Raw genomic sequence first — 576,716 nt, forward strand, 5'->3', positions numbered from 1 at the left:
TGCTCATTTCATTTAATCATCTGAAGTGTCACATAATTCAAGCCAAACAAAGATCAATGTATGCAAAGATACACTTCACCTGTGTGGAGAAGACATGGGCCTTTAAGTAAGTTAATTGTACTTAATTGAATTTTATATACTCGTTGTTTTGAGACCTTTGTGACTGTGACTGCATTGCTTTTCCTCTCACATAGTGCTTCTAACTTTGAAGTCAAGTAATGGGTAATTCAATATTATGTTATGCTTTGTTCATTATCTTTCTGTCAGATGTATTGTAACAAAATTCCTAAATTGAATTATTGTGGTTGATGTTCCTCATTTGACCAACTACATCAGTGGTTGATACTGAAAATCTTCACAGTCCTGCCTCTGGTTCTGGTGAAGATACTGTGCCGTCCTTATTCAGCTTTGAAACAGTCTATATGTAACAATGTGTTTGTCTCCTCTTCAGAGAGACTTCATTGTGCAGACTGGAGATCCCACTGGTACCGGCCGTGGTGGTGAATCTGTCTATAGGTCAGTCATCAGCATCACTACTGTTCACTTTTTTGATACCACAAGTTTAACATATTTTTTCCTCTGTTTATGATTAGTAAACTCTATGGGGACCAGGCCTGCTTTTTTGATACAGAGAAAGCGCCACGCATCAAACACAAAAAGAGGGGGACTGTATCGATGGTGAACAATGGAAATGATCAGCATGGTTCCCAGGTGAATAACACAAACACTCACATTGACATTTAATTTAGGTCCAGATCAGACACAACAGAAAAACATTGCCATATCGTTTTTAGTTATTCTAGTTGGATGGTGTTCCCAATAAACCAAGTTCAAAATAATTTGTGTATCATGTATACCATAAATCTGCTGGTCACCTGAAGAGAACCTGGGCCATCCTCATTATTTCAAACTGAAATACTGGCTATGTCCATGATGACAATGTAATACTGTACATTTGATAATGTTTCATCATGTTTTATAAATCTTTGGTGTGATAGATGTTATGGCAAGTGTTGTACAGTGTTTCTCCTTTTTTTAAGCATTAACCATATCTAATTTAGAGATAAAAATTTCCCAGCAAGATGTCTTATATGATGTATTTAATCTGTCCTTAGTTCCTTATTACCACTGGTGAGAACCTGGACTATTTGGATGGAGTCCATACTGTGTTTGGGGAAGTTACAGAAGGCATGGATGTGTTGGCCAAAATCAATGAGACCTTTGTTGACAAGGACTTCGTCCCATTTCAGGATATCAGGTGAGGTGAATGAAATTGTGTTTGTAGTTTATGACACTTGTGTTGCCAGTGTCAAAGGTTTGACTCCCACTTGACCAACAATAAAAAAAATAAACATTATGCACTTTGGATCTGTTTTCATTGAATGTTGCCATTGTTGTCATTTCTCAGAAAGAAACTTGGAGCATTCAGTTTTACAAAAATGAGAAAAGAATGCAATTTTTTTTTCAGGATAAACCACACAGTGATCCTGGAAGACCCATTTGATGACCCTCCTGAACTGCCAGTCCCCGATCAGTCGCCTGAGCCCACCAAAGAGCAGCTAGATGTGAGTACACTGCCACTGTTTGACACATTAAAGAGAACACTGCCTATGTGATACAAAGTTTGTATACAGGTGTTACAGGCCCTTGATACATACGGGTTCAAAAAGTTGGGACAGCGACAGCTTACGTTACATTAGCCTCAGTCTCCAACCCTGCAGTCATTAATCAAGTTGCATTGTGGGTAATGTAAACTGCTGCAAGAATCATTTAATCTTCTTGTTGAACTAAAGTGAATCTAAATTTTTGACTCAGTCAGCAGTGGAACACATTCAGTTCTTGATGACATAAACTTCAGTGAGTCAAACAGTGCTATAGGACTGTAATGTTAAATTGGTGGAGAACTCATTTAAAAAAAAGTTCTAAAGGTTCCTGCAAGTCAATATAAAACTGTTCCTTCGGGTTACCCAAAAACAGATACTCTGTCCAAACCAAGGTGATGCATGCTCCTAAAACCTTTATTGGATGAATACAGATGAAAAAATGTAAACGATACATGTATTTACAGTTTATACTCTGTGCAGAGTGGCAGAATCGGAGCAGATGAAGCCATCGATGATACGGATGGGAAAGGGGCCGATGAGCTTGAGGAGAGACTGAAGGAGAAAGAGGCCAAGACTCGGGCCATCCTGCTAGAGATGGTGAGAAGAAGGAATGTGCTCTCAACTTTCTGCTTAAGTTTCCAAAGATGCAGTATGAGACACATCAGACTTTTCTACACCACTCTGTCCCACATTCCTCCAGGTAGGTGACCTGCCAGATGCAAATGTGAAGCCTCCAGAGAACGTTCTGTTTGTGTGCAAACTGAACCCGGTGACCACAGACGAGGACCTGGAAATCATCTTCTCCCGTTTTGGATCCATAAAGAGGTGACACTAAACTGCAATTCCTCTATAATGCCAGTTTGTTTATAAAAAAATTGTTTCTGTGGAATGTGATATGAGCTAACATTTGGCTGTAGAGCCGTGTTATATTTTGACCATACCTGCTAATAAATTCCTTATGCTACTCTGTTTTGTCTAGTTGTGAGATCATCAGAGACTGGAAAACTGGAGATTCCCTGTGTTACGCCTTTATTGAGTTTGAAAAGGTGAGCATCTCATGTGTCTGTATTAGGGAGGCCTGATTGATCGGCAGCTGAACATTATCAGCCGATTCTTATTAAAAACATGTGCTCGGGAGATTGTTATAGTTACTTCTAGTTACCGGTCACATTCAAACTGATCACCTGTAGTTAATATTCTGGTGAGGCACTGTGTGCTGTGTAGTGTGGTCCTGCCTCCCACCTTGTTCACTGCAAAGGAGCGTGATAAGCCACCAAAACAAAACAATATGTCAGCCGTGTGGAACTTTTGTGAAACACCATCTGCAACACATTCCATGATAAAATACCTCGTAGGGTAAGATGAAATACACGCAGGGCTGCAGGCCATATTTATTTTCTTTGTTACAGTTTGAATGCAGCCTGTATCTGACTTGAAATCCTTTTCTTCTTTAGTTTGCATAATGTAACTGAGTTCGTGTTCTGAGACATATTGCCTTTCATTTATTAGACTATTTGCACTGCTTAGCCCATTAAATAGGCGTAATAATTTTTTTTCAGTCTGTTAATTGTGTTAATTCCCATAAATTAACACATGTAATTAATTAATTATTACATTGTGTAATTCAGGTACTTACTGTGGGATACTTGATGACATTTTGTGAAGGAGGACTCACTACACTACAGAGCTAAGCAGACTGACCAACCGCTAAGCCAGCTGCTATAACAAAACACAAAAAATGATCGGTATCAGCCATGGCTTGGCCGATCTCACTCATAGATGATCTGTTTCAGAGGCAAAAAATATAAATATATATACACTCACTGGACACTTTATTAGGTACACTTGCTCAACTGCTCGTTAACGCAAATATATCAGCCAACTCAGTGCATTTACACATGTAGACATTCGGATGGTAGGGTCAGAATTTGGTGTCAACAACATGAAAGCATGGATCCATCCTGCCTTGTATCAACGGTTCAGGCTGGTGGTGTTGGTGTAATGGTGTGTGGGGGATATTTTCTTGGCACACTTTGGGCCCCTTAGTACCAACTGTGCATTGTTTAAACACCACTGCCTATCTGAGTATTGTTGCTGACCATGTCCATCCCTTAATGAACACAATGAACCATCTTCTGATGCTGCTTCCACCAGGATAACGCAAAGCTCACATCATCTCAAACTGGTTTCTTGAACATGACAATGAGTTCACTGAACTCAAATGGCTCCACAGTCACCAGATCTCAGTCCAACAGAGAACCTTCGGGATCTGGTGGAACAGGAGATTCACATCATGGATGTGCAGCCGACAAATCTGCAGCAACTGTGTGATGCTGTCATGTCAATGTGGACCAAAATCTCTGAGGAATGTTTCCAGCACCTTGTTGAATCTGTTCCACAAAGAATTAAGTCAGTTCTGAAGGCGAAAGGGGTCCGACCTGGTACTAACCTGGTACTTACAACCTAATAAAGTGGCCAGTGAATGTATATGACATACAACATCTGAATATGTGTACAGGTGCTACACTTGTGAGTGCAAAGTATGTGGGGATGTGTTTACTGTTCAAAGGAATAGTTCAACTTTTTGGGAAATATGTTAACTCTGTCAATCTCAAAGCTGTAGTCAGAACATGGTCACCTTTCGCATGTAGATTGTTGGTGGGAGCTGAGACTGAAATCAAGCCTGTGTTAAAACAACCCAGGGGGCTGTGTTGATGAGGGCATGTTTCAGTTCCACCTCAGTCTAAATGGCAGCTGTTAACTCTGAGCCATGTGAGCTTTTTTGTGCATAAACTAACAGTGAAACAACACATTTGGAGCTATGGCTAAAAGGGCTAATTCCCACACAGTTCTTTCTATAAACCTACTCAAATTAAAGCTGATACTTGGGACTTAAATCCATCATTCCATTAACCATGATTTTATTTCAAATTGAATGTGCTGAAGTGCAAAGCCTGAAGAACAGAAAATGTATAAGTGTCCAAATATGTCCAGTCTTTACAGTATGACATTAGGAAAACCACCTGCATGATATGAGTAATGAAAATCAGTTTTTAATTTATGAACGCCACTGTTCATCACAAGGGTTATCACATGGAGTCAGTATGATAAGTAGAAATTATATTCATAGTTTACGAGAGGTATTTACCACTTTCCTGGCTGTTCAAGAGCAACTTACTTGTGGTAAGTCTATGAACTTTCACCTTTACAAAGTAATGAGTAAGTCCATATGCAGCATTAGTTTTGTCACTGTTAGAACTATAGTAAGTCTGTGGTCTATGTGATCTGGAGAAGGGATGCAGGTTTTGCCCTCTGCTGTCTGGTCTTCTGAAGACCTTCATGAACTGCATTTATAGAAGGAGGCAGCTCCTGAAAGAGGAGAGGCCAGTATCAAAACTGATAGTGCTCGACAATTTGAGATGCAGTGAATAATTAAACCATTAGAGGGCACTGGGCCAATTGTTACAGATAACACAGGTTTTCACTCAGACTTAAAGCAGTGACATCAGAAATATAATAAAGTGAATTGATGAAGTATAATAAATTGTCCTTGTAAATGAGCCAAAAAGCTGTAATTGTGACTGTAAAAGATAAACGGCAGCCAAAGGTTTTTCCACATGAGGAGCAGGAGCATACTTTCTCCAGATACAGGGGTTTTACTGCTGCAGACAATTGCCTCTTACATACATTTTCAACAATTAATATGTACTTTTTAAACTCTGGTTTTTCATACCAGGCCGACCATGTCAGACGGGACAAAGAGACTGCCCCTCCCATCAGTGTGAGGCAGTTCTTAGCATCTGGTTGAAGCAGTGGTTTGACACTTTAGATGAAGCATCTCTTCCAGTGAAGGCCTTGCTTGTTCTCAGACATCTGTTTCTTTGGAAATAGTTCATTCTATTGTTCTGTATCCCCCATTAATGATTTGCAGGAAGCCTTTGAAAGGAGCTTGATTTCATTTAGAATTTTTCTTAATTCCCAGTCTTTGAATGTTGAGCTTGGGATAAGATAACATGAAAGTTAGTCAGTAAAACAGCACAAGTTCTGATCTTGATTTTGTTTTTCAGCCAGTCAGTCAAAATTGAAGGTATATACTTCGTACTTAAACATAATGGATGTAAAAATTTAGAGTTGCAGCAATTAGCCACTTCATTGATAGGTGATTGACAGGAATTGCCAGTTTAAAAATTGATATTTAAGTAATTTTCTTTAAGCAAATAGTCTCAACTCTATGAGGATATCATCTTAGACTTGTGTAAATTGTGATAGCCATTTTTTTAACAACTATTGACATTTTATTAATTTATCTGCAGATGAATGAATAATGAAAATAAGTTGCAGCTCTAACTACCTTTTTTTACCCCCTTGTTTCATTTGTGTCTCCACAGCAAGAAGATTGTGAAAAGGCTTACTTCAAAATGGACAATGTTCTGATTGATGATCGACGCATTCATGTGGACTTCAGCCAGTCAGTGGCAAAGATCAAATGGAAGGGGAAAGGTACTCATACTGAAGCACTGTGTAAACTTGGTGTCTGTATGTAGTGTTACTGTGCTGCTTAGTTACATAAGCAGAGATCTCGACAGTCATGAGCTCTTTTTCCTAGGTGGGAAGTACACTAAAGATGACTTCAAAGCGTATGAGAAGGACTTGGAGAACCGATCCAAACTGACTCTCAAGGACCAGGCAAAGCCTAAACAAGAGTATCCTTATGTGTTCAGTTTCTGGTTTTTCCACTTCATGTTAAAACATATCACTGAAGCTTCTGTTGTGGGCGTGATCCACCTTTTTCTACCCGCTGTTTTGGCAAACCTCTTACCATTGCCTGTCTCAACTTCCTGGAGATTTCCATAATTTTTCCCAAAAGTTCCAAGTATGACCTGCTAATCGAGGAGGAACAGGAGGCAACGAGCCACTGGCAGCCGGAGAAGAAGCACAAGGAAAAGAGGCACCATCATCATTCGGACGATGAGGACAGCAGGAAGTCCAAAAAGCCCAAGGTACAGTGCCTTGAAAAAGTATTCATACCCCTTGAACTTTTTCACATTTGCCACCTTACAACCACAAACTTAAATATTTTTTTATTGAGATTTTATTTGATAAACCAACACAAAGTAGCACATAATTGTAAATTGGAACGGAAATGCTACATGGTTTTCAAAATTTTAAGCAAATAAAAATCTGAAAAATGTGGTGTGCATATGTATTCAGCCCCCCTGCGTCAATACTTTGTAGAGCCACCTTTTGCTGCAATTACAGCTGCGAGCCTTTTGGGGTATGTCTCTACCAGCTTTGCACATCTAGACACTGAAATCTTTGCCCATTCTTCTTTGCAAAATCGCTCAAGCTCAACCAGATTGGCTGGAGAGCGTCTGTGAACAGCCATTTTCAAGTCTCAATGGGATTTAGGTCTGGACTTTGACTGGGCCATTCTAACACATGAATATTCTTTGATTTTAACCATTCCATTGTAGCTCTGGCTTTATGTTTAGGGTCATTGTCTTGCTGGAAGATGAATCTCCTTCCCAGTCTCAAGTCTTTTGCAGCCTCCAACAGGTTTTCTTCCAGGATTGCCCTGTATTTAGCTCCATCCATCTTCCCATCAACTCTGACCAGCTTCCCTGTCCCTGCTGAAGAAAAGCACCCCCACAGCATGATGTTGCCACCACCACGTTTCACAGTGGGGATGGTGTGTTCAGGGTGATGAGCAGTGTTAGTTTTCCGCCAAACATAGCGCTTTGCATTTAGGCCAAAAAGTTCAACTTTGGTCTCATCTGACCAAAGCACCTTCTTCCACATGTTTGTGGCGTCCCCTACATAGCTTGTGGCAAACTGCAAACGGGACATCTTATGCCTTTCTTTCAATAATGGCTTTCTTCTTGCCACTCTTCCATGAAGGCCAGATTTGTGAAGTGCACGACTTATAGTTGTCCTGTGGACAGATTCTCCCACCTGAGCTGTGGATTTCTGCAGCTCCTCCAAAGTGACCATGGGCCTCTTGGCTGCTTCTCTGACCACTGCTCTCCTCGCTCGCTCTATCAGTTTAGGTGGACGACCATGTCTTGGTAGGTTTGCAGTTGTGCCATACTTTTTCCATTTTTGGATGATGGATTGAACGGTGCTCCTTGAGATGTTCAAAGCTTGGGATATTTTTTTATAACCTAACCCCCGCTTTAAACTTCTCCACAACTTTATCCCTGACCTGTCTGGTGAGTTCCTTGGTCTTCATGATGCTGTTGTTCACTAGTGTTCTCTAACAAACCACTGAGGCCTTCACAGAACAGGTGGATTTACACTGAGAGTAAATTACACACAGGTGGACTCTATTTACTAATTAGGTGACTTCTGAAGGCAACTGATTGCACTGGATTGTATTTACATTGTATTTGTATTCATCAGAGTGCAGGGGGCTGAATACATATGCACACCACACTTTTCAGATTTATATTTGCTTAAAATTTTGAAAACTATATATCATTTTCATTCCACTTCACAATTATGTGCTACTTTGTGTTGGTTTATCACATAAAATCTCAACAAAATACATTAAAGTTTGTGACTGTAAGGTCACAAAATGTGAAAAAATTCAAGGGGTATGAATACTTTTTCAAGGCACTGTACCTTCACTGTGTAGTCTCTTTACCTTTACCCTCCGAAGGGAACACTAGAGCCAACACTACGTTATTGCAATGATAATATGATGAGGATTTATCTGATTCACTGACAGCACTGGAGCTGAGAGCGTCTGAGCAGCCAACAGGTTACACTGCTCTCCATCTACATCACCAGTCTCTGTGCTTCTATCAGTTAGTTTAGTGATAAGACTCTTTATAGTTTGCAGCACCTTGTGATGGAATCACAGCAGCTGTGACACCCATCAGCATGTTGACCTTCCAACCCAGGAGTGCTCAGTAGGCACTGCTACTTTACTTAATATTATTATTATTATTATTGTTATTATTTATTAATTATTACTGCTTTATTACAGGAATAGTCAGTGATTCAACAAGATGAGGTTCAACCCAGGGGGCTTTTCAGCTGATATTTTGAATCATCACGGTTTAGGGGACAGCCCTGTTTCACACAGCCTCTCGTCTCTTCAGCCTTTAGCAGTCTGTAAGAAGTTGTGTCTGTTGTGAAACTGGTTCTCTCACAGTTGCAGATGCTGTTGTTTGCTGCTCATGGTTTAGTAATGGTGTCAGTCATGTAGACTGGAATCACAAAGGTCTTCACTCTAATTAGCTGAATAATGAACCTGCCAGTCACACATCAAAGGCAACGCCTAGGGAGGAGCTGTTACCATATTTAGCTCTGTCCCTGTCTGTAATGAAACCATGTACTCCAAAGCTGGGTTTAATTTGACACTGACAATAGTTTCAACTTGTTTAGTAAACAGTTGCAGTTAATCGTTAGTTGTTAATACATCTAGAGACACAGACAAATACAGAAGCAGGTTTACTGATTTATCTGGATTATTGTTGAACACCTCCCTCAGACATGGAACAATGACGCATGTTGAAGAACTGTTCCACATAACTCAGTAAACCTGATTCTCTCAACAGGTCCCTGCATGCACAGATGTTCACACACAAGTACGCAAACAGTCTCCATCTCGCTTTCTCTAGAGGTCAGCCAGAGAAGTAGAGGGACTGGCTGTGAAATAAGTGAATATTTAAAAGTCTAAAAATGTGTTTATTGATTTGTTTTGTTTTGTACTTTCATACTTTATGAATTGGCAGGAAATTGTGAGGTAGAGAGACAAATAATGAGGAGCCCCACCTGCAGTCAAACCAGTGACATGGTGATCACAGGATGTAGTCGACCCCGACATTCTTGGAAAGGATTTTGAAAATGAAATTTATATGGTGTTTATTATGCGTTATGTCTCTCTTTTTTTTTTTTTTTTTTTTTTTGGTGTAAAATCCAGTGCAGAGCAGCTAAAACTGGACTAATGTGCTCTCTCCTCTTCGTTCTGGTTAACAGCTGAGCTGCAGAGTCTCAGACTCAGGCTTAATCCAGGGAATTCATTCCACCAGGTTATTAAGCAGCATTTCTCTAAGTATATATCAGGTTCCACAGCTGTTTGTCGGGCTCCTGTGGGTCAGGATAAAGCAGCGCTGGTTGAAGGCAGGAGGTGGTGAATTTTGTCTCTACGGGAGGGGCCACAACTTGAATGCGAAAAAAAGTGTTTCCTTTTTTCAATTTTGCGAAACACCTCGTGAAGTTATACTTCTTTTTATACTTACTTTTTTACGAAATTCACGTCTTTCCATTACTCGTTTTTAAGTTTGTCGTTTCAAATTGTGCATTAAGCAGATTAATGGAAACATGCACAATGTGTCAGCATGCACAACACCAGAACCCTGAAACTGAAGCAGCATTTAGCTAGCATTGATTTTATTATTTACACCTGTGTTCTTCCTGCTATGTAATGCCAAAATGTTTTCTGTTGGATAAAGGAAGATGATTGGTCTGATCAAAAGTTTCTCTTTTTAGTTATACATATACATAGTAGCTTGTGCTATGAAGTCACCAGTGATGATGCACTGTTTCCAGAAAGTAACAGCTTTTCCAGTAAGTTGAGATCAACCCCCATTTCATGGACACTGAGAAGGTGCTGTGGTAAACCTGGGCATCCACAGTGACAGCAGAGGCTTGTCCACTACAGAGCACCACTGACAGTTTGCACAGAAGTGTCTGAGAAGTCTGACAGTGTGTCATCATTACATTATCACATAGTTACAAGATACTTTCTTAGAAATTTAACATAGTAAGTTGTTATTATTATAATTATTATTATTATTACTACATTTAAACTTAAAAAACATATGGTAAAAATGAGCCTCAGTACAAAGTAGATTTGAAAACTCATTCAGCCCATGTGATTGTTATATTTTTAATAAGACAGTGTTAACCTCCCCTTTATAGTATTCCCTGCCTCGGTCCATACCAAGGGAATCCTGGGTATAGTCTTGAACACAACCTTACTTGCTTATCTTGACAAACTGTGTATTTCTTTTCAACGTCAGCACTCACATCTTCTCTCACATGTCCAGGACAGTGAGGAGAGCCGGCGAGATAGAAAAGTGGACCGCCAGCGCTCCCGCTCCAGAGATAGGGATCACAAACACAGCAAGTCCCGGGTGAAACATGGGAAAGAGGGACGCAACAAAGGCCACAGCTACAAGGACAGGAGTCGCAGCCACTCCCCAAAGAAGTCCAAGGATAAAGAGAGGAGCAGATACAGATGAGGGGTGTGGGGAAGAAAGGAGGTTCATCTTGATCTTATTGAAGGTCTGTGTGACACAGAAGAGATCACTGTATTCTGCATAAATAATATGGCATCTAAATGCTCCCAAGCCTAAGCTACTGGTTTGTCCACCTGACCTTCATTTTTAGAAAAAATCACATGATTTTCACATCCTTGTCACATTGTCTTCATGACAAAATGTTTTGAGAAATGTTTTCTATGTGTATATTAAAATTATTGCACAAAATGAGACAGCTGTTTTCTCATTTTTATCAGTTCTTTTTTTCATTTGAATACTACAACAGACTTCCCTGTCTAAATGTTACTCACTTCCTCTGCACCTTGCTCTTCCCCTTACATGCCCAATTTAGAACAAAGGTGGAAGATATAAATGTCTCACCTTTGGCCTTAGTTTCTAACAGGTGGGGTTTTTCGCATTAATTCTGTGGGTATGGAAAATCGCCAGGTGGAGTGTATCTGCACAGTGCTAAGGGAATTCACTGGTGTCTCCCACCACCCACATAGAGCTGGGGTGATGCACCATCTCACCGACTCAGTGCTCAAACTCAACCTTACATGTCTCTGGCTGCAAGTTCAAGGCAAACAGGAATGTTTTAGGTGTGAGGTGAGAAGATAGAATACAACACAAAGTAAACTTATAACTTGATCTGAACTTCAAACAGTCTGTCAGGCACAGTAACACGGGAATGTGTAACACAAACAAGCTAGAACTTCCCTGTCATCACTGCTCTGGAACAAGCACAAACAAAACTGGAAAAGGCTGAATCTCCATGTACCTGCTGAAAGACACTGAAGTGGCAGACACACTATAAATAGTGAAATAGAAGTTAACATGGAAGCAGTTGAACTATGAGTTGAAGTAAAAGTGGTAGAAACCTTATCTGAAGCCAGTTCACCAGCACTGACAGCAATTCAGAGTAAAAACCCCTGAGCTCACATGGAGCAGGTGAAAGCAGTTGAAGTGTAAGCAGTGTATGCACTTCAAATTGCAGGTGTGACTTGAATAGCTCTGAACCCACAGTGTGTGATGTCTACAAAAAGTATGAAGCTATGATGAAGTTCATGGGTGGATGCTGAAAGCCTAAATGGTTGAAAAGGTTCGCATTAGCATTCAAGCATTTAATATTTCATCCAAGTTTATGAGGCAGCTGAAGCTTACAGTTTGTGTGACATCACTACTCAACAACAATTCCAAGCAACACACTAACAATCTGACAACAGGATAAAACTTCAGCTTTTTTACACAAGAATGATGGGAGTGTTTGTGTGTGGGGGGGTTGTTTGACATGAGATAATGGACATTTGTATCACGGTTTTCTCTGTTTCAAAATCATGACACATTTTAACATTAATAGTCTAATGTCACATGTTAATGATCTAATTTGACATTTCTGTCAATGAGACCTAACAGAGCCATTCATGATTAAGGCATCACCATCAGATAATACTAGCTATCTGAGTGATTAGTAGCAGGTCAGATGTTTGTCCAGAGTGAGTAAACATTCAATTAGTTTTGTTGAACTATGACTGTAGATGCAAGAATCAACAAGAACTAACACATCCATAGTCCCTTGATTGAATATGTCATTCTTAAGAAAGAGTCCCCACACAATGTTTAGAATTTTCCGTAAATACAGAGTTGTTTGGTGGGTGGAGGAGTTGAGAGTGGAATGGAAAGATGAAGCTGAATAAACTCTGGAGGGGTGACTGTCATTGTTGAAATGTGAAAACACTGAGCAGAGTGGAAAAAAGGGTTGCACGGCTTTACTCCCACAGGTGGAAGCACTGCTAGAGACTTCCCCAGACACCTACGATGCCTGCACTCCTCTTTGTCACCCTTGGCCTTCTATGAAATCAATTAGCATAAACCAACACACCAAGATGAGCACTGGCTGTTTCTAAATGAAACTCTGAGAAAGGTTAACACGCAGTGGTGTTTGCCAGTGATTTTCTGTGACAGCACTGAGAGTTCATCAAACAAAAGCTCCAAGTAACTCTGTGATTCATGTGAACATGTTACAGTTAGAGGAGACAAATTCATCTTACAGTCATATACTGAACCGAGTCGGAGGTGTTTCTCCCTCTCTTCCTCCCCTCATCGTTAGATTTGCTCTTGTCTGAGCAGGAGTTTTCCTCAGTTGCTTTGCTTTCTTACCCATTGCATCAATTTGTTTAGGTAAAGAAAGCAAGGCTGTGAAATGAATGGTGAGCTGTCCTGCAAGGCTGTCACACATTCCTGTTAGTCTAAATTCCTGACATAGATTAGGGTCATGCATACATACCTTCAGTTATACATTCACTGATGCAAACTGACACTGTAGGTGGACTTTATAGAAGCCAGAAATCACTTGTTTTCTCTCCCTTTATCTCATCGGAAGGTCCCAGGTATGTATATATATATATATATACACACACACACACACACACATATATATATATATATATATATATATATATCCACATACATACTATAGTTAAGTCACTATAGTCAACTCACGGTGCACTACATGATGACTACTAATTTAAAAAATCACCACTTCTTGTCCTGTTCCTCCTATAAGATCAAACTGCCTCTCTCTCTCCCTCTCTCCCTCTCTCTCACACACACACACACACACGCACCCATTGGAGCGTTTTTTTGCATGTCGAACATCCTGGTTAGATAAAGGACAAACACCAAACATGCCTTTTCATTGTGAATAATATCTTAACCTTTCCTGTTCCCAGTCTTATTCATGCTCTTCCCTATATTCATGTTGTCATCATGTCATCATCACGCTGTTTCTGTCTTGATATCTGTCTTCAGATATCAAGATATCGAAGAAGATCTGCTGGCTGGAGGAACAAGTGAGCTGGTGTATATGGAGATCCACAGAGGCACAAACTCTCCCACCACAGTCTGTGCACTTTGATCAGAGCATTTCTCAGAATGAGAACCACTTCACTGTCAGCCTGCGGTGTCAAATTACTCTTACCAATAATGACAATACATAAAAAATCTATATAACAAGTATGTTTAACTCTGATTTTTACAATCAGAGTTAAACATACTTAACTCTGACAAGGAATCTTAACTCATGAGCCCTTCCTGGAAATTCTGAGGTTTCCTGAAAACCAAACACCCTGCTGAGCTATTTTAATCCTCTGTGTGTCATCTGCATGTTATTTGATGGTGGGTGAAAAAGAGTGAATGTAAGTCACCTTCATTCATTTGAAGGACATGGGATTTTGAGTGTAAACAAGATCATGTTTCCAACTTTGTTGTGGTTTGATGCTGTGAAGATTAAAATCATTGGATTAGTCTTCTGAACAACGTCAGTATCAAAAGACATTTCATATTATGGTTTGATGCTGTGGTTTGTTATGTTTGTTCCGTCTCCAGCATTTTATATAAATATTTCATATCTGAAAATAATGACTTGCTTTATACCAAAAATGTACATTTGAGGTATTTTTGTTGTGGTCTGTGTTGTGTGGCCTGACACTTTAACTCTCCCCTGAAACGCATATAAATTAGATAAAATGTGAGATATACTATGTTTCATGTTTTATGTTGGTTATCTGAAGCTGGAGATTGACGTTACTGATGTTATACCTCAACGTCTGAATCAGGCACTAGAAACCATGGGACCACAGCAGCCATGACACCGGTCCACCTGTTGACGTTCCTAAGGTGGCCCTGAGAGCTCAACACACTGCAACTGAAGGAAACACATGCAAACAATTCCAGAACAACACAACGGGTGTGTTTCCAGGGGACACTAAAAAATGATGCATCCGGCTGGGACGTGCATGTTGTTTAATGATTTAATAATAATACATGATAATACATGATAATACATTATATTACATGTATTATAACACATCCATGCAGGTGCATCCCAGCAGAATGAAAGTGGGCAGTGGGTTATGTGCAGGCCTCTTTGGTTTGTGTTTGTTACCTGTTTCCAGCTGCTGTAGCTTCATATTTCACAGATATGAGACTGGTGTCAATCTTCTGGTCTAATTCTCTGATGGAAAGTTAATAACCTCCCAGAATATTGAACTTTTGCTTATGAAATTTCACACAAATTAAATGACATGACAGAGAGCAGCTCTTCACAAAGACTCAACACACCATGTTGAAGACTGTGCAGCAGCACATAAAAGATATCATTAAAATGAACTGTCTGAATGACTAATAACGCCTCAACAGTCTGGTGCCTGTGTGAGCTTGGCAGGCTTCCTGCTTTGTCAGACATTCAGTCAGCATTTATTTCACCACACCAGGGAGTGCTCAAAAAGGGGGAAATAAATCCCACGGGCTCCCAGATCAGCCATGACTACTGACAAGGAAGTAGTGATCACAAATATACAGAGTGTTCTCTTCCTTGCTGTCAGAGAGACTTTTGTTTTCTGAGCAGCGAGCACTCACTTCCTCCTATGAGTAATAAGAGCAGCTTCACACAGCCCGGTCTGCTTGTCAGAGCGATTCACTGACTGAGAGCAGCTCACACACACACTGAGAGGGACCCATGCTCCAGTCCACCGCTTGCTGAATGTGTAAGTATAAAGTAAGAGATTGTTTCAGTCATGTGACAATGTAGCTCTGTTTGTGTTAAGTGTGAATCCTCGGCCAGAGCCTGTAGTCTCGTCTTGTTAAGACTTGTCATGTTTCAGATTGTGAGAGACAAGTAAGTGTCAGCGTCAGACTGTGTGCTGACTTGTGTGTTCAGGACTGCAAAGAGCAAAGGTTGTTGGAGTTTGGACATGTGAGACAAACAAGCAGAGATAATTACAGTCTTCGTTTTTGGAAAAAAGATGCGTTTGAGGGCCTCATAGATGAACTGAATGTCAACTCAGCAGCAAAGGATGTGGTTTGGTGCAGGTTGTAGCAAGCCTGTGCAAAGTCAAGCCCCTTTGCAGAGGGAGGATGTTTCAGGCAAAAAAAGTGTAGTCAAGTCAAGTCCATCTGATGGTGTGTGTTTAATTCTTATGGCTCTTGTAGGAGAAAGAAATCCTGACAAAGTTAACGTCACATCCTTGCTTCTTTTCCTCATTCTTCAAATGTCAAAATGACACATCAAATGCAGTAAAGGCTAATCGAGCCATCTTGCATGTCAAAGATCAAAAAGAGTGTAAAAAGAAAAATTCTTCAGTATGGAAACAATGAGGGAGTTCAGGCTCAGTGTTTGTCAGAGTTTGTTAGAGTGGTTTGTGTTTTCATTGTTTCAGGTGTGACACCATGTGAGACTTTACTTAAAGCTTTGCACTCAGAATAGCTCTGCTTGTGGGAGGAGAAGTGGAAAAAGTTGGTTGAGTCATTCAAGAGTTTTCACCCTCAAGTACATCAGTGTGATCTCTCTTTGGCCATGAAGTTCCGGGGGTTTCCAAAAAGTGCAATAAAACATGTGTGGAATGGGGTGTGACTTGTAACATTGATACCCACACTCATATTCACATCAGTTCCATTCGTTCATGTTTGTTTTGGTAACTGACCTGAATGACACCGGTGGTAAAATTAGACCAGAGATCAGTGCAGACCCCCAGCTTCCTCCTCTGGTGAGTGTGACAGGGGCTTTCTTAACCAGCATGACGTCAGCCAGTGTTTGCGCTTGCGTTTGCAGTCATGAGGTTGTGGTGAGCAGAGCGGATTCTATCAGTGAGCGCCAAACCGCAACGATTTGTCCGAAAACCCCTGTGAGACCACAGCTGTGCTTCCTGTGTTTACAGTGACAGAGGTTGACTCTGCCTCCATCCCTGTCACCTGTTCCAAAACACACAGCCTGTGTGTCACTGTGGAGACACCCATGAGCCAGAATAAGGAGGCGAAGAGGATTCCCCAGACACACAGTCCTGAGAAGACAGAGGAGAGCAAACACGCACACTCTGAACCAGCATCCACAATGGACCACCAGCAGCAGCATGCCAAAGTGGAGCGATTTCTCAAGTTAGGATACTCTCACAGTGACATCCTGAGGGTACTGGACAGCCTCCGCCATGATGCCCAGACCAATGACATCCTGGAGGAGCTGATAAAGACCTGCCATACCCGTACTCACAACAACAAAAGTGTCCCAAACAGTCCCAAGCTGGTGCCCAGAGGCTGCAGCCCCAGTCCCAGTCAGCCCAGGCATGGACCAGACAGAGAGCCAGTTGCTGGCTTCAGACCAGTGGTTATTGATGGAAGCAATGTGGCTATGAGGTGAGTCCAGTCTGCATCTGTCATTAAGAGTACAGTTTTTGTGTGTTTCTGTGCAGCTGCAGTGGCGGAAGAAGTACTCATAGCTTTTACTTCAGTAATCGTACAAATGTGTAATCTCACGACCTAAAGCATCAAAAGTAAAAGTATTTCTTGGTGCATTTTGTATCATTATTGGAAGATTATTACCATTATTACTGACACCTTAATACTACTTAATAGCCAAAGTGGAGCTAATTGTAACTAGTTTAAATTATCCAGCAACATTTAATCTGTATTGCTGCATTATAATTTAAAAGTTTATCATGTTTTGTTTGTAAAATCTTAAGCTGCAAAGTAACAACAGCTCTCAGACATAATGTTGTGGAGTATAAAATATGCCTCTGAAATGTAGAAGTATAAAGTGACATAAAATGGAGCTACTCAGGTAAAGCACATTACCCTAACCCTTACCAACTGGCTTTTCTTTCTTGGACATTTTATAGCATGGCAATAAAAAAAGTGGATACAAAGAGCAGAGCTCATATGTTCATTGATATTGAAATAACACTGCAAGCATGATATTTTACTTTTAAAATCTTTTTTTCTGTGTGTATTTCAGTGTCTGTTTGTGTCAAATCCTGTTTCAGTTCACAGATGTGATCACTTCCTCTTTAAAGATGTGGGAAGTGAGAACGTGATGTGCGGTTTTATTCTTGTTTTTTGGCCACTGTACGTGGCCTGAAGGACAAAGTGACATGTTCATTCATTGTGGCATCAAATTCAAGCTGCTGACGCTTATGTAGCGTGACTTAGCGTAACACTACTGAGGTGACATTCCTGCACCTTATGGTTGCCAGCTTTACCTGCCCTAATCAAGTAACAAGGAAGTTCCTTGTCAAAATTTGGTCCGACAAATACCTCTGTGAGTAGGTGGAGGGCATGATATTAGTTCAAAGGACAAAACAAAAGACATGATTTTAATGATACACATTCCTGTAAGAACATAATTTACTTGAAAGAGGAAGAGGGCTGAAATATTTACTGTCACACCTTTGCTCCCAGGTGAGGCAGTGTAACTGTAATTCATCTTCAGGTGTGAAGTCAGAGGCGATGAAGGAGACTCTGTCTGTGATCCTGATCTGCTGTGAGCCTGACATAAAGCAACCTGAGTCTTCCCATCTGGATTATCCTCATGTCCAACCTCATTCAAGGCCACTGCTGACCTTCTAACTTTTCATATTCATTACCTTATTCCGCCACTCAAGCAGCACATAGATTTTTTTTATTGTGCTTCCATACGACCAGCGGGCTTGTGAGGGACAGATTTTACAATAGGCCATAAATAAAGTCAAATTGAAGGAGCAGAGGCCAAGATTTCCTCACTTTTAGTTCCTAGAATGGCTCAAGCTTCAGAAACACTGGAGCCTACATTCCCCATCATGCAACTCCACATCAAGCCCATGTCTTTAAACCTTTCTGTCCACATTATGTTTCTTATATTAATTTGTAGTTTCCAAGCCCAAACCAAGATTACACAGACAATCTCACTTCTGTAATTTTCTCAGCACTACACTTTTTTCACATGCTGGGCAGCAGCCGACTCCACATGACCGGAAAATTCCCTTTCACATCTAAATTTGGCGAAGAGCCCCTTTTATATCCCACACATAGTTACATTCTAGTTACTGTACAGAATGAGGCTTTGCATGCAAAACATTTAAGATAATAAAATATGAAACAGTGTGATAGCATTAAGCTGCACTAATCAATATTCTTTATAATAATAATAGGTAAAGTGGCTGTGTGTAATGTGAAGGATGACACTCCCTTTGCAGTTTCACACTGTATTTTAGCCTCTTTCAGCTGATTGTTTTGGTTTCCACTTGTTTCCAGCTGCATCAGACAGCTGCGCAGCACTGAACAGCAGACACACACAGATGGTGACTGGCTGGTGAATATAGTGAAGCAATTAGCAGCTAAAGACACAAACTCAGGATCCAAGACACAGCTAAAAAGAGGATTTTGGACTTAGATTCATCAGGTGGCCAGAAACGTGAATAACACATAGATAAGTGCTAATGCTGCTCTGTTTCTGCTCAGTGTGTACATAGCCAGTTGTTTACTGATGTGTTCACCATAGCAACTTAATAGGCTTATTCTGCTGTAAATCAATAAATGCAGCCTGGTAATGGAAGTAATAATGATGATGCGTTGGGTGAAGCAGCAAAATCTTGTGTTAATCAATCAGCTTTATAAGGTGATATCACGTCAGTGTTGTGATTCCAGCTGCACTGTCCCCACATTTGGGAGGAAAAACAAATCCCGTCAAAATGATATGAAGCAGCTGGTATAGAGCAGTCAGTCCGTCCTCAGGAGGAGTACTTTTATTCAGTATGTTCAGTGAGTATTGTGCTGCTAATATTTGGAAAATGTTTATATCTTTATGACTGCAGGACAGTAGATGGCTTGTTTACTTTATGTGTCTCTGGGGTTTTATCAGCCAGTTTGGGTTTTGTTTAACACAGGAACACATTCAACCAGTGAAATAGAAAACAAGCCTCAAATGAACCAGCTGCGAATGTGCTGAACGTGAACTCTCTAACTGCACAGACTCAAGTTTGGAAAAGAGCTGCAGGTGTAAATTATCCTGGAATTCAAAGTGAACTTTATCACAGATGTGCATTTACTCAGAATCCATGAACTATCTTGAGCCTGATGTTTGATACCTGTTGTATGCAAAGTGCCTCACCACTTCCTGCTGACAGAAGGAAGGGGAACCCCCACACACCTGCACACACACACACACACACACAGATACACACACATGCACGCACACACACGCACACACATGCACACACACATGTTCTTTCTCCTGCAGGCAACACAATCCAGTTTAGTTCTTCAGTACTACTCGAGTGTGGTAATGTGAGCGTAACAGCAGTTTGGATTTCGGCTGAACTTGTACTAACAATTGAAAGCAGACCAGACAGTACTTTACTAAAGGTTCAGGCTTCCAACACTCACTTATTCTCACTTATCACTTTTTTAAGGTCTAGTTTAGAGGAATGTTTCACTTCAGGAATTAAAATGAGGGCTTACTTTTCACTCATGATCTTGTCACATGGGGGAAAACTTGTGGAACTGCTACTGCATTAAATACCAATCATAAGCTTTCCCTCTGATGGGACATTAAAAAAAAACAAAACAAACTGTCATCTGCTTTTTTCCCCCAAAAATAACACCAAATTCTATTTTTCTTTCTTTCAAGGACTTTTCAGTTTTTTGATATTCACTGATCAGAAGTGTTGATATGATCAACTGATCATATCAATCGTATGGTCTGGTCAATGGTCAGGGTTCAAAATGCTGTTATTGTAGCAGTCAGCCAGTTAAAGCACCATCAGAGATCAATAAACAGCATAAACACCAACATATGTTTCATGATCTGAATCATGCAGATTTAAAGACCAGCAGAAAGGAGAAAATTGTTTACATCCACGTTGTTGCTGCTAATGTAAGAGTGCTCGGTCTTCCCCTTACATCTGCGCAGTGTCTGTGTGTCTGTTCTGTGAGGAATGACATTTTATTTCCCTCTGTGGAAATGACAATAACCCTGAACCATAACAAATGCTGACAAAATAAATCATTTTCATTTTGTGGGGGCACAGTTTGGAGGCTTTAATCCTTTTCTTAATCACACATCACTGTTTCTTAAAGCAGAATAATTTCAGTAAAATGTTTTGTTTTTGTTTCCAGTCACCTCTCGAGACAAAGTGCACATGAACAGTTTCATTTCTGTGCCAAGTCTCTCATCTCTGTGCTTTTGCAATTGTGCTTTACACAACTCTGAGCACACGCCTTGCAACACCATCCACTTCCCGAAAAACGGAGAAGAGATGTGTGTGTGTGTGTGTGTGTGTGTGTGTGTGTGCATACTGTGCACAGAAACACAAAAGAAGAAGTTGTTTTTTGTTGACTCTGGCTTCTGTGTCTTTGTAGCCATGGAGACAAGAAGGTGTTTTCATGCCAGGGCCTCCAGCTGGCTGTGACCTGGTTCTGGGACAAAGGCCTACGCGACATCACTGTGTTCGTTCCCCTGTGGAGGAAGGAGCAGCCGCGGCCAGATGCGCCCATCACAGGTGAGGTCCCCTGGCTGAGCCGAGTGTGTGTCACTTAAAGGGAAATGAAGTTATTTCTTTTAGGACACTTGGGTCCAGATTCGTGTGCATTTATCCTCTTTTCAGGCTCATCTCAAGTCTGACCTCCTCCAGCTGTAACGTCACATTATTAAATGTGCTGGAGGGCTCCCCTGCGAACGCTGACCTAACAACATTAGCCAGTGCCAACATCACTAATGTGACTTTTTTAACTATTCTGAAGTTGCGTCAATAGAGAGCACAATTAGCGTTCCTGTGGAGATGTGTGTCATATTCTAGGCCAGTATTTACCCTCCTGTTAGCTCCGTTTCAGCCTGAAAACATGCGGCTCCTTTAGCTGCTAATGTTGCTAACTCTGCCTGGTGCCTGGTGCTGGGCAGACTGTGGGCAGACTGTGGGCAGCGTCAGATGAGCAGCGACCAAAACAATGAGCAAACAGAGGCTCAAACCCTCTGAGAGGGGTTCATCACATTATTCAACAATATTCATAATATGAACAATATAATAAATGTCTTAAGTTGAGTTCACTTGAATCTGCAAACACGCTGGACACAGAATCTCATCTCCAGCTCTCTTAGTGTTGGGTCTGTCACTTGCTGATGATCTCGACAATAATCTCTCCATCAAACCAAATGAAACACAGTGTGATTGGAAGCCGTGTTGGACAGCCGAGGTTGGTTTCACCTATACGAAGGTGTTTTTTTTAAGAAAAACCAAAGACAGTATTAATTACAACTGAGAATTTAGCAGCCACTTATGGCTTGATGTTTTTAGTGTAAGAACATTTCGGTTTCTCTGCATAAGCAGGTGCACCTTCTGGGTTAAAAGTCAGGCAGGAAATGAAACATTTGACAAAATAAGCAGGTTCATTTGAATAAACTGAAGAACAAGTGAAAGCCACAACGCTGACAGTCTTTCATACAGCATGTTCCAGCATTTGCTGGGAATTATCTAAACCAGGATTTCTTATCACCAAAATGAGAATCAAGGAAATAATAAAAGAGCATAGTCTTCTTAACTGTCCTGGCATGTTTAGGCCACTGATGGCTGCTGGTAAATTCCCATCCCTCTGCCCTGCTGTTATCTTCATCCTGTTTGGCACCTATTGCCAGCTTGGATTGACAGCAGCCGATTGGCTTCACCTAGTTTCACTGTGTAAAACAAGTACCAGCCCGTGGAAACATCTCAAACAGTGACGACGTGTTACCAACAAAACTGAAATCCTGTATGTTTTTTATGTTGGATCATGTCAGCTAAAAATAGTTCCTTTCCTAAAAGCAGCATCATCCTTTATAGGAGCCATCACCAGAGCCAAGAGCAGTTCCTCATCTTTTATGACCAGGCTGTAAAACTCTATGAAAACACGGACACTGAATTAAAGACAAAAGCTCACATGGACTGTAACGTGCAGGTCACGTGCCTTCGTAAGTGTCTGTTTTACATCAAGGATATTTTTTTTCATCATTTAAAATTTAGCACTGACCTTGATGGGTAAAGACCAAAACAACAACACACCTATAATGTTATCTTATGGTTATCTAACATGATCACATATTAACCTTTCAAATGAGCAATAACAACAAAAAACTAAATTTTTATTGTTTCAGCCGATGACACATTTTTTCTCCCCTATTATTCAAATGTCCATTTACAGCAAAAGGATGTCCAGTAAAATGAAATTATGCATTAAATGAATGTATTTTTATTACAATTTTGTTTTTATGGACAGAGCAATTCCTAAAACCCAATATTTTATTGCATATAACAACATGAGGAAAGTTTTTAAAAAGCTCTATAAATAAAATTTAAAAATGAAACAGAATGTAGAGCTGATGGCAGGTAAACCAGCTCAAAGCACCCTGATAGTTGAATATGTGGCACAGCTTTTACAGTAATAGACCAGACCTGTGTTGGTGCAACAGCAACAACAGTTTTTTTTGGATGATGGAACCAATAGTTTGTATTTAAACACAATAAATACAGAGTGAAGTGTTGTACCTAAATGTGACTGTGCTGAATCATTATTACCAGTATTAGCAGAGTCACTGTGACATTTTCCTGATTAATCACTGTCCTATAATAATGATAATAATAAAGAGAAGAAGAAGAAGAATTTAAACAAATATAATAATAATTAGATTCGACACTGATCAAAGTATATATTATTATATTCAATGACAATGTTCGTTTGACATCTCATCCTATGTAAATATCTAATAATAATAATAACACTTAGAATAACAGAGTCGTAACATGCTGGTTGAATGAATGAAAAGCTACATCTGTGAATGGTTGCGAAGGTCGTTGGGTTGATGGTGGGTGAAACAAAGCATATGATGATTACACCAAAGACCGGGCTTCCATCCACTGTCCCGTCCACGGTTTAGGTGACAAAAGCACTTTGGTTAAGTTTAGGAAAAGATGGGGGTGTTAAATACCACCAGTTAAATATAATTAAACATGAGTCTGAAGCCAATGTGATTTTTTTTTACATACTAAACCAGATCATTAACTTTCCCTCACCTGAACCAAGTGGAGTCTAAACAGAACCATGATACACTTGAATAGGACTATGGTCACCACAAGTTATTATATATATATATATGTTCAGTATCAATGTGTTTGTGATTTGTCTAATACATAAATTAACAACATCTCCTCATCAACGTAATAGAAACACACTCCAGTCACAATAAGATGTGAAAAAAACATATTTGCAGTTGCACTTTAATTGTAAAGAAACATATATTTTTGATGACAGGGTTGATAAACAGTGATAAACAACTGTATTCTCATGTGTCGTGTAGATCAACATATTCTCCATGAGCTGGAGAGGAGAAAGATCCTGGTGTACACGCCGTCTCGCTGCGTCAACGGTAAGAGAGTGGTGTGCTATGACGACCGTTACATTGTCAAGCTGGCCTTCGACTCAGACGGGATCATCGTGTCCAACGACAACTACCGCGACCTTCAGACAGAGAACCCCCAGTGGAAGAAGTTCATCGAAGAGAGGCTGCTGATGTACACTTTCGCCAATGACAAGTAAGACTGATGTGGTCTTAGCTCATATTCAAGCTCAAATTTTGCTCTTTTGCAGAGGTTGTTTGGATCAAGGTTCATTTCATGTCATTGATTTTATCACTGTGTCTCTGATGCAGGTTCATGCCTCCAGATGACCCTCTGGGCAGAAATGGCCCCACCATTGATGATTTTCTCAGGAGGAAGCCCTGGACTCCAGACAACAAGCTGCAGCACTGTCCATACGGTTGGTTCACTTTTCAGTTTCACCAAACAACACAGGACTCTGCTCACGTTACTTCCTTGTTCTCTTTTGGGGGGTAACAACAGAACCCCGCACAATGAGAACCTGAAGGAACATAGAGGGTGTTAGAAAAACCAGTGAAAACAAATGTAACAAAGAACATAAGATTAAAAAAGTGAAGCATGTGAAACATAAAAAGATGTCACTGAATGAACTGCAGCTGTGGCTCTCATTGCCTGCAAGTGGTGCAACAGTTAAACTGTAGGAGGCTGCTGTTACCTCCCTTCTGTCTACATGAAGGTGGTGCAGGCTGGCAGGTGTAGAACTGGTTCACCTCCACTTAGTGATGACTCAGCAGAATGCTAAATGACTGTGTGAGGTGTTTACTATCTGTGCAGACAACTGGTTCAAGGTGCACTCCTTTAGAAACATGACATATTTGTTTCTTTATCATGAACATACACAGAGTTTATTCCCTGATCAACACTGGTGTGTTCACATTTACATGAAATCCAACAGGGCTTCTCTCTGCTCCAAAGTCAACATGGCCAACCAGTCTGAGAAGAGCAGGAAACAATTTGACCACAGTGTTTTTCTGAGATTATCCAACTGGTTTAGAAAAACATTTCACAAGACTGAAACATTCTCAACGCACAGAGGAAGTAGAAAATCCCGAAACATCAGCCAGGGTGGACAGTAGAAGCTGTGAGAAAATCTCTGTCCTGGTGTAACTCCTTGGTGTATCCTTTTACAGTGAAATCTGCTTTAACTGATTTCAGCACAGCGTAATCTGTTTAAGTTTGGAGATTGTAACATTTTTTATGAATGAATAACATTCAGACAAAGTAATACAAGGTAGTTTGTCAAACCCACACTGGGAGACAAACAGAGACTCACTCAAGACGGAGAGGGGCCAGTGGGCAGCACTGTTTTTCCCTCCCTTGTTACCTTGTAGTGTCTCCTCACTGGAGCATATGTGGAGGACCATCCTCTTTGAAGGAGACATCAGACAAGGAGTGACTCACTGGCCTGTCTGTCTGGCAATAATGGGGGCTGAGACACACATAGACACTGTGGGAGCCAGCCCTGGTGGAGTTCATTTGTTCATTTACGGGGGTTCGTTTGTTCATTTACTGGGGTTCATTCTTGTACCTAAGACACAAACAAAACTATAGGTCACAGTTAATTTGTTTGTAAAGCAAAGTGTGTTTAGAGTGGTGCAGGCGGGAGGAGTGGGGAGAAAGCTCACTCTGACACACACATCCTGTGTTGATACTTTCTGGAGGAGGTACAGGTTAAACAAATGTGGTGCTAGTGTTACAAAACCCTGTAAATAACCACTTATTTCTTTATTTCAGGAAAGAAGTGCACTTATGGAGTGAAGTGCAAATTCTACCACCCAGAGCGAGCCAACCAATCACAGCTGTCTGTGGCCGATGAGCTGAGGGCGCTGAGGGACAGAGCCAAGAACTTCTCACCCATACCAAGCCTGCAGGACACACACTTCTGCTCCACTCTGTTCCCGCCAGAGCACAGATACACCTCATCCACCCCTCCGCCCCTGAGCATAGAGGACCAGTCACAGAGGGCATCACCCAGTGAGCAGTTTCTCTATCAGAGAGACTCCAGCAGCCCTAGGAGCCAACCCAACACCAGCCTGCACCACTGTCCAAGCCCAGACATGGACGAGGCCTTCGGCTCCATGGAGAGTTCCATGTCCAGGCTCTACGTCCAAGACATGTCGTATGGCATTGAGCACCCTCCCCACAGCTACAGCAGTGGGGTGGCCAGCTACAGCCTGAGCCACGATGACTGCTCCCTCTCAGGGTCATACAGCGGGGGCGCCCACGGGCCCTGCCTGAGCAGAGAAAGTTTCTACCCTCATCAAAACTGCCAGTGCAGGTGTGGTCACCAGCAGACCAGGGTGTCACCCCACCACCACCAGTCTGCATGGGCCTCCTGCCCAGTTCTGCCTCCACTTAATGGAGAGTATCCCAGCCATAGTTCAAAGACGCAGTACTTCAGGCAGGCCTCCAACAGACAGTCCCACAGCTTGCCCAGGGATCCATGGGCGCAGGGCAGCCTCCCTGATGCCAGGCTGAGCGTCCGGTCCCAGAGTCCATCCAGTGAACAGAGGAAGGCCCTGAGGAGCCAGCTGAGCACCCTCTTTCCCCAGAGCACAGTGGAGCAAGTCATGAATGTATACCCAGACGTGTCAGACATGTCCCAATTGATTTCTCTCATCCAGAGCTACAGGACCAGCCACATCTCCTTCTAAAGTAGAAAGACTGAAACTGATGTCACATTCAAGTTCTCAGTGAAAACTGAAAGACGGTTTAAAAAATTTCTACTCTTCGTCAAGTGACTGTGAATTTATATTATTATGAATCATATTAATACTGTCCCTTGTCCCATAACTCCATTCCAAACGTATCCTTTATTCAAAGCATTAAAAGGTGACTCAATCTGATGAAGTCGTGAAAACGTAGCAGACTGAATGCTATTTCTTTATCCCAGTGTAAAAGTGCAATGCACTACCTCCATACATGCTACTTATTGTAGCACTGCAAATGTTTTAAAGCAGCATGTGTTGTTTTTCTCATGTTGCCTCAAAGTGAGGAATGATATTCTCTGTACTTTTGTAAAGAAGGTCACTGACCTGTATTTGATGCAGTGTTTGTTTCTGTGCCAGTGAAATAAAAGCACTCCAGTCCCTGAATATTTGTCCGTGATGAACACCCAGGCAGACTTCATGGAGGGAAAGGTGATTCTAATGAGTGACCACAGAGACTAATCAACAAGATATACTATGTATACACCCCTGTATTATACATTGGTCTTCTGTGGACCAGAGACTTAGTTCCAGTATAAGAGAAGTTTGCCTGCTTTACATCCAATAAGGTGGTAAAACTCATGCTAATTGGATGACCCTGATGAAGGCCACAGGTCCAAATATGTTGGCCTAATAAAGTTCTTCTGTTTACTGCAAGTGTTGCTGGAGTTTTGACCTCTTTAGATCTTTTTCTTTCTTGTGCCAGAAACCTTACTTTGCTTCTATAAAACAAATACACACATTTTGTTGTGATTTTTCTCACATTTTTCTGATGAGAAAAGGCACCTGTGTCTGTGTCTGTGTCTGGTCCCCTGAAGGGGGAGGAGCATGTGGTCAGCTAGCTTATTGAAAACGCTGGTGGCTAAACCCAGTTGCAGTTAACTCTCATCATAAACCCACCACCAGTCAGTAATCATCATCATCATCATCATCATCATCAGAGGTTTAGAAATGCAATGTGCAGCTCAATAGATACTTCATTTTACCCTGGGGAAATCATCTTCATGTGTAAAATATAAACTATGCCCCCTTAATTTCTAATGGTCCATCTGTTGAACCAGTTGTAGTCAGAACATTTGGAAGCATGAAGCTGGCGGCACATGAGAAGACAAGCTGCTGCCATCTAGTGGAGATTCTGAGGGACGCATAACAAAGACACCAAGAACATTCAGAATAGATTCTTTTTTTTATTATTTTTACAAATAACTTATCTGTTACAAAGACAGTTTACCCAGCTAAAATCAAAAAAAAAAAAAACAAACAAAAAAACAACAACAAAGAAACAAACAAACAAACAAACAAAAAAACTTTATATATCCAAATTCTTTTTTTTCATTTATTAAAACATGAATAAACTGCCTCTTCACACCAAGGTGCAGATAAAGTTGAAAACTGGTATCTTTGGGTCGGAAAAGGAAGAAGTATGGTGTAAGTGCTTAAGAGACAATAATTCATCTTCTACTTTTAAATGGGTTTATACAATAATAAGGTTTGGTTTTAAAAATGGCACTTGGACGTGACAAAATAGATTATCAATACAAATTCAATAGTTCTAAAGGCACTAATGCAAGGCAACATTTCACAAATGTGGAAAAAACAAAAAGTAACTACTCCACCGTTAAGGTAAGTTAATGACACTAAGTAAACTTTAGAAACACCCTCGTCAATAAGAGCTTAGGAGGATGTACTGGGCCAAATAAAAGGAAGAGTTTACAGTTGTGGACACGTTTGTCATGTTGTGTGAGGCTTTTTTTTTTTTTTACTTGACTGCTTTCCAAGATATTGTAACAATTCTGACCTGTTGCATTTAAGGCATGGCAGGAACCCATATGTGTATTTCTGCATTATAGGCACACTTTAAACAGAAACATATTCACTCTGATCTTTGGACCTCACAGAAACACAGTAACTCTTAATCCAGTCAGCTGTTCCAGGAGCAGTAAGATCCTGATTGTACTGGAAAACAAGTGTCTCTTTGCATTGAGGTGTAGTTGTCCCCGAACATTAAACCTACATTCCAGTTGTCAGATAAGATGGCAGTTTGTAATTTTGCTTTTTGACCCCTTCCCTCCCCCGACAGTCCTGAACATATTTGGTGTCCTAAGGAAAAAAAAGAAGAAAAAAAAAAAAGAAAACCAAAACAAACAAACAAAAAAAAAAAACAAAAACAAAAAAAGACTCCTCCATCGCCTTCCACTTTGCTGCATCTGCAGATCGTACACAGGAAACTCAGCAATTACACAAGCGATGAACGGACCTGGCAGACGTAGCTTCATGATGACTGCTCTGCTCCTCTCCTTCTGCAAGGCTTCAACTCTCACAGATATCAAGTAAAAAGCTTAAAAAGGGAGCATGGTGCTTATTTGTTTGAAAGAGGGAAACAAAACAAGACAAAAAGTTAATAAAGTCTATAAAGCTATACTTACAGGAAATACAAGTGATTCATAGTGTGAGGAAGAAGGCTTTTAAGGCACATTCTAAAATTATGTACAGTAAAAAGCTCAAGGGGAGTTTCTGCCTCCGTGTACTGTACACAAAGCATGCAACTTAGTTTCTTTTTTCATTAACTCATGATTGAAGAGAAAGAAAAGGGATACTGGCAAGGGAGGACAAGAGGCCTGTTTGAGTGGTAGCTACACTGCTGCTTCCCCCTTTAACATCCTCTAAAAACAGCAAACAAACTTTAAAGTCCATGAGTAGTCTGTTAGTTTTCCCTTCAGATGGAGAGCAGTGGCTGAGCTCAGTTCCCAATCCTGCACGACCACAGGAAGAAAAACTAATTTATTAATTCAGCAAAATCCCCATTGGCACCAGCGTTGTGTGTGTAGGTGTGTGTGTATGTGTGCCATCACACTGCGGGGCCACACTCGTAATACTGTAAGTGGGAGCAGCGAGGTATCCCCAGGGGTAAAGTGTCACCCGTCGAGCAGAAAAAGGGGGAAGTGACCCCACACAATCTGAGTCTCTAAGGTGAGGTATCATCTGACTCTGTCAGCCTTTAGGAAGAAAAACAAGTTGTAAACACTATCCAGTCAAGCCTTCAGTGGACAGCATTCTACAAACCTTAGAGAGGAAAAAGAAAAGAATAGAATCGCACCCCCCACCCTCTAAAGGAAAAAAGACAACAAAAAAAAAAACAAAACAAAAACAAAACAAACAAAAAAAACAAAACAAGGAAAACCGGCCGCATGATGCACAATGACTATGCCCCATCCCAGTTTTCATACATGTAGGGGAAAAGAAACAGAGGGCCATTTTCTATTCTACTCTGGTAGAAGACAGGCGGGCAGAGGAGGGAGCGGCGCATCACAGCCTAGTTGGCTCAGAAGTGCCGCGGGAACTCGCACTGTTCACAGCGGTTGAGGGCGGGATGGTTGAGGAAGGTGCAAGCTGTGCAGCTCCACTGCGTCCCCTCGTCCTCTTCCTGGTCTGCAATGGGCTTCACAATCTTACTGCCCGGGTCTGTGACAGGGAGAAGAAGAACAACAGCAGGGTCAGAGAGGAGCTGCACATTTATCTATGAAGTGATGAAAACATGGACATCAAAATAGTTTATATATGTGGCTGTGGTGAAGTGAACAGTGCCTTTAGTCAGCGTGCTTCCATCTGCTGCAGTAATCTGATTGTCCACTTGGCAGTGATCTAATGTAAACACACAACCTTTTCAGGTCAAAGGAACTTGGATAACACACGTCTGCTCAAAAGTGTCTCTCAAAAATCCAAAGTGCACAAACATGGAGTGCAGGAACAGAAAGTGTCATCGTACAGAAGCAGTGGTTACCTAACACACTGCATCCTGGCATTAACTGCAGGTCACAGGATAAATATGAGGCGTTAACAAGATATGAAATATGTAAAAATAGACTTGTGCAACAAAAAAGTTCATTTTTTTTATAACTGTTCTCTAAATGTTGCTCCAGTCCGACTGCGTGCCTAAATGTCACAAAGAAAGCATGTGGCTTACTGACGTTTTGGCTAGATAGCTATGGTTGCTAAGTCATGTTAGCTTGTGATAGCTGGAAATGTCAAGTGTTGAACACCTGACACCTGATCTCAGACCTGTTGTTTCCTATCGTGTGTTCAAGTTTTAACCAATACATGTCGTTGGTTTGCTTTCCAACCATCACATATATGTTTCCAATCGAGCTGCCAAAAATTTCCCAGTGCTTACGCCCTGCGAGGGAAGGGGGTCAACTTTAGGCCTGGTGGCCCACCAGGTAGCAATGCATTGTTGGAAACCCTAGAACATGCAGCACCACTGACACAGTCCTCTACGTCAGGGAGGAGTTAGAAAACAAAACAGATGAAGACAATAAAACTAAAGTAGATGTGCTATCAGGAAAGAAAATAGAAGAAACTCTTAGAAAAGGCAACAGAGAGACACCCCTCCCTTCTTACAGAGCCAGGGTTGTAAACATGGCTTTAATAACAAGAAGACAAAGGTCTGACAGTCATTACATTATCTAGTTAATTATAAACTATCAATAGGACAATTCATAAATCAAATCAAATAAATAAAGGAATGTTTAGAATAAAACAAGGAATGTTGAGTGATGATAACCTTTTCTAAACTTACCAATAGATAAAGTACCTTTGGGTTTGGGTGGGACAGGACCGAGGAATCCAATGTTGTCATAAAAATTATGGATTGCACTGGGATTAAAGTGTGGTCCTGTAAACAGAAGGAAGGTTTACTTCACATTAAACAGTGAATTTACACGAGTGTGCTATAAAATCAACACATGGAGAGAGGACATATGTGTATATAAGCTTTACACAAGTATTAAAGTGATCCATGGGGTATGGCAAGAGTGATGGTGATCAGAAACATAATCATTCCCAAGAGCTTTTCACAGATGTAGTGTCATGTGTTTATAGACTATAAACCGCCATAAATATGTACATTTATGAATAAATACTGTATTCAGCATGAGTGTCATATTCTACTTACTGGACAGAACAGCTTCTAACCATCTATCTAGTGATCTTGTGTTCAAAAATAATATCAGGGATGATTATCAGGTAAATCATTTTCTTCTAAAAGTGAAATGTGGCTTAGTGTGCCTCTCCTGGACAGTGCAGCTTTCTCTCCATAGCTATCATGGATTATAATAACAAAAAAATATGTTAGAGAAAAATAATCTAAAGGTGAGTGTGACTCGGCATCATTTATGTCTGACATTCATCTACGTCTGGGTTTAAATCCCAGGTATCACTGGGTCTGTGACCTCAATGAATGAGAGGCACAGTTCATTTGTATGAGCCTCAGTCCTTCCTTCACCTGTGTGCAGCGGTCGGCTGGCGGCTTGTTCTCTGTGAGCAGTGGAGTGTTGCCAGGGGGGCAATAAATCACTTGTTACCAACCAGCAACAGGATGTAATTCAGGAAGGAGTGGTGGTTAACAGTACAATGGCAGCACCATAACTGCGTGTGCCGAGAGGATGTGAGCAGGCCTGACCCTGGATCAGATCTGACCTCCCACATTTAATGACTTTATTATTATACAACACAGTAATGTACAATAGCTGAATGCCAGTTTAAAATTCCCAAAACCCTAAGGATACTGAATGGTATATAGCAGAGAGAGAAAGGAGGACTCCTACCTCTTGTTTGGAGGAGATCAATTTCTTTGGTGAGGCAGTCAATGTCAATCTGCAGTAACCTGTTTTTGCATCTCAACTGCTTCATTTCCTCGATCTGACAAAGACAGAAAACACAGGCGTGAATGCACCCACAATGCATCAAACATCTCAGGTGATTTGGTTTGCCTGGAACAAGGAATAGACTCCAGCAGACATGAAAGAGCACTGCTGCCTTCCAACAGTTAAAAACATCTCTGCAAACAGAAATGATGTGTGTTAGTTTGCATATAGAGAGGGGAAGTAAGATCCAATCATGAGTGGTTACTCAATTTGGTTACTGCCAGGTGTGAACTGACCATTGCCCAAGATGAATGTTAATAGATTGTTAATGCTGCAGCTAATCACGAAGTTAGCATCACCTCAACAGAAAGCCTTTTTTAAGACTTGTTAAAGTTTAAAATATCATGACTGAAGTATTTACTGATATATTTTATGTCATAGAATAAAATGTGGAAATGTCTTGAGCTTGTGTTAACCACAGACCTTACTTCAGTCATCTAACCAAAACCCCATTTAAGAACACCCACAGACTTTGTGACAAGGGAACCAAAGGTGCTACAATGCTAACTTATTTCTGGGTTTGAGGACTCATTCAGGCAGCACTCTATGCTAGGTGTGAACAGGGCCTGAGATTTCCTGCTTTTAAGTCAGCAGAGCAGTGACCATGTCAGGGCGAGAGCTGGTCCACTATCCAGAGCTGGCTTGCCTCAGTAAACAACACTAAACCAAGGAGCCACTGAGCTCAGCAACACCAGCCAATTACCTTCCATAGTCACTTTTCCCTTCTGCTGACTCAAACTGTAACAGCTGACTCAACAAAAAGCTAGGAGCACACTTCATCTGAACCAGAGAGGTATCAACAAACATACAGCTGCAAATCTAAAATTAATGTGAAATGGTGCAGAAAATAAAAACAAAAGGCTTTTGAACCCTCCCTATCGCTGCTGTTACATTTCTTGTGAAGTAGCTACATAGGCTGCTGCAGCATGAACTGTGAAGTGAAGCTGATACAGATTATGTGCTGTCAGTCTGAAAATATGGAGAGATATCAGCCAAATAATAAACAGACCCTGTAATCAACATAGTTTCAGGGTGCAGGAGCAGAAACCAAGATTGTGACACAGATTCCATTTATCTCTCCATAATAACCATAAAAACATTTATTTACAATTGTGAAGAACATGTCTGATGATTCTGAAACACAGACATTACCAAGTTTACTGCTAAAATAATCATAATGAATGTGGTTTTTTTAAATTGATTGATCTGCCAATGAGAGATGTTGGTCAGAATCCCCTGACATCTTGCCATTTGAAAAATCCCAATGTCTCTACATTCTGGCTTGTGTTAGCTGGAAATATTAGAACTGAACTGCAGTGGCTTCCATATAACTGCCGCTTCCACACTACAATTTAGTCTATGGACCTTTGTAGCAATACATGTTCCTCTGTCTCTCCCCACATGTCCTGTCACGTGATGGCAAAATAGCAAAAATCCAAAATCACAGAGCAGCATAAATTCTCAACAGACAGATTTCTGTCTGTAAAAATCACTGAATTAAGCGTACAGAAGGAATTTGGGAGGCCGAGTTGGATCTCTCCAGCCGTCTTCTGGTCAGGTCATTCTCCATCTCGTTGACCTCCTCTTTTAGCTTCTCCAGCTTCTTCTTCTTCAGCTCCAACTCATGCCACAGCCTCTCCATGCGGGCCTTCTGATGGACCAACAATGCTGGAAGAAGCGAAGCAGAAGCATACCGTATTGTCAGCAACTGTGTCCTCTGTGCTACATAAACTTTACAGAAAATGCAAAATATGAAAAGCATGAAACATCATACTGAAGGAAAAAAAATTAATACATATAAAAATAAGAAACTATTGTTTATTGTTACTGATATTACTTTTATATCGAGAAATTCCCTGTAACCACAGAATGTAGATCAAAGCAGGGGACAAAAGAAAAACTGCTGATGAAAATCTCCTCAAGGGAAGACTGCTGTGAATAAATACAACTGACACATTTTCAGATACACCACACAGATCTCTGCATAAACCAGTCAAACCAGTTTTGAGCATAATTCCCTGTGCAAAACAACTTTGTGTAAGAAGAGACGGGGAAATCAGTTTCTTCACTGTTCTCTATTAGTGTGTTTCATCACCTATTGTGGTAAGATGAAGAGATCAGACTTATCCTAGTTAGCAAAATGCTCAAGGCAAATTCTGCTGCAGAACTTATTTCAGGGGTCAGCAAGTAAGTTTGGCTTTGGGCCAATTTTTTCCTAAACCATTATATGGTGGCCAGAACATAATCAAAGGCTAATTTTAAGAAGCTGATTGATAAAAATGCAACTTAAATTTACTTTATTGTGTGGCCACAGTCACATATTTGACTGACTCATTGAACTGGTGTTATTTTTTCATATCACATCATATGTCTGCTTTTTCAGAGGTCTAACAAGCATGTGACAGAACCTTTGGAACTTCCTGTCTGAACATTTCATAATAAAAGCTAAAAGCTTGTTTGAACTATAGAATTGCAGAAATAAACATTCTTGCACTTTTTTGTAGACAAATCGCTAAAGAGGAAGTGAGTCTTTTTACAAACGAATGAAGATGACCATTTTGTACATGTTGATACAGATGTAATAACTGATTATATATAGAGCATTGTGCTGTTGTCTGTTGTGGAACATCTTTTGCACTTGCACTAGAATTCAATAATGTATTTCCAAGCTTCACAATGATTTCACACAGCTATGATGATTGGCTTTGTGATCGGCTCTTGACCCATCCTTTATCTTCTAACACCCTTACTTCATGAACATAATAATTATCATCATGATTATCATTATTATATATTACTACATTATATTAGAATTATTATGATGCTGTCTTCGTATATTTGTACATGTTAATATGTGAATATATAATGTTCTGCTATTTCATTACTATATGATACGCTGTTACCGTATTATTATTATTATTATTATTATTATTATTGTTATCATTATTGTCCATAATGATAATAATAATTATACCCACATCACACTACATATACCCAACATAATTAAATCTACACCCAAAAATCTCATTTTATAATTACCTCATATTTTGTCACATCAACTGTCCGTCTATTATGCTTTATGGTCACAATGTCTTCTGTCACTTTCTCTTTATACAATAGCCATCACTCAGCCATCAACTTCTCAACGGCTCAAACCTGAGGACAAACATGCTTCTTGCAGGCTGTCATGTCTTTTCTCAGAAATGTTGAAGTGGGAAAACCTGGCAGCTCCTTTGAAATGATTGCCTCATTTATCCTGCACCAAACTAAGGTAAAAATAGGTAATGCAGTTACAGAAATGGTAAATGAATGGACTGCACTTTTCTACTCTTACCAATCACTCAAAGCACTTCATTCTACAAGCCACTTTCACCCTTTCACTCACACATTCATACAGTAGATTTACTACGCATACTTTTCTATCACACACACAGACACACTCACACACCAATGATACATCAGAAGCAACTTGTGCCGACCCACTCTACCTCTTGAGCCACAGCCTCCCCAAACCCATAAAATTTTGGTGTGGATCAGGTTAAAGGTGCAGATGCAGGAATGTTTTTCAATCACTTTCCTCAACATTGTGAGATTTTCTGACATTTTTCTCAATATTTCCCTTTGGCTGAGGTATGTGCTCCACTGAGTGCCATTCTAGTTTTAATTGTTCTTTAGACTCAAAAACCTGGGAGACAGTCAAATTGCTATCCAAAGGTTCTCTGAATGATGTGGCTAAGGCTACATTCTCACTAATACATTTTATGTTTTAAAAGGCATCACTTTTGCTACATTTACACCTTCCGTCCACACCACTCTAAAACTGCTGACCCTGTTTGAGTTTGAAAACTCTGGGGCTGTGTTTTCATCTGGACGGGCAAACGATGATGCAGACACCCACAATCATGCCCTTATTGGGTCTTATTAGCCACAATGTATCATTTCCTGATTCGTCACACTCCAATCATTCAACTACCAGTGGTGAATGCAATATGGGTAACAAATTACAGGGGTTTCTGGCCTTGTTGTCTTTGCTAGCGGCTGTTGTGGAGTTCAATTCTGCATTTTGTAATGCTAAAAAATCTAAGCTACCAGCTGCAGAGTAGACAATCAGCTTCCTGTTTACACCGGCACATGCACGGCCAGTAGACATGAATGGTTGTGCAATATGCGTTTTTGGGTGTGTTAGCGTGGGCGGACATTATTTCTGATAGAGTTAAACGCAGATCTGCACGCAGGAATGCTGAATCAGAGGGGTTATGTCTTTTGGCACCAGGTGTAAGGTTCCGTACACAACCCAAAATACATTTAGTGATTTAAAAGTGCAAATGCATTTCAAACACTTGTCAATCAGAAGTGAGTCTTTAACAAATGTATTGATGATAATAATAATAACAACAACAACAACAACAACAACAACAACAACAACAACAATAATGTTATTCTGCTGCCAAACAGAAAAAGGTGATTGGTAGATGTTTAACTGTAACAGTCGTCTGATGACAGGTGCGTCAGGTACAGCTCTGAAGGTGACTCGGTGAAGTACATTTTTTCCCAGCCAAAGCAGATAAAATAGGGAGAAAATGGGGGGCCTTCATGAGGGTCAGCAGCAGAGGCAGCATGCCCAGTATGAAGCCCCTCTTCCTTGTAGTCACTGCAGAGCAGGAGCCACAGCCGGTGACTCACACGTAATACAATCAAAAGCCCAAAAAAGGAAACAGCAGTGCGCTCTGACACATTTGACTCATGCTACAGAAACCACCAGTCTAAGGGGCTAATGGAGCAAACACAGCATTTAGTTGTGGAGGACTCACACTACCATCATCATACAGCTGCTCACCTTTGCTTTTATCTACCCCATGGAGATGGACATGCAAAGCAGTATTTCTACCCTGACTGAACATTAGTGACAGCAAGTATACACAGTTTGGGTCAAGAATTACATTACAGGTGATGTTATGGCAAAGTGTCTTTCAAAACCACACAGTACACTTTTATAGTAAAATTACTTTCTTGGCAGGATGAAGTGGAAAAAGCATTTAGGCCAACAGCTGGTAGCTAAAATCCTGTAGAGTTCTATTTATTGCCAAAATAGGTCTAAAAACTGGCCTCATCACCTCACCACTGTACACAATATGGCCATAGAGGAAGTGCACTCTTTTATCCACTCAACATTCACCAAACAACCAATAAAGGGCGAAGCAAACACTTTCAACAAGACATTGGAGTCCTACTTGATGGAGGATTCACAGTACAGACAATTTTTGGACATTTTTGTCTGGTTACCCTAAGCTGTGGGCGCTGACTCGTTATCTAAAGTATGTATTCACAAGCCTGTGGGCATAACAGCTTATCTGTGAAAAAAGCCACAAGACACCAGCCAACAACACTACAAGATGTCAAGAATTGGAAATGAACATTATACAAAAAAGGGAGGTCATTTTTTTTTTTAATTTAGAATATTCGATTGCATACAAACCTAAGCTTTTCCAGGGGATTTATTTATGTTTAGTCTTTTGTCTCAGTCCTTGTGCATTTCTTTTCACTGGGGAACAAAGCTTGACATTACTATCTCAGTGATGACACTCAACATTGCTCACCTTGTGTGTACGCTGCATCATCAGAGCTCATGCTGAGTCTGCGAGGCTCACTCGGCCTCTCCCTGTGAGGCGACAGTGGGTCTGAGAGATGGAGGGGGTCTGGCTCCACAAAGTGGTGGTCTGAGGGAAGGCTTAGGAGGTTGTTGGGCTCAAAAGTAGGTGAGACTACTCCGGGAGACACAGCTGGGGGCTTATTGGGGGACACGGTGATTTTAAAAGTGTATTTGGTGTTGGGCTGAGTCACCACCACACGAGGGGAAGAAGCTGTGCCTCCCCCTCCCACAGAGGTACGAGACTTAGGTGGATGGTGGTGGATATAGGCAGGGCCCATGCTCACTTGGCCTCCCATGTTCCTGGGCCCTGGAGGCCCCTGCAAAGGAGGGTTGGCTGAGATGTAGACTGTGGGAGGGTTTCTACTCCCACCATCGTCACTGGAGGCATTGGCAGAAATGTAAAACTTGGGTTGGGCGCGAGAGCCGGCTGAGGCCACAACAGCCTCCTCAGAAGGAGTGGTAGCAGCAGTAGGTGGGCTGGCAGAGATGTAAACAGTGGGCTGGCTGCGGCTCAGACCAGGACATCCAATGGACAGAGGGGTGGTGGGGACAGTAGCCACCCCAGTTGAGGAGGATGAAGAGGAAGGACAGGAGGAGGATGTGGAGGATGTACGAGGGCCACTACTTGTCCGCAGCACAGCTGTTGTGGTTGTGGAGTTGCTCCTCTGAGGAGATTCAAGTTTGATCTCTATCTGATTCTTCCGTGGGCCAGTGGAGATGTTCTGGATGTTGTACTGGCTGATGGTAGAGGAGGTGGGCATGACAGAAGAGGAGGAAGAAGAAGAAGAGCATGAGGAGACACCGGAGGAAGAGGCCTGGCTCCCAGTGGGAAGAATGGAGGGCGCCTGGGGATTTGTGGGGGAGCTGATTGGCATGTAGACATGAGAGGTCTGGTGGCCCTGGGTCTGGTGCTGTGAGGTATGTGAAGAAGAGGCGTGCTGAGGGCCGGACCAGGAGCCGGACAGGGAGGAGGGGTGTGAGATCTGGTAGATCTGCTGCTGGGGCTGGGAAGTGGGGCTGTACTGGGCCCTGCTTCCCTGCTGCTGGTTCTGCCGGGTCGTACCGGGCTGGCTAACATAGGGCCTGATGTAGATAGAGTTACCCTGTGGACTGCTTAGGCCTGACTGTGGCCCGCCGTGTATGTGCAAAGAAGTGGGGGTGTTGCGGCCTGTCTGGATATTGGGGCCTAGCGTCACTGTAATGGGGTTGAAGCGTGGTGTCTGCTGGGGACCCATACTCGCTCCTTTGACACCCAGAGGGTAAAGTCCAAGGTGTTGTGGGGGCTGCGGTTTGCGCGTAGGGTCCATCACACCAAATACATTGAGGCTGGACGGGACCTGCACTGGGGCTGACTGAGGCTCCTGTTGAAAGAAGTCACTATTGGGGGCCTGGCTTGTCTGGAGGGGCCCGTCACTCAGGCTGTGGGCCAGAGTCCGGCTGCCGTTCATTCTCAGGCCGTCCCGAACCGGGGCCACATGCACATTTTGAGACTGCAGGCCCAGGTTCAATTGGGTCATGTGATTTCGGAGTCTGGTGAAGCTGGGGTCGTCAGAAAAGCTTCCTTCTTCACTGTACAGGTAGCCTGGACTGACTTGGGACAAGTATTCACAGCAGGCGTCTAAGTTGTTGTTGTTCTGAAGGAAAGAGTGTGAGAGAGAGAGGAAATAAACGTATTATCCAATATTAATGTTTCAGATAAGAATCCTTAAATATGAAAAGAAAATATTCATTCCTGTTTTTAAACATGTCATTTTACACCATGTCGTCAAGTCATAACATTCTTAACTAGCTTTTACAACTCCTAACAATGATATACATACTGTTTTGTCCAAGTGACAATGATGGTTTAGGAAACACATGCCACCTAAATCTATGGCATTACCCATTTATTGCACTAGCCAGTAAGACAGTAAGACATGGGAGGTACTCACATGAATCAAAACTGCTGAATTCATGTTGAGTAACCTTTAAAGTATTCTACATTTGTCGTAAGTCTGTGTAGATCAATTTCAGTCATACTTGGAATTAATATTTTTGGATTCATGCATTATGCTGCAGTAGAGCCCAGCCAATTCTGGATTTAAGAATGAAACAGCATACTGGTCGATACTTATTTAACATAAACAGATAACATGAACAAACATTGACGAATTGATGATGATTCCTTGAATTTGGTTATTTAAGAATTGTGAGCAAGGCATTTAGCGTGTGTGAGAAACAGCCTATAAACTATGTAAGACAAACTCTGTTTCTACATTACTGTAAACATACCTCTACTTTGCAGAAACTTGGGGCCATATTCACAAAACATCCTAATGCTCCTAACTGGCTGAGTTAGGAGAAATTTTTAAAAATAGGCTGTTAAGACTCCTTAGTTCTTGGTCTAAGAGGAATTCACAAAGACTTTCAGCACAACTAATAGGTCCTACACTCAGTGAGCACTTTATTAGGAAAACCTGTACACCTGTTTATTCATGCAGTTATCAGCCAATCATGTGGCCACAGTTCAATTCATAAAATTCTGCAGATACAGGTCATGAGCTTCAGGTGATGTTCACAGACTTTGACTCTGACTATGGTGTGACTGTTGGTTGAGAGTTTCTGAAACTGTGGGTTTTCACATGATGACATTGCTCCCTGCGGATGTGTGTAGGGCTGCTGCGATTGGTCGCCATGATCGACAAAGTCGGCGCTGAAAATGCATTGATGTCAATATTTCAAGTCCACCTATTGTTTTCCAAATATTGATTTCTTTGCGATTGAGTGATTTCTTAATTTAAACAACCATATATTTGTTTTCTATTTATCATTTATGGTTGCACTGCTTCTCTGTCCTCTGCTCTTTGAGCGAGGCTGTGCCGGACACAGAAGCAGGTGAAGTAAAGTTAACTCAAAGATTACTCAAGTTGACGACAACAATTACTAAACGTTACCGCAAGTGCAGTAAAAAAATAAAAGGCTTATAAGAACTTATCAAACCACATATTAAACAAGTATCTATAAAAGAGATATATTCATCTAGTTTGTCCACAGTCTCCCAGAAACCTTTACACTATAACAGTACGCTGGTTAAGCTACCAGCGAATTGTTAAGAAAAGCTGTCTGTCTGTAAGTCTAACTGATTATCTTGGTTTACCACAAACTGAGCAACTGGCTGAGACAAGGAAGCCCAATTCATTCCAATCCTGTTCCGAATTTATTCTTTTTGAAAAGTGATCAAAAATCCAATTAGTAATGATAAAGAGCCTGTAATAGTATGAGCTGGATCAATAAGGGTATGGATAAGAAAAAATCCTAATGACAGGTATTCCTACAGCTGGGTAGTGTCTGGCTTTGGGAAGATGAGAAAATCACAGCTCAAATCCCTTCAATACCTTGTTTAACCAGTGTTATTGATTAGTGATTATTTTGTTTTTTTATGGTGCACAGCAAGCTCAGTCACAAACATGAAGGATAGTTGTGTGTGTCCCAGAAAGGCAAACTTAAGTAGCAGTGTAAAGGGAGTCTATATCTATAGCCATCTATCTATCTATCTATCCACACACACACACACACACACACACACACACACACACACACACACACACACACAGAGCTCTTAAGAGGAAGCTGAGATTGGAGGTTTTGAACATGCTTACCTGCAGGACACACTGGGAGACAACACCCTCTGGGACTTCAGGGAACTTCTGGCGCAGGTCATGCAAAACCTGAGTGTCAATCTGGTGGCTTCCCTGGGCCATTCGTATGTTGCCAGTTTAGGACTGCTTGTTCTGTTCAGTGCACTGGGGCATCAGTTGTGGCAGCAAGTCGCCTTCATATCGAACATCTTCTGAATTGAAAAAAAAAAAAAGGGGGGGGGGGGGGGGGGGAAGAAAACATCTGATAAGAAAAGCAAAGTTCTCTCCATATCTTTTATGCAATAAAGATTTACACAGAATCCAGACTTTCTCCAAGTGACAAAATTTGAGAGATTAATTGATTTCAGAAGCCCCACCCCATGATAAAAGAGTAGCAGAAGGAGCAAACCCCCTCTGACTGACTACTGAGAAAACCAGCCTTTCTACTCGATCCCAACATCAACATTCACTCATTAAGAACAGAAGGGGGCTACACAGTAGTCTGGTCTGGATAAAGATCTGTTAAGCTCCAACATTACACAGCTCTGCAGAACAGTGGATTCCTAAGACTCCTCTCTGATACTGGAGCACAAAGACATAGAGCTGCAGGGCTATATACTATTTTTGTCCGATTGTCTCACACACATAAATTCAAGGAACATTAATCTTTATTTATCCCTTAACCCTATTTGACCCACAGAAAAGCCTTTCCCAAGGGGCATAACATCATCCTTTGTGCCTAATGGGACAGTTATATGCATAGTTTTATTTTACCATAACGTCACACAAAAGGGTTGAATGACCTTAATCCTTCTGCCATATCTGTGCTTACCAGTGGTGTGAATTATTTAATGAATTATGTAACACTGATCCAACCTGGGTTTAATGTAGGACTGGCTATTATTACACTGCTCCCATGTCCTCAGAAAAGTGAAGTGGAATAATCATTCAGTCAGGTTAGTCATCAGAAAATCACTTGATCCAGCTAAATGTTGTAATACAGTAACTGAAGTGTTGCTGAAATCAGGCCATGTATAAACTGGCTGATAAGCTACCATTTATTCCAGTTTTAAAACCAGTGTGTTTAACTGTAAATCACCTAAACCTTATATATAGCACATCTTGTATAATGACACACACTCCAGCTGATGCTGTGTTGATTAAGGAGGAATTTACATTTTAAACTGGTATTACCACCTTGCAGCTGTGTGCCTCCAGCCAAGTTCCAGGAAATCACAATTTCTCCTTCCTGAGTTACGGCACTGTATAACGGCCAGAGGTGTTTTTGCAAAATATTACTTTGTCACAGTGAAGTTGACATTTGACCATTTGGATATAAAATGTCATCACTTCATTTCATCTTTACAGACATTTGAGTTCAACTGTCTCATAATTAGTGTATGAATTCATGAGTTATTGCCAAAGATGTGTTTTGTGACATTTGACCACTAAATTCTAATCTGGTCATCCTTTGGTCCAAGTGAATATTTGTGCCAAATTTCACAAAGTTCCCTCAAGGCATTCATGACAATTGGATGAATGGACAACTCGAAAACATAATGCCTCTGTCCCTTGCTGTCATGGGCGCGAAGGCATAAAAACAATATTGTGGCTTCTTTGATGCTACTTGAATTGTGTCAGCTGAATTATTCAGTGTTTTTGCATTTTTCCTCAAGTTTAGGCCTAATTACCCAGAAAGCTTCTGTTATGATAACATTTGTTGCTAATGGCTTTTTCCTGCTCGAAACAACCATTATTAGTCTGTAAAAAATCCACTACCAGTCGACCTCAATTTGGGACACATGAAGCATGCAGCTCCATACTGATCAATAGAGTGTGATGCAGAGTTGAGGAACAAGAGAGAAGTCTCTTGACAGGAATCTTAATACTGGAGCCTGAAACAATCCAGAGCCAAATTAACAGAAACCTGAATACAGTTATTTAAGATGAGGAAAAGTTAAGTTTGCTAAAAATCACACTGGGCTCGAAGACAGTTTGTATCTGGGCAGCTGTGCCTCTGTCTTATCTAGGCTATGAGGAGGTTTAATGTCATAACTGAATAGTTATAAATCAGCTTTGTAAAACATCTGTTTGTAGCTGATAACAGGAGTAGGAGCTGTTTGGCTACTGTCAATAGTAGAGCACCAGCTGCAAAGAGGAGCCTTAACGCAGAGACAGAGACCTGAGCTCAGAGTCTGATGAGATGCAGTCCACATTCTGTGCCACTGAGGCAGATGCAATCACACTTTAATAAAAAGAGAAAATTATTAGTTATAAAAGCTTAAAAGTTTGTCCAACAATTTATTTCTAAGAGAGTTTCCTATGTGTCAAAGAGAGAACTCCTCAATATCTGGATAACAAAACTTTAAAACTGTCTGTTAGATGATTCTCTAAAAACCAACCAGTTAGTGCTTTCCTTAGTCTTTTGCAATACAAGGAAACATTTTGCAACTATGCCACTGGACAGAGGAATTAATTTTGTGCATGTCAAAAAAGAAGCGCAGAACACAGCATAGAGAGCCTCTAAATGCAAACCAGAGGAAGACATTGTCACATCTCAGATTACATGTTTAAAGCAAATCTTTCTGCCTCCGGTGAAGCATTTTTCATCTCCTCTAACAGATTAACCAAATAAAGTCTACACAAAATCAAGCCTTTAAAGTGCTGACATTGACACAGTACCTTTACAGCTAAAAACATTATTAGTCGGCCTGTTTCATTTAAATCCAAGAGGAGATATCAGTGCACAGGACCAAAGAGCAGCAGTCACTCAGGCTCAACTGCTGTGGAAAAGGAAATTCACTACTTGGAGGTAGAGCTGTGACAATAACAGCATGACTCCAATGCCGCTCTCATGTGATGCCTACTGTTGGGTTGAGCTCATCACCGCATCTTTTTGTATTTCATTCTTTTTCCCGGTGAGAGTTACAAGGGTGCATGTAGCATGATATGAAATGTAAACACAACAATCACCAATTAGTTGTCATCAACTGCTTCCCAGTACCGGCCCACACTCACACCACACAGGCACACAGAGAGGACCACTAACGTGACAGACAGCGCCTGTAAAGACTCTATGAACTTTTTGATGGTCCATCAGCAGGATTTCTTCCAATCACCAGTCAGACTGTGACAGATGGGTTGATGGTCAGTGAGTGAATGAGTGCGTTGACACTGCTTTAGAGGTCTTTTGTTACTATGAGAAGTGTCATTGGTGATAAACTGCCAAACCACGGGGATACGCTGCTTTCTCTCCACCCTACTTGGCAGCTGACCCAGTTACAGGTCAACAGAGTGGTTAGATTGTTTCCTAACTTCTAAACAAAAAGGTCCACACCTCTTCCCTGTACAGACTTATAGGCCTGCAGCTGGCCCATGTGCTAGGAGGCTTTAAGGGGAGGCAGATTAGTCCTTGCTGTTGCTGGGGGCGCTGGTGGAACAGCTACGCTGCCAGCAGAGATAGACACAAAGCTTCTATTGCTGAGGCTGTTATTCACCATGCCAAAGCACTGACCCACAGCCCCACACTCATTTCTGGAGGTAGCAGGCCTGCCATGCTCGATCAATGGGCTCATTCAGTACACCAGAGTGAATACACCTAAAAACGTCCAATTCAATTAAAGCCTAAATAAAATGTGGCTAAATAATCAACAAGAGCCTTTGGCAGAAATATCAGCACAGCACCTGATGTGTGGCTGGTGTTATGGCCCACAAAAAACTAGTTAACACAAACAAAGAGGCTACACATTACAAGTAACAAAAAAAACACCCAACAAAATGTCATGCCATTCTATCTTCAGCATGCGTATCTTCAGCCTGGAATGTCTGATCATGTTTGTTTGGGATCTTCCAACAATGTGTCTGCAGAGATGGTATACAGTGGAATACAGTGGAAACAGCTCGGATCCCTTCTGAACTTCAATCAGAAACATCCTCTGCAGCTTTAAGGAGCAGCCAAGTGGAATATCTAGCTGCTGTGTCTTGGTCCAGCAAAATTTAAACAAATAAAGGGACTTATTGGCAGTGGATGCTGTTGAGGCCTGCTGGCAGGCACCTCAGCCTTCCAAAGAAGCAACTAACATGTTTGTGTATGTGTAGTGCATTCACTGGCATGTGCACATTGACAAGAAGGCTGTACTAGAGACAAGCTAACACAGCCAGCTGCTGCTCAATCTGCTAATATCCACAGGCATGAGTCACAATCTTGATCAATTATTTTCACAACAGGAAACAAAGCTAATATCTCTACTTAATAATGTTGCACCTGAGTAACACATTTGTAAAATGTAGCTATTTGTACATCAACTGAAAATATCCAACAGCAGTTAATGCCTAAGAATGCAAAGAAGGTAAAGAAAACAAGAAACTCATGTAGATTGGATCTGTTGGACTACATAATGTTGAATATTAATGATTTTATTAAACTGTAGTGAGACTGGTTTAAGAGATGCAACTTGCAGCATGTTGCACCTCAGATTGCAGCCCCACAGAGGGTCTGTTGCACTTTGCCTGATGCCGTTCTTTCCTCATTTTTCTCTGAACTACTCATAAACGCTCATTGTTCCTAAAGAATGCAACTTGATTCATTAATTTAAATTTTTTTTTTTTTTTTTTTTTTTTTTTACATTTCATTCTGATTGAATGACTGAAGAATCACAGGCCACACCCTCGCCTCCCACAGACTGAAGGAATATTCAGCCATGGAAACTTTACTGAGACTTGTCTTAACAAAAGAGCTTTTTAAGTCATCACAAAAGCTGTGTGATGAATCAAAGTGATTTCCCACCATGTTAATGTCAAAAGTCTGACTAAAATAAACTGTAAGATAAACTGTAATTGTATCATCACTGGAAACTTGAAACAGTTGTACATCTTCAACAACATTATCTTAAAACATCCTGCAATATCATTGTGAAAGCCAGGCCAAGATGAGAGTGTAAATCTTCCATCTTATTAACAGTTTACTGCCAGTTCTACATCACTCAGAGTTTCAGGCAATAATATTTTTTTAATCAATTTAAATTCATCATGCTACTGACATTAGTACACTTCACTTTACTGCAAGTATTTTAAGCCTGCACATGAGCTCCATACAGTATGAGGCACTTCTTTTGTTCTAGGCAATGTCTGCAGAACAGAAACAAACCACATTTTATGTACAGAGCCCAAATTGCACTCAAGTGTGCCATGAAGCCTGGGCCTCACAGCACACACACAGCTAGGATCAACTCTTCAAGACAGCCTGCTCTGCTTTTGGTTGCCCTCTTTTGAAAACAGGGGTATGACAGTGTTTGTACGTGAGCATGTATGTGCACAGTGGTGGGAAAGTGTGTGTGCAGGAAATCAAAAATTCTTTCATACCGCAGCCTGCAGCTGGTGGGTGATTGGAAGCAGGCAAGGGCACCAGCTCCCCAGGTTGACCAACCGCTCCCAAGGCACTGTGGGAATGGGAGGTCTTAAAAATATGTAGGAGCTCTGTGAAGTCAATAGACTCCCAGCACAACCTTTGACAGCTTTTTGTTTTCCTTTGTAAACACATAAAAAATGGCTGCCTGGCTGGTCGTGTCTGTCTTGGCTATAAAAAAGGGAGGGGGGGGGGGGGGGGGGGGGGGGCATTGAGAAGACGTGAGTAGGTGAAGCTGTGCTTGCTGCAGCTTGCTTCTCTCTCTGCGTGTGTGTGTGTACTTGGACTCAGACACCATCCTCCCTCCTACTTTTTTGTCCTCCCCTCCTCCTTCCACCCCTTCACAGACATTCTGTGAGCTCCTCCAGCAGCTTCTTAAAGTGCGAATGAGCGTTTTCCATTATAAAGTCTGACAGCTGCTTTCACCTGCAGTCATTTTGGCCTCAGAAAAAAAATCTCTTCTGCCTTTTACCCATTAACAGGCCCGATCAAAGGTACAAACACAGCCCTGCTGTTGGCTCAAATCAGTGATTCCCAATCTGGGTTTGAAACTGCACAACAAAGCCTCAAGATAATTAACAATGTAGGAATTAATAATAAACTATCTGCTGCCAAAAATAATGGTTTGTTTGTATTCCAGGCTTCTCTTGTGTAACTTATCTACATCATTGTGTGACACACTCCCATTATGCCCACCTCAATCAAAGCTGGTTAGAGCAGAGGCTGGGAAGAGATTGGTTAGTTTTAGCCTGCTGCCATGTCGAGAAGATGTCAATGCAAATTCCCTTTGTATACAAATAACCTGTGATTATGATTGAAAGACTAAATGCACCATTATGTCACAATATAGAGCTAATGGGTGTAACATTTACCAAGCAGAGATGTCCTGCTGTAATCTTTGTTGCTGCAGATGATCAGCTTCAGGCTCGAACATGTACGGCTGGATTTGAGAAGTTGCTTTTTCATATCAATTACATTCTGTTACTTCATTTAGTTAGTTCATGCACATTACTTGGTTTACAGTTTGCTTTCAGTGGTGAAGATGAGACCTTGACAGGTCTGCAGAAGTTTAAAGCAAAGTGGGCTTTTCAGAAGGCCTGGACTAATATTGCTTGTTGTTTAAAATGTTTTTTTTTTTTTTAACTGAACCATGCAAAGCTGCTCAAGTGGAATCTCAGAATAAAAATGAAACAGATTCATGATTACAGGAGGTGCTGTGTAAACTACAGGTAATTTGCATATTTTAAAAGTTTGACAGCTTTACTCAACATTTCTTTGGTTAAATATCACAGCCTTTGGAGATGTTGACTGAGCAAACGGAGAAAATGCTTCCTGACAGGATTTTTCTCTTCCTTCTTATTATGGATTCATGACATACTACCAGGAACCATCCTCAAACTCCACGTCCACATGTGGAAACAGCTGACCAGAAGGTCAAACATCTATAATTACATAAACAAGCTCATCTTCACAGAGCTGTGTCTTCTCTATGGTATGAACGAGATGTGAAGTCAGAGATACATAGTCACCAACAGGAAATGTCTGGTCCACAACGGTGCAGTTACCGGCAGAAAGCTTGTGCATTATGCACTGTGAAAATGATTCCCAAGCATCTCTCCCAAGTTGATTGGAAATTAAATTTTGCTCAGTAATATGATATAGTTAGATATGATAATGTGAAACAGGTTTTCCACCAGTGTATTCCAAGTTGGCGGCCTGTGGGGCTCAAGCATAAACAAATCTGGGGCAAAACAGATATAATGATTGGAAAGCTCACAGCTACAGCAGGCAACTACCCGGTCCTTATTAATGCCATTAGAACAGTAGTCACGCTGGCCATTAGGGATGAACAATATGCAAACAAATCATGGTTTGCGATTATATTGGCAGATATTGCGATTGCGATACGAGTCACAATTTCAGTTGAAGTGATCATTTTTGCATTTCATGTTCACTGAAGAAAATATAAAAATTATGATGTGATTTTTCTTGGGTCCTCTACCAAACAACCTTGTTCCTTTACTTTTGAAGAATAAGATTTGTAGGCCAGGGGGTCTCTGTAGCATCACTATCCTTCACTTATGGTTTGTTGTGACATATTCCACCGATATCAAAAAACTGCAGCTCTTTTTTTCTTTTTGGATATTTCACTTGGCCATATTGAGATGTTGAAAATATTTCAATCAATTGTTAAACCCTTCTGGCCTTCGAAAGAAATCCCACCGCATCATTGAATAAGAGCACTTGAGAGCGTGCTGTGTATGTCCAGCTGACAGGCCTCACAACTTTTCTGGCAGAAACCTGGATATTATTTTACTGAGAAATTTTCAGTAGTGTAGTAAGTAATTTTTTATATGCAGTCTATGGTGTCTACATGCCCTTCTGTGAGTTTTGAATACTTTTGGTTACAGTCTAATCAATGTTGAGAAAATGAGTATCCCAAATCCTAATGACCCTGTTCAGACCTGGTACTAACATCCGTCTCATGTGATCCAATCACAAGTAGACAGCTCTAAGTTCAGGTGTGAGCTCACCCAAGATGCATTGAGGACACATATGAGATCTGATCACTCAGACCACATTCAGAGGTGGTCTTGGCCACATGTGGCCCCATTCTTTAGCAGTGTAAACACAAATGTGTCCGGCCCACAGTGAAGGACCGCCAACACTACTGACATCCTCTGCCACAGTCTTATTAGTCCCAACAGTTTCATAATGAACTAAAAATATTTTACTTTTTTTAATGGCTAACCCCTTATTTCACTGCAGAGCTGTGCACAGTGCGTTGATTTTCTTCAACCCCTCTGTACTGTAATCCCACCCTATCAGTGGGCTGGTGTTTTTACCTTCCCTGTTTGTCTCTTCAATAGCTCACTCTGTGTGCAATTCAGGGTGCACATGGGAGCATGCTGCGTGCATTTGCCAAGACTGGGCTCACTGGCCAATCACAATGTGTAGTCAACCCCCATCGACCAGACCCCAATTGTCACAAGGTACTTGGCAATTTTTGTTATTTACAATATTGTTAGCCGGGTCATCCAGACATAATCAGGATTTATGTCACAATATTTTAAAGGATATGAATGTAGCCAAAGGTGCAGCTGTTTAGTGAGAGGCTGTGAAACGGTCCTCCACCTCTGCATAGCAGCAGTTGTTTCTGAGGACCCTCCTACCTATTCAACTTTCCTTAGGTGTTATGTCATGACCACAGCCTGGGCTTAAAATAGAAACCTCAGCAAAATGAAAAGCCTTACCCTAAGCCACTTATCTTTTTGTTTGGTTTCTCCTATGAATATTTGAATTAAAAAGTGTTATTAAGTGAAAAGTAACAAGCGGGTAGCAATGACAGTCTCAGCAGTGTTTTTCCTTACATTGTGGAAACATTAATTGCCAGTTGACAAGCCCCAACACAGACCCTCATTGAGCAGGTAGAGTATAATCTAAACTTTCCAAACCAACTTTCAGGGGAGAAAGGTTACATGATAGAGGTTGGGTTCCCTGCCATAAAATAAACATTTAGCAAAACAACAGTGTCCAAGTCATGTGACCATTTACATTACTTTCACACCTTATTGGGATAGTGTGCTTGGAAGGAGCCAAAAGCTTTACAAAGTGTTGGCATTCATTGCAAGCAGTGTAGTATTCTTCCAAAAACTGCCACAGGCCAAGAGGAGGGTGGAGATTTTACTCAACCAATCCAAGTCGAGACAATGGGAGGAAAAAAACTGCAATGAAAACCTTTAAAATTGGTATATAAAGCAGTGGGATGCATGTCTGAGCACTTTATATCACAAGATATCACAAAGTTGGCAAAGTACAACAGGAAGGCTCTGGCATGACCAAACACTGACTACCTTTCCGCTCCATGTATTGACATTTATTATTCCCATCACCGCACGTCTTCCTCACAATGTTCAGTTCTGTCCAAGAAAACTCTACAGATCTTCTTCCAAAACAACATTCTGTGATGACAAGGTATGTGGTAGCAAATGCTGAAGACTCTGAAATTTAGGATGCATATGACACAGATTTTGTTGGTTCAGTATCAGAAGGGGGTGAAAAGATGGACCAAAAGCATTTTCCTGTGTCTTCTGAGCAGCTCCCAGCCACAAAAGCCCCTGATCTCCCCATTCCTTTCACCCAAACAGAGACACCTCTTTTCACGACAACTGCACGAGAGAGAGCACATGGGCCAGCTATTATAGTCTGGAAGGCCCAGGTAGACTACATCAGCTGATGACCCTCCCATTTCAACCACTTGCCTGTTGAGGTAGGCCAGAACAACCTCCAAGACAGTGAGTAGGGTGTCACACCCCTCCTCTTAAGGTTCCACATTAAGATCTGAAACACAAATACACAGAACCACAAGGACATAAAAAATGAGGATGTCTGACATTCTCTCAGTTTTTAACAGTCTTCCTCAGAGATCCCTGGAACACTACAATGACCATCACCAAAACATTCAATATTAACGATGACCTGTACACAACCACTGCTTAACAGAGGCCTATACTACTAAGCAAGTTCTTCATACCCACGATATCTTTTCACAATTGATCTGATCCCTCACTCAGCCACCTTGGATCCAGATGAGCAATTTAAGGACAAGAAACAGCTGGCAGCATAGGGGCAAGTGAATGGCAACTAACTAGTCACATGAAAAAGTGCATGGTGATGACATTTTCTGTATAAACCCATAGAGTATAATGTAAAACTGCACCTCAGAACTGAATATATTAATGACAGACATTGATAGTTTCCATATTAACTTCAAACATCACATAACCCTTGACATACACACTTACTTCACTACACTCAATGATTGCACAAAGGAGCTGTGTTTTTTCTGATCTCAGCATTGCACTGTGAGGAAAAGAACTTCAGTCCATCTACACCAACGAGTCATTTAGTGACTCATGGACATGTGAACCTGCTGTCTCCTACAAAAATGGCTGAGCTGGGTTGTTCAGTGGAAGACAAGGTTATACAAGCAATCCATGAATTACATTCATCACGTACAAAACACTATGTCTGTATAAGTTTACTGAATTAAGAGTCTGGCCATTGCCCTGCTCAAAACAACATAACTGTTCCATTATCTCATATCACACAGACAGCAATGAATTGAAGGAAACCAAAGTTATGTGAAAATTGTTCTGTTACCAGTGAGGGTTGGGTTGGGTGATGGGGTAAAAAGAAAAAGTCAGAAACAGTTGGTTGTGAGAGCTTTTCTCTGCTCAGTTTTACTGGCCAGCTGCGTGGCAGCAGATTCCACCACTACAAGATTCACAATTACAGACAGATACAACCTCTTATACTAGATGTTAGTTCTGCTGCTGGCTGCCTCATTAAGGGATGCTCAAGCCTGGGAATTCATTGAGTTACCTTTGTCTAGCATCAAACCCAGACATGTCAGGATATGACAGGACTGACATTTTATCAGATGAAGCATTCGTGCTGGATTAAGTATTATGATATTCAAATCAGCCATTATGTACTGATCAAACATGAGAAATTTCGCAGATATCTTGACAAGTCAACTTTCTTTCTAAATTTGTCACATCAGTTCATCAGATATAAGGCTGTGTATCTGACAGATTCTGGGGCAAACGGTGCGGTGAATTCACTGTTGAGACACTTTTGAAAGATTTTATGTCAATTCAAATTCATGGGTCACATCTTCATAATAGTCTGGAGTTTGGCCATTACCTGGTTTGTAGTCAGGTACCTTCATAACCCTCTATGCCCAGTCCCTGAGATAACAAAGCTGCAAACAAAACGCCATAAATACCAGAAATAAGGTCAGGAGGAAGACACACACACACACACACACACACACACACACACACACACACACACACACACTTCACAGTTTTGCAACAATGCAAACACACAGGCTCTGCATGCCATCTCCCTCAAAGAAAACACCTAATATTTCCTACAAAACAAAACAGGACAGCAATGATCTTCTTTAACACTTATATATTTAAGACTGGTTACCAAAGTAGATTACTGCAAACAAGAGTCACAACAAATAATCATTCTAAAACTGATTATTGTGTCAATTAATTCTTTCATTGACTGAAAAATAATAATAAGTCTATACAAGACAGATAACCAGAGTTATGTGTTTTAGGGGTGCTTGTCAAAAACCTTAAGTATCCAATTTGGAATAATTTGAGATTTTTTATTGTAGTTTCACTTGAAAAATATCAGTAATTTTCATTAGAGCTGCAACAGTTAGTCAGTGAATTGAAAGTCAATCGAAAGAAAAATAGTCCACACCTATTTTGATAATCAATTAATCAAAAATTAAAAATTTTATAGTTCCAGGTTCTCAAATGTTCTTGGTCTTAAATTATGATGTTTAATAGACGAAATGGCAAATCAATTAATCAAGCAGCAAATCAGCAGAGAAACTGATAAAATATTTACCCTTTTTTTTGGTAACGTCACATATAATAAATGTTAAATCATTTCAATAATAAATTACTACTGCTGCAGTAATTTGTATGTAGTACAAATAGTAATATGTAGTTTAGATGGAACAATGTGCATTTACATTACATGCCCTGCATCCAATTTCCCTCCCAGACTCAGCCAGCTTAGGATTCAAACTGGTGACCTCCAGGCCAACTGTAGCTAGAGCCTGGGTGGCAACACTGTCTCTCAACACTCATTGCGAGGCAATTGAACACAATGGGACTGCTTGCACTCAGGCGCTTAGCGATGAAATGCCAAGTATGCACCAGCCAAATCTTCACCTTTTATTGCCTTACGAGATGCACTTACTGTATGTCATCATGTTCTTTGAAGCACACAGGCAGCAGGACATTAGCAGCACTTCTGTCTTTGGTCAGCTCATTCCATCAGTTCACTCCACTGCATGTGGCGTAATTGGCTCCTTACACAGAAGAAAAAAACCACACCTTCTACAGGTCCCTGATGTTGCAACTTTTGGTTGAGGCTACAACAGGGCAATGGATATTTAAATCTGCTCCAAAAAGAATAAATGTAACACATCAGTGATGAGACTTTTCTGATCCACTTGAAGGGATTTCTGCCTTTCCCGAAAACATGATTTCAGGTTTCTCCAGAGGATATAAAAATTGTAATGATTTCTCTGAGTGGCCCATGACATGATTCTCCTCAGTCAGAGAAAGGGCTTGTACATTTTTGTTCATATTATATGTATTGGTGGTGCAGAAATGGTTATCAATACATCCCTGCTTTAGTATTGCTGGACCTCTGTGTGCTTGGCAGAGGAGAAAACCCTCCACCGGAAATGCTTCCCGCAGCTGTTAGGAGTATCATTCCCCACCTTGAGGCCAACCAAAAGACAAATAGCAGCCAAGTCATGTGACTCTTCTGCTGCTGAGATACCATTCAGTCTTATTCCAGCCCTCTCAAAACATTCAAGTCATACTTGCCGCCCTCAGTGAGCAGGGCCTTTTCACCTACTGTACATCAGGGTAACTGACTTTTCACATAACCCTAAATTGAGGTGTCTCAGCGTTCTGCTATTTGTGATCAATTTATAGGACCTATACCCTACAGTGTTTCCCATACATAGACCATTCTGTGGCGCACCGCCACAGAATGGAGACCAACCGCCACAGAATGAAAAACAAGAACAAAATTCTGTTGTTTTTTTTTTCCCGTTGTTGTTGCTTTCCCTCTCATCTATGCTCTCAACGTAATATTGTTCCGTTCATTCATCTCCGCATAGCGCTCTTTCTCTGTCATTCTCGGACACACACGGACACACACAGACACAGGCACACGCGCACGCACACACACACACACACACAGACAAGCGCGCATATGCCAGCGGTGCGCGGGAAAATCAACCAGTGCATCACTGGTGCATTTCCCCCAACGGTGTCAGTGGAGCGCCACAAATTGCTATCTGGTCTGTGGGAAACACTGCCCTATACTGATTCCAAAACCTGAACTTATGTGTTGGTCAATACTGAGGACTGGTCTGATATCAATGTGTTAAAAAAACATTCAACTGCTGTATACTAACTTTGCATGGATGTGATATGATTGCTGTCGTCATGTGGTATGGCTCAGGTTAAACCCTTTGTAAAACATGAACAGATACATCACTGTGATAGAATTTCTAACTTTAAGCACATATACACATACATACTGTACATGTTTTACTACTGGAACTTTCAAGTGCAACATGTTGCCAAACATTTGCTGACAGCTAATGTTACACTATTTAGCCTACCCAGAAATCAGTTCTTTGCTGTTCTACAAGTAGTAGCTGACGCTGTATCCGGGTGTGAAACTAAGTAACTAACTATTTAACTATTAACTATTTTCTATATACTATAATATTTAACTATTAATAAATTACATGGTATCAGATCAGTACACAGACTTGGGCCATTTTGGAGGCGTTTCCCATACTAGTATTCAAAAATGGATCAGAAATGGACAACAGAGCAAATCATTCACTGTGGAGAATGTTTATCGAGACATAAAGCTTTTACTTAACAATAATTAAAAAGGACAGTTCTACATTTTGGGAAATATTCTAGTTTTCTGTCTCCTCCATTGTCCAACAGAATATCTCAATCATTCCCCTACACTGTATGACATCAGGTAAATATCTACATAATCAGAGAGTACAGTGCGGTACAGTACATTGTAGGAATACAATCATCATCATCATTATCATCATCATCATCATCATCATCATCATCATCACCACCACCACCACCATCTGTCATCCATCTTTGCCTGATGCAAGCAGCATCTTTAATAGTGAGGCCGTGCACAGGATGGGAACAATAATTCAAACATACCCTTACAGGTACTGTGTGTTTAGAAAGTAGCTAACAGCACAATCATCTGATGCCAGTCACAGACGACGGAGGTCACACTGGTCGTGTTAACTGCCGTCTGTGTTGTTTGGATAAAACTTAACACTATGATACATCAGGACTTATTTTGTCTCCACTTGGGAGATTTGTGCAAGAAACAACTGCCTGATACAAACCCCAAGTACTTGACGTTAGACTGTCAGCTACAGTAAAGTACGTTAGCTAGCGTTAGTGTTAGCTCACTGAGAACTGAGCAGCAGAAAAGTCTGTGCTGGACACAAACATATTGGAACCTGTAGGAAGTCATTTATAAGTAGCGTGTTTATTGTGATAACCAAACATTAGTAGATGTGTTTTCTTGCTGAAAACAAATATAATAAAAAAAAAAACAACTGAGCGTCACACAGCGACATCAGCAATGAGGAGAAAGGACGAGTGTATGATCATGTCAGTATGGTCATTTCAGATTCTTATCAAAATGAAAAATATAGATATTAATATGATTACCACACACTTAATTTTAAACGGGCTCAGAAGTAACCATAGCTCTTTGACTAGCAAGCCACACCTACTTTAGCAAAGTGTCTCATGGTCGGGCTACAGGCATAGCCAGTCACGTTTTTTAAATTTACAGTAGCTCTGAACTGTAATTTAAATTTTCACATCAGTGATATATTGGTATTCCACGTCCACCCCAGTTAATTTAATGACAAGTTACTGGTCATTAAACTTTGACTGGCCCCATCAGTTATACTGGACCCTGACCTTGCACATACTGGTGTCAGTGTCATCTCTGGAATAAAGGCCCCATCAAGGTATTACTGAGATACTGAGTGGGACGGTACATACATACTGACGGAGAACTGGCAGTTGCCAGTGTGAAGGCATGAAAATCCTGCAACTCTAAAGCTCTCTTATTTTCATGCTGTTCCTTCTTTAATGTTCTGAAAGACAAAAAAAAATAAAGAGATGTGATTTTATTCTGGGTGAATAACTGCTGGTAGTAGTGAATGCAGCACTTCGAAAGTCCTGTTCTCAATTCATATGCCATGTTTAAAAAAACAAACAAAACAAAAATACTACACTACTACTACAACTACTACAAACAGACAGGTGACACTTGGAGGTGCCCTGATAGTTTGCTAACTAACAACATAAAACATGTAAAGCGATTGTTTGGAATTGTTAAGTATAAAGTGTATTCTTGAACTTCTTAATTAAAGCTAGGCTAACCATGTCCTGGGCCTGTCTCTGTACTGACCACAGTGAAAGGACTCTGGGAAAGTTGGCAAACATGTATATTCCCAAAACTGTTGAACTGTTGCTTTAAAGAACCCAAAGTTGGGGAATGTGAATTTGTTACCAGCCCCAAAATAGCTTCTCAGAATCTTGTATAAGCAAATTTACGTTGTCAGTAAAGTATTTTCAGAGAAGCACAGAGGCTAAGCTAATACAGATCATTTCATCACCATTGAAAGTTGATTTCAAAAGGTAATTAATCACCTTTATTGTCCTTTGTCAGTAATTAATGAAGCCAGGTTTTTCTGTCTGATAATTTATCAAAATGCCAAAAACTGAATAACACTACTTTGTTTTCCTTTGTTTCCTTTGTTTTAATCAAGGATTTAATCATTTTCCAACTGGCAGGACACCCCGGAGTAACCTGCTGCCAGATGAGATGAGATGAGTGAAATGATGAGTCACTGACGCTGATCAACAACAAATTCTCCACATTATTTAGGTGAGTTTGCACTAAAGAGGAGTAGAAGTTATGTACAGGACACTTGGAGATGTTCAATCAATCACCAGTGCTCTACACTGCAGGATGGGCGATTTTAATGTACGCATGGCTCTCTTTTCCCATTCACCCACAGTTGGCTCATGTGTTCAGGAACTGATTGGCTGTGCTTGTGCATGCAGAGGATGAGAGAAACAACGCAGCGTTGGTTCTGCCTAGACCGGCACCAGCAGGTGTGCCATGGAGGGTGCCAGTACAGTGCTGGCCTCATACGCTGCACGCGAGGCTCTGGAGTCGACATCCATGCACCTACCAATTTATTTATTTAGTTATGCAACTATGCTACAAGGGAACCACCTGCACATGTGCTCCCCTGGGTATCATAGAGCGTATGCATGAACACTTAGAAGAGAATCTACAGGGCAGGTAGATTGTCCACGCTGACTCCAAGTGGAGTATAAATGAAAATAATTAAGCGTGCATGGGGTCCACAGCTGTCTGTTTACAGTCTGCAAGCGAGTATATCTTAGGCCTCACACTGAGGAGGACTTTCCATTGATCCATGACGGACAACAGGGAAAGTATCAGAAACTAAGAAGAAAAAGAAGACTTTGGGCAGCTTTTAGCCAGCATGTCCTTTTTGTACTCTATCTCTGATTAGTTATAGTGGTATATTAGTTATCTTTGCGTTCAAAAAATCAGATGCCTTTGCATATTGCAGATGTGAGCATGAGGAATCCAAGAAAAAAGACACAAGTAAGGTTTGTTTTCTTACGAGAGCTCAGGTAGTTGTATCTGAGATGAAAAAAGTTGGGTCAAATGTAAGGTCTAATTTAATAGACCACAACTGGAGCAGGAATTTCATAGAGATCCACACAGGCAGTTGCCCCTGGCAAAGCTACACTGAACCACAACAAACAAAGGCTTTTCAGCTGGGTGGACTCCGCTGTCCACCACACCCTGACAATATGTTTTCAGAGAGACACTGCAAGGAAGCAAGGGAGTATGAGAGCCTGAGACCCACACTGTTACTGATAGGACGCTAGATCAAAGCCTTTTCCCATAGTTAGTGAGTACAGAAAACCTGAGAGAGATGAAAGACCATCAACAGACTGGGAGAAATGATGAAGGACAGAGCAGTCCCTGTATGGCATTTACAAAAAGCACAGATTAAGACCAGCTTTCTATGCTGCATCTGCAGGGAATAGTTGGGAGTAAGAGGGGGTGTGGGGCCAGAACCTGCCCAGAGGATAAGCAGGGAGTGATAAGATGGCAGCCTCCAACATCTATCCTACAGAAAACAAGCAGCCGGGAGATCAATACACTATCTGCTCCTTACTCACACTACATTTATGTAACTATGGAAATAATTGTAAATCCTCATCTGTAGCCATCTGCTGAAGACACTAAAACATTTTTTTTCCCTCTACTAAACAATAATGTTAATGTAGCCATAAATAGCACATGCCTTGGTGACACAAAACTCCACAAGTTGCATGCAACTCTTAATCTAATCAGCTCCCTGTGGCTGCTGCTACTTTTAACATAACTTTATGTAAACCTATTTTTCCACAGTTTTTTTCCTGCAGAAAGTTGCAACTGCTATTCAAAAAATATAAACAGCTGGAATGTGAAAAGCTTTTCTGAAAGACATTATTTATTGCATTTTCAATATGAAAAGAGTAGCTTGGGCAAACATCGCTAAGTATGCTCAAGGAAACATCAGTTTTTAAACTACGTTGCTAGTTTGACAAGATGAAAGGAATAAACTCATGTAAGTTTTGTTTCTGGTGTGATGCCCTCTTTGCCGACACATAAATCAATAATTTCATAATTTGTTTCTTCATTGAAACCAAGGATAGGAATTACATTTTTTTTTTAACTCAGTGTGGGGGCTTCTCGGCTCACCCTGTAGAGCGAGTACCATTAAGGCTTAGTCCTAACCGCAGTGGCCCAGGGTTCAAATCCAACCTGTGGCCCTTTGCTGCATGTCATCCCCTCTCTCTCTCCCCAACTTTCCTGTCTCTCCATCACTGCAACTATAACAAAGGCATAAAAAACTTAGCAGTGGATATCTGGCCAAATCAATTCAAAACTATGTGCATGGCTCGACACACTGAGGCAAGTGAGAAGATATGTTTTTTTGTTTTGTGGGTGAGTCTAGTTTTTACCACCAAGTCTTGGTATAAATGCAGACAATTTTAATCTGCTAGTTTTCTCTCTGGTTCTTGTCATAATGTGGTGAAACATTTCAGTGTGGGGCTTTGATATGTTAGCATTTTCAGAATTTTTCACTCAGACTTGACCTAAAACAATGCAGGATTTATTCCAGCCACATCTAATGTTTACCAGCCATGACAGCACGGCCAGTATTGTTTTCACCTTGTGAGTCTGTCTATGTGTTCATCATGGCAAAATGTGCTCCTGGACACACCTACTGTAGCAGGAACTACCACAGAGGAGGTTTTGAGTACTTTGGCAGGTGTTTATATGTCTGTGGACAGATTTTGTCACTGTGATAGTATTGCAACCTGCAAGACACAAAACTTTACAGGTGTGTAGTTGAGACCAAAATGAAGACCAAGTTCAAACGAGTACCGAGTAGTCAGTGGTAACAATTACTGAGTACTCATGTATGACTGAGTATACATGGGTCAGAACATCAACATGTTGACAGATGTCTAATGGCTAACGAGACACTAAATTAGGAAAATAGTGGGGATTGATCGGCCGCTGATCACCTGTGGTTTATACTCTGGTGTCTGCAGCTGTGAGAAGCACTGTGTGTTGTGAACTGCAGTCCCGCCTCCAGCGCGACGGGCCACCAAAACAAAACAACATGTGGGCCATGTGGAACATTTGTGTGACACTGATGCATCATACACCGTCTCAATGGTGGATTTAGATGTGGGTGACATGGGCAGCCGCCCAGAGCAACATCTTGTCAGGAGGCGGCAAGGGCACTCACAGAGAAAAAGAATTTGCCAGATCTGTTTTCTATCGCTCATTTGCACATCACGCCAATGACATCATGTCACCGTGTGGGTTGGAGCAGGCACTCTCTGAGAAGGTCTCCTCTCTCACTCTGAGGTGATGGGAGATGAGGAGGGGGGGAGTAGTTTGACCCCACTGGAGTGGGGGAATATATCAAATAGTGCACATCTATCTCTGCACAGTATCAGTATTATCTATGCAAGTGCTGGGCAGATTTCATATGATGCAATTGATGAGTTTGCATAAAGGAAAGCAAGAAAGGTCAGGCTTTAGACGGCAGTTGTGCAATTTAAAATGTGTGCGTCTTGTTTGAAGAATGCAAAACACAAAAAATGATCTGTATCAGCCATGGAGGATCGGTATCAGTGGCAAAACAACGTGATTGGGGCATCCCTAAAAAATAGTTATAATTTTGAGAAGAGTTGTTCTCAGATAATGTAACCAGCTGCTACTGAAAACTGAGCCAATGTATGTGCCACTGTAGAAAGCTTTAAGTGCAGTGCAGTGTGCAGTCTTTCATTTCAGAGCAGAGAAAAGACAGAAAGAGGAAGTAATGGGTAACTGCAGACCACATCAAACCAGGCCAACATTCTTGCAGTTACCTGTACCGGGAGTTTGTAGATGCTTTTTAATGGACAGAAACCCAAAAACAACATAAAAAAATGAAAAGCAAATAATCAGCACCAATCCCAAGAAACCAAAAAATTAAATATAGAAAATATTTTGTGTGTGTAACTTATGCGCACTCGTTTCATTTCAGCTCAGAGTGAGACTTTCAACTGTGTTTTGCTGTCATTTACAGTGGGATTTCTCTTCTGTGCTTTCTGCTTCGCCATGTGTCTTAGCCCCTCCCCACACACGAGCAGAGGAGAGACAGGCTGACAACTGGTCACGTTCATTGAAAGAAAAGCCTCCAGCAACCTTAACCCTCTTAAACCAAAGGTGAACAGAAAGTCAAGACAAAATATCAACTTTTTTTTTTAACGCTCAGTTAAATAATTATAAATATTGTTATCATCATAATTTTATCATCATCAGTTACAATGAATCTTAAAGGAACAAAAACAGAAGGATTCTTGCACCTTTCGGTCTGCAAGCGAGTAATTATTCCATTTGAAATTTGTCACACATGAAAAAATATTTCATGTGTAAAAAGTTTGCCATTTAAAAAAACATAAAATAAATAACAAAGCTGTACATCTCCTGAATGAACAAGAAATAGAGAATTAAGAGAATTATAAAAATAAACAATTACAAAAACACAGCAGGTAACTACAACATGTTACATAACCAAAACCATTAGTCTTCATGTTAGTAACAGTGGTGGAGGAAGTAAAAGTACTGACACCACACTGCTGAGTAAAGGTACTAATACTATATTGTTGAAATAAAGGGATTAACACTACACTGTTAAAGTACTCAATGCATTGAAAATGTAAAGCAAAAGTATGTAAGTATTATGGTGAACATATACTTGGTATTGTCCCTCATCTCATGACTCAGAGAAATGTTCAGGTATCATAGAGAAGAAATGGGATGACCAGGTACATGACTGTGCTTTTCTCTGTCTCACCACGAGACTTGCAGCCACTAACATGTAAAAGTAAGCAGTGGAGGCCAAATGTGAAAATGCAGACTGAGGTGTTTCTCAGAGCAATGCACGATGAGAGGAAGTGTTTGTGTCACACACACACACACATACCACTGCAGAGGCTGTGGTCTGCACAACTCTGAGGAGTACAGAGGCCAAAGATAACCACTGAACCATCTTCCTGTATGCTGTCCCTCAGTGGTTGCTTTCAAAAAGCAGCTCATGTTGGAACAGCAGTGCTTTTACATGTAACACTAGAAAGGTCAGTGGATTTGTGGATATAAGAAAAAGTCAATGACCAAGTGAAAGGATACTTGTAATTATAGTTAATATTTGAACGCCTGTTTGTCAAAGCACTGGTTTACACTGCAAGTGGGTCCAGGAAAAGTCACACAGAGCCAGTTTGAAATCTGAGAAATGTTTTCTGCTTGAAAATTCAAAACAGCTATTAACTGGTGTGGAGGAATGTGATGCAGCTGGCAGCCTGACCTTTTACTGATAAACCATGAGAGCACATTAACTCTAAATAATCATTTGTAAATGAGATATGCACTATTTGGAAAAGTGATACATTTGTACACAGGGACTGCCAACACACACAAGAAAATTTTACTTTCCAAACGTTTTCAAGGTGACTTAAAAAAAAGGAAAAATTCTGATTGTAAGACAAAACACAACAGTTACATTCAGTTTCTGAATAACTGTTGATTCTTGCACCTGATTCATGAGAAAGTGAATCACACTGAAGCCTTACGTCTGACAACAGGAAGTAAACAAGTTTTCTATGGGCTCAACAAGTTAACACGATGCTGTTGTGACAGGACATTTTGTCATTCAGAACAAAGAGCAACCTAATTCTTCTGGTCTGCTGCTTCTATTGTCCAATAAATCATAAAGAGAAACAAGGGTGGTAATGAACACTTGAAGCAAAACACTGATCCCGCTAACAATGTTGAAGCGTCTCAAGAGCTCCACTGCTGTCTTTTCAAACATGCCTGTTTAACACACCAGCAGCTCTGGTTCCAATTAGTTTAAATGGTACATCCAAAGGGAGTCAGCGGAGGAGCTCTACTATGCTCCTTTAATTGATGGTTGCACTACTATCCTATTTCATAGCTGAGTTTCTGTAAAGGAAACTTGAAAAACACTTCATTAGCATGAAAACCTTCTCTTTAATTATTCCACCATGTTTGAGTCTGATTTACAAGAGCCATTACACGGGACTTCTATTTTGAGTTAATTTATTCAGCTGAACAATTCACCAACCTGTAAACATTGGTAAAAATGGGGTTAACCTTTTTTCCACATTAGCACTTTCAGTCTGTGATTCTTCCTTGCTACACACTTCCTTGTTGATCTCTTTTTCTAACATCCATCACTGAAACTACTGAGTTACTGCAAACAACAAGCACATTTCAAGTTATGATTTACAGTACATTCACAAACATCCAAGTATAATCAACAAATGTAGAGAGAAGTATTCCAATGGCTTTCAGTCAGAAATTAAAAATATCCACCACAATTCATGAGTGAATCATCTCTGTATTATTCCATTGTAGATTTAAGGACAGGTGCATGTCAAAATTTTTATTCTAATTCACTAATGACAGCCCATTTTTGTAAGAACCTTTTGTCCTGAATATTTCTAATAAATATGGAGCATTAATGCCGTGGTGTTCAGGAGACAGGATCAGAAGGCTGCCAGGTAAGTTCCCCAACCCTCAGGTAAACTGGGCATTTCAACCTCTACTGCTCCACTCATACTGCTCCCTGGAAAGATGGTGGTTTTACAGGACCACTCCCAAGTGTACATGTGTGTGCCTGTGCAAATGTGAATCAAGACAGTGATAACAGTGTACTAAGTTTTAAAAACAGTCTTGAGGAATTACACCCACCAAAGTAGCTCATGGTCTATTCAGCTTGTGACAGAGGAGGTGTGAGTTGGTGATGCCCCGATTGATGGGCCGATTTTCATTAAAAATACAATGATATAGAAAATAATGATTCTAGTCACCAATGTCTAGTGAAGTCCTGCCTCCCATGCAACAGGCCGCCAAAACAACATGTCGGGCTGTGTGGAACTTTTAACAGAAAAATCAGCTGTTTTCTATCGCATGACCACAGGTCACAGGGTTCTATTGGAGTAGGGGAGCGGGGAATCTATCAAATAGCGCAAATAACAACACAAAAAAAAAAGTACGTTATCAGCCACGGATCGACTGATCACACTCATTGAGGTTCGGTATCGATGGCAAAAAATGTAATGGGGACATCCCTTGTGCCAGTTTAGGGAAACTGGGGCACTGACTTTAGAGGAAAAGAAAAGCAGAGATGAAACCCAGAGCACAGGTCAAGGGTACAGGGATGGGGGAGGGCTCAGCACACAGTCTCAGTCTCTCTATAGGATGTGGTTCACTCTTCTGCTGTTTACTGATGCATGTAATGAGAGAGACAATGACAAGGTAAGCTATAGTGATACCTTTGACTGCAAAGTGCATGGTGCATGAAAAGCATGACTACAAAGGGTCAAAGAAGTGAAAATGCATCTCATGTGCACAGCGTTGCAATAACCAGCTGATGACAATAAAGCTGCCTAAAGCAACTTCCACGTGAACTGCACAGTGCGGTAAAGATAACTGAAGTTTTGCAATAATTTTAACGTCTAAATGAAAATATGTTTTTTGTTTTTACAAATTGAGAGTTCCAAAACCCTAAGAGATCAGGCAACAGCAGCAAAAGAACACACAAATTATCATCCAATGCCACAATGAGCCCAGGCTGCGCCACAGCCCATCAAAATTACTGGGACGTTTTGTTATGTTTAAAATGTCTTTTTAAAATTAATTTTATGACTAAATGATTCATTAGTGTCATGAGAATAGACCCTCCAATTCTTCATCTAAGTGAGCAATGTCTCAAACAGCCATATCATGAGAACCGAGACTACATTCAAATGTAAATGTAACTAAGAAATTCCATAAATGACAACAAACTGAAGCAGTTAGAGCTCAGGAGAAACATTCATGTGCCCCAGCAACTATAACAGTAACTGTTACTGTCACTTCTCTTTATTTTCCAGAGCAAGTAAATGGAAGACTGTAAACATGTTTTGAAATAGGTCCATTTTAGCTAAATAGCAATAGCTTAATGGAATGAGAACAACAACAACAATCCATATGTTTATGATCTAACACTTGATATTTCTATCAGACATTAGCTAAACTTCATGTGTCTTCATTAAGGATGTCATGATATCAGAAATTTGGTAGTCAGTATCAATTCTCGATACCAAATTTGATACCACAGCAAAAAACAAAAAAACAACAGAGGCTGCTGCACACACAGTGTGCTAACACACACGCCCATGTGCATGCACGTACACACAAACCAAAACACACACATATGAAAAAACCTCCATATTGTCAGTGTGCAAGCAGTAGTTTACTTTTAACAGGTGACAGAACAGTGGTATGAAAATATTCATTTAAACTGAGTGTTTTATTCTGACAGACTGGACAGCAATGACTGTAGCACCCAGTTCACCTTACGAACTGTCACTTTGTTAGCCTGAACAAGCTAACGTTAGTCTTTGTGAATGTTGTGTGTGTACAACAAATTGTTCAAATAAAGTTAAGAGCCAAGATTCACTCTGCCTGTTGACCATTCATGTACACTGAGCATGCCTGAGCCAGTGTAAACAGGAAGCAGATAGTCTACTCTGCAGTTGACTAGTCGCACAAATTACTATGAACGAGGAACGGCAAAGACAGTTGTAGCGTTAAAATGCAGAATTCAACTACACAACAGCTGCTAGCAAAAACAACAAGGTCAGACACTTGTAATTCAACATTCATGTTGCTTTCATCGCTGGTAATTGAGGCTGATAGTCGGAAGAGAGATGTGCTTTAAAATGAAAATGTAGTAGTGTGGACATAGCCTCAGTCAGTCCCTGTCACATCGCTCATACTAGCCAACAGCTGTCAGACTGATGTCTAGTTTCTGCCCTGTCTGTGTTCACAGTGATCATAAAACTTGATGTTTTTACGTCGCTGAGACATCTGCTACTGAATGGGATAGCATTCATTTACTAAAACCTGCATAATGATGACACCCTTGTAAGTGGTTCAGGTTTTTTCTTACTCTTGCTCAACTGTACTGCACATGTAGGCTTAAGAAATATATAGATGTATCACGTCTTAGTAATTTTGCAATGAATGCATGACCCAGAGTTTCATAACTGGGAAATGTGTTTACAGTTTAGCCTGAAGCACTTCAAACAACACTGGTATTTATCTGATATAACTGAATCCTCAGAATTTGAATCGAAACAAACAAGAATGTGAGATCAGTGCTGATATCCATCCTAACTAGTAAGGTATTGAATAAGTATGACCTGTATTAATTTAGCACAATATCCAAAAGGGGTTGATCATAGTGTCAAATTCATGTCAAAATTGTCATCCAACTCTTCAGCTTTGTGGAGATTTTTAGCCTGATTTAGCCCAGTGGCTCAGTTTCCTCCCTCCTCAACCCTGTTTTGAGGAGCAGGAACATATTTTCAGCAAACAATTTATAATCAACCAAACACTCGCCCACCGGCAGTTAGCACGGACAGAATAAATTACTGACTCAACAGGTCAAGAGAGACAAGCAATATTCTCAGGGGTTGACTTGCATGTATCAAGCGGCCAGAAACACAACTCCAAATGAATGCCCGTGCAGTGCATAATCGATGTGTAACCAGGTAATGACAAAGTCATTGTTTGTCCAAGCTGCAGGCTTGTCACCTTACGAAGGACTTTTTCTGCCTCCAAGAGGCCAAAAAAAAAAAAAAAAAAAAGATACAATTTCATCGTGTCAGACTAAGACCCAATCCTGCACGAAAACAAAGTGTTACAGGTACACAAACCTCAAATGATCTTGTGCAAATACTATTATAACTGTGCATGAATAGCACTTGTACTTGTGATAATGCACACTGCAAAATGAGTACGCAGTGAGCAGGCAACAGCTAGAGGTGTATTGGAGTGTTAAGCGTAAGCCTCAATGCATACAATTTAACCCTTGAACTGGAGAGGACCATGAGCAGCATGTGTAATGGAGGACTCCATTTACAGCGGAGAAGTCAGGAGAGCTCAATAGGGGGAGGGGGCTCCAATAAGAGCCTCTCTTCCTGACAACCACACACTGTAGTGGGGGAGGGTTAAAAACACCAAGCCCTCTTCCTGAGTCTGCTGCTATGGGCATAATGTGATGGATCCTTCCCTTCCCTACTCAATTCCCATTTGGCATTATAGGTCTTAAACTGACACTTTTACTTGGAGTTAAAGGACACACACTGAATAATAAACCTATGTGGACAGGTCATTGAGCACAGAGCTGCCTGAAAGAACATATATCAAATTATAGCTACACAAGTTCAGAGTTTGCAGCCTCTTAAGGAAAATCTGTTCTGATGCACAGAAAAAGCAAGAGGTAAACCCATATCATTTCCTGGGTTAAACTGGCTGAACTGTCGATCCAAACAACATGCATTTGCGCTCCATCCAGTCATATGCAGTAATTATCCTTCCCCTTGTGAATAGGGAACAAACTACACACCCCCACCCTTTGCACTCTAGTGATAAGTTGTGCAAACTGCAAATGATAAATCAGGAAACAGGTTTTTCAGGAAAGAAGATTTAAGTATTGACACAGACCTCGCGATAACATGCCACAAACTCAGCTTGTTGTAAAAGTTCTCAAGCACAAGTGTTAGTCCTGCTTGTTTATTGTAAAAAAGCAAACACAAGTGAGCCTAATTCTTCACCTCCATCAACAAACATTGAAGCAACTTAGGTAAAACACTCCAAGTTTAGATCTGTAATCTGTGCATTAGTCACATAACATTGTGCATTATGTTGATTTAGCTTGCTAGCATGTGCCTAATGACATCTAAACAAAGCAATTAGCAGCCTGTCATTCTGTACAAGCACGTGCTCCTCACCAAAATCTTGATTTAGCATTTATCATACAAGCTCTGAGCATTTGTTGCTGAGTCCCCAAAGAGTGGCAAATCAGCAAGGCCTCCTAGCAACATATTTGCCCAGCTACAGGCACACATGGTTTCAGTTAGGGGTCTGCACCTATAAACAGTTGGCCATGGCAGCTTATTGGTCAGGAAGTGCAATGTTGACTGCAAGTCAAGAAAGGCACAAGCTGCTAATGAATGATATACACTCTTACAATCTAGCTATGACAACACAGTTTAGATTGGAGGTGTTTAGAGGCCAACAGAGGAGTGATTCTGAGGGTACACAGTAAAACAAGAAGCCTGGATTATAAAAACTACAGCTGGGAAGGTTGTGTGACGAATGTGTGATTTCTGTCCACACCATAGTAAAACAAAGTAGATGGAATTTGGGAATCCATAGGGCAAGTCCATTTCTTTGCTGCCTGTGTTAGAATAAAAACACTAACTGGACGCAGGCCAATTACCTGCCAAACTGGCTTGTATAGCTGGCAGACTTTCCAGCCACAACCAACATTTCGCATCATTTCACTGGTGGCTGGTGTTAATATGAAGACTAGCCTAAGTGATACAACATGGAGAAACACACACTCTCTAACACACCCAGAGGCCAAGTAGACCACCACAAATGGCCAAACACAAATTGAAAGAGGCTTTATAACCACACACTGCATTTAAAAAAAAACTGACCCATCATCACACAGTACTGTTCATGTCACATTTGGTTACAATCACCATGATTAAATACAATTTGGACTGCATGAAAATAACCAACATGTAAAGGGAAAGCACAGAGAATATCTTGAGATCTTCTGTGAACATATAAACAGATCTTTTTTTTAAAAAAAAATACTGAATCATATATTCCAGCAAACTTTGAAACCCCTTGTATGTCTCCAGCAACTTTCAAATTTAGACAAATGTTGTGACCTGTGGCTCCCAGCTCATCCTACAACATATTGTGGCTTCACACAAATAAAAAACAGGACAGAAAAGACAGTATCATGACAGGTCAGGTTATCTCAGGATAAACATCTCTCATCTTCACTCTATCAAGAATACAAACAACAACTGAGGTGTCACTTTGGCTGACAAAGGCTCAGATGCATTAGCTTTATCAGTTTCACTCACAACTCAGGAACACAAATCAGGAACATCTGATCCATGAGGGTCAACGTTAGAGATATGAAGTTACCAAAGAGGTGAAGTGACCCCCTTATCAGCTCAGTTATTGAATAATAATCATTCATAGTCTTGAATATTGTGTGTCCCATTTAGTTTAACTTGACTGCAGTTGTGCAACACTAAAATCCAAGTCAATGTTTATGTCCTGGAAGCTCTATTTGCATTTTCTCACTAAGAAAAGTACAGGACTGTACCAAACTTGCTAGCTAGCTGGGATACAACTTATAAAAACGTTTCCATGTTACACAAAGTAGTCTCAGTGTTATAGCAATTTGAGTCGTGTTAGAAATAACATGCTCCGTGTATGGCATTAAGTGAAGCTACAATTTTATGATTTAACGTTTCCATCCACGACTAGCCCTGCGACGTTTCAACTAAGAGCTCAATGGAAAAAGTAGCCCAACATGGGCTACACACCATGTAGCGTCAGTCAGTGTTATGCTAAAATAAAAAGACCCAAAATTTCTATTTACGGATATAAATCTTAGGGAGACATGGGAGAGTTGATGAATGTGTTTTAAACTTAAGAAAGTGCTTTGTAACTCGGCCGAGACAAGAGCAGCCTCCCAACACTTCAAGTTAGCTAACTGAGCTAGCTGCCTGCTGTAGACAAAAACTTTTTCCATATCTAAGAAGTTTTTCTTTCAAACAGCATGTGGCCGTTTACAACAGCGCTTATCGCACACGACTGAAATGCTTTTACATTTCACAGTAACGCTATTAAAACGGGTTTGTCTCGGCTGTTGCTTACTGACAAAAGCCTACCTTAATGTTCCTTACTTTCCCGTCTCGGCTGCCGCCGCCGCTCCCCGGGCCGCCTTCAACACCCGAGACCGCCACCGGACCTCCAGAGGGCCGCGGAGCTGGGAGAAGAGAAGCCGAGAGGGATCCAGCTACTGCCAGGGAGACGAAGAGCCAACTGCACCGAGGCCCCGGGCCTTGTGTGTCCTCGAAATAGCGTTAGAGGAGGGATACCGAGCCTCAGCCCTCCGCCGTTGGACAGAGACTCGGGAATACCTTTTTGACAGCTCCGCTTCTTCAGCCCCCCCCCTCCCCTCGACAGCACTTCACTTTTCTCTTTTTCCCCAGTTCCAGCAGATACGAATCAAAATACTGTCACAGAATATGGCGGCTGCATAAGCACGCTACTATCGCGAGAGTTGTTTTTCGTTTTTTTTCTCAGTTTGCCGAAGTAGTTCTGAGGGAGGGAGGAGAAAGTTGTGATTTCTGATGGGCTGAGCTCCAGGAGACGCAAGCGAGGACAGAAGAAACAAGACTCGGTTCATTTTTAATGTCGCTGGGATGATGGGATATGGGTGTCGATGTAAGTTTTGGTCTGAGTCATTTAAAATTAGGCAGTGAAACCGATGTCAAAAATATATTAGTTCTCCTCTTATCTTACCTTGATTTATAGGGAGGTTGGGGGTCGGAGGTCAGCTACAGAACAACAGGCCCATAGCTGGGCATTCATTGCATTGCACAAGGACACATTGGCAGGGGATTGAAGATTCAGTAGTTTGTTTCAATCGCTAACAAGCAACACATTAATGAACATTCTGTTCATTAAATACCAACATTACCAACATTTTAAAATGATTCAGTTTCCCTTTACTGTAAAACTGCATTTTTTGGTTGAGTGTCAATTCACACCAGATTCTGGTGCAGTTGACTGTGGTCAATTCTCTCTCTGCAGGAAAATGACAAGACAGATTGTTTCCCTATAGTATCTTGTCCATTGAAGGCCTGACACATCTGTTTTAGTTCTCTTTCCCCTTTGCATTGTGTTTGGTTCACACCTTCACAGACCAGCCAGTGTGGCACATGTCTTATCCAGGTAAGTCACAAAGTAGGGCTGCAGAGAGAACAGCTTCTTTCTATCACTTATTGGCACCTTGTGTTGGATATGAGCATGTCTCTACCCAAAAAAAAAAACCGACGCACGTCATACAACTGCAAATAGTGCTGTGTCCAACAAACCACTTCAGAGCTTTTCCCTCTGTTTTCCTCCTCCTATATCAAATCCTTACTGTCCACGTAGGTCCGTAAAACATGAGCGTGTTGCATGTTGCTGTCGTTTTTAAAGTTCAGTCACTTGTGTTCTCTGACTCAAAGTGCATGTTCCATGTGACCATAGCTCAGCGGCAACTGTGGGTCTAAGTGGTGCTGACTGCCACTGCGAGAGCACCACTGAGCTCCTACTGAGGAATGAAATGATGGCGTTTAAAATGTCTCATTCATCTCAAGTTTCTGTGGCTTGTTAACAGTCTCTGCCAAGAGGATGTTAGAGATGATACAAGACATTAGGACAACTTCAGAAGCCTGAAAACAAAGCGTGGGTCAAACAAGACTGGAGGACAAATATTAAAAAGATGCGCATCTTTGCATGTGATCAAAATTTTGAATAAACTTCTATGATGTTTAAAATCTGTCCGAAGTCTGTTTTGACTAATCAAATATTGTAGACAGTCAACCAGATTAGACTTGGACATCTAATACTTCCTGCAGTGCACAAGGCCTGTGGGCCAAGTGCTGGAAGGCAATCTTAAAAAGCTGAGTGAGAGAATCTGGCAAGTGAAGACGATGTGTTTCCTCGCTGGAGGATTGTTAACACATCCTGCCAGGCAGCAAGGTGCAAGTGCACCAATGTGTTTTTACAACAAAAACTTCTTCTTAATGCTTAGTTCTTTTCTTTTTATATTTTCAGTTTTATATTTATTTCTGGAATGTGCATGACAACTGAACAAACTGCTGAGATGCAGCTGAAAGCTTTAGAAGAAAGCCAGTAAGTGGACCTTGAGTTAAGAATTTTCTCATCATACAATTTTTTCTTCATTTTGTTTTATTTTACTTTTACATTGAAAATGCATATCGTTTATATCATAGGATTATTATTATTAAGTAAATTTAAAGTTAATTAGGTCACTAGGTGAAAGGTCCATCATAAAACAGTTAAAGATGTTGTACAAAATAGGCAATAAACATTGTTATATCATAAAAAATATTGTGCTTTGATAATAAAGAGGTTGGTTGGTAGGTTGCTGAGTCCTCAGGGCTGGATTTCATTGGTATTGATGTCACTTGATCAAAATCTGCTTTCCCCGCCCACCAATAAACATCACGTCCAGGAAGAACACTCCAGTTCCCACTTTCAGTGTTGCACCCACTCTTTAAATTAGACACTTTTTTCGTTCTGCATGGACACCATAAACAGGTGTCCCTTTTAATTTTTCTTTTATGACATAATTGATGTGGACCACTTCTGCAGCTTCTTGCTGCATGAACCCACACATGAGGGATGAGAGAAAAACAGATGCTTGTGGGAACTCTCATGAAAAAGGACACCGCATTTGTTCTACAGTGAACTGGGTGGAAACATATGGCGTCTCGTGTGTCGGCATAATGCAGTGACTCACACACACACAGTCACTCACACACAAACTGCTATCTCACACAGACTCTGACCCCCTGACTCTGGGTTTGATGCCCGGGGAGCTGAAATCCCCTCTAGTGTGAGCAGCAAACTGTCTGCACAGTGCAGCCTCTTATCCTCCCTGACCAGTCTCTCATTGAGTATTCATCCCTTCAAACAATGCCTTATACACTCTGTGATGTGCCAGTGGCAGGGGGTGGGTGGAGGCTGTGCAGTAGGGGGGTGGGGGGAGTGTTATGCGTCAAGCCAGTGAATCAGCAAAACTAAAATCAAAACAAGCAAAAAAAAACAAAAAAACAAAAGCAAGCAGCAGAATCAAAATTCTCAAGAATTTCCAAAGATTTAACCTTGTGACTGAGGCTGCTTTGTGGTTCTTCTCCAGTTTTGGTCTCATTTTACAAACAGCACAACAAATGGAACTGAGCTGTGTGCGCCTTGGAATTACAGCACCCTCTCCACAACCCAACCACCCACACACACTCCATTTCCCTGTGTGCATGCTGCACTGACATAGATCACACAACTTGCAGCATGGCCCATTTAAAACATGAAAAATAAAAAGAGTAGCATGTACACAGCAGCAGCAGCAGCAGCAGCAGCAGCAGCAGCAGCTGAAGAAATCAGACATAAGGACCTAGTGTTGCACTGTGCTGCTGTAATCAGCCTCACTCCTCAGATAGGACTTTTAGAGGAAAAAGGTCGGCCACCCACATTCTTGGCATGGAAGGAGGCCCATTTCTCACGGTCTGAGGACAGCTTGTCATGGGTCAGCAGTTTAGATTTAGCTCTGCAGTGGGTCTCCAGTCATTATTCCCCCCTACTTGAGCAAAGTGCGTCTGTGCTTGTCCACTGATGGAGCAGGTTATGCAGCCACTTCAGTGCCAACAATCTGTTGTCAGGACAAGCGAACTCAGAGGGCAGGAAGTTGCTCTGTTCTCAAACTTTCATAAGGTGGCACATGAAAGAACAACACACCAGTTAACACTTATTTTATTATTGGGGCCAAACCCAGTACCTGATGTACTAAATGTAAATATTTAGATGTTTCAGTCCCAGTTGGATCTTGTCAACTCAAAATGTTTAAAAGTATAGAGTGAAAAATCCCAAATATATCAGGTGTTATAGATTCAGATTTTATCCATTGGCCATTTGGAGCAGGTAGGTTTATAATTGTGGGCACGTTTATTGTATGGGTTCTTAGCTGAGAACATACGTCTATATCAGTGTGTGCTAATAGAAATATATGATATATAAGTTGGGATTTTCAGGTGGAAAATGATTGTAATGTTTTCTGTCATGTACAATGTTTCAGTCCAACCTTTCATATTTTTTCATAGATTTAAGATTGAAGAGGTGTGTGATGATATTCATGTGGGTGCTGTCCACACAGATGGATACAACACTCCCAGCACTCACTGTCTAGCCAGGGAAGATATAACCTGTGATGCTGATTAGATGCTGGACCCAGTAATGCAGCCTAATTTTTTTTTTTCTGTTTTGTTGTTCTGGTAATAGTTTTCTGTATATTTTCCCCTCAAATTTTCTTTTCTGTTTGCTGTATTTGATGGAGATAGATATTTTTGTTCTTACAACTGTAGCTGTAGGATCTGCTGTGCATTTGAGTGATTGACTGATGTGATTTGTTGTGGAGAAAAATAAAAGGTTTTATTTCCACGGTATTTATGTTTCTGCACATATTTCTGTCGACCTAAACAGTTTTTCTCAGCAGAATTCTCTGCATACAGAACTACAATGAGAACAATGGAAGTGCTTTTGATTGAGCACAGTTGGTTGGACAATTATGCGGTGATATGAATGAAGTGTGTGCCATTTAGTGCAAAAGCTTGATTTTGGTAAGTGTTTGTGTAATTGGAATGCAGTTCTTCATTCTGAAGGATGTATCAGGTGTATTGCACTTTGTGTGTCTGGTTTTGTGAATTGTGTTAAGTGTTTTGAGAAATCAAGCCTGTTTCCAAACTTGTGTTTAAGCAATTGTGGAAAAAAAACTGCATCAGTGTCCCTAGACAATGTGGGAGAAATCACACAGAACAGTGTCCTCCACCACCACACCACATTTGGTCCTTACACTGCCCATACGCTCACTTTTTTGGAAGCAATTCACAATATGCTTGTTCTAGATCAAAATCCAGATCCAGAGCAAAGCAGTCCAGGTTTGTGGAAATATGGGATGATGTAAATTTCCACCAAGCTGTTCTGCTCCAAAACTGGTTCTGCCACCCATCCACAGCTCTCAGTTGTACCTCCCCCATACTCATCTTTTCTAGATCCTACTGAAGGATTTTTGTCTACGTGATGCTGGAGAGTGGACAAAGTATTGTGGCCAGACCAAGCTCAGAGGAGGGATGCACTTGGCACTGGTGATTTGAGATGAGCTGATGTATTTTGAATGCAGTGTTTTGTTTTGTAATAGACATGAGTAATTCTGCATTTTGTGTGAGCAATTTTTGGATTTAGAAAAAATTGCACCTAGTGTCAGAAGACATGTGAAAGCAATTGTTGGAGCATGTCCACAGCAGCCAGATGAGGTAGGATTTATATGGTGGCCCTGAGGCTCAAAACGCAACGACATTTCAGATTATGGAGGGCAGGCACTCCTTGTTTGTGATTGTACAGGACCCAAGTCAATTCACAGCTAATTTGATGGATGTGTTAATGTGGGTTGGTGCTGGAGTGGACCAGCTGCTCTAAACTCTATGATGCTGATTGGTTGTTTCACTGTGGCTCAGGGCAGGTTAAAGGTTTCTTTCCTTCAACACCAAATTCTCCAATAAAAACCACAGGATCTTATATCTAAACCAAACTTTGCCATCAGACATCAACTGCGATCAAACACACATACACTACACAATACACACTACACAATACATACTACACGATAAACACTACACAATACATACTACACAATAAACACTACACAATACATACTACACATTACCCATTCTACACTTAGTTGAAAACACTGACAACAATGAAATCCTGTTACTGCAGTGAATAATGGTGCTGATGGTTTTCTCCAGAACAATCTCTTTACATTATGAACATGATGTTAAGACATAACACATGCACAGTTTGAATGGGGATGGGGGGGCTGACCCCTCTGATTGAGGCTTGAACCCCTGCAAAAGAAGTCTTATAAATATTACAGTATATTTCCCATATTCATGCCTGGAAGACTTTTATAATTCGATTTCAGACACTAAAATGGACTGTACCATTTCTTACCATTGACGTTATTATGCTGTTCGCCCTTCTGTCTATTCCAACCCGTCACACACATGGTACTGTCCAACTTCTATCTATGACATGTTACTACGGTGTTTGTGTGCACAAAATACAGCATAATGTGTGGTGGTCCGCTGGCATTGCAGGTATAATAAGAACAAGCAAGCAACGCTGATAACAAGCTTCTGACTTGAAACAGTCACCTCTGGTGTGATGTAATTATATGTGAGGCTAATGCTGAACAGAAACATCATCAGGGGCAGCAGCAATCTACTGTACAGCGCAATTGTGGAAGGTTTGCCATTGCAAAATGTACCAATATGAGAGGCCATCAGGGGGCCCACACACTCTTTATATTTATATATATCTATGTTTATGTATGTATGCTTATATTGTAGACATATGTTACATAAACATATTTCCTATATGTTGATAATATAGACTGTATATTAGAGTCCAAAAGTCTGAGACCACTTTCACAGCATGGGAAGAAAGATGGCAAGATATTTAAAGTTGATGAGAAATTAATGAGAAAGAACATCTATGAGCATATAGAAATGTTTTATGTATGTTGTTTTAATAAATTTGAACATACATTCAATATATATTGCTATCATATATGATCGCAACATCCTATACCATATCAGAAATTTTTAATATATGCTCACATACAAATTTTACTATGGGTATTTCATATACGTTATAAACTTATATCTTCATATATGTATATATGTGATAATAATGTTTCCCAGTATAGTTGAGATATATGGCAACATCACTGTTGATACAGGCACATATATGTCATATATTACATTTCTGTACAGAGGGTCCCAACACCTCTGTGCATAGTCTCATGAAAACTTTGAAGATAAAAGAAAGCACTGTGTGAAAAGATATTAGGATATTAATTCAACTTCACAGATAGTCTCATTCAAAAAACTTATATAAAACTGAAAAATCTGCAGATTTACTGCAGACTCAAACTGCATTGGACTCAGTAGGATGTAACAGACAAACACAGTCTGGATCTGTTTTGAGCAGAGTGGAGAGTTCATTATTGAGAGGCAATTGAAATGTCAAGGTCTGTGGAGTGTAAGCATCAAGCTGTGGTTGAAGGCTGCTCTGAGAGCAGACTGGAAGTGAGTGGTGTGATGGCAGAGCTCCAGGCGCCGATCTCCCACCCTTAAGGTCACACTGACTCTCTGTGGATCTGCCCAGCACTTTCCAGCTAGAACTGAAATGCATAGAAAAGACACACAGAGCTGCTGCCTTTACTGACTTTGATGATCTTTTACTCCTGCATTCACATTCACATTTACAGTATGTGTTTTAGTCAAGTATCTTGACAAATATGGGATGAAGTGCCTGAATGCACATTCATGTTCCCTTCAGGATGAATGATAATAATTTAGTGACTTCACTTCTCATCTGCTGCCATAATCAGGTCAAAGTTTTAGTGTCCAACACTTTGGTTAATGACCAAATCCCTGCAGAACTAATGGCATTCACTTCAACATTTAGTTAGCATGCTAACATGCTAAATCAGCTGGCCAATCACAGCATTAGGTGAGTATGAATATGTTACAGGAAATGGTTGGCACCATGATCAGACAGACTCGGACCATACAGTCAGGACAGACATGAAGACCCAGCCCTTTGTTCACCCACAGTTACATCACTTTTAACTCTGAAACCTGCAGCCAGATGTTTGTAGCCTTTCCTTTCAGCCTTCTGTTGAAGGTAACTGACAAAATAAGAATAAAATGCAGAAAATGTCCTTTAGATTGTGTCGCATTAACACAAGTATTTCATGTGACGTGCACCACAAGTTTTGTCAGCGGTTGAAATCTAGAAATATTGAACTTTGGTGTAGTTGTTTGAACCTGAGACAGTTGAATTATGACACAAAAGCAATTTGTGGAAAATGAGTGGATATTTTTATTCTGCTTTTAGGGTTAAAAAAGTCAAAAGTCAACCCCTTCCAACAGTTTAAAAGAGGGCTAACAGTAATCTGCTGGTGACTGTCAATAACTTAAGGGTGTTGGATGGCAGATGGTGAGTAGACAGATTAATTTGAATTTTGAGGTGATTCTTTAAAATCACTGCTTGAACAGAAGAGGGCCGTTCTATTTGTTCTGATTCTGTGGATTCCCACCACGCAGCAGTGTGAGGTGGAGGAGTACAGTTTAACATCCCACACCAGGCAGCGAGTTGGTCAAGAGTTAGAGTCAGAGGTGGTGACTGGTACTGTATCACCATACCCAGGCTAACCCCTGAGCAAGCAAATGTTCGAGTCTTTACAAAGGCAAAAATCATCAGAGCTTCACCCAGTTCAATATAACATGGTTTATGTCTGGAGACCATTAAATTCCCAATGAAATAATGTAGCGTTTGAATCCAAAACACATCTGGACCTTTGGAAAACTGCTGTGTAGGAGTCATCAATAAACTCAGCTCTAATTTTCCATTAATGTCAACAGCTGAGATGATAGAGAGGGCAAGAGGATTAGTATTAAATGGTTTTGGGGCAGAAAATAAGAACTGCATTAATACAACTACCCACATTTATGTCTCACCACCACAATGCATGATATACAGTTCATTTTGTTGTCATGGTGACATCTGTCTGTTTGATACCATTCATACTTACACTACAACTTCCTCCTGTGTGGGATCATTCATACTGATGCCACCAAGTTGTTATGGAAAGAAGAATGTTTTTTACTTTACTGTAGATGGAAGATTTTTCTTGTGTGTGAAATGAGAAACACAAATAAAAATGACCATGAAAACAAGTTCTCTTAATAATGAATTAATTTTCAGAAGTGGCAGAATGGAAGGTTCTGTCTGCTCTTAGTTGAAGCTTTTTGTGGCTGTGCTACAGGGCAGAGTGTTTAAAGAAGCATTTCACTCCAATTATGACAAACCTTTTCTCACATGCACATCTTTAGTGGTGTCATTCAAGGTCCAGATACCTGTTTCTGTCCACTATAATCCAGCAAAGGTGAATGGAAATGTGTTTATGCTCTCACAACAATGAAAAATTACATTTTAAATATTCAACATGTTTTTCCAGAAATATTTTTGTGGTTTCTTGACAAGAGGCTGAGAAACAGTTTTCAGAGGGAAGTTCTGAGGAGAACAGTTCACAGTGACCTCACTGCGATGCATTCACTGTATTGGAGACACTGGTGCTCTCTCTTTTAAAGCTGTGAGCACCAGAAACAACTTTCAGCCTGGATAAAAACTCCTGTGTGTAGGCTGAGTGAACAGGATGCAGACATCAATTAGTTCAGGCTTAATTGGTACAAAATTGTAAGTTTAGTTGACACTGCTGTACTTTGTTCTTTAAAGGACAATGTTTAATTTTCCAGTGAAGCTACACGACCAACAAGTATCCAAAGCCTGAACAATTGTTTCCTCTATACGTCTGTGCCATAGAGCCCCTGGAGTTCATTTTGACTCACTCCCACACACACTTTCATGCTGCCATAAATACTTATTAGAGAACCAAATGTGTATTAATCAGCAGCTGAAAATCCATGTCCTGTTCTGTTAGTGGGATTTAGTCAGAACATTTCTGCACTAAGAGATCTGAGGACTTCAGGGCAGCCTCTCTTCAACAACAGGTGCACAGACCTCAGACCTGCCTGTTCCTCAGTCGCTGATCTGAGCAGCAGAACCTGGACAGAGAGTAGGAGACAGGCTCGTCAGCATGAATATTCTCTCTGTGCAGAGGCTGCGGGCAGGGCCGTCGACCGGCTGCTCCTGCCGCAGCTCAAGAGGCTGATGCCAAGTCTCAGCTTGTCTGCACCGGTTTCACTTGTCTCACCAGCCTATAAAGACAACTGACAGTTGTGCTTACTTGACGCATGCAGTGGAATGTCTTGATGGTGAATGTAAGTGCTCCAATCAGCCACAGATAGTCACTAACAAGTGTGTGTGCGGGTGTGTGTGCAGCCTTATAACAAGAAAAGGGCTCAGGAGCAGGAGACATGAGACATTAACTCTACAAACCTGACTAAGAATGTCGAGTATCTGCAGACACCAGCAGCTGTCAGGGGGATACATCTCCATGAGAGGGTGCAGAAGCTTTTTACCTTTCACATGATTCAGTCCGGGTTGTTTTTTCATTTGGTTTCACCCAAATAACAGAAAACATACAGTTTCTCACCTGCTCCCAGTGGGATCTAGGCTGCAGACAACTTTAGCTTTGCCCAGGTTTTGAAGGATCTGTTCCTGAGACTGAAAGATGATATGAAAAACAGTCAGATGCTCTCTGTGAACAGGTTGTTCTTGACAATGTAAAGAACGTGTGCTGTTTCTGTAGAGAGGAAGATGTTTCAGTTCACTAATAACATGCATCTCTTACAGGTAACATGTTTCATAATTATTATTTTTAATGCTGCCATTTTTCAATCTAAAGCAGCGAGTTGACTAAAAGGCTTTTTCTTTCTTTTTTTTTTCCATTTCATTCCAATTAGGGATTTCCACTCCCTCCTGCACCACATTCGCTGTGTCTGTTGACTTGTACTGAACTCAGAAACGACAGATGAGGGAACCTTTATCTCTGTAACATGCAGTTTCAACATTTTTCCTCCTACGTAGCTTTCAGGAAGGAAAAATCCTCTGATTCCACACTCCCTCACAGTATCATACACAGCATATTGTGTACATACTGTATGCTGTTTGTGTGTATAATTTTACACACTTTTCAACAAAATGTATACTGACATTTGTTTGAAACTTTAGGATCTCTAATAGAATTAGAAAATAATAGAATAGAAAAATCAATTTCTGTAGGGTTGAACAATGTTTGGCTGAGCAGCATCAGTTGTTTGTTGCTGAGCTGCAGGTGAAAAACCTCACAGATCGATTTTAAAATGAACCGTGTTCTTTGGAGAACAGCTGCAGAATGTGAATTATAGTTTCTGGATTAAAACATGTAAAAGTCCTTTAAAAATATAAGACCATATTTTTAGACACTGCAGTTTTCTTATCAATCTTCAGAGGACAGTGTGGAAGGACCCAGAGTTCAGTATCTCACTGCCACCTACTTGGTAAACTGTCACCCTTGGGTGACACCAAGTGGTGGACAGAAACTGCTGCAGTGTTCTCCAGCAGCATCACTGGATAAATGAATGTGACTGAGACAAAAGAGATTTTTATTATAATAGAGAATATAAAATAAATATACATGACTTTTTTCTCATTAACAGTCATTTGTACAGTGAAAAGTTTGCTAAAGCAGCTAAATAAATGTTTTCTTTTTTTCCTGCATTGAGCTATTGCTGCCATAAATCCTATGAGAAGACAATACATTTAGGCCATATTAAAATCTGAAACTTGCACACACACACACACACACACACACACACACACACACCAGGAAATGAATGAAGAATGTAGAGGAGTGGACTGACACCCAGACTGCAGAGTATTCTGCTGATGCAGCTCACTGAGCGTTGGGAGAAGTGCATGAATAATAATTAGATTTTTTTTCTTTCTGAGAAGATTTTCTTACACAACTGCTCATGAAAAGCAGCTGTGATGGGACAGAGGGTGAGTGTAGCTATGTTTTGTGACACAAGTCAAACAAAGTTTGTTATTTGAGCAACATGATGGCCACTGAGGGCAGTGCAGAACCTGAGCTCTGCAGGTAGAGTGTCAGTCTCTCTGTACAAACTGTGGATTGGGCGACAATAAGTGCTTTTGTTCTCTACTGGAAAAAGACAGGCACATGCAATACTATCAAAAAGGAGGCTATGTGAGGGGGGAAGCAGCCTGGAGCTGCACTAGCTTTCAGAAAGGTGTGTAGTAATGTGTGTCTGTCCATATCTACACACATGCAGACGGAGTATCATCTGCCTCATCATTTTCATCAGCACTGCCAGAACTTTAGTGTCTAAAGCAAGACATTAAAAAACATCAAATACTTCTTTTATTTGACCACTAAATATTTGAGCAACAACAGTGCATTAAAAGACAATTCTCAATTCTCAATATTTCAATGAAAAATTCTTAGAATGTGTTTTTATGTACAGCATTTCAAAACATACTTATAACTGCGCTTAAGAAATGTGTGAGCATGAGATCTATCAGAAGAGCAAACAGGAGACCATCCTCCATCAGGATGGTTTGCAGTCTTCAGAGGTGTGACACAATGACGTGAAAGAAAATATATATATTTAGCTGCAGGCTTCCACATTGCATGAATAACAATATGCTACATAGTGATGAGGAAAAAAAGAGGACAAACAAACACACACACACCCACACATTAAAAAAAAAAAAAATTTCCAATGACATCTTTAGAGGATGAACAACTAAAAGGCACCATCCAATCCACACACAGAAAAACTGACCACAGTCATTCGTGTAAAAACAGAGACACTGTGGAAAATCTGCAGGACAAACAGACTAACCATGACAAGCCGGTGAGTGATCCCAAACAACAGCATCACCTTCATTCAACTGTACATTGAGGCGGCTTTAACATTCAGTAACTAAACATGCTTCCATGTGAGCATATAGAGATGAGATAATAGTGATGCCTGGTTTGTCTGACAGAGGTCCCTTTCTATAGCTACTATAGTTAAGGCAGAGAACATGGGTATTGTACATAGATGTATGGAAATAATAAATATGATTGTATACTATCCATATATATGTATTTCTTTACAATAGTTCCTTTAGAGTACATTTTAAAATGCTGTGAAAAGAGGACATAAGTGATTGCTGTCTTAGACTACTTACTCAATATTACACAAGGAATGGATACACATAACCCATCAAAATATAATAAAACCTGTCAACTGCAAAACCTAAGCACAGGTGAAAGCTTTAGACTGGCATTTTTTTTTTTTTGCATAGGAGTTGTTTGACAGTAATTTGTCCAATGGAGCCTCGTGCTCAATAATACTTGTGACACCTCGCTTGTGTGGAGAGAGAAATTTACAACAAAGTGTCTCCTCACTGCTGCTCAGTTTGACTTCAGATATACACACTGGGAGAAAACCTTTGAGTAGCTGCTGGTTTTGATCCCCATCAAACAGAAGTGAACAGGCTGTGTCCCCCTGGATCTGTCTGCCAGACTGTCAGAGCCCGAGAGAGGAGAAGATGAAGCTGAAGCGACAGACTCGTGTCCAGAACGCTTTACACGCCCATTTCATTTGTCTTTAAAGCTGCACTAATCAATACTTAAAGACTGACAATGGATCAAATGACTGTGTGTCATGTGAAAGGTTACAGAGAGTTATCACCCACCTAAAAACTTCCCTCCGCTCTACTGGGCATTTTAGCCTCTTTTAGCTCACTATTTGGTTTTCCAGCCTGCAGCAGTTTTCAGTGAAAAACTGTGAGCTAAGCTAGCTGCCGAGCACTGAACAAAAGACAGACAAAGTGAGCAGTTAGCTAGTAAACATAATCTAGCAGCTAAAGAAACGGACAGTGGAGACCAAAGCAGAGCTAAAAGGAGACTGATGTTCAGATAAGGAATTGTTAGCGACATCAACTTTACAGAGAGCCAAGGTGAACCTTATGTAAATGTTTACATGTCCTGTAGAAATTCAAATTTGGTAAAATGACATTAGGACAGTGTTTTTGGATACTATGGACATGAAATAAACCAAGCTAAGACGTTGTAAGTACCCACCAAGTGGCCAAAAACTGTCAATTAATGCAGCTTTAAATATGTGTAAAATACACAAAAGCTGGTCTGCAGATGTTTTTGTCCACCAGACACTGAAGTTTGCCTTCTGCCTTCTTTGAAAATTGATAAATCATTTTCAATGTGTGCATTTACACATTTTCTTTTAAATTATGCTTAAAATGATCTTCAAATAAACTATTTTGGACTGATACTCTTCAGATTGTGTCAGGAATTGACATGAATCCTGTAAAGTTCATCTGTACTGGTTAGAAATCCTCCAACTGCATGTTTGTCTTTGCTTTAAATAAGTGAAATTGAAAAACAAGATATCTATTGTTTTGCAGAACATTTACAGAATGTGGAGGAGTAACTGAAGAGATTTTACAGAGTCTCATTCTTGGAGCCAACAGACTCATATTATTATCAATGCATGAAACAAGAAGCCTCCATGACATCATCTTAGTGTTGAGAATTTACTGAGAGCAGGTGGCTACTTCAGCATCAGTGACACATGACTGGGATTCTGCATGTTCTGATGAAAGCTGCTTTCACTCTTGCAACAACATATGTACTTGTATAATAACAAAGAACCGAGATCAAGTTCTCTTTTCAGCCATAAGGTGTCAGTGTTTCAGTGTTTCCCTGCAGGCCACATAACCCCCCCCCCCCCCCCCCCCCCCCCCCCCCCCCACACACACACACACACACATCCATCCAGCTGTGGGCAAAACACAATTACATTTAGAGTCACTGGGTGCATTCTTTAATACATCCTGCACTATGTTACTGCACAGGACCATTAGTACCGGTGTATTCATTCTAAGCAGCATTTAACTGTTGCAGGGGCTGTTGTTGTGAAGTAGAAATGTAAAGTAGCATGAAATAGTAACACTTAAGTAGTTTAAGTACAACTACCTGAAATTTATACTTAAAGGACATTTTACAGATTCTGTGCTGATCTAGTTCTTGGCTAGGACCAGTTACTTCCTGGAGTCACTGCTGGTTGCCTGGGGAACTGGTCCTAGTTAAGAAGTATTTGGAGGAAATACAGAAATAATGTGTAAACTAGTGAGCTGTGGAGGTGCTGTGAGGCAGATGTTGTCATCTTCAGACAGAGCTGCTGCTGAAAGCTTCATGCTGAGATACCACAAAGAGAAGAAGAGTCTTTCCCAAAGTGTCAAACTCTTCCTTTAAGTGCAGAATGTGAGTCAATGTACTTACTGTTACATTTCACCCCTTGCTGTTTTTACAGGTCTTCTCATCGATTGCCTCATTAATCCAATGAACATTCAGGGAGGTGTGTATGCTTCATTATAGAAATAATTAAAAACAATACTTGCTGAACAGTGCACATTTATCACGTGTTGTTTGTATTAAAAAATGCACCAATTGTCTTTGAATCTGCCCCAGTCTCTATCAAATGTCTGTCAGAGGGTCAGAGAGGAGGGGGGGGGTCAGAGGAGGAGGGTGTTTGGGAGACAAAACTCACCCCACATTTGTTCCAGCTCTTTGCAGATTGGTTCAGCAGTCAGTGCAGTTCTAGTAAGTAAAAGGATAAACAACATGCATAAAAAACATACTGTGCACACACTCACACACACATACTCACACACATATACTCACAGGGCATCAATGACAACAGCAAAACCTTAAAAAAAACAATCTGACATCAGGCGGTAACAGTCTCGAGGAGCTTCTTTTTTTTGGTGGGTGGGGGGCGGTACTGTTAGCTGCCCTGTATGTTTATGTGCATGTTCGTGTTCAGGAACCTTGAAAGTCTTGAGGGTCCACAATAAGATGGGTGTCAGAGCAAAGTGTCCATCAACAGCTGCTGAAGAAGAGAAGACTGGAGCTGCTGGCCACAGAGAGGCCTCAGCCTCCTGAGGACACTGTGGGGGCCGAGGGAAGTGAAGCTTGGCTGTCCAACGATTCTTACCTCTGAAGGTAGTGGAGTGAATCACAATATACACAATTTCCAACTGTAAAAACACAACTACTTTTCTTACTTTGCGAATCCAAATCTAGATAGAGAGAGGTCTAAGTACAGAAACCCTACAAGAAGTTGATGAAGTTCAGTTGCGCATTTAGTATTTCCCTGCAATTGCATCAGCGACAGAGCTGATTTATTCTGTGAAGGAACACTTACTCTGGATCTGTTTTCCTTCTTGAAAAGACAGGGTCAGCTCAAACCTTTCTTTTGATTATCCAAGGAAGGTAATAGTACACTAGAGATGACAGTAAAGGCCTTTCCCTCCGCTGTTTCATCTGATAGTTTCCATATGTAACAATATGTACAATGACATCAACTATCAAGGTAAACTTGAAAACTCTAGCAAACAAGCATGAAAAAAAAACAAATAAAAAAGGTGCTATATAATGTACATATATGAACACAGCTGCGATTCTTCCTTGTGAGGAACATTGTGTTTGTAAGTGCCATAGTTCTGAGTCTGTGTGTGATGCCTTCACATCTATCTTACATTATTTTCAGTTCTTTAAAAACGGTTCACCCGCCTGATAAGCCACAACTTCCTGTTAGATGTTTTTGGTTCCTATGTTTGTTTGCCTTCATGTTGCAGAGCCAGTGAAGGCTGTCAGGGAGGAGGACAAAGATGAGGGAGGGTTAAAAGGAGGATGGGTGACTGGAATGATGTAATGCACAGAGGGAGGTCCCAGGATGTGGGAGCCAACGGCGTCTGGTGACTTCTGCTGAGTTTGAAGGAGGAGGAGCTGACTCCTCTGCTGGTTCAGGAGCGACTGGGAGCCTCAGTAACGGTGTGTCTGGTGGGTGTACTGGGAGCTTTGCTGGGATGACGATGAGTATCCCATGGTGCTCTGGGGCTGAGTTGAACCTTGGACGTTGCTTTGGTAACCAAGGCGGGAGCCAGAGTGCTGACGGAAAGATAGAGGGGAGGGTGGAGAGAACACAGCAGTGAGGTCACATATGTGAACATGTAAACTCTGCCTATCTGTGAGCAGGTGTGTACTGTGGGTCTGAGCACGCTCACACAGAGCCGAGCGGCGTGTTAAACTAGTGCTGCCATTAGACATTTGATTCCCCTGTCAATGAATCTATTCATTGTTCATTCATTAACTAAATTCAAGAAGTTGTGCCTCTGATTTTCCTGTTTGTGTGTGAATGAAATGAGATTCAGCAGTTTCCTGCTTTATGTGGACAGAACCAGGCTAGATGTTTCCCCTGCTCCCAGTCTTTATGCTAAGCTAGGCAAATTGTGTCCTTGCTCTCACTCTGTATTTAGTGTACAGATGTAATGGTGGTGTCAATCTTTACAAAATGTCAGACTACTTTAGTGGTGTAGACGAGATGAGAAACCCACACGACAGAAAACCAAAAACTTTCGCTCAGCTTAAAGCTACATATGGTGTTGAAAATAAAGATTTTTTAAAATATATGCAAAGAAGATCACAGCTGACCAAACATCTGGGGGAAACTGTAGTTTTACTGATTACTGATTTTTAAAAATAAGAAAAGTACAAAAAACAACTTTGTTACTGTAAGAAGCGTAAATGTAACTCATTATTTATTACTTCCACTCCTGTGCATTATACAGAGGAGTCTTTATTATTTAGTTGACCCTCACTGAAATAAATATAGAAATGTCCTCACTGTGGGACTAAAGGATTATCTTATAAATGGGGTGGACTGTAAGGTTGATTCAGCATCAACACAAACTAGACAGGACATGTGGCCTTGCTGATAGAGCATACACCACACCATTCACCTCTATCACACATGCTCCATGTCCCTGGCCTCATGTCATCGCACTCTGCACCATTCAGAAGCTCTGTGATAAGACCCGAGACGCAGAAAAAACCGACGCCACAGTAGGAAACAAAGGCTCACAGGCACCTCTGTGATTGACTATCAGGACTATGTGGAATGTACAATCCTTATCAGTTAGCCAACAGGCTGTTGTTGTGTGGTGTGTGAGTGTATGTGTGTATATGTCCTCCTCAACAGACACACACGCAAACACACATAAATTTTTTCAGCTGCATATTCATGCAGCCAATTTTCCTTTTCTGTCACATTCTAAAGATGAGAAGCTTTTCTGCTCTTCATCATTGTAAAGAGTGGTTATCTGAGTGACTGTGGCCTGTCTGTCAGCTCAAACCAGTCGGTCCATGCTCCTCTGACCTCTGACCTCTTTCATCAACACAGAGCTGCTGCTCACTGGATGGTTTGTTTTTGGCTCCATTCCTAGTAAAAACTGTTGTGTGTGAAAATCCAGGAATCATTTATATGATTTGAATAGTTTAATGAAACCAATGGAGATCTAGGGCTCAGAGGAATAAGCTACATCAGTTGTCGATTGGATACATTCTTTGTTGCTTTTGCTCTCCACATGGGATTCAACCACTTCCTTCCCCTTCAAGCTACTGACCTGGTACTCTGACTGTAGCACCCCTGTGCCTGAGGAGGCCCCAGAGGGCCCGATTCGAGGTTTCTTGTTGGGCGGCCCCTGGTCCTGACTGTGTTGTAGACCGCTGCCGGTGGTGGCTCCTGTGGCTCCAGCGGTGCCGTTTGTTTGGGCAGAACTCTGCTGAGAGGGCGCCTGCTGGGCTGTGGTCTGCTGCTGGTTCTGGGCCTGGGTCTGGCCTGTTGTCTGCTGGTGCTGCTGAGTCTGGTTCTGCAGACAAACACACAGGGCAACCAACAGAGGCTCAACAGAAGTGAGGAAGACAGGTAGTCTGATTAAAAACCATAACAGGAGTGAGGGTGAAAAGATGAAGTGAGTGACAGCTGCCTTCTAGAGGGTTCTTCATGTAAATATCAGACAGATCATTTGATTTGATTTGTTGTTGGTTAATTGACTGACAGAGAACCTAAGGAAGTCTGTGCTCCTGTTTTTTTGTGAAATTCTACCATTATTTTATTTTTGCATTAGCAGTAATTAGCAGGTGTCTGGGCTCACCATGACTGGTTTCTTAGCTTAGCTCGTTAACTGGCCAATTAGCCAGAGAATGAATCCACTGATCGATCGATCCAGACGATGCTGATGGACAGGTATGTTTGCCACAGTTATTGCACTGGCATGCACCTATTCTTCATCTATTCTTCCCCATATGCTTTATTTGATAAAAGTTTGGTGGATGTAGTTTTAGCTTTAAACAAGAGAATCCACCTCTGCTGTAACAAAAAAATAAATGATGAGCTGTGCAGTCATTAAAAATAAGATGTGAGTGAATAAGTTGGGATGTAGTATTCTGCCTTTTTTAAGGTTACTTATTATTAATTAAAACATCTGCTATGCTTACTCAGATTATAGCAAATATGCTCTTTTCATTTTAACTTTGTGTTGACTATATAGAATAAAGTTGGAGAAGCTACAGCCTTGTTGAAACACATGCTCTTCCAGCTGTGACATTTGATGTGATGATGCCATCCAGTTGTTTGAAAACAATACAGACTCTCTGGCCAATCAGAACTCAATTCACAAAAAAATAAAGGTCTGACTTACAAACTCCATTGTGTGCAGCTGAATATAAAATCTCTCATTCTGAGCTACTGTGGAAGGTATGAAATGTGAAGGCTTAGTGGAACTGTGAATTCACTTTCTGTGGCCATTCAACAAATGCTGTGACTTCTGTGTGCACACAATGCTGTGTGTGTCCTGTCAGACAGTGAATTTGGATTATTACCTTCTCTGTTTTTTCCTCTGGCTCATCTTCATTGAGAAACTCTCGTTTTGGGTAGGGGATCTGACACCCAGCAAACACACTGGAGACAAAAACACAGGAATCAGTGATTAAAACATCTCTCCATTCACATACTGTAAAACTGGTCCAATATACCAAACAAAACAAAGGAAAAACACGGAGGCAGCTTAAAACGTGAAATACAATTTCCTCAAATCACTTTCTCATTCTGAATCAAGACAAAGGAAAGCCTGTTACAACAGTTCACTAAGGCTCACTCAGTGGTCGGTAAAGGGTCCTCCAGGAAGTACGGGTCCTGCAGTGCCTGCTCTGATGTGATTCTCTTGGTGGGGTCCATGGTTAGGAGTTTCTGGAGCTGAGGACAGAGATCACACTGTGTTACAGGACAGACCAAGACAGTGTTTGGACAGCAACCTCTAAAGGTTACAGAGCTGACTTTCAGTTTTAAGGCCATTTAAGGGTGTTCACATCTGTAGATTGAGTCGACAGTGTAAGACTCAGGACTTCTTACACTTCTACACGAAATCTTAGAATAATGATGATGATAAAAAACATTCAGAAAGAGCAACCAAGGAGTTTTCATGGTCAAACTGTCAAACTGCCCAGGTCAGATACCTGACCTCAGTCACCTTCTAAAACCAGAGAAGATACCAAGTGTCTGCAGACCTCTTCTGTTGGTCAGAGAGTTCAGACAGTGATTGACTACAAAGGATTTGACACTACACTGAATATTAAATATAATGACTACAATGAAACTAAATTTATTTTTATTATTATTTTACCTGTTTTTTTCCTGGTTGAGGTAATATGGAGAATCTGTTTGTGACAGTTCCTTACCTGCACATCCAGCAAGCATGTAGCTCGCTGGATGTGTAAGTAAGGAACTTTTGGGTTAAAGCTGCACCTGGCAACTCTGCATGACTTGTGGCTCTAAATGACAATGAAGAGCAACTGTTCACAGCTGTAACTGTGGCTTTCAGTGCAAAGAAATTATTAATAAACCAATCCAACCAATCTGTCATTTGGAGAAAATAGATCAGTGAACGGTATCTCAGTGGGCGTTTTTACGTAACACAAATTTCGTTCATCACATTTGTCATATACATGTTATATAGACACAACTGTCAGACACTGCTGTGCTCTGTTTAAGGTTTGTTTAAGGTTTTCTACATGTTTACCCACTAAACAATGACACATCACCCTCACATACTTCAGGGTTGTTAGTTATAGTGTAGTATAACAATATACAAATAGTCAAAGTGTGTGTGTGTGTGTGTGTGTGTGTGTGTGTGTGTGTGTGTGTGCACTTACCAACAGGAAAACTTTGCTGTCTGGTTTGACTTTGTGCTTCTCCATGTATTTGATTAAGCTGCTGTTTGCGTACCTGTCAGGTAAGAGAACACAACGATACAGTTAAAAAGCAGTGTGATGGTTTGTCATTATCTGATTGTTGCTCTAGTTTCTGATGATGTTAGATCATCCCAGCTTCGCCTCACGTTGTCCTCCTGAAATCCTTCTGCAGAGTGGGGTACTCTGGCATCTTCCTAATGTCTTCCCAGTCCTTATCTGTGCAACACAAAAGCACACAGCCAAGCTTATGGTTTAACAAAGACAACAACTTTATAGAGTATATTTAAAGTGGCTTCAGAAAGTTTTCAGACCCTCTAATGACAGAGTGAAAATGTGTTTTTAGAAACTTTTGCACATTTATTAAATATCAAGACTTAAAATCTCTCATTTAGAAAAGTACTCTCTGCTATGGTCTGATGTGTCCTGTTTACTTTAATTATCTTTGAGATATGTCTAGACCCTGACTGAAGTCAGGTAAAGGCAAAGTGAATGAATGGGACATAGTTTAGAAACACACCTGTGAACATAAGCTCTCACATGTTTTCTAAAAATGTGTTTTCACTTTGTCATTATGGGTTATGGGTTAAATGTGCAAAAAGTGAAGGGGTCTGAATATTCTCTGCATCTGGTTTTAACAAAGAAATACCCTAATCATGTAAAAATAACAGACCTTTCTCTGATTTTCCTGCTACATGGAGACATATGTAACTTTATTTTGGAGGAAACAATGTTTTCTTGAACTGTTTAGAAAAGTTTAGAAAATGCAGCAACAGTAATAGTGAAAGTGAGATCACTGCACTTTTTCATTTACATCGTGTGGAAGTGACCACACAGCACAATTTGTGCCTGGTTTAGCAGCACTGAGGGACAGCTGATTATCAGATGAGGAACATGATCACTCACACTGACTCAGACACAGAGTCTTGAACAAAACTTCTTTTTACTCTTGACTCTTCATTGGATAATAACAACAGGTGAGCAAAGGTGAGCAGCAGTAAAGATATGCCACCTGACTTTGTTGATCATGCTATTGTGTTAGACTTTAAAGGTGCTCACTGAACCTTTTGACCGTTAATGGACCACTAATGTTTTTATGAGTGAGGCACCAGGAAACACAGCAATGCACCATCGAAGGCAGCAAAGTAGACCAGTGTACATGTATGTAAATAATGTAGGTTTAAAATGTTTAAAAAATCACCTTAGCAAATATTTACCGGGGATGAAATGTGCTCAACATGTCTGTTAACAGATACAACAGATAACAAATGTGCACACACCGACTCTAAACATAACTTTGTTTGACTCTAAGAAACTTCACAGGGCAGCTTTAAGTCAACACTAAGAATAGTGAAACTTTGACTATAATTCATTTACATGACACTTGACACAAGATAAAATCATATCGGTTTAAAAACTATGTGTGATGACAACAAAATACATCAGTCACATTAATTTTATTTGATTTATTTAAAAAAAACTATTATTATTCTTTTTTCATATTATTATTAAATCATTTTGTTCTTTACATTTACATTTGTATATCTGCACAGGCATATCATTTTATGAAATTATATATAATTTGTCATTTTTGCTTTGTATTTCCATTAGCAAAAAGAAGCAGTTTTTTATCCTATTGAATTATACAACCATCTTCTGTAAATGAGTGGGTCTCCCTGCTCACTCATCTTTACATGAAATATTTGATCCAGCAACTGAACAGTTTGAAATGTGAAACCACAATTAAAGATCAGAATTAGAATAGCAGGCTACTGCAGGCTGTGGCTGTGTCTGTGTGTAGATGTAGTTGTGTTCATTTTGTCCAGACCTGCAGGGAAACCCATGACACTGAATATCCTGTCCAGCTGGTCATGATGGAAGGGGTTACTGGTCTTGATGTCTTCTTGGCGACAGTGAAAGATGGGCTCCGACGTTAGCAGCTCCGCAAAGATGCAGCCAATTGCCCAAATATCTGATACATGTACACGCACAAAGACACACACACAAACAGAGTCTGAGGATTCTTGAGGTACATTAGCTACAGCACATTAGTCTTCTTGGAGTTAATGAAAGTTGTATTTTCTGTCTGGTGGAAGATGATTTTATGTTGTACCTTTTTCACCATTTTACATAAAAGTTAGACTCAGTTTTGGAACGACTTTAATTTTTCAGCTTACTCCTGAGATAATTAAGATATCCATCTATCCATCTATTTTCTTCTGCTTATCTGGGGTCAGGTTGCGGTGACAGCAGGCTAAGCAGGGAATTCCAGGCATCCCTCTCTCCAGCAACACTTTCCAGCTCCTCCTCGGGGATTCCAAGGTGTTCCCAGGCCAAATGGGATATATAATCCCTCCAGTGAGTTCTGGGTCTACCCTGGGGCCTCCTCCCAGTTGGACATGCCCAAATCCAAAAGAAGGGAGGCGCCCAGGAGGCATTCTAACCACATGTCCGAACCACCTCCGCTGGCTCCTTTCTACATGAAGGAGCAGCTCTCCTCCGGATATCTGAGCTCCTCATCCTGTCTCTAAGACTCAGCCCAGCCACCCTACGGAGGAAACCCATTTCAGCCGCTTGTATCCGCGGTCGCATTCTTTCGGTCACTACCCACAGGTCATGACAATAGGTGACGGTTGGAACGAAGATCAACTGGTGAATCAAGAGCTCTGCCGTCCGGCTCAGCTCCCTCTTCACCACAATGGTTCAGTGAAAGGTCCACATTACTGCTGATGTTGCACCTATCTGCCTGTTGAGCTCCTGCTCCATCCCGCCCTCATCCATGAAGAAGACTGCAAGGTACTTGGGATTCTTTCACTTGGGACAGTAACTCCCCCCCAACCCTGAGGGAGCAGTCCTATGTTTTCCGTGTGAGAACCGGGGCCTCAGACTCAGAGGTGCTGATTTTCGTCACAGCTGCTTCACACTTGTCTGCAAACTGTCCCAGTGAGCACTGGAGGTCATGCTCTGAAGAAGCCAACAGAACCACATCATCTGCAAAAAGTAAAGATGCAATTCTGAGGTTCCCAAAGCGGACACACTCCTCGCCTCGGCTGTGCCTTGAGATCCTGTCCATGAATATCACATACAGGACCGGAGACAAGGTGCAACCTTGGCGGAGCCCAAAACTCACTGAAAATGTGTTTGACTTTGTGCCAAGGATGCAGACACAGCTCTCACTTTAGTTGTACAGGGACCAAATGGCTCATAACAACGGGCCCACTACTCCATACTCCCGCAGTACCCCCGACAGAGCCCCTCAGGGGACACGGTAATAAGCCTTCTCCAAGTCCACAAAGCACATGTGGACTGGCTAGTCAAACTCCCATGACCCCCTCAGGACTCTCACATGGGTAAAGAGATGGTCCACTGTTCCACAGCCAGGATGGAATCCGCATTGCTCCTCCTCGATGTGAGGTTTGACAATTGGTTGGAACCTCCTTTCCAGCACCCTGGAGTAGATTTTCCCAGGGAGGCTGAGTAGTGTCATACCCCAATAACACTGTGGAACACAATTTTTGTTGAGTTAGGTCTGACAGCTGTTTTTAACTAATTTTTGGGTCCGGAATCCAAAACTGATCTCACTTTTTCTCTATCACGTCAAGTTTTTGAACTATAGGATCCCCGTTTTCTTAAAACATATGAAAAATACTGTACTAAGATGGAATAGTTACAGTTAAGCTTTGAAAACTAAAAAAACAGCATAAAACGAAATAGAACTTAGAACGGTATGCCCATGGTTACAAGGTTAAGAGAAAAGCCAGCACGAATCCTCTTAATTCCTACTATGCTAGCTTTCTGTTTGCAGATATTGATAGTACTGACCAATGTTCCCTCTAAGCTGCGCGCTTGTGTAATCGCGCACTGCTCACACATTCTCAGCACACAAGAAAATCTATACAGCGCATAAAATAAAATTCAACATAAACTGTAAATTAATTAGAGCAATAACATTTTTTTCTGTAACTTTTTGCAGTGTAACACAGTGAGTGACAGATGTCCAGCCAATGATACGATATGGTTCACTTACGCTACGCAGCCAATCATAGCATTGACATTGCTTGCTTAGCTAGCTAACAACAGTGCATTTCATTTTAAGTTGGCCAATTCACTAATATTAAAAGTAAACGAATGGAAATGCTGTAATTTGATTCTTTTAATAAGCCATGTAACTTGCTATGATCCCAGGTGTTGATCAGGTGTGATACTGGTGTGTGGCCACAGCGTGCACATCTGGTGTTGCTCACCATGGTCCTCAGTGTGCTCAGGGAGCTTGTGTATGCCCAGACACATGAAAAATTAGAGGGAACATTGGTACTGACCTATTGGGAGCTGCACACTCCTCTCACCGCACTGTCTCATTGTGACTGCACAAACAAGTTGACACGTAGCTGTTGATGAGTCCAATCGTAATCAGCTGGCAAGTCTTACTACATGTAATCAGTGGAATTTTGCTTATCTGGAGGGTAAGCTGTGGAGAAAAAACTTGACGTGCTAGAAAAAAACTGACTGCAATTTTGGAATCAGCATGCCAATTTTAGTTTTAATCAGCATAAAAATCTAACTCAACAGAAATTTTTTTTCAAATTGTTCCCCAGTGTAATTGAAACACACCCTCTGATCCCCCTTTTTGAAAACGGGAACCACCACCCAAGGCTGCCACTCCATAGGCACTGTACACGACCTCCACACGACAATGACCGCCCGGTACTCATCTGCTGCTTCTGGAGACCCCTGGGCTATCCAGGTTCTAAAGGCCTCCTTCTTCAGCTTGACGGCCTCCCTCACTGCCGGTGTCCACCAGCGGGTTCTTGGGTTGCCACCTTGATAGGGAACCGACAACCTTGAGGCCACAAGGTCCAATGTCATGATTATAACTGATGTCATGATTTCATCCATTGCCATTTCTGAAGCCAAACCTACACCTTTGACTTCTATCTACTGTGCATTCATCCCACCCAGAGATATATTATACAATCACATTTCTCAGAGGATTTGTGCTCACCTCTTAAGTGCAAAAACAAATTTGAGAAATAGCTAGGAAAACGTGATGAGATTTTACTTTTATCTTTCATTCCATGTCCCCACAACCAGACTATGATACCGAGGGTCAGCATCCCCACCTTGGTCTGCTCCCCAGTTTGCATTGCTTCAGACCCCGAATTCCGTCCCTACGGGTGGTGGGTCCACGGGGTAGTGGCCCCATGTAGTTTTTTCAGGCTGAGCCCAACCAGGCCCCATTTGCCAGGGCCTGGCCACAAGAGGCCCGCTGGCGAGTTCCCCTCCCAGGTCTGACTCCAGGAGGAGGCCCCAGTTTCCCTCTCCTGGGTGAGGTGCTACTGCTGTGGTATGGACTCTTCAGTCAGAGTAATGTGAATCGCTCTTAGTCTGGCCCCTCACCTGGGGCACATTTCCCTTGGGAGACCCTACCAGAGGCTATTGCCCCCAACAACACAGCCCCCAGGGTCACCAGAGCACACAAACCCCTCCACCACGTTAAGGTGGCAACTCAAAGATAATTAAGTATTAAGTGTTTCCTCCCCTGGATTCTGCTGCGAAGTGAAATTAGGTCGGTGGAGATTGGCAACTTGAAATAAAATGACACCGCTCTGTCCATTAAATATGAAGCTACAATGAATTTCATTACTCTCAGACAGAGGCAGGCAAACTGTTAGCGAGCTGTTCTCCCCATTTCCAGTCTTTGTACTCAGTTAAACTATAGTCTAATATTTAATGGAAAGATAAAAGACAGAGATCAATCTCTTCACTTCAATTTGAGAAAGCTAATAAGGACATTTCCCCAAATGTCAAACAGTTCATTTAAACACCAGTTTTTCTATTTTTTATATCTGACTCTTTCACACCTCTCACACATTAATAGACTCACAAACACAAAGGAGGTCTGAGACACAATCAGTGCTCAGTGTCTGAACCAGTGTGGCGACAAGCTGACAGTGCTGTCTCATGTTCCAGGAATTATAAATATAGACATGTAGACAGACCTGCTTCATACCAATGACGATTATAGGTCATGTGGGCACTCAGAGCTTGTAAACCAGCAATGTGGATTCCTATTCACATTGAGGCCTTGGAGGGACACACTAAATGACTGATGCTGCTGCTAAAATGACAGCTACTCATCTACTACTGGTTTGGCAATCTCACACACACACACACACACACACACACAGGAGGCCTTTCTTTGTACATACTTTGTACTCACCGATAGCTTTGGTGTAGTGCCGGGCCCCCAGCAGAAGCTCAGGGGCCCTATACCAGAACGTCACCACCACAGGGTCGAGGTCCGCCAGCGGCTTGAGGGGAGAGTTGAAGAGTCTGGCAAAGCCCATATCAGCTAGACCGAATAGGAAGAGAGGATGGATGTGGTTAACACAGACACCATCAGGCTGGTTGGCCTCAGACCTGGAGTGTAGATGGTTGTAGTTTGGTTTCACAGCGTCTCAAGCTGAGTTAATTGTACAATAGTAAAGATGCAAATACAACTTTATCAATCTCTATCAAGGAAACTGCTTTACAACAGTCCAGAGGTTTACAGAGATTTTTTATTTCTACACATATTCATTTTTGCTTATACCAATAATATAACCAATGGCATAATTTCATCCACTGCCATTTCTGAAGCCAAACCTACATCTTTGACTTCTAGCTACTGTGCATTCATCCCACCCAGAGATATATCATCAGAGAAATCAGAGAAGAACATGTCTCAGAGGATTTGTGCTCACCTCTAAAGTGCAAAAACAAATTTGAGAAATAGCTTTTAGGAGAAGACAAGATTTTACTTTTATCTTTCATTCATCTATCAGTCAAGAAATTACAGCTCAAAACTTCATTATGAAATCCGTCATGGGGGTAAGAGTGAGTCCTCCAAATGAAGCTAAATTCAACCTTCATTTAAATCTTACACCAGAGACACACTGGATGCATGGCGTGTGCATCGTGGCTGCTGTTGCTGATCTGCTGTGGAAAAACAGGTGTGTGTATTCATACCAGCTGCGTGTCAGCTGTGTTGCTGCTACTGCCAGCTCTATGTGTTTACATAGACTTTGCAGGATACTTTAATGTTGGGATTTCTCTTCATTTTTAATTAATTTCTTTTTTATTTTTGACAGAAAATGTCTCTAAAATGCCTCTGTCTCCACATGCAGCTGCTAAAATGGATAAAAAAGGTGGAAGGTGTTTTGTGTGACGTTGCTGGTATGATGTCAAAATGACATCAACAGGTCTTTTCTCTGTCTATATTTGCTTAAAGATGCACACCACATATGAAAAATAGGCGAGACGCCAAACTTCCACATCACTCCACACCGAAAACCAAGATGTTCTGCAGCCGCCACGCACATTGGACGCATCCAGTGTGTCTCTGGCCTTAAATTTCTTTTTGAAGTTTCCTTTGTGAAAAGAGATCAAACCAGTCAGACAGATGAACATGAGCATATTGAAATCTCAATAATATATACATCAATACAAGACCCTTGGCTGTTGTTACTTAATGGTGCCCAGTTTAATGAGTTAAATGTCTCTTGAACGATGGACTTCCTCTTGCTGGACCAGCCCTGTGCAGTAACAGTCTCTCAGTGAGACTAGAGAGAGACACTCATCAGCACCAGTTGTAGAGGGTCTGGTTGCAGCTCGTACTATTAGTAGGTGCACAGAGTTTAAAAATAGACTCCTGCAATATTACCCTTCGACAGTCCTCTGGCCAGCTGGCTTATGCAACAGTACTGATGTGAGCTCCCTGTCGACCTCTCAGAGAGAGGGTTAAACGTTGCAGCTATCGGACACTCAAACAAGTCAAAAGCCTCATTGATCCACTGTCATGATGATGGCAGTATCTACAGTATAACTTGTCTCATTTACATATCTGAATCAGCACTTTACAGAAACATTTTTTCAATCTGCCTTACCAATTTTGACCCTTCCTCGTTCAGGACCTTCCCCCATCACCAGGATGTTCGCTGGTTTCTGGAGGAGACAGAGAAATATTAGATTATAACACAGCTCACTTTAATGTAGAGGTCCCATGAATGTATCCATTTCCAGTCACATCGGACAATCATTTTAGTAACACACTTTTATAAGTGATTCTCTTTTGTATGTGCTACACATGTTCAGTGACCTGTTCTTACTCTCCTCTTGGTTATTGAACCACACAACCACATGACCAGGTCAGTCAGCTGTTTTGAGAGAGTGCACTTAAAACTCTCCCGCAGCAGCCCACACAGGAAACGGGGTCAAACACTCACACACCTGCTTGTGTTTGTCTGGTTTTGGGTGAGAAACTTGTACTAAACAAAAATAAGCTTGTGTGAGTAAAAGTTGGTTAACCCACTGACCTAGATCAAAGGGAGACAGCATCATTAACAAAGGCTCTGATAAAATACAGTCCGATCTGTTCTATGGAAAATGTCTATCAGGAAGTATAAAGCTGCAGCATTGTTTTTGGCAGGAGAGTGGAACAAGATGGAGTCTCTAGGGGATGAGAGGCTGATGAGAGCAGTGATCCCAAAACAATCAACTTCATGACAATAAAGCCCCGCTACTCGAGGTGGAAATCATTTCCTGTGAGTGAGTCACTAACAGTGACCGCTCTCACATTACATAGTAGTCATATGAACCTGGATCACAATAACAGACTCTTCTGCTGCTAAAACTCTTCATTGTGTTCACCAGCTGCTTGCTAACGCTGTCCGGGCAGAAAACACACAGGGGGTTTATTTACTGAGAACAGCTGAGGTTAGAATCAGTTTGATACAAGACCTGAACCAAAAATGTAAAGCTGCAGGTTGATGAGCTGAAAGATACCAAACTGCTCTGTGGAGCTGAAGAGTTGGTGATAATTTCTCCATTCTCCATTACGTGTAGAATAATAACACTAATCAGTGCAGCTCTAGGCCACTTTGAAACAGTGCAACAAGGGGAAAACACATATTGTCACCTCATGAAGTTGTTTGGGAAAACAAACATTTTGCTATACACACATCCAGCAGACATACATTAACATTAGCATTCAATTAGGGTCATGCTTCTAGCGATGTGACTAATGTCAGTCCAATATTTACTATTGTATTTCACTTACATTTGCTTTACATCCTTCCCTGAGGGAAACATCTTACTGTTTAACCATTAAAATGCCTCAATGCTTCAATATGTTCAAAAGCTGGTCACTAACTAGCAGATATTGGGTGTAACAGAGGATTTTGGCTGAAAAGCTCAACTGAAAACAGCTTAAACTATGTCCATGGCAGCGGTGTTACCAGGCTCTAAAACAGTATAATGTGAGGTTGCAGAGGTGGGTGATAATTTTAGATTTTCACATCACACATAGCACTCTGACAGTTTAGTAATTTCCTGACCTTGAAATTCACTTTGCACATCCCTGTGATAGTTGTGGATAATTTGGTGTAAATTGGTGAAAATTCTGGTCTCAGAACTTCCTCTGTTTCGACGCAGCATCAATCTACTGCCACTTGGTGATTTTATCAACAAATCTGCAGCAACGACACAATAATTAATGCTTAAAATATAAATAAACCATTTTAACCAATCACTCCGCAACCAGATGCCTTTAAATGAGCATAAAAACATGAATGTTGTGTTTAACGAAATCGATAATGAATCAGTCTGCATTTATATTTACATTAGGATTAGTGATACCTACCGTATCTGTTGTCCACAGCTGCTTTACACTGTATGTGAAAGCTTTTCCTTTAGTACATTAAATACCTTCAGCCATCTGAAGGCAGCAGACACAGATGTTGATCTGCAGCCTCTGACTGGTGAAGTGCAGCACCACTGCACTGGTGTGCAGCTCTGTCTGCTTTTATAAAATTATGCACAAATGACATGAGGCTGCCACAAAGTAACCAGACACATCAGCCTGATCCGTAATGACCCTGTATCCTGTTTCAGTTTGATGTGACCATTTGTGACTTGAGATAGAGTAGAAACAAAACTGAAACGATTGGCCATGTACACAGCTTCATCAACATTTTGCTATCATCACTGTTCAGATGTGAGGAGCAGTGTGTTCAGATCATGCTGCTCTGCAACATATAGACAACATTTCCTAGAGAGGCCTCTTTGGATTTGCTGAGCTGTTGTTATCATGTGTCACTGTGAAATGAGAACCAGGGATGTGAGTAAGCATGAATTTATTAATCACCACAACCTTCAGTTTATACTCCACTTCTGCTTGACCTTTTACACTTTGTAACTACGGAGGGGTCCAAAGGTCAAAGACCACTTTTCCAAGAAAAAGTGTTTTTTGCACTTGTTGCTGTGATCATGGTTAAAATAGGATCCACACTCATTTGATCCATTGTTGTGATAAAGAATATAGATCAGTCAGTGTGGGGAGGGGCATAGTTGCAGTAGAGAGAGAGTGATGTGAGTTGATTGATCAGGTGTTATCTAATCAACTACCACACACACACACACACACACACACATACACACACACACACACACACACACACACACACACACACAAACACAGAGGAGAGGACTCATCAGAGACTGTAGAGAGCATGAGAGAGACGGGACTGTGTGCACCAGAAGAGGTGGGCAGCCAAGGACACATGGGGGAGAAGTGAAATTTGTGTTGGGAGTGTGTGTGTGTGCAGTCGGCCCAATAAAAGACATTGTTAAAGCAAATTGTCTGGTTGGTGTTTGTGCTGGAGGATCTCACGGTGACAGTGAGACCCGCTACAATGAGCTTTAAGAATCAGCTTTAAGAAAGCTTTAAGACTTTCACCACAGACACACACACACACACACACATCAGCACTGAAGTGTAACTACACTCCAATCCATAATTACACTTCCTCAATATAATGTTGGGTTATGTGCACTTATGTGCCCTGTGATATCAGACAAAGACACTGGCCATGTTTTTATAGTTAAACGTAGCCCTCTCTTACCACAGGATGCAGTATCTGCTTGTCATCACACAGCCTGTCGATTCTCCCTGGGTGTCTGTGTGAATGTGAACCCTCTGGCTCAGCAGACTCAGATTTCAGTGGCAAACACATCTTGTTGCTATAGAAACAGCACCACTAATGAGGTCTATTATTCACGGCCACAACAAGACACGCAGCAATCGGCAAACACAAAGGCAGGCGTGTCCTTTAAAAGGCCTAACCGGTTCAGGCTCCCAGTTCTTCCTTTAAATTATAAGCAGGACTCTGTGAATTAATATGGCCAGCCTGAACATATTCATCTTGGCTGTTTGAAAAACAGTTATTACCTCTGGAGTGTTCTGTAAAAGACCCGAGTGAATGTCAGGGCCTCTAAAAATGCTAAATGAGCAAGCAACATGTTTCTGATGAAATAAAAGACACGTATAACACAAATAGAAGTGGAGCTGGTGGGAGTCATGGGAAAATATGGCTGAATATTTTCTGTTGCTGCAGCAAAATATAGTGTGTTTAAGATATGCTCCAGTGTAATTCAAAAGTATGTACTAAACTGTGCTTCACCATCTGAAACTCAGTGAAACAATCACTTATAGTTGGTCGGTTCCAGAAATGGTGTGTTTGTCTGTTCAGCTCATGTGGGCCAGTGGGAAAGCTGTCATCTGAACTCTGGTCTGGGCTTGAAAACTGGATTGCAGCCACTCGGCACAATTGTAATCCAACTCTGGTGCTGTTTGTTTGTGGTGTGAAAGCAAATCAGAACAATCACAGCATTGTGTAGCTGTAGACATACTGCTGCTATATTTATACAATTCACCTGCTGATTGTGAATTGTCAAGGAAGAATCTATATATTGAAGTATGTACAGTATTTATGGGAGACAGTATGTTAGTGAGCTGGCTGGGGTCTTCATGCAGTGCTCTGATGACACACATGCAGCTGTATCTGTATCTTCTGTTTGTTTCAGGTCGTCTAATATCGCTAACCCTAACCCTACTGACAGCTGAACCTTTACGTTTCTTCCTGCTGATTTCAGGACTCAAAGCTCCACACTTTGTCTTATTTTTATTCTTGGGTAATATTTTTGTGAATGAAACTTGCCCACACACAGAGTGGAGTAAGTTTTACAAGAGCTTTACTGCAGGTTTGTGCAGTCAACAGAGTTCGGTGAATCCTACTTGGAAACAAACTTTCAGGTTAAGAAGACAGAAATGTTGTTGCGGGAAGCCTGATGAGTTTCCTGTCTGTCCATTTCACTTAATAATTATTCCTCTTGTTTCATTTGTGACAAGTGTGAACAGAAAAAAGACGAGAACTGAATTGTTTTCCAGAACCATGTGAGAGAGAAAGTACACCCACAACTTCAGTCTCTAAAGCGAAATATTTCTAGTTACTATCAGATAAAGTAAACCACACAGTTCATAGAATGAAAATAAATATAATATTGTTCAATGTTTTGTAATTGAATAATAAAAAATTGAAGTGAATGTTTGATTCTTAATCTTCTGAAAGTCACAGTTTACTCCACTGGCCCCTCTGTCCCATCAGCAGCAACATCTGTGCTGTGCTGCTGCAGCCTCTGACAGCCAGGCAGTTACTAATGTGAGTTTACACTACGGTACATATACAATAGGTTAGTCTGGATTTACTGCAACAACAGATCACCTTCAGTAACCCCTCCCCCCAACAGTGATTGTACAATCCACTGAGGTGCATGCTCTCTGCTTTGGCCTGCAGAGCTGCTAAGTCAGCATCTTGACACAGTGACACATGCAGGGTGGTGGGCTCAGCACTAGTTAGAGGCTGTTACATAATCCTTGCAGGGGTGTAGGGGTGGGAGGAGAGTGGGGGAGGCCCACCTCTGGTGTGTGGGTGGTGGGAGGGGAAGGGAAGAAGGAGTGGAGCAGTGGCAGGACAAGTGGGGGATGAGCGCTTTGCAGTGGCACAATGCAAAGCACAAGCCTGAGATGCAGAACATGCTACACACCAGCACAAACATGCAGTTATGTAACAGCAGGGTCGCTGGGGCACCTTCCCCTACAGCTAAACAGATCACAGCGGATTACATGTCTGTCTTCTTGCTCCTCCTCCTGTATGTTGACTTATACATTTCCAAAGCAATAAGAGGCCTTTGGCACATTTTTTCATCGAGCAGTGACATGTTTAAAAGAAACAGCACTCTGCTTTTCACTTGTTATTACTTATATCCACAAAGAGAGCTGAAAAAAGGCCATGACACCTGCACAAAGATGGTAATCTAACCGACAACAAGAACCAAAAAGAGGAGAATTTGGATGGGTCTGTGGTGTGGTCACAATGGCAGGAAGCCCTGGCAACAAGGCAGCCAAGTCACAGCACTAACTGCAATACATCAGTGTAGAGTCAGAGTCTGACAATGGAGAATTTCGTCCAGCTGCCATGAAAATAGTTACAAAGGGCCGGAAGAGTTGGTGCACAGATAAGAATGGTGTGACCTTCAGGGAACAAAACAACCTCCAAGCTCCTGTGGGAGAGTTGGTGTTGTTGTAAATGGGGGGCAGGACTGTTCCCTTTTACTGCTGCATTAAATATTCCACACATGACTTAATTCACAAAAAGGCTACAACATGTTGTCCACGTGGTCTCACTGTGACACTGCCATGACTTACTCGGACACTTGAACTAAGTGATTGTTAATGTTACCAGTAACATCTGTGCTTTTGATTGCAGCAATATCTATTTTTGGCTGCACTGCAATGGTGGAGCCAGCCCCAAAAACGGGTCTGTTGCTGACTGACTGCGTGATCAAATTACACCATTGGTCAGCCAAACGCCACTGACTGAGTGATAAGCTTACACCATTGGTCAGCTGGCTGCGTGCTGCAGTTTCCCCGTTGGTGGTTTTCACAGTTTTTAAATGATTTGATGCAAACAGACAGTGCTGCTGGTGTAGCACCTCTGTTGCTGTTTACTTTTCAGATGCCTTTACTAACTTTTTTTTTTTTCAGAAAAGAGCAAGCAACAAATCTACTGACTTTTTGGACAAACCCACTTTCCAGAGAGGAGAGTATTACCCTGCAAGTTTGGGCTCTACCTCTACAGACACACCCCTTTATGCTGGCCACACGCCAGCTGATGTAAAGGTGCTTCTAACTTCCCGTGTGTGTGATCATTGACCGCTGGTTAATATGTTGTTTGACACGAGTTTCAGTCACTATTTCACACTATATTACTGAAAAACATGTAAATGAGAAGAGCTTTATTGTGAATTGTGACAGCAGGCTGAGTGTAAACAGCCTCTGACCTGGTCTTACTTGATACAGATGCTTATATTGAGAGGATTTATGAGCAAACCTGACCAGGCTGGTAGCTGGTGCTTTCCACTGCACAGCACAGCAAGTTAACAGAAGCTATTTCCCTAAATGACGTGTTCACAGTAGAGCCTGTCATCTAACAGCCCACTGTGGTTCACTCTGCTTGTACTGGTCCTATGGAGCATGTTTGGCAACAAATAGTGGTTAAAACCTTTTTCATTGAGGATGGAAAACAAGTCTACAGTAATGAATTAAGCAAGCTGGCTGTCTGACACTGGCACATTTACACAAACAACCCACCAACACACTGTCTCAGTTGTAGTGTATAGATATGTAACACATCCCGACAGCCTGCACATACAAAACAATGTATAACTGATGTCACCATCTACAGCAGCAAAGAGAGCAGACCTCTGTAAATGATGTTTTAATAACTTCTCAGGCCTTTTATTACGGGAACTTAATACAATGATTTTTTTAATGACTTTTCCAGATCTCTAGATGGTCTTTTCACTGAGAAGTAGCAACAGCTCACACAGATTCAGTCTGAATCAAGATCTAAGCACAGATAGACTTTTAAAAACAGAATTGTCTGTCTGGTCAACAGCCAAGACACACGTCAAGCCGTGAGACCAGGGCTTGATGTGGCCCAAGGAAAAACAATAAATGGTCTCAAACTGGACTCAAACCAGGGCTGTGGTTGTAATGGGTCCCACACCAGCCAGTCACCTGGATGCCCCCAACCTTTCACAGTAATGGTGGAGGGATGTCCCGGTGAATGGCAGCGATGCCTGGATTTGTCTACAGTAAAAACAGAGGCAGGAACCATAACATGACTGTTTGTTTAAAAACACTTTCAATCAGTTTGTATTTGAGCTTCTCCTCAGTGATGCTCAGACTTTTCCATATCAACCCAGCATGAAGCCGTTTTCTTCTTTGGTAAACCTCAGCTTTCCTTTTCAAATTCCTGTTGTTTCAGTGGGTGATTCCACTTTGGTTCGGACAAAAATATCTCAACGGCTACTTGGACGGATTGGCACTAAATCTGGTACAGACATTTATGATTCCCTGACGATGAGCTCTGACAGTGATTTTCTCCTCAGCCTCAGGTGTACTGTCATTTTAGCACAACAATAGGTCTAAATCACAAATGCAATGGAATCAAAACAGTTCAGAGTTCAGTCCTTGACAACTGACACTGGCAAAGAGAAAAAGATTGAATGCTCTGTGGATTGTTCCAAATCACCAGAGAGAGACAGAGTGTGAAAGACAGAGCATGCTCCCTGATCCTTGCAGCTTTACATAATGTGATACTGGCCACCACATGACCACTGAGGATTGCCAGGGATTACGCAAGAGTGGACAACCCTGTAAATAGATAGACGCCTGAACTGTTACTGCTCTACCCTCTGACTTCTGAACCCAATTTATCCACTAAGACGTGCACTCAGAGAACTCAACCCACAGCTTCGCTAACTTTCACACAGGCTGGAAAATGATTATTATCTGAAAACAGCCTCTCTTTGGATCATCTGATGTCAAAGCAGCGATGGTAGTAATCAAATTAATCCACTGTGTTGTGTTTTGTTAATTATACTCTTCCCTCCACAAATGTTCCTCGGTAGGGAGTGACAGATGAAGTGAGAAAACAAATACAAGCAGAGCAGCAACACATACAGATGGGCTGTGGGAGTTTACAGTTCACACAGTTCTTAATCTGACATGAGAAAGATCTATTTTCTAAGAAGGCGCATGGAGTCACATTAACTCACTTCTAATCTGGACCACAAGGATCTTAAAGGTCTGACACAACAGCCACAAAGCACAGTTTGTCAGGGCAATAATGAAAATATTCATTTAAAACTGTTCACTTAATAATTGCAAGTATTTGCAAGTATTTGGATACAAATAGCAGTTTGACCTGAGCCAGCATTACCAAAGTGTAAATCCTAAACTACCCAGTTCAACCATGGAGCGCTTTAGGGTTCGGTCCTTGATGCATTACCTATATCCAAGATATGCTCCCTCTAGGGCTGCAGCTATCAATTATTTGAGTATTTGAGTATTCTACCGATCATTCCATAGATTAATCGAGTAACCGAAAAAAAAATGTGTATGTATACACACACACACACACACACACACACACACATATATATATATATATATATATATAATATAGAAAATATAGAAAAGAGAAAAGAACACAGGTCTCTTAATATGAACAACTAATTGGTTTCCTTCAAGAAAAATCAACATTTTCATAGCTTGAACTGCTACAATATTATCCATCAAAATGAAAGTGTGTGTGCTCTGTGGTCATGTGACATCAGAAAGGTAAACTCGTCTGGCAATGTAGAAGGACACAATCATGTTTTTAGTGGGTTCACTCATGTTTAAAATAAACAATTATCGACAATGGTTAATAATTAAAATTCAAACAGTAATACTAACTATCTGGCATTTTTACTGTGCTTTTTTTTTTTTTTACTCTAGCATGAAACCAGTAACTGTTTCATCTCTAATGGTGACCACTGAGCTGTCATATGGATTAAATGAAGCTTCGATGCAAAGAATTTGCCTCATTTTATGAATCAAGTTAATCAAGTTTCTCGAGGAATCGTTTCAGCCCTAGCTCCCTCTAGAGCAAACAAAAGCACCGTATCAGCCTCAGTTTCTATGCAGATGACTTAACTCCAACACAGTGCAATTAAGAAAACTAGAATCCTGACTCATAAACGTTAAAAACTAAGAAAAATCTGAAGCTATTATAGGTCCATTCTCATCCACTGACCACATTCACAACTTAACTTAAATCTTAAATCTGGATCAGTACAACCTGTTCAAGTGTCAACTGGTCCAGAATTACATAGCAATACCTCCAACAAAAGGACAAACAAGACCCCAGTCTTAGTATCTCCACACTGAAGACCTGTATGTTTTAACTTTTAATTGGTCGCTGTCTGTATCTCTGGCCTGGACAGGACAGGAGCTCTGGTAGGGGTCTTTTAGTAGTTCCAAAGTCAGGACTAAAACCAAGATTAGACTGGACCTTTGGTAAGGGCCCCTTGGCTCTGGACTGAGCTGCTGGAGATCAGGCAGATCAGCTCTGTTTCTACATTGAAATAGTTCTTTAAAACACATTACAACTGCATTCACTGCATTTTATTTCATGTCACTTTTATCTGGTATATCTTGTTTTATGTCTTTGTAAAGCAGCATGTAACTGTTCTATATAAGTAAAGTTATTATCTTACCAGGACAGATTGCACACTAAAACGTAAATCAAACAATTAAACATGGTAGTGGGTTATGTGGGGTCATGAATTTAGGAATGAATCTACTGAAATATAATGGAAGTATCAGACATTTATACCAAGTGTGACTCAGACACTAAAGTTTCCTAGTGTCCAGGATTTGTAGCCATTTAGAAATGATGCAATGTTTAGCAAGATATTCTTTCCACTGAGTTTATGTTGCTGCAACCAAACACTAAATGGCTACACTGCACTCCATCCTGCAATCTGCTGCTCCACCACTGACTCTACACCTTTCCATCTTTGTGTAAAACAAGACTAATTAGTTTTTTAATATGGTAAATTAAACCAGAATCTAATGACTGCATTGCTTCTCATGAGCTACTTTCTGAGCTGTTTGTAGTGCAGCTTCCTACCTTCAACAACAGTGGAGTGTTGCTGTAGTTTAACTACTGGATTGTGGTTACACTTTAAAATAACTTCCTCAACACTGCTTTTATGAACTCGTCTGATGCCTTTGCCACAGCAGTCAAAATTGGAACAGCTTTAAAACTGCTCACTTTGGCTAACATAAAACTCATTCTTTTAAAAAACTGATAAAATGTCAGTTTTTTGTGAATTTACTCACACTATCATCAATTCTGGAAAAAAAACTAGACATTAGCAGAGGAAATCAAAGGAACAAGTAAGACAGAAAAACATGGTGTGTGATATTTTTTTTCCAGACAGGAGCTGATAAACTGTGAGCTCACCCTTGTCATCTAGCTTCGTCAACCAAGACTGTAGAGATCAGTCAGTGAATGCAAGACTTCATTTAGTTTCAAGTATTTTTGTGTGCACACACAACAATTTTTATGTAGTTCCTGCCATTCTGGCATTTGAGCTGCAACTTTAAGGCACACAATAAGAAGCCCTGTGTGTTGTGGCTCCAGTGTGACTCAGCTACAGAGAATGAAATCTCCCACTAACCAAAGCACTGTGGGAAAACAGAGGTGGGGAAAATCTCACAGGAACCACCAGTGTGTTGTAGCCAGGTTAAAGGTTAGACAAGAATCAGACAACATTCAGAGTTCAGGACATTCTGCTCCTCAGGCATCACAATCACGCTTCTCCAGACAATCAAACATCATAATAACATACCACACCGAGTCATAACAACACCCACCCAGAGATAAACTAGCTGTGCTGGTTGGAATGGTTTGGTGTGGCAGAGAGAGACAAGATGCACCTGAACAGAATAATATCTCTGCTATAAACTGAGGTTAATAGCTATTAGCAAGCTAGCTGCAACCACAATGAAGTTCAATTCTTGATAAATTTTGAAAGAGAAAAAATGTTATGTATGGGCCTGATTTACAAACAACGTGAAGCTAACTTTGGCATTTGTAGCAGCTCGGAAAACAGCTGTTTTATTTACCATATTAATTATTAATATGGTTGTAATATTGTATATTATATTGAACAACAAATGAATTGACAATATAAGACATAAGTCAAAGTACAAGAATACAAACATTCAAAAATCACATTAAGGAGAAAATTCATTAATATCTTTGTTATTTATTATTCTCAAAATTAGCTGACTAGCAAACTAGTGAGTGAAGTCATGAGAGCAGTGCTAAATCCAAAAGTCACAGTCACACACATATAGTTTTTTTTCTCATATTAAGGCCTTTCACTGTAAAAAGCCAATGATAATTGAAGTAACTTACAGTATATGTTGCTGCTGGCCGGATCACATCCTATACTTGTTTGTTATCACACTCTTACAATGACATGGCAAAAACTGGAGAATCAAAAGGAAGAATTAAAGGACAGACAGTCAAGAGACAGGTGGTGAATCAACAAGTGATCTATCCCAGAGTGGCCAGCTTCCTCTGCTTTCAGTTCAGTCCTGAATTTTCAATCATTATCATTAGACTATAAAGTGCTCTCAGAACACATTACTTGATGTGGGCCGCCAACATTTTCCAGATTTTCAAGTGGACAATGAGTTGGAAAAGGTTGGGAACTGCTGCCATAGGTTGACCATACACAGTACAAAAACATGGCTATAAAGTCTGTAATGTCAGAAATAGGTTTTTTGAGGCAGGTTTTTAATTTGTGTAAATTAAAGTAAAGGATACAGGTGAATATTATTACCCTTCTGATTTTTCTAAATCACCCTGTTTTAAATTTAAATTTTCACCCTAATCTCCACCTTACTAAAACTACAGAATTTACCTAAACAGGTTTTCTTTGATTGTATATTTAGCCATTTTTATCTTCAAGTCTCTCCTAGAGCTATATGAAGGCAGCTGGACCTCTCATCTGAAATGTCTTAATGCCTTCATACAGCTCTTAGAGATAACATAGCCTGGATGACTGAGATATTTATCTCCAGGTCACCATGTGTGATGCCACTACACAGGTCTGCTACGAGGAAACTTCTGCCTCTGCTGGGAGACAGAGTTTCTGTGATGTCACCAGTGTCACTTCTGCAAACAGCTCTTAGATGAGGTGTGTGCCTGTGCCGGTGTGTGTCTGTAAAGGGAAACTGGAGCAGTGAAGCTAATATAGCCAGCTCACCAGATCCCTGTGGAGCACCCAGTTGGCATGGAGGTAATGGATCCCATCCAGAATCTGATACAGGAGAGACTTCACCATCCCTCGGGGCAGCTGCATGGGCTTCTTGTTGGCCTTGGATGCGCGATGGAACTTGATGATGTGCTACGAGGCAGAAAAAGGTTTCACCTCAGTTGAGCTTGTGCAGCATAGCATGTCTTGTCAGTTCAGACATTTGCAAAAACAGCTTCCACCTATCGTGGTGGTGGCTGGTAAATTAGGTCAACTGTAATGCTCTGAGTTATTCTTTTTGTGATTTTATTGTCTAACCTTACTGGCAGCTGGTGGTACACAAAAGGTTTCCTGAGTTTACAGTTTACCAGACTGGGAAATCAACACCAGGAGGCACATGAATATGTTTGATTTACCAGACACTGGGAGCTGGCTACTAGACAATGTGTTTGGAAAATTAGACAAATTTAGTATTAACAGATTATTGGAACATAATTGGATGCTGTCCAGTCCAGTCAAGTGATAGGCAAATAGCAGCCTGTGGGCCTACTCTGGCCCTCAAACAAAATGATGAAAGCTGAAGTCTTCCTTTTATGGCTTCATCCTTCAAGGATTTATTGTAGATAAAAATGTACAACAAGGCTCATGAAAATCCCAATAAACATGATGTCACAACATCTAATTCTGAAGAGACACATGGAGAGAGTTTTGCCTTTTAAACAGCACATGGTGCTAAAATGAACTCTAATAATGAATAACAAAAGTAAATAATTTTCCCTTTTTGTCTAATGGGTTTGTATCAACAAATGTAATTTCATTCAGACATAAATGAAGCAGCCCACAATTTATTGTGTTTGTTTTTTAAGCCTCAGTTATATTTCTAGTATAAAGAGCATTAAGACTGGAAATAGGGGTGGGCGATCTGGCCAATAGATCATATGACAATCTTTTTGATCACAATCCACGATCTCAATCACGATCTGCATCCTATTTCCGGTCTGGTTTTATTGTGAAAGTTCTGACTGGAAGTTGTGATTTGCATCTTTCCATCACAAATGTTCAATTACTCACCGCAAATCTTCACCCACAATGATGTTTACAAATCACAAGTCACAATCAATCACAGTTTTTGGCTAGTTCATGTGGAGTACATGTTGGCACTGCTGTAATTTATCAACGAGAATGTAAGTGTTTGGATTTGAAAGTTCAGCTGCTGCTCCAGCTTCATGTTTCCCCGCCTGCAGGCAAGTCTCTGGCCCCACAGGTGGACTTTAAATCCACTGTTTTGGACTGCAGCCAGTAACTGTGGGTCTTGCTCTGCTCAGATGGAGAACTGATACATGGGCCACTACGACAAACTCACCGAGGCTGCAGAGTAGAACAATGACTGTCATCACCAGCTGCAGTTAGCATGTTACCTGTTAGCACCTAACAATGGGCTGGTTAGGAGCGACTGAACTTTGAAATTAAATATCTAATATAGCATCTTTTAATGATGTGATCTGTGCGATTTGCCTGAAAAGTAGAACATATGCCAAAGGCCACCCCTACTAGAAACGTGGAAAAACAGTTAGCCTGGCTCTGTCTGTAAGTAACAAAATACCAGTATCTCCAAAGCCCACTAATTAATACAATATATCTTGTCGTTTAATCCGACAGATGCTGTAATTCTGTTAGCCCTCATCTGCAATTGCAGTTCATTATAGCATTTTTACTGTCTGTTGAAAGAGGAGGGCCTGGCTTGTGGAGTGAGGAGTGTTTAATGTGAGTTCCTGCTAAACTTGTATATTAATTCAGATTTGTATAGCGCATCCCATCCTATACAACGGTAAACAGTGTAGGAGCTTAAACTGGTTTGATTTCATGCGAACAGGCTCAACCAACATTTGTAATAATGACAGGTTATGGCAAATAAAAAAGTAGCCTACATCGGACACCTATGGCGCTACAGTAATTTCTATTGCATCAGTAATAAGCAATACGACAATGTGATTAACTTTGTTTATAAATGGACCAACTGAGCCACTTGTGTCTGACGAGCTGTTACTGCAAAGCTGAGGCCGGCAACATGAAGGAGATCAAATGTAAATGAAGCAAAATGTAAACATTGCAAAAAAAAAGTCATGGCAAAAGGCGGTGATGCGTCTAATGTGCGTGCCCGCCTACGAAAACACCGTGCCTCCATTGCTGCAGAGATGGGGCCCACAGGGGGACAGTCTCCTGGGCCTTCTATATCACCACAACTATTGATACAAAGAGATGAGTATGAAATGTAAAAAAAAATGACGCCGTCACTTCATAGATTACAAGAGACAGTGGAAAAGCCATCTGTCAAATTACTGCTGGGCTCGAAAAGTATCTTTGTATGTACAATAAACTGAGAAAAGAGGTTCAAGTTTTGATCCAGAGGGCTGCACTTTTTGCTGACGAGTGGGTGAAGTATTGATATGACGCGGTATATGTCACTAATGGTTCATTTCATCAACAAAGATGGAAGATTGTATCACATTGTTCTTCCTGGAGAACCACACAGCAAGAACTTAGCTGATGTGCTTGACGAGGGAACTGGATCAGATAAAAGTGTCAGCAATAACAACTAACATGGCAGCCAATATTGCAGGTGCAGTTAGCAAAAGAGCTGTGGGGCTCTGTTTTCCCACAGCTGGCAGAGCAAAGAACAGAAAAGAACAGCAAGAGCTTGTTCCACCAAAGCACTCTCTAATTATACCATCAGTTAACCATCAGTAAACACACACATCATGGGATGCCTTTGATTCTTGTACATATTGTGCATTCTACTACAATATATATATAGAAAAATAAGAAATGTGTAAAAATATGTGCATCAAACTACACTACACTGTATAACAACAGTGTGAATAATAAGGCTGAAAAATGGGATCTTTAAATGTGTTAAAAAGCAAGAATGGTAGGCTTTAACTAAGAAGCATTAGTTGAGATATACAATATATATGCAGTATAAATACACAGTATACAGTACTGTATTACACAATTGAATTATTGCACAACAGAATTGTACTTTAGTTCTTGATACACATTAACGCAAAATAAAGTTGACTGAACCCACAATTACAATCAACATTTAGTCCATTCCAGTTAGACCTAAACTAAAGGCCTATTACGAATTCATTATCAATATTATTATGATTATTATGATTATGATTATGTTTATTATTAGTAGTAGTAGTAGTAGTTTAGTAGTAGTAGTAATAATAGTAGTAGTAGAAGTAGAAGTAGAGCACAGTGATCCATTGCTTTCATCATTGTTGGCCCACATGCCTCTCTCACTTGGCAACATGTTGATGACTTGGACTCCATCAACAAAGCCCTGAAGTCGGTCAGTGACTTCACTGACTTCTCAGGGGAGGACTACGTCACCACATCATCTCATAAAAAGTGAGACTTCACCAAAACTGATACTGGAAAACTGGCATTGTGATGCCACCAGAAGTGAAATATGACATCAACTCAATCACTGTGTTGATGCATGTGGCCACATTCATTGATCCACTGTATCATAGGAATCATTTTCCCATAGCAGATTTGAGCATTGAGTGCAAAGTGAAGCAGCAGGTGGTAACTCTGGCAACACAAATGCACTTAGTACCTTCGAAACACTGTAGCTCTTCGGTTTAAAAATGTACACTGTTTTCATTGGTCTAGTAGATTATGAAGGACTTTGACCCTACATGCGACTGGTACAAACAGGCTTCTGCTACATTCCTACATATGTCCCAAACTATAATCCATTTTTGAGACCTTCTCCAGAATTAGTGGTAAAATAGTCAACCCAGCTCCATTAATGTCACTGTTTGTATGGCCCCAGTGAATTATCCTCTCAGTGGGTGTGATTTAAATATGATGAGCACTACTGGCCAGAAGCTTATTCTATTCTAATGGAATGATTCTCTCTATGTGGTTAGTGGATCATGTGTCATGTTCACCTAGAAACATTCAGATATACCACCAGGAAATTCACTGCCACCTAGCAACCACTTATATCCTTTGTTGAAGGTACGGTAGCTACCAGCACACCTATGTGACTCATGGGTATGTATTTTTTTCCTCCATTCTTAATTTACCTTTAATTCAATTTATTCATTAATTAATACTGTAATATTAAACATAACTTTATCTATAAGTATGTGAATCTGTGAAGGTATCTATATGAACCTGTTTATATAGGTTTATTTTTTGTTTGGATGTTTGACTGGATACAAATTTACTAATGGAACAGTTCTTGGGAAACAGGGTCTTTGGGTGGACAAGGACTTTACTGTCCTGTGTTCATGTTGAGTTTGTTTTTTGTTTTATATTTGCAAAATAAGAAAGACCTTGATTAAAAAAGTTAATTATGGAAATTGAAACAAAATGGACTGAAAACAAAAAGTCTTCAATTTCATTGATGTACTGGCAGAGAGGCAGCAAGTCCTTGTAGCTCGTATGTTTTTGCAAAGTATTAGTGTGTTTTTGTCATTTTGACATCTTTATTCTGCATTGTTGTTCCATCTGACAATGGAGAAAATAGTGTATGTAAGGCAGAACCTTCTTGCTTTACGGTGTACCAGCCATGGAATTAAACATCCCATACCATCTAAGCTGAAGGTGCGGTATCAAGAATGCAGAGGTGGGGCTAAGCTAAAGGCTAAGCTAAAGGCTAAGAGATGGAGATACAAGTCTTTTCTACCATCTATCCAGATGGGGAATGTCAACTCCCTGGCTAACAAGTGTGATGAGCTGGAGGCACTTGTGATGAACCAACAAGCATATGAGTGTTGTCTCATGTGTCTCACAAAGACCTGGTTAAACAATAACACTCCCGATCATTGTGTGGAAGTTCCTGTCTTCAAAGCAGTGACAGTGGACAGCGATGCCAGAGCAAGTGAAAGAATAAAGGTGAAGGGCTGGTTCTGCTTGTGAACAATAGCAAGGACACTGATCTTGACAGAATGGTTGACTGCACCACAGATTATAAGTTCTGTATGGACACTGTAATACCAACAAGAACTGTCCAATGCTTCCCTAACAACAGACTCTGGATCACCAGTAACATCAAGACCCTCCTCAACCAGAAACAGGAGGCCTTCAGGGTTGAACAGGGAGAAGCGTAGGTGTGTGAAAAGGAGATTAAAGCAGGTGAAGGAGGATGAAAAGGGGAAAGTAGAGAGAAAGCTGCAGCACAACACCAGAAAGGTGTGGAAGAGGATGAGGACCATCACAGGCTTATAAAGAGAGGAACAGCCAGGTAACATCAGGTGATGTGGGGGCCAATGAGTTCAACCTGTTCTACAACAGGTGTGACACAGCCTCACCTGTTCTCTCTCCCACTGCTTCACCTGCAGCTTCTCCTACAACATCTCCTTCACGCTGCTGCAACCCTGACACTGCAGCTGCAAATTCCTCCACACTGGGATCAAGTCTTCTGTCCCTTACAGTGGATGAGGTGAGGGCGGAGCTCAAGAGGCTATGTCCTGGAAAGGCAGCCGGCCTGGATGGTGTGTGTCCGATGGTCTGTGCAGCTCAGCGGGCTGAGCCTCTCCAGAGTATCTTCAACTCACGTCTGCAAACAGGGAGGGTCCTGGTCCTGTGGAAAACATCATGTCTTGTTCTGGTACCTTAAGTAGGATGTCTGGCTGAGATAAATGACTATAGACGTGGCCCTCTCATCACACATCATGAAGACCCTGGAGCGGCCGCTTCTACACCTACCGAGGCCACAGGTTGGACAGCACTAGATCCCCTACAGTTTGTTACAGGAACATATTGGAGTGGATGATGCTGTCCTCTACACACTCCATTGGGCCCATTCTTACTTGGATGAATCAGGTGGTTACATGTTCTTTGATTTTTCAAGTGCATTTAACACCATCTACCCCCCATTCTCAAAGACAAGCTGGAAGGGATGGGGGTGGATCCCTCCTTCACGTCCTGGATTGTGGATTACCTCACAAGACGACCACAGTACGTCAGGCTGGTAACTGTGTCTCAGGGACAGTGGTGAGAGACACTGGGGCTCCACAGGGGACTGTTCTGGCTCCAGTCCTGTTCACCCGGTATACGACAGACTTTAAATACAACTCCAGATCCAGAAATACTCAGATGACACAGTTGTGGTGTGTATCAGGAATAGGCAAGAAGCAGAGTACAGGGATCTGACGATGGCCTTCAGTGACTGGAGCCACAAGAACTGCCTCCTTCTGAACCTCCAAGACCAAGAAGGGAAGGACACTGAGGTTGTTGAACACCTATAAATACGTAGGTGTGTCCCTGGACAGTAAACTGAACACAAGAAGACTGGAGACGATGGTTCCAAAGGCTGGGTCTGTGAGTGGAGGATTCTGGACTCACTCAGGACTGTTGTGGAGAGACACATGCTCTGTAAGATGCAGCCATCTTGGACAACACCAACCATCCTCTCCACAACATCCTTCAGGCCAGAGAAGCAGCTACAGCAGCAATGTCTCATCTCTCTGCTGCAGGACTGAGAGGTTCAGGAACTCCTCTGTTCACTGTCATCAGACTGTTCAACACCTCAGACAAAGGCAGTGGATCATGACACAGACTCAAATATTAACTAAATACATGAATAAGCTACCGGACAATCTCAATTCCCCTAGTTACTGTAAAATGGATATTCATTAATAAGGAAAAATTAATGGTCTTGATCGAGCATTACCTCAGTGATATATTAACCTTTCTTGTGAACATATGCAAATCATGTCTCTGAAGCATGTTGTAACAGTTTCTCTGGTCATCCTACAATCAGGTGTATCACTTTGTCTTTCAGGTTTGAATAAGATGCACACAGTCCTGAGGATATACAGGTTAATAAAGTAATGTGTGCTAGCCATATGTATCAGAATGTCATATCCACCAGTAATTCAAGTTGTATACTGTGTCTTTGTTTTCTTTATTTAAACTTCAGGAAACCTTTTCTGCCAGTTATAGTGAAGGAACAACAGGTTTTCTGTGACACATTCATTTGCATTTTGAAAATATCAGATCACATAATGGGATACATGTTGCTGCATGAAAGAATGGTAGAGAGAGACTCACCCAAAGGTCGTGTTCGGCATAGTCAAAGAGGAGCCAGACCTTTCTGTCGCTGTGGGACAAGAACACTTTCTGCAGGGCGATCACATTCGGGTGTTTCAGTTCTCGTAAGAGCTGGAAGACACAACAGGACAACAGTGTGTATGATTTTAAAACAAGCTGAGAAAACATTTTCTTGTTATGCCAGTTTTGTGTGTAAGGATATGAAATATGTGCTCATGTGATATACAACCTCATTTCCAAAAAAGTTGGGACACTTTGTAAAATGTAGATAAAAACAGAATGTGATGATGTGTAAATCATGTCATCACAGACAGTGGTTTTCAGAAGTGTTCCTGAGCCCATGCAGTGATTTCCACTATGGAATTTTAATGCAGAGCTGCCTGAGGACGTGAAGATCACGACCATCAAGTATTGGTTTTTCAGAATCAGAATCAGAATCAGAATCAGAATCCGTTTTATTGCCAAGTATGTTTCCACATACAGACCTTGTCTCTTGCTCATATAGATTTCTCCGTTATTCTCTGAATCTTTTAATGATATTATGAACCATAGAGGCTGAGATTCACAAATTCTTTGCAGTTTTACGTTGAGAAATATTATTCTTAAACTGTTGCACTATTTACCCACACAGTCTTTCACAGATTGGTGAAACTCTCCCCATCTTCACTGCACAGAGACTCTGCCGCTCTGGAGCCTCTTTTTATATCCAGTCATCTACTGACCTGCTGACAATGAATCTCATTAGTTGTGTGATATTCAACCAGGTGTTTTTTAGCATTACACAACTTTTTCCAGTCTTTTGTTGCTCCTGTCTCAACTTTTTGGAATGTTGCTGCACCAAATTCAAATTGAGCTAATATTTTTCATAAAACAATAAAATGTCTCATTTTCAACATTTGATATGTTGTGTTTGTTCTATTTTCAATTAAATATGAGTTTGCATGATGCACATCATCACATTCTGTTTTGATTTACATTTTACACAGAGTCCCAACTTTTTGTAAAAATACTTTTCTATATAATGTGGAAAAATGTGACAAAGAATAAAATTATACTCAAACACAAACCCTGCCCTCTGTTCACGACAACACAACAACACAGAGACATTAATCAAACACACTCCTTTAAAATGATCCCATGTTGCATCCAAAAATGACAAGGAATAGTGACACATGTCTATTGGAACCTATTATGCAAACCATCTTTGAGTATTGACCAGGACTTGTCCTTTACTTCACATATAAAGCAAGTCTCTAGGACAGCCTTCTTCCACCTGCGCAATATTGCAAAAATCAGACCCATTCTGTGTCTAAAGGATGCTGAAAAGCTAGTTCATGCATTTGTTACCTCAAGACTGGACTACTGTAACTCTTTATTGTCAGGATGTCCCAAAAATGCAGTAAAAGCCTCCAATTGATCCAAAATGCGGCAGCACGAGTACTGACAGGAACTAGGAAACGAGATCACATCTCTCCTGTGTTAGCTTCTCTGCATGGGCTCCCTGTAAAATCCAGGATTGAATTTAAAATCCTCCTCCTCATCTACAAAGCCATTAATGGTCAGGCACCATCGTACCTTAAAGAGCTTATACTTCCCTATTTTCCCAATAGGACACTTCGCTCTCTAAATGCAGGTCAACTTGTGGTTCCCAGAGTTTGTAAGAGCAGAATGGGGGCAGAGCCTTCAGCTATCAGGCTCCTCTCCTGTGGAACCAGCTCCCAGTGTGGGTTCGGGAGGCAGACCCCCTCTCTACCTTTAAGATCAGGCTTAAAACTGTCTTGTTTAGTAAAGCTTATAGTTAGGGCTGGCTCGGGTATGTCCTGACGCATCCCTTAGTTATGCTGCTATAGAGCTAGACTGCTGGGGGATTCCCATGATGCACTGGGTCTCTCTCTCTCTCTCTCTCTCTCTCTCTCGACTACTTTATGCCATTAACTTTGTATTTTTTTTCTCTCCCATAGTTTGTGCTTCTCCTCTCTCTCTCTCTCTCTGTCCTCATTCTGCAGGTCTCTCTGCCCCTGGAGCAGCAGGATCCAGATCCACCACTACTCATCATTACTATTAACCACTGTTATCTGTCGTTATTATTGATAACACCATTACCTACACAGCTGTTCCTGGTCTCTCTCTCTCTCTTTTCTCCTCTCTCCTCCCCCCTCTGCCCCTTTTTTATCTCCTCCTAAACCCAACCGATCGAGGCAGACGGCCGCCCACCCTGAGCCCGGTTCTGTTGGAGGTTTCTTCCTGTTAAAAGGGAGTTTTTCCTCCCCCCTGTCGCCAAGCGCTTGCTCTTTGTGGGAACTGTTGGGTTTTTCTCTGTAACAAAGTAAGGTCTTGACCTTACCCTGTAAAGTGCCTCGAGATAATGTATATTATGATTTGGCACGATACAAATAAAATAAAATTGAATTGAATTATTGTGAATGGATTCAGTTACGGCATAGATTCATGTTACACATATCTGAACTGAGACATCCAACAACTGATAAATGTCTCATTTAATATACCAGTATTTCTGCATTCTTGGTTAACAACCTTCCGTGTGCAAACTCACAGTCTAGATATGAGTCAGCAGCTGAATGGATAAATGAACCTGATAAATGAAACTGAAATAAAACGAACAGAGCATAAAATCTTAAAGGACAGATGCCACTGCAACAGTCCACACGTTCATCCAGAGTGAAATATCAATCATCTATCAATACTACTACTGTGGTGATCGCCTTCATCTTCATCTGGTCGATGAACAATGTTTTTGGGGTATTCTTATGTTGCCGTGGATTCAATGAGTTAACACTTTGGACTGCAACTTGAACCTCACAGACACTTTTGACACTGAAGAAAACTTGATGTGATGATTCTCAGGCAAGGAGTAGGTTCATATGAGTTATACTTTTTCAAGGAATTTCTTAGCAGATTTCTGGACATTTTCAGGCAATGGACATGAGCAATAATGATATCCCATGCAAGTGTCGGTCACAGTGAATCTAAAGAAATGTTAATCATGTTTAAAGGTAAAGGTAAGCTACAGGTCAACAAATAGTAGAGTAAATAGCAGTAAATAGCCTCCAAGAGCTGTGTCACGGTCACTGCTGCTGCTACTGCTGACCACACTGATAAGAGGGCCACGTCCATGAGCCAAAGCTACAATAAGTATCTTCCCATCATGCACCTGTCCTTTTCACCTCACACCGTATGTTTGCTTTACATTGCTCCCTTTGTGGCCTCTAAGAATTAACATTTTTCTTCAAATGAAAAACCTTAAAAACAAATGACAGGTATCAGATATGAGATATATGCTAGCAAATCATGCTAATTTGCAATATGTACATGCTGCTGTAAACTTGAATGGGAAGACACCCACCAGCAACATCCACCTACAGCAATTCAGAGTTTTAAGTACATTATAAGTGTTGTATTTATTGATAAATGGACTGCAAAGCGGACTTAAAGCACTTTACATTACAAGCCACATTCACACTGCACTTCTACCATACACAGTGTCACACACTGATGGAACAGCCATCAGAGGCAATTCAGTTCAGTTTCTTCCCCAAGGAAACTTCGACACGTGGACTGAAGGAGCCAGGATTGAACCACCGACCCTCTGCTGAGTGGACAGCTCGCTCTACCTCCTAAGCCACAGCGGTGATCATTATATAAGAGCATAAACACCATGTGTTAGAGCTGAACCCAGGGAAACGTAATACAGTGTGACTCCAATAGAAACAACAAACTGTCAGAGAAATGCTGCAGTTACATGTCCAAATTTAAAATGAACTTCATCAGCTGTGCCATCTTCAGGAGAATGGTATGGAGACTGTTTTCTTTCCATTTGTCAGAGAGCGTGTGGCTTCACAGCAACTGAAGGCCTGACGGGGGTTAGCAGTGAGGAGGATGCATAATGGAGGATGAATGCTACACACCATTCAAGCAGTCCCTCTTTTTCTGTCTTTGTGTCAAATCCACTTCCACTGCCTAAGGTTGTGTTTTTGCTTCTTGTTCATCTTTACATCTGCTTCCTGTTTTATTTTGTATTAACTCATCTTGTCTCTCTTTGCAGATTAGATCACTTCCTGTCCTCCTGTGTTTCCCGCCTGTTTGATCACCTGCTCTGTCCTAATGTGCTACACCTGTGTCTGGTTGTCTACCCCTGTGTGTGTATTTAGTTCCCCCTGTTTCCACATGTCCTTTGCCAGTTTGTCTTTGAACCTCAGTGTCAAGAGTTCCAGTGTTCTAGTGTTCTTGCCCTCCTGTGTTTTTGACCTTGCCAGTCTTCTTCTTTTCTGCCTCTTGCTACCTGTTTTTGGATACCCTAGCATGATTTTTGGACTGTTTCCTGTGAATCTAATTCTGGACTGTATTACAGGTTTTATTCTTTGGATCACTGTTTCTGAGTCGTGCATCTGAGTCCAATCCTTGAGCCTAGTCTGACACTTTGTAATAGGTAATTTGCTGACCCATAAACGATTCATAATCAGTCAGGCCCTTTAGACAGGCCTCCCTGTTTACAGTGAATCCCACTCACCAGATGAATTATTCATTTGTACAGGCTGCCATGATGCTTACTGTACTTCACCTACAGCACGATACAGAGAAAAACAACATAGATGCTCAACCCTGGGCTTGCACTTTGCTTTTATCTCCACGAGATGCTCTTGCACACATTTGGTGGCTGATTGTGTCCAAACTATCCTGTTTGGTGTTCATTGCTCAGCATTTAAGTAACACAGATGAAGAACTGACTGACAAAAATGATGAGAAACACTCATAATAACACAAGCACAACATACAGTAAGTGATTTGAATATAAAAATACCAATGGAAAATTGCAGTTCTAAGTCACACTCCTAGAAAAATGTGGAAGAACCTTATGGCCTTGAAACCAGCAAAAGGCTCTAATCAGGAATTACAAACTGAAACTACAAAAATCTGAAACTACAAAAAAAGCTCATCTGTTGTCATATTGTAGTTATTGTAGTGAGACTGTACTAATGACACAAGAATTCACTTAGTGTTACTGGATTTGACACAGACCTTTTACCTGTCAGTACGTTTAACAGATTCAACTCAGGACCAAACAGGTTACTTCATGTGACTCTGTCCATGACAGTTGAAAGCATTTGCTAAAAGATGAAATGACTGTTTTATAGAAGTGCTGCTCTATCCAAAGCCCGTGTTGGTTTTACTGATTTCAGACAAAGGAACCTGCCTCTTAATGTGGACAGAACCTTTCAGAAATGGCTCAGAAGACTGAAGAGTGAAGACAAAGGTAGGAACAAAGCATGCAGGAATCGTGTACAGGCTGTTTCATTTGGCCTCCGGATGGTGAAATGAGGTTTGTGTTTCATCACAGCCGTAATCCACAGGCTGTAATGGGGCATTGTGGTAATGAGCCCTGGGCTTAGGGTTTGTAAACCTCCAGCTCTGTGGCACCACTTTGAATCCTGAGGACCATTCGCTGGCTGAGACAGACCCACTGAGACCTCATATGATCACTGTGGCACTTTCACACACAAACCCAATGTTTGACGCAGGATAATGAGTTTGTGTTTAACACATTTACTGTATACAACACTGCTGTCACAGGTTAATTCCTAATTGTTGCTATAACACTAAATTATGCCAAAGCTTGAGCATTTACCTGAAAGATGAGTTTTAAAAAGGTGGTCTCCTTTTGAGAAAATGATTTAACAACTTATGTTCTCGAATTAAGTTCCATTATCTCACACAGTGAGAAGTGTAACACACTGTGTGTGAAAGAGAGTTGTCCCAGTAGACGATGATGTAGATGATCACACAACTTCACTGCCTGGTTTCACATGAAAATAGTAAAAAGGCACGGAGAAGGATTACACATTTTCCTGTATGTCAAACATAAACTTATTTCTGCTGTGAATAAATACAGTTTAACAAAGAGTTGCATCGCTCAAGTTCGTAAGCTGCAGGTATAATAACATGAAAAAATAAAATGTCCTGGGAAAGCAGAACAACAAGCCATAATAACATGTCTGTAATCCAGCCTCAGCCACAGACAGCTGGGTGTCTTGTGGGAAAAATTTCCATGTACAGAAAATCTTGTGACTCACTTTTATGCGCTATTAGCAAAGACTGTTGAGGCCGTGCTTCGTGTTCAGCGACGGAGGGTGGGCTGTGAGCAGACTGGTGACTGCCATCATCACATCGAACTGTTTCCTGCTGCTGAGATGCCGATCATCAACTCGGCTAAAGAGACTGAATAATATTTACAGATCAAAGTCAAACTTTGTCGTGAATTGTCGCCCACTTTTCAAAAATATTCCACTATTCTGAAACAAAGCACCACACAGCAATGTAAAGCTGATCACTGTGTGTAACCTGAGTGAGGCAGGAATAAAAGAACACGCTGTTTCTCCCTCTTCTGGTTAAAGGCCTCAGAGAAAAAGCTCTCACTGGACAGGCTCCAAGTCCTCACAGCTACTCAAAGTCTGGCCTGCGCTGCCAGTCCACCTCTCAACAGGCTGCTCAAGACCCAAATGTGCTTTCAGGGTCACTGACCATCACTTGGTCAAGACAGATGACATCTAGCAAACATAGCACACATGGTTTTCAGTTGATGGTTAGACTAAAACCATCTGATGCTACCTTTGGGTTTAAAGCTGAAACCAATAAAATCAATGTGACTGAGCCCAAAATTCAAGCATGGCACATTTTTGTCTATGAACTATATCCATTGTCCCCACAACCCCCTCCTCCTCTTTCTTTAACTGAATAATTTTGTCTAATTTTTTCTAGAAATTTCAGAGAAAAATAATATTTTACCTGATTATTACATTAAAAAAAATGTGGGATACTGTGCCTCTGACATTTTCAGTGATTAATGAGGATTAATTGCTACAGGGTTCAGTCATGCAGCGTTGGGCAGTAACACATTACTCAGTAACGAATGACTGTAATATTATTACTTTCCTCAGTAACGCATAGTGTAAGGGATTACAATTTCTGTAAGGCAGAAGTAATATAGTAATATAACTAATTACTTTTGATATGAAGCAATAAGTAAAGATTAAATTATTATTACTACGAACACTAATATTATTATACTAATGCTGTCAACAAACTAGAATCACTACCTCACAGTTGTTTACCTCCTCCAGCCAAGTTACAGGAAATATGGTCACAATCGCCCCTTCCTGAATTACGGCACTGAATAATGCCCAGAGGTGTTTTTGCAGAACATTATGATGTCACAGTGATGTTGACCTTGACCCTAAATGTCATCACTTCATTTTAACTTTATTGACATTTGAGTTAAACTGCGTCATTATTCATTAGTTTATGAATTTATGAGGTCTGGCCAAAAATGTGTTTTCAGAGGTCTCAGTGACCTTGACCTTTCACCACAAAATTCTAATTTGTTGATCTTTTCCAACACAACAAAAACAAAAATCAAATAGTATCTTTTGGAAAAAAAAAATGCAATAACAACCATGTAATACAGTTTTTGACGACAAATAGTGAGTGGTGATGTAAAAGACAGATGAGTTGAAATCAACTTGTTTAAATGTTGTTTCATTCAACCTCCCAAAACTGTGTCTCTCTTATAATTGGTTGAGCTGCTGCACCTCTTGCACTGAAGAGCTTCTTGTGTTTTAGTAAGACTGTGTCCCAGTAATGTCAGCTGATGTTATCACTTCAGCTTCATGGACTAAGTTCTCTGACATTGCTACTGAAAATGAGACAAAACAGCAGGGACACCCCATAAAAACATGCAGGCCAGCACCCTGCCACTGATAAAGAGCTAAGCTAACCTTCACCTGACAAGGACTGTGGATGTTACATTCAGCTTGTTGGATGGTTGGATGACTTTGGAAACCTGCTCCGCCCACACCCCTCGCCCCTCTCTCTGATGGCTGCCCTTTCACCCCATTTTCAGTGTGGTTATGAACACTATAGATTTTGTCCCACTAACCAATAAACCAGCAGCTAAAGCACAGAAAACAGTCTGTACAGGACATTCCTCCCACCAACCTGCAGCAGATGCAATGCCTTGTTAAGAGTGTCTAAAAGCTGGTTAGACACTGACAATTCCAGGATCACCTCATCACCAATATATTGTCTTATACCAAAAAACACTCTAACAATATCCCCTTTTACATTATTGATAATGATCAGTAAGGTACAGTTTATAATCCATTTAAATGAACACATTTGGAACATAGCAAGTAGTTTTGATAAAGCAATACTTCAGCTCATCTGACACAGCTGTGGGGATTAGACAAAATATGTCCAGAATCATTGGTTTAGAAAAAAAAACAGTTCTAAATATGCAAGAAAAATTACACAAAATCATATGACAAACACTAATACTAAAATAAACCAAAATCAGGTAAAAATCCATAATGTTTTACAGGGATTTCAGAGCAACAACCAGTCTAGGTCATATCTTATAGCTCACTGCACATCAGACTGGCAGGAGAATGAGGTTTCATGTGCAAGAAAAGCCCTCAAGAAAAACAGCGCTGCCCCAGATCCTCCTGCTCCTGAGGACTGATTAATGACTTTTCTCATGTGGCTGGCGAGCAGCGGGTCGATAAATCCACTACAGGCTGCTCTGAGCAGGGCTCTGCCTGCCACTGGTGACAAACACACACTGCAGCTCTGTCTGCAGTGGGATGTGCACACCAAGCTTTTTCCCTCCAGAACGAACAAAGTGATGGGCACTGGCTCAGTGAGACATTTACCCTGGCAGCTGCAGCCATTTGGTGTTATTTACAGACATACACTGCTGACTCAACTGTGTCTTTGACAGACTGCACGCTGCAGCACCAAGGACAAGTTCAGTGCAGGATCCAGCAGAGCCGATACAAAGATGATGCATCAGATCAGACGCAGATCACACAAACATTGTGTGTAGTTGTAGTTGTCTGTTTATTTTACTGAAACAACAGGTGTAGCAGATTTGCTAGTGCATATATATACCACACTGTATGGTTTACTAGATTATAATTAGTTGCATGGATTTTTAAAAAAACAACTCTTCTTTTGAACTGACAACAGTATATTAGCTCTGTTTCAGTCCTAGCAACCATCTGGTGGAGCTTTTGGACCTCCACCCTCGACAAATACAACTCAAATATGTTCCTGTTTGCACAGCGATCAGGATGCTGGGGAAGAATGACGGAAACATGGAGACCAATGCAGAAAAGACGAAGCCTTGTCTCAAAGCTGGAGCATAATTTTATGTTTCTACTTGTGAGGTGAAAGGACTGTTTGCCAGTTCATTACTGTAACATCATTGTTACTGAGGGAGTGACTTATCTTCACATGGCTTACAAAAACAAATAACATCCTGCAGTTATCTGAGCCGGTCATGCACTGTATCTGCCCACATGTGCTGCAATGGCAGAGAGAAAAAAAGAGAATATTTATGAGGTCAGGACATTACACCAAACAAAAGCCATTGTGACCGACAGGGAGAACAAGACTCATTTCATGGGAGTAATAAAATTCATGAACAATGTTTCAATTCACAAAGGTCAAACTTAATGGAGTGAACAGATGTGAAACCGGTGCAGGTGTGTGACAGTACTTACACAATAATAATTAAACCACTGGAGGATTTCTGGGCCCCTTGATGATAATTGGAGACCCATGAAATGAAGCAGCTACTTTATATTTGTTCCCTTTAACATAATCAGATTGTGGTGAAATTATATCAAGTTATTCAAGGATAATTCTTTTCGTTTCAAATATGGTTTTATTGTCATAGTTTGAGCATCATTTCTACAGGTGGTGGAGAGTCGACGGGAAACCAGAACTTCCAGGTTCTGTTCTAGATGTAACAAGACCTCATTTCAAATCCCACTGACATTTGTAACTTGAACTAACTAAAAATCCAGCCGAGGAACAGAGCCTTTCTCAGCAACATACAGTATGTGCTTCATGTGTTTAGATCAGTACAGAAGTATTTATTCGATATTCATCTTTTTAGCTATGTTTAACAAATCATTTGGTTTTTTTTAATAATGATTTTTTCTGGCTTTTTATTTATAGGTCCAGTGAGAGAGACAGGAAAGTTGGGGAGAGAGAGAAGGGATGACATGCAGCAAAGGACCACGGGTCAGATAGCCACTGTGGCTGGGACCTAGCCTTAATGGTATGCTCTCTACCAGGTGAGCCACCAAGGCGCCTCAACAAATCATTTCTAATTGGCCCTCGACATTTACAGGCCAAAGAGTCATGGCCAGTTCAGACACGTCTGTAATAACAGCAGACTGGAGCAAACTGGACCTGGTAGAAGTGGTTGGACTTCAGACATTATAACAACAATGTTCAAAAAATTACTTTAGAGCCTTGGACAGTTTCCTGGATATGAACAAAACAAACTTATAATGATTCATTTTGTGCTCACAGAGTTATCATTGTTAAACTATATTCAAATCAAGCTAGCCTTGAGATGACATCATGATTCTAAGCCTGAGTTCTAAGAACACACTGACTTTGCTAAAAAGAAGTGTGAGTGGTCAGTCAGGTTATAAACAAACTTCCTCAGGGTTAACCAAACATGTCTGGAAGAGAAACAAGAACACACAACAACATTATCATCCAAACTACTGCTCACATCCGTCACAGTTTAAGGCGGACCCTCGAGAGACTGCTGAAGTCCTTCAAGGCAAAAACTGATGTGGATCATCAAACTAACACTGCACGCTTATCTGTTAACCTGGCTCATCCTACCTACCTCTGTTGTCTCATATACCACACTGAGTTTCTCTCTTTGAAATGGTACAGTGGGTACATTTCTACAGGAAGTGATTACTGACAAGGATGTTTAATATCCTATTACTAACTGAGCTGTGTCCTCTTCATTATTTGATATTTCCAGACACACAAAGAATTTTACGGTGATCATGTGACAGTACTACTGTAATACAGATATTAAAGTAGCCATAAAGGTGATCCATAAATGTAGGTTATTTCATCGATTAATCGAGTAATTGGATATAAACTACTTTTGAATTATTAAAGAATGAGATGTATGAAAACAATAGAATATATAAAAATATATTGTATTTAGAAAATATAAAAGACAGAAAAGAAGGCAGGTCTCTTAAATTAGTAATTAGTTTCCTTTTAAGAAAAATCAACATTTTTATATATGCTACAATATGATCAGTCAAAACCAAACTGAGCTTCCTCTGTCTCTCCTGTGCCTGTGTGTGCTGTGCACGTGATGATATGGCTCCAGACAGACATGTAAACTCGTCAGACAGTGTAAAATGAGACAATCTTTCGGCAGGTTTATGCATGTTTAAAAAACCCACTTACACCTGCTAACTCCGGGTTTAAAAAGGTATTAGAAGGCTGAAAATCTCCAGAGCGGCGCTGTCACTGCCTTCTGCCATGTTTCGATTGACACAAAACAAACCTACGCTGCTTGCTGCACGTGCGTCTAGAAGACCTAACATGACCTAACATTAACCACGCAAATCAGCCACGGTTAGAGTGATAATTAAAACTTCTGGCGTGATTTAGCATGAAACCATTTAATCTAACTGGATTAAAGTGGATTAAACGTGAATTCGCCTCAATGACTTTTATTAATTGAGTTAATCAAGTTTCTCAAGGAATTGTTTCAGCCCTAGTTCACGATGAATGTCATTTTTGGACCAAGCTTGGCTCACTTCACTAGAGGGGCTAGCACAACAGCAAGGAACAGTAGCCTACTGACATCTTTAACTTTCCCTTTCTGTCAGATTAGCTATGCCCTGCAGGTCATATTGGTCCCTCGAGGGTTTCCCCACAATATAACCTGCCTGTAAGCATCACATAACCAATAGGAGTAGTAGCACCGCTAGCAAGCTAATCTGCTGGCATGTTTATCGCCCACTGACCACTGTGTACTGTGTGCTCTGTGAAGGCACGTTTTTAATATTTAATCTTGTCATTTTATTTCAAATGTAAAGAGTTGTGACCTTTTCATTATATGATATTTCTCCAGTCAGACATTCTGAGTTGCATCTACAGCTGAGACCCACACATTAAAGACAAAAATCTGTCGTACAGAAATGTAAAAGTGATTCTGCTGAGGGGATCCTTAAATATGGATATTATGTGCACATGAACAGGAACATGGATACAGGCCTGACATCATGTTTTGGAGGGAGATCATCCGCTAGTCTTGAGTTTGTTTCTCTCATAATCGTTTTTACATTTGGAGTTTTTGCAGTGTTGAAATCTCAGTCTCTGTGAAATAGCATGGGATCACGGGAGTTGTTGTCTTCACAACCACCGCCGTAAGCTTCCCTTTGGATTCCTTCAGTGTCAGTGGTTCAGGAGGTTTTTACCTAGAGCTGAAGTCCCATCATCAGTCAGGGTAATGTCTCTAAGTTGCCAGATCAGCAGCTCAACTCAATTCACAATAACATAGAAAGAGAAAAATTGAGTAGCTTTAACCTTGGAAAACATGTCATTGGATAATATACTTAATGAGGTCACACAACAAATCTATAAATCATCTATAAATGTGACCTATATTAATCAAAAATGCATTGTTGCTCATTTCTCCAATCATAAAGGAGCATACCAACGTTAACATGGAAATACTGCAAAACCAAAAACACAAAACGGCCAAACCAGCCTCTCTCCACCCTTCCCGCCTCAGCTCGACTGCATGGCATGCCATTTGCTGAACTGCACAGTTTGCTGAATGAAGTAAGGTGGTGGTTTGCAAGACACAAAGCCTCCTTTGTTCTGCCATGCAAGTCGAGAGGCTTTTATAAGTAAGACCAGTTTCTGGTGGATGTAATGTTCAGAAGACAAGCAAGGTGAGGCTTGCTCTGCTGGAAAATAACAGTGGGAGGGACTTGCTTCAACCTACATTCTTTAGATTCATGAAGGTGAAGAATGTAGTTGTATGTCCAGCCCAGTTTTGGAAGCATTTACTGTAACATTCATGACACACACATTCCTGATGTGCTTTTAAGCCTCACATGGCAAAGCCTGATGAGAAGCTCATTAAATTTCTGCTACCACTTCTCTGCTATGACAAAGTCTGCCTTCTGCCATCTGAGCAATAGAAGGAAAAGAGATAAAACATACTTTCATAAGGCTGCTCTACTCATCTTTTTCTCAGTTTACTAACTAAGGCCATATTCCAAAAAAATTCATTTTATAACCTGCACAGTGTTTTGGCATCTTCAAACTAATGGTTTTATTAACAGAGATGTACTGAAGCAATCCTTTGGATCAGCACTGGTGTAGAGATAGACCTTATTAAGCTGACTGAGTATCGGCTACACATCAACAACCACATTAAGTACAGTCCTGCTCTGACATCCATCAACCCTGTCCTGACTCACAACAGTGTCCGCTCTTCTCTGGGAAGCTGTGCTGCAGCTGCAGGAGCAAAAACAATACACTGGAAATAACATTACTTCTTCTTCACCATTCAGCAAATATCAGCTGGATAAACTGCAGATTTAGATTTTCTGCATTCACACTGCTCGTAATGTTCTGCTACTGGTCAGAGAACCTGAGGGACAGAAATGATGCAACACTGGTGGTGAGCTGAGGCCGAGCACTCGCCCTTCTCAAATCATCAAAAATCCCTTTACTAAGTTCTTACTTTAACTCAGTAGATGGTTAAGAAATATAGAAGCAGGGGACTTGTTCCGTCCTTTGTTGTAGGTACCCTCCTACAAATACTGCGCTTGGCAGTTAGTTGACTGTGGTGAATGTGTAAATTAAGGTCCTTCATGTTCAATAAGCCACACTGTGTCTCAAATCCCATACTTCCACACTCACGCTTGCTATTTTGAGTTTGTAGGTGCATTCACATTGACAGGTATGTAGTGCACTGTAAGTGGTTCACTCAAAATGTTCAAAAAACCGAGTGTAGAACAATGACTACTTCTCACGCTCAACAGTTGCCATCTCAGCTGTGTAAAAGAAGGGGAGATTCATGTTCAAGTCAAGTGAGTGAAGCAGCTGGTGGGCGGGCGACAACTGCAGTCCCGATCACCTGCGATGGTCATTTCTGGTGAGTGGACAGTGGCAGTGTTTGATTCGACACAACACTACCCTGTTGAAATACACGCCACACCGCTGAGTGTACTGTGTACACAGTGTACTACATGTAAGTGTACTGTGTACACAGTGTACTATATGTGAGTGTGCTGACTAAAGTATCTGATTTGAGACACAGCATCAGTCTTTTAGCAACTGTGTCACTGAGTTAGGGTCAGTATTGGTGTGTTTAAAACCGAGTGTAATGGTTCAGTACGGTACAGTTCGCCCTAACCTGGCTTGGTTCCGGCGGCAAACAGCACCCTTACTTGGTAGGTGGGGTGTATGCCAGATGGCAACAGCCGCGTCATCGCAACAAGTAGCGTGACATCATAAAGGTGCGACGACAATGAACGCAACACAGCAAACAACAATGGACGACATCCAGCAGCTCGATTTTTTCTGCTCGGCATGTGGCTGTTCATTCCAACAAGGCATTAAGCTTTGTTTGAGAAGAGACTGCAGTATTTAAAAATGGCACGTTGTTGCACGGAAGTGACGATTCTCTGTTGCCCACTCAACAGACTGCAGTGGGTCTAGCCTAGTCTATCTATACCCTTTAGGTACCATCCCATTATGCTTGGTACCCCAACGGAAGGGTGCCAAAAAATGGTACGGGACGGGTCAGTTGTTTTGGTACCATTCACAAATGGAAATGCAAATAATTGCGTACCCTACTGTACCGAACTGAACTGAGCCGCTCGGTGGAAACACACCATATGTGTCACTAGTTTTCACAGGTCAGTATTAGCTGATACCCTAAGCCTGACTCAGTTTCCCCCTTAAAAAAAAAAAAAGGCAAACGTTGCAGGAACTTTAGAAAGGAACAATTGCTCTTTCAAACTTGAAAAGACGACATGACACTTAGCTAGAGCCCAGTAAAGGTACCAGCCTATTCTTTAGCTGAATGAGTGTCACAGTCGAATCCCTGACAATACCTGCAGCAACTCAGTGTATACAAACATATATCTGAGATCTGTCAGGTAATGATGAAGTGTCAAATAACACAAAGCTGCAACCACAGCTTGAGTCTCCATGGCCCTCTGTACTGTTCTTGAGAAGCTGTTCTCAGGACCAGAGGGAGAAGACCGTGACCAGGCAATCTGACACCCACATGGACACCGACATGGACATAGTATCAGAGAGGAACACAGAGAGGGGGAGAAAACCTTTTCCACCAAACACTAAAAAAGAGCAGGAAGTAAACACAGGAAGTAAACGACTGCATCTAATCTGCAAGAACCACACAATTCAAAACAATATTGGCTTAAAAACATGATAAGATTATATTTGAACACAAAAACATAGAAGAATGTTTTTGTGTTCAAATTTTAATGTGGTTTTAACTTGGTTTGTTCAAACCCAGTCCAGATTCACCAAACCTTCTGTACAAACTGCTGTAAACTGCTCCTTTCAACTTGATGAATACTACCTGTTAATGTGTATGTACCCTTCATGAGACCCAAATGATGAGGCTACTTTTTTCTATCTATGCATGGACAGGTTGAATTCACTAAAATAGACCCTCCATCAACCAGCCAAGTTGCAGGAAATATGGCCAAAATCTCTCCTCTCTCCTGAGTTACTGTGTTGAAGAATGGCTAGAACATTATGATGTCACAGTGAAGTTGACCTTTGACAACCTGCATATAAAATTTCATGACTTCATCAATTTATCCTGTTAGACATTCATGTTAAATTGTGTCTTAATTAAGGACTGTAAATAAAGATGGACATGGCCTCCGTGACGTCACCCACAGGTTTCTGAAGAGCAGTTTTAAAGCTCAGAGTGAGCTGCTCCACTGTTGCCATCTTGGCAGTGCCTGACTCTGCCCCTAACTCCCAGCTAATACAAAAATGGGAAAAGAAGTGGGGCATGTGTGGAGCAGAGACTTCAAGTGAGTTATATAAGATTCATCTCGTACAGTTGTCATGAAGGAGGAAATTAGCTCTAGAGACCAGAACAGTTTTTGTACCAGGCTGTAAACATGTTTCTTTCTGCTGTAAAGCTGGACATTTTAACATGGGAGTCTATGGGGACTGACTCACTGCTGGAGCCAGACTCTAGTGGTCATTAGAGGAACTGCAGCAGTCAGCTCTTCACTGTTGGCTTCATTTTCAGCCCTTGAGGTTGATGCATGGTCATAATTAGAGTATGAAGTCTTGAGTTATTGCCCAAATGTGTTTTTGAGGTCACAGTGACCTTGACCTGTGACCTTTGACCGTAAAATTCTAATCAATTCATCCTTGAGTCAAAGGTATTCCTGATGTATCACATTCACGAGAGGGGGACGGATAGACATGACGCCTCAGGTCACAGCCGCAGCACCATATTGAGCAGTGTTAGTGTTCATTGACCCAAAACCCTGAGCCACACCGTGACAGACATACAGACGGACTGGTTTGACATGAAGTTAGATGCTAAACAACATCTTGCTAAAGCAAGCTACTGAAACATGGATGTGGACTTGCATGTGGACAGCAGGCTCACACACACACAGTAAAATTGAAGGATTGTGTACGCAAACGTGTTCCACTCGTGCAATAGAAAACAAGATGGAGACCTCACAACAAGAAGTCCCAAGAGTTAATGACCACCTCTCTTCAGAGCAAGCAGCCATGTTGCTTTTCTAGACCACGTGGTTTCTAACGAGTTCAGTCCATACAGTCACATTGTTGCATGGACGTCCTCATAGGGGTCAATGTGAACTTTCAAGTGCATATACAGTATACATACAGTATCTGTACATATACAGAGTTATCAACTGACTTCATTCAATTAATTAAAATATGGTACAAACTGTGCACACAGTGCTAAAATTCTTCAGCACATCATATGAAGTCACTGGACTTGGAGGTGTCAGGCTGGGAGGCAGAGAAGAAGAGGGAACGACATGTACAAGCTACTTATATCCATTAATGCACCTCATAGAAATTATACTAAATAAAAACTACACAAGTACAAAATAAGTAGTAAAATAATTTTGACATAAACCTGGCAAAATCTAACTAACCACAAGTTTTCGTTGTTGCCTTCAACAGGGACTAATGTGTGTTCTAATTGTTTTGGGAACATTAACATTCTCAGTTGCAGCCAACAGTGTAACATCAAATATAATTGAATGTACTTATTGTCCGTCCCCGTGAATTACATATACCCTTCACTGCCTCCCAGCTCAAGCCTAATTCTGAATGCTTGTGGTATTCACATTGCTGCGATAGTTTACATGACGAGGAAAATACAGTCATCAAAATAACACTGAAGTATTTTTTTTTCATAATTCTGGAAAATTTTACCTTTTAAACAAAATTGAGGCCAGTATTGAGCAGTGATACCCTGGACCGACACACTTGAAATGTCTGTTGAGTGTGTGCATACAGTTACAGGAAGAAGAGACCTGCAGCATATCTTCCAGGTCTAACCTATGTTTATGTTTAAAGGCAAACATTACAGTGGACTTAAAAACTGGCCGGACTGTTTGTCTGGTTGCATTACAGATTATCTTGTTAAGTCAACAATGTTTAAATTTATTTTAAACAAATTTAAAAGAACATTAAATCAAGAACTGTGTCAAAACCAAAAGCAGTCCTTAAAGTTAATTATTCAGCTGCCCTGAATTTAGACTTTTTATTAAAGAAGCAGAGAAAAACATTTTTGACAGTGTTAAAAATGAACACAGAACTAGGAGTTTCATTCCCATCTAACCCTTGAAATGAAACTTTTATAACTGACACCTGGACATCCAAAAAAAAATTCCTCCAACTTCGCCAGTGTGTTGGAGGCATTGGATTTGCCCAAAGAGCAATACGAGCCTACAGCTCATCACCTCATGTACATACTGTGCAAAATGTACCCACTGACAAATTATTATGGCTCAGTGTGAGGCAGCTGCAGGAAATGTCACAGAGGCATTAAAACCACACCAACAACAACATGAGGCAGCTCAGTCTCCAGCTTTGTTCTGTGAGACAAACTACCACAGCCTATTACAGAGACAGGCTATAACTCAATAACTGAAATAATAATACATATATACTTGTTTAGCTGCAATGTATTTTGTGTTATGATGTTATGATTCACCCTCGTCTGTAACCCCAATGCTCAAACTGAGTCGTCCTTTTTGGTTTTTTGTAACTCAGCTTAGAGGAGGGACGAGACCAGGTCCAGGACCAATGTATGGCTGAACCATGTATGGTCAAGGTCAGAAATTGAGTGGAACCACTGTAAACAACTTTGCTTCTCTGCTCCTCTCTATGCTAACATATGTTCCAGTATGTTAATGTTGCCAAATTCCCAGTAGAACATTAGCTGTGTCACAGGGCAGGGGCTGCATCCTTTGGAGGACCTGGTCCACGAAGGTATGGTCCTTCATGCCGTTGTAGACTGCGAAGCCGAACCGAAATGAGACGGCCTGGCCTACGGAGGATGTTCGCTTTGTGTCACCAGCTGTGCCCCCTCTTACCCTTCTGTTGCAAAGCATGGGTTTTTCACAAAAACTTGAGGTTTTAAGGCCAATGGTTTTAACAGTTGTAACTGAGCTGAATCCAATTCTTACTTTTACAGGTGTAATTCTAGGGCTCGCTGTTGGTGTTGTTTGCTTTCATTATTGGCACATAATGAATCTTGGGATAGGTTGGGCCACAAAGGATCCAATGGGTGGATCCTTCGTGGCCCAATGCATTTCTCAGCTGCATCTGAAGGAGCTTTCTAAATGGGACAATCTAGTCGCGCTGCTATGACGCAATCAGTCTTCAAATGCAGCCCCTGAAGGATGAACTGGGACACAGCTATTGACATGTTTTTTCTGTCTCTGTTTGAAACAGTGACTGAAACGTGGCCCATTAAGACTTCATGTTAACCAGCAGTCATTTCCAAACTGCTGCTAAAACCCTGATTTTATAACCATGACATTGTCTGACAACATCATCAAACACAATAGTTAATGACTGAGCTGTGATGATCACTCACAGAGAAAGGTTGAAGAGACTCACTGAGCAGAGTCCACACACACAGAGGGCAGGACTGACGGCTGTGTTTTAAGTAGCCAAGCTTCGTCTAGATGGCAGCTACCTTTGCCTCTTTTTTTGGGAAAAAAGTCTCAAATGCTCTACTTGTCAAAACTGCAGCTGTAAAGGTCTCCTCATAGAAACTGTTTGCACCTTTTCATTTTGAAAGAGCAACGACCAATGAGGAAACTTCAGCTCAGTTATGTGGCACTGTACTGACCAATGTTGGAACTATGATCACCAACTCTATCAGTCAGTCAGCCATGGACATTGGTGATTATAAGGCTGGCTCCACTGTTGTGGTCCAGACTTTAGAGGCCGTGTGTCAGGAATACAATGGATGTGTGGCGCGTGCATGGCAGCTGCTGTTGCGGAATAACACACATGTTCACACCGGCTGTGTGTCTGCTGCGACGCTGCTACTGCAGCTCTATCTGTGTACACAGAGTTTGCAGGATACTTGAATGGCGGATTTCTCTTCATTATCTTCATTCTTCAGTAATTTCTGATTTACTTTTGACAGAAAACATTTCTAAAATGCCACTGTCTCCACATGCAGCTGCTAAAATGGTTAAAACATATTTATTAACCATCTTTACATGTGCACTACGTGTGAAAAATAGCCAAGAGGAGTGAGATGGGCATCTCACGTGCCTGTCACACAGGCACACACACACAGAGTGTGTGTATCAGTTAGTGCCCACTCTAATCCGTTAACATAGGCGCCAAAACGAAAAACAAGACGTTCCGCAGCCGCACATGTGGCACATCCAGTATGCCAGAGCCCTCAGGGATCTTGACCTTGCTTTATTTATTGAACTATGTTTCCATTAAAAAGGTTCACAATCACACTGCAGATCTACTGCATGTGTTGATCCGACCACACAGAGCTGAATCTGCTTCCCTTTACTGAGAAATGGTGACAGCTGTACCCAACACATGTTGGCCGATGTGAGATCTACTTCCTGTCAGTGCTCTTCAGCTGTGCTGTGTCTCAGGCCTTTGCCCTCTTGTTATTTTTATTTTTTTATTTCTACTAGTTGGCTGTAATGCTGAACATTCAGGAATTTTTTCTTATATACATTAACCCTTTTACTATAGATAAACATTTACTTAACAGTGTTGCCAATCGCTTCCATAGCTTTTATTTTCAGAGACACTGGTTTCTATTCTTTTCTGTACAGTGAGGAAATCATTTGCAGACCTTGAACATGCAAAGTCACTGGTTTCCTCCTCTAAGATCATTCCAGTGTCAAACTCTGTGGGGCAGAAGGTGCCAGTGTGTTACCAGCACTCTGTGACACATTTCTTTTTTATATTTCTTAGAAATAACACTTTTCTCTGTGGAAAATTTCAAGAAAACACCACCACCCTCCACTGCTTTCTCACAAACAGACTGAGGACGCTGGGATAAAGAGGAACTGTGAAGAGGCAACATCTTGTCAACTGTTGAATGTACAACTAAAGGTGGATGCAAATGTTAATGTGCAGCAAAAGGTAATGAAAATAGACTATGAGAGGTTTGCTCATTACTGCGAGTGTTTGTACAGTGTCACTGACAGTATTTGCACCATATGGCACATCCAGAGGTGAACATGTTATAGTGGAAACCAGAGCCTCTTACATAACAGCCCACCAGTCTGTCAAAGGGGCCACATTCTTTCTCTATCTGCAGCCTCTGAGAGGACTGAGGCTGAGTGGCACGCTGACTGGCCCTCAGGCGGCACCACCCCCACCACAAATACTACACACTCAAAGTTGAGTTCTAGCTGGAAACCATGTGAAAGGCTGCGTCCATCCAACAAACTCTTGCAGATGGTTGATAACAAAAACCAAAGTTGACCTTGGATTGTTGTGTGGTTTGATGCTGCACTTTTATGATTCCTTACAACAAAACAATATGAAGTCTGACATTACAAAATGTTACAACAATCTAAAGCAGCAACAACATAAGTTGTTGGTGTTGAATCACTCACATCAAGAACCAAATGCTTCTTTATAGAATCACAATTTTGGAACTTTTAATGCAGCCCTTTTCAAGCATGGAATACACAACTGTATTGTCTTCAACTATCTGTGAGTGATGGTTTCTTGTCATCAGGAACCTTCTACATAAATGTTGCTTGTGGTTTTTTTCAGACATGATAGGAAAGTTACAGAAAGAGCCGCAATGCAAGATTTGGTTCCTGGTTCACTGGAGGAAGCTGTGTCCAGCATTAAACCGTTATGATGTACAGTACAGTGGGGCTGAATGATGTGCAAAAACTGCAACTGCAATATGAGTCACGACTTCGTTTGAAATGATCATTTTTGCCATTTCATTTTCACTGAAACAAATAAAAAGATGATGATGATGTGGGGGAACAAGCATGTTCCCTTATGTGTAGAGGATATGATGCGTAGGCTGGAGTATCTCTGTAGCACCACAACGCTTCATTTATGGTAGGGCTGGGCAATAAATCAAATTAATTTGATTAATTCGAGTTTTTGTTTATAAATGATTAGAAAAATGCTTAAATCGCAAAATCAAGATGAATGCTTCCTCTGTCACTTAAGAGCCAGCGCGAATAATTCTCTGGAGTCACCGCAGCACGACGGTTGGCACAATTTCCCAGCCAAACCTTTACGTCTGAGCTCTTCTGGGTAAAGGAACAACAAAGATGAGCCATGGCAGCTGCAAAAGACGACAAAATAATACGGAAAAAGGTAGTCCTGTTACTTCAGTAATATGGGCATGGTTTGGTTTTGCAAGGTCGGACCTGGAACAGACCACTGTGCTGCGCAGAGTTTGTAAAAGCACTGTTAAAACAAAAAGTGGCAGCACAACAAACCTATTCTAACACCTGAGACAAAAGCATCTGGTGGAATGGGAGCAATGTTTTCTCTTGAGTTCATGTAGGCAGAACAAAATCGATTTAAAATTGTGAATCGTCCAGAACACGTAAAAAAAAAAAAATCGAGATTTAATTTTTTAATATCGCCCAGCCCTAATTCATGGTATGTTGTGATACATTTTACCTGTATCAAAAAACTGTAGCTCCTGTGAGTTGGATGTTCCACTTGGCCATACTGTGATTTTGATAATACTTCAACTAACTGTTCAGAACTCAGACGCAGGTTGTGCAGTTGCAGTCTGAGCTAGAGGTACTGCGGGAGGTGAAAGGAACAGCTCTCATAGTTATTGCTGCTGATCTGTCAACAGCAGCAGTGGCTGTGACACACAGCTCCTGTAAGCTACTCTAAAACCCTTCATACCCAATTGTTCCAATTTGCATCAAAGTTCATGCTGTTGTGTCACAGCTCTATCACCTCTGAACACCCACATGAGAAACACACAGATTTTGATTTTGAGTAACTTTCACTTTCCAAGTCCATAAATGCGCTAACAAATACTAGAAAAAAGACACACACAGAACTCACCTGAGAGTCATCACATTCTAAAGTTTTTTTTTACACTGCAAACAGGAACTGCTAGAAGCTAATTTGACTGCCCTTTTGAGCATGGTGTTGTGTTGCTGTGTGTTACTGTGCTGCAGGGCGTAATGCCTGTAGGCTGTGACACCTGCCCATGTGTTTCGCTCTGTGCTGGTGCTTCCACACCACTCGCCCAGCCTCATCTTTGTTTGTGTCGTCTTTTGGTTTTGTTTTGCACAGCATGCCTGACTCACGCCACTACCCGACACTACACCACCCCACTCACACTGATCCTCATACTCCACGTTTGTTTCCCTTTTTCTATTATAATAAACATGATGCTTAAGTTGGAAGTGTGTCTTCTTTCTTTGTCATGGCATCATCACTGTGTCAATTTGCCAACATGTAAACAAATATAGGCAACAAAAACAGTTGTAGTTGTAGCCCACAGCTAACTCACTGACTCACTTCCTGTTCAAATCCACCAAAACCTCCAGATTAGATGGGGGCCGAGAGTAGATGGGGGAGTGCTGCTGAAAGATTGTGTCTAAATCCAGATAAAATAGATTTCAATTCTTATCAGAATGCAGAAATAAGACTGATTTAATTTTTTAACTCAAAGGAACTCATTCAGGAACAAAAATTAAATCAGAACTTCAAATGTGAGCTAATTTGTCTCAGTGCTTTCAAGTTAGTGACTCACTGAGGGCTTCAGTTTTCATGAAAGAAAAAAACGTTAATTATCACAGCACAGAACTGGTCACATCCACCGTTAGTAGACAGTAGAGAGTGGAGCCTTTAACACAGGACTAAGCAAATCAACACAAAGAAATACAAATGTCTGGAGGTCACATTAGAGGATAAAAGGACGCAGAAGCCCAATTATCACAAGTTAATGCTCAGTTCACAAATCAAACTAACGTGCATCTCCTTCTCACTGCAAATATTATCATCAGCGACAGTGATTTAAAGGCAACTGAGTGAATTTCAGCAGGTGGACACAATGCAAACCACACCTCCAATTACCAATCTCATATTTGTGCATTGAGTTTGGTTAGCCTAGCTTTGCATAAAGATAAAACATGCTAATTAGCTTTACACATATTTCTTTCAATTTGGACAGAGGCAGGACAACTGTTCTCATTCCTAGTCTTGATGCAAAGCTAGGCTAACCACTCAGCTCCGGCCTCATGAGTGGACGAGGACAAAACGTTAAGAAGTGAAGTGAAAGTAACCAAACTTGAAAAGTGTTTATTCCCATTCATTAAACAGATATTTATTTGCTCATCATTCTGAAGTAGCATATTTCACAAACTGAAATGAACCAGTGATCTGAGCCTCAGAAACAAACACACAAAAATATGTAACTTACAGCAATTTCCCTGCAGGCAGACATCGATATTCCAGTGCCTTCTATTTGTTTCAGTGCATACTCCTTCTCATCTTTCCTGTGGAAATAAACAGAGAAAATGGGAGCAACTTTACAAAACAACAGAGTTCATTTTTTTTGCCAGTTAAACAATGACGCCTTTCCAACATCATCCTTATGAACTACAGCTCTGGCATTTTGGTTTTTTGATCATTAAAGCAGGAGCTGTTGTGGGAGGAAGAGAAGAACAGCAGAGGGAATCCTGCCATTAAAGAGAGCAAAGAGCAATGGGTTCCCTGCAGGAGTCTGTTGCTCCCCCCTGGCATCTGCAGGTTAGTCATTTGCCCTTGTGAATCACAATTGTGCATGAAAATCAGCTAATAAGTGAAATGTGACACTGTAGGGCTGAGCACGTTCAGCAGATAAATATTGATTATTTGAGATGAGCAGTGTTCCCGTGTATGAAATCCTGCCTGAGCACAGAGCAGTGAGAAAATAAGATTTAAGAGGAAACATATTCTATTTAAAACACTGCAAAAAGGCGTAATTAAAAAGTAAACACAGATCAAACACGTCCTGGTGGTTCTAGGATCAAACCCATTTCAGTGTAATTGGCATTGGAGATGGTCATGGATTAACTGGAGCTCTCCAGGACACATCTCTAATACTGACTGAGCTATGCAGATGCTCAAGAGCACACAACATTTCATCTTTTAATCTGTAAACAAAATTTCCTCATTTGATTTGAGTATAAAATTCACATAATAAAAGTTTACCCGCTCCTCAAGCAGAGGAAACCATGATGAGAAGCACACAAATCACATGTAGAGATGGATATGAGCTTGTTGTTTTTAGCCTTTTTCTACAGTGAGACAGACAGTAACATCAAATGTCACAAGTGTTATCCAGTTAATGGACAGCTCCTCAATCCTCTAGGTATTTGTATTTGCCATTATTCAGTCTGAGGGGAGAAGCAGTGTAATAGAAAGGATCTTGGCAACAGGTCTGGGCCTGTAGCTACACAACACGCCAACATCAGAGACTACCAACTAACGACTTATCATATCATAAATACTGCATTTACAAACTGCACAGAGCAAAGACCACAGCAATGGCATACATGTATGTTATGTTATGACAGAAAATTACTAGTATAACCCTGTTTCCAAAAAAGTTGGGACGCTGTGTAAAATGTAAATAAAAACAGAATGTGATGATGTGAAAATCATGTAAACCCATATGTAAGTGAAAATAGAACAAAGAGAACATATCAAATGTTGAAACTGAGAAATTTTATTGTTTTATGAAAAATATTTGCTCAATTTGAATTTGATGCCAGCAACATGTTTCAAAAAAGTTGGGACAGGGTCATGTTTACCACTGTGTTCATCACCTCTTCTTTTAACAACACTCTGTAAATGTTTGGGAGCTGAGGAGATCAGCTGCTGGACTTTTGAAAGTGAAATGTTCCATTCTTTCCTGACAAAGGATTTCAACTGCTCAACAGTTCGGGGGCCCCTTTGTTGTATTTTTCGTTTCATGATGCTCAAGATGTTTTCAGTGGGTTCAGGTCTGGACTGCAGACGGGTCAGTTTAGTGTCCGGACTCTTCTACTACAGAGCCATGCTGTTGTAATACGCTCAGAATGTGGTTTGGTGTTGTCTTGCAGCATATGTTGCTCCAAAACCTGTATATACCGTTCAGCATTAATGGAGCCTTCCCAGATGTGCAAGCTACCCAAGCCATGGGCACTAATGCCCCCCCACACCATCACAGATGCTGGCTTTTGAACTGTGTGCTGATAATAAGCTGGATGATCTCTTCCCTGTAGCCCGGAGGACTCAGTGTCCATGATTTCCAAGAAGAATTTGAAGTTTTGATTCGTCAGACCACAGGACAGTTTTCCATGTCACCTCAGACCATCTTAAATGAGCTCTGGCCCAGAGAAGTCGGAGACGTTGCTGGATCATGTTTAGATCTGGTTTCTTCTTTGCATGGTAGAGTTTCAACCTGCATTTGTGGACAGACAATGGTTTTCAGAAGTGTTCCTGAGTCCATGCAGTGATTTCCACTATGGAATCATGTCTGTTTTTAATGCAGAGCTGCTGAGGACCTGAAGATCACGACCATCCAATGTTAGTTTTCCAACCTCTGTGTCTCTTGCTCACAGAGGTTTCTCTGGATTCTCTGAATCTTTTAATGATATTATGAACCGTAGAGGCTGAAATTCACAAATTCTTTGCAGTTTTACGTTGAGGAACATTATTCTTAAAGTGTTGCACTATCTGCCCAATGCTTACAGGTGGTAAAATTGAACAAGCTGAACTTCTGATGGATGTTTGAGCTGAAACACCAACTCTGTTGGTAATGCTACAGTGCTTGGCTTACTTGAATCCGCCTTCTTCACAGCAGACATTTTCACTTGTCATGGCAGGAAAAAAATAACATTTTGATGGCTGCACTCCTACTTACGTAGTCAGAACTGAGAAAAACATATCGTATTGTCATCAATACACCAGGTTATCACAAATTACTTGGCAACAGTATCCTAGGGGCAAAGCACAACAAAGTAAATCATCACCGCTACATTTATTAGTTACTATAGCTGAAAAAAGGGGCAAAGAGGTATTACAACACCTGAATGAAACAATAACAAGCTGAAGTAAAAAATAACAAGACTGACAAGTACTTGTGACAGCATTTTTAAGAAAACCCTTAGGTAAGCTACATTACACTACACAAAATCTAAAGCAGCCTTCAGGATGTTATTACTGCACAGCATTTAACAAACTCTCAGGTACAGCTGCTGCAGATTTAACTGCCCGTGACCTGCCTGTGTTCACCCTTTGACCTCACATCACATCTCTATTATCCAGTGTTGTAGAGGTGAGTGCCTGCAGCCTTGACTCAGCTGTACAACTCAGTGAATCAATGGTGAATGGAGGAAAGGCTACTGATCCACTACCAGTCTCTTTCACCTTTAATGTTACCTTACACAATATTGTATGTAACATGAGGCTGTAACTGCTTCAGTCACTCACATCTGTCCCATCTGGCTGATACCTGATCCCTGAAATAGTATTCTAGGCTTGTGAAAATTTGAATCAGGCTTTAAAATGGCATTATTACATTTTTTGTACATTAACATTAACTAATAATACTTTTTTTAACAATAGTAATGAATAAACAATATTTTAATTTTAATTAGTCACCTCTGGTCATGTGTCACATCTTGCCCATACTTGAACTTTGTTATAAGGTCATTATACAGTGGGCACCAGAATCCTGGGTATAGAATCAGTGACTAGTCCACTACACTCATTTATTACTTTGTTTGAGCAGCAGGTGAAAAATAAAGATTTAAAACTTAAAGCATAAAAGACAGAAAAGAAATGTTTCATGCTCTATCCTCCTGTGAAGGGTATTTCATGCAGTAAATGTTCTTCCCAAGCTGTCAGGACAGAGTGAGGAACCTTTTGGCAATCTTACAACTTTACATAGTCACATTACCAAAATAAAATTGCACTGCCGAGTATTATTGTGAACAGGAAATTTGCCAATTTGTGCAACCAATATTGACACTGCTGGCATAGTAAAACAGGAATGTGAGAACATTCTGTGCATCTTCCTGTTGCTGTTATACAGGCTTCATCGTATTCACACTTGCTTTTGACTGTACAGCGACAGTATAAAGGGCAAATTAGAGAAAGGCAACTACCGAGTGTGAGTATAAAAAAGTTTGGCAGTGTACAGTGTTAAAAATGGGGGAGCAGTGTGTCCACGAAAAGGCGCTGAAATGTCCCTGCAGTTTGAAATGACGATAGCAGAGCCCTCCAGTGCGTTGAGATGCATTAAGAGTAAGCTACCTCTCCTGCCACCGTAAAGAAGACTTGGCAAAACATAAATAGCACCGCTGCTTTAGTGTGTTGTTTTGGGGGGGTGGGGAAGAGGAGGAGGGAGAGGAGGAAGAGGAGGAAGGGGGGCCGTTGGTGAGTGAGTGAGTGCGTTACATGAAAACAAAAACACAGAAACACGGGTTAACGCTTCGGGGAGGTTCAAATCTAACGCCCCGTCCAACACACAACTCGGTTGTGTGTAATGAAAATGCATCCTGTGGTCAGTTTTATGGCAGTATAAACAATAACGTTCTCGGTTATCTTACCCGTCTTTGCGCTTAGCCTTATAAACGTGCCCGTAGGTGCCTCGACCCACTTTGCAACCTTCATATTCGAACAGATCTTCTACTCTCTCTCTCTCTGCCGCCAGCTTTGTTTTGAAGTCGTAATCCATTTTAACCCATAAATACGTCTTAATTTACAATAAAATAAAATATTAATTATTACATGCATTAATTAAATAATCTGGTCGTTTTATTCCCCCACCATTTCCTTGTTTGGGATTTTGGTCTGCTCCGCTTAATGTTCACTGGCTCGTTGACGTTTCTAATTGGCGCGCAGGGCTCACTGGGTAGGGTAGTTCTTCCGAGTAGGCGCCGCGGTTCGTCAGCTCGAAAGCCGAGATGTAAGAAACTACAACCCGCGTTTCTCACTGCGGTTTGTTGCACTTTGCGTACTCATGAACGCTCTTCAAAAAGGCAGGCACCGGTGGTTTGGATTCCATGGTGCACAGAGCTGCTTGTTAGTATGTACCCTCTAGTCTGCATATATATTTAGATATATTTTAATGATCTCCAAACTGTTATTGGCGGTTATTTCATATTTGATGGTGGTAATTTTATAATTTAAGTGCATACACCCCAATCATTATCAATGAGGTACAATAAATACATTATGTCTTCACAAAAAACTATAATTTGAGGTTTCTCTAAAAATACTGTTGTCTCTTACTGTCAGGTAAGGTAAATAGACACACCCAAATTGCCACTGCCCTCTTGGCCCCTTCATTTGATGATGATGATGATGATGATGATGATTATTATTATTGTTATTGTTATTATCATTATTATACGAATTATGATTATTGTTGTTGCTCAATAATAGCAATTTACAAGACCAGTATCGGCTATTATTTACATGTGGTTGCTAAGTGGAGTTACCTGACTTGTGCACTTACAGTGGTACTATATAATGTCAATAAAATGCTGTCTCATTATTTTTCCTCTACTGCAACCGCCTCAATGGGCTCATTTTATCATAGAACTTATAAATTAATAAATACAATAAATACAATACAATACAATACAAATAAATTAATACAATAGTACGTGGTAAGAATAAAATACAAACATACAAACATAATCCATCTGTACAGAAGCAAAACATATGTTAGTAATGACAGAAATTTGACTTAACCATACTGGGCCTCTAAAATAAAATATTTGTGTGACAAATAGGTCCTATATTTTAAAAGAAGATTTAAATGAAAAACAGTTACAGTTCGATTATTATATCATCCTCCAGAAATTTAACTGTATTTTCATCTTGTACAGAGCCATAAAACGCTACGTGTAGGCTGTAAAAAAGGCATGTGAGGAAGCCCGTGTTTTGCAATGATTGACAAGTAACTGGACCAAGCGAACAACACAAGACAGAGTCTGGCGAATGGATTGGTTGAAGGCAGACTGACGTAACTGGCCAGCGCACATAAAAGCACCGCGCCATCTCCATTCAGTGCTCTACACAGTATGGCCGGCGATATTAGCTAGCACTCGCTAACGGTATTCTCTGTAAAAGGGAAGACGGTAACTCAAGAAAATCAACACCTGAATCACATAAAGGACTGTACCTCAATAAATTATAACTGATCGAGGAAGGATTAATTAAGCTGTAAACGTTACAACCGACGTTTAATATTTTTGTTGGGTGTCTTGTCTCATGATGGAAGATAACGCTGCACATTTCTTCGAGGGGACCGAGAAGCTGTTGGAGGTGTGGTTCTCTCGGCAGGATGAGACCAAAGGAACCGGGGACCTCCGTACCATCCCAAGGTTCGTGTCATTTGAATGTCTCAGCTGTCATGCCAGTCCTCGGCCGCATATTGAAACGTCGGCCACATGCATGGTTTCCGTCTCTTAAGTTTATTCGTGGCATTTAACCAGTTAAATGTGTTAAAATCTTGTTATCCAGGGACACTTTCTTCTCTTTAATCGCTAGTCCATCCTTAGTCAGCCAGCTAGCTAGAAGGGATATCATATTCTGACACCAAAGCACATTACTGGTAAGCTAGCTAACGCAGTCAGTCGAAAATGGCCACCTCCCCCCTTTAACAGTGGCACTTCCAAGCTGAGTCATTCATTCTTCACCCTGGAATTTGATGGCAGTTTAACATTTTGGTATATTATTGTGAACTCTCACTTGTCATGGGGGGCGATAGCTCTACGGGTATAACGCTTAAATGCGGTCTTGATAGCAAGTTGGCAAAACAAATTACAGCTAGCTAACTCTAGCTAGTTGGGAGAAAATATTCAAATATTCAGCCGTCTCATGCTGTTTTCGTTCTCGTTCTGCGACTCAGAGGGTCTGCTGTGACTTTTGAATGAATCTTACCTTTTACCCAGAGTAACGTGTCAGTATCTGATGCCCACATTAGGCGGGCTTGGTCCTTTTTTTCTCACTCCTATCGGTGCGCACACGTTTTATTTCCCCCGCAATGATTTTGGGACGTCGCTTGATTAAGTTACCTCAGTGTACTGCGCTATACTACACTGCATATCTTACACAGTGGGACGGGGCTTGAGAAAACGGTGTTGTGTGTTTTTGTTTGGTTGTAAATGGGGACGTTATTTTTTCTGCGTCACTCAACAACGAGGGGGCCTCGGTGAAGAGATGAAGCATGTGGTCGCCCGTCGGCACCGCGTGTTGCTCCGCTGCCTCTCGGACACGCCGAGCCCAGCCACAGAGCACTGGGAGCTCGGCGTTTTTACGGTTGTTTTGCAATAAGGAGAGGAGTGGTTGGGGCTTTGGTTGCTGAGAAGACTCGATCTCAAATGTTCGTGTCAGAATTGACATGACTAATGTGAGAGGCGCTAAGTATCGGGGAGTGTTCTGGGATGAGCCGCTGTGACTCATGGAGAGGTGATCCGTTTTATGTTTAGGCTGCGCACACTCCTCAGGCAGTCACTCGCTGCATGGCAGTCCCTTAGTCTGCTTCTGCGACGAAATTTGCCTGTAGTCCTTGTTCCGGTCACGTTTCCATCCATGCAGACGCTCCCCTCCCTGTTCCTCTGATTGGTTAGAGGGCCTCCCTGTTCTGATTTGCTAAGAGGCACTAAGAGATGGGCATTCAAAGAAAAAGGTATGATAGGGTACTAGGCCATTTTGAGAAATGGATGTCGATGGTCAACAAAGCTGATGACCTTTGCCCCTGTTCAGCACCACTAAATCTATTTGTTACTCTGATTTAAGTGAGCTTGTACCATGTAGAACAAAGTTGGTTATGGATTAGAATGATTTAGTTGAGCCATGTCACTGTTTGGTGCTGAATAAAATATCCACTGAGGTCGTTTGGTAAGGACTGGTCTTGATTCTAGAGTGAGTTGAGAAATGGGAGGTGTGGTTATAGTGCAGAACAATGATTTATGATGACAACTGCTGGTTCAAAATGCAACACATTCCCTCTTTCGTTGGTGTAAAAACCAATAATCTGCATTTTCTCCACAGTCCAGGTTGTCTAACGTTTGGCTTGCCAGTTTGTTCTTTCACCTGTTGTTGCAGCAGTGTATTACTAAGTGATAACCTGTGGCAAGGTTCAAGGCCAAATTGACCAGCGCTATGAGTGACTTTCCTGGTCATTAACCAGATCACTGAGGTCAGTTTAAGTAAGCTGGGGCCAGTTGGGTGAAATAGGTTTGGCATCAATGCATAGCCACAGGGCAGATTAACAGCTCAGAGGGACACTGTTGGTGAATCAGGCTTGCTGGATGTCAGCCAATGTCCAAATAAGTCCACAAGGGCATCTGATTCACAAATGTGGAGCTCACTTACGTTACCTCTGCTGTGCCTGCCTCAAGTCTCAGCAGCAGCTTAGTCTTCTTGTGACTACGAGTCCTGAAGGCCAATCTATTATCACATCTACACACTTGTTTTTTGTCACTAGTCCTTTTTTAGTTGTCAAATGTAACCAGTATTCCAAGATCTGCGTCATCTCGGTTAACCACGCACCTCTGTAGTATTTAGCAGCCTGATCTGGGCCTTTCCTGGAAATCGTGCTTTATTTTAGCAGAATCTGATCTTGCAGAGTGACCAGAAATAGCCTCTAGTGTGCATTTCACACTGAAACAGGAGCTGACCCAGGTCTCAAGTAACACTGTCCCTCTGGTATGAACCTGGGGAGCTGGCATGTTGCAACAGCTCAGGTCACTGTGTGTTTGTTTTTTCTTTTCTTTTTTTTTTAAGGTAATCATAACATTTCTAATTGGATAAGTCACACTTGTGGTGCTTAACCTTGTTTAGGGGCAGCCTCTTTGTGTTATTTCAGTTCAGACGAAATGCATGATGGGGGCAGGAATTTCATTCTACCAGGGTTTAAGCTTTGTCATCATCCAAACACATTCTGACACTTGAGCACTATATGACTCTAATCAGTCTGGCACAGCCTTTTGCTTCATTGTACTTGGCCAGTTGTAAGATGGAAAAGAAAAGAGGAAGTATAAGATAAAAATATACAAATTCACTTTCAATAACTTGCAGTTGTTAATGGCAGCGTGTTAAGACAAGGGCTCAATAACATGATGAATGATAGCATGTTAATAACACATGTTAATGGCAGCACAGAATATAGGCCATGATGACTGTGGCCCACATGTTGAGCCTTAAGCTCTTCAGGTTTTACAGCATTTCAGAAATTCCAAAGAAGCTAATGAACTTTTCTGAGTTCTCAGTCTGGTGGCCATGGTTGAGAAGCAAGATGGTTTACGACTATACAGTCAGCTTGTTGGCTGTAGCAGGACATGATCGTATTATGCCGTTCTTTGTGGGAAGCAAATTCAATTTGGAGACCCACACCATATAGGCAGTGCAGTTTGTGGTGTTGTACATTGACAGTGTGAGGATCTATTTAAGAAATCTTGTAGCACAGAAACACTCAGTGTGTGTGTGTGTGTGTGTGTGTGTGTGTGTGTGTGTGTGTGTGTGTGTGTGTGTGTGTGTGTGTGTGTGTGTGTGTGTGTGTGTCAGTCATCATAATGTGCTTTACCAGACTAGGGCCAAAATGAACTAACCAGAAGCAAGTCAGTATTCATGGCAGATGTCATCAGACATTTAGCTCAGCACCTCAGGAGAATGATAATCTATTGTAAAGTCAGTGTTTGCTATTCTTTAAAAAAAAACAGCTTTGTCTCCACATGAATTGCTGTGTCTTTGGGCCCCTGGAAATCATTCACAACATTCAGCCAATGTGGTGCCATCTAAATGTCTGACAAGTTGTAGACAGTGAGACAAGCAGATGTGTAAATGTTGCAGAGCTGATGCAAATCTCAGTTTTACTGTCAATGATTGTGAGGAAAACATCTCCAAAATAATGTGGCAAGACATTAACAGTTAATCGAGACCCTGATTCAGGTCCTTCTGATAAAACATAGCCTTTCACTGGTGCTTCCCATCTTTAAAATGGCATTTGTGTTACTGTTAATGAATTTTGTTTCCCAAGCCACATGTATGCCCCCTGCAGAGTTTTTGTTAGGTTGCTATGGGGATGGAGCAGGGCTGGCACGCAACATGGGTCCCTTGCTAGACTTGAACTGAGGAGTGTTGGTTACTTGCAGTATGTATCCTAGGTCACCTTGTTTTCCAGAGTCACCAGAATTTTGTGTCTATAGTTTGGTGTTTGTTATGTGGACGTAAGAGTGAATCACAGTGAGACTTGGCAGATATGTTTGCTCGAGCAATATTCTAAAGTTTCAAACTAAGTGTAAAACATTTTTGTGATATTCAGCGTGTTTCTATGTGCACAGTAAAAATGTGCATTAAAATGTTGAATGGAACCCTATGTATTTAGCTAGACAGCAAGTAAATGACTTGCTGTTCACAACTTCTTTGTGACCAGAGCTGTTACTGCTGGTTAGAGGATCACTGCTGACAGTCTAGTTAGTCACTGAGACATTTCTTGTTCTTCCCAGAAAAGGCTGTTGATCCATGTAGCCCCATCCATCTCCCAAGGTAAACTATGCAATACTGGTTGCTGGTAAATTTCCCACTGAATGTTGAGCTCCTCGTGCTCTTTCTCTCCTGGTACTTTGGACAGGCTCAGGCTGCACTTCCAAGGTTGTAATGAGAGCGTGACGCAGCTGCATTTGCACTGCAGCTGTCTTTGAGTGGTGGTGGGAGGGCAGAGATGGCAGCAGCAGGAGCCCTCTTGTTGTTGGGGAGAGTGCTGGCTGTGTTGTCTGTCCCAGCCTATGATTTTCAGTCTGCCCAGGAACTAGGGCCAATATTCAGACAACACTAATCCACATTGCCCTGCAGCTTTCCTGCACATGGCAAGTAAAGTGCAAGTAAACTCCCCTACTTGAAAAACAGAAGGGTCTGTTCCATATCCATTTGAGATTATTGATTTAGTTTTTTTGTCGTTTTTGTTTTGTTACCTCTTAGCACCATAATTTCCAGGGCCTAAATTCCTCCCTCCCTGTTATGAGTTTCTCTGCAGGGCATGACTGCAGAAGAGTGTTTGCTTAACTTATTCAAAGATCTGTTCAAACAAAAACAGGTCTGCTTACTTTCTACTGTGTTTTGCAGTCAACCAGCAAATTCAGTTTTTTCTGTCCAGTAGTGCGTTTCACTTCCACTTGGCAGCCAGGTCATTGAAAAATAAATGACTGCCAAAATATTGAATGTTGATTTCATTTTTCTTTCAGGTTTGAGTGGGACAAACTTTTGGAGAATGTGCATTGTTTGATCATAAGTGTGACAAAGACTGACAAGCAGGAAGCTTATATACTCAGGTGAGTGCCAGGTCTTTACTTCCATGATGTCTCCTCTATTTTCCTACTGATTAGAAGGCAGACAGGATTAGACAGCGGTCACCTGTAAGCTGCTTGTCATTTGCAGTGCAGTCACTGTCTCAGGTGATGACACAAGAGACCTATGGGCACATCCTGTATAGTCTTATTGTATAATTTATATCCAAAGGGGATGTAACAAGAAAACTTCAATGATATGATATGGACTCAGAATAAAACTGACCACACATGCGATGGGGTTTCTTTAATTTTTATACTATTTATTGTTAATTTTCCCCCCTCTACTAGAGTCTTGTATGAACATATACTTTATTATTTTTATGATTTCTTAAAACCAGCTTTGTTATCAGTAGTGTGGGATTTACCACATACAGGCATATTTTAATTGTTGCTGAAGAGTACCTCCCCTGTAACCACTGCTCTGCCATGTAGTTAAAGCATCTGTCTACCAAGTCAAAACAAATTTACCAAGAATTTCAGTTCAGCTCCTCTTCCTAATATTTCATACTTCCAAGTGGTGAATGCATTTCCTGATAATGTGTTTGACCCCTAAGACATTCAATGAGGGCATAAATGTTTAGTGTGTGTTGACACCATGCTTCACAAATTCAGCTACACAAGAAGGGAAAAAGGTCAAACAGTTAATCTCCAAACACTTTCCCCTGTCCTGGTTTTAGATTAGACCTGTTGTTAGCTCAGTGAACCTACAGTGACAAAGGCTGTCTGATCTCTACATGTATATTTCAAAGGTTAGAACAACACAGGATCACCTGTTAATTCTCCTGTGTAAAATAAATTGTAGTGGCACATAATACAATTCCAGTACAGAGGCTTCACACACTTGTTTTGTTTTTTTATTTTTCTTCCCTCCACAGTGAGAGTAGCATGTTTGTCTCCAAGAGACGTTTCATTTTGAAGACGTGCGGAACCACCCTCTTGCTGCAAGCACTGGTGCCTCTGCTGGAACTCGCCAGGGAGTACTGCGGCTTCGATGCCATCGAGGTTGGACACATACAGTATTTACATATGTGGAACATATAACTATGAACATTAAACACTGACATTCATGCCCGTAGCTGAAGCACTGATCTGACCATGTTTTTCAGAATTTCTTCTACTCCCGCAAGAATTTTATGAAGCCGACCCATCAAGAGTTCCCTCATCGAAACTTCCAGGAGGAAGTGGACTTTCTCAGCCAGATTTTCCCAAGTAAGTGACGCACCTGTTTTATCATTTTCCCCTCTTAAGAAAATGCTCTGAAAATGTATTTTTAAGAGAGACAAAGCCAAAAAAGCATTGGTTGATTTCCTCAAAAAGGTATCAGAAGGTTAAGAAATTACTAATTAATTCTTTTGTAAGACAGTGATGTTGGTAAAATGTTTTTTTCTGTCATTTATTTACTGGAAACTCCCCAGTACCGTACCCAACCTTGAGTAAAATTTGTATGTTGACCTTTAAATTAATTGTTTCATCAGTTTAATCCATCCATTCATCCATCTATTCTGTACTCCTTATTGGGCCCAGGTCAATTTAATGATTAATAACTTTTATTATTAGGATTTATTGTTACATACTGCTGTGAAGTTCTGACAACATTGTCATTAAATTCCTGCTCACTCTAGATAATAGTGGGGTTTGTTATGCTTATTGGTTTTGATACTTTAGTCAATATGATCATGAAAGTGGAGACAATAGAAACTAAAAACTTGTTCAACTTGGAGAAATGATGCGCTGTTTTTTTATTTTTGTTTGTTTTTTTTATTTGCTCTCAAGGGTAACTTGTCTGTGAAGGACAGTAGTCAGTAGAAAGACATTGGAAAGTGCAATTTCATATTTGATGTTGTAACTATAATTTCAACACCTTATTTCTTTTTTTGCTTCTTGCAGATGGTGCAGCCTACTGTATGGGGCGTTTGAACTCTGACTGCTGGTAAGCATAATGCAGTTTCCTGTACTGGTTGAAAATTAAATGTGTCACTAATGTCAGTGGGTGTTCATGTTGCAGACATGAATACTGAATTATGTTCTGCAATAATTACATCCTTAAAATGTTGGATTGAATTTTTTTGTTTCTTTTAGAATAAACACATGAAAATGCAGCCAGCAGATTCCTCTGTGTTGTTGTAGCGTTTCAGCCACAGCAGGATGTTGCTACATGACATTTAGATTTTTAGCACAGATAATTTGCTGCATTATGAGGTGGCGGTAAAAAGGTCATGAGTGTCCTCTTGGTATTTATTTGAATAAAAGCTTGTTCAGAGCCTTTTCTATAGTCTTGATGTTATTACCTCAGTGTATCCTCCCAGTTTGGTAATAGACTTAACTAACCAGTCACCTGTGTATCACCCACAGGTACCTGTTTACCCTGGACCTACCAGAGTACTGGGAAAACAAGCATGCAGATCAGACACTGGAAGTTCTGATGAGCGACCTTGATCCAGCCATTATGGACCAGTTCTATATGAAAGATGGTGTTTCTGCAAGTGATGTCACTCGTGTAAGTAGATCTTACCATCGTGTGTTTATTTGGCAGTGGGCATCAGTGCACACAGCCCCCCCCCCCCCCCCCCCCCCCCCCCCCCCCCCCTCCAGTGTTGCTCAGAGAATCTGGCTGCTGACACTTGATTCATCTCTTGTTGCAGATGAGTGGAATTCGTGACCTGATACCAGGTTCTGTGATCGATGCCACAATGTTCAACCCTTGTGGATACTCAATGAATGGAATGAAGACTGACGTGAGTGTCTCTTTGTTGTCTGCTCGTTTCTACGTTGTGCCACCTCCTTGAACATGTCAGTAATGTGGCTCTGCTCGTCCTCTGTAGGGAACTTACTGGACCATCCACATCACCCCCGAGCCAGAGTTCTCCTACGTCAGCTTTGAAACCAACCTCTCCCAGACGTCATACGATGATTTGGTTAGGAAGGTGGTGGAGGTGTTCAAGCCAGGAAAATTTGTGACTACCCTTTTTGTCAATCAGGTATGAATAAAACACAACCTTCTTTCTACTTCCTGTAATTTTAATTAAAAGTGCTGCTGAGTAAATTCTTCTTTTTCCTCCCATTTGCCCGTGTAGAGCTCCAAATGTCGCAGTGTCTTTTCTTCTGCCCAGAAACTTGAGGGCTACAAGCGTCTCGACCGCCAGTTGGCTCAGTTCAACGACTACAATTTTGTCTTCACAAGTTACGCCAAGAATCGCCAGCAGAACCAGCAGAGCTGAGGGTTTAGGATGAAGAAGAGGCGTAAAAAGAAAGGCGGACGCCCAGGGCTAACCCCTTGTATCCGGCTTTACCCCCCAGTAGAGAGCTTCTCGTCCTCCCCTTCCTCCCTCCTTCTCCCCTTCTGCTGCTGTCGTCGTTCAGAATCTCCTGGTGCTGACGCAGTTGCGGGCCCTAGTTTAACCTCCAGTTTGAGTTGTTTGCATTGTACCTGTGACTTAGATCTCTTGCATGAAAGCTCTTTTCTCTGTTTCGATATTCTAGCTCACTCTTGCTGTGATCTTGAAGTGCATGTAGAGGAATTAAACACGCTCTGTTTGAGGCTGTCCACCTGTGCCCAGTACAATGGTCCCTTCCTGCAGGTCTCCCCCCTCATCCCCCACAGACAAGGCTTCCGCCCACACTAGGCCAGGGCCCTGACATGCTCAGATCAGTCTGTCTCTTGATGAGCTCAACTCAGTTTGTCTGAGATTTCAAATTCAGTGCAGCTGGTTTGCTTTCCAGTGTGACAATTGGTATCAATGAATCATTACCAATCATCGCGTGCACTTTAAAAACCTGTTTACTCGCGGTACAAAGATGAGGCCAACCCACTGTCTCAACTCATATTGAATGTATAAATCATAGTAAGCTGTGGGCCGTTCTCATTGTTGTTAATCTTTTTTCTTTGAAAATGATTGCCATACTTTCTGTTTACTGTCATACTATTGGATAAAGGCTTTTCAGGTAATTAGTCAGTGTGTAACCTGCACTTGAGATTGTACTAAGATTTCTGCTTTGCTGGGCTTTGCTCTAATTGCTTCTAGACACATTCATTCATTCATTCATTCATTCATTCATTCATTCATTCATTCATTCGTGTTCCTCCACCTGGACAATCATCTAGTCCTTGTGTTTACTCAAACACAAGCTGTGTGTGTGTGTGTGTGTGTGTGTGTGTGTGTGTGTGTGTGTGTGTGTGTGTGTACATTGAATATGTGCACTTTGTTGCACCCAGGCTTCTATGTTTTACAGTGTGCTGTATCTATAAGAAGCTTCTGGGTCCTAGTCATGTTCATCACTGATTTTCACATGAATTGGTTAAATGGAAATTGTTCAAACTGAATGTAGCACAGTTGGTGTGAAGTGGCCTGTCCACTCGTCTTTCGAATGTACATGTCTCTAGAGAAAAGCCTGGACCAGGTTTGAGCTGAATGTACGACTCCAGGAGAGCACAGCCGCCCCCCCCCCCCCCCCCCCTCCACGCACGCACGCATGCTCACACACACAGAGCACTCACAATGCCCTCTGTTGACCAGCCATTGTCCAGATCCCAGCAGGTCTCCCCCTGCCAGAGTTGCACTGTGAGCTGGCCCCAGAACCGTGACATAACGAGAGTCGGCCCTCCTGGCTGTGCCTGCCCCCAGTCTGAATGGGAAATAATGAATCAGACCCTTTTTGCTTAGTTGCCCAGCAAAGCATTTTTCTTTTTCCCGCATAATATCCATCCTCTCTCTGTCTCTTTCCGCCCCATACAGAAATCTGTAAACGCACAATAGAGGCCCACCAGTCTGAGCATGCCAGGGTGATCCCGGATCATTCCACATGTAACTGCTGCATAAACTGCCATTTTATTAAATTTATTGTGTCCAGACATTTTTTGCAGTGAATTGGTCAAAAATGTGACTCCCTAGCAGTTTTTTTTCTTTTTCTTTGGATCAGTGTCCTTTGGTCATTGAGGGGGAAAATCCTGTGACACTATGGTGCATGTGACTACTAGTGCCGTGTAGCTTAACAGTGTAGCGTAGCGCCGTCTCTTCCTCCTTTTTTGTCGGTAGGTCTGCGTGCTTCACCTTCCTCCTTGTTTTACCAGCTGAAAGCAGAGCTGGAACTGCCGCATCCTGATGTGTTTTGGGTAGGTGGGGACTTTTTTTTTTTTTTTTTTTTTTCTTCTCCTTAAGGGGTTGGGTTAACTTGTAATTAATCGTTTCAGTGCTGAAAGCAGGTTAAGTTTCTTATTACTTCATGTGTCTGCCTGCTGTTCAGCTGAGTGGGGTTCACGGTGCTTCTCGTGCCAGAGAAAGCAGTTTGAGTTTTGAACTGAGAAGACATGTCGGGAGTCTTAACCTGTTTTCAGCCCTGCAGTGCTGTTCGTATAAATACCTGGGTCGATTGCATCAACGCCTCCAACAGTACACTGATCACCTAAAGCACTTGGCGTGCTGGTTGCATCAGTTCATGTAAGAACTGGCACTTGGAATAGTCTCCCTCTAGTTTGTCTCATGGCTTTTTGGAGTGGTTTCATTCTTTTCCTGAGGACCAATCTCTGCTCTTACATGAACAACTCGACTCCCTGTCAAATGACTGTGGGTGATCTGCCACAGATGTGGGTCTTTTTTGAAGCATTTGAAAGCACCGTTTTAAAACACTGAAGAAGTTTAATGCTAACTGTTCTTGGATTAAGTACATTTTAGCCTTGTTGATGTGGATCATTGCAACTTTGTTTTATTTTTATACTATGAACTCAAAGATTTTTTGCAGCTAACAGTAATAGAATTTTATACAAAAAAATATTTTGTATTTCTGCTGCGGACCAATCCTTTTTTTTTTTTTTTTTTCCTGCCCTTTTTTTTGGTCTTTTGTTTTGTTGTGAAACCAGTGTTCAAAACTAGCTTGTTATGGAGTTAAGGGATGACCTTTTCAAAGTTGACTAAATCATGTTTGTTTTTGTTTTTTTTTTTCCACTTTCCTTTCCTTTGTGAATTTGTGAGAGGAAGGGAAAGTGAAAGCCTCCCCTGGGTGAGAGGGTGCAGTTGCAGGATGTATCAGGATGTACTGAAGGAGAAACCTTGCTGTTCTAATTCTTTCTTTTGCTGTTCTTTGGATGGTCAAGATGTGCTAAATATATCTGTGCCCTGAGCTTGATGCTTAAATAAAGATACTTATCTGTGCAAATGTTGTGTTTCTTTATTTGAAGCCTTTTTTCTATTAGATTTTTGACATTAAGTATTAGTGTTTATTGGCTCTGTCTTTGTAAGAAAAGACAAAAAGAGAAAAGAACCAAAGATGACAACCAATAAGTTAAAGAGGAGGAAAAATGGTGAATCTGCTATAAAAGCAAGAGGAGTAAATATAAAGTTTAAATAACTGATGATAATGACAAGACAGATGAGTATATTCCATTCATTGACATATGATGAGCCACTTGGCTCGAAGCTGAACCAGCATCTGCACCAGGATGTGATCAGACTGACCACAGCTCTGACCAAATATATATATATATATATATATATATATATATATATGTATGTATATATATGTGTGTGTATATATATATATATATATATATATATTACAACTAACTGTAATTAACTTTACCTGCTTTGAATACAGACAGCTACTTAGATCCAGTGATTTGGCCAACCTCAGCTTTGAATCGCAGTTGCCTCCATGTTTTAGGTTCAGCCATGATAATGACTCATACAGGTGTATTTATCCTAAATGATTAGTCAGTTAATCAATTGTTCAGTCAACAAGAAATTGAACCTAAATGAGTAATTGTTCGCGATTTTGTTTTGCTGCTGTTCCCACTTCATGTTTCCATCTTCTCAGACTGGAGGATTCCTGCTCGTCGTCTTTCATCAGAGCAAACTGACTAAACTGACTCTTGCTGCTTTCTCACAGTTTTCAAACCAAACAATCAGTCTATGAATTCAGAAAATAATTTGCTGATCAATTCACAATGAAATAATCATCAGCTCCACCCAGTCTAACTCCAACAGCAAAGTGCCGCTTACACATTCATGCATCAGTAACAATAACCTAACGATATAACAACCAGAGGTTTGGAAATGTTTCTGCACTCAGTACTTTACCTGTAATACTTTCAGTACATTTCTACATTGTACTGTCTGCTCCATTCTCACAGCAGACATTCTGACTTTTCATGGGTGGAGAACAGGTGATAATAACATAAACGACAGCTCTGTTCTATTCAAGTGACAGTGTGACAGTGAACCAGCATGCACAACACCAGGACCCTGAAACTGAAGCAGCTAAATGGATTCAGTCATCATCATCATCCTACCGTGACATGTCAAAATGCCAACTGTGAAAAGGCCACACTAACAACTGTATTCAAGCCTGAAATTTAACATCTGTGAACACAATCCAAACTCACAACTTCCCCATTTCCCCTCATACAAATACACAAGCTGAGCACCTAAAATACAAAGAGGCTTAATAATACAGTACTAAGAATATTATTCTGCCTTTTTACACATCCTATGACTTTTTTCCAGATCTGTCACCCAGTCTGCAGTAGGACTAAAATGCTATCCAGAGGTTATTACCTTCTGGACCCACAACACACCATTGACTGACTGAAACTGCAATGATAACTTACATTCTCCTAGAATATAAAGGTTTGGACAGAATTTATAGTCAATAGTAAATCTCAGTTTGTAAAAGTTAGTAACAATCTCAGTTCAATTCAGGTCAAAATACTTGAAACCACCAAGTCTATATAACGGCCTGGGTGTCCAGAAGTAACAGGTCAGATACTTATAATATCTACCTCTCTTTCCCAAAACAATTCAAGTCATTAAACAGTTTTGTTCTCCCTATATTCCAGCAGTATTCTGCAAGACCTAGCTGCTTCCTGCTCTTCACCAAAAACCTCAAGAATTGCACTGTTGAGCTTGAAGAAATGACTCAGCATCTTTTATGATTTCTCCTCGAGTTCTCCAAAACTCATGTCTAGACAAATAAAGTATCAGAGCCTGTTGTTTTAAATAATCAGATGAGGATATCTACACAGAGTAAATATACAGTGGAAAGCTGTACCCCAGGAAGCTCCAAATGCAAACACATTCAGTCATTTCTGTCATTCTTTCTTTTTTTTTTTTTTTAATTTGTTCTTTGTAAATATTCATACAAAAATCCACAGTTTTTCTAGAATAAGTGAGCCAGATAAGACTGTGATTCAATGGACTTCTGTGCAGTTACTGGTACATTAATACATTATATGCAAACACAAACACACATTTATGGAATGTGTTTATGGAAAAACCAGGCAGGTGTGTGTTTCAGAGCAGGAAGGACGTGCTGGTGTAGTCGTGGTGTCACGATGCCATCCAGGACGTTGACCACCACTTGGTAAACAGATGTCGTGTTACTGTAATTCTTCATTAAATCCCTGAACAGGAGCGAGGACGTGCTGGGACACAGATGACCTCCGCGCCAGCGCTCCAGTCCCCGGAGCTGCTCCCTCAGAGGACGCTCTGTCTCAGCACGACTCGGCAACAGGAGCGGAGCAGGCGAGCTGGAGGGACGGGACATGGCCCAGGGAAGGACCCAGGACAGGGGCGGAGCCAGGCTTTGTTTTCATCGCTTTCCTCAACGTAGTCACGACATCTTCCTCAACATGTCGCCTGGTGGAGGTGTGCTCTCCGAGGGCCGGCCTGGCCTCGGTCTGTGGCGCCCCCAGTGGACGGTCCGTGCTGTGCCGTGGTCCCTGTGCCGCTAGATGGCGCTAATGGGCGAGTAGCAGGAGACCAACCACCGAAAAAGAGCCGAGAAGAAGAAAAAACCCACTGCTGTCTTCCGCTGCTCCGGTTCACGTGGAAGAGCGACACGCGTGTTTGTGTTTCGGTGAGGAAGAAGAATAAAGAGAGAAGAGAAGAGAGAAGAATAAAGAGAGAAGATGACGCAGTTAGACGGTGTGGTGTAAGTTTACACGCCTGCCCCGCTCCTCTCCAGAGCCAGCTTGCTCAGTGCCGCCGAGCATGCAGCTGGCGTTGAGACTGTGGCGGACAGACAGACAGGCAGGCGGACAGACAGACAGGCAGGCAGGAAGACAGGCAGACAGACAGGCAGACAGACAGGCAGGCAGGCGGACAGACAGGCAGGAAGACAGGCAGACAGACAGGCAGACAGACAGGCAGGAAGGCAGGCAGGCAGGCAGACAGGAAGGCAGACAGACAGGCAGGCAGACAGGCGGACAGACAGGCAGGAAGGCAGGCAGACAGACAGGCAGGCAGGCAGACAGACAGGCAGGCAGGCAGACAGACAGGCAGGCAGACAGACAGGCAGGCAGGCAGACAGGCGGACAGACAGGCAGACAGTCAGACGGACAGGCAGACAGGCGGACAGACAGGCAGGCGGACAGACAGACAGACGGACAGGCAGACAGACAGACGGACAGGCAGACAGACAGACAGGCGGACAGACAGACAGACAGGACAGACAGGCGGACAGACAGACAGACAGGCAGGTAGGCGGACAGACAGACAGGCAGGCAGACAGGTGGACAGACGGACAGACAGGCAGGGAGACAGGCAGACAGACGGACAGACAGGCAGGCAGACAGGCGGACAGACAGGCAGGCAGGCAGGCGGACAGACAGACAGACAGGCGGACAGATAGACAGACAGGCAGACAGGCAGGCGGACAGATAGACAGGCAGACAGGCGGACAGATAGACAGGCAGGCAGACAGGCAGGCAGGCAGACAGGCAGGCAGACAGACAGACAGGCGGACAGACAGTCAGGCGGACAGACAGACAGACAGACAGACAGGCGGACAGACAGTCAGGCGGACAGACAGACAGGCAGGCAGGCAGACAGATAGACAGACAGACAGGCGGACAGGCAGGCAGGCAGACAGACAGGCAGGCGGACAGGCGGACAGACAGTCAGGCGGACAGACGGACAGACAGACAGGACAGACAGACAGGCAGGCAGGCAGACAGACAGACAGACAGGCAGGCGGACAGGCGGACAGACAGTCAGGCGGACAGGCGGACAGACAGTCAGGCGGACAGGCAGACAGGCGGACAGACAGGCAGGCGGACAGACAGGCAGGCGGACAGACAGGACAGACAGACAGACAGGCGGACAGATAGGCAGGCAGACAGGCGGACAGACAGACAGACGGACAGACAGCCAGGCAGACAGACAGGAAGGCAGACAGGCGGACAGACGGACAGGCAGACAGGCGGACAGGCAGACAGGCGGACAGACAGCTTTTTAGTCACACTGACACCGTGTCGTCTTCTGCTTGCATCCTCAGAAAACCCAAGACGAAGCGCTCCAAGCGGTTCCTGGAGAGCCGAGCGCCGAAGCTGACCGAGGATGTGAAGAATGCCATGATCATGAAGGGAGGGAACACCAGTCAGACCACCACCCAGGCCCTCAAGGACTTAGTAAGTGACCTGTGGACGCACCCACTGAGGAAGACACTGTTGTAGGGGTCCAATAGCTCAGATGCAGAGCAAATTGTACACATGACAATATCACCCCGTGTTTTTACTCCTGCAGCTCGTCACCACCTCTTGTATATTCCTGTTGGGCAGGAGTCGGGGTTAAACAGCTCAATCAGCGTGTAAATCTGATGTGAAATCTAGTGTAAATTGGAGGCAGATTATAAAGAGACACTCAGTCTTGTAACTCAGTGAAATCTAACTCAGGTTTCACACATGTGGTGTGATATATAAGACTTCCATAGATCAGGAGGCTTCAGAAATACTCTGATTGTATTAGCAGGTGTTTATCCAGGTATCAGCAGTTTCTCACCTGTGGGCTCTTTTAAAGCAGCACCAGCTGCTGCCTGTCACTTCCTGTCCCCTCTCCCACATCACTCAAATTTAAAAGATTTGTTATATTATTTTAACTTATTGATAAATGAACCAAAATAATTTTTTACTAATGTTTCCATGTCTACCCTTAAAAAGGACGTCTGGTCAGTATTTTTCAATATTAAAGGAGATTTTCCTCATAAATCATCAGAGTGAATCGACTTATTTCAACCTGTATGTAAACCTGTTTATTAATCTTCTGCTGATGCTGTGATTTGTGATTGAGCCTAAATGAACAACGATGACTCTTTGATGCAATTGTGAATTCACATAATACAAATAATGTGTTCCTGCAGTATTCCCTGAAGAAACCCAATGCTGTGCTGTACAAGAAGTAAGTGATTTTATATCCGAGGAATTACAAATATGTTGAGTGTGACTTTGTCATGTAGCGTTGTACTTTCCCCTTTTCAAAAAAGCTCACAATTAAAACTAAAAGTGCAAATAAAGTCATTTAAAATTCTCCTTCATGCTATTAGATTGTTTTAAAATGATCTTTAAGTGTTTATTTTATATTTACATGACTAACATTGACATTTATCATTTAATTCCATGCAACATCACAGATGGTTTGATATAACCTAAGTAAATGTTTTGTTATTTTGACAATCCTAATGCAAGTGGATGTTAATGTATTTGTTCAGAAACGGTATTTCTACTGAGACTCTGAGTGGATGTTGACATCAGAGGTAGATATCAACAGAGAAACAACAGCGTTTGTTTTCTAAAACATGTCTCTAAACATTTCCTAATATGACATATACATTGAATAAGTTTGTACACAGAATAATTGATAAGGTGCAGGACAATGGGAATATTAACAAAATGAGAAACATATATGTTATAACCCACAGTAACAAATAATTCAACAGAATCAATATTGATCTTAGCAAATAATTATCACTTCAAAGGCAAATACATTTAAGTTCATGTAGAAATGTTGGGTGAAAACTATCAAAGTGGATAAAATCTGCATTTCTGTTTCAGAAAGAACATAACTCGGCCATTTGAGGACTCAACATCGCTGGTGCGTGGATAGGAAACATAATAAAATGAATGTTTGTGTGTGTTTTCAAGGTGTATCACTAATCATTCTACCTCTTTATTAGGAATTTTTCTCCAAGAAGACAGACTGCTCTCTGTTTCTGTTTGGCTCTCACAACAAGAAACGGCCCAACAACCTCATATTTGGTAAATTCTCTCTCACTCAGTTGTAAAGTGAAAATACATACATCAGCTCATATCTTGTCCCCGTGTCTGTCTCCAAGCAGGTGTAGGACATTTTTACCAAGATAAAAAAATATATATTCCTTGATTATCCTGTGGTTTCAACAATGATATGTGAACTTTACACGTTCAGTAAAAATGTGGCAGTCTTTCCAAAGCTCCATGCTTCAGAGGTTATCAAGTCACTTTAGAGGCCAAAGGATATTATATGTGTGTCATTGTCTCCTTTGGTTTATTCGCAGGTCGTCTGTTTGACTTCCATGTGCTTGATATGATTGAACTTGGGATTGAGAAGTTTGTCTCACTGAGTGAGATCAAGGTAACGGTTGCAGTTGTTCTGTTAATGTGCAGTCATGTTGATAAACTGGGTGAAGGGTCAGTTGATTCTAATCTATTATGATCTAAAGTTAACTAATGTTTAGCAGCTGCTGCTGTGCTGTGCCACGGTCAGTCTGCCCCCAGCTGGAGGAGATGACTTCTCCCTCCCAGATTCACACACTGACTTCACTCACTCACTCAAATCTGTTTTATAATGACTATATTATAACATTTCACTCACACATTCATTCCCACAGCACTTTCTCTATAAAAGCATAAAAACATAAAAGCATAATAATAAATTGATAGGACAGAATATTTGATCACAGCTGGCTGCTGTGATTCAACCCCTGTTGTTTGGGTGCTGTGAATGTCTTGTGTTGTTGCGATGCTGCTCAGGTAGTGTATAAACTAGGCGAGGTTTTATGGGCTAATCTGAAGTTATGTCATGTAGGATGACAAACTGGGCGGGATCCTGGTCAGATTTGAATCATCCTACCAGACCCAGTTTCAGACTCACTGAAACATCAGTGTCAAACATCAACAACTTACACAATGTTAAACTGAAAATACAGTCATTTATATAATATGTGGATGTATATAAATATTTTAATAATAACTGAGTTGAGTTATGTTGCTGTTAAATCATAATGAACAAAAAATAAGATATATTTCTGAGTTTCTTTTAAGAAGATATCTATAGCTGATTGCTGATGTAAACACAATATGTAATGTAATACAGTTTGATCACAGCAGTATGGTTTTATGCCAGGAGAGAGGGCTCGAGATGCTGTGTGTGTTCTGTTTAGATCCCTAAAAACCAAAGCTAAAACAGCAGTAATAATAATTATAAGTCTGACTGAAAACAATAGAGTTCCTTCCAGCGTTGTTGATGAATGCACTGCTAATAGTTGTGTCAGCTGACTCAGTCACTCACTGTGTGTGAGATTCAACAGCAAAGCCACAAAAGCTGTGTGTTGTTATACCTTTAAATGGTTTGGTACAGTCGTCACTAGGGCTGCTCGATTATGGCAAAAACACTAATCACCTTTATTTAACACGATTACTCACTGACTTTGGACACACTACACATTTATTGAACTTTTTTAACAGTGGACTTTGTTGAACTTTAAATACAATTGAATGGAAAATCAAATATAAAAAAACAGATTAAAAAATGATCTTTTAATCAGTTTATAACTAGGTCTCCTAAAGTCCAGTTTGTCTTCTCTGTTGCAGGCCAGTAAATGTCCTGAGGGGACGAAACCCATGCTGGTGTTTGCAGGAGAAGCTTTTGACATTGACAGCGAGCACAAGCGTCTAAAGAGTCTGCTCATAGGTACACACTCATGATTAAAGGTGGTACTAGATTATCTTCAGGTGAAAATGATGTCATTGGTCTGCTAATACCCCTGTCCATTCCTTTGGCCCCCTGTCCATTTCTTTGCTCAGACTTCTTCAGAGGCCCCACCGTGCCTGCAGTGCGTCTCGCAGGTTTAGAACATGTTCTGCACTTCACTGCGCTGGACGGGAAAATATTCATGCGCAGCTACAGGTACTGACAGTAAAATGACTTGGTGAAAAATAAACACATCACAAATCCTGGTGAATGCATCAGTCGCCTGCTTTATACAAATGGGCTTGAAGAATAAATAGAGGTTTGAGTAGTAATGTGGTACACACTCTGCTAACAGCCAGCGTAACAGCGACATGGATTTCATGTGTAACTGCAGGTGCCTGTTGAAGAAGTCTGGGTGCCGGACACCACGGATAGAGCTGGAGGAGATTGGGCCATCATTTGACTTTGTCTTAAGAAGAACACATCTGGCGTCAGATGACTTGTACAAGTTGGCCCACAAACAGCCCAAGGCCCTGAAGGTAAAAATCACCTGGATATAGTTTGTGCACATTTCAGCCAACTCTCTCAGCCCTCCCTAGGTGGCACATGAGAAACACCTGGATCAGAATAATTCTGCAGAGTGGAAATACACAGGTTTTATGCCTTCAATTTTCATGAACTGATCTTTGTCACATTTCAGGTTAATGGTCTTGTGAGGCTCTACTGCTCATTACACACCAACAAACAAACTGTTGGATGGTTGAAAAATGCAAAGGCTGCTTCTCTGTTTTTAGATTCAGACTGTCAGTGGATTGAAAATATCAGGTTTCTCCTCAAGAGGGCGCCAGAGGACAGGCCATTGTTGCCTCAATGTCTAGCCTCTGTACAGTTACCATGGTATAACACCTTTCAGTGCTGAACTCTGGGTCAAGCTCCACTGACCTGCCATTGAGCCAGTCAGTACAAGCTCATGCTGTGAGAGGAGATATATGACTGAAGTTTTAGCAAATGGATCTAAAACTCTGCTCAGCACATCCAGAATATTTGTATTTGATGGAACGGTGCAGCCACAGAATATAACAGCTGGAGTTACTCAGAGGCTGAGGAGGAGGATGGGGGTTTGGGGGAGAGCTGTCAGCAGTGGACATGTTGGTGTGTTTAACATGTGTATTGTGGTGTAAAATGGGACAAAACATTGGGCAAAAAAAAAAAATTTCTGCATAAAAGTGGACTCATCAAACTGACATGATATTAATGCCAATGTTTTACAATGTTTCAGCCCAAAAAGAAGAAGAACATTTCCCATGATGTCTTTGGTACCAAGTTTGGCCGGGTGCACATGCAGAAGCAGGATCTGTCCAAGCTGCACACACGCAAGATGAAGGGCCTGAGGAAGAGGAAGGGAGAGGTGGTCGCCGAAGAGCAGGATGGACAGACATCGAAAGTGGCCAAAGTAGAGAGCTGATGTCTGAGACGGGAGTCACTGCCTGTGTGTGTGTGTGTGTGACCATGTGTGACCGCGTGCTGATCATTGCCAGTTTTTACTGTTAGAAAGACTTGGCATGTGAGTTGCCAGCAGGCGGCCAGGATACATGTGTATCATGTCTTTTCTCTTCCTCCCTGTTGTATTTTCCCATGTGACGAAGATGTCATGAGTGTCATAAACATGTCAGCTCAATTGTCTGGTGAAAGTCAGTGTTACCTGAATTATCAACAGATTTCTGCATTAATTTGAAGTTTGTAAAAATTCAGTTTCACTGGCAGCAATCGTTTAAAAGGAAATAAAACCATCTCCAAGCTTCCTGGGCTGTTTTAGAGCTTTAATTAACCAGTCATTAAAAAAAAAAATAAAACTAATATTAGATTCATTGTTTTCCATTAATAATAATGTACCACGTTTCTGAGATTAACACCAACTACAAGTTACTTTGACTGCACAGGGAACATCAGATCAGTGCTATTTTTAAAATATATTTCTGTGGACTTTTGGGGATTTGGGATCAGTGGAGAGAGGCTTTGTTCATAATTTCAGAGGCTTAACAATTAAAGCTGGATATCACTTCCTGACATCCAGCTTTGCTTCTCTAAATATATGGACCAAATGGTCTTAGTGTAGGTATCAAATCTTTAAGAGGAAAATAGACTGTGACAAATTAAAGATTGGAGAAACAGGAAGACAATGTTTCCATCCATAGGGCATATGAGGGTGTCACTGAATTATTTGATGAGTATGAAGATGATGTGAATCATAAGCTATGACACAGTCACCAGATCTTTGCTTTTAGAAAATCATTTAGTGTGTTCTAAAATGCAGAAATCTCATAACAATGAGAGTTTGAGAGCTTAAAAAGCATACATTTATCTTCATAGGTCGTTCACTAACTGCAACATTTAGCCACTGTTTTGTCATCAAATTATTGATATATTTGTAATTTGATTTATTCATAATTTTTATGTCAAGGTATATGTCATGTCTACTAATCTATGAAAGTGATGGGGGGGGGGGGGGTCTAAAAAGCGGGATAACATTGGGCTTTTCTGACAAAACACTTGGGATTATTTTTCTGGAGTCTGTGTCCTATGGTTTCCAGCCGCAGTTCACTTGAGTCTCCAGCTCCCCCCGCAGATCCTCCTGCACGTCTGTGTGCTTGCCCAGCACTTTCCTGTTTATTTTTAGCAGCTGGGAAGGGGAAGTGAGACCTCTCATAACAGCGATGAGGGCGCTGTCGAAGGGGGGGGGGGGCGGCTAGCCTCTGTATACATTAGTATTTTATTACCAATCGTGCAAAACATATTGTGTACTGAAACAATATTTTGTCTATTTCAGTAAGTGGTCATCACGGATAAATGACAGTATCCAATCAGCTGCAGGATGCCCCAGAGCCCCGCCCCTCCGCGCTGTCTATTTATAATATTGCAACAGCAGCTCTTGAGCAGTTACTGTAGGAACAGATGCTGCCTGAGCAGCACAGCCCGAGCTGCAGCGCCACTTCAAGCGATGCAACTTTCCTCGAAGCTGAAAGCCACCACCGCTCCGACAGAAACTGTATCTGAACCGTTACTTCTCTCACCCCGTCATTAGAGGAAACACACATCCAGATTTTTTTTAAAAACAGCACAAAAACTGCTGCTGTCTTTTCGCTTTAATATAACCCTGACTTCAAAACAATGACAGAAGGAAACAACATCCAAGACGGTGATGCCGCCGTACCTGCGGAGGAGAAGAAGGACACCTGGGACTCTAAAGTGACAGTCCCGGAGCCAGCGGCGACTCCGGCGACGGAGGAGGTCGAATTTGTGCACCCCGAAGGCGGCTGGGGGTGGCTGGTCATGCTGGCTGCCATGTGGTGTAACGGCTCCGTGTTCGGGATCCAGAACGCCTTCGGTATACTCTTCCTCTCACTCCTCCGGGAGTTCGGCTCCGAGGACGATGACGACCTCCGCTTCAGAACAGGTGAGTGCGGCGGGCGGGGGTACGGAGCTCCACGTCAGGTCACGCATAGCTAATGGACTCCAGCATGTAGTCATTTATTGTTTTGGAGGACAGGTCTGTTAGTGTGATTAAAATGCGCGGTTACAACTGTTAGCTCCCCCTGATATACCCCCTCCCTGTTGGTGGCGGGCAGTTGAACTTGTGACCTTTGGACCTCTACAGCACGCTTTCCAGCTCTATGTGTGACAAGTAATCCTTCGCTTTATTTCACGCCTTTTAAACGCCAGGACAGGTCAGACAAGCCTGCCAATCAGCGAAGCGTACACACTGCAAGCCAGCTAACTTCAGCTAGCATGTAATCTGATATGTTTCCTGTGAGAGAGGGAAAATGACAGAAATGCTACTCTTTAAAGCAGCTGCGGCGGAATGACACGGGGGATGCCGGGGTATGGCGCCTTTCTTGGCGGCAAATACCGCCACGGTACCACATGTGGTGGCTGTCATTTCCAGTGGGTGTACTGGTTTGTGTCTGAAACCGAGTGGAGGTCAGGTGTGAAAGTTGTTAGCAGTTCGCAGTTGCCGCATTCTTCAGCGACAGGAAACATGAGGAAACACCAGAGATTTGCTGTAAACCAGCGCTGCACTCATTCGCCACCACGGTCTTCACACCCTTTGAAAGTCCATTTCTAAAGTGGAAGTTGGATTTTCATCAGTGTCCTCTGCGTCTTGTGTTGTGCAGTTAAGTAAATCATAAAATTGGTTGACAGTCTTTTGAAGTCAGACAACACATGAATGATGGAAGAGTCTCCAAGTTTCTCTGTGTTCTCTTCCATGTTTAAAGTCACAAAGTGGTTACTGTACAGAGGCCTGTGTGATCGGTGCTTTGCACTTTGCTCATCCTGCTCTATTGATAGCCTGGGTTTCTTATTTTTAAGGGGAAATGAGGCAGATGTTCACACCAGAGCTCCCACTGTACAGCACCAACCTTCAGAGGTTCATTAGGAATCTGAATCCTACTGGCAACTGCAGGAGTTGCAGTGACAGAAGTTACCCATTCAGCCCATTCAGCTACACTGACCTGTGCCTAACACAAGAAATAAAGTTACATTGTCAGAGAAATTTGATTATTTATCACAAGAGCAAAATGCATTGCTATAAGACACATCTTGAAATTAATGTGGTGAGAAGGTTCATTCAGTGTAAAAACACACACATCACCTATTGCAAAGTCAGAAGTGATATCAAGCTTCAGGGAACAGCTTTGGGTGCTAAAGATTACTACAGTCTAAAAACAGAAATCTTAATTCATAATTTAATATTGAGGCCATTAATTTGGCTACTTTGATGCAGTTTAAATATGCAAGATATGTAGTAATGAAGCAGGTAATGAGTCTCTATACTCCTATATTTCCAGTATTGCAGAGTGGAGTTTTTTTTTTAATGAAATGAAATGGAACACATTGTGCCTTTGGAACTGGTTCAAATTCAGCATGTTACATAATCATTCAGGTCTCCTCAGACCTTTGAACATGGTTTTGGAATTGGTTTGGTTTTGATAGAGGTGGTCATAACTGCAGCTCTGTTTGAAGCAGTAGTTCTTAGGTATTTGTCAGATATTGATATTGTCCGAAGTGAGAATTTTCAAAACGTTGGCACTGCAATCAGTAAATTGTTGTCTTTTCCAGGGTTCAGCAGAATTGAACAATACTGATGTTCTTGTCTAGAGATAGGGTTGCCATGTAGACTTACACTGTTTTTAACATAACTGATTTCACTACAGAAAGCCCAAAAATGTTTGACACAGTTCCTGTACTCATCATTTTGTAAAGCACCTTAGAATTTGAGATGACTCATATATTGACACATAAGTGACAGTTGGTTTGGTTTTCATCCCTTATTTGAAGATTAAAGGTTTCCTTCTACACTTGGCAGTAATGTGCCAAGATAGTAATACTGAATGCAAACATAACTAATTTAAAAACTCCACAGGGCACCTTTAAAAGTAGTACATTCTCCTGCAAAGCTAACATTAGCTTAGTCCAGTATACAGTATTATACACACACACACACACACACACACCCACACACACCCACACCATGACGGAACTCCTTCAAATTTGGCACAAACATTCACTTAGACTCAAAGATTAACTGATTAGATTTTCGTGGACAAAAGTCAAAGGTTAAGGTCAGTGTGACCTCACAAAACACTTTTTAGCCATTACTGAAGACTTCTCACAGCAATTATGACAGAATCTCACACAAATGGTTCATATTTGATATGACTCTGGATAAGCTGGTTTGAGTTTATTTTTTTTAAAGGTCAAAAAATCCACATAGTCTGTACCATCCCTGTCAGTCTCTTCACTTTCATCTCTTTTATGCACTCACCATTATGTAGCCTGGCCGATGCACAGGATGCTCGCTCATGCCTGTCTATGGATTCTGAGCTGCAGGATGCTGACTGCAGTTCACTTAAATGCCAAACATTTACTTGGACTCAAAGATGAACAGATTTGATTTGTTGGTCAAAGGTTAAAGTTCAAGGTCATGGTGACCTTGTGTTCTTGTAAATGTGATGACACAATTTAACACAAATGCCTAACTGGATAAAATGATGAAGGACTGACATTTTATATCTGAAAGGTCAAAGGTTAAGTTCTGTTGATTTCTGTTGCTGTCATTCCCCAAATGTCTCACAGTCGCAGTCAATGCAAAGGAGTTCTAGTCAGTGGGGGTGTAGCCTACCTCCTTGTTCACTCTGTTTGCTGAGCCGTGTCTGTGTTTCACTTACTGCACACCTGCTTTGGAACGTCTGCATGTATACATGCCAGCAGAAGCTTTTCTACAGTTTGACATCACCTACTTGGTATGAGCCTTTGCACTTGTGGGACACCAGGGTTTTCTCAGTTGTCTGTGTGGGTAAAGTCTAGATCAGTGATGATACTGTAACCTCCACAAAACCCAGTAATCCAGAAGTTCAACAGTATCCTTCTTTTAGATGAAAACATTCCAGCTGAAATGGGAAATATGCCTGACACAAAGGTTGTAAAGTTTAGATCTAGAGGTTTATTTTACACTTAGTCCGTCAGTTGCTGTTGTGATGACAGCAGGATTTGGGGATAGCTCGTTTTCACCTGCACTTGTCCACCTCCTGACGCGAGCGCACAATCATCTGTGTGTTGTTCCAGATCCTGTTTGTATGTTTCCAGAGTAAACATGAAGCGCTGCTTCATCCAAGATGACCTCTCTGTACAGCAGGTCTTCCTGTCTCCAGCAGCGGGGTGATGGGTGTTAATCGGCCAGTTGAGTGGTTTTGAAGTTGGACACTAGCACAGAAAAAGTGCCAAGGATGGTAAGAGGAAGTGAGAGAGGCCAGTCACTCTGAGAGTCACAATGAGGTAAACATCATGATTCATTAGAATAGGATCCTTTTTGTTGCCTGTTCCATTCTGACCAAGACATTTTAGAAATGACAAAGTAAATAGCTGGAATACCCCTTTAAAGTTTTATACCTTATAATATCACATACCAAGTCCCTAAGTTCAACTTTATTATTTGAATGGATTTTAATTTGATCAGTTGATATGACAGAAAATGAATGAAAAATGTTGATAGTGGATTAATAATGAAGTCACTAATTGTCACCTTCATCTCTGAGAGCAAGTGATGGAGATTATTTGCTTTTTCATTTGAAAGAAAGTAATAGTTCACTGCAGCCTTAACAATTTTCATATATGAATGTTAAGAAATATAATCATATGTCAATAGCAAACAAACTTGCGGTCGATCTAAGTAGGACTAATAAGATTTACTCCCACTTACATCCACTTGTAGTTTCCCTGTCTGGTTTTCCCCTTTGCATTAGTTTCCCTTCCAAAGAGGGACAGAGTCACACTAACGGTCTTGTACAGGAGCTGCACACCAGACCCTTGCTGAGGACATGACCTGCTCGTTTTATCTGAAGTCAGCAGCTTCACTTCCGTCTGCATTATCACTGCAGCCTTCTGCTCGTCCTCTCCATTTGTTGGCTGCACATATGACTCTGTAGGGAAGATATACTATGCATTGCTGTGGAAAAATGTTCTTGTGAAGCTGGTGACTTTTACTTTTAGCAGTAATGGGGTTTAAGCATTGGTTGTCATAGCAAAAACAACCAGAGTTTTGGTTGTTTTTGGCACCAATGGGACTATCTCAGACGGGCCCCTTTTACCCTGCTTTACCTGTAATAAGTGACGTGTTAAAAAGCCAAATGGAGATGTGAGATGTTTCCATTCTTCAGATGTTAGCAGAAATTATAACTGGGAAATATGGGGTTGAGTAGAAGTGTATAAGAGTTGTGATTCGATGTTATTGTAGTAGAGTATACTTTCAGTGAGAGATGTAATATCCCAGTGTACAATGAGCCTGTGTTGTAGGCCCAGGCTCCTGTCCTCATGTCCTGATGACTGAGTTTGTTTGGGGAACAATTCTGTCTGGTTTGATTCTACTTTGTTTATTTCAACGGGTCCAATCATGATGGCACAGAGTAAACATCCCACATAACATGGTGAGATCAACAAATAACTAGCTGTTCATTTACTCTTTAATGTTGGCTCTTTAAAGTCAAATGATAAGTCATTTTATAAGTTTGTTCTTTATGGATCCTCACTGTGGAAACTGGTGCAAACAGCACAGGATATTGTCTGACTCCATGTGTGACGGTTTCACACTGAAAACCCATCTGAGCTCCCTGTGCTGTGAGACCCAACAGAGACATACCAACGCACATGTTGCAGCACGCTTCATCTCATACTGTTGAAGCAGCATGTGCTTAGAAACTACCTCAGCTACTTGTATATGAAATAATGACATACTAATGATACCACACATCTCTTTTTTTGTTTACTTCAACTTTTATTGTTTTTTAACGAATAGAGAAAATGAGACGGTACATTTTTCTACATACTGATGAAGATACTTATACAAGTTGAAAGAAAAAGAAACGGGAAAAGGGAGGGGGGGTGGAAGAGGGTCTAGAGAATGGGTTAAACATAATGTGTAGTTCTTGCCATCTATACAATACAGCAATACATGAAGTACATGAAGGAAGTGGGCGGTTTATGTATTCTGGGGAAGCTGGATATTTTGCGAACAATGTCCCTTATGACCTTCCACCATTGTTGTTATGATATTACACACCTCAAAATGAATAAGTTATTAAAGGAAAGTTTGTTTTTGGGCCTTTATATGTTAAGTTTAAAGGTATGTGAGCAGTTACCTCTTAGCTCAGCTTCAGGAAGTTTACAGATAAATGAATAGCTGCTCATAATGTTGAAATGTCTTATTTATAAATTTGTAAATTTCACAGAACTGGATTCAAATATATTGCTTACTTCCTTCTGATTGGTGTGTTCAAGGCCAGAATTGAGCATGAGCATGAAATTTCTTCAGAAATGAAAATCTCCCTTCAGTCATGTTCTAATTAAAGCAGCATGTTTGTCGTTTCCGTGCGGGAACTGTGACTGAAGCTGGAAACACAATCGAACACAACTGATACCTGCTCAACTGTCCTTCAGCAGAGAATGAACATGAATATGACCCTGGATTACTTTCTGATCAAAATACAGCTGCATGTGACAGCTCATGGAAAGAAGGTGTAGTCGATCTTTAGCACAAGTGCAGTGTGGGTAATTTCAGGTCCTGCACACATATAGTTTTAATACTTTATCACAAAGCCCAGTGTTTCATTTAATTAACTCAGACTAATCTGATTGGTGGCTGTAGAGTTAGTCTTTATTATTAATCACAAGGAGATTTAAACATAACAAATCATATTTCTGCCTCAGCAGGATCTCCACAGTGTATAAGCTGCATACTACACCTAAGTGGCCTTCTTGATCTGTGATCTCACATCTTCAACTAAAGAAACACCCTGTTTTCTTCACAGCATCTCACCTGGGCCCATCACATTATCAACACTAAAGAAAAACGTTTCCGTCAGACTAAATGTCAAATGTGTCACATTTGTTAAAACTCTGTGGGACCTTGATGAATTTCCCACATTCTGGATTAGACAAATTATTTGTTGACGTCCTCAGCTCTCATATGGCAGCTGTTTGCTATCTTTTCTAGCACCACAGAAAACGTGCACAAAACTGGGAAATTGGTCATTTTAATCAACCAATCAGAGTGTGTAATGCTAGGGCGGGGAGGTCCAGCTTACTGTCTGGCCTGAGCTGCCAGGTCAGTGGCCTTCACATCTGTGTTGCAGGCTCTGGTTCCCTCCCTGTGGGAATGCCAAATGGGGTTATTCCTGGGCATCATGCCATTAAAACCACTTGTCATCTAATGTTAAAGCAGCCCAGACCTTTGGACCAAACACACAGTTTAGAGTCCTTGATTTTACTGTTTTGATGAATCTGAAGTAACCTGACCTCATGTGGTTGTCCTTTATGTCAATAACATGGAGTCACGTGTCCATATTTTCGCTGAATATTATTTTTCACTCAATCTCAAAGGAAAACATAAAGAGAAGCTGATATATTGTCGCTGGATGTGAAACTGACACAGCGATTGTACAGTGAAGTTGAAAATATTGTGTTAGTATCAGTGTCAGTGAGAGCCTGCGTTTCACCCACGAGCTCACAGCACCAGACTGCGCTGCAGCTCGGCTGCTGATGGGCCAGTGGTTGGTTGGAGTTTGACCTGCTTCTGCCAACATTAGATGAAATGTAGTTGAAGTGCGGCAGCCATAAATTCACAAAAAAGAAATATGGCCCTGAGCAAGGTGTGTTTGTGGATGTTAACTCTTCCACATCAACAAGAGGTAGTAGCTCGTACGCTCTTTTCTTGTCATGTTGATATTTTTTGACACAGTCTTTGTCCCCTGTCTGACTTGCAGCTGTAAGGCCGCCTGTACCCACTGAAGCTTGATCCGATCAGAGAGGAAGGACTCTCTGTGTGAGGCTTCCCCCTCTCTTCAGGTTTCTTCTGCCTTGTCCTGATTCTTTTCAGCTCATTGCAAACTGCTGCAGTCAGTTTAGTCAATTTCATTTTCGCATCACTTGTGCGAGTGTCTGCAGTGTGCGTCTGACTCCTCCTCCATTCAAGGGAGGATTGTGTTTAGAACTTTAGACATATTAACAGAGGGTGATTATGAAGGATTCCCACTGTCTGTTTTGCCTCTGAACAGCAGATGTAAATGGGATTTAAATGGTCGTAGTGGTAGAACATTTGCATTTAGTAAGGCTTGTATATGACTAGAACCTGATTATTAGAAAAATAAAGCCAATAGGCAGTTATTAATTAACACAATATGTGATTACTGTAACACAAAGTCACAGTGAAAGAGGAATTTTGGTTTGTCTCTATCAAACTTGAACTTCATCAATGGTGTAAAATCACAAGAACTTTTGTTGTTTAGTTAAAAGATTTTAGTGAAAGTTTGGCTGCAGGCTCCACTCACCACGATTATTGCCTCCAAATGTAATATGGATGAGATTCATGTTAAATTCATAGTGTAGTCATTTGTTGTAACAAATTTCTTAATAAATTAAATGTAATCAAATCATGATGATAGGATTTAGGGTTGGGCTAACCAAAAGTCCAACAAGCTGATATATTCGCACAGGTGTGTGTGCTGTGCACCCATGCGCAGGGGGTTGGGTTGAGGGCGTCCCCACTCCCCACACACCAGTTTCAGCAAATGCTCTTATGGAAGAGATCCTTGGGATTATTTTGGTTTTAAACCAGATGCAACTGGCCAGCAGAAAGCTATTTTCTGTATAGTGCCCACAAAATATTCACCAAGACCAGTGGCCCCCTCAACTACCACTAGACAAGCCCTGCCTCATCTGCCCTAAAAAAACAAAAAAAACACAGCCAGTGGAATGAGTAAATCGCTGATAGTTGATTATTGATTTATTGATTATTATTATTATTATTTATTATGACTTCCTTTCTGAGCTCAGTGAACATATGGATATCTCACCTCTGAAGAGTGTCAGGTGCAGTCCAGGAGCTGACTACATTTAAGAGCTGCTGTCCTGGTAAATCAGAAAGCTGAATACACACAGGTTTGGTCCCAAAGTCCCAAAGTGTAATACATCTGACCCTGAGTGTGTTGACCAGATCTGTAAAAACAAAAGCCTGTTGAAATTGTGTTTAAGAATTAAAGTCACTGCTGAAAGCCATGTAGTACCAAATTTCTAAAGGTATAGTTTAACATGTCATTTGTTTCTGACAGAGTCTCATATCTGGCCATTAGATACAAAGGTAGAGTCAGCAGCTTTTATCTTATCTTAGTTTACCACAGAGAGAGGGGGAACTGCCCTACCTGCACCTCTAAAGTTAACTAATCAACAGTCATTTCTTTTCTTTAATCCATACAAAAGTGAAGACATGACATTGAGCAGTAACTTGTCTCACTGATCAAAAAGAGGAGTATATCCATGACTCCATATGTGATTTGTGTCCACCAACAGTCTGCAATTAAAAATGTGAATAATAAAGTCCTGCATTAAAACGATTCTGTGTAACTGCTGCTGAACAATGGCTGTTTAGCAACTACAGGATAATGACAAATGCAAATGTAGTGTAACAGGCAGAAGCAGAAGGGGAGCATAAAGTCAGTTAGTCAAAGCAAAAAACATGTTAAAGTTTACTAACTTCAGCCACCCTCAGCTACTGGTCATACCAGACCAAGTATGGCTGTGGCAGCAGAGCCTGTCAGTGTGCTGGACTGATGAGGGTGTACTGTAAAAAATACTGTATTATAGTGTTATTTCTTATTTAAGTTTTATTAAGTTTTTATTTCTTATTAAGTTTCACAGTCTTGGTTTAAGTGTAGCACTGAGGAATCATGCCAGCCTGTTTTTTCAAGTAGATCTCACAGTATACCACAGCTGTTAACAGCTGGCCTGCGTGGGCAACTTGTAACTTCAGTTATAAAAAAAAAATGTTGCATGGATCAAATCAGTCCAGAAAACCTTGACAAGTTTTAAACGTACACAGGTTAATATTTGACTGGCTGTTTGATCTCAGGTGCATGTAAGCTTGAGATTAGGTGAAGGTTGTGAAGAGATAAAGCCTGGAGCAGGGTAAACACGTTGGAGGCAGAGCACCACTTTAGTGGCAGCAGAAGGACCAACTGTTTGACCTCCTGCACATGACACACATCCTCAAGCCACAGCCCGAGGGGCTGGGAGGCACGTAGCATGCTGCCAGTCAGGCTGACAGGGAGCGTTAACAATGGGTGGTGGTTCACTCTTCATCCCCACACAGACCCATTGAGTCAAGGCCCCATGATATTAGCTTGATATTAGTTATTGGTTAGTAATTATGATCTGATTCAGCCAATGCAATTTGATCTACTGTATTTGACAGCACTTCCTTTACAGTTCTGCCATTTTTGCAATTAAGCATGTGTAATTAACAAATATAGACATTAAAGTGCATCAAACAGTCCAGTCGTCCTGGAGGTAATTCACTCTGTGTGAGACAGCTCACAACTCATCACAGACAACATACATCACATGCAGCACCGCTCCAACCCACCCTGACAGGATAACCACATTCAGAGGTATATCATCTGTGTGGTCTGTGAGTTTGGAGAGGTTAGCAAAGACATGCAGGAGACACCATGTAAACAACAGAGGGAGCCACAGAAAACAATATTCCTATTATCACTCTGTGCTGAGGTTTTTGTATTTATGCAGTGTAGTTTTTGTTTTATTATTGGGAGCTGTCAGATTTATGGAAGACATAAAAAATAAGCTCTACATGTGTGGCTCCTAATGCAGATATCAGACAAGCAACTCTGGAGACATTAAGTAAAGACTCAATGAGGAGCCATTTCTATACTGTGCACTTCAAGATTGGGTGGAGGAAAATCTCCCCCAATCACCAATCAGCTCTGACACACCACCCCCTTTCTTCCCTCTCACACAGAACACGACTCCCATTGAACATTTTTCATATGGACCTCATGTGTCCACAGCCGAGAGTCGTTCCAAGCACACGATTTGTTTTCTCTCGATTTTATTCTCAGCCATAAATCACTCTGCTCCGTGACTTTTCTGCTGTGTCATCCAGCAGAAGTTTTCACTTCCTGTGGTGCGAGGCCAGACGGCACATGACGGACATGAGTTGGGATGCGAGTGCACAATAATTGGCCTTTCTAACTGCCTCTCCCCCTTCAGAGCCTCCAATGGAGCAGCTCTGTATAAATGGCTTCCAGCTGCTTGAAGCTGAAGACAGAGTAATGACTGATGCTGTGTTGTCCACTCAGGGCCAGATGTGTATCTGCAGCACAGCAAGGCCCCGATTTTTTTCTTTGTGATTGAACAGCAACATCTATAAAGTCATCCTCATAAACCGGAGCGGTTGTTCTACAGTAACACCACCGTAGTTTTGTCATGGAGCTTAAGAAGGTGCTTTCATGCAGGAATCACAGCATCTGTACAGGCTGCAGCTGATTTTCCTTCATCTACTTATTTCAGTGGAATTATTGTTGTGAAAGATGAAACAGTTACACCACAGTGATGATGTCTCATAGGAAGTCTTAACGGGAACTCCACTGATGTTATATATGTCCGTTGATTTAATATTTGTGAGGAGTTCTGCTCAGCCTGTGGACAGTGTTGTATAATGTCCATTTAATTCTTCAAACGAGACAGACTGTTCCACTAATATTAACAAAGTAATATACTGTGTGATGCAGTGCTTCTGTTACTGTGGTTCCCCCCAGGAGGGAGGGACATTAGTAATGAGTCTCAGCTATGTGCCAAACATGTTTAGCTTAACATAGGCCACATCTTGTAAACCCATTAACCCTGCCGCTCGCTCTGCTTTGTCTTTTTTTTTTTTAGAAGGAGAGTGGGCTGCCAATTTTTTTCTAATGAGACAAGCAGTAGGAAACAAAGCTCTGGTAGGATGTAATCCAAGGCCAGCTGGGAAACACAAGGGTCTCTACACACAATTCTACACCTCTCCTTGGCTTTTCATAACTCTTTCTCTTTTCTTTCTTTGTCCTCTTCACTCACCGTCATCACCAGAGAAAAATTTGCTCTGCCTTGTGGGAGCCAGCAGAGAGTTCAGTACAGTGTGGTTCACTTCCTGACCCCATGGGTCTAAAACTGTGATTGTAATACGAGCTGGCTGCTCAGGCTGCTGGGTGGAGGTTCCACTGTGGCAGTAGTTCAGTCCATCATTCCTTCTGTCTGTGCAGAGCCAGTGAGTCTGGGTCCTGTGTACTGTGTGTGTCTCCATCCAGTGTTACCCTGCAGGTAACACCTGAAGTTACGCTACATCTTTCTTCCCACTGGAAGAAGCTGAGTTAAAGCAACACACAGGAGAAACAACAGAACTGTCTTTTCCACCACTGGAAGTTATGGTTGTATGTTTCTAACAGTAGCATCAGAGGTTTGAAATAAACAAAAGACTTTAATATTTAACATCAGTACTGACCTAACCTCAGTGCTTCAGCAGACAAAGGGAACATACAGGTTTAAAGTTCATGTTATCTGAAACACATAACACTACTATTACTATACTGCTAACATGTAGTTAAAAAGAAGGCCATCGCAGTAGTTAACAATTCCTCCAACTATCAAAACATTAATAATCCTCCTGCAGGGCTGCATGTTGAGGTGGTGATACAGCAGGACATCTGGTCGCGTGCGTGTGTGTGTGTCTTGTTTTTTAACACCTTTTCTTCTCACTTTCTGCTTATTCCAGTGGAACACGTTGACACGTTAGGTTCTCTGGTGTTAAATGAAGCCTGACTTCATTCTTCATGTTGGAACCAGATTTGACTCTGAGCATCTTCTGTCAACAGATTCCTAGAAAGTGCTACAGCCACAAGCTGTTTATTTGACCAGGACGGGGAAAAGGCCTGTCAGACCACTGCGTTACGAGCCAAGTGTCCTTGTCCATTAGTTGTTTCCATTAACTCTGGTAAATAGATAACTCCCCAGCCAATGGCTTTAATGCACACCCTCTGAATTTATTCACCATTAGGATGAATAGATGGAAACAGGATCCATTAGAGCCTGTTTGTGCTTTACACAGGTTTTATTTGATGTTGTCAGTGATTGCTCACCTCCTGGCAGTTAGATATGTGGAAACAAAATAGGAATTATGATGTTATTCAAAATATGTACTTACAGTTTTTGTGTAGGAAATGGTTTGATGGTAATCTGTAATGTTTTTATAATATCCAGCAAGATGGCGACGGCTGACTGCACAGTACATGAATTGCCAAGCTAAGTCAGTTGCAACACAGTAATATACAGTGATAATAATAAGAGCGTGTGAAATCTAGTTAAACAAGCAGAGACATACAGCAGTTACAGAGTTAGATTAAGATTATGTTTGGTTAGCTCATAGTTGGAAGCTAAATGTAATGTTAGCTAAAAGTTGGTTCCAAAACCAAAAACATTGGCAATTCAGTTGTGTAAATATACTGTAACAGTGTCAGTTTTTATATAATTGTTAAATAACATCCTGATGATCTATTCAGAAAAATGTATTTGGAATATGATGCATGTACATGAGACAAAAGAAGGTCGTTCTTGGCAGCACACGCAGGTCAAGCAGCAGGATCACTGCTGATCCTGGACCTGTGCCTGCAGGGGGACTGGACACCAAGGATCTGAGGTCAAACTGTCGGTAGTGTCACCTCAGTGGCTGCTGAACACATCCTTTCTGCTTTACCAGAGGCAGAGCGTTATGCAGCGCTCACTGCTGTAGGATCAGTCACTGTAGGGTGATTGGGTTCAGGGCAGAGGGGTTTCCAGCAAAGAGTCTTTAACAAAGCAGACAGACGACTTAGAGAAACTCTGCCTCAGTGTCCAAGCAGGGGCCTGCGGCTAGATGTCACTGGGACAGAGAGAATCCTGAAATTACATTTTTCAATCTGGAATTCCTCTTTGTCTGAAGCGTAAATGCTTTTTAAATCAGGGGAACCGGCAGATGAAACCATAACAACAATTTCCTGTTGTCTTTGAGGGATTCTTTGCCTTTCTAGTTCACTGCCATTTATTACATTATGTTGCTTAAAGGGAGCTGATATCCCCACAAATATGAGACCAGGCAGAGCAGATCCCATTGAGTTTGGGCCGTTCTCCTGACTGCAGTGTCTTAAAGAGGTCCTCAGAAGCTTTGGCAGTGGCTCACACTGACAAACTAGCTTAGTGCATCGAGCAAGAGGAGGGAAACTACACGTAGGTTACACAGAAGTATTTTTAGACATCTGCTGATCAGGTCAGGTTTGGTTTAACTCACTCCAGCACTGCTGTAAGTTTGGCACTGTTTTTGACTTTGAAAAACGAGTATCTATCCACCTTCAGCATCTGTGCTGTGTATACAACTCATACCTATGAACTGGAGCACAGCAGTGTGGGGAAACCCAGGGGAAACAGGGAGGGAAGGTCACAAATCATCTGTACAAAGATCCTGTAATCCTGAAACATCCATAAATATTTTAAACTTTTACTTTCTCTGTTGTGGAGGACACTGAAAAAAAACTACACAAAACATCTGGAATGAACTGAAATACCCTGGAAAATCCCTTTTAGCCACTGAAGACATAGCTCGCTCCACCACTTCGGCCCAAACTTAAACATCTCCACAGATATTTGATCCACTGCCATGAAATTTTCTACTTGACATTCAAGGTTCCCAGAAGAGGAATCCTACTGACTCTGGTGATCTTTTGACTTTTCATTAATATGAAAAGAGTGGGAAATTTGTCTGGGGCTCTTCACCCACACTAAAAAAAGTAAATAAAATATAAGTAAATAAAATAAGTAAATAAAAGTAAAAACAACAGCATTTCATACAAAAAATATACAAAAACAGGGTTAAACAGGGTTCATAAATGATTTATTTATGTAATTGTCTAGCACCACTATGATGTAAACACTATGATGTAAACAGTTTTGATTCAAGTGTAATGTCTCAACAACTACTGGATGGGTTTCCATGAAATCTAGTACAGACTCGAGCCCAACTGATACAGGATTTTTAATATCTGATACCAACTTCAAAATTTCAATGTTTAAAAAATGTGATGATGATATTTCAGCCGATATTCAAATTTGTACCAGAAGACTTGTGGTAACAATTGCTTACATTTTGTTAAGGGACATGCAGAGTAGCTGAATCAGCTCAATGTGCATGTTTGTTTTCAGCTAATCAAACAGTCCCTCAGATGTCACCAGTTGTAGCCAGCTCTTTTGATATGTGACGTCAGACATTAGCTCAGTTGGTAAGGACTGATCCGGAAAAGGTGCAGTATCTGAGACAAACCAGATATAAAATCGGATGTGTTTGACTACACCAACTGTAACTGTGCTGACATGTGAGTTAATTAGAGCATTCGGCAGAATGCTAAACGCTAACGGCTCATTAGTTGTCTTCAACTGTCGAGCTGTTGCATTAGCTAGCATTGTGGCTAACTAATTTAGCAATAGGTGAACTGCAAGTATAAAAAGTGTTTTATTGCTTCTGCTAAATTGACGAGGGAAAACATGATGGGACTGTCTGGAAATGAGCACCTTACCATGGAGACGCAGATCCACAAATGCTAACTCTGTTCCTGCTGGTCAGCTGAGCTGTGATGCGTTTGGTCAGTCACAGGGATTAGAGCGGAGACACAGCACCCTCTGGTGGACAAATTATACAGTAGCAACACCGGTAACAAAACAGCTCACGCACCTGTCTTTATTTAATTTATCGTTTCTGATTGGTTGTTAAAAATGTGTCACCGATTCATCTGCACTCAGCTTGAACTAAAATCAGCCTACAGATGGATCAAGTCCCCTCATGATGAGTTGCAAAAAATTAGTGACCCCCCCACTTTTTATGCAGCTCCATCTGCAGGTCACTTTGAATTTGACAACCGCCGTTGTTCTTTGTGTTCACTGCAATTTTGCATGTTGGCAAATGTTAGCAATAGCACAATAACACAAAAATTTAAGTAAGCATGGTCAACATTTCTTGCTAAACGTTGCCATGTCAACACTGTGAGCACTTTAGCATGACAGCAGCTACACTCACTACATCAGGACTGCTACGGAATAAAAACAAATTGTGAAACCTCAGTTCTGGTGAAGTGTGTCAGGATAGCAGGGTGTTTTTCTTCTAACCTGCTTCATACCCTCCGTCTCTTGGGGAAACCTGAAAAGGTGTAATACTCTGACAGCATGGTATCAGATGAGGATTCTCAGAGCAAACAGGGCAGCAAAACCAGTAATAACCCTGACACCCAACACAGTGGTTTCCCCTTACTCCATCGTAAAAAACAGACAGCAAAAACATTGAAACTCCAGCTGTTCTACTTTTTCTCACCAGTTTCCCCAGAAACTGCTTCAGAAATGAGAAAAACAACTCCAGTACCTCATTCTGTATCTCTTTCATCACACGTGCAGGTTTGTTGTTCACATGAGCAGTCGTCTTTATCCTACCTATGCTGTTATCTAGTGAAGGACTGTGATACTGTTGGAGACCTAGAGGTTTCCCAGTTAGTCGTTCCTACCAAAACATGTCCCTCATTCCAAGCTTCCCTACCTCTTTATGGCCAAAGGATACTCTGAGGGCTTGCACAATTTGTGAACTGGTGTGTTTAGTCAGCGTTGTTTCGTGGTGCGCACGTCAGCATTTCTAGAGCAGCAAGTGTTGTTTCCTAGATATGTCACATGATGTCTGCCCATTTGTGTTGAGTAATATAAAAACAACTTGAGATAAGGCTAAAAGCTTTAGGAGTTATCAGAGCCTGCCTCCATTATCAACATATTGATTTTTCTTTTCTTTGGGTAATCCCAAAATGATCAAGTCCCTCTCTGCTGTTACTGTTTCAGAACTGCTTACCTACAAGGCTGTAAATATGTATATTTAAACACATATTAGGGGCCTGCTGCAGTTTTTAACCTTAGACCAACAGAAGACTGCCGACCAAGCACTGAGCAAACACTGCAGATGTTTCCTGCTGTTGTCCTGATGGTCATAGTTTTAGTTCTACTGACATTTCTTGCCCTTTTTCTGCCTAAGAAAATGAAATCTAGTCTTACTGAGGTCAGTGAGCCCAGTTAAAGCAGTACACAAGAGATTTTATACAAACCTGAACCTAAGATTTGTCAATATGACAATATTACTCCAGCACTGTAGTAGTTATGCATCCATTGTGGGGAAGGATTTGAAAGTAAAGATTTTTTAAAAGACTGGTCAGACCTGCATAAACATCCATCTCAGGTGATCTGATCACAGGGGACAGCTCTAAGTTCAGGTTTGAACCACAAACTGTAAATAAACATGGACGTAGACTCTGGGTCTGAAAAGTGAAGCCAATGCTGAAGAGCCTTAAACCTTCATTCTATCACAAATCACAAACTCGAGGCAGCTCTCAAACCAGTGGGTGACGCCACTGTGGGTTGCCATTTGGTGCGAACTGATGTACTTAGAGCTGACTAGTTGTGTAAAATGACTGAAGATGCATGTTAATGCAGGTCTGAACAGGTCTGTTTGACCCCACACCCACTTTGTAAAACAGGCTTTCTGTTTCCAAAGGCTGAGGAGTACTGACCTCCTTTACCTGTAATTTTACCTATAAACTGGTGGAGTGTCCCTTTAACCATGAGCCAACAGACAAAGCTCAACCTGTAGAGATCATACATACTGTACATACTGTACAGTTTATAACCATTTGAAATCTCTAGTTACGATATGAGCGGGACTCCTGAAAGGTAATATACAGGATGTACAGTAATGATTTTCCTGGATTATTTCTTGGTAAACCCTGAGTCTACTGAGGAAGGGAAGTGAGAGGTTACATGATGTACCCAGGAGGTAAATGATGTTCCCATGGTATGTGTGTGTTTAGTGTTGATATTAGGCCCAAGTGATTTCCTGATCACTCTTTCCTGTCCACTGTGTGTTTTCCTGCTGTTGCACCTCTTAGTCATTGTGCACTTGGTCTTGAAAAGGCAAGTGGCATCCCCTGAGCTGTTTCCTTCAAGGTTACAAAGAAACATGGCTACAGATGCAAACAACGTGGAGTGTGATTAATGCCCACGATCCTCAACCAAAGGAAGCTCAGGACATGTAACACATCTGGTGACTGATTTCCTGAGTAAATGGACTGTACAGTGTATGTTTGTGTTTGATTTTTTCATCATTGGGCTTTGTTTTGTGGTTTGTCGTGTACCACCGTCTTATTGTGGACCGTCTTATTGTTTGGCGTCTCCAGCAGTTTTCTGAATGTGAAATGATCATCATGTCACATTTCCTCGTTCATTCAGCCTCTCTTGCTTTCTCTCTCTCTGTCTCCTGCAGCGTGGGTGGGCTCCCTCTCCATGGGGATGATCTTCTTCTGCTCTCCCATTGTCAGCGTCTTCACTGACATCCTCGGCTGTAGGATTACTGCAGTGGGCGGCGCCGCTGTTGGCCTGGTTGGCCTCTTGGCCAGCTCCTTTGTCACGTAAGGAAGCAAACCCTTCATAGTTTACATGAAATGATCAGGAGCTTGATTTGTTTGGGTATGTTTTTCCTAAATATTGATGGCTGGTCTGGTTTGTCGCTGACTGATTGATGAAGTCACATTGGTCAAATGGCTGAGTGTTGGAGTCTCCCCACTGGTTTTTTTAATATGAGTTTCTGTTATGTCATCAGGGGGTGTTAACAGGCAGTGTTGCCAATTTAGCTAGCCTAGTAACAAACCTAGTGACTCTTGGGACTAAATGAACTAAACATGACAAAAAACTCAGTGCAACAAAATAGAATGAAGAGATTTCAATTTTTTTATCTTTGACATCTCACCACAAGATCCATTTAGTAGCTATTCTGGAGCTCTCAGTTGTATCAGATGACTGCTCATAGCAGATGAAGTTTTGCAGTTGTCATGGAATTACAAATGCACACATTTACTTTCCTGAGCAGTGGAAGGAGCCCATGTGAACATTTAAGCTTGTCTGGGGTTTTTGATGGTATCGCATGATACTCTCCAAGAAGTCCTTCTAGCTCAGAAGAGAGGAAATGCAAACAGCTGCAATTGCATGACGACAGGGCAAACTCTGCTGAAGAAGATCATGTGATGTAACTGAAAGCTCCAGAAAAGATACTTAATGAACTTTGTGCTGAGATTAATTTATCAAACAATGGTCTATTTGCGAACAATTAAAACTCTTACAAAGCCTCTGTAACTTATTAGTTTACATGATTACAAACATAAACAGGTAGTGTGTAGTAGTGTGTTATAAAACATTTATTAACTGTTTAAACACGTGTACAAATCATTCATGAAGTAAATGTATCTACAACAATGCAATATTATATAGCAGTCATGAATTGTTTATACCAGTTATAGATGTTTCAACTTTTAAAGGTGGAGTTATGGGTGTGGTTAATATATCTATAAAAACTATAAAATGTCCATATATCTGCTTACAGTTACATTACAGTTTCAATTCAATTCTATATTTGGGAAGCACTTGAGTACTTTATTGTTAAAGCGGCAATCAGCATGGAAGTCAACATGTGTTTCGCCAGTTAAATGCTTTTAATGTGAAGGTGCAGCAGAAGGAAGTGTTTGGTTTGCATTAGTAGCAACTGCATTAAGCATATGTTCAGGTTGTGTCACCACAGACACCAAGTTCTTAATACTGCAAATACATAAACATTTCAATACTTTGATCAGTGAGCCATTGGGTCAGTCACCATTGTGTCACCTCACTCTGCAGCAGGGGTGAGCCTTGACTTAACAGACATTTATTTAAATGAAAATCTTCCAAAACAAATCCTGCTCCTTTAAGCTTCTGTCGGCTCTCTGTGGTTAAGAGGCTCTGTATGTAGCACACTGTTGTTAATAATTTCCTGGAATCCTGTACACGTGAGGAAACGCACACACCAACACACAGAAATATCTGATCCAAACAATGTGGCACTTTAACTGTGTCATCACTTTGAAGTGCAATAAGTGATAAACAGTTGAATCACTGCTTATCAAGCAGCATTTCACAAACAACGAGGCAGGCTGATAGCTGAGTTCTGCAGTGGACAGTGCAAGGTGCAAAATGTCTTAGTCATGTGATTTTTCTGTCAGAAAGTTATTTTATAAAGCAGATCCTCAGATTGATTTACCTCACACTGGAGCACAGTCCTGGTCCTGCATCACTGGACAAAAATCATGGCAAAAGTCAACCACTTGTCCAGACCATGTACTAAATAATATACAGTAAATGTATAGTGTCCAGACATCACTGTAGTGCCTAGATAGGAGTATGGATTGAAGTACATCTGTGCTGTGAAAAGACTAACCTGCAGAAGTGGTTTGCAGTGGAGCTAATTACATAAACAATGGTGTTGTCAGCATAAAAATGGACATCGCATTGCGATGCCATACCATGAGAATCTGTGGAGGAGCCTGGAAGAACATTAATCTCAACAGTGAGTCAAGAGGCTGTACATTGATGTATCTTGTTGTTTTGTCTCCTCACAGGTCCCTGGGTCCCATGTATTTCACCTATGGCATCGTGTTCGCCTGCGGCTGTTCTTTCGCCTACCAGCCCAGCCTGGTCATCCTGGGCCACTACTTCAAGAAGCGCCTGGGCCTGGTGAACGGCATCGTGACGGCCGGCAGCAGCATCTTCACCATTACCTTACCCTTTGTGCTGTCAGGCCTGCTGGAAAAAGTGGGCCTCCAGAACACCATGCGCATCCTCTGCATCCTTATGTTTGTGCTGATGCTGGCTGGCTTCACCTACAAGCCCATCCTGCCTGTGAAATCCACTAACACTCAGACAGGCGGACGACGGTGCCCACCCATGAGCAAGATCTTCAACGTCAACATCTGGAAGTCTCTGGGATATCGCATTTGGGCCTTTGGTATCCCTGCAGCACTCTATGGCTACTTCGTGCCTTACGTTCATCTGGTAAGTTTGTTTTCTACTTCCTTCCCTCATCTTCTCTCAAATTCAGTTTCACTGGCACATAGTGCGTACATAGTGCATGTATGTTGTTATTGGATATCATCACCCCACTCTCTGGGCCAAAGGTCAGTCTGATGACAAATAACAGCACATACATGCCAACAGAGGGATTCCATGGTGGGATTCCCAGTATCCTAATCCCTTGTTTTGGATGTTCATTGGCACAAGGGTGGGGAGTGTTCACAAGATGGTTTATGACTGTTAATGTCTACATTAGTAGAAGATTGTCTCTGCCCATTAGGAAGGTCTAAGAAAGGTGAAGGTTCTTAAAGAACTGTCGAGTCTCTTATGAAAAGAAACACAGGATGAGACATTTGTTCTTATTTTGACTTACAGAAACAGTTTCAATATTAAGCTAAGGAACGCCTCACAAATACTGTTTTTTCATCCTTTATTTAGATAATTATTGCCAACTTTTTGCAGAAACTGACTCTAATTAGTGCTATTTTTCAGAGCCACTGTGCTTTTCACACTGATGTTAATCTTGCTTCTTTAAATTATTTTAAAATGATCTTGTTGTGTCGGTTCCATTTTAAGAAAAGTAATTTACAGACAAAGGATCCTGAACCCAGAGACACAAGTCACATAATTCACACTGAAGCCGGAATAAGATGTGGATTCTCTGCACACAGCGTCATTGTTACGCTTTGTGTTTCGGACTGTAACTGGTATCAATAAACAAACCTCATCTAAACAGTTTAGAATATTTACAGCAGTTTTATTCTATTTACATTCAGTGCTTCTCACTGTGTGGATCCTTTCAGCCTAACAAGGATGTTTAAGGTATTTTCTGAGATGAAACAGAGATGAACTGATTTAAAGAAAACATTTTAATCCTACATTGTTTACATAGGTTTGCCAACTGTCAGTCTGTTTTATGAGGTTCTCCAGCTGCATGCAGATCAGTTCAACAGCTCAACGCTATCAGCAGGAATGTAACATGCATTCACTGTCCATGTTGGTGCGTTGCTGTTTTTCTTGGCACGTTATCATCACTAACCATCAGCATGATTGTGTAAAACCCTGTTTCTGGAGACAGATGTTGAATTTTCATTTTATGCCTCCACACTGACGACAGCTGGAGGTCGTTCGTCCGTTATCTGTCCCAGTCTGAATGCGATATCTCAATAACACCTCGTGGGAATTTCTTCAAACTTGGTGCAAACATTCATATGGACTCAAGGGTGTGTTAGAAATCACTCACTCATTCACTCCTCCCTACGCACAACCCAGGGAGTTTTAGTTAGAGGTATATACACTGAGCTCATCAGTAAAACTGAAAAACACTTTCGGACACTACTTGGATAATTTAATCCACAGCTTTTTTCAGTCTTTCACTGCAAGCGCAATGCATGATGGTATATATTGCTTGGTTAGTGACCATTGGTTGTACACTACTTTTCATGATGCACTGTGGGATACTATCATCTCTTCGCAGGGTATAATAATTGTCACTATACATTTGGACAGCACTACAGAATGGCAAACTCACTATATAGTGGACTATATAGGGAATAGTCAGTGATTTCGAACACAGTCAAGGATGAACTGATTAGAATTTGGTGGTCAAAGGTCAAGGTCATTGTCACCTCACAAAACAGGTTTTTGGCCATAGCTCACAAATTCATACACCAATTGTGAAACAGTTTAACTGAAATGTCTAACAGGAAAAAACATGAAGTGATGACATTTTCTATTCAAAAGGTCAAAGGTCAACTTCGACCACAAGGAGGTAGTTCTAGTTCTAACATGTAACTTTTCATTGTTGTGAGCTCCAAACTAAATTCCAGCAGAAATCTTCGAGATAGATAAATCAAACCTGTCAGCTGCCTGCAGCAAGTGACTTCAAATCATTTGTGTGAACTGTCACGTTGAATGTTTACAATCAGGTGCATAGAAATACATACAAATACATGCACGGCCCTGGAGCCACAAGACGTTTATGTTCAGTGTAAATGTGACTGCATCCCACCAGCTGTACAGCAGCTCCCTAATTCTCTCACACGTGAGATACGAGCTGTGTGGTCCCGCAGAATGTAGCCAAATATGACTGGAGGACTCAGTCTGCAGCTCTCGTTTCAGTCAGGCACAGTTCTGTAAACAGATGTTGCGCTTCAGAATGAGTCTGTATTTAAAAAAAGGGAAACTGGGACTTTGGAGGAAACATTGTCTTTGGAGGGTTGCAGAGGAGAGGCTGGATGTGTTGGCTTGGCTCAGGAGGTGACTGTTTGTTTGGACATGGTGACTGTTATTGTAGGGAGATCAGCCTGTTTTCTCAACACTTCTTTCCCTCAGACTGGGACACCACAGGGTCAGACTACAGCCTCAGCACCACCTCTGGCCTTTACACCCCCAGCAGCTGTCCTTCCCTAGACCCCCCCTCCCCACCCCCCACCCTCACCCCCCGTGCGCTCTTAAGGCAGAGCCTTGTTCCACATAAAGACAATAGTAAAGTCTAATTTGACTGGTAGAGGAATGTGAATAAACTCTCTCTTCTGCTTACTTTGCAAAATTAACAGACAAACTGAAGAGGAGCACACAGACAGACTCAGCGTAGCATCATGCAGAGAGTCTCTTTGTTTTTAGATGAGCGCCTGCAGGCCTGTGGTGTGAGGGCTGGAGGGGTGTTAGATGTTTAATGAGCATTAAACAGCCTGAAGGAGAGAGCTCAGAGAATGCGGGTTAAGGGTCTGAAAGAGAAAATTCACCCTAAAACACACAGATAAAGCAGGTTGCTGGTGATGTGCCATTTAGTAATTTAGTTTTTATTATTTCTGTGGTTAACTGACGCAACACGTCAATTCCAGCAACTTCGATTTTTTTTTCACCACAGACGTTTTCACTCATCAGAGCAGGAGAACTCAGGTGTTATTAATAACATTAACAATGTGCTCTGGTGCATTTACGTGTTGCAGTAAACAAGGACAGTGACCACAAAGCCACACCTGTGTGACTGCTGTGAGGAGGCTCAGGGTGTAGTTTAAAGGATGAGTCTGGTGATATTCTGTGTTTGTCTTGTTGTCGACATTTAAAGATCAAAACCAACAATGACTTGTCCTTACAACAAGTACTGTGTGTGTGTGTGTTGTCCAAAAACTATAAAAAACACATCATTGGGCCACACTGTTGTGTGTGCTCCATTGTCCCACACACACCGTCCTGCTGCCAGTCTAAATGAACAGCTGGTGTCAGTGTCCATCCCTGACCGTCAGACTAAATCTCTATATTCCTTCTAGCCTCAGTGTTGCAGTGAGCATATTGCTGTTTGAGGAAGAATTTGGAGTTTTTTTTTTTTTTTACTTAAACACCTCTCCTACTGTTTATTATTTATGCTGCTCACCTCTCCATTTTAACATTAAATCAATACATTATCCTTCATTCATTAGGAATCAGGCGGAGCTAAAAAGTACTTAGAGGTTTAACTGCTCCGTCTGCATTGACGCATGTGTGTATTTGAGCCTGTGAGTGTGTGTGTTTATTTTGCAGGACTATAATGCTCTGTGCCAAAAGGCCACCTGTCAGGCTCCAAGGTGCATCACATGACTATGAACTTGTGATCAAAAGACACCCACGCCCTCAAAAAGCAAACAAACTACATCCTGCTGTGAGCGTTGGCTCTCTTATACGCAGCTCTGATAAGCAACAGTTCTTCATCTATCAATTTAAATAGAATTACCTTTTCCAAATGTTTGCAAAGACTTTTTGAATTTTTTTTTTTTTTTGCTCAGGGGATTGGTGGAAAAATGTGTCTTGTGTATTATCAGATTAGTCGGTGTGTTGTAATGTGGGGGACTGGTGTCAGTCCCCCACAGGGTCCAGTAGTGTTTGGAGACAGACTGATAGTTGGTAAGGATTCATCAGCTTGTGTTTAAATGTCAAAGCTCCATGATAAACAGGGTGGTGCAAGCACTGCTGAGTCTATATGAGGATCTAATCTCATTAGAGACAGAGGAGGAGCAAACTTGTACTTTGCTTTTCTTTCTTTTTATTCCTGACGACTGAACGCGGGACACAGCACCACCATGCAACCTCGCAGGAAGCCTCGAATACATAACAGACATAACTGATGCAGCGTGTCAATGAGTCCAAGTCCAGCAGGGAATGTCTTCATGTGTCTGCCTGGAGTAAGCGCATTTACCCAGCCGCTCACTGTGACACAGGTTCTATAGATCTCCTCCTCATGCCTGTCCAGTAATCAACAATGAGACAACACAGCTGACCAGATGGATCTTATCGGGGGGGGGCTTTTGCTCTGTGTGTGTGTTTTCCTTTGCTTGACCACTACTCAGACGTAGTGAGTAATAACTCAGTGATGCAGTGGTTCACACTGTCACATGACAGCTAGAAGGCTCTGCGTTGAGCCTGCATGTTCTCCTCCATGTTCTCTGTGTGCTCCTCATGTCTGCCTGTGTGTCCAGTGGGTACTCTGTCTTCCCACAGTCCACAGACATGCAGGTGAGATGGTGACTCTGAACTGCCTGTAGGTGTGAATGTGAGCCTGAATGTTTGTCTCAAGAATAAGCAGTATAGTTAATGGATGGATGGATCTCAGAGTGCTTAACCATAAAATGTTAATTATTATGGAGAATACACCTGGCAAATTATTAAAAGAATATAATTATGGGACGCGATCAGAGCCTAAAATATAGAAAATGTCAAATTTTGTGATTTTCTGGTGAAGAAAACATAAAGAAAAACTTCAACATTCTTACATGAACTATCTCCAGTGACTGGAGATGTGTCTGAACACCACTGTTTATCAACCAGTCACAGATTTAGGCCTGACAGTGGGAATGATAAGCCAAGAGGCAGTAGTAAATCAAACAGAACTCCAGCCGGGAGAATTCCACTCACATCAGGGACCTCTCTGAAAATCACCGCCCCAGGGGTCATCAGTAAGTCTGCTGATGCTTGTGTGCCATTTGCTTCCTTGATGGGAGAATCCCCTCTGAGCAGGACCCTAATAAACACAGAGCATGGTGTTGTGGCGTGAAGTCATCCAGAGGTCTTTGCAGATGGATGTGTTACTTGGTTGAGGCTGATGAGGCGGGTGCAGAGAAGACAGACAGGCCCTTTGAGCAGGACTGCTGCAGCCTGCCTGGAGGTAGAAGTTTCTGGCAGGACTCCACACAGTAGGCCCCCTCTTTTTCTCCGGCTCTGGAACTCTGGGCCTCACAGATTGGTGCTTTGGGATAGGAAGGACACAGATACAGCAAGCAGTCTGGAAAATGAACATCTGGGCTTCACAGTCTGAGGTGGAAACTAGCATCCACAGAAGACAAGTAAGTAATGTTGAAATATGGACATGTTTGATAAGGGTGCTCATGAGTGGTAGGCTGTGACATGGTAGCTACAACAAACACGAGGGAGACACCACTCTGTTTGGAAAACTGGGAATTTCTTGGCCTCAGCACTGCCAAATATTTCAAAACTTTACTCATGGTTCCAACCCAGATTTCCGCAAGAAGTCTGCAGAATGCTGACCATCCCATGCAAGACGAGTGTGGTGTTATCAACACATAGTTTTTATCCAGTCTCTTTCCTTACTTTCGACTAAATAATCAAACATCTGCTCAGATCTAAACTCTTGTGTGTGTGTAAGAAATCACTAAAATCACTGGTCAACATTCAGTTATGCACATTTCTGGGGGACAATTATGTCCTTCAGCCACAGCTACAAGCACCGTGGATGATGTTAGTGACTTGTTTGACAAAAAGCAATGTTGTGTTGCACTCGCTGTAGATCTTTCCAGACTTTTGACACAGTTTATCATAACATTTTGTTAAGCTGCTTCGCATTTGTTTTGATGGTTATTTTTCCTGCTGCGTCAAAGTATGTTGGTGTGATTTGAGTTTTCACGGTTTGCTGCAGAAAGTTTCCATACAGATGGTCGACAGAAGTGTCCCAAAGGGTCAGCATTAGGCCCTCTGCCATTTACTCCACACATAATGTCCATTTTTATGCAGACGAGACCATCTTTTCTGCCGTTGGCTCTGTCTCAAACCTTCTCACACCTACTCAACAGGAATCTAATGGAAAAAGTCCAGTATTGTAAATACTTGGTTAGACAGCAGAGTCCAGAGTCTGTTCTGTTCTGTAAGAGTTCAAGTTGCAGCCCGCATTAAGTTCAAATCTCTAATGCTTGCCTACAAAGTTGTCTCTGGTACTGCACCTACCTACTTGAACGCCCTGGTACAGGCATATGCTACCTCACGACCGTTGCGCTCCTCTAACGAACGATGCCTGGCTCTGCCACCCATTCATTCAAGGCAATCCAAACTCTTCTCTCACATTGTCCCCCGTTGGTGGAACGCACTACCACTTCCTACCAGAGCAGGGGCGTCCCTCTCTACCTTTAAAAGACTCCTGAAGACCCAGCTCTTCAGAGAGCACCTTCTCTCTTAGCACTACATGACAAATCTACACTTAAAGAATCGTCACTAGCACTTATTGCTGCGCTAACACTTCTTATCGTACTTAACCTTGATTGTTCCCCTTTCTGTAAGTCGCTTTGGATAAAAGCGTCTGCTAAATGGCTAAATGAAATAAATGAAATGAATTCTCACAGAAGACATGATACAATCCACCATACTGTCTCCACTGGATTATGGAGAGCCACTACCCCTAAACCACGAGACCACATTCACTGCAGTGCTTCTTCATTACTCAGGACATCCATCACACTCACCACTGTGAAGTCTATGAAGGAGTCAGATTGTTGTCACTGACATCTTGGCAGTATCAGCAGACCAGGTCACAGCATAGGCTTGTTTTAAAAGTTCCTCATACCAACAGAAAACTGGAAAGTCCTGGTTTCCAGTACTGTGGACCCTCTGAAGGATTTTAAAGTTCTACCTCTCCTCTGCTCTGTTGTGAATGTTTTAATTAGTGTGTGTGTCATGATTCGAGCCATGTGTTCTTCTGCTTCCACAGATGAAGCACGTTGAGGAGCGGTTTGGAAAGGACGCCAGTAAAGAGGTTCTGCTCATGTGCATCGGCATCACGTCGGGCGTGGGCCGTCTCATCTTCGGCAGGGTGGCAGACTACGTTAATGGAGTCAACAAAGTCTACCTGCAGGTGAGGGCCTGGTGTCATCACAACAAACCAATACAGCTGTGTCCTCCATAGTACACAGTTTATATGCTGCAGCCAGTCTGGATTTTTTAATTTGCCAATAGTCTCCAATTAATGTAGTCAACATCTTTAATTCCACTGACACAGCATTTAGAGGATCATGTGATGCTCTAGTTACACTAAAACAAAAAAAACTTAAATTCAGACTAACTTGAACTTGAGAGGAAACCATACCCTGATGTGGCCCTGCTCATCACCTGCAACGCTTTACACTATCTCACCTGACTTCCTGAAGCCTCTCGGCCAATTAAAATTATTATTAGCAAAAAGAATGACATGACCTAATGTTACATCACTGTTTAAACACACTGCATGTATTCCTAGTGTCTTTAGTATTGTTAGACTGTTGTGGTGATGAAATGCTAGTATTACAAAAGAATTACTAAAAACTTTATTTACTAGCCTTTAGGGGCTTCTGTAATTAAACCATCAAATGATGGTTTGATGGTTTGACCCCACCCTTTTACCTCCTCCCAGGTGTCTTCCTTCTTTGTCATTGGCATCATGTCCATGATGATCCCTCTGTGCAACATCTTTGGGGGGCTGATTGCAGTGTGCCTGCTGATGGGCTTGTTTGACGGCTGCTTCATCTGCATCATGGCGCCTGTTGCCTTTGAGCTGGTCGGACCCAATGACGTGTCCCAAGCCATCGGCTTCTTGCTGGGCCTGATGTCCGTGCCCATGACTGTGGGCCCCCCCATCGCTGGTAATACAGACTGTGTCAATTCTCACAATAACTTATCGAATATATGTTAATATGACGGCTGAAGTCAGACTGAATATTGACCATGTTCAGGTTAAATCCACGGTGGTTTAGTGAACCTGGAACATTTTGGAACCAGCTGCAGAACCTGCAGATGTTTATGTTGCTGTGAATAGCAGCCATGGACACCAAGTATAAAGGGAAGCAGTAAGCTGGAGAAGGGAAACCAACTTTTATTGTTCTTCAAATAAATATATCAGTTCATCCATCTATTGATGAATAAATCACAAATCTGTCTTTGTAGTAAAGTTAGTCTTTCCATTATTATCTCAAACCTATTGAATAATTTAAGGCTAAGTTACTGTTTGTCTATAATTCCCTGCTGTTTCTTTTGGGAGGTCTCACAGATAAAATGATTTAGATTTTGGTATTTTTGAAATGGGAACTGATGTAACACCTTCAGTGGTCTTGTGACCTCTGCCCTTTGGGCCCTCAGACTAAGACATTCCTGCAGCCTTGGAGGGAGGCTCTCAGTCACTGTCTACAGAGGAACAGTCATCTTTTTCACCCAGATATTTGCAGGTCTTTAGCACCACCTAGTGTTAATTTTGGTGCCTTGTAGTTTCTGATGTTGCAGCGTATAAATTAGAAACACTCGCAATTGTGTTGAGCCACAATTCTGTTTTAGTGTCTTTTGTGTTATTGCATTGAAAATGCATGAACATTGGACAACACTGTATGAAATGACTAAAGCTGGAATGAGTATGTTCATAGGTATGATAGAGGTCAGTATGATGTTCATCAGCTCATGTGAGCTTCATGTGCAGAGAGAGTGTGTGAGCCTGTGAGCTCCCATCCAGCCCACATGTTCAGTCTCAGCAGAAGGATCTGTGGTTTGCAGTCCAATACTCTAGGTGATGAACTGTGTCTACGTTAATGTCTCATACAGCCACTGTTTCTGCTCCACTAAAAAGAGGGTTTAAGTACTTTGACCTTTATTGGGCTTTGTGTGACCCCTGTTGGAGTCATGATAACATGAGAACTGCCTGTCTCTGGTTGCAGGCTTCCTGAGGGACAGGCTGGGGAACTACGATGTGGCCTTCTACCTGGCGGGCATCCCCCCGATCATTGGAGGAGCCGTGCTGTGTCTGATACCCTGGGTGGAGGCCAGGCGCAAGAGGATGGAGAAGGAGGTCAACAAGGAGCAAGACGTCACTCAGAAGATGATTGAGCACGAAAAGGCTCAGGAAGACCCACAGCAAAAAACTGGAGAGTCCGTCCTCTAAGTCCCCCCCCACCCCCCACCCCCCCCACACCCCCCCACACCCCCCACACCCCCCCGAACAGACTGCAGGAGAGACACACGGGGTCAGACTGAGACCAGCAGCACTAAGAAACAGTGTGTCTGTGTGTGACTGTGTGTGTGTGTAGCCCTGATTATAATGACTGCCTTCAGTAGTAGAATGTCAGAAAATGCCAAAGCGATGAAACATATCAGACAGTTTCACGAGTGTGATCCTGAAGAACTATGCATTTGATTGTTTAAATTAGACTAAAGTAATTTCAGAGCAGGAAACTTGAAGCTTTAAAGACACTGGCAGATTTCATATTTGTCACAAGGGAAAGAAGGCAGGCTGTGCTTATGTTGAATGCAGTGTGGAAGCTATAGATTCACAGTCTTAAGGGAAAGGTGGACTTCCAGTACTCTTAACTCTCAGTTTTCAACACTACCACACACTGTTAGATGTAGAAATATGACATAACTCATAGGAACGTCACCTGATTTAGCCTCAATCAGCATCTGTGTTTTGCGTCAGTTCAAACTGGTCTGCTAATGATCTCTGTGGAAACCTACCTTCTTTATTATTGTCTCCAGTGTGCAGACAGGATTCCTTACAGCGTGCTGCCAAACTGTACATACCAGGGCACTGAGTCCATAGTATTTCAAGGAGACAGTGACTGTCACTGCAGAGAAGTGCTCTAAAGGAGTCTGAAGCTAGGAGGTCATTGTCAGTGTTAGTTGTTAGGTGTGAAGTGAAGGATTGTCTGAGCTGTAAAGGTGCTTGGACTCTTCAAAGGGAAGCAGCTTTAATCACAGTGATTTGACGTCTGACACATCGTCTGAAGACGAGCAGAACTGTCAGGGAACATCTGACCTGTTGAACACCTTCAGACTGGAGACAGGAGAAAACTGCTGGCCTCGCAAGCAAAATTGGACTAACACGTTCCATCTCTTTTATTACAAAAAAAGAAAAAAAAAAAAGAGGACGTGTAAACAACAGTATTTGTCCAGGTCCAGGGGCTGTGAACCTGTAGAGTCTTCATCCTGTCACGTAGCCAGATCAAATACACCCACTATCAGTGATGAGCCTGAATATTTGATTGATAAGGAACATATTAACATTGTATTTGTGTTCAAGTCTAGATGAATTGATTGCAGTAGTGACTTTACGCAGTATTTGTTTGAAAGCACACAGTGGTCAGACTTGTTTTTAAATGTGTTCACTGTTTCTCTGTTATTCGGTCCAATACTTTTATCCTGTGCAACATAAATTTAAAATGTGACGACTCTGCTCCTGTGGTCGAGGTCACTGTGTTCACATCAGACCGTCTGATGGAGGATGACCTCTTAAAAGGACCAAAAGAAAAAAACATGAAATTCTGGTGTGTGTTCAGTTGCTCACCACTTTATAAAAGGGCTTTTACACATTTAGCTACAGTATCTTTTCACTTCAGAGAGTCTTCACTCTGGACCCGAGGACTTGAGTTTGACTAATCATTGACTACATGACCATGAGTCAAGTGAAGTCAAGTTAAACGTTAATCTGTGCCCAGTTCATCAACCTCCTACAGAAATGACTGTTTGATGTTTCCATATTGTATTTATTTTGTAGTTTTTGTGGAGAATGTGATGCTTTTATTGACGGGCATTTGCCTAAAGCCTTAATTTCATTAACTGAAGACCAAAATGTATTGGAATGAAAATGGCTGAGAGTGTTTTACTCCTCTCTCCTCGTTGTCATACATCTCCCCAAAGCTTCCAGGTAGTGTCAGTGAACCATCTGAATCTGTCCCTCATCAGTCTGTTGGAAAACAGAACACCACAGGACAGCTGTGGCCTGGTGACTGTGACACTCTCTACCTCAGAAAGTAGAAACCCGAAGCTGCCTGAAGCTTTGCTCTTTAATAAAATACTTTACTGTATGCAACAAGTGTAAGAAACTTCAGCAGCGTTTACATCTTTCTCCTCTAAATATATATTTTTATGATGAAATCACATCATTGCTTTTTGATCTTTTTTAATGACATGCTTTAATGACAGTTTATCTGTAGACTGATTGCCATTGTAGTGTGATTCACCAGTGAGAGCCTTGAGTCATTTCCTGTCAGAAATCGCTCAGATTGTACCTCTGAATTTTGATTGTTTTTCTTTTTGTTTATCTTTATTTTTATTTGCTTCATCGCTTTTACTTGCTAATTTAATGTAGCTGTTATTTCAGATCTGCTTCTTGAAATGATCTGTGCTATCCAAAGAAACATTTTGAAAAAAAAAAGCCAAACAGTGCATGAGTTATTTTATTTTGTTATGATTTTGAATCACAAACAGCCTTAAAACAACAGCCAACACACACAAACGGTTTCTGTCTGAATGAGGAGGTTTGATGTGACAGACAGGACTCGTGTGTGCAGGATTTCTGGATGAGCTCATGTGCCCCAGTGTTTATAGCATTTCATTGTTTGTTTGCTGCTCTGTCACATTCAGTCCATCTTGTAGAGTTCTTCAGAATATCTGAATTTTGTTTTTGCTGCAAGTACGGATAAAGTTTTCCTTCCTTAAAACTTCACAGCAAAGATTCCAACTTTGCTCTTTCCATCCTATTTTGCATCATTTTAGTCTGTTGTGTTTCCTTCATGCTCAGTTTTGATATGTATTGTTTGCTTTATGTTGCATGTGGTCGATTTTTCATATCTCTCATGAGTTAACTAGAATGTTTTCTACTTAAATATTAGTTTTCCAACAGTATATTTGCTCACTGCTTCAGGATGTGTGGTGAACTTTTAGAATTTTCAATGTATGTAAATGTAATCAAATTTCAACATTGTCAAGACAGTAAAAAAAAAAAAGCTGCTTAAATTTTAGGCGAGTTTCTCCTAATGAATCTGTCCGTGTGTGTGGCTGCTACAGTCAACCATTACTGAGCTTCAGCCAGACGAGCACATATGATCATTGCTCCTGTGTCAGGAACAGTGTGTGGAGAGTGGGAAGCTTTCAGATTTATTCCCACTGACAAACTGACAAACACACAGAGCTCTGTTTACTTTGTTGATAACAAGCAGCTCAGAATGTCACTATCATCCAAAGCCAGGTTCAAAGAGGTCACCATAAATTACAAACAGATAACTGTTGCTGCACAGTGACAATGCACAGAGGAGTTTATAGAGACCATTTCACCTAATGCTCATGTTAGTAGTGATCAGATTATTTGTAAAAAAATCCACTCCAGCAGCATAAATCAAACCTGATGCGACACAAAGTACAAGCACTTGCAGTCTGAGAGTCTTTGAGAAAAAAAAAGTCGTAGTTAATTTACATTGTGTAAACTGCACACATTCACACATGTACTGTAGATAAATATGATTTTGAGGTATTTCCATTTAATGCTACTGTATCACTATGAAGAATCATTTTAGAGGAAAGTGGGTAGAAGACTGGTGATCGTATAAATGAAGTATTCTGTATTTCAGTACATAACTCATATAATTACTTCAGTGTGCATACGCACTAATACTGTGTTATCGCACATAGGGTCATTCTCCATAATGAGCACTGAAGTGAAATTATAAATGCAGGACTTATAATTTTAATGGAGTATTTTTACTTCTCTGGTCAAAAAATAATCAGTCATTAGCAACTAAAGGCGATCAATCAATCACTTGTTCAGCATCATGGCCTCATATCTGGATGGTGACACAAAATTTGTTTTTTTTAACCAAAAAGTAAAAAATAAAAGAACTCAAATAATACATTTGTAAAACTATTTGTAGAGTTTATGAAGCTTACTCTTCATGTATGCCACGCACACACACACACACACACACACACACACACACACACACACACACACACACACACTCTCACCTGGGGACCTGGCCCCTGCTGGGGCCATGGATGGACCTGTAAGAAAACTGACACACTAGAGGCCGCCATTTTCTGTAAATGCTGAACCTTGTGGAAACTACTTCCTGTAGGCCTGGACATATCAACTGGATCAGAGAGGAATTAGAAGCAAGACGTCTTACTCTGCTTCAAGTTCAGGATGCTAAGCATGAGCTTGTGTTGCAGAGACCGTTCTGTTATCAGGGTGATTATTTGTTACTGGTTCTATGTTCTGGTTCTGGGCCACAACCAGAGCCAGAATACATAGTCAGTCATATGTAGTGACTGAGTGGTCATTGCCTTAGGTCGGGAGACAGGTTCACCTGAGCATGAATATTCTGAGTAGGAATAATTTTAGACTTACTACGGCTACTGGCCGAAATGCTCGAAAAAGCGGGACACTGCAGATGTACCCTCCAGTATCTGCGCTGGAAGGTGGAAAAAACAAACAAACAGCGCAACAAACAAAGTGCAGCAGTTTATTTGGAACAGATTCATTTGAAAACATGAATTGGCCTCTTCCGCATCATTCGTGTTTAACGCGCAGAGTGAGACCTTATTCTCAATAGACGATCTTTGCGAATCTCCAGCAGCCATACGTTCGCTGTTGACATATGGGGGGTTCCGCGGCTGCAGTGCCGGTGGCTGTCGCCCTCTGAACCATCCAGCTGTTTTTCAGATGACTGGCCTCAGTTTAACGTCTTAGCCCGCGAAACCTCTAAACAGGAAGCGCTAAACGGGGAGAGGTCAGTTCAACCCAAAGTACTCGGCGGTCGTTGTTGACTCGTCCTTTAACGGCGTCTCACAGCACCAGCAGCCGAACTCAGTGACAGGTATGTCGTCGTCCGCCCAGCGAGACGCAGCGGTGAAAAAGAAGCATGTTCGATTTGCCAGCATGGAGGACGACGACGACAACGACGACCAGGAGGAGGACACCCTGTTTGACAAGAGGAAGGACACCGGGCGCGGGCTGAAGAGTGCGCTGAAGGCGGTCAAGAGGACGGCGAGCACCGACGACCGTGTGGAGGTGGTCGGCGGAGGAAGGAGCGGACACGGAGCCTGCGGCCGCTGGGTCGTCACCCTCGCTCTCTGTGCATCCTTCCTGGGCTTGGTAAATGAGGGACGGTGGTCGGTTTTACAGAAAATAGATCCCATTCATGTCGGCTGTGTTTCCTCAGGCCTTCTCCTCAGCAAATATAATGTGTTCACCTACCGTGTGCAATTTGGCAATGTGCGGATATTTAGGTAAGGTTAGCCGAGATCATTCTGGTTATAGGTTAGCATAACAAACACCCTCTTCTACCCAAGAAATGAAGGAATTGTGTTAGAATCTGATACATGAGGAAAACAAAGCATAAAATAAAGAGTTATCGTGAGATATTCTCTTCTTATGTGCACAGAAAAAGATTAAAAAACCTCTTCCTCGATAGATAACAACTGTGGCGTTATTCTGTCAGGCCCCACACTGTATTATGAGCAGCAGGACTACCTTTGTCCACTCCTGTGTGTGTGTGTGTGTGTGTCTATATATATATATATATATATATATATATATATATATATATGTATATGTATAGAGAGAGAGAGATGGATATATGAGCTGCTCAGTGAATCCTTTATGAATGAGATGGACAACAGACCGGTTGTAATGTGCAGGCAGCTCAGGTAAATGCTCCAGGGTCCTGGACAGACAGGATTTACATATTTAAAACTACTTTAACCACATCAGATTTATCAAGTCCAGCAGCATCCACCTGCGTGTCTGCTTCCTTCCTGTCCTTTACACACAGACTGCTTCAGCAGATGGACATAAGACAGGTGTCCCTCATTATCAGTGTTTTCACAAGGCTCACTGCAGCACAATGGTTAAAGAAAAAATCCCCCTTGAAACACCTACAGCACCTTTTTAAAATATTTTTCTGTGCATTCGAAGGCAAAAATAGACATATTTACAACATGATGTCTCTTGACTTGCTATACATTTCCAATAATGTATAATTAACTAACTCATTTTTAGCAGTTTAAAAGTCAGGTGGTGTAAGTGTCTCAGAGCCTCCTTGTAGATTTATGCACCGACCTTCAGTGATTATACAGCTTCCTGACAGAAGCACAGAGATCCCAGTTTCTCTGTGAATAGTAGCCTCAGTTTACTTTTTAATGGGCAGTGACATGTTGTTTCAGCTTGTTACTCTAGTCACTGCTCTCACTCATGGCCTTACACCTGTCACTTGAAACAGGGTGGTATATAAATTCTGTAAGAGGAAGGAGGGAAAAATCAGTGCTGCACAGACAAATAACTTCTTGAATGCACCAGACCTCACAGTTAAATGATGTTTCAAAGGGTGGATATTTTTTTAAGTGGATAAGAGCCAGTCAGCGTTTCTGACTTAGACTTTACCCTCTTGTTGTAACTCATAACCATTATAACCATATTCTTGTTGGTCTAGGGGATGAGCATCTCAGTTCTTGGCCCCACGTTTGAGGACCTGGCTGTGAACGTGAAGAAGAACATCAGCAACATCTCCTACATCTTCGTCGGCCGCTCTGCAGGATACATCGGAGGGTCCCTCTTAGGAGGCATCCTCTTTGACTGCATGAACCCACACCTCCTGCTGGGTAACCCTTCATTCAACTGTATTTATTGTCTGTATTTTTTATAGGTGTTGTACTGGTGTGAGGGCTGCTGACTGTCCCAGCTGCACACCCAAACCCAGTCCAGAAGGCAACCTGCAGTTCACAGCCGCCTGTGGAGCGACCACCTCTTCTGCACAGCAGCCTCAGTTTAAATCTTTACCTGCTCTGTTTGAAAGTTGAATCTGATTTTCAGGCTGTGGAAGGATGAGGAATTTATCCTTTGTTGTCGTCCAACATGGCAGTGTGTGTGTTAATACTGTGGGTAACCACACTGTGTCTGCAGCATCCACGTCCACTCGACTTACATCTCAGTTCTTCTGACCTGCAGGACCTGAAATAAACACTTTCTGTCTGATCGTCTCTCTCTGTGCAGGTTTTTCTATGCTGGTCACAGCATTTGGGATGTGTGCGATCCCCTTCTGTAAGCAGGCTCTGTTCCTCACTGGGCTCATGTCAAGCATTGGGATGTCTATGGGTGTTCTGGATACAGGTAAGGCAACACTTAACACATGAGCAAATAGCACTAGATTTCTTTCCCCGGTTAGAAAATGTATAGCTGGTGGTTGAGTATTAGCCTGTTTACATCCTCATCAGTTCACATCACCCAGCGGTGCTGCCCCTCTGATTTGAAAATGCAGCAAAACAATGACAAACAATGACAATGACTTCAGCCAAAGTGCTGACACTTTGACTTATCTAAAAGTGGTGTCGCAGTGGGAACCACCTGTGGTTAGCAGCAGGTTAGCCCCTGATACTGTTACTGACCTCGTTTCCTCACATTATTAGTATGATCACAGTCCCAACATGTCACGCCTGCAAAAGCACAGATGTAAATACCATTAATGACTCATTAATGACCTCAGTGGTCTTCAGCCTCAGACCTGAAGGGGTCTGAATGTCTTATTAGGGATGCCTCGACTGATCAGCTGATATCGGCTGATTTTCATAAAAAATATGTGATTGATAGATCAGCATTAATGCTTCTTGCTACCGATCACCTGTGGTTAACACTCTGGTGTCTGCGGCTGAGAGAGGCACTGCATGCTGTGTAGCGTAGCCCTGCCTCCCACCTTGTTCAACATGTGAGTATCGATAATTAATTAATGTAGGCACATAATTAAAAATGTGACCTCTGACCTCTGTCTGTTTATACTTTTGTGAATAAAATGTCTCTGTAGCACCTTGGTCCATGATTTGCAGAGGGTGTCCACCTTTAGAAATAGGATGAGGAGCGTGACGCCAGCACAGAGCAGCTCACACTGAGGAACTGAAGTGATAATCGTGTCTCCTCTCTCTGTCAGGTGGGAACGTGCTCATATTGAACACATGGGGGGAGCAGGCGGGCCCTCACATGCAGGCTCTGCATTTCAGCTTTGCAGCTGGGGCCTTTGTATCTCCAATCATAGCCAAGCTGCTGTTTGGGCCTGATGGGAACAGCAGCACAGGAACCACGCCGAGCAGCTCCTCGACTCCTGCCCCCACAGAGCAAATCACCAAAGCCCCTGAGGCTCACATGATCGGCCGCTACATCCACAGCAGGAGCAGCACCCTCAAATCCATGTGGGCCTACGTCGTGATTGGCTCTTTTGTCTGTCTCATCTCCTTCCTCTTCTTCCTCCTCTACACTCGCAGCAGCATGTCACGTGACAAAGCTCGCACATCGTCAGGAAAGCCCCTGGTGGCCAAACATCACATGGCTCTGGTCATCCTGCTCTTCTTCTTCTTCTTCGCCTACGTAGGTGCTGAGGTGGCGTACGGCTCCTTCATCTTCACCTTCGCCAAGGACTACGCCCACATGCCTCAGTCCCAGGCGGCCGGGCTGAACTCTTTGTTCTGGGCCACGTTTGCTGCCTGTCGGGGGTTGGCCATCTTCTTTGCAGCCTGTGCGTACCCGGGCACCCTGATCCTGCTCAGCCTGGTGGGCTCCACTGTCTCCTCCCTTCTCCTCTGCCTCTTCAGCAGGGAGAAGATGGCCTTATGGGTTTGCACTGGTCTCTATGGAGCATCCATGGCCACCACCTTCCCCAGCGGCATCTCCTGGGTGGAGCAGTACACCACGGTGACAAGCCACACAGCAGCAATCTTCGTGGTGGGTGCAGCACTGGGTGAGATGGTGCTGCCCGCTCTTGTCGGCTTTCTGCTGGGGAAGTTCCCGGATCACCCCCTACTGATGTACCTGTCGCTCCTCACCGCCACCTGCACCTCCATCCTCTTCCCAGTCATGTACAAGCTGGCCTCCACCCCCAGCAGCCAGAGCAGGAAACCCCACACCAGGGGCCGACCTGAAGCTGATGACAGCGAGTTCCGTCAGGCGCTGCTAGACTCAGGAGCCAATGACGAAGAGGAGGAGGAGGAGGAGGACAACGAGGCTGATCAGTGGAACGATGCAGACTTTGAGGTTATTGAGATGGATGACACCGTGAGTCTCGTTAATTCACCCAGTAAGGCCCCCTCCCTCCCTGATAACAGTGCTTTCACAGGGGGCGCTGCTGCCTCTCACCTCCAGCTGACGGAGCCTGTAGGTGGAGCCGCTTTCTCAGTCGCCATCTCTCTGGTTGGAGACTCTCCTCGACGCAAACTGCCGCTGATGCTCGACAGAGAGAAGAGGGACTGAAGCTCCTCCTCCTCCTGTGACTCCTAAGTGCTGTTGATGTCTCACTGAACACTGGAAGAGCCATGCTACAACGTGTCTGCTCACAACCTGAAAATATTTCTGTGCACTTCTGATCATTTACAGTGCACTAAAAACAACACTGGCTACTGTCTGAATTGTGCAGCTCGTAAAAACATGTCCACTTCAAAGTTTGCACAAGATTCATCAGCATCTTCTAAAACTGTCAGACCCCTGCTGGGCAACCAAGATTTTAATTTACTATAGATCGTTTTAATGTGAAGGATTCTGTGCTGGCCTGCCCCCCTCGACAGTGAGGTCAAAGGTCAGGGTAGGCTGTAGGACAGAAGCTCTAGTGCTGGTAGGGATTCAGTGCCTTGCTGAAGGACGCATCAGCAGAGTGAATGGGTAAAAGCAACTCTCGTCATCATCATCATGTCATCCTGCTGCCAAAAACAGATGTTTTAAAAATGTGATTTCATTTTGTACTGTTGCAGTGAATGTGATGATGATGATGATAGTTGTGTAAGATTTGAATGAAGTACTTTTTGTTGCATTTTTCATAAAGATCAGAGTTTGACTGTTCTGGTTCTGTGATGTAATGTGTCGTGTGGCTCACATGTTGTTACTGTGATTTTTGAAGTTTTTTAAAAACTAAAGCACTCGAAAAAGGCATTTAACTTTTTATTATATCAATCTCAAACCTCCACCCACAGCAATGTCCATTAAAAACAAACAAAAAAACACTTCCTTCATTATCATAATTTTTTACATTTATACAAATACACAGATCCTGTGTACGGCTGTACGGGGACTTGAAGATCAGATCTTGACATAGCTTCATGACAGAATTTGTTTTTTTTGCACAGAAAATTGGAAAGATACATAAAACCATATGCACAATGAAATAATAGACTCTTCATGACATAAATTATCAAAATACAGTATTGCAACAGTCCCAGATTAAAAAAAAACTGAAATGGTTTCCAGTTCCCACTCTGCAGAGTATGAAGTGTCAAATCTGCCAAAATGTACATCAATACAATCAAGGTTAATCAAATGAAAAGTGGCATCCTTTAACAGAATGCATAGAAACAGATTTGATTGCATTCATGGCCGGAGCTTTAGTTTTCTGATGCTAATGCACAGTGATGTTATAGAGGAGCTATACAGGAAGTATTTACAAGACAGCAATCGTCATATAAAAATGAAGAGAAGCTGATTCTTGGTTTGAGTGTATGTTGTCTTGAGGAGCTCATTAAAAACCAATGACTTCAAACTGCTACAGCGCGGATCGGATACAACACGTCCTCCTGATTGGACTGCACGTAGTTCCATGACAGGGAGTCTGCAGCTGTGTCACCACAGACACCCGCTTCACTCAGCCCATAGCAGCTAATGGAGACGGCAGCTAACAAGCATGGAGACGAATACAAGCCCCGGGGAGGGGGGAGGGAGGTGGGGGGCCTCCCCACAGGAGGCTCAAACCAGACGGTCTGCACACACAAACACTTGTATAACAAATAACAGTTACAAGACAGAATGAAAACCCAACAGGGTTCAATCAAAGCACCATTTCAAACATTACAACTGAACAGACAATCAAACACTGAGATGGGGTGAAGGGGGTGGGGGGCAACAATTAGCACCAAATCAGCATGGAGAGCCAGTGTGCAGGAGCCAATCAGAACTGCTCCAGCAGCTGTCGGAGGTAGGGGGCCCTGGAGAGCTGTCTGTTGACCCGGGCCAGCTTGTAAAGGACAGGACAGTCCAGGGACACACAGGGCACCTGGCGCTCTGCACAGCCGCTGCAGTTCCTGCAGATCTGCAGAGACACATGAGCAGCCCACAGAGACCAGGTCAAAGGTCAGCATCATCAAACACTCAAAAACATTTATTGTCACAAGAACTGAGGAAGCGTTTGACAAGAAGGAACAGACAGTGACACAGCCCCCACCAACCAGCTTATAGCTGCAAAAACTACGTCTGGCAAATTATAATAAAGCAATAATAAACCAGGTCTTCAGAGGGTCTTCAGCTACAAACCAAACACTCTGCCCAGTCCCTCCCTCGCCGGCCCCTCACCTTCAGCAGCTGGTCTTGCTGACTCTCCCACTGCCTCATGTCCTGGTAGAGTGTAACAGCTACACGCTGCGGTTCAGCGCGGCACCGCGAGCACACGCCCAGCTGGGTCAGCTCGTCACACACGGGGCAGTGAAGCGTGGTGAAGTACTGAGAGATGGTTCCCTTCCTCCCCACCTCTTCTCCCACCGCCACCGAGGAACAAGACGCTTTCTGGATCTGGAGCGAGACGGGAGACGGGTGGATGAACTTTAACCACCACAGACAAAAACCTCATCATCACACAACTGATGCTTTGCTCATACTGAATGTTTTCTTCTTCTGAGCTTGAGGAGAGAGTGATGCAAGTCTCACTGTTGAAATGTCTTCTGAAAGGCCAAATACATAACATGAATAAACACTGATAGCATCACGTTCTGCCTCAGCTCTACCAGCAGGGGGCATGTGTGCCCTGTCAGAGCAGCAGCTGACTTCACTGACACAAAGACAGAGCGCTGCAGTTTGATGAGTCTCATTCGATCCTCAGCAGGAAGGAGGAGATTTTCTCCTCATCCTTTGTTCTCTCGGCACTAAAGCCTGCACTGAAGAATCCAGGGGCAACATTTTGTCTCTCACTTCAACAGCAAGATGATCCGTCATTTATCAGTCAGACATAACAATGAATTCAACTCAAACGGGTTCAGATTTATCTGTGTCCTTTGCTTCTTTTATTCTGAAGGGGATCATAATTAAAGCACTGGTCTGCATCCATCATAACGGCTGCTCATTTCCTGAACCACCTGCATGTTTGTGAGGCTGCGTCCTCTCACCCTGGGGAGCTCCTGGTACCAGCTGAACACGTCCACTCCGATCAGCTGGAACATGCGGGCCAGCGGCGGCAGGATCTGCTTGGTGACGTAGTAGGTGGCGTTGAGTCGAAGGCCAGGGTCCTGCAGAACCTCCATGGGCCGCCGCACCAGCTGGATGAGGGGGACGCCGGGCATCCCGTATACGACCACGTAGGGCACACGCTCGCCCACGCGTGGCTCCAGGCGGCGGTCGTATGCCATCATACGCCTGAGATGGATGGAAACACAAAACTGATCCAAACTCATAAAACACTTGACAAACCTGTTTCTACCAATTTCTACCTGTTTCTATCTGTCTGCCTGTTTCCACCTGTCGACCTGTTTCTACCTGTTACTACCTGTCTACACCTGTTTCTACCTGTCGACCTGTTTACCTGTTTCTACCTGTTTCTACCTGTCGACCTGTTTCTACCTGTCGACCTGTTTCTACCTGTTTCTACCTGTCGACCTGTTTCTACCTGTTTCTACCTGTCGACCTGTTTACCTGTTTCGACCTGTTTCTACCTGTCGACCTGTTTCTACCTGTCGACCTGTTTCTACCTGTTTCTACCTGTCGACCTGTTTACCTGTTTCTACCTGTTTCTACCTGTCGACCTGTTTCTACCTGTTTCTACCTGTCTACACCTGTTTCTACCTGTCGACCTGTTTCTACCTGTTTCTACCTGTCGACCTGTTTCTACCTGTTTCTACCTGTCTACACCTGTTTCTACCTGTCGACCTGTTTACCTGTTTCTACCTGTTTCTACCTGTCGACCTGTTTCTACCTGTTTCTACCTGTCGACCTGTTTCTACCTGTTTCTACCTGTCGACCTGTTTACCTGTTTCTACCTGTCGACCTGTTTCTACCTGTCGACCTGTTTCTACCTGTTTCTACCTGTCGACCTGTTTACCTGTTTCGACCTGTTTCTACCTGTCGTCCTGTTTCTACCTGTTTCTACCTGTCGACCTGTTTCTACCTGTTTCTACCTGTCTACACCTGTTTCTACCTGTCGACCTGTTTCTACCTGTTTCTACCTGTCTACACCTGTTTCTACCTGTCGACCTGTTTCTACCTGTTTCTACCTGTCGACCTGTTTCTACCTGTTTCTACCTGTCTACACCTGTTTCCACCTGTCGACCTGTTTCTACCTGTTTCTACCTGTCTACACCTGTTTCTACCTGTCGACCTGTTTACCTGTTTCTACCTGTTTCTACCTGTCGACCTGTTTCTACCTGTTTCTACCTGTCGACCTGTTTCTACCTGTCGACCTGTTTCTACCTGTTTCTACCTGTCGACCTGTTTCTACCTGTTTCTACCTGTCGACCTGTTTCTACCTGTCGACCTGTTTCTACCTGTTTCTACCTGTCGACCTGTTTCTACCTGTTTCTACCTGTCTACACCTGTTTCTACCTGTCGACCTGTTTACCTGTTTCTACCTGTTTCTACCTGTCGACCTGTTTCTACCTGTTTCTACCTGTCGACCTGTTTCTACCTGTCGACCTGTTTCTACCTGTCGACCTGTTTCTACCTGTTTCTACCTGTCGACCTGTTTACCTGTTTCGACCTGTTTCTACCTGTCGACCTGTTTCTACCTGTTTCTACCTGTCGACCTGTTTACCTGTTTCGACCTGTTTCTACCTGTCGACCTGTTTCTACCTGTTTCTACCTGTCGACCTGTTTCTACCTGTTTCTACCTGTCTACACCTGTTTCCACCTGTCGACCTGTTTCTACCTGTTTCTACCTGTCTACACCTGTTTCTACCTGTCGACCTGTTTACCTGTTTCTACCTGTTTCTACCTGTCGACCTGTTTCTACCTGTTTCTACCTGTCGACCTGTTTCTACCTGTCGACCTGTTTCTACCTGTTTCTACCTGTCGACCTGTTTCTACCTGTTTCTACCTGTCGACCTGTTTCTACCTGTCGACCTGTTTCTACCTGTTTCTACCTGTCGACCTGTTTCTACCTGTCTACCAGATCATTCATATTTCAGAATAAATGCACCGACATCAGGAATCAACATGCTCTTTTCTTTGTGTTGCTGTGCTGATAAACACAGAAGATAAACTACTACAGCTGAATATTTCCTTCGTGCCCCGGCCTCTGAAATCTGATTTTTTCCTCCCCCATTTGGTGCTGGGTTGCCTAGCAACAGACTCAGGTACTGTACATGCAAGCTAGTGCAGCCAGACAATGAGCACTGTGGGGAAGGAGTAATTGGATTCACACTGAGTACAGTAACTGTAGTTGACAGCATGCTCTGTCTCACTCTCCTGCTCTCTACATATTGAAACTAAGGACTCTCTCTAATGTTTTGTGTTTTTTGTGCAGTTTCTTTGCATGTGGCAACACACACACACACACACACACACACAGGCCACCTGGTGAGCTCCAGTGCGGGGACGCAGGCTCCGGGCCGGTACGAGCCGCTGCCTCTGTACTCCTTGGCAAAGGTCAGGTCTTGCATGCTGGCCCGACCATCCAGAACCTTCACACACTGACGCTGCACAAACTGCTTCACCTGGCTGATGTCCCGCGTCTCAAACAGCAGCTTAATGGAACGTTCCAGAATCTGGGAGGATGTGAATGAAGGAGCCAGGGAATAACGATTGAGGACAGGGAGATGAAGTTCGAGCAGGATTCATGTGAAATATAAGAAAAGCACAAACACAGGCCTGACTCACTGTTCAGTCCCTTGATATTAAAACAGTATTATGAGTCCGCCTGAACACAGGATCCACACTGGGAATCTTCTGACTACACACACAACCAGCACCTCCCTGAGCAGCCAGGGACCTTTCCCCTGACTGACACGTCTGAGTGTATGAGAGCAGGAAGCTGGTGTGGCTGTGATTGATGTAGAGCACGGAGATACAGGCGAGGGAGAAGAGAAAGCTGGTTTGCTCGTTACCTTGGAAACAGCAGGGCAGCCATCGCGGCGCACTGTCTCGATCCCTTTGGCGTCAAACACGGGTTCTTTTTGGTCAAGGCTTTCATACATGTATCCCACGTAACGCTTCTTTGTCTGCAGCACGCAGGGCAGGTACACCTGACACACACACACACACACAGAATACAGTCTGTGCACTTTGATTGGGAATTGTGTCAGTCTTTGCCAGTTTTCTTTATATGCACACGTGAACACATTTAGAGGAAATTTATCTGTGTGTGTGTGTGGGGTCCTGTGGTGAAGCGTTACCTTCTCAAACTTGAGCTTGACAGGCTTGGGGTTGGTTGCAGTCACTGCCTCAGCGATCTCACTGCCGATCTTGAAGGCCTGCTCTTTGGTAGCTCCCTTCAGCAAAACAAACATGCTGCAGAACAACACAGGAAGCAGCTGATCATCCATTGACCATCGACACATCACATGACTTCAGCCAGTTACTGCAGAGACGAGTGAGGACAGACACATGGCTGAAACATGGCTGTCTCTCTGTTTCTGCAGCAGCAGGATCCAGATCTGCCACGACAACACTCATTATTATTATTATTATTATTATTACTGATATTTATTATCATTATTTGCACACCATCACCTACAGTACAAACAACTATTTCTGGTCTCTCTCTCTTGTCCTCCTCTCTTCCCCCCTTTTTTCTCCTCTCAAACCCAACCAGTTCATGATGTGTTTGACAAACATCTCTTCTCCCACAGTGTCTGACCTCTGGACACATCTGGAGCTCTCCACAACATCAGTCATTCACAAAGTTATCAGTTACTCTGCACCTTCAGAACAGCGGGAGGTTTCAGCTGTGTTTTCCTGTTCTCTCTCTCTCTCTCTCTCTCTCTCTCACTCTCTCTCTCACACACACACACACACACACACACACACACACACACACACACACACACACACACACACACACGTGACAGGACAGATAGGCTTCTGTTGTATCTGTAAAACTGTCGACACAGGCTGGAGACTGCACGAGCAGACCCTTGTGCCTTTCTGGGGTTCGAGTTGTTTCCATAAATTTTATGTGTAACTAAAATGCAGGTGGCCTACTCTGAACGTTGTGCCTGAACGCATCCTGTGTAGACATTAATGGAGAAATGAGGAAGAGTGAAATCTGACAGTAGAACCACATGTGTCACTCTCACTCCCTCTGGGACACCGTGTAAATTTGGCTCCAGATTTCCCTGCTTAATTAATTTAGTTTAATTAACAAAGTGCAAAAGAAACAAACAGTTTCCTGCCATTAAAAACATCACGGTTTTTAGAATTGAAACACTACAGGAATAAAAACTCTCTGAATACAGTAGTTGAAGCCTTTTTGATGCTCAGTATTAATTAGCGCCTTCGAGTGAGTCGTCAAAACTATTAAAAAAGCTAATGACAGGAAAACCCAAGATGGTGGAGCTCCATGAGAACGCAGCTCAGATGCAGCCAGTGGAAATAGTGACACATCGACAGAGCTGTGTGAGCACAGCTGGATGATTAGTGTGTCAGTCACTGTGAGTGTGTGCTGCAGTGACTGAGGACAGACAGGTCTAATGCTGCTCACCTGTCCGTGTCGCCGTACACAACCCGCGCTCCCCATTTCTTTGTGTCGTTGACCAGCTTGATGGCTCGCTCCAGGGTCTCTCTGGCTTTGTGAACGATGCTGTCTCCGACCTGGGGACAATGACGAGATCAACAAATACTGCAGCGCAAGACAACAAATATCAGTGCAAGTTAGCATTTTGTTCAGGGTCCAGATCATTTGCAGGAACTTTAGAAATGGGACTTCAGACTATTTCTCATGAATAAATGTGGTGGCTACAAGAGGCAGAGAGAGGCAGAGATGATCTTTCCCCACCCTCCTCCCTCTCAGGCGCAGACAGCTGGCAGTAGCCTTCGATGAGCTTACCTCCACGCTGGGCATGCGTCCAGAGTAGTTGGCTGCAGTGTAGCCGAAGGTGACGTTGGCGATGAGCTTGAGTCCGAGCTGTCGGGCGTCCAGCAGCTTCATGAGGGCTTTGTCATGCTTGTAGGTTTTCATGGACTGCTTCACCATGATCCTGGTGTTGAGGATTTCCTCCAGCATGCTGGGCAGGACTCCTTTACGCACCGAGGCCTGGACAGAAAGAACTAACAGATGAGAACAGGAGCAGTGGGGTATTTAAGCTGAAAGCAGTGAATGAGTGTATAAGGTATGTCCTCAGTCTCTTGACAGCCTGTTTTAAGAAGCTGAGGTTTGTCCAGAGAGTTGTCTATAGATTTGTCACTAAGTGTTTTTTTTTTAAGTCTCTAAATCTAAATGCTCTACGTTGTCAACATTGTAGCTGTCAATGTCTCCTGACAGAAAGTGTTTGTGCCAATTCATTTTGAAAGAGCAGCAGCCAATGAGGAAACTGCAACTCCCCCAACTTCATTAACGAGCTTTTTGGCAGCAGAGATGTTCCTCAGACAGATGATGTGCTGCCTCTCAGTTTGAAGTAATAGAAAACAAACCTAATTTCTCCTTTAATTTCTATATGATTCATTTTTAGTTTTTTATCTTAACCGTGGATGTTTATGTGGTAGGTGCCAAAACCACTGAGATACTGGGGCACCCCGTATTTATCATTTAAACCACGACTGTCTCGTTAACGCTGGCCTACAACCTGCTATGCAAATGACACATCAGTAAGTAGTTATCATATTAGTCCCCCTCCACATACACTCTTGAAGTCTACTCATTAAACATGTCCTTTTCTTCCATTTCTCCTCTCTATAAAAAAAACTACAATATATCATCATCATCATTTCTACTTTGCCACTGAGTGTCATCAAACAGTGACATCACACAGTATCAGAGCAGGAAGCTTCTGAAACACCTGAAGAGGTTTTAAATAATTGTTTAGGTTTCAGCACAGTTTGATCAGTGTGAATAAAACTTCCTGGGATCTCAGACTTCCAGATGAAATAAAGATGGATGCTTCCATACTATTTGATTTATTTCCTTTTGCTTTGGTCTTAACTTTAGGAACTTTTTTCTTCACTGGCTCCATTATCTCTGTCAAGCTTAACATGGAGGAAGACGACATCGAAAACAAAGACAAAACCCCCCCCCCAAAAAACAAAACTACTCCTCAAACGGCCGAGTTGACAGATGATACATGTGGGATGAGGATTTTTGTTGTAAATGTTACTCTCCACATGCTCGTGATATAGTTATCATTTGACTTTGGGTGACATCCCATAATAGACAGGAAGTACATCTCCAAAGCATCCAGCATTTTGATTGGCAGCTAACTACACAGTTGTTTCACATTTGCATTCTGCAGGTTAACACTATGCAAGTCAAGATTCTGGCTCAGTGTGTGCAGACACAGGCAGAGAGACAGCACAGTCAGGTCAGCATCAAACCAGATCCAGACCAAACCTGGTCTCTGTCTTTAACAAGCTCATTTCTCACCAGTGTTCACTGTGCTGTGGCCATGAGCGAGTGTGTGTTATGTAATGAGACTGTGGGACAGCAGCCAGGGAGTGCGCAGCCCTGAGTGAGTGATTGAAAAGAATGAATGGAGGGATGAAGTGGGCTGTCTGTGGACGTGCTCAGCATTCGCAGCAGCTAATGAGCCTTAATAAATCTGCACCACTGGACGTGGTTTATAACGGGCCAAGTGGTTTTCCAGGACAACATTAAGTCCTTGGTGAGGGTGGTCAGTGGGTGCTGTACCTTGACGAAGGCGATGCCGTTGGATGACACGGTGATGTCATTGCGGAGCTGGTAGAGGAGCTCAGGAGGAACCCGCAGGGAGGTGCAGCCAAACTTAAACTCATCGGGCCTGAGACAGAGACAAGTGTTTATGAATATCATTCAAGAAAATGAATTCACCTCCTTTCCCAGAGCCTGGTTACTCCTGGGCTGCTGGCAGCATCTTTTATCACTGAATCATCCGAGCATGACTTAATCTGATGTTAGGTGTAAGGCAGTGGTGATGAGTTCTGCCTCACTGAGCTGCACCGTCAGTCACAGCAGGTTTGACCACATTTTAAAAAGCAGAAGCCACACACAGCTCATTTACACCACCTGTGGATCAGGTCAAGATGAAACTACAATCAGGCTCAAAGGGCAGCGATAAGATATTTTCACTATCAACTGATTCATCTAATTATTATTTCTTCAACTAATCAATTGTTTCACCCTTTGATTCCCCCCTCAGGGCTGAGACTTCTTCAACAGGTAAAAACATCAACCTGAGGGGGTCACCAGATGATTACTGCGACAGAAAAGAAGAAAATCTTTGTTCTGCTACACAAATTTAAAGCCGTCCTTCCTGACATTTCTCTGATCTTTACTTTTTTGTAAATTATTAGAAGGTAGTTACTCCTTAAGGCTCTAATAGTTATGCAAAGTAAATGATGTGATATATTTATAAGAGTGGTGGACACAGTTGGTGCAGCCTGTGATGACATCCAGAGCTAAAACCTCAGCATTCAGAAGTATGGGCTTTTGTGAAAATATCACTCACAGGCTCTACTTGTACAGATGGTGGTAGAATTTATAACAAAAAACACCTGTGCTCCGTCAACTACCAACAGCTCCTTACAAAACTGCCACAGCGCTCAGATAGGATCTGAAATGTGAGGCTGTATTGTTCAGTGCTTTGGACATTTGAGTTGATAAAATTATACATAGATGTCAGGTTTAACTGAAAAAATAACTGATGTATTAAGATACTCTGTGTTTTATAAAAACAGCCAATGGAAAAGAAAACTAGTTTAAAACTGAAGAGCTAAAATTTCCAAGTATCCCCTGAGCACATTTGTCCCTTGGAGCATGGAGGCAGTGCAGGTCTGCGAGGCACTCCTCCTGTAATGTTGGAGTGGTAATATATGTGTTCATGGCTACTGCTGTTGCTATGCAACGACAAGAATGAAAGGTGAAAAAGTTGAAATTTGTCCTGACTTGCAGAGCTCTGAGGTGTGGACGGTGTGCAGAGCTCTCAGCACGTCTGCTTTATTAAAAATAATGAGGGGAGGAAGACAGCACTGAAAGCAGGCTTTCCCAGGCCAGTTCAGGAGACACTGTGGGTCTGTGGACCTTACGTTCCAAGGCTGTCCATGTGGCCCAGGCAGGTGGAGTAGCAGTAGTTGTACGCGATGACAATGGAGGGATAGAGCGACTGGAAGTCCAGCACGACCAGCGAGTTACTGTAGAAGCGCGACTCAGGCTCCATGACCAGCGGGATGCACTGTGGCGCCCTCTGCTGAGCCCGCTGCTGGATGCTGGGTGTCACAGGGATGTAGTTCAGAGGCTTGGCCACACGCAGCATCATGGACTCAACACGGTACTGCAGGGACAGGAAGAGGAGGCGTGGGATGAAAGGACCTTTGTGCTAAACCATTTTCTTGTTCTTGCTTTCATATATTTTTCTCTGTGTCTCTGTCCATCAGTTTGATCTATTCATGTCTCAGTCTTTTTATTTATGTAGAGCCTCATTCTCATATGATGTCACAGAGATGTTACTGAAATGCAAATATCATGTGTCAGCTGTAACTCTACGATCCTCAGCTTAATATTTACACCAAACCCAAAGACAGACTTGAAGCTGCATTAAATCATTTTAGCCACTTGGGGAGAGAAACAAGCTGATAATTTATAAAGATGTAACTACAGCAGCAGACACAGGGCATTATCATTCTTCTAGCTCTGTTAGGTGTGTGTGTGTGTGTGTGTGTGTGTGTGTTGGTACCTGTGATCCTCGGGTAAGAACGTGGAAGAACTGAATCCCGAACAGTCTGGCCAGCTCGCTGGTTCGGCCGATGATGTCATGCTGCTGCAGAAGCTGCATGGTGCCATGCACTCGGCTCACGTAGTGGTCGACCATCTTCCACCTGCAGAGACACACACGTCAGCATGTCCACCATGATGCCATGTTCTTACAGAGCAAAAGAGTGTGCAAAAGAACACAGACTTAGACCTCAAGGCCTGTAAAGACAGGACATTATATGAGGACTGGACCGGGTGTCAGAGGATATTTATACATGGGTGAAGTATTTGTTTTCATGTACCTCCACTTTTATTCATGGGGAGAACGTTTCAGAAGTACTGACCACGCCTCAGGTCGCTCTGCTTCACGTACAAACAGAATGAATGAGCTGTGTGATTTTACTCTCATCAGAACATCAAAAAAAGATTTTACACCTCCACCAACCAGTCAAGTTGTAGTTCACATCCATGTCTGTCCAGACTCATCTAATATATGTAGCGAAGCTGAGACTATATTGACATCTCTTCATTCTTCCTGTAAATAATTCCAGTGAGAAACCCTAACCCTAACAACCAAATTTTCATTAGATCGTCCTTCAGTCCAAGTGAATGTTTTTAGCAAATCTGAAGAAAGGACAGATGGACCAATGGACAGACAAACCGACAACATCATGTCTCCAGCGCAGAGGCACAAAAAAACCCTTAAATAAACACTGTTCACATTTCACATTATGATGAAGCGTGGCACAAACCTGTATAAGTGGGTGTTGTGGTCGAACCAGTCGGACAGCGAGCGGGGACTGTACAGGGGGAACCTTTGGTGGAGTACGTGGAACGCCACATTCTCAAAACTGTAGTTGTTCAAAGTCACCTGGAGGAGAAAACACAGACTTAGACCTCAAGGCCAAGCTTCCATCACTTTTACACAACTTCAGACTTTGACTCGTTTGTTAATGTTGTTGATAAAAGTCAAAAGTTCTGAACAGACTGAAAACAGCCATTTCTATGATAATAGGTGAAAAGCAATTCAAGTTCAAATGTATTTGGACCATACCGTCTCAACTCACAGTTCAGAGTGCTCACAAACAGAAACATTACACAGTGGGGTCCAAAAATCTGAGACTACATTCCTATTCAAGAGCATGAGGACGTCTCAGACCTTTGGACCCCACGGTACCTACATACAAACAAACTGAACAAAGACCATGCGTTCATTCAGAAAAATCTCAACTGAAAATCTAAGTCTTTCATTTGGATTTAAAAGAATCTTAGATCAGCAGGCAAACTGAAAGCTTTCTCTGCAGACTTTTATAGTGGCCTGAGACTGCTGGGACGTTCACTGACAGCACGTCTGATATGTACTGAGGAGGCCGACCATGAGGTGCTCTGTAACCTGTATTCTGCAAACAGCTCTGGAGAACTGGAGTTAAAACCTGTGCGGCTGAGTTTTGGATTAGTTGTAATGTATGGACTGTTTTACTTGGAGAACATCAATAATCCAGCCTGACTGACTTTCTCTGAGTCACACTTGGATGGAAAGCCTCTGACTCCAGAAATAATCCTGAGCTGGAGAAAGGCATTGTGATGTGGTCAACCATCCAAGGTTACCCATGGTAACGTAGGTGGAAAATAATACGCAGCATGGTCCATAATGTACAGTTTATAGCATGCCCTGAATCTCTGAAATCATATGTCTGAATCTTTTATGACAGTGGCTCCAAACATATTTGTCTTGTGAGCCCTTAAAATAAAACATGTATTTGTAGCCACTACAGACAGACAGAGCTGACGCCGGTGCAGAGGCATGGAGACAAACTGAGCCCACAGACTAAAGCAGCAGAAACTGTTGCACTGTGCAGACAGCAGGAGAGCATCCACTAAAATAAAACAAAGACTGAAAAAAAACTGGAGGAATAAAATGCAATTCAAAGATTCTACTTCATAGTTAACAGTTTATTAAATAGACTAAAACAATATTTAATATAAAAATGGTGATGAGACTCCTGTTGTAAAGAGGAGGGAAACCAGAGAAATTAGGTCACAGCTAAGACTCTGAGTGGTGATGACTGCCAACAGAGTGTGTGTGTGTGTGTGTGTGTGTGTGTGTGTGTGTGTGTGTGTGTGTGTGTGTGTGTGTGGAGAGGGGGAGGTCATGCCGGGACCTGCCTCAGTCTTCATCACCCTCCACAGATTGATGGTGATGCGCCCAACGATGTTGATCTCAGTCATGGTGTCGGCTCCGTACTCATCCTTGTCTGCAGCAAAGCGGTTCTCTTTGGAGTCACCTGAGGACACGCACAGAGCCAGACAGACAGCCAATTACAGAGGAGGAGGAGGGGAGCTGCCAGAGGCTACACACTCATCTGCTCTACACACACACACACAGATCCTGTACCAACACATATGTGCACTGATGTAAACACACAAACAGGGCCACACACACACTTGTACTTTCAGTACCTAAAATGTGTACACGCACAGACACACACATTCTGAGATATACACAGGTTAGTCAGTACTGCAGTTACCTGGTCAGCAGAAACCTGCAGGATTACATTTAAACTGAAGTCTCTACTTCTGACTCTCCTCTAACACACATCTCAGCTGCCTGAGTGCAGTTGGGTGCAGTGTCAGAGGACAGAACTGCTTCATTCACATCACTGTCATTTACAGGGGCAGAGACGAACTTCTGGTTCCGAGGACCCAAAACTGTCCATAACATCAACTCAGTTCCTACATTTTTTATCATGTTTATTGTTGCTTGTTGCATCAGTTGTGCCTGTATAAAGCAGTCTGGTCATTTGCTGGAACATTTTCTTTTTTTCCTGCTCTCAGACCACATATGAGAGAGAGAGAGAGAGAGAGATCTTGAAAAGAGAACAGGCTCTCAAGTTCTGTAATCTGGTGTTAAATAAAATCTGAAGACTTGAATAGGAAGTGAAATGAAAGTATGATCTGTCCAGTTTGAGAAACACCATGTGAGTTTGAAGGCTGAGCAGACATCAGAAAACTGCATGGTGTTCTGTAAAAGTCTGAGATGTCAAGATATCACATTCATCCCATCATCGTTCCCACTTCATGATGATTGTGAGGTCAGCAGTCCAACGATGCCGTTCCTGTTACTTAGATCAGCCAACACAGTGTGTCGCAGAACGATGTGAAGTTTCTGTGTGATAACCTTTTTAAGGAACACTGTGTCCAAGTGCAATAAACTGTGTTCTAACAGCTCAGTATACATATTTTTTTTTTTATACCTCGACACAATTTACAGGTGAGTTTCTAAACACCATCACAGGCTGCCAGGAAATCTGGCATTTGAAAAAATAAAACCACAGACTGTACCTTTAAAAAAGCATAAATAATATTTTAAGAAACTTTGTGTCATATATCACAACATATGATGACATAGATCTGCTTACTTAAAGGTGCTATATATCAGTTTTCTCTGCTGCTGAATGTGGTTTCTGCTGGGAGCGGATGGTGATAACGGTTTTCATTGGGTGAGACAAGAAGTTAGAATACCTGCTCTGATCAGTGCTACTTCTTCATCCTCTCATGCTGAACTGAGGGCAGACTGGACAGTGCACTGACTCACTATCACAAAGTAGCATTACAGGATGGGACAGGGCTAGCTGTTTAGCATGCTAACTTCAGTGGAAGAAAAGATCCCGAACTCACAACGCTTCTTCTAAACTGGTGAGTAGACAGCTGTTAATGCTAACAATGGCTATGTTACCTATTACCTAATTACCTATAGCACCTTTAATCTCTTAATTAACTATTTGCACCAGCTTTGGTGACGAACAGCCCTACCTGGCACTCGTGACAGCTGCTGACACAGGTCCACTCCGAGCACTGTGGCGCGCTGCAGGAGGTAGCCCCAGGAACGCATCTGCACCTCGTATCCTACCAGGATGTCTGGATCAAACCTGACAGGACGCCATCATGTTAGCACACAGAGTTCATTCTAAGATCAACATATGTAGCAGTAGCTAATTATGTGAAATGTAAAGCATTGTTAGCATTTTCATAATGAATGTTTTAAAGAATCCCAAGATGACCAAGTTGTAGTCATTGATGGAAACAACTGAAAACACCACAGAGGATCAAAACTTCAAAAAGTCAGGATTGGATACTTCCTGTAGCAGCTCACTCAATCCCGATCAATACACAGACTACATCCTACATATACTACATACACACACCTCCTCATGATAGTGATCAGCTCCTGAAACAGCATCTTCTCATCAGTGGCACATTTCACTTGCAGCCCAGAGATGCCCGACCTGACCAGCAGGGGCGCTGTTCTTCTGTCACCTGTTGAGGGCATTTAAACCGTTAGCAGGCACTGATCACGTGACTTTGAGCCATTTATGGCAAAATAAATAACGCCTGAACAACCCATGGTAACATTTACATTTAGCTGAATTTAGCTGAGGAAAATACTGAAAAATGACGTACAAAGACTTCAAGGCTCAAATAAAAAGCTTTTGCACAACGTGGAACCAATAAGAGAGGAAGACTTCACCTTCGTCATGACTTTGATAGTCTTTGTCCACAATGATGGCACCGGTCAGCTGGGTGCTGTCTACATCTGGCAAGAGGGCATCAGAGCTGAGGCAGTAGAATAAGGCACATATAGGGTCGAACTCAGGGTCAGGTTCGAGGTCACGACGAGTCCTTGCATGGAGCTCCATGCCCATCAGTGTTAGGTACTGGACCTGAAGGAGGGGAACACAAAAACCGATGCTGGGTCAAAAGGAAAATTTTCTTTCTCCAGCACCTCAACTGATAATTGCTTTACTTACAGGCTACTGCAGCTCTGAATAGTTTTCCCCTTGCTAATGACAGCGTATCATTTTGGTGACTGAGCAATTGGGGCCTCTGTACTGATGTCACAGTCTCCCTGGACGGGTGCAGCCATGACAGGAAGTGTAAATCCTAACAGACTGCATGATCTCCACAGAGGAAGGGATTCAGGGCTAAAAGTCATATCAATGTTATGTCCTACATGGACGCAACTTTATGTTATATTTCATATTAATAATATTGTGCAGGCACAACCTAGGTACATCTTTTTTTTGTTGTGGCAGTACTGTGGTCCTGGACGAAGTTCTTTAGGGTGCACTTGTGAACTTTATGTTACTCCCTGTGTTCCCCAGATTTTTTGTAACAGTCCAGTTAAACATGAGTTTGCATCCTAAGTGATTCTCTGCTGGCTGAGGACACACACCTCTGAAATCCTGGAACCAATGAAACCAATATACAACTACTAGGGCTGGGTTGATTCAAATCCATCTTCATTTGAATAGTCAGAGACAAAAACATGGCAGATGTGGCTCCACTGAAGGCACAGGTCTGAAGGCAGATGTGTGGTTGTATTTTTGATTTAAAAACTATGAAAACAGCAAAGAGCTGGAGAAAAGCAAAGCTACATGAAAAATGTGCCAGAAGAAGCCGACAGAAGAAGAAGCTGTGTGTACCTGTTCATACAGTCTGTAGGCGGTGCACTGGAGTAAGAAGAAATAAATTCTAAAACTGGAAAAAATATTATTTCAACCTAGAACACTGATCCTAGAATATGTAAACAAGAGTTCAAGCTTGACCAGAAGAGACTCCAGGTCTCAGTAACTGACACATTTTGAGTTCAGCACCCAGCCCAAGTAATAAGGAGTCCATCAACCTGCCTGTTAGCCCCAGTTTTACATGATTAAAAAAAAAAAAAAGAAAACATATCTCTGATATGAGAGAACTCCAAGAGCAGCTCACCTCATGCAGAGCTTTGGCATCCTGCAAGTTCTGCATGCTGACTTTGAAGCCATAAGAGTTGGCTATGCTGGGCCCTTCGATCTGAGAGTTATCTTTCTTTGGCACATTCAAAGCAGCAAACTGGTTCTGTAGAAGACAATGAGAATATGAGGAATATCTTAATGAACAAGACAACACAGGCACGTCAGAGGGAAGGTTCAATTCATGAAGAGAGACTGACTTCACTCCACACTCTGCATGCAGAGCTCTACACATTTCTCTAACCAGGCTGGTGAACTGGAGGGTGCTGTGGAGAGAGGTGCTCTGACCTTTATCTGTGTGGTCAGTAACACTCTTCTCAGTGGGTCCACCTGGCTTGTCTTCCTCTGCTGAAGTCTTTGAGAACTGTGACTCTCTGGAGCAGGAACCAAACACAAAGAGCAGAGACAAGTGAAGCAACAGGATAAAAAAAAATAGAGAAAATGTAGACAACAATCAAAGATGCAACTATAGCCTATGTTCATAAGATTACTGATTTCTTACCCTCAGATTTGGGCGTGCTGCACACTGGCTGCAGATCTTCTTTGCTTATCCGCCTCCTCCTTAAGAAGGGGGTGCTGTGAAGGAGATAAGGACTAGTCCTGCCCTCTTCCCTGTTACTGACATGGAGGGGTGAGGGACTAAGGTTCTCTTCTAGTCCCTCCATGGAGTTAGAGAGCCTAGGTGACGGTGGTTCTGGAGAGTTTTCATTTTGCCTGTTTTTACTAAGCTTTTCTGGGCCTGAGGGGCTGGGCTGACAGGACTGCTGCCATGGAGGCAGCTCGGGGGACTCTGGAGAGGTGGTTTTATTATTGTCATCATCATCCTTTTCTTGTTCCTCCTGCTCAAGATCCACAGCACCTTCATCTGAAACTGGACTCATCTGTGGGGATTTACTTTGAGAACCTGTATTCTTCATTGGAGATATGGTTAAGGACAAGCTCCGCTTCTTTCTCCTCTGAGTCCTGATACTGGACAGGTTCCCACACAGCTCCACCTTCACTGCTGGGCAGCAGGAAGCAGACGGCTGCTCGCTTCTCCCTGGTTTCTCCTCCTCAAACTCCAACCCAGGCTTCCCGTTCTTCAGCAGCCCTGTGTCTCTCCTCCATTTTTGTAGACACTCATACTGTTTCCTGGCCTCCAGCCACAGATGCACGCGCTCTCGGCTTGGTGGGTTTTTGCAGGGCAGAAGAATGACCTTCTTGTCGCTGGCTGAGGATGGATCAGGTTCGGCCTGCTCTTTACTTGCCTCTGAAGCCTCGGCTCCCAAGGCTTGGGAATATGAGGTAATAGTAGCGGCAGGGTGTGTCATGGCTGAGAAGGCTGTCTTCCAGAAATAGAGGCCCTCTAAAGAGAGCTCTCCACTGAACTCTGCTAGCTCCTTAGCAAGTCTGGTCCCCACTGTTAGCTTACGGCCACCAACCTCCCTGGAGAAAAGACGGAGCATGTGATTGACTTGTTTATTTTTTCAAAATTCCTGTAATTTGATTACTGTAAAAGAATAATGCAAAATTTCGGAATGAATCACGTGGAATATATTTATAAAATAAAGCCCTGAAAAAAAATTTATTGGGATTTTTGAGGATCTGAGATTTAAAAAAAATCTTTTAAATATATAGTTTAACATCCATTTTAATATTTTACCATTTTTGAATTGCATTCCTACATTTTTATTTATACACTTATACAGTTAAAAATGAACTTGTCAGTGACCTCTGGTGGAAAAACCACTGTATATAATAGAAACACGCCTTTAAAACATATCTTCAGTGCTTCTGTGCTGTAGTTTCATGTTACTTATATTGAAGGGACCCTGAGAAGTTTTTTTTTTGTCAACAAAAGTTGTGTTTACCTTCAGTTTTATTTACCAAAATGTCTTCTGTGTATCCTTGAGTCGAACACATTTCATTCCTCAAAAGGCAAGACAATTGTTCTAAACATTTTTAAACACGATTTTTTTATATCCATGTTCACTAGCAGTCTTCTTCTTCTTCACTTTTTTGTTGGCGCATTGCTACATGTTTGGTTCATTACTGTCACCAGCTGTAAGTCAGAAGAATAGCAAGAACCCTATGGCAGGAATACACACCAAGCAACCCGTTTGTACATGTGCATGATAAAAAACAAAGTGAGGGTCTGTTCATAAAGACGTGCAGGGCTCCAGACCAACTTTTTACATTGGTTGCACTGGTAAGCCTAACTTTAATATATAGACGCTCCAGCAAATGCTGTAGGTGCGCCCACAAGTTTTCACTGTGCCATTTGGCGCCACAATAATACAATCTATGCATTACCATTTTATCATATCTGAGCCACAGAAATTGGAGAAGCCCTTCTTTGAGAAAGAAATATATCTTGGCCTCGTCTACGTTGTAGGTTCTGGTTTAGAGGCCGATGAGGCCATCTCAAAGATGGTGAGTCAAGATTAGGCATCTAAGTACATTTTGTCAAGTACTGTACTTACAGTTTTGAAGTACTTTACTTGAATATTTCCATATATACTACTTTATATGTCCACATCACTACATTTCAGAGGGAATTATTGTTCTTTAACTCCATGTGTAATCAGGCAAGCTGTGACCATGGCAACAACAAGTGTGTAAGGCTCGGGTCAGATTCCTTTTAAATTGTTGCCTATTTTAAGCGGTGAGATTTATCAGGAGTTAAGAAATCAAAAAGAAAGTTTGGCGAACTTGGGTCAGGTTCAGACAGAAATAAGACAGTGTAATGGGCACCACGACATTTTTCTAATCTAAAAAAACAATCAATAGTAATCTTCAGTTTGAATGACCTGTATGTTTTAAGGTTGTGATGTGTCTCGAAGAGCACAGGACATGGTTTCACACATACACATATGCATTATTTTTTTCCCCACCCGCCTTCAGCAAAGAAGAATATCAGGGTAAGAGCCAATCAGAGGGAGAGTAGGAGCAGGTCTTTACAGAATGCTGGTGGGGAAAAAAAGTGATGCCAAACACATACGCACTGAGACACACCTGCTAAATGTCAGGCACACTGGTGAGACCAAAGAAAATGTTTAGTCACACTTGACAGAGTTTTGGCCGCACTCTGGAGCCCTGACATGTCTCCATGACCTCCTCTGAGTACTTAAACTCTCAGAATACCTTTGAGCAACAATATAGTTCTCTTCCGACATACATGGAGATATGATGTATCTGTGTACAGCTCAAATAGACCAATTATATCAGCCATGTTAGAAGGCTTTTCAGTTTCATTTTTATCTATGTACATTTACTTCACATACAGTTGATTCATATGCAAGACAATGTAGAAGTAATGATTATTTCAGCGTGTGGTACTGGTGTATATGGTCTTACATTGGTTTCCCTGGGGCATCAGAGGGGTCGCTGCAGAAGGGCTCTTGAAAGGTAGCCTCTGACATCTCCAGGTCGAGCAGAGTGTTGAGGATCTCGTCCCGGCTTGGAGGGGACATGAGGGGCTTGAGAATGTGGGCTCCACCTCCTGTCCCCCGCAGCAGCTGGCTTGCCCTCACCTGGGATAGTGAGCCAATGGAGCGGGGAGAGCTACTGGGTGTGGTAGATGTTAGTCCATCGATGCCCTCCAGAAGATCCCCTGTTGGTGAGCCTTCATGGTCAACAAAGGACGCTGAGCTTAAAGGCAGTGGTAGGACAGGTTCAAAGACAGAAAACAGCAGCTCTTTTCTCTCACAGTGAAAGTCTTGAAAGGGGCTGAGGGTATGGGCTTTACATAACGACAAGTCCCACTCTCTGCCCTTGATTCTCTCAGAGTCAAGGAATGTGAGGTTATTTGATACAGACTCTCTGTTCTCAGGTCTATCGAAGAGGTCAGGACTGACAGGCCTTGCTTTGTCAGAGCCCCTTTGCAGCTCCTCCCCACAACCAAACAGCCTATCAAGTTTCTTCTCAAAGCCCAGTGTCTGAGCAGATACAGCTTCCTGGCTGACATCACTCAGGAACTTCACTGGCAAATTTTTATCAGTCAGGACAAACTGGCTACTGCTGTATGGGCTGGAGAACTCAGTCTGATCAATAGCATTTATATCAAATGTATAGTTGTGTGGGAGCTCTGGTGACAAGCTGTCCTCTATGAAGTTGCAAGCGTCCAGGCCTGGGTCTGACAGAAAGAGGGGGCAGTCATCTGACATGTTGCCCTCCTGCTTCACTGTCAGATTTGGCTGAGTGCTGTTTGTCTTGCCTTTTCTAATTCTGGGCTTTTTATTCTTGGGGGTGGTAGATTTTGGGGCCCTAGTTTTACGAAGAGTGGAGGGAGCTTTTCTGGATTTAGCTGGTTTAGCTGTAGGATCTAGTAGTGCTGCAGCCTGAGCTATGGCAGTGGAGTGGCTGTCTGCACCAACCACTTGTAAGGGAAGGGTCTGTCCCTGCTGCCTCTTCTGGAGAAGCTGCTTGAGGACAGCCAAGCCAGAAGGAGTCTCACACAGAGTGGGGATTTCCCCGTTCTTAGGGCCTGAGTGTTGGGAGGCTACTGCTGGTTGGACTTCTTTACCATCTTCCAGTAAAAGTCGACCAGCCAGAGGAGGTGGAGGAGCTGTGCACTCCTCCTGTGAAGCTTCTGCCTTTACCACAGTGGTCTGGCAACTTTGCTGCTTCACATGAGCCAGCGGTGAATAGCTTTGGTTGACTTCCATAATTGAAGTCTCACAGTCCTCAACCTTTGGCTCTATAGACTGAGCTACTGAGCTAGAGTCTGGTATGGATGCAGTCTGGGAACTGCCCTGACTGTTGCTATCTGTGCTCATGGGCTGCTGAAATGGAGTGACCTCTTGAGAGGAACTCTCAGAAGGAGGTAGCTCATCCTCAGGGAAAAGGAGCTGAGAGCTGCTGTCTTTGCTTAACTCATTGCTTTTGAGTTCCACAGTCTTCTTTCTGCGAGTCCTTTTAGGTTTTGTGGTGATTGTAGAACTGTTACTAGTACCTTCAGCTACATCTTTAGCTTTCTTTTTTTGCCTTGGAGTAGCACCACTACTTTGTCTTAACTTCTCTTTCTTGGGCTCCTGTCCTTCCTCTGGAGGCTTAGTAGCTGACTTTCTTACTTTTTTCCCACTATCTGCAGGTTTCTTAGGCCTGGTAGTTTGACACTTATTCCGTGCTCCTTTGGTTGAAGACACAGTGTGTGGCTTGTGAAAAGCAGAACTAAGACAAGGGTCACTGAGTGGGTTTATCAGCTGTTCGGAGCTGTCCATAAGAGGGTCACTTGGGGACCAACAACGTGGGGGTGTTGAGTCTGTAGGGCTTGGCGATCTATCAGAGAGGTATCCCAACTCTACCATGACATCACTATACTCAATGTCATGGTCATCGGCAAGCTCACAGTAACATGGCCGAGGGGGCGGTAGAGAGGGGAGAATTGGGCCTCTCTGACAGCCTTTAGTCCTTTTGACCCTTTCACCTTGTCTGACTCGAGGTCTGGTGATGTTGCTGACTGTTTTCTTATTGGTGGAGTTGACCTTTGCCTTTCGTTTGGGGTGTTTCTTGGCCTTCGGCTCAGTGACGGGAAACCTGACTGCAGTGGATTCTGGCACTTTGGGCCAGAAATCCTTAAGAGGAGCCAGTTTATTGTACAGCTCTAGCTTATTTGGTGTCAGCATCACCAACTGCTCCTCAGCATTCACTTTGGACATCTTCACCAGCATGTTTTTCTGTCCTTTGAACCTGTTGATAATAATGTACTTGATGATGATAGGAGGTTCTTTCTTGCGCCGTTTCTGGTATTTTACCTCCTGCCCACTAAGGACACTGCTGTCCTTAAGCTTGCTGTCTTTGACAGAGGCTGGGTTTTTTGAACGAGTGGAACCTGAGTGTTCTCCATCCTCACCGTCATAGATCATTTTCCGTTTGGCCCTCAGGGTGTATTTACTGCCAGGCAGCGCTGAAGGTTTGGTACAGGTGACTTTAGCAGATACATCTTGCAGTGGGCTTAACCTGTCCTCTGCTGTGTCTTTAGCTTCTTCAGAGAGACAGGAAACAGGGGTGGAGCTGGTGGCTTGGGGCTCTGAAAGTTCTGCTTCTGTCATTTCAGTTATGGACCTGTCCTCCATTGCTGGCTCCTCGGTTGTGACTGGCTTTTCCTCTGTGATGGGCCCATCTTTAACTGGCTCAGCCTCTTCTGGCTTTTCATCTGAAGCTGGCATCTCTGTGTCTACAGTCTGTGTGCAAGCAGAGGTGATGAGGTGGTGGCTAGTGCAAACGTAGCTGTCAGAGGCAGAGCTTTCAACTATATCTAATTTGTTCCTCTGTCCTGTCATTCCTAACCTTTTTTTATTAACTTTTAGCCTGGACCTGCGAGGCTGGGCCTCTACCAATTTGCTGCATGAATCAGTAAGCTTTTTGCTCCCAGCTTTTTTCCTACTGAGACAGTTGGAAAGAATGACGCTGGGAAAGAACTTGTAGTGTGCTTCCTGCTGGGCCACAATAGTCTTCTCAGTCTTATTTTCCTGATAGTCCTCGTACCTGATTTTGAGTTCACCAACATCTCCCTCCTCACTGTCCTGGCCCATTTCTTCCTCCTGAGGATCAAGGAACTCACCCTCCTCCATGGGTGACGGGGCTGAAGGGATGCTCCTCAGGATGGGGCTTTTACTGTCCTTCTGGCTCAGTTCCAGCTCTGTCTTCGCTGAGCAGTTTCTCAGCTCTGAGTAACAGAGAGAAAAGGTCCTGTGGTTCTGAAGAATGGACAGACAATTTGTTTCTACATTCTTTATGCTGCTGTACTTCTTCCTGCTTTTGGTGACTTGTCCGTTACCAAATGGGAAACTTTCTAATTCTGTCTTATCCAAGGCTATAGAGGTTTTCTTGTCGTAGGTGTACAGGTGTTGGATGTCCTCTTTATTTACACAAGGAGACACCTCGGGGTGATTGGCTATTTTGCAGGGGATAGGGTGTTTGACTGGTGGGATGTAGGGGATTTCTTTATTAACCTTGAACCCTGTTGAACATTCACTACTGCTGTCCTGGCTGCTTTTTGATTGAAAGTGCTTGTCAAGTGGTTGCTCCGGATCCAGCACATGAACTGGTCTGTGCTCAGGGTGCTTGTATTCTAGAAGGATCTTAGCTGAAGAAGGCGGCTCCAGGTGAACTGTCTCCCCAGGGAAAGGATTTCTTTTTCCAAGCATCTTCTCTGTGACGATGAGAGAAGACTGGGACCTGGAACTGTTGTCCGTTAAGGATGAATCTATGGATGCAAGAGAAGATAGGAAGTGGCACCTCATGAACAGTAAGCAGATGTGTTAAATATATGTTTGTTAAGTTAATCAATTTGGGTCTCATTTGCTATTATAATTATTAAATTGTACTTTATCAGTTGCAAAAAATAAAAAAACAACATAATATTGGTGTTATATACATTGGCCACTGGCTGCCCTGCTCTCTAAATATTGGCAAATATCAGCTATCAAAAAACCCATATCAGTCGACCACTAACATGTATCATGACCTCATATTGATATATTGTGTTAGAAAACTGTCAACTTAATTTAGTTGTTTAACTTTTATTGTGTTGTGTAGAAACATACTGTATGCACACAACTAGGCAAAAGTTTTAGACACTTTAGATGTCTAGATTCTTATCCATCACACAATAGTTTCAGGAGGCATCTGATCTGTCCCATATTCAATCTGCTGCCCAACAACTACACCAAACATACAACCAGAGTTCTGAAGAGCAATCATAAGAGAACTAGAGACCATCTTGCGATGAGATCACACCATCCGTGATCCCTGTCAACATGTTGACATTCCAGCCCATGAGCACTCAGGAGTCATTATTACATTATCAGATGAAACTCAGTATTCATGGGTCGCACACCACTCATCTTTGAACTCGGCCTTCATTTTGATCTCTACACTGCATCTGGCACAATTGTGATGTTATTGATCTCCAGGACCACATTTTGCCATGATCTCTCTCTCACACACACACACACACACACACACACACACACACACACACACACACACACACACAAGGTGAAAACAATCAGTGCTGCAGCAGATGGTCTGTTCCCCACAGAGATCTGATCTCAACATCATGGAGTCAGTGTGGGATCCCATGAAGAGACAGAAGACAGTGAGACATTCTAAATCCACAGAGGAACTTTGGCAAGTTCTCCAAGAAGCTTGAAACAACCTATCTGCCAAAAACCTTGAAAAACTGTGTGCAAGTGGACTGAAGAGAAGTGGTGCTGTTTTAAAAGCAAAGGGTGGTCACCCCAAATACTGATCTGTTTGAGGATTTGTCTCTTGACTGCACTTTGATGAAGTTAACTGAGAAATTATTAAAGCATTGTTTTTGAAAGCATCATCACTTTATTTTTAGTGCCTGAAACCTTTGCACAGTTCTGTAATTTTCAATTTAATTTGGTCTAATAGCAGTTATGTACAGTGTTTAATGGACAGGCGTTGATCTCAACAACAGGTGGATGGTTGAACTGGGTGTACGTGCCATGATATGGATACTGTTTGCCAGGATCAGCACAGCTCAGTCAAAGTGAGTGCACTCTTGTTTTTTACGCTAAATCAAACATTTGTGTATTTGCATTCTAAGAAAAAGTAGAGGACACAGCAGAGACAGAGAGTGATGTAGAAGCACAAAAAAAGGGTGAGAATGTGCTCTGGTTCTGACACCAGCAGCTCTGGCAGGAACAAGACAATTTCACTTCGACAAAATTCAGAAGTTGGGGTGACCTGATGGACGAATGGTCGGGGCATAAACCACATGGGCTCAAATGTCCTGCACAGCAAGTCCCTAGTTTGATTCCTTTGCCGGACCATTATACCTGTCTTTTAACTACTCTCTGCCTGCATTTCCTGTCTGTCTCTATCAAATAAAGGCATAAATTGGCCAAAAAAATTACATTAAAAAAAAGAATCATGAAGCTTTGATAATAAGGCAAGTGGCACATATACATATCCATATACAGTGTAATAAGTGTTGACCTTCCACCATGTACTAAACTCCACTGCAAAGTTTATGAAGAAGTTAATTTAACAATTATACAGTATCAAATCACATCTCACTCATAATGAAATTCGATCATACAGCTAAAACCTGGTGTCAACCCAAATTTTTATAAAGTAGCTGCTGTCAGATCCGTATTGTGATATCTTTGATGGAACATGAATCAGCAGGAGATGTAAGACAAGCATCAAAGCAAACTGACATTTAAGTGCCGCACGAGGTGACTCACCACTGTTCTCGTCTGCCGCCCCGTCGAGCTGGGGGATGGACAGGTTGGCGAACAGAGAATTATTCCCACTCCACTCCATGTCCTCATCAGACGAGTCCTGCTGCTCCTCACTGAAGCCGTCCTCGGCCTCCTTCACACCAGGCCTGTACACACAGGAATGACAGGAGCCTTGATTAAACACAGACACAGCTCACTGTGGATGACCTTCATCTGACTGCTCAGTGTCTGCCGGCTCCTGTTCCAGCACACAAAGTTGTTTCAATGGGGACAGAGAAACGTACATGTTTTCTAATTTATCTAGATGTTTGTATTGAACACACCTTACATTAGTACACCTTACATTACATTAGTGTGGGGGGGGGGGGGGGGGGGGGGGGTTGTATGAGCCAGATCATCTCATACAATCATACAATACGATCAGGTCATCAGACAATGAGGTGGATTTCTGACGGGTCAGAGATTTTGTGGACTCTTATGTCAGTATTTTAGAGAATGCTTTCCCCTTGTTTGAATAAATCCCATCACATAAGCAAGAGCAACCAAACGAGAACTTAACAACATGGCCAACAACTGGCAACAAAACAAGAATTATCTGATCACAGAATAAGTGAACAATGAATAACCTGACCACACATTCAATTCCAGCTATCTGTCTCCAACAATTTGCGAAAACATTTATGTTGACACTGGATACCCAGACCCAGTCTCATCCACAGAAGTTCTGGTGGCAGGTTTTATCAATGCATACACTCTTTTGTGTTCCATTTGTGATGCTCATATTTTGCTTACATCTGTTTTAAACTAAGATGTTTCTGAGTCTGATGATGCTGCACAAAGGCAGACAGCAACTAGATTTTTCACTAAAACCAACAGAGACAAACGTGCCTCAGTAAGGATGAACTCTCAGGAGCCTCGTTGTCCCATCGCTGTGACATGATCACGCTGAGCTCTGCCTCTTCTTTGTCCAGCTCTGGCTCTGCCTCCTCCTCGTCACTGTTGCAGTGGTAGCTCCTGGTACCAGGAAGAGGCTGGGACTGGGAGTTCTGACCAACAGTGGTCCTGCAGAAACCATCATTCTCCAGGCCTGCCAGCAGGTCGATGATGGCATGGTCCTGGCTGCTGTCTGCACAGACCACAAAAACAAAGATTTAAATTACATTTTATCAATTAGCTGCAATTAACAACTTTAAGTGTGGCCCAAAACTAATCAAATAAATCAAACCTATAAATTGTTTTTGAACCGTATAGTTTTCACAGGCTTTTGTTGCAGTCACTACATGTCTTAGTCAAGGACGTCATTTCGTGATACTTTCAGGATAATCTGGAATAACCTATTTAGAGATGCTATCAATTTGCAGCTTGTCTAGTTTGATTACTTGTATGTCCACAGACAAATAAGCCAGTTTATTATCTAAAGGGGATTTCAAATATTGTAATACACATTCAAGGAGAATATTAAACAGAAAATAAGACCAGAAAGTAAGCAGATCAGAGCTGTGTCTAGGCCTGAGGAGAATGTCTTTGACTGGGTACCGTACCTAATAGAGATGAGTGGTTGGATGTTTGGGAGAGCGGGAGGAAGGTCTGACTGTTCTCCAGTAGACTCAAGATGGCTTCCTCATCAACCACAGCCTCCTCTGGGATTTTACCACTGCTCCTCACAGAGTCTGGAGGAGGAGAGCACTGTTAGCATATCTGAACACTTTGCTGCGCATCAGGCAAACCTTGATTGAAATAGCATAGAAGGACAGGTCCATCAAGACACACAGCAGTGGTTCAGTATGAGGTCAGTGTGTGTGCCACCGGTGTCCCTGGCAGTTTCTATGCTCCTGCGGGAGACTTGGCAGAAAGAGTGCCTGCAGATCAGGCCAGTGCTAATCACACAGTGTCACACTTTCAACCTCTGACACAGTGGGAGTGATGGGGAGAAGGAAAACAAATGTCAGTCTCACCAACTATTGTGTCAAACACTCGGTCAGAGCAACAAGAAGAAGAGGCAGAAAACAAACGTCCTCCAGCAGCAGGTCCAATAAAGTTAAATAGGAGTAAAGAGTAAAATCCAGTAGATTTAAGTGAACAGTAAGAGCTGGATTTAAACTATGTGTTATGGGGTAACACAGCTGAAGCTGCTCAGCATATACAAGCTCTATCGCTGCTATCACACAGCTAACACGTACGTCCTCAGAAATGTAACTAGCTAATGGGACTAAGATGAGCGGTTTCATTCATCCCAACAGTAGGTCTTCCTCACCTGGCTGTGTGTCCCTGTGCAGCTCCACAGCATTAGCAGGAGTACACAGTGGTCCCTCGGGGGTCAGGGGGTCAGAATGGAGAGTAAGGTCACCAGGAAAATCCTCTTGGTCGTCCTCACCGTCAGCCGTAGACGAAGCTTGTGTTCTAAGCAGAGACACATGAAATATTAGTTTAGGTCTGCATGATGAGGAACAATCACAGCTATAATCACACAGTCCACAGTTCACTGTCAGCTATTTTAAGGAGCTCAGAGCCTGACTGCTACATTGCAACACTAACTTTGATTCATGGATAAGATGTCACATTATTCGAGGCCGAGCATTAGCAAAGCTCAGACAACAAAGGTTAAATTCAGCATATTGATCAAATGCATGTGGCACTTGAACTCCTGTGCATCACAATTGCAGAGATGAAAGATGAATTAATTTTCCCATTTTAAGTGAATATGAGTATTGAATTACACATCAGCAGCTCTGCTACCTGAACCATGAGGCAGAGGACGTGAGGTATCTGCCCTCATGCAGTTTTTTTTATCAGCATCTCCTTACTGTGGGTCCTAATCAGGGGAAGTGATCTGTTTACTCTTTGTATGTGTATACAGAGTGTGTGTGGCTGCACATGTGTGGAGAGTGTCTCTCATCTGATAATTGTGTGTGAGTATATAAGAGTGTGTGCAGCTAAGTGGTGTGTGTCTGTGTGTTGAAGAGGGAATATGAATGGAAAACGGGCAGGCAGCCAATATCCCTCTCAGCTACAAGCTGCCTATCACGCTCCTTTACCCATACTGCCCTGCTGCATCGCCTAGCAACACACCACTAAATGACTCTGAAATATTGAAATGAAGACCAACGCTGGGACAGGCAGGCGGCCCCGAGTGGAGCAAATTTCCCAGGCATGATCATAAAGAAAAAACATCAATTGCATTTTAAATTTCAATTCTGAACTGACCCATAGATCACAGCCTCGTGTGGAGATCACTGCCTCTTGCCTAAAAGGTTGCAGGTTTGAATCCCACAATGAGCAGGAGAAAGTGAATATGAAATGCTAAATTTATCTAAATTTTCATTCAACCTTCAACCTTAGAAACACGACCTGATGACGCAGACTGAAAACACTGAAAGTGGCTGTGGGACAGAAAAGTGAAGCTCCATCACATGATGTCGGAGCCCAGCAACAGCCCAAAGAAAAAGGTAAACGCTCCTGTTTACCTACTCCTCAGCAGCACCGGAGGAGGATAAACCAAAATCAATCTGACAAATACTTAACTGCATTTAGTGAGGAATCACAGTCACATGACCACCCCCTCACTCACTTTAAATGATGAATGAGCTGAACACTGCTTACTCTAAATGAAAAATCCAAATCTGGTAGCAAGGCTGATAAATAATGAATGATTTTCAAAGGTGATGGACAATGAACACACGCTTGTAAATATATGAAATCAATGTTTGGAGCTTGAATCAGCTGACATTTAGCTGCTGGGACTTTACTGCGGTCTCATTGTCATTGAGAGACTTTGTTCTGCCAGGGTGTGTGAGGAAAGGGCTCCAGAGAGTCAGTGTGCACGTGCCACTGTCTGTCTCTTAATTAGTCTGCTAGTTAACAACTTTAGCGACGACGAGGGAGGGAGCCTGGCAGGCGTCGGGAGATTACAGCGGCGATTAACACATTTCACTATCATGCCACGCCCCCTCGCTGTCTCCACTGGCTTTGCTTTGCTACGAGAGTTTGAGTGATGGAGCTGAGCAAAGAGAATCATAACCCTCTACTGCTGCCCCTGCGAAAAGTCTTTTTGACCCCCACCCCCTCCTATCCATAAATTTTTGATTTTTGTACAGGTAGTAATATCCAATGAGGAATGATGATGAGGAGCTACAGGGGTAGAAAGTTTCATTTTTGTGTGAAAATGCTATTTAATTTGACAATTTACAACATTAAAAGAACAAAAAACAAATGTGTGAATGAATCAGTTCAATCTACAGTACACACACACACACAGACACACACAGTATATATACACATATGTGCAGAAAATTTGAAGGTCACACAATAATTAAAACAACAGTATGTATGTTTTTCTAGATGTTCCTCTAAGGTTTTTAATTACTGTCCTTCAGAAATCTCTCCTTTATTTATTTGGGTGTTTTTATATCTATATGGCACATACTGACTCTGAGGTAACAAAAACTAAAAAAAAAAAAAAAAAAAAAAAAAAAAAAAAAAAGACATTTGGGTGGGGGGGTTGGGGGTGATCAACTGGAAGGTACCAATCTTCCAAAATATCAGACACCATTTTTTTCTCAAAGCATAAACCTGCAGCAGCATGTCAGACATGGAGAACGCAGCAGCAGCGGTGAATAACTGAGGACAACATCAGCCAAGTGACACACTGTGTGAGAGCATTAACAGAGAGAGCGACTGAGACGGCCAGGCCCTGGGAGAGCCGCCAGCAAACTGTGTGTGCTCCATCACTCAAGACAAGCCCCACTGTGTACAGAGAGCCCACCCTGCTCCCTCCGCACATGGCTTCCCCCTCTCCTCTGTTCCTGTTTGATATCGCACTCGGCGAATAGAAGCCATCTGGATCTGATGCAGACGCACGCACGGCTGTACTTTTATTTGTAACAGGAAATAGTTTCTGCCTAAACACTGTGGGAGTGGGAGGGAGGGGTGTGTAACCTCATCATTTCACTCTCTCCCTCCCTCTTTCCCACCCGGTCTGCGCCCACCCCCTCAATACATCTGTCCTGACTCCATCCCTTCTTCCAATCTCTGTTTTCACTCCCTCCCTGAGAGGAGAGAGGAGGTGGAGCCACACACTGACATGAAGCTGAGAGTACAGGGAAACTGAGGACATGCAGCTTCATTACAGTTCAACACAGAGAACCAAAGATTACTGTGGTCTGAGGCTGTGGGAAACTTGTCTCAAGCATCTTGTGCCTATTATCAAACATTGTTCTTGCAGAAATTTCAGCTCTTTGCTGCCACTCTGGCGTTCAACAGGGAAATGGGACAATTGTCCAACATGAACTCTGAGATATAATTTGTTCTGAAAGGTCTGATGAGTCCCCACTGTCACCATGACAACAGATCAGAGGAAGGATGAGCAACTTACACATCAAACTCGTTCTCCTTCAGAATCTCCTTGAATCTCTTCATGAAGATTTTCTCACTCTCCGCTGCAGTGATGAACTCACGATCTGGAACAAATCAGACAAACAACGTCACCACTGCATTCATCATTCCTGGAAACTCTGAGTCCTTAGACTCCAGAGGTTCCCAGCCCTACGAGTCCAAGCTATGATTAAAACATTTTGCTTAGTAATGTCTGTTAAGTATTCTGCTAGTGGCTGAGTACTTTTGCTGTCAGTGAAATGATTGGACTTCACCACAATAATAAAATGGGACAGGATGAAGTTTTACATACCAGGCCTAAACTACAAAACCTTTCCTATAATCTGGACATCATCATTTCCTCTTGCTGCACTTCCTCAGCCCTGGGAACCCTATGTACTTGGATATCAGCCGGTACATGTGAAAGCAAATATATTTCATCACAACACAGCAGATAAGCCTGTGATTATTTATCACCCTGTTCCCATGAGAGCTGCCTGTGTGTGGTGATAAGTCAGAGTTTTGTGAGATTAAAGTTTTTGTGTCACCACTCACACAGACAGCTTTAAGAGTGATGGCTCTCTGACGTGCAGGGGTAATGGAAAATGTTGTCTTCCCCTGGAATAAGGCTCAACAAGAAAACTAAGACAGATGTGATAGCTGGGTAATAAGGATCAAGGCATGATGAAACAATACAGTTAGCCACAAAAGAGTCTGTATCGCCTGGAAACACTGTCATAACCATCATAGAGAGCAGAAAGGCTGGCGCCACTGAAATGAAAACAGCTCCCTTCAGCTTCTTTCTATTAACTATCTACATCAGGCTAATTTCAAAGCTTCCACTCTCTTAAACAACAACTGTTTAGCCAGATTATCTGACCAAAGGCTGCACCAGACGGAGTAAGCATGATGCTCTGTGTTTCACTGTGGTTACTTACTAACATTTAAAGAACACACACAGACCTTAATGCTCAGGAAGAGCCCTGCCACATGTTTCCTGTACTGCTGAAGGCTGTAAGGTGTTTACTTCTGGAACTGCTGAATTGTTGTTATCAGAAATACAATCTGTGAAGTCCAGTTTAAGCCGTAGATGAGTTTGAAGACTTAACAGACATCTGAACATGTCAGCGGTTTATAAAACTGAAGGACGGGACTTATCATCATCAGAAGGTCGACTGTAGAAATGTTCATGTTAGAGTAATCCACCAGGAGTGTGTGCCAGTATAGCACCTTGACAGAAGACACTGTATTGTATTCCACCAAAAGCTGAACCTGGTTTCACTTTGCTGATGACCGTATTTTTTTTTTTTTTTTGCAGAACCTCTCTGAACTGGTGTCCCGCTGCACTGCTGCACTGCCCTAATTCAAATCAAAGACACAAACTGCAGCAAGTTTTGCAAAGTCATTTCCTGTTGGAATCACTCATCTAAACCACTTTATTTAAAACGTATAACCAAAAATTAGCACAACAGAAATCTACGGTAAGTAATGTAGGTCAAACTTGTGATGGATGTTTACAGCAGACAGTTTGGGTCATGATTTTCTTAGTTTCTGATGGTCTGTGCTTCCTGCTTCGTTGGACATTGTTGTCCTGTCCCTAATTAAATTTGTTAATTAATTATTAACTGTCAATTAAATTTTAATACAATGTTAATGTAACTGATGGAAATGGTGGCAAAAAAAACAAAATTAACATTTAATTAACCAGAATTATTATTCTCAATAATAAGTATTTGTGTAGGTTGCTTGCACTTGTACAGTGTAATGATAATGAAATTTCTTGCACTTCTGTCTTCAGGACAGGAAGGGACGAACACTGAAACCCAAAGACCGGAGTATTGAGAAGCTCTGTTGTTATCGGTTCTGCTCTCAGTACTGGAGAAATTCAGAAAATACATTTCCTGTTTCTTGTTCTTGGTACATAAAGGTTGTCTCACACATTTTATCTCATCCACTCCGTTTCTGATGAAGACATTTTCACTGCTCCCAATGCAGAGAAAGATCTCTCAACAATGTTAATTTGTTAGATTTTTTTTCTCTTAAAAAAACAAAACAAACAGAACCGATAAGAGAACTGTTAAAGTACCGAATCAATGAGCAGTATCTGTAACATACTGTACACACACTGTTAAATTCTTAACCATGCCCGCCCCTAACATGAGGAGAGGGACGCAGAGATAAGAGAAACAGAGTTTACACTGCATGTCTCCTCACCTTGTGACTCGGGGGTTTCTATCTGGGTGGCCTGGTTCTTCTCTCTCCTCCTCTGCTTCTCATCCTCCCAGATGGCCTGCAGGCCTGGGTTCCTGCCAATCTGATCTGGACGAGACAAGACGAGTCACAACACAATACACATTTTATTACTGCCTGTCTATGCAACTGTTTAACCCGACAACTCGACTTTTCTGGTTCTTCTGTATGAGCTCCACTGACAACAAACACGATGCCAGAGCTCAAACCATGAAGCTCAACCCATGGATACTGTAACTCTGTTTTCAACAGTGCAGTTTTAATGTACTGTTATAAAGCAGATGGAAAAGTATGAGTCACACACATGCACCATGGGCCCTGGACTGGCTGCTCCTTTTCTTTCTTCACTCTGAGGCAGATGCTTAGTGTGGTTTACCCTTCTGTGTCCAGCCTGATGGAAATCATGTGTTTAGCAGCGATTTGCTTCCAGTGAAGGGATAAAAAAGATCCAACACTGGTGTCTTCAAACATCCCTTTTGTTTAAGAGCACTTTTCAGTTGGACACTTCCTGATGTTTCTCACACCTAAACTCTCAGAAAAGGGACAGATCTTTGGCATTCAGTTCGGGAGGAAAAGATGGATATATTTTCTGATGGGAACCCCACGCCCACTTTAGCCTGTTATCAACATGTAGTAACTCCTCTTCCTCCTCTGATCCAAGTTCTCGGTGATGAACTTTCTCCATCCCTCACACCCTAAAATAAAACAAATCCAGATGTATCAAACGTTTCAAGGTCTCATAACGTAGGATGTGAAGTTTTCTGTTAATGAAGCAGGTGGTGGTGTTGAATAAACACTGTGAAGGTATCAAAGCCTCAGTGCACAGACAGAAATGTGCTCAGCCTGTATCCAGAAACTTAAAGCTAGCCGTCAGGAATCACCACACTCAGCTGTTCCCCCAGAAGCCCACCGTCCAAACTTGATTTTGTTGTTTTAACTTTATTAACAACACAACACCAAGTGGTCCTTCTGTCACAGAGCGAGCAGCTACAAGACAGAAAAATGCAGAGGAAATGCTGCACAATCGTCAGATGTCAGGAAGCTGGTATATCATTGCACAGTCAGGATAATAATATTACAGACCAGGGGATAAAGTTGATTTTTTTCTGAAATACCGCAGCATTTTAGGCCAAACTGCTGACTGACCATCACCATTTGCATTTGCCCTTGAGTTTTACCAAGCTACAGTGGTGCAGTGGCCGTGGTTTGTTTTTGGTACTTAAAAGTTATAATTTGTAACTTTTCCAAATGAAAATGTCTAAAAATGAAAAGTTACATTTTGATTTTTAAGATACATTTTTTACACTTTGGTCGTTTTCAAATACATACTTGAACCAGATGAAGGATTTTAGTCATCAGACAACTGGATCTGAAGTTATCAGAGAAACAAACTGAGGAAATGTTAGACAGCTCAGATTGTTGTTTCTATCAGTTTTAATCCCCAGGTAAAAACCTCCTGAACGACTGACACTGAAGGAATCCAGGAGAAGCTGACAGCAATGGTGGTGAAGACAACAACTCCCATGATCCCACATTATTTCATGACGTCACCAAACGCTGTCTTCTGTAATTGTTTTGATTGAGAGACCACTAGCAGCAGAGGTTACAGACTGTGCATTAAAAACCACAAATAGACACTCACTGTCCACTTTATTAGGAACACCTGTTCAACTGCTCATTAACTTAATATCTAATCAGCCAATCACAAGGCAGCAAGTCAATGCATTTAGACATGTAGACATGGTCAAGACGACCTGCTGAAGTTCAAACCAAGTATGAGAACGGTGAAGAAATGTGATTTAAGTGACTTTGAACGTGGCATGGTTGTTGGTGCCAGACAGGCTGATCTGAGTATTTCAGAAACTGCTGATCTACCTACCAACTATCTCTAGGGTTTACAGAGAATGGTCAGAGAAAGAGAAAATACCCAGTGAGCAGCAGTTCTCTGGGAGAAAATGCCTTGTTGATGTCAGAGGTCAGAGGAGAATGGTCAGACTGCTTCGAGCTGACAGGAAGGCAACAGTAACTCAAATAACCACTCGTTATGACCAAGGTGGTGGTGGTGGTGTTGGTGTAATGGTGTGGGGGATATTTTCTTGGCACACTTTGGGCCCCTTAGTACCAACTGAGCATCGTTTACACCACAGCCTACCTGAGTATTGTTGCTGACCATGTCCATCCCTTAATGAACACAATGAACCATCTTCTGATGCTGCTTCCACCAGGATAACGTAACATGTCACAAAGCTCACATCATCTCAAACTGGTTTCTTGAACATGACAATGAGTTCACTGAACTCAAATGGCTCCACAGTCACCAGATCTCAGTCCAACAGAGAACCTTCGGGATCTGGTGGAACAGGAGATTCACATCATGGATGTGCAGCCGACAAATCTGCAGCAACTCTGTGATGCTGTCATGTCAATGTGGACCAAAATCTCTGAGGAATGTTTCCAGCACCTTGTTGAATCACAAAGAATTAGGTACTAGCAAGGTGTACCTAATCAAGTGACCGGTGAGCGCATCTTCTGATGGAAATCAAAACTACAATTAAAACATTAGAAGAGTGTAAAATATGGGACCTTGAAATATGAAATAGAGCAACAAAAAGGCCTCAGACTCACTGACTAAATCCTGAGATTTAAGGACTCTGTGACAGATGGATTCCCAGTCTCCCCCTCTCTGCTGCCTTATGACAGCGCGTGTTAAATCAGCTCCACAGTGATGATGTCAATGGCTGCTAATAGATTTGAGTTCCTTCTCCCCCGTCTTATTCCTTCAGCAGTGTCACAGTTGGTGACGGCTGGTGGAGGGGTGCAGCAGGTCAGCATGCTGTCCTGAAACAACTTACTTTCAATTTCCAGGCGGTTGAGGACATCTACAGCCACGGCGTCGACCTCTAGCTCACAGGTGCTTTGCTTCTCCACCTCATCCAGGACTAAGGAGCTGCAGGCAGTGAATACATGTTAAAAAAAGTGTTAATAAAACCTTCAAGTGCTATCAAAGTCTAAAAAATTTTTTAAATTTTGATTTTGATTTTATGTCATTGTCAAATGACAGTAAGACATGTTGTCTCTGTAATTAAATGATCATTTTATTAATAACAAATAAAACAAACATTCAAATGAATAACTTTCAAAGAAACTAACAATCCTATTGGTTCAAATAACAAGATAGGAATATAGTTGAGAGCAGAGAAACAGAAATCTTCCAAAATGAGAACTAACTTGTTATTGGTTGACAAAAATCATATTTGAATCGATTCACAGTGGCCTCGCAGCGAGTAATGCTATCCAGCAAAAACACTGGATTCAGCTTCAGCTTCCAGTGAGAGATCATGCAGCAGAGTCTGTGCAGGTGGGACTCACCAGGGTATGGCGTTCTCCTCCCAGCGGACAAACGTGCCCCCCAGGCTGCTGTCGTTGAGTCTAGAGGTGCAGAGACTCTTCCAGGGGCTGATGCTGGGACGACTGCTGGGAGTCTGCCTGTCTGGGACTTCTGCAAAACACAAACAGACTTAACAGAGTGAACGGTGTTAGAGGGCTTCTCTGAGGATAGAAGACATTTCCCTTGATTTTCTGGAGACGGGGCCACAGAGGAGTGGAACAAAGACACACGCATCACTTGCTTTTCACAGGTTGAAATATTATATATCATATATACACACATATTTCATACATACATATTATTCACATATACTAGTGCTGGACAACTAATTGAAATATTATTGGAATCACAATATGACCAAGTGAAATATGCAAATCACAGGAGCTGCAACTTTTTGGCTATAAATAAAGTGTTGTGGTGCTGCAGAGAGACGCCAGCCCACAAACAATATTCTCCAGAAGTTAAAGGAACAGACTTTTTTGGTACAAAAATTAAATCATCATCATTTTTTTCATTGAAAATGAAATGCAAATATGACACTCGAACTGAAATCTTGACTCATGACGCAATCGCAATATCTAAAATATATATATATATATATATATATATATATATTTATAGACCAGTTGTCCAGACAACTTGTGTCTCAGTTTTGGTCATTCTTTGCGTTGGTGATAATAAAACTGTGGCGACAGACAACGTCATGACAACAAAGTCTGACAGGACTGGAAACGACCAGTTGATCAGACAGGTTGTAAACACACTGACAGGTTAAAATGATCACATCACTTTCACTGGAGGTAAAACTGAATGTTGGTGATTAATCCTCATGGTTGACAAAAACCTGTAAACTGATGGATGCTTATGACAGACAGTTTGGGTACTGAATATAATGTCATTAATGATATGAAAGATGAAATCCAGTTCTAATGGACCAAAATGATCTTTTAAACAACGCAGTGAACTACGGTTGTTATTGGTAGCTACAATGAGACAGGATCATTTGTCACATGCAGACGTTTGAGGGATAAAGTCCACTGGTATGTGAAGAGTTCTGGAGGTGAGTGTTGGACTTCCACACACATTAAGAGTTCTATTCATCTTAAAATGGCCCATTTTAGCGGCCGGCCCCTTTCATCATCCCTTCACTTGATCCCAGATTAAGAACTTGCTTTCAAGTTTGAGCTTGAGGGGAGAAGAAAACGTAAACAGGTGTAGCCATTATTGGAGTGTTTTGGGTTCTTTGTTGTACAGGGGATTGGAGCCCTCTTTCTATTAATTGCATCACTGTGGAGGTGGATCAAACATGGGAACCCTGCTTTTGTCAGAAGAGAGTCAAGCGTGAGGATTTTGTAAAAGGAACTTTATTAAAGTCCAGTGAGGAATTTCCTGTCCTGAATCATAATGCTCTCACACGTTGGGCTGGGCTGGATGCTCGCCGGGAGTTTGGAGAGCGGGAGCTCTGACTGGGCATGATGAGTGGAGGTACTGGTCTGAGATTACAACTAAGCTCTGATCAAACGGGGTCCATTAGATAGAAGTGCTGTTGGATTTGTGAGGGTCCGGTTCAGATCTGAGGAGGAACCCCTCAGTCTGACACGCCCACTACAAGCCCAAGTGACTGTGACTGAAGAGCAAATTGTTTCCCCTCTTGGTACACACTAGCTGGTGGCAGATGTTCATTCTGAGCAATACCTCAGGAACCTCAGAGCAGCAACAAACATTCAGAGGTCATAAGGGTTACTTAACAGTGGATGAGACATTCAGAAAGAAGAGAAGCCACAATAATTATGGGTCTGATTCTCTGAACTGGTTCAAAGGTCTGCAGGACCTTCAACCCAGCAAAAGGAATTAGGGAGTGAAGGAGGCAGCACGGTGGTGCAGTGGTCAGCACTGTCTCCTCACAGAAAGAATGTTCTGGGTTGGAACCTGCCGACCGTCTGGGGCCTTTCTGTATGGACTCTGCAAGTTCTCCTGGAATTAAGTTTCTTCAGTGATCCGATCACAAGTGGTCAGCTCCAAGTACGTCTGACAACACCTGCCTTTAAAACGCATCTCCAGTGACCACTTGTGATCGGATCTCATTTCACCGCTTCATATACAAATAAATTTAGCCAATCCAAAAGACAGGTCCGTTGTCAATGTGCTTGTGTGTGAGTGAGTAAAAGCTGTCCACACAGTCCACAGACCTGCAGGTTAATTAGTGACTCTTTTTCCCATATGTCAGTCCTGTGATAGACAGGTAACCTGTCCAGGGTGTACCCCGCCCTGGCCCAATGTCAGCTGGGACAGCTTGGCTCCAGCCCCCCCACAACCCTAAAAGGATAAGCTAATGGCTAATGGCTAATGAATGAATGAATGAATGAATGAATGGGTGCATCTTTACAGCTCCCTGCTATGGCTGTTTTGCAATATCAGTGCTTCAAGTATCACAGTGCTTGTACCTGAGGGGGCAAACAAAGTCTATACATAGTTTGGCAACACTGAATCCAGACATAAGATTAAAGATATTGATTGATTGTGTAAGTGATAGGGTCTGGTGACTGCTACCAACACCAATGTGTACCTCTTTTTTTTCCTCCTGTTTCCGTGGAAACTTCCCAAAGGATTCCCAGGAGGTTTTGTGTTTCCATTCCTTTTTACTTTTTCATTCTTGAACAGCAATAAAGGGAACAAAATGGTTTAAATGGGACAGACAGTGGGAAAGCAAAAAGTGCAGAGGTGAGACAAACTGCGAGACCAAACATGCAGACAGAAGAGAGAGGGCAACATAAGGGAGGAAAACAGAGAGGGCTTTCACAAGACAAGGCTGAGGTGAGATCACGACTAATTCAATGTGACAAAAGCCATGGCAGCCAGTCCGGGCCTGCTCTCTGTCCCTGCTGAGCCACAGGGAACAATGCAGTGAGCATGAAGAAGCCCAGCTCTGCCCACAATGTCCACAAAAAACAGGAGAGGGTCCTGGTCCTGAAGCCAAAGTAGGCCACTTACTCACCCACACTGGAAGATACCAGCAAGACATGAGTAGGGGGTAGGGGGTGAGGGCAAATGTCTGATTTAATATATATTAATAATCAGTTTAGGTACCAGCATTGTAGTTAAAATTGGAACTAGATTACAATGATTAGCCATTTATTAGATAATCAGAATAAGGAAAAGAAACAGGAAAAGAAAACCTGGCAAAAAGGAAAATTCCTGAATTACTGGGTGTCGAGGTGCTGAAATGCTGAGTAATTTCCATCCTCATCTCTTACCTTTGCTCTGGCTCCTGCGGAACTTGACAGCTCCCAGGTTGACCAGGTTCATGCCGTACAGGTTGTAGTCTATAAAGAGCTGCAGCAGGTAGGGGATGTGGCCCTCGTGGGGCTGGTAGCTCTTGTTCATCACTGCTCCGCTCTGCAACAGCTCACACACCCTGCAACAAACAGGTATATCATAATAAAAGACATCTGCCGCTTGGGTAAGAAAGACACTTTTAGATTAGAGATAATTACTCAAATATTGCAGTCATTTTCCCTCAGCTACACACATTAAGCAATAATTAGATTCTCCCTCTGAGATCAAGGGGTGTTTTCTGCTTTGGCTGGGAAATGGTCACAGTAGGAAACTCTTGTGGCAATGTTATATATATATATATATATATATATACATATATAAATATACACTCAATTGCCACTTTATTAGGAACACCTGTTCAACTGCTTGTTAAAGCAAATATCTAATCAGCCAATCACAAGGCAGCAACTCGGTGCATTTAGACATGTAGACATGGTCAAGACGACCTGCTGAAGTTCAAACCAAGTATGAGAACGGTGAAGAAATGTGATTTAAGTGACTTTGAACGTGGCATGGTTGTTGGTGCCAGACAGGCTGATCTGAGTATTTCAGAAACTGCTGATCTACCTACCAACTATCTCTAGGGTTTACAGAGAATGGTCAGAGAAAGAGAAAATACCCAGTGAGCAGCAGTTCTCTGGGAGAAAATGCCTTGTTGATGTCAGAGGTCAGAGGAGAATGGTCAGACTGCTTCGAGCTGACAGGAAGGCAACAGTAACTCAAATAACCACTCCGTATGACCAAGGTCTGCAGAAGAGCATCTCTGAACGCACAACATGTCAAACCTCAAACTGGTTTCTTGAACATGACAATGAGTTCACTGAACTCAAATGGCTCCACAGTCACCAGATCTCAGTCCAACAGAGAACCTTTGGGGTGTGGTGGAACAGGAGATTCACATCATGGATGTGCAGCCGACAAATCTGCAGCAACTCTGTGATGCTGTCATGTCAATGTGGACCAAAATCTCTGAGGAATGTTTCCAGCACCTTGTTGAATCTATGCCATGAAGAATTAAAACAGTTCTGAAGGCAAATAGGGTCAAACCTGGTACTAATAAGGTGTACCTAATAAAGTGACTTGTGAGAGTATATACATGTTTACAACACATGACCTCTAATATGGTAAAACAAGGGTAAGGGTGGGTGGGTGTGTGTGTGTGTGTGTGTCTGTGTGTGTGTGTGTGTGTGTGTCTGAGAGTCTCAGCATGTAACAGCTCATAGTAGGAAACCTACACAGCAGGAACAACAAGTTCTTACATACAATATACACATACACACATACACAAGTGGACATGGCTGTTAAGACTGGCAAAGTCTACTGTTGTCAAGTATGAAAAGACCCAGAATGAACACTGTCCACTGACTACTGGATCACTATGAGCATATTATTTAAACTACATTTGTATAGCAATGATTCTTTCTGTCTCAAGCTTTTTGACCCACATAAGCCGTTGATCACTGTACTGTAATCACTATAAGCTCTTTTCACTGTAAGAAAAGAGAGGGCATTCATGTATTTGCACAACCTCCTTTAATCTGAGCTATACAACAAATACCCTTTTTACACCAACAGGGAGCAATGCAATCACATGCAGTTACAGAGCACACAGGGGTCAAAGAGTGAGCTGCTAGCCAGCCTGCAGACTTGTAAAGACTGTAACAGACCCGGCTCATCTCAACCCTGGGTTGGTTCTCTTGGGTCAGAGTCTCTATACGAGACGCTTCAGTTGGTGATTGTTTGTTTTTGAAACTTATTTCAGGGCTGCAGCTCACTCTTTAATCCCTGAGCGCAGTGTAGCTGTGGTGTGTCTGGTGTAACAGTGCTGTGCTGGGCAGGTGACAGGTGTGTTTACAGGATCTGTGCTCTGGAAGACATCACAGCACATGAAAGCGGTGAAAATTAGCGGATTACTCGGGCATTGTGCTTACATCACTGCCAATCGGAGCCAGAGCTGATAAATACCCCTGTCTACTGCAGACTCATAAGACCCAGGTGTGAATGCCTACTGTACCCTTTTCCATTGTTGACAAAACTCTGATGTTAGTGGGTCTTTGTAGGGTCTTGACCAGTGGAAAAGGGGCTCAAGGTAGCAATCATTTCACATCCATACAGGGTTAGCAGTCTACAGCTGTTCAAATCTTTTTAAAATGTACACAGTATCAGCTGATACACAAGGAATCACATCAGGAAGGAGACAAAGGAATCAGAGCATCTCTATCTGGCATCTGGCATTTCATTGCCTAAACAACACACCCCACCAGCATAGACCCATGCTTTGTTTTAATGCAGCTGTTTTCAGTCTGACTCCCCACTTAGAGCCTCCCTGCCTGGTTAACAACCACATCTTTAAACTACACAGCCACAATTTGTGACAAGATTACTGTTAAAAATGTGTTGTTTGAAAGTCTGACCCAAGATGGCGTCACATCAGTCTCGTACTCAGAGATGGATTTTTTGTATTTTGGTGCTGTTTATTTTAATAGCCACACAGGATATAATACATGTTTTTACATGCTGAGTAATTCTGAATATCAAACTGACTTTAAACTGAATTTAAAATCAATGCCGCTTAAATATAATTAAGTCAATCCTTTCATTTAACTCTGTGTTGAGCGTCTACACTGACAAAAAAATCCTCAACCTCAGCAAACCTTGTATTTACAGTACCATGTGAAGACGAATGGGGAGCAGTTCACGTTTAAGGTCTGTTCTGGAGTCAGGTTTCCACTTTAAAGGTTAAAGCCTCTGGCTGGTTGGCTGGTTGGCTGGCTGACTGACTGACTGAGGAGGGATGCAGGGCAGCCAGACTCAACCTCTCCTCTTTTTCTTCTTCTCTCTCCCTCTACCGATGCTTTCCTTTAATCTCTCTTTCTCTATCTTACCCTCTGTCAGTTATTTATCTCACTCCTTATTCTTTCTCTCTCCAGTCTCACTGTTATGGATCGTCTTCTCCTTGAGCCTCTTCCTGTCACTCTTTCCCCCTCTGCCAAGTACCAGTTCAGACTCCACAAACACACACAGACACAGACACGCGCACGTGCACGCGCACGCACGCACACGCACACACACACACACGCTGATCGCTCTGGCAAATAAGTCACTGTGTTCCCTGTGTGCTTCCGTGCACTTCTGCACACAAACTCACACTCTCAGCCAATCAATTTGTACAACTGAATGCGCAGCAATCGATTTCAGTTTAGTGAGCTGGAGTCATGCGCACTGTCTGGCGTTCAGTAACATCAAACAACAGGAGCTCGGGATGATCTCTTTTTACATTAAATTGCATTGATCTGCAGTAGCCTTACCTTTTGACCATCTGAGGATTGAACAGATAAATCTTCATAAAGTGCTTCTCCTTGGCGTGGTAGCCATAGAAAGGCCTGGAAGACAAAGAGCAGAAGGGAGACATCAACATAGTGCACATAAACCTGCATCACTCATCACAGGGATTTCCCTTTGCTGTAATTTTTATGAACTTTAAATGTTTCACGCTGCTATTTTGGGCAAACCTCTGTTTCATCAGCTCTGTTAATTTGACAATGATGAGTCACTTACATGCCAGAGACCAGCACCACTTTGAAGACGTGCTGGGTGCTGGAGGCGGGGTTTCCCATGGCAACATTGAGGGCCCTGTCGATGCTGAAGGCCACCTGCCGCAGGTAGCGCTCTGGCTGCTGCCCATAGCCGTCGTATGGCACATAGATGTAAGGGAACACGCCATGGAGGTGAAGACACGTCTTCTGACCTGCAACGCAACAACAACACATCTATTCAACACCAGGTTTACAGTTTGATCATGACAACATAAGGGTTCCTGCTTAAAGATACAGCAATGATTCACACGTTCATCATCTTTCACTTTTTTCATTTTGAGCACTGTGACAACTAGGGCTGGGTACTGTGGTGATACGGAGTCTCAGTGGAGTAAAATTATACTTTTTCTAATACTAGTCTTTTCAGAGTAAAATACAATGCATTAAAAAAACTTCTAAGAGTGCACAAGTACTTTTCAATGAATAAATGATATGGTCTAACATTGACAATATTCCATAAAATCGAATATCGCAATATTTTTCATAATATCAGATTTTTTTATTTGCAGTTTTGCTAAGTCTGAACTGCTGCTGCTCCAACCCTCATTTTACTGCTTTGTTTCCTCTACTTGGCATGTGATCAACAAAACTCAACTGCTGTTTAGTGGCAGCATCATTTATACATAACTGGGCTGGTTTGTATCGAGATAGTAAAGAGATCCTAATATGGGATAATACAGCAGTTGAGCGCTGCCTCACCTGAAACGAAATTATTACATTTATAATAAGCATAATATCATGTTTCAAGGAATAAGAGTAAGTATTGGCTTTTCTCTTAAAGAGAAATTAAAAGCAATAAACAGATACAAAGCACAAGAAATAAACACTAGATAGCCGCAAGTGGCAATAATCAGGGTCCAAGGGAAGTTTGATCAAACATTTGGCAAAACAGAACATGCTGTACATACATACTGAACACACAGGAAGATACTGAATGTCACTGCAGACCCATCATTGGACTTTAAACACTTCACCCACATTACCCTTGTGACTGTATTCATTGGGAAAAACAGAAGGAGCGCAGAGACGCAGTTCAACAGAAACCGCAAAGAAAGAAACAAATGACAACAAACAAAACAGATTATGAAACTCGTTCATTTGCCAGAAAGTATCAACAAATCAAAACCTGTAAAAAAGACCCACACTCTGGCAGGGCAATATGAATCGACCCACTCCGCTCAAACATTCATTTTCTAGTATGCAGTGACACAGTCCTGAGCAAACACATCAGTTGATGTACTGCGTCACTTTGACTTCTTCTACAGACACTATTAAATTTACTGACAGGCTGCAATTGAGATGGATGGAGAGTCTCAGGGTCGAGTAAACTGTTTCTTCCACCTGTACATTTTCTGAGCGATCACTGCAGGGCAGCACAGATGGATGAGTGCGACAAAAGCCTGTAAAGCCATGATTCATGATGCAGTTGCACGTTGTGAAAGCAGCCCATTAGCTAAATAACTAAATAGGAACCAGGTGAAAGAACATTGCTGGGGATTGTGGGTGGAGCGGTGGTGGAGTGGAGGGGATTGAGGTCTCCGGTGATGTGAAGCGAGGTCAGCCGGTGCAGAGAGACCCACGTGCTGCTGTCATCTGAGGTGAACTGTGCTGCAGACACCAGGCTGCGATGCATCCCCCTCATGCCGCTGTCCTGCAGCTCGTATGTGTGCACTGCTGCAGGAGGGGGTTCCATATGTGTGTTTTACATAAGGGATCATAACAACAGACAACAAATGCTGGAGGCGCTGAGGCAAAATTAAATCTGAGCTTCTCACTCTGTTCATTCATCTTGCACAGACAGACATTGACAGACTGACAGACAGCTGGACAGGAGGAGGCGGTGTTGAGCAGGAGCTCGACTCTTGCCCAGACGTGTCTGCACATGCCCAGAGATGCCTGCCTTCCTAACCATCACTGCTGCTAGTGGAGCTTCAGGAGAAGAACCAGGAGGGGGGTTTCTGGCTCAACTCCTCCACCCCAATCACACACACACACACACACACACACACACAGAGTCCCACACATCCACAGCTTGCCAACTGTCCATCCTCATGCTATGGTATGACAGATGCTGCGTGAAACACAATGTCCCCTGGAAACGATTGTTGAGATTGCTGGACCCAAAGTGGTGGCACCAAAAGTGGAAGAAATATTCCTAGCATCTCTTTGCACAATGATACACATGACTGCTTCCACACAGGAGGGGAGGGTGATGCAAGATGGAACGTGGTGTTGAAAGACAATGAGCTTCTCAGCACAGGCCTGAATCAGGAGTCTACTGCACTGCTGAGGCTGAGGGGGGCAGCATGTGCTGGAGCTCACAGGTTGAGCTCTTTATGGAAGGCGGTGACAGTTGAGATGGGTTTGTGTGAGATCTGAACACACACCAGATCTTAACTGTGAGATAAAACACGCAAGTTCTATTTCTGTTCTTTAAAAAAAAAAAAAAAGATAATTTGAAACCTCAAGTAAGTGAGGGATACATGAAGAATTTTTTTTAACAAAATCTATGAAGTCCATTGTACACTAGTGACTAAAGATGCTACATTACAATGAAGAGAGGATTATATTGGTGCTGAAATAATGAGTCCTGACAGAAAATAAAATGTCAACATTTCAGATAACATTTCCTGCTTTCAGAATCTCCAGTGTGAGGATTGCTGCTCATCTCCTCTGTCGTACGAGAATTTTTGAGTTGTGGACAACTGGCCAGACAAAATCACCATGATTCATCAACATGATCTCTAAGATATTATGATGAGCAATTTTGGGCATTTTAACCCTACTAGTCCCGGTTACTAATGCTCACTAATGCTCACTAATAGTCGACCAAACGTTAGTTAAGAGAAAGGTCTGGTGCCAACCACACATTTGAAGACTCTGAAAAGACTTTGAAAAGACTAAAGTCTGACACCCTCTCACATCTAAAGACACACTGTAAAGATTTGTAAAAACTGGGGATCTTGCAGGGTTAATTTTGCAAGACTAGATTCCTTTTGAGATTCGTTCCCATCATGCTCCTGGTGGAAAACTGACTTCCTTGCTCTTTGAAATAATGATTATTATTATCATTATAAGAACTCAACACTATAACAGTCATTATTTTACCCCTACAATAATTGTGCTTGGACTTTGTATTTATGATTTCCTGTTTTATTTTGAAATTATTTTCCTTGTGTCCAGTTGCCTCCCTCATGTATTTAATGCCAGTCTTACAACTCTATGCTCCCCACTGACTCGGTCGGCTGCTTTCAGTTTGATGCATCACTGAATGTCACCATCTGCATGAGCTGAGACTAAAAACTTAACATTAACATTAAACATGTTTGATTTTACTGTAGCTTCAAGACAACAAAAAGACTTCAGAAGCCCAGACGTGACACCAAACAACCGAGTGATGGGAACACGCACCACTCCAGCAAAACTCATGTTTGCTCATGACTTTATTCCAACATTGGAAGTCTGACTGTGACATTGCTTGAAAAGCTGTTTGATGTAAGGCCGGCCTTAGTCCACCACGTTTTGATTGGTCAGCTGATTGCAGGAAATCTCCACAGGAAGTGGTGACAGTCAGTCAGTCATTCAGCCGGCGAGCTGTATGAGCTGTATCATCTGACCCGTGCACATCTCGAGTCACTAAATCTGAGAAAGAAAAAAGGTGCAAAGAAAAGAGGTAACTGCTGATCAGTTAATCAAATAAATACCCAGCAGATCAGGGTATCCAGGGAGAAGACGTGAGACAGTAGGATGAGTTGGTGTCAGTCTAGTCTGCAGTGTGTATTTGTGTGTCCCTGCTGAACAAGGCCAAGGTGTGTGTAGCTCCACTGTGAGCCACACAAAGGCTGGCAGCCACTCCAGTGGTGAGGGAGCGGCGAGGACGGCACGCGCCTGTCTGTCCTCAGCCTTCCGTGTCAACATGGACTCTCTCTTTCTCTCACACGCCAACGCACACCACGAGCAGCCAATGCTGGCTTCTGCTGCAGTTGCTAGGCAACAGTGCCGGCAAAGCAAAAACCCCTAACGGACAGGGGGAGAGATAAACAAGTGATTCTTTCCACCCAGCTGGTCAGGCCACCGAAAGAGTGTGTGTGAGTGCGCACGTGTATGTGTGTGCATGCATGTGTGTCTGAGAAGGCAGGACAGAATGAATGAAAAAGAAAAGGAACAGACAGGGAGGAAAAATTATAAGAACAGAGAAAGTGTATGTGTGTGTGTGTGTGTGTGTAGCAGCCTCTGTTGTTTTCTATGTTTTGCTGTTATCAACTTTGGAATCGAGAATCCTGGAATTTTATTGGTGTTGGTACTGACAACCAAAACTCTGATACTGTGACGTTTTTATTTTACATTTTAATGGTCACATTATAGTGTGTAATGGTGAAACAATGAGTGTGCTACTCAAGAATCACCATTCATTTAAAAATACATAGGAGAAAATTAAATTCTGTTCATTCTGTTCTGAATTAGTTTCTCTTTAAAAAAAATAACAAAAAACCCTGATAATAGTTAAAGTAGCAGATCAATAAGAGGAGTAGTATTGTTCCAGTGTTAACGACAACCATCCCTAATGCCGTGTGTATAACTCATCTCAGGGACGCTTTAGCCTTTGCAGTTTTCATTCACTGATAAGAAAAAGAGTGCAACTCACTGACTAACAGTGATTGGCTGATTCTCTGTGTGAGATGTGTGGTGCATTGACTCTACGAATGACACTGTGTCAGGAGAAGTTCACTCAGGACACCATCATGACACAAATAAGATCAGTCAGACATTCAGAACGTCTTAGATGGTTCTTGGTTAACTGTCGGGTTTATGTTTGACTGCATCTCAGAAAAGAGCATCGACCTGAAGCAGCAGATGTTCCTCCTGTCTCACACACTCCCTCTGTTTCCTGCACACATCTTCCTCTCTCTCATCCTCAACCGCACACACACCTCCATATAGTCAGCATGCAAGCAGCAGGTTAAATGGACTAACAAGGAGACAGAACCATGGACTGAAGCGTATTGACTGTAGCCTCGTGATGTTGTGAGCACCGAGATCACGTTCTGAGCTGTCTTCTGTGTTAGGCTAAACATGCTAACATTAGCCTTTGTCAGTGTTGTGCGTGGAGCTCTGCTACAACAGATGTCAGCTGTCACAATTCACAAATAACAGTAACATTTCAGGACATGAACATGTTTAAGAGGTCCCATCCAGTCTAAAGGTAGATGTCCATGTGTTTGTGATTATAAAGCAGGTCTAGGTTCTATATTAATACTGTGAAAGTATCAGAGCCTCAGTCCACAGAGAAATGCACACAGCCTGTATTCAGAAACTGAGCCTTAAAACCAGCCGTCAGGACTTCTGGAACTTTGTGATGTCATCATGGCCTACCTGGACCCACTGTCCCACATTGGAGGATTTGGTTTCTCCTGAAATCTGCTGCATTTTTATTTCATCACTATTAAGGACTCTCATTAGTGTTTGTTCAGCCTCTCCAACAATCTTTTCATCTTGTTGACTAATTGATTCATCTTTTACATTGGCAGTCTTGATTATTCAACTCATCGTTGTGCCAGGCAGCTGTTTTACAGATTGTCTGTGAGGTGACTGGTGTGTGTTGTGGGCACCTCTGATTGTTTTTCCCATCATTCCTCAGCCACATTCACAGTTTCCTGTCTACCTTCTTGCTGGGGGACTTCTGAATGAGGGAGGGAGGGGCTGCTTCAGGGTCTTATCTCTGAGGGGAGGAGCCCTGAGGCACAGGCAGGACACTCTGCCAAGCACCTCCCTCAATCTCTTCACCTCCTACCCCCACTTTCTCACTATAATCAGCACTGCAGCTCCATGACTCAGCACCCGTCACAGGGTCAGTAAGGCAGGCGTCCTGCAGCATAGTTATAAAACCAGTCAGTAAGTGACCGTCAGACGGCTGACAGCTGTTAACCTGTTGTTAGAGTGACAGAGACAGAACCTGAGATCTATTTCAGACAAATGAGACACAAATGCTGCAGCATCTACACTCTCAGTTCACACAGCAGCCGTGCAGAAAAGGGGAAAAGCAAAATCCTAGGAAGCAAAATGAAATTAAAGCACAAACAAAAGCTGAACGTTTCTTCTTCATCTCAGTGATACGATCTGAACAACATGCTACCAGAGGCACACACTGCAAGCTGGACAATGGGATGAATCAGCTACAATGAGAGGAGCCGAGTTGATCATTAGAAAACTAATTGACAACTGATTAACCTTTAAGAACAAGATTAACCTTTGAAGTCATTTATCAAGGAAAATGTCAGACGCCTCCCGGTTTCACTTTTTCACCTCAGACTCTGATGAATTTTTCAACATTTTTTTTTTTATTTATTTAATTGAATAAACAATGAATCATCTCACTGAAAAAATACATGGGAGAAAATAACCATGAATACAAATCATCATGTGTTGCAGCTGAATTAACTGTAACATAATGAAATGTTGTCAAATTGAAATCATCCATCTCACCAAACAAACAGTCCTCCATTTTCAACACTATTCTAGCAGTTTTAGCATTGTACAGTAATACAGTGCCACATACAGTCCTATACTACAGCAGAGCTGTTTAAATGAAGTCCCTGCTGAAGCTGAGGGTGCTGAACAGTGGCAGTGTCACAGTGTCAGTGTCACCTGGGAGGACAGGGGAGTCCACAGACTTCTACTGTGGTGGAGAAGCCAAAATACTGCCACACTGATTCTCAGATGCTGCGCTGAACGTTGGCTCAGGGCGGCTTTGCTCCCCCGTGTCATCAACCCTCACAGCAGACAACAGTTTACTACAGGTCATTGAATTAAACAGGTCATTACAGCTCAAATAGGAACTTTTCCCCCACACGTTTGACATAATATTCAAATTTCAAATACAAAGTGAAATATTATACAGCCCTATAATATACTAATGCAATATATAACTAAACTGCCACTTGTTAAATGTTATGCTGTGATGCCTGTGCTGACTGTTTGGTCTGTTTGTACAGCCAAAAGCTGTGCATGGCTGTGGCCTTTTTCCAAGCTCTCCTCTCTGATCTCATACTCTCTCTCTCCACTGTTGACTGACCCAATATGGCGACGGTGCACATCAAATCACAAACCAACCTGCAGTGCCTAACATCCAATGTTCTGTTTAAGTGGTGTATTCCAGCGGTTTACTTTGTAGCTTCAACACACAGCTGTGAAGACGCCAGGTTTCCTCAGGACAGGAGCGTGGAGTCGGCTGGCTATCAGTCACGCTGCTAACTTTTTCCTTGGCAGTGAAGTGGTGTTTACTCTGTCAGCCGCTCTGCCTGGTAACCAGCTCCTCCTCGTTATGAGGAAAACAGTCACATCTCTCAGCAAATGTTAGAATCTGTCAGTGATGGTGCTGAAGGACAATGAGGTGAGTTTCCGTCCCTTCTCAGGAGCTGGGAACATATGCAAATACACAGAGCCAGTATCCACAAATGTTGATTTTTGCTCAAGCAGCAAATCCTCACTCTGTTATAAAGATTACTTCTGCAGCTGAAAATACAGACAGGAACAATACAGGAATGCAGAGGCAGAAAGAAGAGGTAGGTTTGAGTACAAGAGCTCTTTTCCAGGAAACACTCACACATAGCAACAATAACACATACATTTTCACACTTTCACACCTGAGAGCTGACCAGCAAAAAGCTGAGATCTTGTTGGCGTTGCCAGTTATACAACCCAACTGTCCTGAGAAGAGGCCCAGCAGCCACTCCGTGTGCTCTGCATGTAAGCTCATTGCAACAAGTTCATTTTTTTCTGCTTTACTCTCAGAGGTTTGGGGGAAGCAGTGAGACTCTGTCTGTAATCAGACAGAAAGCTGCCACAGGGAGGAGTGGAAGAACATGTTAATGAAGCCTGTGTTGGTATTAATTAAAAAATCCCAGGGAGAGCTGTGTGACATCTAAGACTGAGCGCTCCCAGCGCCTGGAGAGGGAGCAGCACAACTGCACACACTGCACACCAACACCACGATGGTGGAGGCAGAGAGAGAGAAGATGTGGCTTTCTCACAAGAACTTCAAGTGCAAAAAGGTCATGTTAATGTACAGAGTGGGGGGTCTGTGAGTGCACAGCAGAGCTGGCCTGAAAATACACAACACTCACACATTTGGTTTAAAATAGGGCTGCACAATACTTCATACCTTGATATTTATGCCAAATGGTTTGATAGAAATAAGACATACAATAGGTCTATAACTTCACACATTTACTGTAGCAACAGCAAAAATTAAGCTTCCAATCCAATCACTGTCTTAGGCTACACTGAGATAAAACCGAATCACCACCTCGCAGTTGTTTACCTCCACCAGCCAATTTACAGGAAATATGGTCACAATCCCCCCCTTCCTGAGTTTCTGCAAACATCACTGTGACAAAATAACTTTTGTCACAGTGATGTTTGCGTGAAATTGTGTTATAATAATTATATGAATTTGTAAGTTGTGGCCAAAAACGTGACCTTTGACTATCAAAATCTAATCAGTTAATCTTTGAGTCTCAGTGAATGTTCGTCCCAAATCCACAGATCTGAGATACCACATTTAAGAGGCCAAAACCGTGTTTTGTGAGGTTACAGTTACCTTGACCTTTGACCACCAAAACCCAATAAGTTCATCCTTGAGTCCAAATGAATGTTTGTGCCAGATTTGAAGAAGTTTCCTTAAGGCGTTACTGAGATATCGTGTTCACAAGAATGGGACGGACAGTTGGACGGAAGGACAAATATCTCCGGCCCTGGCTGTCGCTGGTGCAGAGGCATAATTTAAAAAAAGTTAAATTATTTCCAAATAACGGAGGATGATTCCTTTCACTCCACCAAATCGCAGACCTCATCTTTTTCAACTCACTTCTTCTTCACCGTCTTCTCCTCCCTCTGGGGCAGTGTTGGGGGGGGGGGTTATGTTTAAAATATGTTGCTCTAGGAACAAGTCTTTCTCAGATAGGTGGTGGTCTGGAAAACACATGCCTACACAGAAAAACACAAACAGCCACCACCCACACAAAATCCTTCAGCCTGTTGATGATATTGGACGCATCTCTTGTTTTTTTTTGTGTCTTACCCTGCAAATATATACAGTCAGTTCCATGCAGGAATCACTGCTCTGCACGACAAGTCCAGCCAATCAGCAGCTCCTCTGTCAGCATAGAGTCACTGGCAGCAGCCTTCATATTCTCTGCCACTGCTCTAATGAGTTAATTTCTGGTGGTGTGTGTGATTATGTCTCTCCATGATGTTGTGGTCACTCCAAAAGGATCGTAGTGAATAGTAGTGAGCACAGCTTCACTGAGGAACAGTGAAAGAAATATCACATCAGCCCTGAAGACATACAGGGATACACACATCCATAAAATGAAGCGAGTTCCTCTGTGAGTGTGTGTTTGTCTTCGAGGAAGAGCAGAGTGACTGCAACAAGAGGAGGAGTGAACAGAGGAGGGAACAACCCTCTGAATCATAGTTTCTCTGATGAATTCTCTGCTATCATCTGCTTGTTGAATTAACATCAGGGAGAGGATGGAATCTGCAGATGAGCAGTGAGTGAATGACTGTAGAGGACTTTATGTTCCCTGCTTTAAAAACTAATAATGCAGGCCAGCACTGTGTCAGGCTGTTGAAGTCCAGCTGTGGTGGGAGAACCGTCATGTTGTCACCACTTCTAGGAGGAGTGGGGGCTTTTAGCTTCTCTACAAACCTGATGAGAAGGTGAAGAAAGGATTCCCACTGAACTGTCAAGAGTAGAGATGGACATAATCACTTTACAATACTCAAAATCTAGTGTTTCATGAATGGACTTTTGCAAGAGGTACTGTGAGTGTACAGTAAAGCCTGTCACACCAGACATCCACACACACCTCTGCAGTTACATAGTTGCAGATGGCACTCTTGAACACAGCACATCTCATCGTGCTGAACTGACTGTGCACAGCTCCCTGGCAATCAGATAGACTGTGTTGTTTTTTAAACAGAGAAGGAAAATGAGAAAGCATTTAGAAAACAACACATACGAGACAAAGGAGACCTGCTGCCCCTCTCTGAGTCTGAACAAAGACACACAAGCTTCAGCAGTGTAGTCAGTGCAATAGCTAATCTGACCCAAGACAAACAACACAGAGTGTGACTTGACTGAGTGTGTGCACCGTAATTGCTGCAGACCTTGCACGCACAGGAGATGATGCAGAGGTTGGTACGCACCTAAGGTAACAGATTTCACACATGCTTACTGCATTAAAAAGACACAGTATGTTGGTTCAACGTACTGTCTTCAAAAAAAAGAAAACAACATGGCTGTGAATGAACAGACTGACTGGTGATCAGTCCTGGAAATTACCAGTTATGAGACTGCCTCTCTAAAAACACAAATTCAGGTGCGGCAAAGTATTTCCATTCAAGTGGTCAGCATATTCAGGGGTAGACAGTAAATAAGGGGCGGGACAGATGGGGAACCAAATGCAACGACGGTCCCTGGTAGGAACTGTGATCACAGCTTATTATGTTCACCTTAACCACTGGGCCACCTCATGTCTGGAGGCTTTCCTGCTAGAACTGACAATGCACACCAACCTCCACTTATTCATCTGCACATATACAACTCACCACCTTTACACTTACAGAGATGACAGCAGTTACTCGCTCCTGCACCATTGTGCTTGTACACACAGAGCAGCTGTGGTGACTCATCTGGCCAGACTTCACATAGAGCCGGTCGCAGCTCACAGGCAGTGTGCTCTCTGCTGGCTCCACCACACCTTTCATGCATTTTGCAAAGTGCACAGAAAGGTGTGCGTATCTGCCCACTGTGACCGCCACCAATACAAACTGAACACTTCCTGCTACTACTTCACATTAAAAGCCTGTTGCCAGATAAACACTAGATGAGGAAGTTGCAGAGAGCAATGGTGCTTTATCCAATGAAAACTCAGCACTCTCAGTAAAGGTCCACTGAGTAATTGTTCTGGAGCTTTTGATCGTGTCACACATGTAATGGAGTTTGTCCTGTTGTCTGTTTCTGTTTCCATCTGTGTGAGCACTTTAAAGACTTGTTATCCACGTTGGCTTAAAAGTTAAGTTTCAAAGTTCATTATTGGAAACAGCAGTTCAGGAACTAATCTTACTTCAATGTCAATTTAGCAGCAGTTCTGGAGCTTTTACTCATGTGATCTTATTCAGCAGATGGAGTTGACAAAGTTGTCAGAGGATTTTCATAAAAGAGAGGAAAGGTGAAAGACGGGGCTGGCTCAGAGACCGTGACGGCGCTCCAGGCAAAAAGAGCTTATTGTAGTCTGAGCAAACCTCCAACACACTGGTCACTGGTTTCAATTGCTTACTGGCACGACACACGCTTTTTTAAAAAAAAAAAAATTTAACCCAGCTTCTTAAATTTAATTGGTAAAAAGCAAAGCAACCAACAGTGTTCTGAATCCAACCTGGTGTAATATGACACTCCCAGCTCCCAACAACAACCCCCACTGTCCTCTGAGAATTTCTTCCTGTTCCTGAAGTAAAACATAAACTCATCAACATCAAACATTAACATACAACATATTCTGAGTCTCAGCACAAATAAATTACTGCAGGATGGTTCCACTTACCGCTGCACAATTATGGGTTATTAAGAAACCATCTCCCAAAACACAAATGTACACTGCAGAAGGGAGAGCTGGGTCCAAGCCTCAAACTGGCTGGGTAAGTCTCCCTCTCTGACTGTGTCTGGGCTTCGTTAAGCCGGGCAGATAGGTGGGCCCTCCCTCCTGCCGTACAGCCAGGCCTTTCCTGGCTGCAGGCCTGAGCAATGAGCCAGGGGCTGAGGAGAGATGACGTCCCGCCCGGGTTACTCCCAAACAAGCTGGAGGACTTCCTACACTGCTCCTGTGCACAGCGCTGAAGGCCTGATGGAGACACAGTGACGCTGTATTTTCTCACACTTTTCCTTCTGATGGCAACATGGTGTCTTCACATATTAACAAGACAACAGAACAAAAAATCGCCACAACAAGACCACTCCATGAAAAATATGTTCTGACATGCAAATGTACAAACAACCTTTGTAAAGTCTGTGTAATTTGTGCTGAGACCTAAAACATAAACTGCATAATTTCCATTCAAATCCAGTCACCTGTGTCTAAGCTAACACTTGTGGTGGACAGGATAACTGGCAACCAAGTCATTGACACCCTGCCCCAGTTTCATGACAGGGAACACAATGAGCTCCCCATTTTCCCTTAATGACCACTTTGCTGCCAGCATGTCCCCACTGCTCAAGCTGAGCCTGCTGGAGAACAGGCGTGCACCTCCGTGCCAGCTATCCCTGGCGTCTCCCCGGCTGACGGGACAGACAGCGCCGTTGAGCCAGTCATTTGAACAGACAGGATGAGGCTGACCAGATGGTGACTTGGTTGAGCTTCATGCCAGACGTTCGTTAAGCAGACAAAGCGAGGATACATCGATCTTCATGAATATGAACACCAGAGTCGAGGTTGGCTGTGAAGTGACGTTGGCCGGTGTACGCTGTGATCGCGCAGGCCACTCTTCCTGCCGTTCACTCCTGTTAAGACTCTTGTATGTGAGAAGATGGCGCAGATGGAGACAGCAGCTTCGACCAATCTGGACCGAGTCAGGGATGAATCAAAAAGAAGATGGACAACTCAAGGGACATGATTAGAATGACACCAATACCAGGAGGAAAATAGTTATTCTCTACTAACAGTGAATCAGAGAGTTGTGAAAATGTGTAACCTTTAACAAGAAGAAGCGCAGTCTGTGACCTACAGGAATAGCAGATGACAGTCCGGTCAGACCAGACTAATGACTCACACTCTCACCTATGACATGTGCTTTTCACCAGGACATGCTCCTTCTTAAGTCCTGGGTCTCTTTGCAAAGATGAAATCTCTTTAGCTAATTGCTCTCTTCTCTACATTCCATCCATCCACTTCTCACCTGCTCTGCCCATGACGTGAACAACCATGGGTGTTGTTGGAGTATCCCAGCAGCTGGTCTGAGACCTTCTATGTTCAGAGTTCAGAGCTGGCCTGGAGCCTCTCTCTGTCTTTTCCAATCTCTCTTATCCATCTCAAACATTAAACTATAGCCACAGTGTTCTAGGAAGATGTGTTCATGCACATTGTTTGACAGCTAAGTATCATTTGACAGGAGCCAATGTTTGTGTGAACACAGTTCACAGCAGAGAGAAACAGGGCGATGCAAACACCATAGCTGCTGTCACGGGGCATGTGCCCACATCACTAGGCCATCAGGACAACACAGGTTTCCATGACAACAAAGAACAATAAACATCAACTGAGTTCTACAATAAAACACAACCTTGAGGTCAATGAGAGTCAGTGACATTAATGACCTGTAAGAATTTTTCTGCTCGTGATCAGTGAATCGAAGTGAGTGTGGTTTCAACACAATCAACACAGGGTCTATAAGTATATTACAGTGTTTCCCATATATAGACAGTGTGGCAGTTGGTCTCCATTCTGTGGCGCACCGCTTTGACATTGCTTAGTTTGGTCAATCGCTGCCCCAGCTCGTCCCGCCTCATGTTTCCCTGCCTGCAGGCAGGTCTCTCGACCCGCCCATCTCTCTCTTGAGTGTAAGAGGCACTACATACATAGGAGAGAACTTCATTCATTCAAAACGGCAGAGATCTCTTACTGGGTGGGAAGCAGTCATGAACTGCTATAATGTGCCAAATATAAAGTTAATGGTTATGTAATCTTTTCTTGACTTGTCTGTGTTTAATTTTGCCAATTTTTTGTAGATCCACTTAAAATTTGTGCAACATTTGAAGGGAAACAGCTGCAGAGCGAGGAGACGGGAAGCAATAGGTCTGGAGGGAAAGAAGAGAAGCATCTGGGCCAGAGGAAGAGGGAGAGCGACAAATCAGATGAAAGGCACAGAGAGAAAAGAACAGTCAATCCAGTGAGAGTGTAATTAGCAGGCTGAGGGTTTACAGGAAGAACCCTGTGAACTAGGACACTTCATTCCCATATAACCTCAGCTGACCTTCTCCTCGGAGCAGAGAGAGAGAGAGAGAGAGAGAGAGGAAAAAAGCCTGACTGTTTGGCCAGAGTGCTGTGCAGAAATATGGGGAGCATCAGCGTAGGCCATGTAGGCCAAGCACAGCCCGAGGGCAGGAGCAGGACAGGGCCAGGGGAGGAAGCAGACACGGTGGTGGAAGCCTGAGTCCCGACGAGGAGGAGGAGGAGGGAGGAAAGAGAGCAAGAAGGGTGAGGAGGAGCAAGTAGAGCAGATACAGCAGGACAGAGGTGCTGGACGGACTCAGAACACAACTACACTCTATGTGGAGCAGGAGAGAGCTAAAGTGAAGCACCACAGTCAGTTTACATGTGTTGAGAAAAGGTAATTGAAGATGAAGGCAGATGAACTGGTTCAGTGATTCTCACTGATGGCACTTTTTTGTTGCTTTGAATTCTGATTTTGTTAAGGGTCAGATTTAACTTGGTTGTGTTTTCCCTCTTTTTGCAAATTTAAAATTGTACCCGTAGAAACCAATAATGAATAAACAGTAAACAAGAATGCTTTAAGGCAGACAAATGTTACATAATCATCATACTGGTGGGATTTTATGCATTTAAGGGTTAAATGGTGCAGTTATGAAGATTTCAGAATACTGAGATATATATCGTGTATCACCAGACACCCTGAAAATATTGCGACTACAATTTTGTTATGGCAGCATTCAGCAGGGTAGGTTGAGGGACCCTGAACTACCCCTGCTCCACAAAAGGACCTGTCCTCACGAATGAGTACCACCATCTTAATGTTCAGGCATGCAAGTGAATAAGGCTACAAGATATGAAGAGGTGGGTGTGGGCAGGGGGGTGGGGGTAGTGGGGTTAAAGAGTGCGTGGGGCTTTGAGTTGAGGTGAGGTAAGGGAGGAGCTGACAGGATGAGACCAAAGGCCAAACCAGATCCAGTGGTAAACACCCTCTGTGTCCTATGCAGCATCTTTCCCATGGAGGCAGTCCAGGACAATCTGAGGGCAGGCCAGAGCATAGATGGGGGAGGTGGGGGAGGTAGGGGAGGAGGAGGAGGGACAGCACAGAGAGATGAAAGGAAACGCTGATGCGATTCAGGGGGAGAAAGTGAAAATCCTCAAAACTGGAACGGCATGTCGAGTAAAACAAAGGAATGTGGAGGACAGGAAGAGAGAGGCACGGGAGGAGGTGGTGGAGGAGGAGGAGTACAGAAGAGGAAGAGAGAGACACAGACAGGCAGAGACTGTGACCAGTAGAGGGGAAATCCTCAGGGTGCCTGCAGCTACTAGGACACACAAGCAGGGATATTCTCATTCTCCCACACACACACACACACACACACACACACACACACACACACACACACACACACACACACACACACACACACACACACACACACACACACACACACACACACACACACACACGCCACAACATCTCTGATGCTGACTGCAGAGACAGGCGGCTGCAGAAGCTGCACGCTGCTGTTCACCACAGCCTTAAAGGACTAGTTGAACTATTAGGGAAACGTGCTTGTTTTCTCCACCTCCTCCTCCCTGCACTACAGCAACAGCACAGGTTTCCAAACAGGTTTTGGTACAAGTCTCTGCACAGGCCTGTCACCTCACAGTGACATGTAACTTCAGGTAGCTACATTCCCTCTGCCAGGCTGCTGCTCACAAAGAAACTGTTCCAGAACTGGGGAACACAAAACAACAACAACAAAAACTATTTTTCTGGTAATCGCATTGTTTCTTTAAATGATCCAGTACTGATTCTTTGATTTCCATCTGTGCCTTTTCTCAGTAAACATTTGTGTAGGCAGCCGTTACTGATTAGAAGTGGTTCATTTAGGGTTACATCATGTGTAACACGTGAATAATTACAGTTAATGGAGCAGCACTGTAGTTCACAGGACTGTTGGGGCTCAAGATGGTTCTGAAAGGGACAGCAGACGCAGCAGTGGCTGCCTTTTTAATACATTTGCAAAAATGTATGAAAATTCAGTTTTAACTTTGTCATTAGTGTAGAATATTGAGGGAAAATGAATTCTTTTGATTTTTGCCACAATTCTGATTGACTGATTATTTTATAATTGTCCAACAATATTAGAGAAGTGCAATACTAAATTAGTTACATGCCCTTAACACTCAACACTAATCTCTGATCTAAATAAATGAAACACTCTAAACTCTACACTAATCTAATCTGATCTGCCTCCTCAGGACTGTGTGAGTGTGGTCTGATCAGAGTCAATGAACAGGAACCAAATCACCAGGCCCCAAACAGGATCATCACAGTCTTCCTGAAATGTGGCTAAACCCTGATTGATGCATGGTTCACTGTGAACGCATAAAGCTAGTTTAATGAAAGGACACAAGAGCCTCAAACGCTGCTCTCCCCTATATAAAGCTATGTGTAAAAGTCTTCGTCTGATTATGGGAATTTAACTTCCCCAAAACAGCTCCACCAGAGGCAGCAAACATTTGAGCTTGGGGTGGGGGGGGGCCTTCGAAAAACTGAACATTAGCATTTGTGAGGCTGCAACGAATGATAACATGGTGAATGTAAATGGTCTGCACTTGTAGACTTTTGTCTTATTGACCACTCAAAGCACTTTACAATCCATGCCACATTCACTCATTCACTCACATATTCAGAGGCAATTTATGGTTCAGTATCTTGCCCAAGGACACTTGGAGCTGGGATCAAACCACCAACCCTCTGATTAGTGGTCAAAAAATAAAACCTAATGTCTTGCCAGCTGTATTTCTAAATGAGTCATGGCTCGTGGGCTGTTTTGTTCACCTGTGCATCATTTTGGTGTGTGGATTTGGTGATCTGTGGTGCCGGCAGCATTAACCCTGTATGCACAGTGCATACTTTTTTGTTTTATGATTTGTTTATTTAGCCAGATGAAGGAAGCTTTAGCCAGCCAGCTTAGTGTTGACTCTTTTACAAACATTTTTGGAGATGTCAAAATGCTGATACACACTCTTTCATGTGCTCATAACCCAAAAATATCAAGGGTAAAATAATGCTGTGAACTACAAGCTTTACAAATAGTATTAGAGAGGAAAGCAGATGACATGCAGCAAAGGGCATAGTGTACAGGACGGGTGGCATCCTTAGTGGGAAACCTAAAGGTAGCCTACAAGCAGACAGGCGGTCCTTGTGCGTAATATAATAATCCTGCAACAGCACTGTTGGTGATCAGTGATTGTTGATGCTCGGCAACTGGAGCAAAACTCCTGACAGCAAATTCAGTTCAGCAGCCTCTCTCTCTCTCTCTCTCATCACAGCCACAGAATAATTTGAATGCAGATTGTGCGTCTCCATTTTAAGCAGCCTCACAGAGTGCAGCTCAATTCGTCTGTTACTGTAGATTCATATCTGGGGGGCGGGCAGGAGTACTGTGGATCACCTTGACAGGAGGAGAAGAAGAAGAAGAGGGAAAAGATCATGGGGACAACAAGAGTCATAAGAGACAAAGGGCACTCGAGGATAAAATGCACAAGGAAGGAGATCTGTATTTAAGAGAGCAAAACCTTAAGCACTAAAAATCCTGACACGACATGAGCTGCAGAGAGATGCTACAGATTTCATAATGAGTGTGAGGAGAGATCTCCAAGCACCACCTGCCCTCCTCTTCTCAGTTCAGATGAAATTTGATATTCACGGCATGTCTTGCCAGTCGGAGTACAGAGTTTGGATACGAAAAGAACCAAGCAGGTCGAGACATACCTCCTTGAGGAATAAAAGCTGGTAAATGTCTCCCAGAAATATACAATCAGCTCACAGAAAGCAACTGGAGACACTTGGTCGCACATTAAACAGCAGCAAAAGCAACAACACAACTGTGGTCACATTAAAACACACAGGCACCCACATATACACACACACAAAAGTTGTGCTATTTTTAGAGCTGGGCTTCCAGAATTTCCCTCCCCATCCCCGTTATAATAAGCCTGCCCTCAAACTGACTGTGCACAGCTATGGAATTAAAATTTGATCAAACAGACCATTTCCATTCCCGCTGCAGTCTCAGACTGAACGGAAACAGCAGCACAAAGACTGGTGGGTGTTGGTCTGGAGTCTAAGAATGGACTTTGCACAGGTAAAGGAATGCACTGACTTTAGGCAAATATGCTCTGCAAATAAATTAAGACAGATCTAGTAAAATATTGAGCCTATAAAAGACCAAAGCATTGTATTGTATTGAGATTTGAGGTGTGATTAACATTTTCCAGTGATGACTAATCGGTCCTCATTCATAAGAAGAAAACAAGTAGCCCTTAATCCGGTCTGTTCTGGAGCTATAAAAGTGAAATAGCAAAAGCTAACATGTACGAGCAGAGCTGAAGCACTGGTGCATTCCTGTAACAGGAGGTAGTGCTACTGCCCCCTCATTTACAGATATAGCCCCAATGCTACAGATAAAAACTTAATCACTCTGTTTGTCTTTGTGTGCATTTGTGCAAATGTGCACACCCACCACACACACACGGGCCTCATTAACATCCATGTTGAATGGCACAGCATGGCAGGTTCAAAGCATTCTCCCCCCTCGAGCAGCGATTCAAGCTTTCCTCAGCCTGCCAAATTCTTTCATTCTTTTTAAACAAGGTCTTAATCTGCCCTGAAACACTGCAGAGTTCTCCTGCAGCACTGCCAGAGGCCCTGAGGGAACACAGAGTGGGAAGTCTCCCTCTCTCACAGGCTGGGTGGACAAAGCTGGGGCCCCCCTCTCTCTTTCTCTCTCTCCCTATGGGGACAATGGGGCAGGAGAAGAGAGGAAGGGCCCGACACTGAGCGGGGAGGACCTGAAATGACCCAAGACCACGTGCCAACACAGGCCTCTCTCTTCAGACCACACAGAACCACATTACAGAAACCTGCTTTGGAAAAAAAGAAGAGGTGCTGCCAGAGTATACGACCTCACCAACAGCAGGCCTCAGCAGGCCCCTGCATTAGAAGGCACTTCACATCAAACACTGGCTTTTTAATAAAGCTGCATCAAAAGACAAAATACTTCCTGCACCCTGCACCCTGCACCCCCACCCCCCCCACCCCCCACCCCACCCCCACCACCAATGGGCATCCATCTCACCATGGTGATGAACTAAATCACATTACCTCACTGGCAAAGCCATCTGGCAGGCAGCTACCAGAGAACAACAACAACTCTGAGGCCCCAGCTCCAGCCTGCTCCATCGCAGCCCACATGGCCTAATGTCTTACACTACACTCGGGTGGGGGGGAGGGGGGGGGGGGGGGGGGGGGGGGGGGTTTAAAAACATTTGATTCAAAACACAAGCCTGTGTGTGTACCTGGGTACACCTGTACTGACAGGAAATGTAAAGAACACAGGCACTGTCATCACCTTTATCTTTAAAAGTGTTAACTTTCAGTTCAATCTGCAGATCTCATTATTAACTCCAACAAACAATGATAACAACACTACCTCAAACCTCACATCTGACAGAATTCACCTTTTGTCTGAGTGAAACAGCCAAACCAACTGACAATAGACAGCAGGCTCCACAAGCCTGACCCCACCCCCGCTGCGGCTGTCACCACAGTACAGATGCACTGACTGTCGTTATGCTGGGTGACAGATATATCTGATGGTCTCGACTGTCCAGGACTGCTGACATCTGTGTATCCTATGTGTGTGTGTGTTGGCTGGTGGAGTTGCTAGGTTTACTCCTCAGTGTTTCCCCTACCATTAAGACCCACCCCACCCCCAAGAAACCAAATAAAAATGTTGAATTTTTTATGTTATTTACCAAATGTATGTGCACTCATTTCATCTGAGCTCAGTGTGACAGTCTGCGCTGCAGTTTGCTGTTATTTACTGCTATTTACTGCCAGTACAGAGTAACAGGTACCAGGAGGGTGGGGGTTGTTGTGGCACAAAAAGCTGATGATTGACAGATCATAACTAATGACAAAAATACTGAATGTTATAACAACATGAACTTTCGTTGTCTCCATATCTGGATCCAGTGAGCCAAACAAATCCCTTGAAACTGACCGATTTCAGTCAAATATTTCTCTTATAAATATCAGTGTGATCATGTTCTGTCACTACACACTACACAGTCCTTACTTACAAGTAAACCTGAGCAGTCAATATACATGTGTCTGAAACACAACGTCCTCCTCCTGAATTTTTTCAAATAATCAAATGAAGAAATCCTGTATCTTGCTCTGACTCAACTTCTAAGAAACGTTGACAAGAAGGTGGGCCTCAGTCTGTGGGCAAAAACATCACAGGATGAGGATTAGTGTGGAGCAGTGATCAGTCTCTTTTTGTGACTATCATCTATACGGCTCCATTTTCCTCTGATAAACCTGCAGCAATAACATGCATCGCTCATCAGACACTCCCTGAAAGAAAGGTGGAAAATCGGGAGGACAAAAGAAAGAAAATTCAATCGAGAGACACCGTGTCAACAAACATACGTCTCTCTCAATCATAAAATAATTAGAATCAACTAGAGCAGTAGTTAGAGGAAGATAATTGAACCCGAGTAACCGACAGGAAGAGAGGAAAGTAAACAGTTGAGGGGACAATAACCTTCCTAATGAGCCAAAGAGCCTGTTCAAATCCACCTATTATCCTACTAATGGATCCGGGAGGAATTCCTTCAGATGGCATTAAGAGTACCCCTGGAGAGAGCTAAACCAGGGGTGGGTGGGGGGGCAGTTTTATTCTTTACAGCGCCTCACTTCTTGGCCCTCTCATTCAGGGCAGTTGGTCATGCACTTCCTCCCTCTCTGCTCTCACACACACACACCCCCAACAAACACTCGAGTGCACTTGTCCAAGCAAAACACTGTGCCTCCTGTTGTTCCAGGGGCCCAGGGCCTGTCAGCGCATCAGGGCCGAGCTTGTCGGCACCGAGGATGGAGATCAATGCTGTCAAACCTCAAAAGGTTGCAGCTGCAGCTGCATTGACAGTAATTCTCAGCAGTGTGAGGAGGTGCTTTGTGTTTGCCGCCCTTGGAGATTGTTAAAAACCAACCTATAATAAGCATGATGCAATGCTGATCACAAGTGCAATTTCCACAACAAAAGGCATTTCTGCCCCCCCCCCCCGAGCTACTTCACAGATAGGAATGCATGTACAGGATGAGTGCAATACAAGCAGGCCACTCACTGAATGCTAACAAGGGGGGGGGGGTAGAAGTGTGGCATCGAATTACACAGAGATGATTGGTGGGAGTGTGCATGGCTGGGTCAGGAAAGGACAGGGAGCATGAGGCCCCGGGTTGTAGCCAGAGCCACATGGTGCAGATGCACTGCTGACCGCTTACACCGGGGAAAACACACTGATGAGATAAAAGCCGACACATATTTAGCAAAGCTGCTCATGAACTCCTCCCCTCGAGTCAGACGCTAAAAATCACCACGAAGGCAAAAGGAAATATTAAAAAATAACTCTTCATGGTAGGTGTGGCCTGACTCTGAGATTCCTGACTGCTTCAATGTGTTCCAGATGGTGATGTAATTTTATTTCTGGAAACGCAGAGCTAACTCTGACTGCGGCTTGCCGCAAGTGATACATAAACTGAGCAAAAGGAGAGTTAAGCCACGCAAATATGCAGGGCTCCCACAGCACACACTACAGACGGGCTACTTTATCAATACTGCAACTTGAGACAACACAGTCTGATTCAAACCACATACACAATGGAGAAACGATGCCAAATCCTGTGTTTTGTGTACACTTGTGTAAAAACTCAACCAGTTTAAGTTTTTAACGGTTCAATGGGACCAATGAAACCTGTTTCAAAAAAATGACATGAATGTTAACAATCAGAGGATCAGGTGTCGGCATTTACACAAGAGCAATGTTACAACAATTATCATTCCTGTATCAGTTCATCACAGTGTTTCCTCTGTGCTTGTTGTTGTAAACCATGTAGATGAGCCTCTTCCATGGTCCTAGTTTTGTGCTCATTGGCTCACTTGAATGGCTTACTAGGAGACAAATGAATCTCTGCCATCATTTGTTATGCTATTAACTACACCAGCAGTTTTCCTGCCATGACATTTCAAAAGTTTGCTGTGGAGAAGTTCAGTTTGGAAACTACAGGTTGCGTGATATGGCAAAAAATGCGAAGTGAGATCATTTACCTCTAAATATGTCTCCATAAAACTTTGATAAGAGTAGTTTGGGGATAATTGTGATTTCAGCAGAGATCTACACAATTAAATTAAGGTTAAGACACCTGTTCCTGTTCTGACCATGGGTCATGCTAAACCTTGTACTTGCGACCTCTGTCGAAGAGATTCAGGAAACACAACAGGGACGAGGTATATCAGGGCAACTATCAGGCAAAAGTTGACTCACACAGAATATAACCCCCCCAGTTTTTTGATATCTGCACAGGCATCTGCTCACATGGCTACAAGGCAGCTAAGAGCACAGTCTCAATGATCCATAATCAGAGTGCATACAATAATGTGACACAGGTTGAAAAATGCTGTATTCTAATTTAATGAGGATTGGGCTTCAAATGATGAGTAGATGAATCAGTTGTTTGATTGACAGATAGAGGTAGGGGGTTAATCATAGTCACATATCAAGCAAAAGCTCCAAAATTCACTGGATCCAGTTTCTTAAATGTGACAATTTGCTGCTTTTCTCTGTTTTATATCATTATAAACTGCATATGTTTAGGTTTTAGACTACTTTACATCAGGTCTAGGCGATAAAACCCTAGCAACATGTATCACCAATAGACCTTTAATTAACAGCAATGAGAAAATAGTTCGATAGGAATGCTGATTATTTCATGGTTGGCTCATTAACACATCATATCCCTTGATAATGGAGCATGCAAACACACAAACAGCCAATCATTTAACAGGTGTGTTGTTCAGCTACACTAACAACAACACCTTAGATGCCTCCACCCGCAACATGTCTTCAGTCACCATCAACATCTGCTACATCTAAATAACCAACCCACAGCCACTCCACGATGGAGATGTATTCAGCATCTCCACCAAACAAAAAAACATCCAAACAAAGGACATAACTCATTATGCATTGCTGAGGATATGCTACCACTCAGTGTGGTTGAAAATCTGGCTGGTCTTTATTAAAAATAGTTCATCAAAAATGATTGGTATTGACTAATGTAACATTTTTTTCAATCACAATAACATTTTTGTCCCCCATTACTATATACAAAAACGCCCTTTAATATTTCTTACAGACAAAGGTGACTCTTAGAAGCTTATTTTATCCAACAGACAGTCAAGATATTCAATTCATTATCACTATGACAAAGAAAAGCAGCAAATCCTCACATTTAGGACTGGAACCAACAAATATTTGGTGTGCTGGCTTGAAATATTACTTATATAATGAAGTGTTGGAGCTGTCTAACAAGATCAGGACAGTGCAGCACTGATTGTAGCACTATTACCTTAAAACCAGACCAGAAAAAGGAAGAAAACAGTTAAGCAATGATGCCATTGTGTGCGTGGTATAAATAATACTTTTCATATTATGATCCCAGTCTTGCATCTTAATATGAAATATATCAGCATCTTAGGTAACGCCCTGCTTGAGAACCTAATTGCAACACTATGTTAATTGGGTTTATTGTGTTTGAATCAGTGTTGATGAATTGCTGCTCAACATGCATTCAACTGACAAGCCTCTCAGACTGCCTCTGCTGCAGTGTGTGTGTGTGTGTGTGTGTGTGTGTGTATGTATGTGTGTAGCACAACCACATGCAAACTTGCAGGTTTATAACAGAACCAAATTAGACCTGACATCCTAACCCTGACCCACCATCCTTCATTTCTCTGATCTAAAGCCTTTAATCCTCCCTGAGGTACATCCTATTGGACACTCCAGGTCATCCTGCGAAGGTGCACTAACTCATTATGGGAGACAAGTTTTAATGCAATTTTTTTTCCAGTGGGGACTAACATCTAACATGCTTAAAAATATAAAGTCACTTGCAATGGTGGTTTCACCAAATGTCAAATAGGGCTGAAGAGGGGCAGGGCAAGTGCTAGAGGATTTGGCAGGGATGCTAATGCTGTGCCATTGTGCAGGAAATGATTCTATTGTTTTTCAGCATGAGGATTAAGGTACCCAGAGTGTTTGGCTGTAATGGCTTTATTAAAGAGCAGGGGATGTGCCAAAGCTCAGGAAAAACACTCATCAACAGTAAATCGTTCTTCTTTTGTACAATGTGTACAGATGAGAGCACTCTTTAAGCAATGACAATTTCTCCATATGTCTTATCACTAATGTCAATATGCACCTCATTTTCACACAATGTAAGATTATGTGTCCATTTATCATGACCCACTCATTATTTCCTGCATATTAATGTGCTGTGATGATGGCTCCTGCCTTTTCAGATTGTACTGTCTTCCAAGGAGCACATAGTTTTTCAGAACCCCCGAAATCAGTCTCATTCTCTGCCACTAATACAATATGTCTGTATTCTATGTCTGCTGAAAATGCTGCAGTCACCAAATTTCACTATGGTGATGGACAAAGTTTGCCTTCATTGTTCTCTCTTGTTTTCTTGCATTAAGCCACAAAAATGGAGGAAAGCTCTAAGAGGCGGCAGCATTTTGTAGTCTAGCCTGTCAACACTCCACAGGTTGCTTTAAGCACAATAAAACCTCCATAAAGGGAAGCATGTACGCTGTCCCTGACTGCTTTTTGAGGCAGGCACAGGCAGAAGTCGAGCAGCGGGAGCCAGCGGTGTCCGCCACCTCCATGCCATGATGGAGCCGGGGAGAAAACAAAGCCGAGCCGTGAGAGGGAGAGGAGGGGGAAGCAGAGGAGGTCTCCCACCGCTGCGGGCAGCCCCCATGCAAAGCAACAGCGCTGCACACCGCGTTATTACAGTGTGTCAACACCCTAATCACCTTCCCGGTGTCATTCTGCACACAACAGCCGTCAGACGTGCTGCGAACCGCACAGCGCGGGTCTTCAAACAGCGGCCGCGACCACGTAACACGCCGCGTGGTGCGGTGCACGGCAGCACGGCCACCATTAGCTCCCACCGCCACAGAGACACACGAAACAAACACAGGGGTCCACTGACCTGCGGGTGTTGCCCCAAATATCCGCACCACCGGTACTTTCTTCACGTCGCTCTCCCTGAATTCAGAATAACAGGCATCCAGGTCTTTAATGGGTCTTGCCAGATAGTAGTCTGCGGTGACGATGCGCACGGCAAACATGATTGCCGCGTCAGCCAGAGAGGGACCGACCGACAAAAAAGCCAAGAAACTACTGTTAGGAGTCCATAAGATGCGGGGACCTCGGTGGTCAGTCGATACCAACCGAGGGGAGTGCTGTCACCGGGGTAAAACAACGAGGAGGCGGCCCGGTTGTGTCCCATGAAAAAACGCGAACAAAGATTCCCGTAGCTTCAGCGCGCCCCGAGGTGCCGCGGCCGTTGAAGTCCAACTGCGGCTGCGGAGAGCTAAACTCCGCGGTGGCGGGTATAAGACCGACGCTATACAGCTGTCGGATCCATGTTGTACTTGTAATTGTGGCTGTCCCGTGATTTTAGCACTCTCTGTAGTGTTTTTGTTTTCAGCCAGGAAGACGTTCCCCAGGCTTCCGGTATGTAGCGTTATCTTTCCAAATCACGTCCCAGAACTAGTCCCAGCCAGCCCCGTTTCATCAGACAGCCCCTCAGTTGTGCTCCTTCTTCTTCCATAACGGGCTAGCCCCCGTTAGCTAACCTACGACAGACTCCAAGGTGGTCAGAATACAGAAGATTAGTACATCCGGTTGTAATTTTCAGAATAAAAGCAATGTTGACGACATTCATCAAAATCTGTATGAAGTTAATCAGCAAAATCAAACATCCTGTTTGGCACAACATACAAATCTAAACAGTAAATCTGGCTTATTGATTGGTCCAAGATTCAATACTTAGGTATACACTGTGGCTGATAGGAATTATTTGGTTGAACTCACATACTAACACAACATAAAGCACTGAATGCATAAACTGATAAATAAATAAAACAGGTGACCACATGAAAATACTATCAGCAACAAGAACAAAATATAATGTGTTTATATCTACAGTGTCTTATGGACAAGAGTAACCTCATAACAGCACATTAGTGATTTAGGAGTTAAGGATGCAACTGCTGGGTAACTGCTGTTGCAGAATGTGGCTGTTGCAGATTATTAGTCTTTAATAAGAAGAGGGGAGGTTAAAAAGATGGTCAGCAGGGAGTGCTTCAGTGCCCCTTTAGTTGTAGACATTGATAGTGTTAAATGTGTGCAAGAGTTACAAATATGTTAAAAAATATCTGTAGCTGCACAGGAATTTACACATATTTTGTGTCTATTGTGCAACAAAATATAATTGTCTTTGGGTTGGGGTAAATTCAGTAGAACCAGTTTCCAGGGTTCTTGTACATGATCAGGTATCTAAACAAATGCCATAAACAACATAGAAAGCGATTAGACCAGGCACTCCCTTTAATGTAAGAGATGTCCATTACACCACACTCAAAACTCAATTATTGATCTGTTATGTACACTTTACATCAATTTAAACCAGCTTAGGAAACTTTGGCTCATACCTAATATGCCACTAATATAATATGATCCTAGTATTACAATCAAATTGCACTAAAGTGGGAAAATGCTTTAAAATGTAATTGAAAAAAAGTGAGAAGTACATGTTATGCCTTTATTTTTTAGCTACTCTTGTGTGTGGCTATTCCTCAATAATAAGGGTGCTAACAGCTCTATAAGCCAACCTCAAGCAATGCTGCCACAAATAATAATTAATAATAATTTCAAAGATACCTTTGGAGGACTCTTATTTTATAACTGAATGCATTTCATCTTAGGCAGTGGAAACAAGACTGTGGAATATTTAGTTAAACTTGACAACTTGTCAACTCATTTGCCACTGCAGCATCAAAACAAGGATCAGAACTAGATCAAAGAGATAGAAAGCTTTGCTGTCCTCATTGGTCATTTCTTAGGGACACCTTTTTTTTATTGGCTGATATATTTCCTGTAATTGAGGAAAGAAAAATGCTTATTCCACAATACATCACACAAGGAAATATCCATAAAGAAATTATTTAGGAAGATTTTAAGATCAACCATATTGTCATACTCAGGACATGTCATGGCAATTTTGGGGTTGTAATGACCTGTGGAGGAGTTGACGTTATATGACACATAAGTTGGTCTTGACTCACTGAATTCAATTATTTTTTTAATCAAAGATTAATCAAAAATGTTACCTAAACATAAACACAATCTGGGCTAGTTAAACAATGTTTTGTCGTTTTACTTTCACAGCATGCAGCTCTATCTAGAAACTTTAGCTTTTTAATCTTTTAGGACTTCAAATGTACAAATATTTTATGTGAATCTACAAGACCACCTACAGTTGCTTGTGTGGTGATATGTCTGACGTCTTATTGCCAACCACACATCTTCAGGGCTGTTCAGTATTCCAGTCAGTTTCCTATAATGGCCTGACAGGCATCAGTGGTGGATGTGCTGAGCTCACTGCTTTCTCCTCTCCACTGAAAGAGCCATAACTGTCTCTGAACATCTGGTTCGGTCCGGTTCATACTGGGGACATTGCAGCCAATGACTCCCCGATGATGAAAAATGTTTCATTAGCATTTTAATCTTGATGGAGACCGAGCCTCTGTCTGCCTGAGTGTGTGCTGACCTTGAGTGAGAGCCCGGCCCTCTTAATGAACCAATCAGCAGGCATCTGCCTGCATTTGGCAGCGGCATGTACTAGGTCTATGAGCACGTATGAGGGACACATTTAACATCACACTAATCCAGACATATTATATATGACAAATGTAATGCAGTGTTGGGTGGGAGCTTTTATCGAAAGTGCCTTACAGTACATGCATACAGTCTTAGTATGACTGGTCCCAGTGGGAGCAGAGCTGCACCACTGTGATGGTGAAAATGCCAGCTTCCACTCATTTCCATCATGAATTTGTTTTTAATAGTGTTCCTCTCAGTGATGATGAATTCAAGAAAAAAAAGGACTCGGGCTTAAAGGAACAGATCATCCAACAAGACTAGATCCAAATCTAGTATATGGTTGAACCACATATGGTCAATGAACAAAAGTGAGGACATAGTGAACTACTGTTGTGGAACCGCTGTAAACAACTGACATCTTCGCATCCTATTTACATTTAGCCTGGTTTCGGCTGGTTTCAGTTCTATATCTGTTTGCTTCTATCCTACTCTCTGTTGCTTGGGTTTTGAGTTTTTTTTTAGTTGGCAACACTGCAGGCTGTGAACGACCCCTAATAGAAACAGTTTGCACCAATTCATTTCGAAAAAAGCATCAGCCAATGGGGAAACTTTAACTCATGTGGCATTTGGCTGACCAATGGTGGAACTATGATCACTCAGTTAGTCAGTCTGTCATGGACATTCGCGATTATAAGACTGGCCTTAGTGTCCATGCAAAAATTCAGTATCAACAGGTCAACCCCACAGAGCAAGAACATGAGTCCGATCCCAGACTATTAGAGGGAAATTCCACCAAATTCTGTTTACAGGTCTTAGGGATAAAATTTAGTAAAAAGAAGTGAGGTTACCAGACCTCTACTAACACAACACACCTGAACCTGTCACTGAACTGGTCGACTTTTATTGTGGGCACTGTAGGTGGCAGGTTTTGAAAAGGAAGAAGGCCCTAACCTTAATCCTAGAATAAAAAAGATGACATCTCTGGTTCTGTTGCATCAGTTTTAATCCTTTAAAAAAATTTGCTTATCATGAGTCCAACAACGTAATAGGAGTGTAATGTTTGGTTCTTCTCTAATGTCAACATCTCCGGAAAAAATGTCTGTCAGATCCCAGCATAAACAAGTTTGACAAAAATTCCTAACTCAAAGTCCACTTACGAGCTTTTTCCTGAGCTTTGGATCAGATCTTGCTGTATTCCTCAGCTGATAGAGTTTGAATAGTTGCCATCAAAATGGCTGGAAAACACTATTTGTAAATGAATGATGTAAAATGTAAAAGTGGAATTGTAAAAACAAAAAAAAAGTTGGATATAATAGCACAGGAGCACCTCTCATTAGACATGAATCAAGGTTATTTTAATTCCTAAAGGCCATTTCAACAGGAGTGATGCATGTTGTCCTGAATATTTGAAGGGGAAAAAAGTCTTCAAAAGAGCCAGCACAGGGAGTGTATTTTACCATCAGCACAGCAGATGGATTAGGGGACCCAGGCCTTTTTGGGGATGGTTGTGTGTGTCTGGTTGCTTTGGACTCACCAGATAAGGCAGAGTGGAGTGGCACACGAGTCCTGGAACAATAACAAACACTGGATTTATTGGTGCTGGCAGGACTGCTGTTTACAGAAATCACCCTTGTGCAGGAGCTGATAAAAACCTGGACATCACCACAGTTCCCTTCACACACACTGATGTGAGCAAATCATTTTCATGTCAGGTTTAGTAAGCAGGCTGAACTACTCTGTGCACACTGACAGCACAAATGATGAAGTTCAGGGCTGTTGAAGGTGTCCCACATAATACTGGCTTATCAGGGAGTTGGTGTGCAACATATGGACAGGATGTTTGTGTTCTCAGGTGCTCTGTTCCCCATCTACAGATCCGTCACCACAGTGTTGCTCTCATGACCTCTGAAAACCCAGTCTTTGTTAACCACAGTCGAGATGAGAGTTGTCTGTCAGATTCCTTCATCACTCAGTTAATACAACAGATTTAGTCCAAAGTCATGGACATATAATATCAATAATGTAAAATAATGTTAAATGGAATTCAGACCTGTTGCCATGAAGAGGGAAACGAGGCTGGGAGTGTTTTCATGATGTGGGACATGCTGCCACCTTTTGGTTAATCATATGCTTTACAAGAAACATGCAGCTGGTGTACTGTGGCAATGGAACAAGTATAGGCTTTAACAGTATTTTTGTTCATTTTTATTATAAGCTCTTATTAATTTGATTAATCTAAAGAAGCTTAAGGAAGTGATTCATTAAATTTGCAATTTAATTTACATATCATCAAACAGAAAGTGAAAAAGTTTTAAAACTAAATTACAAAAATACAAAACATTGACAAAGATTTCAAGTTATCAGAACAGTTTCTTAAATGTTTTCTTAACAGCTGAACGTTTTTATATTAACAGTGAATCAAATGATTGTGTGTACAGAGCTTTCAGTTTCTGCAGCACAAATGCTGATCTGATCAGCCCTGTTTCCAGCTGCAGCAGACAGCCGTCATCACACCAGCAGATGAGTGTCATTTAGCAGCTGGAGATGTTTCCTAAAGGCGTGAATATTGGACTTACATTTGTCATGTGGACGGAAACACAACTGTAAATTAATCCTGATTTTGCTCTTTGTCTGCTGGATGTGTAAATTGTTGCCTAACTTGTTCCTTATATCAACTTTATATGGTAATATTATGGCAGGTTTTGTGTTTACAGGTGACCCCCCCCCCCCACCCCGTGGCCAAAAAATGAATGAATGAATGAAGCTTTAACTTTAAAATGTGTCAAACCCACAAAATACAACTACCACCAATATGAAACAGCTGCCCAATCAGAACAGCTTTTAAAATATACCCATATATAACTCCATTAAAACTGCTAAACACTGTTGTTAAAAGCTATAAACATTGCTGTGGCAAACTCCAGATGCTGCAATGTGCATGATGTGTCATTAAAAGCAATGTTCTGCGTTCTGTCTCATTTCAAATGTTGTTATCAGGCAGGAAGGTTGAACGGTATTCAGAGTGTGCTGTGAGATCAGGAACGGTGTTAAAATGAAAAACAAATTGACAGAACAAACAGAAAATCTGTGCTGCGGTAGAAACAGTCCTCATTGAGGCATATGACAGTCACACATACAGCCTGATGGGGTTTTGACAAAATAAACCTTTTCCTTTAACTCGCTTATTGTCCATGTGTGACTATCACTTTTCAACTTTTCTCAGAGGGGACGAACAGTGAGGGTGAGGTCCGACCCCTGCTGGGGAATGACGTAGCGCTCCTCCCTGAGCAAGCGCAGCAGCAGGTCCTGGGTGTCATGGGGCCAGCGATAGATCCTGGTGCTCTGGAGCCAGTTGGGGACATGTCTCTGTGACACAGACATAACACAGTACAGTCACTGTGATGTAATATGAGCTTCAGCTGCAGTAAACACTTGCTCTAGTTACAGACCACTTACCTCAAACCTTTTTTATTTTTCTCCTCATCATTTCTCAGTTCATCTTTTATGTCAACTCCAACATTAATCTTTTAGGATGCAGTGATTTTGCTCCATAATCTAAAATTGAGACTTTAAAGTTGCATTTCGCGATTTACTTAAAACACCAAATATGCCACCCAGAGCCTTGAATTTCTTTGTTGATGTTTTGGTCTTGGCACCATTCACAATACTGTCTCAGAACATTAAGATCAGATCTTTGTGGCTTTGAGGTCACTCTTCGGTTCAATTATAAAATCAAGGAGGGTTGTTTGCAAGGGCCAAACCTAGTTAATGACACTCCAAACAGGAATGCTGCTTTACAGGAAAAACTGTGAAAATAAAAGAGTGTGTGAGGCAGACTTTATTCTTTATTTAGAAAGACTGTGGGTCAATCTCATTTCAGCCACTCACTCTTAGTCTTTTTATTAAAGGCCATGTGAGTGTTGATGTGGTGATGGTGTTACATTATTTACAGCCTGCAAAACCCTTTTAAAACAGCAGTATGCCAATACAAAAATGTAGAAAATGAATGAATAAAACTAGACTAACAGCTACATAAAAACAAATTTGCATGTATGTATGTATGCTTTTGGATGGACTTGGCCCCCCACCTGTAAATGAATCCATTTAACGGAGGGCAGACTGTGGTATTGGCACAAGGAGACCACCAGAGGGGGCTGTGAGGTGCCTCATATATGCACCACGTTTACTATCTGGCATGTTTACACTGTGTATTTTATACTGATGTTCATTGACATACATTGTCCCTATGAATAAACAAATAACTAACATGTACTTGTGACTGTTGGATTTTGCACAGAATGGGTTTGATGGTGTTATGATCAGTGAAAGCTGTGAAAGTGAAAGTGTTTGGGAACTTCTGATTTCCTTCATCTCTCATTGTAAAAAGCTGAAAAATGATATTGCAGTTTTACCGGCTGATAGATTCTTCTGCTCAATATTTTCCAACTTATCCTGAGCAGCTTATCATTTTAACAAATATTAGCATTCCACGTCAGAATTCAAAACAGAATTCAGCCATTATTCATTTTATTATAAACACCCTTTCCTATTGTGGCCTCGGTTACTGTGTTGGTTGGTGATGAGTGGTTTTAAATAAAAGGTAGCACTGCAGAGAATCTTGAAGGCTCAATTCACCCAAATCATAAAATGAATAAAGACTGTGAAATGTGGTTGAGAGCTCTGACAGATAGTAAGTGAAATTTTAAGTTCAGATTTTTTTGATACATATATTGCCTGGGTCAGCAGGGACAAGAGGGGGTAGTGGGTGGGGGGTGCCCTGACAGCACCAACAGAGGTGCAACAAGCAGAAATGCCCTGCAGGTAGCATAGCTTGGGTGAAGAGACTCTTTGGTGTGTTTTGCTGTTTATTGCTTGTACCTACCTTAGTTGCATTAGGAAACAGCACAGGTACCAGTCTGAAGTTCAGACAGCCTTGTTGGATGAACTCATTTTGGATCTGTGCCAACAGGAAGAGAAGACAATCAGTTCTCACAGCACTCAATAGCCTTACCTTAAGTGCTTCACTTAATAACACAGGCTACAAAAATCAATTCACTGCTTCCTCTATCTTTTTGTGGTTAAAATTGTTAGCATTTGTCTTTGTCTATTTTTACAGTGAGCTGAATTGGAGCCACTGATGTGCTGTAGCCTGCATTGGCTTTTCAATTTACAGAACTTACTGAAACATTCTCTGTAGTCTGGGAAAGGTAATGAATACTGGACAGACACAGGTGTAAAAATAAAGTTCATTTTCTCTTTGGCAAGCCTGTTGTTTTATGTAAAAATGAAAAAGGTTTTCACTTATTGTTATCAAGAAAGACTGGACTGCACTATGCAGCACAGAGTTGTGACAGCTGTCCACACACAGGCCAGCCGGGTTGTCTGAGCACTTGTGACACACTGTCACTGTGGGAGTGTGAGTTTGAGGACACTGGGTGGAGCTAGGAAATGAAATGTCCTGTTTTCAACTCTCAGGGGCCATTTCCTCATTCTCCTCTCCTTACTAGCATGTATGAGGAGGGAATTTAATGAAATAATCTTACCACGTTAGAGTGATGTTGCAAGCAAACGCTTCTGCACTATGGGACCTTTAAGACAGCTGGCAGCAGTTGAGGCAAAGGTAGATGTCCATGTGTTTGTGATTATAAAGCAGGTCTAGGTTCTATATTAATACTGTGAAAGTATCAAAGCCTCAGTCCACAGAGAAATGCACACAGCCTGTATTCAGAAACTGAGCCTTAAAACCAGCAATCAGGACTTCTGGAACTTTGTGATGTCACAACAAAGCAGTCACTACCCTCAGCTATCCTCCCAGCATGGCCCACCTGGACCCAACATCCAATCTTGCAGGATTTGGTTTCTCTGAGTGTTTACCTGAAATCTGTTATATTTTTATTGGATCACCCAGAAAACAGTCAGCCAATCAGAGGAGAGACTCAGAGCCTTTCTTCTGATTGGTTCACCAACATGTTTTTACCAGGAGCGCTCGAGAGAAGCCTGAGAGATGAGATGTAAAACTAAACTGAGATGGTTTTTGGTTCTTAAAAACACAAATATATCTTCTGATGGAGATCAACACTTAATAATTAAATAAAACACTGGATGAGTTAAAATATGCGATCTTTAATGGTTACCTTACCTGATTGTGGATGTATTTAGTATGCAGCCCATGGTCGTCATCTCCAGCACCCTCCACGTCCTCCTTGTACTTGGGGCTGATGGCAACAATGATGAGCACTGATTTCTGTAAAATGTTATCACACTGTCAGCTTTTGAAGACTACAGTACAAATGGATTTGTTGTCTGCTCAAGACCAATAGTCAGACTTACATCATTCAAATAGCTGTCCATCCATCTGGTGATGCCCATTCTTCGGATTGGATTATCAAAAATGTCAATCTGTTAAGAGACAGGCAGAGTGTGAGCGTTTGTACTGAGAGTCACTAAGACACAAAGGTGACGGAGAAATGCCTTACTGCTGGTTTGAATCCTTGATCGGTCAAAAACTTGGTGAAAAGAATAATTTCTTTGGCTGTGTCCACTGAATATGTGATGAAAACATTCCCTGTCAATGAAACATCCGTGAAACATCATCAGCTGTGCCTATTACATCCTTTTAGTTTAGGATAAATCATTACATGCACATGCTTATGCAGGGACATGGGCGGGACTTACTACATTCCTCAGGTAAGCTTATGGTCTTCCTGATCTCCCTTGTGGCAGGTCCTGAGCGTGGCTGGTGGGAGTAACCCACACTGACCTCATGTATCACATCTCGAGGAGGCACCATGCACTGATGCACAGACTCTTGGGCAGCGTTTTGAGAATTGTCAAGTTGCAGCCTGTATTGGATGCGATCCCTGTGAGAAGAAATGATCAGAAACAAACATGGTTCATGACATCTGTGAAAACTATTGTTCAGTTGGTGCTGAAAATATTAGATCACAATGACAAACAGGACAGGGATCGTTCTCCTACCAGGACTGTTGGTGGTGTTGGGGCTCCTGGTGTGGATCTGCTGAGTAATGATGCTTATGATAATCATAATTATGATTGTGACGGCGCTGATTTGTTGGAGGGCAGCATGCACAATATCTGAGACATCTCCCCTGCTTTGGATTGGGGCCTGCACAGAGACACGGGGGAGTAGACCTGAAGTCCTAGTCTGGACAGTTTCCAGTTCAGCAGTAATGAGGTCATGCAGACTCAACAGAAACACAATGAGCTGCAGCCAAATGACAAAACGTAATCTATCACAGACGCCATGATGACCAGGTCTGTACAGAATCATGTTATCATGTAATGACCTTAACGGCACACTGCAGACTAATGATGCCTGTGAATTGATGCAGCCTGCAGCCAATATTTTACACTATTATCAATATCTTTAAAACAACATCTCATATCATCATAACCAACTTCTAATGACACTAGCAATTACATAATTGTCATCCGACACTAACAGTGTCCAGTGATACATAAACAAATAAAATTATTTTTGGGCAAACAGCTTATCAAGACAGTGATATCCACTTATTCACCATCAAGGAAAACATGAGGTGTTAATGAGGAATTAATATACAAGAAGACTAAGAGCCTACAGCAATGCCAGCAGCCCTGTGGTGCTGTGTGACCCTGATAAATACATAAATTCTATATTCATAACATCACATACACACATCTCCCAATCCTGACAACAGCAGCAGGCTCATGTTTCTATTGATAATTACACACTTACACTGAGGAGGCATATGGGCTGCAGGGTATTGTGATGGGCCAAAGGAGGTGCAGTTAGTGTCAGAAACAAGTGGGAGAGGGGCTTCCAAGCATTCTGCCTCCTCCACAGAGCGGTCCTGGGGCCAGCTTGAAGGGCCTGCAAAGCCTCTACTGTGGTTGACCATGCGGTCCGCTTCATACAGTGGTGCCTCTCTGAGGCCATGAGGCCAAACACGGGCAGGGTGGGGGGGGTTCATCTCTCCTGAGTATATTTGGGGTACACAGCGAGGATCTGGAGCAGCATGATTGGCAGTTCTGGATTCATGCTGGTACTGGATCTCAGGGAGTCTCCTCTGTCTGACAATGTTTGCTCCACTAGGTGGCTCACCACCATGTTCCTGTGGCCTTTTGCTGCTCTCTGTATGTCCACTACACTGTGTGCAAGAGGGGGGCCAGACCAAGTCCAGACTGGAGGTTGTCATGCTCTCATCCATTTCAACAGGAAAGCTCTGATGAGGGCAAGGTCCTGGCAATAAGAGCCAACAGAAAGACAAGTTTGCACTTCACTCAGAAAGATGTTTTATTTTATTTTTTTTGTCTCAGGTTTATTTAGCAGGCACAATGCACATTACAAAATAAAAGTAAATGCACCAGAATTAGCCTAATGGCTGTAATTCATCTGCTTTCCCTGGACAAATGTTAGGAAGTCAGCCTGAATAAAGAAAATAAAGCACTTAAAAACAAACAAACAAACAAAAACAGAAAAAACAAAACATAAAACATAAAACATTCAATTTAGGAGCAGAGGAGGTTGTCATACTGTTAAAAGTTATAAGAACGTATATGCAACATAGGGAACAGGAATCTGAAATTCTTGCTGGTATCAAGCACAAGCAAGTAAAAGAAACAACAGCAAGGTATAAATTTAGTGTTTTCATGTAATGTTTACAGAGCTCATGACTGATCAACTGTTTCTTCAAGTTAAATTTGAATGAAGTGCGTGTGTCCAGATCTCTGATGTCTGTTGGGATTAACTGAAAATCCTGATTGACTAAAAACAGCTTTTCTCTTACATGCAGTTGATCTCTTGTTTATAATTTGTCTCAGTCTGCTTGGAGCCAATCCACGCAGGATCTCATACATAACACAGTCTGCATATTTAACAATGTTTTCTCAGTTTAATATGTTGTATTTTGTTCATTTTTGCTGATTGTGATCACATAGAATCCATACACATAATTGCAGCCTCTGCTGACATGCAACTACAGATATATATTATGTCAAATTTACAGGATTAAACTCAATTACAATCAATTACAAACTTTTCCAATCTGAGCTTTAACATAAAGATTACGACCAATCAGCAACCCAAGTAATTTGGTCTCAGAAACAACCTGTAGATTTTCTCCTGCCACACATACATGTGGCTTTACACAACAGCTTTTGGCCTTGATAAAAAACATACATACTGTTTTATATATTTTCAGCTGAAGACAATTTAGCTTTTATTATGTTGTAATATGTTGCATTGTTAATATGTCCTGTTCTTTCATTAGTTTTATGATGTCTATATTTATCCAAGGGATGGTGTTCTTCTTCTTCCTACGCCTTTGCTTGCATGTGAATTCTTGGATAGAACTCAATTAGGAAACAGTTTTTTTCAACAATATTTTGCTGAAACTGTCTTGCCTATAGACTCCCGTCCTTATTACTTACACTTCTGGCTATCAGAGTAAAACTGTGGTCTGATGGACGAGTCCACATACTGAATGATCTATTATTTTCTCTGGGCTATTACTGAATATTAGCTCAGTTTGAGTTTTAGTAGAATTTGTCATTCTTCACCACCTCAGTGAGGTCAGAAACATTGGTTACCTGACTGAGGGTTTTGAGGGTCTTGATAATCTCTCCTCCCAGTTAACATTAAAGTCTTCCACGAGACTTATTAAAGACAATTCCCTCAGTGTCATTCCATAAGTATGTTTTTAATTTTTCATAAAAATTCATGTTAACTGTTCAATCATGTTAAATGCAATAGATTCCAGTTCATTACATGACCACTCAATTTCAAGACAGTGAATACTCTTTTTCACAAAGTTTTAGCCTCCACCACCCCTGAACCCCTGCAGCTCACTCTCCTGCAAAGATTATAACCTGAAACATCTGATGCTGATGATGGTGCACTTTCATGAAGGGAGGTCTCAGATAAACACAGGAAATCTAGGTTAGAATCCAATTGACGATAGTGGATTTGGTCAACTGAAACTTCTTTTGTTCAGATACTCTAATAAGATTCCCTTGGACTTAAATTGAGGGTCCCAGATGATTCTGGACTGATTGACAGTCTGAGATGTTGCATATAGTTTTTGGAGACCACAGGATTTACAACTTTCCTGCTGTGGTCCCTTTCTGCCTGTACGGATCATTTAATTCATTCTTTTTATCTATAAGACACGTTTGTACTGACAGATGGCTTGTCACTTCTGTATTCTGAGAAAATCTGAGAAGAGGATGCAGTTGATTTAACATTTCCTGAAACAGATATCAGATGACATGTGGTTGTGCCATGATAGAGCACACAGATTTGTGAGTGCTGTGAGTCTGATGGGGTTTTGTCTCCTACCTTTGAAAGAGTCCATTTTCTCACAGAGGAAAAGTGTCTGTTTCCCTTGATAAAGTGAAAATGAAAACAAGTGTTAAAGGAATAAAGTATTTAATAGAGCTCGACAACTTAAAGAAGCACACACAGTACAGTACCTTACATAAACACTCCTTGCACAAAAACAACTGTAGAACCAAAAGATTCAAAGTGCACTTTTAAAGCCAGTACCAACAGGTAAGCAATCACCACTGATGAAAATGCAGTTTTTACAAAGTAAAAGCAGATAGAAATGTATCAGAATGAACATAATACAATAACATTTATTGGTATAGGAGCAGTCTTTACATGTTCTTCCTCACTGACTGAAACTCTACACTCACCTTTATAGAAGGGTTGGGTGTAACATATCAACCCGATCACTGCAAACTAGTGCAAAGGTCAAAGTCACTGATCCACAGGTATGTCAGGTATGTTTTCTTAAAAACTGTCTCCAAAGTTTTCAGTACTTCTTCCTCTCACATACAAACATACAATTCACATACAGTGAATAAAATACACCTCATTGTAGTCCCACACCTACCTTCTCTTCGAGCTCCTTATCCCTCAGCCACAGCGCAAACCTGTTCTGAGGCAAACAGGAAGCAGTCCCACTGCCTGTTCCTTTCTGTTTTATGCAAAGCTTGGAAATCATGTGACCCATTTATGCAAATCTTCAGCAAGGCAGGCATTCTGTAGCTAGTCAGGTTTAACTACTCTTTGATTTGAAACTTGTCAGGTTTCATTGAAAAAACAACATAAAGCAATAAATGACAATAATATAACAGGTAAAACAATTGTCTTGACATGTAGATGAATATAATTCGCAGCAGTATTCAACAAATCAACAAATGACTGTACAGTTGAACTTCTTCAGTTTTGGATGAGCAGTAAAACATTGTCAAGGCTAGTTGTCAGTTGCTATTGTGACATACACATGACCTAGATGACTCAAAAACTATTGAACAATTACATAACACAGACTAACTTCCCATGGCTTTTATGAACAGTTGTTACAATGGTGTACACAAATCTATGTGTTTATTTCATATATTTATGTCACCTGTGCTATATGATCAACAGACACAGTGGTGCTTTGAGCTAACACAGCATGTTGTCTATTTGTAGTGTTATCACCATTTTAGTTGAGTTTACCAGCATGCTAACAACTAATTACATTTTTTTTACCTTATGAAGATGATGAAAGATGAAAAGTTAAGAACATGCCAAAGATATTGCAATTCACTCTGTGTGGGACATGGATTTCCAAACCACATTTAATAGCAATCCAATAATTGTCATTGTCATTTTTCTCAAAATCACAAATGTTAACCTCATGGTGGCTGAAAAACTAAAGGGATCATCAAAATCATTCCAATACATTGTCTGGGAACCATGAATATCTCTATAAATTTTGTACCAACCCATCTCACGGTGAAAATCTTGACCTGCTGGTGACATTAGATGAAAGGTCAGAGGTTCACCAAAGTCCTTAGGCTTCTTTCTCTGGAGATCATAAATGTCTGGCCAACATTTCATGGCAATCCATCAAATAGTTGTTGAGTTATTTTAGCCTGAACCAAAGTGGTCACAATGATAGCACAGCTAAAAACAAATAGTAGGCATTTAAGAGTTTTCATCAGTGAACAGAGCCCAGAAAAAAATAGTAAGTGAGCCTTTAGTTAAGATTATTTTGTAAGACTACTACTGCTACTACTACGACTACTATCGAGATTGAACTTTGAGGCTTAAAGGATTATTATTTATATAAAGTCTGATCTTGGTCTGTTCTTCCAGTTCCTCTCCACTCTGTCTGTTTGGCTCTCTCTGTCTGAGGTTGGTTAGCACCACAGACACAGGGTCACTGGATGGTGAGGCCTTATGATCCACAACCGAGAAGACTTTCATGGTTGTGTGGGTGAGAACAGAGCCCAGCTCACGTGCCTTTGCGCTACATGTCACCACCTGGACCAGTTCCCGCCGGAAACGTTGGCTGACCATGCAGTAGAGCAGGAAGTTGGTGGTGGAGTTCAGGTTCTGAAGCATGTTGGCTAAGTCTCCAGCGACATTGATTGGGATGCTATAGTCATTCCTGTTGAAGTTCTCGTTGTTGTACTTGGTTCTCAGGATGCAGTATGTGACAAAGCGGGGGAGGCTGAGAACGACAAAGGCCACGGAAACGGTGCCCAGCAACAGGATGGTCCTCCTCAGCATGCCCCTGGTGCTCCTCCCATGCATGACCCGACGCTCCTCCTCTGTGAAGAGGTTGCTGGCACGGCACAGATGATATCCGATGAGGTAGTTAAAGATGATGACCAACACAATGGGGATTCCCCCTGACAGGAAGGTGGTTATCCACACTATAATAGTAACGTAGGCCTCATTGCGGTAGCGACACCTTGGCAGCGTCACATTCTCCCCATCCACAGTAAAGTTAACATTTGTGACGATATTGATCCAGCCCAGTGGCACAGAGACAAGATGTGACACCAGGACAATAGCCATACAGGTCAGTTTAGTGAACCAGGCCTGGGATAAGTTCTGCTTGGCTGCTGTGCTGCGGAGAACAAGGTAACGCTCGATGGTGAACACCACCACGATCCAGGAGGAGCTATAGAGCGAGCCATACTGCAGGAATCCCAAGATGCCACACCAGGGGTAAGAGTGCCAGAAGGGCTGCAGCAGCCAGAAGGTGAGGGTCAGGTCAAGGAGGATCACCCACACCAGGTAGAAGGTGTCCACAATGGCCAGACAGCTCAGGTAAATGATGGCCGTGTCAGACATCCCACACTTACGGAAGCAGATCATATAGAATGTGAAGAGGTTGGCTGGAAGGACAAGACGGGAACAAAGAGGCTTACATGAATACAGGACATTTTATCTGATTGGTAAGATATGAAGTTGTTCCTAATTACTTTATTATTGATTAAAGCTACATTAATGGCCACTTGAAGGCAGCAGAGGGAGCAAAAAAAATGCATCTGACACAGTCTTGCCCGATGACGTTGTTGTGTTAGATGTGTTAGCAAATAGTTGCTACCTCTACACCCATGAGACACAAGCAAATCTAGCATTCATTTACAGTTGTTGTAGCCACCTGACAGTCTAATTACAGTCTGGTCTTTCCAATCGTCAGCTCTCCTTTTAGCTTGTGTCTGGTCCAAAGTGAAATATTTGGCCCAGTTACTAAATCCTCCTCTACACTCACCAGCTACCTTTATCTCTCTGCCCAATAGCTTTCCTTTTTCTTTTTCACTGGAAACAGCTGCTTGCCTCTATTAGAAATAAGCTTAAGGGACAGAGTAGTTTAAGGGAACGGTATTGATGGGCAAGAATGTCAACATTAGCACACACAGATATGTACTTCATTATTAATAAAAACAACAATGGTTGGTGTTAATGCTTAATAAATCAGTAATAATATGTAACAGTATCAGTTTGTGGATAAACAGACATTTTGGGGTTTGTCCGGACGTTTAGCCCAGCTTAGCTCAAACACTGGAGGCAGGAGGAAGCTCTGTCAAATGTGAACAGCTCCAAAGCTTTTCTCACTGTAACCAGGTACAACACCCACAAATCACGCAGATTTTGTCAGGGTGGTTGTGAGGACAGGACTTCTGTCAATGCACCCAGCATCTGTTGGTCAGGAATTAGCCTGGCTCAAATGCAAGCTGCTCCTAAAACCAGTGTCACATTTCCATATTTATATGTCTACATGCTAAAAACACAGCATACAATACGTAAAAGCTTTGGGGTGTTCTGAAAGTGTGCTTCTTCACTTTTCACAATGCTAAGCTAATGGTTTTACTCTCTAGTGTTTGAGCTGAGCTAGTCTAAGCACATCCCTATCTCTGCTCAAGGCAGATGCCATTGTTTTGATCTGAATGTGGGTTTGGAGGCAAATGTATCTGCCAAATTCCTTTACTGTCCTTGTAATACTGTAACTGCTGACCTGCTCTTATGTTAATAAGTCATTAATAAATAGTTATTGGCCTGAATGCTCTGAGGCAGTGGGCCATAAAAGTACATGGTAATTTGCCTCTCTGGTATCTGAGAGGGAAAAATAAAACTAGGAGTGAGACATCAACATCAGTGAAGTTATCAATACCTTGTAATCGTATATCTTGTTGTGTTTTGGTTCTGATGATACCTGACAAAACCTATTCAAATATGAAAAGCCAAAGACCAAGCAAAATGACGAGCCACAAACCTGGAATACCCATAATGCAAAGAAATGGGTAATAGATCTTCTGAACAGTGACGAAGATGGTGACGCTGGCTCCCTCCATGACTCATTTACCACCAGGCAGTTGCTCACATGCTAATACCTGCAATAAAGCAGTTAGAGAGCCAGGTGAAGAGCTGTTATAATACAGAGGGGAGAGGAGAATGATCAAGGAGGGTGGTGAGGGTCTACAATGCACGTTCAAACTTTTCACTGCATGATTTGACTTGATTTTTTGAATTAAACTGAAGGTTTTAAGCCTGCTGCACTTACAAATAATAATAATACAAGACTACAATGTCAAGTGTGAATTCACAGACAAAAAGAGAGAATTATATAAAGCCATTACATGCTAGAAATATAAGTGAATTAAGCTTTCATTCACTTTACTTCTCTCTTTAGTCTGTTTGGTTGCACAACTAATGTGTTGTCACTCCCAGAAATACTTTTTTGTTCAGCATGTTTGAACTTGTACACAGTGATCAGACAGCTCCTTATATCTAACAGTAATGAAAATAAGTGTATTCAGAGTTAAACGGAGCCACTCAGCTGATGACTCACAATAAACCCTGGATGAGAGCTGATCTCTCTGCTTTAGGTGGGTCTCACCTGAGAGTCTCAGAGGAGAGGAAAGCAGCCTAGAAGATAGCTGTCCAGTGTTAGACAATAACAGTACATAAAGACCCACTGTTATCCTGCTCTTTAACAGGTCCCTATAGCACTTTGTCTAATGGTGGTTTTTTTGAGACTGACTTTAAATGGACATAAATAACCTTTTCAGAAATGAAGGAAAGCTAAAATATTTCCTTCATCCTTTTTATATTTCAGAGTGCATTAACAATAATTTGGGCTGGGTTGATATATGGGTTGATTTTCTTCATGTGGGTGAAAATATCAGTCCTCAGTGTCAAAACAGATAAAATCAGACATACCTGGTGTGTATAGAACCTCCTTGGTGGCTTCCTTGTAGCTATAAAGGTACAAAAGTGGCTTTGTCCACAGCTGGAAATGTTTCCACCAGGACAAGACGAGGGATGTGTGAGACAGCTTGTGCTGCTGCCCCTATAAAGCTTGAGGAGGAGGGAGTCACACCACCTGAGATATAGATGATATGAAGAGTCAGTTGTTCCTAAAGGAGATACTCGGTGTCTGATGAAAAATGAAACTAAATGATGAATGAACACAAGCCTCTTCAATTGTAGGACTTTTGCCTTATTATATTTTTATTGTCTTTAGAAATTGATTTTTGTAGGGAAGTGTTTTTGCAAAAGATCGTTTAGGAGCTCCTAACAAGCCAACCATCACCTTATTGATCCGAGAATCAATTCTTTCCCAGGGACACAGGTTTGTGTTTTTTTTTCCACTGGATAGCTGCAACCAAAAACAACATGATGAGAAAAAAAAAGATTACTTGGAAATGGAAAGATTTATGCTACCAAAGGAAAATCCTGCTGGCAGTACTTGGACTGAATTTCTGCTCATATGAGGAAACAATGCTACACAATACTGCAGAGGCAAAACTGAGTCTGAATGACTGGTAACAGGTTCAAACCCTGTATAAGAACAAAGTGCGCAACTGCCCCCCAAAGAGCCCCAGACCCAGGTTCACTGAGGGTCAGCGGGTTGTGGCAACTTTCATCCATCTTTTTATTGGAATTTATGAAAACAATACAATACAAACAATGTATTAGCAGCTCTGCCTGTCCATGCCTTTGTTAAAACAGTTGTCACACAGTGCAGTTGCATAACAACAGATGATACACACAGTTCTGCAATTCTAATATTATTAACTGTTGTAGAGAGTTGTTGATTCAACAGTGTGGTCATTGTGGAGGATGTAGTATGTGGAGCTGTTGCGCTGTATTACATTACATGTGTTCTCCTTATGTAGCCTTCCTTCTATAAATGAGACAAAATCATAGAAACTCCAGGACGCCCGTGTCCACAGACTTTATTATGCTACATAAATCAAACAGCTGCTGCTTCTTATTAAATCAACAGCAGAATGAAGCAGCAGAAAAGGCTGCCATGCATAAACAACATCAACTCTTACTTACAAATGTATTTTCACAAATGTTCCCTTTGCTCTGGCAGCTGTGGTCAGCTGCACAACACTATGTTGCTAGGCAATCCCAGGTTTCTGTTCAGCACTGTAGCCAGGCTGACAGACAGCCACAGCTCTGTTGACCCATCTATACCTTTAGCCCTCAGTTGTAATGACTTCATGAGCTTCTTTACAGATAAAATTGTCTCTGTTAGAGAAAAAATTCACCATCTCCTCCCCACAGCTGGTTCAGATGTATTGTCCAGTTCAGCAGCCTCAGAGTCCACTGTAACTGGCTTATATTTTGACTGTTTCTCTCCTGTACATCTCCCTGAGCTCACTTCAACAGTTTATTTATCTAAACCATCATCCTGTCTTCTTGACCCCGTTCCAACAAGGCTGTTCAAAGAGGTTTTTCCTTTACTTGACACCTCTATATTAAGTCTGATTAACTTATCTTTATCAACTGGTTATGTACCGCAGGCTTTTAAAGTTGCAGTAATTAAACCTCTACTTAAAAAGCCTACTCTTGATCCTGACGTTTTAGCCAATTATAGACCTATATCCAACCTCCCCTTTATCTCCAAAATCCTTGAGAGGGTCGTTGCAAGCCAGTTATGTGATTATTTGCACAGGAATGGTTTGTTTGAAGACTTTCAGTCAGGTTTTAGAGTCCATCATAGCACAGAAACAGCTCTGGTTAAGGTTACCAATGATCTCCTCATAGCCTCAGACAATGGACTTGTCTCTATACTTGTCCTACTAGATGTTAGTGCTGCATTTGACACCATCGATCATAAGATTTTATTACAGAGACTAGAACATATGTTCGGCATCAAAGGAACCGCACTAAGCTGGTTTAAGTCATATCTGTCAGATAGACTCCAGTTTGTTCATGTTAATAATGACTCCTCTATCATCACAGAAGTCAGTCATGGAGTTCTACAAGGTTCTGTGCTAGGACCAATGCTCTTCAGTCTATATATGCTTCCTCTGGGAAACATTATTAGGAGGCACCAGATGAATTTCCATTGTTACGCAGATGACACCCAGCTGTACTTATCCATGAAGCCAGGTGAGACTAACCAGGTAGCCAAGCTTCAGGTGTGTCTTAAGGACATAAAAATCTGGATGACCAGTAATTTCTTACTCTTAAATTCAGACAAAACTGAAGTTATTGTAATTGGCCCAAAACACCTCAGAGATACACTATGTGATAATATACTGACTCTGGATGACATCACCTTGGCCTCCAGTGCTACAGTCAGAAACCTTGGTGTCATTTTTGACCAGGACTTGTCCTTTACTTCACATATAAAGCAAGTCTCTAGGACAGCCTTCTTCCACCTGCGCAATATTGCAAAAATCAGACCCATTCTGTGTCTAAAGGATGCTGAAAAGCTAGTTCATGCATTTGTTACCTCAAGACTGGACTACTGTAACTCTTTATTGTCAGGATGTCCCAAAAATTCAGTAAAAAGCCTCCAATTGATCCAGAATGCGGCAGCACGAGTACTGACAGGAACGAGGAAACGAGATCACATCTCTCCTGTGTTAGCTTCTCTGCATGGGCTCCCTGTAAAATCCAGGATAGAATTTAAAATCCTCCTCCTCACCTACAAAGCCATTCATGGTCAGGCACCATCGTACCTTGGAGAGCTTATAGTTCCCTATTTTCCCAATAGGACACTTCGCTCTCTAAATGCAGGTCTACTTGTGGTTCCCAGAGTTTGTAAGAGCAGAATGGGGGGGGCAGAGCCTTCAGCTATCAGGCTCCTCTCCTGTGGAACCAGCTCCCAGTGTGGGTTCGGGAGGCAGACCCCCTCTCTACCTTTAAGATCAGGCTTAAAACTGTCCTGTTTAGTAAAGCTTATAGTTAGGGCTGGCTCGGGTATGTCCTGACCCATCCCTTAGTTATGCTGCTATAGAGCTAGACTGCTGGGGGATTCCCATGATTCACTGGGCGCTCTCTCCCTATTTCTGTCTCTCTCCCTCTCTCTCTCTCGATGACTTCATGCCATTAACTTTGTTGTTTTTTTTTTTTTCTCTCCCGTAGTTTTGTGCTTCTCCTCTCTCTCCCTCTCTCTGTCCTCATTCTGCAGGTCTCTCTGCCTCGGGAGCAGCAGGATCCAGATCCACCACTACTCATCTTTACTATTACTATTACCTGTCTTTATTATTAATAACGCCATTACCGACACAGCTGTTCCTGGTCTCTCTCTCTCTCTCTTCTCTCCCCTCTCCTCCCCCTCCCCCTCTTTCTATCTTCCCCTAAACCCAACCGGTCGAGGCAGACGGCCGCCCCCCCTGAGCCCGGTTCTGTTGGAGGTTTCTTCCTGTTAAAAGGGAGTTTTTCCTCCCCCCTGTCACCAAGCGCTTGCTCGTTGTGGGAACTGTTGGGTTTTTTCTCTGTAACAAAGTAAGGTCTTGACCTTACCCTGTAAAGTGCCTTGAGATAATGTATATTATGATTTGGCGCTATACAAATAAAATTGAATTGAATTGAATTGAATAGGCAACGCAGTAGTTGTTGATGCTGATCAAATCAGCTGCTGGTTCGACTCTTTTCCTTTGTTGTGTTCTAACAGTTCATCATAACTTCATCATGTGACTTTTGTTTTTACTCTGGAATGATTTGAACTTTAGATGTAGACAAGTAAAATACACGAGTTAAAAAATACTCAAGTACGAGTAAAGTTCCTGATTTTAAAACCTACTCTTTGTTACAGTAATGAGAGTTAATATATTGGTTACTTCCACCCCTGATGTCACACAGTATATGAATGATGGCACAGTTACACTGTGCTGTGCTTAAGTTCTTGTTCTCTTCCAGATGTGAGGTTCAGGATCTGTTGTGTCAAAATTGTCTGTGTGGGAAGCCTGTGAGGGATAGTGTTAGAAGTGACACTGTATTAGGGAATAAATGAATTCACACTTTGTTATGACCCTGATGTTCAGCACTGAGTCAACCTGGTCCCTGCTCTGTTTCTTTGCAGAAGCAACTCACACCTCCAGACTGTTTACAGTGGCTTCAGGACACATTCAGACCCCTTCACTTCTTAGCCACCTTTATTATGTAGTAGATGTAATTGTAAATTGATAAAACTGCCTTTTTCACCCATAAACCTGCACCCAATAACCCAGAATGAGTGTGAAGATGTTGTAGAACCCCTTTGGTATCAATTACAGCTTCAAGTCTTCTTGGTGAAGCCTCTGCAAGCTGTGCACACCTGGATTTGGACAGTTCATCCCAGTTTTCTGACAGCTCAGTCAGACTGGGACATGTCTGTGAACTGGTCTTCAGGTCTTTCCACGGATGTTCAGGGGTTTAAGGCAGAGACTTGTGTTGAAGCCACTCCAGCACTGTCTTGGCTCTTTGCCTTGGCATCATGTCACACTCAGAGGTGAGGAGGTTTTCTCAAGGACCTCTCTGTCCTTTTGACTGTATTCATCCTTCCTTCAGTCCTGACCAGTCACCCTGCCCCATAGGATGACGCTGCCAGCACCATGCCTCACCGTTGGGGTGGTCTTAGTCAGGCGCTGAGCAGTGACTGCTGTCTGCCAGACATAGTGTTTGGAGTTTTGACCAGAGGGTCTTGTTCTCCCTGCTCTCAGAGTCTTTAAATGTTGTTTATCAAACTCCAGCAGGCTGTCATGTGACTTTCACTCACAGTGGCTTCCATCCAGCCACTCTACCGTAAAGACCCGACGGATGAAGAGCTGCTGAGATGGTCGTCCTTCCAGCAGGTTCTCCAGAGGACATCTGAAGTTCTGTTAGAGTAGCTGTTGGGTTCTTGGTCACCTCCCTGACCATGGCCTTTCCTGCCAGTTACTTAGCTTGGGCGGATGAACAACTCCAGGAAGAGTCCTGCTGGTTCCAAACTTCTTCTATTCCACAATTATTAAGGCCACTGTGCTTCTTGGTGTTAACTCAAAGCTTCAGAAATGGTTTTGCACCATTGCTCTAATCTGTGCCTGCGCCAGTTTGATCTCGGAGGTCTACAGAGTTCCCTGGATTTCATTGGTTGCTTTTTGTCCTGACTGGCATTGAGAATTGCAGACAGGGTGCAGTTGACCACAGATGCCACAGCAAAGCATGAATATGAGATCTCAGTTTTTGATTATTAATAAATTAGTTACATTTTCTGAAGACATGTTTTCACTTTGTCATTATGAAGTGCACAAAGTGATTGTGTGTGAATCCTTTCTGAAGCTGCTGTAACATTTAACGCTGCAGGACACCAGAGGGTGTGTGAGGGGACAGGAGGAGCAGAGGTGGAATCAGACTGATCAGGGGGTATTTCATTGAAGTTTCAGGGTCCCGGTATTCTGCATCCTGGTTCTCACCTGTGGCGTTGTAGCAATTTAACCTTGTGTTTGCACGAACAGATGTTATTAATCGTTACTATACCGTTACTGAATTTGTGGCACTATGTCTATTTATTTTCCTTTTTTATTTTATAATTTTTTATGGATTCTGCTTCTTCATTTAACTTTCTTTATACTTTGAAACAACTTTTCTTTTCTTATTCATATCTTGCAAGAGGTAAATTTGTTATGATTATTTCATTAATGATTCATTTTCTCTAATTTCTTTTATTTGGTCTGTAAATTGTATGAACGAAAAATGCATGGCAAATGTTAAGTCACTGTCAATCAACACACAAACACACACACACGTGCACATACACACACACACACACAAACACTCGCATGTGGAGAAGAAGTGTCTTGGAAAGAGTGTAAAATGTTTATTGTTATTTTCTGAATCTCAAACGCCAAATCACTGAATTAACAAAACAAGTTATGTTAAAATTGGAAATAAAAGATGTAAAGGAAGGAAGGAAGCGACACTTAAAAACCATTTAGCTGTAAAACTGAAAAATGAGGAGTTTTCATTGGCCATGAAACCATCTGCATTGAGACCAGATCAGAAGCAAGTCCAGCTCATCCTCACTTCAGTGGTTTTAAAATCTTCAGTTCTGATTCTGAACTGCAGCATGAACTGGCCCTGAAGCTGCTCTGAACTTACAGTACACCTGACTGAAAAGGTTAAACACAAACTTAATCTGTGAAAATCAAAGACTCAAATACTGATAGAATATAACATTGTCACTAAAACATAAAAGAAGAGCTAAGTCAGGAGGTGAGGTGGTCCAGGTTCAGCTGCAGGTCGCCACCCTGCAGGCTCAAGTGGAGGATGTGCAGGAGAGGAGGAAAAACCGCCACAGACTTCCTTGATGACGAGGAGAGGCCTCGGAATAACAGCTCAAATAAAGGCAGACGTACTCTTGTTCAACCAAGTCCACCTGTCTTTCTCTCAGCTCAACAAAAACAACAACACTTGTGGTACAAAGACAGAAATATTCCACCCAGATTTTCTCAAAAATGATAAGCGAGGAGGGATATGTTCAAAATCCTTGCACGCTTGGCTGTAATTTACAAAAGTGTGGCGTATATGGTTTGGAAAAGAACCTTGTTCCGTACAGTGTCGGCTAACAACTAGCGCTCTGAGGAAGCTGTGGAGGGCTGCAGGAGGAGACTGCGTCATGCTTGTCCAGAGAAGCCTCTGCATCACTACGAACTGAAGAGTCAGGAATAAAGCAATAACCGGGGCAAGATTTTTTTTTTTACATTAAGGGGGAAAAATATTTTTAAAAATCGAGGCTTCCAATTCCATTTCTAGAAAATAATACAGGAACTACAATATAATACAGATTAACTGTGCCTGCTCTGGTGCTCGTCTTCCTTTGCCTTTATTATTTTTGTCATTATTATTATTTTGTGCAGGTGGAAATAAAATCTTAAATGGAAGCAAACAAGTAAACTAAAACAAGCCTTTCTTATTTACACTGAATACAGGTATTTCATTGCATTATAACAACCCCAGCTGCTGCTGTCCATCCTCCATCTCTCAGCTTCCCTAATTATCACATTTGCAGAGTTCAGACACTAGGGGGCGTGTCAGAGACTGAGGGCTGTGTTTCTGGGGGTTGGTGTTGGAACTGAAATGCTCTCGTTGAGCTGAGGAAGCTGTACAGATCCCTAAAATAAAGGCCTATCTGAGAAGGCTCCAGAGTTTTTAACAGCACTGATTCGGCTAACGTGGTCCCAGCCCAGAGCCGCCCCCCCCACCCCATCCCTGGAGAGAAAGGGGGTTTGGAAGGGGTTTAGAGGTTGTCCCCGGGCTGGTACTGAGGCTCAGTGGCTGTGAAGTAGTCCTCCAAGAAGGCCTGCAGGTACTCGAAGGTGGGCCGCTCCTCGGCGTCCTTCTTCCAGCACTGCAGCATCAGCTCGTGCAGCGAGATGGGGCAGTCCTGGGGGCAGGGCATCCTGTAGCCCCGCTCCACCTGCTCCAGCACCTCGCGGTTGTTCATTCCTAAAAAAACAAATCAAACGCACACAGAGTGAGCAGGTTGAGGGAGACGAAGCACTTTGCTGAAGCCCTGACGACCTTCAACAGACGATGAGACAAGCTGTGCTGCAAGGCACGAATCAGCCTGAAGCGTTATTTGATTTTTTTTTACATTACTAAAAGCACAGACACAATTAACACAACAGACGAATCAGCCAGTACAATTATGCAACTTGCCAAAGAGAAAGGGGATTAAAATGAATTAAAAAACTCCTAAGAGTAAGGTAACGAGAAATAAACAGGCGAGGAGGAAACTGCCCCCACCCACCAGGAGAGTCACAAAAAACAACACCAGGGAGCAAAACAGACCGAAAAAAAGAAAACAAGCAGACAAACAAAAAGGACTAAACAAAATGGGGGGAGGATTGCCAGAACATCAGGGTAGTGCACAGAGTAAGACAGAGTTTACACAGAGCACAGACACCACATGGCAGCTAAGCTCAAAGATGATTGGGTTACTTTTATAAACTTTTAGAAGCTTGGTTTGCTCTGACGAATCTGTTCCATCTTAGCAACAGAAAGCATCTCGTTGATCCACCTCTCCAAACATGGAGATGACGATGGAGACTTCCAAAAAATCCCTGAGTACTGGACAGTGCCACAACAAGTCAGTCTCTTTGGTCTGACACAAAACCTCTGAATCAACAACTAGAGGCTGGTTATGAGAAGGTGAGGTTAACTTTACTTGTTCGTCTGGTTTTAAAATGTTTTTCTTTTAGTCAAGTACATTTTGGGACAAAAACTTTAACTCTGTAATATTCACACACATTCCTCACACTGCTTCTATTTATCTGTTGTTTTTATTCAGGCTGTATTCAGAGCACATTCTGGTTCCTGTCAAACTCTGATGATCCCACGTCTGCTCTGACTAAGAATCATGGATGAAGTTGCAGAGTCAGATCAGACCAGATGAAGTGTAGTGCTCTCTGGATGTGAGAGCTGCTGCAGCATCAACCCTTTACACCTTCACATTAACGTGGAATAGTACCCGCCTCCCCCTTCCTCACCTGGGTAAGGCACCCGGCCCTTGGTGACCAGCTCTGTGAGCAAGATGCCAAACGACCACACGTCTGACTTGATGGTGAACTTCCCGTACAGCGCGGCCTCCGGGGCGGTCCACTTGATGGGGAACTTTGCGCCTGTAGGAGAGCAGAAGAAGAACGGAGGTCAGTAACATCACCTGTCACCTTCAGTCACACGTTGTCTTCTGTTTCTTCTTCTTCTTCTGCCTGTGTCCTGCACATCCACCTCACTTTACCTGCCACGAGGAGTGAAAGCAGTTGTATAACATCTTCTGAGGCCTTTTTATGTAGTGGCAATTAAATGTCAAAACACTTTTGCTGCCACTTGTGTCACCTCCACAGTGTTTAGATCTACTGTGACCCCCCTGAGCTCTGGTGTGGGAATTGTAGGATCCAGTGTTTTTAAAGCTTGTTCCTTCTTAGGGACTAAAAGTCAAACTATCTCTGACCCTGCTGCTTTGGGTCTTTTGTGAGTCCCAGACTTTGGACCCTTTTTTGTGGCTGTGCAACAACCAGTCCAGACTCATTTCAAGCCTATTTTTTACAGGTATTTTATTCTTGTGTTTGTTATAATGATATGATGTATAAATAACGTTTTTTTGGCTTATTTACATAGGTAATGACATTTAAAACAGCACATTTCTTTCAGCCATGTCTCCAGGTCTTCTTTAGTGAATGGAGTTGCCCAGTTGTCAGAGAGATGATTCAACTGTTCAAGTATGGATTTGGTCATGTGGTCATACTTAGATCACATGATGACTGAACTGTCTCCATGACAACTGAGCCTCTTCATTAGCTGATGAAGGCCATGGAATGTGGCTAAAAGCTCCTGGAGGAAATACATATAACGTAGTTCTATGTGCAATTTTTTTGGTTAAACTTGTAGTTCAATGTTATCGTTAGTTATATAGTTCAACATATTACTTCAGTCAGCTCAGAGACAGATGTTTGACAGATGTGTGTTCCACAGTGAAGCCTGGAGGCTGAGCAGCTGTTGGTCTGTTCAATCACTGAACAGCAGCAGATGGAACAGGAAGTCATTGTTTAGTGTCATTTCATTTAGGGGTGTTTACGTCTGTCTGCTCGTTAAATTCCTAATTCACTCTGATTTTGTGCCGAACATCATCACATCAGTGGTTAAAGGTTTAACGGTTCTATTTTGAAAGAAGAATCTGTATGTCAGAAATTGTTAATGATTAACCGACTGCTAATTGTTTATGCTGCCGACTGAAGATTCTGGAAATTGCTTTAACTGACATTGATAGTCACTTGTAGAAAAATCCCCCCTCCCACACGGAAAAAACCTCCTGCAGTCTCATTACCAGGCTGTGAGGACACTACAGCTTCAGTGGTCAGTACGAGCGTGACGTTAACTTCCTCATAAACTCGGTATCTTTCTGCAGCAGCTCATTCTGAATGTAGCATCATTGCTAACTATCAGCTTGAGAGAGTTTCCTCCATGACCTAATACAGGCATCATCGTGTCAATGTCTGTGAGTGGGAACATCAGGAATGTGCATTTCACAAAATATATCTGTGTGTGTGTATGTGTGTGTGTGTGTGTGTGTGTGTGTGTGTGTGTGTGTCAGTGGGACAGGAGTGTGGAGCCCCACCTTGCCGAGCAGTGTATTCATTGTCCTCAATGAGCCTGGCCAGGCCAAAGTCAGCAATCTTGCATACCAGATTGTCTCCCACCAGGATGTTGGCGGAGCGCAGGTCTCTGTGGATGTAGTTCATCCTCTCGATGTAGGCCATGCCTGCTGCCACCTGGAGCACAGCACAGAGAGCACGCTGAGCACACCCGCCTGACTGAACGCTGTGGCTGTGATTTGCTTCAGGAGACACGGAGGGAGCCTATTCCACATCTTTACAGTATGCTTAAGTCCTACTTTGTTTTGGGCTGGAGGAGAAAACAACATGTCCTGTCATTTAACCCTATAATGCCAAATGCATCAAATTTGATACAAGCATTTCTGAGACTTATTGCATCACCTTATGGTAAAAACTTCACTCAAAACCCTCTTGTATCCAATCTGATACTTGTCGTCCAACCCCTGGTGGATACCTTTATCACTACAACAATTCAAACACAGTACATGGGACAATCCAAGTTGGCCACCTTCAGATAGTTCCCAACTCACTGGATCAAGGTAAAGAAAATTGCGATTTTTACGATTTTCCAGTGACATTTTCTTTGAATTTTTTAGTAATATTCTAAAATGAACACTTAATCTGTTGAAGCAAGTTATAATTACATAATTTTTTGCATTTTAGTATGCAGTAAAATCGTGTATAAAATTTGAGAAAATGAAAAACCTATATGCAAATAATTTTTTTAAATTTTTTTTTTCTAATTTTGTGAAAGGGCCAAATATAGGTTGCAGATTCAAGAAATCAGAATTTTCTGTCCATTATTTCTGGGGTCAGGCATTACAGGGTTAAAAAAGGATTTGGAGCCAAGTGGTGTCTGAAGTGTGGAGTCAGGAGTCTGAAACATGTTGCATAAGGGGAAAAGCTTTTGCAGTCTCTTAGGATTAAGAAGAATAGTTCATAGAGCGCATATTTAGATAGTTTTGTGTTAAACTTCAGAAGGACTGAAGATGTTAGTTATGAAGAAATGTTTTTCTGTAAAGTGACGAACAAGAACAGGTGATCGATTAAAGAAGAGCTGAAGTCATGTCACACTCACCAGATTCTCTTTCTAACAGATCTACACTGTTGTTCAGCTGTTGAACAATGAAACTCAATGCTCTTTGCCATGTTTCAAAATAAAAGCCTTTAATGTGAAACATTTGTGCAGGAGGAGTTGAGTTTGATGGCGCCTTGACAGCAAATGAAAATAGAAGCAAAGTGTGAAAAAAACTGACACTGAGTAACAGTGGTGAGTAAAACTGAAACAAACAGTTGATCAATTAGTCAGTTGACAAAAGGTTAATTGGAAACTATTGATAATCAATTACATTGATCTCTACATCCTAAATTGAAGGATTTTATGTTTTTCTTTGACATATTTGATAAAAACTGAATATTTTGGGGCCTTTAACAGGAACTGTGGATATGTCACCTTGTGCTTTAGGTAATTATTAATGGGCATGTTCTCTATTTTTCAACATTATATAGATAAATTATTAACTGAGAAAATATCAGCAGATTAATCGCTAATGAAAATAACTGTTAGTTGCAGCCCTACTGGTCAGTATGACATGACTATAGTGCAGCGCTGATTCAACCAGTTTAATATAATAAATTTATCAAGACAACAGGCGAACATGGTGGAAGTGCTGAGTTTGCCAACAGCATCAGCAGAAAACAGGGAGAAAGACTTCTATCTAATCTGAGCCTGTCTCTCATAAACGTCTGATTCTCTCTGCAGCGGCGGGAAGGAAAGGAAGTTTCCAAAGAATCTGAAATCTTTTCTGTTGTTCCCAGAAATTAATGATGAGAAAGAAGTCTATTACTCCTGTAGCAGAAAGACAGTGTGAGCAGACACTGAAGTGTCTCCAGATAAAACATGGAGCTCTCTGATCTCTGAGGTCTACCTGTGCTGCCATGTCCACCAGGTTCGGCAGCTTCAACCCTCGTCCTTCTCCGTCCTTCAAGAAATCCAGCAGGCTTCCTACAGTGGACATAAACAGATGTCTCATGTTAGTCACAACTTCCTGTTCCACGACCTACATCCATCAGTGAATCCATGGGGCCCTCTCACCCCCACCCTCGACAGGAACTGTTTCTGATACTGCAATCACAGAGTGACAGCAGAATGTTTGGGACAGGAGGACTGAAATCAGCCTTTTTAACTTCTACTTTTCATCATAGACAATAATGACAGAGGATGAATACGGGAGGTGGGACTTGACCACAAAAACATTCATAAAACTGGTTCTCTTTCTGAAAACACATCCTCTAACTTAATGGGCGTCAGCAGCTGACAGTGATGCACATCAAAGTTTCTGTTTCTGTGCTCTCTGGTGTTTGATGTGCATCCACTGCTCTTTCTTGTGGGGCTTCTTCATTCCAGGGTTTTGGAGGATTGTTGTGAAGAGCTTCATCTTCAGTCTTCAGTCATCACCAGTTACAAAAACACTCAGGCTTAAATCAAATAGATTTTGCAAAGCCTGAATGCATGTATGCACCATTGGCTTAAAACATACTGGTAGCACAAACAGACCATTTAGTACATTTTACTGTGCTATTGTAAGAGCAGCTGCAGAGCTGTCCACTGCTGGGTTTACATCTATCAAGACTTTGAGCCACAGCACATCTGTAGATTACTACATGTACTGTGGGTATTCATGGTCCCCTGAGGATGATCCCAAATCAGTTCAGAGACCCTGAGACTTTTCTTCTTGTATATCTTCTTCAAGTCGATGACAGTGAAGACAACATTAAGGAACTTCTTGATGTTGAGCTGAGTCTTAAAGATGCCAGGTTCAGGTCTCAGCTTTAGTTTGCTGCAGAACTCAACCTCTACACTATGAACACTGCAGCCTCAAGCTGCTACTAATGGGGCTTTAGAGACTTGTTTCAATTTTTAATTTTCACATAACTTCCTACAGTTCTGTTAAACAGAAGGAAAAGTTACTGAACTGAGTTTTTGAAACTGTAAAAACCCTCCAGAGATCGATGCCATGTGAGTGCGAGGTGTGTGTGTTCATCTACCTTTGCCCATGTACTCTGTGACGATGTAGATGGGCTCCTCAGACACCACAGCATAGAGCTGCACCAGCTTGTCATGGCGGAGTTTCTTCATGATCTGAGCCTCCTCCAGGAAGGACTCTGGGGACATGGTGCCAGGCTTCAGAGTCTTCACTGCCACCTTGGTGGTGCCGTTCCACGTTCCTGGTACACGCACACATGATGGCATCAGTGCACCGCGAACATTGATTCATATTCAAATCATGTCATTTCAAAGCCAGACTTGACAACCCCGCTGTCTAACCTGAGGAGATGATTGGCTGCTAAGAGGAAACGAGGGGACAAGTCTGGCTTTGAAATGACAGAGGTAATGACATGAGGTAAACACGCACCACAGAATGAGATCAGTTTGAGAATTAGTCCGTCTTTAATTCTCATGCTCAGAGGTTGTGCTGAAGGATAATTAAATGGGTACGAGGTTTAGAGTGGACCTTGATTTGAAATGGCTTTTAAAAGCCAGGAGAGATCCAGCAGGGCTTGGAGAGACACAATATGCCGACAGGGGGGCAGATAATCCTTTGTAGGATGATTAACAAAAGCAAGCCTGTAAGCTCCTCACTGGTTGCATGCCAGTTATTGTAACACAGCATGGCTGTGCCACCAGTGCAGGCATAATAACATGTAGAGTCCTCCAGTGATCTCATTCTGTGGGGGTGATGGATGCAGGAGCAGAGTTAGGGTCGGCCCATCAGCTCACTGTGTCTCCATGTGTTTGGTGGCTTCAGGGGTTTGATTTAAGAGGAGGCTCATAAATCAGAGGAGGCATCTTTACTGATGAGATCCTGTGAGGATCCCAGAGGCTGGGTGTCATCTGTGGGGGTGGGGGGAAGCTACAGCCAGTATCTGTCCGGCTGAATATGATAAGAACGCACACCCTCATGTTCTGCAGTACGGAAGTCCAACATGACAAATATTAAAAACATGAATAAGATGCTATGGGATAAATATTCATCTGAATATACAGAATAAAACATAAACTGAGAGTTTGTGAAATTATTTGATGCATAGTTACAGCTCCGTAAAACTCCTGTCAAAGTGATTTTTATATGAATTTTTATTAGTGTAAGGAAGAGACACACGCTGCTATAGACTCAGAGGGTCAGTATCCTCTGTCCCAGCTGCTTGCTGCACAGTCTGAGAGTCTGTGTGACCATTTCTGTAATTTATTGAGACAGATCTGACATGTGATTGGCCGAGTGTGCAGAGACTGAAGTTCTTTCTCTACAATTTTTTTTTTTTTTACTTTTTCCTTTCAAGAGTAACACAAGTGTATTAATATCTGACTGGTGAGACTGTCTGAAATCATGGCCGTTCTAACAGCATTCTATGATTGACAGCTGATGTAAACAGTGTAAACAAATGTAACTGTAGCTTTCAAGCATTTTGTTAGCAGCTGTATTAAGGGCCAGACCATGTAGCATCTAGCTAACCAATGATGACATTTGTAAGTATGTTTTTAAACTATTCAAAGTGCCACAGTTAAACTGTAGCTTGCACCCTGGTGTTAGTGTTGCATAATATACAGTCACTGCTCAGCCACAGATGTGAAGGTGAAGTAACAGCTTTACACAAACATCGGTACCACTTTATGATAAACAGTATACAACATAAAGGATTTAAAAATGCTTCACAACTACTTTATTAATTAGCTTGTTCACACTTTCTAAATCATTTTAGTTACAATTACAACAAAACAACTTAGTTACAATAAGGCTCTGTTTTACCAGTTAGAAGTGATAGTAACTCATCAGTAAGATTAATGAATAGTCAACATTAACTTGATCTTGCCAAATAGTGAGTCTGCATCAATGTATGAAAACCATAACTTGTTTATTTCTGATTTATGAAGTGTTAACAACTTTCTCTCTGATTGCTTTTGTTTTTATACAGTATTTACTTTGGTTTATACATTTTACTCTGTCAATATTATTTATCCACAATGTCTTACACATATATTCAATATTGGCCGCTGTGCCGTACTGCAGAGCATACTTGGTGAATCACTGGAGAAACAGCGAGGTAGAAAACTATTCATGAAGAGCAGCTGATTTTGTGAGTCTTATTTTATGGATTAGATGTTAGCAAACAGACACAAATCCTGTGGGAATGTTGGAGAGGGATAAGGTAGCATTTGCTTTAGTATCCACTTAGTTAGCAATATTTCTAATTGTTGTTCTTGTTCACATTTAAGAAAAGGACAAATGAAAATCTTCACATTTCTTTCCGGGACAGTCGACTGTGAGGGGGGAGATTTTCTTACCATAAAACACATCAGCAAAACATCCTGTGCCCAGCTTTACTTCCAACTCAAGTGCGTCTCTGCTGATCTCCCAGGCATCATGACTCAAGCCCACAGTGTCAGGGATGTAGTTCACACACACGCCCGTTAAATTAAAGCACAAACCATCCGCACTCTCTACAGGGGGAGGGAAGGCAAGGTACAGTGTTAACTACAGGGGGGAGGAACATGCAGAGAGGCACAAGGAAGGAAGCCATCTTTACACTGTGACAGCAGAGTCTCCTGACACACTGCATGTTTTTCACATGGTTGTGGGAGGACGGGGTCAGAAAGCAGAGGTTCTCCTCTGGCAGCATCCCCAAACTGAGAATTATCTAAACGTCCTGCCTTCTTTCATTTGACCCCTCCTCCCAGGTCACATTATTTTGGTGTTTTGGAGTCAGTCTGGTGTCTCTGCTGGTTCAGTGTGGCTCGTTCATTGTGACCTCTTCTTTGGAGGCGACCGGATCCGTACCCATCCAGACCTCCCCAAACTGCCCGTTCCCAAGACGCTTGATTAGCTGCAGCGACTCCCGTGGGATCTCCCACACGTCTTTGGTTTTGACGGACAGGTCAGCAAGGCGGGGCATCCCTTTGTGGCAGGGAACCACCAAGCGACAGCAGAGCCCAGCGGCTCGGTCTGCACACGCCACGCAGCGATGCACAAATCAGAGCATAGAGAGAGAGGAACAGAGTTAGCATAGCATCCAGCAGGGAGAGAGCGGAGGCCCACAGCAGCACAACAGCTAGAAACTACAAGGACAAGAGGTAGAGAAAACATGGACGCCAAAACATCACTTCCTTCCTTTCTGCTTCCTGGATGGCACATAGGCTGCTTCCAGGTCAGAGGATGCAGCAGTAATAAGTGTACACTGGTGTCACTGATCATCAGATCTACCAGAAGCTGTCTGGCTGCACACATCTCTGAGCACTGTCCAGCCTCTGGAAACAGTCTGATAATATCTTCTGTGGCTCTGGAGGATCTTTGACGATTTGAGAGATCTGCCAGGGAGGGTCTAAACAAAAACAGGCTGTCCACCTGCATTATGGGAAGTGAAGGATCCAATGTCTTTAGAGCCTGATCCTCGCTCCAGCCTCTGTCTCTAATGTATTACCAGAACATTCAAGTCACAGAGCTACGCATCTGTTTTCCTGAAGATACACACCGAGGCCAGCAGGCTCTCTGATAACCCTATTCTGATGGAGTGTCCAGGATCCTTACAGACTCCTCTCACCATCTCATCAAAAAATATTCCACCTGCAGCAGCATGAAAACAGTTTTTAGTCAGCTTAATGTTAAAAATACATCCTCATCTGGACAAGACGGTGACGTGGTGACTTATAAGACGTGAACCGACAACTGTTGTTTGTTATAACAGATTGTGATGTAATTTGTATAGACATTCATTATCCCCAGAGGATGAACCTGAGCCCCTGACTTTTCATCTAGCACCACCACGAGGCTGCTGCAGTACTCATCAACTGAGAGAGACACAGTGATCATGTGACTGTTAGATAGTTATTATTATTCACTAATAAGGTTTTTTTTTGTTCATTTATGTCCAATTTGTTAGTGATCATAATCATTTTAGGGATAAATTCTAAATAACTTCATTTGGTTTCAATCATCTGTGTGTTGCTGAATGAATAAACAGCCAGTGTGTATCAGGTCATAGTAAAAGTATAGGCTCTACGTTATGGCTCACATTAGCTTATGGCATCTCTCCGACTCATGTATGCTTTACGATAATGACAGTAATTTATGTGAAGAGATGGCTCTGGGCACTGGTGGCTCAGTGGGGAGATCTACCTCTACACTTGTGGTTAAACATAAAGACAGCGCTGGGAGAAGCATTAGCAGCCGTGCTTGTTTAGGTGGCTGAGTGGTGCTCCAGCTGCTTCCACGTCGATCCTCTCCTCCCCTGAGTACGGGTGTGTTTAACTGATGACACCATGTCGTCATGAAATCAGACATCTCTCGTATTTACTCTGGAGGAAGACCTTGTGTTTGTCAGTCATTGATTAAACTGCTGAATTAGGGGAGAGTTTCCGTTGATACTTCCATGCTGACATCTAGAGGAGCCGATATCTGACGGTGGGGGTGGGATGGCGGGTGGGGGGTGTTTGCCCCAGGGTGTTTGCATGGGGCAGTAAAGACGAGATAAAGGCCCATGTTCAACCTTCAGCTCGGCCATTAAAGCCCATCTGGCCTGCCTGCTGCTTCAGCTGCTCCACTCACACATCAATACAGCTCCATGTTGGCTCTGCTGGCTGTCAGTGTGTGGACAGTGTGTGGTGGTTAAATAACAGGCACTGATCCAACCTGAGGACAATGAAAGAATGAGCTGAAAGCTACACACTGACAGCACACAGGACGGTCTCATGTTGCTTCAAATAATAATCAGCTTTAAAGTTTAAAGGTCAATGCATGGTGACTTTAACTGTGTAACTTCTGCTGAACAGCCATGTGCAGAAATTACAATATGAGCTCAGTAAATTTACTAAGTCTCTTCTGACTCTGAGGAGGACATCATCATTATGTTTTTTAATTACTGTATTAAAACCGTTGAAATTTCAATGTCATAATTATGAGATGAATGACCTATTAAATCAAAATCATCAGATACTGTGTCAAAGAAAAAAAAGATAGTGAGTTAAAAAAATTGTATTATGTCACAATTTGTGTATATACAGTGCATATATATATATATATATGTGTGTGTATAAGTTTTGAATTGAATTCATAAAAAACATTTCAAAATAATTAAAACTTCTTCCATTGTACATCAAGTAATTTGCTAAACACTATAAAGTTGGTGACAAAGTGCTCTGAGAAGGCATTATCTTGATGAGGGCCAGCAACATTTTAGAGATTTTCAAGCGGGCCATGAGCTGGAAGAGGTTGGGAATCATTGTTCTAGTGGAAACGGTGTCTGAACAGAAGCACATTGAGATAAGATTCATGAAACTGAGTCAGTAATGTCAGCTACAGAGAAACATTAGCCAGTAGTAGTTACTGAATAAGTAAGGCTGTAGCGATAAAACAGTGTTCTGTTGTGAAGAATTCAACCCTTCGTTTGTAAGAGGAAGAACGTAACATTAGTTTTCTACTTCCATAGTTTCACTACTGTTGTTTCCTGATCTCTTCAGTTACATCTGAAGAATACTGAACCGTATGTGGAGCCAGATGAGCCCTTTAAAGACATGAAACAAGGAAGAAAGCAGAAAGCCATAAAAGCACAAGCCCTGAAAAGAGTCAAGGTTAATGCAAAGGTGTGTTGTTGGCTCCATATGTCGTCTGTAGCGGGGATAACATAGAGGGATGGTTAATGTTCCATGACACAAACATACAGACAATCCATGGTGTTGATTTTAGGGCTTAAACACTGAAATGTCGATGTGCCAATTAGAGCATGACAGGAACAATATCCTTTTCATAGTGAGAGGGAGAATGAGAGTGGTAAACAGAACAAACAGAACAAACATAACACATGGAAGAGAACAAAGAACAAGGATAAATACAAACTTAACAGACAGAGGAAAAAAAAAAGTGAATCCATTAGTAAAACTAAAACAACGATCCTGGTTTACACATCCTGTAAACCTGATTATAGAATATGTGTGTCGGCAGCACAGATGCAGGGGCTGTCTCCTGAGAGTGCGCAGCATGGAGGAACAGGCTTAAAACACGTACATGCATCTGGATGAGCTCACAGAGACGCGAGCTGAAACTCTCCCCCTGCATCAGAGGGAACTAACCAACTGCCTTTCCACACTCACTACAGCGTCATGTTTCTGTTGGCCGCATTAAAAAAAGACTGTGAGTATAAGGATATGAACATGTGTGAGGCTCCAGTAGTTTTCTTTCTGGTTGTGTTGTTGTTAGTGCCACCTTATATTCCTGTGTGAAAATGTGCTGGAAGACAAAATGCAATTACACAGTGTAACAGTGTCTACTTAATGCATTCTGGATCAATTGAAGGAAATGGACATGGGGCTGAAGAGAAGACTTGAACGTTGCTATTTGAGCTTGTGCAAATGAGACAACAGTGTTGATGCTCTGTCTCCACCATAACAGACCTCTCTGTGGCAACATCTGTCTGTTTCCCTTTCTAATGCGGAGTCGGCCCCTGTGCAGTCCTCATGTTTGCTTACTGTAGGAAATACTGCAGCAACACCACTGAGTGGCAGCCATGTTGGTTTTCAGGCTATTTTGTGTTCTTTCATTGCTGTAGGTCTGGAGCTGCACAAGTCAACAGAGCTTAATGTCATGAGACAAAAATGTAAACATTTCACAGATGTGACATCACCTCATTTCTCAGTGATGAAGACTTTCAGACGTTCAGGCTCATTCAAGTGTGAAGCTGCCTGAAGCAGCTTTAAGTCTGGCTCATATTAACATGTTCTTTAAGTCTGTATTTGCTGCTGTTTTCCTCTGCGTCTGTCCAGAATATGCCTTCAAATAAACCAGAGCACATCCTAAAATTCACCAGAATACGACATGTCCTCAGATTAACTACAGTGTGTGCTAAAATGAACCAGAAAGCTCTCTGACATTAAATACAGTACATCTTGAAATGAACCAGGATATGTCAGAAGATTAAATGCAGTGTCAATGTGAGAGAAAGGCTTAGTTTTCCTACCTGAGTAGTGCTGAACGAGTTGCTGCAACGTGTCAAACTGAGCTCTGGTGGTGATGTAGTAGCCGCCACTGTCGAGCTTGCGGATCTTATAATGCTTGACATGGTCACCTTTCACATCGTCCCAGTCTCGTATGGACAAGGAGAAGGCACCTGTGGGATACAGACCACAGATCAGCAGAGCTATTCCTTGTGGTTGTATCCCTCCGCCAACCACTCACTCTGTCCAAACTCATATAATATCTGTAGTGAAGACTTTAATAAAAGGTATAAAGTGTGTTTTGTCATTATTAGTGTATGAATTCTTGAGCTATGGCCAAAAATGTGTTTTGTGAGGTAATAGTGACCTTTGACCTCTGGCCACCACAATCTACTGAGTTCATCAGTACACTCAGACTGGGATAGAGAAAACATCAACAGCTGTTGCTGTCGTTGAGGCAGATCAAGTGTAAAACAGGTGAACTGATGATGTAAATCAGGACATAAGATCTCATCAGACAATAAGGAAATAAGAAGAATAAGAATGTGACTGAGCATTCAGTGCTCACTTTCAGCACCTGACACTTTTCAATATCTGCTGCTATGGAAACTATTCATTCACTCAGAAGGGGCTGATACACTGGCACACACACACACACACACACACACTGTGGCTGTCTGTGGTTTTACCCTTTGTGGTTTCACTCTCCCGGATCAGATAGGTGCCTCGTGGGTTTCCAGTGGACAGCAGCTGCCTCTCTGCATCTTTACGGCCCAGTTTACCAAAGTACCAGCTGCAATGACAGGAAAACATAGGTTCACTAAACCCCGGATTCAGAGGACCATGATGCACTGTGGCACTTTGACTCTGTAGCCAGGACAACTGAGCAACAGTGTCGGGAGTTTCTGGTTCCTTCACTGTTTGGTCGTACACACCAGCTTAGCGCTGAGAGAGAACTCGGGTTGTGGTGATCCTGTTATCTGAAAATCTTTATTGTAAATATAAGAGGACAGTAACGTCAGTGGAGTGTCCTACAATAAAGCAGCAGGAACACTTTTAGTGTCATTACTGTGAGCCACAGAATGACAAAGAGGAACACTGTTAATCTTTTAGATACAGTGTTGTTTGTCATTTTGTCTCAGTCTTATGACTGTTTGTTTTTTTCATGAAAATGTCCCATACATCACATTAGCTGCACTTCTCATTGTGGCCAGTGTTCCCAAAACCATAGTGGTGTCCATAGAAAAACATCTGCTGGTGCCCTGAGGATAATATTCATAATATTATTGGTGACCCTCTGATTTTATCACCACCGTCCTCATCAGGATTGAATTTCCTACTTGACAAGAAATATACACAAATATCAGAAAGTGTTAAAATTAGGGGTGAAACAAAGGATTTTTTTCATTGTTGATTGATCGTGATTATTTATTCAGTTTGGTCTATAAAACCTCAGAAAACACTGAAAAATATCCACCACAACATCCTACAGCACAACACAATATCATCATATGTTTTATTTTGTGTGACCACACTCAAGACAACAGTGGCCCTGAACTTAAGACAAAAGACTAAATTCTCAGTAGCTGTGTCTTCTGACGGACACTTTGATATTGTGGGATGTCATGAACACTGCAGCCTCTGGGAACAGCTAGTGGGACTTTAGAGTTTCAGCTTTGTTTATTGTGTTATTTTTTGGTTGGTGTATTAGCATCTGACAGCTTGCCTGACTTCCATCAGCTTCACCAGCTGAAACTGTCTTCCTCTCTGCAGTCCGCTGCATGAAGCACTGTTCAGTCAGTGCAAATTTGCTTTCTCATCATCACTGAGGAGAAGAGAATGCCTCATGAAAACACAACTGTTCAAAGTGCTCAGTCCTCACAAGGACTGAAACTTCACTGAGAGGAGGAAGAAGCACTGTGACACTACAGTGTGTGTGTTTGTGTGTGTGTGTGTGTGTGTGTGTGTGTGTGTTTCACAGGGATAGATCTGTGCTAATAGGAGGAGCTGCAACCACTGGATGTTTATTCAGAGGGTCAGCGTGGGGGCAGGTGGGTGGTGGGGTTCAGGTCTGTGTCAGCAGTTGATGCTGCACACCCAGACAAAACCACACACAGGAAGAGGAGGACTAAAATAGTTTTATTTACTCATTCTTTTCCATTCATCATATGTCCATGTATGTAAATGTATAAAACAATAAAGCCCCACCACTCTGCAGTGTCATTTACCCGGCCAGTAGAAACAGAGCACAAACTATGGGACGATGGTAGAATAAAAACTCTGCACATGTGCAGCTGTCAGTCTGTGACCCTGTGTCCACTAATCTGAAGCTATTTTAGAGCACATCACAGAAGAGAGTCACCAGTCCCGGACGAGTGCACTGTGGGTCTCTGAGGAGCATTCACTCTCTCTCACACACACACACACACACACACACACACACACACACACACACACACACACACACACAACTTACTCCTCAGCCTGGATGGAGTCCACTGGAGCCACATAATTACTGGGAATGTAGCCGCTGCCTCCAGTGGTGAGCGAGCGAGCATCCCACCAGTCCCCTTCACTGGAAAAGAGAGAGAGGGAGAAGAGAGGAAGAGGAGAAACACATTATCACACTTCATGTATGAGCTGACATCGTCCGTGCCACCGAACACATCAAAACACAGCTTCAGTTGGACCTGCTCACTGAAACACTGTCCACGTGGAAAACATATCTGTAGTGAGTAACGCAGAGCGTGACGTGGCAGTCACACACTCTAAAATCTACACACACACTGTAAACACTGTGTGTGTAACACAGATCAGGAACCAGTCAAGAGGAAGGAGAGCAGCACTTTGGAAAAGATGCTTTCACTGACTTCAGTGTGTACTTTCACCACAAAGTTTACAATAAAATAACACACATCATTACAACAGAGCAGGGAGAAGAAAAAAGCTTATACTATATTCATCATCTACATATCATATTTATCTGCCCCCTTCTCAGATAAATAGATGACATATACATAGTTGGTCTGCCAATCAGAAGATGAGCTGTGCAGCCACTGGTATCTACTGTTATATAGCAGAAGACGTAAGACATAAGAACTTAGCAGCTCCTCTAGGGCTCACAAATGAAATGAGACAAATTATTGTTGTTCAATTTCTTTTAATATGTAGGTTAAATAAGCTTTAGAGGTTTGGAGGTATCAGTAACAAAATGAAAACACATTAGATGACTTGACAATATGAACTTCTTGTTATGTGTTGATGTTTAGTGGACTGTGATATGTTGTATTATGTAGTGGCGGATCATCTGTTTCCCACTGTCTACAATCTCTGTGCTAAGATAAACTAGCCACAGGTCAGATTTTAACACAGACCTGAGATTAATCTCTGTCATGGGAAGAAAGCACATATAAGTATTTCACAAAAGGTTTTTTAAAAGAAAAATACAGCTCAGCTGTTACTACTCCTACAGCATTTTATCCTCTGCAGTCAACTGCTTGTGAGTGATGCTGGTACACGAATTGGAGTTTAGGAGCTCTGAGTGTGTTGAAAGTGGGAAAAGGGCAGAGGGAGGGGGTGGGGGGGTGGGGCTCCTTAAAGACCTCTCAGCCTGGGCACCCACGCAGCCATTAGTGTCCTCCTCTGTGCATCTCTTCTTCACTAACCACCCACTCTTCTTTGGCCCATCTGTCCCTCTGTGTGCCTCAGACTCTTTCATCTGTCCAGCTCTTTCATCTGTCCCCCCCCCCCCCCCCCCCCCCCCCACCCCCCCACCCCCCCACACACACACGCACCCCACCCCCCCACGCCCACCCCCACCTCCCCATTCCTCCTGTTCCACTTCTCTTCCTTTCACATTTCTTCTCACACCTCCTCTTTATTCATAGATTTTCATTTTAAAAGCCAGGAAAAAAACTGTTTATTTGCCCTCATTACGATGAGAAATAGAACTTTTAGTTAAGATGCATTAAATTCATTCATTAATAACTGTCACATTTTAAAAAAGGAAAAGGATGAAGTAATGTGGCTCTTTGAGCAGCTGACTTTTTGTGAACTCCTCTTCGAGGTGACTGCTGAAATGCCAGTGTCTGAACACTGTGCCCAGCTCAGGAGGAACCAATCAGAAAGCATTTTCAGCTTAATGTGGTATTTGGTTTGTATCTTGCTCCTGTCAATAACTGCTTAAATGCAAAAGGTTATGATGCCACCTAGAGACATTTTTAACACAGATACAATGAACAGATTAAAGGGGAAATAGTCTTGGTACAGCCAGTTATCAACAATCATATGGGAAAAAAAATCCATTTATGAAGAGCCCATGATGCACTGCAGCATAAGGGTCTACTGAGGCAGCTTCTGCCTCTCACTCCCACTATTGCCCTCATTTCCCTTATACAGTGCCTTGCAAAAGTATTCACCCCCCTTGGTGTTTTTCTTGTTTTGTTGCATCACAACCTGGAATTAAAATGTTTTTTTATTTAGATGTTAGATAATGCACCTGACAAAATAGTCCAATTTTATATGAACAGTACAATACGTATAAAGGTTTTATATTTTACTCTTCTCCTGTGTTTTATCTGAAGTGTTGATCTCCATCAGAAGATATATTTGAGCTCTAGTAACAACAGTTCAGAATAATAACTTCATTAAAAACTGCAGAGCTTCATGTCTGTGTGTCGCTCTTCAATGTTTGACCAAACGAAAGCCAAACGATCAAACAGCAAACACTGCTCACTCCAGGCTTCGGTGTCCAACATATATTAGACCAGACTTAAAATGGTGGAGTTATGTAACAATTAAAACAAAGTCTGATCAATTTTTCCTTGATCAAAAAAGCTGTAGCCTTCAACAGTAAATGACCTCTAACCTTATCAAGAACACATGACACAGGTTAACCCAGTCTCCCACTGTGGACTCTGGTTTTACAGAAGACGATACTGAACCTTATCAACAAAGACTAAGTCTGCACTGACATTAGCATGAGCTAGCCTCAAAGAGCTAGCTAAACCGGACAGCTGCAAGACAAGCACAGAGCTCATCAACACGACTGTCACAGTGAGTTCACACAGTGGTTTGTTCCTTTTATACTTCATGTGGCTCTTACGAGCAACTAGCAAACACGTGACGTCATCTGATTAAAGAGTAAGGGACAGCCTGGTGGCACAACCGGGTCCTACAGCAAACTACAGAACATCTTCTGTATCCAGCTGCCTTTAAAGACAGCGAGCAGTAGTGCTTCACCATCTCACTGCACAGAACACCCCAGGGTCCAGATATTGTAGCTGCCCAGATATTTCAAACTATGACCCATATATGATGAAATCTGGATGCAACATACTCCCATCACAGCATTGTAAAATGTCACATCAAAAACCTCCAGATATGATGAGCACTCGTCAAATAATCAAGTAATCAAATCAAATAATAAAGGAATAAAATAAACGTATAAAATGGCCCAAAAAAAATCTGCAGATATGATCCAGATTCTTGCAAGAACCTAAAAGGATATCTCTGGATTCTTGAAGGCTCAGTGTACCAACACTGTACCCATGAATGCACATGTACATCTCCGTCCTCCGTCCCAGCTTTGACAGTGTCTCTGTACCACCCTGCTTGTTCCTATCACATCCTTCACACACCAGTGGGGAGAAGGGTTCTGGGCGTGTGTGTTTGTGCCACAGACAGAGGGAAGGGAACAGAGGGAGGGGGAGGAGAGGCGTCGTTGGTCCTTCATTGATGCTGAATAAAGCCATGAGGAGATCGCCTGGGGACGACATCCCAGGCAGAAACACGCCTGCCTCCCTTTGTTCACAGAGGATCCCTCAGGAGAGGAGGGAGGGCCCGGCAGTCTGCCTTCTGAGGGAGCAAAGTATCTGTGAGATAGATGGGATGTGTTTGTGCGGTATAAGGTGTGTCGGTATGTGTTTGCATGAAGCCGGAGGGACACAGACAGACGGGTTGGGGTGGGCCCCAGTCTGTCCCGCTGCCTCTTCTGTCTTCAGAAACAAACCCCCTTAAACCAACTCTGCCACAAAAAGACAGAAAACAACAAGAGTAAACAAAGACGCTCCCTCCTTTCTGCAAGTGGATTCAAAGCCTCTCTCCACGTGGTGACTGCTGATGAGAGAATAATTAAACACAGCACTGTGTTGACTGAGAGGAGTCTCTCTCATACACACACACACACACACACACACACACACACACACACACACACACACACACACACACACACACACACACACACAGAGCACCATTCACAATACCACAGAGTTTTATTTATAGCCTGCAGCTGAATCAGAACAATACTGATTTAATTTACTCACAGTGCAGACTTGTAGCATTCAGTGAAAACAGGAGCTGTTTCCTGGTTATGTCTGAAGAAGCTACACACTAACACACTCACGGTGGGTTATAAACAGCCTGAGCTGAATGCAGCACCTTATAAACAGGCAGGGATGCAGGCCTCTTTCCTGGAGGATGCCATCACAAAACAAAAAGGGACAACATTGCCATCTGTCAGCTGAGGTGGTACTGGGATCTCTGGTGGCCCCGCTTCACATGAGCCCCGCCTGTTTGGGCTTCTGTCACTCACTTCCTGACAGCTCTCACCGACTGAGGCAGATGAGGATTTTAAGGCTCTTTTCGACTTTGTCCAGCAGGGGTCAGTCTGAAGAAGCCAAGTCTGGATTTGATTTGAGAGGGGAGAGGGAGGAGAAGATAATGCTCTGTGTGTGAGGGAGGAGGTGGAGGGAGTCTCGGCTCTGATGATGGTGTCTTCCTGCTCAGGCTGAGGGCCCAGCGGGGACCAAGGTGTGTGGTGGAAGGTGCAAGACCCTGGCTGGGGCAGGATGCTCGCTGGGCGTGGTGAGGAGGAAGACTGACCTTGGAAGGCCAGAGGCTGAGCCGATAAGGCGGCAGAGTACATTAGAGTTTTTACAATTCATCAGGGGACGAGTCACAGTATGAGCCAGGAGAATTTTATATTCGAGATAATGCATGTTTGTGCGTGATTAGAGGAGGGCATCAACAGTCATTGGTGCTGCTGTAACAGTACTTTGACTAACATTAGTAAACCATTACCACCCTGACAGGACATTTGGGAATAATGTCTACTTTGTGTTGTTTTGCCCTGGACTTCACCCCTCAGGTACAGTCTGCTCCACTGAACCTGGCCACAGCCTGGATTTTAGAAAGAGTCTCAACACGTAAACAACAAGTAAATACAGGTCTGTTATTTCAGAGTAAATTCATATAAAACTTTCAGGGAAAGAAAAAAAGAATTTCTTTTTTTTTAAAAGTTGAATTTAGGCCAGCCCGATAGCGGAGTGGTTGGGGCGCATACCACATGAGCTGATGCTCTTAGCAGGTGAGTGCCGGTTTGGCTCCCGACCGGCCCGACTCTTTCCTGCATGTCATTCCCCCTCTCTGCCCCTTTCCTGTCACTCTCTACTGTCCTGTCAAATAAAAGCAAAAATGCCCCAAAAAATATCTTTAAAAAAAGTTGAATCTAATTGCAAGTAAATATTCATATTTTTTTTTTTATATTATTGGAATGTTATTCTTAGCCAGTGATAAATTAGAATGAATTATTTACCAAAATGTACCAGTTGACTTGCTTTCTCCACTCTCTTTCTAATTAGAACCAGATTATATAAAATATCCACCACCTGTTAATCTCTTATCTGTAGAAAGTGAAAAACCTACGTGAGGTCAGTGAGGTCAGCTCTGATTGGTAGAGGTCGTTGCAGAAACTAATGCTCTTCTAAAAAACACACTGGAGACAACACTCAAAGATAAGGGAACACATTTCAGAGTAGAGATACAACAGAATCTATCATGAAGCATTGGACATGTATCAGTGAAACTACATTTGACTGATACTGAGTAGCAATCTGACACCATTGCGTTAAAGTTTAACATCTATATGGATGTTGTATGGCTCAGGTTAAACCATTTGTGAAACATAAATGGCACAGAATCTTTCTTTCAATCTCTAATTTGACTGTTTTGCCTGTGGACTGTGTCTACAGCAGTACTTAGAGTAGATTCCCTGGTAAACTGCTGTTTTATCCAGATGTGAAACTATAAAGTTTCCATCCAGTATTTCAGGCAGTATCAGAGGCATTTCTGATACTGGTGTTGGAACAACTCTAATAACAGGGCGGATCTCATTCCACTGGCTGTGTCCATCTATTTGCACAGAAATCAGAGAGGTATCAATGTAGTGACAGCTACATACAGGTAATCAGCCTGATTATGAAACAGTGGAGTCACAGTAAACCTGCTGTGCCTCTGCAGCACATGCACTGAGCAGCCTAATTACAATCAAAGCTACAGGGGAATAGGGCCAGAGCACGGTCCCTGCAGTCTCCCTGCCTCCTCACATGTCTGCAGCACTGCAGAAACAAACAGCTGAGGTTCACTCCAGCAGGATGACACACAGGAAGAGAATGAAAACCATCCATGAGCTCAGGCTAAGATGGTTAAAGAGCTGGCTGATGATCATGCCTCTCCTCCCATCCACCCACACCCACACCCACACCCAAACCCAAACCCACACCCACACCCCCACACACACACAGTGTTGCTGACTGGAAGAAAGACCAGCTAACATCACTGTGGGTGTAACAGGGCACTTCCTGTCCAAGTCCAGAGGGAAGTCTTGGAGGAACACCACACTCATCACTGCTGGCTGGAGACCCTGCTCCACCCTTTGTAAACCTGCTGATTGTCATATTGCATGTTCAAGCCACCAGTTGTACCTCATCTGAAATGCTCCGCAGCCTTTACCACTGTGCCCTGTACAAAGCTGCTGCCAATCCTGAGTTTCTCAACCATTTTCATTGACTTTAGCCTTTTTTCATGTATTAAATGATTCGGTTTTTGGGGTTGTTGGTTGTAACAGTTGAGCTTGCTTTTCATAGCTTTATTGTTCCACAAAGTGAGGCACAGCTGACTTATTTTGGGCTCTAGCTTGCACTTCATTTCCGTCTACAAGCTGCCACTTTTACCTCAGCTGAAATGTGAATTCCTGCCTGCTGCCGTCCAAACGCCATCTCCTTTAAGACAGTGATAAGGGGAAACTTGCATTCCTCCTGAGTGCAGACAGTCTGATAAGCAGCTGCGGCTACTTACGTGCTGTTGATAATCTGGAACCTTTCTCCTTTCCTGAAGCTGAGGTCGTCTTCTGTCCGCGCCTCGTAGTCGTAAAGTGCCACAAAGAGGGTGACTCCTGCAGGAGTGATAAAAACTCAGTGTCAGCAGTCTGCAGATTAGTGAGTGAAAGAGAAGCTGCATGGACGCTCCAGCACACTGAGTAAATAAGGACCAACCTCTGGTTTAATTGCAAGTCGCTCGCGCTTCATAAGAAGTCATCAAATGTTACAGTTGAGCTCTTGACCAGGTACAGTCAGTGTATTTCCCCACAGTGACACTTTAGCATTGAAAATGTATGTGGTCATGTTTCTACATTAGACACTTGTCCTGTTGGAAGTTATTGTAAGTTATATTTGGTCACACTAGCAGCAGCTTCACCACTGTGGTCCAGACTGAAATTTCTTGACGACTATGAAATTTTGTTAAACCATTCACAAGAAAAACTAAGAAAAGAAAACCAATAAAAACCAGATGTGAGATTTTTTTTTTTAGATTGTAGGACGGTGGACAATAAGACCACCTGGGAACAAATGTGTGGTCAGAAAGGAAGGAGGATCATACTGTGGTTTCAGTTGGTGAAGGATAAAATATGGAAGGATGTTATTATATCTGATATGTGTGTATTTGACATATTTCCTTTATGTTGATCAGATAGAAAGTTACTGAGGTTGAACTTGTTTGATATGTGGAATGAAAGTGTGCTGTTGTTTGTTTTGGTTGATGTTGAGATTGTGTGTCTGTTTTGTTGATGTGGGAGGTGTGTTTAGTGTGTCGTGAGAAATCTGTAGAAAATCCTATAAAAAACTTAGTACAGAGGATGAATCTTAATCATCTTTGTGACTTTTGATCTGATTAGATTAGCTAGCTTTAACCCCTTTGTCTTGCAACATTTACATGACATATTAACCTTCATCCACTGTAATACATCACTATCACAGTTTTTCTTCTCCATAATGGCAGAAAAAACCTTAGTAGAATAAAAAGTCTTTTACCTGAAGTCACTTTCTCTTATCCCCTCTGCCACATCTGCCTTCACTAATCCTGCTAATTGTACTATCATCACCGAAGTAAAAAAAGAACAATGGCTCTCATTTTAATATCCCCCAGCAGCTCCTCTCTATTTTCTTAGACTTAGACTCCTGCTCCTTAGACTCCTGCTTACTGCTCACTGCTTGTGGCAGAAGTGATAAAGCAGTTTAAGCTCATTGTAGGATGTGTTAACAGATAACAGCAGGAGGTGAACAATACAAATGAAAGTGTGAAGAAAAGGAAAAACTGCGAGAACATTAATATAACAAAACAGTCGATAATGTGAAGGTATGTTAACAGAGGGAGGATTATACTGGGAACACTATAGCTGTGGGATCTCATGCATCAGGGTCTCATTTCAATACTGCTTCGGTTCATTTAGGGCAAAGTGGAAAATTACATTCTGAAAAGACAGACTTTTAATTGGGGTGACAGAGATATACAGCAGTTTGAGAACGACATCTGTAATTAAATTCACTATCTAACCACCGCTGTTTGTTTCTGAATCCCTCAAACACAGCCTCAGTGGCGTTAGAAAGGTGCAGCGTCACCCTCTCAGCCCAGTGTTTATGCTTTCCTGAAGCAAATCCTCTTCCTGAACGGTATGTACTGACAGCAGTGTGAACCCAGCCTTGCAGGGCAGCCTGGTTTGGCCTCCTTCACACAGGCTAAAGCCTCTCCAGATGAAGACCAGTGGCCTGAAAAACCTTCTCATCTGTTCCAGTATCATGTCACCAACGTCTCTGCTGAGGGACATGACCAGCAGCATCACGGGGGGCTGAAATAGAGTAGTGCTGCTTTGCTATAAGATACTGGAAAGTGGTTATACTTTCCAAGTCCAAAATCCTCAATGTAGCTCCAGGTTTCATTAGAGCAGCTTCCCTCATGCTGCCGGCATCTCTACTGATAAGAGAAAATACAGTGATTTTCACACTACAGCAGGAAAGTGTAATTTATTTTGAAAGCACATAATTCACTTCTGACTGAAACTGAGTCGAATGACTGATGAAGCCTCCTGGATGAGCAACAAAAAGTCTTCAAGACTGAAACAACAGGACCAGCTGCCTTTAACTGAGCAGTTGGAGATATGGAGAATATGCTCGTGCATCTGGACACAGTGTGAACTCATCACTTCCTCTAAAGCGGCCCAGTTTTCTCTCTTCATGTCCTCCATGAGAGTGTGTATTGGTGTGTGTAAGTATTGGAGCTGCAGAATAATCATGATTATTTTGATCAATATTGATGATGATGTTGATGATTATAAGGTGTTTTTTCAGGTGGTTGAACAAGTTAGTTCAGACATAAGTCTCATGCACTCTTTGCATGTCATTTGTTCTTATCATCACTTGCCCTAAATACAAAATACCTCCAAAGAGGATCCGTTTTGAGGGACTAGCTCTTCTCCTTCTGCTCCAGACATCCGATCCATCTATCCATCTATCCATCTATCAACTTTCAGATAAGTTGCCTGAGGTAACTCATCTGTTTCCAACGTGTCTGACTGTGTGACTGCTCAGATCTCAGCAAGTATAGTTTAGTGTTGGGGAGTACCTAGTTACATGTAACTGGATTACATAATTACTACAAAATAAATGTGATTATAATCTGTTAGATCGTTGGTAAAAAGCTGATAAACAGAATATATTCTGTTGCTGATCTGTTTTTCTTATGGTAACATTCAGCAGTGTGTTTTCATTCCAGAGAGGTTATTAGGTTGTGACTAAACAGACAGACTATAACGATACCCAACACTAGTGACGCACAATACTGTGCTGACCAACAGGAATGGAAATAAGGCTCAGTCTGTAATAAACTGAATTAACAGAGCCTTACATGCCTCAGAACAGAAGAGGAGTGTTGAGACAACGGCAGGTCTGAGGTGATGGCGGCTGTTGAACTGTTTCATGCCTCTGAGTGTTTGACAAATGGAAGTTGAATGGGCACTTCTTCAAAGTCCACTTAAACTCTCCTGATTGCATTTATTCAAGTCATTTCACTTCAGATGCTCTCAGCAAGCCAAGGCTTTCTGGGAAATGTTGATATGAAGAGGCTGTTTGAGGCTGTGGCTGATGGGACTGTAGATAGAGAGGGCCTTCTGCTGTTCATGTGATAACAAGCGGGAGAAGCGGGTGGGGGGGCAGACTTGGTTTTTTAACCTTTACAACAGTAATGAGACCCTGAATGCATCACAGCTGTGGTTTGCAATGTGCAGATGTTCCATTATGTCAGCAAAGGTGGGCGCTAGGTATAAACTGGTTTGTTGATTCACTCCACAACTGTCTGACGGGATCCCACCCAGTTACTTACATAAGGTCACAGGATGGCTGTGAATTTCCATTTGGGAAAATGACATCAGCAAAAGATCAACTGATAATCAATAAGATGTGTGTTCCTCTGCAGTGTGACTGCTGAGGGGTGATTGTGGCTGTCAGGCAAACAAACCGGGCAGCTGTGTTGTAACAGAGGTTGAGAGGGAAGGGTGGCTTATGTCCAAATGTCCCCACTGGTAGAAAATTAAAAAGCTAAACCTCCCTCTCCTCCTCTGCTGCTGTGTGGATTTGGATTATACAGTGCAGAAAATAATCCACACTTTGAGGCAGAGGACTCCTGCTAAGTTGAGTGGAAACGCTGAGTTCCTCTGTACAGCAGCCTGGGCTCAGTCAGACATAAAGGATATCCTGAGTAGGAATATTCTCTACCTAAACAATGAGCCCGCCGCACAAAGCCCTGTGCTAATGCCAGCCGGACGTTCCTGACAGGGCCGGGGCGGGGTGGGGTCAGGAGCAGAGGCTGCGAGGCCAGGACTGTCAGGATTTTGGGATGCCATGGGAAGTCTTTAACAGCATGAACAATGTTTGTGCTTTTGCATACAGAGTGTGTGTGTGCGCGCGCATGTGTTTGTGTGTGTGTAGGCGGCTGTGAGTGAGAGTGCTCACACAACTATCAATGGGACAAGAAGACTGTAGTTGTGTAGGAATGAAGAAAAGAGAAGTGACCTTCAAACTCCATCTCTCCTCTGTCAAACAACTGAGAGTGATTTCTCTGAGAAGGATCCTTAAGATTAATTCTTTCCCCTCTCGATGTTACGTTTTCTTTGTAAAAAAGCATCTGTCTCTCTTAGTATTTACTTCTTTTAAAATCAGAGTAGTTTCACTGACAGTGATGTGTCTTTTTTCAGTCATACACAGGACAGGACAGTGCTGAGCTGTTCTGGACCATGACACATCAGTGGTGTGCAGGGGCAGGGAAAACACTGCTCTGTCTTTTCACCCTGCTGATACAGGGATCACAAGAGGTGGCTGTTGGATTGTCAGGAGAGTCTAAAATCTCTAATGGCAGAACCAGAGGATCCTGCATCCAACAATGTTGTAAGTTTCCAAAACAGACAATAAACCAATCATGTCCATTTATGCAGTGATTGGCCAGCTGAACACCACAGATGCTTTCAAGAAGAGGCTGAAAGTGTGCACAAGACATGTCATGCGATCTAACTCATTTAAGGCTTTTTCTTCTGACTCCCATGACTCTTTGCTTCCCTATAGAAAGCAGCATGTATTGCACTCTGCTCGGATTTTACACCTCACTGCTGTGCTCAATGTCCAATCAGTCTCAACTCTGACTTTATTTGGTGTTGACCTTTCAATGTGCAACTAATGTGATCACAGCTGACTGTGACGTAACCTGAGAGCAACATGTGATAAAATCTCCCTGTTTCCGAGTCCCCATCACATCCCTCCACGATCTTGGCACAAAGATACAGTGTAGGAGTACCACTGCTGTGAATAGGCAGAGAGTAAAAACTGCCACTTCTTCTGCCACATAGAGCATGGAGGGATCATAAAGTTTGCTCTGCACTGTGGCCAGCTTTGTGGTGTACATACAATCACCTTGAAATCAGTTTCTTTCATGGGCTGTCTGTCTGTGGCCATCCTCACTGTGCTCACCCAGAATATTCCAGGTGTTGCAACTGCACACAAAGTCAATGGAAAGACAAATGTTGATGAGAGTTTGCCCTGGGCAACATGAATGGACAGGAAGATGTCTCCATACAAATGAAAAAATCTGTGTGTGTGTGCTGAGGCTTCATGACTTAACTGAGACGTGAGGATGAGGGAGAGAGACCGAGGGGAAATAAGAGAAGAAACCTGAGTCTCTAATGAGATCTGAGATCAGTAAGAGGCTGAGCTGGCTGTTTGTGGTGGATGCGTGGAGAAAATGTAATTTCTGTCTGAACACAGCTTCAGGGTCCAGGAGGAGCTTGGAGGAGAACCACTGCTACTTGATTCTGAGGTGGCTGGGGCATCTAATTAGGACGCCTCCCTGTGGAGCTATTACAAGTATGTCCAACTGGGAACCCTGAGGAGACCCCAGGTTAAACCCACAAAACAGGATCCACCATGAGCAACTACAGGAAGTAGGTACTGTAGTTAGAAGGGCACCTGGGTGACGGAGAAGTGTCAGAAATTGGATCTATTTTTACTCCTCTGGTAACTGTGTAGCTTTATGTAACATAGATTATGATATAGATTAGTATTATGTTTAATGATTAACATGTATCTATGCTTTATGGGCTTCTCAGTATTTTCACCACTGTTAGTTCTGAGAGTGTCTCCACACCTGGATTAAAGAAGGTTTGTGTTGTCTTCAGTTTATTGAGAGAAAGATGACTAACACTGGTGTTACCATGGAGTTCATGAAAAAAGTTACACAACAGAGCTAATTAAAGATAGAATTGAACTGATGCATTTACTGGTAAATTTGAACTTGTTTGGGAAAATACATGAGTGACTGGAATAAAACAGTAATGATATATTGACAGAAAAATCCCCATTTAATATAAATAACTGTGATCATGTGTGTTAAGTGTGCACTGTGTGAAACATAGTGTTATTTTAAGACTGTCAGTGGTTTTCTGTTCCTGCTGAAGTGTAAACATCATGTCTCTTACCCGTCCCACCACGAGTCCTCAGGGTTCCAGTGTGAGAGGAAGTGCTGACTCCCCCGAAGACGGTCATCCCCTGTCCGACGGGGGCGTGGAAGTTGTTGTAGTTGGGGATGGCAGTGACCCCGAAATTGGGGTAGTGCTGTGGCGTGGGGTTGGCCCCATAGCGGTATCCTACTTCCTGGGAGATGTTGGTATCTCGGTCGTCTGTGAGTTTGGTTGCTTCCTTATCCTTGCATTGCACACAGCCCATTATCTATAATCTGAGAGAAGACAACAAGGAGGAAAAAAAACACATGAGGCTGGTTTGGATGAAACTGGAAGAGATTAGAAAAATTAAAGCACATTAAATAAAAACAGAAAAACCTCTATAGACCACAGACCACACATTCCTAACTCTTGAGCAAATGTGACAGTGGAGGACTGCATCAACAACAGGAATAAAATGTAGAAATAAACACAAATACAAGCTAACAGAAGCTTAATGCAGACGGTGATTTGAACTTACAGACTATAAGCTTGACTGGACGATCGATAAGATGAAACATAGTGTCTGGAAGACAAAGCACTCGCCTGCACAGCTCACCACACAGAAGTGAACTCATCACTCTGTTTCAGGTTTGCTCTTCACTCCGCTTTCTCTACAGATGACACTCTTCCACTGATTAGCACTCTGGTCTGGGAGGCAGGGACCCTTCTTTATAGCCTGACACACAGCTTGGTCTCTGGATGACTCACACAAACAGTGTGCCTCTTTCATGGTCAGGAGGAATAACGGTTCCTATCACACTGATGTCAGGGGGACTGACTGGAGAGAAGGGGAGATGTGGAGGCACAGAGCTGTGCTGTCAGCATTGCTGTGTTGATTTTAATGGCGAGTGGTGGGAGGACAGAGCGTGTTGGCAACTGGACGCTGCTGTTATGGAAGTCGGTCTGAGCTGCCAGAGATAAGAATCTTCACCTGCCTTCCACATGTTGGATGCTATCAAAACCTTCAGCCCTGCAGTCTACACTTCAACCATTTGCCACTATCGGCGTCATATAAAGCATGTTGCTGAACTGCAAATTTCTGCTTTCGATGTTGAAAATACAGTTATGACAACACCCAGTTAGCATGACGCAGATCAGTGGTTCGTTGGTGGCCCAGATCTGACCCCAAACAATACGAAGGCCATGTAATGTGTTTTCAGGGCACTTTTTATTTTAAAGGTCCCATATTATATAAAGGTAGATGTCCATGTGTTTTTGATTATAAAGCAGGTCTTGGTTCTATATTAATACTGTGAAAGTATCAAAGCCTCAGGCCACAGAGAAATGCAAACAGCCTGTATTCAGAAACTGAGCCTTAAAACCAGCCGTCAGAACTTATGGAACTTTGTGATGTCACAACAGAACAGTCACTGCTCTCAGCCACGCCCCAAGCCCCGCCCACCTGACCTGTCGTGACCTGGTTTTTGGTTCTTAAAACCACAAATATATCTTCTTATGGATATCAACACTTCAAATAAAACACAGGAAATGACTGACTATGAAAAATCTCAGTTTGGAGATCAAGGTGTCTTCTGAGAATTGCAGTGTGCAGTATTTTTGGAGCTTGACCCTTACTAGGTCAGGATATCTTAGCCTCTGCTGGTTTGATGATGATGTTTTTTTAATCTTTCAAAAACTTAATGAAAGTGCAAAACAACTACTAATAAGGTAACTGTCCCATAAGAGTCCGACTGTTTAAAATCTGACTTTTCTTTTGTGATAACTAAACTACTGGATTGCAGCGAAGCAGGGCTCCATCCACTGTTGACATGAAGATAAGGAGTCACACACATACAGCTCCTGACAACAGACTTCAGAGAAAACATCTTGAAATACTCACTGCATAGTTTGTTTATGACTCAACTATTTTGGTCTTCCTCTCAGCAAAATTAAATGCTGAATTTTATAAAAATGACGAGCCACAGCGCAGTGGGGCACAACATTACCCTCAGACAAGTTTGTGCACTCCCAGGGGAATGAATGTCATCTAATTGTTTCTCTGCAAAACAAGGATGAAAATAACTGTGTGTGTGTTTTCTCAGCCCAGACACAAAAGGGGATTAATCCAGGCTCTCCTTGGTGCCAGTCTTGCCTTCAGCTCCAGTCTGTCATCAAACGTGTCAGTTGAGAATATATTTCACTGCCTGCTCTTTCTTTCCTCTGCCTCGGCTGCATCGTCTGACTGCAGAGAGGAGCAGGCAACTCATTCACTTGTGAGACACTGTGAGGACCGAGAGACGAATAATGAAGGAGGGGTGTGGGCCTCCCCTTCTGAGGAGTGGCAATAGACAAGAGGAGGATCATGGGAAGGAACCAGCATAACTGACAAACAACCTCTCTGGACCGAGATCATCACACACCTGTGTACTGACAAGAGGGTGAGAAGATGAAAGACTGTAACCAACTAAACATCACATCCACACTATGTTTCCCAGAGAATGATTCCTACTGGTTTCCATGACAACCGTGACGTTTCCTCAGGCCAAAGTGTGAGGTTCATAGATCTCTGAAACTTGCTGTTGCCCAGAGGATGAATAAATACTCCATGAGTTCTCTCCAGCACCAGCCCACAGGTTTACTTTTGTAGTCCTGTTTAAGAACATCAACACCAACAATTCATATTGTGGAGTGTAATGAATATTGCATGTTGTATATAATAAAAATAATAATATATCATATTATATATCGTCTAGTTACTTTGCTCAAATATCGCGATATATGACATTATTATAGTTAACTTATAGTACTATTCGTCACATGTCAAGGTGTAATTCTTTTTTTTTAATACGGGATACATTACCATATTTGATATTATCAAATATTGGCCAAAGCCTACTATTCTGTGCTGTGGGCTACATGATGCTGGCATCACTCCTGCTTGGTTTGTTTTACTTCCCTTACTGGAGGTGTATCATGTATGAAAATGTGGTTGGGTTCTGACAGCTGTCCCCACTTTGGATCTGGTACAAAATATCCAGATTTGCTTATTTCTGATGCTTCATCTATCATGAACTCTTCTTATTGGTGAAGAGCAAAGCAAGTTTCTTATTCTGAGCTGAAACTGGGATTTGCTTTCAACACCAGTGGCTGAAGATCAGCTTCAGCTAATTCACATTCATTTTGTGGCAGCTAAAATGAAACAGTTGGCTGTTTCCTGTTCTCTGCAGGTCAGTGTCTGTAAGATCTCTACGATCGTTGTTTAACCTCTCATAGCCCAGGACCACAAGTGTTGTCCCACAAGAACAGCTTTTTTCAGGATGCAGCTCAAAGCAAAGATTTGGATTTCACTCACTGATTTATAGCTAAACCTAAATAGTTACAATAAAGATTTCCAAAACATTTGGTTGTGATGAAATGTTATCTGGTCCCAATCCTTGTCACTACCCATATATTGTCTATAGGGCAGGTTGAAGCAGTTGAATGTATTTACACCCCTGTTGCTCTATCCAGTTTATTATAATAGGTAGCTCAGTGTCTGCAGCTGTCCAGACTGGCTGAGTGGGTACAAGAGCCTTTCTCGGCTCTTTCAATATAAACATAGAATAAAAGAATTGTCCCCTGAAGGGTCCATGAAGAGGAGGTCTTTAACCTTGTAGACTTGTTGACATTTCAGATCACAGCTTTCACAAAGTGATCCCGTGCTGCCCTTGTTTAGGGCTCAGGTCTTTGTTAATGGCAGCGCAGCCACTGAGAAAAACCTTCCTCTACCAATTAGCAGAGCAGGCCCACACTGACTGACACACCGTGACCACTCTCTTTCAACATAATTACAGACTCATCCCTCAGATGGCACACAGTGCAGACAGAGGCCAAAAATGCCCGTCAGTGCAATCAGAGGTTGTCACAGGAGGTGTGGGTGTTGAAGGGAGAGAAATCCTACCGTATTATTTTTGGGGGGTTTTTTTGTGTCTGTGCCAAGGACAGGACATTCATGTCTTTTCTCTTGTAATCTTTTACATTCATTCAGTCTCTTGTTTTTCTGGTGTGGGCCTGGTGTGATTTGATTATAACAGAGAGAAACGGAGAAGTGACAGTTTGTGTTTTCAGCCTTACTGTTCCGGACTGAGTGCTGTGTGAGGAAACAAAGGAAAGGGGCTCAGGAGGAGTGAAATATTATTCCTTCTTCTTGTAATCAGTTTGGTTTGACCCATGTCAGCAACCTGGCATCAAACCCACGGGCAAAGTGAAACCTACGCAGCGGCGCAGCAGAACACGCCATGACGACACCGTCAGTCAGCGCTGTAATCCTGTGTGACAGGACACGGAGCAGGCAGGAGGCCAGGCAGCGATGCTACGCTCAGCGTAAGACTGCAGAGCATTTCTAATCACATGTGCTCACAGCAGCAGCCGGCACCGACTGAAACCACAAACCGCTCTGCACCCTGACTCTTTACGTAACCCCTGCCTGGCAGAGGCAGGCTGAATCGGCTTTTGGAAGGAAACAAGTGTATTGATCCCTTAGAGCTGGAATGAAAGCAGCTCCATTGCAGTTGTTGAATGATAATCTTTGGAGGACATTACACATCAGGCACATCAGTAATGACTGTATGTGCTGCTACAAACGTCTCCTGACAGAGGCTTCATTATCTGCCCCCCCCCCAATCAGTACTGATACCGATACCTTGACTTTGATACAGATTCTTAATGATACAATCATGATACAATACACATTACACTACACATTTTTGTTTTACTTTTGTTTTTTTAGCTCTTTCTAAGTCTCTTTACACACTCAAACGTGTTCGAGTAAATAAACAGCCAATCACCAGCATTATTAGATCTTGGCCCAAACATGATTGGCTCACTGACGCTGATGAGATTTACTTATTTACTCCTCAGGGACTGAAATGTGGTATCAAATGACTAGCCATCTTTCAATTCTCGATAGTATTAAACCAATCCTGTCCATAAAAGTATCAGCCCTTGGTCTGGTTGGACAGTTGGAACAGTTAGAGTTTTGTGGGCGGGATTAAGAGTGGGAGAGTCCTTTTCCTACAAAGTTGACTGCCTCACTACATCAGAAAAATTGCCACAAAGAAGACATGAGATTTGATGCAGCAGATTGTTGAAACAGAAATAATAACTGAGGGTATCTTTCTGTGATTGCTGTGAAAATTGTTACACAATGCAACCACTACTGCAGTTAGTGCATTGACTGAAAATTTGTCTGCCAGTGTCTCTTGGCATATGAGACCAGTCAATCAGAACAATTGTTTCAGGAGTCAGATTATTGAAGTAATGTTAAATGCAATCTCAACAAAGATGGCGGTGACAGGCCCTGTTTGTCCAGCTCCTTCCTCCTCCTCCTGCCTTCTGCGGGGGCCAGTGAGGGCCAATGTCATCACCGACTGCTCTCTTTGAACTGAAGGCTCTTTCATCTCTTCATGCCCCCTCCCCTTCCATCCCTCCTTTTCACGCAGCCCTCTCTGCTGATTAATTATTCCTCCTGCGCAGAAAAAGCCGGCACCTGCTACCGCTGGGGCTGTTTTGCTGTTTACTCCCCCAGTTTCTCTCTCCTTAGCCCACAGTGCCGCAGGAAGCAGCTCCAGAGGCAAATAAAAGTGACAACCAAAACTGAACTTCACAAAATTAACTGTTACAAAGAGAGCATCTGCAACACTTACACATCAGGCCCCGTGAATTCTTCTCCATGTGTCAAAATAAAAGCTTGACAATGCAGCTAATGCCATATTGTTCTCCGCATTATCTCCAGATTTACATCAGTCCAAACACCTCCCCACATGTTTCAGCCTCTTTCAACATGAAATTAATGAACCCTCAGGGAAAAACCAATTACAGAGCAGGACATGACTAGTGCAGGAGGCGGATCTATAATTAGTTAAAGCAAAAGGCTACTCACATATAACACTGGATGGACAAAATTCATTAGGTTCTTTCATTGGAGCCAAAGACCTAAGGTAGCTGAAGATGTAAAGAAGGTGATTAACGGAGTTCAGAGGATGAAAACTCACCACCTGTGCTCCATGTCTATGAAAAGATGGAGGTATAAAGAAAGGTGATTGGGGGGTTAATCCAGAGCCACACCCTGATGCACATGTCACTCCATGAGAATAATTCATTGGGCGTCTGTGCAGAGATGAAGGTATGCCATTGCGGCTGGGTGAGAGAAACACTCCCCGTCTGCATTTCTTTTTGATGGGGAGGTGATGGGGTGGGGCTGATTAGAAGTAGGCGGAGGTGGAGGTCACTCTGTAGCAGAAACCCCTCAGGGAAGGCTGAAGTGGGCCCTGGTGGAACTGTGCCTGTCTGAATGAAAACACCTCCGGCTCCACCGGCGTGGAAACAGGGTGGGTGCAGGGTGGAGTGGGTGCAGGGTGGAGGGGTTGGCTGTAATTTGTTTCGCACAGATTGGGACGTACATGTGGGAGCATATATCCTTGACAAGGACACACTTAATAAACCACAACTCTGTGGCATTTTGCTGCTGTTGCTGGAAAAAGATTCATTTCACCTGGAAAGTGCAATGAAGAGAGTGTAGAGCTGAGGGGGGCAGATGATAGTATGGGGGGGCAGTTTTCTGTCTCCACTGTTCATATAAAAATATTTTTAAATTCAGCTACAAAGGCTTATGTGGCCTTTGATTCCGCTGCAGACCATGAAGGCCAAACTGAAATGAGATGGTCTGCCTGCAGAGCATTTTTAACTATAGATCACTAGCTGTGCTCATCCTGACTGTTGCGTCACAAAATACCGCTCCTGTCGCCTAGCAACATTGACTTCAAGTTTTTTTTCCACAAAAACTTGAAGTTTTTAGGCCCTTGGTTTTAATAGTTGTAGCTAGTTAGCTGTTCAACTGAGCTGAAACCCGATACCTACATTAAAAACTGTAATCCTCAATGAATCTTGGGATAGGTCAGCTCGAGAGGGATCCGCCTGCTGCCAAGGCAGAGAGGGCTGCATTTGAAGACTGCTTCGAATATCCTTGACACGCCGCTGTGACACAATCAGTCTTCAAATGCAGCCTCTGAAGGACGTGGTGCTGAACTGGGACACAGCTAAAACATCAACATGGCCGTGATTGACTGCTACAGTTTCAGCTCTGTCACACCAGCATTTTGAACGGCAACGTTTTAACAGAATGATTTAATTGCAATAAAAGTTCATTTGCTTATTCATGCTGTTGATATACTGAAGTGTCTTAACAGTGGTGACCTGTTAGGGACCAGAGAGCAGCTATCATGACAGCTGGGTGGCACCACCCACAAGCTGACAGCACTGTCCATTTCTACCCCTCCTACATCTGCAATGATCTTCTCCATGGTCAACCAGCACGGCTGCTGGTAATGTAAACTAACGTGCTGTTTCTAACCCTGTTGTGGTACAGACAACACATCATGAAGTAATTATTCAGTGTCTGCCAGTGTCATGAAGCACCCCGCAGAGGGAGGAGGTCCGTGCCAGTCAAGCCAAACACACAAACACACACACACAGACAGAGGGATGCGCACACCAGCGTATCAAATGCACCACAATAACACTTCCTTCCTCTGCACTGGCGCCTGTTTCAAGGGTTCTTACCCACAAGCACCCTGCAGCCAGCCAGCAACTCCACAGATGTTTACCCAAGATGACTTGAACTAAATGAAGGACTCATTGTTTCAGAATTAACCACACTTTTTGAGTAGCAAATTTGTCATGGTTATCAACTTAAAGCTTGACAGGTGAAGCAACAGTAACTGTGGGTACACGGGGTAAATTAATTAGAATGGATTAATTATCAGTATAATTATATTAATATACCATTCCTATAATTTCCTATAAGTAGGACAATAATTACAAAGATTAAAAAAAAATATTTGGAAATTGTGGGTCTATAAATAATCAAACTGGATGCATTTAACGAGCCAATTGCAAAATTAAATAATAATTAAAAAAAGGTGTAAAATGTAAAAATGTCCCCGTTGTGTAATACTGAGCACATGTTTACACTAACTATGTATAGTAACTATAACTTTCCTGAATGACTGAAGGTAATAGCACCAGGTCACTGAGGTCACCTGGCACATCACAGAGGAAACGCTGCCGAAATGACGCCGCTGCCACTCCTAAACACTCCACCATGCAGGCTTAACCATAATAAGAGAGAGAGCAGACCTCGGCAGACCTCCCTTTTCAAAGGAAAATACACACAGCTGACCAGGAGTTACTGAGAAGTAGCCCGCTTGGATTGAAAAGGAAAGGAAAACTTGGGCAGGGCTATTTTTAGTTGGCCTGAAAAATGACAACAGCTCTGTTACAACAGTGAATGATTGATGACATCAGGACAACAGCCAGGGAGGAAATGACAACAAAAACAATCTTCTCCAAATTTGGGAAGATTGTTTTTTTGAAATGCCAGAATGCTGCACAAACACTGTAAGCCCTTGAATTAAGACGTCACCAAACCGGAGAAGCTGCTACCAGCTTCCCCAAGGTCAACATTTAACAGTTAACAACTCCATTTTGGCATTGAGTAAACATTCCTGCAATTCAAAGCCTGGTGCCTGCCATGTGTGGTTTCAGTCTGCTTCGAAGAGGCTGGGTGGAGTAGAGTGCACAGAGTGAAGGAGCTGGACTCTTACAGCACGTGTCCCTGTAGGAGGTCTGAAGATGAGGATGCTCTGAACCTCCTTTTAAAAATCACTGAATTTAGCCTGTTTTTTTCGAGCTCCTCCACCTGTACAGGTTGCTTATCAATGAAGAGACGATAAAGGCCTCTGTGCCTGCAAACAGCCAAAAGCTCACGATTTATTATCACGACCATATTTTGTGTCTTGTGTCATTTCAATCATCAGCGTCTCCTCTCCTCCTTCCTCTGCTGCCTGCTCCTCGGTGGTGCTGCTGGGCCGAGCGAGGGGCCACATGCTTGTCTTCATCTCTTCCTGCTGGCTGAGCACAGATCACAACAACACAGGCCTCAAACGTGTCTCCTCCCATGATCCTCTCTTCTCCATACTGCGGAGAAGGATGCTAGCCTCTGTCCTCCCTGCTCCTGTCAGTCAAATTCAAGCTGGGCGGGGCCAGTGGTGACACCATTGTGTCAGGGCAGCTCAGTGTCAGCAGCAGCAGCAGCAGCAGCAGCAGCAGCAGCAGCAGCAGCAGTGCTGTAGGAGCTGGAGGAGGATGACAGCGGATACCTGATGATCCTGGATAAAGTTTAGCTCAGGCGTTAGCCAAGCACGCTGTTTCCTGCTAAAACTATAGGGGTGAAAGCTACAGCTGCTGAAACAATCAAACAGTCAATCAATTGATTGGTTGATAAACAGGAAATAAACTATCGACAGATTTGATAACAAAGTAATTAAATGTTTGGTGTCTGAGCTGCAAACGTCTGTGGGGGATCCAATAGTCCAGATCCCTGCTCCGTCCAAGAGGGACATAAACAACACAGACATCTGTTTACCTGTACCTGAGGGGAGTGTCAGGAGTATTGATCTGCTCCAAAATGCACTGAAGTGAATGATGGGAAAGTGCCACTCAGAAATATCTAACTTATCTTGGATTGGATTTCTTGGAGTCTGTGACCATAACTGTACAAAAACAATAATTACACCTAATGATAGTGAAAAGGCAATAGGATAAAGAAAAGATCCACAGGCCTCACATTCACCATATCATCACAATCTCAATATTTGACTTTTTTTAAGTATCACGTTATCAATACCAGAATATTGTGACACCTGGGACTCAACGTTCAGCTAAACCAGGTCTAACAGTTCACACTGAGTGAAATAGTCAAAATGACCTAGTTGATGAGTCAGCGCTCAGGGCAGTCACACACACTCCTGACACTGTTAGCCACACTGAACACCAAGACTGACTCAGTCTGTGAGGGTCTGCTCTGCCTTCCCCTCACTCCCTTGTGTTTCCACTAAGTTCCCCTTCCTTGTGTTTCCTGTTTGGATGTGTTGGGTGTGGCTTCTTGGTTCCTGCTCCCGCCAATTCTCCTGTGCACCTGAGCTGACCACCTTGTCATCCCAACAAGCTGCTGCAGTACATACACCCAAGTTCCTTTTTGCTCTGCGTGAGTTTTCCTCCTTGTTGTTTTCTGGATCCTGACGAACTGGATCCTGTTTGCCTCAGGTTCATCTCTGTCCTCCCCATGTGCATCTGCATCACCCAGCGCTCCGCTACTGGCTACAAGCCTCGACTCCAGTGCCTGTACACTGCCGGCCCAGCCTTGCCTGCTCCCCAGCCCCGGACCCCCACCCCCTCTGTAGCTTTACTTAAACTGATAAGAAATCAACTCTCTGTGTCCTGATTTCTATACTTGGTTCCAAAACAAAGACTTTACTGAACATAACATAATTTACTTACCACCTTTCAATCATGTTTGAATGTAATTCTAGACCTTTGGTAAAGAGTACAGACACTGGCTTGTGATGGGCTTTTTGTCTGTTTATAAATTAGAATATTCATTTTCCTTTTTTGATTTAGAGATGAATTAATTACAGAAAACATATTTTGGAGCTAATTTTTGTTGAGGCTCTATAAGCTTTCCGGGTCAACATGTGCAGGCCTGCCCAATATATCGTATATATCTTTTATGGCGAGGTAATAAAAAGTTCCAGATGCTGTGTGGATTATATGCTCCTTGTGGTCTGGCTCTGTTTTATTGAGACCAGAAAAAAGCAGAGAGTAAAGGAGAAGGCTTGGGACCATTCATTAAATGGCCTACAAGGTTACAAACATGTCAGCCAGAGGTGCAAAACTGAGTGAGCTGCTTGATGTGAGGCCTGCAGACATGAGCTGACAGCTGACCTTCTGTTAATAATGCAGCTGTGTCCGGGACTTGACCTGGCAGCCCCCACACTTGTTCCTTCCCCTGGGCTTTGGATGAATCAACACCAACACAAGAGGCTGCCTCTGCTCTCCTCAATTCAAATATTCATCTGCTCCTCCAGGGAAACCATCAATTATCTTTGCATTTCATCCCACTGCTTTGCCTCCACGGTAGAAGACAGGAAATCTGACACTTTAAATTTAGTTTCAAATGAAGTTGCATATGTGATTTTCTCATTCACACTAAACGCTATGACTACGCAAATGACAAGCTCTCTCTGACAGCTGAATAGCAACATTTATCTTTCTGTTTTAGTACATTGGGTAAACAAGTATATTATATTTATGCATCTACTGTCATTTACTTCACCCACTGAGCTGCTATATATAGCAGGTCAGTGATCGCTGTGCTGAACAGCAGCACCAGTGGCACATGAAACACCTTCACAGTCACTTTACAGGCTCCTCTGGAGCGATGCTTTGACTTTGTCTCCAGCACACTCTCAGGTGACAGGGGAGGTTTCAGATTTGTCCTTCAGATTTGCTAACAAAGCTTAATTCAAACCGTCAGTTTGAAACATCTGTCCACTTCAAAGTTATCACTTCAGTTTGCATCATCTCGAAACAGTTTAGGTTCCTCATCATAACAGAGACAGACCACAGACACAGGCGACTGTGGCTCAGGAGGTAGAGCCGGTCGTCCCCTAATTATAAGGTCGGTGGTTTGATCCCCAGCTCCTCCAGGCTGCATGTCTAAGTGCCCTTGGGCAAGATACTGAATTGGTCCTGATGGTTCACCCATCAGTGTGTGAGTGTGTGTGTGGGGGTGATGTATGAATGTGAGGCAAGTATTGTAAAGCACTTTGATTGGTCAGTAAGACTAGAACAGAGCTATATAAGTGCAAGTCCATTTATCATTTAGTGCTAAGCAACAAATATTAAAACAATGATATAAAGAAAATAATGACCAGTAACGAATATAACTGATGTGAATATAATTCAATGAGACATTTTCCATTTAAGTACATATTAGATATTGCCATATTAATGTCTGGCTATAGTGAGCACTGACACGACACAGTGAACAGAAGAAAACCTCCAGTTCTGTGCCGTCCGAGCCGCCATCTTGGATAAGTCTCAGCGTGTCACTGTGTGTTTCCAGCAGTAGCAGATGTGGTTTGCAGAGGTGGATACTGAGCACCACCCTCACCACACACACAGAGCTGTCAGATGACGAGCTGCGTGTGCTGTGGTAAACTGTGACTCTGATCACAACCCAATCTGGGGCACAGAATTGTGTAATTATAAATCCTAATCAAAACCACTGGTTTGATGCACTTTTTCAGTTTGTGATTAAAACTCTGAGTGGAAACACAGAAAAAAAATTTAAATAAACAAATAAAATTTTAGGCTTGGCAAAGGTGGAAAAGTTGATGTATTGATAAAGTGTGGTCATGACATCCATGAATCATGTGACCTTCACATCCACTGAGGTGTCTGCTCCACTGAAGGGATGAAAACATGACGGAGATCTGCGTGGAGCGCTGATGAGACTGTAGCCTTCCTTAAATTAACACGTGAAACAAACAGAAATGTCATCTTTCCTCAAAGTTGTACACAGTGGTCTGACCCCCCCTGTAATCAGATGCTCAGTGCACAGCAGCAGTTAAACAGGTGACAGACCAAAGGTGTGAAAATATTCATGTAAACGGTCAGTGTTATAATCTGACTGCAGCCGCTCATGTTGTGAGCTCCCAGCTCACGTTATGAGTTATGTTAGCCTAAACTAGCTAACATTAGCCTAAATAAGCTAACGTTAGCATTGCGAGTGTTGCGATAACAGCTGTAACGGTTCACAAACAATAAGAAGACGCTATTCATGCTGACGACATGTTGTTGATATAAAGTGAACTGAGGCTCGGCCTGAACTCTGCACAGACCTGATGTCTGTCTCTGAGCTGCTTCCTCCTGTGGCTCTGTAACTTGTCCCTAATGATCTGTGTCAAATACATAATATCTCCATACCAGTCGTGGTGTGTTTTCACCACAAGATCTGTTGCTGCACTCTCACCTTCTGCTGCCACACTGTGCCTGCCTTCTTCTTCTCTGTGAGTTTGACGTCAGACTAAGACACACTTATACTGCCCAGTGCCTACAACATCTATGGTACCCTCAGTACTGTAGAAAAACTAGTACTGTCACATTTTCAGAATTTTGGCATCGACTTGGTAGTGACACTTTGCTGAGGTGCCCACAGCTGGAACTCCAGATCACAACACTCACAGGGTGCAAAGAGGACTTTTGCCTGTCCTTCTGGAGATAGAATACTTACAGAGAGATGTAACTCACAGTTTTTTGCACTCAGCACTGAGAAAAAGATTAATGATGTTTGGATCATACAAAATGTGACCCTTTAGTTCTACTATACTGTGAGCCAGAGAAAGACAAATGACTGTACTCATCAACAACTTAAGTATTCCTTTCAACTCACTATGATTAATGAAATATACCGGAATTCCCACTGTTGAGACATCCTCAGGTTACTGAGCATCTCCAGAGGCTGCTGCAATGCTGATTGTGTGAGGAAATGAACCTTCGTTAGAACATGTTGCTGTAATTACTCCAGTTCCTCGACAGTAGTTTCAAGTTTTTCTGGATTCAAATATCGGATTATCAGAAAATAAACCATGCAGTCAATGATGAGCGTTTCCAAACACTGACACTGGTAGAAGCAGATGTAGCTTGCTTCCTACTGGAGCCATCCACATTAAATATACATTGTCTTTCAGTAATGCACGACAGCCAAGATGGCAGATTTACACGCATGGATAGAAAAGCCTGTAGACTGTTACCTCAGTTTGACAGTGACAGTGCTCAAACCAAAAGAAAAACTTACCCTAGTATAAGACAGACAGACCAGAGAACAAGAAACAAAAGCTGTAACTCAACATTTCAACTTGTGGGTGCAGCACCTTCCTGCAGATGCGCAGGTGTGAACAGAGTGCAACAGTCCCAGGCAGAGAGCTGAGAATCACCTCAGTGTCATCACCGTGACTGCCTACAGGATGTGGTCAAAAGTCTTAAATGCACCTTGAACTGTGTAAAGTTTCCATTCACCTCGCACTGAACAATGTGGTAGGAGAGCTGTGTAATAACATGGCTCAGCCCCAAAATGCTGAAAATAACCACTCACTCCTTCCAGTCGCAGGAAGGCAGATCTGCTGATGAAGTGAATTACAGCCGAGTCCATCAGTCATTCTATAAATAGAGCGAGGAGGCCTCGGTGTCCTGCTCCAGCTCTCTCAGTCTTCACAGTCTCTCTACGATGACTCCGCCGACCTGGAGTCAAACAAGGCCACACGGCTTTGACTCCAACTGATGCTGCTTATCTCCCTGCTCCACCTTCTCTGCACAGCCTCCAACAGCAGGGAAAAGGGAAAGCTTAATTTGACCTACAGTGCCATTCACATATCAAGATATTATACCTTCCCCCAGCATTGCAGATGCATGTTTTATTACCCAGCAGCCACATTCTTTCTTCATGGCCTATATAGACAGGATGAATGAGTTCGATGCCATGCTGCTCTGTGCTGGAGGAATTTCCTGTACCCTGCAGATCAGAAGAGAGAACCACACTAGGCACAGATGTGTCTGTGTGACTCCAAGGCTTATCTTTTATATTAACCTGACGTCTCTGGTGTATCTTTGCGCACCGACACTACCGGGAGCAGAAATCTAATCTTCCACAGATCCACAGGTGGTGTGTTTAGTGTAATAACCATGGCAACCTCTCCAATGGGAGAGATAATATGTGGTCAATAATTTGAAGTTCTGCCTAATGTTTGAATCCACTGCTTAAAACTTTCACAGACATCTATATACACATACATGTGTATACACAGGTTTTTGGTGGATTTTCTGATTAGGTTAGCATTTTGGATTTTTAGACATAAAGATCTGCGTCTAATAAAGTATAATAGTAGTATAGCACAGAGAGAATAGGACGTGATGCATCCTCTTTTTTGCACATTGACCATACACGGTCCAGACATACAGTAGGGTTTGACCTAGTCTGGTTTTAATTTCACTCTCTTTTACAGAAGTGCTACACATATTAAAATGGGAAACTGTGCAATTTCTTCTGCCGCAAAGTAAACAACTGGGGAGCAGCAACATTAAACATCAAAACGTGTGTGTAGGACAGCAGAGGAAGCTCAGAGGGCCACATCACACGTGCCCTTCAGAAGCAGGATTTACCTCTAAGCAGATGAGGCACAGTTGCCCATCACCGACCCCACGCAGTGATCTGTCTCTATAGCCCCGTTGCTAGGTTACTACATTCCAGAGCACAGCGAGCACTATGGGTCCTTCCTCTGCTGGCAGTGCCAGGTTGGCAGAGTCTGGGGACTGGAAGTGACACAGTAACAGTGATGATTTAAGAGGGTGTGAGTGATGGAGGACGAGCAGACACATTTAGGTAGATAGTGCAGGCAGCGTAACATCACTCAGTCTCTGCTTCAAATATTCAACTGGAGAGATAGAACCACACATCTCTGTTTCTGTAAGAGTGTGTATGTGTGTGTGTGACTGGGTGACCTCTGACATCAGACTATGCTGTGAGCTCTGAGGACACAGTGTGATCCAGCTGTGACTCCTTGAGCCAGTGTGTGTGCAGCTGCCGGGCTCAGCTCAGCACAGCACGTTCCTGCACACACAGCAGCAGCGTCTAGACAGCACCCAGACTCAGAAACGCCCCCACTGCTCAGCACCTCCAAAGAGGATTGTGTTCCGGCTGGGGATAATCTTTAAGGCTCATCATTCTTTGTCTTCCAACGGTTCATATGGATGATATGGATGGTTACACACATGCACAAACCCAGAGGAACACAGCCGTACACAAACGTTGCACACTGAACTGCAAGAATACCAATATTCAAAACTGACAGCTTTGATTTCAAATTAAAAGCATTAAAGAAAGAAAAGTTTGATTTCTTTCTCAGAGTTAGATGATACAACTATCATATCTGTCTGGTAAATATGAAACTAAAGCCAGCAGTCAGTGAGCTTAGCTTAGCACAAAGACTGCCAAAAGTGAAACATTGAGCCTTGCTCTGTTAATTATTGTAATAGTGTTTTCTTTAGACGTGTTTAGTGAGCTGATTCAGTTTCAGAGTCCGGGTATTGTTCATGCTGGCTCACTGTCACACTGGGACACTTGAACAGAGTGGAGCCATTGTTAATGTTAAAATATCTGCTGTAAAAAAAAAAAAAAAAAAAAATCAATATTACACATGTTCTCATGCTGATCTGACTTAAACTGAATTTGATTGTTAAAGCAACCAATGTCATACTAAATTATTAGGAATATATGAACTTGTGAAATGAAGTGTTATTTACATTTTCTGTAAACTTAATCTCCCAGCATTATGATGTAAATGTTGTTTAAAAGGTTTCTTGTATTGTATGCAATTGTGGTAGAGAATATAAAATCCCCTTTGAGTGTGTGTAAAAAGAGAAAGATATTTTTACATACATTTTTAAGATACAATTTGGAAAAAATTCATTCATTCTTTAAAAAAAACCTGCAGGTGTGGTAATAGAATTCAAACTTACCATCATGTTGTTATGTGTTATCAATAATACTGCATATTGCAGTATTTCAATATTGAAATCATTTCACTGTTTGTCTTCCTGTACATTATATCTTGGTATGTGACACATAAAACTTTGAACTGCTGTTTAGTCTCAGCATTGCTTATACCTGAAACATGATGATAGAACTATATATATATATATATATATATATATATATATAAAATATAACAATAATATCATATATTGTGATATTTAGGCTGGACTGTATCCAGTATTTCGGAATGATATCTATAAGACAAAAAAATCATATTGTGATTATTTTGTCAGATGTTGCGATATGAGTCATGATTATAGTGGCAATGGTTGAATGACTTTTGCTTTGGTCTGTACTGAACAGGCATGTTCCCTTACATCTGGAGAATATAGTTTGCAGGCTGCGTTTTCTCAACTTTATCTGCCTCTTAAATTTAGATGTTGCACTTCAGATTTCAGTAAGGTTTTGATATATAATATGCACAAACGAATTGAATATATAAATTGTTTAGAAAAAGAACATAAACGGGTGGAAAGAGTGAAACTTTTTGTGGTCAAAGAGGAAAACTTGTCAAGTTTTTCAGCCAAAATGTGTCAATAAATTCCATAAAAATTTAAAGGAAACGTCAGAGATACTTTGTCATTAACAACTGGTGAAGTGAAAACTTTGGCCACGGAAGAAAGGTCAGGGGTCACCGTACATTTACATCATTAAGAATTCTCCTCTGGAGACCATGAATACAAATGTCAGATTTCACATCAGTTTGGCCTGTAGTTGCTGCAACACCTTGCAGTGATGGACAGATGGATGGACCAACAAATACAGACTGACTGACCACCTGGCAACAACAACAACAACATCTTGGTGAACGTGTTGAGTGTAACGAGACCAGAGTCCATGACTGGAAATAACTGACAACTGAGAAACTGCTGAACCAGTCCTGTTGGTTTGAGGGTGGGCTGAATGATGGGCCTGGGGGCTTCCTGTGTCCATCAATCATGGTTCAATCATGTGAAGCCATGTGGAAAGATACACAGCCTGTCAATCTTGCTGCAGCAGAGCTGGCTCTCTGGAGAGGCCTGATCTGTCCTCGGCTGCAGTGACATCAAGCACAACCAGCCCAGTTTCTCTTTAAAAATCAATGCACCCTGTCTCTAAGTGTATATTCCTCACCATGAGGGAGTCAGGCCTGATGAGTTTCTTGGTCTGTGTTGAGGCCACAGCAGGTGGGCTCCATTAAGATCACTCAGCAGATACTGTCTGGAGAGGGCTATGATGCTGATATGGCAGTGAAGGTATGATGGAGTCACAGAGTCAGTCCACTGCACTAAATATAAACTCCTTCATTCAATAAAACTGTGTGACAGGAAATATGAAGCTGATGTTTGCTCAGTGCTCTACATACTCAGCATCACAGACTCCCCCCATCCTAAATGTTTTCTGTGCATTCATAAATGTGTCGTGGTTTCATGCTCTGCTTTGCCATGGCAATGTAACGTTTGCACAGAGTTAAGTCTTGGAATTAAGGGTTTTTAAGAACGTTTGCAGATCAGAGATTACAACGTAGGACTTTATAACGTGAGTGTGTAGTTCACACACTGACTGTGTGTACTTTGTCTACATGGATAATTAAAAGGTGTATCCTCTAAGGCTCTGGTTCTCAACCTTTTAGAGGTGCCACTGCTGTATACACAGTCGCACTCAGGACTCAGGCTTTGTAGCATTGGAAGACTGAGACTCACACACACACACACACACACACACACACACACACACACCTCTGCTCTGTCACTATCACACATGACGGCAGCCAGACCAACACAAACCTTGTGTACTGACCTGGGAGGCCAGCTCTGTTGGAGCTGCAGCCACCTTACGTTTTTCAGTTGAACAGTTGGCCCACCTTCACGCACCTCGTCTTGCTCTGCATCTTGAGCTGGCAGACTGTTTTAACCCATTAAAATATAAGGTGTCCTCTGAAAACACGTTCTAAAACCTCAGCACTGTATAAATCTGAGGGTTTTCTGAACAACCTGACACTGACTAAAACCTTTATTACTCAGCCTCTGAAGCAGATAAAAACGTGAAATAAAAAACCATTTGAGAGCGTAAACATTTCCCCCCACCCACCCTCCCTGCATCACACCGGCTTCAGGAGAAAAAACACACTGCCTCTTTCTGACATCCATCCACAGTGTGGATGTGGATGTGACTGTGTTACAGTTAAACCACATTTATGAACATGATTTCTTCAGTGAATGTAATCAGAAGAAATGAAAGCGAAACATGAAGGATTTCTTTTATTTCTCTTTGTTTGGGACCCTGTGCTGTAAAAGCCTGGTAGTTCTCATTTTAGCCACTTAATCAATGCAAGGTGAATGTAATTAACCAGACTATGAGGAGAACACAAGCTCTATTCTGAGTCCCCAGTGTCCCAATTTATTCCTCTTTGTTCATGGTCATTTCCAGGCACAATATAATGACTTTTACAGATTCTCTATTTTTACATTTGAATGTTCTGGATGTTCTGTCATTGTTATGGGCAGTGCTGGGTACCTCCATACTTTCCAGGACTGAGGAAATGTTAATATCTAAAGTATCTAGGCAGTATTTGGCATTAAATGTATGATCTGATTTACAATCTTATTTTTTTAAACAGAAAGTTCCTAATTTCAATGAAAATTTTGTTAATTTTAGTTCTTGTACAGCTGCTCATGTCTGAACTTAAACTTCTTTTGCTAAATTCAAATGTCAGTTTTGTCCAAAAATATGTTAATATTTCAATTATTTGTTACATATATTTCAGTTTAAAAAAAACAGTAGAGTGTTACTGGTACTGACAGTGGTGTTGTATTGGTGCTGGTACCAAAAAATTTCTAACAATTCTAACAAGAGTTGATAGTGTGAATAGTAAATGGACGACACATACAGCACTGTTCTAGTCTTATCGAACACCAGAGCTTTACAATGGAAGCCACATTCATCCATTCACACAGCTTCATACAGCAGTTCTCCTACACATATATTGCTTTTCTACTGTACACACACACACTCACACACTGAGCAATTAGGGATTCAGTATCTTGCTCAAGGACACTTCAGAATGCGGACTGGAGGAGCTGGGAATGAAACCACCGACCTGTGTGCTCCTTACTGCTCTCAGGCAGAGGAGGAATAAATGGTGTTACTTCCGGCGATGTGTTTAAGCTCAACCTGAAACCAGAAGTCATCATGTCTGCTGACAGACAGAACGTGCCGCTCCACCCATCCTCCACCCATCAGAGGCTGTAAATCAGCTGAGCAGCGGGGCCTCTCCTAGCAGTCAAAACACTGAGGTTGAAGTAGCACTAATTCCTGTGAGGATGCTCATTAAGCCGCTGGCTTAGTCCCTGGGGACCCAAGGCCGGCATATGGCCGCAGCCCAACAGCCGCCCTCTCCCCCACCCTTACCCCCCCTCCATTATAATTAAAACCACGTCGCAGCTAAACCTCCAACATGTGGAGCGCTGATGGAAACTGCAGCCAGTTATCGACAGGCCAGACTGCCTCAAGCAGAGGAAGCTAGTGCAACATCAAAAGTGCTCTCTTCTTAGCATTGGTGTTGGCACCATTTAACAGCACTGAACCACATGACCACCTTCAGTCAGTACGCGAGTAAATAACACATAATGACAAAGCTTAATGACAAACTTTGAGGAATCAAAGCACAGTCCATGTGGAGAATTCAGATAAATGAAGCTCTGTGAAGTGATTTCTAAACCCAATGGGATTTATGGAGTTCCTACTCTGGAGGCTTTCTCTGTGGAAGCGATGGCCTTCGTGCCTGGGTGGGTTCAGATTGGGCTAATTTTCAGAGCACAAATGTTTCGATGTGAGGTTTTCAGTCCTGCCACGGCCAAGTGAAAGACTCCATTGTCAGCCTCTGTGCAGCAGTGCCCATAACAAGTCCATCCAAGTGTGAGGCCATCAGAGGGCTTGGTACACCCAGAGCTTCTCACAGCGTCAGTGACAATATACCTGTCACAGCTCTCAGCGGGCTGGGCAGTAAGTCTAAAGCTTGTCAATGAGGAGCTACAGCTGCTGTTGTTCCAGCCGCCTGATTCCCCACCTCTACTTTTTCAAACCGGCCAATGAAAATGTTAATTTTCTTCTCCTTGGCCATATGGTGGCCTTGACATTTAATCTGCATGCAGACAGACAGGACACTCACCTACCCTGGAAGAATAAAGATGCATTTCTGCTCTGTTAGAAAAAAATGCAGAGATGAACTGGAAAGATAGGAAGGTCCAGTGACATACAACACAATACCTTTAACCTCCACAAGAAACTGTGGCAGGAAGGAGGAGTAATGTCTGACAGTCAGTGGAGCCCAGAAGACTGAGGAGTCAAAGACAGATCCAGTCATTAGTATGCTGCAGCAGATGTGTTGAAGGTGGGCAAGTTGGCGAGTCAGTAAAACAGGATGAGGTTATAGTGTTTTACCATCTGCACAGTAGGCTCTCTCGCTCACACACACACACACACACACACACACTTACATCCTGTAAACAGCAAAACAACATGCTGCAGCCAGCATCCAGCTCGCTGCTGGTGCTGAACAGAGACAGTCTATAAACTTTAAACCATGTTACTTCCCCAGTCAAACAAACACAGCAAATCAGAATAAACAGACGGCACGCTGCACAAATATCCCAGTCCCCTCTGAGCCAAACCTCTGCCCTCTGCACAGCCCCACACCCACCCAACCAGCCTCTGTTACAGGCAGCCCTACACAGATGAGTGGGCTAAATGAGAGATCACTGAAATACAGTGGACGAACATCTCCAGATTATGAGCTTCCTACGCCCATCCGGGCCTCTTTTATTCGAGGTAGGATGGAGGGATGAGGGAGTGAAGAGCGAAACATAGAGGTGTATATGAGCTGGTTAATCATCTCACCATCCCATCTCCTCTAGCTCATTTTTCCCTCTTTGTTTGAACAGGAGACCGGGCGAGAGATGGGCAGATAACCTTTAATTATTATTTAAAAAAAACCAAAAACCAAAGACCTGACTCCTGAGGAAAAAAAATCACCCTAAAAAAAGCTTTTACTGGCAAACAAAACGTGCATTTTCAGGATGCTCGGATGCATGATTTTATTTCTAGATATTTCTAGCACATTGTTCCATAACGGTTCAGGGGAATGATTTCTGGTAGGAGAGACAGAAATACCAGCTTCTTCACTGGCAGGAAACTGATCCCAAAACAATGCAGTCAGATTTTGAGTAAGGAGCAGGACTTGTGCTTTTTGTTGAAACTCTGCTCATTACCTTACTTTACTGACGTGTAGAACCAGCTGAAGGGTGCCTGGATTCTTTTGGGATTTCTCTCACTGAAATGTTGGAAAAAGTTGAACTTTGACTACAGTTGGGTGAAAAAAAAAAAAAAATTTAATACCTGATGAAGGGCGTTTTCACATTCGGTTCAGCTGCTCTTGTGTGTCCACACACTGATACAGCAGGTGGCAGGAGTTAGTCCACTTCCATGTTTTGGTGCAGCAGTTTTCACACCAGATGCAAACATGAACACATGAACTGTACTTGAGAACACCTTGTGGTTCCAGGTACATGGACTTTTCTGGTCTTACTGACCACTCGAAGCGCTTAGCAATGGAAGCCACATTCACCCATTCACACACACACATTCATGCAGCCACCCCTCAGTTCATTGTGTACCACATACAGTGTTCATGTCAGTCAAATTAACTGGGCTGGGCCTGGGTCCCTGATGTGCACACACTCAAACTGAGGAACAGTTTCAGCTCTAGACTGGTTGGATTAAGGACGACTGAAACCAGAGTGGAGGCTCACGGTGGAACAGCACCTTACTTAGTGATGGGGGGTGAATTTTCTCAGTAACCTTTCCAACGCTCCCAAAGTCTCTACATTTATAATTCTGATGTCAGCAGTCCACGGGATCCTGTCCTGTCTCCTTCTGTCTATGGGTCGTGTGCTTCATGAAGATGCTTCTCATTGTTGGAGTCTAATCTACATCCTCTGTTTCTAGCTCAGTAAATACTCTCTCCTGACTGAAGGTGTCATCAGTGCATCATCTGAAGGTGAGCTTTTCCTCCTTAAATGTGTCTACACGAGCAAAGAATAAGATATTTACATTCACATACACACCGGCCTGCACATTCTGCAGAGTGTGTGTCGGCACATGAAGATGTCACACAAAGATATGGTCTCTGCAACCTGGAGCAGATGCAGCAAGCAGGAAGCAGCAGGACCGGTGAGATATCTTTGTCCCCGCCTGCTGACGGAGGATCCTTTGCACCACAGCACTTTGATGTTTCCCTGAGCTGATGTCTCTCAAAGGAGTCGAGCAGCGCTGCTGCTGCTAATTCGCTGACGTTTCCACTTTCTCATACACAGCACCTCAGTGCAGTGATGGAGAGGATGAGAGGAAGCTCTGACGTGAGAGGATCCGATGGTCAACACAGAGTCTCGCTCTGTCTACAAAGCAGGCTACATAACGGCCATCAGTGGGAGGGAAGAGGGAGGCTGGGGGAACTGCTGGTGATGTGTCACACTGAGGCTTCAAGAGACGTCTTTAAGTCTCAGAAACAGGCATTAAGAGCTAACCTACAGTACAGTGCATCCTGTGTGAGCTGTGGTAGTTATACTTCAGTTTACAGAGCAGATCCTGAGCAGATCATTTAATCAGCCGGAGGAAGGAAACAGATGAAAAAGGCCACCACATGTGTCAAACTACGCTAAACCAAACACGAAACTGCGATCATTAACTAACTGTGTCTCCTTACCACCGGGCAAACTGGGAACCACAATGGAGCCACAGTCTGAGGACAGCGCTGACATTTCAGTGAATAGTTGCACGGCCCACGCTGGCACAGTCATTATCGTGGAGGTAACAAGCAGGGCGGAGGAGAGGGCGAAGCTCAGCTTTGAAGCTACAAGGAGGCAAACGGCGAACACAAGTGTGTGTTTGTCTCATGGCTGCGAATGATTCTAGCAATGAATATCAATGTCTGGATAATGTGAGGATAATTACCACTGTGCTGTTCAGCTCCTCTTTCTGCACGCTGCAGAAACTCGCAGAGAGAAGCATGAAAACATGATTGGAATCAGTGACTCATTTTCTGTTTCTCACCAGCCTACAACACCACCCACCCAGAGAGAGCGCTGAAGTACACACTCACACACGTACATCTGCTGCACGTTCATACACTAAGTGGTCTTGATGTGCTACCACTACAGCTCTGCAGAGCGTCTTCTGACGCCCGCTGTGTTCTGTGACATGTATTCCGTGTCACCGCCACCTCACACGCCGAGAGGCTTGTCCTAAAAAAGCTGAGTCACACGAAAACTGATTCCGCTCCACAACAAGAAGTGAGCTCCACTGCCGAGAAGAGAAGCATGCAGAGGCCATGTAGGAAACTGGAGGACGCATGATAAAGGAGCCGTTAGCGCAGCCATGACTGAGCCCGTCGAATGAAAACACTTCCTATGAATGTCAAATACTCAGCTGACGGCGGTTTCCTGATAGAAATCTGTTGTTTCCAACACTCAAAAAAATCCTCCTCTCCATTTATAGCTGTTTGCTGATTGCTCTGCTGGGGTTTTCACAATGTTCTTCTTTATCAGCCGGCCCGGCTCAGTTTGTTGGAGGGTCCGCTCACACTCAAGAAGAGGAAGATGCCTCTGACCAGGCCGGACATCTCCTTGGCTTCAGAGCAATTTGCAGAACAAGTGAAGCTGTGTGGAACAGAAGGTTCTTGACCTTGTTCTCCACAGGAAACTAAAAATATAATGTGGTCTGACTTCCTGCTGTTTGGCAGAAACTGGTTTTGAGGTTCAACTTGGGTTTTTAATGTGTTGATGGGAGACTGATGAAAAGGAAAGACAACAATAAGTGTCATAGTAGGTTCTTACTTCCGACGTGAACCTTGAGTTCAGAATCTTTAGCACACGTGTTCCCAGGGTTAAGAATGAACCTCCAAGCTCAGGTCTTAGTTCAGTGCTGGGATGAACAACATTCTTCAACAAGACATTCATTTGGTGTTTTGATGATGCCGGTTGAGGGTGCTGTCAAACACATCCACTCCCTAATCTCCCATAGGTGCTCAAACTGGATTGTGGTGTCATGAGTCCTTGTGAGCTGCATGGAAGCACCTGTCACTCATCTGCATGTGAGCAAAGGTCACTGTGAGCACTGTAACATCAAATTTGCTCAAGTCCAGTGTAACAGTGTGTGACAGCAGGTGCACTCACTGTGTTCAGTACAGCAGTGGTTTCCAGGCTACTGTACTAGTGAGCCCGCATTGTAGGCTGTGACGTTATGGACGTGAGTCGTGAGCTATTCAACCAAAGAGGAAGTATTTTTTAGAGGCCTAACATGGTAAAAGTATCCAGAATTTAACAAGAAACAAAGCTAAAACAAGAGGAAAGTCAGAAACGTTACAATTAGTTTTTCTTTCTTTCTTATTCACCTACATTCTAAAGAGTAGGAGTTCCCCCCCGACAGCTTTCCCAGTTCTTGTTTGTTAGCTAAACCATGCTAGTCAGGTAGGCCACGGTCATGACTTCCGGGTAATGTCGGTGAGTCTCCACGGGTTAGTGTGCATTCAGGTTTCAAGAGCCCCCACTGGGATATAAACACAAGACACCTCCCTCTGTAGCTAAGGTTTGTCCAGCCCTTTCCTGGATGTCATTCCCCTACTCTCTGTCCCATTTCCTGTCTCCACTGTCCTACAAATAAGGCCCAAAATAAAAAAACAAACAACCAAACAAAAACCTATTCAGAAAAGTGCCAACAGAACCAAAGCTGAGGCTGTGCTGTGCTGTCTGGCAGCTGACCTCGGTGCAGCACTGTGGCTTAAAGATGGAAGCAGCAGAAACAGACAGCTGTGAGGTCATATGTTGCATATGCAAGATATAAAGGTTGCGGGTCAACTTGTAACAGCCTCCATGTACTGCTCCAGTGATGAAGGAGTCACAGGGTGTTAGCTTCAATAGTTTCCATTTAAGCAAGGACTGTTAACATGCAGCACAGTGTAGAAAACACAGTCCACGTCGATGAACCACAGGTATGTGTGCGTACCAGAGACGGCAGATCAGCCTGCAGCAAACGACCTCAGCCCGTGATGGCCAGCTGGTGGGTGCCCGCGTGTGCTCTAATGATGTGTGTGTGCTCGCTTTACTCTGCCCATGACCCACATGGAAAGGAGGAAGGAAAAAGGAAAATCCTCCAGAATGAGCATGTGTTACCGTCCATCCATCTGCTGTCAGCATGTACACGAGCTTATTCTCATTTGGCGATGTGATGTGACGCCTGAATACATCCACATGTGTAATTGTGTGGTATTACAAATGTGTGTGTGTGTGAGTCCGGCCGAGTGCAGAGCGTCATACCTCTGGTTTTCAGCGTGTCAGGATCTTTATTTCCTCCACATTGCTTTGTGCGCCGCCAAAACAGAGGCCCTGCAGGGACACACAGATGCTTAATTATTAATCATCCCATTCAATAAAACATGAATATCAACTGCCGTCATTCATGCCTCTTTGTGAAAATAGGTCTCACGAATCTTTCCCAGAATGCTTTGGGATGATGCCAAGGGACTGTCAGCATTAACGTCTATTAGTACAGCTTCTATTATCACGGTGATCAAACGTCAGACAGTGTGATCAACGGTGAGGACAAGGATGATAAATGCACAGTCGTCCAGTTAGAAGGGAAAGACATTCAGCTGACTGACTGAGCAACAGCTCAGGATTGTGACTGTAATATTTCAACTAGTGAACAACAGGTTGCTGCAAAGTGCACGCGCTGCCAGCTTTAATCAAAAGCCTGTGAGATGGCCCCATTTCACTGCTCTGTAGTGTTTCTGCCTCTCCAGCAGGTGGGTTTTTAAAGATCCATTCATTCACTTCTCCAGGTGTGAATGAGGAGATCCTCTTAAATGTAGGGCATCTGAAACAGGCTTAAAAAAACTCTCTAACTCCACCTGGCAGTGGACTTTTCATTTCATGTGCAGAAGCATGTTACTGAATGGACGTTGTTTGTGTTTTACAGACAAGAAAAAAAAATTACAATACATCCACTTGAGCAAAACAAACCTACTCAGCAGTTGTACAATACAATTTTTTTTTCATGTTATCTTGTGTAGATTTATAAAGAATGTAGATACAGTGGAGAATGGAAACTATTATGACCACCTCGCAGTTGTACGCCTCCGCTATGCAGACTACATCCTTGTTTATCAAGAGTCATATAAAATATTCACCATTTGTGTGAAGTCTTGACATAATGGCTAAAAAGTGTTTGGTGAGGTCGCACTGACCTTGACCTTTGACCTTTGACAACCAAAATCTAATCAGTTCGTCTTTCAGAAGACGAACTGATTAGATTGAAGAGGGTCCGTCGAGGTGGTACTGAGATATCGTGACCATTAGATTGGGATGGACAACCTGAAAACAATATGCCTCTGGCTCTGGCCGTCACTTACATGGAGGCATGAAAACAGCAGGCAGAACTGTGACTGTACAAGTTGCTTAAAAATATCAGACAGGTCAAAAATATGTGACTAGATGAATACATCTATAACTGATACTGTTAGTTAATTCAAATATAAAGCTATCACCAATCAATAAGAAAAACAAAAACACACACAGCCACCCCGGACTAATCCTTACCGTGGACAAACATGGACACATATTACCAGCAGTTCTAGTTACTGATGTGTTCAGTTGTATTTTTGGCTTTTACTACCTTTAGTCAGCTGTGAGGATTGAACCATTGTGAGAGCCTTCAGTGGCTCCACATGCAACAGAGTAAGAGCTTTGTAAATCTCAGACCTGTGGAAAACAGTGTAGTAAAACCACAAACACAGAACAGAGAAGTCCTCACATCTTTTACTTCTCTTGCTTTGGTAATTTTCTACTGATGCTTTCATTGACACAGCCTTCAGTAACTCCTACATCAGAATAAGTCCCTTGTCAATTTCAAAACTGTGAGCAAAACGATTGCAGGGAACAAAAGTGCAGAACTAACCATGAAGGGCTTTTCTGATGCAACATGGCAACTTGTGTTTACCGGATAAATCTCCTCCAGGCGTGGATAAACTTTACAGTAGCTGCCAGCTCTTTGACTGACAGCAGAATTACACAGTGGAGTCATTGTGTGGCAGGAGGGTCGGGGGTTAACTGCATGGTGCCCCTCCTAGCCCCTCTCTTTACAAAAGACGTGCTGTCTCTGCTGCTAGATATGGTCCAACTCATTAGCTGCTGCTCTGACTTTAAAGCTTAGCCCTGCTAATCTAATTTAATCCATCTCCGCGCCTTCACTGATTGTTAGTGTAGCCATACAGACGTTGCAAGTGCATGCAGCTTCGCTGGTGTGATGCAACTGTTTGCTCTGCAACAGCAGCCGCCCACGTGGAAAGCTGCTGCTGCTGCTGCTGCTGCTGCTGCTGGTTTGTGTCTGTCGGGGTCCATTACATGATCATTTCCTGTTATTGGTTGTATTAAGCCTCCACAGACTGAAAAAATCATTTGACTGAGGTGAGCTGAGCTTATCTACACAAGATCAATGCTTGTGAAGCAGAGCATGATGGGAAACAACCTGAAAATATACATTAGTTTGTGTGTAGCTTTTTATCTGGCTATGCAGATGATTATGCTCGAGCAGATCGGTGATTAGACCGTCACCACAGATATTATCAGCCAGTGTCATGGTGCCCCAGCCACATGTTTGACTACACACACACACAGTACCTACTGTTTTTTAAAATATTACTTTTACTTTAAAAACCCGAGCTGATTGGCAGAGATGTGGCTGAGCACAGTGAGGTGGTGTGGAAATGCTTGGGTGTCTCTCAGCAGATGACACAGAACACAAGTAGAAGAAGAGACAGTGGAAATAAGAAGTAAAAAACGCTAAATGAGGACAACAAGAAGAGAAAAGATCTGGTCTGACTCTCCACTTCAGCCTGTTTTTCTTCTCACGTATGCTACAAATGACATCACACACCTCTCTCTCTTCTTAAGAATTCTCACTACACGGTCAGACAAAACGGTGGGATGTGAGTACAGTGCAGGTAGTGTTCAACCAGCTTTTTCAGCTGATGGTTTTAGTGTGTTTATTTTAGAGGGTGTCCCAAAATACTCCAGCTGCCCTCAGCGTGTGAGTCAAACATGTGATTTAAGTATTCTCTACCAGCAGAAAATTGCCATTTGGCTGTCCACATGTCTGTGGACTCTCTGCCTGTCAGCCAAGGCAGTTATGGTGACGGGCTCCCAGCAGGCTTTGCTGTGAGTGCATCGGTCCCCCGGTCCCGGAGGGAGAGCTGACTCTTGTCTTTTCATCAGCAGCCCCTCTAATAAAACATAATGGCAGTGGGGCTGCAGGGCAAGTCATTCAGCCACACTGAGCTGTCACATGACCAGCTGAGGCACAACGGGTTCAGTCATTCTGCTGCTGCTCGGCTGCTGGGACACGAGTGGGCTATTGGACCGGCCTGACACGCAGCAGGATCCACGCAGAAGGTAGCAGACCTCTGGGCAGGAAGGCAAGTACTGAACTGAACAGCCAGGGTTCAGAAACATCAGCCTTTGTGCTGAGTCGTATTTCATTTTGCTCCATTTCCTCCCAGGATGCTCTCTGCCAACTCCTTACACTGTATGTGTCTATTAGAACAACTGTCATTGCCAAACCCTGTCTGATGGGCTGGAGAGGCTGCAGCACACTCTCACACAGTGCTGTCTGATCTACTAACTAACTAATGATGATTGTTTTATCTGTCAGTTATTTTCTCATCGACTCATTGATCAATCGTTGAACTGGTTGTCTGCCTCAGTGCCTCAGACTAGTTTCAGATTACATCCCTGTTTAACCAGAGTCATATTAAATATGAAGCATTTGTGTGGCATGTTGTGATATTGTGAATGTTTGTGCCAGTTCTGAATAAGTTCCTTCACAATGTCACAGAGATCTTGCCTTCACACAGCTGAAAACGGGCAGAGGCAAAAAAAAGTCCAGGGTGACATCTTCAGATGTTTTGTCTGGCCAACAGTCCAAAAAAGGAAAATGCTGCTGCTGGCTTTGCAAAAAAATTGGTGGGACATGTCTTCCACAGCTGGAAGCACAACCTCCCAGAGCACTCAGTCACCACAGAGTACCCAACCAGGAGGGGCGGAGAGGGTTTTGGAGCAGTGTTGGGCTGTGTGTCCTCTCAGCATGTGGTTCCCTCCTGGCAGAACCTGGATGTAGTCAAGGCTGTAAACCTGGTATTCCTATTTACTGAAGAAATGATCATCAGATTATTGAGAAATTAAGAAAACTGCTGGTTCCAGCACTAGTGGTGTATTTCTCTCACACTGAGAACAGTGACAACAATGAAAGACAATGAAAGATGTAAAATAGAAGCAACAGAGTTTTCTACATGACACAATGTACAGCAGCCACTATACAGCATTTAGGCTCCAGGCTGCATACACCTGTCCAGGTGCTTTCAAATTCATATCCACATGAAGAAAAACTTATCTCTTTTTTTCTTGGAGTGAAACTGGAAGTGGATGGATACAGATGTGGTAAATAGGCCTAATTTGAGCAAACAGCTGCTTCCTCCCAAAGTTACTTCTTGAGGAGAGGAACCACAGTGAAGAGGTCTGCAGAAGTCACTCTCTCAATCTCAGTAACAGGAACACACCCCCCTTTAGTGGTTTCCCACCCATGAACTCAGCCAATCATACTCTTTGGGGACCGGGGCCAAGCTGGAGGTGCCCCTGCTGGGCAATTGCTTTCTGTCTGCGCCACAGACGTGCCATTCCCTGTACAATTTAATATAAAGCTCATCGTCAGCCGCCCACTGCTGGTTCATTCCAGGGTCTCTAAAGGGTAAGTAGGGCTCTTTGCCATTTCAATAATAGCTGCATTTGCAAAGCTTCCATCTGCAGGCTACAGCCTTTACGTGGACTCAGAGCAACCATACAGACAGTGGGGTAGTTCAGCAGTGGTAATATATCCAGCTGCCTTTGGTTTTTCTGAAACATTGCGTAAAGTTTCTGGCAAAGATATGACATTCTAGAACATTAATTAAATCCTGAACGTTTCATCCCTGTTCCCATGAGCCCTGACGGATGTGATTTGATTGACAGGTCAGGACTGTCAGTGGGCTGGCAGCCCTCACTGAGAGGCTGACTGACAGATGCTGCTCAGGAGTGGATTAAAATGGACAATTATCCTCACAGCAGATAAGGCCTCCACGATCTGCACTGGCTCTCTGAATCTACCGGGGGCTGTCACTCTTTGTTCCAAATTCAAACATTCGTTTATATGAGAGAGAAAAACCCTCAAATATTCCAACTTTAATGACAGGCTTGATTAAACTCTACCATCTAGGAAGGCACCAGAGCGTCTCGTGGTCCAGATGCTTAAAATTCACTTTCAGCTTGACCTATTGCGTGGCTTATTGACCCATCAATTAACTAAGATTGTGAATAAAAATGGGAAAGGACACCAGTGAACAAAGCCGTGTTGATCAGATAATCACAACTGTGGGCAGACTCACCAGAAGTGGACAGTTGAAGACTGGAAAACCACGGCCTGGTCTGATGAATCTGGGTTTCTGACTTGGAGACAGTGGTGGTGGGAATCGAGAACCAGATCCAGTTGATATCAATGCTGGCATGTTTTATAGAGCCGGCGGCCACATACGCTCACTACACAAGATGTGTACAGTCCAGGCTGGTGCTGGTGGTGTATTGGTGTGGGGGGGTGTTTTCTTGGCAAATCTCGGGCTTTACTACCAATCATTCATGGTTTGAATGCCATTCACAGAGTACTGTTGCTGAGCATGTTCATCCCTTTATGGCCGCAGTTCACCATCTTCTAATGGCTACTTCCAGCAGGATACTGGTCCATGGCACAAAGCTAAAGTTGTCTCTGACAGGTTTCATGAACTAGATCATGAGTTCAGTGAACTCCAGTGACCTCCCCAGTCTCCAGATCTGAATCCAGTAAATCGCCCTCAGGATGTGTTACAATGAATTCAATACCTACATAATATCCTGTTATACAGTAATTCCACTGTCTGAAGTTCATTTGTCAGTTAATCAATTAACTGATGGTCAAAAATTATTTGGCAATTATTTTGATCATCAATTATTTTTCAAGCAAACTTTGCTGTGTTTCCTCATCTTACAGTAAACAGTGGCAAACTGTACGGAGCTTAACTGTAGAATTACACTGGAGCTGGGTTAAGAGGGGATCACCTGACAGGCAGCAGGAAGAGGAGGAATCACTACAGCAGCAAATAGCTCAGTGTGCAGACGGTGTTGAACTGGGCCATGAAAAAAACTCACTTTTGGTTCAAGTCATAACTAGCTGGCAGGTATAACAGACGGTGCTACTGTACCACCACTACTACTAGTAGTACTAAAACTACTAGAACTAGTACTACTACTATAGTACCACCACTACTACTACACAGCAAATAAACAGTAACGACTGCCTGAATTCAGCCCTCACTTTAGCTAACATCTCCACTAGTAAAGCAGGCTTTCAAAATTGCAGTCTGCTATTGGCTCATCCACAATGACACACGATGTCACCGCCCCTTGCCCACGACGATGACTATGTTTCTGACATATATGATGGCTGATAATGAGAGATGCTCATCAACGTTCACATCCTCAAACAACACACGACGGTGTATGACTGCAGCCCATGTGGAGGAAGCCTCCATGTTTGTTTGGTTTCCAGGTGCTTCCACATCGAGTCAGAGAAATCAGAGCCTCCATAAAAATAATCCTTTTCCAGTCATAATTACAACTAGGACTTTAGAAGTCTGAAACTGCTCTGATATGACATGAATGAGGCATAAAAAACAAGAGTGCACAATTTATTTTATCGAGCAGACATATCTGAGATGTTCTCAGACTTGGTTGCCTGCTGTCAGTTTGAGCTTTAATGTGTCCCCAGCAACACATGCTCTTGCTCCTGTCAGTTCATTTGGTTTAATACTTTTCCAAATCTGTGCGTTCATGAATTGTTCCCTTAAAATACTACCTCTCTGCACTGTCCAGCTAATCAGCTAAACCGTCCAGTCCATGTTCATTTACAGCAAAGCTGGTGGTAGTGACGACACAAGCATAAACACTGAGCCTCAACCCGAGCAGCTTATACCTACAAAGAATGCAGTGTCTGTCGTTTGGGTACATTTGGAGATGCAAACATTGCAAAAAGTTTCAGAGACCAAAGGTAACACCACTGTCTGATGGCACAGTTTTCACTTTCAACACAACCAGATGGCTGAATATGAAAAGAGCATGGCTCAAAAAAGAGAGAGTGATAAGCTTCAAAGTAATCGTTAATTTATCGTCAGCTGTTAACCATGGTGGTGGCCACTCAAACTCACAGACTGTCTACATTCATGCCAGTCTTTAAAATTAAACCCTATCACTAATATGATTTATTCCAGTTTGTTTCTAACAGATGGTTCTGGATGGTTGTGTGCACTCTCTAACCCTGATCAAATCATATATACAAAAAGGCCACAGTGAGAATAACATCTCTGGCTTGGGGGGTTATTTAACATGTGACAGAGCTTCCTGAAGATAAAGCCCTGTGACTCTGCCAACGGGGGTTAATCCCTTGGCGACATCACAGCCTTTTAAAGGGAGCCTGGTGGTGAAGGCCCAGTGCCAACATGATGCCACAGACCTGGATGAGCAATCATCTCCTTTGTCAGCATCTGGCAGCTGCATCAGCAATGCAGAGGAATGACGCTGCATGGTCAAGTTCAGGAGACTGTGAGCTGCAGTGGAAACTGGCCATAACACAATCTCTCTGATACACAGTCACTGTCTGAGATGAGGTGAAGGCTCAGAAGCCAGAGTTCTCCACATAAACAGCAGCTCTAAGAGGAAATCTGCATGCATGATGCTAAAGCAGCATATGTCCACTCTAAAATTCATAGGAACCATAAAGCATAATGGCTTTTTTGCAATGCAGATTTCCCAGCAGCATCATCCACGTGCAGCACAGGCAGGCTTTGTTGAGACAGAATACAGCCTCTGTCACTCACACATGACATTAGACACAGCTGGAAATTTCACAGCAAGTTAATTATGTATGAAAACGCTCTCAGCCATTAACATATGTACAGAAGGCACTTTTGTTTTGCCCTCAAAATACAAACACTTGTCACCAGTCTGCCTGCCACCATGGTAAACATATCATTAATAAATAATGAAGCGTAGTGAGATGTATTGTCCGCCTCGCCTGTCGTCTCTGAGAGGAGAACAACGCCCACATGATTGCTACTTGTGTCTCTGGCAGGCAGAGAGCCTTGAGATGCTCCAGTGTTCACTGTGCTGTTACACAAAGCCAGTCCACCGGCCTGATCCCACAGATCACAGAACCCACCAGTGACATTTTCAGCATCAGTCCTCATCAGAGCCATGTAGAGATCACACAGATTAAGAACAGTGCTGAGATCAATCAATAAATTTCACTTTTAAGCCCTAATCTTTCTTCTACTTGTCTGTAGTCTTCAAACTACAGAGGAGAGAGTGTGACTGGTAGCATGTCACCATAATCTGTGCGCGGCTGCTGTTTTCTGCCAAAAGACAAAAAACAAGTGCAAGATAACTGTTAGAGATGATTGATTTGATTGTAGTCGGGCTGCACATTTAATAATAAATACAATTGAAAATACAATATGGCCAAGTGCAATATCTAATGACAAGAGGCGCTATTTTGTGGATAAAGTGTATCAACATTGTTGTGCATTGTTAGCACCAAAAGCGCTGTGGTGCAACAGAGACGCCCTGGCCTACAAATCATATTCTCTAGACCTAGGGGAAAATGCTTGTTTGGTACAAAGCCCAATAAAAATTTTATCATCATAATTTTTTTAAATGTTTTTCAGTAAAAATGAATGATCACTCCAACTGAAATCGTATCACGTATCGTAATGGCAATATCTGCCAAAATAATCGCAATATGATTTTCTTTGCATATCATGAAGCCCTAGATTGTAGATTTATGGGGCTAACATCTATTGATACTTGACAAAGATGTAACAAGATGTGAGTCGATTTTTACATGAATGTTTTTGATGAGGATCCCTTGTAATTGGTCACGGAGGAATATATATGTGCAGGGTGGAACTCGGTGGGTTTTACAAAACTATGCAATGGTGATGATGTTTCTTTAAATAAATAATAAATTCAATAAATCTGAACGGTTGTTTGTCTCTATATGTCAGCCATGTGATAGACTGGTGACTGGTCCAGAGTGTACCCCGCCCTCACCCAATGTCAGCTGGGATTGGCTCTAACCCCCCTTGACCCTACAAGCACAAACAGTATGGCATTATCATGATGTTATATTTTGTATATCGCCCAAGTCTAATTTCCACCTCTGTTAACCAGTTTCCTGAGGTAAGCTCAGATCAATTGATAGGTAACAAGAAATATTACAAAAAACAGAAAATTCTGGGGAAAAAAAAGAAAATGTGAGTAACTTCGACAGTGTGACTTTCACATATGTTGTTTGCCCTCTTGAGAGCACTGACAAGTTTTACATCTCTTGAACATAATTCTCTAACAAGCAAAGTAAAGGAATTCTTTTGAAAAAGTCCAATGTTGGTTAGGTTGTAGCAAACAATATATACAACAATATATAAAACAATATATACAGTATATAGATATATCTACAATAAGGCAACATCAGTCTGCAAATGAAAGATTAACGAAATCTGCAGGGGAAATGTGTCAGCATGAACATCTAAAGTAGAGCAAACCCCCAACCAAGTCAGTCACCACACCCCCCCCAAAAAACCCCCCAAATATTTTAACAGCTAATAGCTTCTTAAAAATGGCAGTAATGCAGAGTACACATGATTTCTTAGTAAATGCACAAACATCCACCACATTACCACTCTTTTGTTCAAGTCTAGTCAACTAAGCAGGTCGCATTTTGACGTCAGCGTCTGCAGACAGTGAAAAGTTTAAATCCAAACGTCCTGATGCTGCTTCTCTAAGCACCATGTGATGCCTTGGCTCTCTACTCAGACACATGTGGATGAAGTCTGTTACAGGGACCTGCTGCTGGTCCACTGCTTCTGCAGCAGTAGAAACTCTCAGGTTGGGTGGTAGCTGGCAAAATTAAAAGATTTCTGCTTGATTCGTTCAGTTGCGAGGTTTTAAATATACACTGAGGCGCTCCAATGCTCTATTGAACTCATGAATAAAGGCTAAATGGAGTTGAGAGCTAAATGGAATTGGAGAGATTAAGAAAAAAAGAAAAAAGCGAGGGAGATTAAAAATGGAAAATGTTGAGCAGGATATGAGAGGAAGCTGCGCGGGCTGCTGCTCTCATGCCTGTGCACCAGATGTAAATGAGCAACTGTGATTATGTTCAGAGGAAATGAAGCCACACTCGACCACCAGTAACTGACTTTGCACATTTCGAGCCAACGTGCACATAAGCAAACACAGAGACGAGCTGTGGCAGGAAGAAGTGCTGCGCTGATAAGGGACTGTGCGTGATGTGATCAGCGTGATAGGATACTCCAGCTCCTCGAAGCGAGACAAACAACTCCTGCTAATTGAATTCCTCTAAAGGAATACCCCTAAGACGGACATCTCCATGGGCCCAGTTTTGACAAGCTTTCATGCAAGTGTATCGCTTTCACACATAATTTCCTCCCATGGTGTCACTGACGCCCAGCTCACAGACATTCCTGTTTTTAATGAAGCTGATGGATTGTGTAAAATGTTAAAAATCGCAGCAAAGAAAAGCTCTGGGTCTCTAATTAGCAGAGTGAAAGGAAAACTAGGAGTTGTGGTAGTAGGATGCTGGAGGGATGGCGGGCGTTCAGAGGCAATCATATGATCTGTAGCTCTGCTCTCACATGTCAGCGTTGTGTCCCCACCAGCTCCTTCATACCCTGCATTCATCTGCGCTTCGACATTTATTCATCTGTAACAATAACTTCATTTGAGCCCGTCAGTACGTCACAACTCCGCCACCAACTGCAGCGGGGGAAAAAAAAAGATGCAGAGAGGGAGAAGAGAGACACATTTCATTCCCTCTCCACTGGAAGGCGGGACACAAAGGACGGCGTTGTTGTGGCGTCTTTCTGACCTCTGAGGTTCTGGCATGATGCTGAGCGCAGAGGAGCGGCTGACTGTACTCTCGTTCCCAAACGCACGAGCCGGGGCCTTCTGACCCACTACAAGCTCCATGGACTGGAGAAGGAGAAAGGTTTCTTCTGGGGGGGTTATATGACATACAATATTTATTCCATAACTCTAGCACTACATTTATAGCACAATCTTACCAAGACCACAACCCTGTATATAGACTTTATACAGATGATGTAGGTTTGTTTATGTCTTTCTCTGTCTGTCTGTCTACCGTAGCAGATCTGAGACCACCTTTAGGAAAGCACATGTATGCAACTATATTTTTCAGCAGCAAAGTTCATTGTTGAGTTCAAGATGGCAATGGGATGTTGTTGGCTTAGTTGTCATGGAGATCAGAGATTGTTCTGATACCTGAGCTTGTGCATCGGGCGATACTGGCTACTGATTCAATACCATTACATTAAAAAATAAATAAATAAATAAACAGCTGTACTACTAACGCTGCATGGATGTGGTATGATTGCTGCTGTTGTATGGCATGGATCAGCTTAAACATGAACGAACACATGATGATAACATACATACACTAATCTGTCTATAACAGCGGCTGCCAGTGGCTGCGCAGCACAACTTCCTGTGTAGGCTGCTATTTCAGGGCAGTGAGGAAGAGTTGATGTCCGGGAAACCTGCCGCTTTATCTGTGTGTGAAACTATAAAGTTTATTCATAAATTACATTGTATTGGATCAGTGAACAGATTTGTGTACTCGCTGATACCCGATCCAGTATTTTAGGCAGTATCAGAGGCTTTTCTAATTCTAGTATGAGGACAAGTCTAATGGAGACATGTTATTACCTGACTTAAGTAATCCACTTTAATCACAGTGACTACTTGTTATGACTTGACTAAACTTTGATGATGAAGACCATAATGAAGTCCTAGGAAAAAGTCAGTGAATTAAAATATACTTATCAATATTTTAATTGATACAGGCACTTCTCATTAATTGCAGCAGAGCAGCAGCAGCCCTGAATTTAAACACCCTGCTGTGTCTTCACACAACGGTAAAATGCTTCAAGAATCCCTGTTTGGGAAAGTGTGTAATTTGGAAGTAGCAGAGATTAGAGGTTACATAATGCTGCCAACTGATGAGGTTTGGAGCTTCACCGTGGATGATATCAACTCTGTGCAAGCACATCTGTTCAAAGTGGCACCAGCCACAAAGTGTCCGGAGCCCAAAGTGACATTTAGGAATCATGTAACCACTGTTAAGTGCACTGTTGAGTCAAAGCTACATCATAGGAGACTGGGGGGATCACAAATTCCAACAGTGGTTGCTCTCCAGGTGGAGTCAGACTGGCTTCAAAGTGGGTCAAAGCCAAGGCAAGTTTAAAAATAGAACTCACTCAAGAGCAAATACCTGGACCAGGACCACAATCTTCCAAACCTGTGACTGTGATCACAGATAACATCACCAGTGTTTTAATCTGCATCTACATCCAGAGCTGCACCAGAATGTGCACAGTGACAACATATGCTTGTTCCAGGGCTTGTTCTGTGTCTCCTGGCCCACTGTAACTATCCTGCTTAATCAGTGGTTCCCAGCCCTGGAGTTTGAACCCACGAGGGGTCACAACAAAACCTAAGGCGTGAAAAGATGAGACAGAGGATGAAACAGATCAAAACATGATTTGTTATTTTCTCTCTTCTAAGAAACTTCATATTTTCAGCTCTTATCAATCAAAAACAGTCTGAGAAGAGAAAAAACAGCGCCGAGTGTTGAGGGTTCACGAGTCAAAAACAATGGGAACCACAAAAAAGCATGTGCCCCTGAAACCATAACTTCCTTAACAGATTTACCCAGAGAACAGCAGGACCAACACTAAAGCAGGCAACAGTCAGCAGCACACTACATGCACGACGCAACCATGTTAACTAACTCATGTTGAAGAAAGGGGAGGGGTTTCTTCAACATTAACCTACAGGAAGTGTTCTGACTCATCCCTTTATAAGCAAGGTTGAAACAGGTGAGGAAAAACGAATCTGTGAAAACTGTCGGACAAGGCCAATAACAAATTTGGTAACTGGGCTGTGGCCCTGGAGCCACAGGGCCCCCAAAAATGCAAAGCAACTTACTATGTGTCAACAGTCTGGAAATATGCTCCATTAAAGCACCATAGGAACTGATATGATACAAGCTTTGAGATGGCTCCTGGTTTATTTCCTAATCCTGAGTCCCTGCATTTTTATTATTCCATGTTTGTGCTTACATGTTGAACATTCCTACATTAAATTTGGTTTAATCAAATGACCACATGGCAGACGACACATTGCACAGAGGGTGGGAGGAATAAGGGGCTAAAAAAGACAAACAAATCCATTAACAAAAAGAAGAAATTGGGACTATTCAAAATTAGAAGAACGATTAATTACCAGACACCACATGCACACAACTGCATTAGATTTCCTAACCTCCTCACCTCTGTGTGAGAACCTGCCTGATCAGGGCTCTCCTGGCAGCACAAAGTATCCCTCTGTCAGTCAGCGACGGGGTGAAGTGTGATCAGGAACACAGCTCTTTGGCAGCGTCTCACCTCAGTGTAAAAGGACGAGAAGCTGTTTAAAACTGTCTGTCTAAACGGGCCAACAAGCTTAATACAACGGATACTGTGCACGCCCTGTGCTATTGTAGAGCACCAGCAGCGAGAATACAAAGGAGCAGCTCTTGACTCATAACTCAACCTGACTATAGCAGGTTTTTTTCTGCAAAAAGCCACAAGTCAGATGGGAACATCTGCAAAACAAAGCTCCACTGCAAAACCGCCAGATTTAACACAAACATGGAGGCAAGGGTTCATTTTATATCTATTATTTTCAAATTTGGCAGGATTAATGCAGACACCCAACAGACATCAAATGATTAGAATTTGTAAAATTTAGATCCTCAGACGTTGAGAACATTATCTGCACCTATTCTGTGTGTAAATAAAGCTTGTACAAATACAGTATTTTATAAAGCACACTGGTTCCTGAGTTTAGTTTCCATGAGGACTACATCTCATCAGAGATTATCCCAGCCCTGGGGGGCACAATCCACTCACAGTGTAATGTGCTTCCTTACACTGCACCTGCAGCACCTGAACTCAGCTGGTCATCACATCGTTGTAAAACAAGTGTCTTTGTCTTCTTGGTGCAAAAATATTAAACTAAGTGGAGTCAGCCAGCTGTGTGCCAGCTGCTGGCACCGCTCCAAATCCAAGGAAGTTGGATTTCTGAAAATAGGAATAACAGTACTTCTACAGATTACAACGCAACATCAGATCGTAGTTTCTTTCTCCCTTGAGTGCCAGCTAAAATGACTTGATTACAAGAAGCAATGATCTGCCTCATTAAGAAACACTAGTGGCAGCGACCAACAATGCAATCAATTACACTAATTTTGCAAACACAATGTGCAGGACAAATGGCTGCAGTTCAGACTTGGCCAAGTTTTATGGGCTGATGGAATGAATGGAGGGACGCCCATCAATATTTTAAAAGGAGGGAGAGGTGACAAGAGTATTTAACCCCAATTCACACAAGGAAGGGTGGAGAAACTTCCCCTCCATGATTAGGAAGAACCAGGGGAAGAGGGCTTGCATCTCAGCACAGTGCCCGAAAGCCTGATTAAAATGCAGGATTGTTATGTGAAACTTGGCAATACATCTCTGACTTGTTGAGAAGAACTGGAAGTGGGGGAAACAAGAGGTACACACCACGTTATCCTTCAGAAATCACAAGCAAGCCCTGGGAGACAGCATCAGAGGGATGCCTGTGCATTTCATCTGCATAACACACCTCATGTGAAGGAATGCAACCCGGTCCTCAAAGTTAACTGAGCACTGTGGTGTGTGCACAAGCCTCCAGAATAAGAGAGCCCCTCTGAATCATGTGAGGTTGTGTCCTTCATCTGACTCCACCAAGCATCAGTGAGAGATGCTGCTGATGATGATGATGATGAGAGAAAGGGAGAGTGGAAAGGGGGAGAGTATGGTAAACAACCGAGCAGAGAGGATCAAAAACCGATGCGTCAAGATGATTTGAAAGCTAAACGCCTCCCGTGTGATAATAAACACAGCGCAATAACTCTTTTTTAACCGTCAGTGACCGTGGATAACCTACTTGCCTAATTTGCTTCGGGTGCTGTTTCTTCGTTTCAGTTGTACAGATGAACGCTAGTGTATACATTCCACTGAATACACACAGGGTATCGCATTAAAAACAGCCGACGCCTCACCTAGACAGCCCTTTCCATTTAGAGGAGGCAGACAGGGACGTAGCTAGCTAACGGGCTGAGCACGTTTACGTTCAAGAAACGTCAATAATAATAATACCTGGAAAAATCAAAGTAATTCATTCCGCTTTGGAGATAGAACCGAGCTGAATCATGAGTTAAATGGAAAACAGTGTTTCTTACCAGTTCAAACGCGTCTAATAATCCGCGGCTCTGTATTCCATTGCCGTTATAATGTCATAAATTGGCAGTAATGAGGACTGCGCTGCTGTGGTGGCCGTGATGTCACCGTGGTGCTCGTCGTAGCCGCTGCGTGTGATGGCGTTAGCTCTGCAGGGCCACAATGAAACTGCTGCTGCATTCAGGGGCTGTAGGAAATATTCAAGTGACATAGGCGTAAGCAAACGTCACAAAACAAAAAGGGGTAGTATACGTCGAAGAATAATAGAGGGGAGTTTTGGCTGTAGTTTTTGTAGTAGCCGGGCGTGATTGGGACGCAGAAGTCGTGCCAATTATTTAACGCAATTGCTTGGTGATTTTGATTAAATTGCAGTAAAGTGCTCAACTTGAGGTAGCGTTTGGTGTTTGTTATCAAAAATGAAATAAATGCACTATTAAAAACTGACCGTTACTTTAATGTGTATTTTGTTTGCTGCAATTTAGGTTCCATAGTTTTTGGAGCAAGTGAAGCAAACACAACTTGCTTGGTCCGTTGACTGACGTGACTCCTGTCCAATCAGAAATCAGACAGCGAAAAGCGGGAGGGGCGGAGGTTGTAAGAGATTTCTTCGATTAAGATGTCTAATAAAACTATGAAAAACAAAAGGGATTTTATGCATGTATCACAGCAGATCTAAAAGGTTTTAGGTTTTAGACGCTTAATAGTGTAGAAGATAAAAGTAAAATAGATAGAATCTATCATTAAAGTATAGTTTCACTGAAGCTACTGAATAATTCAATTTTATTGCGCTATTTTAAATTTCTGAACGGTCTGTATGTAAGAATGTAGTTTCGGTGCTAGGTGGTAAGTTAACTAACTAATTGGGGTGAATGTCCTGTTTTTTAAATTAACGTTGGGCCGCCATCTTGTGTGTTCACGCAGAACAGCACTTTGAAGCCGCCTAATGAAATAACTCAAACTGACAGAGGCAGAAGACACAGCTGAAAACCAACGCTTTACCTGGTCAGGGGTCCGGGTATCAAAGTAAAGTATTATCTGTTTTCCGTTTTAAACCAAAAAGGAAAAGACGTCAGGGTGTTAATTAGTGTTTAATACATAATTAATTTCTAATTTTAAAACGAAAAAAACGAAAATCTGTTGGTTGTTTCAAACCAAAAAATATCACACAGATACTGCACCTGGCATATTTTGACTGGTTACATGAGGGTGTGTTTATGCGCTGCAGTGTCACGGTGTGTTGCGTGTTCAGTGCATCTTCACTACTCATTACTGTTGCTATTCGGCTTTGCTGACAGGTCCTACTGTTGTACTGTAAATAATAACTAGTCATCCAGCTACTTAGCTAATGACATTAAAATACCACCAATCAATAATGGCAGAGCTGTATCTGAATAGTAAAAAAACAAAACAAAAACAAAACAACAACAACAAATAAAACAAACAAAAAAAAGTTTCAGTGTAGTTTAATGAACGAACAGTGTTCATCAGTATGCACTTGTTCAGCACATCATGTCTATGCTGCAATACATTGTTGTAACAATTGTTATTGTAACTAACGTTATTGTTATTATTTATTATCACAGCCTGTCACTCAGTCTGAGGCTACAGCCCCACGGTCTGTGGCCTCAGACTCGGCCTATGGCGTGATTAGCTCTGTTTCTTCTTTCACTTCTCTAAATCATGCTTTGGTGGGTCACAGTCGACCTCAGTGGAGCCTAGTTTAGTGGCTAGGAGGACCCCCAGCCCCTCTCCACCTTCATCCCATGTAAGGACCCCATGCCCAGCTGTGGACCCCAGCCTGGCAGTAATCTCCGTACTGTGTCTATTCATTGGCTCAGTAGTAAGTCATCTTTAGTGGTGCCTTTATTTAAGCACTAAACTAATTATTATTTGTTGTTGTCTTCTAAACAGGATGAGTCTGGAGGAATTCGGCCGGCCCCTGCTGGGGATAAAACTTCATTTTGGTGGTCAGGTGAGTTGAGCAAGAACCAGTGTAAACATGCTGAATTTCCAGTTGACCTCCTGGAAGACCTGAACAGGTGGAACCAGGATTGAGGGACTGTGGTGGCGACCTGTGAGCTGTCCTCTCTCTTCATGTACTCTGGGGATATGGCCAGCTGTCAACACCAACAGCCTGAAGGTTGGTTGCTGGGAGGCTGGTCCCCACGCTTAATTCAGGATCTCCTGATGAGTGTGGGGTAGAACATTAACTATTATATGTAAAGAAATAAAATCACTGTGTGGGCATTTTGTCTTACTACACTGTCCTCAAATTTTGTTGCAGATCTGTGTTTTTTTTTCAGGCCATTGACCAGGTGTGAGGCTCTCCAATACCCAAGCTGCCAGGGCAGGGGACCTAGAGCCAGTGCCAGTGGTTAAGAAGAAGAGCCAGATACAGTTTCAGGTTTCAGGGACCCTTTGTCTCGGAACCCGTAACTGGCCCCTGAACTGAATACTCTGATCTAAACACCAGTTCAGGGACCAGATGTGAGGTTCTCCCAGTCACAAAGAGTTAGGGAGGGCAACCTGGAGACAGTGCCAGGGGTTGAGAATCAGAGGCTAGTGCAGGGAACAGGCGTTAGGCCCCTGAGGCCAAAGAAACCAAGGCTGGGCGCCTGGAGCCAGTGCCAGGGATTGACAAGCAAAGCCCAATACATGGACCAGAGGTGAGGCCCTTCCAGTCACAACCCCAACCCTTCCTCCTCAGTCAGGGCATTCCTCCCCCCATGTGTACCCACACTTAAACCCCCCTTCCATTCTTTGCTCACTTCAGGGTAGTGTTACAAGAGGTTCTGGTTCTTGGTTCTTGGAAGGCTTCTAACCTGGTCCCTGAACTGGCATCTGGTTCTCAACCCCTGGGACTGGCTCCAGGTCCTGCCTTCTTGGGTCATGTAAGGCCTCATACCTGGTCCCTATCAATTTCAGTGATTTTTCACATAAATCAGTATTTCACTATAGACTAACATCTTTTCACTTTATTTAGTGTACTAAAGTATACGCAACAAGAATGAATGATCTCTGATCACAATTGAATTCTCATTTCTCATAAACGGATGAAAACAAAGTAAAAATGAGAACATTTTCATACACTATCAATAACCTAGAAGTCTTCTGTAAAACCCTTCTAGATAAGGTATATCATATAAAGAGTAAATATATTAGATGTCAAGTAAAAGGCCAACCTTCCTCGTCTAACTGAGCAGACCTTATGAGACAAAGGGATTATGCTCTAAAGGTCTCAATACTGATATGATGGTTTTAAAAAATCTTAAAAAATTTAAATAGAATTGTAAATAAACACAGGAAGTCCAAAGCAATTTTAGTCATTTGCTTTGGAAACATATTAATACTATGAAGCAAAACAAAAAACAAAAGTAAAAGCACCATCCATCAGTCGAAGACCTGGCAACAACGTGTGGATCAAGAGACACTGTTAGTGAACCACCAGATTCTCTGTACCCTATCTTCTCTTTGACTGAAGAGAGTGAACAGGACACCATGAAATAAATAATACATAAATAACTCATTAAATGAGCTTTAGAGCTACAGCTGTCTATAGTATTGTATTGATTAAAAGAAATTCTGCACTTTGATGCACTCCCCTTACTTAGCTGATTAATCAGTCAATAAGGGAATCAATTTTTTGGTGCCATATATTGATTGAAAAAGGCGTTTAACACAGTGAATCATAAAGTATATTATTTCATCATTTGCTGTAGTACACTGATTTTCTCAGTATGTGAATTGCAGTAATGGCAGCAGATGGCAAAGTGGGACAATCCCTGGAACCTCGATCCTTCTACTTTATCTGACTTGCACAGCACGTTTTCTGAACTGTAATGGGCTAAAAGTCTCTTTGATAAAATATTGGAGCATTTATTAGATTCCTCCCTATAGTGACATAAAAACAGTATTAAGGGAATATGAGTTGTCTTTTCCTATTTTTTTAGTAGTTCTATTTGTAATTATTAGTTTATACTGGTTTAAACTGATCTTAAACACAATTGTTAAGTCTAGGTTTCATTGTCACATTGATATATCTTGGTGTAAAGTTGCTGTTTCTGGGACACTTGTTAGAATATATTTCTGTTGCATCAAAATAAAAATAATAGAAACTGTACTGTTGTCTGAGGTGGCAGAAAGTGAAAATATAAGTCAAGAGTAAACACCATCAGCCAATAAAAGGACGTAGGCTCACATGCTGACCTTCTTCAGGACAGCCATCTGACATGAGGAAGCTCAAGTGTCGTTATTAACCTTGATGGCTGCATTCTATTCAGGTGAGTCAGTACCTGTCTCTGTACTGTATATGCTGCCTTAATGAGACAGATAAGGGAGCTGAGCTATCATGAATGTTATTTGTTCCAGCTGTGCTTTACCAAAGCTGAGCTGTCCTAAGGGCTCCTCAGCCTCACAGCATGTATTTTAACTTCACGTCATCGTTGCTGCTGGAAAAGCTGAAGCTCTGGTTTCTGAGATCTGAGTTATACCACTGGACGTCCAGGCTCCTCACAGCAGTAACATGGATTAGCTCACAATTTTTCCTACAATTCAATGATAAGTCATCATGACTTCAAATTAGTTTGCCCAAACTGCCAGTGTTTTTTTGCAACAACAAGCACAAGGGTCTCCTGCTATCACTGAAATCAAAGTCCACGAAGGCCTCCTCATATTATACATCTGAGTGATGTGTTTGAAATACCTGTTTATCTCTCCTTTCACAAATCTGTCACTCTTGTTCTTCACGCCATTCTCCTGTCTGAATACTGTTGGTATTACAATTTTGGAGCCACTGGTGCAAAACTCAATTCATCCCTTTCCCCTGAAACCTCAGATTTTTGTCGTCTCATCCAGACTTAACTCCTGCTGATTTGAGCCTCTTCTCCCAAACCAGTGCTTTTATAACCTGAAAAACTGAAAACACAAAAGATATGCTAACAAACCTTTATTGTAAAATAGAATTTGCACAGACACAGCATATCAACAACTTCAGTCATAGACATAGGTTCTGTAAAATCAGAGGTTTTTCAGTTTTATTGAAACGATTGTTGTTAATTTCAGAGATTTAAATGATAGAACAAGTGACCAATTAGAATTTTGAAAACAAGACTTACTTGATCATTGACAATTATTATTTTTGAGTTTTTGTTGACCTACACTTTTTTTTTTTTACCTCTGTCAGTCATTTTCAATAAAAAACTGCTGCCAGTTTGTTGAATCAAACTCTACAGTTCTGTAGATTCAGAACCAGAGACTGAGGACCGATCATTAGACGTCTGCAGCCTGGAGTCAGCAATGTTTGGCCAGTGTGACGCAGTTCTGGAAAGATTTATGTCTATAACATTTACATGACAGAAAAATACATTTTTACAAGTAAAAATATACAAAAATATAAACAAATCAGTAATAATGCCCCCCACGGCTGCCTGAACTGTGTGGTCTGTGCTTATGCAGAGATTAACATCCAAAACGTGGAGTGTTTTCTGCAGCGCACCTGTAGCTCACCTGGCTGAATGTGCGTACCAAGTGCCAACTCTGAGCTTGGACATGAGTGTTTGCACTTTTAAATGAGCCTTGTGAGTTAAAGCTGCAGTAATCAATATTTTTATATCCATTAAAGAAATATGCAAAATGCAGGAAAACACAAAACCATGAAAAATGTTCAATCAAATCTCAGCTCCACAGAGACTTTCAGCCTCTTTTAGCTTATTGTTTTGGTTTTTGTCCACAAGTCCGCTCTGAGCAGGCAGCTGCTTTCAGCAAAAAAGCTGTGATACACATGATGTACACATGATGCTACGCCATGTGCTCAGCACAAAGCCACAGACGATGGAGCGTTTAGCAGCTGGAGAGCCTGATATTCTCCTCAGGAGGATGTAGAGAACAGAGCAGAGCTGAACGGCATCACATTCATGAGGTAGAATGACTCTGTTCACTGGACGTGTAAACAGGCTGCACAGCTGAAACTGCTTTATATAGTGATGTCTACGTAATGCATTCACTAGAGAAGAAAAAAAACTGATCTGTCTTTCTGAATTAATGAGACAGTCCACCTCCAGCTGGAGGCTGTCATTTAGCCTACCCTGAAAGCGTTGAATCGGATATGTCCTGCCTGTTACGTTTGATTGATCAGTTCCTTGATCCAGTGTTATCTTGGTTTGGGTCTGAGACATTTGGGTCTCGTGTGTTTAAGTAATGTAGACGGTATTGGTATTTGTTGACTTTGCGTAGGACTTTGACGATGCTGAAAGTTTGCTTCCGGCAGTTACGTGGAAACTTAAGAGATGCAGTAAATGAAGGATCAGTTGCTCAGCTGTGTAAATTAAGTTTCCCTTAACTGTTTTGAAAATGTGTTATAGACATTTAAGGTATAGCTTAAACACTGTCTGAAACCCAGAAAATGTATATTTTGCTTCCACATCTAGACCACATCAGACCAGGTCCAGATAAAAAATCAAAAGTCTGCACTGAGACCTATCAAATCTGGACTGGACCATCTACATTACTTAACGACCCACTGTCTCCTTACTCAAATCAAAATAAAGCTGGATCAAACTTAACATGTGTCTGCTTCAGCGCTCTCAAAGTGGGCTCAATGAGAGCGTCTAGCTTGTTCATTCAGAAAAGCAGAGCAGAGCAGAGCTAGATAGATGTCATAGATGTCAGTGTTGTGTTTACAGTTTGTTCTGCTGCCACCAACTGATGAAAAACACTTACTGCAGTCTTAATGCCTGGTCTCTATAATAATGGCAGTTTGCAAAAACACTTGGAATTTGAATGACACCGTCCATTATATAAATAGATATACATTATAAAAGTGTGTTACCTGAAATTTTAAAAGTAGGTGCTCAGGCAGCTGAAAGACGATGACCATGGGGCCAGTGTCATCAGCTCCTAGCTGCACTGGCAGTTTGCAATGCGTAAGCTGCAACTTGTCATTTGCATTTTCCTACGTGTATGAAGTATGTTTCATTTCTAACATTACATAACATTTAAAGTGAGTAGTTTTCTTCAACTGTCAAAAAACAGTGAGCTGATAATATCTAACACTGGAAAAAAAGCAAAGACAATGTATAAAAACAAACTTGAACAAAAGTAAAGAGTGAAAAATAACAAAAATACTTGAGCACAAACTTTTGTGTGTCCAGAATCTGGGCGTCTTGCAAAGACCCACAAAGAAACAAAGACTGATCTTGACTTCCACTGGAAGCATAGATGTTTGTCTCTGTTATAGTCCTGAAAAAACACTGACGGCTTCATGACATATGGCAGCTCACAGTGGTGCTGCTGCTGTTTGTCAGTCCATCCTGGTGCTGCCTACGTTTGTGTTCCTCAGAGACGTGTCGAAGACGACGAGCTTGACGCCGCCATCCTCCTCACTGCCAAAGAAAGTGATGAAAACATTTTACCCACAGGAAGCTCTGTGCCTCACTACAGCTGGATGTACTACCACAGGATGTGGAGGGAAAACAGTAGAGTCTAGTGTCAAGTCTTCAAATTCTAATTTTCTAAAAGAGTGAAATATAATCTGCCTCGACATCAGTGTTAATCAGCTTGTTTTTTCACTGCTGATTTAATGACCACTGGGAAATGTATGACCCCCAAACCAAGCCACAAAACTGTGGCTAAATACCAGAATCTATTAAAGGTCCCATCCAGTCTAAAGGTAGATGTCCATGTGTTTTTGATTATAGAGCAGGTCTAGGTTCTATATTCATACTGTGAAAGTATCAAAGCCTCAGTCCACAGAGAAATGCACACAGCCTGTATTCAGAAACTGAGCCTTAAAACCAGGACTTCTGGAACTTTGTGTTGTTACTACAAAAAAAGTCACCGCCCTCAGCCACGCCCCAAGCCCCGCCCACCTAGACCCACCATCCAACCTAACAGGATTTGGTTTGTCTGAGAGTTTATTATTATTATTCTTGTTATTTTGGTTGTGATTTATCATTTTCTGTCAAAGGAGAATACTTCCTGCCTGAACACATCAACAAATTCCCAATCTCAAAGACTCAAAGCCTGCAGCAGTTTGTAATTTGTAATTTGGGTGAACTGACCCTTTAAAACAAAGGTATAAAAGTGGTGGTGTCAGACCTGAGGCTGGTTCCCTCTATGTCTTCGATGGTGTCAGGTAGGGGCTTATTGGCTGTCTCAGGCAGCAGCAGGGTGAGGGCAGAGCCCAGCAGGGGGCAGAGACCACACAAAACCATGGGAGCCTGGGGACTGATGCTCCTCAGCAGGTACATCATGGGAGCCAGGACTCCTCCGGTCCGGGCACACATGGAGCCAATACCGATCCCGTTTTGTCTGTAAATCAGAGATTAATGAGGAGAAAGAGGAGCTGAGTCAGAACCTAAAGGCACAGCATTACTGAGTCTGCAATCATACAGCCTCCACACAAACCTCTGATCTGTACTGATCTCAGTGAGAAACAAGTGCAACAAGATCACCAATTATTAAGAAAACAATTGGCAGATTAATTGATAATTAAAATGATCATTGGGTGTAGTTTTAAACGTAATATAGGCACATCATATAAACTCTCTGTTTATTAGGTACACCTACAGTGGCCTCAGGTTTCCTTAAGGATGTCTTGGTCTCATCAGACCAGAGAAACTTTTTCCGCCTGCTCTCAGTCTTTAAATGCTGTTGACTAACTCCAGCGGGCTGTCATGTGACTGCCACTCACAGTGGCTTCCATCTAACCAACCACCACATCTGACCACAGAAAGACCTTCTCTTTCACAGTTATTGAAGCCACTGTGTGGGGGTTCCTTGGACTTCATGACTTGCTATTTTTCCTGACAGGCAGTTTTAATTATCAGACCTTATACACACCAGTGTGTTTCTAAACTATGTCCAGTTGTCCAGTCAGTGTGAAAGTAATACAAGGCTAAATGGTTGGTTTATCATTTTTAATACCAATATGTGGATGTAAAATCATGAACTGACTAGTCATTCAGTCATAAGTTTCTCTTGTGATATTGATTGTATAAGAAGTCTGTCATATGTTGAAGAAGCCCACTGTTCTCCTCATCCTATATACACGTGGAGTCTGATGTAACTTTAAGCATCTTGTGTTCTAGGACACAGTGGATAGTATGTAGTGGATGTGTATATGTATGTCTTGTAGTTGTTTGCTGTTGGTTGTAAACATAAGCTGATATGTATTTTGACCAATCTGTGGTCGTTTCCTTGTCTCTTGTTCTTGATCTATGAAAAGGTTGGTTTGACTCTGCACTGTTGGGACAAGGAGTGATAATACTTGCCAACTCTGTGTGAACCTTGTCCCCTTATTGATCAATGATAATCTTTCTTTTTTTAAATATTATTATTGTTATTTTTTTATTAATGTTTGGGTTGATTTGTGTCTGTGCTTTCATTTCTGTGTTTGAGTCCAGTATTTAAGCAGAAAATCCACCACATCAGTTTACCACAGGTGGAGTTCAGTCAAGCTCTAGACACATCTGAAGGATAATCAGAGCAGACAGGAAGCAGCTGACCACAGTCTGGAGCCACAGCAAAGGGTCTGAAAACGTATGTAAATTTCAGGTTTTGATCTATTTTCACTTTGTCATAATGGATTATTTAGTGTAGAGTGATGTGTAGATGTCAATTTAAAATGACATCTACACATTAAATGTGCAAAAAGTGAAGGGATCTGAACAGTTTCTGAAGGCACTGCAGCTAAAACTAAACTAGTCTAATACATGAGTCCTGCAATGATGATCACAGAGGTTAATGACAGTTAACAAACATTAGTTTAGCTTCTTATCTGCTCTTTCATCTGTATCATTAATAAAAATAGATATCAGTGCAATGTTTTTTCCTAGAAGAAGTAATGATCCTGGAATAGGCAACCTGTAGACTTGCATTCACACAGCTATTCACAGTGAGTGGTATAAGTGTTCCAGCTGAATCAGGTTGGAGGGAGATGGGAACAGTGGTCCTGTGGTCATTTACTATTATTGTGACTATAAACATACTGAAGATCAGTCTCAATTTGTGATTATATTCTTCTTGAAATCAAATATGAGTGATTTGATTATTATTGTTGTTATTTTTAAAATCAAACCACAATTTCCATTTTTTAACATTAGCTGAACTACTACACAATCTTTTATCCTACTGGCTATCTGGATAACAGATACTACTGGATGAGGATTCCTCTGATGTTAAGGTCCTGAACAAATAATGGTCATCACTTCATTATCAACACAGGCTGAGTTCTTATATTAAAGGAAGATAAGGGAAACAGTCTTTATTTTTGATTAAACATGAACATTAGTGCAGAAAAATCTGATCAACACATTGTGTGCATAGATGGTGTCGGTCTGTAAATACTAACATTAAACTGCTGTGTTAGTCAGATTTTCCAGCATCTGGTTTGTATCTATTGGTCTGGAAAACAACAGATGTACTAAATCAGACAAAATGTTTTTCTCCACTTATGGTTCCCACTGTCTCCAAATGCAGCTGTTTAGAATAAGACCTATTCAACATATTCAAATTACGAATACCACTATTTTAGTTTCCACAAGTATCTTATTTCATGTCTCAAACTCTGTGTAGGACCTGGAAACAGTTTTCAAATGAAAATCTAATAGAGGTTTGGCAGGACGTCTGCTACAGCACACGTGCTTGTGTTTTCTAAGTCATTGTTAAAGAATATCACAAATATCTGCATCAACTGGACTAACAGAGACTGTATTGTACACCATGTTCATTATTCCTAGTTGTTTTGTGCTCAGCTGCTTCAGCTGTAACTTCAGTTACAACATCACAGCTGTGTGATTTGAGATAAATAAAAAGCACACAGGGTCATAAATTGAAAATCATACATCCAGCCACAGGGTCACTCAGCACATCACCAACCACGACTGATACGTTACATCAACAGGAAGGCCTACTCACCTGATGACAGTGGGGAACACCTCAGCTGAGTAGACATATATAATGGACAGGGAAGCTGTAATTCCGAACTTCCCAATCATGGCCAGGACTGTTTTGATGACAGACAGGTCTAGAGAAGAAGGAAAAGCTTCAACATGAAAAACATGGACATGAAACTTATCTTATTTCCAACCTGAAAACTACACTTTCAGAAAAGACAGAGCTGAAAATGCCTGTCAACAGAATGAGATCTACCACCATCTGGTTCTAACTATATGTCCATTGTTAAATTAATGACACGAGTCCATACCACTGGGGATGAAGATGGTCAGCAGGCAGGCTGTGCCGCCCACAGCTAGGAAAGCTAGCTGGGAGATTTTGCGGGAGCGGTTGAGGGTGAACAGGGTGATGGTGCGTGCAGGCATCTCGACCAGGCCGAAGATCAGCTGGGTCAGATAGATGTTCATACCGAAGTCTGAAATGTTGAGGGACAGGCCGTAGTACACGAGCACGTTGACAAACCTGAGACAGGTGAGGAAGAAAAAAAAAAGTGTCATTTTGGAGGAAAGTTGTTTGACCTCTGACCTTCATCATATAACTAACACACTGAGTGTAAATAGCAGACAGATGAGACAACCTCATGTTCTAAATCTGAGCACCTGCAGTCAGTATGTTAGTGTAGAGTATTTCAGTGATCATGATGAAATACATGTTAGTTTGCAGGGAAATGAAACATCTCTGTTGTCTAATGTCATTCTTCACACCACCACCAACAGATGGAGCCAAAGTAAAGGACTGTTCAAATCCTAAACCAGGTGACTTCAACACACCCTCTGCTGTGATAAATGAACAGACCTGAGCTGTGTGATATTCAGTAGTTTACATCATTCAGCTGCTCTGCTTTGATCCTTTAGTAAAACTGTGAGTTTCAGTTTTACTCTGGCAACACAAAGTAAACTACAAACTGTTTTATTATGAAGTACATGATAAAGTATGAAGTTCACCATAAATTTAGAAAATGAAAGTTCAATTCCACTGTTCCCATAACCACACACTGCATCTTTATGACTGTACAGCTGCAAGACAGCAGCTTTTACAGATGCCATTTACTGTAAACTCTTGAAGAGGAAGAAAGAGTTGTTTTTAAAAGAACAAAAACTTGCATTTGTGGTTTGCAGAGACGCTTCAAAATGCACAGACACATGCAGGAATTACAAAGATCTCTGAGAGACATCCTGATAAAATCCTCTAAATATTAAGTCTTAAAAACTACAATGATGTAGGATCACCTGGCATTTTTTTTCCTGACCTGGTCCAGATCAAAGTATCAGATCAAGTTTGTCCATTACTTTGGTTTTTACCACAACAGCCTCAACTGCACTGTATGTTTAGAGCTAATTATGGTAAGCTAATGCTAGCAATGTTGTTGAATTTAACCTGTAAACATTGCATGCATGTAGCATACCAGTCACGACCATTTTTTATGCCTTGAATGAACGTCTTCAAATTTGGCACACATGTCCATTTGGACTCAAGGATGAACTGATTAGACTTTGGTAGTCAAAGGTCAAAGGTCAAGGTCATGGTGGCCTCACACAATGTGGTTTTGGCATTGTGAACCCAATATCTTTGTAATACCTTTAGGGAGTTTCTTTAAATTTGGTAAAAACTTTCACCTGGACTCAAGTATGAACTGATTAGGTTTTGATGACTAAAAGTGAAAGGTGAAAGGTTAAGATCATGATGACCTCACAAAACACGATTTTGGCCTCGTGAATGCAATATCTTGAGAACTCCTCAAGGGAATCCTTCAAATTTGGCACAGACGTTCACTTGGACTCAAGGACGAACTGATTAGATTTTGGTGGTCAAAGGTCAAATGTCACAGTGACCTCACAAAAGACTTTTCAGCCATTGCTCAAGAATTTAGATAGCAATTATGATAAAATTTCACACAAATGGTTAATATTTTACATGACTCTGGATAAACAGGGAAGTAATCTGAAACTAGTCTGAGTGGCGGAGGCAGACAACCGCGAGGGGGTGATTATAGTTCTACATTAATTTCACCTTGATTGTTAAGGATCAAAAACTAACTCAAAAGCTCATCCATCTTAGGTTTTCTTAATAATCATCTCTAAGCACTCTCACAGAGCCACTAGCACAGCTGTAAAACCATCTTAGCGAGAATCCGTACAGGTTCCCCTGACACAACTCTTTAAATTCGGTGCCCATAAAAAGTTTTCAACCCCATTGGATCATTTTATTATTTTACAACATTGAAGCAGAGTCAGTGTAATTACTTATCATAAAGTATCTAGGTTCTTTGGGGTAATGAAGGTTTAATATGATCATCATATTCACCATGTGGCTTTATATCACACTTGCCTAACTATCCCATCTTACCCAACAGCCTGCACAGTACGCTGAACTCCACTGAGTTTGAATGACAAGAGTCACAACAGGCTGAACACAAAAGAGATATTTCATTATAGTCCACCTATGTAAGAACACAACAAAGGCAAGCTGCTGTTGTTACAGCTGATGTGCAGAAATGCTCAAATGCTGTGTGACTGTTGCAAAAAGCATCTGATAAATACCTACATTACACTTCCTGTTCTCCCTTACTGCAGTTAGCCACTGCTGACATAACCCTCAAGCCCACATCCATTCTTTCTTCAGTCAGGCTGTTCACTTATCCTTTCAGTGTGGCCAATATTCAATAGCAGCTGCTGGTTATTGCAATAACCACCATACTGATAATACTGGTTATTGCAATAACCAGCAGGACACTTTGCTGCTTTAAGTGAGATGTCCAACCCTGAGGGGATTCATCGCTCGTTGCAATGATTTTAATCATGTTCAGCACATGATATGAAAAATAATCTGGTCATTAATATCTGTGTATGATTCTTTCATCATCAGGTTACCACACAGGAGTGTCCAAACGTATCCTCATGACTCTTAATCACACACAGTCATTTCTGTACTGAGGTGCAAGGATTATCAGTATGAAACTTTCACTTATCAATGTCCAGACCATGTATTATGATCCAATATTTACTTTTATTCTATTTTGTCTTTTATTATACAAACCACAGTAGTTCAGATATGTTTCAGCACTGCAGCACTGCATTAATACACTGCAACAACAACATGCTGGTTTCCTATAGTATGTTCTGTGATGTCCTCTGATATTTACTGTGGAGTCAGATGATTGGTGGTTCAATCCCCAGATCCTGCATGTTGAAGTGTCCTTGGGCAAAATGTGTGATTGGGTGAATGTGGTTTGTAGTATGAATCATGTGACCTGGTTACTCATATATGATTCATACACAGCAGAGGAATAGAGTGATGAAGCACAAGGGTTTTGAATGGAGACTCATCTCGGCGTCAGAGCAAGCAGTGATAGACTATTAAAATCAGATTGTGTGTGTGAAATGAATGACAGTATAGTTCCTCCTCTCCTCTGGTGCCTCCTCCAGCTGAAAACATTCCTGCAACTGTTGCTGCATCGCTACAAGTCAGATATCAAGCGTATTTAAAAGTGACTCAAATCAGATGTGACATGATTCAGTATTTTATTCTAAGTATTTCATTAAAAACAGATTAGTGCCACTCTGACCAGCTGTACTTGCAGCTCTGTGCAGCAAAACCACAATCAATTACATGTCAAATGAATTTCTCCGTCTTTTGGATCAGTAATTTGGTGGATTGTGTTACAGCTGACACTGTGGGCAGTGGTCAAAAATCATAGGTCTTGGTTCTCTACATTATTAAATTAATTGGTTTTTAATAATTAGTTGGCGTTTTTCATCAGCAGATCAGTTTGAACTGTTGGGATGGAGAAACATGCTTAAACACATGCTTCTGATCACAGCTGTTTTCTGCAGCTGCACAGTCCAGTACAGTCCAGGACCGCAGGGCACAGTCAGTGCAGAGCAGTCAAGGTCTGGCCTAATTGCCAGGTCAGCTCAAAATGAAATAAAAAATGACAATAGCCTCTTTTCTCTGGCTGGAAAAGCAACCAGCAGCAGATTGAAGGTGTCAGTGTGTTAGACTCTGTCCTCACAACTGCTCATTGGACAATCAAGATATCAGAGTCTGATTTTACATCAGTCCTTACCATACTGATAATACCAGGACTAACCACTGCAGCTCAACCCTGCACTTGACATGCTTGTTGCACAGGGCTTCCACAGAGGCTGTCTAGGAATGTGTGTCCTGTAATCCTCATATTTAAATGAGCAAATCCTCCCTCTGTGTGACAGTTGGCTTTTCACGCTGCCTGTGGACATTCAGCACAACTTCACAACACTTTTTGCCTTGACACTTTTTTGGACATCACATCATACAAACTAGTTCTTCTCAAGCATAACACAGCATCTAGCATCATCTGGCTCAATCTAAATATGCTGTATACATGTGAAAATGATGTGTGCATATTAACAGGTGAGTTCTTTCACTCAGCAAACAGCAACAAATAACTCACAGCTGGATTCTTTGTTGAGCGTCTGTTTCCAGACAAACTCAAATATTCCCATTTACATATTTTTTATATTATCTGACAGTTAAATGAGCAGAAATTCTAATTTGATCACAGCCCATAAATGTTGGGTGGAGAGTAGCTCCTGTGCTCAGGCCAGAGCACAAATAGACCTCAGGTGGTGCTCAAACACTGCCCCTTTTGGCCTCGGCCATAAGTGACTTTCTGTTTTTTTCTTTTTCTAATTTTATATTGACACTATTACATTTGGCCCATGGCATCAGTTCTCATCTAAAAGTTGATTTAGCTGTTGAATTGACCAACAACTGTGTTTGAGTTCTGTTTTTGTGAGGCCCCCCTGCCCCCTCCCTCATCCACAGTTAACGTCCACAGGCTGAGAGCTCTGCAGAGCTGCAGTTCTCCCTGACCTGCCTTCACTGGTGACGACCAGGTGATGATAGTGTTTGTCCTTGTTATGGCAACAATTAAAACTACTATCAAACAACTCAATACAGACAGACTAACTCAGGCAACAGCCTCCATTAACCTTAACAGCAAAATATTTGTGGACCTAAGGTCAGATCCTGATTTTATTACCACAACTTCATCTGACAAAATCACCAAACACATGAGTTAAAGACAAAGACTGAGCAGTGAGTACAGCTATATTCACTTGCCTGCTTATCGAGAAAGTTATAAGAGACAGAATCTTTCTTATTGTGTCTCTCACACAGAGCACAGCTTCAGTCTGGATCCACAACAGTATTCAGCTACTGTTTTTCCTCAGAAAGGAGCAGGGGCCTTTATTTATCCCAGCATAGCTCTTTAATGGGGGCAGGTCTTTATTTCTAACTCCCTCTGTCTGATGTGTAGAACTGATCTTAGCAAAGCCTCATTTTGATCTGCTCCCATCTGTCATGTCAAAGTTACAGCTGTAGTTACTGTTGATACAAGGTCAACACTTCTAATTAAAACCCCTCTAGCATTCCAGTGGACAGAAACTCTTTATTTCTTACAGAGGCTTTTATTGCTGTACTGCAGTAAGCATACAGTCTCATTTCCTGTTGCTGGTGTTTCTGTCTACAGTTACAATGACCTCTCTCTCTCCTGCTTGCTGCTCGGTGTGTCTCTGCCTCCTTTAGACATACATGATACACATAGTGGAAGTAGTTTATTTGCTGTAACAGAGACAAGGCTCAGGGCTCAGTGAACCAGAAGAGCTACTATTTACCTTAAATATTATTAAAACATTATTAAGTGACAAATGGTCCATTAAAATGTGACCTCAGAAAAAGTAGCAGTAAGGTTGGGCCCTCGAATTTGGGCCCCTGACAGTCTGGTGACTGCTGGACTGCATAAACATCATATCCTACTGCTGGTACATTTTTTGAAGATTAACCCTTAATTATCCTGCACAAAATAGATTTTACCGATTGCAGAATGGTGCTCCCTTCACCTCAGAGCACAGAACACACTGAGCCTATTGTTGCTATGTTCTAGTTTGGTTAGCTTATTATTATTTTATTTAGCTTTTTTCAGTTTTATAAGAAGATTTGTTGATATTGAATTATTATTTTATAGACCACAGGCAAACAGTCTATACATGTAAAAATGCCCTAAAGCCCAGTGTGTCATTGTTTTCTTTGTTGTTGCCTGTTCTTGTGATAAATGTAGAATAAGTCAGAGCTAAAGACCACTGTCTCTGTGTAAATTGATCATTTTATCTGTCATTGTACTATATTGAAATGAATAAACATGTAAGTAACTTTATTTAATTGAATAATTATGAGAGGGATGCCCCTTTTTTTCCCCGTGAGCACCTGTCCCTCAAAATGTCTGTGCACGGGCCTGCACGTGCTGCTGTGTTCACCCAGCAATCAATCACTGTTTACAGGTTCTGTAAGCGATCGTCACTGCCACTAGATGTTGCTCAACACCACCAGCATCTCTGACCAAAACAAATGCTTCGTTGCCACCTCCAGCCTCACTTTCACCTCAACGCCCAAATTCAGACTTGGACTTATCCGCTGGGGCCACGGTTGCACGAATGACACTGATGGAGCTGGTAAAAAGCTCTTGGATGTGGTTTCTTCTAGAGACAATTCTTGCAGGTTGCTCTCACCTGAACGCTGCATACTGCACTGCAGGTGGCCCCTTATAAATGTGGGGAGGGCCAACAGGTTAACAGGAGGGACTCACATGCACTAACATGCACATGTACATGATTTAACCTGATTGGCTACCAAAACACAGACCAGAGAAACTCAGATCACAGCACACACAGAGGGGGTGTGACTTTGTTCTCCCATGACTTCACTATATCTTTACATCAATTCAATTTTTACATCAAAAATCAATTGTTGCTGTGTTAATGTTTGAAATCTCAGAACCTTTGAGTCTGAGGTCGACTGACAATAGAAGTGTAATGACGGATCACAGAGGTTTGGTGTTGACAGAAATCTGTGTTTTTGAGTCAGCGGCCACACAGCCCCAAACCATGAGTGGGCAGGCTTATGTTTTAATTCTTCAGAAGTTCATCTCTAATTATCTACAACACATTACCTAACACAGGCAGTATCCTCAAACAGAGAGAAAACGCACATTTCCAGGTACATGTACTCTTAGTTCTGAAGACTCAATGAAACTGATGTAAAGACAGAGGTAATGTTCTGCTGATACTCACCAGAGGTAAAAAACAATCAGAGACTGCTTCCTCATTTTGGGCGTTCGGACCAGGTCTATGAATGAGTGTTTTTTCTTCACCTCTGTCTTCTCCTCAATTTTATAGATCTGGTGAAACAGTGAATAAGAAACAGGGTGATAAAGCCAGTGAAACACAGCGCTGTCAAAGGAGTTTGCATGTTTAAATGATAACCAGTCATCAAAACATTTATGCAAAGTAACGGTGGTGCAGACTTAGACAGAGTCATCTGTTTGACTCTGTTCCACCTGTGTCACACAGGTATTACACTCACACAGTGTGTGACTTCATCTGGTAACTTTTAGAGCAGGATGTAGCTGTTTCCCACTGACAGATGGCAATGCTGGTTTAGGCTGATGTTGTTCTGCTCTTTTTAAATTTGGAGAACAGTTCAGCAAACATTACCAGAGATACTGTAGCCTTAAGTTTGCCAAACAGACAAGTTAGTCCTCATCCTAAAGGGCTTTTCTCTGCTAAAGCTAAAAATATACTGTCTGAAGTATAACCAGTATGTAAACTAAACATAAAATATGAGTCTTTGAAAATATCAATGAATGAAGCCATATTTCAGGAGTTTTGTTTAATTACAAGCCAGCTGTAATCATGACATAAAAATGTTTTCAACCAACTCATGGAGCTAACTTTATGCTAATTAGCTAGCTATAGCTTTTAAAATCTGGTAAAATCTTTTGAAGCTGCTGTTGTCTGTGTCTGTGTGAAACAAAGGACACTGTTTCAAAAGTGACTAAGAATTTTGTTGGCAGTTGTTATCTGTAAACTTGTGTGAGAATGAAAAGCTCGACAGGTGTAGCAATCAGGTGGACAAACCTCAGTGAAGGGTCAATTTTACATTGGTATGAGTGTACTCGCTATTTCTTATTATTGTTGGTATTTTGCTGATTAAATAAATGAACATATTTATTGATAGATATACTTTTTTTATAAATATACTTTATTTATTTTATGATTATAGATGAGTAAATAATAAAAACTTGCTGCAGCTGTACCTCAGACATCTCCAGATCTTTGGTGAGGGGCTTCCCATTCATCTGCGCCGCTCTCCGGATCAGTTCCCACGCTTCCTCTTTCCTGTCATTGGCCATTAACCAGCGAGCCGACTTTGGCAGCACCCTGAAATTGTAAAGACAAATTGCTCAGATGACCCAATTACAGTCAGGTAAGACCCACTGTGCTGCAGGGGGACACTTCAAATTCACACTGCTGACAAAAGGGCAGTTGAAACTAATAACATTAGCTCAAACTGAAACAGCTAAATGGAATGCAGCCATTATTCAATTGATGTCTGATAATTAAAAATGAGCATCACAGATAAGATCTACAGCAGGAGATGGACAGAGAGATTAGGTCAGTTTTTGTACTGTTACATCAAAAGTATGAGAGGAATTTGGTACCACACACGCATGACAATCAGCAAGCTAATGCTGATTGTCATGCGTGTGTGGTACCAAATATATGCATATAGTTTTCAGTCACAGGGGATGAAAGGGCATTTTCTTCATCACAGACTTTCACAAACCAAATGTTTTTTTTGTTTTTTTACAGATACTGTTAAAGTCATTTTTTGGAAACTTTTTTCCTGGACATACCATACACCCTGCATCAAATCTGGGTCACACTGCTGCCCACTCACCAGATGTAGAAGATGAAGAGAAAGCCAGGTGCTGAAATAGCCAGCTGCAGTTTACGCCAGTCTCTTATGAGGTACGCCACTCCAGCTAGCAGAATGTAGCCGAAACCAAAGAAGTAGTCAGTGATTATACCAGCCAGCATCCGCTGCTTAGATCCAGTCCATTCTGTGCCTGCACAGGACATAAACAGGACAGAGGTCACACAGCATACTGAGTGCACACACAACAACAAAATGACACATATGTGTATGTGTATGTGTATGTGTATGTGTATGTGCATCTGCTGTACTATTTCTGTTAACATTTTAAAGTGCTGCATGATTATGGCTAAAATCCTAATCACAATGAGTATTTCAGGAATGGTCTAGTGATTTAGTGGGGCATATCCATTAAATACTCTCAACTATTGTCCCTCGCTTTGGTCCAAAAATGCTCCAACAATTTCACATAATGCATCTTCTTGATGCATTATGGAGATTATGGAGCATCAGGGAAATTCTTGATCCTCCTCTTCCTCCCTGCCTGGTAAAGGTCCACATTATGTCAAAAATCTGTAGTCTCCAAACACAAACTGATATTCTTCAAGTGATGATTTAATTCTCCTCTTGATGAGTAATGTGGTTGGTTTTGATGCTATCCCTTTTCGACCACAATTCACCATGATTATTCATCCATTTTAGGATGAGTTACAAAATACTGTTGTAGCACTCATTTTGAATTGACAGAAGATGGCCCGTTGGTGTGGGCACAATCCATGCAGAGGAAGCCAGGAACTGGGAGTCAAAGGTTTGATTTCTGGCTGAGGAACCTTTGTTGGTTGTCATACCCCTCTCACTCTGCCCTTGTTTTATGCTTCTCCCTACACTGTCAAGTAAAGGCAACATGCCCAAGGTTTTGAGATATCAACAACCTGTTGGTCAGTAACCTCCATCAGCTAAACAGTTTCCACTGAACGCTGTTCACAGTGAGCACCTGCAACATTACTTCATTGCTTTTAGGTTTATAATTTTTCAGTGGTTTAAACCAAACCAATGTGCCTGGCTAGATATGACAGTGCATGTCCAGTAAATTGAGTGAACTCCCCCTTTAAATCACAATAAATCATGAAATTAATCAGATAAAGCTTAAAGTTTCTCCAGCACACTGACCTAGGACAAATGCATTCATTATAACACCAGAGATGGATGTTCCAACCATGAAGCGAAGGGCAGTGTAGACGTAAAAATTGGGGGCGAAAGCAACACCAACCCCAAATACGGCCTGGATAGCCAGGTTGATGAGGATGATGATCCTACGACCATACCTGGAACAAGACAAAACATTTCCCAACTTGGTCATTTCATGTAAACAAAACAAAAAAATGTAGGAATGCAAAATTCTAGAAACAAGATAACACCAGGAGTTCAGAGCTACATCATACATTCAACAGTGCTCTGGAGATAAATATATCATACTTATCAGCTAAGCTCCCAAACACCACTGCTCCAACAAGCAGGCCAAACATGTAGATGGAGGAGCCCATGTTGTTCAGGCTGGCACTGTCACAAACCAGGTCCCACTGCAGGAAACAAAGACAAGAAATTAGGTGAAAACATTTTCCCATTTTAGAAAAACCTGCTCACTGGGTCGAAGAGTTCTGTCACACAGCTGAAAAGAGTGACACTGTTGGTTGGTTTGAATGCTAAAGTGACATAACCATGATAGCCATGATTTCTGGCAGGTTCATGGTCCCCATAGGATAATGACTAATATTTTTGCCAGGTTATGCCCACAGATCCACTTTGCAATCACTTTAACACATGCATCTCAAAAATGACTGGATGCGGGATCTTCTTCTTATCAGCAATAAACATTCATTAGGATAAATCCTAATAATTTTGCTGCTCCCGGAACATTTCCTGTTGCACCAAAATCAAGCCATAATTCCACTTATGTATGACAACTGTCAGACACCAGTGGCAAATTCCTGAGCATATTCGTGCTCGAAAGGGGATAAAGCTGTTTGATCTTGATGACCTCATGGCCTTTTACCTTGAGACAAATACTGGTCCAGCCCTAAGAATCAAGAAATCATCTGTTTATTCGGTCCAACACTTCCACACAAAACTGTGTGGTGGAAGTAACATTGCAGTGTGCTAGGACCTCTCCAGAGACTTTGGAGATCTGGTTTTGTTTTAATACAGGCACACATCATGCCATAGCTAGATTTAGACTATTTTCATTGTCTGTGAAGTTGTAATTAGGCAGCTTGCACTGTTGGAGAGCAAGCTAATGTATATACCACAAAGGTCCTTAATATCATCCACAGCTGAAATGCTAGGGAGCCTTGGGCATCTTTCCATCAAGGTCCACAGTGGTGAACAGGCAGGCTCCCAGAGCCTTCTAAATTAAATGCAGATCTCTTTCCAGATGATCTGTTGTGTTGCTACATGTGACATTGCTTTGTCCAATCACAGCATTCCAGTCACGTAACCACTGCTGCCCACCCCTCAGGTTCATGCATTACAAAACCTGGCAGGAAGGCAGGGTGTCTGGAGAGACCAAGACGATGCCTGCACTGCAGGAGTCCATGTCTCAACCCATACCATGCTTAACCCTGTCTCAGATATCACCAGAGCCCACTGTAATAAAACTGCTAAGCCCCTCCACATTCCTGCACTGCATGAAGCCATCATGTTAAAAACAACAGGTGAAAATGTAGATATTCAGAAAATTCAAATCCTGAATCGAGTAACTCACCTCAGTTACTATGGTGCTTTGGAAGGTGTGGGTGCTGTACTCCCAGCCACCCTGGCAGCTCCCGGTAGGGTGTCTATCACCAAGACTGACAGCACTACTGTGGTTCAAAGGGACAGAGCAGGACAGGTCAGGCTGGCCATCGGGGGCGGTCAGAAAGCTGAAATTCGTAGCGGCCGGAGTAACAGCTGAAGGCCACGTGGAGCGGCATAAATGAGGAGGAACAGCTCCAGTGAAGACAGAGACCAGCATGTGGAACGCAAGAAAGATCTGAGGTAGACAGATCCATATATACAAGGTCTTCTGGAACTTCCCAAAGCCTCCGATGAGATGGAGAATTTCATCAAAATTCATTTCTCTGGCACTGTGTAGATGCACACTTAGAATCTGCCGCTCTGTAACTGATCAGGTCTGGTTCAGAAGGTCCAAAAGTGCTCCTAAAATGGAGCTGCGAGCGATGCACAAGCAGATAAAGACAGAGTGCCAAGTGTCAGACAAATGTCTGAGATAAAAGACTGAGATTAATGTGTGAGCCAGGCTGATGATTAACAGGTAGAGAAAATGTCCTCAGTCAGATGCAGTCACACCTGTGTTATGCTGAGCTGTGAGAGCAGCCTGTGGTTATCTGTAGTGAACTGTGGAGCTCTCTGAGGGTGACCTAACCTCAGTGTGATGGGAGTGAACAAAAGCAGGAGGGAGGTGATTGCCCTCTGTGGGAGGAGCTGCAGAGTGATGATGGCTGAGCTGCCTCCACCCCTCCACCCCGCCTTCTCTCACTCAAAAACTTTCATAAGATTTATCTTAGGCAACCAAATTTGACATTATACCAAGAGTTTGTGGCGATCTCCCGGTTGAGACAAACAGGTCTCAGTCTGCAGGAACACATGAGTGCAAAACACCTTTACAGTTACATAAACTGCAAAGCTATCATATGGCCTTTGTTTCAGCTGTCAAACTTATTCAGTTATTCTCAGTCACTAATACTTGCTAAAGGACATGCACATTCCAGCTGGTATTCAGTAATTCATCTACAATGGGATGCAATGTATGGGGAGTGAGCCTCTAAGCTGGTGACACAAAAGAAGTAGATAAATACAGCAGGGAGGGATTAAGGGAGGCTCTGACTACTCCAAACTCTCTTCCATCATGACTAGCACCCATTTCTCTGCCTTATCAGGTCATCTCTGGGCTTGAGCTGCTGTGGTATAGGTTGAACACGGGGTTGATTCTTTCTCCGGGTGAGCCTCACACGACTATGTATCTTCAAAGCGGATATCACTATCAAAACCATTCACAAAACTGGAACAGAGCTCCCGGGGGTAACCGGAGAAGACTGACGTTGGCATTCTTTGATGAGGTGTGGGGCTCCAGCGCTCCGAGTCTCACACTGTGAAGGGTCAGTGCATGAAATCCTATTCAAGGGTTTGGAGTCCCAACTCTAACTCACAGCAGGAAGCAGTTGGAGTTCAGGAGTGATTTCATAAATACATTCAACTTGGTGCAGAGGCAGCTCAGCACAGACCGACACACGTGGTCAAAACAAGAGTGCCCATTCAGGGCAAAGCAGGAAATGCAGTAAAGGGTGAGGGCTGCATGTTGCAAAATAAATGTCAAATCTGAATGGATCATAGTTAAACTCAGTTTGTAATGAAACACCTCTCTCCAGCTCTTCATCCAGTCAGTGTGGTGAGATGGTTTAATTTGTACATTGAAAATGCTTCCTGTTTGAAAAGCGAGAGGTCCTCATTGCCACCTCACTCATGGCAGTTCACCTTCCCAGTGTCTGGATAGAGTAGTCTAGACTTTCTAAATAATGTTTCGCTGCAGGGGAAGTTAGATCATGTTATTTTAAAGGTTGTCCTCAGACACAACAACGTGGAAATTAATAGAAATTTAAATAAAAATCGCACAAAACACTCAACAAGATAACATACACACACATACATTCATGGACATGTCAGTAACAGACAGTGTATGTGTTTTCCACAATATCTGATCTTGCAGTATAATATCCAGTTGAAGTGATGTTGGTGTAAAACAGAAAACGTTCACAGTCACTTCAGACACAACGCGTTAATTAACATTTAACCAAAACCACTATCTTCCCCTAACTTTAACCAAAGTGCTGTAATCTAACCACAGACTGTGGAGGTTCATATTGGTACCTGCAGCTATAAATAAAGCAACCCCCCCCCCCACCCACCCTTTCCCAATCTTCCATTGGTGAAGAAAAATGTTGTTTTGGAACATATTCCAGATAGAGATGGATCCTGGATGTTGTCACCGGGAGCAGTTTAGTAGTGACCAGACTTTCTAAAAGATTTTTCTAGCGTTCAGTAGGAACCAGTGGACAATAATATATATATACTGTATATACATTCTGCAGCAAGTAGCCACTTTAAAGTGATTATCCACAATAATAAGTCTAAAAGTTAGAATGACAGACGTCAGCAGGGCTATAGCCACAAAAGTAGAAACACTGAGTCTAAGACCCCCCGTCACAAATGAATATATACACAGCTTCAACACAATCCTGTCTCTGAGCTCTGCAGGCAGCGCCTTCCTCCTCATGGTTTGTGTCACCTTTTATTAGACAGGTGTTTGTGTTTCCAAAACATTTACCACAGGTGGACTCCACAATCTGCCACAGCCCAGCGTCTGAATACTTATGTCAATGTGATATTTAAGTTTTTCCTTTTGAATGCATTCACAAAAACTTCTAGAATTTTTTTTTTTTTTACTATGGCATATTAAGTATAGATGAGTGAAAAAGTGTTAAGTTAAAGTTAAAGCATATGAGATCACAGCTACTTGGTCTCTCTGTGGACCACAGTGAGACTAAATGTATTTACTCCAACTAATAGAAGCAAATGATTCATCTGATGAGTCCAGAGAAACTGCATCATCTCAGTGTGAGAATTTTACCACAATAAAAAGTGCTAATATATCATTGATCTGAAGGTGTATTATTGTTACAGTTGCAAGTGTCAGAGTGAGTTTCCACCCTGGCAGCTGGAAAACTAGACTAACACACCTCGCAGGACTCAGTGTGCAAGATCAAATAGAGAGAACAATTATAGTCTTCATAGATGAGATAAGGAAGAGACGGTGGGACGCCCGCCCTTAAGCACAAGAGGAGACAATTAGTCCTCTATTTACTTCCTCCACCTTCACACACAGAACTGTCACTGAGGGAGGGGGTAGACTGGTAACACAAGATTAAAGGTTAAAGAAGTAAGTCAATATTTTGGGAAATGTTCTAATTTAACTTGAATCCACTGAACTGCACATTAATTAATGACAATTTAAGTCCTTGCAACCTGCTTCACCTCAATGAAACGGATTAGACAGACAACAAACTGCTGATGTGTATTAGCATCGTTAGGATGCACCACAGGACATTCTTCAAATTCCCCGGGGGAAGTCATGCTGCTTATTTCCTGACGCTGTGTCTGGGGTGTGGTTTGGCCATCTGAAAGTCTAACAGCGACAGGTTTTCCCAGGATCAGGAATTACTTCCTCATACCAATAAAACTGTGTGTTATGGGGCTGTTTTCTACAGTGTGGCCTCGGTCCAGACCACACTGTACTCCTGTCACAAACCCCACACAGACAACATCTCCATTTATCTGACAGCCTTGTTCAGAGCAACTACATCATGTTTCTTCATCGTATCATGCAGAATGTTCAAAAACAGAATTTACTGAATTTATCATTGTATCTAATAGAGAATATGTGTGTCCTCAGCTGTGAGGAAAATAAATGTAGCTTGAAAGGCAAACTTCTATCTGCTTCCCCAGGCCAGATGTTCAAAGCTACCACACATATATGGACATGATACATTCATGTATCCTCGTCCTGTACAGGTCATCAAGCTGGAACAAAGAAGCTTGTATATAACAATACATGTAATAGAACAGCCTACAGTGACAGACCTGCGATATGAACTGTGTATATGTCATAAAGAACACATACAAACTGAATTAAACCCTGAATTAAACCTAGCACAGGTGTTCTATGTGTCTTTAACTTAATTTCACCGTTGTCAGTGAACAAGCCAGAAAGACAGAGAAGAAACACAAGATGATTTGATCTGGAGACTCCTTGTTAGCCGCTGTCTTTACTATGTGTGGCAGAATATCACAGAGAAAAGACTCTGAGATTACATTTAAATACAAGCTAACTTCAGACTATACGACTCAGATCCTTGTTCCGTTCACAATACACAACTTGCTGACTTGCGATCAGGCAGCCTTGAAGTCGTAAAGAGCTCATAATACATGACTGAGTGGTGAGAGGGAGTCACACACTCTTTCACCCCAACTAGATTGTCCGGTCTCCAGAACAATGTTCTGTCACAAAAAGATCTGCAAGAAGTGAAATAACTCTGATACAGGAAATTATGCATTCCTCAAAACAGGATTTTAAAATGGAGGTCAGACAAAAACCAGCACTACGTGTTTGCACATAGGCTTGTTTGCACTTGTTTGCACCATGTCTGTTGTTGTTGTAGGTGTCCGGGTTCTTGCGTCTTTCCCCTTATCCCGTGTCCTGTGCTCTCATTGGCTGTAGCTCGTCGACGACTCGGCCAGATATTTAGCATGCTGGATATCTGGTTGGCATATGTGAAGGGTCTTTGAAGAGTTCACACATAGTGATTGGCATCTGCCAATCAACTGCCGATTTTGCCTCTGATCGGGAGCTTTTGTTGTTGACTTCTAGAATCCATCTGCAGTTTTAACACTGCTTTAATTGTGTAGTCTGACCGTGGCATTACTCATTTAGTAGACACTTTTATCCACAACGACTTACAACTGAGGGACTTCACTAAAGCTTCAGTGATAGGAAGATAGAAAGATAGAGAGGGATGCTCCTGCTCTGATAGCATTCAGTAGCTACATAGTTCCACCGTCGGGGAACCACAGACGAGAGCAGTCTGGACTTGATGCCAGACAACATTCCTTGGAGGGACACACCAAAGGAGAAGGAGCTTAAGGCTGAATATTCAAGTAGATGGTGCAGACCCAGAGGCCTCTCTGAAGGCAGCATTAGTGACTTGAATTTCATTTGGGTGGCCATGAGTAGTCAGTGGAGACAGATGGGTAGCAGACTCACATGTGCCCTTTTGTACGGTGGCCCTGAGAGCTCAACACCTGCGACTCAGAAAACACACAAAACAGCAACAAATCCAGAAAACATCATCAATTTGACAACTCATGTGCTGCACATACCCACAACACAACGGAAGTGTTTCCAGGGGGACACACTTGCATGGATGTATTATAATACAGTCATTATAATACATCCATGCACACTTGTTGTTCAGTTTTAACTTCAAAAGTCACAAATCATTGAACACCCAGTGCGTCCCAACTGGGCTCATCACCTTTCAGTGTCCCCTGGAAACACTTCTGTTGTGAGTACTTGCAGCACGTTTGTGTATTTGGTTGTGTTGTAAGTATTTGCAGCATGTTATACTTATATTAGGTTGATTGTATGTTTTAGTGTTTCCTGACTGTACATACTATAGCTTCAGTACTCACCTACAACGTTACTATTTCTACATGGTAATGTCAGTGTTTCCTGTAACCAGTACAAAGCTCCGGTCTGTGTGGTCCCCCCTCCACTGCTGCCTGCAACAGCCACTCCACTCAGGATTTTCGGACAGTCTCTCACAGACCAGGGCCCAGATGTGTACTATAAATGATGTGTGCGCCATTTCCCACACATGGAACGTGGAATGTGCGCTGAGACTGTGGCACCTCATACATTCTTTTGACCACATGTGGTTTTTCAGAGTGAGCCAAGTTAGATCCAGTGAAGTGACAATACAAAATAAAGAGGAGACACAGAGCTTAACATGAAACAAAACAGATAACTTCACCGAGCTTCATTATTATCAATATAAGTTTTACTGATTACACAGCAAAAACAATTTGACAATTCATAAACAGAAATAATTGTGCTTATGTGCTCAGTTATTGTTTCACATTATATCCTCATTATTTATTGTTAGTCATTCTGTGAACTGTTTCTAGACACTTTGAATATGAACTAATCACAATCTTGGATGCTGGTCTGGAGCCTGATGAAGACGTCTCTGGTTCTGACAGATGAAGGTCAGAGTCAAACAGGACTTTACAGGTGGAGTCATTGAACTGAAGTAAACTCATCAGCTCCTGTTTGTGATCTGACCAACAATCAGTGAAGTTGTGTTTCCTTGTTGTTCTTTTCTGTGCCTGACAACTTGTGGCACTGACAGTGCTGTTGTCTGCAGGCTGATGGATTAAGGGAGTGTCTTCATCCATTTATGACTAATTGTGGGAGTGGAAATGAGGCTCATACACGTGCGCCCCATTTCTCAATGAATGAGATTTATAAAACAGAATCATGCCTCGTGCCACGCCGCAGTTCCACGGGAAACATGCCATCTTTCTGGTTGTGTGTGTACAGGTAGTTTTAGTCAGGAATCTACAGAGTTTTATGCATCTGGCCCCTGGATGCAGCTGTGTGCTGCATGGTAACAGATGTGGGTACAATTGTTCACTTCTCCACTCCTGATAAAGAGCCGCACACAGACAGCCCCCAGTGGGTGTCTGTGTGAATGAGATACCCTCAAACCAGCAGAGCAGTAAAGTAATGCACAGGTAGTTTAAGGCTGCCATCATCAGATGACTCCTGCTGCTCCAAAGTTATTGACTCATACATCATGTCACTGGTTTAATGAACATTTCAGGGATTGAACCCTCTGTTAATAAGGTGAAACCTGTGAGTTCAGTCAGAGACAGCTCTCGCCTATTTACCACAACAGACTATTAAAATCTAATTTTACAACTTTTTCCTCACAAAAGTGTTTTCTGGTAAACTTCCAAAATGTGTGTAATTTAAATAATTAGAAAATCCTCCCCAAAATAAATTAATATAAGTGGCTTTTTATGAAGAGTGATAAAAGTATCTTCCAGAGAATTCTTCAGTTCCACCTTAAATATGCCTCTGAGGTGTTCTTCATGTGACCTCTGATATATTACTGTCCTCGCAGTGTAACATCTGTTGTTAGGGGTCAACAGTCTGAATATAAATCTGTCCTGTCACATCATTTACGACCTTCACACCTGACCTCTCGTCCTGGACTCTTACTCCTCTGCTTCTCTGGAATTTCACCTTCTTTGTGAAGATCTGGAAAACACCTGAGAGGGTGTCGAGGAGGCTACAGTTCAGCTCTGCCCAAGAATACTGTCATTTATATCATCAGTAAAAGGAGACCTTTATTTAACCTTAGAGACACATAGGGAAGAGAGTCACAGAGTGTCTGAGTTAAAATCATCTGTCTGTAGTAATCACACTTCTGCAGAGGGTTCTCTAATGATGGCAGGGGATTTCAGAAATTCACTTTCCAGCTACATGTCTCCTGGAGAAACAGTTTCATGTATTTTCGGGATTCTGGAGGCTTTTTACATCATTTTTACATCGGCAGGAGGAAGCCTTCAGACAGGGGGAGCAAACATGACAGCAGAGCCACGACAGGAAAGATTACATATAGATACACTCTCATATTTAAAATAATTACATCCAAAGTTAGAGTAAAGCTAAAGCTGAAGGGCTCTGGAACTGGACGTGTTGCGTATGCGTGGCAATATCCTGTTTTTCATTTTGGTGCCAAGTTAATGGGTTAGAGCCAGATCACTGCCTCGTGCAGCACAAACAGACAGAGAAAAGACCTGTTGACCGTCATTATGACATCATGCCAGCGACATTACACAAAGCTAACACCTTCCACCACAGTCTCTATGTCTAGGCTGAATCTGAACATGACACAGACATGAAATATATATACAGGTGCTGGTCATATAATTAGAATATCATGAAAAGTTGATTTATTTCAGTAATTCCATTCAAAAAGTGAAACTTGTATAATGAATACATTCATTCCACACAGACTGATATATTTCAAGTGTTTATTTCTTTTAATTTTGATGATTATAACTGACAACTAATGAAAACCACAAATTCAGTATCTCAGAAAATTAGAATATTGTGAAAAGGTTCAATATTGAAGACACCTGGTGCCACACTCTAATCAGCTAATTCACTCAAAACACCTGCAAAGGCCTTTAAATGGTCTCAGTCTAGTTCTGTAGCTACACAATCATGGGGAAGACTGTTGACTTGACAGTTGTCCAAAAGATGACCATCGACACCTTGCACAAGGAGGGCAAGACACAAAAGGTCACTGCTAAAGAGGCTGGCTGTTCACAGGGCTCTGTGTCCAAGCACATTAATAGAGAGGCGAAGGGAAGGAAAAGATGTGGTAGAAAAAAGTGTACAAGCAATAGGGATAACCGCACCCTGGAGAGGATTGTGAAACAAAACCCATTCAAAAATGTGGGGGAGATTCACAAAGAGTGGACTGCAGCTGGAGTCAGCGCTTCAAGAACCACCACGCACAGACGTATGCAAGACATGGGTTTCAGCTGTCGCACTCCTTGTGTCAAGCCACTCTTGAACAAGAGACAGCGTCAGAAGTGTCTCGCCTGGGCTAAAGACAAAAAGGACTGGACTGCTGCTGAGTGGTCCAAAGTTATGTTCTCTGATGAAAGTAAATTTTGCATTTTCTTTGGAAATCAAGGTCCCAGAGTCTGGAGGACGAGAGGAAAGGCACAGAATCCATGTTGCTCGAGGTCCAGTGTAAAGTTTCCACAGTCAGTGATGGTTTGGGGTGCCGTGTCATCTGCTGGTGTTGGTCCACTGTGTTTTCTGAGGTCCAAGGTCAACGCAGCCGTCTACCAAGAAGTTTTAGAGCACTTCATGCTTCCTGCTGCTGACCAACTTTATGGAGATGCAGATTTGATTTTCCAACAGGACTTGGCACCTGCACACAGTGCCAAAGCTACCAGTACCTGGTTTAAGGACCATGGTATCCCTGTTCTTAATTGGCCAGCAAACTCGCCTGACCTTAACCCCATAGAAAATCTATGGGGTATTGTGAAGAGGAAGATGCGATACGCCAGACCCAACAATGCAGAAGAGCTGAAGGCCACTATCAGAGCAACCTGGGCTCTGAACACCTGAGCAGTGCCACAGACTGATCGACTCCATGCCACGCCGCATTGCTGCAGTAACTCAGGCAAAAGGAGCTCCAACCAAGTATTGAGTGCTGTACATGCTCATACTTTTCATGTTCATACTTTTCAGTTGGCCAACATTTCTAAAAATCCTTTTTTTGTATTGGTCTTAAGTAATATTCTAATTTTCTGAGATACTGAATTTGGGATTTTCATTAGTTGTCAGTTATAATCATCAAAATTAAAAGAAATAAACATTTGAAATATATCAGTCTGTGTGTAATGAATGAACATAATATACAAGTTTCACTTTTTGAATGGAATTACTGAAATAAATCAACTTTTTCATGATATTCTAATTATATGACCAGCACCTGTATATATATTTTACACAGCTGCATGTGGAGACAGTGACATTTTAGAGACATTTACTGTCAAAAATAAATCAGAAATGAATTTAAAAAAAAAGAGAGAAATCCAACATTATGTATCCACTAAGTAAACAGATAGAGCTGCAGGAGCAGTGATGCAGCAGACACACAGCCGGTGTGACCACAGGCCTGTTCTTCTGCAGCAGATCAGTAATAGCAGCCAGGATGGACATGCCCTGCATCCAGTGTGTCTCCAGCGTATTTGATTATCTGTCAAATTCAGACACATTTGGGCAAGAAAAAGTTGTGTTCTCTCAAAAACCCTGTCCACTAGCTAACTAACTAACCAACCAGAGAGCAGTGTGTTGTATAAATACTACAGTCAGAACAAACAGGCAATGCTTTCAGCTCAAGGTCAGGATAGGAAGAAATCTGAAGACTGACCTGCTGTGTGTATAGATGCAGAGGGACCGTAACCAGTACTACAGTGCATGTAACCTGAATTCTCTGAATAACTTAAACAGACAGTATGCTATATCAGACATGCCTGATGGATGATTGGACAGCTTTGGAAATACCAGAAACAATGAAAAAGATTTTTTTCTCAACCACTTCTTAAAGAATCTTAAATATTAAACAGTTTACATGAAAACGGCAGAGTGACATTTATTTCAGTGGAAATCTAAACTCTCAGGCGTCTTTCGTGGTCAGTACCACTAGTAGTACAGTAGCATCACTAACGGGAACATTACCGTACAAATAAGCAGTTTTTGTTTTGGTCTCTCTATTTAATCTCAAAGGGGCGTTGGCTTCACATGAATGAGGAGGAGGGGGAGGGGGAGGGGGAGGGCTGGCTCTGAGAGGGCCCTCTTTACTCAGTGTAAATAATAGTGGAATGTGAACTCAAATACATCAGTCCACATTAAGTACAGCTCCTACTCCACATGAAACAAACAACACCAACATTTACGGACTTGAATTCTTCAGTTTTTGTCCATTAACGAATGAAGTGTACAGTGTTCCTTTCTGAGTGGTTTGCAGCAGCCTGTCCCATGCGGTGTACAGATCTAACTGTTAGTTGCACCCAGATAAATGTGAGCAGAGTCTGCAGACTAAGAATAAACAAGTGGGCAGAACTTGAAGGCCTTGGAGGGACCCGGCAGTTATGAAGACAAATATTTCCCCTCTGGATCAGTAAGGCGGGGAAAGGTGTGTTTGGAGAGGAGACAGAGGGGCGCTTTGTCCCCTTCTCTGACAGGTCACTTCTCCCAATCCCCCCCCCCCCCCGCTCCATTCCTCTCTTGCTTTCCCTCGATCCCACCTTCCCGCTCCCTCGCTCCCCTGCACTCTCCTGGAGCTCACACAGACCTTCTCACTTCAAAGATGCTATCGCTTCTCTACCGTTCCCTCCTGCTCATCCTCGCTCAACAGGTAAGGAGTGTGTTATTTTTCTCTATTCTAACACTGCAGACTGCCTGGGCTTTCTGATTGGACAACACTTGGTGGTGCTCAACACCTGCCTTATGTGGTGTAACAGGAAGATTGACAGGAAAGATGCTTGGATATTCTCAGCAGCAGATGTTTCAAATGTAAAAGAAATAAATTTACTTCAGTCAAGAAAGGGTAGGTTTGGAGGAACCGGTGTATTTTAAGAATTTGCCATTGATAAACTCCTGGAATGTACTTAAATGTACACTGAGTGGGTTTTAGTGCTGCTTTCTTATTTTTACTGCTGGCCAAAGAGGAGTGAAGTCTGAGGTCATTATATCTAAAGCTCCAGTGGACCCGTTTTCACACCATCAAATGAGCTTATTCAGTAAACCTGGCAGAGAGGCTTCAGATTTTTGGCATAACCCTCAGTGACCCTTGGAAGCACTCAGCAGCCAGGAGAACTGGAGCATAAGTGGATCTCAGCAAAACACCAACCAAAGCAAACCAAAACTATTAGAGATAGTGCAGCAGTGAAAACTAGAATATCTATCAGCTGTTGGGATGTCACCACTCAGTTCTTTACAGACCTAGACTTTAAATAGTCAAACTGTACTGCAGTGAAAGGTTCAGCCATTTGACTTGAACATGGATGTCTCACAAGAATAATAAAATACTTTGATCACAGCCTCAACGACAAAACATTAACTGTGGTAGTAGTGACATGAAGTTCAGATTCAAGCTGACGTGTTTTCAGGCTGTTGTTTACAGTTGTGAAATGGCATTTTCTTTTTCCCTTAATGGTTCTTCATTGACAACAGAGACAAATATGAGAGAGTAAAGATGTGTGATAAATGTCCGCACAGAGATTTATACATCACACATGGAAGTGATGTTACACCAAAATTAGTGTGTTTTTTTTTTTTTAAAGATCCCACATTTTACACTTACGTGTAAAACAGTTTTACATCTCATCTCTTCTGACTGTTTTCTGAATGATCATATAAAAATATAGCAGATTTCACATAAACACTCAGAGAAACCAAAGTTGGATGGTGGGTCCAGGTGGGTGTGGCTGAGAGCAGTGACTGCTTTGTTGTGACATCACAGTCTCCCAGTGTCAAGTTCCAGAAGTCCTGACGGCTGGTTTTAAGGCTCAGTTTCTGAATACAGGCTGTGTGCATTTCTCTGTGGACTGAGGCTTTGATACTTTCACAGTATTAATATAGAACCTAGACCTGCTCTATAATCAAAAGACACATGGACATCTACCTTTATACAACATGGGACCTTTAAACGCAGGCAAATCCAGTAAAAAAAAAAGGCCACCGTGCAACAGTAACATTGATCTGTCGTGCCTCATCTGCAGATAGGTCAAAGCCTGCATGTGAATCGTGTGTTTTAAAACTAATTTCAGAGATCCGTGCTTGAGGGCTCTGAAAGACGCCACAGCACCATCGCTTGTGTGCATGTCTGCCATTTTGGCCTGAGGGCGGTTTTTGAAGATCCCTGTCCTATACCCAAGTAATGGTCCATTGAAATGTTGACCTGACTTGACCAGGGTTTCTGACAACATTAGTTATCATCCTCATTGTCCACATTTCTGAAAGGAGTCTGCAGATCAGTCTGAAGTGATGATATTAAAAATGAAATACTGATATTGTGTTGATACACATATGATGATATCGTGAGGGAACATATTAGACCTTGTGGACCTTTTGTTCATCAGTTCATCTAGTTGCCTTTTTGCTGTCCATTAAGTGTAATTGTTGTTTTTATTTGGTTTTGTACAGTCATGGTCACAAACTCTCTGTCCAACTCTTACACTTATATAAAAAGAGATAAAACACACAATAAACAAAATTAAAGATGAATTTGACTGATTATTATTATTATTATATTTCTTTCATATGTTCTATAGATATTGCGACATTATCATTATCATGAATCTTTTTGTCCATGCCATAATCCAAACCATACATTTTTACATTTGTTTCATTTGATCTGACTGGGTTAAAAACATTGTCCACTTTAATCAATAATTCTATGGTTTGGAGACAATGTGCACAGGCTTTATGCTGCATGTGAGCAGAATATCCTCTTCTGGACCAAAGTGTTGGACAGACACACAAATGTCATGGCCAAAGAAGATATATCACAGACATAGACAAACGTGTTACTGAACACCAGCTCTGCAAGTCAACATACATTTAAAAAGGTGGCACTGAATGGGGGGAGTGTGGGGGCGATGCTGACAAACTCTTTCACAGCAAGTTGTACAAGTTGTCTGGGGAAGCGTTCAGAGGTCAGCACAGTTGTGACCCTGTACACCACTTGAAATCCTGCACTGAGCCAATGCCTATGGAAAGTGGTGTGGAGTTCAGAAGGAGGCTCTGAGCGTTGCCAAAGTTATCAAACATTTAAAACAACTCTTCATTACAAAATGCTGAAAATGTGATCTCTTGTTTCAAGCAAAAATTAATTGCAAAGGTGCAATTTGCACCAATCAGACTGTTTGTCCTTCTCCTCACCCAGTGCTTCAGCAGGGCTCAGAACAATGGGCAGCAGCTGGCTCCTCGTGGTGCACAGTCTGCAGCTGAGAGACGCCAGTTCTGCCACTGGCCCTGCAAGTGTCGGGAGAGACCTCACTGTGCCCCGGGGGTGAGTGCTGTCCTGGACGGCTGCGGCTGCTGCAAGAGCTGTGCCAGGCAGATCGGACAACCGTGCAACGAGAGGGATGTTTGTGACCCGCACAAGGGCATGTACTGTGACTTCTCAGCAGACCAGCCGAGATATGAGGTTGGAGTGTGTGCATGTGAGTGACTCCCATCTTCTCTTTAATCAGTCATGAGTGGGGACGTCAAGGTAACAAAGATGCTACATATTTTCTGTTTCAATTAAAATCACTTACTCCCTGGGTCAGTAAGCACGTTTTACACTGAGAAACAGAGGTGTAGTTCAATCTTTTGATAAACCAATCAAAGAAAATTGTACCATGTGAACAACTGAACCTGATTACTTTCTGGCTGTATGCCTTTTATCTTGATGTAAATGCAGGGGGAACGAGCAGCAACCTCTGGGGCTGAGAAATTAAGCCAACTTTGAAGCACTAAAACCTGCAGTTCCTCTAATGACCACTAGAGTCTGGCTCCAGCAGTGAGTCAGTCCCCATAGACTCCCATGTTCAAATGTCCAGCTTTACAGCAGAAAGAAACATGTTTACAGCCTGGTACAAAAACTGTTCTGGTCTCTAGAGCTAATTTCCTCCTTCATGACAACTGTACGGACTGAATTTTATAGAACTCACCTGTTTACATTTTATTAAGGACTAAAGTTATGGAGAAATTAGGGCAAGGCTGCTTTGAGTGACAGGTGGGTGAACGTATGTTTGCCACAAACCAGCATGCACTGACGTCTCAGCTCCACACACGCCCCAACTCTTGCCCATTTTTGGATTAGTCAGGCGGAGTCAGGCACTGCCAAGATAGCGACGGCAGAGCAGCTCACTCTGAGCTTTAAAACTGCAAAAAACTGCAGCCTGCTGTTAGCAAGGGTTCAGGGCTGTGTTGCTGTGAGTGTTTTGCATCAATGACAAAAAAAACTGAGTCGAGTTTGAGTCACAAACATCAGAATATGCCATTTACTTTACAAACTACAGCAAAGCTACCTGAGGGAGACATCTGGTTTGGGTAACTAAAGCTACCTAAAGAACGTTGTTTAAACTACTTTGTGAAAACTTAACAATGTACATGTGATACAAAATTAAAACAAAATAACCTCTCATAATAAAAAAGCCTCATGCCAGTTTGTTGTGAAAAAGTAGCTACTTAATCACAGGCCATAACATAAACCAAAAAACTAAAATACCCCACTATTCCGGGAAAAGTGCTGGAATATCAGCCTTGGCGCTCAAATCACGATGCACATATGAATATAGCTGAGCTACCTGCAAGCTACTGCAAAATGTAGTTAAACTACTAGTTTAAATACAAACTGTGTTACTGAGGGTGTGTGAGGTTCAACTCTACCGACAATGCTGCTTTTATTTCCTGTTATCCTCTGTGTTGCCACATGGAGCCGCTGAAGCAAGTGAGGAGGCTGCTTTCTGTTGCAGCCGTAGTGATAAAACACCAAGCCTCCAGGAATGGTGCTGAGATGTGGCCACATGGGGTAATGCAACTTGTGGGATCATCACATGACACACACTGGATCCCAAAAGGCATCTTTCTCACACACTGTCACAGGAAAAGGAGCCGCTGTAAAGCTGTGAATACATGTTTCTGAGTGTCACAAACCCCCTGAAACAGTTATTTGAATTTGGTAAGTTTGGTCCAACAACATTTGGAAAGTCTGAAGAGCATGTTTAAATAATTTAATCACATTCATGGAGCCAAAAGGAAGTCAGCTGGCTCATTGACTCAGCTGAAGAAGAAGTCAGAAATGTGAGGAGGCCTGTAGAAGCTCAGAGTGAACAGGGCACCATCTTTGAACACGGTATCTATTTCTGCATACTGCCCCCACTGTTTTCATGCATCTTAAAATTCAGTCACATCACCATGAGAGCCGCAGCAGTGAGAACAACATCCCTGAGATGTTCTGCTGTTTCTTCCAGACATGATGGCGGTGGGCTGTGACCTGAATGGGGCCCACTATGAGAACGGAGAAGCTTTCCAGCCCAGCCCCCTCTACAAGTGCACATGTATTGCCGGAGCCATTGGCTGTACCCCTGCATTCATCCAGAAGCCTGCTGGTCTCTTAGGCACCGCCCCGCTGATGGGCAACATGCCAGCGGGCCTGCGCAGTGGTCAGAGTCCAAAGAAGCACCAGCAGGACACTACCTACATGTCAGGTGAGTGTTAATACAGTAAACCTGTGGAGGAGGCTGGATGGAAGGGGGGGGGCATCTCATTCCTCTGGCAGTGTGAGCAGAGGGAGTAGTGAGGTGTGACTGACTGCGGTTAGATGGCCTCACAGAGAAATACAGAGAGATTGATGGTTGCTGTTATAAACAGGACAAGTCAACTTTTTTTTTTTTTTAAAGCACCAAAGCTTTCACTGTGATGCTCAGTGTGGTTTGCTGTTTGCTTGTTTTGCTTGGCATGAAACTCTGATGTTGGGAAACACTAATTTAATGTGTCACAGTTGGGCAAGGGTACCAGACTGGCCCCCGGGCTCAATTAAGGACCATGGTATCGATAAGTGCCGATGTTATCAGTTCTGCTATTGGTACTGGAGAAATTAAGGAAATAGATTTTTTATTTCTTATAAACATAAAAGTTCTCTCACACATTTAATCTCTCCAGCTCTGTTTCTCATTAAGTACTTACTTACTACCTACTGAACAGTATAAACACTGTCAAAGAAAAAGTCCTGTAGTAGATCATTGTGTATTACATTTGTTTTACATTTCCATCACTATAATAGTGATCAGTGACAGTTTGCTACTCAACAATGTTAATGAAGTACATGAGAAAACAAAACAATGTTAATTCTGTTCTTCATTGGTTTTTTTTCTTACAAAATGAGAACCAAGAACTGAATGAGAGAACTGTAGGAGTACCTGATCAATAAGCAGTATTGATAAGAGTAGTACAGTAAAGCACTGACATTAACACAAGGTAAACAGGAGCAGGAAGTGGATCAGATCAAGTGTTTGGTGCTGTTAGGTTGATTCTCATCTGTGCTGTGATAGGCTAGTTCTTGGTATAGGGTGTTGTTGACACAATGCCCTTTAACTGTAATAATGAAAGCTTACAGGGATCCTCCTTTAGCCTGGAAGAAGAACTGTCTGATCCAGACCACGCCCTGGAGTCCCTGCTCCAAGACCTGCGGCCTGGGAATCTCTGTGCGCGTCAACAACGACAACAGCAAATGTGAGATGAGGAAGGACCGTCGCCTGTGCCTGCTGCGACCATGTGACAAGAGTGTGCTCAGGAGCATTAAGGTGCCAAGTTAAAATCTAATTCTATTCAAGTACTGACATGGTTTTATGTAAACTTTAAACCAACAACAATGTCACTGCTTTCACCTCTAGGTGCCAAAGGGAAAGACATGCCGGCCGAAATTCCAGGCAAAGAAAGCAGAGAAGCTGACGCTCTCCGGCTGCACCAGTACCAAGAAGTTCAAGCCAACATACTGTGGTGTCTGCACAGACAAGCGCTGCTGTGTCCCCAACAAGTCACGCATGATCAAGGTCAACTTTACTTGCAAAGAAGGCTCCAACACTCAGTGGAAGATGCAGTGGGTAACGTCCTGCGTGTGCCAGAGGAAGTGCAACAATCCCGGGGACATGTTCTCTGAGCTGCGGTTACTTTAATGGAGGCGTCTGAGAAGCCCAGAGACAGACATAGGGCGGGGGCCCTGCTGTGGCTGACCAAGGACTGAAAAATATGCATACTTTGGTTATTAAGTTCTCCTCAGCAGCGGTGACGTGCCCCATGGAACCTGAAGACAACAATGTAAACTGAAACTACAAAACCTCATTTCATAAGGAAGAATGGCTGGGATCATTGCTGAAGAGAAACACTGTTAGCTTTGAAAAAACCTTTTATGAAGCCTGTCTTCAGGACACGAATGTGCAATAACAACATGGACTGTGGCCAGTACAGCAGCTGTAACAGCAGATTTGACTCATTAAGAGTACCTCATAATACTATGGTCAGGGAGCCAAAAATGGCAAAAGAGATCGAGTTTGAGTATTTCTTTCTTTCTACATGTTGTTGCTGTTTACTTTTTCACACAGGGACACTTTTTAATCAGGTCACAAATTAGACAATGTTGATTTAGGACATAAAACTATTTACAAAAGATCTGTTGTGTGAAGTTGTTTTTGAAAAATGAGGAGACAAACAAAAAAACCAAACAGATTTACAGCAGAGTGAACCTTCATCTGCAGATGCTGAGCCTGGGTGCATCGTGCATGAGTCTTCCCTTGGAAGCATCAAGATGATGGTACTCTTCAATCAGTGAGCTGAGAGAGGTGATGGCCTCTGAGAAGCAGCTCTGCTCCATCCCCTCCACATGAAGGTAGTGATGTAGGTGAGCCTTCAGAAGACAACGCAGAGAGAAGTCACTCAGTCTGCATACAACATATTTTATAACGTATTTTAAATTTAGATGTAGATTCCTTTGTCCTCTTCTCTAAAGAAAGATGGAGATTTTATGTAGAAACAAAAACATGAGTTAAAGTGTTGAAGAGGACATGACACAGTACAAACAGCAGGAAGACAGAAGAAACACTGAGTATCATGAGTACCACACTCACACTGCAACTAATAGCAACATTCATGAATTACTTCCTTACCAATTAAGCCTAAACGATCAGTTGATCAACAGGAAATTAATCAACATATATCCTGATAATAAAAATAATAGCTTCAGCTGTTTAAAAAAAAAGAAATCAAATATTTTCTGGTTCCAACATGTCCAGTCAAACGTTGGGCAGAACAAGGACATCTCAACAGACAGGTGTTTTTTTGTTTTGTTATTTTGCTCTTTTCTGACGTAAAAGCAAATTAAATGATGATGAAAATAATTCTTAGTTGCAGCCCTGATACATAACTACATCAATTAATATGTAGTTTAGTCTGAAGTCAAAATGACAAATGTCCACCACAAGTAACCAGAGCAGAAATTTAGATTTGTCGTCAGTCTGATTAAACGTCAAGACAAACAGATGTTCAATCTTCTCTGAGAAGCAGTGAAGAAAAACAAGTAAATAATCACATCTGACAACCAGAAAAGATTTGTTGGTTTTTAATCCTTTTGTTGGTCTAAAACATGAAATGACCTGAGATGCACCTTCTTCCTGTAGAGCTTGGTGAAACGCTCTCTCAGCTCCATGAACGTGGGCTTCACACAGGTGTTATTGGCCAGGGCCAACAAGGAGTGTGAGTGGCCCACAGGAGGCACTGAACATAGGCCCGTCTTCCAGCCCTCCTGGTTCCACGAGACAAAGGGCAGCGACAGCCTCAGTCTGGAGCAGGGACAAAATGACAAGAAAGTCTGGCAGCAAATTCAGAGGGTTACATGGCTTCAGACATTTTAGATTTCACCAGTGGACTTGGTTTCACTTAAATCAGCTTGACAGCACTGTTATTGGATTGTTTTCTTTGTTAATGCTGGTATAAATAGTGACACAGTGAAGCAGCCAGTGTCAAGATGATATTTGGCTTGTTTTCCCATTCAAATGAATATAAATGAAAATAATAAAAAAAAGTCAATCACAGATTCCATGGTGAGACTAAAAGATAATAAGTTCACAATGATGTGACAGAGAAATGAGGAAAAACAGAAAACTCGCAAATCAAATTTGAGCAGCTTGAACCACTAAATAACAAAGGATTCATCTGTCAGCAGAACTGTTGTCACAAATAACAACAAAAATATACAACACAAGGATTCTTCACAATGAAGTTCTCTCTGACCCTCCCTCCCCCTCCTCCTCTTTTACACCATGGTCACGCATAAATATGTGCTCTCACACCAGCTTCTGTTTCAGTTTCTCTGGACAACGTGCCACAGGAAAATAAGTCTGCAGGGAGAGCAGAGGAGAGATGGGTGCTGAATGGACTAGTCATGAATCACTGCTGTCAGGGCTGAATGGGGGCACTATGTGAGAGTCTGAGAGCGAAGGTCATCTTTGGGCCTATCACAGTTGGTGTACTGGTTTGTTGTCTGTTTGAGTGGAGATGGAGACTGAGTGGGAGGATGGTGCTCTGACCTCTCAATGTTCCTGCGGAGGTCCGACACCTGCACGTTGCCCCTGACCATGAGGGCGCAGGCCAGGTAGAGGCTGTGCTTGGGGTCGGCTCGGATCAGCTGGTGGTCTTTACTGAAGGCGTCACTGAACATCTGATCCAGTCTAGAGGGCACAGTGAGAGGAGATGGAGGACTTAAAGAAATATCAAGACATTAGATTTACCGTAATTTCCGGACTATAAGCCGCTACTTTTTTCACACGCTTTGAACCCTGCGGCTTAAACAACGATGTGGCTAATCTATAGATTTTTACGGGCTAACAGCCTCCAGGGGGCGAAAGTTACATTGAGAGCGACAACGAAAGAGAGACTGAGAAAGTGTGTGACGAAGTCATTCTGAGGCTGTTCAGTTCCGACACTGAAGACGACGACTTCAGTGGTTTTAGTGCGCAGGAGGAAGATGAAGATAGGGATCAGTGACTTTTCTGGTAGGCCAACGGCCTACGGCTGGTAGGCTGGTTATTTTTTTTTTAACCAGTCGTGTTACTGCTGTGACTGCTTGTTACTGCCGTGTTACTGCCGTGTTATAGGCACTGTTCGGAAAAAAGCACTTATTAAAATAAAAATAAAAAAAATCTTTCTGTGTAAATATCTCATGTTACAACGTGGACACCTGCGGCTTATAAGGAGGTTTACTGACTGCAGTAACCTGACCTGAGATGTCAGGTACAGCTGAGTTAAACTGGGGGCCAATGGAGCAATGTTTGGGAAAGCACTATTTTTTAACCTTCTATTTATCCAGGGAAGTTCTGCTGAGGAGGCAAGATATTTTTAAGCAACACCCTGCTCTGCATTCATACAGTCACATACATTCAGCTCTGGGAGTTACCCAGCAGCCACCACTCTTCTTGACCAATGAACTGCTTCGCTGAAGCAGATTTGGTCTCCATGGCTCACACAAGGCTACTTTCATGGCAGTTGTTGTTGGGGAGGAGGTGGGCTGGTGGGTGGGTGGTGGGTCAAATGGTGTTTTTTCCTGTCACAAGCCTGCAGCACTAAACCTGAAGCTGCCACTGTCTCACTTGATAAAGTCAAAGCCGGGCTTTGTGGTGTCTGGAGTGTCTTATGCCTCCTGTTTAAATTATGGTTCTCATCAGAACAGAAACTAACAGCCATGTTTTAAATTAACAAAAGAAAAATTGAAAAAAGCTCCTGTTTTGGATCATTTTTAAATCTTTGGGTGAAATCTGGCTTCCATATTTAAATATGTTTTTGAAAAAAATGTTAGGTATCATTCTTCTCCTATATGATTCTAGGAAAGCTCGCCCCAAGTGTGGCTTGACCTGACCTCACTTCATCACTATTTAAGGTTAAGAGCCTTTATTAGTCCCAGTTGGGAAATTTGCAACAGTGAGGGAATGTATTTAACACAATGTGATTATATAATAATAACAACTATTGATATATAAAATAATAATATATATCATATTACTATATAATATAAATAATACATGTTATATTGCCATGATATCACGGCACTAAATTATTAAATTATTTTACACTATTACTTACCCTTTTTTTTTTAATATCATATTTTTGTTGTAACATAGAGATAGATCACTATTACACTGACAGGATTTCAGATACACTCACTGGCCACTTTATTAGGTACACCTTGTTAGTAACAGGTTGGACCCCTTTCGCCTTCAGAACTGCCTTAATTATTTGTGGCACAGATTCAACAAGGTGCTGGAAACATTCCTCAGAGATTTTGGTCCATTTTAATATGACAGCATCACACAGTTGCTGCAGATTTGTCGGCTGCACATCCATGATGTGAATCTCCTGTTCCACCAGATCCCAAAGGTTCTTTGTTGGACTGAGATCTGGTGACTGTGGAGCCATTTGAGTTCAGTGAACTTATTGTCATGTTCAAGAAACCAGTTTGAGATGATGTGAGCTTTGCGTTATCCTGGTGGAAGCAGCATCAGAAGATGGTTCATTGTGTTCATTAAGGGATGGACATGGTCAGCAACAATACTCAGATAGGCAGTGGTGTTTAAACAATGCACAGTTGGTACTAAGGGGCCCAAAGTGTGCCAAGAAAATATCCCCCACACACCATTACACCAACACCACCAGCCTGAACCGTTGATACAAGGCAGGATGGATCCATGCTTTCATGTTGTTGACACCAAATTCTGACCCTACCATCCGAATATCGCAGCAGAAATCGAGACTCATCAGACCAGGCAACATTTTTCCAGTCTTCTATTTTGTTGAGCCAGTGTGAACTGTAGCCTCAGTTTCCTGTTCTTAGCTGACAGTGGCTCCTGGTGTGGTCTCCTGCTGTAGCCCATCTGCTTCAAGATTCAACGTGTTGGACGTTCAGAGATGCTCTTCTGCAGACCTTGGTTGTAACAAGTGGTTATTTGAGTTACTGTTGCCTTCCTATCAGCTCGAAGCAGTCTGACCATTCTCCTCTGACCTCTGACATCAACAAGGCATTTTCTCCCAGAGAACTGCTGCTCACTGGGTATTTTCTCTTTCTCTGACCATTCTCTGTAAACCCTAGAGATAGTTGGTAGGTAGATCAGCAGTTTCTGAAATACTCAGACCAGCCTGTCTGGCACCAACAATATCAGATAAATATTCTTATTATACTATGTTGCTAACCATATTGCCCAGCCCCATCTATATTACATTTAGTCTTTGTTCCAAGTGAGCAGTGCTGTTTCATCACATTCCAAATGACAGTTCAAATGACAGTGTAAACAAATTCTACACACTTCTAATGAGTGAGGTGATCACTGCAGGGGCTTCCCTTATCACTACAGTCAACATGAGGCCCATGTGAACGGATGATGGAGGTCATGTGAGCTAAATACCCAGAGCTCTGTGGGGGTCAAAACAACTGTGAGTTAAAAATAGCTGTAGCTATGCAGCAGACCTTCTGGTGGGGACGCTGACGTCTGCCAGTGTGTAGAGAGGGGTGAGGCTGGGCACCAGGTAGTGTAAACGAGGAAATGGCACCAGGTTCATGGCAATCTCGTTGAGATCCATGTTGAGAGAACCCTCAAAACGTGCTGAGCTGAAACAGAAGAGAAATAACACAGGATACTATAGTTGACACCTGAGCAACTTTTATGTGCACAGAAGATCTTACTCCGTAGATCAATTATTAAGCTGCAGAAAGTAGAGGGATCCAACTCTAGAGGGTTGGACAAATCATAACCTGACTGCATCTGATGGAAAATCAACTCGTCATCGTTAAGGGTGTCTCCTGGTCGCAGAACACTCTTCTTAGGATGTGTTCATTTTCTTTATTTGTCACCATGACCTCAGCCATGTTGCAATTAAGATAGAGTTTGTTTTTTAGACTTTAAAGAAAAGCTTAACTTAAGGTGTTTTGTGCAACCAGCCCCAGAGCATTAGAAGTATTAAAGTTTTATAGAAGTGATATTTTAGCAGCATGTCAAGTAGTAAAGTAAACATTATGACCCCATATGAACACAAACACAATGATACTATACCTGGTAATATTGAGCAACAGGTTAGCCACAATGTTATTCATAGCATCAAAGGGCTTCTCTGCCCCACTGAGGCCGCCCTGTCCAGAGATGATGCTGCTGTCTCTCTTGATTGTCTGCCCTGGCTTTCCCCCATGAGACATATGTTGAATCTTGCTCACAATGTCGACCAATGACTAGAGGAGGAGACATGAGGGAGCACAGAAGATTGTTAATTGCTGATGGTTTAGATGTGTTCATACTGCAGAAAGGGGGAAAAAGGAAACCTTCACAAATACACAGACCTGGTTTTCCACAGGCAAGACGCAGTCAGCATGCTCCGTGAGCTCTCTCATGGCTAGGACGCTGTTGTAAGGAGAGGTGATGACATCATCCTCCACAGACGGATAGATCGAGGTGACAATTCGACACACCTCAGGGAACTCCTCCTCCAGAAGGCTTAGCACTCTGGTCCCCAAGCCGGAACCAGTACCTCAAATTCAGTCAGAGCATTTACAACTAAAGTAAAAGGATCTTTACAGAAACCGGATTTATTTAAGATCATGAAACCTGTTTCCATAATCAGGGTGAGGGATTAGAGAAACCTGATTCCCTGGCTGTGTATACAGGTAACCTGATAGCTTTTTATAGGTGAGCATGTGCATGACAAAGATTTCAGATGGGGAAATCAGGGTTCCCACACTTTTCTAGAGATCATTTTCCAGGACTTTTCCAGGACTTTGTCAGTGATGATCTAGCTCATATGACAGACAAGAATCACACCATACAGCAATATGTTCCTATCTGTGGCAATCTGATTCAAAATAAGTGCAGTCTATACTTGGCTACACTTATCTATGAAATATCTTTTACATGCTTAATGAATTATGAAATTATGACAAACTGATCACAATAACTTTGTAACATAGCACTTGCTTGGCAAGTACTATTTTAAGTGCAATGTAAATAAAATATATCATTATTATCATCATTATTAATTTACAACCTGACTCACTTATTCATGTGAATTATATCAACCATTGCTGCCTGAACACTAACAACATACATAGCAACCTACAATTTTTCCTACTGTCAAATCTACACTGAACTTAACAGCAAAATAAATGCGCGATTCAAAGTTGAATTAACTCAAATTATTTACTGCTGCTGGTTCTTATCAGTTTATACACTTTAGCCTCTTTACTAGTAACAGGCAGTGAAGCCTTTAACAAGGTTAACCACACCCACTGTGACCCACTGCTAGTTAAACATTTCATGTCTTATTATGGTCTGCTCTACCTGAACAACGCAGCACTGGGTTTGAAGCGACGCTAACAAAGATGCTAGCAAAGTGCTGTTAGTGAGTATTTAGCCATTGTTTGAATAGCTTACAGTTGGCCTCTTATTCATTATGTTGACCCCGGCTTCACATTTAATATCATCCAACTTTCAGCAATGAAAAAACACACTTGAAACCTTTGCTGAATCCCAAACATTAAACCTTTAGCTACAGGCAAAACAAGCTAGCAAGTCTGTCAGCTTCAGCAACTGACCCAAACCTGCTAACCCATTATTCAACATTTTAAAACAAGTTAATCTATAAACCTAATAAAAATGACCACAGTCAGCAGCCAGCAGTGACTTATGGACATTTAAAGAATGATGTAACTTACATTCTTCAGAGTTTGGGCCACCTACGTTTTAAATAAAACCTGCAGCATGTAATGTGCATTGCCAAAGAAAACCGATAGCTGTCTATCTGTTGTTCATAAACCAGCCAACCATTTGAACGTCAACATGATCCTGAACATATTGTTGCCTGAAAATAAGAGAGTGTTGAAATAATTTTCCAGGACAGCACAATATTCTCCAGGGTATTTAATTGTTCTCTCATTTTCTATGTGTTTTCCCTGACTGGAAAACTGGTCAACTGTTTTCCACGTTTATACAGATGCATGGGAACCCTGGAAATGCATTTGTGTGTGCTGTGGGATGGTAGGAAACTTTAGCAAAAGCAGTGATGTTATAAAGATACTTTCATTTTAAATGTGACTTAAACAGAAACTAATTGGCCACAATGAATGTGACCATATTGGTTTCTGCAGCTCATTGAATAAATTGTAAGAAGCAGTGTCTGGCATCACTAACACTCTTACGTACAATATATTAAGACTAGATTTGGGATTCAGTGTATAAATTCCACAGAAGCATCTGAACTCTCATTAGTGTTAAATGAATTTATTGAGTAATGTTTAATTAAGTGAAGGACCATGTAAACAGTTTGGTGCCTTACCTCCTCCCATAGAGTGAATGAGAAAAAAGCACTGCAGGCAGTCACAGTGTTCTGCTGCCCTCCGCAGTTTCTCCACTATCTGCTCCCTGTAGGCTGAGCCGTACATCATGTGTCCCACCGCCCTGGACGAGGAAGCAGAGCATCACAGCAGGTTGCTGCACTGCTAACGTAATGGTGGTAATAACATGGTTTTCTGTGTCATAGGTAAGTTACTGTTCATATGAAAAGTATTACATATGAATTGAGTGATTGATTTATGGGTGGATAAAGTGCATTCTGAATGTAGAAAGTCCTGATAAAAACATTACCACACTAAACAAGAGGGTCAAACTTAAAAGTTGTTGTGAAGAGTTTATCTGACAGAGAAAGACAAAGTGAAGCCTTTGTCACTGTCTTGCCCAATGATCCAAAAGATATTTGAAAGATTTTTCATTGTGCTTCACTGTATGTATTGTATTTATTTAGGTGTCTGTTTATTTCTATGTTTACTGATATGTCCTTTTATTATATATTTACTTTCTGGATTGTGTTCCCTTTAATCCCCTACTTTTATTTCTGATTATTTATTTTATTTCTGCTTTTATTTCTGGTTTTACTCACTTCCTCTTTTAGCATTTAGTTATTTTATGTTTACTATTTTATCTTCATTTTTATTTTATATTTTTATATTTTATATAATAATATATTTTATAATTATATTTCTGGTTCTACTAACTTCAGTACATTTCTTCTGTTTTAGTATTTTACTATTTTATCTTTATCACTCTTTTATCTTGAGCTTTGCTTTCCAGTCTTTGGTCTTTCCTCGATATGGATTCATGATAGCGTTTCCTCAGTTCCTCTTATTATTGTCTTATCTTTATTGTTTTCTTATTTATAACTTAGTCATTTATTGCTCTGTGTGTAAATGGGAGTGTCTATGTGTGTTGCTTTTATCCTGTAAAGCACTTTGTGTTACATTGTATGAGTGCTATACAAATAGTCTGGTTGTAAGAAACATAGATAAAAAACAATGCAATGTAATATTAGTTTGCTAGGGCTTGCACTTGCAAACAAAGCTAGTGGCAGCCCAGATAGAGTAAATGTGTTAGCATGTTATGTGACAAGATAATTGTGAGAATTAAAAAAAAAAAAAGTTTCCTGGATATTTTCCCGACACATTTTACAAACCTCAGAATAAATGGCTGCAGTGTTCCAGGGGACATCTATATGCTATGAGCACAGCGCTAACATAAATCAGCCACATCACATGTCTCTGTCTTCTGTGAAGTTCCCTTTAATATGCTGAAAATTCCACCCCCACTGTCTCACCAACAAATCTGCTTGACAGACATTGCAAAGAAGAATTGTCGCTAGCCATGACAATGGGACTGGTATTGTTTTCATCTTATGCCTTTCTGTCTGTGTGTGTTTCTTTTTACAATAGCTGTCAGGCTAGGAATGAAAAACCTATAGAGGGAATATCCACACCAGCACTGTCAAAAAACACTGACCTTTCACCCAGATTATACTATGTGGGCTTCAGAAAAGGCAAAAACACCCAGTTGCTGAGGCTTCTAAGCCGCCATTGTTCCTTTGCTCCTTCGTGTGTTATATTCTTGGGAATTTGATATGTGGTGGCTGTATAGGAAAACAAATTCTGATCCTTCCAGCTAAGGAAAAACATTATTTATGAGTTATTTTAGCAAAATAATTTTAATCCCTGACCACAACACCAAAAACAAGTATGATGCAACTGCACGTGTAAATGATTGTAAAACACATATGTTAAAAATTATGGTTTGGAGCAGTTGCTCTGGGCCACGTGAGCTCGTGAGACGGCATCCCGTGGCTAGTCTGTCTCTCACCAGTTGTTGCCTGAACCTGACACGTCCGTGAGGAGCTGAGTGCTGTCAAACACTTCACGCAACGGGCCCTGCAGGATCTCATTGACCACGCCCTCCTCCATATCCACCAGTACCGCCTGTGGATTCAAATGTGAGTTGAAGGCCAACACATGTATTTCATCACTAGATGCTCAGCACATGCCTTTGACCCCCCGCAATCATTCCATAACTCCACTTTGTAACCTTAACCAATGGATGCCAGAGCATTCATTGCACAAACCCAAATCCTCACCTTGACCTCAACTCTAAAATAAGCTGGTAACCATGTGAAGACCATAAGATTTTTTTTTTTTTTAATCGGTAATCAGCAGAACTTACTCTGGCCTTCAGATGTAGGATTCTCCCTCCGACACCACAGGCTGTCTCATCACCTTTCCTGGAAAAGCACACCAAATATAAAAAAATCTCCATTTAGAGACACCCATGCAGCAGTTACTGGATTAAAAACAGCTGTGATTACCTTGAGTCCACATTCCGGAAAAAGCTACTGAGAGCCTCATCATACAATCCTTTCTGAATAGAAGAAAAACAGGATATTAGAAAAGCCCTTAGACATTGTGGTGGGTGACTGCACGTCTGTCTTTATAGGATGAGATGGGACAAAACAAGAATGAGCTTCCCTTAAAGGATAAGACAGATTTGTTACAACATGGGTTTTATTTATGTAGTTGTGGCCTTCATTCCTATCCATCATACTATGTTCTAGCATTGTGGTTGAGTTTGTAGTTCTTATCAAGTACAAATTTATCATTAAGGTGTCTAAGAACTTGCCGCAGTTCTTCTGTGGATTTCGTCTCAGTTTCATCTGTCTCTTTATATAATCCTACACCTATTGTGTTGAGATCAGAGCTATGTTCAAGGCTCTTTCATTTTCTGTCAAACTATAATCATTTTTCATAGTTTTTGTACTTTCTCTTATATTCTAACAAACACAGAAAATAAAGTATGTAATAGTGACAGTTACAATTTGACCTTTTCACCCCGGGCAGTGGAGGTATGTGTGGGAGTGAATATGAGTGAGGACAGCTGAAAGTTGGGGCTGCTGTGTGCTGGTGGGCAATAACCCTATGATATGTCTCTCATTTATCCATTTCAACCTGAAATAGCCAGAAAAGCATAGGGGTAAGTAATAATATTAATGAATGTTTGTATCCATCATTGCTGTGATCAATAACACTTTGTTTTCCTGCTACGATGTCAAATACGTCTTATCAAATACAACGTGGATGTAAAGTAAGATGAAAGTGCACTGTGCGTCTTATTAGCAAGAGTGCTGTCGCTGTAAGGTGTGTGGATTTGGACTTACTTTATTGACATGGGCATGTTCTCGCAAAGCAAGATCCCAAAACCTGCAGCCGACCTGGTTACCACACTGTCCGACTGAAGAACACGAGTGTTAAGTTTAGTAACCATTTGTAAGGAAAATGTTCCACGAGTTAAGCTAACGTTTACTTAAATCAGTCGTAAACCAACTCAACAAACAAATGTTACCACAGTTCACTATGTAGCCCAAGTTTCCACCACAACACAGCACACTGACTGTTAGCTAAGCTAACGTTCAGTTTTACGTCCTGCTCTCGAGTGTTACTCACCCTGGACAACAACTGACTGTGTCATGGCGGCAGCGACACACAGACACTTTCGTCGCACCGACCTAAGTCATACTTAAGGTTAACATTTGTCCTCAACGGTCCATTAAAAAGAATTTTTGAAAAAGCTTTTGAATACTTCCTCAGACTCGCGCCTCAGCTGTATTTGGTCGAGTGCTGATGACGTTTGCCATGGAAACGGCCATGGAAACGACCATGGCAACGGCCGTTATGTAAACGGGTGCACGAGACCATCTCATGTTAAATAATGTAGAATTTATCCATTGTGTTGTTTATTTTCTATTATATATTTATTATGGTATTTATTTGGTTTTATTGATAGTTTTTTTTTAATTTCTCCAAGGGATCAATAGAGTATGCTTCTTTTTTCTTACTTTTCAGATATGCAAAGGTTTTTAATAAGGATTTCATAACATGGTTATGAAAAAATAAAGTACAAAAGTGATAAAATGCCTGCTCTCCTAAATAAATACAGCTGACCATCAGTCAGCAGTTTATAACAGCTAGACTAGATATTTTTTAAAGGGAGTCAAATATATTTATAACAAAAAGAATCACCACTAGCCAGATTTTGTATTAGGCTCACATAACTTATAGCTACACTGACATGATAACAGCTACTGAACAATGAATGAATGAGAATTGATACTCATTGATTATCTATCTAAGATAAGTATATAGCCAAGGCAAACCAGATACAAAAGTAAATCCTGAGTGAGGAGATGCTCTCTAAGGACAAAACCAGATGAAGTATTACACTTCTTTCATGTTTCATATCTTCTCAAAGTGTTTTTTGCTCATCCTCCAATATTTGGTTTGAACTTACATTAATATGCAGTAGAGGGCAGTGTTTACATATTTATCTCAAGTGGCATTTACATTTGGAACAAAATAAACCATAACTCATTTTCCAAATAGGTTGTTCTTTGTCAGCACAATTCATTCAGTGAAAATGAAGTATTAGTCACATGACACAAAACACAGCATGCTTTCCCTTGTCATTCTCTAAAATACTGCAAGTGAAAAGGACCATTGAATAATTTGAAAATAAACAGCACAAAAGTTTACATGGATGTAAACATTTTTTTATTCATCAGAAGTAAAACTGTAAAAAAAAGAGAAAGTTTTAAGCATGAGTTTGTACAAAAAATGTGCATTGAGATTATAAAGTGGGGTGGTGGACCATAAAATGCACTAACATCAAGTGTGTGTTTCACACTGTAAAAATAACTGGTCTAAATGTGGATACACTGTAGGTTCCTCAGGATGGCTCTGAACCCGACATCTCTTCACCTTCACTTGCAAATGATACATTGATGGGTTTTCTCTCTCTTGTTATTCGTTCCATTATTAAATTTGGATGATTTGGTCATATTCTTGGCCTGGGACAATTTCATGTAAAACAATTACAAAAACATCCAACAAGTTAGAGACAGAAACAAAGACAAAACTCTGACACAGTGAAACGATTGACAATACTTCTCTTCATGGTTATGATTAGAAACAGAAAGAGGCTTTTTTAATGTGTTTGGTCAGTGCTGTATTGGGGATAATGATGGTGTTGACAGTGGTGTTATGCTGCTGGGCAGGTTCCTACGCTGACAGCTCCACTGACCAGAACGGCTTTGCTGAAGCTCACTTGGCTATTATTAATGGTCAGGTTCCTCATACAGCCCACGTAGGCCTTTCTGGTGGGAATGCTCTCTGGAAGGAACAGATCTGAAAGGAAGAAGAGCGTTAATGCGATTAGATAAGTGTGGAGTTTGTATCACTGAAGAAGTTGTGCTCCTGACTCACCTGGAGCTCCACCAATGAACACTGGCTTTCTAGCATCTGTGGAGCTGGTGTTCAGAGGTCCCACCACATGGTTGACCTCAGAGTCCACATTCAGCTGGACAACGTTGGCGTCTCGGATCACTGAGGTCATGCAGGACAGAGTGCATCAGTTTAGTCAAAAAGCTCCTCACATTCTCTGATCACGTGTTAAAAACTGTTTGTATAATGAAACCAAAGCACAGTTACTCACTGTTTGGACTCTTTGTTCTTATTACCTTATGTACTATGATACTTTACTCAAGAAAAGTAGCAATGTAAAAATATTCTAACACAAGAAAAGTCCTGCATTTAAAATTTCACTTACAACCTCAGTAATAGTACTTAAGTATTATATACTTACTAATATACATACTGATGTTCCAAAAGTAAAAGTATTCATATTTATAATATTGTATATATTACATTACAGGATCGTTTATATTGATGAATGAATACACAATCCACATCGTAAAGGAACATCTCACTTATTTTACTCAGAAAGATCATTTCTCCAAAGAAAGGTTGCGGTTCGTTCAACTCAGCCTGTGAAATCAGGACATTTGTTAAGTCTGAAAAAACAACCCTGATGATGTTTATAGTGATGTCATTAGGGTTATAATAATAATAATAATAATAATTATTATTATTATCCCTTTAAGTAGTTTCAGTTTTTAGAACAAGGCATCATATCATGTAGGTTAATCACAATGCATGTTTGAAAACCTTTTTAACTACACTACTACACTACAATACTTTACAATACTTTAAGTATTGTATATAGTGTTATGAATCCAGCAATTACATAATTAATGAAATAAATCACAATAAAGTAAATGCTAGTTTAGTTATTCTCACTTTTCATTGACATGACAGGACTGAAACAGCTCATTTACTTTGCATTGATGTCAGTGACAATTTCAGAGCTGCAAACAAACTTTACAGAAGCTACAGTTGGAAAGATTTTTCAGATAAAGATGGGAAGATGGGGACGGTGGAAGATATAGAAATAACACTGTTAAATATATATAACCCCCCAGAGCAGGGACCAGTGAAAAAACATGGATCATAGAAAACATCTGCACTGTTAAAAATGGCAGGAACAGAAATTGCCAATGTAGATATTTGGAGAAAACTACATCCCAATGAAAGATGGTACACATACTAATAAAAAGCCAATTCTTATGTACAAATCTGATTTAGAAAAAGTAAAACAATGCTTTATTGGCAGAATAAAGCAAGAATTTATCAGACCATGCTGTAATATCCATAGAGCTAACATTGGCAATAGAAAAATGTGAATCAATTTGCAGACTAAGTTAAATGGCTTTTGAGTGTCAGTAAGGAAATCCTCACCAGTGATTCTGTGCCAGCTGCCCCCACACAGACCCTGTCTCGGAGACACCTTTGTGGAGAACTCATGGGTGCCATCGTTTACAAGAACCACCACCTGCAAAACACACGTCAAAACTGTATCCACGCTTCTGAGCAGCAGATACATTTGAAGAACATCACCTGACCAGAATGTGAGTAGTTTCCTGGATAACTGTACCAACCACTCACCGCTCCTTGGTGAGTGAACATGGTGAAGAAGCCCTCTGCTGTGCGCACATGCATTAGCACTCCAGATGCCACACGGGGGCGCACCTCCACCACCAGCTCAAACCTCAGCCCCAGTTCAAAAGACTCATCTGAGGGAGGGAAGCGGACAGGAGAAGGTGAAATGAATTCTGGGTATTTTATCTATTCTGGACTCACCTCTTTGCTACATGAATCATGTATTTTTCTCTGTGATGAGATGCATAATGTGAAATTACTTGACTTGTTCAACAGCTGCAGCTCACTTCCTCAGGGCCTTCATCTTAACCCCCTATCCTCTGGTCTAACCCCCCTCAAGCAGAGACATAGTTTCACCTCAGCTGCACTGAGGGTATCATGTTCTCTTGCCTCATTCACTCCTGCACACGGGACGGTGAAGGACCAGAGGGGCTTGTGAGTTTTTCCAAAGAAAATTAAATGAGCCATGTAATATAACAGATGCTGGATTTTGATGCCTTCAGAATTAATGTAGTGATACCCTTTAGGGTGCACAAAATCGCACAAAATCAACACTTTGCAAACTTGAGATTTATACATAATGTTCAATTCCTTGGTTTCAGATTGTTGCTGGAGGAGAAACTGCCTTTTGTTTTCCATTTAAACACTGCATGAAATTTACCGAGCACAACGTAGCCTCCTTCCTTTGAGAAGTATGTTCCCGGCTCAGAGACCCCCTCAAAGCAGGGAGTGACCCCATATGTCTCTGTCACTGAGGACAGCCACTGTCCATCCAGCTGAAGGTTCTTCAAACAGCCCGTAAAACTGTAGGCAGAGTTTCTCTGAAGGAAAGTGCAAGGAAACGTATATCAGAAATCACAGGAGGGAGAAAGTTAAAGTGAGATTAAATAACATTTTAAAGAAGAAATAACCCATCCTTCCTCTCACTAAGGAAAAAAGTACATTCATAAGCAACAAAATGCCTGACCTGCCTGGTGCCCCAAGCGAAATTCTGGTAGAGACACGTAAACCATTTTCAAATAGAAAATACTATTTATTCTATGGCTTGGCTGAATATGTGATGGTTATTATTTACTGAGAGATGTGCATCCATATTGTCCAGTGTGACCAGCTAATCTACATTTTAAATGAGATAAATCATCTTCTTGTTTGAGAATCATGTACGCACATATTCACACGCGATGCCTTCATCTTTTCTGAGCTGCAGTTTCTAAAAAACTGCTGCCTGTTGGCGTTTATCAAAAATAATAAATAGTTGTATTTCACATTGACTTTTGTCATGTTCAAAGACACAGAACAACCCTGGATGTGGCTACTCAGAGATGCGCCGTCCAGTGAGACAGGCAGACTAGAGAGAGATGCACATCAATGACAAAGATGTCTGCTGGTAGGGACATATACTGTATGTTCCAGAGGACAAAGGGTTATAAATTATAGAGATTTGTAAGAGGTTAATGTTATATTATGTGCTATACACCTTGATAGAATATTGTCGTGTTTCAGATGATCCCTGCTGTGTATGTGTGTAATATTAAAACTTTAACCCCAAATAAGCTTTAACTGGTACCTGAATATTCTTCTGAGCTCTCCCAGGAGGAACTCCTCCGACGTAGAGGGGACTGCTGATGTGCCAGGAGCTGTTGCTTCCCTGAACTCTGTCCTCCAGCACTGTGAGGCCATCAATTATTAACCGCCCCTTACTCCCATCACGGATAAAAATAACCTTCAGCAGGAGAAGAGGCGAGAGTTCTTACCGTGCATATTGTTTACACACAACTACACATGCACCTACCCATGCACAGGCTACATACTGTACAGTACTGACAGATGGAATACGTTCATGAACTTACATTGTGCCATGCGCCATCATTGTATTTCTCCTCACTCTTGATTTTGACTCTCTGGTCTGCTACGTTGAAGGTGTAGACCAGCTTTCCGTGGGCCAGGAAGAGAGCCATGAAATTGTCCTCTTGGACATCGGATACATAAAAGATGACACCGAAGGATGACTGGGTCTTCAGGGACAAGGAGAAGTGGGACCTGGGGAGTGGAAGGAGCATTTAGTCATGCGTGCACAGTAAGCCTTTGACCAGACTTGATCTTGAGGTTACTTCTGGTTTCTGTGTCAGGCGTACCTCTCAGAGAGGGAGTCTGGGAGATCTGCGTAGTGCTGCCTGCTGTTGGCGATGCCGCCATAGTGGAAGGCTTGGTGAGACGCTCTCGGACTTGAGGAGAGGTAGCAGGGCTCTGTGTTCGGCTCTGATGGCTCCAGGTCATCGCTCTTCAATTCCATCAGGCCCAGAGGGACGCTGGACTTATCCCTGGTAACCTTTGAGAGTGTTTATTGAAGCATGTCAGTATGACTCAAATGACAGCAACCAAACGAAAAAGCATACATGCTCAAAAAGCCAGAGCTCTTTAAAGGCGCTCTTTTTTTTTACCTTGTGTGACTGGCTGTGTTTGGCTCTGGAGCTGTTATCCCTGTGCCTTGAGAGCAGAGCGGCAGGGGGGCGCTGGACTGGACAGTCCTGCAGGGAGGTCTGAACCTTCTCTGTGTACCGCTGAAAGTCCTCAGGCTCAATGTCCCGGTCTTGTCTACAGAGACACAGACAGAGGGAGCAACAGTGAATGAGTGCCAAACACGTGAAAGCTGCAGAGACACTCTTAAGACACTATCATGTCTCCTAAGCAACAAACTCCCTGTCCTTAACCACAAAGCTTGATTTGTGAGTCTCTTCCTCAGATAGAGGGAGAAAAGCCTCAAATACTAAGCAACAGCTAGAGTCAAATCCGCGCTTAGAAAACTGACCGCTGTCGTCTGGAGAGATATGAGTATAATAAATCAGTTCCATCCAGTCATGCTCTAAGCTGCAGTGATGCACCATTCAGTAGTGATCTACCTGTTGATGTAGGCATAGCTGATGCAGCCTGTGAAGTTCTTGAAGCTGCTGCTTGGAGACCCTCCATAGTAGAAGGTCTTCACAGCAGAATCTGATGAGGATCTTGTGGCTGATGATGGACGTTCCTTCTCCTGCTTGTCTTTGTCATCCACCAACAAGGAATACCTGAGGGGAACAGTTCAACCAGTCACTCAGTTAATTCTAACACTTAGTATTTTCTTTAGTCAGCAGTGTACCTACTTTTATCAACAATTTTCCATGAGTCAGTGGAAAAGCTGCTATATTTGGAACTAATGTAGGTTTGGGACTCCTGCATGCCCCTGCGTTCATGGTGGGAAACTAGCAGTAACAACACAGTGGTCATGCAATTTCCTGGCGATCCCAGAGTGGTGAAGTTGCAAGTTGCCTGCAGCTTTGACGAGTGCAGCAGCACTGACTGTGCCAGACAACTGACAGAAAATCTCCTGCCTGTTTTCTGCAGAGACTCTGGACAAGATGCACAGGCTGATAGTCCCTCTAACATTATACTGATGTCTTATGGGAATATATCATAAAGTCACTGTTGAGCAGCTACAAAAGAATGTATGTCACTACATAATATGTTAAAACTAATGCAATGACACTTGTATTATTATTTTAAGTTACTTTTTGAATATTTAGGAATAGAAACTCCTGTACAGTTTGTCACATATGATAAGCAAAGTTTTCATGCAGTGTGTCTGAATACAGCGATATAATGCATCTGCGACTGCCTTTATTTCTTATGCACACATAATTGGAACTGGCAAAATAAGCCACTCAGTAAAATGAAAAACTAGGACAGCAGCATGGAAGATACTGATGTGGTGCGTCCCTCCTCAGATTTCTATCAGGAACGGTAGATAAATATTTGTCTAGAGGCTGATGGCTCAGAGTGGTTAACTGAAATTTCGCAGAAAAGGTTCTGCTAGACTATTAGGTGGTTAATTATATATAGTGGGAAAAATGCTAGTGTAGGTATAACCAATGCAGCTCATTTAAGTACCATGTTTTGTCTTTCCTCCAGCACATATTAGCATGAAACTGGAAACCATACACTTGCTTACGAGTCTCTGAAGGCTTTTACCATCACATGAAAATTCAAATGGGTTAAGAAATCAAATCATCTAATCAAATCTAAATCAAATAATCTTGAAATTACATGAATGAGAAAGTTGCAATGCCACCAAGATGGAGAGGTGTCTATCAACTGAACTTTATATAACTGGGAAGAAACAGGATGCCAGAGACACAAAACCCAGATGTGCACAATGACAGCTGCTAACTACTGACTGCAGCTGTGAAGTGAAATACTTACTTCTGATTGTTCACTGAGGCCACTAAGAAGTGTGTCCTTCCATCATTGTATTGTTTCTTGTGTGATTTGACTTTTGTGCCTCTGGAGTTCAGCACCACTGCTCCGTTCTCTAGGGAGATTCTGAACTCATCAGACTGAAGAAGGAGAGGATGAAATTATAGTTATTATAATATAGTCATTAGTTATACAGTTATTAGGCTTGGGTCATATCCATCTCAATACAGTCCAGTCCAAGTAGAGCAACATACAAAATTATCAGGGGGGGTTAATAATTGTTGTACTTCATGTTTCAGTAATACAAGTACATAATTATATTATTGTATTTTATGTTTCTGGTACAAATGAAACTGCCACTAAACAGCAGTTCAAAGTTTTATTTGTCACATGCTAAGGTACAACATACAACAAACAAAGCAGTGAAATGAGGGCGCAAAACTGGAAAAAATCAATCATTGAATATTGGCCCAAGCTTAATAGTTATTTCAGTTTATAGTTATCATTCAACAGCACGCGAAGGTCTTAAAAAGAAAAAGCCCGTTCTCAATTACAGAATTCTTAAACCAATAGAAACAGTACTGAAAACTCATTTTACAGTAAAGACATGGATCGGTGTGTACCCCTTCACTGTGGTAGAACAGAAGTCCACTGGGCTGCACTGTCCTGAAGTTGAGTCCTCCCTCAAAGTTGTCGAAGGGCAAAATCTTTGCTGTGGATCCCAGGTAGCTCTCTCCAGTGAAATAGGCTTTACGGGACATCTGTGACAACACAAACACATCTCACTTTCATCTCCTGTTACCTTTCACCCAGTGTTCAGCTTGCACATCAGTGATCCTGCAGTGAGAGTTTGTGTATGTGCAGATGCGTGTTTGACTGTGTGTGAGGTTTTGTATGAGGTTTTGATCTGAGAAGCCCATACACTGTGCTTTATCAAGGTGTGAAGTGTTGGATGAAGCACTTACAAAGGACTCCTCAGGGCAGCCACTGCTGATGCCAATGGTGCCCGGCTCCTCCAGCAGGTTGAAGTCTTTTTTCTGGAACTGGAAACCTTTCACACAGCCTTTCAGGCCGATCACAGCAGACAGCTCTGGCCTGTGGTGACACACACACAGTCATGTCACCATCTTATTCAGCAACTCTAAGTTGTACTAGACAAGGTATCATATTTATACTCCAAGGAGTCACCTTTACACCCAAAATTTACATGTATAGTTACTACAGAGGAATCTTTTCACAAGCATGAAGTTATGAGTTGAAACCTACAGCTGCAGTAATAGACTTTTTTGGCCACTTAGGAACAGAATAACTACACAAGGTAAAAAAAAACCCTCCCCTGTAACACATCACCGCCTTACAGAGTTGTTATGGCTCATGTTGCTCACTGAGGAACATTAGGCTTCATTTAGACACATGTTTCTGCTCACCTAATGAAAGTTAGTCATTTATAGCAAGTACAGGTAAACATCTAGTTAGCTAGTTAGTTGGTAAGTTTGTCTGTCTGCCATTTGGTTGGTTAGTGTGCAAAGAATTTACTAGAGCCTCTTCCCTGAAACCAGCTGCCTGCCGCTGGAACTGACTGTATACCACCCACCACCAGATGACTGTGAGGCAGAGTTAGCAACTAGCTAGTTAACAAAAGGTGGTGGAGACCAAAGCAGAGCTGGAGGGAGAGTGAATATTAGACTTACATTTATCAAGGTAACAGAAACACAAATTACCTTCACATTTTTCTCTCTACTGTGACAAAAGTGTGAGAACACACTGTAAATGCAGTTCCTCTGCTGCATTTAAACAATTGGCTGCACAATTATTTAACTCACCTGGATTTGAGGATGCCCGAGGGAGCTCCACCTATGTAGATATCTGAGAAAGGCAGTGTGGTTTTTGGGTTCTCCATAGATTTAACATGGCTTTTGTCCACCAGTAAGATCACCTTCTTCGACTGGTGGTAGATGACTGACACCTGTGCAAACAGCCCGACACAGACAGGAGCTCAGTGAAGAGTTCAAGGTGAATTTACCCAGCTGGTTAAATTAGAAGTGTGAATGTACCTCGTGGTATCGTGCATCATTTATCTGCAGCTTTGGTAAGCTGTTCTCCAACAGTTTTGGCCCGTTGCTGAAGCCAAAGTCGTACATAAGGCGCAGGAAGCCATTCTTTAATTCTAAGAGGAAGAATTTATCCTGTAAAGAAGAAAATAAAACACATAACTCTTTACCTCAGTTGATAATCAAAAATGCTTATATTATATTATATTATATTATATTATATTATATTATATTATATTATATTATATTATATTATATTATATTATATTATATTATATTATATTATATTATATTTTGACAATGTGAAAGAAATGTGACACAATATGACAGTTTGCACTATATACAATGTACAATATATGGCAAATGTAAATCTAAATCTAAAAATACATTTCAAGCTGCTATGCATCTATCTTGAAGGAGGCTCACCCCATTGACCATGAGGAAAAGGACACCGTTGTTTGCAACTGTTCGTACTGAAATATCAAATCTTGTGACAACACCAAATTTGCCCCTCCTCTCCATATTACTGATGAGTGCGTAGCCTGTCCCATCAAACAGGTAGCTGGCAATGCGACTCTGGGAGAAGGCCAACTTGTACCTGAGAGAAAAAAGGAGAAATGTGATATTTTAAAGAACACCTTGTGTGACAGGTCACATCTGGGGTCATAATCAAATGGGCAAAACAAGGTCACCAGTTTACTAAATGTCAGTTGCTGTTGCTAAAAAGATTTATGGCAAACTGGCACTGCAAAAGTACAGTATCAAAAAGCTGGATCCATCATTATTAAGATAATCTGTGCATCCAAATCTGGTTTTAAAACCCTTTGTAGTTTAGCTCATATTGTGTTCAGATGGTGCATGTACATGTAGTTGTCACTTTATTAGGAACATCTAACTAAGACTACTACAATGTAATACAAGAGTCCTACAATAAATCCTCCTTCATGAGGGGGTCAGTGTTCAGTTTTTCAGCCTGAAAAATGATCAGACAGTTGAATCAACTGTTCTCTAACACAGTTTCAACAAAGACTGAACACTGACACCTTCATGGAGGAGGATTTATAATAATGACTGTTGTTTCATGCTGCATTAGTTTTAGCTGGGTGTTCCTGATATATATAGACAACAACATCAACACTGTGAGTTGTGTTTAATCACAACATCACAGACACTTTCTTTTAGTCTGCTGTGTGAACTGTACTTTGAGAGAGCTGAGGATTTGTAAATAAGTTAATCCAGCCATGCACATGTGTACCTGGGGCATGGTAGTGATGTCACCACATCCATTTTGTGAGTCGCCTTGAAATTATACAGACTGATCACATCATTGTTCAGGGAGGCCAACTCGATGCAGCCCACAAACGGAGCCAAACTCAGAGGGGGTGGGAGCTAGGTTGAAAACAATATAACACAGTCACATGTAATTATTTTGGGAAAATGAAATGATTAAAAAAGGATTTATTTGTAATAAGAATCCTATTAAAAAGCATTACCTTGACATCTGGTGGGACACCACCAACAAAGAAGACTATGTCCTTGGGGTCAATGTCAAAGAGTGAGTCAGTGCCTGGAGCCTCGCCTTTCTGGATGAACTTCTGCTCATCTGTGGTGCTCTGACTGGGGATGGTCAGGAAGACTTTTCCATGTCTGCCCAGCCTACAAGCACAAAGCACAAAAAACACACAAGTCATTTTACCACCATCTACATTTAGCATTGAGACGTGTGTAAGACGATGGCTTCCTTTTTGTCATCTTCTCATGAATGTCTCTTACTTTTTGAAACTTGCTTGTACAAGTGGTTAAAGTCAGATTCAGCAAACTCTCTTAACTCCACAAACCTGCTTGTGTGACTGTGCAAGTGTTGCACAATTGGCATCCCATAATCCACTCCCTTAAATAAAAACGTCTCACTAAAGCAAAACAGAGCATGACTTCAACAGAGGAGGTCAAGGAGATGTCATGAAGGAATATCATCCAGTAGGATGAACTGGATGAACTTCAGCTACTGGTGCAGAAGAACAGAGACTTTTCCTCATCTTCCGTCCTGTGCTTCACGGAGACGTGGCTGTGTGGATCGATTCCGGACTCTGCGCTGGAGCTGGCCGGCTTCCAGCTCTTCAGAGCGGATCGCGACACAGAGCTGTCCGGCAAAACCAAAGGTGGAGGAATCTGCTTTTATGCAAACAGTGGCTGGTGCAGAGACGTGACAGTGATCCTGCAGCACTGTTCTCCTGACCTGGAGACTTTCATCATAAACTGCAGGCCCTTCTACTCCCCCCGTGAGTTCACCTCAATCATCCTGGTCGGTGTTTCCATCCCACCACAGGCAAACGTGCAGGAGGCACAGCGGGCGCTCGCAGACCAGATACTGTGTGTGGAGCAGACCAACCCGGACTCCGTAGTTATTGTCCTTGGTGACTTTAACAAAGGTGACCTCAGTCATGAACTGCCCAAATACAGACAGTTTGTTAATTGCCCGACCAGAGAGGGGAACACTCTGGACCACTGTCACACCACAATCAGTGGTGCTTATCACACCGTCCCCCGGGCTGCACTGGGCCACTCTGACCATGTGATGGTCCACCTGATTCCCACATACAGGCAGAAACTAAAACTGTGTAAACCTGTTGTGAGGACATCAAAGCAGTGGAGCAGTGAAGCCATAGAGGATCTGCGGGCAAGTTTGGACTGCACTGACTGGGAGGTGTTCAGGACTGCTTCCAACAGTCTGGATGAGTTCACAGAGGCTGTGACGTCATACATCAGCTTCTGTGAGGACTGCTGTATCCCATCATGCACCAGGGTGAGTTATAACAATGACAAACCCTGGTTCACAGCTAAGCTCAGTCAGCTCAGGAGGCAAAAGGAGGAAGCTTTCAGGAGTGGGGACAGGGACAGGTTTAAAGAGTCCAAGTACAGGTTTAGCAAGGCGGTGAGAGAAGCTAAACGACTGTACTCTGAGAAACTTCAGCTCCAGTTCTCAGCCAACGACTCTGCTTCTGTCTGGAAAGGGCTCAGAAAGATCACAAACTACAAACCTAAACCCCCCCACTCCATTAACGACTTCCGTCTGGCCAACGATCTGAATGAGTTCTACTGCCGCTTTGAAAGACAGTGGGACAAGCCTGACACCAACCTCCACATCAGAGCCACATCAGAACCCCCCTCCTCCCCTACCAAAGGAACGTCTCTCTCTATCCTGGAGAGAGATGTCAACAGGCTTTTTAAGAAGCAGAACCCCCGCAAAGCAGCCGGTCCTGACTCTGTCTCTCCATCATCCCTGAAGCACTGTGCTGATCAGCTGTCTCCAGTGTTCACGGACATCTTCAACACCTCACTGGAGACCTGCCACGTGCCAGCCTGCTTAAAATCCTCCACCATCATCCCTGTCCCCAAAAAACCAAGGCCCACAGGACTAAATGACTATAGACCCATTGCCCTGACCTCTGTGGTCATGAAATCATTTGAGCGCCTTGTCCTGTCCCATCTCAAATCCATCACTGACCCACTCCTGGACCCCCTGCAGTTCGCCTACAGAGCCAACAGGTCTGTAGATGACGCCGTCAACATGGCTCTCCACTTCATCCTCCAGCACCTGGACTCCTCAGGGACCTATGCCAGGATCCTGTTTGTGGACTTCAGCTCTGCCTTCAACACCATCATCCCGGCTCTGCTGCAGGACAAGCTCTCCCAGCTGAGCGTGCCTGACTCCACCTGCAGGTGGATCACCGACTTCCTGTCTGACAGGAGGCAGCACGTGAAGCTAGGAAAGCACGTGTCTGACTCCCAGACCATCAGCACTGGATCCCCGCAAGGCTGCGTTCTTTCTCCTCTGCTCTTCTCCCTGTACACCAACACCTGCACCTCCAGCCATCAGTCTGTCAAGCTCCTGAAGTTTGCAGACGACACCACTCTCATTGGACTCATCTCTGATGGCGATGAGTCTGCCTACAGGTGGGAGACTGAGCGTCTGGTGACCTGGTGCAGGCAGAACAACCTAGAGCTAAACGCTCTGAAGACAGTGGAAATGATAGTGGACTTCAGGAAGAGCCCAGCCCCACCCACCCCCATCTCCCTGTGTGACTCCCCCGTGGCTACCGTGGAGCATTTTCGCTTCTTGGGAACCACCATCACACAGGATCTCAAATGGGAGCTAAACATCAGCTCCCTCATCAAAAAAGCTCAGCAGAGGATGTATTTCCTGAGGCAATTGAAGAAGTTCAACCTGCCAAGGACTATGATGGTGAACTTCTACACCTCCATCATTGAGTCCATCCTCACCTCCTCCATCACCATCTGGTACGCTGCTGCCACGGAGAGGGACAATAACAGACTGCAGCGTATCATCCACTCTGCTGAGAAGGTGATTGGCTGCAATCTTCCGTCCCTCCAGGACCTGTACGCCTCAAGGACTCTGAGGCGTGCAGGGAAGATTGTAGCTGACTCCTCCCACCCTGGACACAAACTCTTTGAGACACTCCCCTCTGGCAGGAGGCTACGGTCCTTCAGGACCAAAACCTCTCGCCACAAAAATAGCTTCTTCCCATCTGCTATTAGCCTCATCAACAAGGCTAGAGAGCCCCACTGTTGCTGATCAATTGCACCAATCACCAGAAAAAATTCCTTGTATGTGAAAACATACTTGGCAATAAAACTGATTCTGATTCTGATTCTGATTCTGATTCTGATGTTACACTTTGTGATAGAACAGAGAATGTTCCTGTGAGGAGACCCTGAGGCAGCTGTTCAACTAAAAAGTTGTGATGCCAAAATTATAAACTAAATGTAAATTGAATTTGCAAGCCATGTGGTTAACAGAAAACAAATCTCACTTTAAAGGTGCCCTGTAGTGTTAAAAAGTTAAACAAGTTATGTTTACATTCAGTGTTACTCAGAAAACCTGTAGCATGAATTTCCTTCCTTGTATATTTACAATGTTTGGCTGTGTCTAAATATTCTGCAGTGTATTTACTGTCTGGCATTTGATTCTCTATAAGAATATAAATGTATCCTCTAAATAGTGCCTGCAAAAATCCCACAGTGGAAAGAAAAAATTAGGGACTGTGGCTAGAGCCCTACTTTCCGATGACAATCCCTTGATGCAGTGCATCACATTTTCATGGATGTGAAAATTAGCATGCAAATCTAGACAGTGATGACTGAGCAGCAACCAAATGTGCCAAAACCTGCAGTTCCTCTAATGACCACTAGAGTCTGGCTCCAGCAGTGAGTCAGTCCCCATAGACTCCCATGTTAAAATGTCCAGCTTTTCAGCAGAAAGAAACATGTTTACAGCCTGGTACAAAAACTGTTCTGGTCTCTAGAGCTAATTTCCTCCTTCATGACAACTGTAATGGGGTTGATTTTTTATATAACTCACCTGTTTACATTTTTACATAAAGTTATGCATAATTGAGAGTGTGACCTCTTTGAGTGACAGGTGGGTGAGCGTATGCTTGCCACAAACTGGCATGCCGTCAGGCAGGGGTCAGGCACTGTCAGTCACCCACTCTTTAATACCACTCTTCAGAAACCTATGGGTGACATCACAGAGGCTACGTCCATCTTTATATACAGTCTATGGTGATGACACAAAGCGACAATGATTGGTAAGTGTCTGAAATCTCAGTATTGTGTTAACTATTGAGTAAACTGTTGCTTACTTGCTGGCAGTCTTCACTAATTGTGTTACCAACTGGCACTGATATAATAATGTGAAACCGTTGGCAAGCTGTGGCAGAGGTGCTTGCATATGCATGTTTGAAATGTTGTGTGACTTGTATGAGGCTAGTGTTTCTAAAGCTCATTAATAGACATTACCTCTCCACTTTGATGTAGTTGAAGACTGCAGGCCATTGGCTGACAGGCTTTGAACCCAGAGGAATCTCAACATCTTCGCCCCCGAGGTTGTACACATAGACCAGGTTGTCGTTCTTGATTGCCAGACCCATGTAGTCTTTCCTACCCTGAGGACATAAACATCAGAGAGCATCAGAGTGAGATGACACGGTGAGTTGTCACTTTACAGCAGGTCACAGCTGTGGTATGATTCTACAGGGAAATGCTGTTCTACCTACACTGGCTATAGTGGTTTCAAAAGCAATAAACATCCTTGATTTGTGACCAACGGTCGTGTTCATGCTAAGGTCAGTTCTCTACACTGAGAAGCTGTGGACAAACACCACTGCATACATTACAGTGGCAGAGAAATCACCAAGGTGAAACTTCGTTAAAGAGAACAGAAGGGCCTCACACTCTGTAACTCAACTCTTTCTTGCTCCGGTGGGCAGGGGCTACTGGTACTTATGTAAATGAGGCCCAGCTTTGAAGGAACACACACATGCCATTGTCACAGGCGTCTCTTGGAGACCCTTTCAATGGGGCAACTGTGCACTTTCAAAGGGTGTTATTCCTGCTCCCGTGATCACAACAAACAATTCATCTCTACAAGCTCCTCTGTGCGTTTTATCTTTGCCCTCAGGCCTCTGGGTGCTATGAAGTCTATGAAGTTTCAGCAACAGATGTGGGCCCCCATACCCACCCACTCACCCAGCCATTACCTCAAGTACATACAGTTGTTTCCCATAACAGTTTTTACTTGATCTAATGGCTCCCATCGGTATCCACTTAGCATTCCTCCTGGTAAGCATTTATTTTACTGTAACTAATGACACCAACTCTCCCTGGACTCCTCACATTTCTGTCTCCCAGGTACAGGATGAAACGGTCCTCTATGGGATCCTTGTCAGGGTCCACTCTCATGAACAAGCTAATGGATGTCACCGTCTTCAGCTCTTCCAGGTTACTGTGAGGATGAACCTCCACCGAGGACTGGCCATTGAACTTCATGGACACTTGGACCTGGGATAGAAAATATAACACAGTGATTGAGAGTTAAGGTGAGGTCAATATGTTTTCATGACTTAAATAGCACAACTTGGACTTGTAAGGCATGTGAAATGTTCCTCATTGAGACCTTCCTGTTAGCTGCAGCATTTGCTGTTTGGACATAACCCTGGATTTGAATGATGTTTCTGGGTATGTAATGAATAATGCCAAATTGAGCGGTACATTCAGGTTCAAATGTGTTTTCAGTGTGTGACTCAGTAATGGTTAATATGGGTGGATGTGGAAGTACACCAGTGCTTTCAGATAGAAAACACCTCACATTATTATGCTTGTAATATTTCAGGGAAACTCAAGTAAATAAATACCAATCTGCTCTGTTTATTTCACTCTTTTCATTATATTTTCATCACATCATAGTTTAGTGTAATTATACTCTACATTAATTTGCTTGATTTTATCTTAATTTTAATAATATTATTGTATTACAATGCTGAATTGTTTTATTTTGATTTTACCATGCTAGAGGTAACAGTACACTATACATGAAGCTCATATATCACACAAAGTGCTGTATAGTTTCTTCAGTATTATTATCATTATTATAGTGTCTGGTGCTAGCATGAAGCATGACACTCATATATCATGTTAAAATATGTGTTTCATGTTGTAATATTCAGAATGAGGGGCTTAGCATAATTTCATGCTAACGTTACTTTTTTATGCTCAGGTTAATTTTTGTGATTTTGTCACACTTCACTTCTCAGTACCTGCATGAGCTCACTTTAGTATGTTATGTCTGTTAGCATAATCACTGCTAGTAGTGTGTCCCAGTTCAGGACAGGAGTTCCTCTTTATCTGTTTTATTTGTGGACTCTGCCTTATTTTCAGTTTGAAAAGTAATTTATCACTGGTGTGCAATGAATCTTGGGATACGTTGGGCTACGATCCACCTGTTGGATCCTTTGTTGCTCGGGAAATGAAGGCTGCATTTGAAGCACCCCAGTCTTCAAATGCAGCCTCTGAAGGACGTGGCCTCTGAATTGAGACACAGCTCATGGTTAATGTTAGCTCGGTAAAGGTCCACATAAATTATACAATTTGCTGATTTGCAGCCAATTGCTATAGCTATAGATACTGTAAATATCTATATCCTGACAATGTGTTTTCTTCCCCACTGCTGCATCTTTGGTCTGAAGTGAAGTTGGATTTGCCTGTCTGTCCTAAATCTACCACACTGTAATCATGTTTAAGTCATTAACTCACTTTCTTGGCCACGCTCCTGGCCTGAGCTATCAGCTCTCTGATCCTCATGATGTTGGTGGTCACGTTGTTGACAGGCTTCTTCTCCTCAACCACCTTCAGTTTGTCCAGCAGCTCAGGGACGAGCACATTCAGGTTCTCCACTACAAAGCAGGTTCAACGAGAAGAAAACAAGAATTTAAATGTGATAAGAAACTAAAGAGTTAATTTTTGCTTATTCTAACATTTATTCTAATTGCTCGATCAATTCAAACATTCTAGAAACATATGTATGCGTTGCCCTGAATCTGTTACCAGCTTCCCCAGCAGAGGAAACGGCCTGTTCATAAGCATCTGTGGAGTACTCGTTGTTTTTCATGTTGTTGGCCCATTCCTCAACCTTGCTGCTTATGGGGTTGACGGTTTGAAGGACCTCTGCTGACCGGTTGAGAGTCCCCTCAGCCACCGTCAGGGTGAACTCCAGGCGCTTTGGTGTCCTGTCTGGAAATGGATTCAGAGGATGAAAAACAGCAAATTCTAATATGTAGTAGAGTATGTCAAGGTCTATAGCATTTAGATGATGGCTGAAAGGAAGGGATGGGTATAGAGTGGGTCTGACACTTATTGCAAGGTTGGAGGTTTAGTTCCTGGCTCCTCCAGTCCTTGGGCAAGACGCTGAACCCCAAAATGCTCCCAATGTATCATTAGTGTGTGAATGGGTGTGTACAATAGAAAAACACTGAATGTGTAGAGAAAAGCCCAAAAAATGAAGCTGACACTGAAGTGTTAAAAACTGCTGTTCCTTGAATTGCCTCTGGAAGCTGACTCCAAAAGCAAGTCAATCCCCATAGACTCCCATGTTAAAATGTGTGGCCGCTTTGAGTGACAGGTGGGTGAGCGTATGCATGCCACAAACACGCTCCACCTCTTCATTTTGTTTGATTAGCTGTGAGTTAGGTGTAGTCAGGCACTGCCAAGATGGCAACGGCAGAGCAGCTAGCTCTTAGCTTCAAAACCGCTCTTGACCTCACTGAGGCTATGTAAATCTTTATTCTCAGTCTATGGGAAAAGCGCTCTATGAACGGGTGAATGTGGCTTCCATTGTAAAGCACTTTGAGTGGTTGATAAGACTAGAAAGTGCAGTCAATTTACCATTTGCCTGGCTGATCATCAAAACCAATGCTTAAAATAATTACCGGTAATAAAAGAATGTCCTAACGTTTCAAAAACTTTTTGCTTCATGGGGAAAGCTAAGCTCCACCTTGCTACCAGATCCCTGTTTCCTGTTTTTGTGCTAAGCTGGACTACAGAAACCACTGAACCCTCTCTGAACTCTGACCTCACAGAAACAATATTTTCTTATTAATGACCAAATATCATCTTACCCGCCTGAATTCCACTGATATCCTGCACAATTTCTGCTAGTTTTTTGGTGTTTGTATCCATGGTCTCTTTGGTCTCCTCAATGTATTTCAGCTTGTCAACCACCTCAGTTTCAACCTCTGTAACACAAAAATGCAGTAAATGACATTGGACATTAGATAGTACACACATTAACAATTAATATGTCAGTAATATGGAGTTGTGTGAGCCAATTACCAATTTGTTCTGAACGTAAAGAAACTGATTCCTTGAAAACATTGTCGCTCTGCGTTAGCAGGTGTCCAAGCTGTGTGTTGATGCCATTGATAGCCTAAAACACACAACACATAAATTGAAACCTTGTTCGAATCATTGAATAAAAGCAGATGTATGCTGTGTAGTGTTACAGTGTGACGCACATCTTCAGCTCTTTGGGATAAGTTGAGGGTGGTGAGTGAGGTGATATTCGCATCGTTGGTGTATTTCACTATGTTGTTGTAGACGTTGGCAGCACTTATGGCTCTCTGCACAAAGCCGTTGGCATCGCTCGCTCTCAGATCCCTGGAGGAGACAGGATGGTAGATGTTACAGTCTAATGTGAGGTTTCCATATCACACATAGTAGGATCAAAAATTCCCAGTGCTCATGGAAAATGACACTGAATTAAAATGAATGAATATTTTGAACAGTGTCTGCCTGTATTTTCAAAGGGAGTGCTTGTGGTGAGAACTCAGTTAGATGGAGAATTCTAGCACCTTTACTGTCTTTGTTTACTCTCACCAGCCTCTTCTTCAGCAGCTGTTTTCTTAAAATTGCATTTGGCACATGGCTAGAAACATGATTCCAAATAACTCTGTGTCTGCTAGATGTGTTAACAGGTTGGTGTTTGCTGACAGGTTAGCCAGAAGAAACCATGTTTGGAGGAGAAGGTGGAGCTGAGGAGGAGTGAGGGGTGGATCTGATTGTCAGGCAGGTCACCACATGTGGTACAGTCTCTCAGTCACATGGTAGCCCCGCCGAATGCATAGCCTGCTTTATGGACTATTTTCCAACTAAAAGGGACCATAATTTAAAAATGAACATCATGTTGTGTTGAAGAAGACTTGAAACTAGAGACTAAGACCATAAACTCATCAGGAAAACAATTACCTAGGTAATACATCAAGTGAGAAGTAGAGACACTTTCCCATAGACTTCAATACAATCAGACTTCTTACAACCAGTGAAGTCGCCCCGTGATGGCCATTAGATAGAATGCAGCTTTAAGGCATTGGTTTCACTTTTTTTAGACCCAGATTCTATATCCATTTTTAAATACTGTCTGTGGTTCAGGATGTCCTGCTGCCCCCAAGTGGCAAAAACAGAAACTAAAGCAATTAGTGCAACTTTAAACGGGTTATTTGTAAGTTTTCTCTGCCGCTGAACATGGTTTCTTTCTGGGAGAAGGTGGTGAAGCTTCACAAGTGCTTCGGCTAAATTACTGTATATTTAATTTGCATAGATTCATATCTTCAGTGGGAACCCGTGGGTTTAGGGCTCAGTGTCACAGACATGGTGGAGAAGTATTGAGACACTAACTGATGCATTGTTGGTTTTGTTCATTTTATGGGTTTGATAATGTGTTTTAAAAAAGTTTAGTTCAGAAAGATGTCTCACTCCTCCAGTTCGTTGGCTTGTCTCTCCAGCTCCTCAGCGTGTGTGTCGGCCCTCTGAACCAGATCTCTGTCAGCCAGCGAGAGGCGCTCCGTCTTCTCCGTCAGCTTTTGGCTGGCGCCATCGATCGCCGCGTGGTACTCCGTCACATTCTGTGCACACAGATGCACACGTGCAGACACACAATACACAAATAGTTATACACTTGATTTACTCACAAGGACATTCCACTGACTCTTCATTTATATGCAAGTGTTTTTCTCAGTAATATCGTGAGTGCTCAGAGTCCAAAGTATGAGAGCACACACACACACACACACACACACACACACACACACACACACACACACACACACACACACACACACCTAAGTTAACAGTGCTGCCACAAATTGCCTTCAAATCAAACTGGCTGCCTTCAGACTCGGACAGAGGCCGGGTCATAGGAATCCATCTCATGAATAAATTCAGTGCACGCCCTGAGATACTGCAGCCTCATATCACAGTCTATTAGGTTATGATACATACTTCCTCATTTAGTGAGCCATAAAGAAAACCTAAGCATCATTATACAGCAGGGACCCAGAGATTTTTCATGTCTCACCCTTGAGCCAACCTTCACCACTGTGGGTCCAGAGTAACACAGGTCCTCACAGTAATGTAGGCCTCACCTGCACCAAAGCATCCACCTCAGCTACTGTCATCTCCGTGTCAGAGATGAGGCCTCTGGCTGCTTCCAGTGTGTCATTGACAGCAGCGTGGTCCTCTGCCAGCACCTGCTGCTTCGCCTGTGGGCACAGAAAATAATACTTGGTCAAATTTAGCAGTAATTCAAGTAATTGCTTCATTGCATCTCTAAAAAGGTAGTTTGTTGTTTGGGCTAATACACTTTTAAGGGATGTTACACGGCAAACCTTCATAGTAGCACTTTACATACTGTATAGTAAGCAGGTTCATCTAGCATTCATGTGGATGTTGGATATGAAAAGTGACAGAACCCACACCCCATCCTTTGTTTGACCACTGCATGACTAAGTATGGCACAATGCTGAGATGGTTTGATTTGCTGTGGTAACTCAGCAGTGTGCACACTGTGGCTGCAGCTGGTGTCAACCGGTCTGTGCTGAGGCTAGGAAGAGCCCCAGATTAGGAGAGGCTCTGTGTTTGGTTAGTGCACCATTCATGGCATTGATTTACAGCAGAGAGCCTGATCATGGAGATCCCCGCTCCTGATAACACATGCGCATACAAACATATGTACACACACAGACACACAGAGTCCAGCAGCAGCTGTTCTGCTGGGCAGCAGACCCACAATGTCAACTAGGGCACAGCAACAGTAGCTTGATCACAACTTCCTGGATCCAAATTCCAGCCTCATGTGATTTTACACAGTTATAAATCAACAAATCCAGGACCAGGAGTCAGGGATTGGAAATACAGATTTACTGTTCTGACCATTTATCAAACTCATTTATTTAATCTCATGTGTCTTTAAATCACTGCTAACCATTTTCCAGCGCAGATGTTAAGATATTTAGATATTTTAATGTGTTTCCTACCTGGCAGAGAGTCAGTGGTTTCTACATCTCACTGCAGTATGAACACGAACTTACACAGGTTTGAAACAGGTTTGTCACAGACACTGCAGATACTACACCAAAATGGATATAAATCTATTTTCTTATGCAATAATTGTTTTACATCATTTTTACAATATTTTTTCACATTTTACAAAACTAAAAGTAGACATGATAAGTACTGTGATGTTTACCTACATGAATGGATATTTTGTACCATATGGAAATGAAAAGAAACTAATAACCAGGGCAGGAAAAGACTTTAAAAACATAAAACCACATGCTTCGGACAATATCAGTGATACAGTTTATGGCATAAAAAATTATAATAAGGTAAGGTTACACTACACTGTACATAAAACAGCTATGGAGCAACAGTGTCATTCATTTGGAGATGTATATCTAAATAAATGCCTCTTTTGCTCTGGTCTGGTTCCTGAGACACCTGAGAAAAATATCTGTTTTTAGCAGCGAAATGCTCTGCTATGTTCACCAGCTACATGCTAACTTTGTCTGTCTGCTGTTGGTGCTGGGCAGGTAGTGTAGTTTATAGTTGGCTCATCAGAGCCTTTTCACTAAAAACAGTTGCCTGCAGCTGCTGAAACCAGACCTCATTTGAGGAGCAGTTTATAGTAGACTCCACCAGAGCTAGGTTAAATAAGTGCAATACAGCTAATAACCTACATTTGTCACCGGTGCAAATTTGTATGTCAGAGTTCACTAAAGTTGAACTCCTCTGGCAAATCCACTGATTGAAGCAACTGTATTGAAATGAATTAATTTCTCAAAACCTTCTTCTTAAATACTGCTGTGATTGGATTTTCAGTGTGTTTCTGTTACCAGGGAGGTTGTAAGATGGACATTAATACAGTGTATATATCTGGATCTATTAAGGTAGGTATGGTAAATTCTCATGTATACATATCTATACACACCACTCCTCCACTATCTATCTATCATATACAGTGTACCGTATAATGCATAATTCATACTGTAGGCATTAAGATTTGCTGAACAATCTAAATGTCTGACAATGTTCTGGTTTTGCTGGGAGAAGAAAAGGCGAATCTCCTCTGTACAGTAATAACTTTGTGTTTTGGCTGTGGGTTGCATCATGGGAAAATAAATAAATTTTTCTGTGTGTAAGCTCTGCATATTATCATGGGAAAAATACTTCATTGCAGCATTGCTTGTCCCCCTATGCAGGCCTCCTCCTAATGTAACAGTCCAAAGCTCCCACAGATGGTTTTAAGTTTCTGTTCTCGGTACTTAAATCCCATGATAATAGACTCCTGACATGCCTGGCAAAGTACAACCAGATCTCCCCCACACTCTATTTGGAATTGTAGAACAGACTGAGGATAGGCTCTTCTCAAGTCCATTAAGGATAGGTACCTCTGTGTGACTGAAGACAACTCAACATTGTTTGAAACATTGTGAGTGGAGAAAAAGCAGATAGCACTTAGAGGAGGAACTCCATGCCAGCAAACTCCCTCACAGCTCTTTAACATGAGTATCGTAACGAATCATAGTGATAAACAGAAAGTCAGGGGAGTGCTGAGGGAGAGGTGAGAGAAGGGAGTGGCTCTCAGTGAGAACATGGGGGTCATGGGAAATCACCTCATTCCTTTGGAATTTGAGGACGTTGGCTCTGTTCTTGTCCTCGGCCTCCTGGACGGTGCTCGCTGCGTTCTGGAGGAAGCTCCGAGCGTCTAACAGTTTGGTGAAGAAGCGGGACTGAGCCTCCCTGACAGGCTGGAGGCGGCCATCTGTGATCATCAACTTCTTCTCCAACTGACGGATACGCCTCAGCACTGGAAACACAATCAGAGACATGAGCCATTACTTCATCATCATTAGTGTCACATTTGAGTGACTCAAGATTTGCTGCTGTAGATTCTCAGACAAACATGGCGATCTCTGTTACACTAGTGCTGAGTGGAAACCAGTAATATACAGATAACTGTATGTAAATGTATGTCTTCACAACACTAGTGATGTGGCTCTACAGATAGCAATCTCTTTTGCTAAGTAGGTTAAGGTGGGGGCTGCTGGGCCACCAATTCTGCCAAAAATATCTCAACAAATAATGAATTGAGTCTGAATTGAGTGCCATAAAATCCTGAGCAGTCTTTCATGGATCCCAGCTGAGGGTTACCTTACTAAAATTATGTGCTAAGCATCTGCATGTTAAGTTAACATTTTTCCTTATATTAGCATATTAGTTGCCACCTAGCACTTGGCTTTGTGGCTGTTAAGGCTTGGTTGGTCTTTTCTGGTGACTGATGTACTGATAAACAGTACAATTCCACAAGTTGCCATATTAAACTTTTGCCAAAGAAGAGAGTAAAAGTAAAATGCACTTTTTAAGTTAGCGTTTGCACTCGTGTGTGTTTATGAGCTCTATGTCCTCACGGTCATGGGCCTCAGTCGACTCGTCGGTGGCAATGGGCTCTCGTGGGGACAGGTCCAGTTTCCTCATCCAGGTCACCATTCCCTGGGCCACCTCTGTGTTGCGTCTGACCACCTCCGGGTCCACATCCTGGTGAACACTGTACAGCTCCCAGTCATGGATCATCTCTGCACAAACACATGCAAACACGTTTATTAACACACATGGACCCAGACATTAGGGAAGGCTTATTGGGTTTCTCCAGTAACACAACGTCATAATTGCGAGAAATGCACAAGACTCAGATAATACTAAAGTTTGTGTTGCATGTGAGCAGAAGTTTTTGATACCTTCAATGCGAATGTTGAGATCAGTGAGGTTTGTGTTGAGCTGCTCAGCCAGGGTAAAGGTCTCCAGCGTGTCGTTGTCAAGCCTGTTCCCCAAAGTCACCACCACACTCTCCTGCAAACCACCACACAAACTAGTTAATGACCTCACCTGCTTCTAAAGACCACACTGTGAATCCCAATTGTCTGGTAGAGAAATTTGAATAAGTCAGAATAGCTGAACAAACTCTTTAGATTTTGAGATTCTTACAGTGTAAAGAAAGAATTAATCAATATACTGTATAGAATATGGATATGGATGTGTAGCAAAGTTGTTGAAGTGACTTAGGACAACTTTGCTGACCGATTCTCCCAGCTGCTTGATTTCTAACACCACAGCATTTGTGGCCTCCTCCAGCTCCCCGGTCTGCGCTCGCATTTCAGATGACTTATTTCTCCAGCCTTGAAATTGAGTCTGGAAGCAAAGCAATTCAAGTCATGCATCAGACAGCATTATGATAATTTCGTGAAAAGCTCAAAACAGCACAAATATTTAAAGGAAAAAGAAAACAAAAGCCAGTGCGGAGGTGTAATTTCCCCCTTTTTAACATCATCATCTATGTCTATTTCGGTGACAGATTTCTCACATTTGAAACACGCTAAAAGCTACTTAAAGGGGCTATTTGTATGTTTTCTCTGTGTGGTTTTTGTGCAATGTGGCTTTCCGTGACTAAGTTTTTCAATATATACTATACAGTATATGCTAGATCAGGGGTGCCCAATACGATCTACTGGTCGATCGCAAGAGTGCAGGTAGATCGCATGGAACTCCCAATGAAGTTGAGGAAAAAATGTAGATCGCACGGCATTAAAAGAAGTAGATTCTACTTCTTTTAATGGTTTATTAGAGATTTTTCATTGAAAACCGCCTACTACTGATCAAAGTTGATTAGAGCCAGAAGCGAAACAGCAAAGGTGCTGGCCACGATACCAAAACAATGAGCTAAAAGAAAGCTGAGGGGAACTTTAGAGCTGAGTTACACTTCTCAGTGGGGTTACAAACAACCTATTTTACAACATACTGTCATTGTTTATATAAAATATTGATTACTGGAGCTTTAATTTTCCTTTTCATACATATGGCACTTATTTATTTGCATTTACACTGTATTTATGTGGATGTACCTCCAGTCGATGAGCTGTGTAATTGTAGTATTTGATCCTGTCGTTAGCAGCAGCCCCAGTGGAGATGTTCAAAACTCCAACTTTCAGCTGGTCCAGTGTCTTATTGGATAGCTTCAAGTCGCCAATCAGATGCCAAATGCACTCGTCACAGCCTAAAATCAAAGAACTGTGAGTTCAAGATGATTCAAACGATTTCAGACAGACAAGACAAACAGAGGAATCTCTGCTATGGTTGTGAACTCCACTTACTGGTGTTGCACAGGTTGACTGTTGCAGCCTCTGCAAGGCACTCTCCTGTGTGCATATCACAGTGGCCACTCTCACAATCGCATTCTATGAAAAAAAAAAACAGATGAAGATGCATTTCATCATGTCAAGACCCACAGATGGTAACTTGGCTTCAGGCCTGCACATCTGTCTTGTGGCCTCTCTTGTGTGGGACCGATGGTTTTAGCAGCTGTCTGTGTATATAGATTTGGGTAACATGGTGATGTCATCCAGTTCGCCGCAGAGAGTCTCCAGCCACGGGATCACGGCTCTCAGCAGATGCTTCTCTGACATCATGTGCTGTGGTAGTGGGTGTGGGAATGTGAACCCTCAGTGCAGTTTTTTTCTCTGGGAAAGCGTTATCTGCATTGAATGATTCGACAAATGGTCTGGTTGTATTTTATTCAAACGAGTAAAGGAACATTTGGCATGTTGTGTGATGGCCAGATGACTTACTCTGGCAGCCGGAGGGGCTGTAGTCCCAGTAACCTGGGAGGCAACGCTCGCAGTAACGACCCCCAGCCCCCGGGCGGCACGGACAGCTGTGGGTGAGAGGATGGCAGGTGGAACGAATGGAAGCAGGCCCACATTCACACCTCCGGCAGCCCTGGCAGCTGGAGAAACCTGAGTAGCCCTCCTAGATTACATGAATGAAAAACACTGTTGGATCCCAGCATCTGCCTGTTTAGGTTCAATTTGAAAAACATTGCCATGCATCTTTTAAAAGATGATTCTGGTCTATTAAAGCTGGGGTCTTATTTTGACAGTTTTGGTCATCATTTCAATCATGATAACATCATCCACACTAAAGTAATTACTGGGATCTGAGAACAGCAACATTACTACAACAAAGACTGACTGGAAAGAAACACAGGCTCTCAGACAAGTGGTCTGGTCGTCAACAAACCATCAATTTAGCCAAATTATCTGAAACACTTTATTTGGAGATGACAAAAAGAGGGATCTCGGTCAAGTCTGGACCAGGAGTTCAGTCTATAAACTTGGTGCTGCTGGATGTTTATAAAGGACAGCTTGTATAATCATTTTAATCATTTTACCATCCAACTCAGTTTTTTTCTTCCAACAGTAAGTTCAACTACTTTCAGCTTTTACACTGCAAATTACATGCTGTCAATACCTGCATATGAACTGACACTGTTGAAAGTTCAACTGAAATTTCAACTGTATTCATTCAGCTTTAACTGACACTTCACCTGCTTTGACTCATTACATGTCAACTGCTTTCATCACTAGCTCTTCAACTGACATTTCAACCACTTGCGGTCTTTCTTCTTCAACTGACAATTAATTGTCATTTCATACCGTTAAATGAGAGTTTAACTGTTCAGTTATTACACTTCAACTGTTTTCAGCTATTGCACTTCAACTACCATTTCAACTGTTTTCAGTTATTACACTTCAACTACCACTTCAACTGTTTTCAATTAATACTTCTACTTCAAAACTGACCTGTCACTCATCTCACAAACAAAGAATTAACATTTTAAAAAGCTCTGTAGACTCAGCGTGTTAAGGCACTGCTACCACTACAAAGCTTTTCCTCTGAAAAGTTAGGCTTTTCTACTTTTAGTGTTAACATGTTTTCTCATCCAGATATTCTTGGCTAACTTGAGGTCTGCAAGCAGTCACACACTGACTATGTTTCTTGCCATAGTACTTCTTTTGAGCGATGATGCTGCATTCCCAGATCTTTAAATTAACTTACATACTTATAATGTTATTATTACCTGTAGGAATGACAACCAAAACCGTGCAATTACCCAGGTTGTAATAAAGCTCCTCTACCTCATCCTTTAACTCTGCTTGACACAGAATCTCTGAGGCTCCCAGAGGAAATACAAGCTTGGTTTCAGAGTCACGAGGCTTCTCTCACCTCACACTGGTCACAGAGTCGTCCAGTGACTCCTGGTTTACAGTGACACACTCCTGTCCTGTCGTCGCACGAGGAGGTGCCACATTTATTGCACACGCACTCTGGGACAGACACAGGACATATGCAGTGATGAGAATATTAGAGGGCAAATGATGTCACAAGCACCGTTATTTTTGGACTTGCAGGGCCTCGAAAGGCATATGGTAATCCTTGATCCTGAACTGTGACCTTGTCTTGTTTTTCCACTGAGCAGCATTTACACACATTGTACAAAAGTATTCAAAATAACTCTAACTTTTGATGCATATAAAATAATAATAACCAATAAACAGTTAAATATAAAAATAGAGAACTCCTCAAAGCTATTCACATTAACTCCAACACAGTGTGACATAATATTGCAGGTTGTCTTGTGCTGAGCTGTTAGTGTCAACATTCATCCAGAGCAGCTGTGTAACAAACCTAATCACTTCATTATACCTCCTAGTTTGTAGCTATTTTAAGATGCACAAGCAGAAATGTTCAGTTTTTCTTTTTACAACATTAAGTTAACAACAAAACCATCAAGTATGAAACAAACATCTCTAAATGAACATTAAAGATGTAATAGAGTTCACTCGCTGCCCCCTCACCTCTGCAGTTCTTGGCACTGATGGCGTCGCCGTAGAAACCTGGGGCACACCTTTCACAGTTGGCACCGGCAGTGTTTCCCCAGCAGTGCTGGCAGTGGCCTGTCACGTTGTGGCACTCGCTGAAGATCAGGTTGGGGTCAGAGTTGCCATTACAGTCGCACCTCTTGCAGGAATTACCAATCGCCATGGGGTTGCCATAGTAACCCGGAGCACATCTGAATGGGGAAAATACTGTCTATCAATCATATGATTTCACTGCCTGTTGCAATGAATGGTTCTTTTGTGATTTTTGAGTTTTTAATTAACTTCTTTTCTGGTCTAATTTATTTTACTGCTGCAGACGAGAAGCCATTTGTGTTTTCTCATTACAGGTCCACAGTATGTGTAGGCAGCAATAATGATAACATGAGGAATGCAATTGAATGGTTGATTTTTCATTCGGCCAGATCTCAGTAAAAGTGCAGCTGCCTCATGGAATCAATGAATTTTGGTTTGGTTTCCAGTGGATGACTAATCATCATTTCTAACAAATGCATTAAATCAAAGAATTAAGTTACATTGGATTTGATAAAATTGGTATTGAAAAGTATTGTATTGTTAAGAACCCAAGGTATCTGTATGAGTACCAACGTCAAAAATTTCTGAATGATACCCAGGCCTAGATTCTGACCTGTACTAAGACTGGGACCAGAACCTGGTTGCATTTTGTTATCAGATTCTGTTCTAGCCATACCACAAGATGCCACGTGAAAGTGGCCAGTGACTGTGAAACTACCAGAATTACAGACACTGAGGAAGCTCAAAGTGCTGCAATAACAAACAGTACTTATTGCTCATCTTGGATTTCTACAACTTCTTGGTTGGTTGTGTGAAGCCTTGTCAGCACTGACCTCTCACAAAAATGTCCAGCGTAGCCCTCTTGGCACTTGCACCGCAGACCTGCACCTCCTTTGTCACAGTACACTGCGAAGCTGACCGCACACACAGGGGAAAGTATTTCAGACATTACACACTGCTTGCAAACACACAGCCTTATTGCTGCAGAAACAAGAACGGACTGACTTACTTGTTGGAGGGGACTGACAGGGGGCAGGCACAAGGTCGGCAGGTGTGGCGTCCACCCAGGCCGGGAGCCAACACGTAACCATCTTCACACCTTTCACAGAAATCACCTGCACTGTGGTCCCTGCAGTTCTGAGAGGGAACATTAAATTTAGGGCACCTTGATCCTCCTAGTATTAAAACGATCTATTCACCGTTCTCATGAATATTGATAACTGAGTTTGTTAACTGTGATAACTTAAATGCATGAAAACCAACATGGAAAACTTACTATACAAATGCCAGTGATGTCTTCACAGTTGTCAGCGTGGCCTTTACAGTTACACGCCAAACATATGTTTTGCTCACTCAGGAAAAATCCCCTCGCACACACCTGCAGTGGGGACAGAAATGTAAATGTTTATTGAAGAAATAAAAAAAAGTGCAACACCAGCAGAAGAGCCTAAACAATGAAGTGGCTCCATCTGCAGTATTTACATTTTTTTCAATTGTCCTAAGACAGGCACAAGACAAAACTCGCGAAGTGTCCAAACTGCAAAGGATTCCTCCTCTGGTGAGCCTGAATGAGAATTTTCAGTGTCAAACGAAGGGCAGACTGACCCACTGACTAACCAACACCGCCATCATTAGGGCCCACAAATACTGCAGTGGAAACTAGACCATTTGACTAATTGACAAGGTGGATAATATGCTAAATGAGTAATTGACATAGTGAATACCAGGAAATTAATTGTCTTGTTTTGCAACTTAAGTCTGCAGTTGGACAAAAATGAAGTGAAGTCAAGTTTATTTGTATAGCCCGAACATACAGTGTGTCAGTGGGCTTCATCAGCTGCTCCTGAGCCAGTCTGAGCTCTGGGAGAAGACTAGCAAATAATCCTGACACAAACACCACAGCACACAAAGGCAAAGTAAAGGAAACCTCCTGGGAGAAGCAAATCAAAGACGGATCCCTTGTTCTTGAGCAGATAGTGACGCAAAATGAAAACAAGACTTTATGATCAAAGTGAACATCAAAAGCTACAGTATAGTTTGAAAGTTAATGAACTCAGTCAAAAGTACTGAGGTCCAGATCATAAGGTAATTTACCACAGTGAATTACTAAGTCACTAGAGTAAATAACCAAAGAAATGTAATGTGCTTGACAGCAGAACAGTTGTCTGTCCATGTGTGGAGGCACTGGAGTTGGTAAGAACAGCAGTTAATGGCGGAATCTTGTTAAAAAAAGATAATGTACTGACAATGCACTTGATTTGCCATCATTTTATGCATGTGATATCCCTGATAATACTGATAATCAGTTAGCAGATAATCAGACATTGACTTTAACCACTGACCAAAATGTTTGATTTAGTTGAACTGTACAAAGTGAGCTGTGAGAAAACTTTTCTGAGTTGTGGCTGTTTCCTCCCATTAACAGAATCTCATTTTAAAACCTGCATCCTGTCTGATGTTTGTTCACCACGGTTTCTCAGGATGGTGTGATGTCAGAGTTCACAGCCATGCCCCCCCCCCCCCCCCCCCCAACACCCCACCATCCACACACACACAGACACACACACACACACTCACACACACACACACACACCTCCTTTGAACATTTTGAACATTTGAAGCAGCGCAATTCAATGAGGCACACAAGTGTACAATAGCACTTTGTTTGCAGCAGACTGTAAGAACTCCACACTTTGACCTCCATGTTCCACTCAGTCAACTGGACATTGATACTGTGCATCCAGAACAACCAGACATACAGTGCTGTATGTCTACATGTGATTCATATTTTCCCCTGATTTATTCACAGATGGCCTGTGAGACAAAGACGTGCTTCTGTAGTCGGCTAAATGTGAAACATCCTGTGAACAGCAGCTCTGATTCTTCCTGCAGACCCTGTTCCTGTGGTTTTCCCTGACCCAGAGTGCACAGACACTGATACAAGACCTATCCATCAGTACCACGTACACACTCAATGTGTCAAACTTCCATGTAAATGAAAATGCAACTAATGATACAAATGGGTTTGTCACTCACAAAAAAAAAATATTGTTTTGTTTCCAAATGGTAGTCTGAGCCGTCAGGAGTAATAAACCACAAGTTTATGGGAAAACCACACAGTTCCAGTGCTATTTACCATTTGTAACACCACTTTAAAGAGTTCTGAAATGGTTCAGACCTCAGCTGCGTGACAGTCAGTGATGGGTCAAACAGCTGTAGTGTGTATACACAGGGGAGTAGAGGACAGGGAATTCAGGGTTGGAGCAGATGGTCTCGAGGTGGGACATGGACTTCTCTGAAATGAGAGGAATGCATGTCGAGTAGACAACCAACAATCTAGTAGCTCATGGAATTACATTTTTCTGTGCATGTTTCGATGACTTGGTGTTGTAATTATTTTAATTTTAAGCTCCAGACCTTAAGGACAAGTTCAACATCTTGGGAAATAACTTGACTGCTTTCTCATCTATGCCTAGCCTAGCATAGCATAAAGACTGAAAGCAGGGAGAAATAACTAGTCTGGCTCTGTCTACAGATAAAAATACCCCTACCAGCACCTGTAAAAAGATTAACATGTGGTAAGTCGTTTCTTTAACTTAAACATAAACACAATAGTGAAAAGGACAATTTGTGAATTTGTGTTAGAGCTGCATCTTGCCAAACACCAGTTTATCCATGTGCCCAATCTCCCGTGCAGCTACATCGAGGGGAAAAAGGTGTGACCCAATGTAAGATAGCTGTCAACGTTAGCTGGTGAACATATATATATAAGAGCCACATATTGTTTAAGAGTTGGTGGAGACAATGAGCAGACCAATAAGTAATGAATATTGACCTATCACTCAGGAATCCAACACTAATGTAGCTCTGTACTTTCTGGATTTACTGTATATGGGCTATGTTTCAATTCAGGGGCAGCATCCTTCGAAGGCTGCATCTGAACACCGATCGCATCTCAGTGACGCGACAAGGCTGTCCCATTCCAAAGGCTCCTTTGATTGCATCCTTCGTTCCCGGGCAACAGAGGATCTAGCATGTGCATCCTTTGCAGCCCAACCCATGTCAAGATTCAATATGTGCCAGTGATGAAGCACTTGTTTATGAACCTTAAACAAATCAATATTAACAATACTGAGGAAAAGGTCGCACATACTGAAATAATTACGTGATATAATAAATAAACTGATAAAATATAAACTAAAATTTTTCCACAAGATGACAGGCATGCTTTATGTAATTAAAAAAAGTAAATTAAACTTAATTTGGCCAAACTACCAGACTCACAGAAACAAAACAAGGTCTTCTTGCCCTCTACATATTTGCATGTAGCTGTTTCATCTTGCATCCAGTTTTTAAGATGCAGTAGGCTACTCTCAGCGGTTAATACACAGACGTTTAATGTTACGCTTATTCCCAGATGGAAAGCAAGTAAGTGTAGTTCCACAAATCTGGATATATTATGTGAAGACTAATTTCTCTGTGGGGATAATTCTGTAGCACTGAACCTGAAAGTTTGAACAGGATTTTCAAACATGGTGATGACACATTCATTCCTCTTAACTGCCATGGAAATGAAAACAGTTGAGATCAGAACTCTGTTGCCAACTATGAACACACTCAGTAATGTGAACTATTTCTGCGGCCTTTGCACTGTGCCCACTACAGCAGAGAACAAAGATGGCATTCAGCATGTTGTGCAGTCCCTCATAGTTTTCATGTGAAGCTGCCGTTTCCAGTGATTCACCCTCTGCTCTGCACTGATAGGATTTTATCAGTGTTCTTCCTGTGTGTTGACTGAGTGCTAATATGATAGACCTTTGGGCTCCATCTCTGTGATACAGAGACAAAAAAAGTGGAGCTCGTGTCAAGCACAAAAACAGGATTTGGTTCTACAGATGAGTGATGTCCAAAGTCAACACACTCTAGTCATGTAGCGTCAGAACTGTGCAGCCGTGCCCTCTCACTGGAGTGTGTATGGGTGTGGGGAGCCTCTATGACAGAGAGTTGGATCTCTAAAAGGTTTTATAAAAACACTTCTGACAGTGATTGGTCCTGTGCTTGGGTTCTGTGTTATACATCTACCTCAAGTCTTGACAGAGTTTTCCAAGAGTTGGAGAATTAAGTGGATTAAATGTTAAGTCTTGAAGGTTGAATCTCATTTCCGCTTTGGCTCCTAACTGGAGCTGGCTGCTGGACTTATATTGACATTGAAGAAGGGTTCAGACACTGGATTTAGTCATGCTAACTCCTCCCCATCCCCAGTATGAGACAGATCTTGGGTCATGAGAATCTCATCCTAACTCAATAACTGTCTGGCTGCAGGGGTGAGGCCTGCTCTCAGGGGACCCTCAACTCAGAAAAGCTCAGACATTAAGAAATAAACATGTGCATTGGAAAATAATTGCACAGGTTTAGCATTGCCAAATTTGGGGATTGTATACATCAAAGTTTCTTAAACATTTTTGACCTACAGCCCATTTTCCCAAGATGTGTCTTTATTCTGATCCCTTCTGAGTAAAGTCCTTATATAACCACTGACATCTTGGTTTATGGCTGATCAGTGCAGTTTGTGTGACCAGTGGACATAAATCAACCTCAAAAGCATAACTGCATTTACAGTGTAAAATAACATTTCTGTAAAAGGATTAATTTGTAGTTTATCTATGACCTGACATCTATTTATTTGCAACTATAGAGATGAAGTTTGATGCTGACCTGATGATGCTTCTGCTATAGACTAGTCAGTGAACTGCTGTTAATGCTAACGCTAGCTAGATCTGTGACAGGATGTGAACTCCTGTCTCCTGAATGAAAGACTCCCTACATGCCCATCTATCACCACAACTTCCACATCCATATTTTGCACCTTGTTACAATAATACTGCTTCCTGCTTAGCACTGAATGTTGGTAATGGCTGGAAGTAATTCCTTAGAATACTGGGCCAGGCTGATAAATGACGGGGCACTCAGTGACCCTGTGGAAGTTTACATAAATTATAATTCCTCAGGTTTCAGTTGTGGTTGATTTGAAGACACCTTTCATTAATGCTGATAGTGTAAAGTTTGTTTTAATGACACAAGAGTTTTGCTCAGAATGGGGAGAGCTAATACGCTTCTTTTCTGTCTCAACTCTCGTATCAGTTTACAGTGCAGCCAAATAAACAGTGACCTCAGAGGATTAATCAGGTTGATTCATGTTAAATAAAGTAGACTGAAGAGGACAATCAGTCAACACTCTCATACCACATGACGGTGCTGAACCCAGTGCAATGTCTTGTACATAATGTCCAGTATATGTACAATATGCATCATTTCCTGTGATTCTTTTGTGCATGGGGATGCAATTTGAAGGCTGAATTACAAGCAACAATTAAGGTACTGTATGAGGAGGCAATTAGAGTAGACAAAAGATCTTCTATGGTTCTTGCTGAAAAACATTTGCCCATAAATGGGTTTGATATCACAACATACTACAGATTAAAACTTTAAAGCAAAACAGATAAACTCAGAATAGGAAAAGACATCTTAATTCAAAATTGTGTAAACCAAAAGTTGATAGTTTGGCCTCTCCATTGGAGCTTTGCTATGCCAAGGCACCCTGGCCTGTGTGCCAATAGTCCTGTGTGGCTCCTCATACCCTTACTGTCTATTATGATCTGTCTCTGTCTCTTTCTCTCTGGGGTGTTGCTCAACATTTGGCAACTGGTTTCCATTAGGAACTGTCAGGGAGGGGCATGGCAGTGGTGGAGACAGTGTCTCAGAGCCCATCTGAGCTTTAGCCTTGAGGTACCTCTTATGACACAAACACACACATGCGTGTCAAGTCCTGAAGTCACCAGACAGACATAAACTCTCCAGACAGCCAAAACTAATCACTTCACAAATCTGTCTCATCCTTTACAGTCTTCACCTTGACATTGTCATGATCATCAGCCTCATTACAAACATGTACAGCAGGTAAAAAAACAGCACATACATGTGCTAGCATGCACAGTGTACCAGCCAAAAAGAGATAAAACCAAATCTGTCTTACTTTCAGCACCAACTGTTGCTGTTCCCCAAGCCTGGCGGCAGAAGCTGGATAGGCAATCCCTGAGAGGATGCAGAGAAGGCAGAGGCAGGACAGAGATTTAGCAGCCATATTTGTGTGTGTGCCCAGTGGAGCACTGATCCCCCCTCTGTGTCTCTGTCTCTGTCAGTGTCTCCTGGCTGTAGGAAAGTCTCCAGGCAGCTCCTCTTGTTGCTCGGCTGAACCCGTTTGGCTTTGCTTTTTCTGTTACTCCGACCTCCAGACAGGGACTGCGCCTGGTCCCAGCCTGAGCTGAGTCCTGTAAAACAAACTTGTGTGGACTTCCTCCCTTTCTTTCCCTCCCTCCCTGCCCTGATTCCTCTCCCCTAGCGGACTTGCCTCTCCCCTGAGCCTGTCTAAATCACTAACAGATGGGAAGGCTGGAAACTGAGGGAAAGAGTGAGAGGGGGAGAGAAAAGAGAGAAAGAATGACAGAGAGTCCAATGAGCAACAGAGGGCTTCTGTCTCCTGAGCAGAAGGCAGGCTCCAGGCAGACAGTGCACTCATCCAGACAGCCCCCCCCCCCAACTCCCCCACTGACGAGCAGAGTCAGATTGAGTGTTAGCTCCTCATCTCCATTTGCAGGTCTGTGGCACCCTTTCACCTTGGTCTCAACAGGCAGTACCCCCCCCTCCCTCCCCTCTGTTCGGCCAGGGTGGGCAGAGGATTTAAAGCTTCAACACTCACTCTATGCTCCGCAGGCAGAAAAGAAACAGCTGTTCTGATATCCTGGCCCAGCCTCGGACATGAGCTTTCTGTTTGTTTTCCAAGGTTAGACCATCAAAAGCTGCTAAATTTATGGCCATTATGTGGAGCTCCTAAAAGGAAGAGCCTGAGTGTCACACTTCCAGCAAAAAGAGAGGATTGTCAGAGTCTAAAAACAGTAGTTCCCTAGGATGTGAATTGCTGGAAACTGTAACCACTTAAGACTTTAAAGTTGTTGAATCTCATGACTCTGAGCAGACAGAGTCAGGCTCCAGGCCAGACTGTTTTTACTCCACAAAGACCAGCTCCAAATATGTCTGAGTTATGTTGTACCAGACCATAGGACCATGTGGAAGTTATATGTCTCAAGTGACTAATAAACAGGTCGTCACATTCCAGTCATGTATGGCAGAGATGTCATCCACACAAGAGCAACACAAGGCCTTAGCCCCCTCTATATTTACTATTCTAAACAGAACCAGGGTCAAAGTTGAAGTGAAATATGCATTCTCACTTTTTATGCAAGGATATAGAAAATATTATGTTACAGCAACAGTTTTTCTAATTTAAATGAGGATAAGCACATTTGGACATATTGTGGAAATGAGCGTGCAAGTTTCCCTGTCTAAAGTCTCTGGGGACGCGTGAAATGAAATGAAAGAAGCTGACTGTTATCTAAGACTTGGTGTTGATACAGGAAGTTACGCGCTGTCAACTTCCATGCTGAGCACATCACAGCCCTGTACATCCTCTGAACCTTGATATGAGACATCCGCCCCCCCCAATTTTCTACAACCATAGTACTGGTTATGCAAAATGAGCAAGTTAAGACACCATTCCTTTACAACATTTAATAGCTGGGAGAACCCACTGTTTGCATTGGACTCAGAAAAGTGGAGCTAGAAGGCCAGGCTAACTAGCTTCCACTAGTTCTAGCCCCAATGTTAGCCCTCAGGAACCTGTCTGTTCATCTGTGAATGCAGTGAGCATGTTTTACGTATAGTAACATAACTTAAATATTATATCTATATATCATGTAGAGACAAAATTAGGGTTTTGGTGATTTACAATCACAACAAAAGTTGTTTGGTTGGGATAAAATGACTGTAAATAGTTTTACCTCTTACAGTCTGCTGTAGTATTTGTGTGCATGAAAAGTTATATTTTTTCAATGTTTACCATAGACTGCAAATAAAGTTGGATGTAGTCTGTGTGATGTCACCTACAGGTTTCTGCAGAGTGATTTTGAAGCTCAGAGTGAGCTGCTTGCTGTTGCCATCTTGGCAGTGCCTGACTCCACCCCTAACTCCCAGCTAATACAAAATTGGGTAAAGAGGTGGGGCTTGTGTGGACTGCTGGTTTGTGGCACTCATACTACTCAATTATGAATAACTTTAAGCCTTAATAAAATTTAAACAGGTTGGTTTTACCTGGAGAGATGTGTGTCAGACAGACCATGTTGGTGAAATCTGGTGAAGGCCTCATGCACTATCCAGTATAAAGAGGATTATGTAAATAATATATATAAAAAATGTGTGCCTGGCAGCTATGTTCTTTATTAAGTTGACAAAATGATAACTAACTGAATTTGAGCTGAAAAAGGGGAAAATGAAAAAACACTCATTTTTGAACTCAGCCTATATTTTGATCTCAACTACACACCTGTAAAGTTTTGTGAGTCTATCTTATGCAGATGTGACAAAAAAGCAGTGACAAAATCTGACAGATATAAACACCTGCCAAAGAACTCAAGACCACCTCCGTGGTAGATCCTGCTACAGTAGGATTCTCCATAATCACACACATCCTTGTCTTCTTATATTTGTGTGGTCATTGACAATACATTCCCTAACCCTAACCTGAACATAATCCTACTTCTGACCCTAAAAACAAGTCTTAATCTTCAGCCATTTAATCTCACGGGGTCCAAAATTTTGGTCCACTTTGGTCCTGGTTTTCAGACCCCATGAATAGGGTATAAGGAACATAGACATGTAGACTCACAAAGTGAAATCCATACCGACCATGCTGTTGGTAAGCAGGTGGATGGAAACGTAATTATTGGCAGCCCCTGCACATTCAGTATTGTGTTCATCCCACACAACTGTCAGTTGGTGACAAAACTTTCACCCTCTGGATAACTTCTGTCTTCTTTAGCTAAAGTGAAAACTCAAATTCAGTATACAATACAATATATTTTTGAAGCAGTCCAGATGATGAATGATTGGTGAAAACCAATTTTCAGCCAATGCAGCTCTACACTCTGTAATTTTGCCTTGATACCCCTCCCATTCTGTTACCTGCTTATGAAAAGACTCTGGTACCATAACAAAGTTAATTGCTGTCTTGGGAGTAACCGTAGACTCCAGCTCTGCACTTCTGCATTTCAGCCTTTATAAAACACTTTCATGCAATGTAAATGGAACAGGGATGGTACTAACCACCCATAAGCAGATGTTAGGCTTTGCTGAACCACACAATCTGTTTACTTCACCAGCTCACTGAGACGGAGAAGACTCTCTCCCTCTCCATGTTTGGCCGGCTGCACACTGGTATTCTCAGCACAGGCACAGTATAAACAGCAGAGATCACTCATTGGCCAGGGTCATTTTCAGAGATTGGAGAGGTTTCACAGCAGCAGAACTGTATTCTTAACTTCTCCACAAAGGGAGGAGTTTGTCCCCGGGTGGTCTTCTTTGCCCAATTCATTCAGCTATGGCCATTCATGTGATCAAAGACCACTGCTGGGTCTGGCAGCTGAGTGATACAGCAGGCATGGCACAGTGCAACACTGCCCTCTGAGCCAAAAACAACAGGGAGAAATCCATCTGATGTGCTGCAGAGTCAGTATCACAAGATCTGACTTAATAAAGTACAACAAGACTTTGTCACAAATAAAGTGTCTTACTGATGCTTTTACTGTGTTTTCTCCAGTTTGCTTGACAATATTTTGCATACAAGGGTATTATGCATACAAATAAAAGGAAAATTTCAGTATTTTACAGGTTGTAGTTTGACCATATTTTTACTGGAAATAATAACATTGTGCTCATCAAAGTAATTTCTAAGATTTGGGAACACATGACATTGCTAAAAGGAAGTCAGACAAGGCAAGAAGCACAAAAGTTTCTCTGAGTGTTTACCCTAGCTCTTATATTTTTATTTGATTACTCAGAAAACAGTCAGCCAATCAGAAGAGAAGCTCAGAGTTTCTTTTCTGATTGGCTGACTAACCTGTTGTTGCTAGAGCTCCAGAGAGAAGCCTGAGAGAGGAGATGTAAAACTACACTGAGATGGTTTTTAGTTCTTAAAACCACAAATATATCTTCTGATGGAGATCAACACTTCAGATAAAACACTGTAAAAATTTAAAATATGGGCCCTTCAAACAAACCTATGTTCAGACAAACTAATGTGGAAGAAAGGTGAACTGCAAAATTATTACCCAGTCACTCCATTGTAAAAATCTGTCACAGCTTACAGAGGCAAACCCTGTGAAGTACCTTTTGCATCATTCCTTTCCACAGCAGGAAAAGCAAGGAATTAATCACATTTATTATGACTGTGATTGCTCTGTACTCATAAAACTCATCTCCAAGTCAGGGCGGTGGATCTGGAGAGAGGCATGGCAACCTCTCCTGAGTGGGTCCAGAAGGTCAGAAGTTCAGCCCTCTCCCCTTTGGTCCGTGGTGTCTCCTTACACTCTCCACACATACCAAAGAAAACTATGACCTCTATCACAACAAACACCTCCTCACTTTAATAATACACACTTTCTGGTAGTGCTAAAAACTCTCTGGGAAGAGCTCAAGCACAATTCTCAAAAGACAAATAAATGTGAACTTTTGACATTAGATACAAAGTATTATGAGTAGAAATTGAATAATTTGCAACCACATTCATGCTTTAAAAATGCAGCTCAAATACCTGTGGGACAGATTTTAATTACAGCAAAATGAAAGTATGCTTCAATTCCCATATCACCAGCATCTTCAGAGATTCTGTAAGCAAGATTTTAGACAATAACACAGAAGGAAACAACTATTTTCTACGTAAAGATATAGTGGAGTAATGGCATCCTGAGCAGAGAATGAAGTCACACCCCCACGATGAGGACTGTAATCTGGGCTTCTCTGTTCTTTTAATTTGGTATCCGGGACAGCAGAGTGTGCATGTGTGTCCCTTCCTGTCAAACCATGGGTCCTGCCTATGTTTATAAAGACACAGATGAGATGGCACAGTGCAGTACACAGCCTTCAGGTGAAAGCGACCTTCCAGAATTTCCTCCACTGAAGAAACAACTTGTTTGTCAGAAAGGCCTCCAACAAAGAGAGAGGTGAGACCAAAGCGCAGGCGCCTGGTCACCGGGGCCACTAGCTCAAATCCCAGTCGGCCAGTGGGCCGTCAAATCATTGATAAAGTCTTTAAGGTTTTGAGCGGCTCTGTCATTGTCATTTGTGCAACTGGTTCAAGTCCAGTGCTGAATTTCTTTCCCAGTCCGACCATGGGCCGATACTGGTCTGGCTTTGCTAAGACAGAGAGAAATATTCAAGCTGCTGTAGGACTCCAGCTTGTTTCAGAACTGGCTTTTCTTCTCCTCCATGCATAAGTAACTTGATGGCTACATGATGTTTCATGTTACATGTCTGTTTTCATTAGTGACAGGTTAAAGTAGGTGTGACGACTTGTGGTTACCCATATTATGAACTTGATGCAACTTGGATCACATCACAGCAATGCTAGTGTGGGCTAAAGGCAAAGCAGGGATACCAGAGGTGTGACCGATAAAACCTTTGTTGGCACTAGAGGGAAAGTTAGCAGGTCACCAAAAAAATAATCAGACTCATTTATTTGGGGACCATAAAAATCTTGAAGAAATTTCACAGTAATCGGACAAGCATGTAGAGGCAGAGGTAGTTATGGAGCTATCTGGCAGTTTGTAAAATGGACAAAAAACAGTGTGGACTGACCCTAACTGATCTTTTCAAAGCCTCACTATACTTCAAAATACTAGACTGTACAAATCTGAAAGTTCTCATAACTGTTCACAAAGGAAGGCGGCTGACAGAGCCTCCTGCTGGATGTATCTCTCTGCCTCACTGACCTCTCTCCAAGAACTCTGTGTCTTTAATGTGTCTTTGCTGTCTCAACATCGTGAACTGTGCAAATGGGGATTAGGGTACACACTTGTTGGTGTCACATTCTGTTGTACATGAGAAAAGTTACAGAAGAAGTCGTGTGAAGAATAAAAAAAAGAATAAAAACCTGGCTGCTGTGTGACGTGCCCATGAACGAGTCTAGAGATTTGGTGTCGCACCTATTTTTTACACTCACACTCGCGTCTTGCAGCAAAAATAGACAGAGAAAAGACATGTCATTTTGACGTTATACCAGCAATATTACACAAAACTGACACCTTCCACTATTGTCTCTATGTCTAGGGTGAATCTGAAAATGTCATTGGCATGAAACAAATATTAATATAATTCTTTAAACATTGTAGCAGCTGCATGTGGAGATAGAGGTGTTTTAGAGACATTTTATGTCAAAAATAAAAAATAAAAAAATAAAAAATGAAGATAAATTGAACATCCAAGCAGCCTGCAAACTCCATGCAGACGGATAAGAACTGGCAGTAGCAGCCACGCAGCAGACACACAGCCAGTGTGTTCTTGGTGCAGATGCAGTTAGACTATTTGGCTAGCACTTAGTTTGAAGTACACTGACACCTTTAGACACAGGCCACCTCCACCTGTGCTTTTCTATAAGAAGTCAATCTGCCATGACAAAGGTCATAATAATAAATATTATCTCTAGACCTGAAAGATTAGACTGTTAATATCAGGAGTAGAGAACAGTTAGATATTGAAGGACTCTTTTCCATTTGTACTAAATATTGCAACAACAGGATTTGAAACAAATGTCAAATTCATGTAAACAAACAGAGGAAGAAGCAGCTGGATAAATATCTTGTTTAGCTTCCTCTCCACATTATTTAAAGAAATTGTAAACTGCTATCCACGGTTTTTAAGTGCAGCTCTCCTGTGGGATCCTGTCCTCGCTGTCCAGTTTGTGAGTTGCCTCTTCAGGAGGAAGTTGTATCTCAGTCTTGGCAGTGAGCGTTGATTAGAAACAGATGGAGGGAGGAGGGGGTGTGTGAGAGAGCGATTTCAAAAATGTAGAGCAGGGGCCCGACTTGGTGGGAAAATGGAATGATTCAATCTCCGCTCACATAAACTGTCTTCACCGAAAACTGAAACCACCCGACAGATTAGTGCGCCGCAAATCACATGTGTGGATGTTGGCAGCTCTTGTGATTTGTTGTGCATTTTCCTGAAGGTAGGTTTAGTCCATCATCTGGTCTGAGAGAACTCAAGAACACCAGTCCAAGAAATAAATAGTACTAAACTAATAATAATAAAAGTACAGTGCATTCAGAAAGGATTCAGAGCACTTCAATTTTTCACATTCTGTTATGTTGCAGCCAGAGGATCAGGACAGGACTGAAAAAAATCACTTTCATTTTTAATGATAATAAGACAAGGCCTATTTAATGACATGTAATTTTCACACATCGAGATTTAAGATGAACAGAAACACAGACTGTGGTGACTTTTCATGTCAACACCACACAAAGTGGATACATTTTTATTTTTTCCTGTGATGACAGCAGTGGGCACTGAAACACTGTGGCCATTGTGCCTAAACAGGCAAATATGAATACTGCAATTCTACAGTTTTTTTTAATAGTATTTTAATTGTAATTGTCTAATTTAACAATTACATTCAAAATATGAACAAGCTATTGACAAGAAATTAAAATTAACTCGATTGACATGTTGCAGCCAGGGCTCAAACCCACCTCCGTGGCTTAAGCTGTGTGCACACATCAAGGCTGACCGCTGCAGAGGCGGCTGTCATTAGGTTTGCGTCTTCGCCTCTGACAGACGACTTCTCAGGACTGTTTTAAGTTTATTCTGACGGCTGAACTTGTGCTCTGCTGTGAACCTGTGCTCACCAGCGCCACTTCAGCCAGAGTTTTGAGGTTGTGGGACATTTCTCCCAGGTAAGTCTTCAGAAGCTGTCAAGACTCTGAAGGTGGGATTCTCAGATCCTGCAAGTGCACCGGGAGGAAATCCTGCAGCATGTGATTCTTCTGCACCAAGGACACAGCGACAGACGAGGGTGTAAGTTTGTTTGTGAATCTCAACATTGGTAGGGACTAAAGCAAAGAGGACTTTTTAATGCTGTCAACCAAATTGATATTAACATATACGATCTGTATTTACATGTAAATAAAAGTTGTACACAGTCACAGGTCTAAGACTAAAAGAAAGTAAACTTGAGCAAATTACTTTTTAATGGAAAAGATAAGAAAAAAGAGAAAAAATGTTTGCCTCCAACATCAGCATGTTTCTATTCAGCAGTCCTACCAACGCTGCAGCTTCCCTTTTCCACTGGATTTCACATTTAAAATTCGCTCCACCATGACCAGCTACAACAGTAACACTAATCCAGTTATGCATGATATGGATTATATCACATGATATCTACAAAGTACAAAACTTGTTGATATGGGCATAAGGACATTATGTGTGCTGTGCAGTTCAGGAGAAAGAGAACAGGGAGTCGACTGCAGTAATCCATTTCCACCCATGCTTAAGGTCTGGACTGACACTGACAACTGACCACTCTCTGATCTGCTCCCGCCTCCTCTGTGTCTTCAGTGAGTACTATGTTTCTGCATGACGTGAGCCTCCAGATAGCCCCAACCCTTTCACACAATCACATGCTGACATGCCTAAATTGGTTGCACTGGAGATGTAGCATCTGGGACGGCACGTAGGAATGATCTAATATGACTTCACTCCAAACAATGTGAAAGTATGGGTAGGGTCATGATCCTACCATCCATATGCAAACCTATGACCATGGTCAGACACACTTCAAGGCCTTCTGTCATTAACACGAGGTAACCACCTGGTGTAAATTCAGCTGATTGGACATGATAGAGACTCACACCTGGCTTTCAGCCTCCCTCTACGACAGCTCTGGAGGAGAAGGCCCACTGCAAGAATACAGTGGAAAAGTCCCACTCAAATAATCAGATCTGAGGGAAGAAGACGACCCAGGAAGATGAGGCAGCTGAATGTCTGTACTGCACTGAGCTGTTGTCCAAATGTTGCTCTGTTGAAATAAATTGATTGGGAGCTATTATCAGGCTAATACAGAGGGTGGTGGCCTTACCACATGTTGTGACATGAAGAGCTTCAGATAAATAGGTCACAGACACCTCAAACATCTCATGACAGGTTCATGATAATGCTCCTCAAATTGGACTATAGGTGGTATTAAAAAGATGTGTTTACACTGAACTGAATGGAGTTTTGAACCTGATTAAGTGTCAATATCATGTGACACAGTATTACATACATTTTTGTTTTGAAATTTGCATTCATCATTGGATATGTTTTCCTTTCTTTTTTTTTCTTTTGTTGTTTATTAATAGCGATGATGTGAAGATGATGAAGGAAACTCCGCTGACACCGTCTTGCTTGTATATAAAGAGGTTTATTACAAAGAAGTCCAGCATCAAATCAAGCACCATGGATTGCCTGAGAGAGGAGTCGAAGCCAATATGAATCTCCTCTGCATAACAGCTCTAACTACCCACTTATATAGGTTGGTTTTTGTCATGAAGCTGAGACAAGATATATGGTCCATATCTAAATGGACCTCATTTCCTAAGACAAAGAAACACTAATCTCCCATGTCCTTTTGACCTAGGGCCCCTAACTGAATGTACCAGACCCAGGAAGTCACATAACATATGGAAATTAAGACACTACAACATACAAAACCCAGGAAGTCACATAGCATATGGAACTTAGGACGCTACACTTTTCCATTTTCAGCCTTAGCTCCTGTATTTTATATCATTAAACTAGTAGGCACATTTTTAACTATTACATTTTTATTGTAGTTAAAGGTTAAAGATGCCTGTTCTAACAAGTTGTGTTTCACTGCCCTCTGGTTGAAAGTTTTTAATATGATGGTCATCTGCTGTTGACTCTACAACCACATCCAACAGGGATGTCTACTGTACTGACACCCACACCCTGAAATACACATCTGCATCACTGCAGCAAGAAGTAAAACAATGGGCAACAAAAACAAGATTTTTTCCAGGGCTTCTAAGTTGGTGTTGTCCACTTTTACTCAACTAGTCACTGGATGACGGATGAAACACTCATGAACCAATAACACATACATCCTTTCAGCCGGCCACTGTAGTTGGTTGGGGGGGAATTTTAAGTTTAATCTAATGTTGATATTCTGTTTTATACAGGCTCTTTGTAGTTTGATCTACAACAAAGCTGAATATTCTGTCAGATCACCAGATGTTTCTTATGAATAATCTTAATCTTATATAAACAAGTAACTAATATCTCACAAATAATACAGTGGAGTAAAAAGTACAACATTTTTCTCAAAATGTAGTCGGCTGCAGTGAGTTAAATTGATAGTTTGGGTTATTTGATGTGAGGTTGTGTGAGGTACTTATCTATAGTCAGTGTATAACCTGCAGTAAATCGCCCCCAGCTTAGAGCAGCAGCCTGCTTTATTTTGCAGTCAAACAGCTCTTTCCTTTGGAACCACATTTTTTCAGCAGTTGAACCATGTATTCCTACACATAAGTGCACCTACGCTGACCTAAACAGCTGATCTGTGGAGTAATACAGGGCGCCTGCGCGTAGGAATGCGGTAGGTCAGCAGTACACAAACTGTAGTTCCAAAGAAAAAGGGTGATTGACAGCAAGATAAAGTGGTGGAAGTATTCACATAAAGTCCACACTTAAACTTATAGTAGTTTTTATTTATTTATTTATTTTTTGTGGGCATTTTTTTTTAATAGCTAAAACCTGTTTTTGCAGAAGGGCCCGTCCACAGCAGTGTCACTCAGCCGAGCTGAGGCTCTCAGCTGCTTCTCTAAACTAGGAGCTGATCTGAATCTACTGCAGGAGATACACTGACTATAGATAAGTACCTCACACAACCCAGTCAAACTATCACTTTAATTATGCACAAATGCAGCACTTCAGTGAATATGCTTTGTTACATTCCTCCACTGTGACCTGCTCATGTTACAAAGCCCTCTAATTTCTGTAAAGTCATTTTTAAATCATGTTTCACTTGTTTAAATGTTTTACTGTAGCTGGTAGTCCTATTCTGGGTGAAGTCACGTTTTCAATGGAGACTGCTATGACTGAATAAATATGACGCTTGCTCTGACGTTTTGAGAGATGGCAGTCACAGATGTGTTTCTGCTGATCACAGTCAGTTGTACTGTGGGACACAAAGGTTCCCTCATTTGCATAATTCCAGGCCAGGATTCTGGAAGACAGTATTTCATCATAAAGCAGAATTTCACTCAGTCCACCACTCTCTCAAACATAACCTGTAGTTTAGAGATGTACACACTTAACACATTTTTTTGCTGCTGTTGTGCACCTGGAAAACCAAAGTGCTTTGCAACTGGCAACAATGAGCTGTTCTTACCAGACTTAGCTGTGGCGTATATTTAAACTGGGATTCAGGTGTTTATTCCCCTCCATTGATACAAGATAATCATAATTAATGTCAAAACAGCCTCATTTTACTTTGTGATGAAACTTTTTCTTATTATAAAAGTGAATATATTATGCATGTGTACAGTGAACATATAAATCTTGTTCTGTATCATAATGCACTTTCAAACATGTATTACATTGTAGGGTCTGTCTTTTAGCTAAACACCACACCTATAATCATCGATTTACTTATTCATTGGGTGATCTATCTGTGTTTCCTTCTAGAGTACTCATCAATTTTATTCTCTCAATCTGCAGCCTTTTTAGACCCACTATGCTGGGCCAGTTTTCGGTTTGTGGCGTGCACCAGTATTTCCACCTGCATCCAGCCAAGACAGCGCAGAAGTGGCACAGGCTCCCAATTCCTTTGTGCACCCTCTTCATAAAGCTCAGGATAAGATCAAGAAGCTGACCTGCGACAATGACTCCCTGAGGAGGGAGAATGCCAGGCTGACAGAGAAGGAGCTGAGCACTCAAAAAGCTCTGGAGGAGACGACCAGGCTTTACACCCAGGTCAAGATGGACAAGGAGGAAATGGAGGGCTGCATAAAGACGATGGAGAAGGCCTTTCAAGCAGAGAAGGAAGCCTGGGAGGAGGAGAGAGGAAACCAGCTGGGAGAGATAAGAAGTTTTAGGATGAAGCTGTTGGTTGCTGAGTCACACATCCACCTGATGGAAGAAGAGGTGAAAGTATCAAAGATAGAAATCGCATCTCTTAAAGAAAGCGTGTTCATTCAGAGACAGGAGAACGCTGCCATTAAAGATCACTGGAGAGAGGTGATCAGAGAAAGAGAGGATTCTGCCACCAAACTGATGGAATCAGAAGAAAAGTGGCAGAGGAGAGTGAGCCGGCTGATGGAGGAGATACAGGATAACAGTTCAGTTGACAAAATGATGGCTCTCATCAGGGAGCAGCAAAAAACACTGACCGTGTTGAGCCAGACACAGTCAGAGTTCTGCCAGAGTGAGAGGAGGTGGGAGAGTAAATCCAACACTTTGGAGGAGAGTTACAGGAAGGCGCTGGCTGAAAAGGAGGAGAGCTGGCAGAAAAGAATGGAGGAGATGGAAAGAAAGATCAACCTGGAGAAGATGTGGCTCCAAAAAGAAGGAGAGTGGAGGCAGAGGACCAGTGTACTGGAAGAGGAGCTCAAACAGCTGATCAAAGAGAACACCCAACTTCAGGTTAACTGTCTCTACTGACTGTTCTTAGACAGTGGTGTTAAATTGTGTCATAATTTTTAAGAGTCAATTTTTCTTTTCAATACTTCGGTACCTCTGTTATCTGTTGAATAGTGCAATTTTAAACTGCAATTTCCCAATATTTTGTTGCATTTATATTTATATTGTATATGTGTATATTATAATGTAAGGACATATTTTTACATTTTATGTTTATATTTATGTTTTATCTTTATCTTTTTATCTTTACCTCTCTATTCATTGCTGTTACATTCCTATTGTTGAGGGAACAATTGCAACATAACCTAATATCCCCCTGGGGATCAATAAAGTATTCTGATTCTGATTATTCTGATTGTGGGGTCACAGTGACCTTGACCTTTGACCACCAAATTTTAACAAGGTTAGGGACAAACTGTAGTAATAGTTAAAAGAACATAAGGTTAACCTTTGGCAGGAGAGATGGTACAAAGAGTGAACTTTCATGTCAAACTTACGTTCTTTGTTAATCAGAACATCTACTCCAGCTTCGTCCGAAAGTCCAGTATAACAACGTCACACCTGTCTTTGCTTCTGACGGACAAGAGCCAGTATTTGCATGAGAAGAACAGGTCTTTTAGGCATTTGAACAAACAACCAATTCTGTTGTTTTTCTGAGGTGGACAGTCTCATCTTTAAATCAGAATTGGCTTCAGAAGAAAAATAACATATTGATTTTTGTGTTTTCAGGTGCTTGCCAGGAAAAAGAAGAAACGGAAGCCATGGTGGAAGAGACGCTTCAAATTAAGAAGAACACCGCAGGGCAGGGGGAGTGTGTTGGAGGAGACACCTTTGCTCTCTCAGTCCCAAGAGAAATAAAAGGGATCTCGTCTCTGAACCCAACCAATCAAGGAAGAGGGCTGCTCACCTGGAAAAAGAACAGTTCACTGCTTGGCAAACAAAAATACAAATGATAAAAAATCATGGCAACATTTACATCCACAAACAGAGGAGTCTCAAACAACAGCCAAAATTCACAGTACAGTAAGTTACCTTAGTAATCCAATATTAGCATCATATTAACACAATTTATCAGGTGGCAAGGAGTGTTCCCTGAGCCATTTGACAGCCTGCAGTACATCAGCATAGCCAATGAAAAGATTACACATCATTCCCGACCCACAATCGTGCCTGACTCCACTAATTGCTCATTGCCAAAGGGGACAGACTGAGTAAAGATGGATAGATGCTTAAGAGAGGCCAACCTCTCAACCCAACCGGTCGAGGCAGACGGCCGCCCACCCTGAGTCTGGTTCTGTCGGAGGTTTCTTCCCAGTAAAAGGGATTTTCTCCTCCCCACTGTTGCCAAGTGCTTGCTCATTGTGGGAACTGTTGGGTTTCTCTCTTTAATATTGTAAGGTCTCGACTAGAGATGAAATGGTATAAATATTTAATATCATGATTATAGTGACCAAAATTATTATGATAATCAGTATTATTAAGATTCAAGGCTTCCCACGCATCCTGGAAAACCTGGAAAACTGTTGACAAATTTTCCAGTGATTAATAACACATGGAAAACGAGAGACAAATATATATATATATATATATATATATATATATATATATATATATATATATATATAAAAACAGGTGAGATGCTGAATCTCTAGATGATGCCAACATGGGTAGCAACGCACACGCCACACATCCAGTGTGTTTCTGGCTTAGGTCACTGATGGCTACTAACTGTGGTTATTTTTGTATCTATATTAAGGTATTCTTCCCAACTTGTTTTAAACTGTTGAATAATGGGTTGGCAGGTTAGTTTCAGTTGCTGAAGTTGATGTACTTGCTGGCTTGCTTTGCCTGTAGCTAAAGGTTTAAGGTTTATGATTCAACAGGAGTAAATGTTTCAAATGTCTTGGTTCATTGCTGAGAGTTGGATAATAATAAATGTGACGCAGGGGTCAGTACAGTGACTGGGAGCCCAGCTGTATCGTAGCTAAGCACCAGCTAGATACTCGCTAACAGCACTTTTTACTTTGCTGGCATCTTTGTTAGCGTCACTTCAAACCCAGTGCTGGGTTGTGTGGGTAAGACAGACCATAATATAACATGTTTAACTAGTGGTGGGTCACAGTGGGTGTGGTTAACCTTGTTAAAGGCTTCACTTCCTGTTACTAGTAAACAGGCTAAAGTGTGATAAACTGATAAGACCAAGCAGCAGTAGATAATCTGAGCTAATTCAACTTTGAATTGTTGTAAAGTTCAGTCTAAATTTGTCAGTAGGGACAATTGTAGGTTACTAAACTAAACACAAAAAGTAAGGATATTTCGGTTTGGTAGATTATTTCTTTGTTGTAACAATGCTTCTTGGCAATAATACTTATACCGTTGGAAAGCCGGTTTATTTCCCTTTTAAATGGTGCCACATTTGTAAGGAACATGAATTTGTGGGATGAGCAGCAGAGCTGAGTATGTGGGTTACGCCCATGAAAGATTTGCCAAATCTTCTCTGCCAATGTGCTGGTCAATGGTCAATGGTCAAAGTGTGGGAACCCTGTTTTATTTTCCAAGCTGTGACATCTTTTAAAGCACAGACACTGTAAACCTGTCACCTGTCCAGCACGGTGGTATTAAACCAGAAATACCACGGCTAAAATGCATTTGGTGATGAAAAAATGAGCTGCAGCCCCGTAGTTAGTTTCAAAAACACAAAATCCCCGACTGAGGTGGCACACATGGAGGCTCCGACACAGGAGCACCAACCTGGCTATAAGACCGACAAATTTTATTCAGTTTGCATGGTGGCTAGCAGCTCGATGTTTCTCTGACTGTATGTGTGCTCTTTAAGTGCATGTGATGACACTGCTCGTTGTGTATCCTCTCAGAACAGAAAGGCAAAATTGTCTGTCACTGTAAAAGGAATCAATTGTGTGATTCCAGCATTTAAAAAACCCGCTCATACCCACTAATTTTGGTGTGAAAATTTTGTTAGAAGGCTGAAAAATCTCTGCAGGAGTGCTGTCACTATCTTCTGCCATGTTTTGACTGACACAAAATAAACCCACGGTGTTTACCGCGCATGCATCTAGGAGACTGTTGTATTACAGAACAGTTCAGTGTCAAACTTCATTCCTTTATTCACCAACAGCTGTCTCCACAGGTGGAAATAAACACCAATGTTAAGTCTTGTCTCTGTCACATCTTTTCTTGTACTCAAGTTAGCATGCTAACCAGCTAGCTCCTATGACATGATGACAGATCAACTGTGCTGCATATTAATGAATTACCCACCTCATGTTCAGTTTATTAAAATGTTATTCATCAGGCCTCTTTATCTTGCTCTCATCTCAGCTGCTTGTTACTATCATGATTTCAAGACATTAGTCATTTATTTGATAGTATTATATACTATACCCTATACTATGCCCTGCAAGATATCATAGAGGCTCATATTAGTCATGCTCTTTGTGTCTTTGTGGTGTATTTTTTGTTATCTTTGTCCACTATCCATTCAACGGGTTATGGCTTATTCTCCCACCAGCAGCTGGTTTCAGTTAAACATGATTTTGTCAACATTTTCACTGAGTGCTTCATAAAGAACAAAATGGCAACATGTCTTTGTGGTTATTTTCTGTTTTTCTTTGCATTGCATTGTTTTATGGTCAGTTTACGTCTCTTTGTACTCATTTTATTGATTTTCTAACAAGTAATGTTCACAGTTACTTTAAACAGAGGCTACAGTCCACCAGACCCCCTGACCTCTTGGGCCCCTTGGGCTTTTACCCAATTGTCTTGAGTCATTGTGTTGTAAAATGTGTTTGTATATGCTTATGTTGCCGAGGTTTTTTTTCCCGAATCCCACACTGATTCTGATTCTGATAGGCCTGTTCAGTAATCCAGTGTTACTGTTATATCAAGGTCTTGGTGTCTGTTTGACTTTGATTACCAGGTGTGACATGTCAATAAAATGTAGATACTGATGAAATATCTCTGCCAGTGTGGAAGGTTATGTTGTGTAATCTGTGTTCTTCGGTGAGTGAAGGGCTGGTCCATAGCGTGCTTGATTGTTGAGAGGTTTTCAGATGAGGGCTTCATCCTTTTTGTCAAAGTCACTCACTCACATCCTCATCGGTGTTTGTCATGATCAGAGAGACAACGCCTCCAGACTCTGGTTTCCCTCCATATCCTGTCTAAGGTTCCATAGTTTCATTTCAATGATAGCACTGTAGTGGTCTTATTGTCGTTATTACCAGTTTTTGGAGGAGAAAACAGAGAGTATTAGCATATTAAACTTCTTGTACTGGGTTGTCAAACTAGTAGATGAAACAAAAAAGGTGCAAATTTGTTCTGCATCTGTGTTGTATTGTCAGTTGTTGTATTCTTTTGGTACAGACAAGCAATCCATCAGTTTCAAAAATGCCCAAGCTCTGTGATGCAATGGACTGTAATAACAAGAAAAATGCATCTGTCTTTTCTTTCCCGAGGGTGCAGACAGGTAAGTCTAGATTAGACTAGATATTAATATAAGCTACAGTCACATTTTATGCCAGTTGCGTTGGCTTCAGTGAGTTAGCTTGTGTCATTTTGCAATGCCCTGGCTAGATTGAAAAAATGTTTTCCAGACATGGCCAAAATGACAGCAGAGGTTACATAATGAACATGTAAAGCACACAGTGCAGTACAAAAAAGTGGGACCATTTTAATTGTAAGCTCTTTACTTTACAAAGTCACAATCTGGAACAGGACCACCACCCGAGAAGGAGCAATGACTCTGGGAACATTAAGAAGAAAGTAGGATTGACATGTTTAGCTATAGGCTGAGCTGGATGTTTGGAGTGATCAAGCAGGGGGGCAGCTTATGAGGTATCTTCAGCATTTCATCAATAAAAGGGCATTCATATCATTTTGAAACATGCAAAGCATTTATTTTACTTTAATGGTGAAAGAAATACACATTCACACAGGTGATGTGCAAAGTAAGACCAGAGCCATTAGGAAAAACTAAATCTTTTAACCATACCGTCTTAAATAACTACTTAGGAGAATGAGATGGCTGGTGAATATCAGAGGAGCAGATCCATTCGCCTGTCTGAAGACGCCCTCAGGAAAGGAGTTTATGGGGTTTGTAACACTGCAGCATGATTGTCCAAATGGTACAGGCACACATTTTTAATTTACTGAGGGTCCATGAATTTTATAATTCAAACTTGAATCACCATGTCCTACAGTCATCTTTGAGAGAAAGGGAATTACACAATACAGTGTCAGTGTGAATGATAATAAACTGCCCCATTACCCCTCCATCAACTGGTAGTAGATGAGTGATAACACTGGAAGCTATTTCCCATTCCTATAGTTCAAAAGCACAAAAAAAGGTGACAGTTAAACATATGCGCACCAATTGTTTCCCTTTCAAGCATGGACTCTTTAAATGGAATGATGAGACCAATGTAATTTCTTTTTTTCTCTTATTGTCAATATCTGAGAAACACCCAAACCTACAATGCATTTCCTCTGCTCTAAATACTCTTCCTGCTCTCTCCCACCCACAGGAGCTCACAAGAAGGAAGCCATTCACTGCCGCTGTCTGCTGAAATCATCAAAGTTCACAAACTCATATTTCCAGCTTTAAATACTTACTTTTACTTCAAAGGGGCACAAACTCTATCAATCTGTCACTGTACAGCAGTAAACAAAACAGCTGAGTCCCTTAGTAGTCAAAACTGGTGATGTAAATCCAGGAAAAAGTACTGGGATGTAATAGATAGCAGTGTTCATCGTCACAGTGAATTATGCGGACCAAGGCAGCAGTACATCCCTGTGACTTATTTTAATCTCTGTGTTTGACAATAACTGAGTTCCCTGAGTTCAGGATATGAGCAATAATCTGGTGCTACCAGGCAGACCATTTTAGTGCAGTTGTTTGTTGGTTTTCATAGACCATGTTGATGATCAAAAATAAATAATCTTATCTTATATGAATTAGCTATTATTATTAAGTTTTGCACATAAACAAATGAAGCGGAGCTAATACAATAGTAGATTAGTTGGTGTTCAGGCTGACCTGTAACAAAAGAAGATAATTTGGCAACTGTATGTACAACAGAATGCTACTGTACTTAGTTTCAGCAACATCTAATTCATGCATCAACTTCCAATCCATAGCATGACACCGGTGGTAGTGTGTTAAAGGCATGTTAAGGTAAAAATTAAAACACCCAGGTGTATAAATTCAATACAGAGTGAGAATAAAGAAATAAAACATTTCAAGGAAGGGTGAAACCAGGAAAAGCTCTCTGATAAAGATATGTTTTAAGAAGACTCTTAAAAGAGGGGATGACCCAGCAAGTGGATATCTTCAGGCAGATCATTCCAGAGCCTCGGGGCCCTTACTCCTTTCAAGGAGAGGACAGAACCGCAGCAAGAGAAAAACAAGTAGAAGGAGAAAGAGCTGAAGAAGTAACAGAAGAAGTAGTTGAGGAACATGAGGACGCGGTAGTTGAGATAAGGCAGTTGTAAAAAAATTAAATAGCTTGACGATAGCTCGAGCTTCAGGAAGAACTGAAGGTGGAAAGGAAGAGAGGACTGCAGCTTGAACAGCACCTTCAGAGAAAGTGTGAGGGAAAAAGAAAGATGAACACACAGTTTCATAAAGAAAAGGCCAGCAAGGAGAAACTGACACATGACCTGCAAGCCCGAGTAAAACACCTTAAAAACAAGTAGGCATTTGCTACAATCATAACCACTTTGTGTGTGTGTGCTGTATTTTTTTTGGGGGGGACCTTTTTGTCATAAGTTCCCTCCTTTCTTTAAAAAATAAAACTGTTGTTTTGTATTATCTCAAGGCTTAAAGCTGAATAGGGAAAAGTGAAACACTCTGATGGCCTGAAAGGTCATACCTCCAGACCTAAGGTTCTGTATTGTTGGCATCGTTTTACCACTTTAAAGTCTGTGTACTGTCACTCTAAAGGATATGAAAGGATTTATCAGATTATTATTATTATTATTATTATTATTATTATTATTCTCCTCAAATGTGTATGAACTTGTGGTGAAAAATCATGTGACCTTCAGTCCTAATGGAGTTCTCTTGGCAGTACAGCCTATTAAAATTTGAAGTCTTTCTTCTTAAAGTTTGAATTTCTTTGGGTGTCTTTCCTGTGACAGGTTTTTTTTTTTTTTTAACAATCATTTTGTTTTTTCAAACTAATTGCCATAGTTGCTGTTGGTGTGATAATTTACTTCGCACCCTGTGAACCAGATAATTTTAGAGACTGACCCGTCAGTGACTATTCAGAAAATATCAAACCCCCATCAGACCAACTGTAATTTAATAACCTTGAACATCAGTCTTATAACCTGGGATCCTGTCCCGCTCAGAGTTTTGTGCTTTCTAAAATAAGTGGCCCATCAGTGCAACACTCAACATATAGAGACAGGAGGGGAGGTGTTAAGCTGTCTGAGCAATCTGCTGCACCCTCAGTGTGAAGAGTTACATGTCTGATAGCAGCGTGGATACAGACCAGACATGAGTAATGCTGAGGGGAACAGGAAAACCCCACCTCCACACTGTGAGAACATGCTGCCTGGAAACACGTGCAGACACAGTATACACTGAGTGAGCGCTTTATTAGGAACACTCCCTTTGCATGGATTCCACCAGATGTTGGAAACTGAACTTTCAGGTTCTGCTTCATGTTGACATGATTGATGATGATCACGTCAATTCTGCAGATTTGTCTGCTGCACATTCATGCTGCCAATCTCCTGTTCTACTACATCCCAGAGGTGGTCTACTGGATCCAGGTCTGCAGACAGAGCTGAATTTAATAAACTCATGTTCATGACAACCAGTTGTGCTTTGTGACACAGAGCATTATCCTGCTGGAAGAAATCATTAGAAGAGGGTAAGATGGTAAATTGTGGCCATAAAAACAATCCTCAGATTGGCTGAGGCATTCAAACCATCACTGATTGCATCACCACCGGCCTTGACTGTTGACACAATACAGGTTGGGTCCATGGATTCATGCTGTTGACAACAAATTCTGACCCAATGGATTGTGAATTTACTAAAATTTCATTTGTATGGTGTCATATCATAAACATTATCTCAAAGCACTTTACAGGGTAAGGTATGCATACAATATTGTGGCAAGAAACCCAACAGTCCCCACCATGAGTGGGGAGGAAAAACTCCCTTTAACAGGAAGAAACCTCCAACAGAACCGGACTCAGGGTGGGCGGCCGTCTGCCTTGCCCAGTTGGGTTAAGAAAGGGAGGGTGGGGTTAGAAGCCTAATGAAGATGGTCTGCTCGTTGGCTCAGGATTTGACAGATAAGACTGCATCTGGAGACAAAACACAAGGTCACGTCAGAGTATTTAACACAAATGACAAGATCCAGGCCCAGTGTTACAGCCTGGCTGGGGTTTTTTCCCCAGTGTTTCCTTGTGTGTCTTTTGTCTGTCTCCTCCCCCATGTTCTTGTGTTTCCTCACAGCAGGGGCGTGGTGCAGCACTGGCAGCCTGACCCACCTGCAGCCCATCATTCATCAAGCCAGTTTAAAACCCCCAGTTCATCACCCACTCTCTGCCAGATTGTTATGCTTGCTTTGTGGTAAACACGTCAGGCCTTACCAAGTCCCTTGTGTTTTTTGAACTTGGATAATCACTTCGTGTTTTCTAAAGTGCTCATCAGTATTTTCTCCTCAATCCAGAGTTTCCTGCTCCAGTGTTTCTACCTGCTCCTGCTGTGAGGCCCGTCCTGCTCCTGCAACCCCGACTCTCCCTGAGTCTCCACACTCCATGGCCATTCCCTGCTACACCACTCAGAGCTGCCGAGTTCTGACAATAAACCTTCCCATTTCCTTGATCTGCTTGTCTGAGTCTGAATCTGCTCTGGGGTCCAACCCAGACAAAAGTACAAGCTTTAACACCCAGTCCTTCTTTACATGCTGAAGTCAGGCTGGGTGCAGTATGTGAATGATGCAGGGGCAGAACTGTGAGGAAGAAGCATATTGAGTAAATTACTCACCTGCAATATTGGAAGACAAGATTTCCGAACGCCATCAACGCCATCACCCACAGGACCAGGTGTAAATACTTCTGTCTTCAAATGTAGTTTGGTTTGCTTAAACCCCACAGCCAATCCAGAACTAGTGCAGCCTACAGTTTAGTTTCACTGTGATGCAATCAGTCTTCAGATGCAGCCTTCAAGGGTTGTGGCCCCTGAACTGGGACACAGCTACAGGTAATGCCGTGTGTGTGTGTGTGTGTGTGTGTGTGTGTGTGTGTGTGTGTGTGTGTGTGTGTGTGTGGTTGCAAATGACCTGCTACCATGTGCTGATGTTAGTATGCCATTGTATATGATGTAGTCAGCAGTTGTTCTTAGCTCTAACACTGTTTAAGGTAGCAGGGTATTCTACCTCTCTGCTGTGGCTGCTTGGTTTGGTCACCATGGCAACACACTCACCTCCAACTGTCAGAATCACAGAGCCAGCTAATTTTCCTTCAGCTGACTGGTTTCCTTATACATATAGTTTAGACCAATCAGTTCTTTCAGTGTGGTGGATGAAGTGTTTGTTTTCTGTCTTTTCTTGTTTTCTTACCTCACCTCCAGGTTTGGTGTCACACTAGCAGGGTTGTTGGCTTGTTCCTTACTGTTGTGATCTGATATGCTGGAGATCTTCTCTTTTCTAGTGGAGTGATGGATACCACCAGTTTTTTCTTCCTTTACAGTCTCTGAACCTTTGTTGTTTCCCCACTGGTTTTCTGTTTTGGGGGTTGAGGGTATTTCAGGGGCTCATTTTGTCCCCCCCCCGCCCCGTCACCTGTTCGCCCGTCAGCCAGCATACCTGCAGCTGATCAGCTCATCAAGCCCAGCAGGATATATGTCCTGATGCTACAGCCTCTCTGCCACACTGTTGTCCCCTTTGCTCCTCATACAAGACCCTCTGCTATATTTTTATTTGATCAGTCAGAAAACAGTTAGCCAATCAGAGGAGAGGCTCAGAGCCTCTCTTTTTCTCAGAGATCTGACGATGGCCTTCAGTGAATGGAGCCACAAGAACTGTCTCCTGAACCTCCAAGACCAAGGAGATAGTCATTGACTGTCACAGGCCTAGGTCCACACTTCAGCCAGTAAGAGTTAGAGGGAAGGACACTGAGGTTGTTGAACACCTATAAATACGTAGGTGTGTCCCTGGACAGTAAACTGAACACAAGAAGACTGGAGACGATGGTTCCAAAGGCTGGGTCTGTGAGTGGAGGATTCTGGACTCACTCAGGACTGTTGTGGAGAGACACATGCTCTGTAAGATGCAGCCATCTTGGACAACACCAACCATCCTCTCCACAACATCCTTCAGGCCAGAGAAGCAGCTACAGCAGCAATGTCTCATCTCTCTGCTGCAGGACTGAGAGGTTCAGGAACTCCTCTGTTCACTGTCATCAGACTGTTCAACACCTCAGACAAAGGCAGTGGATCATGACACAGACTCAAATATTAACTAAATACATGAATAAGCTACTGGACAATTTGAATTTCCCTATAGGGATCAATAAAGTATATATATTTTAAATCTTTATGGATATCAACACTTCAAATAAAAAGTGTCAAATATGGGCCCTTTAAGGGACATTACTGTCAGCCTGGTTCCCTGCTGGCCATCCTCTCTGCTGCTGAGAACACAGTCATCTCAGGCAGCATCGCAGCCTCTCTGACAGACTAATCTCTGAGAGACAGCCCGAACTGTCCATCCACCCACACATCTACGTCACTGAGAGGGGGGAAAAAATGACACAAATTACATCCATTCACTTTTCATAGCTTCATTAATTTCTTATTTCATTATGTTATGCGATTAGCCTACAAAGATTTTGGGCGACAAACACACTTTATCTAATTGGTTGCTCACTCAGTCCAGATGCTGTCAGTGTCCAGTCCAACATAGATGGTAAATTGTTTTCCATCTCTCTGAGGCAGGAGGGACAGTGAGGCTGCCGGACTGATCCCCCTGCCAAATGAGAACACCTGCAGTCTGAGCTGAGTCCGCCTGACATCTCCATTACTGTCTGACACAGTCTGGCTTCATCTGATTAGCTCTCAGCTCTCAAACGTGAGTAAGAGCATCATTATCGCACCGTTCAGAGGAGTTCGTGGGTGAAGATGCAGGCTGGGAGATGTTACACAAACCAGGAGAGGACATAGTTACAGAGGGACAGTAGGCTAGAAATACATTATTTCAGACATCTTTTTCAATGAGCTGTTGTAAATGGCCAATGTTGGGAGGTGAACCAATTTTCAGTCTTCCCAAGAGTAAACAGGAAGATTGATAACACTCCCATGCCTGTGCAGTCAGAGAGTATTTAGCCCAACTTAGCATAAAGATAAGATAAAGATACAAGCATGAGGATAGTATTGATTATTGATCTTCTGATCTCTTGGGGAAAAAAATGTGAATAAGCACATCTCCTAAAACACCTCCTCTTTTTTTTTTTTTAAACTTTCCCCAAGTTAATAGATGAATAAATAGATGTCATATGTAAAATGACAACACAAAACACAGTCAATTTAAATTACTGCTTGCACTTTGACCATACAAAGGTGTGTGTGTGTGTGTGTGTGTGTGTGTGTGTGTGTGTGTGTGTGTGTGTGTGTGTGTGTGTGTGTGTGGATGGAGCAGCCTCTGTTTTTTGGTAATTTGGTATCAAGAATTGTGGAATTTCATTGATATTTGAATACTGCCAAAACTCTGGTATCATGACATCCTGATTCAAAACCAGATCAGAACATGTTCCATGTTACAATCAAGATGCCTGTTTTGTAATCCTGAGTGTGTGTGCTCTATTTTACTGCAGTAAAATAAATATTGGGAACCAAAACGTAATCTCTTCAAGAGCCCAACATGCACCTTTACAGCTTCATGGATCCAGAATATACATCAATAGAGGGCTCCAGTAACCTAGAGCAAACTTCTTCAGTCCGAAGATTGAAGAAGTAAATGTCAATTGCACAATGTAATGGCTATAAAATAATGACACTATCTGCAGTTAGATTGGTTTCCTATAAACTTTGCTTTGGCTTTGCAATTCTTTCTGTCAACAGGCATGAAATTTCTGGGAAAATGAGGGTGGGATTTATGGCACAAATGAAGTGCACCTGCCATGGTGCAACCAAAAAACAGAAAGATAGAAGCTTTTATTTTCCACAGTAGCTTTCCACAGGTAGATAGATAGAATACTTTATTAATCCCTAGGGGAAATTGTCCAGTAGCTCATTAATGTATTCAGTTAATATTGCAGAGAAAGAGAGGCCTCTTGTAAGAGGTGTTGAAGAAGGTGAAGATGGAGACTGAACCTTGGACGGGCATTCACTTGATGTAGAGGGCCATGGTCAGGCTGGGCCATAAATTCAGCACTGGACTCATTCTTATTGTCCACTGGCCCACCACCACTGTGGCGTAGTCCTAATGGCCAGTCTGACTATGGAGAGAGCTCCAAACTGATATTCAGATGGCCTTTTTTCTACTAGAGCAAAGCTGCCTACTCGTTAATACAGCCAGGTGTTTTACTCAGCCTTTTTCACAGCACTGAGTTCAGCTTCCTAGTTCAAACTGTGATTCCTACAGTTGTTTCTTGCTGTGGACAGCAGCCAGGCTGACAGTGGTAGTCATGCCTCTCCTGCCCCCGCTAGCAGACAGAAACAAACAATTCATTGTCTGTTAGATAATCCAAACAAATAACATGTTTACTGGTGGTGACCTTTCTAAAATGTGCAGTGGTGAAACTGCCTAGACAATTCTTTGACAGTGGCGCCAACAATAACGCCACTTGAAAACACTGGGGAGGGAAAGTTGTCTATTGCCACTGGAACACTGAAAGTATTGCTGTGTGTGAAGAAAAAAAAGTAGCTGTCAACGCGGAAAATTAATCAGCTACAACTGTCACCCAATCAGAAAAAATTAGCTCGAGAGCTGAGATCGAAACCCTGAAGACAATCTGAAGTGATTTCATGGTGTGTCATCATCTCAGTAATTAACAGTTCACCTCAGAAGGCTTGGATGAGCATCTGATAAGCATTTCAGCCACAGGTTAAGGGCATCTGCACCATGGACAGTCTCACTTTCTCACACACACACACACACACACACACACACACACACACACAATTATACATTCTCCCCCGACACACAGACACACCACAGACACTGCTGCTGCTCAGTTGACATCTGCGCAAGAAAACAAAGCGCTTAATCAGACCCGGTGGGAATAAACAATCTGATCTGTCATCATCAGCAAGTCCCCACCACCGTCGCTGCCTCACCATGGCAGCACAGGGCAGGCTGGCTGTCTGCCGCCCTCCCCGCCCCTCTCCCTCTGAGGCTGCACCTACAGCAGCAGACACTCTAGAGGGCAGTGCTGTCCTCAGATTGAAGCAGAGGAACCAGCTGCAGCATCTCCCCAGGGCCTCCTGGCGAGGAGGAAGGAGGCTCTCTTCCTCTTTTGTTTCCCAGTTGCTGCAGGACGGGACCCCTGCCAGCCTCCCACTGAAATACAGAGTGAAAGAAAAAAATCCAGTGTGTGGCAGAACAGACAGATCACAAGTCTGCAAATAAGACATGCTGCACTCACCCGCTGTATTAAAACTATAAATGTGTTTGTGTTTTTTTTTCTTTTCCTCTGAGATTTGATCTGATCGTTTTTCCCTCAGGTAGCTGTTTTTGTTAAGGCACCAGAAGTAATAACCTTATCTCTAGCACACCGTGTTGCCCGTGCAGACTGCAAAATGGTAACCAAAGACAGCAAATATATATCCATGCTTCCATATGGACCTCCGAGGACTGCTGAGGTCTGTGCTAGACCCCTAAGATCTGTGTTTCACATTCTGCAGCTAAATGAATAAAGAGAAAACCTGGATCTTGGACGATTGTAAGGATCCTGTATGTATGTATGTATGTATGTATTTATCTGGATCCTTGACAATTTGAAAAAAAGTGTAGATTTTGGGGTCCTCTGGTTATACAGTGAGCATTTAGTTTACTAAAGAAAGATCATGGGTGTATCTTGTGATGCATTCATCTAGGCACTAGATTTTTGTAGGAAAAAAAACAAATAATATGGATTTTGTTTTCTGAAAGACTGCTGACGTGTCTTGATCTGGATTGTGAGCATTTCCTTGAAATCTGTTCCAGTTTTTGGGGTCATACTCAACAGTAAGAAGACTACAAGAATTTCACATTCTGGAGGCTTTTAGAAGTTTGTTCAGTCCACCTCAGACTGGACTGAGGATTCCCCTTCCAACAGGACAACAACCCTGAGCACACAGCCAAGACAACAGAGGAGCCAGAGCCCTGAGCTGAACCCAATCAAACATCTCTGAAGAGACTGGAAGATAGTCTCCATCCAACCTGACAGAGCTTGAGAGGACCTGCAGAGAAGAGTGGCCTGTGTGTTTGTATGAAAGCTTCTATATAAATAAAGTAGAGTTGCATACACCATGTGTCTGCATTCTAGAAGAATATAATGGTTTGTTCTTGAATCTATCGATGACAGCGCAGGTCTAAGAGCTATACGGTGGTGCAGATGCCTCAATGCGAGAAGGTTCAGGGTTTGAACACTGGACCTTTGTGGAGTTTGCATGTTCTCCCTGCATCAGTACCTCCGGGTACTCTGGCTTCCTCCCACAGTCCAAAGACATGCAGGTTAATTGGTGGCTCTAAATTGCGAATTAAGTGTGAGTGTGAGTGTAAATGGTTGTCTGTCTGTCTCTATATGTCAGCCCTGTGGTAGACTGGCCCTGTGACAGACTGGCGTCCTGTCTAGTGTCGGCTGGGATTGGCTCCAGACCCCTGTGACCCAGTTCGGATAAGCAGTATAGATTATGGATGGATGGATCCTCATGGGATGAGGCTATAATTTACAATCAGCCTTGTGCATGACCCATCATACCTGTCACTCTCCACATTCCCTGAGCTGTAAATTAACCTCCACCAGGTCGCACATGCCACACTGAAGAAAAGTCCACTTCCTAAACCTGAGAAAGTGATTTACCCGGTGGTAAGTCTGAAACTCTGATTTATTGTAAAAACACAGTGGTAATGGAGGTGGATATTCCAGCTCCTGCTCACATGCTGCACAGCTCTGACATGTAATGACAAACACATCCCTCACTGTCACTCCTGTCTAATCAGTATTCTAATGGTTTCCAAGGAGAAAGGGAAAAGGTCAAGGCTGTCTTGAAAGCAAGTCCTATGAAATATTGACTGTGATGATAAAATATTCAAAATTTAAGCATCAGTCCAGCCAAATGTGTTGAAGACCATGGGTGTAAAAAAAACAAAACAAAACAACAAACATCAGCAAAAAGCCGTGTGGGTATAACAGCTTGCTGCTCACACCCAGAACCAACTGACTGCTGTGTATGTTTGTGTTTCCTGCCTCAGACATGTGAGAGGAGATTTCATCTTTTACCCTGGTGCAACCCCTCCCCTGTGACTGCCTGGGTCATGGGTGCAAATCAGCCATGGTGATCACTCAGCTTCTGCTATCGTACTCCATATCCCTCTGCCCCCACTCCTCCACACACACACACACACACACACACACACATAGCCACACACACACAGAATAAATGGTATTAACCATCAAGCTCTCACTTTCCAACATCCATCACATTTTTCACACCTGTAAAAAAATACAAACTGCTGTTCTAACAGAGTTTGAGAAAAACAAAACAGAAAGAACCAGTGTGGACAGTGGGATCACCTCTGGAGCAGTATATAATATAATGCAATATTTGATGTAACAATCGCCCAAGTAGCACTTTGTTAGCCTCAAAAGCCAGAGCAATAACGACCACAGGTTCTCAAATAAGCAGCCTTGTTTGCTCAGGACTGAACATTGCTCTGTGTTGTTGTTTGAACCTTTCTGAATCATTTTCAGGTTATTATATCTGCCGAGCTTATTTTTCAGAGAGTGAAACATGATTCATTTTCTCTCTGGGACACTCAGGCGTTCTCAGTAGTTTGGCAGTTATGACTTTCTGCCACGGGTATTTGTTTCAGTGTTAGACATTACAGCCAGCTAATGTCAGAATATATATTGTTTTCATTCCATCGTTTAATTCCTACAATGCAACTGTTTGTAGACACTGACTCCAAACCTAGAATTCACCTTTAGCTGGTGCTGAGGTACATCACAACCAGCTGATGTTGTACTGACTCTGGACTATTATAGTTTTCATACACACTCATACACTCATTCATTCCAATATAAGGTGTAATTCAATTTGAAACTACTTCCACCTGCAGTTACACAACAACAATTTATAATTCTCCGTGGTAGCTACTGACCTAAATCCTTAAGTGGCAAATACTTATGAGTGAAACACCACTTTATTTTAGAAATATTTAAAGGTCCCATATTTTGCACTTGTCCTGTGTTTTATCTGAAGTGTTGATCTCCATCAGAAGATATATTTGCAGTTTTAAGAGCCAAAAACCATCTCAGTGTAGTTTTACATCTCCTCTCTGGAGCTGTAGTAACAACAGGTCAGTCAGCCAATCAGAAGAGAAGCTCTGAGCCAAAATGTTGATCGGTTTGTCCACCACTCTGGCGCAGTGTCCATGAAATATTGTACAAACATGCATTGTCCCCAGAAGATAAATTCTAACGACTTTGATGATCCCTTGTTGTTTCCTCTTGCACCAAGATAAAGTGGCACAAAATGTGATGCAGACAGACTCTCAGGTAAAATCTCATCTGTACTATGTGTTCAGGGCTAATTAGCATCGTCTGTCTGGTGGGATGTGTTGTTTATGCCTCATTAGCAGTGACATTTGCTGCTGTCACACCAAATGTGCAACATCACGCTCAAATGTGCAACATGTGCAGCTTGTACAACATCTGTGGGGTGGTGTCGGTCAACTAAAACATGAGGTTAACATTGGGTTAGAGCCAGCAAATGAAAACGCATGGTTAGGGTCAGGTGTATGAAAGTATATATAGGACACACTACTTCCTGCAGTGGTACTGACTGGCATTGGATGAAAATCGTTAAGCGTGGAATCATCTAGTGGCCGTATTAATAATGACAGGAGCAAAGGGAAAAGTGTGGTGACGTAGTTTATAGAGTGACAAAGTTCACGTCAGGAGGAGGTTGGGGTGGATGGGTCAACAAAACACAAGGATATGGAGAGCGGTGTTGGATCCTATACAACCATGTCTTTTTGTATATTAGGGTCGGGGTCTTTAGTGCTTCTTTGCATTTTCCAAATAAAAAATCTTTCAGGCATGTGAAATAATATTTGGAGGATTACATATGTAATTTATGGTTTCATCGACAATGAAAAGTCAACAAAGTCAATGCTTAATTCATCAGTTTGTAGCTTTGTGCCAGTCAGGCAGTTTGTTTGGCTCCATGTGCAGATCTCTAGAGGAGACGGGCTGTAAAATACGGTTACTGCAATGTTGACATTAAAACAAAATGACCGCAAACAGCAATTTATGGGCCCATTATTCAATTAAGTATGTTTTGAACCAAGGCCAGTTCACTTCAACCTGCTCCCTTGCCTCTTGCTTCTCAGCTCTCACTGGTTTTATACGGAGCAGCACAAAGTATAATATACTGTGATTCACCAAAGGTGGGACACGTTTTTCCATTCTCTCTCATTCCAGATGGAAAATCCATACACCTTTACCTCCTGTTCATGCAAAAATGTCTTCGTCAGACAAGGTCATGTGCAATAAATTTCAGTCTGGGTTGACATTTGAATGATTAAATGTATTCAGTATGTCATACACTTAAAGCACAGTTTGAAGCATGGCGTTGGAAAAAGGCTGCAATAACAGAACTGTCCAATACTGAGCCAACTCCAGCTGAAGAGCTTTGATCATGCAGCCTTGAGCAGCAGATATTTAGGACTCCCCCCACACAACATGACCAAGTTGATAATTAATAATGATACAGTTTCTCCAAAAACATTCTTGTCAGTCTTCACTGGCTCTCTCTGACATACACAGTACACTACAACCAGCATATGTTGTACTGACCAGGGGCCCTTAGAGTTTTCATACACACACTCATACACAGCACTTTATGGTTATAAACCCTTGTTCTCTGAAGAACATGAACCCTGAAACATGAACCATGAAGAAACACGAGCCCTGAAGTGTTCTAATAATGAGTTTCATTCCAATATAAGGTGTCTTTCAATTGAAACTAGTCCCACCCGCAGTTACAAAACAACGACAACTCATAATTCTCAGTGGTAGCTACTGACCTAAATCCTTGGGTGGCAAAAACTCACCAGTGAAGCACCACTTTATTTTAGAAATATTTAAAGGTCCCATATTTTGCACTTGTCCTGTGTTTTATTTGAAGTGTTGATCTCCACAAGAAGATGTAATAACAGGTCAGTGAGCTAATCAGAGGAGAGGATCTGAGCCAAAATGTCTGTCCACCACTTTGCTTCAATGTCCATGAAATTTTGTACAAACATTCATTGTCCCCAGAGGATTTTATGATTCTTTGTTGTTTCCTCTTGCACCAAGTTAAAGTTTGATGCAGACTTTCAGATTCTCAGGTAAAATCATATCTGTACAATGTGTTCAGTCCTAATTAGTAAATGTTAGCATGCTAACACGCTAAACTAAGATAGTTAACATGATAAAGAATTTACCTGCTTAACAGCGTAATAGCGTGTCAGCTTGTCATTTTGAGCAGCCACTAGCATAGCTCTTGTTACTCATAAACAAACAGGATATAGCCTTTATTAGGTTGAATTTTAGAGGTGCTGGTATTTACCTTTGGACAGAGCCAGACCAGGTGTTTCCACCTGTGTCCAGTCTTTGTGCTAAGCTAAGCTAACAGGGTGTTGGCTGTAGCTTTATATTTGCCATACAGACGTGAAAGTGATATTGATCATCTAACTCTTGGAAAGAAAATGAGTAGGCATAGAAACATCTAAATGGTTGTTCTAAGCCTGAGATGATGGCTCTTATCCAAAGTGGAAATACTGCCTTTTTGTCATTTACAATCACAATCATTTCTTCTGTGTACTCACCGAATCTATGATTTCAGAGTGATATAAAAAATGTTTTGGATTACTTTGTGTATAAATCTCACTCTCAGGAAATGCTCCTGAAGCATTCACAATCAGACATTGCTGGAGCATGAGCCCTGGATAATCACCACCATGTTTCACTTGAGATTAGATGGTATGAAGGACTTCTTCTTCACCAATTCATGAGCTCAGTGGCACTAGAACAAGATTATTTCACAGGCATACTCAGATAAACCGGATCCTCGTATGACTCCTGGAAGGAAGTCTGAACTTATTATCCTCAAGTGTGGTACAGAGAGCAGAGAAGAGGGACAGTAGTAATTAGCCCAGATTTAATGCCATACCCTCACTGTCCACATCTGAACACTAATCACCCCACCAGGGGGACAGCAGAGAGAGAACAAGCTGCTCAAAGGCGCCCAACGAGCGCTGTTGCTCCGCAGACAGGAAGAGTAGGAGGCAACAACTGTAATCAGTGAGGGCCACTGTGGAATAGATGATGGTGCAGCTGGGCCTGGGATTTATAAGATGCACTGTTGTGTAATAGGGACAATACAGAGATGTGCTCTATTTTAAAAACAACTGAAATCACAGTCATTACAGTCATCTTCAAGTGACACTCCAAAACACTAAAAGTGCGTTAAGCATCTTCTTGAGGAAGCTATTTGCAAAACACCCAACATTATACTATGATTCAGTTATTGTTAAAACTGCACTAATCTGTATTTTTATATGTGAAAAGGGACATTCATAATGATAAGAATTATCACCCAACTCTGTTCCTCATCAGTATCTTTTAGGTCATTGTTTTGGTTTTGTGGTGTGGAACTTTACAGTTTTGACAGAGTTGGCAACTAGCGAGTGAATATAGTGTAGCATTTGGCAGGTCAAGGGTTGGTGGAGACCAAAACAGAGCTAAACCAGAATAAATATTGGACTGTAATTGCACTGAAAAACTGAAATTCTTCAGGTCGACACAAACACAACTTTAAGTAAAGGCTAGTGGTACTCCATGTCTGCTAGATGTGTGTATATGTTAGCCCTATCAAGATTATATGATGGGTTTGTGTTCCTCTGCTGAGTTAAGGTGGAATGCTGGAGTTATTTTTGCAGCTATTGTACTGACTGTGTAGAGGTTAGCTTTAGCTAGCTAGCTCCTTACTACTAGTGTGGCTAAGATTTAATTCAAAGAAAAAAACGAACAAACAAAAAAAAACTTTCCTGGTTGGCGGTTGATGCCATATTTGAACAAAATTAAAAAAGGCTCTTGAAGGTGCTCAGAAAAAGTAATTGAAGTCTGCTTTATATGATTTTAAATCTCTTAGGATACATCCTAATTGTGTGTATTTTATTAGGATTACAAATGTCCACGGCAAATTTCATGGAAATGACCCCAGTAATTTCTGACCTCGTTAAAGACCAAAACACTGGTTGACATGAAATTTAAAAAATGATGTTAGATGGAAAACCTTAAGATTCATCCTCTGGGGACCGGGAGCATCCAATCTGGCCAGAGGTCTTGCTCTGATGCTGTTAAGAGGATGCATTAGCTACTCAGCCAACATCTAAAGGACTTATTCTATCTCTAGCAGGGTTTGCAGCAACACTCCGCACCAAACTGCAAGTATCAGTTGTTCAGGATCGGAGTAAAACCCTGGTTTTAAGGATTCTTGGCAGGAGACCCTCCCATCGACCCCTTTTCCTCTGCCCTGTCCTTCCACACACTTGGTTGTACACTAAGTGGCAGTTGGTGCATCAACCCCAGCACAGCAGAGTTCAGGGTGCCAATGCCAAAACCCCACATGAATAATGGGAACCCTGTGCAGTGGCCCAGCTGCTCCTGTCAGGCCCCAGCGCAGCAAAAAGCCAAACAGCGGGGCCCCTCACACTCTGCTCTGATAACACACTCTGTCATCGTCCAGCCACACAGGAATGCAGCCAATCACAACTGACCACAGCTTGTGGCATTATCTCAGACCCTTGCCCATCTGCTTCCTGGCCTGCCTGACCTTGGAGGTCACTCATACAACGGATGTAAGGCCAAGGCTGAGTCCAGAGGCTTTGGTTGGGTGACCTCTGACTGAATGATGGACCTCTGCTTAGCCTCATCTGACTTGTGTTCTGGAGAAAGTAAATCAGATGCATGCTTCAGTTGCTATACTTCCAGTATACATCCTATACTCACCAAAGACATGACTAAGATCTGGAAACATGGCAACATTGCTACAATAAAGATGTACAGGGCAAAGAACAGAAACTTTATGATAACCAGATTGAATACGTGTTGAAATTTAGGCAGATGATCTAAAACACTTAATTTCGAGGTGAAACCATAAGAGAGCACATTTGAAAAATGGCCAATCCCAGAATCGGGGAGGTTGGTCAGTAAACTGATGAATATTTAGGACAGTTTAAAAAATATATTTAATGTGAATCATCATTTTTTTAATCTTCCTGTTAAATTTGGTTAACTTAGGGGGTTTGTTTTGTTTGATTGTCTGACTTTTTGTGTATTTATGAAAAATAAAGCTACATACACTATATACTATTGCACATCTCCATACATACACTCCAAGAATCCAGAGGTATCCTTTTTAGGTTCTTGCAAGAATCTGAATCATATCTGGGGATTTTTTATGTGTCATCTTAAAATGCCTGCATGTCCTGTCCAGATTTCATCTTATAATATATGGGTCATAGTTTGAAATATCTGATATTAATGGATTCTGGGGTATTTTGAGTAGTGATACCTACAGTGATATTCACAGATAGAAAGCCAGAGACAGAATAAGCAGACAGAGTACGTGGGTAGATAGCCAAACAGCAGCTATTGACCTACTGTGATAAAAGTGCCAGGGGCTGCTCAGTTTAACTGTCTGTGTGTGAATGGCACCACCTGACAGAAACTGTCCTCACTCTGGGGTTATTGCAGCATAGACTGCACATCAACAAACTATCAAGCTTTAACCCCAGTCCATGTTGAGAAATACTGTCCATCAGACTGTGGGCTGCAGCATGACAGGAAAACATTTCATGTAGATCTGGTAGAGTTTGTGTTTTCCTCAATAATACCTCAGCAAAGCGACTATGAGCTAAATTTAAAGCTCCTATATATGTGCTTAATAACAGTGTAAGTCTTTCTTTTTATAGAAAACAATCCCAATGAAAATCTATTTGTCATATTAGAAATGTTCAGTTCCTGCATAAAGGGGCTTTTAACTGATGCCCAGTGATAAAGACAGGAGTCAAAACCATTAGAGATATTATCACCATTTAATTTATATTGTGTTCTTTATTTTGGTTCTATTCCTTGTTTTGTAGAAAGTGAAGTTGTGCAGCATAATATTGTGGTTAGCCCAAGTGTCAACCCACTGTGATGTCACCCACTGGTTGGTGAACATGGATACAGTGAGTTAAGCTGTGGGCTTCATTTTTCATATTCCTTTTTAGCCTATGTTTGTTTACATTAAAAAAAATTAAGTGTCATCTGATGTGGTTTGGAGATCGCTGCTCAGTTTACTGCTTTATTTTTACTGAGCGTCTTTAGGAGAACGTTAACTGTGACTAAAATACAGATATTGTTTTGATTTGTAAAAACATACAGAGGTGTTGAAGTACATATGTTTAGCTCTGACAGGTTAGTGCAGGTCTTCCGCTGCCTCTGAAGTCCATTGGTCAGTGCTTGGTGATGACTGAGGGATACTCAAATGAGCTCATCATCATTTTTATCCGCTACTCTTTTCTCCCATGTGGCTGGACAGTCAGAGGACACTGCTCAGACAGAATCAGTCAGATTTTAGCAAGTGAGGGGGACAAAAGTAAGATTTTGAAAAGTGAGAGAGGCCTGTTTCTCCCATCCCCAGTGGAAATTATGCTCTTGTGTGTAGCTAAAACAATCCGCAGCTGAGACATATGGTGTGTCCAGTATTAGGGAGCAGAAAGGTGTAACAGAGATATAAAGATTTGGTAACTGGTTGACTTCTTTGATATTTTAGGCTGCTCTCATGCAAACAGTTTAACACCAACTATTATTGCGTATATTTTGTCTGACCATATTATCTTTAATTATTAGCAGCCTGTTCTATAGCACAGTCAGCACGTTGTGGGTGGGCACCGTGACCTATTTTCTCCTAAAGAATTCATTCTCACTTAAAGTTATGCCTGTTTAACTGGGGTGGAAAGATTACCTTCACTGTGACAAAACACTTTTATTTGCCTCACCCTCAAACCTCAATGACACGAGCAATTACACTCTCAACATGTCAGCTTCGTGTTTCATATGAAAACACAGCCATTTTACAATAAATGCCTAAATGCCCTCCCACTGTTTAGAACCCACCAACACAATATTGTGAGAAGAGATTATAGTGTAGTTTACAGGAATTCTTGACAGCTCAAGGTTATGTTCAGTATTTCCCTCCTTTTGACTGTATTATTAGCTGCTCTAACACTGTTTGTACTACACATACAGATATGTTAAACACAGCAGCAGCATTTCCTTTTTAAAGTATTATCTATCTATCTATCTATCTATCTATCTATCTATCTATCTATCTATCTATCTATCTATCTATCTATCTATCTATCCCATCCATCCATCCATCCATCTATCCCATCCATCCATCCATCCATCCATCTATCTATCTATATTGCTCTGGGGGGAGCTGAGAAAACTGAAAACACAACGTAGTTTATAGAGCGACAAAGTCCATGTCAGGAGGAGGTTGGGGTGGATGGATGAATATGACACAGGAGAGCGGTGTTCGATTCCCATGTGAAAGTAGCCGCTTATGTTGTTTCTATTATCCATGACTATTAGTTGTTATTATTGTTGCCATGACAACAAAGATTGTCTAATGGTGAACCTTATTTGAACCCAAATCACATCTGTTCCTAAACCTAACCAAGCCATGACCGTTATCATAGTAACCATGGCAATGAAGGTAGGGATGCGTGTTTATTATTGTAACCATGACAGCTGTAGCCATAGGGGCGCTTTTTCAGGAGACACTGCTATGGGTCGTATCAGAGGATTGAAGGGTTTTTCCAACTCATGGCCCACCTCAAAATCTCAGATAACACAGAGCCTAACCATCTCGGAGCACTTTTTATTTTAATGATAACGATCAGGGGAAGCAGGATCACTTGCTGATTCATCATCTGTCTCTCGATTCGTTCCGTTCTCGTTGCTAACCAGCTATCCATTTTGATAGGTAGTCACATTGCATGCTAACAGGTAGTAGTAACACATATACAATATGGTCTGCCTGACGACAACATAAAATTCGTATCATTGGCTTATTACAGTGATAACCTTTAATATGAGAAAAGTATTAAGAGTTTTTAAACATTTTTTCATACTTTTAAAGATCATTACATTCTTCAAGATATTACAATATCTTCATGTTATTCCTTGAAGGGAACCACGCTTGGCATGGTAACAAGAGCCTGACTGTTCACAGTGACCATGTTTGATAGGATCGTTTTCTGCTTTCCCTGATGGATGAGAAAAAAGGACAACATTCCTGATTTGAGTCCGGCACAGTGTTGCCTTCAGCTGTACAGTACACATATAAAACTATACGTGGGTATATGTGAGTGTAAGGATGCTGGGTTTTGTATGGGCCAGAGTTGGGAACCTACTGTGGGAAGCAGTGTTGGCCAACATAGGGGGGTGTACCCCTTGGCAGCTTTACTGACAGGAAGTGGGCCCGCTCTGTCCCCACATTCCTCCAACAGATGTTTGACAGAGAAAATATTTTCACAGCTGAAGAGGGAGGTGAGGGAAAATATATGTTTTATGATACATCACACTGGAGGTGGGGAAAACTGAGGAAAAAAACACAGATAATATTTTACATTATGAGATGAGTATATGTACTGTCCTCAACTGTTCAGTCACTGCATCCTCATCTCCCATAGCTCTCTGGGTTTGAATCGTTGTGTTATGAAAGGAAATGTATCCATTCATCATTCACTCTCAAAGGAATGTGACCCTGCCCGTCTAATGATTAATGCAAGAAAACAGCACCTGGTCTTCATCAGCACCATACTGCTGTAATGTGAAGTGAGTGGTGATGATGATGATGATGGTGTTGATGATGATTTTCTGGAGATGCTGAGTTCAGCAGTAAAAAGAGAAATTAGCAGGAGGCGTATCGGTGCACCCATCACTCAATTCAAAGCACAAGTCTGACAACAGTAAGAAAACTGTTGTTGACAAGAAACGGCAGTTTCACATCACTCTTTTCTGGCCAAGTCAGATGTCAGAAAGTGAGAAGTGGTCTCCGTCGACAGACAGCAGAGAGACTTCCTACTAGAGTTGACTTTATGAGCCACTGTCTCCCAAGAGAGAGACACTTACCGGCTGTCTGAGCCCTTAAACTAGAATCACAAGAGAACAATTACTCTCTCCATCCTGGACTCGTCCTGAACTGCGTCGACATTACTGAAACTATTAACACCAACTCCAACCCACAGACAGATCATCAGCTTATTGACAGACAGTTCACTGCTTGATGTAACACAGTCCCATACTATTGACTCTATAAACGATTACATCATTACAGAATGAACATTCAGTTATCCTTGACAAGTTTGCAGAGGACATACAGTGTGTTCCCTCAGCAAAAAACATTTATTTATTGAGTTTGAACCACTCAGTATCTCCACTATAATCCTCGCTCAACTCGTCCTAATCATAGACTGGATATAAAAATGGATTTAGACTGCAGATCTGGAAAGTGAAGCCAAAGCTGCATTCTATCTAATGACCATCAGGGGGCAACTCCACTGGTTGTAAACAGAAGTCTGGTTGTATTGAAGTCTATGGGAAAATGTTTCTACTTCTCACTGGATTTATTACCTCAGTAAAAGTTTTCCTGATGAGTTTATGGTCTCAGTCTCTAGTTTCAAGTCCTCTTCAATACAACATGATGTTCCTTTTTAAATTATGGTCCATTTAGAGGAAAATAGACCATAAAGCAGGGGATGCATTAAGGCGGGGCTACCGTGTGATTGACAGACTGTACTACACACGGCAACCTGCCTGACAATCAGGATAGAGTACAGAGCAGGTCAGCTCCACCCCTCACTCCTCTTCAGCTCCATCCTCTCCTCCAAACATGGTTTCTTCTGTTTTCAAAAAACCAAGATGGTGATGACCAAATTACAAACTCGAGGCTTCAAAACAGCAGCTCACAAACCAGTAGGTGACGTCATAATGGGTTGACACTTGGTCGTTAGACCTAAGAAACCAAATGGGTCATTTCTTGGGCAATGATGTCACTTGGAGGATGACATCTTCTGTCGGTACCATATCATTTGACAAATAATGATAATAATGAAATAATAACAATATAATAAGTGCTTCACAAGGATAAAATAAGAAAATGAGCGACAGACACAGGAAGACAAATTACTCAAAAAAAATTTTAAAACCCAATAAAAACAATAAAAATAAAAACACAAAAAAGAAATATAAAAATATGTAAAAGAGATTAATCAAAAGCGTGATTTTGATTTTGCAAGTATGTGGTGTTTTCTAACCCACCACCTCTATGGTTAAGGTCTGGTTAAGTAGCATGTCATGTCACTATCTGCTCTTCAGTTCTCCTCGGTCTTGGTATCCAGCCCCTGCTTACATCTTCCAGGCCATGTTTGTCCCCTCTTCTCCCCAGACCTGCCGTTTTCCATCCGCCCACCAGATATCCCTGGACTTATTTCCTGTCTCCTTACCCACTTTCTCACCTCTTGCTTTTTTTAATCACCTGTTTCCAGTTACCTCATCCTTACAGCCACTGTTCAAACCTGCCTTTGTCCCAAACTGCTTGTCGGTTCCTCTGTTTTTTCCCTCGTGTTCTCGGATGTGATTGCTGCTTGTATTTTGTGGAGTCCTGTACCTGCCTGTCAAGCCACCTGCTTGCTTGTAAACCTGTCTGCCTGTGAGCTCTATTTAAAAATACTTCACTGCTTCATCCTGTCTTTGTCTATCTCTGGGTCCTATGCTGCTACAGCAGTTTGTGACTTGTCATGTTCAAGATGTTTAATTATGTAACATTACTGTTTTAAAAAGCTTTTATTAAATTAGGCCAACAGAGTTAATTTGTTTAAGTGTGTGAGTTCAAAATAAAAATGGAAAATGTGTCATGTCTGGATGTTTTGCTGGAATGCAGTGGTGGTAACGAGTTCGTTTTTTTTGGAGTAGAATCAGTAGTTTAATGTGAGGAATGAGAAATGTGTGACTTCTTTTTATTTTACTATCTGTTCGAATCTTTTGTGTGTTTAATGTATGTCTGAAAAAACTGAGTTTTCATTTAAAATCACTATCCTTCCATTCAAGTATTGTACAACCCTGTTTCCACAAAAGTTGGGACACTGTGTAAAATGCAAATAAAAACAGAATGTGATGATGTGAAAATCATGTAAATGTCCCAACTTTTTTGAAACATGTTGTTGCATCAAATTCAAGTTGAGCAAATAGTTTTCATAAAACAATGAAATTTCAGCATTTCAACATTTCATATGTTGTCTTTGTTCCATTTTCACTTAAATATGGGTTTACATGATTTAATCACATTCAGTTTTTATTTACATTTTATACAGTGTCCCAACTTTTTTGGAGACAGAAACCTTGACATCAGCTCATACTGTCCATTTACCTCAGTCTGAACCTTCTCCTGGATCCTCTGTGTTGTGACAGCTGGGAGGTCTGTTTGAAGATCCTCTCAGTGGAAGGAAAACATGGCCTGAGAGAGGATCAATATCCCTCCTGTTATTATCGCTGGTGTGGCCTGGATGGTTGTTGAGTCTGGCCAGGGCCAGCAGGTAGCTGTCAGTCACAGACCACCTGAGGAGACCTCTGCCTCTAAAAGTAGGAGGTCGAAGCTTGGCAGGCTACTGAGATTATTATGTGGATTTTATGCAAAGACCATAAAGTTGGGTGACAGTTTGTATCAGATTCTCCCAACAGACAGTGCTGAAAGTGAGGCTCCTAACCAACAAATAACACACTTCCATCAGTCAGCAGCATAGAGCATGGTTGTCTAGCTCAAGTATGGAAAGATGTAAAGTATGTACTATAATGTAAAAGTGTGTTAGCATTGCTAAGGAAAATTAAATGAAGTTTCAACTAGAATGGCACTCAGTCCTACATCAATCCGGTACCACTGCTCAATCCTACATGTGTCTTTTGTTCTCAAGTATAGCTTTATTAATTCATTGAATCCATATGCAAGACAGCTGTATGATTTTATTACCGGTTGTTTGAAATGATGTCACTTTTATACAATTCATAAAGCTCAACAGCTGTAGGATAAAAACAATTCCTGGATACACCCTTTCAGTTGGATCAGCACCAAAATGTAATGGGTTCATTCCCTGACCCATGACCCTCCACCAAGTTTGGGGCAAATTGTTTGGTGCTTTTGCATAACAAACAAACAAACAAACAAACAAACAAACACAGTTGAACACATAACCTCCTTGGTGGAAGAAATAAGTACAAGTCCAACATATCCAGATCATTATCTGGGTCTGCACCAAATTTTACAAACTTACAGATCTCAACACCAGAAATATGTCTGATTTTTAATATCAAGATCCAAACATTATTTCCTGAGAAACTGACGAAAATGTTGAAAAACACTCCTTCTTGCAATATTAGAGGAAGTGATAAAAAAATTACTGCATCATTCTCTTTAATTTGATTGATAACAAAATGTAATGGGTTCTTTCCTGACCCATGTCCCATCCTTCCACCAAGTTCGGTGCAAATGGGTTTGGCAGTTTTTACGTAATTTACGTAAAACAAACAAACAAACTAGAAGGGCACTCAGAGTGTGCAGACCTCCACCAAAGCCAGTATCAAACAACATACTCTAGACTTCAAAGAGAAAAAGTCAAATTCATAGTAAATGATCCAGATCTGTCTCAAATTTGAAAGGGTTTTTTTCCCTGGCCCATTCCACATCCCTCAAACAATCTTGGTGCAAATTGGTTCAGTACTTTTTCATTCACAAACAAAAAGCAAAAAACAAAACAACCTCCCTGGTGGATGCAAAAATAAGTTTTTCCACCCTGAGTGCTGGAACAGTATAGCAAATGTGTCTCTCTGAAAAACTTATGGGCAAAATTGAAATGATTATAACTGAAGGAGAAGACATCAAGATATGGTTTAAAAAAATAGCAAGTAGATGTTGATTTATGAATTTGTCAAAGAAGTGTTTCTGAGTTCAAGAATGAACCTTTACAGCAATCTTTTAAATCAACATGAATGAGAAGTCCTAAAACCATCTGAGCAAACCTAATCTGCAGATGAAGACTCTGAGATGCTGTTGAAAGCAAACTCAGTCCACAGAAGAAGAAGAGGAGAAAAAACATGCAGTATCTTTAGATAAAAATCATTATAATACATAATAATAAGACTACAATGCTAGCTTCATTGGATTTGTCTTACACCTCAATCACAATGACCTCTGAAAAAAAGTCCTGTTTGTATCTTCAGTGCATTGAGGAGAATAATCACCCTTGTGACTGCATTTACCCTAAATCAAACAAGGATGATGAGGACAATGCAGACATGTGATTCACCTGATCACTTGCTCATTGTAAAAACATGATGATGAGCACATTCTCTGTTTTCCTAAGGCTCTCTTTCCCGACTCCAGTTACACTGTCATTGCTTATATAGGTGCAAGAAGGAGAACACCATTCATCTGTGTCACTACAGTGACTTTGAAGTGAATACTCATGAGACAACAGGAGAACGTTGACCATTTTGTGTTTGATTCAAAACAGGTGAGAAAAGATCTTCCTGCAGCATCTAGCTGAGCGCGTAGTTTTGGCCGGAGTCACTGGCTCCGCTCCCGCTCAAGCTGGCCAGGCTGACTACTGAGCAACACAGGGCTGTGACCCTGTGACCGCACAGCTCCGAGTGCAGGACAGAGTGCAGCGCCAAGCAGTGTGGCTAAGTGCTGACAGACTAGCAAGTCAATGTTTAACACTTACATTTGCCACAGCTACAGCAGATGTCTGTTTAGTGCAGCCGCTGTCAGCTGTGATCAGGGGCCACAGGGAATTGGGACAAAACTGATAAAACTTTTACAGAGTCATATTCGGGACAAGTAGAATATACAAAATTTCAAGGGATAATATCAGATGGCCAATCTGTCTGCCTGGTTGTACATGGACAGTTACATGGACAGAATGCCATAAGATGTGATAAGGATATTCATTGTCCCTGGAGGTTGATTCCCAAATATTTCAGTGACCCCTCAACTGTCCCCTCGAGGGCCACCAGCAGGTCTAAATTTTTCTCCCACATGGTCATAAAGTTTGCTATACATAATCGTGATCCCATGATGATAAACCCTCATGATTTTAATGATCAGCAGAAGATGTTTTCCTTCAATCCAGCACTAACAGCAAGCCTACATTTTCAAATATACATATAAAATACCCTAATATAATGGAAATTTATAGGGATAAACCTTTCCATTTTAGGCATTTAATAAATTTTCTGTAGCAGGCACTTTGGAGACAGAGTGTTTAATCTAAAAAAGAGATTTCCACGAAATTTACTGAGCACATTGATGCTCGTGAGGGGATTCACCCTTCTATTGTTTTGACCCTAATGCATTTCCTCTGGTAAGACCGTCAGGATAAACTTTAAATAAAGTTTAAATAAAGATAAAGTTTTACTGCACTCCTGGTAAGAGCATCACAACAGCCAGTTTGTTGATCACTTCATCTAACACGTTTATTGCAATAAAACATGGGAATTACTCTAATGGGAGTAATATTGGTATAATTCCATAATTTAATACTATTTTCATGCATACAGTAGTACACTGTAGTTAAACATAATGCTAAATTATCCACAGTATCCAAATTATAAGGCAATGTCACAAGGGCCACACTGAGCGACACTGTGTATTTTCCTTCTTGCCAGGATATTCCCTAAAACAAACCTAGGGAACCAACAGTCCTGTCTGTGTTTGTTTAACATCTTGGTTGCTTGCTCAAGTTTGTTGATTTGGATTTTTGCAGGCAACTGGTACTGTGTTGTTAGGGAGAGCAGTTTATAATTGACTTCCTGTTAATGTTCCAGATACACTAAGGACTTTATTAGATATACACATTTCAAGAGGCTTATAAAAACATGGCATAAAAACACACATGCTTGCACACGCAAGCTATGGTGTGTGAAGGAATGAACATAAAATTGGAGCACAATGTTATAGAAAACATTTGTGAGATGTTTTTCATTTGACACATGAATGTACCTGTTGAACTGGATCCTCAACTGACCACAAATCCTGTGTATACTGTCTTGTGATGACAAAATATTCTCTTAGCAAATATTGATCTGCAAGTCAGAGCCAAAAGAACGATCTTCCTATTTCACTGGATGTGCAAAGTGAGTTTAACTGCACAATAACTATGAGCAATGCATTGTGAATACATTCTGTGTCCTTTCAAAGTGGCAGTGCTTGTTATAGAGCTTGTTATAGTGTGATCTTCACCTGACCTGAGGCCAAACTGTCACACTGCCAAGAAAATAGCTACAGTATTTTATTGCAGTATATAATCTGTCTCCGGAGATGGGAGGAATCTGCAGTACAGTATTCTTCAAGGAGATATGCGATATGATGAAATTCATTTTGGCTCAGAGTCAAAAGAAAGATAAGTAGAGGCCATGACAGGGGCTTACTAGAGTCTGGGAGCCAGTTTCTTCCTCCCTGTGAAAAGAGCAAGGCTCAAGACAGGTGGAGATGAAGACAAAGAGGGGGCCATTGACTATCTTCTCCCCTGATGTGTTATCTTGTGCTGTTATGCAGAACTCCTCAGCATTGTATGCAGGCCATTGTGTCCTAGCAATACTAATACCTTGCAGACATTTCACAGTGGGTGGGTGCTTTCTATTTGCCCAGGCAGTCTGAGGTTCCCTTGTACCCAAGGTCAGGAAGCAGGGAGGCTTGGGACCGACTAGTCTGTAGGACCACAACTACAGCTGTAGAGGAAGGAAGAAGGCAATGACCTGTGGTCTCTGTCTCTCTACCATGTTTGGAAAAGTTCTTGCACACCTTCTGAACATTCATTTCTTTTCTCTCTGAGAGACCCTTTCTGAAGCCAAACTAAACTTGGGTCTGGGTTCAGGGCAAAACACAGTACTACCTCTGTAGCTTCTTCTTAAAAATAGTTTCAGTTGTGCCATTAACACGGTTTCTGACACTGGTTGACACTAGATGTCGGAGGCCTTTTAGACGAAAAAGTTTCTTCAATGGAGGAAATTCTGGAAGGTCACATTTACCTGAATGCTGTCACTTTCACTGGAAGGCTGCACCGTGTCAGCTTGTGTGTGGGAGGTGCCTGTGTGTTTAGATGTAGGGAGGGCCAACAGTTTAACATGAGGGACTCAAACGTACAAACATTCAACATTCCCAGCCTGTTTACCAAAACAGAGAGTTACAACACACGCAGAGGAGTTGTGACTTCGTTCTACATTTAGGATGCCATTACTCCACTCTATCTTTACATAGAAAACAGTTGTTTACTGCGATATCATTGTTTAAAATCTGGTTTTATCTCGTTTACAGAATCTTTAATACATTTGATTCTTTTAATTATAGTAACAACATCTAACATATATATAATATAAAAATAGATTCTCCTCATTTTACGAAGGTGTTTTACGTGGAGGCATTTTAGGTCCTCTTCTGTGTTAAGTATATTTCTATGTTGATTATTCAGTTTTTTATTTCTATTCTAAGTAGCCTAAGTATATTTATTTCACTGACTTATGTGCAAGCCTTATAAACATACCATTTTATCATCTGAAATAACTTCTAAATGCAAATAAATAGATTAATAGAATTAATTATGGTTGTCATATATTTCCCTAAGGAATTGGTGGAAACCAAAACTGAGCTAAAAGGAGAGTGAATATTGGGTGTAGATTCATCAATTGTTCAGAAACTTGACTCTGAATGAATATAAATGTTGCAGTGTGTGTAAATAAACAAATGTTTGTGAAGATGTTCTCCATAGCTACTGTAAAGTCAGAGGTCATCATTTGGGTTACATTATATCATTTTCTCAGAGTGCCTCTTTGTTTATCTTTGCTGACTTCATAAACAGGTTTATTTTTGTTTTTTTTTCGGGTTATAATGCTGATTGGAAGGCTGGACTTTGACCAGGCTTTAGGTGAGATGACTGGAAAAAGTGCAAGCTACAAATGTCATGGTCCAGCGCATGTCTTTGGTGCACACAATGAAGAAGCCAAACCAGGAACTATGGATATGCAGATGTGACATTTGTCATGACCACTTAGGTCTGTCTGCTGAGACCAGAAAGGAACTGAAAGGGTGGACAGAGGAAGTGACTGTGTGAGAGCAAAAGGAACATTGCCCTTGGGCCTATGAAAGCACATTTTTCTTCAATGTCATGGAGATTTCTTTTGCTAATGAGCTGTATCCATGGGCTATCAAGTGCTGCCAAATGCAGAGGGGAGTTGTTCCTTCACTTAATTAAATCATGGACAATTTTGTGGCCTTAATACTTGGGATGAAAGCCTTCAAGTGTTAGTGGGAAGCTAGACCACTTATTTTATCCAAAATAAGGCAATGAAATTGCTCTGATTTATTAATTATTTATTAATATGTTATGTTATGTTATTTTTAAAATAGTACAATCGGCCTAGGTCACAGGTATTCTATTAATTTTCAAAGAGGTCCATTTGGGCCAAATTTCCTCAAACCAAGTTCTGGAATGTCCTTTTTTCATTTCAAGGAAAATAAGGACTCTAATAAGTACATAACAAGGAGCTTCTGAATAATGTGTATCTAAAAATAAAGTGTTTAATTTCACAAAATGGAAATGAAATAGGCCTAAAAAGTGTTGCTTGAGTTTCCGCTTTTCTGCTTTTTTCTTAACACCATTTCACATCCTAACAGTCTCAACCATTTTATAATAAACAATCTCAACACATCTTAACAACTGAGCAGCTTTAACTCATCCTTTCCTCTTTATTTCCTTATAACCCACTCCCCCACTTTCCCCCAGTTATTTCTCTCATCTCTCCTCTGTGTTTGTATCTCACTCACTGACTCTAGATGTGCTGATGGGCTGAGTAGCATCAAATGACCATTGCTGTAAAAGCTAGAAAAGCTGCACTGATTAGGTGTTGTATACACATTCTGAACGGCCATACTTGAAGGGGCTGAGAGATCTGCTGCCATTTAGAGGGCTGTGACAACTGTGTAAATATTAGGCTAATGGTTGATAGTGGTGCTTTATGAGTCTTCCCTGAAAGGCAGTCATAGTGTTGCACTTGTTTGCACACACACACACACACACACACACACACACACACACACACACACACACACACAAACACACACACAAACACACAAAATGAAATCTATTTTTTCATTAACAGTTAATATGCTTCTAAAAATATGTGAGAATCATGCATCAATCAAAGATGCATTTTTTAACTGTCATTATCATCAGGATTTGTTGCTACATTGAATTAACAGTGATGAATGCAATATTGTTGTCTTTGCTAAAAGCTTTTGTTGTGTTAAATTCTGCAGTTTAATGCTATAACTGCTTTTGCTGTTCCTCATTTGTAGTATTTTCTTCAACTAACAAACAGCGTTAGTTTCTGCAGAGTGGACAATCTGCGTCCTGTTTCCACTGGCCTTCACTTGCCCAGCGTGCGTGAATGGTTGCGTATGTTTGCGTTTTCGGGTTTTCGGGTGTTAGTATGGACAGAGATTGTGAGAGCTAAAGCAGTCGTCTGGACGGAGATTGTTTCTGTTTTTAAAATGATAACATAGAAGTGTGGACATAGCCTGAGATCCACCTGTAAATGCTGGATATAAAGTACAGTTTTGTTTTCATTCATTATGTGCCACACATTTTCTGAAACCAAACAGTTGCTGGGTTTAAAAGGCCTCAGAGAGAAGCCAGTTTTTCTCTATTCAAAACAATCAAGCCGATTCTAACTGATGAAGTGGTGTCGTATGTAACGCAACACCCCTGCAGAGAAGCCAAGCACCTTCGCCCACGGCACTTTCAATGATACATGATCCATGAACAATGCCTTAGTAAATGCATACACCTCAAAGAGCTTAGGCGATGTTAGCTATATGCCCTGCGGGTCATACCTTTGGTAAGTGGAATGGAATCCAGGGAGGACCTATAGATACAGTAGTCCAGGAGGAGGGCGGGGGGAGGGGGTCTTTATCCTGGAGGAAATAACACAAGAGCTGGAGGAATCGCTCCTTTAACACACAACAGACTGGCAAGAGATTAATGTGAGAACTCAGCATCTACTCCCTTTCATTCATATAACTTTCTACTGGAGTGATAATAAGAAGTAAAGGGTTTGCAGAAAGCTTTTAATCTACACTTTAAACGCTTGTACAGGAAGACAGGGTGGACAAACAAGAGGAAGAAAAGGATTCTGGATACTCAGCTCAATAGTTTCTTTCTACCATAAGTCCTCTTTGGAAGGGAGTGAGGTTTTGTGTCCGACAGCTTTGAGATAAAAAGAGGCTCTTCACGAAAGCATAACTTAACAGCTGTTTTAGCAATGTACAGAAATGTGAATGCAACTTTTTCATGTCCAAGACAGGCCCTGCACATGAAAGGCTCCTTTCATTATCCTTGTGTGCTATAAAAATGGCCACTTGCAGCAGACCGGAACTCAGGGGAGGTAGATCCAGGTGGCCTTGGTTGGTGCACAGTGTCAAGGGGAAACCAGTTGTTTCGTTGTTGTGTTAATCACAGGACTGGAAACTTTTCAAATGCCGAAACAGACATTTATAATTGCAACAACTTAAAAGCTTAAGACGTTTGGCTAGAGCTCTGAGGAGTCCTTGCATCATTGCAAATGCACTTCTCAACGAAGTCTATTTTCTTACATGTGGTTTCAAGTGTTTGAAGCAAAATAAAAAATGATAGCATGCCAGAGAAGGCAGCATTCAGTTGTCACACTGCAGCTCTGCCAGACTCCAGCTCTCTCAAGTTCAAAGTGGAGTGGTCCCAGAGTTATCTTGCTCTTGCCACAAGGGACCTCATTTATGACATTCGAAAGCCTAGCGGGGCCTGATTTCAACCAAAGAGCACCCCAACCAGATTTTCAAAGGGCCAAGAAAAATTACTCTTCCTGCATTTTCAAACTCCAGTAAAGCCTAAACGCTCCAACTACTGTATATTACTTGGCACAAATTTCAATCTCATCCACATCTGGTCACAGTGCTGCTCTAAGAGAACACACACACATTCACCCTGTGATCTGATGGAAGGAGTCCTGGAGAACATGTTAAATGGTGTGGAGGTGGTACATTTGAAAAGGGGCTTAATGAGTAATCATAAGTATAACAGTATGGCTCGGGCTGAATGGGAGGCCAGGCTGTTTGATGTGATCTACCCTCTGCCAAGAAGCTGACTGGAAGAAGCAGCCTCCGCTAACACGGAGGTTATTGCCCTGCTGTATGTGTTTCCAGGGCAGAGCTCCTGTAAGCGGCGGCTGTTGCTGTTAGATGAACACACACACACACACACACACACACACACACACACACACACACACACATTGAATTTTCTCTAGAAACCCTGTAAACACTCTAACTGAGATCCTGAGTGAGAAGATGTGCAGGAGATGTCCTGGAGGACCGGAACCAGTTCACCCATCAAATATTGTTAAGAAATTCAAATTTAAATTAACTTTAATTTACGTTACCATTATTTTGACTCCTCCTAGCTCTACTTCTACTGTGGGTCATTTATGAACTGAGCTTACATGTCCTCTTGACCAGTGGATAAGCATCATATCCTCTAAACTACTAGCAATCAAATAAAAGTTTCCATCAGACAGTTGTGCTTTTTAAATTCAGCCCAAGAAAAAATGCACAAGTTGTTAATGTAAACTGATTTATCAGAAACTGCAGCTAATTTATTGTTAAGTGCCTATTTCCCAATGAAATGTTACCCCCGTTTTGTTGCTAGGCGACATCTGGTTGGCATAGTAATGATAACAGGAGCAAAGGGAAAAGTGCTGTGACGTAGTTTATAGAGCGACAAAGTCCCCATCAGGAGGAGGTTGGGGTGGATGGATAGGACAACAAAAAACAGGAATATGACAGAGCGGTGTTCAATTCCCATGTGACAGTAGCAGCTTATGTTGTTTCAATTATCCATGACCGATTGTTGTTATTATTGTAACCATGACAACAAAGATCGTCTGATGTTGAGGAAGTACTTATTTTAACCCAAATCACCATCTTTCTTAAACATAACCAAGCCATAACCATTATTATAGTAACCATGGTGGCAGAGGTAGGTATGCTGCTCAGTAATAAACACACATTCTGTGTGTTTATTACTGTAACCATGACAACCAAGGTCACTGCCACTGTAGGGTCGTATCAGAAGGTTGAAAAAAAGAACCTGTATGTACCTGTATGTTCTGGTTGGAGGACTGGTTGGCCTTTTGTACACATACTGTACCTTAACCCTAACCCTCACCACAACTTGCCTAACCCTAACCATAACCCAACCCTATGGTTGGTCTGGCCATACATAACTCAACAGTCAACAGCCAATCAGAAGAGAGGCACAGAGACTGACACAAAATCCTCTGTCCTTACTTAGAGCTCCAGAGAGAGGAGACATGAAACTATACTGAGATGGCTTTGCCACTTAAAACCACTAATATAACTTCTTATAGATGTCAATACTTCAAAATGAAACACCCGCAAAGTAAGCAACCTTCAAATAACTTGCAAGGTGTATGCTACCACCAATATTTTATGCTATTACTGTAGAGATTTTTGTCAGTTTTGAGCATAAGTTTCTTTTTGCTCTGAAGCAAAAGAAATTGTTGAACTGTGACTTTTCCTTCCTTTTTCTTTTTTTTGGCATTATCTTGAAAATCAGCATATTTGAAATATTTGCTCTTCATTTTCTCTCTGTTGCGAAAAAAAGACAACATCTGGAAAACATATCATCCACTTCCTTTTGCTTTGTCACATAGTAACTGCAACCATGGCAACAGGGTCTGGGTGACGGCAGCGTTCAACAGGAGTTCAGTTACGTTTCTGCTGAGAGGCGGTGAAATAAAAGCCGAGCGGAGATGAAAGGAAGCCGCGTCCTAAGTTGATTCATCAATAGATCTTTTACTGAAAAGGAAACTGGGCTTCATCTCCTGCCACTGTCTGCAGTGTGCTCCAAAATCCAGATAAAATGAAGTTGCAATCCCTCTGTAGTGTGTCTGCTCGTGCTGTCATCACAGCGAGTGATAGCCTGGTCAGATCTCTGTCTGACAGCCATCTTAAATCCACTCAGAGATCTCAGGGGGCCAGTTTTCTGCATAGTCAATGTGCTCACAGCTCCTTCAGCCCACACAGTCGCCATGGCAACCTTGGACCACCTCTGGCTTCTAGTGCATCTGTCAGTCAGTACCCAGCCCCCCATGCACACACAAACACACTGCCATCTTGCTTCTTTGTAGCATGATGGTGTGTTGCAAGCAAATTGAAATCACAGACATAACACACGGCAGATTGAATAAATCTTAAATTCATCCTTGTGGATTTTTACTCCACCGTTTTGTCTCCTTGCCAACACCACATGCAGCAGAGTGGAGGCAAGAAGAACGCTGAGATGGCAATGCAGAAGCTCCATTCGTTTTTCACAGTTTTTATCTGAAGAGGGCAGCCTTGAGCCTTTTCTCGTGCCGCCCTGTTGACACTTCCTCACCACAGAAAAATCCACGCAAACCTGCTGTGTCACAACCCACACTATGAATGCAGGACCACCCATCCAGCACTAAAAGTCCCTGGCTGGGATTTAAACCTTACTGACCCCCACCCCCACCCGTCAAATCTACAGCAGAAAAAAAAAAGCACTCTGTGTGTGGATGTGTTGGCATGCGTGCATGCATGCGTGTGCGCAGCAGCGAGAAGGGGAAGGAAAGCAGAGGAGGAGGAGGAGGAAGAAGAGGAGGAGGACAGAGAGCAGCTGAGTGGTGCAGCTCTCTCATCATTGAGTAATGTTTTGCACAGTTTTTCTTTTTCCCTTTCAGAAAAGAGTGAAACAACATTGTGCGTTCAGCTGCACCCAATCTGTCTATTCACTTCTCGCCTTCTTCTCTTTTTCATTGGAGATCTCTCTCTTTTGTCACCCTAAAACCCTCCCTGCCCGTCTAAAGTCCCCTTTTGCCCTCCAGCCCCACCCCTCTAAGCCCTTCTGATGTCCCCACACTTCTAAAAAGGCAGCGCGAGGAGGAGGGAGAGTCCACAGGAGGATGAGGAGGAGGAGTGTGGGGCATGTTGGGGGAGGGGCGTAGTACTGTTGTAATCTGCAATTGCTACAGTCTGGAGCCTTGCTACGCTGTCACCATCCCAAATTGATTTAACCATCAATGGCAGCAACCATTCGGGTGTTGCTGGCGCTCTGGCCATGGCTGCCCAAATGCAGCTGAATGTGCACTGAAGCCCCCTTTTGCTCTCTTTCCCACCATCGGGTATCAAAGGCTATTGTGTCCAGTGAAAGTAGAAGGGTCACCCATTTATCCCTCTGGGGGTCAACCACGAGCTGAGACAGAGTGGAAAGTGAAATAGCAGAGGAAGGAGGGTGGTGAGGAGGAGGAGGAGAAGGAAGAGGTCTCTTGTGAAGTAAAAACCAGGACAGAGCTCTTTAAGTTGTCTGTACAGGAGGAGACAAGTATGTGTGTGTGGCCCCTGATGTCAGTGGAGTCTGAGGCATCTGTGTGTTGTTATCACTGGGGATGGATGTTCCTGTTTGGGCCACAGCTTTCTCCCCACAACCCGCTCCCTCCCCAGAGCTGTGTTTATCACGGCTGGAGTCAGCCCAAGAAAGTAGATTCTGTTTTTCACGACTGAATAACTGCAGTTGTTTTTCCTGCATCATGATTCCTGTGTGCAGCCCAAGAAATAAAATAAACACTGAAAACCCTCATGCACAGGCAGAGTTTCAGTGGTTTGCCATACAGATGCCAAGTAAGGATCACATGACCTGCCTCCAAAACTGGACAATTGCTGGTGTCAAGTGGCTCCAATTGCAGCCATCTTTTTTTTAAATTTATTTTTTTGCTTATGTGCAGCTCAGGTCTGACCTCCAGCTTCACTTTTGTTTGGCTGGAGTGAAGGGAGGAACATGACAATGAATATTCTTTCTACAATAAATAACAAAGTAATAGCACAGTAAATAAAAACCATTGCAGTGTGTGATGCTTGATGTTTACAGAAAGGAGGGCGGGTAATTTGAATAATGCGATTAGGGATGAGGTAATACTACACTGCCCCTCCTGTGTTGGGTCCACTGTTGCGCAGTGCAGGATTAACACAGATGTGTTTTTTCCACTTGTGAGCAGTGGTTAGAAGCAAAAGCTGACAGGCTTTTTGCATTGAGAGCAGATTTGTTGAAATGCTTAAACTACTTATGCTTAAAGGGTCTGTACACATAATTTTCACACTTGCCTCACACTTAGAGCCACATAGAGATTTCTGCCTTTACCCTCCACAGTGGAGGTGAATAGACTTAAAAAGCAACATCTCTTTTAAAAGTTTTGTTTTCAGAGGGACTATTTCTTCAGTAGAAGGTAATGAGCTCTGTGGACTATTGACATTATATATATATATTTTATATGTACACACATTGTATACATTGTATCAATCATCATTGTATCAATCTGGCTAAGAGCTGCTGAGTGCTGCTATGCTATCTGGAAAAAACGATGAGACTGTGAGCACCATAAATCATTCTCCATTCACCTTCATCCTAATTTAACGAGAAAACTCAAACAGATCTAAAAACCAAGTCAAATAAAACCAAAACTATCTGCATAACCAACCACCAACATTTTTATCCAAAAAGGAATAACACAAAAGTGAGCTGATACAGAATGAAACAGATACAGAATGAAATAAAGTACAACTTCAGAACATTGTCAGCAATTTGCCATCAGCGCAGTCAACAATGTTTTATTATTGTCACAGTAATTTAAATCAACATCAACAGGCAGGGCTTCTTGGCACAGCAAGATGTTTTGACATTTTACGCTTCTGCAAGTGTGCCAACAGTGGGATCCAAGCGATGCAGCTCCCCGTCCAATCAGATCACTGCTGTGGGGCTCAGACAGAGGTGACTCAAATTCTGCCAACAATGGCACTGGAGTCCACGATAATGCTCCATGTAACTGCTCAGGCACCGATGTGTATTGTCGGCTGTGTGGGGAGACTCTGGGGAGCGACTGAAACACCACATTATTCCATGCACTGGCTTGTATCCTGGACGTCTGGAGAAGCTGTTTTTCACTCTGTGGCAAGTTTCAGGTTTATGTGCAGGGCTGTTACTCTATCTGCTAATTGTCCAGGAAGAGCTCCACTGGAAGAATAATGTGAGATGGAGTGTTGAAGCTTTAAACGTAGCAGAGGGGAAGCAGAGAATCCCTCCACCTCTAAAGCAGCCTCGGGGCGATAGCAATTATGCGTAAAATATCTTTGGGTTGATTCATGTGCCAGAATACAGATGAGGCTGGCTTTCACATTCCTCTCCTCTACAAAGAGAGTATCACTCCCCTGTCACCCAGAAAAGGGTCGCTGCACTTGCTCCCTTTATTTCAGTTTTGCTCCGGACGTTTCCATGGTAACCTAAATACTATTCAGTCCCTGCAAGCAAAGCAGCCCTTGCAGGTGGCTCTGCTTTAAAGCAAAGAATGCCACAAGCGCAGCTCCTCCAAAACAAATGTTAAGTGAGGCCCCCCGCTTGGAATTCGTCAGTCTCAGATGCCAGATAATTCCTGTCAATTCAAAGCTTGGAGATAAAGATAAACAAGCCGGATCTTTTGGCAGAGTCATGATTTATTTCAGATGGGGAGCGCTTGATGAGGCCGTCTATACAAAGACGGGAGGTCGTTTTACAGAATGGAGGTTTACTTAATGACACATTTGATTTTTGCTCACTCAAACAGCACCCAGTCTGATGTGATGGGGGAGGGGAGCACTGGAGTAATAACACTGATGTAACATGAGTGTATTTCTATGGTGAGCTTGTCGCTGAGTAACCAGTTTCCCTGGCAACCCTCTCCTTCCCACTTCCCACCACAGCTACTCCCCTGCCACTCTCTCTCCCTCTCCCCTTCAGCACTGTGTGATCTCCATGATGGGAGGAGGATATTAAAGTGTTCTTATCAAGGCTTCAGATAACAACGAGGCCGGCACAAACCACGCTCCCACACAGGTCCAGATAAATAACATGGGCCCGGTGTCATCCGCCATATGGTCCTGAGTGGCTCTCAGGAGACTCTGGCCCGTGTTGTGTCACTGACTGAGCTAATGGCTCTTCTCAGACAAATGAGACCTGAGCTGGATGGTGGACGACGCTCTGCTCAGCTCCACAGGGAGCCTCAATTATAGAGAAACGATGCATAAGTTGTCAGTACATGCACAGTTTGCTATGTTTTCATAGTCACAGTTTTCATATTCATACATATTTTTTATATTTTACTATCTAAATGTTCATAATAAATAATAAATAATAAATAAAAGGATGAAATAGTTGTTACAACTACAGTTATAGGTATTTCATATACATGTATTTTGTCTCTTTATGCCCCTTTGATCTGATTTTGAAGGTCCTATATTGTATAAAAGTAGATTTCCATGTGTTTCTGATTATAAAGCAGGTCTAGGTTCTATATTAATACTGTGAAAGTATCAAAGCCTCAGTCCACAGAGAAATGCACACAGCCTGTATTCAGAAACTGAGCCTTAAAACCAGCCGTCAGGACTTCTGGAACTTTGTGATGTCACAACAAAGCAGTCACTGCCCAAAGCCATGCCCCAAGCCCCGCCCACCTGAACCCACCATCCAGCCTTGCAGGATTTCGTTTCTCTGAGTGTTTACCTCAAATGTGATATATTTTTATTCAATCACTCAGAAAACAGTCAGGCAATCGGAACAGAGGCTCAGAGTCTTTCCTCTGACTCCTTCTTCTATATGACCATGAAGACAGTGTCAGGCAGAGATTTGGATGTGTTATGCTAGTAGTGGCTACTGTAGCCTTGCAAGCCTCAAGCAGAGATGAGGAGTGGGCTACAGAGGAATGGTATGCTCACTTCTTTCTAATTTCATTTCAACCCCGATTTATTTTTCATTTTCAAACCTACAGTTTGATTTTTAGAAACATTTTCTTCTGTGTTAGTTTACATAATCTATGGGTAGTCAAGTGGTTAGGACGCGTACCATGTTGAGTGTAAGACGCTCTTGGCAGGCAGTCGCTGGTTCGACTCCTGACCGGTCTGATTCTTTCCTGTATGTCATTCCGCTCTCTCTACCCCCTTTCCTGTCAGTCTCCACTTGTCTATAATAAAGGCATAGAAGGGCCAAAAAAATGATAAATAAATAAAAAAAGATTACATAATCTAACATTTTTGGATTTTGAATGATCTATTTCTGGCCCAGAACACTCTCCTGTTCCCATGAACACATACTCATGGGAGGGACAGTAGATTCCTTCATGAGTCAATATTTGACAACTCAATAAATAATGTACAAGATGAAATGAGAATATATTATAATTACTAAAGCCATTTCATTCAATTTTGCAGTGTCTATTTATGATTCTGATTTATGACAGATGCACAACTGTGTTTCTATGCTTTGCTGCGATCAACAGTGCCACACATCATCAAGTGTGTGTCTGTGGCCTGAGAATGCTCCGCTTGTTGTTCACACACAGCGATATGTCTCCTTTATGTTGTGGTGTAATTAAGAGCGGGGATTACAAGGACGTTCTTCATCATTGCAGACAAGTGTGTCTGTGCCATGAAATAGCTTTCTTGTTCCTGGACTGAAAAGAGTGTTTGGCTGTGAGTGATTCCTGTTTCACTATGTGTCTGTGCTAATTGGGGGGGGGGGGGGGGTCATCATATTAATCACAGCAGATTCCAACCAAGGTCAATGCTGATCCTGTCAATGTGATACATGAAGGGTACATTACATTTTACACCACATTAATATAACAGTGCTATACATAACAATTTTAACTACGCAGTCATAAGCTATTTTGTATTATCACTCTTTCTCTGTTGTCTTATGCCGACCTCATTGCCTGCAAAATACATGTATATGCAGATAATTTGCTTTGTTAAATTAGTCTTGGGGGAATTAGACATCCAGTGACACACACTGCACGGAAATCACATTTAGAGGGAGAAGGTGAACGGTTGGGGGAACAAAGCAGAAGTATCTGAAACTGGGGACTAAGGTTTGTTTCCTCATCCCCGGTGTTGTTAGCTTCTGACCACTAAAACACTTGGATAAAAGAAATATATCAACATTCTGACTTTGTAAAATGAGATGATTAATCTCAAGCTACTGGTCATTAATAGTTGAAATAAAGCTAAAGGTTTTTCATTGGCAGGAGGCCACTGCATTATGGAAACATTCTGACGCTGATGTGACAACAGATGAAAACCTTCAACCACACAGAGCTATGTTCTGGATTACCACAGGCTGGGCTGTTGTCAAGTTCAAACGGAAAGAGGTTTTAAATTTAACAGCCACGTTCATCTGGTTGATACTAGGAAACTGTGAAGTTGACAAATCCTGCATCTCACTGAACAACTGCCCCTATTATTACTTGAACTACATATCATGGCATTGCTACACTTTGATACTGATAAATCCTAATCTGTCAGACTGAAAACTGGGACTTTCTAATGGAACAATTTGCTGCTATGATTTCTCTTGTTTAGGCATAATTATTATTTCCTGCCATATGCTATAGTTTTCATATTATCAAAAGAACAAAAAAAAAAAAAAAAAATACAAATAAACCTCTGAACTGGTGTTTAGTGGAAACATGAAATACAACAATAATCACACCCTCCCTGCAATATCATTATATTTAGGCTGGACTGTATTAATATATTTGATTTTAGATATATCATATCATATCAGGGTATTAACTGGAACTTGAGCCACCTTGTTTGTCTCTCTGATTTGTGATTCCTCACAATGCGCTCATGTTACACTTCAATATTTATCTACTTGTTTCATGTTTCATGGTGTTTCCCTCCTTTTGTTCCCTTTCATGTACAAAATGTTCTGGAGTGAGAATAACACAAACATATCCATATGTATATGGAAAATAACAGCTGTAATAAGGGATTTTGAGAAAGGATAATAATGTGCTTAAATTTACGAAATGAAATAAAAAGTTTCACTCAACAGGTTTTATAATCTCAAGTCATCTTAAAAACTGAACACATCCTGTTCTCTTTCTTTCCCTCTTCTATCTCACCTTCCCCTCTTTTTCTCTACTTGGCTGAGTAGCGTCATGTGACCAGTGCCGTAAAGGCAAGAAAAGCTGCACTGGTTAAAATAGAAACACTCCCTCAAAATTCAATTATTCTCAGTAATTTATCAGTTGTATGTTTGAGTTCAGATAAGATGGCGTCTGGTCCGGATCTGGACCATGGTCTGCTCGTTAGTGAACTCTGGTTTAGATAGATAATTTATTTTTTCTAGATGCTATAATGTGAGATGCTCATAGCTGACTGCATATTACCACTATGACAAGTAGAATTTATATAGGCTATGTACTGCATGTTGTGCTGTGTCATATTCTGTGCTAGTCTATTGCCATAATTGTGAGAAAGCCATTATAGTTTGCTTTGCAATGGCAAAGCTGGGATGCTATGATTGTGGACACCCCTACAACCACACACGAAAAATACCATGCGTTGTTGGCAGGATTTGAACCTGCGCAGGGAGACCCCAATGGATTTCTAGTCCATCGCCTTAACCACTCGGCCACAACAACTGCATGTCTGTGTTTTATTGTCCACTTGCATCAACATTTATGCATCATGATCATAACTAGAAGACTTCTGGTCCTGAGAGTAACTATTTTGTGTACACAGCGTATTATAGACAAATCACAGGAGCTGAGGTTGAAATTACATAATGACCCCCAAAAATACACACCCCTGGAAAAATGTACGCAGTTTGCATTTACACAGCCAAAATGATAAAAAAATCAAAAATGAAAAGGGATTGAACCCCCTGGAGCATGCAAAGCAGACGACCTATCATTGTTGATACCCAACTACAACAGCACATGAAAACATACCAACGTTGTTGGCAGGATTCAAACCTGCACAGGGAGACCCCAATGGATTTCTAGTCCATCGCCTTAACCACTCAGCCACAACAACTACACACCTTGTGTGTATTGTCTGCCTGCATCAGTCAACATTTACACATCTCATCATAACTGTAGAAAACTTAAACTCAGAATAAAGACAAAGCGTATAATGGTGACAGTACAGAGAAAGGCAAGAAAGAAAGAAAGAAAGAGTTTTCTCACTTCTAGAATGACTAATCTCAACGTGCACATTAAATGCATTATTCTGCTTTGGTTCAGGTTTGAAGAATCAAGGTAGATCCAATGAATAAACATATATATGGTATTTCACCTTAGGGTCCTGATGAAGATGATGCCACCTGTGTGTATCAGGTATTTCTAACAGGAAACCCAAGAGTTTGACACTGAAATGGATCTGCAATGGCTGGGAATCAAAACCAGGTTAACTGCTTGGAAGGCAGCTATGCTCACCACTGTACCACCATCGCATGGACAACATGGAATGTCATGGAATTTTTCTGTTGAGCCAGCAGTTTTCATTAGTGGAGAAACTTGGGAGTGGAGGAATTTAGACCTCGATATTGAGTTGTACCACGGTGCATCTTGATTAATACAAAGCTACAGAGTGATTAAGTCAAACATTGTTGAGTGTCACTTTGGTGTGTATCAGGGCAGCTATGACCAAACTGGGTTCCATAAGCTCAGTCAGTGAGAAGTTCTCTTATCTTTATTACTCATTTAGCTGCCTAATGTTTGACAGCTCACCATGGTTTGTGTGGAAGAACTTCAATGACAGGCTTGGTCTTGGGTTGGGTTTGGGTCTCTACATGTGGCAGTACCAATAAGTTCAGTTGGGTCAGGTCTGAAAGGCTAACTCAGGCTAACTAGGTCCAGGCTCCAGTTGTGAATACACACACTTGAGATTGATATTGATCTTCTCTCCTCACTATGTGAGAGACAGAAGAAGTATTCGACTGAGGTCAGGAAACCACTGTGGTTTGGTTTAAATACAGGAACAGTTAATGTGTCATGTGTTCCAATATTTAACTAAGACCACAATCTTCCCCAAACCTTAGCCATGTGCTTTGGGACTAAACATAACCATAAAAATGTTAATCATGCTGAGCATCTAGGGGCTGCTACTGGAACAAAACAAATATCTTGACAACAAACATTTTTCACTTCATTAGTCGATATAAATATTTCTGTTATGCTGATAAAAACTGTCATCCAGGAAAGATCATGTTTACTACAAGACTACTAGCTAATGCAATTTGGAAGTGTATAAATGTACTGCTTGATAATGTACAATTAACACTGAACTGAGGCCGTCCCAAAGTGCCAAAAACTCCTGTGTTATCACCCAGTTAGGAAAGTCTGTTGAAGTTTGCCAGCTTTTTCTCCTCTGTGACTGTTGCGATAAGTGGAGACACTGATTTCTTCCTGATGATCCTGTGGAAACATGGTGCACCCCTCAGAGCGCTGTTTTGATTAAAGCACCGGCTGCTCCTCGGGAGCCAGGCAGAAACGAGAAGTTCTGATTAATTTATTCTGGTTTTGGAATGACTCCCAACACAACTCCCACTGAACAGGCAGAGAATTACCCTCAGGCCTTCAGATCAATAGGGGAACTCCTTGACAAACAAGTACGTGGGTTATTTTCTGTCCATTTTCTTCTTTCGTTTTTCTTCCACCAGAATCTCAAGAAGTAAAATCAGGGTTTCTTCACTGTTGAGGTTGATCAGGGCTTTGATTGAAACATCACTTGTTTTTAACTTCTAATAGGCTTTAGATATTTGGATCTTCATTGGTTCAAATAGTTAATATTCTGATGGTCAAACAATCCCTGGATAACCATGCTGTGTATGTAGTGGTTTCTGGAGCTCTGATGGAGGAGGTCTGATGTTTCACCAGTGACATGAAATACAATCTGGGAAATCCACTAAAATAAAATATCCATGAATTTGAAGGTTTACCCGCTGTCAAAACACCGCACAGCAGTTTATAATTCTTTGACACAGAATTTTACAACTCTGGAAAGTTATTACAGCGTCTTTGATCACAACTATAACAAGATTAACAGTAGAAATACAACAGTAATGTGTGCTTGCATGTATTTGACCATGGCAGCACATTGCTACATAAATGCATGAAGTGGCAGGCAGTAAAAACTGAGCTTAAGTTCACCTTCAGACTGACAAAGTAATGTAATGTAATTAAACCTGCATTGGAGGTTCAATCTGAGTCAGTCAACCCACGTTAGCCAACCCTCCTTCATGATGCTCCTCTCGACCAGGGTTGGACTCAGGTTGGATGCTTGGGGGAGGTGGGGACAATGCTAATGTCAGCAGATCAACATGTCACAACTGCTAAACTAACATGGTTAAGATAGCAAACATTACCTTGTAAACCCTGGCATTTAAATATTACCTGTTTGCAAGCTAACATTTTATCAGAAACACAAAACAGAAGTATTGTTTAGGGATGTTATTAGTTTTGCAGTATTTGGTGATAAACAGACAGGGTGGACAAACTTTCATGGCAATACATCCATATTTCACTCATAACCAAAAATGTCACCCTCATGCTAATACAAGCAGAAAACTCAGGGGATCACCAAAGTCATTAGGATTCAACTTCTGGGAACCATGAATGTCTGAACACAGTTTTATGGCAATCCATCCAAAACTAGTTTTTTTAGTTTTGACCACGGAGCAACCTGAATAATGAAGCTAACGCTGTGCCAAGTGCCAAAAACTGCAGTTTGTCAAATTGCCACTTGAGTCTGGCTCCAACAGTGAGTCAGTCCCCATAGACTCCCATGTTAAAATGTCCAACTTTACAGCACAAATAAACATGTTTACCAATTTTTATATAACTCACCTGTTTATATTTTATGAAGACTTAAAGGTATGCCAAGTTATTAGGGGCATGGCCTCTTTGAGTGACAGGTGGGGGAGTGTATTGCCACAAACCAGCATACACCAAATTATTGGCTCCACACACGTCCCACCCCTTTTTGGATTAGCCGGGAGTTAGGCGGAGTCAGGCACTGCCAAGATGGCGATGTTGGAGCAGCCAACTTTGAACCTCAAAACCTGTGGGTGAAGTCCCAGTTCATCAAGCTGGATACATGATCGTCATTTTGAGCAACTAAAGGCACAAGAAATGACAGAAAAATCAAAAGTGAGTAAAGTTTTCACTGCTGCTGTTTAGTGACAGTTTGTACTGTCAGTGGCCGTTGATGATTGTTTGGTAACCTATCATATAAGTGAGGGTAGAGTCTATGGAGCGATGAATCTTCTGTTACCTCACCATATGTTACTGAACGGCTTAATGAATTTTTACGTACAAAACATCCTGGATGAATTTAATTTTATGCTGGACATCCTTCCTGTGGCACTCTGATGGAGATTCAGTGGAGGGTTGGTAAGTGGGGGGTGTTGGAACAAATTGAGGAACACACATATTCTGTCAAGTAGGTTTTGCACAAAACCAATCATTCAAAAATCAACAAAACCAGCAGTTCGGAGTAACTATTTATCCACTTAGAAAATTACTCAAATATATCTGGCATAAGAGGAGCTGGAGCAGGGGATGATGATTTTAGACGTGGTTTCCTGGTTTGGTTTTTACAAGACAAATCCTGGATTGAATGCAACAGTAGAATAAAGAATTGTGTGGCTGAGCAGCAGTCTTGTGGCTGCATATGACACTGTCAGAAAATGAATCTTTGGTAATTTATTACTTTCAACTTTGTGATACATGAAGGGGTTTTAAGGGAGGATACAAGGCCACAACAGTCCGGTTGCTTAAAAATGTCTGTGGCCTGAGCTGGTGGAGGGAACCAAGCAGCCGAACCTTTAAGCATAAAAAGTTTCCCGTCCTAAGTTTTAACATTTTATCTCACACGTTTTTATCTTTAGGCTAAACTAAGATAAAGAAAAAAAGTGCATACATATAGTGAATCGCAACAGGTGACCAACAAAGCCCCAGCCTCTCTGCATATCTCCACAGATAAGGTGAACCAGCGTGTTCATCACCCTGGAGAATCAGTTAGAGACACTTTACAAAAGCTTGCTTGTCCTGCGGTTGATCCAAGAGTGCAGCTGGGATCCATGATTTACAGCGGCTGCACCCACAAGTCCTTGCAGCGCTCATCACACAGCAGTGGAAGACATTGATGGTCTCAGCTCAGACCGGAGCTGGGGGGGATTACTGAATGGAATATGGAAGGAACACATAAAGGTCCAACCATGAAACCCATAGAACAACTGGCTGAGAGGAGATTTTGGACTTTAAAGGTCCGTCTACTTTGAGCAGATTGAAGAAGTGATAAAACCAAATATTAGAATACTTTCAACTGCACAATGTCTGACCACAGATAGATTTAAGGTCAGTGATTTATTGATGTGAACCTTAATAATGTCCTATTCATGATCTTTATGACCCGTAAAATCTAAATGCAGTGCAAATGATTGCAGTTTTTATATCAACCCCTCTCTTTCTAGTGTTTTAGATCAGACTTGATACTTGGACCTGCTGCTCACTGTGACACGCGACAAGACTTGTCTTTTTCTGTGACTTAACAGCAAACCATTCAAGCTCGTCATGACATTTCAATGGTAAGCATTCAGACCTGAAAGATTTTCATCTTGACTTGTTATTTGCTACTGAGGCCTCTGACTAGTTATCAAGGTCTTAAGACTTAGAGCTGGGTTTATATATCAACATCAATTAGCCACATGCCCAGGCTTCAAAGCTTAGCTATAGGCTATGGGTTAGCTAACATACACTTTCTCAAAAACAAAACTACATGAGGCTACAGCAATGACAGAGACACCACATGGAGACAAAAAGTAAGAATAGTCAGTTTGTGCTGCTTGTGTTTTCTCCAGTGAAGTTTACAGTTAATACAACATGAAGTAAGACACACTAGAAGGTGCCACTACACTTGTTGTTGAACATTTGGTACAGATGGAGGCTTGGTAATGCAGTGACTATTTACAGGGTTATAGTCACAGGGTTCATGTACAAGCATGTTACCTTGGTTGGTAACTGGTCTGTAAGTTGACATAGTGACACGCACCTGTACCAGTGTCTCCTGATTAGCTGCCAGACCAGTCAGCACCTCTCCAGCAACACAGCGAATATGGTCCATAGTATCTGTGTCTCAATTCAGGGCTGCATCCTTCAAAGGCTGCATTATAAGACCACAACAGCGCAAAGGTTGTCCCACTTTAAAGGCTCCTTCGTGTGGCTGAGAATTATGTCCTTCATTTCCTGCACTATCAAGGATCCAATGGGTGGATCCCTAGGGGCCCAAACTATCCCAAGATTCATTGCGCGCCAGTGATGAATTACTTTTCAAAAGGAGAACAAGGAGCAAATAAAACAGCAGCAAAAGATAAATAGGAAATCTTACGAAGACAAGACCATCTCATTTCGCCTTTGCAGTCTACGTGGTTGTAGGAGGCAACACCTTTGTACAACACATCTTCAGAAGCATTCAGCCCCTGAATTGGCTTGCAGCATGGCTAAGGGTAGCGACTGTCTTGTTGTGACATCATAAAGTTCCAGAAGTCCTGACAGCTTGTTTTAAGGCTCAGTTTCTGAATACAGGCTGTGTGCATTTCTCTGTGGACTGAGGCTTTGATCCTTTCACAGTATTAATATAGAACCTAGACCTGCTTTATAATCACAAACACATGGACATCTACCTTTATACAATTTGGGACCTTTAAGATCTGCACAAGATAATAAGATAAGACAATAAATACTTTATTTATCCCTATAGGGAAATTCACATGACTTACTATATACTGATGGTGGTGACTTCATTCACATGGACTGATTTTGTTCCAGATCATCGCTGCTTTAAATGCTTGTGAATCTGGGGCCTTTTCTCTGATGGACATGAGACTTGACAAAGGATGTAAAAACAGCTCGGCTTCAGATAAGTAAATAACACATTTCGCATCATTTCACTGAAGGACTCTAAGCAATATAAACATTGACTTGTGTGACCTTGAGTAAGAAGCATTCAGTTTTCTGTGACAAACAGAACTGCACTATATGGCAGTTATAAAGGAATACTACTGTTGTGAAACAATACCCCTCATGAAAAAGGAAAGCTTTTGTGCGACTTTTAACAAACATACTTTCTTCTTTCGACTTGGACTCTCACCTTCTCTCCCTCATTAAATAGCCTTCCCATGGTGCTTTCACCTTACATCCCACACTTTGAGGATACATTCTTGACTTCCTCATCAACAAGTCTCCAATTCTTTTGTTTGCCTGCTATTTTAAATTTGCTTCCCAGGGAGGCTGGTGTTAGCCCAAACACCTTCTGGCCTGTTGAGCTCAGATTTGGATTCATCTCAGATTATATCTTTCCACTATGATTCGATACACAGAATACATAGAATATAGAATCCATATAAAAAAAACTGCATTTGCTATGAGTGACAATTACATGCCATATTTTGAACTGTGATCCTTCAACAAATACACAGAGGAAGACAAGTGAAAAAAAAAAAGATTAATTGGATGTTTCACCTGTATATCTTTGGAGGGTTAGGTAAGTCTCCCCTTTTCGTTGTATTTGATCAGAGGAAACAGTCTGTAACTGAGCCTATGAATGACACAGACAGGATGTGTACTGATAGTAGTTGTGAATCCCCTGGTGAGTGTCTATACACATGAATGCAAGGCAGATCTAAATATAACTCACTCCCTTTCCTATACAGATGGCTGGCAGCGAACAGCAACTCACAGGGCTTCAAAGCTCATGCCCAGGAAGACTGTGGAGATCCAGAGGGTGTTGTTGCACACAGAACACATTCTTACATCTATATTTCATGAGCTGATACAGCACACCAAGTGTTTCCTTCCTTTTCCATTTTGACCAGAACTAAAGAAAAGTACCAGTGTGACTCAGTGCTGAGGTTCAAACCTACACTGTATCTTCACTAATCTATCATATAATTAAAGGGATGGTTCTGGTTCAAATATAACTTGGGGCTTAATTTCACAGTTTTGCCCAACTTGGACTCACTGAGCTAGTTCCTTAGACTTTGTTGTAGTGATTTCTCTGTCTTTCCACTCTGCAGTCTCTTGTATCTGGGGTCAGGGCTTTTGTATCTTGATCCAAAACCCACATCACTAACAATTACGTGATTTGGAGGAGAACAAAGCATGTCGCATGGACGACTTTTATGTTGGTTTTACTGTAGCTGCCATGTGTGGATGTTGCAAGTATAAATAACTTAACAAGACTAAGGGCCTACATACTGATGCTAACAGCTCTATATGGCTGTAATTAAGAACAGCAGTGCTTTGGGCTTAATGCTAACATTGAGCTATATGCTAATATTAAGCAGCATGTTTGCATGTTAATTCTGCATAGCACCAATTGTACAGGTAATCCAGGGATGGAAATGAAATCAGCTTTATTTATTTATTTATCTATTCCAGTTAATGGTTATTTAATGTAAATATCATAGCAAATATCATGGATTGTTGAAGACAATTTGTTGGTTTGAAGAAGAATTCTGACAGCTCAGATATTCCAACATCATAGGTGCTGCAAAATGTACTTCTCCAGATTCACAGAGGAAGAAAGTTGTGTAAACCACCTTATTGGATTGTTTCAATTCGTCTATGAGCTGATTGGTTCCTTATTAAGTCCATTTCCATCTATAAATGCTTTTTAAAAGTTGTAATTTTCCAAATCTCTGACTTGCAGCAGCTGACTGATTGTGAGTAGTTCTCTGAACCATGACTGAAAACTTTGACCTGCTGGTGCTGCTACAGGAAAAATCAGATTCATCATGAGATCACCGTCCTTCATCAGATCATGAATGTTGGAGCAAAATGTCTTGGCAATCCATCCAATAGTTGGGTTGGACTGACAGATGGATTCAGAACAACAGAACAACTCATCGACTGATTGACTGGCAATTCCATTCCTAGAACCATGTATTTGGCTAAAAAATTTTTTTTACTGAACTTTCAAAATTTGGTCATTAAATTTTAAGTCAAGGTTTTGCAGAATGGTCCAATGGTGTTGTTGGGTCTGGCAACAGCAACACCATTGTCAGACAAGCGCATTGGTTTGGGACTGCTCTGGAAAACCTATGAAAACCTGTAATTCTTATGTTTAACAGTTTTACAATTCTTGCATTCTACAATCTGCACATGGAAGCTACAACATGGTTAAGGTTAGGGTTAGACAACTAAAACAACTGGATATGGATGTTACAAAGTTAAGGAAAGTCTGCAGACACAGTTCATAAAAAAGGGCAAACTTTAATTGCAGGTCTGTGAGGCGAAGCAAACTCCACACTGTCACTCCTGGTTACCATCACCCTTAGGCTACCCTTAACACCCTCAGGAGAGGAGAATCTATTCAAGTATGCTTCATGTTATCAAATTATTTTTGGCATATCTCAAAATTCTGAGTCCTCTACCAGCTCTGGGATGACAAAACCCCTAAATGAGCCCTGAAACACTTTCAAAAAGTGAAACAGGAAGCTAATGGGACTCTCACCTGCAAATAAAAAAGTGGAAAGGGAAGTCAACCAAAGAGGCCACTTCATCATCCCCATGTTGCACTTAATTCAAGTAAAAGCCACTTGCCTTGTATTAATTACCAATTTTAATGAATTGAAATTTCATCACAGTCCAGCTCCCAATGAAGTATTTCACTTTGGACTAAAGTGGTGGATGGACTGTAGCTGTAGACACAGCATGAGTAGATAGTGGCTCAGTGGTTAGCACCACTCTCTCAACTTGAGGATTGTAGGTTGAAAACCTGGTTGACCAGTCCTACAGGTGTTGCTTGTGTGACGTTTTGCTTTCTAGAGACAACAATAGCACTAATCCCACTTTAAGTAATTTGATCTTGAGGTGGCTGGACATCCTTACTTACTTTACTGCACTCACAGCCAAAGTTGCTTGTTTCAAGCAAAAGAAAGCCTATAACTAACATATTTTTATGTCATTTTGATTGAGAATTCTTGCAGTGTAAGCTCCTGCATAAAAGTGACATTCCCAGCCCAAACCTTTGCACCATTTCCACTCTTTCCACTCCACACTTTCCAACTCACTACAGTGAGGGCACATGCCTTTCCGCATTGGCGTAATCTTCCAGTGTGGATATAATTCTTCAGGACACACTTTCCACTGTATCTAGCTTCCATATCTGGACCTTTATTCTGGTTTGGTGGGACAGAGGTTTAACAATCATATAGTAAGAAATCTATTTTAGGAACAATTTCTATTCTGACAGTAGACTTAATAGAAAAGAGACAAGTTATGTTGCAAGTACAGGGGCATGACTCTCACTTTTTCTTTACTGGAGAAACTCTCCACAGGCAAAATCTATTTCAAATTCTGTTTTTCGAGTCAGAATACGTCATAGTAGGTCAACAAGGCTGCTGGAGGGACACAACTTCATTCATTTTCTGTCTATCATGTGCACTGTTGCTCCCTCCACTGTGTTTCTAACTCATAGCTGAAAGCAGTGAGCTGATGCCTGTCCTCTAACTCAGTCTGGGAGATAAAGGAAGTCACTGACACAGTTATTATGAATCAGAATGAAATAGCTTGTAATTACTCCTGGAGTGCATTAAACTCCCCACAGTGATCATGTTACAGTAATGAAGAGTAATGATGACTCTTCTGCAGATTTGAGTTTTAATAAGATTCATGAGTTTTAATAAAAATTAGTTACTAATAGTTATTAAGTTATTAAAACTCAGCTAAATTGATAAAGTTGTGAGGAAGCATTTTTCTAACTAAAGCATTCAAAAGATTTTTTTGGTTATCCCATGACAAAAACAATGTTCCTCAACTGGATCGTTTCACAGTACTGCAGATTTACAGTGGAGTCCAAAAGTGCACTATATATTCTCCAGCTTTCTCACAGGTCATGTTCTTTTCCAACCAGTCCTCCAACCCTTTTTTTCCAACCCTCTGAGACAACCCATAGAAATATCTCTGACATGGCGCCCCTATGGTGGCAGGCATACCGAACCTTGGTTGTCATGGTTACAATGATAAACATGTAGGCTGTACTGAGAGTGGCGTAACCTTCATCGCTATGGTTACTATAGTAATGGTCATGGCTTGGTTAGGTTAGGCACTAAAACTATTTGGTGAGGTTTGTTGTCATGGTTACAATAATAACAATGAGGTTAACTTTACTCAACAGTCATGGATAATAGAAACAACATAAACTGCTCCTGTCACATGGGAATCGAACACCGCTCTCCTGGGTCATATTCATCCATCCACCCCAACCTCCTCCTGATGGGGACTTTGTCGCTCTATAAACTACAGCACTGCACTTCTCCCTTTGCTCCTGTCATCATTACTATGACCACTAGATGTCGCCTAGCAACAAAACCTAACTATGAGTCATAATAACCTGCTGACAGACGACCTGTGGGCTCGTGTGTTGTGCAGTCTGAAAGTGAATGTATTAGCGAACAGATTCAAACTGTGTTTTCTGGTGTTTATAAAGTGTAATCTTCAGTTTTAGCTTAATGTTAGCAGTGAAGTAACAGCATTTTAAGCTAGGTGACTGGTGTTTTTTTACCCAAAAAGCTCCTTGGCAGTAACTGTTGTCTAAAATCTTAAAAACTTAGGATTAAGTTAAATAACAGAACAAATGTTTTCTCCAACAGTTGCTTGTCTTTTGTATGGATGATTCAACTGTCCTTCCTTTTGATTAAAGTAAAATTAAAATACATTTCAAAGCAGCTGAGCAGCAGAGAGCAAGTGCGGTAGAGCTACTGATGAATTATTTATCATGTAAGATACAAGACATAAGAATGTAATTTTAAAGAGTTTCTGGGATCTGGGTTATTTTTAGTAACCACTGAATATTTTACTTCATTTTGCCCTCTAGTAAGCAGGTGATCTCCCTTTCTCACTCTGTTTCCCAAATACTGACTATGATGGGAAACCTACGCTGCTTCCTCGCTCCCTCTGGTCTTGTGTTTGTTCAGAGCATCTCTCATGTGGGTCCATGGAAGTGTGTGAATGAGGTCATCCTCCTGCTTTTGTCAATGTGAGACATCCTGTGAAATGTTATGTAACATCATTTTGAGACTGGACTTGTACAACTGGATTTCCGAACCTCACTAACCATTATTTGTATCCTTGCAATGATTCCTTAAAAGTCTCATAATGTATAAAGGAAGATGTCCATATCTTTTTTGATTATAAAGCAGGTCTAGGTTCTACAACCCTGTCTCCAAAAAAGTTGGGACTTTGTGTAAAATGTAAATAAAAACAGAATCCAATGATGTGCAAATCATGTAAACCCATATGTAATTGTCCATAAGAATCAAAATGGTGTTTTATACAAGTAAAATTTTAAGGGTTAGAACAAAAGAGCAAAAATAAAAACATGAAAGATTTTCAAATGAGTTTCCAACATGAGACTGAAATTAGAGACTGACTAACAGTGGAGGTGTGAGAGAACTTCAGGTGGTTATTACTGTCCTAGTCATGGCAGTGATGGATGGTCCTTTAAATTCTTTATATGCTCTTTTACTACGTCCATGACATTGATAGGCATGTACTTTTCTTTACAACACAGTTCACAGTGACATTTTTGTAGTGGGACACGCAGTGAATTAAACATGACTTGACATGTAAAAAAGCGACCAAACTGCCGAAGGTGTATTTTAAGCTCCAGAGGATCCCTGCTGCTTCACACACAGACAGCCATGTTAAAAGGTAGCTATTACACTCACATTATCTGCTGGATTATGGTGCTTATCTGCTCACAGTCGAGGTTCTCTGGATACCTTTTGTTGGAGACCTTTACATCCTATCAGAATGTGTTGCACATGAACTTAAGAAAGATAAATGTTTTTTTAAACCCCTGTGAAGGGAGTGATTATGTGAAAAAAGGCACGACAGAGTAGGTCGTGATATGAACCTGTCCTGTAAAAATACAGTTTCTCACAAACATTGAACATTTAGTTTCATTTCCTTATCCCACTTTATTTTTTGAATGGGTAGATATATATATATATATATATTATATATAGATATATATAATATATATATATATATATATTAAAGGTAGATATTGTAGAAGAAACAATTGAAACTGTTTGACAGTGAAGTTTCAAGTTTCTTAACATATTTTTTCGAGGACGATGTTGCCAATATAATAAAATGTAAATTTAATCAGAGGGTAAATTTGTAAATTTGTTCAGACCTTAGAGCCTGATTGGTCATATTAGGGAGGAGGAGGTCTAAATATGAGCACCAGTATTTTAGAATGGATACATAATTGGATTGGGAGCCAATGGAGGGAGGATGAAGTTGATGTAATGTGTAGGGGCAGGTGACACCACAAAATTTCTTTACAATTCAATACCAAGTAATACAAGGCCGGAATTGCTGATATCAATACTTTTAAGGCAGCCTATTTATTTTCATGTATAGGAGAGCAATGTCATGGTTTATGAGGTATATGCATCATCAATAGACTAAATCACAGTACATTTCAATTACCACCAAATGGTTTGGCAAAGGTTATCAATCATTTTAAGGATGGCAGAATTTATACCTGCTACCTGTGAGACCTGGGTTTGATTCCCAACTGAAACATGTATGAAGCACGTGAAGCAGAACAAAAAGTGGCTTCATTCATTCATGCGGCACTTTGTAAAAAAGTGCTGAGTGACAGTACTCCTCTTTCCTGCGGGCATCACTGCATTTGTTCTTTAATGCGATAGGGACAAGAAAGGTGGAAGAGGATGACATGCAGCTAACAGACAGGGCTGGATTCGAACCCGAGCCGCTGCGGTAAGGTTAAATGGTATCCACTTTGAACCACTAACAACAACTGACGACAGCAGTGGCAAAGAGTAGGTGCACTAATGTTTGTTCATGACAACAGAACATTGTCGGTTTTACTCTGAAATGAGTCCAACACAGAAGAGAGAAACAAACTGGTATTGAAGCTGTTGATGCTGGAATCAATCTTCAAAAATTAGATGTAGACCAGTAGTGTTAATATTTTGGGATGGATCCGCCCTCCCCTAGTGATGTGTGATCTCTTGTTATTTCTGGTTAAAAGCCAAGCAGCTGTATCTTAAGACAGTTTGGAGACGCTTCAGAAAAGTTTGACACAAGGTCTGTGGATTACTGTGAGGAACTGTGGCATTAATTCACAACTGTTTCATGCTGGTTTTTTTATTGTCTTCTCTGTGTGTGTTGTCTTTGTATATACAAAACCATTACTGTGTTGAACACTTTTAGTTTTTTAAATGGCCTTTTTTTGTGATTCTTAAATCAGGTTTCCATTGAGCTTCAGCCAATCACACCAAAACTGGGTATTAGTGTGCAATCTATCTATCATTCTGGATAAAAGAAGACATACAAATAGTTTTTGTACTGATAGAACAGAGTATAATTACACAAAAACATTATGTAGGTGAAATGAAAGGAATCCTAATATATCAGGATCTGCTGTGACAGGCTGCTATTTAGTGTGGTTCCATCTACAAAAAGCCTAAGAACAAAGCTCTGATGTGGAATTTCCCCCGTTGATCTCTTAAATGAAGTTAAGCAGTATTATTAGGACAGCATAGCATTTTGATATGTTTATTCTAAGGCTTTGGATATTAAACATACTGTGAGAAATTGTAGCTCCTTTCAAACACTTACTCTCTGCTGTGTGTTAGTGTTTGTCCTCCAAAGTAGTAACGCTCAAGTCCAAGCACGCAGGGAGACAAATGTGGTCCTCCAGCGTCCAAAAGAGCAGCAGATGGTGGATAGCTCAGGAGAAGGGACAGGCAGCCAGGTCTGACTGCAAACACATTAACTTCATGGCTGCATGAAAACACATTCAGTGGAGGGGCTTGATTGGATTTGCTGGGACTCTGTGTTTTCATTGGCTACTCTGCCATTTATCTGTAATATAATGACCAGGAGATTGAGCTCTTCTTCCTGCTTTTGGGGTGGCGAGTATGACATCATAGTCTGGACGGGGCGAGAGGATCATAACCTGATTATCTGATAAGAAAATGGAGACCTGCCAGGGACAAACAGCTTTGTGATGACTGCAGGCTAATAGGTGTCTGTCCACCCCTGAGACAGAGAAAATAACTCATTAACTCACCATTTAAATCCCCGTTTTATGTTGTCAGAGTGTTTATCCTGAGGTAACACACCCGGGACCTTTAGTTTCTTCTTCTCTTACTGATGAAGTTCACCCTTATTTTGGTTTTTCAGGATTTAATTACAAACTGCTCTATCCCAAAGAAGGCCAGGCGTCTCATGTTCCATTTCCTTTTCACTGAGTCCTCTTTGCTTTACCCCCAAAGGAGGAACTGACCTTTATGAAAGACACACCTCTTTCCAAAGATGAAATAGTCCACCTCCTTTTTTTCTTGCAGGGACAGTGGATTCATACTAAAGGCAGCACAGTTTACATGTTGCTGTTGCATGTTACAGTTCACCCCATAGTCCAGGTTAGCTGTAACATCCTCCTAACATCATGATCAATACATTTTACGATACATTATATGTGTGTGTGTGTGTGTGTGTGTGTGTGTGTGTGTGTGTGTGTTTGTGTGTCCTTGTATGTGTATTGTTGTTGCCATGAACTAGCTTACCTTACAGCTAACAGCTAAAACTGACAACTAGCATGAAAGATATCTACACAGACACACAATAAACATGAGTTAAATTTGAAAAATGAAGTGAAAAAAACCTCACAATGAGTTCCTTCTGTCTATACTTGTCTGCGTTTGCCACATGGTGCTGCTCACTCTCATGTGGAGTGAGGACTACATTGAGCCTGGATAGAGTGAGCTATGTGATTTGTAATTAGAAGTGTTACAGCTGACCTGTGTTACAACCATCCCGGGTCTCTTCTATAGTGTTGATGTCTTTATCCATCATAAAAACCTTTGTATCTGGACACAGAGGAGATGCAGGTGTTCTACCATGGAAATTAGAGGGTGGACTAATGTGGAAATGTGCTGATGTAACTGTGGGTCATTCTCTACAGATTTACTGGCAAGTAATATATTAAGGAACAGTGCCAGACTGTGGTAGCAGGCGTTTAATTTCCTGCTCACAAGCACTTAATGCCGGGTTCGGTGCTCTGGGACATGAACAATATGAACGTTAAACATTCTGTGATTTATCTCTTTAAATGACTGAGCAGCGCTTGGAACACAGGATTCTGGCTCGATTCCATAGTCAGATCCAATCATGCTGTGCTCACATAACAGAGATGTGGGAGAAAAGGTGTGGCCTGTTTTCACTGAGATTTACGCTCAGCTTGCTCTCATCCTGTCTGTCTCTCTGGTGTGGCGTTAGACATCTGTAACACATCTCTGCGGGCAGATTTATTGGTTGTTGTGTCTGGCTTAATGGTGCACGTGACAGGTTTCTCTGGCTCAGCGAGCAGGCCGGCTCCTGGAGAAACTTCCTCAGCTCCCTGTCAGGCTGAATGAGCCTGTTGATCACTGATAACTGTAACAGACCAGGTGTGTAGCAACACAGAAATGCGAGGTGGAAAGATTTTTAAGGTTGTTCATTTCAGAGTCTCTTCATGTAAATGTTGTGGTTTGAGAATGGAAGCCCAGACTTGACCTGTGGGAACAGTATGTGTTTCCAAAGACCCACCTCTTTACTTTTTACTCACAGTCTTCTTCAACAAATGGATTTAGCTCTGCTTGTTGTCCATACTCAGTCATGTGACAACTTCTATGACAGCTGAGCAAACTCCACCTGCCAAGAAAGATACTGAAAGTTTAGTAAAAAATGGTGAGGTGTACATGTTGCTGGGAGGCGTCTTTGAAAGACTGGGGGTTAGGGGTGTGCACAGCTGAGTGCCAGTGTTTAGCAAATTTCAAAATCACCCCTTACACTTCCTGCAGACAAGTAACATTCATGCTCATGTTGAGTCCAGTATTCCCTCTGCCTGTAGTTCTGATTTTGGTCTCCTCCACTAATCAGCTCATGACTATTTATGTACTTATAACTGAATCCTGATTGAAAATGCCATAAGAGGTCAGTGCCAACACAACAAGGTTTAAAGACTGGATTGGTCAGGTGATTTCAGAGACACTTTTCAGAACAAAGTATCAGCTGAAGCCCTCGACAGTCTGTCCCAACACAAGGGATCTGTCGTGTTAAACATCATTTAACACAACATCAGTCTAACAAATGTCCTTAAGACTGAATAAATTACCTGTTGTGCAAAAATGCCATCATTTATTAGGATGTCACTGCTTCACAGCAGCAGGACTAAACATCCAGTATCCCTACACTCAGATATGACCCATAGGAGCATACAAGTGGCAGGTGAACAAGACCATTGTTGTCATGGTTACAATAATAAACACATGGATGAGGTTATGTAAGGAACATGGTTTGGTTATGTTTAGGCACAAAAACAACTTGGGAAGATTTAGGAAAATATCATGGTTTTGGGTTAAAATTCATTAAGGTTAGAAAACCTTCATCGTCATGGTTACAATAATAAACACACAGTAACGGTTGAGGAATGGTCTTGGATATAAGAAACAATGCTGACTGTTGGGTTGAAGCAGGAAATGAACAGCGGCCTGCTTTGTCAATGTCCAACGTTTTGCTGTTGCTCTATACAATGTCACATGACTTCCCCTTTGGTTCCCGTCATAATCACTACGGCTGCAAGAGGTAACCTAACAAAATAAATAGGACTGAGTTGTAGTAAGCTGCTGCATAGTCGACCTATGAGGTTGTTTTCTATGGGAGGACAGTCTTGACAGTCAGAACTGAAAATAATGATGCAAAGATTTACAAACCTTTATGGTTTATCAACCAGATGCTGATTGTGCTCTTTCATTAGTACTTGAAACACAAAAAGCACCTCCCATCTTTCCATAATGGAGGTACTTGACAGTTCTCCCCAAGATTTTTCTTTTCACATCTTCACTGTGGAGAGCCGGTGAATAAAATGCATGAACACACTAAGGCTAAGATTTCCTGCTGGCACTGAACCAGACTCACGTGCATTTTGACTGCTGAATAAACTCCTTGCTCATTTTTTTTTCAAGTCCTGGCTTTTGTTCCACCGTCTCCACTGCCGTCCACATGGCCACATCTCTGCTCCGACGAGTTCAAAAGGACTGTGCGTCCCCCTTACCGAGAGGACAACAGATGCCGCATGCTGCCTGCTTGAAACAGCGCCATCAATCACAGCAGAGCCGTTAATGAATGGGAATTACTCAGTGGAGCAAGAAAATGAAGAAGAAGAAGGAAAAAAAGAAACACCTTATTTAATTAAGAGCATAGATTGACAATGACTGGCAGCACTGAGGGAATCCCCTGATACAAATGGAGGCAGATTGTACTATTCATCTGTAGCTTTACTTTTAGAGAAACAGTTGGAAATATAACATTGTTAACGTGGAAATAGATTGTGCATTTGTTCCTTGACAACATTAGTAGGTTGTTGGTGTTTCTATGCTCTGGAGGGGACAGGGAGTCATTAACTAATTGCCTCTAATGAAATAAGCTGTAAATGTAGACACATTAACAAGCTCCAGATTCTGGGAGTTTTTCTAACACTGCCCTGTAAACGTGAATTGAATCCACTGATGTTTTGTCTGACATTAACCTGAGAAGTGTGGAGCGTGTGTCAGGGGTCAGAAGCCACCGGGGGGGAGGGGCTGTTGGTACAGTATTAGTTTGCACGTTGACTTCAGAAAGAGGGTCTTGCTTGGTGTCAAAAGTCACCGTGCCCCCCCCCCCCTCTGTCAGACAGAAGGGAGATAGGGAGGGACAGACGGCCTCTGGGCCCCTTTGAGGGCCCAAACAAAAACACTCCTTTCTCCTAAGCCTCTGATGCTTGAGGCTTTGTCTTCTCTGGAAACCTGCCACTTAGATCAGAACTGAACTGGGCGAGGGTGAGCTACAAGATAAGTGTTGGATGCATTAAATAATGAACCAGACTACATCGGTGTGTGTGCTGAAAATGCTGATGGTGGGAGTGTTTTAGCAACAGTGCCATATTGCATTGGCAAAATAAAGCAATGAAAGAATCACAGCAACTACAAAAACATAAAAAAAGATGTCTAGATATCAAAATTAAACCGAATCTGGTTAAAAATTATGGGTTTTTTGCAGATGTCTGGGATACATATAAGCCCACAGTGGTTATGTAACCATAAACTAAAGCCTCACCACAGAAACATCAGCAGCTGTAAATGAGACAGTACACTTCCTGCAGTGCAGCAATAAAAGCCCTGTTAAGAAATAAAGGCTTTCTGTCCACTGAAACACTGGATTGCTTTTAATTTAAAACAATTGCAGGAAGCGTTGACTTTGTATTAACGTAATGCAGTAACTTTGAACAGGGAATAGGGACAGCTTGGAAATGACTTGGAATGTTTACATGAAGTATTAATGAGCCACAGTTCAGTCGCTGTTTCAACCAGTTCCGTCGTCTGACAGCAGAGGCAGAAAAACATGTAACTGAGAACAGCTGAATTAAAATATTGTATATGTGAGCAGTCATGTTGTCATGGTCTGCCCCTGAAAACACCATGTGTATGAACTTTATGTTTGGATTTTTGTTAGCTTCCTCTTTTATTTTGAAATTCCTTCCCATGTGTATGTTTGGTTTACTTCCTGTCTTTGACCAGTTTCCCTTGATTGTGATTACCTGCCCTGCCCTAATGTGTTTCACCTGTGTCCCATCATCCCTGCCTCCCTTGTGTATTTAAGTCCGTGGCTGTGACTTTAAAGTCTTTTGTGAAATCGCCTGAAGTATCCAGGAGGCAGCCATGACACGAGCTGGTCCAGTTCTCTTCTTCTTTCCCAGGGAAAGGAGGCTCCATGTTTCCTATCTTATCTCCTTTAGCATAGGACACATTTGACCCTCCTTTACGAAAGGAAAAGAGCAAATGCCGTCCCACAGTTCCTTGCTTCCAACATTTAAAATGACAAACGACTGTAGTTTTACCACAACAGACCCACATACATGTAGAAACAACAGAGCATCTATTTAATGTTTGTGACATGATCCAACACTAATGGAAATCCTTGTTTGATTAACTGAGCTCTAAGATTACAGATTACTTCTCTTTCAGTTCTTTCTTGCCTCTTCTCAGCTGCTTATTTTTTTTATTATTTTATTGGCTCTTCCTCTTTTATTCTCTATTTCTCTAGTTATCTTATTTCAAAATTTTAATCCTGTTTGTTTCGTGTTTATAATGCATCTGCCTGCCTGTTGTGTTATCTGCATTTTAGTCTAACACGTGACACTTGTTTAACCAAATGTCCTCTAACCTCAGCTGACTGATTTGACCAGGACCTAAAAGAAAGAAGTCAATTTCGTATGATTCCTGATAGTGAGCTGTAGGCGCTGTTGCCTGAGAGATGGAGTCAGTGTGTGAGTGGCGACTGTTTGACCTACAACGCCACAACACAGAAAGAACCACATCGATTTCTGTGCCACCCCAAAATGCTGCTTGCAACCACTACCAGCAGCCACCTCTATGAAAACTTTTGCCTCCACCTCTGGGTAACTATTGTTTTAGTGCTTCAATGACTGTATTTTCGTGAGAAGCAGGTCCTAACTATAGGTTGAAATATGACCACTGGAATGAAAAAAAAATGATTGTAGGTAACTTAGACATTTAAACTAAGACCCATGTCACTCAGAGCCATGTTTTTAGTCCCCTAACCTAACCCTTCACTAACCCTAACCCACCAGAGTTACAGATGGGCCCTCTTTAAATTAAGCAAAGGCAGTTGACTAATTATATTCAATACAAATGTTAAACAAATGTTAATGCAACATCAGACGGAAAATAACATAAATAACAAGAAAAACACAATGACACAATTAACTTTTAAGCCCAAATTTTAAGTGGTCTTCTGTGACGAATTTCATCCACTTCAAAACAATCAAGACGAGACCTTCCAGGCAGCATGGACCTGGACATGCAGCTGTGACAAACCACTGCACAGCAGCGACAAACCACTGCACAGCAGCTCTCTGCAGTCTGCCTGACATGTGTAGATCAGCCCTGATCCCTTTAGAAAATACTGCAGGTGGTTCAGGCTCTTCCACATAAACCTGTTTGAGCTGAAATTAGGCAGATGGTGCTCATTAAAGCAAAAACTCATTACATCCACAGAGTGTGTGAGGGACTCCGGGTTAAAGGCTCTGGGAGTAGCAAACATGTAAATTTGTTGTAATCATCATGCTGGTCCTGCCCAAATCCAGGACTTCCAGGATGTGTTCGAGTAGTGTCTCCGATTATCATTAGAGGAAAATCAGGAGGAAACCTTCCTAAATTGACACTATGATGTCTCTAAAAATATCTCATGAGGCTTCCTCTCAAGTTCAACACAATGTCACAGTGCTCGTTGAATTCTGCAGCACTTTCATTACCCAAACATTTATTTCCAGTCATGAACAGGAGTCAAATTATAACCGTGCTTTTTTCCCCAGTCACTGCAAAATTCATCTGATTGGCGTCAGCTGTGCAGCATAAACACTTCCTGTTGCCACAATGACATCCTGTCACAGCTTTGTGGTTACACTGTGTGCAATGTGGGAACTGACTGAGCAGCCTCTGTTCCTGGAAGCTGAGGATTGGGACTTATTTTGATGGACAGAGGAAGTGCTGTGTCAAACATTCCCCAGAGAGAGAGAGCGACTTACACTGAGGCTGGTCCCCTCAGCCGGACTCTCACCACCACACACCGGCACTGCTCGTCTGGAATTTAATTTTGACATGTATGGTATTCCTGCTGTTTGTTCCATAAGACACATACTCAAGTGATGCTACAGCTTTGCTAAGGAAAAAATAAAAATAAACTAACTGTACATAGTCATCGATCAGAAACATTGAACTGAACTGAACGAAGTGATTTGGCAAAAGTCCAGGCAAAACTATATGACCTTAGTGTGGAAGATGCCAAGCCCTTTCTCATGTATGTCCTAGCTGACTCTGTATATAGAAGCAAAGGGCTTTTGTTCAGACAGAGCTACATCTTGAAGAGGGGGACCTTGTACTGACACTGGGTCTGCCTGTGTGACATCACACATAGGTTTCTGAAGAGTGGTTTTCAAGCTCAGAGTGGGCTGTTCCGCTGTTGCCATTTTGGCAGTCCCTGACTCTGCCCCTACCTCCTGGCTAATCCATAAATGGGCAAAAAGGTGGGGCTTGTATGGAGCAGAGACATGCAGGTGCATGCAGGTTTGTGAAAAGCATATGATCACTTACCTGTCACTCAAAGTGGCCACACTCTCAATTGCATAAACTTAAAACTTAATAAAATGTAAACAGGAGGGTTGTATAAACCCCCCTCACTCCCAGTACAGTTATCATGAAAGTGGAAACAAGCTATAGAGACCAAAACTGTTTTTTGTACCAGGCTGTAAACATAAACTTGGACATTTTAACATGGGAGTCTATGGGGATTGACTCACTGATGGAGCCAGATTCTAGTGGTCATTAGAGGAACTGCAGCTTTTAACTCTTTAGAGTTGGCTTCATTTTCCAGCCCTGGAGGTTGAAACAATGAAGAATAAAGGTACGTTTTTTCCCCGCATTTAAGATTGACAGATTGACAGCTAAATAGATTCCAGTTCTTGCTTTGTCTCTGAAACTTTTGGCAGACAAACTTTGAGACCATTGGTTTGGAGATTGTGGCAGGATCTGATTGGATTAACTGAAAGAGTGAATGTCCTCAGTCAGCTGATTTAGTTGAAAGCAGGAACTCAAGAGAGAGAGAAAATGAAGACAGTGGCTGCCTCCCACTTCAAAGGCTGCAACCTTTGGAGGATGCAAGACTGATTCCGTCACAGCAACATGACTAAGCTGTCCCAATTCCAAGGCTCCTTCAAATGCAGCCTTCTTTTCCTGGCAAATGAAGGCTCCAATGTGTGGATCCCTTGTGACCCATCCTATCCCAAGACTCATTGTGTGCGTAAGGGTGGTTGCAGCTGGGCAAAAGCGGAATTCCTCCATAGGTCAGTCCGTCTCATTTCGGCTCAGGCTTCACAGTGGACGACACATACAAAGATCACACCTTTGTTGACCACATCCTCCCAAGGATAACAACAGTGGATCAGCAGTAGACTGCATCACACTGAGAAGGTAAACAGAGAATATGAAATGGTTAATTTTGCAGATGAATTCAATGTGTGGACCATCTCCTAGGTTCAAATTGTAAAGGAGGAGATACAAGTTTACATTGGTGCTTCACTACTTGACTTTAGTTTGAAATTTGACCTCCCATTTCACAGCCACTTGCTCCAATCAACAACGCACTTGAGACTCCAACTTCCCCGTTCTGACTGAGACGAGGGCCATCAAGGACCTGGAAGAAGAGGCTGAAAAGTGCAGCTACTGGCTACGGGCACTGTGCAAAATACCCCAGAATCCAGAGATGTAGTTGCTTAGATATTTCAACCTATGACCCATATATGATGAAATCTGGACTGGGCATGCCCCAATCATGGCATTGTAAGATGTCGTATTAAAAAATCTCCAGATATGATCCAGATTCTTTCAAGAACCCAAAAAAGATATCTCTGGATTCTTGGAGTTCTGGTGCGGTGGGAGGAGGGACAGTTTCTGGAACTTGACACCCCAGTAATTGTTCTTTCAGTGCGAGCACAATGCATTACGATACACATTACTTACATTGTGGGATACAGTGAGTCCACCATATATAAGGTATAATAATTCTCATAATACATTGTGGCTTAGACCTCCCTCTGATGCATATAATGGAGTACAGACCCCAAGCTGCACTTTATTTTGTCAAACTGTGAAGTTAAGGTGAGAGGCTACCTGTCAAACCCACTACAGGGCAGGAAGTTCCTGTCTGCAAAAAAAAAAAAAAAAAAAAGTGAAATCATTAAACTGATACAGTTTTGACATCAATATTTACCAGTGGTTGTACACATAAATAATACACAGAAACACTCCAGACTCAATAAGGCTGCTGCAGTGAGGAATCACAAACAAGCAGTTTCTGTTGCCTGAACTTAACCAGTCCTTAACCACAGAAGTGGCTTTTACATTCAGTGTTTAGAAACAGTGTGAGAAAGTGGAATCCAGTGTATACTCTTCACCATCTGCATTGATGCAGAGCTTTAAACGAACGGATGGACCTGTCTCTCACTTCTGCTGTCTGCATCATTTTGGCCAAATGCCCCACAACATTTCCTGGCAGCGCTCTTACAAGAAACTGGAAAGAGACCCTGGATCACATCCAGTGAGGAGGTAATTACTTCATCTACATCAAGTGTTGTATGAAATATACATAAATATTTTCAAATCTCATATTAATTGCTGGTAAACCTCCCAGACTGAAATAAATCTGTTTTCAGCTCAAAGAACACAGCAAGTGTAATGTACTCACTGACAGCGTTTAATAAACACAGCCTGTTTCCAGTCATTAAATCATTAGATAGAAAAATTTATATGAAGCATGTTTGGCTGGAAGGCTTCATCAGTACATTAATAAAGCAGAGAAATTCCACACATGGTTTTTCTTTTGATCCTGGACACGTAGTCAAGACTTATGCAGACCCTGGTATGAAGTTTAAATCAGAAAGACTTTACTAAAGTGTTTTGGTGTTTAAACCTTTTTGTACTTTTCATTTCTTTGAGTTATGAAAACAATGTACTGTAACAAATGAGTGCTCAGCAAGAGTAACTGCTGAGAAATGAGAACAGCCACATCCAACAGGACGATAAATATTCATGCAATCACTGTAAACCTGAGTGTAACAACTCTGGAATTAACTGACGCCCTGTTCAGAACATCCACTTGCTCACTGTGTTGTTCACTACAGAGTGAATTAGTCATTTTGTAGTGGTGTTTGAATTTTTAACAGTAAATTTCAGCGTTATGTGGTGAATTTTACAGATAGGTAAGCAGAGCTGACCCAGCTGACAATGACACACAACAGTGACAATGCAGAATCCTGCATTTTGCAGCCTCAATCCCCTGTGTTATGGTTAAACAAACAGCCTAGTGCACATAAGTCCACATACTATACATCGCACTGTACAGTACATGTTAACTGCTCTCTTTCTCCCTCTCTCTCTCTCTCTCCCACTATGCACACAACCCCAATACTGATCTATTCCTGAAAGGAGCTGCTCTACTTCTGGAACAATGTTCAGTCTCAAACTTCTCAAATTTACTGCAGATCTTGCACAGAGTTGATAAATTAGTGTAATTTGCTCATTTAGATGCTACTGCTGGGTTTTAACACTTCATGCACAAGTTTAGTTTATCATATATCTGTGCTTACTTATTATGTCTACAATACCATAACTGATCTCAGAATGGGAGAAGATGAGTCAAAGACAAGTTGCCTAGCACACTTTCGCTGTGGCTAATCATCAGTCAAAAATCCAGGATTATCCTCAATATGCAACCCCCCCAAAAAGGCTACTGTCCTCTCTGCTTGCCAAGCCCCAGCCTTTGTCAGTGGGACACGGTCACACCCACAAAAATGACAGAAACTATGGCTACAACAGCTTGAAGTCAAGCTAGCTTGCAGGGACAATACCCGGCTGCCACCACAAGTGTGTTTACATGATTAATGCAAAAAGGCACCAGATGCTTTATGGGACAGAAAGCTGTTCTGAGATCAGATGTAAAGAGAGATATCACTTCCACTTTAGTATTGTTCTAATTGATGTCTGTTTTAGCTTAACTGGGCAAGCCTGCCTGCTTTGCTTGCCCTTCCACTGGTACATTTTATTAACCATATAGTACACTACAAAATTGTCATGAGGCACACCAAAATGTAGTGTACAGAAGGTGTACACTACACTGATTAAGCTAGACCATCATGCATTGCGGCCTGTCATGTGCTGCAGAAGAAGTTATCTTGCTAAGGGGCTAGGTCGCCGCCACATTGGACTGAGCAAGACAGTCCCATCAACAAATAGGAGCTAATTGGAGGAGCTGTGGTTTTTCTGGATAAAAAGCACTATAACGTTTACATTTCTCAATTTTATGTTCAGGGGATTATGATCTATGTGGAGTAAAAATAAAATTTTGGTCTCTAGTTCCTAATAATGGCGATGGCTATGGCTGTAATCACTGTTTTCTATAAGAATTGGAGGAGTGTCTATCAGGTTTAGGTTTACATGAACTGAATTACTGATTTACTGAATTACAAATTGTCAAAACTATTGAGTAAAATAAAGGAAATAAAATAAATGAAGTAAGATAGTGAGACACTATGGCAGTCAGTTTGCTTTCTATAATTTTTAGCAGTGAAAGGATGAGATGAGATATTCCTTTATTGATCCCAGAGGGGAAAGTAATATAAGTAACTGGAGAGAAAACCTTTATTTTTACTCCATGTAGATCATAAACCCTTGAATATAAAAACAACTTGAAATCGGTTGGGAAATGTAGATGTTACAGTGCTTTTTATCCAGAACACCTGCAGCTCCTCTGTTTACTTTGAGTTTGTTTAGAGGTCATTTCTGCCTGGTCCAATATGGTGGCATTGACCTACAATCCAGCAGCCAATATGACATCTATGTCTATGGTTTTGAAGCTCAGAGTGGGCTCCTGGCTAATCCAAAAATGAGCAAAAAGGTGGGGCGTGTGTGGAGACAAGAGTTAGGTTTGTGCTTGCCACAATCTGGCATGTACCTGTCACTCAAGTCAGCTACACCCTCAGTAATGCATAACTTTAAGCCTGAATAGTCTTTGGGCATTGACTTGCTTTTGGAGCCAGACTCCAGTGGCCAGTGTGTGGGGTACATCCTGGACAGTCACACACACATACAGAGAGAAACAACCAATGCCTATGAATAGAGTTGTCATCTAACATAACCTACATGTCTGTGGACTGTGCATGGAGAGAACATGCAAACACCACAGTGAAAGGCCCCAGCTGGCTGCCATGTACAAATCCAAAACCTTCCGCTTGTGAGGTGACAGTACTAACCACTGCATCACAAACATAACATCCCATAAAATTTCAATGGATGATTAAAAGCAGATGTATGCTGTATGTTCACAGGGATAGTCCAGTGTAAATTTTGTTTCAGTATAATGAAACTCACTTAGATGATCTCTATCTGAGATGATGACAATGATTTACAAAACTTTCAGGACTGTGTCATCATACAGAAGCTGAGTGAGCAAACAGAGCAGGGGAGGAAAAGTGAACCAAGGTATGAGGAGAAGCAGAGGCAGGCGAAGTATGGATTGTTGTAGATGAAAAGAATACAGCCCAAGAGGATGTTTTTGTTGTTAGGTTCAAAGCAGAAACCCAGTCATGGATTGAAGGTGTCTGCTTGAGGCTGCACATCAGAGCAGCTTCCTCATTAGCATTGCAGCTGACAAAAGCCATGCTTTTAATTAATCTCTTCATTTCTGTCACTGTAGTAAATGCCAGAAGAGTACACAATACAGGGATCCCCTCGTCTTTGATGTATGGAGACTGGCTGCTCCGCCGTGTACTCTACCCATCTGGCCTGAACTGACAATGGCAGTCCTACATCAAATCTCATTAGTAGTGACTAGTATTCTTTTCATCTTCCACAAAAGGCCTCCATTGTGCTGGTGCTAAAGTGCATTCCTCAGCTCCCACTCGTCTTCTCTGAGTCTCACAGGGAAGGAAGGGAGGGAGTGGGGGGAGCTGGGGCAGAGTTGACTAAGTTCAAATTCACCTTCCCATGCAGAAAAAGATTACAGTGCATTGTACATTTGATACATTTTGGAAAATGAATATGCAGCCCCAACCAGAAACTGTGGCAACTCTGAAATTAAGATAAAATGGAAACGTGTCTGTGAGATATTTGTGACAACATGTGGATTGGTGCAAAAGAATTAAACTGCAAAAGTGTGTGAAGTAAACACATGCAACATAATGATTTTAATACTCTTAGAGCCTTAGAGGTGATGGACTAATATTGTGTAAATGTGGCCCTGGGGACTGGAGGACATGGATGAAATTCTAAGAATATTTTTGATCCCAGCATACAGTTTATTACAGTAAAGCAAATGTATCCACAATTGGACATACAAAAAATCTAACTAATGTTCAAAGACCAGATCATTGTTGTACATTAAAGGAAGAAACTGACATTTTAGGAAATATGCTTATTGGTTGTAGAGTTATACTGTATGTACTGTACAGACATTAAATTGGTATCAATCTTTTACTCTTTGCAAGAAAGCAAACAAGAATATTTTTCAACCTGTTAGAACATTAATATACATATACTTAAACAGACACTGGGGCATTTCGTGGTTCAGTACATAGACACAAGGTATCTGCATATGTGGACATTTACAATTCAATCAATACTTAATTTTGAAGTACAAATTGCTTGGACTCAGTGATTTGCACAGAAATGTGATCACATCAATTATATGTGATATCATCATATATGATTCTGTTGAAAGCTGATGACAACAATAACTGAATTACTACCTAGCCCTATCCTGAATATGCCACCAGAGGCAAACTGGTTATCTGGACGTTTGGTCGAAGCCCAAAACAGCCAGTGGACTTATGACAACCCCTGTTTGCTAAAGAACCAGATGTAGACAGTGGCTTAAATACACCCAAACTTTTCACTGAATTTCTTAAAATTTGCGTATTGGAGCAACGCCCCTTTAATTTGCAATGTATGTTAAATGTTTCTTGTCTTGCTGATATTGCTGGAGTCACAAGTCTACAAAAGTCTACCGATTGATTGATTAGTACAAAGCATTTATGAATGATCAGGACTTTGGAGAAGTAGAAATTGTGAACTGTGAAGGTGGCTTTACACCAATGAAATCAGAAAACGACAACAGCATCATACAAGTGAAGCAACTGGGAGAGTAAACAAGTTTTCCAGTGCTGCTAATGACATCAGCTACTTAGCAAACAGCAGGGTGGATGACAGTTTCAGAGCAGAAACTGATGGAGGCTGATGAAAACAAAAGGGTGGTAGATAATAAGTGTTTGTATTTTTGAGTTGAGTTGTATATTTGAGTTGTATTATAGTCAAGGCTATTGAGGTTTGTCACAGTCCATTCAGACATGGTATTAGAAATGTATCATTGTACAAGTTTGGCCATGTTGGTCCTAGAGGGGAGGTCAGGTGGTCACCAGAATCAATGACGACCATCATCTGGAGAAAATGGCTAAAATATCCACCCCCTGCCCATCACTGCTGACATACCATCAGTCACTTTTCCATCTATGTGTCCCTTTCAAAATGAGCAATATGAATACATTAACCTGGGTCCTGGGAAATTGCATTGGGTGGTTTGTATTTTCCTGAACTTTATAGAAAAAACAATTAATCAATTAATCAATAATAAAAAAATCAATCAGCTGTACTGCCATTTTTCTTAGACGCACAGCCTCAGGTTATGTGTGTACATGAAAAATCTACATACAAATTACAGAAACTGATTACTACACTGATTACAGAAAACTCTCTTATTCATGGCACAGACAAAAAATGTTGTCATTGCAGAAAGACAACAGCAAGCTGGTTATTTAAGTACATTATTTTAAGCACACACATATAATGAGAACTAAAAACAACTCAATGATATGTGAGGCAAGAATAACCAGCAGCCTATAAACACATTCCCAGGCAGAGGTGAATCTATTTAGTTTCCTTTTCCCTCCCATAATCAGACGTAAAGCCTCCAGCTGAAATGTGCTGACCTGTAAAATCCCAGCTGTGGGCCCTGCGGTACCCAACACAAACTGGGTCTTTCCCATTGAAACTCAATGCTCAGGGTAACATGCCATGTTTTGCTGCAGGAAACCAAAGAATGTTTGACTGCTGGGCCTGGCGTCTGATGGCAGACTGCATCTGTTTGAAGTATTCCCCTTCCAAGGCTGTGGCCAAAGTAAATAAAAGCAGACCGCTCTCTCGACCTCCATCAAACACATCACTCAGAAACAGCTGTTACCATTTAACTGGAAAAACCACAGACATTCCTCCCCCCTCTGAATGTATATGGGACATGTGAGATGGCAATCAACACAAACATTCTTTGACTGTGGTCACACTTCCCATTTCTTGCCCTTCCAAGTGTAAACAGACTGGCCCACTGCAATGACCAGGTTGGAGTTATGACCTCAGAATATTGTCTTGTTGTTTCAAACATTTCAACACTGTGATTATGTTGTCCGGTTTGTTTTGCTTTCACCCAAGAAACTTTGAAACTCTCAGAATGGCTGTTTTAGCCCGAAGATAATGTTTGCTTATCAGTATTTACAGCACAGGCCGAACTGTAAGGCAAACATAGCCACACAATCACGTATCGTTATTTCACAACAGAAAACAGCCCCTCCAGGAATCTGAGATGTTGACCAAATACAAATAATCCCCACATTATTTGATGGGATTGGCTCATCACAGATAATACTGCATATCCCTAACAGGGCTCATGATATTCATTATAAATCATGAAAACATTCATGTTTGTGAAGTATGTGCAGTATGTACACTACAGGTTTTTACAGCTATTTTTCTCAGTGTTTCTGAGGTTAAAGTGGACATTTATACGTTTTCTCTGCTGCCAAATGTTTTCTTGCCGGGAGCAGGTGGTGGTCATGGGCTCTTGACAAAGTGAAAGTGAAAAGAAGGGCTAGCTGGTTAGCGTGCTACCTTTAGCAGAAGAACCTTATACCTAAACCGAGCTAGCCGTAAAGGGATAGTTTTAGAATATTTTCAGAGCTTTATCTTCCCTTCAAAACAGCACTTTACTTTGGTACAACATTTTCTCAGCCACTAAACTACCACCTACGTCTGCAGCCGCAGATCAGCTGACTGAATCTAAAAGAGCTAAACTTCACTTTGTTTTGGTGGGAAGATAGAGTGCTGAAGATGTTCTACATGAAGCAAACATTTATACCAATATTGGAACAAAAATAAATAAATAAATAAATGTGAATGTTTGATTCATGGAGCTTGTAAGGTCTGTTAGAATTTTCAAATGCATGGTTAGCTGGCATAGTTAGGCTACATGCTGCTAAGTCCTCACATTTACTTGTCAAAATAAAACTTTCTGCTGTAAAAGTATTAAAGAGAATGCAACATATTATGATGTTATTCTGATAACTGTATATTCTTAAAAAAAATGTTTTTAGAGTTATTTGGGGCAGGAACTTCAGTAATAGTGTAAGAAAATATTCTTAAAATGTTCTCTGACTAAAAGTCTCTGTCTTTATAACAGAAGAATACAGCAAGTTACAGATTTTTCTTTTAAATCAATAAGCTGCAGGGGAAGTGGCCCCTCACAGGGTCCCTACTTCCTATTCTGCTTTATCTTCCCTGGCCATTCAAATGTCAAATTGATCTCAGCCAAGCATAGTGGTCTTTCAGCATCCATTGTATGTGCATTTGCTGAACACGGGGCAGAGAAAGTCTGAAGAAAAATCCTTTCACTCGGTAGGTACGATGGAGCTGAATCCTCACTAATGCAACTTTAATGAGGAGTGTTTCAGGAGAGGGGGGCCGGCCCTGTCAGCTGATGGCCGGGTAGACATGCTGCTGGTGTTACCGCTCTGGTTTGGTTGTTAGTGTTTTAGAGTAGTTTGGAGAATTTCACTCTTCATGCGTCTGAGAGGAGGGTTTTTTCAGATCTCACGATTTCACAGCTGTCATGACATATCAGTCTTATACCTGTTCTGATCAATATTTCTACATTAACAGTGGACTAAATTATTACATGTAATGTGAATGGTGTCACCTGTAGTGATGAATTGACAGTGTTATCACCTTAGCTCACTGTTTTGTGTTCAGGCCTTTGGTTCCACTGCTGTCGTCCTTGTTGCAGCTGCAGGCAGTGAAAAAGCTCTGGCTAGTTCGTAAACACAGTGCAGCATTCAGCAGCTTACACAGTGGTTGGCAGACATCAGAACAGGCGTAAATATTAGCCACATATATCAAATGGCAGTGAAGTGACTGCATATGAATGTTAACATCACTGTGTCCTGACTTGGACACTACTGAGTTATATTTTATTCAAATTTGACGATACACTCAGCAAGCACTTTACTAGGAACCATAGGAACCACCATATGGGTTGGTTCCTCTTTTTGCCTTCAAACAACCTCAGTTCTTTGTGTCAGGGATTCCACCAGATGTTGGAAACTTTTCCTCGAGACTCTACTCCATGTTGACATGACTGCATCACATCATTTGTGCAGATTTGTCAGCTGCACATTCATGCAACCAATCTCCTGTTCTACCACATCCCAAAGGTGTTGCACTGGATCCAGGTCTGGAGACTGAACTGAACTCACTGTTGTGTTCATTATAAACATAGCAGTGTAAAGGGATGCACCAGGTGCATTACTCAGATAGGCTGTGGCATTCAAACCATGACTGATTGATATTAAGGCTCAAAGTGTGTCAAGGAAAACATTCCCCAAACCATTACACCCCCACCACAACCAGCCTGGACTGTTGACACAAGGCAAGTTAGATCCATGGATTTGTGTTGACACCAGACCCTACCAATCGCTGCCTCAGCAGAAATTCAGATCCATCAGACCAGGTCGTCACCTGTCCAGTGTTGATTAGCCTGTATCCACTGCAGCTTCAGGTTTCACTTCTTGACTGATGGGAGTGGAACCTGACATGGTCTTCGGCTGTTGTAGTCCATCCACCTCAAGGTTGGACGTGTTGGTCACTCTGAGATGCCTTCCCGTTTTCACCACAGTCGTAAAGATTGGTTATCTGGGTGACAGCTCCAACCAGCCTGGCCATTCTCCTCTGACCTCTCCCATGAACAAGGTGTTTCCTCCACAGAGTTGCTGCTCGCTGGATGTTCTTTGTTTTCCACTCACTCTGAGTACAAACTCTAGAGACTGTTGTGTGTACAAATCCCAGGGGATCAGCAGCTTCAGAAATACTCAAACCAACAATCATGCCATGGTTTAAGGATCTGAAAGAATAACATTTTATTATTACAAGATGAAATGAAAGACTCTTAATAAAATCTTTGAAGCACAACAGTTGGTAAATTTTGATATTTAAACCCATGCAACTGGACAAATAGGTATGCTTCACCCTCTGCTTACCTAATAGCAGGAAGGGAGATGTGTGAATATTCTTGAGTAACATGTTACTGTATGTCAGTTATGGTGTTTAACTAGGGGCAGGCTGTGTACCTGTCAGAGGTCATCCTTCCACTGACTTGGTCACTCAAGCTGGACTTCCAGTCCCCAGACTGTTGCCTCCACCTTCTGTATGACCTCTCCCTCTGGAGTCCATCACCTGCTCTTTCTCTTCCTATTGTGCCAGATGTTAGACATCTGTAAATACATATTGTTTTCCACAGATAGAGATAAATTCATTAGATTTAATTAGATTTAAAGGCACATTTCATATCTTGAGCAAGGTTGACAAGATTCTACAAATTGTCACATTTCCATGAATAGTCATATGTACCACATGTATAAACACAAATATATTTACTTTAAAACGAAACTGCATAACATTTTCTACACCCACCTTTCCATTCGACATCTTGATGATCCTTTTTTACTTCCTGTCCTCTTATTCTGTCTCACAATGAATGTGTCAGAATGAACACTGCCCAGACGAGGAACCAACCTGAAGAGGCTGAAGATGTAGATGAAACCGAAGATGTTTTGTCATGATAATAAAATTAACAGCTTCACCTGAAACCACTTTACGACCTTTTGGGGACATCCTGTCTGTGCATCCCAGGGAAAGAACCAGATAAAGTGAAAACGCTCATGGACTGACTACATAACTGACTAATATCATCATCCTCATCATCCTCAGGATTAACTTGATGTTTGTAGATGCTAAGTATAGATGCATCCAGCATTCACAACACACAAGTTACCACAGATTCAGGATTTGTGGAGGCTGATTCCACATTGGGTGTTGTCTCAACCAAATCTAAAGGGGGCTATTTGCTCCAGTGGATGGCTCCCAGCCTCCCAGTAATGTACACTGGCTTGAGCTCGGGAGGGGAGGAGGGGGCATTCTGCAACTACATTACACAAAGAATGCAAATATAAATACATCTCCCAAAAGTGTTTCTTTAAGATCAGTCTATACAGCAATAATTTAAATCGGTGTATTTACAAAGATTACAACCACCAGAAAAAAAAACAGGACTAAAATTTTTTTGATTAATCAATACAAAACAAGCCCTGTACAGTTCCTGAAAAATCACTGTGGACCTTGGCTCTGATGGATTATTTTGTGCAGTGCTGAAGGGAAAAACAAATATATTTGTCCTGCAGAGCTGCTCGGGTTTCGCAGAACAATAATCTGTGTGGGACAGGAGTTTATTTGTAGCCTTTTACAGTGCTTACACTACCTGATGAGACTGTTTTTTGATTTTTCCAAATCACACACATTTTCTAGGAAACTGCATTTCTTAGGCAACAGCTCCTTTGGGCAGCTGCATGTATAATTTCCAAATATATGTAATTTAGATACATTGAAAATTGATGATTTAAATGATGAACTGAAGTAAAATTTGGTTTGACGGCACTGGGGTGTGGCTGCTAATGGCACCTACTCTCCCTGAATTCCATCGGGAAGGAACCAAGACGACAGCGAACAGCTGAGCAAATACTCTCTGAAGTTGTAACTGAAACCTCAAACTCATCCTTCATGACTGTGGATAAAAGACTCCCATGATTGAACGCAGGCTGGTTTCTGCCAGGCAGCAAAACAATGGAAAACTCATTAAAAAGCAACAATACGTGACACTCACAGTGTGATCTGGCTCATTTGATTGCTCTCTCTGTGGGCTGAGCAGTGTGCACAGCTTCAGATGCTCCGTATCCTAATCAATATGTCGTTCCAACAGAGGGACAGGTTATGGACACAGTTGAGCACCCCCTGACTGGAGGGGAGGGGTGAGTCAGCAGTCCGTGGCCTGAAACGGCCAAATGGCCTGTCTGTGACCCACACCACAGTGCCTCCCATGGTCTACTGGTCAGGGCACCGGTGTTTTACTGGCAGGCACAGTCACAGACTGACACGCCTGCAGAATGCTGCTCAGACTCATTATTCTGGACCGAGAGGGACACTGAATGAACTGGATGAAAACCTGCAGGCTGGAGCGGCGCATTAAATTCCTTCAGAGTGACAGGCCAAACACTTTTTCAACAGTAATCCACTTACTGACCATGATACCCGGACAGGAGACGGTGTGAGAGGAAATCAATGGAAATCCTTATATATACCCTACCTGACAGGCAGAGATTGTCCATGTGTGTAAATCGATATATCCCGCTCAATAGAGGGCCCCAGAAGAACACTGACCATGTTTGTGTTGTATGTCATGGATGACATCATCTATTCCAGCAACACCTGTAACTTACTACTATAAGCCAAGTTCTACTGAGAGTGAAAACTTAAGCTTTTTTCTTCTCCCTCTTTCCTTGTCTGTTGGTTGTGATAATATCTTTATATTTCATTACTGATATCTCACTCAAACAGGTTTTAATGGGGAACTGATTTTACACATCAAAGTCAGTTTATGGACTTAAAGGTATAATATGTAAGTTTTCCACATTAAAATGTCTAAAAATGTGCTGTTGAGTTATGTATTTACATTATCCCAATTATCTCCTTATGTTTGTCTGCCAGGTGCTCAGTTTAAAGTCTTTTAAGATACACTTTTTACAACTTGGTTGTTTTCAACTATATATTTTAACTGAATGAAGGATCATAATCATCGGACATATGGATCTGAAATTATCAGAGAAAAAAGCTGAGCAGATATCAGACAGCTCAGCTCCCAGCTGCTATATGATGTCCTGTGTCTGCAGAATAGCATTGGCAAATCACAGATTTTTAAAGTGAATCTGCTTTATTCAGTGTTTTTGCCAGTTTTAATCCCCTGATCCATTTGTCATGGAGAGGAGAAGACCTCTCTTCACAATTTGGCTGCCGGTAAAAACATCCTGAACCGACACTGAAGGAATCCAAACCAGGAGACGCTGACAGCATGGTGCTGAAAACAATAATGTCTTCATGTTTGAAAGACATGGGCATTATCAGGTCTAACAAAAATATACTAACAAGTTGCATTATGGGAATTGTATTAGCCATCGAGTTTGATTTTGACCCTTTTTAAAAAAAACCTGTATCATGAGTCCCCAAACTTCACAGAAGTGCAATTCTAATCATCAGTGTTTGAGCCATTTATTTCAACTACCATTTCAACATTTTACTCTCCTGTGGTATAGTAACAGGGTGAACTAAGTCTATGTTTCATCCAATTTACTGAGGGAATCCCCATGATTACTACACAAGCTTTTAATAATGTTCTGTATAACCTCTGTGATTCTTGACCTGGAAGAGAAAGAAAAATGAAAGAAACTCTGACGTGGGACTACTGGTATCAGATGACCTCTGAGCTTTCTGAATTGTGGTGGGACATTTTGCCAACTATGAAAAAGAAGGTTGTTCTGTATTCAGCTACAGTTGCATCAAAAGAAAAAATGCCAAGAGTTTGTGAAGAGAGAAGGGCATCAGGCAGTGCCCTGTAGCTCCAACCAGGGTTCATAGACAGGCAAGTCAAAATCCCTGGAGAGCTGGATGATCTTATGGTGTGTTTAATGCTATACGAGGGTAATGCAGCCCTGGCTCTGGGGCTTCAAGTAGGAATTCAGGGATCTGGACACAGCTGATATGAATCAACAATGCATCAGACAGGACTGCTGAGGTCAGACCACACTTCTCAGAAACTCACAGAGGAATAACTCCAGGAGCTGGGTATCATCAGTGACATGGCCTGTTTGTCTGCAGCTTGCTCTGTCTTGCACAGCTGCATTTGGAATGTAGTATTTCCTTGTGCTGCTGGGTTAAAATAACAGTGATTTCAGCCTCAGAGTGATTACAGCTCTGGGTCCACCACAGGCCTGCTGCATCCCTGAAAGATGGAGCTGCCATCAGGCCATGTGGACGACTGCTGCCTGTAAGTCAGGGTGTTAGGTACAGTGATGGCAGACAAAAGCAATACATGTCCATATCAAGAGCACCAATGTCGATGGCATTGAAAAAAAAAAGCATTTTTATGTTGGAATTAAATAAATACATCACATTTAATATGAAATACAGGGACCACATCTACCAATGACTACATCTGAACATTTTATATTAAAGACATGCATCTACTCCAAATATATATTTTATATTTTATGCAGACATGTCCCTTTTTTAGCCATGTGAGCACATTAGCTCTAGGAATGGCAATATCGCTTTGTCAGTCCATCAGTCCAGACTTCATTTCTCAACTACTGAATGTCACAGTTACCATGAAATGTGGTACAGACATTCATGGTTCTCAGAGGATGAATCCAAATGAATTTGTTAAATTTGTGAGTTTTGATCTAGCACCACCATGAGGTTTATATTGTTGGCTCAGAATCAATGTGGTTAATTTGATTCAGACTTTAATGAGCTGAACTTTGATGATCCCTTTTTTTCCAATACTCGATGGTTTATGACCAAATACTATGAAACAATTGACATTCCCATCAGCCTTTAGTGCTAGTTAGCAAATACTAGCATGCTGACATGCTACAATAAGATGGTGAACTTGGTAAACATTATAGTTGCCAAAATCAGCATATAAGCATTGTCATTGTTAGCATGTTAACATGAGGAAGTTAGCATTTAGCTCAAAGCCCCAGTGTGGCAAAGAACATGGAAGAAGTTCAGTATTTCTTACTTTGCTGTTTTTGTATCTGTTGTTAAACTATTGTCAAAGTCAGCACTTTCTGTTATATTCAGTAACAGCCTCCCACTGGCTGACAGGGCATCATCCTCTGACAGCATCTTCACTTTGAACAAACAAATGTCAGGGTAACAAACAAAAATGGATTTGAACAGAAATAGAAATATCTTGGTGTAATTACTGCTTCTGCTTTGAAATTCAACAAACTATGTTTTTTTCCCCCACATTTTTACATCTATAGTGTAAATAAAAGCTTTTGTCTCTTTTGGAAATCATCTTAAAGTGTTTAACCTCTTTAAGTCATGATGACTTTTATAATTGCATTTGAAAAACTGTAATAATTAATATGACTATGCGATTGCTTTTTTGTCTGTTATAGTCACCTAATTACTTTGATTTAATTTTCGAATTGTTTTGTTTGTAATTTGTCTCTGTGAAAACCTCTTTTTTTAAATGTGCTCTATAAATACAATTCTTTAGATTTAATAAGAGAGACTCATAGCAGCAGTGTTGGGTATCACCTGCCTCTGTGCTTGTACTGTAGGAATCAGTAATGTAGCATAAAGCCACATTTAAAATGCTAAGCCATGTGAGTAAAGGTCAAGAGATGTTCTGGGCCGATCCTGAGGACTGGTATCAAGGCTGATCTGCCAACCCTGTCTCCTGGAAATTATGTTTCTATACAACTAAACTGAAACAGCAAATATGATTTATAGAAAATGTAATTTCATAATGAGTATAAGTCGGTAAGTTATGCATTTAGCAAGTCACAAATACACTGATGCCTTGTTCTGGTTTTTAAGTGCTATATTTTAATGTTCTTCAGACACCGCTTCTTGTAACCAATCTTATAATACTGTCCAGCATTTTAACCAGCTGGTATCTTTAATTCATTCCATTATTGTTTTTGTAGTTTCTTTTTCTTCATATCATGGGGCTGAGTGCCAGTAATTACATTTCCAACAAACTGTAGGCTATTTATCATTGTTTGGTCGTATAGAAACAGTATTATTAGGATTGCTCCCATCTCATCTCGCATTAGAGAATTAGTTCAATAGCCTTTTGTTCCTGAGTGCTAAGAGGCAGCAGTAACAAGTAAATGAGCAAATCACAGTGTGATTTATGAATCATAGTGTCCTTGGCTTGTTTCATTTGCTCTTTAACTTAATTTGCTCATTTACAAAGAACCCGGTTCTCTGTGCAAGATCTGCAGTAGGTTTGATAAGTTTGAGACAGGGGAACACAGGATTCTGCATTGTCCCTGGAGTGTGTGTCAGTAAATGATTAATACCTTGAAGATTACCATAGAAGTTATTTTTTCAGATATATTTGCTCTATACTACATATTTGATATGTTTACGGTTGTATTTTAAAGGAAAAATTCCAACACTTCTTTAGCCAGGAGGCAGTGCAGGAAGGTGAAGATGTCCAGGTGAGAGGGCAGCAAAATGCAGGAGAGAGACTTTCAGCAGAGGAAAGACAGGCCCTGAATTTAAGAGGATTTGCTCCTACTACTGTCCTGAAAAGGTATGTCGTAGCCTGGTGGTTGTGGGTGAGGCTGGAGGAGGGTTGTTTGGCAGTGTAGTTGGTTCTTTGGGCCTGCTTGCCTATCTGTAGAAATCATTGCACACCACTGGCATCAGCATGCACCCCCCTAATTTAACCTCTGTTGGGGTCCATGATTTATTTGTTCATGCCATTTCACATTATTCTTTTTATAAGTGAATCAAAAATATTTCATCACTTTATTTAAGTCACCATATTTATCATTTATTTGAAGTCTATAAAGATTAAATGCCTCTTCTTCCACTTCAAATAATGAGGATTTCTCCATCAGACATCACATTGGATAACCTACAAAACTGTGACCTCTATCAAGAGGAGAGGAGAACATCCCTCACCTAAACACAAGCTCAGTTTGCTGTCCTGAGATTCCCTGGCCTCCTGAAATGACACACTGACTCCCTGCTTTTCAATTTTGTCTCTGTGGTAATGAGCAAATGAGTAAAGCTCATGAACCATAAAACTGAGCAGACGGAGACAATTCATCGTCTTCCAATCAACAGTGTGATCGGCCTTTTCATAATATCAATACATCAGTCAAGAAAATCAATATCATTAGAATGACCTAAGGTTAAATAATGTGGTGGCTGAGCACAACAATTCATTATAAATATATTTAGAGAACTTGGCCTTTGTCTTGCCAGTCATGGTTTGTCAGTGGCCGTCCTTCTCTGTGAAAGCCTTGAAGGTGGGATCATGGGATCAGCTGGGCCTGTTCTTCTGTGCCGAGATGCTACGAAAAGCTATGAGCAAAAAGGAATTAAATTAATGTCAGCTGACTTTATGATCACAGCTGGAGCAGCTGTCAGAATAACTGAATAGCTGCTCTACGGTGTCTTTTTGCCTTCAAATCTGCACAGAGACTGTCCAGATAATAACGGCAGCAAAGTGACACGAACTATTTGGATATAGATATGTTTTTAAATCTATTAATTCAGTATTTAAAAGAATGGTTCAACCCATACTGACACAACTGTGATGTTTGTGTGCTCTCTAGTGATCTATAGTTTCACATTTCTACAATGTTGGACTCACAAGAGACAGATTTATAAAATAAAATTGTCAAACTCAAAGCAGCCTATGATGCAGCTCCAAAGCATCTTAGACCTGACTCTCTCCCTGCCTCCTAAATACTGCTGTTATGAATATTAAGTCTAAAATCAATAACATTAAATGGTATATTTAGGGTAACTTTGTTAAATTTTGGAAAGCTCCTTCCAGTTCCTCCAATTCCTCATGAAAACTTAACTGAACTTCCTGTGGGAAATTGGAGAGGTGTCCCTTCAAGTACAGAGCTGGAGCCAGGAGGTGATGAGCATAGCTTAGCATAAGAGCTGGAAGCAGGGAGCCCCAGCTAGCCTGGCTCTATCCAAAATCCAAAAACACCCAAATCAGCATCTATAAAAGTTACCAATTAATATAATATACAATACATAGTCCTGCCAATGGATTCATGCTAATCAGTGCTAGCAGAATGCACAAAGTAATGTAGCAATGCACTAACAATGATATGGAAGAAGAAGACTACAAGCTAGCAAACAGGCAAGAAAACATGATGTGATTCTAAAAAAAAAAAAAAAAAAAGTATTGCTGCAAATGTTTTATGAGGAAGATCATGTATTTAACAAGTTCTTTAGACCTCAAGGACAGACAAAAATCTGTGACATACTTTTACAGCAGCAGAACCGAGCAGCCACCCCCTCACTCCCCAGCTCTCAGCAATTCAGCTGTGTGTTACACTACCATTAAAAAATGGAGCAGACTAAAACATACCTTTTCATGAGCAGTAGCAAATACCAAATAAATTCAGGGTCTGCTTTGTCTCATGACTTCGTGCTGTATGTCGTTCCTGTACTGAAGTCTGCTGCTCTCTGCTTGGCCATCTTCGCTTTTCTCCTTCCTGTCTGAAGAAGTTTTAGGATTATTGCGCATAATGCTGCAATATCATAACTGATCTCAGAACGGAGCTGAGTCAAGGACAGTTTGCCTAGCACACCGTCACTAATAACCTGTCAAACGTCTGAGGATTATCCTCAATGCGCAAACTGAGCTGCTGTCCTCTCAGCTTGACAAGCTCCTGCCTTTGTCAATGGGACATGGTCACCATGACAGAAACCAAAGGTATCAAGCTAGCATCAGATCCTTTACGAGACAGAACGATACTGAAGTTATGTCTCTCCTTACATGTGATCTTATTCTTATTTGATCACTCAGAAGACAGTCAGCCAATCAGAAGAGAGACTCAGATCTTTTCTTCTGATTGGCTCACTGACCTGTGTTAGGGCATAAAATCAAAAATATATCTTCTCATGGATATCAACACTTCAAATAAAACAGTGTAAAATATGGGACCTTTAACAACTCATTTACGATGGTGTCTAGTTGTATTTGCCCACATAGGCACTTCTTTACCTGCTGGTCTTTAATGTTTAGTTGGTTCTTAAAACCACAAATACCTCTTCTGATGGAGATCAACACTTCAAATAAAACTCTGAACAATAGTAAAATATGGGACCTTTAAACACAGATTCACCAGAGTGTCTCTGGGGCATGCCAGATGCTCACCTGGTGCACCTGTAGCAGACTTGAATCAGGATGGGATCAGAAAGAATACACTGTTATACATTATAGGCAGGTGTGTTAGAGGCTGTGACAATCATGGCTAATCACACTCATTACTTTCACGCCCTTTAAGCACAGGTTTTCTCCCACATTGTGACACACTGACAGTTTGATCCTGTGCACAGATTTACTGTACAGACCTACAGACCAGATCAGTTTAACAGCAGTTCTGTTGTGCGTAATTGTGCCATGACATTTTGCAACATCTACAGTTAGAGACTGCAGATGAAACTGAAACCTGTTGCCTTCAGACAGCTGTAAGGAGTCTCAAGAGTCAACAAGCAAAACGTGAGTAAAGTAGTGGTTTTAGAGCACTTTATATTGGTGTGATTTTACCAAATAAAGTGACCAAAATATTATGGAACAAAAGTGCCTTGAGGTTTCAACCTGCTGTGAGCAGGCATGTGGTGGACCACTTCAAGATTATAGTGCACCACTGGATTGGTATCGTCACACCCTCCACTCTGCCTCTCCTCCCCTGGGGCACCAGGAAAGTAACAGATTGCTGACGTGACGCTGCACCGACACTGAATCAGAAGCCTCAGGATCAGATTTACAGTGTGGCCGGGGTCTGTGTGAGATAATGCATGGATTGGGATGCTTCACCTTGTGTTGTTGCCATACCAACCTTACCTCTGTTAAAAAAGAGACACTGCTGTGCATTTATCTGAACCAGTCTTTCCCATCCAATTTTAAGTATCTCACTGGGTTTTCCCACAAGGTACTGAAGGTACTATTCCGCTCTACTGTGTAATTTCAGTTTGAGCTATGTGAAAGCTTGATGGGATGTGGTGGGAGGAGGCTATCAACCAATGAATTAACTCCCAGCCACTGAGATAGATCCTTTGTGCACACCTGACTTATGTGGTGAACAAATAGCCATCTTCCACAATAATGAGAAATAAATGAAGTTCCCGGGGATAAGACGACAAGATTTCATCTTTTGGGAGCACAGAAATGTAAAGAGTTGGGAAATGAATGACATCTTTATGTTCTGTTGAGGACATACTGAACCCCTCGGCTTTTAGAGCCACTCATTCTTTGAGAAAAGTGACTGTAAATGCAGAAATGATCGCCATGCATGTTCATTACAGGTGTTTTACACTTGTCATACTGCTGGTACTCTGGCAATTGGTTCCCTTCGCATCACTCGCATATCCAGATTTGGTTCTTCAGATCTCTGTAGCAAAAATATCCAACACAGAGCAACGAAACATTAAAGACCAGCAGGTAAAGAAGTGCCTATGGGGGCAAATACAACTAGAGCTGTTAAAGGTCCCATATTTTACACTGTTTTATTTGAAGTGTTGACATCCATGAGAAGATATATTTTTGATTTTATGCCCTAAAAACCATCTCAGTGTAGTTTTATATCTCCTCTCTCAGGCTTCTCTCAGGAGCAACAGGTCAGTGAGCCAATCAGAAGAAAAGATCTGAATCTCTCTTCTGATTGGCTGACTGTTTTCTGAGTGATCCAATAAAAATCTAGCAGATTTCAGGTAAACACTCAGAGAAACCAAATCCCGCAAGGTTGGATGGTGGGTCAGGGTGGGTGGGGCTTGGAGCGTGGCTGAGAGCAGTGACTGCTTTGTTGTGACATCACAAAGTTCCAGAAGTCCTGATGGCTGGTTTTAAGACTCAGTTTCTGAATACAGGCTGTGTGCATTTCTCTGTGGACTGAGGCTTTGATACTTTCACAGTATTAATATAGAACCTAGGCCATGCTGGCTCTGATAACTGTGTTTCACTGACAGCCTGGGCTTACGCTGCAAAACATTACAGTCATTGATGCTCTGATCTCTCTGTCCTGACACACTAACTGCTGACAGAGAGAGAGAGAGAGAGAGAGAGAGAGAGAGAGAGAGAGTGAGAGAGAGCATGTCACATATTTGTGCCATTAAGGTCTGGCAGAGTGTTGCCATGTTCCACTAGGTCAGCATGATTTTTGCAGGACTCACAAAAAACGTGCAAAAGGATCAATCATTTCAATCTGAAATCTCTGATATTCAGTATCTTTTCACCCTCGCAGACTGACTGACAGATGGCGGAGCAGCTGTGGAGAGTTATGCGCAAAGCTGCCGTTTATTTGAATCAGTGAGTAAAAATTTGACAGACGCCTCAGCTAGCAAATTGTGACAGCAGTGGGCTTATGCTGCTGATTTAATGTGTGCAAATAGAGGCATGGTGTGAGGCTCCTCTCTACTATCGCTCCGATGCCATTTTGAACCAGGAGAAGCGAAACTACACATATTGGAGGGCAAAATGTATTTTACACCACTACACAAATGTAAATATCACCTGTTAATCAACGGAAAAAATTCAGCATCCTTCGCCTGCAAATAGGTTTATCAGCTCTCTTTTTCCCCCAGGCTACACGTGAAGTTGTTTTGAAGAGTAATACAATGGATGAGTTCAATGCAGGGTTTGAGTGTGGGTGAATATGTAATTACTTTTTTGATTGTGGTTTACATTGTGGTTCATAAATGTGTGAATTACTGAAAGAAACAGCACCATCCTTTCCTGAGGTGTGGACCTCGTGTGTGGTTGCCTGATATGAAGATGACAACCAGTCACCAACCTGAACCACCATACAGGTTTTTTTTTACCCTGATACGAACCATAGGAGTTTCTCCTGAAGTAGTGCTCCTAGGGTGGCACCTGCACCAGACTTTGGTTGTCATGGTTACTGTAATAAATACATGGACTGTGCTGAGAGCAGTGTACCTACCTATGTCGCCATGGTTACTATAATAAGGGTCATGGCTTGGTTATGTTAGGGCACTAAAACTACTTGGTTAGGTTTAGGTTTAAATAAGTAGTTCCTGAACATTAGAGGATCTTTGTTGTCATGGTTACAATAATAACAATGAACGGTCATGGATAATAGACAATACCTAAACTGCTACTTTCACATATGAATCAAACACCGCTCTCCTGTGTCATATTCATCCATCCACCCAACCTCCTTCTGACGTGGACTTTGTCGCTCTATAAACTACAGCACCGCACTTTTCCCTTTGCTCCTGTCATAACTACTTTGGCCACTAGATGTCACCTAGCAACAAAACGTAGCTAGGGGTCATAATTACCTGCTGACAGACGACCTATGGGCTTTTTTTTTTTTTTTACAAGGGGGGAAAGTCTCAGAGATGGGGTTGCATGAAAGTTGATTAGATTTCAGAAGTTCATTTAAACTGAAATAATTAAAAAAGCCTGTGTGGAGTTTGCATGTTCTCCCTGTGTCTGTGTGGGTTCCCTCCGGGTTCTGCAGCTTCCTCCCACAGTCCAAAGACATGCACGTTAGGTTGATTGGTGACTCTAAATTGGCCGTAGGTGTGAGCGTGTTTGTCTCTATGTGTCAGCCCTGCGATAGACTGGCAACCTGTCCAGGGTGTACCCTGCCCTCGCCCAATGTAACTGGGGCTGGCTCCAGCCCGCCGTCTGTCTGTTACATTAGCAGTCGCTTACTGGCTAAACTTTTCTTAGGTGCAGCTCTCTGATACATACAGTGCTGAGGACTGTACTTCATCCTTCAGCCTCTCTCAGGAGGGTAAAACATATTGCATCAATACTACATCTACTGCATCTGTCTGACCAAGTGTTGCTGAGTTTCTGTAAAGATAAAAATTCCACCAGGAAGATGTAAATACATTTGTGAAGTGCAAACTGGAGCATAGAATTATTCTATTAGATAGAATACAGATTAAAATGAAGCAGAAGAATACATGTGATACAAGAGAAACATTCTAGTCAATATGAGAAGATGCTGATACAATATACAATTACGAATCAGTCCAGCCTCTCAATGTAAGTGTCCCTGAACAAATTATACTGCATAATGATTAATCATGCATGAGAATAAACTCAAAAGCAAATGAAATGACCTCTAACACATCATTTAAGGCATTAACTACAATGGAGCTTTATTATGAATCAATGAATCGATTCATTGAAAGTCTATCTGCTGGTGTTTGCAGTAAATGTGAAACAATAGAGTTCAAGGATCTGTGACAAAGTGTGGAATATTAGCTCATAATATTTGGTGCAGTTATAACATTTGCCATATCTAAGGCAGCAGTGGTTCACTGAGCTGTCTGCTTCAATGCATAGACAGCTGGACTCTGCAGATCACTGTGCATTCATGTGACCACCAATAACACAGTAGTGCAGGGTCCATATGGGGTCAGATAGTGAGGCATGTCATGGCGTGGGACACCCAATTCTTCTTTATTGAGACAGTGATTCTCATTGTGACATTTCTGTATCATCGTGTGGGTTTAATTGTATGGGAGTTGTGTCCTTTGTGATGATGTTGTAAGACTCTTAATGGTATAAATTGGATGCAAATGTTTATTTTATGCCCCAGATTTTCGAATCACTTTGTGACAGATGCTCGGACAGAGACTGTATGCCATCACGACTTCATACTGCTAATGGGAGTTCCATGTGTAAATGTTAAGCACATGTACGGTAGCAAAATGGATCTAGTGTCATGATGTCTGAACCTGTTCGTCTGGGTGAGGATTACTACTTGCTGTGTCATTTACTGAAGCCAGAAAACCTGAATGTTCCTTACTCAGAAAACATTTGCACAGCTGATTTATTTTCTTTTTCATGTTTTGAAACCTCTGTCATTTACATTGGACAGCATTCTTCTTCTTTTCCACCTTTTCCTGGCACACTGATGAGTCTGTCTTTGAGCTAAACATCATTTTCATTTGGCATTCGTCTTCTTCTTTGTGTTCTATAGCTTTTATGCACAACACATTTACATTATCAACTACTGGAATTATGAACATGTGTGTCTTCATGTATGAGGTAGAAGAGAACACACAAATTAAATGGGATGTCCTGATCAAGTCTTTTTGGTGATGATCCTGCTCAAATCCTTTAATAGTGGGTATCTACAGTCTGATCCAATACTGATACATAGCATCAGAAGATGTGTTTTGTTGCCCAAAAAAGTATTTGGCACACTGATTTAACAGCTGTTGCCTTGTGGCACACCTTCCTTTTCATCAGCCACTTGATCTAAATACTGGCTTAAAACCATTAATAGCTAATGATTTGCAGAAGTTTAACTGGGAGAACTGCTGACTCTGATGTGCTGAAATCCACCGCTTTGGAGTGTTGTTGGAGTTGTTGCAACTACAACAACACTTGCAGGTGTACAGTAAGTTCTTCCCTCACAATCTTTGGCTGAGTAAAGACACAAACTTACACAGTACTTTAACCAGGCAGCAGACCAGTTTAATTTTGACCTGACATCAGGTTACTCTTGGAATTTATGTGAATTAGTGACAAGTGATCGGAAGAACTGGTAAAAATGATGTTTGTCATTTTCACCAGTAAAAGTGACAGGGAGCACCGGCTAATTTTGCCAACTTGGATGTCAGAATTCCAGCTCAGTCGCACCCAAATAATTTTTCACATTCAGGCACTCACATATGGAGCAGAGTGCTCAGACTGTAGAACCTGGCAGTTGTAATGGGCAGCAAAGTAACAAGGACAACACAGCGCAATACAATAAATAAAGGATTAAATTTTGATCAGCTTCATTTCAGTCAATGCCAATCTTTTAATCATAATTTAATCATTTTTAACCATTTTAATCATAATTTATTATGAAAAAAGAAAATAACTATCAGAGAGTAAGAACAATTCTGCCAATTCTGCACAAATCTCTAAATGGCTCAGTCATCCTAGAAACTTAGACTTAGGATGTGGAATCAAAGTCTATGACTTTGAGTTTTTTTTTTAATTTTATACTGTTGTTACACTGTATAATACAAATTATCTACTGGTATCAGTATTTCTTCATGCAGTGTCATTATTCCTTCCACTGTGCAAAATACCCCAGAATCCAGAGATTTAGTTGTCCAGATAAGATATCTCTGCAATCTTTGAGTTTTGGCACAGTGTTCATGTTTGAATGTTTGTTTTTCAGCCGTTTACTTTGAATAATTCAGCTGCAATTACAAATGCTGGGCCGCATTTCTCGGTCACAGCAAGATATTTGCCCTTAAAAGAGTCTGGACTTCATTGTGATGGTGCTCAGAGGACCTCCTGCTGAGTGCTGCCAGCAGATGAACCATGCAAAATCATTATTTGAGACCTAAAGATAATGGTCTCGCCAGGGCATGATTTGAAGAATTTTATGACCCGTATTTAACTGCTGGATTTTTCCACAGTGAAACACTCTCATTGTGGTACGGAGGGTCCTGAAGGTCTGTCTGACATCCCAGGTCTTGAGACTTTGCAGGGTGAAAGGAGGAGCCCCGAGGGGCTGTCTGAAGCAGAGGACAGTGCGTGAGATTTCACCTCAAACCCAGCTCCCAAACGTTGCCCCTGATACTGGGACAAAGCAGAACTGACATTAGAAAGACATTCAATGTGCCAGAGACACCACCAACACGAATTTAGTTAGACTGAGCATGGTCACATGGGGTTTAGGGACAGAGGATCCTAGGAGGTCAGCAAAGTTTCAGATATGCCTTTCAGTTAAGTCCTGTTTGAGCATGTGTGGTTGATAGAATTCTAATCTATACAGGGTCCTTAAAGGAACATAACAGTGGGTTTGCCTGCCTACTACATAACATGTATACTTTACAGCATAACTTACCATTTTGCAAATCATTCTGCTGTGTTTTTAATTTTCTCTGGTGTTCCAGGCATCCATTGATTTCCACTCATTTCTCTATCCTTTGAAAATCAACTGTTGAAACTTCCCAAAGAATCTGAATGCATTGCCATCAAAGTAACATACACTCACTACTCAGTTTATTGGATACACATGGCTCAAACTAATGTATTCTAATGCTGTACAACAGCTCTAGCCCATTTCTATCAATGAGGTAGTTTTAGAGTTCTGCTACTCGAAATGAAAACAGGTCAGGTTTGGGGTCTGCCCATCATCTACCTCCATGTGTATCACATGTTGCAAGAAGATACAAAATATCCTGTGGGATTTTACCAGTTCACTTGGGTTGACCAGGTCTTAAAGGCACAGGTTGTTGCATTTACATTTATTCATTTGGCAAATGCTTTTGTCTGCACTTAAGTCTAGCTGCACGTAATTAATAAATTGGCAACTGGTGGTAAATATTATAAGGTGCAATAAAATGTCCAGTGTGATGACATTAGATCTGAAAATTCTAGTATTTACTCTCTTTAAACTATGGTTTCACATTTCTCTAATTGCTAACTGCATATGATCTTGTGCAGCTGGTTTACAACAGATTTCATCAGAGCTTTATTTTCTGAAGAGAGCTGCCTGCTGCTGTTGGAGATGTGGTGAGACTGAATTAAAACAGTGAGGGTGAGTGCCACAAACCCAAAACAATGAGCTGAAAGATGCTAAAATGCTGTTTAGAGCTAAGGGGAATGGTGTTGTTGAGTTGGGTGATAATTCTTTGTGGGTTCATCACTATGAGCAAACTGCTTACACCGTCATTTCACCCATTGCTAATATAAAAAAATACAGATCTGAGCAGCTTTAAAGGGGCTATTTTCAAGTTTTCTCTGTCACCGAACATCGTTTCTTGCTGGCATTGGTGGTGACTGTTGCTTGACAAGAACTTTGGCCATCATTGTTTTTATAATACAAGAGGTTATGATATGCCCTCTGAACAAAGCTATGTCTTCAGGCCAGATTAGGGGCTACAGTGAGTCTCTATGGGAAAGTGGGCTGGGGTTAGCTGGTCAGCGTGCTTACTTAAGCTGTACACCTCTGGAGACAGAGTAAAGTTATGATATTTGATGCTGCTAGCAACATTTCTTCTAAACTGGTAAGTAAACAGCTGTTAATGCTAATGTTAGCTATATAACAATAGCAAAACTTACCAATAGCTCCTTTAAGCAAGTGTCAACAGTTTGTTAATTGGTTTTTATACTATATGGAAATGAATAGAAGCCAGTGGCTGTAAATATACATTCATATATCTACAACTGTATAGCATGCATTCCAAAATTGTTAATAAAGTAAAGGATTTCCAGTAAAACTGTACAGTAAGCTTGTAAACATCCTTTAACATTACACTTTATACAGTATAGAAGCATATGATAAAGTAAGAAAAAAAGAACCCTGACACACAAAATCTTGTCAGTATTAAAAGTCAGTATTTAAGATGATGAACACTGATAGTGCTTTAGAAGATACTTGACTTAAACACTAACCAGTAAAATCAGCTGTAATAATACTTTCCTTAAACAAAAATAAAATGTCTGAGGTGAACACACACTCTGCTGTCACTGAAAACAGCCACTCAATCGCTGTGATATTACCGCTTCCTCATAAAGCAGGACGATTCATGTATGCACTGACCATGACAACTGCAGGCTTCTATTTTGTTTGTGGCTCAGTTGCCATGGAGATGACACACATGCTTTTTCAGCTTCATGATACTAGATGAATAAACAGTGGCAGGCATCTCAGAGTATAAAAAAGAGCATTTCAATTTCATAGGTATTAATATGTCTCTGGTAAAACAAATGATAAATAATATCAGCCATTCACAGCCAGTTTATCCTTATGGCCCAGTGCTCAGTTCACTTCACATGCATATAGCCTATCACAGAATTGCCCAGTGCTGTTTTTAATGTAGCCTAGTTGATCCCTTGAGGCTATGAGTTATCATTTGGTGGAGATAGGTGGATAACGTAGAGGGCAGAGCAGCTTAAGTATTCATGTCTGACAGGTTTGTTGATATCAGTCAAAACTGGAAAAGCTGTCACACTGATCTACTCAGATCTTGTGAAGTTGATCCTGAGCAGCAGGTCTTGACTGGGACGAGACAGAAACAGCCCTTTCCTGTCCACATCTGTGGTGGCAGGTTGGCCTAGCAGTGGCAGTGACCGTACCATCGTGAAAAGGTCACAAGTTCAATCCCTGATGCAGTCAAATATTCTGTGTCCTTGAGCAGGACACTGATTCTCTGCCTGTTCAATGACTGTAAGGTGCGTAAGCGCCAAGGGTAGACACCAAATGCAAAACACATCTTGAAAAATACAAGCTAATAAATAGGGAAACTATCAGAATGAGACTTTGACAAAGAGATCCTCTTCAGAGCAGTATGGATAGAAGATTTTAAAGGTCCCATATTTTACACTTCCAGTCTCTCTTCTGATTGTTGTTGGAGTGATGGAATAAAAGTATAGCAGATTTCAGACAAACACTCAGAGAAAAAACAAATTGTGCAAGGTTGGATGGAGGGTCTATGTGGGCTTGTCTTGGGGCATGGCTGAGGGTGGCGACTGCCTTGTTGTGACATCACAAAGTCAATTCAGAGGTGAAAGCAGGCATTCATTGGCTAGAGCAGTTCTCTTGATCAGTGGCCACAGATGTTATAATATGCACAATGTTAAATGCATGACAAACTGAAACGATCTCAGTTGACATAATTGTTGGAGCAAATACAAGGAGGCTGCAGGTTGAGCATTCATGGTTGTTTGACAGCCCCTTAAAGAGGGGAGGAATTGTTTCTCAGTGTTTTGGTATGAAATATAAGAAAGCCATCACATGTATTCTTCAATTTTTTAAACATTGTAATGAGCAATAACACATTGGCTTAACACACATCAACATGAGAGGGTTGTTTCTGTTTTCTGGCAATAATAATAATATTATAATCTTTATTTATACAGCAGTTTCAAAATCCCACATGGTAACATGAGGAAAGGCAGCAGTCAGTGCCATGAGACTGTTGTTAGGTTGTCAGGTCACATGGCCTCAGAACTGGACCAGCTGTGGGCTTACAGCTGCATCTCAGCCATGAAGGCATTCATTTAGTCAGAAACTACAGTTAACTTGTGTTAAATGGTCTGTAGGATCCAAGATAGAATTCACTGAGGGGAAAACAGAGCTCGAATTACAGCTGTAAACTAAAAAGTAGAAGAAAATACACTCAATAGACTGAGGACGGGCAACCAGTCTTTCTTGTAGGCAGCTGGGCTAGAAACTGAGGAAGCCAGCCACCCAGAAATCTGACTGTAGACCTTTTTATATGCATGTTTATTTGTCTGCTCGTGTTCATTGTTGCCAAGGGAAAAAATTAATGAATAAATAGATTAATGCTATGTCGTGCTCGGGTCCATTGAGATTCAGTCCCACTGGCTGATGAGGCAGTTCAGGCTGAGGTCTTTTTTTAATGAAAGGTTCCAATTCAGTTTCTGGAAAGACAGTCATGATTCCTTTGGGTCAGTTTTACATTTTTATAGCCATGCAGACCTCAAATAAAGAGCTATGAGATACAAACATGAGTATCTTGATACTGATAAACTCTCTGTGGGGGTGCACTGGGGGTGGAAGTGCACGTGTTCACGCCAAACCATTTTTTTGACATTTGAATCCGTATGCGACTATCTTCCATTTACAACTCTGACTTACTGCTGAATTTAACTTAATGAATTAGCTCTACTAGATCTCAATGAGTTAGCCTCAGGATGTATGGCTGATATTGCTGGTCTCATTTGACAGAAACCAAAGCTGGAAGATCCTGATGTCATTTAGATCTACTGTCTGGGACCAGTTGGTTGTCCAGTAAGTTCTAGTGACACAGGATGGCTTCCCCAACAATGCTGTGAAATGAAGAGACATGCTGTGAAGCATAGTTCACTGTTTATGTCAAGGATTTGGATTTTCAAATTAAGCCTCATAAGACAGGGTTAAAGTAGATGATTTAATTGCCAGTATACTACTTTACACTGATGACATAATCTTATTCACAGATCTTAAAAATGCTTAACGTTCTGGCTGAATGGATGGTACACCAGGACAATTTGTGCAGTTTCCAAAAGTTGTACATTTCCATTATATGCAAGAAGTGTAGTAACTTTTAATCTTTGTTCATATGCCGATCAATCTAAATATTGAGGTTTTATATATGAAGAGCATCTCTCTTTCAAAGAGGGTTGTAGTGTTTTAGGTTATTCAGTTTGATGGATCTGCGACCTGGGTGATTAATATCAGTACAGTCCAGTCAAATATAGCAATATACAGTGCAAAATCATTTGCTTTGTTTTTTTTTCCATATTATGAAAAATATTTCTTAGGATGGGAAGTTTTACAATATTGAACATTATGAAATATCAATATGAATCAATATCTTTATTCGATTCAACTTTTTTACTTTTCAAAGCAAACAAACAAACATACATTGTTAAAGTGAAGGTGGTTAATGTACGACTTTGGAAGCATTTCAGACATCACCACACTATACATCAGTCAGTCCATTGCACCTGGCCTGTATAAATGAGCACAAGTTGAAGATGTCCATGACTTATCCACTGCACCACAGCTGATCTCACCACTAATGGATGGTTGTGTTGGGTTTTTTTTTTATGTTTACAGTAAATTCGTGGCTAATAAGACACCACTGAATGTTTACATTTTTCAAAATGAAAGAAGTATTGTGTTTGGCATTCAACCTGTACCAAAAAAATGCCAAACTGTCATCCAAAACTGCATTATGGACCAAACTGTGGCTTTTTAGTACTTTTATACCTTTATGGTGTACAGTACTTTGGGTTAGACATTGTAAATCATAAGGCTATGCTAAGTTTTCACAAGTTTTCATTCTGCTATATGACACAATGCTAATGTTCAGCATCCTGAACTAGTATCAAAGTTGTTTCAGGTCTTCAAATGCTGCCAGTAAAAGCCTATTTAAAACCTATATGTTTCACATAGAGTCAAGCAGTTACAGAGCTCAGCTTTGTGAAGGAGAGAAAACATCAATGAACCAAATGGAATTCAAATCTGTCAGTCACATTACCACAGAAGCCCAAAGCAACGTCATGGGAAATGTCTCTTCAAAGCCTTGTGTACGTACTGTAAAATCATCAGATGGGACTCCTGGAAGGGTCTTTGTGTCAAGAGTTTGCAAATCTGCCTGTGTCATGGTTTTCAGCAGCCACGTCTACGAGTGACCTGCCAAACTGGAAAACCAGAGAACAGCAGATGCCAAGCAGAGCCTCTGAGCACAGCAGTTTTCAGACTGCTCTTGGAGAAGGGAAGAAGAATAGTGAACTCTGTTTTACCCCATCCTTCATATGGTCGTCTGAGGACAAGGAGATTACGCTTTGCAGAACTCTATCGAAGACATTTTGAAAAAAGGAGACCTACAAATGTTATGCTTTACTCTGGGCTGCGCTTCATGGCCTCTGGGGAATGTCTCAAACGCACGGACTGACTTCCCTGGTTACAACGTGATTACTTTGGCATACATCCATTATAATTACAGAGAATAGCATGGGCTTGTTAGAAGTCTGGAAAGTTACACTACAACGCAATGAAAGATGTATAAACATTCTCACTGTGCTACTGCTTATAAATATAAATGTTGTTATAATGTTGCTGGTAATAGCAGCAATACCCATTGGAACATGTTCCTGAACAAGAACGGTACAGAAACACCACTCTCAGTAAATCGTTGTGGACACGTTTGGCTAAATGTAAACAAGGGTTTGACTTTCAAATAGAAAACCTCAAAATACACCAGCAATTGTGATCATTGATTATGTTGATGAGTGCGAGGAATAGATAGAGAAGTAATAAACCCGACCAGCTGCAAGGCCTGCTGGCATTTTTTAAAGTTACATCAGTTACTGAACTGTAACAAAGTCGAGAAAAGTTTCCATGACACCAGATCTGCTTTCAGTATCTCACAGACTGCACTGATACTTCTGAGAGCACGCGCGCACGCACACACACACACACAAACACACACACACGCACACACACACACACACAAACACACACACACACACACACACACACTTTCTGCTGAAGTAGTTCTCCAGATCTGTCAGAGTTTAACTGCTGCATGGTGGCTGACCTCTCCCTCCACGCTGCTGTTCCCATTGAAAACAACTCAAACTGTCAGCTGCACTGTATCTGCTCTCTTCATCTCTGCATCTTAACCTTGTCCAGAACGACAGAGCAGTTACCACACTTTGCACTGTGTCCTCCTACAGAAGCATTTTGCAGACCTTTTGATGTCAGTTCTTGGTCGGGGCAGAGGGTTGTTGTGGCTTCAAACAAAGTGCTTGTCAGATTGTTGAACAGTGCCTGACGTCTCCTCTTTCTGATTTTAGGGTTTTTATCAAACAATTATAGAACTTTCTGAAATATAAAATTCTTTAAAAAATTATATTTGTAATTTTTTCGTGTGTACAAATAAGATTTAAAAATGCATGTTATTCTCTTTTGTGTGATTCATCTTTCTGTGATGGCAGACTTCACTCTGCTGCTGAGTGTTGCCATCTGGAAGAGGTATGAAGACATGGTTGGACGACATGTTTTATGCATCAGTTTATCTTAAAGTTGTAATCCTTGTGATTTCTTTCGATTTCCCGGTTGATTTGGTAACTGTGGTAACAGCATGTGCAATTTAATACTACATACTGTTCATGTTCAGTTTTTTCTTTCCATAAATGAATGCCATGCCTTAAATGGCTATCATCATTAGAGACATTTTTAATTAACAATGATGGTTAGCAATAACTCACAGTGACAAATACACTGCATGTCCTACCATTGCTTCACTTCAATAAAAGCTATCATGTTTCCCGACACTTAAATACTTCTAAGGGGGCTATTTGTAAGTTTTCTCAGCCAATACCTATAAACATACTATCAGCATACATATATATATATTAATCCATGTCAATATATTGAAGGGCTAATGCAGAAAGTTAGTTTTTATCAGAATCTTAAGGATTATATCTTTTAACATACTGAGATTATTTATGCAAAAACTTTGAATTTGAACATACTATGATGTTGATGAAATTCATGCTTAAAAAGTAATCTTAAAGATAAGGCTTACGATAGTCTGTATTTTTCCTAGTACAAGATAATCAAAACACTAAACACAGTAATAAAACAATATTTCTGTGGCCCATTTTAAAAGATTTTGTCCTCAGTACCCTGCAGACAGGATAAGAAAGTAGAGTATTTGCAATATATGCATTATGTTTGCATGTGCTGCCAACTTGTTCACTGATGTCCATTTTAAGAAATCATCAGGTTACACTGACAAGTAAAACATGCAGAAGCTTAGATGCTTCAAGATTTACAGTATGTTACAAATTCTAATCTACAAACTAAACATTTAGCTTTTCAAACTTCTGAATGCTAATTTCATAGAAACCTCTTCACCGTCAGTGATTGATGTGACAAGTTTATGTCATGGCATCAGTCCCTGCTCTATTTGTAACTCTCATCTGCCAGTTTTTAACTTGCTGTACGTGAGGGGTGCAGTTCTACAAACAGACCATAATAGGCTGTGTTGCACAGTTAAATTAATTGCCTCCACTCCTGTTTTAGCAGATGCAATCTGTGCTCATGAGAAGCAGTTGCTTGAGTCATTTGTTTGAGACAGTGAGGAAGGCTACTGTGGCACGATCTGATTCACAATGATAACAACAATATGCAGCTTGAGGTGAAGGATGTTGTTAAAAACAAATGAGTTAACCCTAACCCCACCTAGTCACTGTTTGGAAACATGTAAAATGATTCATATATTAAATTATAAGCATTTCCATGGCAGATTTATGACAGAAAATTTACCTCAGGAGTATACTGTAAATTCTACTGAGCTCAACATAGTTTACATTAATGGGCACATTCACTCGTACAGCCCCACAAACTTATCCTGTACCTGGAAACTGCTGAGTACTGCACGGCACCTTTGCACCTTGGGGTTAAAGCTGCACTATTTTTTGATAAAATGATTATGTCTCACAGAAAAAGGGTTGCTTGAAGTGACCATCAGAGAATTATCACCAGTTCCTGCAGTTTCCTTCAGTTTTACAGAGTGTTTTAACATCTATCATCTCATTTTTGTATTTATGGCCTGCAGCTTTACAACTCTGATTCATACTCACCACTCTCTTCAGCACTGTTTTCAGCTGCAGTTGCGGCAGTTGTATCCATGAAAAAGATCTGTTAAACCCAACGTACACCACCATCCCAGATCCAAATACCAGGCAAAGTTAGCAACCAGCTGGTCAACACAGTGGAGCAATAAGCAGTTAAAGAGTCAGATATTTTTCTCAGGAGTTATTGGAGAGCAAAACAGTCTATGTGGACATTTGTCAGGCAGCCAGAAACACATCTAACATGATCCCTACAGGATGAATTTTGGAGTATTTCCAGAATTTAAGGTTTTCCAGTATTTGGTGTTGCACACCTTTCAGGCCACAAGAGTGCAGGACACACTAACATGATATGTTGGTATTAAGTGGAAATAAAAGTTATATAAATATATACTTCAGTAATCCCCAAAACATTAAATTTAAGGCTGCATATAGCAACTAGTAAAATGAAAAGTGTTTTAACTCACTTTAATCTCTAGTAACTGGTGTGCACTGGTACTATTTATGTTGTATCGTGACAGTAGCAGGACTAAAAAATGACCATGTGACAATAGAAGTATTTAAATCAAAATGCAAAAGCGTTAACACTAATAGACACTAGAAGTTGAGTGACTTAACTAAACTGCAGCAGTGAGTCCACAGGCAGCAGGAATCAGGAGTAATATCCACAGGCTAACAAGCATCGAGTCCACTGTGATTCAGGTGCAAGAATGGATCTGGTGAGCCCTGAAGCTCTACGGTAAACCCTCAGGGGAAACCTTCCGTCACCACTTTTGCTGCTTCCAGCAAGCTAAACTTTGGTCACATTGGTCTCAAGTGAGTTAACATTGTTTTAGGTTGTAACGCTTTCATTTACAGGACATGCCAGTCAGTTTGGTAACATATAAAAGGTGAGTAGGCAGGATAACGTGAAAGCTTTCATCAGTGTTTTTCCTATAGAATGCAGACATACAGCACATACCAGTGTAAGCTTTATTCATATTATACTCACAAAAATACCAAAAGGTATAAGGAAAAGATTAGTTTGTTCATTTTTGGCCAGAACTGAACAACACAATTGCAGATGTTGCTACGTGGCTTCTAGCAAAATCAATAAATAAAAAATTGAAATAAAAATGGAAAAATTTACAGTTGCTTTCCCATGTAAGCTCATACTGCAACCAATCATAATGAAGGTACACCTACGTATATTCCAATCTAAGTGTCCAGTGTACAAACGTGGATACTGGGGTGACAGATTTTTGTTGCTGAGGCTGCACCTCAATCTATTTTACAATGACTGAGGTAAAGAGGGATGGAAAGCTAATGTCCCGAGTTGCCTGCCAATGGAATCTGGCTGAGGGAGATAAGACCTGCTGGACTGTAATCTAGCTCCCCAGCATTGACACTCACATACCCCAATACGCTTTGTGCCTAATGAAGCTCCAGCATTTGTTCCCTTTTCAGCAATGGTTAAAACAAATCCAATCTACATGCGCATGGAAACATATAAGTGATATGTGTGGACTCTAAATGTGCACATATCTTTTTGCTTCACTGTACAACTGTTATTTCTGTCTTTGTGTTTGGTTCAGTCTATTTCAGCATGAGAGGAATCATTGCAAATTAACCTGTAACCTTAATGAAGCGTGATGGATTTGTCTTCACTCACACTGAATTTGTCCTTTTTAATCTTTGTGTGACATACAAGTAGAAAAGAATAAATTCATAAATGACGTTCATGAGCTTGTGTTTACCAAAGATTTCAATCTCTTCTGGCTCTCAGGTTATTTTGTTTCTCTGGTTTGTCTTATCTTGTTCCACTGGCAATCAAATGTCAACATCTATGTCCTTATGCCAATATAATTACATGTTATAGAGTCAGTTTATATACTTGCTTCAGATTCTCACCAAAAATCTAGTGTGTTGTTGTTTGGGAGAAAGACTTTTTTTTTAGGGGTATCAAATGATTCATTTTTTCTTAATCGTGATTAATCTCTGAATTTCAATAGTTAATTGAGTTTAATCTCATGTTTTATCACATGATTAAAATTCTATTATTTTACTTTACGTTAGCATGTCTGACGTGTAATTATAGGGATGTCAGATAATTTCTTTCAGACCAGAACCGTCCTCCTTTTGCTCCCATAGACATGAAGTATCTTGCTCTGCCATGTAAAATCTTTGTAGGAAGTGTCTGTGGCAGCTTGACAACAAGTAAGGGTGCTTCAAAGGGTCAAAATCATAGCAGCCAAAGATTCTAGAACGTAGCACTCTAGAATCTTTGGTAACAAGACCAGTAACGGTGTAAAATAAAGAATCTTTTGCAGCACGCGATTAACATAATTTTTTTAAAATAACGTGTTATGCTCTGTCCTTGATCTCATCATGATTAACGTGTTAATGCTGACAGCCTTATTTTTTTTTTTCACTAAATCTTTTCACAAACTCAACA

The 576,716-nt window shown here is 41.9% G+C and overlaps 17 protein-coding genes, 1 long non-coding RNA gene and 3 other non-coding genes across 48 annotated transcripts in view; 9 read left to right on the forward strand and 12 right to left on the reverse strand.

Annotated features, from left to right (window-relative positions):
* Positions 1 to 11,104, forward strand: part of ppil4 (peptidylprolyl isomerase (cyclophilin)-like 4) — an 11,954-nt gene extending 850 nt beyond the window's left edge. The window contains exons 3-13 of one of the 2 annotated variants that reach the window (XM_071478412.1): positions 452 to 516; positions 594 to 711; positions 1,116 to 1,258; positions 1,469 to 1,565; positions 2,085 to 2,201; positions 2,305 to 2,429; positions 2,584 to 2,650; positions 5,993 to 6,104; positions 6,211 to 6,307; positions 6,472 to 6,604; positions 10,661 to 11,104. In XM_071478412.1, coding sequence (XP_071334513.1) covers positions 452 to 516; positions 594 to 711; positions 1,116 to 1,258; positions 1,469 to 1,565; positions 2,085 to 2,201; positions 2,305 to 2,429; positions 2,584 to 2,650; positions 5,993 to 6,104; positions 6,211 to 6,307; positions 6,472 to 6,604; positions 10,661 to 10,855 — 1,269 coding nt within the window. In that variant the 3' untranslated portion in view covers positions 10,856 to 11,104. The remainder of the gene's footprint in view (positions 1 to 451; positions 517 to 593; positions 712 to 1,115; positions 1,259 to 1,468; positions 1,566 to 2,084; positions 2,202 to 2,304; positions 2,430 to 2,583; positions 2,651 to 5,992; positions 6,105 to 6,210; positions 6,308 to 6,471; positions 6,605 to 10,660) is intronic. The other variant, XM_071478413.1, reaches the window with a different exon arrangement.
* A 4,087-nt stretch (positions 11,105 to 15,191) lies between these two features.
* On the forward strand, positions 15,192 to 27,176 carry LOC139621674 (probable ribonuclease ZC3H12D). The gene is made up of 6 exons (XM_071478423.1): positions 15,192 to 15,417; positions 16,588 to 17,059; positions 21,038 to 21,177; positions 24,003 to 24,237; positions 24,354 to 24,460; positions 25,816 to 27,176. The coding sequence occupies exons 1-6, from the start codon at positions 15,414 to 15,416 to the stop codon at positions 26,733 to 26,735; spliced, it is 1,878 nt and encodes a 625-aa protein (XP_071334524.1). The 5' UTR covers positions 15,192 to 15,413; the 3' UTR covers positions 26,736 to 27,176.
* A 780-nt stretch (positions 27,177 to 27,956) lies between these two features.
* Positions 27,957 to 70,664, reverse strand: tab2 (TGF-beta activated kinase 1 (MAP3K7) binding protein 2). 7 transcript variants are annotated; one of them, XM_071478419.1, is made up of 8 exons: positions 70,298 to 70,634; positions 41,780 to 41,967; positions 38,089 to 39,775; positions 33,999 to 34,159; positions 32,393 to 32,486; positions 31,366 to 31,461; positions 30,375 to 30,431; positions 27,957 to 30,251 (listed from the first exon to the last, which is right to left on the reverse strand). In XM_071478419.1, the coding sequence occupies exons 2-8, from the start codon at positions 41,879 to 41,881 to the stop codon at positions 30,112 to 30,114; spliced, it is 2,337 nt and encodes a 778-aa protein (XP_071334520.1). In that variant the 5' UTR covers positions 41,882 to 41,967; positions 70,298 to 70,634; the 3' UTR covers positions 27,957 to 30,111. The 7 variants fall into 7 exon arrangements, with proteins under 7 accessions (XP_071334520.1, XP_071334519.1, XP_071334521.1 ...); XM_071478418.1 differs by having other exon boundaries at positions 41,780 to 41,970; positions 70,298 to 70,633; XM_071478420.1 differs by having other exon boundaries at positions 31,381 to 31,461; positions 70,283 to 70,633.
* A 14,512-nt stretch (positions 70,665 to 85,176) lies between these two features.
* cdk19 (cyclin dependent kinase 19) lies at positions 85,177 to 146,264 on the reverse strand. Of its 2 annotated transcripts, XM_071478425.1 has the most exons (13): positions 145,989 to 146,264; positions 141,830 to 141,905; positions 117,988 to 118,098; positions 110,923 to 111,063; positions 98,796 to 98,853; positions 97,091 to 97,222; positions 92,699 to 92,842; positions 91,020 to 91,089; positions 90,835 to 90,907; positions 89,781 to 89,878; positions 89,506 to 89,584; positions 88,248 to 88,493; positions 85,177 to 86,733 (listed from the first exon to the last, which is right to left on the reverse strand). In XM_071478425.1, the coding sequence occupies exons 1-13, from the start codon at positions 146,114 to 146,116 to the stop codon at positions 86,608 to 86,610; spliced, it is 1,482 nt and encodes a 493-aa protein (XP_071334526.1). In that variant the 5' UTR covers positions 146,117 to 146,264; the 3' UTR covers positions 85,177 to 86,607. The 2 variants fall into 2 exon arrangements, with proteins under 2 accessions (XP_071334526.1, XP_071334527.1); XM_071478426.1 differs by lacking the exon at positions 110,923 to 111,063 and having other exon boundaries at positions 86,473 to 86,733; positions 145,989 to 146,247.
* Positions 146,265 to 147,458: 1,194 nt separating this feature from the next.
* On the forward strand, positions 147,459 to 158,891 carry amd1 (adenosylmethionine decarboxylase 1). The gene is made up of 9 exons (XM_071478427.1): positions 147,459 to 147,773; positions 152,637 to 152,723; positions 153,617 to 153,743; positions 153,848 to 153,950; positions 154,629 to 154,671; positions 155,094 to 155,238; positions 155,384 to 155,476; positions 155,564 to 155,719; positions 155,816 to 158,891. The coding sequence occupies exons 1-9, from the start codon at positions 147,661 to 147,663 to the stop codon at positions 155,957 to 155,959; spliced, it is 1,011 nt and encodes a 336-aa protein (XP_071334528.1). The 5' UTR covers positions 147,459 to 147,660; the 3' UTR covers positions 155,960 to 158,891.
* Positions 158,892 to 161,476: 2,585 nt separating this feature from the next.
* Positions 161,477 to 168,258, forward strand: rpf2 (ribosome production factor 2 homolog). Of its 2 annotated transcripts, none has more exons than XM_071478429.1 (10): positions 161,477 to 161,588; positions 163,008 to 163,140; positions 163,869 to 163,906; positions 164,560 to 164,599; positions 164,682 to 164,763; positions 165,042 to 165,118; positions 166,357 to 166,456; positions 166,570 to 166,672; positions 166,851 to 166,995; positions 167,736 to 168,258. In XM_071478429.1, exons 2-10 carry the CDS (start codon positions 163,084 to 163,086, stop codon positions 167,919 to 167,921), a joined length of 828 nt encoding a protein of 275 aa, XP_071334530.1. In that variant the 5' UTR covers positions 161,477 to 161,588; positions 163,008 to 163,083; the 3' UTR covers positions 167,922 to 168,258. The 2 variants fall into 2 exon arrangements, with proteins under 2 accessions (XP_071334530.1, XP_071334529.1); XM_071478428.1 differs by having other exon boundaries at positions 161,502 to 161,663.
* A 1,115-nt stretch (positions 168,259 to 169,373) lies between these two features.
* On the forward strand, positions 169,374 to 201,831 carry slc16a10 (solute carrier family 16 member 10). The gene is made up of 6 exons (XM_071478434.1): positions 169,374 to 169,910; positions 187,203 to 187,347; positions 189,364 to 189,796; positions 196,788 to 196,931; positions 197,466 to 197,694; positions 198,754 to 201,831. The coding sequence occupies exons 1-6, from the start codon at positions 169,625 to 169,627 to the stop codon at positions 198,975 to 198,977; spliced, it is 1,461 nt and encodes a 486-aa protein (XP_071334535.1). The 5' UTR covers positions 169,374 to 169,624; the 3' UTR covers positions 198,978 to 201,831.
* Positions 201,832 to 202,960: 1,129 nt separating this feature from the next.
* Positions 202,961 to 208,840, forward strand: mfsd4b (major facilitator superfamily domain containing 4B). The gene is made up of 4 exons (XM_071478433.1): positions 202,961 to 203,960; positions 205,297 to 205,465; positions 205,857 to 205,973; positions 206,785 to 208,840. Exons 1-4 carry the CDS (start codon positions 203,685 to 203,687, stop codon positions 208,095 to 208,097), a joined length of 1,875 nt encoding a protein of 624 aa, XP_071334534.1. The 5' UTR covers positions 202,961 to 203,684; the 3' UTR covers positions 208,098 to 208,840.
* Positions 208,766 to 278,417, reverse strand: rev3l (REV3 like, DNA directed polymerase zeta catalytic subunit). Of its 3 annotated transcripts, none has more exons than XM_071478431.1 (32): positions 277,739 to 278,417; positions 252,576 to 252,765; positions 252,326 to 252,400; positions 248,936 to 249,096; positions 245,663 to 245,789; positions 245,146 to 245,240; positions 242,258 to 242,362; positions 240,045 to 240,129; positions 236,928 to 237,073; positions 236,215 to 236,343; positions 235,562 to 235,799; positions 234,677 to 234,819; positions 228,810 to 232,662; positions 225,976 to 226,898; positions 225,762 to 225,847; positions 225,454 to 225,579; positions 224,213 to 224,405; positions 223,890 to 224,001; positions 223,498 to 223,613; positions 221,851 to 221,969; positions 220,437 to 220,555; positions 219,668 to 219,809; positions 219,021 to 219,265; positions 217,648 to 217,756; positions 215,854 to 216,060; positions 215,509 to 215,618; positions 214,202 to 214,316; positions 213,914 to 214,051; positions 213,384 to 213,574; positions 210,986 to 211,232; positions 210,180 to 210,395; positions 208,766 to 209,919 (listed from the first exon to the last, which is right to left on the reverse strand). In XM_071478431.1, the coding sequence occupies exons 1-32, from the start codon at positions 277,875 to 277,877 to the stop codon at positions 209,779 to 209,781; spliced, it is 9,141 nt and encodes a 3,046-aa protein (XP_071334532.1). In that variant the 5' UTR covers positions 277,878 to 278,417; the 3' UTR covers positions 208,766 to 209,778. The 3 variants fall into 3 exon arrangements, with proteins under 3 accessions (XP_071334532.1, XP_071334531.1, XP_071334533.1); XM_071478430.1 differs by having other exon boundaries at positions 245,663 to 245,792; XM_071478432.1 differs by lacking the exon at positions 277,739 to 278,417 and adding an exon at positions 264,220 to 266,505 and having other exon boundaries at positions 245,663 to 245,792.
* Positions 278,418 to 282,673: 4,256 nt separating this feature from the next.
* Positions 282,674 to 292,469, reverse strand: traf3ip2a (TRAF3 interacting protein 2a). 3 transcript variants are annotated; one of them, XR_011691045.1, is made up of 12 exons: positions 291,315 to 292,469; positions 291,115 to 291,160; positions 290,756 to 290,800; positions 288,155 to 288,658; positions 287,395 to 287,542; positions 287,092 to 287,276; positions 286,893 to 286,981; positions 286,747 to 286,815; positions 286,556 to 286,660; positions 285,299 to 285,373; positions 283,556 to 283,782; positions 282,674 to 283,130 (listed from the first exon to the last, which is right to left on the reverse strand). XR_011691045.1 is itself a non-coding variant. In XM_071478435.1 (11 exons), the coding sequence occupies exons 1-11, from the start codon at positions 291,432 to 291,434 to the stop codon at positions 283,636 to 283,638; spliced, it is 1,533 nt and encodes a 510-aa protein (XP_071334536.1). In that variant the 5' UTR covers positions 291,435 to 292,469; the 3' UTR covers positions 283,164 to 283,635. The 3 variants fall into 3 exon arrangements, 2 of the variants coding, with proteins under 2 accessions (XP_071334536.1, XP_071334537.1); XM_071478435.1 differs by lacking the exon at positions 282,674 to 283,130 and having other exon boundaries at positions 283,164 to 283,782; XM_071478436.1 differs by lacking the exons at positions 282,674 to 283,130; positions 291,115 to 291,160 and having other exon boundaries at positions 283,164 to 283,782; positions 291,315 to 291,413.
* A 26-nt stretch (positions 292,470 to 292,495) lies between these two features.
* LOC139622223 (probable G-protein coupled receptor 139) lies at positions 292,496 to 300,853 on the reverse strand. The gene is made up of 2 exons (XM_071479452.1): positions 300,736 to 300,853; positions 292,496 to 293,598 (listed from the first exon to the last, which is right to left on the reverse strand). The coding sequence occupies exons 1-2, from the start codon at positions 300,851 to 300,853 to the stop codon at positions 292,496 to 292,498; spliced, it is 1,221 nt and encodes a 406-aa protein (XP_071335553.1).
* Positions 300,854 to 301,775: 922 nt separating this feature from the next.
* On the reverse strand, positions 301,776 to 372,416 carry fynb (FYN proto-oncogene, Src family tyrosine kinase b). 9 transcript variants are annotated; one of them, XM_071478441.1, is made up of 15 exons: positions 372,250 to 372,416; positions 357,051 to 357,119; positions 346,269 to 346,418; positions 331,206 to 331,462; positions 325,208 to 325,304; positions 318,546 to 318,644; positions 316,759 to 316,862; positions 316,093 to 316,242; positions 311,925 to 312,089; positions 311,432 to 311,587; positions 309,136 to 309,315; positions 308,016 to 308,092; positions 306,090 to 306,243; positions 304,462 to 304,593; positions 301,776 to 303,418 (listed from the first exon to the last, which is right to left on the reverse strand). In XM_071478441.1, exons 4-15 carry the CDS (start codon positions 331,450 to 331,452, stop codon positions 303,210 to 303,212), a joined length of 1,770 nt encoding a protein of 589 aa, XP_071334542.1. In that variant the 5' UTR covers positions 331,453 to 331,462; positions 346,269 to 346,418; positions 357,051 to 357,119; positions 372,250 to 372,416; the 3' UTR covers positions 301,776 to 303,209. The 9 variants fall into 9 exon arrangements, with proteins under 9 accessions (XP_071334542.1, XP_071334540.1, XP_071334539.1 ...); XM_071478439.1 differs by lacking the exon at positions 346,269 to 346,418 and adding an exon at positions 370,274 to 370,387; XM_071478438.1 differs by lacking the exon at positions 346,269 to 346,418.
* A 421-nt stretch (positions 372,417 to 372,837) lies between these two features.
* LOC139621685 (uncharacterized) lies at positions 372,838 to 377,101 on the forward strand. 4 transcript variants are annotated; one of them, XR_011691049.1, is made up of 4 exons: positions 372,838 to 373,090; positions 373,169 to 373,270; positions 373,947 to 374,060; positions 374,159 to 377,101. It is a non-coding gene; the product is annotated as an uncharacterized lncRNA (long non-coding RNA). The 4 variants fall into 4 exon arrangements; XR_011691046.1 differs by lacking the exon at positions 373,947 to 374,060 and having other exon boundaries at positions 372,850 to 373,090; XR_011691047.1 differs by lacking the exons at positions 372,838 to 373,090; positions 373,947 to 374,060 and having other exon boundaries at positions 373,115 to 373,270; positions 374,159 to 374,387; positions 374,532 to 377,101.
* Positions 377,102 to 377,177: 76 nt separating this feature from the next.
* On the reverse strand, positions 377,178 to 396,685 carry LOC139621684 (organic cation transporter protein). The gene is made up of 10 exons (XM_071478448.1): positions 394,716 to 396,685; positions 393,431 to 393,534; positions 393,125 to 393,279; positions 391,979 to 392,147; positions 391,335 to 391,458; positions 390,310 to 390,416; positions 383,451 to 383,662; positions 383,162 to 383,270; positions 380,342 to 380,554; positions 377,178 to 379,626 (listed from the first exon to the last, which is right to left on the reverse strand). The coding sequence occupies exons 1-10, from the start codon at positions 395,064 to 395,066 to the stop codon at positions 379,545 to 379,547; spliced, it is 1,626 nt and encodes a 541-aa protein (XP_071334549.1). The 5' UTR covers positions 395,067 to 396,685; the 3' UTR covers positions 377,178 to 379,544.
* An 8,757-nt stretch (positions 396,686 to 405,442) lies between these two features.
* On the forward strand, positions 405,443 to 412,382 carry ccn6 (cellular communication network factor 6). Its single transcript, XM_071478452.1, has 5 exons — positions 405,443 to 405,576; positions 408,109 to 408,388; positions 410,186 to 410,422; positions 411,324 to 411,517; positions 411,608 to 412,382. Exons 1-5 carry the CDS (start codon positions 405,529 to 405,531, stop codon positions 411,887 to 411,889), a joined length of 1,041 nt encoding a protein of 346 aa, XP_071334553.1. The 5' UTR covers positions 405,443 to 405,528; the 3' UTR covers positions 411,890 to 412,382.
* On the reverse strand, positions 412,272 to 423,717 carry tube1 (tubulin, epsilon 1). 2 transcript variants are annotated; one of them, XM_071478450.1, is made up of 12 exons: positions 423,553 to 423,717; positions 423,267 to 423,340; positions 422,421 to 422,473; positions 422,279 to 422,336; positions 421,922 to 422,037; positions 420,075 to 420,196; positions 418,087 to 418,274; positions 417,806 to 417,978; positions 417,223 to 417,363; positions 414,296 to 414,436; positions 413,374 to 413,548; positions 412,272 to 412,617 (listed from the first exon to the last, which is right to left on the reverse strand). In XM_071478450.1, exons 1-12 carry the CDS (start codon positions 423,575 to 423,577, stop codon positions 412,459 to 412,461), a joined length of 1,425 nt encoding a protein of 474 aa, XP_071334551.1. In that variant the 5' UTR covers positions 423,578 to 423,717; the 3' UTR covers positions 412,272 to 412,458. The 2 variants fall into 2 exon arrangements, with proteins under 2 accessions (XP_071334551.1, XP_071334552.1); XM_071478451.1 differs by lacking the exon at positions 422,421 to 422,473 and having other exon boundaries at positions 412,325 to 412,617; positions 423,553 to 423,695.
* Positions 423,718 to 424,633: 916 nt separating this feature from the next.
* On the reverse strand, positions 424,634 to 459,983 carry lama4 (laminin, alpha 4). Its single transcript, XM_071478449.1, has 40 exons — positions 459,690 to 459,983; positions 453,933 to 454,034; positions 453,666 to 453,793; positions 453,490 to 453,570; positions 452,600 to 452,814; positions 451,968 to 452,068; positions 450,530 to 450,710; positions 450,056 to 450,139; positions 449,807 to 449,958; positions 448,986 to 449,096; positions 448,646 to 448,757; positions 448,319 to 448,483; positions 447,524 to 447,717; positions 444,995 to 445,111; positions 444,327 to 444,475; positions 443,090 to 443,231; positions 442,908 to 443,001; positions 442,694 to 442,810; positions 441,624 to 441,809; positions 441,333 to 441,472; positions 439,917 to 440,081; positions 439,041 to 439,186; positions 434,714 to 434,876; positions 434,476 to 434,609; positions 433,647 to 433,818; positions 433,224 to 433,355; positions 432,993 to 433,135; positions 432,135 to 432,264; positions 431,793 to 431,930; positions 431,176 to 431,309; positions 429,840 to 430,004; positions 429,381 to 429,534; positions 429,075 to 429,268; positions 428,790 to 428,979; positions 428,507 to 428,662; positions 427,601 to 427,760; positions 426,946 to 427,073; positions 426,739 to 426,832; positions 425,368 to 425,487; positions 424,634 to 425,289 (listed from the first exon to the last, which is right to left on the reverse strand). The coding sequence occupies exons 1-40, from the start codon at positions 459,795 to 459,797 to the stop codon at positions 425,144 to 425,146; spliced, it is 5,643 nt and encodes a 1,880-aa protein (XP_071334550.1). The 5' UTR covers positions 459,798 to 459,983; the 3' UTR covers positions 424,634 to 425,143.
* A 10,907-nt stretch (positions 459,984 to 470,890) lies between these two features.
* LOC139621253 (golgin subfamily A member 6-like protein 22) lies at positions 470,891 to 478,247 on the forward strand. Of its 3 annotated transcripts, XR_011690966.1 has the most exons (4): positions 470,902 to 471,028; positions 471,320 to 472,243; positions 472,970 to 473,263; positions 477,781 to 478,247. XR_011690966.1 is itself a non-coding variant. In XM_071477552.1 (2 exons), exons 1-2 carry the CDS (start codon positions 471,581 to 471,583, stop codon positions 473,096 to 473,098), a joined length of 792 nt encoding a protein of 263 aa, XP_071333653.1. In that variant the 5' UTR covers positions 470,891 to 471,580; the 3' UTR covers positions 473,099 to 473,798. The 3 variants fall into 3 exon arrangements, 1 of the variants encoding a protein (XP_071333653.1); XR_011690965.1 differs by having other exon boundaries at positions 470,891 to 472,243; XM_071477552.1 differs by lacking the exon at positions 477,781 to 478,247 and having other exon boundaries at positions 470,891 to 472,243; positions 472,970 to 473,798.
* Positions 478,248 to 518,073: 39,826 nt separating this feature from the next.
* trnas-aga (transfer RNA serine (anticodon AGA)) lies at positions 518,074 to 518,155 on the reverse strand. The gene has a single exon. It is a non-coding gene; the product is annotated as a tRNA-Ser (tRNA).
* A 312-nt stretch (positions 518,156 to 518,467) lies between these two features.
* trnas-aga (transfer RNA serine (anticodon AGA)) lies at positions 518,468 to 518,549 on the reverse strand. The gene has a single exon. It is a non-coding gene; the product is annotated as a tRNA-Ser (tRNA).
* A 346-nt stretch (positions 518,550 to 518,895) lies between these two features.
* Positions 518,896 to 518,967, reverse strand: trnag-ucc (transfer RNA glycine (anticodon UCC)). Its single transcript has one exon. It is a non-coding gene; the product is annotated as a tRNA-Gly (tRNA).
* Between the last annotated feature and the right edge of the window lie 57,749 nt (positions 518,968 to 576,716).

Source organism: Trachinotus anak, unplaced genomic scaffold, assembly GCF_046630095.1.
Source record: "Trachinotus anak isolate AG129_WGS33_773 ecotype Australia unplaced genomic scaffold, CSIRO_AGI_Tana_v1 ptg000005l, whole genome shotgun sequence".
Lineage (NCBI taxonomy): Eukaryota > Metazoa > Chordata > Actinopteri > Carangiformes > Carangidae > Trachinotus > Trachinotus anak.

Excerpts from the sequence above, each read along its gene's own strand:
- LOC139621674 (XM_071478423.1), top strand. Across the intron at positions 21,178-24,002 it reads GCCAGATGCGCCCATCACAG|ATCAACATATTCTCCATGAG; the intron begins GTGAGGTCCCCT and ends TGTGTCGTGTAG. Across the intron at positions 24,238-24,353 it reads TACACTTTCGCCAATGACAA|GTTCATGCCTCCAGATGACC; the intron begins GTAAGACTGATG and ends TCTCTGATGCAG.
- tab2 (XM_071478419.1), bottom strand. The coding sequence starts at position 41,881 with ATGGCCCAGGGAAGCCACCAGATTGACACTCAGGTTTTGCATGACCTG. Across the intron at positions 32,487-33,998 it reads CGGCCTCCCAAATTCCTTCT|ATCGAGGAAATGAAGCAGTT; the intron begins GTACGCTTAATT and ends TGTCTTTGTCAG. Across the intron at positions 30,432-31,365 it reads CAAAGGTACTTTATCTATTG|ATCACTGCCAAGTGGACAAT; the intron begins GTAAGTTTAGAA and ends TGTTTACATTAG.
- cdk19 (XM_071478425.1), bottom strand. The coding sequence starts at position 146,116 with ATGGATTACGACTTCAAAACAAAGCTGGCGGCAGAGAGAGAGAGAGTA. Across the intron at positions 111,064-117,987 it reads ATGCCGAACACGACCTTTGG|CACATCATCAAGTTCCATCG; the intron begins GTGAGTCTCTCT and ends TCTGCCTCGTAG. Across the intron at positions 91,090-92,698 it reads TGTCATGGGTTTCCCTGCAG|ATAAGGACTGGGAAGACATT; the intron begins GTCTGGACAAAA and ends TGTGTTGCACAG.
- amd1 (XM_071478427.1), top strand. The coding sequence starts at position 147,661 with ATGATGGAAGATAACGCTGCACATTTCTTCGAGGGGACCGAGAAGCTG. Across the intron at positions 147,774-152,636 it reads GACCTCCGTACCATCCCAAG|GTTTGAGTGGGACAAACTTT; the intron begins GTTCGTGTCATT and ends TTTTTCTTTCAG. Across the intron at positions 155,720-155,815 it reads CTACCCTTTTTGTCAATCAG|AGCTCCAAATGTCGCAGTGT; the intron begins GTATGAATAAAA and ends TTGCCCGTGTAG.
- rpf2 (XM_071478428.1), top strand. The coding sequence starts at position 161,641 with ATGACGCAGTTAGACGGTGTGGT. Across the intron at positions 165,119-166,356 it reads TCTCACTGAGTGAGATCAAG|GCCAGTAAATGTCCTGAGGG; the intron begins GTAACGGTTGCA and ends TCTCTGTTGCAG. Across the intron at positions 166,996-167,735 it reads AACAGCCCAAGGCCCTGAAG|CCCAAAAAGAAGAAGAACAT; the intron begins GTAAAAATCACC and ends ACAATGTTTCAG.
- slc16a10 (XM_071478434.1), top strand. The coding sequence starts at position 169,625 with ATGACAGAAGGAAACAACATCCAAGACGGTGATGCCGCCGTACCTGCG. Across the intron at positions 189,797-196,787 it reads TCGTGCCTTACGTTCATCTG|ATGAAGCACGTTGAGGAGCG; the intron begins GTAAGTTTGTTT and ends CTGCTTCCACAG. Across the intron at positions 196,932-197,465 it reads TCAACAAAGTCTACCTGCAG|GTGTCTTCCTTCTTTGTCAT; the intron begins GTGAGGGCCTGG and ends ACCTCCTCCCAG.
- mfsd4b (XM_071478433.1), top strand. The coding sequence starts at position 203,685 with ATGTCGTCGTCCGCCCAGCGAGACGCAGCGGTGAAAAAGAAGCATGTT. Across the intron at positions 203,961-205,296 it reads GTGCATCCTTCCTGGGCTTG|GGGATGAGCATCTCAGTTCT; the intron begins GTAAATGAGGGA and ends TTGTTGGTCTAG. Across the intron at positions 205,974-206,784 it reads TATGGGTGTTCTGGATACAG|GTGGGAACGTGCTCATATTG; the intron begins GTAAGGCAACAC and ends TCTCTCTGTCAG.
- rev3l (XM_071478430.1), bottom strand. The coding sequence starts at position 277,877 with ATGTTTGCCGTGCGCATCGTCACCGCAGACTACTATCTGGCAAGACCC. Across the intron at positions 237,074-240,044 it reads AAGGAGAACGAGTTTGATGT|AACACAAGCTTCGTCTACGG; the intron begins GTAAGTTGCTCA and ends GTCTCTGCTTAG. Across the intron at positions 220,556-221,850 it reads GGAGGGTGATGAAGACTGAG|GTGACTTTGAACAACTACAG; the intron begins GCAGGTCCCGGC and ends TTTCTCCTCCAG.
- traf3ip2a (XM_071478435.1), bottom strand. The coding sequence starts at position 291,434 with ATGGGTCACATGATTTCCAAGCTTTGCATAAAACAGAAAGGAACAGGC. Across the intron at positions 288,659-290,755 it reads GAAAATGGACTCTTTCAAAG|GACCTTGCCCTCATCAGAGC; the intron begins GTAGGAGACAAA and ends TCTTATTGCCAG. Across the intron at positions 286,661-286,746 it reads TGGACAGCTATTTGAATGAT|AAATCAGTGCTCATCATTGT; the intron begins GTAAGTCTGACT and ends AACATTTTACAG.
- LOC139622223 (XM_071479452.1), bottom strand. The coding sequence starts at position 300,853 with ATGGTCAGGGAGGTGACCAAGAACCCAACAGCTACTCTAACAGAACTT. Across the intron at positions 293,599-300,735 it reads TCATCCGTCGGGTCTTTACG|CCAACCTCTTCACATTCTAT; the intron begins GTAGAGTGGCTG and ends TTGTCCTTCCAG.
- fynb (XM_071478442.1), bottom strand. The coding sequence starts at position 331,452 with ATGGGCTGTGTGCAATGCAAGGATAAGGAAGCAACCAAACTCACAGAC. Across the intron at positions 318,645-325,207 it reads TTCCAGATTATCAACAGCAC|TGAAGGGGACTGGTGGGATG; the intron begins GTAAGTAGCCGC and ends TCTCTTTTCCAG. Across the intron at positions 304,594-306,089 it reads TGAATACACTGCTCGGCAAG|GCGCAAAGTTCCCCATCAAG; the intron begins GTGGGGCTCCAC and ends GCTCTCCTACAG.
- LOC139621684 (XM_071478448.1), bottom strand. The coding sequence starts at position 395,066 with ATGAATTTTGATGAAATTCTCCATCTCATCGGAGGCTTTGGGAAGTTC. Across the intron at positions 390,417-391,334 it reads AAGATCTGGAGATGTCTGAG|ATCTATAAAATTGAGGAGAA; the intron begins GTACAGCTGCAG and ends CTGTTTCACCAG. Across the intron at positions 379,627-380,341 it reads ATAGAGGGAACCAGCCTCAG|TGAGGAGGATGGCGGCGTCA; the intron begins GTCTGACACCAC and ends TTTCTTTGGCAG.
- ccn6 (XM_071478452.1), top strand. The coding sequence starts at position 405,529 with ATGCTATCGCTTCTCTACCGTTCCCTCCTGCTCATCCTCGCTCAACAG. Across the intron at positions 405,577-408,108 it reads TGCTCATCCTCGCTCAACAG|TGCTTCAGCAGGGCTCAGAA; the intron begins GTAAGGAGTGTG and ends CTCCTCACCCAG. Across the intron at positions 410,423-411,323 it reads GGACACTACCTACATGTCAG|CTTACAGGGATCCTCCTTTA; the intron begins GTGAGTGTTAAT and ends TAATAATGAAAG.
- tube1 (XM_071478450.1), bottom strand. The coding sequence starts at position 423,577 with ATGACACAGTCAGTTGTTGTCCAGG. Across the intron at positions 423,341-423,552 it reads ACAGTCAGTTGTTGTCCAGG|TCGGACAGTGTGGTAACCAG; the intron begins GTGAGTAACACT and ends CGTGTTCTTCAG. Across the intron at positions 412,618-413,373 it reads CCAAGCTCTACAGGAAGAAG|GCTCACCTACATCACTACCT; the intron begins GTGCATCTCAGG and ends TGTCTTCTGAAG.
- lama4 (XM_071478449.1), bottom strand. The coding sequence starts at position 459,797 with ATGGCTGCTAAATCTCTGTCCTGCCTCTGCCTTCTCTGCATCCTCTCA. Across the intron at positions 442,811-442,907 it reads TTTACGTTCAGAACAAATTG|AGGTTGAAACTGAGGTGGTT; the intron begins GTAATTGGCTCA and ends TTTGTGTTACAG. Across the intron at positions 440,082-441,332 it reads CCAGGAGCGTGGCCAAGAAA|GTCCAAGTGTCCATGAAGTT; the intron begins GTGAGTTAATGA and ends TTTCTATCCCAG.
- LOC139621253 (XM_071477552.1), top strand. The coding sequence starts at position 471,581 with ATGGACAAGGAGGAAATGGAGGGCTGCATAAAGACGATGGAGAAGGCC. Across the intron at positions 472,244-472,969 it reads AAGAGAACACCCAACTTCAG|GTGCTTGCCAGGAAAAAGAA; the intron begins GTTAACTGTCTC and ends TTGTGTTTTCAG.